The sequence below is a fragment of the Notamacropus eugenii genome, chromosome 3 (assembly GCF_028372415.1).
Source record: "Notamacropus eugenii isolate mMacEug1 chromosome 3, mMacEug1.pri_v2, whole genome shotgun sequence".
Classification (NCBI taxonomy): Eukaryota; Metazoa; Chordata; class Mammalia; order Diprotodontia; family Macropodidae; genus Notamacropus; species Notamacropus eugenii.
In genome coordinates this window covers 153,759,170-154,263,706 of record NC_092874.1, presented here as the reverse complement: position 1 = coordinate 154,263,706, position 504,537 = coordinate 153,759,170, and the positions used below count along the sequence as shown (strand labels likewise).

At 36.2% G+C, this 504,537-nt stretch overlaps 4 protein-coding genes across 14 annotated transcripts; 1 reads left to right on the top strand and 3 right to left on the bottom strand.

Moving 5' to 3' along the window:
- Nucleotides 1-73,072: 73,072 nt before the first annotated feature.
- Nucleotides 73,073-260,486, bottom strand: PHTF2 (putative homeodomain transcription factor 2). 6 transcript variants are annotated; one of them, XM_072653176.1, is made up of 18 exons: nucleotides 260,385-260,486; nucleotides 221,067-221,146; nucleotides 158,976-159,032; nucleotides 151,735-151,804; nucleotides 149,474-149,632; nucleotides 135,250-135,415; nucleotides 134,049-134,213; nucleotides 120,728-120,923; nucleotides 118,159-118,314; nucleotides 108,425-108,643; nucleotides 98,868-98,996; nucleotides 95,687-95,959; nucleotides 93,268-93,399; nucleotides 90,872-90,958; nucleotides 89,393-89,548; nucleotides 88,355-88,450; nucleotides 76,533-76,658; nucleotides 73,073-75,601 (listed from the first exon to the last, which is right to left on the bottom strand). In XM_072653176.1, the coding sequence occupies exons 2-18, from the start codon at nucleotides 221,109-221,111 to the stop codon at nucleotides 75,581-75,583; spliced, it is 2,253 nt and encodes a 750-aa protein (XP_072509277.1). In that variant the 5' UTR covers nucleotides 221,112-221,146; nucleotides 260,385-260,486; the 3' UTR covers nucleotides 73,073-75,580. The 6 variants fall into 6 exon arrangements, with proteins under 6 accessions (XP_072509277.1, XP_072509278.1, XP_072509280.1 ...); XM_072653177.1 differs by lacking the exon at nucleotides 260,385-260,486 and adding an exon at nucleotides 257,884-257,972; XM_072653179.1 differs by lacking the exon at nucleotides 260,385-260,486 and adding an exon at nucleotides 227,468-227,546.
- A 569-nt stretch (nucleotides 260,487-261,055) lies between these two features.
- On the top strand, nucleotides 261,056-286,956 carry TMEM60 (transmembrane protein 60). 4 transcript variants are annotated; one of them, XR_011976925.1, is made up of 3 exons: nucleotides 261,056-261,278; nucleotides 271,809-272,091; nucleotides 286,719-286,956. XR_011976925.1 is itself a non-coding variant. In XM_072653183.1 (2 exons), exon 2 carries the CDS (start codon nucleotides 271,861-271,863, stop codon nucleotides 272,263-272,265), a length of 405 nt encoding a protein of 134 aa, XP_072509284.1. In that variant the 5' UTR covers nucleotides 261,074-261,278; nucleotides 271,809-271,860; the 3' UTR covers nucleotides 272,266-272,512. The 4 variants fall into 4 exon arrangements, 2 of the variants coding, with proteins under 2 accessions (XP_072509284.1, XP_072509285.1); XR_011976926.1 differs by lacking the exon at nucleotides 286,719-286,956 and adding an exon at nucleotides 261,462-261,630 and having other exon boundaries at nucleotides 271,809-272,512; XM_072653183.1 differs by lacking the exon at nucleotides 286,719-286,956 and having other exon boundaries at nucleotides 261,074-261,278; nucleotides 271,809-272,512.
- RSBN1L (round spermatid basic protein 1 like) lies at nucleotides 286,757-371,374 on the bottom strand. The gene is made up of 8 exons (XM_072653175.1): nucleotides 370,699-371,374; nucleotides 332,356-332,472; nucleotides 322,755-323,398; nucleotides 296,531-296,668; nucleotides 292,975-293,117; nucleotides 290,244-290,411; nucleotides 289,077-289,185; nucleotides 286,757-288,990 (listed from the first exon to the last, which is right to left on the bottom strand). The coding sequence occupies exons 1-8, from the start codon at nucleotides 371,300-371,302 to the stop codon at nucleotides 288,358-288,360; spliced, it is 2,556 nt and encodes an 851-aa protein (XP_072509276.1). The 5' UTR covers nucleotides 371,303-371,374; the 3' UTR covers nucleotides 286,757-288,357.
- Nucleotides 371,375-406,008: 34,634 nt separating this feature from the next.
- PTPN12 (protein tyrosine phosphatase non-receptor type 12) lies at nucleotides 406,009-502,739 on the bottom strand. 3 transcript variants are annotated; one of them, XM_072653171.1, is made up of 18 exons: nucleotides 502,178-502,739; nucleotides 465,819-465,927; nucleotides 449,147-449,223; nucleotides 447,777-447,872; nucleotides 447,263-447,301; nucleotides 443,219-443,290; nucleotides 442,016-442,075; nucleotides 438,797-438,939; nucleotides 437,889-437,955; nucleotides 435,897-435,974; nucleotides 435,688-435,786; nucleotides 430,692-430,777; nucleotides 415,914-416,887; nucleotides 411,709-411,786; nucleotides 410,627-410,697; nucleotides 409,898-409,928; nucleotides 407,537-407,647; nucleotides 406,009-406,970 (listed from the first exon to the last, which is right to left on the bottom strand). In XM_072653171.1, exons 1-18 carry the CDS (start codon nucleotides 502,274-502,276, stop codon nucleotides 406,909-406,911), a joined length of 2,352 nt encoding a protein of 783 aa, XP_072509272.1. In that variant the 5' UTR covers nucleotides 502,277-502,739; the 3' UTR covers nucleotides 406,009-406,908. The 3 variants fall into 3 exon arrangements, with proteins under 3 accessions (XP_072509272.1, XP_072509273.1, XP_072509275.1); XM_072653172.1 differs by lacking the exon at nucleotides 411,709-411,786; XM_072653174.1 differs by lacking the exons at nucleotides 465,819-465,927; nucleotides 502,178-502,739 and adding an exon at nucleotides 463,847-463,923.
- Nucleotides 502,740-504,537: the final 1,798 nt, after the last annotated feature.

The following is a 504,537-nucleotide window of genomic DNA, read 5'->3' as shown; positions in this document are numbered from 1 at the left end:
GTCAAATATTCAACCTGCCGGTTCCTTCTCTATTGTCTTCAGTCATGCCCAACTCTTCCTGTCCTAAAAAATCCTTCATTACACCTTGCTATCCTCTTGAGCTACATATATAAATAAATATGAAATGTAAATGAAGTAATAAAAAGTGACTTTTTGGTATCCCCCTCGATCAGCACAGTGCCCGGCATGTTGTAGGAGCTCAATTAATGCTTGTTGACTCACTGATACCTTGAGGGAGAAAGGGGCCAGTAGAAGAAAGGAGGAGGATGGTATGATTAGTCTTCTGGTTACTCAGATGATTCTTATGGAGTTTGTTTCCTAGTATATACCTGGACTAAGGAAAATAGAAACAAAAAAGACACAGAATCAAGGCTCCCAGGGATAATGGCTTTCTTTTCTTAGAGAGACCTTCCATTAAAAAAAAATTCAAAGCACTCATTTCAGAGGAACTATAATCTTTACCAAAGAGAGAAATATGGGTTCTGTAGCCTGAGGAATTACAACAGCCCCACTAGGAAGTAATAAATAGCTTTTCCTAGGTTTCAAGTTCTAAATCAGGGGTGGAGAACCTGCAGCCTCAAGGCCACATGTGACCCTCTAGGTCCCCAAGTGTGGGCCTTTGATTGAATCTAAACTTCACAGAACAAATTCCCTTAAAAAAAGGATTTGTTCTGTAGAACTTGGACTCAATCAAAAGGTTGCACCCAAGGACCTAGAAGGCCACATGTGGCCTTGAGGCTTCAGGTCCCCCATCCCTGGTCTAAACTGTTTCTGACTGGAATTTTAGAGTGGAAGTACAACTGTCTAGTCACTTATACTTTCCCAAGCTGCCCATATAAACCTGGAGTGAAAAGCCCCTCCAACCTCACACTTCTTCTCCCCAACACCTCTGCCCCAACTCCCCCATCCCAGTGCATCAAATTGCCTCAATACTCACTTCTTTAACGTATCAGCCCTTTAAAGTATATCACAGCCAACAACAGGGAAATACCTTCAAATTCTAGGACCCAGAAATCCAAGAGGAAGTAAACAGTTTCATATAGGGAAAGCCAAACCGACCATGGGACCAAAATCAGCATAAGGAAAGGTAAATAAAATGCTAGGATAACTTCCTAGTGGTTTGGAATTGGATGCCATGGTATGGTATAGTAGAAGGAACACTGAATTTGGAGTCTGAAAACCTGAGTTCAAATCCCAGTCCTATTACCTTAGGCAATCCTTTTAATTTGTCTTATCCTCAGTTTCCTCATCTATAAGATGAGTAGGGTTGAACTAGACAGCCTTAAGAAAAATTTTAAAGGATCAAGAAATAAGGAACTGAAAAAAAGGACTCAAAGAGAAGTACTTCAGAAAAAAGGTAGCTGGAAAGTTAAGGTAAATTAAGAAAACATAATTAGAACCAACTGATGGGTAAATTGTTCCGTGGTGAGTTGTTGGGTGGGGTAGATCAATGAAACAACTAAGAGTTTGGTTCAAGAAAAGCACAGAAAGATACAGTTGTGAAATTGTTGAAACTAAAAAAAGGAAATTGGGTGTGACTGTCAAGTTATTAGAATAGGATTATGTCAAAAGACAAGCTTAGGCATGGGGAATAAATACCCATAAGTATCTCAAAAGACAAGAGGCTAAACATTTCAATATAATTATGGATAACAGGCTCAAGTGCAAAGAGTCTTGAATTAAGTGTGAAAGGTTTCTGGTTCTGCAACAGACAAGTGTAGGCTAATCTGCTGAAAGGAGGAGAATAGACTCAAAAAAATACAATTCTAGGTTATCAGGAGCCAGGAAGAGAACTTTCAAGAAAACACACAGAAGCAGGGCTTCAGTGTGGTCAATTGACAATTGACCTTTGTCAGGAGGAGGCAGAGTAGAAAAATGTTATGGATGAAAAAGAAAAAGAAATAAGCATTTATTAAATGCCTACTGTATACTAGGCACTATGCTAAGTACTTTTCAAATTTTATCTCATTTGATAAAAGGGAAGGAAAAGAACAAGTATACACTTGGAACTAAAAAAACAAATTTGAAACTCTTCCTAAAGAGGAAATAGATGCCCTGAGCAAGAAACAGTTCCTTGGCCTTCAGAGAATGATAAAGCAGAGAATGATAAAACTGCACAAGTTCTGATCAGAAAGATCACCCAATAAAAGTCAGAGGAATAAGGAAAAAGTAAGGGTGGATTGGTCATTACCTGGCACAGGGGTACTAGAAGCAGGTATTTGTTGACCTAATAGCAGGAGAGACATTTTAAAGGGGAAGGAAGAAGAGAAAACATATTTATATAATACCTATTATGTGCCAGGCATTTTCTAAGCATTTTACAAATATCTCATATGATATCCACAACAATCCTGTGAGTTAGGTGCTGCTATTATCCCCATTTTACAGTGACAAAATGAAGGTCAGTAGCCCAGAGCTACACAGTTGGTAAGTGTCTGAGCATGGATTTGAACTCAGATGTAGCCTCTATCTATGACATCACTTCACTACCCTAGACAACATCTGTTATCTTACCAAGATATGTTTCTGAGATATAATAGATAACCTCTCAAGAGATATAAAACCGACCACTTAGTAGACCAACACCACTGGTGATTCACATGGGCACAGATGATAATGCCCAAAGAAACACAGAAATTTTACTGAAGATGATAAAGTCTTGGGCAAGAAATTGAAAACCACAGGAAAACAAGCTGTGATTTTCTCACTGCTGTCCATTACAAGCAAAGGATACAGGAGAGCAAAAGAAGAACATGAACTGAGAGCTTAAAAAGCTGGCATCTGAGATGGGATTTGAAATTCTAGCTCACAGCTTAAAATATAGGGATGACAGGCTCCTGGCTCGAGATGGGATGTACCTATAATAGGCTAATAAGAATGCATTGGCCAAGATATAGTCTTGCAAATCTAATCAAAGGAGTTTTAAACTAAAAAGGGAGAGGGACGGGTGAAAAAATTGTACGCATATACATACACACACACACACACACACACACACACACACACAGAGCCATAAAGCAAGATAGCATAAAGAGGAGCTATAATGAATGAATGAAGAATGGCAGTTGAAATGTTCAAAAGTTCACCAGAGACAAAATCCAAAGAAGAGGAGTCATTGGTAAAATCTGTTGCCTTAAATGACTGCAAACAAAAGTCCAAAGTATTGGCAAGAAGAAAGTAAAAAGAAACCATAATGCAATGGGGAATATTTGACCAATTCAGTTAGCAGTAAGACTTGGATTAAACCTGTTTGTTTTAGGTCAAAGAGTAGGGTCAAGATCTCAAGAGACTGAATCAACGAAACAAATAATTTTTTTTTTAAAAAAACACCTTTTATTAAAATAGAGGAACAGTGTCCATCACAGTTATCAAGTTGTTGTTGGAGCCAGGAAGAGTTTAGTTCAAGTCTCCTGTCTGGCATATGTGTCACATAGGCTATGTGACCCTAAGTAAGTTCTTTCATTTCTCAGTGCTCTAAGCTTGGGGTATCAAACCATAATAGAAACAGAGGTCACTAAAACCTAGGATAAGGATCCCTCTGGACCGCATTTTGACTTGGTTTTAAAATGTAATATATGATCTGTTTTATTGTATTTTTGTTTATTTTGTTAAATATTTCCCAATTATATTTTAATCTGGTTCTGGCCACACCAAAGAATGCTGGGGGCCCTGGGCTACATTTGACAAGTTTGCCAAGCTGAACTGGTACAGGGAATTTCTTCATCTACGAGATCCCTGTTCCATTGAAATATAAGGTCCATTCCCTATACTTGTTAAATGGAATGGGGAAATATTTATTGAGGGCTTGCTATGTGCCTAACACTGTACCTAAGTATTGAGAATTCTGAAAGAAAGGCAACATGGACCCTGCTTTCAAGAACCTTACATTTTAATTGAAAGATACAACACAAACAATTCAACTGAAGGATGGATGACCGAGCCCAGAAGTCCTTAGGGTACGGAGTGAGAGCAGATAGCAATGTCTGAAAGGCTGTGGGACATATAGTAGGTAATAAGGTGCATTGGTCTTTGGGTCCCAGGGGCATGGAAGATGGTAAGGCCTAATAGTCTTCCATCTTACCGAAAGGATGATGGTCAGCAGTTATAAACACCCATGTGCTTCTTGTGGTCAGAAGCTTGGAGGGACCCACCCCCATTCCCATCAGAGAGGAAAAATTCCTGTGGGATATGAATTTTGGTGGGAGGCAAGCTGAAGCCATTGGGAAAAAGGATCCCATGCCAACCTGATTTCCTTTGTCCTAAATACAAATGAGCTTTCAGTTATACTCAGGTGCAGCTAAGTCCTAGCATATTAGGATACACCCAGTTTGATAATAACAGTCCACATAGGAATAAAAAAGTTTATCAGGTACAAAAAGCTATACCTCTTTCTTGAGACTGGCTTATAGAGGACTCATCATAAAACAGGCCTTAATTTGTTTACTTTATATTCTTTCCAGTTATTCCAGAATAAGGATAACTCATGTGCTTGGAATCACTTAACACCATACACCCTAGCTATGACCTAGGGTTAGTTAGAATGACATCCCATTCCTTAGTTTCTGGAAGGGCTGAGACCACATTTTATGCCTAAGAGTAGGACTTGGACTTTAATTCTAGGTAACTAAGATAAAACATCATGAGGAAACAGCCAATAAAGAACATTCTGAATTACAGCCAAAACCACAAACCACCTCCCAAATTCAGAACATCTGTGGTGTTGCCAACATCATAAGTCAGAACTCCACAGTGGAGTCAGAGGCAAATTGAAGGTAACCCTAGGAGCACAATAAGCCCATGATCAAAAAGCACTTGAAAGGTATCTCTGCTCTAAAACTTGTATGATAGATCTGGAATTAGAACCCAAGGGTTTACAATCCTCCTACTAACAAATGGGGTTCTGTCTTCTCCTCTTTTCTTTACCACTCATTCCTTAATTTCCATTCCTTACCACTTCTGCCTCCCAGGGACATTCAATGTTTAGCATAATTCCTGGCACCTAGTAGGCACTTAATAAATGTTTGTCTGACTTGCTAACTGAACTCTAGAAGAATGAAAACATGCTTCTAACCCACCATTTAATAATCCTCAATTTCTTTTAGGATCCCATACCTACTCCCTAACTTTTACCTATGGGCTGAATAGAAATACCAACTAGGCAAAAATCTCTTTCCCACTCACTTTGTCCCTTAACTTTATTGTGTAAAGAGGTATTCTGTTGAAAAATTCTTATTATTACTGATAATAATAATAATATTTATATAGCACTTTAAGGTTTGTAAAGCCCTTTACAAATATTTTAAAATATTGTAAAACCCTAAGAGGTAAGTCCTATTCTATCCCCATTTTAGAGTTGTGGAAAATGGGGCAGAGAGAGGTAAAATGACTTACCCAGGGTTAAGTACAGCTAATACTTACAGCTAGTAAGATTGGATTTAAATTCAAGTCTTTCTGACTCTAAGACTAACAACATTCTACCCACCAAAACCACTAGAGGACAGAAAAGCCAGTCCCATTAGGGAGCTGGTGGTTATTAAGGGTAGACACCACCTCTACCACAAGGAAGTGAGTCAGTTTATCAAAGGTAAGAACCAACAATGAAACTGTTTTTAAGAAAAAAAAAGTTCCAGTGCTCAATGATGCCCACTGACTGTAATAAGCCAAGTAAAGACACCAAAGAATAATTTATGAGACTTAGCACAAACTTTCATGATGCTGGAGGTGAACTCTTAGGTTGATGGAGGAAAACAAAGGTAAGATAGCCATAATAAAAGAGTATCTAGGGACAAACAGTGTCTAGACATTGATTAGAAACTGGACATTATCCCACTGGGAGGGCTACTCAGGTGCCCCATGCCTTGGAAATTCATCAGAAATTGGGACAAGCTCAGTAGAGGACCAGTAGTGAATACCATACTTATAAAAGAAGAAACTATCCACAGACCAGGCACCAAGGTAGTCTGAAATGTCCAAATCTTCACACGAAAGTGTCCAAGAGACCAGAACTAAAAGTAGTAGTGGAAGAAGTTCAATGGAGACATTATCCTAAGGAGATCAGAAACCTCTTCTTGGAGGGTATTGGTACTGGTGAACCTGAACATAACATGTTCTTAGGCCCTGCCCATTCAAAATGTCCAATGCTGCCAAATGGATGGATATTATCAGCAACATTCCCAAGGATGGAGGATTGTTTGATGTACACAATAAAGGACTGTCATAAATTTGAACCAGTTTTTCCTGTATCTTGGAAATTCAACTTTTATCTGAGAAACTTACCACAAAGATTTTTTTTCCAGTTAACTGTTTCCCTTCTAATCTTAGTTACATTGGTTTTGTTTTTGCAAAAACTTTTAAACTTTATCAAAATTGGCCATTTTATTTTCTGTTATCCTCTTTATCCCTTTGGGAAAACTGAGTGAGTTTCAGGGAACTCTCCTCCAAATAATGGGTAGGCAGGCTGACCAGCACATACACATATACATACACACACACACACACACACACACATACACACACACAAAATCTATCCCCACCATACATTCAGCCTGATTTACCACTATAATAGGGGCGTGAATTGTTAGTGGTCCTGTCATTTTTATTTGGGCATTGATCTTTGTTCCCCATGTGGCTCCCCTGAGATATCCTGCCTCTCTTGGGGATCTAACCTGAATGGGGTCCTGGAAGAGGCTTCCTTTGTCCAACAGAGTTCCTAAATGTCTGAATGTGCTTCACACCCAATAAACTCACTTGGGTTACCTACTTTCAATCTTAAAATAAAAAATGATCCAATTTGGAAATGTTGACCCCACCCCTGACAGAATTTAAATTTCATAAAATTAAAATACAAGGGAGTTGATGAAGCAGATGGAAAGTTTTAGGGCCAAAGACCCTCAGCACCTCTTTCCTTCCTCTTATCCTTTTATTTCCTAACTATAGTGCTAAAGGGCTGTCTGCCAATCTCCCTCATATCTGTGAATGAGCAGTTTTATAATTCCTACCTAAACAAGGCCTCCTATCTCCACATCCATTCAGGGTAAGCTACTATCAAGGAGGCCCACTCTAGAGGAGTAGACTCTCTAGGTCTCCATGGCAAAGGTGGTTGCAGACCAGATTCAAAATGTTTAGAGTTGTTGCAAGTAGAATCATCCGACTTCTAGTCTCTGTCCTCTTTTGAGCATCATCTTCAAGAGTTTGAATTTCTGAGGCAACAAAATCAACTTAGCATTGGGACCCAATATTCCTCACACCATCCTCCTCCTCCCACCTTCCACTTGGCTGTTACAATCACAGAATCTTAGAATTGGCGGACTTTAAGGAACTTTGGCAGCTACCTAATACAACCCAAACACAAAAGGACTTGCCATGATAACATAGCTGACACGTTTTTGTTTAGCTTCTGCTGAAAGACCTCCAAGAAAGGGGAATGCACCATCACTCCAGGCAGGTCATTCCTCTTTGGGGTAACTTAATTGCTAGAAAGTTTTTTTCTTACATCAAGCCTAAATTTTCCTCTCTTGCTGTGTGACCCAGTTAGCCCTTAGGCCCAAGGTTTGAGTAGAACAGGTACTCAAGAATATGGCTTTGGATGGGTATGCCTTATTTAGGCTAAATTATGGCAGAAAGAAAAAGGATGGAGGGATGTAGCACTACGTATTAAGAAAGTATGTTGATGTTAAAAAAATACAAGATTTAGAGAGGGGAACATGGTAGAGGACACTTGGGCAAAGATCAAGTTTTTATTAATATCTATGTTTTTATGCCATCTGCATTTCCCAATTTCTCTCTATTCCCCTTTCCCCAACAGTCATCTTTTATGACAAAGAATAAAAAAAAGAAAAAAATTTGAAAAAGTCTGACATAATCTGAGGTGTTCCATACTCACAATCTTGCACCTCTGCAGAAAGGGGAGGTAAGTGCCTTCTCAGTGTTCTTGGTCATTTATTTTACTTTTAGCTTTAGTTGCTTTGTTTTTTATTGTCCTTTCCATGTATATTTTTATACTCGAATATATTGTTTTCCTGGTTATGCTTAGTATATTTTGTATCAATCCATAACAAAATCTTCCTAAGTTACTTCATGCTCATAATATTTATAATTTTTATTACACAGTAACATTCCATTTCACTAATATATCACAACTTGCTTAGCTGTTCACCATTCAACAAACACCTACTGTAGTTCCAGTTCTTTGCTACTACCAAAAAAGTGCAATACAGATCTCATTCTAGTATCTCTTACCCCAAAACCTAATAAACACCTTTGAAAAAAACACAAAGGCACCACCACCTAGCTTTGAGGAGGAGTGGTATCTTCTACCCTTTACTCTCCATCACCCCAAATATCCAGTCAGTTGCCAAATCCTGTCATCTCTACCTCTTAGAACATCTCTGAAACCTGTCCCTTTCTCAGGGACACAGCCACAACCCTACTTCAGGCCCTGATTACCTCTCACCTACTGTTAGTGGTGGCAAAGTGGTAGGTGAACTTGTTGGAAAGACAGTCAAGGAGTTTAGAAGGCAAAGTGAATCATGGCTGGTGTCTGTGTAAAATAGTGGGGTTGGTGAGGCAGCAACCAGTCAGAAGAGAAGAAAAGAAGCTCTAGAAATGAAGGCAGAAGTTCTAGAAATGAAGCATTAAAACCTGCAGACCATGGTCTCTGGTCCAAGCAGCTAAGCAGCTGTCAAGAAGACAGAAAGTAAAGAAAGGAATACTAGGGAGGGAGCAATAGCATAGGTATATATGATCTCTGAATCATCTACATAGTGATGATATTTAAATTCCTGGAGAGGGGTTAAAATTACCAAGAGAGAGTGTATGTGGAGAAAAAGGAGAAGAGGGCTAGAACAGAATAGAACCATACTTTGAGAATACCATCCAAGTGGTGATCCAGCAAAGGAGACTGATGATAACCAGGTGAGAACCTCCAGATAGCAGCATCATGAAATAACCCAGAGAGGAAAAGTTGTCCAGGAAAGGATGGTCAAAGAGGTTGTGATGGGACCTTCAGCTCTCTGATGAAGTTTTCCTGACACAATTTCCTTGATAACCTCTTCCTTCTAAGTTTTTAGGACATGAGTCTCTCTTGGTTCTCCTACTGCTCTTTCTCATTCATTCTCTTTGCTGGAACCTCATCCAGATCATGCCCTCTAACTGTAGGTGTTCATCAGGGCTTCTGTCCTGGGTCCTCCTCTCTTCTTCCTCTATAGTCTCATCAGTTCCTGTGGATTTAATTATGATCTTTACACTGATGACTCTCAAATCTACCCAGCCTCTCTGCTGACCTCCAATCTTACATCTCCAATTATCTTTCAGACATCTCAAACTAGATATCCGATAGAAATCTTAAACCCACCATGGAGAAAACAGAACTCATTATTTTTCTCTCTAAAACCCGCCCCTCTACCTTTCCTTATCCCTCTAGAGGGCTAACAGTCCCACAGGCTTGAAGATTTATTTTTGTCAGTCATGTCATGTATGACTCTTTGTGACCGCATGGACCATCGCACTTCAGGCTCTTCTGTCCTCCACTATCTCCTAAACTCTGTCCAAGTTCTTGTTTCTTGCTTCCATGACCCTATCTATCCATCTCATCCTCTGTTGTCCCCTCCTCCTTTTACCTTCAATCTTTCCCAACATCAGGGCCTTTTCCAATGAGTCTGATCTCTTCATTATGTGGCCAAAGCATTTAAACTTCACCATCAGTCTCTATCCTTCCAATGAGTAGCCTGAATTCATTTCTTTAAGTATTGACTGATTTGACCTCCTTGCTGATAAGGGGACTTTCAAAAATCTTCTCCAGCACTACAATTCAAAGGCATCAATTTTGTGGTACTCAGCTTTCCTTATAGTCCCACTCTCAGCCATACATTGCTATTGGAAAAGCCAAAGTTTACACTATACGAATTTTTATCAGGGAAGTGATGTCTCTTCTTTTTAGTATGCTATCTGAATTTGTCATATTTTTTCCTTCCAAGGAGCAAGCATCTTTTAATTTCATGGCTGGTCGCCATTTACACTGATCTTTGAGCCCAAGAACATAAAATCTGGCATTGCTTCCATTTCTCCTCCCTCTATTTGTCAGGGAGTGATGGGACCTGTTACTATGATCTTAGGAGTTGTCAGAGTCTTTACTATCTTGTATCCCCACCCCCACCCCAGTCTAATCTGTTGCCAAGACCTGTCAATTTCACCTCAGCAATATCTCTAGTACACGCTGTCTTCTCCCCTCTGACACTCTCCCCATTTCTAGTGCAGTACATTTCTGTACTTTTGCAACAGCCGGCTGGTGGGTCTGCCTACCACAAGTCTCTGCCTCACCAAGACATCCTCTGTTTAGCCAGCAATATGATTTTCCTAAAGCATAGGTCCAACCATGTCACTCCCCTCCTCAAAAAACCCCAAAATCTCTCTATCACCTCCAGGATCAAATACAAAATGCTCTATTTGGCATTCATCACCTTGTCTCCTCATACCTTTCCAGTCTTCTTATATTTATTCACTTCCATGTCCTATTTGATCCATTAACACTGTCCTGGCTGTTCCATGAACAAAACATTCCAGCTCTCAGAGATTTTCTCTATCACCCAAGTGCAGAATGCATTCCCTTCTCCACTCCCACCTCCTGGTTTCCTCTAAGTCCCAACTAAAATTCTATCTTTTACAGGAATACTTCCCCAAACCCTCTTAAATCTAGTGCTTTCACTCTGTTAATTATTTCCTATGTATTCTGTATATAGTTTGATTTTTAAATATTTGTTTGCATGTTGTCTCCCCAATTAGACTGTAAAGTTCTTGATGGCAGGGACTGTCTTTTGCCCATTCTTGCACCCTCTCAGACTTGGTGGGTGCCCAAAGCCACTTGAGTTACTCAACCTTGATGACTGACTAACCAGATGAGTTTTCAAATGGAGACAAGGGGAGCTTCCTCCATAGAAGCTAAGTACAAGTGTATCCTTGTTCTATATCCTTGTTGTGACTGGGCAGAGTAAACCTCCTTTGTTTATTTGTTTATATTCAGTGTCCTGTGAATTTCATTCCAACATCCAACCTGACCAAAAAGGAACTACTACAACAAAGATCAAGAGGAAATAGCATGAGATATTTTACCAGACAATTTATAAAATCTAGATGAAATTTATCTACAGCATTTACCTGGTATTTCAGTGTATTAACCCTGAGGAAGGAAGGAAGGAAGGAAGGAAGGAAGGAAGGAAGGAAGGAAGGAAGGAAGGAAGGAAGGAAGGAAGGAAGGAAGGAAGGAAGGGAGGGAGGAAGGGAGGAAGGAAGGGAGGAAGGAAAGAATGGAGAAAAAGACAGAGAGAGAAACACTACTCTGCCATAACCTCTATTTTGTTTAGTCATGCTGGCTCCCTGTGATCACTGCTTTCTTTTTTAGATGCCCAATTACCACGCTTTCTTTACCACATTCTGAGCTTTAGCACTCCTACAATCATGGGACTCTTTTTCTACATCCTCTGATGCTGCCCTTGCTTCAATCTTCTGCATGCATCTTTTTAAAGCCTAAGTTAATTGGTGAATTCTCCAGGAATCCCTAGCAGTCAAAGGGCACTCTCATTTTTCCTCCTCGTCACAATTGTTTTCCTTTGCATCTTTACAATTTCCTGCTGAGTGAGATTCAGATCCCACTAAAGCTGCGTTCTCCTCTGGAATTTTTGTCACGAGATCCTACCGATCTTTCTTCTTCATCCTCCTTTTGAAATCTTCTTTCCTAGGGTCCACGTCAGAGTCAATTTTCCTCTCCTTTTCTTATGCTAACTTTATGATGGAATAATCATTGATCCAAGGGTTTCTATCATTTCCATTCCAACAACCAGCCTCTTTCTGGTGCTAAGTTCCAGTTCTGCCTGTGTGACTTTAAGCAAACCTCTTTACATGAGGCAATCAGTGAGAACTTATTAAGTGCCTTCTGCATTCTAGGCACCATGCTGGCACTGAAGATAAAAGACAAAAAAAGAGTTGCTGGCCTCTTGTGCAGAAGTAGGTCAATAGACAAATTTCTAGACCTCTGTTTCTTCATTTGTAAAATAAGAAGGTTGGGCTAAATTATCTCTAGATCGCAGAGATTTTCTGATGTTATGACATGAATTCCTATCAGACTTAGACACGAAACTAGTAGATTTGAGGATAATGTTAAGTCTATAAGTACTACTGCAAGGATGGTTCACAGAGAAGTTAAGTTTTGATGAAAGAGTGTTCTAAAGCATAGAATGCTAGGAATGTATAATAAGAGTATGAGAAAAAATACTACTGCTAGAAGATAAAATAAAGGAAAAGAATGCATGAGGAAAAGAGATGCTACTAGGGGCAGGGACTAGGGAAGGGAAGGGAAGATAAAAGAAGAGAAGGAAAATACAAGACCCAGCAACAATTTTGCAATTTTGCCTAGAGCTGGCCCTTGTCACCCAGCTCAGTCTCTTTCTTTCCCATGTGCTTTGTACCTTAATGCCTCTTCAAGTAGTACAGAATGGTGAGCAGTCATAGAAGTAATGAATGAATGCATTGTTTATGGATTCTCTCTCTCTCTCTCTCTCTCTCTCTCTCTCTCTCTATCTCTATCTCTCTATCTCTCTCTCTTCATTCCCCCTCTCTGCATTGCTAAACAAAGACTTAAAAGGGTCACTTTTCTTTGTTTTCATGTGTGTGTGTGTATATATATATATATATATATATATATATATATATATATATATATATATATATATATATATATATATATATATATATATATATATATATAAAGTGTAAGTACCCTCAAAATAAATTCATGAATTCAAATTGATGGAAATGCATTTTATACTCCTACACCCTTTCCTCAAACTCAGAGATCATTCCACTTTGCAAGCCACAGAAAGCCATTTACAAAAGCAAATTAGACTCTAGCTTACCAGCAGGTGGCATTTCATGCCTTAATTTAATGGTACTTCATCAACACAGATATTCTGGGCTCACTGATTAGCACTCTATATTTACAAAGTACTTTACTGTAATTTTTCATTATCTTTACTGGTTATACCATGTGGAAATCTGTGAGGTGGCTAATGCACAAGTGAAGAGTATTAAACATCAGCCAGAAAATTGCAAGGGCCAGATGCTGGAGAATCACAGGAAGCTTTTTGACATCCATTATGCGGTACGGCTTAAAGAACAGCATGGTTTGGAAATTACAAAGGCTTTAAAAGTGTCAGGATCCCATGAGATGACATAACTGATACCAAAGAATGAGGTTGAAATGGCCACTTGGGTGGCCATTTAGTCCCACCCATACCCCCTAAAACAATTTTCACTACAACCTAGCAAATAAGTGGTTATCTGAACTCTACTTAAAGACCTCCAAGGAGGGGAAAGCCATTGCTTCCCAAGGCAGCCCATTCCGCTTTAGGATAGTTTAAATTTTTACAAAGGTTTTCTCTGTGTTGAGCCTACATCTGTTTCCTTACAAATTTTACCCATTGCCCCTAGCTCTGCTCTCTAAAGCCAACTATGACAAGCACAAATCCTTTTCCACTTGACAGCCCTTTCAACTACTTAAAAATAGTTATCTTTGCCCACTAAGTCTTCTTATCCAAGCTAGAACCTTCCAAGTTCCTTCACCCCCTCCATATAGGGCATGAACTCAAGCCCATTCACAATCCGTTCCATTCTTCTATGACTATTCTCTAGTTTATCAACATCCTTCTTAAGCTATGGTGCCCAAAACTAATGCATTTCAAAATATAATTAATGTGTAGGTTTATGAATAGAAGGGTTCTAAACCTTCTATTAGACAGTCCTTGAGGGTCAGAAGCTGTCTTTTGCCACTTTTTGTGTCCCAGCCTCTTAGTACAATGCCTAGCACATAATAGGTACTTAATAAGTATTGACTGATTGATTGATTGATTGATGAATGGATGGACTGAGATGTGGTCTGACCACAGCAACTATTCCTATAAATTATGCCTTTCCTAATTTCCTAATAGAGCCCAACATCACATTTGCTGTCATGTTGGCTGTCATGTTATCTCATGTTGAGTTTGCAATCCACTAAATCCCCCAGATACTTTTCAGACAGATTAACAGACCATGCCTGTTCCATCTTCTGTTGTGAGGTTTATTCTTCTTTTTTAAACACAAATGTAAGTATATATATATGTCTATTAAATTTCATATACATAAACAGCCATTTCATAGTAGATAGACTCAGTTATCTGTAACATCTGAGTTCTGCCTCTGATGCATAATCTTAGGCATATCACTTAGCCCCTAAGTGCTCTGGGCAGCTTTCTAAGAATTGATTACAGAGATGTTGCCAAACAACATGATTGGGGAGGACTTCTTCACCCCAGAGTTTCTCTCATCAATGAAATCCCAGATCCAGTACTTATCCCCAATTTCATTTGATTTGACCTAATGTTATAGCTTGTCAAGAATTTTTTGGATTCTGATTCTATCTACTGGGTTTGCTAGCTTAGCACCATATAAAAATATGATAAGCATACTGTTTATGCTTTAATTTTTTAATGCTTCATTGACGTTCTTTTCATCTCTTTTTTCAACAACTTTTATTTGGTTTCCCCCACCCTCAAAAATCTCCCCTGTAACACATAAATACAGAAAAGCAAAATAATCTCCTTGACTATGTCTACAATTATTATGTTTGTTGCTGATGCTGCTGTGTATGGTCTTGAGTCATTTTTCAGTCATGTCTGACTCTTTTTGACCTATTTTGGGGTTATTTTTAGCAAATATACTGAAGTGGTTTGTCATTTCCTTCTCCAGCTCATTTTACAGATAAGAAAACTGAAGCTAACATGGTTAAGTGACTTGCCCAGGGTCACATAGCTAGAAGTATCTGAGGCCAGATTTGAACACAGGAAGATGAGTCTTCCTGACTGCAAGCCCAGCACTCTGTCCACTGCACCATCCAGCTGCCCTATGTCTACAAATACCTACCTTAACATGTAACTATAGTCCATCACCTCCCTGCTAAGAGTCATGAGGCAAGCCTCACTATTAGTCCTCCATGGTCACACTTAGAAACAAATGGCACAGTGGGATAGACAGCCTGGCTTGGAGTCAGGAAGACTCATCTCCTTGAGTTCAAATCTACCTTCAGACAACTGCTAAACTACGTGACACTAGCTATGTGACCCTGGGCAAGTCACTTAATCTTTAATAATTCCTTCATCTGTAAATGAGCTGGAGAAGGAAATGGCAAATCACTCTAGTATCTCAGCAAAGAAAATTCCAAAACAAGAAATGAAGAGTTGGACATAACTGGAATGCCTGAATGACAACAAGTTGTTAGAGGTTTTTTACGTGCTTATTTCACATAATCCCTAAAACAACCTATTATTTTAATGCAAAGGACATACCACAGCCAAGTGTACCCTATCATTCTCCTTTTAGAAAGTATTATTATCTTCATTCTGTAGATAAGGAAATTGAGGTTCAGAGAGATTTTGCTTTGTTCCTCTTTGCTCCCACCAGTTTCCCCTAAGAACTACAAAATATAGTTCATATCTAGAACTCCACAGGTATGGGTAGAAGTGACCTACATTGTCGCAAAGAATGTGATAACATCCTCCAAACTTCAGTGAAAGGACTGAGGGTAAAAATGTTTATCAGGCAGAGGACAATCTTCATTTCACTCTCCAAAGAGAAGGAAACATAAATGACTCACACGGGCCTATAAGCAATTAATACAATGTTCCTATCTTTCTTATGGAGTGCATATTCTTATCTCCCCTCCCCATCCCTGTAAGTATTGTATTGTAAGTACTGAATTTCCCTCTAAACTCCAATTTCTAGCATGATTTTCAACTTTTTTTTCTAAAAGAAAATGAACTTGGGGTTGTTAGAAAGTCAGTCTCCCAACAGCCGGATAAGTCCCATCTACATCCTAAGCCATTCAGCCTTAATTTGACACCCTAACTGTATGAACTTCCGTCCAGCAGGAAACAAATGTTCCTTTGCTAATGTACTGGAGTCTGAAAGAAAACTCCAACTAGATCAACAGATTTTTTACTTGTAAGCAAGGGAGACAGCACAGAGATTGTCTGCATACAATCAGGCCAATCTTACTAAAATTAGGCTACTTTTATATGGAAAAACCAAGACATTAAAAGAAATGCGCAGTCTGTTCTGATTGGATACTATTTTTGTGATTGCAATACATTTTGATTGCCAGGATACGGAAGTGTCTGGGCACTGCAAAACATCCTCACAAGCTTCAGAACAAGAGCTAAGGTTTCCACAGACATGCATCGTTATACCTTGCTTTTACTCAGCAAACTGCTGCAGCGCCATGATTTCTTAAGTCCAAGATGGAGGTACTTGGGTTCACTTATTAGTTAGACTCCGTTTCTCTAGAAAGGCAAATCTCTTTCCCATCTGACTGGTACGGTTTAGTGAACTAGTTGGGAAGGCCAAAGTCCGCTTCTTTGCTTGTCACTATCATGGCTCAGGCCCTTGCTGTTTCTCTAACTTTGCAGGCCAGGTGCTTAATCCTTGTTGTAAGAACTCTTGGACCTCCTCCAAAAATCTGGAGAACTTCTAATATTCTGTCATATGGTTTATGTAGTGTGCTATCTCTCTGCTATTGCCTTTCTGCTGCTATGTTCAGGTTCCGCTACATACATACATGCATGCATACGTACACACACATACACACACACACACACACACACACACACACACACACACACACACTTCCTTGAATCAGGCGAATTTAAAGCACAAAAAATGACCATATTCCTGTGCTCCAAGGCTGCCATCACTGGTTAAGAGTGGGGATAGGGTGTGGAATGCCACTGAGTTAAACAAAGGTTTCCCCAAACCTACTCTCAGGTCTCTGATCTGAATTCAGTTATCTCTCTGACAAAATTGTACCTCTCTCAGCTATTTTAATGGGATGGCTTTAACCCACAAAGCCTCAACCAACCAATTCACACCACCACCCCAATCCCTGAGACTTCAGAAAATGTCCTCAGTTCTATGAACAAGTTGGTCCCAAAGACTCATCTCCCACTGAATTCATCCAGCTGATCAGTGCCCCTAGACTGACACTCTAGCATCCAGATAAGAAAACTGTAAAACAGGAGAGGTTAAGCAAAGCTGAGTCACAGAACCAGAATTAGAACCAGATTATCAAACTGTTAATGCAGTATTCTTTCCACTGCCCACAGAAATGATAATAGCCTAGTGACAATAATATAAATACTTTATAATTTAGAAAGTACTATATGGTTGTTTTCTCATTTGATCAATGGAAAATGTTATAGGCAAATTTTTATGTATAAAATCTTTAGGCTTTTTTTCCTTTTCCTTTTCTTTCTTTCTTTACTCCTTCCTTTCTGTTTTTAAGCACCAGCTAGGGAATAGGGAGGAAAAAAAGGAGGAAAGAAAAAATTTTTTTCTTTTTCATGGGCTGCTTCTTTGAGTCCCATAGAATTCATGATACCCTAAGATGAGCTCTACCAGCTTAAGCAAACTTGATTGTTATTGTCTTTGTTTTAGAATCCTTCTGAAAGAATAGATGAAAAGGAAATGCTGAACAGCTCCTCTCAATGACTCCTTCCATGTGTTTCTTTACCTAAAGACTGCAGAAACATGGTCCTCTTCAAACAAGGTTGGCTGATACCAAATCCACTTTTGTCACTGTACTCTTAATGCTCTTTTTTCACAACAGCTCAAAGAGATAGACAATTCCTCTTTACACCAACTTGAAATCTGCCTCCCTCTCAATTCCAGTGGATATTGGACCTAGTTCTAACCTGTGAAGTGAAACAAAACAGATTTAATCCCTCTTCCTTGTGATAACCCTTACAGTATTTGAAGACAGAAATCATGTTCCCATTTTGTCCTTTTGTGTTCAAGCTGAATTTTTCCAGTTTTCTCTAGGAAGGAAATAATTTAATTAAATGCATTCAACTCTACTGTTTGAATAACTGATAACACTCCCTTCCTTTTTCTTCTAGCCTCCCAGTGTTACCTTAATCCTTCCCAGGTGGTTAGGGGAAAAGGAGACATATTTGGGGGCAAAAGTTCCTCCCTTAAATCATGTATCTAAACATGAGACCGAGTTAAAGGATGTGGGTCAGAATTCTGTCACTTACTAGTTTTATGACCTTGGACAAATCATTCAACCTCTGCAAATGTCATACCTTTCACTTCTAAAATAGAGGTGATAAATCTGTACTATCTACTTCACAAGATGGTTCTGAGGCAAGCACACAGAAAACTGTAAAGGGAAAAAGAAATGGGAGCTGTTGCCAGTAGTAGCAACATCTTCTACAAGCTATAAAGCCAACCCAAGCCTGAGAGATAGGGAAGAAGCATCTATTTGTGACCCCAGTGTCAACCACTTTCTCTGAGTTGCTGCCTGGGCTCAAGGCAAGCAGTCCCCAGAACCTCAGTGTCTACCATATCTTGACCCCCATAATTTGGAAGCAAGTGCATTAATATGAGTATCAACAATGACTAACAAATCATGTGGCCTCTCTGGACCACCAGTCCAGAGGTCTTCAACAGGGCCCCAAAACACTTTCTACTCTGCCAGATTTTAGTTATCCACTTTTCTCATTAATCCCAGAAGTGTTTTCTCCAACTGTAAAAATAATACTAATTACCATTATTTACATGAATAGGTTTCTATTTTGCTGTACAAAGATAATACATACATACATACATATATAATTAAATAATTATAATTGCTATGATAGATATAAAAAGTACATACTATAGATGCATAATTAGGTAATTAAAATTTTAATGTCTCTAATAAATATAGATAGAACACTGCTGTTGAATTCACACCATGGGATTATAGGCTTTAGATCTGTAAGAGACCTGGGAAGTCATCACCCCTCTCTTTTCTACAAAAGAGGAAAAATGCCCAGAGGAGTGAAATACCTTAATAGGTTGTAATTGACAGTCAGGATTCAACCTCAGGCCCTCTGACTCCAGATCCTGTGTTTACCATTCTACCTCATCTGCCTCTTTTTCCTCATTAATGTCTTTTTTCATGTAACCTTTTGAAGAACTCAATTGAGAGCATTAAAAAAAATATCACCTCTACAGAATCTCACATTATTGTGAATTGTCTATTTTTCTTTTCCTGTGTCCAAGAACCTTAATCTTCTTGGTTTGGCTTAGATCTTAATTCCTGGGACTTAATGGACCTTTATCTGCCTGGATTTAGAACAGGCATCCCACTGACACTGCACTATTAAGAGTTTTAAATGACCTTTAAGTAGCTAAATTAAATGGCCTTTTGTCCACTCTGATCCTACTTGATTTAAATGATACTTTTGATTCAATTAATCACAGGGTATTATTGCTTCACTAACTGTGCTCATTAAACATTCAAGGTGCTCAGTTCAGGTCTATGATTCCCCTATTTCTGCTCCCAACCTATCTAGACAGGTTTAGTAGACTATCATTCTAATTCAAAGGACACCCCAACGCAAAGTACATCTGATTATTCTCCTTTTAGTTATTACCACTCAGAGTTCTCCTTCAGCCACTTTTCTCATTAGAAATTGATGTTCAACATATCTGACTGGGAGCCCTCCTTGACCAACCATCAACTTTTTGATCACTATCCCACCTAGGTGATTGAATGTAGGTGAAACAGATGCCTTACCACTTGGGTTCAAAAACTGGGATTCTATTTACTTATCTCAGTATTCATTAAACTTAAAGGATTGTGGAATTATAGTCCTAGAACTAAAAAAGGACCTTAGAGTTTATCTAACTCGGGAGTCCATAGATCTTCATGGGGTCCATGAACTTGGATGGGAAAACGATTGCTTAATTTTTACTATCTGTTAGTTTAAATTTAGCATTTCCTTCAATTATGAATGTTTTAAAAAACTATTCTAAGAAGGCACTCATAGCCTTTATCATACTTCCAAAGGGATCTGTGACATATAAAAAATCGGTTAAGAACTCCTGATCTAGTTCAGCTGTAATCTTGCTGATAGAAACTGAGGCCTACAGAGGTGAATTGATTTACCCACGGTCACACAGTAAATGTCAGATCTGGGATTCAAGCTCAGGTCCCAAGACACTAAATTCAGATCTCTAATATCAGTGTTCTTTCTACTCCACTGTCTCCTCCTTATTAATTCACTTACCTGTGTTTCTCCCTAAAGTTCCATCTCCAGATGTGTCAGATGCTATTTTAGCTTTAGGGCTGAAATGATGTGAATATGCTATGTTCTCCTCTTAGCTCTTTTCCTCTTATTTCTCAACGAGGAACACAGTCACATCTGTCAACCACATTTGCTTTAAGAAAAGGGAAAACCTAGGTGCTAAATTTTTGATATTTGGATCATAAAGGGTGAACACTCAAGTAGAGCAAATATACATACATATGTGTGTGTGTATACACACATATATATACATATATACACACATATACATACATTACATGTGTGGGGGGGGGAAGTTAAAGGGAAAAAAACAAACCCGAATTTTTTTTCTTACCATAGTATGCTTTCAAATACTCACAAACCTTGATGCAGTTATTCAAAATTCCTACTGAAGTTCTGCCATTACCATTCACAGAAACTGAAGTAGTCCAAGGACCTTAGTAGTAAGTTATTCTGAGCTATGATGGAACCAATTTTTTAATGAACAATTTGTATGAGCCATACCTGGCCTCTCACCCATAATATCAACTCATGAGTGCAATGTCATCCTCTGGGAGTACAATTTGTTTTGTACATAACATACTTCAGAAATCTATCATTTCATCTAGGGTTGGTATTCCCTCCAATGAGGCAGATGTGAGTAACTCGTGACTCAGTAAATAGTCTTTGTTAGTTTCTGTGACCAAAAAATGCACCCAACCTTTTGGTGATGACGTTTTGCAGATTTTCTAAGTTGAAACTTGGAAACTTATTACCAGTCACTTGGGCCCAACTTGAAGCCTTTCCATGTAATCAATCCGTCAAATAGCATTTATTAATCACCTACTATCTGTCAGGTACTCTGCTAAGCATTGGGGATACAAAGAAAGGCAAAAAAAAGTCCTTGATCTCAAGGATCTCACTGTCTAATGAAGGAAACAACATGAAAACAACTATGTACAAAGATACATACAGGATTGATATCACTGGAGATAATCAACTAGCATTAAGAGGAATCTAAAAAGACTTCTTACAGAAACTGGGACTTTAGCTGAGACTTGAAAGAAGTCAGGAGGCAGAGATATGGAGGCAGATAATTCCAGGCATGGGGACCAGTCAGTGAAAATGCCTCGTAGCAGAGTTATTCCAGTACATCTGGGATCAGTGGAAGAGGGTGGTGCAGTGGGGACAAGCTAACTACTGTACAGTTTAGGTAATCAGAGGAAGTGGAGTTTGGGTCAGTGGGAAAGAGAGAAAGACTATCAAAGTCCTCTGAGTGCCTGGAGCACCTGAAGGCAAGCCTAGTGCTGTGGAGCTTAGGTAAAATTTGATTAATATCACCTAGACTTTCTGTTCCAAAAGCAGAGCCTTCAAGAACCCAACATCTTCTACATGCCATCATGAGTCATCAGAGTAGAAACTAAGTGGAGGATAAGTATTCTTACCCAAATTTAAAATACCTCTAACCATAATCATATTCCTGTTTCCCAGAACTCTGGGTTAAGCTACTGTGGAGAACTTTGAGGGGTTTGAAAGAGCCCCTGATCAAGAGTTCCCCTCCTCCAAGGGGGAGTAGCTGACTTGAGAAGTTAAGTGATATATTGTTCTCAGGTGCACGTCCTTGAATTCGAGTGTTGAAGTTTCAGGAATCAGAGCCCCTGCTATACAGGATAATATTCCGAGAAAAGAGGCCCTGAGGCCTCCCTTTCTACTTATCACGATCTGTTCTGTTCTCATGCCTCAATCACTACCCCTATGGGTATAAGCACCCCGACCCCCTGATTTGCTGCCTCAGTATGTCTAGAATAAACCCAACTTGTTCAGAGTGCTGCGTTCCTCCCGTCTTTTCATCCTCACTCTGGGAGCCCCATAACCACCCCAACCTGGCGGACTGCGCTGGCCGCAGCAAGCTGCAGCCAAAATGATGGTGCAGCAGAAGGTGGTCGTTGTCTGAGTTAGACTGGAGGATGCTATTAGATACAAGGACAGACATTTTAAAGAAGGCAACCATTTTTGTTGTTTAGTTGTTTCACTATACATCACAAAGCTGTTTTGAGAGAGGTGGTTTACAAATAAAATGATATGTAAATGTGAATTATGTAGCCTATAAAGAACTTCATAAATTCAAGTTATTATTTGTAAAAGGTGTTTTAGACATGCAAAGGAATCATTACTATAATAGAGAATCAAACTCCTCCTTTAGGCAGTTTCTCTCTGCCATTACCCTTTTAGTAGATGAGTGTTATCTATCGTCTTCGGAAGAGCCACTATGTACCCATTTTACTGGCCACATCAGCCTTCCAAAATCTATTAACTTAGAACAGAACAATCGTTCCTCCATTGAACTTTGTGGTTGTTCAATCATGCCCAACTCTTTGCTACCCCATTTGGGGTTTTCTTTGCAGAGATACTGCAGTGGTTTGCCATTTCCTTCTCCAGATCATTTTACAGAGGAGGAAACTGAGGCAAGCAAGGTAAAGTGACTTGCCCAGGGTCACATAGCTAGTAAGTGTCTATGGATGGATTTGAACTCAGGAAGATGAGTCTTCCTGGCTCCAGGCCTGATATTCTATCCTCCTCACCACCTTAGCTGCCCATTGAACTTTAAGTTTCTCCTATTATACTTATATATCTTAAGTATTTGTGTGTGTGTGTGTGTGTGTGTGTGTGTGTGTAGGTATTTTATATCCTATTTACTAAAGTGTACATTTCTTGAGGGCAAAGAGCACACTTATTCATCCTGCAGTCCTTCATAGGATCTGGCAAAGGTGCTCAGTGGATATCTGTTGAATGAATGAATCTTTCCAGCCTTATTATGCAGTACACTTCATGTACTCTGCAGTGCTGTATAAGAGCTCTTTCCTGATGATGCCAGATTCTAATGCCTCCCCCTTGAAATTACCTTGATTTTATTTTCTTGAGAACAGGGACTATTTCATTTTTGTCTTTGTTTGCCCAGTGTCTGGCCCTAGCAGGTAACTGATAAATACCTGGTGTTTGCTTGATGGATGTAGTCATTCAGTTCAAAAGTTATTGTCAATTAGAGGCAAAAGAAGGGAAAACAACATTAAGGGAGACAGTTAAAAATCCAGTTTGACTGCATGAAGGAAAAAGTCTGGAAAGGTGAGTGGGAGGTGAGCAGTACAGGATCTTAAATGGCAGGCTAAGTAACTTGTGTTTTATCACTTAGAGAAAAGGGAATCATTGACATTTCTTGATTAGGTGAGTAGGTGAGAGACACGGTTGGACCCAGGTATTGGGAAAATGAATTTATTAGCTTTGGGAAGAGAAAAGTAGGCAGGTGAGATGGTTCTAACAATCTAAACCAGGGTAGCAATAGTTAATAGAGACAATAGGATAAATTTGAAACACAAAAGACCTCCAAACAGTCAGGAGAAAGAAGAAGAAGGGATGAAAGAAAACAAGGTAGGTAATCAGATCTAATTAGATAATTGGATTTCTTTGTGGCTTGGAAATTTCTCTGTCTGCATTTGGGTTTGGCAGGAATGTAATAACAGAGAATTAAAGGCACCTGAGAGTTTGGGCAAAGCTGAATTATAAATACACCAACGACAGAAAACAACAGAAAAAGAGAAAGTTTTATGAGGAGAATATCACACAGAACTAGTGGGGAGAAGAAATAAACAAATACAGTACCCAGGACTCAAAAGTATTAGTCTCTAAATACAGTAAATTAATGACAGGGGATAGAATTAAATAAGAACTGCAGCTTTTGAGAGGGAATCCAGTGCTAACAGAAAAACTAGATCTCTCAGAAGAGAGGTTAGATGAACCAGAATGATTTAAAAGAAAACGATCAACTTGTATTCTGTGCATGTCTTGGTAAGTGGACTCCTAAAAATGGTATACATATTGAATGAATGAATGAATTCTGAGTGAAATTTCTTTATCTCCTCCTGCTGAATTTCATCTACAGTATACAGAATGACTTATGCTTTGTGTGAGTTTGTTTGATATCCTGATACTTTATTTAAGTTATTGTTTCAGTTTTGTAATTGCATCTCTAGGGTTCCCTAAATAAATCACCATAAATCTAAAAAAAATTATCATCTTGTTTCTTTTTGCTGTGTTTATTCCTTGGATTTCTTTTTCTTATCTTATTGACATAAAGTGTCTAAAAGTATATGAAATATAATAATGACAATTTTTACCTATGATATTATTAGAAAAGTTTCTTATCCCCTTTATAAAAAAATTCTGAAAAAAAGAAAAAAGAAGAAAAAAAGAAAAAATTCTGGTTCATGATTTTAGATTGATATTATGTATCACCTTAAGGAAAAGTTCATTTATTCCTGTGTTTTTAATTTTTTTATGTTAAGTAGGTGGTGTATTTTGTCGAGCTTTTTCGGGAGTTATTGTTATAATCATGTTTTTTGCCATTAATAAGGTCTGTTATATTTATGTTTTTCTATTATTGAACTAACTGTATTCCTAGCATAAATCCAACTTGATTATGGTGTAAAATCTTTTAAAGTATGCTATTATAAATTCTTTGGGCAGCAAGGTGGTGTAGTGGATAGAGTGCCAGGCATGGAGTTAATAAGATTCATCTTCATGGGTTCAAATTCAACCTCAGACACTTTTAAGCAGTGTCACTCTGGGCAAATCACTTAACCTTGCCTGCCTCAGTTTCCTCATCTGTAAAATGAGTTAGAGAAGGAAATGGTATCTCTGTATCTCTGTCAAGAAAACTCCAAACGGGGTCACAAAAAGTCAGATACAACTGAAAATGACTGAACAATTAGCATTATTTGCTAATTTTATTCAGTTTTTTGATTCAATATTCATTGGGGACATTCATCTCTAGCTTTATAACTGTTTTGTTTCTCTCTGGTTTAGATATTTGCTTCACAAAGTGATCTGTTCCTATTTTTACAAATGATTTAAATAATATTGAAATTAATTGTTCTTTGAATATTTAAGGGAATTCATTAGTAAATCTGTGTAAATCTGCATGGTTTTAGGTATTTTTCCTTTGAACAATCATCTATGCTTATGTAATGTCTCTGACTCTGGATTATTTAAATTCACTCTTTTTTGTTCTGCCAATATACATATTTTATATTTTTCTAAATATTTCTTAATTTCATTTAAGCTGTCAGTTTTGTTAGCATATAATTTGACAAAATAATTTCTAATAATTTCCACAATTTCCTTTTCATTTTCTATGAGTTTACTTTTTCCATTTTGATACTAACAACTTAATTTTTCTTTTTTTAATCAGATTAGTTTATTACTATATTTTTATAAAAAAAAAAACCTCCCAATTTCATTTATTAGCTCAAGAATTTTTTTTTACTTTTGATTTTGTTTATCTCTTCTATGATTTCTAGAATTTCTACTTTTGTGTTTAATTGAGGGTAATCCCAATTTATTGATGCATTCTTTATTTCTTTTCCTGAGGACTCTGTTTAGAGATGAGAATCTTCTTCTAAGTACTGCTTTGGCCAAATCCCCAAAGTTATGATTCCCTTTGTTGTGATTTTTGAAATTGTCTATTGTTTTTATGTCCTTGACCTATCAATGCTTTAAGATAAAGTTATTTAATATACATTTAAATTTGAATTCTTTTTTCAAAGTTCCTTTATTACTTGTAATCTTATTGCATTATTGTCCCAAAGGGTATTCTTAATATTTCTACTTTTCTGCATTTGTTTAAGAATTTTTTACACTCTACCATATGGCCAATTTTTGTAATGCTGCCAAGTATAGTTGGGGGGGAAAATGGTATATTCTTTGCTATTTCCATTCAATAATTGCCAGAGATGTATCATTAAAGACTTTTGAAAAATTCTATTGAGGAACTCAATTTTTTTCTTATTTCTTTTTGTTGTTGTTGTTGTTAGATACATCTACATATGAAAGGAGCAAACTGAGGTTCCCAACTGTCATAATTTTGTTGTCTATTTTTCTCTGTAATTCTATTAACTTTTTATTTAAATGTTTACATGCCTATATGGTGTGGTCCGTATATTTATATTGACATTTTTTTACTTTGGTGCCCATAAGCATAATGTTGTTTTCTTGTTTATCTCTTTTAACCATGTCTATTTTTTTTTTTTACTGTTGCCTTGACTCAAATCATAATTGTTTCCCATTTTTTTCTTTTGATGCTCCTGAGGTATAGTTTCAGTTCAAGCCTTTCATTTTAATTCTGTGGGAATCTCTGTTTCAAGTGAGCTTCTTATAAACAATATATTGCCGGATTCTGTTTTCTAATTCATTTTCCTATCTTTTTCATGTTTATGGGTGATCCCATTCACATTGATTGTTAATTTTATGTTTCTCTTCATCATATCCTCATATTTTTTTCTCCCTTTGCCTCTTGCCTTTTATTATGAGAGATGAAATATGGTCAATACTAGTAATCTGTCATTAAAATAGTTAGCTTCCAGTGCACTGCCCTTTCTGTCTTCACCTCTCCCTGACTCCAGTGACTAATTCTTACACTTTCTTTTCTTATGAACTTTGTTATCATCCATCCTCTGAAATGAAGGGTTTTTTTATTCTTTCTAGTTCCCTTTGAGCTTAGTGTACTTCTGTACTTTCTGTACAAAATGTATTATGCACTGTGTGCACTCACACTCCATATGTGTGGATATTTAACCCTTTGTTTTAACTCTTTTTTTTTTTTTTTTGAACACTTCAAATAAGTGTCAGGTTCTCATGATACTCATTCCTGCCCTCCATCTTTCCCTCTATATTTGTATATCTTCTCACATACCCAATTATATAATTATACAGTGTGAAACAAAGGTCTTAGTACAGTTTTAAGCTTTAATGCATATTGTGTTTCTCCTTCCATTTCTAACGTCTTTTAAGACCATCAAAACAGAACAAAACTACCCTCAATGCCTGTGTTTGTCTTATATTAATCCTTCTGTGATTCTTGAAGACATTAAGAATTTAAATGGACACTTGTCTCTTTTCACCTTAGGCTTTAAGCATTTCATCTTTTTAATCCCTTCCAATAGATAAATGTATTTACCTTTCTTTGTTTATCTTGACTCTAGTACTTACATTTCAAAGCTTCTATCAACTCTTATATTTTCCTTAGGAATGCTTAAAGTCCTCTATTCTGTGAAATATCAATTTGTTCCAGTCTTTCTGGGAAAGTTATTGATTGTAAACCTTGATCTTTTGTCTCTTGGAGTATTGGATCTTCTTGGTCAGAACCCTAGAGAGCTTCCAAACCCACCCAGCTCTCAGCTCTTCCCCCATCAGAACTCTGAGCTTCTAGCCTGTTTATCTGTGCAAGGCGCTCAGGCTTCTGGGCATCTTTTTACTCAGTCCTCAACCAGATGAAGGTGTTTAGTGTTGCTCATCTTTGGAATTCATGATCATTATTCAATCCTAGTGCCTTTTTCTGGTATGCGTTTGCTGACATATACATAGGAGACTTAGGTTCCTCTATGATTTTCATGTCACCATTTTAACAGCCCACATCCACCCTATGCCACCAGTCACTTCCCAGTGATATTTTAAGGTCTCTAAGCTTCCTACTCTCTTCGTTACTTGATATGGGGTGGCTCTTAGTTGCTTTGTGTCTTCCAGTGTCATAAAGGTTGAGTGTTGTCATTTTTCAGTTATGTCTGACTCTCCATGACCTCATTTAGGGTTTTCTTAGCAAAAATACTGGGGTAGTTTGCCATTTCCTTCTCCAATTCATTTTACAGATAAGGAAACTGAGGCAAACAGGATTCAGTGACTTGCCTAGGATTACACAGCTAGAAGTGTCTGAGGCCAGATTTGAACTCAAGAATATGACTCCTGACCTGGTACTCTTATCTATCCACTGCACCACCTAGCTGCCCTAAAGATTGGGTAATGGAACCCTAATCTTTAAATGGAGTTCTTGCTAGTCACTATAATACAGTAACCCTGTTGCTCTCTTCTGTGCTGAAGCAATAACTAGGTGACAGGTTTCTTCCAATGATTCTTTGAGTCATTTAACATTCTATAAGATTTCTAGATCTTTCTATTTTTCTCAAACACTAAAGTACAAGTTAATATCCAGTCAGGATTCTAGCCCAAATATTGACATATAGGACATAGGGAGGAAGAGTGGGAGCCCTTTGGCACCATTTTTAGTTGCATTTTAAGAACACATTAGAAAAGCCATGTGCCAGCTGGTTCCCAGGGAACTTAACTAGGCATGATTAAAGAATTCTGATCAAGGAGCTCCTTGGTGTCGATAAGATATGTTCTATATTTCTTAATTCCTGCCAGAAAGAATACTTATTCCTCTTAACTAATTCTTTTCAAAATCCAAAATGAGATAGTATTTGTAAAACTTTAGCTCAGTGGCTGGCACACAATCACAGTGTAATATGCTTGATTCCATTCCCTTCAACCCTGACCAGAATGAATGCTGGCAAGAATGCCATACTCTGGAAAACCCATTTGCTATGGCTTGGCCGCCATGGCCACCCTCACGTCAGATAAAGCAGTCAGTCTCTACTAGAATGTTGCTCCTATCTTTTGGAGCTTCTTCCAAAGACAAGAAGTTGGTGTACTCCAGATGCAAGGGTTTGCTACTTCTTTTTTTTTTTTTTCTCCAGGTGGGCAGCTTAAATTGATAATACTTCCTCTGAACACGCCTGAAGCAACTTTCTTAGTTCTTATAAAGTCAGTGGCCATTCAGTAGAAGCAGTTTTCAACTAGCTTCTCTTTACCTGAGTGTCCAAAATCATCAAGGCAGGCATTCATAGTGCTTTGGTTGAAATTACCTAGAATTATTTTATTGACTTTTTTAGGTTGGAGTGCCTAAAGCATTATGTGAAAGGGTAGATAAAATAAAGTACTCTCCAAGGAAAAGCAAGATATTCAAAGCATTAGTAAATCAAATTACTTTTATTTACTCCAACTACTGGATGCACTCATAGTTACTTTATTCAATTTATATCACCCAATTACTTAGCAGGGAGGGAAAAGCTTTTTCTCCTATTCCCATGCCACACAGTGGAAATTACTTAAATTCCCTAAAATATGTAATAAGCAATTCTGAATCCAACACATATTCAAGTACCCATAATAGTCTTTAGCACCCCCTCTCATATCCAGGTTGGCAGTAAAAACAATAGGGAATCAGAGGTCCAAGAGTGAAGGGTACTAGGAGCTAGATCCAGACAGATTAACCAGGCAGCTGTGGGTAGTAATGTCTGAAGTCATACGGATCCTACCTGATTGGATGTCTAGTGAAAGTATAAGCATGTCATCATCTCTGGACTCCAGGAAAACAGGGGGTCATGGCATGGTTTTTTTTGAAGTCTTTACCAGTGTGGACTTTACTAGCTCTGCTCTGCTTAGGCTTACACTTGACATTTACTGTCACACAAACTCATTCTGCTATGGTCAGGACTGAACTCAACATAATCCACTATAAAGTGGAATTTGACCAAATTGTTGTTGGTTTTTAAGTGGAATTGGTGGTCAACATCATTTTGGTGCCAATCTGAAAATACATCATACAAGTGATTAATGTAAACCATAGCTAGCCATCCCAAACACTACATCATTTGGTCAAAGTAATCAGAAAAGCCCATAAAAGGCATCTAGTTATTAGACCTACAAAATATAATTGTTTCCATACTTAGGAGCTTGGGACATGGACATGGACATGTACACTCTACATTACAAATGTAGAGTGAAGTCACTCTTGTCAAGTGTTCTTGACTTAACTATCGGTTGGTGAGGTTCATATATTACTAATTACCTAAAAGTACCAAAGTGATACCCTTATTCAAACCTACTCTTATATGAAGTGCTTAAACTCAAAGTGGAAAAGTTAAGTTTACTTCTCTTTCACTAATCTGAGTGGTTTCATTTTTGTGGATGGACAGATTTGCCCTGAAAGGTGTCAGGTTCTTTTCACAAACATACATCTGTAACTCATAGCCCAGGATCCCCCCAAACTCTAGGCTTACATGGACGAAATTGACCCTGAATCTAACCCAAAATGATCATCATCTCTTTGACTCTAACTCCTACAAAGGTCATACCAGGAAGAAAAAAAAACAAACCTCTAATTATAGCTAACTTTTGGCTCAGATCTGGATTTCTCAAGATGCAACAGGGTCCCAGCTTCCAAACAGACTTACAAAGTGGCTGTGAATATGGGTAAGACAACTTTTACTTCACCTCACATAAAATATTAAAGGTGCAAGGGCTCATAAAAGTCCAAAATAGGTACAGGAACAACCTCCCTCAAAGGAAGTGCTACTATTGTAACCCTCTGACATTCTGGTGGCTTCTTTGCCTTTAGGGTTCTCCCATACATCTAGTTTCACTCTGATTTGAAATGCTCCCCCCTATTTCCTGCCCCAAGTCAAACACTATGGCTGCTAAACAAGTCTTATTTCTCATTATTCTCATCATTCTCATAGATCTTTCTTGTCTAAGTCAATGGCTTTGTGTTCTCCAAGCACTTGGGGAATTATATAGTGGTCTTTTCTCAGGGATTATGCTACATCAGGAACCACCACCACCCCCTTTTTCCTCTGGTCCAATTCTGAGACTCAGACACTTGGTATTACCCACATAGCTACCCTCCAAAACATCCTTGTCAGGCATAGTGGGAATGTGCATTCCTGCTTCTCCCATGTGCTTCTGAAGGAAATATCTAGGTCCTGGCTGCTACCATTTCTTGAGCTGGAAAGGTCCATTTCTCCGGCCTAAGTACATGCAGTTTCCATGTGCTTTTCTCTCAACATAGCTAGTTTCAGATCCTTGGAGTAGGAGATTAAAGAAGCATGTGTTTCCTTCCCCACAGAACCATGCTTGATCTACTGAACACAGAGAACCACAAAAAGGAAATCCAGACCTTTAAGTTTATTTTTATAGACCACAGAGAGGGCTGTATTCACATCCTCAATAAGGAGATGCCCCTTAGATGATTCTAAACAAAGGCTTATACCTATAACCTCAGACAAAATTGGAGAACTTATCAAACTGATGAGCAACTTTCCTATTCAACACTCTCTCTCCCTCCTCACACACACATACACACACACACACACACACACACACACACACACACATCCTCTTACATCTCCTTACATTTCTATGTGAACTTGTGTGGTTTAATTACTGTGTGGGGAAATGTTTTTTCTGTTGCTATCCACTTCATAAGGGGTGAAAATTTGTACCTAAATGCTGCCAGAAAGCAAACCCTCTGAATTCTAATATTTCAAAGTCTGTACCCACCAAAGTGGAAGCAGAAACTCAGAGCCCTAATAATATCCATTAATAAACCTGGCCTGAGCTAAATAAATTTAATAAATCACTTCAAATATCAGCTCTCACCTTGAGGTTCAAATGCACTTCAACACATTATCTAAGAGGCCTGCTGATCGAAAGGGTGGTGGATGAGCTACTCCCATTTTTTTTTTAAATTAGATTGCAGGAGAATTACAAGCAGCAAAGAGATTTGCAACTTTCAATTCCTATCTCAAAGAGTCGTTGTCAATGGTTTGAATAACAAAGAGAGAAAAAGAAGATGGAGATGAATGATTTTACTATTTTAAAATCTAGCACAGGTCTATTTAAATGAGACAACACTGGATTCTTAAAGATTTGTAGAACTCAAGCTCTGGGAGTTCTTGCCAACCTGGAAAAGATATGGGAATGGTATCTGCAATAGATTTAGCAACTGGTCCTCTTAAGGTGAGTGAGATCCTTGTCCAGTGACCAACAAACAAACAAACTGCAAAAGGAGTTGAAAGCTATAAGTTATAATATTATTACATACTGACAAATGAAACCAATGACAAAAGGAAGCTTCTTATAAATGCAAGAGGCATCTCTCAGGTTCTCCATGGAGAGGTAAATAATGGAAGTGAAATTGGTTGTATAATGAATCTAAAAGCAATAAGAAACATCTTTTCAGGGGATATTTAGCTATCTTGGTATATTACATTACTGGAAAACTTTTGCAAAAAAGACAGCCATGAAAATTGTTGTAGTTCATGCACTGCTTGCTGCAGTTGAAGAAACAGATTCTACTGAGAATTCAGTCAGAGCCTCCAAAATAAATCAACATAAATTTTGGTGAGAGGCAGCCTGGAGTAGTAGTTAGAAAGCTAGCCTAAGACTCGGCAAAACCTGAGTTCAAGTCCTGCCCCTGGCAGCATGCTTATCTGTGTGAACCCAGGTTAAGTCATCCTCTAAGTACTGTAGGAAATCCCCTAAGATTCTGCTGTACAGCAAGTGTATTGATTGGTAGAGGAAGTTACCTATAGGGTGTAGGCTATGTTCAGAGAGGACCAGTACCTTTGGTGTGATGGCTGCTGAGCCCTTTCGGGGCTCTTTCCACTTTTAGTGTCCACCTGTTCCACTTAACTCTCACCTGTGCCTCCAGGAAGCTGCAGCATGCACAGGGGTCACACCCTGGCAAACCAGATTGAGGCAAATGATCATAGATTTATCCTTTCCAAGCTTAAATATTCGCATTCATCAAAAGCGCCGCCCCCAAGGCAAAATGACTACCAGAAGAATTAATGTCAACAAATTAGAGCTCTTCTCTGAGCATGAACAGCTTGCTGCTGACTTGGAGGGAAAGTTGAGCCAACACACAGTTGGCAACAGTGGAGCAGAAAAGGAGTAGGTAGCTCTCAGATATTTGGTGTACAGCACTGCATTTGCTCATCTGAGTCAGAACACTCACAAACACCAAGACTGGTTTGATGAAAATGATGGGGAAATTCAGCAGCTGCTAAATGAAAAACAAGAACTCCATAGGATTTACCAGCAGGATAGTTCGTTCACCTCTAAGAAGGCAACATTTAATTCTATCAAAAGCAAAGTACAAGCAAAGCTTAGAGAGATGCAGGATTCCTGGCTCAGCAATAAGGCAGATGAAATTCAGTTTTATGCTGATAGTGACAATCCAAAGCACTTTTATGATTCCCTGAAAGCTACTTATGGACCAAAAACTTATGGTGCATCACAACTACTCAGTGCTGATAGAGTCACACTGAGTAGTGATAAGGACATGATCCTAGAGAGATGGACTGAACACTTCTATAGCGTTCTCAGCAGACCATCATCAATCAATGCTGAGGCCAGTGACTATTTACCTCAGGTTGAAGTCAATCCCTCCTTAGCTGAGCTTCCAACTGAAGAAGAGGCTTTGAGAGCCATTAAGCTGCTTTCATGTGGCAAAGCACCTGGTGCTGATTCTATTCCAGCTGAGATTTACAAGGTAGGGGGATCATTGCTCATACAAAAGCTGACTGAAATTTTCTGGGTTCAAGGATGCGTCCATCGTCCGTCTCTATAAAGGTAAAGGGAATAGATGGTCCTGTGACAATCACAGGGGAATCACTCTTAGTCATTCCTGGCAAAATTCTTGCTCCTTAATAGGCTGATCCTTTACCTGGAAGATGGGCATATACCTGAGAACCAGTGTGGCTTCAGAAAGGGCCGAGAAACAGTCAATATGGTGTTTGCTGCCCGACAACTCCAGGAGCAGAACAGAGGTCTGTACACAACATTTGTGGATCTGATCAAGGCCTTTGATACTGTTAGTCATGAGGGCTTATGGAAAATTATGTCAAAATTTGGTTGCCCAGAGAAGTTCATCAATATTGTACATCAGTTTCGTGATGGCATGTTTGCCTGGGTTCTGGATAATGGACAAAGCTCTCATGCCTTCCCAGTCACCAATGGAGTGAAACAGAGCTGTGTGCTTGCTCCCATGCTTTTTAGCATGATGTTTTCAGTCATGTTGACAAATGCTTTCTATGAGGATGAACATGACATCAAGGTCAACTACCATACTGATGGTAAGTTCCTCAATTTGTAAAGGTTGCAAGCCAAGACCAAAGTGGAGGGAGTGTTAGTGCGTGATTTTCTGTTTGCAGATGATTGTGCACTCAATGCAGCCTCTGAAGCTGAGAAGCAACAAAGTATGGATAAATTCTCTGCTGCCTGTGCTAATTTGAGCCTAATAATTAACACTAAGAAAACACAGGTGCTCCATCAGCCACCACCACACCATCCATATGTGGAACCATCAGTTACAACAAATGGAGAAGTTTTGAATCCTGTAGATAAGTTCACTAACCTTAGTATTATACTTTCCAGGAACGTATACATTGACAATGAAGTTGATGCACGCATTGCCAGAGCTAGCTCAGTGTTTGGGAGGCTCCAAAGCAAAGTTTGGGAGAGAAGAGGTATTAGACTGACTACCAAACTGAAGGTCTATAGAGCCATTGTGCTGACTTCAGTGTTATATGCTTGTGAAACATGGACAGTCTACCAGCGCCATGCCAGAAAACTGAATCGCTTCCACTTGAACTAGGAAGATTCTGGGGATCACCTGGCATGATAAGGTACCAGACACTGAAGTCCTTGCTCAAGCTGAACTGCCAAATACTCAAACTATGCCTTAAAGAGCGCAACTCCGATGGGCTGACCATGTTATTCGAATGCACAATGTACACTTGCCAAAAAGACTATTTTATGGAGAACTTACATGGGGCAGGTGATCACATGGTGGCCAGAAGAAACGATACAAGGACACCTCTCAAGGTCTCTCTCAGGAATTTTGGATTTGACTGTGCAACATGGGAGACACTGGCACAGGACTAGTCAGCATGGCATGCCCACATCAGAAAGGGTGCTGTGCTCTTTGAGCAAAGCAGAATTGAGGCAGCACAAAGGAAACGCAGGATGCGCAAATTTGGGATATCCACCCCAAATATTCAAATGGACTATCTGTGCCCAACCTGTGGAAGAGCATTCCGAGCTCATATTAGTCTGATCAGCCACAGTTGGACACTGAAACTTCACTTTATCACGGTGATGTCATTTTGGTCCTGTTTAAAGACGAAGGACAACAACCACTCTATAATGGTGAAATGACAGCCCTAGTGCAAAAAAAAAAATCCTGGAACCCTCTAATCCTTGATAACCTCAATGCCAAATTGCAGGACAGCAAAAAATATTCTGGTAAATAAGAGTAAGAAACAAGAAAGGCTTGCAGATACTACAGAACCCTACATGTCATGACATATGAGATACTGACAATACAATATCTCTGCAACCAAGAGAAAAGAGCAAACCAACAGTACAGTGGACAACTGTGTTGAAAGCAGCAGAGAGATTGAGGTTGGACATCTTAAAATAAACAAATTATTTGATTTAGTAATTAGAATATGATTGATGACCTCTGTTGAGGAGACAATGGGGAATTAGGAAATATGGACATGGTATAGTTTTTTGAGAAGTTTAGTAGGGAAGGAAGAAGAGATGAAAAAGTAACTACTTGACCTGAAGTTCTTGACTTGACTTGACCATGGAAATGCTTTGTTGTTTTGTTTTTTCAGGATTTCAGAGATCTGAGTGTATTTGCAAGACAAATGGGAAAAAGCCAATGGAAAGGAAGCAGTTGAACGTTATTGTCTGAGGAAGGAGAGAGTCAGTTGGAGCTAGACTCTGGAACAGGTGGGAGGGAATGAAATTAAGGCTATAGTTAAGTGATTAACATTAGTGGGGAAAGTGATACTTCTTTGGCCAGAGGGAAGGATGAAAGAGTTGGGGATGATAGTGAGAAGTTTTGAGGAATAGACGAGGGGGGGGGGCATAGAGAGAGCTTCTAACTTATGACTCTCATCTCAGTAAAATAGGGGGCTAAAACATCTGCTGCAAATGTGTGTGTATACCACCTCTAAGGTACTATCTCCCACCTATCCAATTGGATACCATACAGTAAAGGAAAATCACAAACACTGGCAGGAATGTGGGGAAATAGGTACATTAATGTGCTGTTGGTGGAGTTGCAAACTGGTCCAACCACTCTGGAGAACACTTTAGAACTATATCCAAAGGGCTATAATAAAATTGTCCATAACCTTTGACCCAGCAATAATTCTATTAGGTCAGTACCCCTAAGAAATGAAAGAAATGAAAACAGACCCATATGTACAAAAAAATACATGTAGCAATTTTTTATAGTCGCAAAGAATTGGAAATTGAGGGCATTCCCATCCATTGGGAAGTTGCTAAACAACTTGTAGCTGTTCTTATTATTCTATAAGAAAAGATGAAGGGGATGGTTTTAGAAAAACCTGGAAAAACTTAAATGAACTAATGCAAAGCGAAGTGAGCAGAACTAGGAGAATATTGTATACAGCAACAGCAATGTTACCATGATAATCAATTGTGAAAGACTTAGCTACTCTGATAAGTATATTGATTCATGACACTTCAAAAGGACTCAAGATGAAAAATGCTGTCCATCTTCAAAGAGACAACTGATAAACTCTCCATATTGAAGCATATTTTTTCACGTTATCTTTCTTGCTATTTTGTTGCAATATGGCTAATGTGGAGATACGTTTTGCAGGATTTCACATAGATAATGGGTATCATATTTCTTACCTTCTCCATGGTTGGAGTAGAGAGTGGAGACTTGAAATTCAAAATAAAAAATAAAAATTAATTAAAAATAAATATTTTTAAAGTATGTGTATTCACAGAAAGAGGAATGGCAAGGGTGCATTTGGGAAACAGAGCAAAAAAGATTTGAACCAGATGATATGAAGAATCATCTACTTCCATTTCTGTTTGAACACAGAAGTCATCAGATGCCAATTGAGAAAATAAAGCCACTGTATTTACCTGGTTCATGCAAATTCATGTTCTCTGATCTCAATTGGACCCTCATTGCTGCATGGAAAAAATTTTTAGGTTCTTTTACCCCACAACCCATAGTGGTTGTCCAAATCTCTTCTCTCTTCAAGTTCCCTGAATCACTACTCTTTTTTTTTTTTTTTTAAACAAAAAAGTAATATCCATTGTGAGCTTTCTTTTTTTCCTTTATTTCTTTACCTTTATCCTGTCTACATCTTCATTTCTCTTCATCTTTATTTCTCTTTCTTAGGAAAAGGTGGCCTTTTTCTTTCAAAGACCACTGCCTCCATTTTTTTGACTTCCCACATTCAACTACAACTTTGCTCTCCAAGGTTACCAATGTTTATTCAATAATTAAATCTGATGATCCTCTTTATCCTCCTGGACATTTTTGTAGTTTTTGATGCTATTGATTTACCCTTAATTCTGAACACTCCCATGACTTCCATGATGCTACTTTCTCCTTGTTCTCCTCCTATCAACTTGACACTTCCTCATAGTTTCTTTTGTTGGTTCATCAGTTACCTACTGCCCACTTAGCATGGCCATTCCCCAGGACTCTCCATTTATTCTCTCTATATGGTAACTGTTTTGAAGATTTCATTCATTCTTATCGTTCAGATATCTCCATACAGATGATTCCCAAATATGTTTCCTCAAACTGAGTATGTTCAAAATGGAATGTATTATCCTCACACATTTCTAGAATCTTCCCTTTTCCAAACTTCCCTATTCCTTATTTCTACTGATAGCAGCACTATCATCCCTGACACTTGGGTTCACAACTTTGGAGTCATTCTCAATTATTTCATTCCCCATAGCCATTCAATTGCCAAGATTCTTACCTCTGCAAGTTCTCTTGCTTCTGTGCTTTTCTCTTCACTCTCTTGCTTTAAAAAAAAACAAAAGCACTCCTTATGTATACTTCCTAAGGCCCTTCAAAGTCTGGATCTCATCATGCTTTTCAGGCTTATTTGAGATTCTTCATAAACTCTTGGTTCCACATAACCTATATTAAGTCTTTCCCTGAATGTGCAAAAGTCTGAGGATGGGAAAGGTTGTAGGGCATTAGCTATTAAAATATTAATGTATTGAGACTATTTGATTAATGATAGCTGTGAAAGCAAACAAAACCAAATTCAGTCAACTAACATTTATTACGTGCCTACTGTGTGACAAGTGTGCACTGTTGTAAGTGCTAGGCTACAAAGAAAGACAAAAGATTGTCTGCCAAGGAGATTGCAGTCTAACAGGGAGATGACATGCAAACAGCTACGTTATAAACGATGTGTTTAGGATAAATTGAAGGTAAACAATGGAGAAAAGGCACTAGCTAGCATTGAGGGGGATCTGAAAAGTTTTCTGGTAGAAAAGGAAGACTTTAGCTGAAACCTGAAGAAAACTGGCGGGTGGAGATGAATAGGGAGGGAGTTTCAGGCAAGTGGACAAAAAGATGTTGTATCCTCTGGAGAAAATCTAATTTTGATGGAGGTGAAGTGGAAGGGTTGTGTATAAGAAAAAAAATCAAAGATACAGGGAAATCTGCTAGTTATGGAGTGATGATTTTATCTCATGGAAGAGGAGATGGATGAACCATATAAGACTAGGTCTGAGAAGTTGGGATAATGAGAATAAGCATAAGAGTTCACTCAGTGAGTATGGATGTACCACTTTTATATAGAGTGGAGGGACTCTAGAACCATAATTGGTGAACCAGTACAAATAGGGATGGATGTGACATGTTGTTAGTGGAAATTTACCAGTAGAGCCTCTGTTGATTCCACCCCAGAATTCTAAATAGAATTTGGAACACTAGGGGATTCCACAGAGCTATATCCCTATTTGTACTGCTGCCATTCCCTTCCCTTAATGGAAGGAATAGACCCTCAAAATCCCATGAGCATGGTAGGAAATCTGAAACAGATCGCCATTCATGAGGAGAACCGTTATAAGTATACACAGACATATACAGGCAAATCTCTTTACTCGTAGTCTTTCTATTCTACCTCTCGTTTGCATTTAGAAGATCATCTCTAGTAAGGTTGTGCTTGTATCTGTGGTTTGTCCTTTGTTCTCAAAGAGGACTATGGCATTAGGAAGATGATGGCATGAATTGCAATTGAAATGGATTTGAGTGAGGAAGGGCTGTGCAAAGTCTTAATTTTTTTCCCCTACTTTTTTTTTTTTACTCTACTTGAATGTTCATCCTTTATGACTCAAATATCAAAACTTCAACACCTAGGTTTCCCCTTCCGAGTTAAGTAAAAAAAGAAAAGAAATCTGTTTTTTTTCTTACCGTAGTATGCTTTCAAACACTCACAAACCTTGACCTAGCTATCCAAAATTCCTGTTGAAGTCCTGCCATTATCACTCACAGAAATTGAAGTCGTCCAGAGACCTTAGTGATGAGTAACTCTCAACTGTGGTGGAACCAACTTTTTAATGAACAATTTGTGTCAGCCATACCTGGCTTCTCACCCATAATATCAGTTCATGAGTGCTTAAAGTCACCTTCTTAGTGTACAATTTGTTTTGTAAGTATCATACTTCAGAGATCTAATTTCTTTTTTCTAGTAAAGTTATAACTAGGACTAAAACTGGACTCTATGATTTCATTGGTATAAGTGAAGAAATTCAGTATGGGTCAGCACTTCTTCTACAACTTATAGAGTTTCCTAGAACACTGATAGGTTAAATAACTTGCCTAGAGTTATGCTAACATTATGTTTCTGAGGCAGGACTTGAGATCAGCTTCCTATCTTATACCCCATGCTGCCTATGCTATTAGTCTTATGAAACAGTCATCAAGAAATTTTTAGTGAACCCTATGGCAAAAAGGTTATAACATCTAGGTGCATGTGAGGAAAATAAGTTAGGGACTCAGCTATAATAGTCAATTAATAGCCTGTTTAATAGGAAATGACTAGTCCATTTTTTTCCATTTCAAAGAATATTAACTATCTGTTAAGGATAAGGCATATAGTAAATATTTAATGACAGTTACCTAAGTTTTATTCATGACTTTTGCTTTTACTTCAATTATTTATTAATATGCTCTCCTCCCCTTCTCCATCCAGCAACATATAATAACAAGGAGTTGAAAAAATAGTTAAGCAATACCCACTAATATATTGAATGTATATGACAACATATGCAGTGCTTCATATCCTTAGTCTGCCATATTTTCAACAAAATTGAGCTTCTTAGCTCTTTGCTGGAGCGAAGATTGGTTGTTATAGTTACAGTGCTCAGTTTCCTCTTATTCTTTCTGTTTACATTTTTGCAGTTAACCTATGTATTGTTTTCCTGGTTTTGTCTACCTGCCTCTGCACAAATTCATGCTAACCTTCAAATGATTTTTTTTTTGAGCCTTTCATATCTTTTGACACGATGGTATTCAATTATGTTCATGTACTAAATTTTGCTTAATGATTCCCCAAACAATTGGTACCTTCAGTCCTTCAGTGTTCTTATAATTGTCACCTACAACATGGACTTTCTCTGTATATATTCTTCATTGAACCCATCTGCTTTCTTGTCTTTGTTCTCTATAACAATGCCTTTTCTATCTATTCCTGGAAGTGTATCTGTGTTTGGTATGTTCACAAGTAGTGATTCCATTGTCCTTTATAGAGAAAAGAGTTTATTATTTCAAATCTTTTCCATTTTTCTTGTTTGTTGTTTTCCTTTCATTTTTGTCCTTAATACTCTTAGGATAACTTTGCTTTGTTGGACGCCTTGCCAAGCTTTCTTTAAATTGCTTTTATCTTCCACTGCCTTTCTCTGCTTTGAGATAATCCTGTTTATAACTGTCCAGTATCCTTCATTGTAAGATTTACAAAGAAGATTATGTTATATGCTGTTGTTTCCTTGAACAGCCATCTCTCTCCATTTGACATGCAAGTCATGTGTTTGCTGAGTAAAGTACTTTCTTAGTTAATATGATTGTATGGTCAGGGAATGACAAGTAGAAAGCTAGAGTGCTTTGTTGGTACCATCGTTAATGTCCAGTGAAAGTAAGGAATGCCCCCAACATGTTGGTGAATATCTGTGGTGATCTTAGGGAAGGAAATAAACTAGAGTTACAAACAATGGATAGGCAAGGATAAGGTGCGATTTAAGTCATTGGAGAGAACCTTGTGTCAATCAAATCACCGATCTATTTAATATCTGAAAAAGACAAATACCTTTTGTCATCAACAAACAATATGTTCTCTATATATCTGTCAATTTTGTGACAATAAAGATGTCCTCTGTAGAAAAATGCCAAAGTCTCCCTGTTCTTTTCTCATGTTATTATCAGCGATGCCCTCATATGTTCAAGAAAGATTTTCATAAAGATTTTATGAAGATAAAAAAGTAAGCTTATGGGTTGGTGGGTTAAAAACAGTTTCTTGTTACTCCTCCTCCCTGCCTGGGTAATTGTACCATGTGATTTTTTTTTCTATTCCTTTGAAATTTCCCCCATTTTAAGGTGTCTTGAAAACCAGTTGTTGAGTGTCTTTAAAAATTCCATTTCCCCCCAGCACAAATTCCTTCTCTTTGTCTTTGATCAGGTCTTTTCACTCTTCACAATTTCATATTCTTATGTGTCATTTATATAAACAATCAATTCTACTATAACATGTTTCAAAAGCATCAATTTTTTCCAAGTTGATTGATACATTAAGGGAACATTTTGATCATAATTCAGATTTTGAGTTTGCTCTGCACAATTTCTTCTGAGAGAAACTAGGAGAATGCAGAAAACTACAATATTTGACAATAACTGACCAGTTATAACTCTTTCTGCACCCACTTCCACAAGCAAATTTTGGGTCTTTCAAGATGAATTACCATATTTATTGTATATCTTCTAGTGCAATAGGAGTTGTGGACAGAGGACAGACAGTTTGTACCCCCATAAAACTTCTGACGTGGCTAAGGTCTCCAGCTTTGATCTGCTCAACTTGCTTATGAAACCTGAGGTTCAGGTTAAGCAGAAGCTGTCAAAGTGCCACTATTTATTGTAGTATTTATCTGTTTCTTAAGAGTTTAAGCTGTATGAAACTGTGCTATGATCTTTACTAATTTCTATTTTTTTTTTGTTTCACTACTGAAGTTTGTGAGCATTGTACCCCAACTCCATCTTCTCCATAAGTTCTGTGGTTCTCATTGCGTCATTTTGCATAGTGGTAGTGTTTTTTGGGAACTCTTGTCTCATTGTAGCAGAGCTAACTGTATAGATATACACACATGTGTATATACATATGTATATACACATATAATGAAGTGATAGACCTCAAATGCAGCCAGTGAGAGCAGGTTGCTGCAGGATTGTTCCATTTCATATTATCATGTAAAGGCCCTCAGAGTGCTGTAACTTAGCTGATTCTAATTCTAAACTCTCTGCAGAGTCCTTTAATTTTTTTTATTTGTAAAGTTAATTTTTTGCAGGATTCTTTTAACCTAGATTGCTTTTTTTAAATGATACTACTGATTTTCTGACATCTTTATTCCAAAATTTTGCAACTCTAAATCGGTTTTGTTCTCTAAATTCGTGTCATGCTTGATCTCTCAACTTGGCAGGAATATAAAGAATATCACATTTGTGTTGATGAAGTGACTTTTGACATGCTATTCAGCCCGCTGAATCTTTCTATCAGCACTGAGAATGGTGGCAGCGTGCCTATATCTCCAACTTCCAAGGTAACAGAGAATAGTGAATATCTTGGGTTCAGGAGTTTTGAGTTGTAGGGGGCTAGGATCTAGATCCTTACTATGATGAACCTAGGAGAGATCACAAAGTAGGTGTTAGGTTGCCTAAGGAAAGGGAAAATCAGCCTAGTTTGTAAACAGAGCAGATCAAAGCTTCTTGACTATCAGTGATGACATTAGGCCCATGAGTAGCACCTGAACTTTTCCTGGCAAGATAGGGAGACCCAGCCTCTTGTGGGGGAAAAAGGAGGAGAGGAAGCCTATCAGAGGTCACAGATGGAAAGGGAACATGACAAAGAACTAAACAGAAGAAAGAAATGAAATTCCATCATCTTTGAAAAATTGTGAAAAACTTTCAAAGGTTACAAATTGTTCATTGCTAAAATGGTTATCTTTTTGACACCATTTTTTTCAGTGATGTTGGGCATTCCACTCTGCTAGAGTCAGGGGATTGTAGCATCAGAAATCTGGAGCTAGAAGAAACCTTTAAGTCCAATCTACCCATTTTACAGATGAAGAAACTAAAAGCCAGAGAGTTCATGTGACCATCAAAGTCACATAGGTTTAATTTTTCTCTGACATCTCTTCCTGGTGTGGAGGTGACCCTTGGACCTTGAAGGTACTTCTAGTAAAGTTTTGATCAGCCCTGTCATGCTGGAAAGGCTTTGAATATGAGCTGAGTGATAAGCTGAGTGTCCAAAAAACAACCTATCTACTTTTATAGAGGTTCATCAGTAATGAATCTTTCATCCCCAACAACTTCCCAAGACCATAAACTTATAATAGAGGGTTTGTAATCTACATCGATGGAAAAAGGTACCCATACTGATGAACTTATAGGCACTTGAAGTCAACTACAGTCACAAATCACAAAATGTAATCTCAAAAGAATCAAAACTGTGTCATGTGACCAATAAGATGGTTCTTTGTATAACTCCCACCTACCCACTTCTGGCTTAAATCAGAAATGTGTGAAATATTGAGGCAAGAAAAAGATAGGAAAAACCTCCAGAGTAGAGAGTTGATTAAAGGATTCACTCTTCCACTCCCATCCATGTTACTCTATGCATCTGACTCAATGGGTCTCCATTTTAAGCTTTGAGTCTGGTAGCTTCTGTCCCTTTCTTCTTGGCAGTGACCCAATCTAACCCAACCCCCACCTCTTAATGGAGAGAGAACATTGAATTCACCCAACCCCATGATAGAGAATGTAAACATCTGTTAAGAGGATAGGGAGCCCCAGCTGTGAGGAGTTCTCTCCCTATTGACTTTCCATGTGTCAAGAAGCCAGGTTGATACCTGCACAGAGAGCTAATTCTGAAATGACTTTTAGTAATGGTTCTCTGTCAAGAGCCAAGTAATTTCATTCGTGTGACATTGTTCAATGTTCAACATGCCTTCAGATTTCATGGAGAAGTCTTAACTTACTTATGAATAGTCTAGAAACCATTAACCACTTTCATCAATGTCCTCCCTTTTGTACTCTCCCCTTACATTGAAGTTAGTGAGCATCAAAATATATGTTGTCTTGAGTTGAACATTCTTGTTAAGTTACAGAATTTCTTTACATCTTCGTCATCTGCACTAGATGTTAGCTGCAGTTATCTTCATGGCAATCTGTTTATTTAAATTCCTAGCAATTCCTGTAAGGTGACATGACCAAGCAGCCCGTGAAATGATGTTTCTCTGTGTCTTTAATTATACACTATCCCCTTCATCCAAAAATCCATATTCTTTTTTATTCTGGACTAGCAAGGTACTGGAACATGGAGGTCATTTTCACCTTCTTTTGTCTCCTAAACTCCTTTGTCAGTATGGTGATATTTATGTCCCCTTGTCAGAATAATGTTTTTAAATAAATAAAATAATAATTAAAAATTAATACGCATAGGATTACATATTGGAGTACAGTTGCCAAATTTAAAAAAATAAATAAATCCACAGACTCTCAGGTTAAGAACTCCTGCTTTAAAGTTCTGAGTTTAGACCAGCAGAAGTGATAGAAAGTCAGAGAGAAAAGCAGGTATCAAATTACTAAAGTGCACATGTATGACTGATGAGGAAGTATATTCATTTTTGTAGGGATCTGTTCCTGGGACTATTAGAGGATAGGAAATAGATAAACCAATCAATGCTAAAAGCATAGATTTTTTTTAATTGGCATGAGATAAGGCAATGCGTCTTAACTAAAGGGGGCAGGAAGGACAGCAGAAGAGAGGTGGACAGGGATAACTGGGGGAAATTATTATAAATCGCACATACACACACACTGGAACCAGGACTAACACAACTCAAAAGTAGGACTGGAAAGTGCAGAGAAAGGGGTACAACCAGGGATGTTACCTTGGGATGTCATCAGACATCAGGTGTCATGGTCTTTAATTCATGGCAGGGGAGCATCTCTAGGATGTGGAACATTCAGGTGTTTTTATGGAAAAAGGGAGATGTCCTTGCTCACAAGATCATAGATTTAGAGATGGATGGGATTTTCAAGGCCATCTAGTCAAGTGAGTCTCATTAGTTTCCAACCCTCATGGTCATGGGCTGGAAATTGGAAGTTTCTAGCTTAGAATAGAAAACTCCAGATGTGAGGAGGGAAGGAGGAAGTCCAAAAAAGAAAGGTGAGAGAATTTTCCTCAAATCTGAGCTCAACTATCTGTTCCCTTAGAGAATAGGAAAACATTCTTCATCTTCTGTTTCTGCCTTTGCACAATATAAAAGGGATATTTTAGGACATATGCTGCAGAAGGAAAGGAAGTATCGCTAGGATATAGATACCTTGTTGGACAGAGAGTTACCTGAAAAAGCAGTTTTTCCAGGCTACAACAATTATTGACCCTAAATACAATTAACCAGTGACTTTTATGGTTTTTTTTCCTTTATGTTGCAATGACCAAGTAAATCTGGTTCCTAGAAAATGAGAAATGTCTATTTTTGAAGGGCAGTTGGATTGTCCTCATTTGTTTTGCTTATACATAATTCAAAGGTAGATTTTATTTTAGAGTTTTATTTCTGCTTAGTTATTTATTCTGGAAATATCTCTACATAAAAAGGATCTGAAGCTTACCAAAAAAGCTTTTTTAAAAATTCTTTCTTTAAAAAAGTATAGCAGAATGGTAGAAGAGTCATCCTGGCTTACTAGAGAAAAGCAGTGTTCAATTAGGCCATCCAAATTCTGAAATCTCTTCTGGGCAGTGGGGTTCAGGAATGAAAGAAGGAGCAGATAGATGAGGAATGAAAATGATAAGAAAATTCCAGAACTTGTGTCCAGTTTCTCAGAAACAAATTATCATCCACAAGCCAAAAAATTCATAGCAGAAATAGTACTCAGTCTAACAGGTTGCTTCTCCTGGATAAATAAGGGCTGTTTCCCCTAGTGTATGGATTAGCATGATTTTAAAAGACATGCATTGTACCATAGCACTGTGATTTATGTAAACTAGTCTCTGATTTATTAAGGAAAATGGCAAATAAAAATCTCATCAGCTTTAGAGATGCTGAGAACTTTCCTGTCCTTGATCCTCCCCTTAATTTCTTACCCTCCCCTCCCCTTTTGCTTTTTTCTGTAATTAATGTACTGTCAGAGCTGTCCAGGTCTCTGTGGGAGAAGGGATAACCCACATGAGGATTAGATAAAACTTGACTTTTTAAATAGCATTTAATTAGATATACAGGAAATCATGGTGGTCTCACAGATGGAGCAAGCGAAGAGTTAGAAAAACTTGGGTGACTCATTGTGTGATCTTGGATGAATACTCTACTGTTTGGTTGCCATTTTCCCCCTTGTCAGAGGAAAAATGGCAGCATAGGAGCTTCTCATGAAAAGAGAGCAAGACATGCCTGAAAAATGATCTTGATACCTCAGGATACCAAATGAGGAGAAATATTAGGTATACTGCAATGCCAAATTCTTCTTGAATAGAATAACAGGAACTTTGAGTCTAGCTCTGGCCTTTAGAGTCTACCCTTTGTACTACAAAACATGGCAGGTTCTGGTATCCTCGGTACTAAGCATTATATAGGGATATTTGATGAATAAAAGCCAATAAGATCTAGGAATAGTTTGCCAGGTATATGTGAAATTCAGAAATTGCTGCTTTCAGTGTGATACTCTGGTTAGCTGCCTGCTACAGATGACAGTATAATCTTCCTAAAACACAAATAGGACCTCATAACACACTTCTTAAGAATCTTTAGTGATTCTGTATTGCCAACTTCTGATTAACTTGGCTACATGGAAGGTCATAGCAGAAACCAGTGCACCCACAAGCACTTCTGCAAAGCTCTAAAGCTACACTAGAAGGGGACAGAACTTATTATACTTTAGAGAAATTTTTTTAAAAAGTAGGACTCATGGCCTCAGATTAGGGAATAATAAAAATCAACATAATTAAAAGGGATAAATAGGGAAATAATGTGCTAAAAAGCACTATAAACAATTAAGCATACCAATATGATATATGTGATATAATCTTTATGATATTTTATATATATAACATATATATGTATGTATGTATGTATCCACAAATGATATAGTATAAAACACTTAAAGGGAAAATTTTTTAAAAATTAGATAAAAAAAAATTTTTTTTAAATACTTAAAGGGAAAATTAAAAAAAAATTAGATGCAAAACTACAATGGGGGAACTGCAATGTACCCCTATCAGACTTAAATAAATAAGCAGATAATAAGGTCACATTTTTCAGCTGTGTATGGCAGCTTTACAAAATATAAAGATTATACTACAACATAAAAATCAAATAAATGCAGAAAAGCAGAAATATTAAAAACATCCTTTATTTACCATAAAACAATCAAAGTTATCATCAGTGAGGATGTTTTGGGCAATGATTCAGATTTAAATAAAGACTAAATAATGTAATCCTAAAGAATTGATGGATGAAAGAAAAAATTCTAGAAAAGTAAATGATTAAAGAATATTACATCAACAGCATATGAAAACTTTTGAGATTCAGGCAAAGCAGTCCTTAAAGGAAAATGTGTATACCTAAGCATTTTCATCAAGAAAAGAAAGAATAAATCAATGAATTAAGTATGAAACTAAAAACTAAAAAAAAAAAAAAAAAACCAGATCAGAAAGGTATAATTAAAAAGTAGAAATTCTGACAAACAAAGATGACATTAACAAAAGCAAAAAAACCCCACCTTATTGATAAAATTAAGTCATGCTTTTAAAAAGTGATAAATAGGTGATCTATTTTTAAATAAAAACTCGTTATCTATATTTTTAAAAGGAGGAAATTCATATGAGGAAATGAAGGAAATTATTAGAAACCATGTTGATCAATGTTATTCCAATAAAACTGACAAGTGAAATGGGTAAAATTTACAAAACTAAAAATAGCCAGATTTCAGAAAAAGAAATTCATCAAGTTATAAAAGATTACTAAAGAAAAATCTCAACTAGTTGGATTTTCAAATAAATTCTATCCACTAGTTAAAGAAACATTACCTCAGATTTTGTGCAAATCATTTTTAAGATAAGGAAAGATGACATTTTATCAAACCTCTTTAGATGGTAACCAACCAAGATGATATAAAGCAGGGGAAAAAAAACACTATCTCTAATGAATATTGATGCAAAGATATTGAGTTATATTTGCAAAGAGTTGATTCAATGTTAGAATAAATATTAACCTTAACGTCTATTATAATCACTAATAAAAAATCTCATTATTAATGGATACATAATAGGTTTTTAAAAATAAGATGTAATACTGAGTTATGCTTTTAAAAGTTGACATTAGTAATAAGTAGTTCTTATCTTAATAAGGTAAATATCATTTATCTAAAACTAAGACCTAGCATTATGTGTAACAGGAAAACATTGAGGCCTTTCTAATAAGATTAATAAAGTAAGGGTAAAGCAAAGGTATCCATTGTCACCACAACTATTTGATTGTTGTGTTCGTCCTTCATTTTCAAAGAGCACCGAGACATCAATATGATGACATGACTTGCACTTGACTTTGCTTTGAGTGAGGGAGGGCTGTGCAAGATCACCAGCCTCACTTTCTCCTCCAGAGCCATCTGGATCTAGTAACCAGATATTCATCAGGATGACTGGAGATGGCCCAGGATGCACTGGGAGACCTTGGCCTTTTAGGCTAAGGACTTTTCAGGTACTCATTTAATTGAGGTAATGTCCATTCAGTGAATAGGCCTCCTTCAAAAGTAAGTAGTCAGGTTGTTGGCCCCTTTAATACAAAAGAAAAAATAGATAAATAGATAAATCACACTGGGAGGGGCAGGAGCCTCAGGGTTGTTGTTTAGAAGAGAAGCTGCTAGTATTGTCATTCACTCTAAGCCAGAAGGTTTCAAAAACAGCCATTGAGTGGAGGTTGGGCAGGGACTTATTGTTGTTCAATCCATGGTCTTCAGACTGCACTGGGTCCATTGGGTACCAAAATATTGGGACAAATTGCTTGATAAAAACAGATAAAATAGTAACAAAATTCATTGGGAGGAAAAGAGAGTTAAGAATCTCTAGAGATTTTTGAAGATAATTGGACAGAAGGGGTTCATGCAGTTTCAAATCTCAAACTATGACATAAAACAATAATCACTAGAACAATTTGATACTAGTTAAAAAAATACAAAAATTAGTCAGTGAAACATAGTAGGTACACAACATCCTAAAGAAATTGAATATGATGACATGATGTTTGATAAAGCCAAGGAAACCAGCTGTTGGGGAAAGGATTCACCATTTGTCAAAAATGACTGGGAACATTATAAAGCTACCTGACTAAAATTAGGCTTAAACCAACAATTGACACTATATGCTGTATACTATACTATCCTAGTATACTTTATACAGCATATATTGTATACAGTACGCAAAACATTATTATTTTACTTTTAAATTAAAAGGTTCATTCTGTCTCTACTGTCTATGCCTTATGAATTAAAAAAAAATCCCGTGTCAGATTTGAATCTGGGTCCTCCTGATTCCATGTCTAGTGTTCTAACCTATCTGGCTAACCACCAACTAAACTGGCTAACCTAACCAATTATAAGCTAATAGAATTTATAACTTAGAGGAAATGGGTAATAACTTGGAAATATATTAAATACCAGATTAACAAAGAAAGAAATAGATTATTTAAGTAACCCAATATCGGAAAACAAATTGAACAATCCATATATGAAATTTCAAAGAAAAGAACTCTGGGAACAGATAGATTACAAGTTATCTCTATCATGCATTCAAAGAATAATTCCAATATTATATAAGCTATTTAGAAACATAGAAAATAAAGTCTTTCAGTCTTTTTCTTTCATAGAAATATGGCCTTGATACTTAAAGCATGGAGAGAGATTAGAGAAATAAAACTATAAACCAGTATCCCTAATGAATACTAATACATAAATTTTAAATAAAACATAAACAAGTAAACTATGGTAATATATTGAAAAAGCACATACACTTTATAATCAGGTTGGATTTATGCCAGAGATGTAAAATAAGTTCAATATTAGGAAAACTACCAATATAGACTATAGTAATAGTATAAATAATGAAAACACATAATTGTTTCAATAAACGCTAAAAAGACTTGTCAAAATCCAACAACCATTTCTATTAAAAACACTAGAAAGAATAGGAATAAATGGACTTTTCCTTAATAATATATAACATTACATACAGGTAATGATGTGTAATATTACACACATGTAATATAATGTGTAATGTTATATGTATCTAATAATATGTAATGTTACATATTACATGCAAATAATATGTATATAAAACCAAGAGCAAACACTATAATGGAGAAAAGTTGAGACTTTCCAATGTGATCACCAGCATTTCTTTATGTTACAAATAAAACCCAGCTAAAAGAGATAGATTCCATTCATAGTAACCACAGAATCCACAAAATAATTAGTAGTTTGTATACCAACATACTCTCTGGTACCATAAGAATCCAGCTTGAAAACACTCTGTAAGAAAGACAGACCTGAATAATTAGAGAAATAGTAATCACTCATAGGTAGAAGAAACCAACATAATTAAAATGTCAATACTACCTAAATTAACTTACTATTCATTACCCCACCAATGCTAACGTGATATTTTCCAAAGTTAGAAAAAAAGGACACAATTCATACAGAGGAACAAAAGTTCACATCTCTAAAGAAATGCAATGAGAAAAGACCTAGCAGGACCCAATCACAAGCTGTACTACAAAGCAGTAATTATGAAAACAATTTGGTACTGGTTAAAAAACAGGTCAATCAGTGAAAGAGATTAGGTACACAACATAAAGAAGCAAATGAACACAATAACGTAGCATTTGATTAAACCCAACGGCTCTAGTTACTAGGAGGAGGACTCAGTATTTAACTGCTGGGAAAACTGCAAAGCGTTCAAGTAGAGAGTAGATGCTGACCAACATTCTATCTGTTAGAATGCTGAGTCAGGTAGGTGGTGCAGTGCATAGAATACTGAGTCTGAAGTCAGAAAGATCTGGCTTCAATTTCACCCTCACAGTAACTGTGTGATCCTGGGCAAATCATTTAATTTCTTTCATAGTTTCCTCAACTATAAAATAGGGGTTACAACAGTACCTCACAGGGTTGTAGTAAAAGTTCAAATGAGATAATATTTATAAAGCTCTTAGCATAGTATCTGACACCTAATAAGAGCTATAAAAATCCTCTCTGCCCACCTTCCTCTTCCCAACTTTATACCAAGATTCAAATGAACACATGACTTAGATATAAATTTGTTTGATCATTTTCATTTGTGTCCAGCCCTGGGGTTTTATTGGCAAAGATACTGGAGTGATTTGCCATTTCCTTCTCCAGCTCATTTTACAGATGAGGAAACTGAGGTAAACAGGGTTAAGTGACTTATCCAGGGTCACACAGCACAAGCAAATCAGAGGAGCAAAGAAGAAATTATAGTTCTAATCAATGAATAGGAAGGGAGATCAAATCAAGGATAAAAATGGTCATAGTTGATGATATGGCAATTCCAGTAACATATATTTATATCTTTTTTGCATACCTCTTTTTTTTCCCCCACTTTTCCTCTATTGTTTTAAATTAGCTCTTTCAAAAAACTCTTGCTTTAATCCCTCCAGTAATTCTGGTTGAACTTGTGTCTGTAAGAACATACTGTACTGTTTATTATGTATTAATGATGCTTACATCTAACTTTGCACAATTAGAAGTTGTCAAACCCAAAATGTGCAGTAGAGATTAGACTGACCTCAGAGGCACCCACAGGAAGATGGATGACTACAAGGAATACTTAGTTCCCACCCAGGTCTTATTTTGGGTCCACCCAAAGCTTATGTTTTGGATTTCCCAAATTAAATTGAATTTTTTACTTAATCGCTGATATTCTTTTCAAATTCCCCTTTTCTGGAAACTACCGAACATGCTTGTTCTTATACCTTTGTATGAACTCTATACAATGTAGACTTCACAGAGGCTTGAGGAAGAAGCCATACCTTTTTCCAGATCTCCCTTTTTCCAAACCAACAATAAATTTTCTAAAAATTTTTGTCAGGTTTGGGGGGCTTGTTCTCCACCAACATTTATGGTGTCAGAAGTGGGATCCCTGTTGATCAGCCCAAGTAATCCCGAAAGATCTCTGAGACCATGAAAGCTGGATAAGTCTCTGTGATCTCAGGATTCAGCTCAGGTGGGATTGACCAAGAGGGGATCAAATCAGACACAGTGAGAAAACTGGGAAGTCTCCTTGGGTTCAGGTCAAACACAGTCAAGGCCCCAGATTAAGACTGAGGACTTAGGGAATCCAGAAAATTTAGGACCTAGGTCTGGCCTCAGCCCAAGGAAAGACTTGGGAAGGGTTAAAGCTTTGATTTGTAAACAAGTAATCCCCTTAGCTTCATCACACTAGTGTTTCAAGGAAGCTCTGAAATTTGTTAAAATCTGTTTAAAATTTGGCTGATCCTTTGGTAGAGAATTCTCTCTTCTCTCTTTTTCTTTCTCTTCCTGTATTTCTCCTCAAGGTTCCCATGATACTTGGTCTAAGACTGACCAATACCCACCCCATATCTTAGTGAACATGGTGTTATGAGCCAGGACTTAAAAGCAAGGGCTGCCATTTAAACCTTGTGACTTGCCGGGAAGAGAGACCCCTTGTTCAAATGTTTGTATAGTTTACTGAGTGACTCAGATGAACCTGTCGAACTGGTCACACAGCATTGGTTCTATATGTTTTCATTTAGAATGACCCTGGGTTAATGAAGGAAACTCATATTTGGCAGGCAGTGAGGTAAGGTTGAATTGCAGCTTCCACTTACAAAGTTCTCTTGTATTGTACACGCTAATATTTACCTTCGAGATTTTTGAAGGGCAACCCCCAATCAGCCTTAATTGGTTGCTGCTGTTTAGTCAGTCACGTCCAACTATTCATGACCCCATTTGGGATTTTCTTGGCAAAGATATAGGAGTGATAAGCCATTTCCTTCTCCAGCTCATTTTACAGATGAGGAAACTGAAGCAAACAGGGTTAAGTGTCTTGCCCAGAGTCGTGTAACTAGTATCTGAGGTTATATTTGAACTTAAGCGTTCCTGACTCCAGACCCAGCACTTTTATCTACTGCATCACCTAGTTGTCCCAGTCAGCCACATGAACTTTTGTAAAAAACAAACATAGAAAAGAAGCTTTGAAATTGGGGGAGATTGATAAAGTCTCATGTCTAAAATACCTTCTAGCTGTCCAAGGGATTTTCAAAAGTCTTCTCCACAATTCAAAAGTGTTGATTCTGTGATGCCCACCTTTCCTTATAGTCCAACTCTTACAGCCACACCTTGCTCCTGGAAAAACCATAGCTTTGACTACATAGATCTTTTGTTGTCAAGGTGATATCCCTGCTTTTTAGTATGCTGTCCAGATTTGCCATAGCTTTCCTTCCAAGGAGCAACCATCTTTTGATTTCATGGCTACAGTCCATCCGCAGGGATGTTTGAGCCTAAGAATATAACTCTCACACTTTTGATTTCTTCTTCCTCTGTTTGCCAGGAAGTGATGGGACCAGTTGCCACCATCTTAGTTTTTTTGATGTTAAGCTTCAAGCCAGCTTTTACACTTTCTTCTTTCGTTCTCATCAAGAAGCTTCTTAATTCCTCTTCACTTTCTGTCAACCAAGTGATGTCATCTGCAATATCTGCGATTGTTGTGCTTACAACACAATTATAACATTATCAAGTTTAGGTTGGTTTAAATCCATTGAACCATAATTTTGTTGATTTCATACAGTGTAGAGTCATGCAAGAATTCCTTTTGCTCAGTATTGCTACACCGCTGCACAAGAATTCTTAGCTATTTTTTTTTTTTTTGTAACATGGATCCCTGTAGCAGTCTGGTGAAGCCAATGGGTTCCTTTATCAGAATACTATTTTTTTTAATGCATGAAATAAAATACAAAGGACTATAAAGGAAACCATATGGAAATGTAATTACAAAAACCAATTTTTTTAAAGTATATGAACCCTTCTCCTAGAGACTTAGTGGTTTAGAAGTGTGTTGCATAGAAAATGCACCTCACATGTAAGATGTTTTCCTTTAAAAGTCTGAAAATAAGACCTGCCTAATATTCTACTTTTTTCCAATTTAAAAAATTCAGTATAATTACATATCCAACATGTAGGCATTAACATGGATTCTAAAATCAGAAACAAAGTAACACTGTAGTCCTTATTTTACTTGTGGAAATTGGAATATTTCCAAGTGTATTGTTTAGCCCCCTTCTTTAAGAATTTTTTTTTAACAAAGAATTGATTTAAGAAGTAGATAAGTAGAGTAAGTTTTTGTGGAAGGACTCTTTCTTCCAAAAAGGAGTAGGTTTTGTATGGTAAGCATCCATTGTCTATTGAATATATCTCTTTTACTCAGGTATTCACTTTACTACCTGCTCCCAAGTTATCTGGAAGTGATATCTCAATGAAAATTTTAACCTGATGAAGACTGCATATCCAGAGGTTATCCACTTCAGTCATTTATCTATTTGTGATCCTTTTATGACAATTTTTACTTTATGCCTCTGTGTACACCAAGTGGAAAGAAAAGACCAGATAGAAAAAGGAGCTGTTTGAAAGGATCAATGAAACTTAATGGACATAAGGACAGCCACACTAAGAGGTGATTCTTTGTGAACAAACACAGTCTCTGTATTTGGAGGAAATAATATTCTGTATCTTGAAACTATTGAGTAAAACACTTTAGCACAAAATAAAGACTTAATTCCCAGAAATGATTTATACTAAATAAGAGAAAAGTTTCAATTGTTTGTAAAAGTGATAGAATTTAGGAATTCAGAAAGAAAGACTAAACTTCCAAAAAAAAAAATAATGGCACTAACAACATTGTCTTTATTTTTGTAGTCTTAAATTACAGTTAACATTTTAATAGCACTTTAAGCTTTTTACAAAGCACTTTCTTCCCAAGAATTCTGATTGGTGAAGAATCTGGGTTTCAGAGAAGTAACACACTGACTTGTCAGTGGTCCCAAAACTAGGTAAATGAAATGAAAGGAGCTTTAGAAATAATTTCTCTCAACCTTCTCATTTTAGAAATTACGAAACCAGGGCTGGGACAGTCATAACTGGCTATTTTAATGCCTGAGAGAGACATAACTAGATATATCTTCATGTCAACTACAGTGGAAAGAGAAACTCCTACATTGCTCTGTGGGGGAAAGACAGACATCCTGGCAAGCTATATGATGAGACCCCAGGATGTACTTGTCTACTGCTATGGAGGAGCAGGGCTTAGGACAGAGTTCTCTTGGTATAACTTTTTGTTGTTGAGTTGTGTTTCAGTTGTGTTCAACTCATAGTGATACTGGAGTGTGTGCCATTTCCTTCTTCAGCTCATTTTACCAATAAAGAAACTGAGGCAAACAGGGTTAAGTGACTTGCCTAGAGGCACCCAGCTTGTAAGTGTCTGAGGCTGGATTGAAACTCAGATCTTCCTGATTTCGGGCCTGGTGCTCTATCCATTGAACAACCTACCTAATTTTTATCATCCTCTAAATTTCAGTGTCCTGGGAAAAATCTTTAATCATTTAATTCTAGTTAAAAGTCTGAAGCAGGAACTAAAAATGTGTTTTTCAAATGTACAAATCCTTTCTCCACTATACTACAGTGTTTGCCAAGTATTTGATACTTTACATGGAATTTCATGACTTGAAGAGGAGAAACCACAAAAATTCTAGTTGAACACTTTCATTGTCTCAATGAGAACACCAAAGATTAGAGAAGAAAAGCAAAGAGTTTGCACAAGCTCCTTTTAGACCCTGGACTAGAGCAGTTTTCCTGACTCCAACTTCTTACCATTGCTTTCACATGATTTCTGAGTCAAGACAGTCAAAAGACATCTGATGGCCCATTTATAAATGTCCTGAGACTAAAGCCCAGCAGGTCCAGTGATTTATTGGTCAGGAATGGAAAATGAGTCAAGGACAAAGCCCAGCTCTTCTGAGCTAACCAATGCTTCCTGAGAAGTGGGACGTAACCATATATCATGAATGATGCAATCAGAGGACCGGAATGAGAGGAAACCTTAAAGGTCATCTAGTCTTGCCCATTCTTGATGTGGAAATCTTCTCTATGACACCCATGACAGGTGGTTATGATCTAGCTTCTACTTGAATAATGAGAGAACCCCAACAAGCTGGGCTTTTCCAATAGCTATGGTTGCTTCCTCATATGGACCACCAGTGACATGATCAGTCACTGACATCGACAGGCAGGCAGCTGCTTGTGGGTTGCACTTTGGCAGAAAGTCATTCTATTCCACAGATGTTCCACCCTTTTGCCTACAGAGCCTGAAACATTGTCACTTCTCTGAGGTGGACACAGTGTTTCCAGAAGGCTTCTTAGGAAATGTAAGTGCTACCTTGAAAGTGATATCAGTGGGGAGGAGCCAAGATGACGGAGTAGAAAGACACACACATGCTAGCTCCAAACCCACAGCCCATAAAATATCTGTAAAGAAGAACTCCCAACAAATTCTGGAGCAGCAGAAGCCACAGAACAACAGAGCAAATGAGATTTCTGTTCCAGAGAGACCTGAAAACCTGACACAAAAGGTCCATCGCGCACCAGACCCGGAGCAGAGCCCAGCCCTGCCTTGGCCTCGCGGCACCAACAGGAGCAGATCCAAGTAGGCTTCAGGGACAGAATTTCCAGCAGCTGCACAGGTCCCTCCACCCACAGGTCAGTGAGAAAGTCTTTTTGGCTCGCCAAGAGGGAAGTGGGGTGTCTCCATGGCTCGGTCCCCTTGGGAGGCAACAGCAGAGGCGGCAGCAGACTGGGGCTCCCAGGGCAGGTGGGAGCCTGGATCCATTGTTGAAGGTCTCTGCATAAACCCCCTGAGGGAACTGAACCCTCTGTGGCGGCCCTGCCCCCATCCGAGCACCTGAACTTAATCTCACACTGAATAGCAGCCCCGCCCCCACCCAAAGCCCTGAGGCTGGGAAGCAGCATTTGAATCTCAGACCCCAGTTGCTGGCTGGGTGGATCTGGAGGCCAGGTGGGTGTGGAGAGGACACTCAGAAGTCAAGTCACTGGCTGGGAAAATGCCCAGAAAAGGGGAAAAAAATAAGACTATAGAAGGTTACTTTCTTGGTGAACAGATATTTCTTCCCTTCCTTTCAGATGAGGAAGAACAAGGCTTACCATCAGGGAAAGACACAGAAATCAAGGCTTCTGTATCCCAGTCCATCCAATGGGCTCAGGTCATGGAAGAGCTCAAAAAGGATTTTGAAAATCAAGTAAGAGAGGTGGAGGAAAAACTGGGAAGAGAAATGAGAGAGATGAAAGAAAAGCATGAAAAGCAGGTCAACACCTTGCTAAAGGAGACCCAAAAAAAATGCTGAAGAAAATAACACCTTGAAAAATAGGCTAACTCAATTGGCAAAAGAAGTTCAAAAAGCCAATGAGATGAAGAATGCTTTCAAAAGCAGAATTAGCCAAATGGAAAAGGAGGTTCAAAAGCTCACTGAAGAAAATAGTTCTTTCAAAATTAGAATGGAACAGATGGAGGCTAATGACTTTATGAGGAACCAAGAAATCACAAAACAAAACCAGAAGAATGAAAAAAATGTGAAATATCTCGTTGGAAAAACAACTGACCTGGAAAATAGATCCAGGAGAGACAATTTAAAAATTATGGGATTACATGAAAGCCGTGATCAAAAAAAGAGCCTAGACATCATCCTTCATGAAATTATCAAGGAAAACTGCCCTGATATTCTAGAACCAGAGGGCAAAATAAGTATTCAAGGAATCCACTGATCACCACCTGAAAGAGATCCAAAAAGAGAAACTCCTAGGAACATTGTGGCCAAATTCCAGAGTTCCCTGGTCAAGGAGAAAATATTGCAAGCAACTAGAAAGAAACAATTCAAGTATTGTGGAAATGCAATCAGGATAACACAAGATCTAGCAGCTTCTACATTAAGGGATCCAAGGGCGTGGAACAGGATATTCCAGAAGTCAAAGGAACTAGGACTAAAACCAAGAATCACCTACCCAGCAAAACTGAGTATAATACTTCAGGGGAAAAAATGGTCTTTCAATGAAATTGGGGACTTTCAAGCATTCTTGATGAAAAGACCAGAGCTGAAAAGAAAATTTGACTTTCAAACACAAGAATGAAGAGAAGCATGAAAAGGTAAACAGTAAATAGAAGTCATAAGGGACTTACTAAAGTTGAACTGTTTACATTCCTACATGGAAAGAAAATATTTGTAACTCTTGAAACTTTTCAGTATCTGGTTAGTGGGTGGGATTACACACACACACACATGCACACACACAGAGAGACAGAGAGCACAGAGTGAATTGAATAGGATGGGATCATATCTTAAAAAAATGAAATTAAGCTGTGAGAGAGAAATATGTCGGGAGGAGAAAGGGAGAAATGGAATGGGGCAAATTATCTCTCATAAAAGAGGCAAGCAAAAGACTTTTTAGTAGAGGGAAAAAGAGGGGAGGTGAGAGAAAAACATGAAGTTTACTCTCATCACATTCCACTAAAGGAAGGAATAAAATGCACACTCATTTTGGTATGAAAACCTATCTTACAATACAGGAAAGTAGAGGAGAAGGAGATAAGCAGGGTGAGGGGATGATGGAAGGGAGGGCAATGGGAAGAGGGAGCAATTTGAAGTCAACACTCTTGAGGAGGGACAGGATCAAAAGAGAGAATAGAAGCAATGGGGGGCCAGGATAGGATGAAGGGAAATGTAGTTAGTCTTACACAACAAGACTATTATGGAAGTCATTTGCAAAACTACACAGATATGGCCTATATTGAATTGCTTACCTTCCAAAGGGAAGGGAGAGATGAAAAGAAGTTGGAACTCAAAGTTGTAGGAACAACTGTCGAGTACTGTTCTTGCTACTAGGAAATAAGAAATACAGGTAAAGGGGTATAGAAAGTTATCTGGCCCTACAAGACAAAAGAGAAGATGGGGACAAGGGAAGGGACGGATGATAGAAGAGAGGGCAGATTGGTGATAGTGGCAATTAGAATGCTCGGTGTTTTGGAGTGGGAGGAGGGGACAAATGGGGAGAAAATTTGGAACAAAAAATTTTGTGAAAATGAATGTTAAAAGTTAAATAAATTAAAAAAATTTTTAAAAAAAGAAAGTGATATCACATTAACATGAACCTCGGATCATACAGTTTCACATTAGTGAAGAACTTCATTTCTGAAAAAATGGGGCAGAGATTTGACTAAGACTCAATAGCTCCAGAGCTTGCAGCATGACTGGGAAGGGCACGTTAAGGAAAAAGGATTTTGTGTGTGTGTGTGTGTATTTCAGAGACAGTTTTTGAGAGGGAAAAAAGAGTTCTGGGTATGTGTATCTGTCAATCTGTGTTTGTCCTTCATTTTTGAAGAAGACCATGACATCAGAGAAATGATGACATGACTTGCACTTGACTTTGATTTGAGTGAGGGAGGGCTGTGCAGGTTACCAGCCTCACTTCTCCTCCAGAGCCATCTGAATCCAGTGACCTGATATTCATCAGGATGTCTGGAGATGATCCAGAATGCACAGGGAGACCTTGGCCTATTCAGGTTGTCACTTAGAGTGAGGTAATGCCCATTCAGTGAAGAGGCCTCTTTAAGAAGTAAACAGAAAATGGCCCCTTTAATGAACAAAAGAAAGGAAAAAAATAAGTCAATGGAGCTGGGAGGGAAAGAGCAACAGAATGATAATCATTCTAAAGCCAGAAGTGTCCCCAAAAGAGCCCTCAAGTGGACAAGATATATCTGTGTTCAAATCCTTTTTCTGATACCATATAATCATGAGCAAGTGATTTGTCCTCTCTGAGCCTCAATTTCTTTATCCACAAAATTGAATAGAAATAATACCTACCTCATGAGAAAGAGCATAGTGTGATGAATAGAGGACTGGCCTTGGATAAGAAATACTTGAGTTCAAATCCTGCCTCTGATGGACACTGGCTGTGTGACTATGGTTGAGTCACTTGACTTACCAGTGTCTAAGGTGTTGCCTTATGTGCATTGTGGAGACAGTCTTTGAAGGGGAAAAACGGGGGTCTGTGTGTGTGCATGTGTCTGTGTGTGTGTGGTGGAGACAGTTTCTGAGGGGAGGCACCAAAAAAGGAAAGAGATACCGAAAAGAAAGTTTGAGGCCGCTAATGTATTTTTTTAAAGAAATGTATCTAAACCTTTCTTTAGTACCAGGTTTTTCCTGCTTCTGAAATCTCTATCAACCATGGCACATCACCTCTCCAGATAAAATTCACCTGTCACAATTTTGCTTAGCCTGGCCATGAGGTTACCCCATAGTTTCTGAACCCCTATGTATGTGCCTTTTCTTTCTCTTCTCTCTGATGTGTCACTATCTGCAATGAAATGGAATGTTTCAAAGATCCTATGAGCTTGGGACTGGTTGTATCTCTAAGAAAGAGTGGGGAATGCTGTAAGGTACATAAAAGACACAATGACCTTCCTTTGGGGGTATTAACTTGTTTCTGTGATTCTTTTCAAGCCCACTCATCTAAATTGGACACGGAAGAGGCTTAAAGTTTCAAAACTGAGGAACCCTGAACACTACTAGGCAAATAACCATAATCTAACATATTGTTCTTGTTTAAGGCTACCTTTCAAGATTAAATAGTGGCATGTGTATGGAGTACTTACCTTGAACTAGATTCTAAGTCACTGGACCAGGAAGAGGAGACCAAAGAATACGACCATAGATTTATATATGAATGGTGGGGCCTTAGAGGTCATCAGGCTAAATTCCCTCATTTTCCATATGAAGAAACTGAGGTAGAGACATTGAATGACTTGTTTAAAGTCACACAGATTATACACGTCTGAAGTAATATTTGAATATTTTCCTGACTCCAAAGCCAACTCTCTACTGCCTTCAAAGGTTCAAATGCATCTAAGTCTGAAGGCATTACCTAGTTGGGAAGATCCTGCTCTTTGTTCTACAGAGCTTGAGACCCAGGTCTCAGAATCTCCAGACAGAGGGATATTAGAGGCCTCAGTAGTAGAGATTAAGGGAGCAAAATTGGGAAAGTTTATTACAGGTTTCCAAGCAAAAGTTTTCTGCCTTTTCCAACAAAGCTGGAAAAAGTCTGTGGACTTTAAACTGACAAAATATGGCAACATCTATGCTCTTGTTTTAAGAGAGAACCGTGGAATTCAACTGAACTCGAAGCTGGAGACAGCAAAGCCTCTAGCAGAGCAGCATTCAAAGGAGACTGTGTTGAGCTGAGCTGAGTATAGCTTGCAGCCTTCAGGGCAATGTTGGAGGCCAACAGAGAACAGGCCCAGTGTGAGGACTGTACTGACATCACTTGAAGACTCAGGCATTAGCTGCCCCTCCATGCATGTGGCCAACATCTATACTTATGGATCCCTTCACGTGTGCAACCTGGCCACACCCATTTCCTTTGTATTCCTATGAATGTGTGTCCTAGATTTGATTTCCCTATGTCTGCACCCCTCAACACATATACCATGATTATAGTATCCCCCATATATGTACCTTTCCAAACACATGTCCAATTTTCCCACGAATATTGAGAAATAATCATTGAACCCAATGGGCACTGATGAGATCAACCAAGCAAGATAGTATAGAGCAGGGCTTCTTAATGTGTGTGGTTTTTCCCCCCATCATGGATTCCTTTGGCAGTATGATTAAACCTATTCCTTCTTCCCAGAATGTTTGATGCCTGAATTCATAATTGAAGGAAATGATAAATTTCATATACTAAAGGTCTATTTTCTTCATCCAAGTTCACAGACTGTTTAGATGGATCCCAGTTTAAGATCCTTTGATGTAGTGGGAGAAGAGAAACCAAGATGGAGCCTTAGATAACACCCATGGTTAGTTAAGGTGGCCTAGGTGAAGGTAAAGCAAAGGAAACTGAAGAAAGTTCAGATAGGGAGAAAGACAGCCGAGAACGAGGAGTGCTTGGGAAACCTAGAAAGGAGAGAGTATAGAGATGAACATGATGACGACCAATATTAAAGCCTGCCCCAGGTTCACTGGGGCAAGGTGTTCTGTTGCTAATTTTTTTTAAAGCTATTTCATTGTATAGAGAGAGCCCCTCATGTAAGGAAAGGCCTCACATATAGCAAAGCCCTCACCTGTGGCGAAGGCTGTCTCCCTACATCTAGCGTGGGGTGTTACCTGTAGATAGATCAAAGGGAGGCAGAATAGCATCTTGACCTTCTCTTCCCCTTCCCTTTGCCGAGACAGACTTTAATTCCTGCCAAAAATGGAGCAAGAAGTTGGGGCTGGAGGACGTTCTGCTCTCCTCAGAGAAAAGGGTACTGGGATATAATTATATCTAAATGCTCCCTTAGATATTGTTATTGCAGGGAATATAATGAGATTCAATCTAACTTCAGATTGCTGTTTCATTATTGGAGGGAAGGAGGACCCCAAGCTCTATATCCAAGACTTGACCCCTTTCCTACCAAATACCAGTTCCACAAGGAACACAAATAGCAAAGCAACCCATTTGCCCAAATCATGACAAAATAGAAATCAAAGAAGGTATACATAGGAGAAACTATACCAGAGACTACACAGTAATGGTGCTTTCCCTTTGGGAATGAGATAACTCAGCTCCAGCAAGAGAGAGAGTTCTAGATTTCACCTGAGGAGAAACTCCCTTTAATCTCTAGCATATCAAACTGGGGATAGGAACACAATGGAAATTGCCAATTCTTCTCACCTTTCCAGAGTCTTTTCCTCCAGCAAACTGAAATGAGGTAGACATCTTCCATCTTCCCTCTTCAAAATGGAAGCCTGAAGTACCCCAAGTGACTTGAAGCTTAAAAAGTCCCTATATATATTTAAATAAACTAGGACAGCTAGGTGGCACAGTGAAGAGAGCACTGGCCCTGGAGTCAGGAGGACCTGAATTCAAATTCAGCCACTTGACACTGACTAGCTGTGTGACCCTGGGCAAGTAAGTCACTTAACCCAGATTGCCTTGCCTCCCCACTCCAAAAAAAAAGTCCTAAAGGAGAATGGTTCTCTCCCCTTCTAGCTCTACTCCACTGCTTACCCAGGGTAGGTCATTTATCTCCCCTAGTGAGGAAAAAGTCCCATAATAAAGGGCTTTGGGACGAGGGTTGCAATTGAATGCATTTGCTTTGGACTAATTTTGTCCTCTGACTAATTATTAAAAGTAAACACAGTGATATGTACTCTGGAGTTATGGTTTTATGGAATATGGACCCAAAGAGTATTTTGATCATGGGCACTATATATTCTTCCTTTCATATGACTGAATTGGTATGCTTCTTGGAAATTGCCTCATTTGGGGTCATTTAATTTCAGTCCATGGGTATCAGTAGCCATCTTCTTTTTGCCAAGTAGTCATTGCTGAAGTTCTTTCTTCTTCCAAGAGCAAGTCACAGTCACTCTCTCACTCCATGCATGTTTTCATTGGAAAGGATGAGGGGGTTTTCTTTCTCCTTGTACCAGGAACCTATGCCAGATATCTAAGTTAAGCGACAATAAGAACTAGGAAGCAAGGCCTGAGCACTGGCTCACAAGTTCTTTTCACTTCCTTCCCTTCTTTAGTTTAGTCAGGGATGTGAGGGATGGAGGAGGGAGAAGAGGTGTGTATGGATGCAGTTAAAACCTCTCTGCCAGATTAGTACTCTGTCTCCCTTCAAACTAATTTCTTCTTCCAAGGCCTGCTAGCACTGCGCTCTACTGATGAGCACTCAGGGGAAGAGAGAGTGGTTAAATTTCACAGATGCCACTCATCTGACAGGTTGTATTCCTGAGAATATCATCTCTCTTTATACCCGTAGGGCAAGAACAGTGTCATTTACATGTATTGTCAAGCTTGCAACAAAGATCATCAGGGTCTCTGCATATAACTACTGCCAAAAAAAAAAGCAAAATAAAAACCATCTTTACATATGTAAACATGAAACAAAGGCTGTCAAAAATAGATGCTAAATTTGTTCCAGTCACCACTGTTCCTTTCACAACTTCTAATCGTCAGTCTGACAGATGTCTTTATTAGCAGTACACCCTGCATGTGTTGAGTGTTGAATCCTCCCCCCACCCCTTCTCTATGATATGGGTGTCATGGACTTGGACTTCCTCCTTCAGGAAGCAAATGGAAAAGAACACCATAGTGACAGGCAGAAGATCTGGCTGTGATACTGTGTGGCTGAGCCATTCCCAGTACTCTAACTTGTAAAATGAGACACTCTATGAGATACTTCTAAGTCCCCATCCAATTCTAATATTCTAAATAAGTGACCTCTGCCCTCTTTCATTCCTGTTTCCTCTCTCCTTATTATCTCTCCTCTTCCAAATATCATCTACCTATGCAAAGCAATTAGTAGCTGAGTTTGGTTCTAGCAGTTAAATTCCCATCTACTTAGCTCTTTAGCTGAATTTCTAAAAGGATTAAGAATAAGAAAATGGAGGTACAAAGTTAAACTAAAGAGCCCTACTGTACAGGTTCTGCCACTTCTTAGGCAAGATGAGGATGGAGATGTGGCAATTAAAGAGAGACAGAAGAATGGAAAGGAAATTACTTTAGTGAGCCTTCCCAAACCATGACTGATTTCACTTTATAAAATTTCACAATACTCAAATTGGATCTGTGAGCTTATCAGTTTGAATGTTCACTCTACCAGTGCAGTCATACCTACTCATCCATGCCTACGTATACTGTTTAGCTCTTCTCCATATTCTCCTATATTTTTACCATAGTGGGGTCTGCCCTATGTGCTAAGCATGCTCTCTGCTTTGTGCTTCCTGCCAGTGGAACACTTCCCAACAGTGGAACCTGTTACACTTTGCTCTCATCATGTTATTAGCTCATCTACATTTCCCTGATGTGTCTTATTTCACTTTTTCTTAGAACGTCTTTGTTTTATTGTGGCCAGTTCTTATCCATTGTGCCCTTCTCCACTACACTGTTTTAATTCTTTGGAGGCTATAAGGCTCCGTGATCTTAGGCATACAACATTACTGGCAGAATATTGGTATTAAAAAGATGACCTCTGTTTCTGGGGAAAGTTTGGGTCATCAAAGGAGCGTTAAAATTTCCTGAAAGCAATTCAGCCATCTCTCCCTCTCCTTACTTCTGAGCTTAATCTATTTTCCATTTTCAGATATATGGAGAGATAACTAGGTCTATCTACTGAAAGATAAATGCAGGTTCTCTAACTGAATGTCATAATATGAGTTCGGCCACTTTTTTTTTTTATTTTTTGTTTTGTTAAATAATTCCCAATCACATGTAAAAAATTAATCATTTCAAATTTTTTTGAGTTTCAACTTCTCTCCCTCCTTCCTGCTGCACAGTATTCCTTGAGAAGGCAATTTGAAATTGATTATACATTTGATGTCATGTAGAACATATTTTCATATTAGCCATGTTGCAAAGAAAACAGACAAAAAAAAACCAACAGTAAAGAGTTAAAAACAAAGGTATGCTTCAATCTACATTGAGTTCATTATTTCTCCAGAGGTGGATAGTATTTTTCATCATGGGTCCTTTGGAATTGTCTTGATCAGAGTAACTAAGTCTTTCACAGTTAATAATTCTTATAATATTGCTGATACTGTGTAAACTGTTTTCTTAGTTTTGCTTGCCTTGATTTATGAGTTCCTATATCTTCCCAGTTTTTTCTGAAACCATCCTGCTCATCATTTCTGATACAATACAATATAATAGCATTCCATCACAATCCTATACCACCACTTGTTGAATCATTCCCCAATGGATGGACATCCCTTCAATTTTCTATTCCTTGCCATCACAAAAAGAACTGCTGTAAATATCTTTCGTACAAGTAAATCCTTTTACCTTTTCTTTGATCTCTTTGGGATACAAACCTAGTAATGGTAGTATTAGGAAAAAGAGTATGTAGTTTTATAGCTTGTTGGGGCATAGTTCCAAATTGTTCTCCTAAATGGTTGGAATAATTCACAACTCTACCAACAATGCATTAGTGTCCCAAATTTTCCACATCTCCTCCAATATTTGTCATTTTCCTTTTCTGGAATATTAGTCAACTTGATAAGATGTATGGTACCTCAAAGTTGTTTTAATTGACATTTATCTAATCAATAGTGATTTTGAGCATTTTTCATATATCTATACACACCTTTGATTTCTTCTTTTGAAAACTGCCTGTTTATATCTTTTGACCATTCATCACCTGGAGAATGACTCTAATTTTCATAAATTTGGCTCCATTCCCCATATAGTTGAGAAATGAAGCCTTTACCAGAAAAACTTCCTGTAAAATTTCTCCCAGTTTCCTCTTTTCCTTCCATTTTTGTTGCATTAGTTTTGTTTGCGCAAAAGCCTTTTAATTCCATGCAATCAGAATTATATTTTGCTTCTTGTGATCCCCTCTCTTGTTTGGACATAAAGTCTTCCTTTAACATAGATCTGAAAAGTACATTTTTTCCATGCTATTCTCATTTCCCCATGATATCACCCTTTATGTATAAATCATTTATCCATTTTCACCTTATAATGGTATATGGTGTGAAATATTGGTTGATACCCAATTTCTGCCAAACTGCTTTCCATTTTTCTGAGCAATTTTTGTCAAAGGTTGGGCTTCTGTCCCAAAAGCTTGGATCTTTGGGTTTATCAAACACTAGGTTACAATGGTTATTTCCAACATTGTATTGTATACCTAATCTATTTCCACTGCACTGCTGTTCTATTTCTTAGCCAGGACCAGAGTATTTTGATGATTACCACTTTCCAGTATAGTTTGAAATCTGGAACTGCAAGGCTGACAACATTTTTTTTCATTGAATCCCTTGATATTCTTGACCTATTGTTTTTCCAGATGAACTTTGTTAACTAGTATTTTTAGCTCCATAAAATACTTCCTTGGTAGTCAGATTGGTATGGTGCTGAATAAGTAAATTAACTTAGGTAGAAATGTAATTTTTATTTTATTGAGTCAGCCTCCCCTTGTGAAATTAATATTTCTCAAGTTGTTTAGATTTGTCTTTATTTGTGTGAAGTTTGTAATTATGGTCATATATCCCAACTTATAGTTTGTAGTTATTTAAAATGGAACTTCTCTATCTTTTCTTCCTTCATTTTGTTGGTTGTATATAGAAATGCCAATTAATTTAGGTAGGCCTATTTTACATACTGCAACTTTGCTGAAGTTGCTGGTTTTCAACTAGTTTTTCAGTTGATTCTCTAGAGTTCTCTAACCTTGCATAGAGCAAAAGTTTTGTTTCCTCATTGCCTTTTTTAATTCCTTCAATTTTTCTCTTATTGCTGTAGCTAGCATCTCAAGTACAAAACTGAATAATAGTGGTGATAATGGACATCCCTGTCTCTCCCTCCTCCGGCCCTTCCCCCCCCCCCCCCCAATCTTATTGGGAAGGCTTCAAGTTTATTCCAGTTAAAGATAATGCTTGCTTTTGTTTTAGGTAGACACGGCTTATCATTTTAAGAATGCTCTTTGTTCCTATTCTAGTGGGATTTTTTTTTTAATAGAAATGGGCGGTATATTCTGTCAAATACTTTTTCTGTTTCCATTGATATAATCCTATGGTTTTTGTTATCGATATGATCAATTATATACTGATAGTTTTCCTAATATTAAACTAACCCTGCATTCCTGGTATAAATGAATTGTACCTGGTCATAGAATATGATCTTTATAATACAATGCTATAATCTCCTTGCTAGTGTTTTATTTAAAATTTTTGCATCAATATTCCTTAAGGAAATCAGTCCATAGTTTTCTTTTTTGTTCTGCCTGGTTTAGGTCTCAAAACCATATTTGTGTTATACAAGGCATTTGATTTTGCTGTTGTTCAGTCATTTTCAATTGTTTCCAACTCTTTGTGACCCAGTTTGGGGTCTTGACAAAGATGCATGCTATTCCTTTTAAAGTTATGTCAATGTCTTTGCCCCCATTTCCTCTCCCCACTACCCTAGTAGCTACCATTAGACACAAATATGAATATGTGTGTGTGTGTGTATATACGTATATATAAAATGTAAAATCATTCTATATATACTTCATTATATCCCATGAACACTTTTTCTAGGGTAACTTGAGCCAAAAATTACAAAACTACCAACTACAAACTTTTGGAATTCAAGTGTTTGTAAAGTGGACACTACATTATGAGTAGTTGGTCCAAACTATCTATATCTGCTCATCAGGTGGGGAAACAGATAAGCAATTTGTGACATATGAACGTAGTATTATTTATTGCACCAGAAAAATGTGAGAATTTAGAGAAACATGGGAAGAATTGTGTGAAGTGATACATAGTGAAGCAAAATCATAATATACATAACAGCTACCATAATATAAATGAAAAGTACAGTCAACAAACATCTAGTAAGTGCCTATGTACCAGTACCTGTGCAAAGCACTCTTTCTTATTGGTAAAATGAGGGGTTGTTCTAAATGACTTTAAGGCCCCTTCTAGCTCTAAGTCTATGGTCTTGTAATACAACAAAAATTATAGTAGTAGCTAACAACTTAATTTTTTTCCTATTATGATCCATCAGCTATGAAATTGGTGAAAGGTTAATAGGACAGAGAAATAAAAGCTGTATAGCAATGAAGAAATCACACAAACCAGTTCTTCAAAGACTTTGGTAGCTCATTCATTAAATGGTTAATGGTTGGGGAAGAAGGATAACCTTATAGTTTTTATAATGAAATTCTTATCATTTATCAAGTAATGAAATCCTGTTATAGAAGGACCTTTGTCATATCTAATTATCACTTAAGTTAATAAACATTTATTAAGTGCCTTATATGTGCCAGACACTGTGGTGAGTGCTGGTTAGTACACCTAGGTTGTGAGCTTGGAGCACTGGGAGAATAATGGTGTCCTGAGCAGTAATAGGGAATTGACAGGCTTCAGAGTCATCAGTAAATAGGGAAGATGTTTACCCCAAGCACAGGAAGACTTCCCCCACTTCCCTCTCCCTACCCCAAACCTGACAGAATGAGTAGATGAGAACAATTTGTTCCAACAGCCATAAAGGCAGCTGCCGAAGGGGTTGTGGAGTGCTTAGAAGTTGGTCAGATGCTGAAGATGTTCATCCACTGCATCCTGGACCATCACTAGACATCTTGACTTTTGTGGTCCCTGGACTTCAATGACTCTGGAAGATAAAGTGAAACTGACCACTTTGCACAACTTAGCCTCACTTAATTCACATTCAAGTCAAGACATCACCCTGTGATGACAATGGTCCTCTTTGAAAATGAAAGATGAACAACACTAACAACTTGTCTATTCATCTGGTCTTGAGGACTTTTAAGTAGAGAGCTCACTGATGGCTTGTTCAATTTTTTTCTAAGATAGGGTTAATGCAGTATTCTATTTTCTCTTGTGTTAATCTGGGCCGTTTATATTTTTGTAAATATTCATCCATTTCATTTATATTGTCAGTTTTACTGGCATATAATGGGCAAAGTACTTCCCAATAATTGTTTTAATTTCATCTTCATTGGTAGTATGTTCACCCTTTCCATTTTTGATACTAGTAATTTGGTTTTATTTTTTTAAGTCAAATTAACCAACAATATAGTTAATTGGCTTTTTCATAAAACCAGCTCTTAGTTTGACTTATTCAAAAATGTTTTACTTTTATTCAACTCTCCTTTGATTTTCAAGATTTCTATTTTAATATTCAATTGGGGATTTTTAAATTGTTCTTTTTCCAGTTTTTTTATTTGCATGCCCAATTCACTGATGTGCTCTTTCTTTTATTGATGTACATGTATAGAAATAAAAATTTCCCCCTAAGTATTGATTTGGCTGCATCTCACAATTTTTAAATGTCTCATTGTTGTCCTTTTCTTCAATGAAATTGTTCCTGTGATTCGCTCCTTGACCCACTCATTCTTTAGGATTAGATTATTGTTTCCAATTAATTGTTAATCTATGCTTCCACAGCCCTTTATTGAACATATTGCCTTAAGGTCTGAAAAAAGTACACTTAATATTTGTTTTTCTGTATTTGGTTGTGAGGTTATTATGCCCTAATATGTGGTCAATTTTTGTGAAGGTGCTATGTATAGTTGAGGAAAAAGTTCCATTCAATTTTTTCCAGAGAGCTAGCATACCTAACTTTTCTGAAATTTTATTCGTCTCCTTAACTTCTTTCTCATATATTTTTATGATTAGTTATTTAGGTCTGAGGGGAAAGCTAAGTTCCCCTCTAGTATAATTTCACTATTTCTTCCTGTAATTTATTTAAATTTTCCTTAGGAATTCAGATGCTTTGCCATTGGTTGTATATATGTTTAGTATTGATATTACTTCATTGTTTATGGTGTCTTCCAGCAAGATGTGGGTTTCCCTGCTTATTTCCTTTTACTTAGGTCTGTTTTTGCTTTTTGTTTTATCATGATTACCACCTCTGTCTTTTTTTACTTCAACTGAAGCATAATAGATTCTGTTCTAGCCATTTATTTTAATCTGTTTCAAGTGTGTCTTGAAAATAACATTGTTGGATTCTGTTTTCTAATCCACTTTGCCATCCACTTCCATTTTATGGGTGAGTTCTTCACATTCAGTTATGATTATTAAGAGCATTTTACTCCATCCTGATTTTCTTCTGTTTATCCTCCTTTTTATCCAGTCCCTCCTCTAAAATCTGTTTTGCTTCTAACCACTGCCTTTTAACTACCTTCCCTTTTATGACACCACCTGCCCCCCTCCACACACACATTCTCTTATTCCTTTCCCATTCTCCTTCCCTACTGGGTAATATAGGTTTCTATTAGCAACTGAATACACACACACACACAAATATGTTCCCTCTTTGAACCAATTTATATGTAAGATTCAAGTGTTGCCCACCCCTTCACCATTTTCTCCTCACACCTTGTTTAAGTGAGATCGCTTTCTTCATTCTTCCTCTTCCTTACTTTACCCTTTCTCCTAGAGCATCCCTCTTTCTTTCCCTTGCTCTTTTTTCATTATCCCAATATAATCAACTCACTCCCCTGTTCTCTATGTAGAATCCTTCTAACTGCCCTAAAAAGTTCTTAAAAGTCACATGTATCCTCTTCCCATATAGAAAGGCAAACAGTTCAACCTTATTCCCTTATGATTTCTTTCATGTTTACCATTTTATGCTTCTCTTGAAGTTTGTATTTGAAAGTCAAATTTTTTATTCATATCTGGTCTTTTCATCAGAAATGCTTTAAAGTTTTCATTTCATTAAATACTATTTTTTTTTCCCCTTGAAGGGTTACACTGTTTTGTTGGGTAGGCAAGGACTTAACATTCTAATGGAAGAGACAACGTCAATAAGTAGGTATGTATACACACACATACATGCGCACACACACACACACACACACATACACACACAGAATTACAGAAAGTACTAGCACCTTGCTGGGTTAGGAAAGGCCTCTGGCAGGATACAACAGACACATGGTATATGAGAAATGAAGATACCACAAGATTAAAGGAAAAACAAACATGAGGTGGGAGAAGGATTTTTACCAAGTCTAGTCCTGTATCTCATAATAGCCATTTAAATATGTTACACCATAATAATGATAAAACTTATTAATAAGGTTTTTTTTTTTGTGAAAGTATGCCTTTTCTTACCTGAAAAAAAAGTACCAAGTTTAGCCGTGAGGATTCCAAAATTATCAGGGTACAATCTTAGTCATTTGCCATTATTTTAATTGGTGTCCTTTCCTCTTCGCTTCTTGTTAATTAATTTTAAAGGCTATTCTCAGTCATAATCCTAGCTCTTTTGCTTTCTGAAATATCATACTCCAAGACCTTTGCTCCTTTGACATGGTTAACTGCTAAATCTTGACTGACTGTGGCACCATGGTATTTGAATAAGTCTTTCTGGCTCTTTAAATTATTTTCTTTTTGGCCTGAGAGCTCTAGAATTTGGTTGTAATATTTCTAGAAGTTTCATTTTGGAATCTCAGGAGATTCTTTCAATTTCTATTTTACCCTCTGGTCTTAGGATATCAGAGCAATTTTCTTATATAATTTCTTGAAATATGATATCAAAGCTTTCCTTGATCATAACTTTCAGGTAGTCCAATAATTTTTAATTATCTCTCCTTGATCTGTTTTCTATGTCAGTTGTTTTTCTGACGATATTTCACATTTTCTTCTATTTATTCATTCTTTTGACTTGGTTTTGTTTCCTGATGTCTCATGAGGCCATTAGCTTTCACTTGCCCAATTCTAATTCTTAAGGAGTTATTTCCATCAGTCAAGTTTTGTACCTCTTTTTCCATTTGTCAGTTCTGTTTTGTAAGGTGTAATTTTCTTCAAGGGGGAGGGGGAGGAACACTGTCTCAAACTTCAGGCTTTTTTGCCCTGTTTTCAGAACTACTTCTGGGGCTATGGACGTTTTTAGTGCTAGGTGGTGTGATCTGGGGAAAGGTGTGGTCACTGGTCTCCTCTGGTCCTTACCCAGGAACGGCCCCTGGTCCCTTGGTGAATTCCTATAGAAGTATGTCAATTTGTTTGTCCATTGAACAACAATCTCCCATTTACAATAAGTACCAAGTACCAAGTTAAAGTTTATAGATTTGCTATTCTGGTCAACTTTGATTTCTTAAAATAGGGTATTCAAGGGACTTCTATGTTATTGTTTCACTATGCTCTAAGAGCCTGATGGTTTTTAGATTGTTTTTCTACGTCCTGTCCAGAGGAGATGTGTTTCTTGCAGTTATGTATTTTTCCGTTTTGCCTCTCTTTTGATTTTACTGATATTTCTTCTGTATCATTTGAATTTTTAGTTTTAGTACTTCTTTTTCATAGTATTCAATGATCTTTAAGCTTTCTTAATTTCTGTTCCAGGTCTCCGTTATCTCTTTCTTTATTGCTTTTATTAGAGAATTTACATTCTTTTTACATCATCTCTTTTCCCTTCACAGAAATATTACTTCTAATTCTGTTATGTTGTCTTCAAAAAATTTGGATTTCTCTCCTCACTCTAAGTCCATTAGACAATTACCAGGTTAACGTACACAGCCATAGAAAAGCAGTTGAGTATGAGTTTTTTAAAATTAATGCCAATCTTTCATACCATCAGCCACAGATTTCTTTATTTTAAACTTGCTGATCAACTTTCATTTACAATATATGTGGCAAACAAAACAAAACAAAACAGAAAGATAGTTAACACACAATATCTGCCACATTTCCACTTACCTCTATTTTTGACCTGGTTTTTCTATGTTATGAGATGTGTAACAATTTCCTTAATTTTCTTACATTTATAATATAATTAATGACAACAATTTAAATTTTCCTGCTTCAGTGCCAGGCTAAAATTACTTCAAATGACAAATTATTTTATTGTCCTTTGCTGCCAATGTTAGTGACACAATCCAGCAGAATAATAAAAAGTTGTTGAGAGGTGAACTGTAGTTAATGTCATCTCCCACCTTCAATTCTAAAACAGGCTTTCTTAAATCAGTATATTCACCATTTACATTTCTCAAAAATACTTCCATTCTGAAATAAAAAGTTTTGTTTTTTGAGATATAAGTTTCACTTTTACCCCCAACAGAACTCAAGCTGTACTTTTTTTTCTCAAAATATATTCTGTGCAAAATGTAAGTTCTGTGTAGGTTTGTACCTTATTTTTGAAAAGTTGTTTATAAAATATAATTCCTAAAAACAACTCCAACAGGAGACAACAGAGGAAGAAGCAACATATCAGACATAGCCTAATTTATCACATAATAAACTAAATATGTTCTTAAAGCTCCAGTAATACATTCCTTCAAAAAATCAGAATGCACTTTGGTCATTATTAAACTTATTAGTACACAGGCAAATTTTTAAAAATGCTTACTTGTTACTTTACATAGAAGTAGTGTATACCTCACATTTGAGGTTCAATGACCCCAAACCTACTGTGATTGTATGGAATGATAAGAACAAAGGGCTGTCTACATGATCCTATTCTTTACACATACCTGATCTGAAGTTATGATTTGGGTGAACACTGAACTAAATATGCCAGTCCCCAATGAGCCATTTATAAATTACAATGCTTAATTTCCTAAAAATTGTAAGGGTTTGAATATATTTAACATGATGGACTTGGCTCAAACAGGATTTTTACTTGTTTCAAACAATTCCTAGTTTGGGGCAAACATCCAATTTTCAGAAAATTCATTAGTCATAATTGATTATACAAATACAACAACTTTAAATCAAGATTCAACAAGATACCTTCAAGTTAACTCTATATGTCTAATATGCCAATAAGATAAAGTACTCAATTTGACATCTGTGGAGAAATCAGTTTTCTAGAAAAATTATACTTCTATATAGCCCTTATTACCAATGAGAAAGGAGGTGTATATCTAGCATGAAATTTACAGAATAAAGAGCTTGTAAAAACTGTATTTTTTGAAAAATTTTTACACGGTTCTACGAACAGGTGTGTGTGTATGTGTGTGTGTGTGTGTGTGTGTGTGTGTGTGTATACATATATTTCTTTTATGGGTATTTGTACTTAGATTATTCACTTGAGTGTGGTATAAATGGCATATGCTATAGTGTACCATGGGGGAAAAAAATCTATTTTACTTGAGTAAACATAAGGTACTTAGTAAAATCAAGAGGCACTTCACTTGTGAGATGAGCATAAATACCTCACTCAAAAGGATACCATAGCATGCCCCAGTACACTATAGCATATTCCATATAAAGACACACATTAAAAGTAATCATTTTAAAAGTGCACATTTTGAGCATGCACAGTTGGAGATGTGCAAACAGCCCAGTGTTTTAAATAAATACAATTATTACTAATTAATTTTTATCAAAATACCTTATGGCATTGTAACCATTTACAATTATTGCTCTACTAAGAGTTTTATCATCAAAGAGCACTTGTTGACCTTTTTTATATGATACCGTATTAATTTATTAATACTGAAGGGTGCTTAAACTGCAGCTTAATCAGTTTAGATCCTGGAATTGTTCCAAATGTAAAATACAGAGAAAACTCTGATTGGATATCGAAAGTGTTCTAACACAGAAAATAAATCATTTGACTATTTCTGTCAACCCACAGTTGGTTCTTGTTCAGAACAATTAAGTCTATTCTGAATGTATCAGAATGCTGGGTGTATTCAGTTTGTGCCTACAGAAACATTATAAACTGTTTAACCTAAAGAATTTTTTTCTAAAGTAAGGCAAGTTTGCTCTACCTCTGAGGAAACAATTCTCAGCAATGACTTCTATACTCTGGATTCATTAAGTTAGCAACTGACAATGAACTATTACCAGGATCTCAAGTATATGGATATCAGTTTTTATCACCCTTTCAATAACTAGGTATATCAATGTTTGAAAATAAAATATAAAGACTAACGTGTAAAAACAGTGAAAAGGTAAAAATAAATATAACAATTGCACAAGACAGTCAGATGTAAACACTTCAATTTTCTAAGCTACATCCTTTAAGGAGACTGTAGCTTGTGAAGCACAGATTCAGTGACTGCTTTTAGACAGCTTAGTCAGTTCTCTTGTTTCAGAAAACAGGACGAGGCCTTTTCTCAACATTGTCATGATTTGATCTTCCAAAGCTAAAGAGAAAACAATACAGTGTCAGAAACCATTTAAGTTATAAAGCCAGACTTACAGAATAACATTAGTCACACCCTTTTCTAACATTCTCCATCCTCACTTCTCTAGGTCATACAATCATTTTGAGGGGCTTTGGAAGGGAGGCAATTGGGGTTAAGAGATTTGCTCAGGGTCACACAGCTAGTAAGTGTTTGAGGCCACATTTGAACTCAGGTCCTCCTGACTTCAGGGCCACTGCACCACCTAGCTGTCCCCCCTACTTTTGAGCTATTTTTAAAAGAAAACAAAACAATAAGAAGTTTCTTTATGTCTTTTAACAAAAAGGTATAGGAATTTGTAATAAGTACACGATTGCATTATGCATTCTCTATGATGAGATAGTGGGGCATAGTGGACAAAGACCTCAAAATCGTTAGACCGGGTTTGAATCCTAGCTCTGGCATCTACTAGCTCGGTAACTTTACACAGGTTTCAAACTCTAAGTACCCTAAAAGAACTCTCTAATACTATACAGATCATGGAAGAGTTCTAGATATGGATTGATAGAGATAGTTTCCTCATTAAAAGTCCTGTACACCAGTGAAATCACAAGTATGTCAAAAAAACAAATTCTCTAAAAAGGTTGCAAATATTCTGGAGAATTTAAAAGTATAATATAGTCTCAGTCAAAAAAACTGGAGAGGAGGGAGTGTTACAAGAGTATACTTTATAAAAAATTCTCCAAATTATCAGTTCCTATAGGGTTATATAGAATGCATATCATTCCTAGAAATTAAATGTACAATTTCTTCTCTACTCCTATAAGAGCACAAAAAAGTCTCCACTGCACTAGATATATGTATAAAATTTAGAAAAGAGTGCTGGAAGCTAAATAAATGTCACAATATTCATTTTAGTACTAAAGAAAGAGAATGTTTAGCAAGCTTTCACCTTTAAATTAAATCCAAGTAAGTCACTGATAACACCAGAAACAGCAGACAATATGACAACCTGGGTAATATTGTAAAGCAGCGGATTCATTGTAAGCCCATATAACCTGAAGGGGCTGTCCAATTCCTAGTAATAAAGAAAAAGAAATCATTAGAAATAAAATCATCATAACAAAGTGAAAATATCACAAGCTTAGAATTCATTAGGTTCTAAAGGAATAACATGACAGCCAGAGCTGGAAGGGGCTGTAAGAATCATCTTCATTTTACAGAGACAGACCAAGTTATATAGAGTTTACAGAGAGGCCTGTCTGAGGTTACTTGGTTAGATTTTGAACCTAGTCCTCCAATTCAAATCTAGTTCTCTTTACATACTGCCGATGTTGAACAACTTCAGGGAAAAAGACACTGAAATACTTTAACAGTCAATGCTTAAAAGAATCAACACCTGCTACTGTGTATATATTTAGAGATTATTAAAACAGCTAAAGTTAAAACAAGGAACTGTAGTTGTCATTTTGTTTCTCTATTAATTTTTACATTAGATTTATTTGTGGAAGAGCTTTTTATATAAAATCAAAATTGTCAATTTCATCTTATGTAATCCTCTTTAATATTTGTTTAACTTTAACCCTTCTTTTATCTAAAGGTATGAAAGATAACTTCTTCCTTGCTCCTCTACTTTGTTTATGATGTGATCTTTTTAATCGGATCTTTGTTTATTCATTTGGAGAACACCCTGGCATATGCTGTGAAGTATTAGTTTTAATTTAATGTCTATCCAATTGCTATATGGTTTCCCTTGGAGTTTCGGTCAAATAATGAATCCTTCCCTCCCAGTCTGGTATTATTTTTGTTTGCGTCTGTTTGCTGGGTATCTACTCTACCGCACTGATCTTTTTATTTTTTAAAACAGTTCAAAATTGTTTTAATGACAACTGCTTTGTAGCACAGTTCTGAGACTTTGTTTCCCATTCTTTTTTCACTATTAACCATTACATCCTGCCTATGTACTATTTGGATGACCCAGGAGGAGAAGTGAGGCTGGTGACCTGCACAGCCCTCTCTCACTCAAAACAAAGTCAAGTGCAAGTCACGTCATCATTTCTCTGATGGCATGTTCTTCTTCAGCAATGAAGAAAGAACACAATAATGTGCTATTTTTTTCTAGCTCTATAAAACATTGTTTTGGGAATCTGACTTGTGCAGTACAGATTAAGTTATTTAATTTACATAGCATTATGATTTTCATTATATTAGCTTAACCTACCCATAGGTAATTAATACCCAGCTACAGTAAGTCCATCTTTATTTTACAAAGGGACTATGAATCCTGGAAGAAAATATGACTTCTGTATTTATTCTGAACAGAATTTTTCTTTCTCATTAGTCTGGATGGGTTTTGTTGACAATAAACAGAAATGCTGATGATTTAGGTGATTTATCTTATATCCTGCAGCTTTCTGGAGGTATTATTTTCATTAGTTTTTAGTTGATTCCCTAAGGTTTTCTAAGTATGCCATTAAATCATCAGCAAAAAGGGATAATTTTATTTTCTCTTTGCCTGTACTTATATCTAGCTAGCATTTATATAGCACTTTAACATATTCTCTCATTCGATATAATAATCCTGTAAGACAGGTGCTCTTATTATCCCTATATTAGAGATAAAGCAATTAAAGCTGAGAGCTGCAGTGACTTGCCCAGCATCACACAGCTTCTAAGTGTCTGAGGAATTCAAACCTCTACTCACTGCACAACCCACCTGCCTCCAACTCCTTCCATTTCATTTTCTGCATCATGTTAAACAGAGGTACACCTCTGCTTCCCCTTCACTTGTTCTCTGATCTTACTGGAAAGGCCTCTACCTTTTCTCTTTAGATAGAAGCACTATTGACTATCTTGTTAAGATTCTTAGTGTTTTGTTTTTTATACAAATCATTTTTGGATTTGGTCAAAAGCTTTTTCAGCAATTACTAATATAATTATACGGTTTGCATTACTTATATTATTAATATGGCTTATTATATTTGTGGTCTTCCTTATGTTGAACCAACTTCGCATTTCTAGCATGAACTCAACGTGTTCATACAGTATAATCTTTCTAATATATTGTTTCAGTCTATTTGAAAACACTTGATGTAAAAATTTTGAACATCAACAATTAAAGACATTGGTCTCTAGTTTTGTTTTGTCTTTCCCTGGCTTTTAGCTGTCAAGACCATTTGTAACAAATAAAGACTAGGAGGGTTTCTTCTTATTTCAAATAGTTTATGTTGAACTAATTGTTCTTTGAATGTTTGATATGTTACTTCTGAATCCATCTGATACAAGTTTTTTTTTTTCTCCTCCACTATGGTAGTAGTCTTTTACGGTTTTTGTTCAACTTCTTTTTCTGATAAAAGGTTATTTAAATAGCAAATTTCTTCTTTTCGTATTTTATATTTTTGTAAAAATTCATCTATTTTCTATTATGAATTTTGTTAGTTTTTAATTGAGCAACATGGATTTCTCTTAATTTCCTTTATTTCCTCTTCAATTGTTCTAAATTTTTTGTATTGAACAATTTTGTTTTCCCTTCTCTTAGATTATTACACTGGTTTTTAAAAGCCTTATCAATTCAATGGTCTTTTGCTTTCAATTTTATTAATTTCCTCTTTAACTTTCAGAACTTCTAGTTTGTCATTTGGCTGAGGATTTCTGCTTTGTTATTTTTCAAGTTTTAAGTTTATTTTTAAGTTTCAAGTTTTAAGCATTCCCAATTAATTTACTTGTTTTTCCCATAAGTTTTATGATTCTCATGATTATTTTTGAGATTTTCTATTACTTCTACTAATTTTTTTCTCTGAACTACCAGTTCTTTAGAATTGTTATTTAGTTTCAAAATAATTTATAATTTAAAAGGGTCCTTATTGGATATAATTTAATTTGCAATAGGATTATTAAATGATGTGTAGAGGAGCTACATGCAGCTGAAATGTAAAACTTTTTATTCATTTAATAATCACCAGAGTTCTATCATTTCTATACACATCTTTTGGGTGGACTGCACTATGTCTGAAAGGGATTTGTTAAGGTTCTCCTAATACAACTTTACTATTTTCCCTTCCAATTCAAATAAATTTTTTTTTATTTTCAAAAAATACATATTTCTTTTTAATGTTTTTCCTTTAAAATCTAGTTCCAGTTTCTTCCTCTTTCCTACTCCTCCCTCACCCACTAAGAAGGCAAGCAATAGGATTTCAATTATACATGTGAAATTATGCAAAACAAATTTCTGTATTAGCCATATGGCCAAAAAGAAAACAAAAGAAAATTGTACTTCAATTTACACTCAAGAATTCATCTGTTCTCAGATCTCTGCAGGCAGACAGCATTTTTTTCATCATATGTCCTTTGGAACTGTCTTGGATAGTTTTATTAATCAGGGTAGTCAAGTCTTTCACAGTTGATTGTCATTACAACATTGCTGTAACTGTGCACAATGATGTTTTAGTTCTTCTCACTTCACTTTTCAGTATACACTTAACAGCTATATGATTGGGTCAATGAGTATGCACAGTTTTATGGTCCCTTGGGCATAGTTCCAAATTGTTTTCCAGAATGGCCACACTAGTACAACTCCACCAACACTCTATCAGTGTAACTGTTTTCTCCTATCCTCTCTAGCATTTGTCTTTCTGATAGGTGTGAGGTAGTATCTCAGAGCTGTTTAAATTTGCATTTTTTATATGACTACAGATAGCTTTAATTATTTCTTTTGAAAACTGGCTGTTCATGCCTCTTTTACCAAGCTGTTGATTCTCTTTTCATAATTTTTTTGTGTGGGACTACATTACAACATGAGGAAGTGAGGGTGGTAGGAGGATAAAGAAGGTGTCAAATCAAGGGCTAGCAATGAAGGGAAGGTGACTCCAGTGGTCTTAGAAAGAGGGGGGAGTGGGCAACGAGGAGAGGAAAAGGAAGGAAGTCTTGCTTCTGTCATGAGAAGGTGTTCTACTGATCAATGCTCCTATGGGTTTAGAGAGGTCTGTGAAGGGAAATGGACACCTTGTGCTGAGGGTGGCCTGGGGTGTGTGTGTGTGTTCATCCTTCGTTGCTGAAGAAGACCATGCCACCAGAGAAATGATGACATGACTTGCACTTGACTTTGTTTTGAGTGAGGAAGGGCTGTGCAAGGTCACCAGCCTCACTTCTCTTCCAGAGCCTTCTGAATCCAGTGACCAGATATTCATCAGGATGACTTCTCTTCCAGAGCCATCTGAATCCAGTGACCAGATATTCATCAGGATGACTGGAGATGACCCAGGATGAGGCAATTGGGGTTAAGTGATTTGCCCAAGGACACAAAGCTAGTGAGTGTCAAGTGTCTGAGGTGAGATTTGAACTCTGGTCCTTCTGACTCCTGCACTGGTGCTCTATCCACTGTACAACCTAGCTGCCCCATGGCCTGGGGTATTTGAAGCTGAAAAGTCTACTCCTCTTACTTCAGGAGATGAGGAAGTAGGAACTCCTGTGGGCATGAGAGAGCATGGACCCAGAGAGTATATTCTGAAGTAAATCAGAAGAAAAGGATAACTAGGAGAGCATATGAATCAGTGAGAACCTGCATAATCAGGGATGTGTTGGGAAAGGATCCTATCATATAATAGTGTATTCTCTGACATGCAATAACTGGTGCCATTCTGGAAGTAAGGTACTACTATAAAAGGGGAATCCACGGGGCAAGTCCTACAGGATGGTGGCAGAAAATGTCTAGAGGGGAAAGGGGTACAAAAATGAAATTTAAATAAGTAATGAATAAAACTAGTTGAAACGAAAGGGGAATCTACTAGATGACATGAGAGGGAAAGATTATTTAACCAGATAAAAGCATGAGAGAAAAAGGAACTAATCAGTAAAACCCTAAAATGAAAAGGGTAAGAAATAAAGAAGAAGGGATCAAAGGTGATGGGAAGATAGCCAGTGGAAATAGGGTTACCTTAAAAAAAAGATTGAGGTAAAATAAAAGAACATAATATAGTGTTTACAGCAGAAGGAGGATACTAAAAATTGAACTATTAACTATAACTTTAAATGTCAATGGATTAAACAACTCAATGAAGTGGAAAAAAACTGACAAACTGGAATAAAAAAACTATAATCTGTTGCTTATAAGAAACATGTTTAAAAAACAAAAACATAAAACTGAGCAATGGGGAAAAAATTACTAGGCATTAAGTGAATTAAAAAGCAAAAGACACAATCATGCTATCTGACAAAGTGAAAAAAATAGAAAGGTGTACACAAAAAAACTATGTTATGCTGAAAGGAATCATAGACAAAAATCAATTATCAATAACGAAATAATTAGATTGACTTTGTATCATTTTTCACTTGAGCCTATTCACAGTTAGTTGATTTTTGTTCTGTAACTGGTTGCTTAAGTCATGGTTCTTTGTTTCTGAACTTAGTTCAGGATTAAGCTAGTTTGTAAAGAGTTAAGTTTGGAATTCCAGTTCTCTTATTAATCACTGTTCTATTCTTCTGTTCAGGCAATCTGTTATCCTTGAAGAATGCAGGTCTGGTCTAGTAAATTATCACCAAGCTATCTTTCAGAGATGTTTGGTTTGTTAGTCTGGTCCACTTTTCTGACCTTACAAGTATACTCAAACAATGAACATTTCTTAGTCTCAGGGGAATCAGGGGGTTGTTGATAGCCCCCCACTTACTCCCAAACAATTATATTGTCCCCCATGCCTCAGCTCTGTAACCAATCATAATTGTTCCCTGATTATGGCATCTTTTTCTTTGTTCTGTACTCCTCAAAACCATAAAAAAGAGCTGCCCCTCTCATTCAGGTTCTTAGCTGGGGAAGCTGAGATCTTATTTATTGGTAAATTCACACTTTACTAATAAACTGATCATGCTGGAATTTTGTGCCACAATCCACCTTAATTTTAACTGTTACAGTAACAAACTTATATGATCTAAATGGAAATAAAAAAATTTCATAAAGGAATCTCATATAGGAAACATCTGAGCTTTAAAAAGACATGGACGGTAACACAATAGTAATAGGAGATTTCAATAGCTCTCTTTGTTTTGGATAAAACTAACAGATAAAGAGAAAATACAGAACTGAAAAAGAAAATCTGCTGTTGAAACTAGAGTCAAAAAATTTATGGCATCTTCTAAGTGGGATAGCAAAAAATATACATATTTCTCAGCACCATGAGGGACTTTTACAAAAACTAACCATATGCTAGAACATAAAGATATCAGAAGCAAATATAAAAATGCAGAAATGGTTAATATATCCTTTATAGAACACAACACATTAAAAACAGTAATTGGTTCATGAAGCAGAAACAAAAGATACAGACCCAAATCAAGATTAAACAATGAAATCTTAACTAATGAGTAGGTCAAAGAACAAGTCGTACACATGATTAATGACTGTGTAAAATAAATGATAATGATGAAACCACATACCACAATTTCTAGGATGCAGTTAAGGTAACCCTCAAGGGAAAAGAAATCATACCTTAGAAACATACGTTAATAAAACAAACAAGAGGATTCATAAATTGAATACACATTTTTAAAAACTGGAAAACCAACAAATAAACCTAAAATAAGCCCCAGAGGAGGGATAAATTAAAAATAAGAAAACTCATAAGAAGTGAAAAAAAAATTAAAAGTTCATTCTTTGAAAAGATTAATAAAATTCATAAATCCTTACCTAATCTGGTTAAAAAGAAGGGAGCAGAAAATAACATCAATAAAATAGCAAATGAGTTAGATGATATGACAGCAAAACCAGAAAAAATAAAAAGAATAATCAGAACATATTATACACAGTCATATGCTAACAAAACTGAGAATATTAAAAAAAAAACCAAAACAGAAGAATTCCTTCAAAAATATAAAAATACCCAAAGAATCAGAGGACCAGAAAAATATCTTAAATTATCCAAACTCAGAAAAGGAAATAGTAATGGAATGATCAAAGAAAAATATCTCCCAGTCCTGATGGATTCATAGGAGGATTATCTCAAAGTTTTAAAAGAATGGTTAGCATCTACACTTCACCAGTTTCAAAAATTGAAAAAGAAAGCGCTTTAGTAGAGACAAATAGAGTACTAATATGAAAGCCAGGAACATTTAAAGCAGAAAAAAAATTAAAGCTCAAAATCATTTATGTACACTGACTCAATTTTAAATAAAATTCTGTCAGACTTCAATGATTTATCGAGGAAATCATTCATAATGACGAAGTGGAAGTTATACCATTATGCAAGCATAATTAATCACAATAAAAACCAAAACATCAAAAACTACATGATTACCTCAACAGACGCAGAAAAGGCATTTGACAAAGTACATGACTTCTTTTATACTAAACAACTTACAAAGTATAATCATAAAGGAACCTTTTGTTGACACAATTAAAAAGCATCTACCTAAAATCAAAAATAAGCATCAGAAGAAATGGGGACACACTAGAATGTGTTCTAATAAATATGGTAATCAAGTAAGAATAACTACTCTCCCTACTATTATTTTTATATGGTTCCAGAAATATTAGTAACAGCAATAAGACAAGAGAAAGAAATTAAAGATCCCTATTCACTGATGACATATATATACAATCACTTACTTGGAAAATCCTAGGCAATCAGTAAAGATAGTAAATTGAGACAATTTATATCTTTAAGCAAAATGGCAGGCTCCAAAATAAACCTCAAATGTCACCAACATTTTCATATAATAATAACAGAAGAAGCAATAATAGAGAAATTCCATTCCAAATAACAACCAAATGCATAAAATATCTGGGAATCAACCTCCCAAAGCACACCAAAGACTTGTATGGATTCAAGTACAAAGTGCTCCTTAAAGAAATAAAGAGCAATTTAAATAGGTAGAAGAATATTCAACGTTCATGGCTAGGCCTTGTCAATATAATAAAAATTATACTACTAAAATTAATGTACACTTTTAATGCTATACTATATCAACAAGATATTTTATAGAACTTCATAAAATAATAAAATTCATTTTGAAAAGCAAAAAATCTAGAGTAGATTATCAAGAGAAATAATTAAAGTAGGGATGAAGAGGGAAAGTACTTTCAAACTACATTATAAAGCAGCAATCATCAAAACCATCTGGTATTGATTAAAATATGGAGATAACTCAATAGAACAGTATTTGTTCTGATAAGGTGGAAAACACAAATACCTAGGTTAAAATTCCTAATCAGATTTTAAAAACTTCTGGGAAAACAATTTGGCAGAAAGGAGGTTTAGGACAATACCATACACCATATTCCACAATAGATTCTAAATAGATATGCAATGTAAATAGCACAAAGAAAAAACCTACAAGAGAAACAGCACAGCTAGGGATAGGAGTTGTACTGTTAATGAAACAAGACAGAGGAGATTTCAAAAGATAAAATGGATAACTTGGATTACTTAAAACTTTTGCACAGACAGAATTAACACATCTAGTACAGGAAGTATTTACAATAACATGAAAGAAGGCTCTAAATTACCATACAAAGGCAAATCAAGATAACCGTGAGGTTCTACCTCACTCTGAAAATTGGCAAAAATAACAAAAAATGGTAACAGCCAATGATGAAAGGGTTTTGGAAGAGTAGCCACTACTACTACTATTGTTAGCGGAACTGTGAAATGGTATAATTATTTTGAAATGCAATTTGGAATTGGGCAAATGAAGTGAGTAAAATGATTATATTCCTTGATCTATAGACCCTATTACTGTACTTAAAACCCAAAGAAGACATTTAGCAGAAGAAAGTTCCCATACATACTAAAATATTTAGAAGTAATACTTTTTGTAACAGTTCAGAATTGTAAACAAAAGTAGATGCCAATCAACCGGGGAATGGCTAAACAAATTGTTTCATGTATGTAATGGAATATTACTGTGCTGTAAGAAATCATGTATGTGATGAATACAAAGAAGCATGGAAAGATCTATGGAAACTGGTGCAAAGGGAAGTAAGTAGAGTAAAACAGTAAATTACAACACTATAAATGGAAAAACAATGACATCAAAAAATATCAAAAGTAAATGTAACAAAATGTAACAAAAATGTAACAAAATTAAACAGACCTCAAATAAAGAAATATGAAAGAATGCCCCAAACCTTCCCCTTTGTGGAGGGAGGAGGTCAACAGATATTACACATTGCACATGGTTTTGGACTTTTTTTCAATGTTTTGATCAGTTGTGCTGATTTTTTTCCTTTCTGAAAAATACTATTTGTTTTATAGGCTGGCTCTCTAGGAAGAAGAGGCAGAGGGAGAGGGATACTTGGAATAACTGTAAGAAACTTAAAATATCAATGAAAACATTTAAAAAGAAAACATAACCCAGAAAATAAGGACACTTTTGTTGTGTCTCCTTCAGTTACTAAAATTCTGCCACCATGATCCTGTTTTGTTTCATTCTTTCTTCAGTAAAATATCTGTGAAAATATACACTTATAGAGATATACCTGCATCACTTCATATAGGCCCTTCCATATTTTCTTTATGCTTCAAATTAAAAGTTTAAAATTATGTTAATGTATAAATTTAGTTAAGCATTATTCAATATTTTGCTATTATAGCTTAGTGGTTTTTCTTTTAACAACAAAAAAGTTACCTTATGACATTTTTGACACACAATGTGAGCAATAAAATTGTTGGGTCAGAAGGTATGATCAGTCTGGGGATCCTTTACTACATATATATATATATATATATATAAACTTTATAAAGTTTATATCACTCAAAGTCTACCAATGCCTGCTTGGCCAAAGCCCCAAGAACATGAAACTTTACAATTTCAAAAAAGATTTTCCATTACAGTGGGAAAAAAAATGTGGTGTTTTTTACAGTTGTCTTGATTTCACTCCTGTTATTATTATGGAACTTGAGCACTATTTCAAATAATTAACAGTTCATACTTCCTTCTTTGGTCCTGTTCTTTGATCACTGTTGCACTGGAGAGCAATTTTAGAATTATGTGTCTATTCCTTGTGGATTCTGGATGCTAGACCTATGATTTCATTGGGATAGAGAACTTCTCATGATCAGGAAACTTTCTTTACCAATATATAGTTGCTGCTATACCAATATATAGCTGCTGCAGGGCAGCAACTATTCTATAACTACAGAATTCTACAATATACAATCAACTATTCTTAGAGAGGTGTCTAGTATAGTCACATACAGCCAGTGTGTAAGTATTCCTGACGCCAAGTCCAACTGTCTTTTCCCTGAGCCACACTGACTTTATCCAATGAATTTACTGCAAGCAATCTTCCAATGTTTCTTTTCCTTTCATTCAGACATAATGTTTTTTGTTGTACGATTTCATCTCCAATGATTTCTTTCTTTTAGTTTGATAAAAAAGAATCCCTCTTTTCTAGTCAAAACAAATAAATTATTTCTTTTTATACAAGGCCTTTAATTTTCCACCCTCAAATTCAGATCCCTGCTCTGGTTAAGACTTTATTGTGGTGTGCTTCTAAACTCCAAAAAAGGTGGTATAGCGATACAGTTTTCTCAGATTTTATTTAGCAGTATTTGAAGACTAAGACTATCTCACTTTAGCCTTTGTATCTCAGTGCTTTGCACACACTGGGTACTAAACAAATATTTATCAAACTATTTGTCAACAAAATATTTCTCAAACTGGATTAATTCTATTCCTTAGCGAGTCTGTCAAATATTTAATAATCATTAGGTTCTTGATTCTCTTCCCTTGATCTATTTCTCTATTCTTTTCCCCCGACAGTCTTGAATCTCTGAATACTACACTATAATCTCCAAAGAAATGAAGCTGAAGATCACTCAAAGGGTAACTGGAGGAACACATGATGTGTACCAACAACTACAACACATTACACATGAAATCACATAAGAAAATGTGCCCAGAAAGAAAAAAAAATGAGCTAGTTACATAGTGAGAAAAAGAGAAAACCAAGTGAAGGCCCCAGGCTCCACTGTTATCCACAAACAGCAAGCATCAATGGAGGAAAAAACCCAACAAGAACACAAATCTCCTTGAAAGTTCCTGATACTTTTAAAATTTGTATGGAAAAATGGATATGACTTTCTCTAAATCTATGAAATAACTAATTTGTATGGAATTAAATATCAAAGTTAGTTTGGGAAGGAATTACTATTTTTAACCACAATTGTTTGAACTAACTGTAAGCAGAAAATGTTCTTCTATGACTTCTGTCAAACTGTCAAAACAATTTTGAAGCTGTCTTCATACATGTCTCCTCTATGTCTCTATAAGTTATATTTTATATACTCTATCATCATAATGAGTATTTCTCTATCATTTTGCTTATGATAAAGCTGAGGTTCAGGAAAGTTCAATAATCTGCAAATCTCCCGGTGGTCTTGGGCAAAGTGACACAAATATCTCACTCTTACTCAACACACTCTTTGCACTGCATTATTATATGTACTGTGATAACTACATATTCTTTTAAGCTGAAATTAATAATTCTAACCAATATGAAATGAAAAAAGCTTTTCAGATCAATACAGAATTTTCTTTATTTTCAACATCTAAGTTCAGATCTGAGCAATTATATATTTATAATAATGATAAACTATGACATAGGAGAGATGCCTCTAACAAGGCACACAAATTATATGATATGCTCAAAAATAAACTACAAATATTTTGAAGAATTTAAGGGCTATGAATCAAGATGAAAAGTGGAAGAAAACTAAACAAGATGTAAAGTAATGCCACCACATACAGATGTATGTTATATTCTAATTTCAATTTTATTCTTACCTTCAATAATTTAGTAGCAAGTTTCAAGACATTATTAACTAGTGTCAGTTCCTCCTTCTTATTAGGTTTCTTCTCCATTTTCAAGTACAGGTTTATCTAACAAAAAGGATCAATTAAAAACCACTTTACTTAACATTTTTTAAAAGATAAAATCATGAATTAACTTTAAAATGAGTCTACTTTAGTCACAGAACCATATAGTCAAAGAATAAATAAGGTTTTATAGGAACTAAAGTCAATAAACTAGTTTGGGTTTTCTGACTTAGCAATATGTTCTATGAATGTAGATACAAAATTCATCCTCAGTACCCCATCAAGAAGAAGTAGCCATTCTTTATGGTACAACATGGCAGAATGAACACAAGCTTAACAGTCAGAAGACCATGGATCTAGTACATGTTATACCATATACTAGTCATGTGACTTTGGGCAAACTGTTTAATCACTCTGAGCTTTGTATTTCTTTACCTATAAAATGAAGATAAAATGTTTGTGCTACCTAATACTGAGGGTAGTGGTGAGTATTAAATGAGATAATATATGTAAAAGTATCTGATAAACTTCATAAAGTATCATTCATATATAATAGATGTAACATTTAGATGAGCTTTTTAAGGTACAATTTTTTCCCGTCAAATTTTGTTTTCTATCACTCGTGAAAAGTTGACAAAAATTTACAAAAGGTTAACAGACACTAAACATAACCATCTAAAGCTGTCAGGCTTTAATATAAACAAGTTCCTGCTCAATAAAAACTCTTATCTGCTAAATGTACTTGTTCTACTCTTCTGCATAACACATGTGCCCCTGTAATCTCTAAACAAATGGAAACTAAGAAAAAAGATACAGCCTAAATAGAATAAACAATCAAGTGCTTTACCAAGTAACCAGAATGAAATAGTTCTATAGCATTAAAGGTGTTCGGAAAATAAATACATATAACCACTTCTATTACATATGTGCTTTGAAAAACCAGCAGTGACTAGTGAATTGTAGACATGAATTTATAACATCTACGTATTAAATAAGATGTCTCACCTGTTCAGTAAGTAATATTGAGGTATTGCTATATTTTTTGCTTGTTTCAGATCCAAGAGTAACAAATCGTAGAAGAAAAAGTGTTAAAGAGATACACCAGATCACTAGTTCCCAGTTGTAGTGACAATCAAGGAAGATCTCATGTACATGAAGCAACTAAAATCCACAGGCAAAAGAAAGATAGAATAATCAATTATGATTCAAATTAATATCATTTAATGAAAGGAAAATAATAAATTCCAGTTTAAAAGGAATGAGACACTACTTTCCATGTGAATGTTTATGCATAATCCCTGTATCTCTTTGCTAGTTATTAGTTTGCTGCAATTAAGTCTGGCTGCAAACTATTTCTTAAAAGATAGATTTGGCGTAAGGGGACCTGGGTTCAAATTCTGGCTCTGCAACTTACTAGCTGTATGATTGAGTAAGTCATTTCCCCTTTCTGGGCCTCAATTTCTTCATCTGTCAAATAAGGGAGTTGGACTAGATGATCTCTACGGTCCTCTTCCAGCTCTAAATCCTATGATCCTATGAACATTACAAAATTGTGTACATTATACACACAAGTTTTTTTTAAACATGCTTGCTATATTTAACATTCTATACCCACCAATTGTGGCATCTGTATATAAAATACTTAAATTTTAAATGGCTAATATAAACCATTGTGCTTATCAATAATTTATCTTCTCCAAAGTAGAAATAAGTATACAAAAACCTCATTAGAATGTTCTCTACTTCAGAATGAAGTCCTTTTGGACAAGGCTTAAAATAGATTTTATATTAAATTTTATTTCTCAGGCAAAATGTTAAATTGAAGTTTTAATGGATGTTAAAGAATTTTTTAAAAAACACTAATTTTACCATATTCTCTCACCTTGCTATTTTTAAAAAATGTTTTACAGGTGATGATAAATTATACCTCTGCACTTTCAAAAGAATTTAAATGAATGACAACTTCAATGACTTTCACTACATCTTTCATTATATTGGGTATCTATGAAAAAAATCACCATAATATAAAAAGGATATATTTCACTTACATAGTTCTTTACTGCAAAATAAGTGACTAGTGGTAGAAATAATATAGAGGTATAGAAATGCATTTATGAACAGTAGTTAAGAGGTGGCAGTTACACTATACTAAATACCATATAAAATAATATCACATCTATCACAGAACAACATATGCACCTTGAATTTAAGAGAAGTAGTTGACCTGTGCTTAGTATCAAGCAATATAACTTACACAGGAAAGAACAGATCCTTCTCAGGGGAAAAGGAAGGGGCAGGGAGAGAAGAGAGGTAGGAAGGGCCCTTCAATACATTAATTCATGTTACCTAAAACACATAATGAAGACATGCTGGAATTTTTTCATTTTTCCGTCGTATTTACTATTTTACCTAGAAAGTTTTCTGAAAGAGAATGCACTGATTCTTGATTGCATATAGTTATTTATACAGAAGAAAGTAACTCACCTGGGCACAGCAGATAAACACAACTGAAATAGTCAACAAAAATGCAGATGAAACTATCACATCAACTGATCTCTGAGGACCTCGACGCTGAAAGGAAGGAAAATGATATTTTAAAAATACATATACTCATTAACATTAGTTTTACACTGATTGTAGTTTACTGTGTTGTTCAAATGCTTCAATAAACATCAATTACTTAATGATGTTATTTTCTAGGGATATGTAACAGCACCAAAAAGTGGAGTTTATATAGTATGGGGTTCTTAGCATTCCTTTTAAACTTTAGTTGACATTGCTGAACAAAGGTTTCTGTTCTGATTATGCTGGGTAGAGCTATCAATCCTGTATACTTCCAGAAGTAATATATTCACCTGACTAGTAATACAACCCAAAAACTTTTTACTGATAGAAATGTGAATTTATAACCTAAGATTGGCTTAGTGAACATTAGGAGGTGAAATGGGGAAGAGCTTGTTGAAGCCTTGTCACCAAGTCATGCTTCTACAGCAACAAGGTGGAAACCACTTTGCAACATGCAATAGGGATGACTTAAGTTTGTATGAATACCCCCAACAAATTCAAACAAAGTCAGTGAGGTATTAGAGGTATAAATGAGGGTAGTATACTATATAACTGTTAGTCACAGCCAGTGATAGAAGGAAGTCTTTTTACCAGCAATTCCCTAAATCAAAAAAAAAAAAAAATCACAGATCCAGCAGATAGAGGTAAGAGAAAGACAAGTATAAGGCTAATGGTTTTATGCAGTTTACTGTGACCACAACACAGAAAGCAAGAGAATTCTAGGTATGTCCAACGACTTCTACTTGCTGGATCAGTTTTATTAAGAAAAATACTAGTAGTCTTTTAAGTTTTCAAGGATATTTTAAATAAATACGGAGATAGAAACTGGACCTGTGATTTCACTGGTATAGGCAAATCCTAGATAAGGAAACTTTCCTCTATCAATGCTAATTCTTCTCTGAAGCTTATAGCCTTAGAGTTGCCTGGAGTAGAGCTGTCTATTTAACAAAATAAAATACAATGAAATAGAGATAATATTACATTTTAAAATTAAGTCAATAAGCAGGCTCAGGGATATTTATGTATGGTATAGTACTTGTATTTGAGTGACACCACTGGCCTTTACAGGATGAGAGGTTGTGATTTCCCCGGAGTCACAAACTCAGTGTTAGTGATGGGATTAAATCTAGGTCTTTCTGACTTCCAGGACAGCTTTCTATCTACTATGCTATTTCTATGATAACCTTAGAATGGGTACTTTGCTCGTATTCGTCCTTTCTTGCCGAAGAAGACCATGCCATCCAAGAAATGATGACATGACTTGCACTTAAACCTACTACACTCTGAAACGGGGACTCCAAGGGGCCCCTGCCAAGGGCTCCTGGACCCCCTTAGCTTTAGAGTGATTATCAATAGTAACTGTTGCTGTTTCCCACCCAGCCTGATATCTTTGTTTTTCTTGATCTCATTAAAGGGGGCATGCCCTGGCTACTTCTTAAACAGGTCTATTCAATGAATGGGAGTTACCTTACCCTAAGTGAGTACCTGCAAAGACCTTGGCCAAAAAGGCCCAAGGTCTCCCAGTGCATCCTGGGCCATCTCCAGTCATCCTGAGGAATATCAGGATGGCTCTGGAGGAGAAGAGAGGCTAGTAACCTGAACAGCCCTCCTTCACTCAAAACAAAGGGTACTTTGCTATAGATAATTCAAATACCTCTCATTTTATCAGAAACTTAAGTAATTTTGGAAGAAATTTCTTAAAAGGGAGAAAAAGTGCATAAAAAAGGATTTAGGAATGCCAATTAGAACTCTAAATTGCCTACTTGTATAAAATAGTGAGACTTTAAAATAGTGAGTTGCTTAAAATAGCGAAATGATCCTGTAGTCACATACTTTTTATTGAGTCTTTTATAAGGAGTGGGCTCCCTCTGCTGGCTCATGATAGCTGTGCTATGAAGAAAAACATTTCTCTTTTTGGAAACCTAAGCAACTCATATAAACAAAAATAAATTAAGGTCTTTAAGATCTTATTGTCTGATGGATTGTGAGGCTCAAATAAGACAATATATGTGAAAGAATTTAAAAAGTTAAAACACAAACATACATTATTACAGTATATAATATAGTAATAATATTTAGCATGTAAGTATATAATGTTGTACTTTTTAGTTAGGCTTGAAATTCTAAGTATTACTAGCAAAAAATAATCCATGAATCAAATCTCTCTTTAGCTATCTGGACAGAGATACACAGAGGATATTATGACTAGTGGCATGCTCACATGGCAAATTATGGCATATACCTGGATATATATTAAGAGAATTGGAATCATAGATAGCCAGCTTGCAAAAATCATGTTATCACAGACACTATACCTTAAGGTAGGAACGAAGAGACAGCCACATTTTTATATTCTGCACTTTCTTCAGTCGGAAATGGGGAACTTCTGATTTTCGAGCCCTCCTAGCAGATGTTAAATGTCCAAAGAGTTTTGCAAAAAGTAGTCTCTACAAAACATTACCATGTTGTTTGTCAACCAAAATACCACAAGGAAAAATAAGAAGAATCAAAATATAGGCTATTAGTATTGTCTCCAATGATTAAGTACTATAATTCAACAAGACAAGAAAATAGCAATACATTACCGAAACCATGAGGATATGCCTTCCATTGGTGCAAATTGCAACTTCCTCATGCCTTTTAATCCTGTGATTTTATTCCCAATTTATCTATCCCACAGATTGTCCCTAGAAAACTTATCCAACATGCTGTAGTATCTATTGAAGTTCTTTTACTTTTCATGATAACCAGTAAGACACTTGAGCTGTCCAATCCTTGGCAATCCCTTGTTCACGCTCCTTTTCCAGACACATATTTTTGGTAATATAGTCATATATGCCACTTCCTCAGGATAAATCCTTTCTGGATATTTGCAATAGCTTCTTACAAATACTACATGCCTTTTGACTGTCCTTTGGGTCAGTCAAATTGGATTCTCCATAAGACTGTGATGTCCCAAATTTGGCAGACAGAGAATAGCACAAGGACACATTTGTGTTTTTTAAAAATGGGTTGTATAATACTATCATGAAGACCTGGATTTTTCCCTAATGTAAACTAATTTATTCTTTCTCTCCTATTCAATGCTGGTCCTAGCTCACCATCCTCAGTGTCTGTCCTAGATACAGATATTAGAGATGTATATCAATGTCAATGGACTACTAATTCAATGTGGCATAGTCTAGAAGGCAGCAGTTGTTTTTCATCCAATAGTTTTCCCTGTATGGATTGTAAAGGTTTATCTCAGGTATTTGTAGAACTCAATGAAAATGCTATGTCACATTTCTCAAGTCTGAGGCAACTAACACTTTAATCCATACACAGGAATATATGGAAGACCTCATTCATAGGTAATCCCTCTTTCATTTAGAAGCTGTACAGGGCAGGAACATTTTCCATGACACGGATGAATACCTTTGGCAGACATACATCTCCCTGTTTTGTTTTCAGAAAGACTGAGTGTCCCTATTGCCCAAGCTAGAAGTTCAGGGATTACACACAGGCCTAGTCCTACTCTGATCTGCATAGAACCTCTGACCTACTGGGCCAGTTCATTCCTCTTTGGACCAACTAGTACTCTTACTCACATGGGGGTTTCTCCATGTGAATGCTAAATTTGGTGTGAATACCCAATGAGCTTAGTCCACTGCAGCTCAGAACTCCTGAGTCCTACCAATCCACCAGGCTCAGCTTCCTGAAAGCTAGAATTACAGGTGTGTGACATTATACCTGCCTTTTATGCCTCACTTAACATTAGTAGAAGAGGGTCACTGGAGTTTTCCATGTGGTTGCAATTATTAAAGAATTATGTATTACCTTAACACAAAACCCATTCTTGGAGGATATGTATAAATAATTTTCATTGAGATTTTATGAAGAGAAAATCAGTGGATGGACTAATGGCTACTGTTTTCTTATTTGGCTTAGGGCAGTAATGTAATCCATTATTTTGTTACTTTCCCTTCCTCACATCTGATCCAACTGGTTTTTTTTTTTCAACTATGTCTTCTTTAGGGCCTACGTCCTCACATAGCACATTGGGGAAAGAGGTGTTAAGAGTCCAAATGTGCTGCTTCCATTGTTATTAATGCTAAAAAAAAAAAAATGTTCCATCTTTTGTCCATAAAGTATCCAATCAGTTTCATCTACGAATGTTCTCAAAGTGCCAAGGCTTAGTAGGGTCTCACACTAAGCATTCTGTAGCATTTAGAAAAAAATCTTCATTGCCTCTTTGCTATTTTATGAGGCCATATTGATAGTGATCTTCCACTGTCCCTCTCCATAATGTTTTTAAGTAAGTTTACATTCTAAGTAGTACTCTAATTGTAATAAAATAGACTAAAACATTTTACAAACAACATGGCATAGCAGGGTGGAAACTTGGCCCTGGAGTTGGGAAGATCTAGACTCGGGTCTTTATTCTGACAGCTGCTACATGACACTATGGGCAAGTTATTTAACCCTATAATTTAGGTAAGCATAGAGAAAAACTAGATTTCCAGTCTCCCTACTTCCCCTCACAACTGTATTCTTGTCCTCTCAAGTACCTAAGTCTCTTATTAGCTGCATATAAATTGCCTATCTGAATCAATAAAGGAAATTTCCATGCTGAAGAGAGTCAACAGCAATAAAATCAGAGATCTAGACCAAAAATTTTTATAAGTAAATTCATATATCAAACACTTTAAAAAGTCCTTCATTATTCCTTAAATGAGAAGCCTGTATCAGACTCACCTGTTTGTAAGTTCTTTCTGCTACACAGAGTAAAAAGAAGAAAATCCACACAAGAGATACACGAACTACAAAACTTATTAGAACCATAGAAAGAACCAAGATGTCTTCATTAGAACCAAATGCAATGATATAAAGTTCTGAAGCAGAATATGTTGTGAGCTGTTCCAAGTCTGTAGCTTGGGAAAGTCGGAAAACAAATGGAGTGAAACCCAGGACAAGGGAAATCACATTTGCAAAAATCTGGTATCCTATGCCTGGTATGTAGCTGTTGACCTACAAGGGGAAAAAGTAATATTATTTATATAAAAATGTTAGCTATGTCAAAATCACTTTATATTAGTAATTACTTTACTATGTTGTCAGACTATGATATATGTTGTAATATAATAATAAAGTTGTAATTTTTAAGTTTTTTAATTAGGTTCATTACGAGAAATAGAGTTGATTAAAAACAAAAATTGCTAGTATTTCTATTGCATCTTAAGGTTGTAAAGCATTTTCTAAATACCTCATTTTTAACTTCATTTTTATAGTATTCAAAATCATCTTCTCATGCCCTTTCCATTTTATGGTACTCAAAGGAATATGAATTCTTCAAAGGCCCTACATACCTAGCCTCACTATTCAGTGTGCAGTTGGCTACTTTCCTCCATAGGTCAATGTACTGGATAAAAACATATACTTATCCTCCTTGCTTCTTTCTCAATGTAACTACTCCCCTTCTAAGGCTCATTCCATACACCTATTCTGTCTAGATCTTTGTTGTAATCTATTGGTATCTTTTGCTGTAATCCACTGGGGGGCAGAGAGATGGCACAGTGGAAAAAAGTGCTGAGGTAGAATCAGAAAAGATTCATCTTCCTGAGTTCAAATCTGGCCTCAGGCATTTTCGAGCTGGGCAAGTCATCTAAGCCTGTTTGCCTCAGTATTCTCATCTGCAAAATGAGCTGGAGAAGGAAATAGCAAACCACTCCAGTACCTCTGCCAAGAAAACCCGAAAGGGAGTCAAAAAGAGTAAGACTGAAAAATCACTGAACAATAAAAACTGGCCTTCAGATTACTCTTCCTCCTTTCAGTACTTGGCTCAAAATCTTCCTCTCCGAATCCTGCCCTCACACTTGGGGACTTCAAAATACATACAAACATATATAAATTATACAACTTTTCTCTACTACCTTGCCATCCATATCATGTTCTTCAGCCATGGAGATCACACCTTGGATCTTATCATTACCCATAACTGTGCCACCTCCATGATTGTGAACTCTGAAACTCCTCTTGTTATTTTCTCAGTTCATCACCCCTACTATGGCCTCATTTTTTTCATTTGATATTCTTATACTACAGTTGACCAGGTGAACTAAAAATTGCCACCTCAGTCCTATTCATGCCCTGACAATTCTAAACCTTGGTTTACCAATCACTATTAGCTTTCTCTGTGAGGATTTTCATGGGAGAGAGCACAGTGCAATGGAAAGAACAGTTAATTTAGAGTCACAGGACATGAGTTGAAACCCCAGACGTGCAACTTACTACTTCTGGTATACTCTCCTTCTCTATAAACCCCTACTGCCTTCAGGATATTATACAAAGTCTTGTTTTGTGGAAGAGGAATGGTGATAGGGGGAGGTGTCTATACCCTTCACATTTCTGATTACCTCTAGAATCTGACTTGAAAGGAACAACACAGCACACCCCACAAAGTTTAGTTCAAGAATGATCTTCCTCCATTCCCTACCTGTTAATATTCTTCGTATTCATGTTACCATATATTTATTTATGTTTGACTATGTTGTATCTTCTCCTCCCCCAGAAAAATGTAAGCTTTTTAAGAAGAATGACTATCTTTTCTTGTGTTTGTATCTTAAGCACAGTGCCTAGCATATAGTCGGTATTTTATAAATATTTATTGAACTGAATGGAAATCCAAGAATATAGAGATTCCTTTGAGGTCCTCTCCTATCCACAGCAGTTAAATTCAATAACCATTTAAAATATCTTACTGGGTATTTACTATGTATATAACATAGTATAAGGTGCTGTGGGTACAAGGAGCTAAAAAATGGTAGATTTTCTCCAGGAGCTAACATCAATTTGATGATTAACTCATTAAATTAGCTTGAAGGATACTTTTATAAATATCACTAAAGTACTTCTCCTTAAAGTATCCAATGCCCTATTTGGGAAACTTTCAAATATTTGTCTCCTTATATAGTAAGACTCCTTAAATACTAAAGTCCAATTATGAGATGGTAAAACATATTAATGAAAGAATAAAAGCTGGGATAAAGTAGACTGAAAGGAGGTAAAAAAGTAAGTAAGGAGGGGTTAAACACTAGTCAATTTTGCAAAATCAGATGAGAATAGGCAAAGTATTCTAATATTCTAAGTATTCCAAAGCAAGTAATTCTAATCCCTATTCCACAAAAACGATACACAACTAAGACAAGTTACAACGTTCCATAAAGACTTCAACTTTACAAACTAGAATATGCTTGATCCCAATGAAATTAGGTCAACACTAAAAGAAATCATGATCTAGTAATAGAAACATATAAATAAAAATTTAAGATCCAGAGTATAATAAGTATCACATTTCTTCAGAGTCTTTAAAGTTATCTAGAATCATCTGCTCTACTGCTATGATGTTAGTACCTAGTACTATATACCTGTAATAACCTCTAAGTATCTGAGATAAAAATTTCAGAAACTAGTAGGTGATCATTGAATAAAAAGCTTTTTGCATGCAAAATTTTAGGTTTTTGAAACCTTCAGCAAGTCAACTGTATTAAAACACTAACAGGAGAGCTGTGGCTTTGTTACAAATTACTCTGTAAATTACAGACTGATGTAAAATAGGCAGAAAAAGACCTGTCAAAAGTATTTGTAGCTTGAAGAAATGAGGTGAGTTTCTAGAGCAAATATCCAACATATTATTTAAAGAAATTCATAATTATTATCTTTTGTATTTTATGTCTAATTTATATCTATCTGATTTATAGTTTATCAGATAAACATATACAAATTAATTCACAACTAGTTATTATCTATGTCATAGCTATTCATTTATAAATTAGAATAAATACTACAAAGTTAGCACAGTGCCTGGCACACAGTATGCATTTAATAAATGTTATCTCATTCATTTTCATTCAAATAAGAATAGATGAAAAATACTCACGCGGTTCATAATCATCCCACTGATTTCAAGCACGGACATTTCAGCTTTCTTGCAGTCATTACCTTCCCATACAATTGCACTGACTTTTTCTAACCCTGGGTTGGAGCTGTGAAGCCAGGGCAAATGACTCTGAGAAATAAAAAGATATAAAAGTGAAATTTTAAATGAAAATATCCAACAATGTAATTCCAGAACAAAAATAATGACTAAAATTTTTGACAGACATGTATAACAGATAACATTAAAAATATTAAAAATAAGTACAAAGGTACAAAAATTTGTCAGCTACACAGTTAGCTTTTCTATACTAAAATAATTATGAAATTTACTTTCAAATGCACAGTGAAACTTGCCATTAAGAAGCGCTTAACTGTAAACCTAACATTACATCTTTATATGGATGTTCAAACTAGTCTACAGCAGCAAAATGAACAGTACTGAAGTCATCTGAACCTTAAAAATATCCAATTTCAATAATAATAATGATAACAAATAGCTAACATTTATGTAGCACTTAATGTGTGTCTGGACTGTACTATGTGTTTTATAATCACTATCTCACTTGAGCATCAGAACAATCCTGGGAGGTAGGTGCTATTATTATCCCTATCTTATAGATGAGGAAAATGAGGAAAACAGAGGCCAAGTGCCTTGTCCAGGGTCACAAAGCTAATAAAAGTCTAGGATCACATTTGAATTTCGGTCTTTCTGATTCCAGGGCCAGCTGTCTATCCATTGCACCACCTAACAGGTAAAGTAGACAAAATTTGAAGGAATCTTGCCAATAAGAGGGATTTATCAGTTATGATAGTAAGAGAAAAGGGTATTAAATGAGAGTTTTAGTAGTACCAAAAGCAAGACCTTGATGGGTTGTTACAGTGGTGTACAACTCTTTGTGACCCAATTTGGAGTTTTCTTGGCATAGATACTGGAGTGGTTTGTCATTTCCTTCTTCAGATCATTCTACAGATGAGGAAACTGAGGAAAACAGGGCTAAATGACTTGCCCAGGGTCAAACAGCTAGAGAATGTCTGAGGCCAGATTTAAACTCATTAAAATGAGTCTTCCTGACTCCAAGCTGGGACTCCAAGTGCTATATCCACAGTATTACCTACTTTTCCCTAAAAGCAAGACACCCTATCAGTATTTATAATCCATAACCAGAATAAAGAAAACTATTGACCCCTGCAGAGAGCACAATCAAGAAGTGAGGTTGCAAAACATAGATAAATGAGAACTCTTGATTTATCCTGAAGAAGGGACAAAGAAAAAGGGTTGTATGTTGTGACCGAACAATTATATATACTGTTATTATTAACCTATAGAGACCATATATATATGTATTTATATATACTCACACACATATATATAGGATATACATCTCATATCTTCAATACTTATGTTTATTGCCTAATATTACATAAAGTGATAGAATTCATAACATCCTTGAGAAGTAAAGATTATAGAAACAGAAATAGGAAGATCAAAGGTGACAGGAATTGCCTTTATAATATCTTGATAGCATAGTTTTCAAATTTTAGCATGCTATATTTGGTTACATAATTACATTCTAACCAAAAATTGCAATAGTTCAGTGTGTTCGTCCTTCATTGCCAAAGAAGACCATGCCATCATAGAACTAATGACATGACTTGTACTTGACTTTGTTTTGAGTGAGGGAGAGCTGTGCAGGTCACCAGCCTCACTTTTCCTCCAGAGCCATCTGAATCCAGTGATCAGATATTCATCAGGATGACTGGAGATGACCCAGGATGAAGCAATTGGGGTTAAGTGACTTGCCAAAGGTCACACAGTTAAATGAGTGTCAAGTTTCTGAGGTGAGATTTGAACTCAGGTCCTCCTGACTCCTGCACTGGTGCTCTACCCACTGCACCACCTACCTGCCCCTAATAGTTCAGTATTATTATGATGACTATAATGTGCTATTTAAAATATGATAATTCAGGATTTGTGCATGACCTCAGGTGATTATATTTCAAAGACTTAAGGAATCTACTATTTGTTTCTAGGGAAAATAAAATTAAAGTGATATTTTTTCAATGAAAATGTAAAATGATAATTAAGCTATAGAACATATAGTTATGGGAAATCAAATGCTATACCTTACTGACATTATGAAATCTATCAAATATATTTTCTTTCTGGAAAGCAATACTAAGGTAACCACAGCTAGAACAAAAGTTAATGAACAAAAACCTAAGACAAAATATGAATCTATACACATAAAATTTTTTCATTATAATAATATTTATATCATATTTATTGCTAAAGGTCTTATATTTTATCATTTGGTTGACAAGTGACATAGCAAAGTCCCAGTTCAGAAGCAATTACTTTTTTAAAAATCATAGAATTTTGAAAGAGGAACTGAAGTGTTTGTTTTTTTTTAAAGATGAAAAAAAAGGCAGTTAAAAGTGCATATAAATGGTAGGAACAATATTTCACAGTGAATTCATAGGTTTCTTTATTTCATGATCACTCTCTGGGGAAAAAAAGGAAGAAGATAGCCAGGGGTTCCAGACCTGTAATAATAATACCTTGTACTCATATAGTACTTCAGAACTTTAAAAGATCTCATTTGGAATCCCAGTAATACTGGGAAGGTACCTCTGAAGTTCAAAGTAAAAACTTGAGCAGTTTTCTTGATGCCAAAGTTGTTTATATTGCCTTTCTACGAGATGTACTTTTACACATATCACTTCAGGAACCTTCTCCCAAGGACTCTAAACAGTATTCTGCCCCATTCTTTTATTCTCCATTTGAAAAATAATACTATAGAAGTCAAATGTTGTTATAGTGTGAAGTAACAGGGATCACCTACTCCAAGTCTTTCACTTTCTAGATAAGAAAACTGAGGCCCAAAGGCTTGTTAAAAGTCAAATAAGCTAGCCAATCAATAGTAGAATGGAAACTAGAATGCAGATCTCTTGACTTCTAGAGCTGAATGCTATTTTTACAAGCCTACACTATTTTCCTTTGTTCCCTAGAGATCTATGACTATCTCAACTCCAATAAAATGGGGGCAGAAGTGAGGAATGAAGAAGGCGAGCCAAAAAAGGGTTGAAAGAGAGAATGGTTAAGAAGGATTACATATAAATACTTCATGTATATTATTAAAAATACACTTGTTAAACTATGTATATGTTAGTATGTAGAAAGAAATACTATTTTCCCCTAAAAGTCAAAGAAAATGTCAGCAGATCCCCAAATGAGTTTCTTTTAGAATAGTCTTCCAATTCCTTCCTAATGCATTTTTCAAAATAAAGTTTGGAACTTTTTTAATGACTTCTCTCTTAACAAAATTCCCAAGAGTTGGGGCTTCTTATTCATATTAAAATGTTTAAAACCTCTGAAATCTAAGTAACAGTAAAACAATGCAAACAAACCCATGGTGACCAAAAACTTTTATTAGCATTGCAAAAGAAGGAATGATAGACATTAAAATCAGACTCCACGGACAGAAGATTCAATACCATTGCAACAATATTACGTCCAACTATAATTCTATGTTACATGAGAAAAAGAGAAAATACAAAGTTTATCTGTGGATTAATGCACAATTATTCTTGGGCTTTTAAAGAGAAATAGGAAGAACATACTGCAGCCTTAAAATTTAATATAGGAGAAGTCTGATTACATTATTTAAACATTTATTTCCCTCTTTGGCATGATGTCTTCCTCTGCCTTCTATGGTAAGAGGAAAAAAATTCCTTTACTGTTTAGGACACTTGTTTACGACTCTTTGTGAGACTATTTGGGGTTTTCTGGGCAAAAGATACTGGAGTGGTTTGCTATCTCCTTCTTCAGCTCATTTTACAGATGAAGAAACTGAAGCAAACAGGATTAAGGGTCTTGACCAGGGTCACAAAGCTAATAAGCATCTGAAGCAGAATTTATCTGAACTCAGGTCTTCCTGACTCCAGGCCAGGCACTCCATCGGCTGTGTCACTTAACTGCCCTGCATTGTACATTGGGACCAACTTTTCACAGAAGAATAAGAAAACTGGAGAAACCTTTAATCTTTAGGGTCGAAAGGGAGTATACTGCATTTAAAAACAATTTATTTTCAATGATACTTGCTTTCAGGTATTATTCCCTAAACAAAGCTATTTTGCCATCTGGAAATAATTTTAACATGAGAAATAGACATTTTGCTTTTAAATTTCTTGGAAAAATCTCACTTTTACAGATTAAAGTCAAAATGCTTTCCTGATTACTTTTAAAACTTCTCAAAATGATTAGGTTAAGAGCAGTAGAAAAGCTGTTATTTTTCCATAATACCTATTCTTTAATTGTAACCATGTTTCTGTATGAACATGAAGACATTTTCACAGAAATATTCTCTCTAAAGAGGATACTAGTGTTGGAAAAATTGTAAACCTAAACCCCCAAACTTGGGGCAACAGGCCCCAATAGCCAAAGGGGATATACTAGTTATATAACTGAGAAGTGTTTAAATTGGTCATGTTGCCATGTTACTGATCATAGTATAACTAATAATTTTCTTTGAACAAAGGATATTAGGAAGCTTTTGTGTTTAAGACCTATGCTTTTGTCTGTTTTTTTTCTTTTCTTCACTTAGCCCGTCTCTCCCCTTCTCCAATTACACAGCTCACTAGTTACAGTGAATTAGTAAATGTATCATTATAAAACAATTTTATTTCTTCTAGCAGCTTCAATGTGTTATTTGACAGTGTAACTATACATTCTTTTTTAAAATTCTGAAGTTACTGAATAATGACCATGATGTTGGATGTAATCATAATTGTACACATAAGTAAAGTCATCAAAGAGACAGGAACACTGTGAAAAAAATTTATATGTAAAAATGATGGTCAAGGACTTGCAACCAAGATGACTGCTTGAATGGAGGCAGACTTAACTCCCACATACCTTCTCCAGCAAAAACCTGAAGACCACTGCAGATACAACAATGACCAAGAAATCCAATGAGAAATTACAGTAACTTCTTCCACCCAAGAACTGCACAAAAAGTCAGCCAGAATTTCATGATAGGAGGCAAGGGGGATACTTAGAAAGCTAATGCCAGTGTATAACCTTCCAACAACACCAGAGATACCTGTAGCCTTTAGACCTAGTCAAAGTGAAGGATCATAGAGGTAAAGTGCCAGGGAGGTTAAAACCCACACTAGAGACAGTGGAAAGTAGAGAAATGCCCAGACTGAAATACCGAACTCCCTGGCATTTTGTACTAAAATATCAGAGGGCTCTTAGTGATTGGGGGGAGGAGAGAACACCCTAACCCTGACCACCCCACCCAAAGCACAGCAGATGGCTGGACCTGGCACAAAACCCCAGTTCAGGAACACAGGTTAGAAATGGAGATTCTGCAACACATGCAAGCAACAACTCAAAGGGAAAAAATGGATTTTCTACAAGAACCTAAAAAAAGGAAGCAAGATAAAAAAGTTCAAGAACTCAAAAGAAAATAATTTGAAACAGAAAGCAGTAAACATTACCTAAGTAACAGACTTTTTAAAAACTAGAAAAGACCAAATAATAATTAATAAGTCTACGAGACAGCAAGAAATACTAGAATAAAATCAAGAGACGACTGAAAAAATACATAAGATATCAAAAAGAAACAACCTGGACATCCAGGGGAGATAATTTCAGAATCACTGGCCTCCCTGAAAACTATGATTAAAAAAAAACTTGAATGCTATATTTCAAGAATTCATAAAATGGAAAATGCTCATATCTATGAAAACAGGGGGCAAAGTGAAATTAGAAAGAATTCATTATTTACCTCCTGAAACAATACCTAAAAGGAAAAGTCCCAAAATGTCATACCTAAAATCCCAAACTCCCATATCAAAGAAAAAATGCTGCAAGCGCAGAAATAAGGACTTCAAATACTAAGAAACAACACTTATCTGAAACAGACAAAACAGGGTTGAACTCTCTCTCTCTCTCTCTCTCTCTCTCTCTCACACACACACACACACACACACACACACACACACACACACACAGAAATATACTTAGCAAAGCTTGCTAGTCCTTAAGAAGGTATTAGAAGGAAAAAAAGACAAAAAAATAGAATCTAAGAAGATACCTATAAATTGAGGCATAGGTGAAGGAACTGTGGCATATGAATATAATATAATTTTATCATGCCCTAAGAAGTAACGAAAGACAAGACTTTAGAGAATCCTAGGAAGTATTAATGGATGTGTAGTAAAGTAAGAAGACCCAGATAAATTTACATAGTGAGAACACTAAATAAAAACAACTTTGAAAGGTTTAAGAATTCTGATCAAAACAATGACATGTAATGAAAGATGTCACTTCCTGACAAAGGCAAAAGACTCAAGGTACAGAAAGAGACATAACATTTTTTTGGACATAGCTACTATTTAAATTTCACAATGCTTATTTGTTAGTAGGACTTTGCCCTCCTTGCTTTTTAAATGGGGGGAAGAGAGCAATACTGATGCCCACTCCCAATGCCCCTCCCAAAAAGCAACTGAAGCATTTTTAACATGCACACAGTGGAAAAGAAGGAAATTCAGAAAGAAGTAAACACAAGAAGGACATTTTTTAAACATGTAGTACTGTACTTTTTTTAAAGCAATTAGTAGAAAAATGGAAATTCATGTTTTATATCAACCCCTCTTTGTGTTCTGCTGTATATATGAAAATGCTGATTTTTTCCCAGTGTTTAAAGTTCAGAATGAATTTTTTAAAGTGCTAGTCATACTTAGAGAGCTGTTATCCATAAAATATACATTAACTACACAGTATTACAGGTTAGTTTCACAACAATGTTCAGAGAGCCAAAATAGTTTTTACCCCAAGACTAAGTAGGAGAATACATTGTTTTGCTTTTCTAACCAAATTATCACACAAATAATTTTAAGGAATAAGAAACCAAAAGTCGATCTGGTAATCAAGCTTAGAGCTTAAAGGAATATTAGCTTTTTCCTCAGGTTCTCGTTTGACAGATGAAGACCCTGCTGCTCAGAAGTAAAGTGACCAACACTGGGGCACTCCAATTAGTGGCAAAGACACCATCAGAACTCAGTCCTTCCGACCTCAGGGCTCTTTCCATACATGAAGCACTGCACTTTGAGCTCTAAAGATCTGAAATTTGTCACTTTCAACGATATAAGGGCAAGCAAGTCTATCACAAGTTTGAAATAGTATAATTACAACTTAGTGCAGTGTGGAAATTTAAATATATAATAAATTGACCTAAGGGAGGTCTCTATTTTATTATTATTGTTATTATTATTTTTAATTATGATTAGATTGCACTTGGTATTATCTGTTGGCCTGTTTATTCTGACAATCTACATAAGAGTTGCCCAACTGACCAAATTTAAAATATTATACCTTAAATTTTATTTGTGAGTCACCTTGAAACATGAGGACAAATGCATTTTCTAATGGGTATAATTGTTGGATTTCAAGGAAAGTTAGGACATTTGTAGATTATAGTGATTTATTATTAAGAAAAAATGCCTCATTTCAACTTGTTAAAAAAAAATAGGCTTATAATGAAAAAATGATTCCCTTATCCTCCTCTGAATTTAAGTACATGATACAATGATAGAATTTCTAGCAAAATGTCCTAAACGTTTCAGGAGTTGTTTGTCCTTCATTCTCAGAGGACCACTGACAGCAGAAAGGCAATGTCGTGCCTTGCAAGTGATCTGGACTGAAGTGAGGCAGGGCTGTGCAAAGTCCCCAGCCTCTCTCTCTCTCCTCCAGAGCCCTCTGGGCCAGTGACAAGGACATAGATCAGGATGACTGCAGATGGTCTTGGTTGCAGTGGGGGACCTTGGTCTTTTTAAGTTAAGGGCTCTTCCAGTCTCAGTTTGTCTGAGGCAATGCCCCTTAGGGAAACATCTCAGAAGCAGAGGATCTCTGGAAGCTTAATAAGAGCACATGCCAAAGCTGCTACTAAAAGGTAAGTTACTAAATCTAAGTAGGTTGTAGCACATTACCAATGATAGTTAGCTTATAATAAATGATATAAAAGATATAATCAAGAGGTAGACCAGTCAGGAAATAAAAGCAAGGGAGAACAGAAGGACAGACCAACTGTACTAGTATCCATGAAATATTAAGAGATTCATGAAGGTCTCTAGCACAATAGGCAGAGTTTCTATGGAGGATTTATGGAACAGTACAGTCAAAAATCACAAAGGAGGAGAAAGCATAGATGGGCTAAAATCTACATTGACTAAATCATTAATCAATTGAAATTTATTGAACCTATGAATGAAAGTTTGCAAGTGTAATTACTTTTTAGCATTATGAGAATTTTAATTATTGTATATCTTTTAAAAACTTTTTGCTTCCTTCTTACATTAAATAACCAATTATTAATATTGGGGAGATCCAGGATATTTTACCTTCCTATCTCCTCATTCAGAAATCAGTCCCTTGTAGGTTATTCAGCCAGCATCTGAAGGACAGTGCTGACAATGACATTAGATTTAATATTCTTCTCAATGTTGTTCACACCTCAAGCAACTGGGGAAGCTCACCATGTTCTACTCAGCCTTGGGTAGATCCTCTGTCTAGATTGCTGAGGCTGGAGGTGGTCTGGGAGTAAGAACAACATAATCAAACACATGTCCCCCAATCCTTCATTAGATTAGGTCCACTTCTCATTCTTTCATTAATTGTTAACAAACTGTAGTTGATTACCACCTATCAGAAACACCTACTCTTCAAAGGGCATATAAGCATCAAGACGTTGTTATGATCCATCTTTGGTTCATGAGAGACAGTCAAATGACCATCCTTTTATTACTTATTGGCTAGCTGTAATTAATAAAATGATTAATTCCCCAGAAATGACATCTCTCAAAATTTTCACTCATCACAAATGATAAAAACAAATACGCTTCATTTTGCAGGATTATGGATCTGAAAAGGTGCTCACAGATCAACAGGTCCAATTCTATTATTTCATAGATGAGGCAACTGAGACCTATCGAGGTTAAAGTGACTAAGCCAAATTCACAGATAGATAAGAAGCAGAATTGAGATTTTAATCAAACCAAGTAGTCTTCTTTCCATTGCTCAACACTGCCATCAATATCATAACCCCCAGACATAAGTAGAATATACTAGAGGCATGTTCTCATTAGAAGAAAAGATGTGTGAAGAATCACAAATTCTTAAAAACAGGACCAGGATAAGGAGTGGGAGGGATAATTATTCAAATTGTTAAATGACTTTTTTACTTTAAGACAAGGTTTCTTAAATATTGAATTCACCTAGTATATTTTAATTGTTATTTGATAAACAAAAGCCGACCTGGTCCATAGCTTTTCAAGAATCTATTACACAAAGTGAAGTAATCTGTAATCTACATTCTGAATTTCCTTGTCTTAATATAAATAGGTTGCATAAATACAAACAGGAAAAAATGTGTAAATGGAATAGTCTTAGCTCAAGGCAAGTTTTTTTTTTTCCCTTTACTCTCTAAAGTCTTTCAGAGCTCACAAGTTCAAAGGAGCATGCAGCTCCATATAACCCAATTGCTGTAAACTAACCTGATGAAAAGGGTCGTCTCTATATTCCTTTTTCATAAATGGATTAACTTGAGGATTTTCCACATCTGTCTCACTGGTACAAGATGAACGGCATTCTGCACAATGTAACAAGTCTTCCCATAACACATCTTCTGTTTCTGATTCTGGCCTTGTACTCTCAGAATCTTGTCTGGAACTTGAACAGCGAGAGCTGCAACTAGTACCCGATTTAGGGGCATCCTGAAAGCAAGATATTCTTTGACATTAATGCAGTTTATATATTCTAACTAAAAGGTCTTCTAGAAACCATTCAATTAAGCTGATGCTACCTTTTTATTGTAAAAAGTTATAAAAGGAAATCTTTAAGACAGTCAAACATTATGAAAAATGACCACCTCTTTTTTCCTGTATTTATATATATTTATATTATATATATTTTTTATATATACATATATAATATACATATGTATATAAAATGCTGACATATTACTTGGTAGGAGACACAAAAGCACCATACACTTTTCAATATTTAAGACAAGTATTATTGTACCTGCTTTTTATCTCCTAACTTCATATGAACTTCACAATCAAGCTTGGAATGAACAAGGTATAACTTTTACCTCTGTACATTCAGTATCAAACCCAGTGGGTTATACAATTCATATTAAGCATAATATGTTCTCTGTTCTGTAGTTTTATTTTAGTCTTAGCAACAAAAAGTAGGAACCCCTAAATTACAATCTATTAACCAACAGATCTCAGTATTTTTAATTTATACTTTTCAAATTAAAATCCCACATTATTTTTAAAAATTACAGTAAAAAACTTCAACTAGGAAAATAACTTAAACTATTAACTATTTGAAAAAATAAAAGTCTAAGATACCAACTCTGCTTTTGAGTCTAATAAGGTAAACCACATTCATATCTAACATAAATTTTGTCTCTAACTTCTATTAAACAACTATTATAACAATCCTGAATTATTTAAGAAGTTTGCTTTTCAAAATAAGGGAAATTTGCCCAGGAAAGACCAAGTAAGGATATGGTCTAAAATATAGGAGATAAGTTTAACATACTATACCAGTATCCTTAGTCTTAAAACTTACAACATCATCTTTGCTTTTCCCCTCCTTTCTTTAAATTTCAATAACTGCTACAAAGTAGCAAATCCAAATGAATTTTCTTCCATATGTTTCCTGCATTCTGATCTTGCTTTCTCTCTCTCACTGTCACAACCCTCATTTAAGCCTTCATTCATAGTAAGGTATGGGGATACTTTAACTATTGTAAAAGCCTGTACTTAAGCTTCTCCAATCAAAAGTCAATCCCATGCACACCATGATCAGATTAATGTTCCCATGTCACACATTTAATTGCGTAATTCCACTGCTTCAAAGATTTCAAGAAAGAGCTGTCAACCACCTATCCTGGAAGATAATGTTTAAATTCCTTAGACTAACATTTAAGGTCATCCTTGAGTCTTGGTCATCCTTCAATCACAGTCAACCTACCTCTCTGCCTCATTTTTCCTTATCCCCCAGATGAATCCTCTGGTCCACCAAACCTGAGGCTATAGCAGGAAACAGAATGGTTCCAGAATCAAGACTGCCTATGTTTAAATTCTACCTTCTACACTTACTACCTAAGTGAGCTGGGCAAGTCACTTAAATCTTTATGGGCCTTAGTTTTCTTATCTGTAAAATGAAGGAATTAGACAAGCTGGCCTCTGAGGTCACTTTCAGTCCGATTATGATCTTAATTACTATCCTATAAGCCTGTCTTATACTTTTTCCATCTTTAAGCTTTGATTCACGATTTAGTTGACCTTTTTCCTCTTTACCTATATGAATTTTCAAATCTCAGAACAAGTCTCACATTCTCTAAGAAGCTTTTCTAAGAAACAGTGACTTCTTCTTTCTTGATGATCTCTACTACCCATTCGGAAATTAATATTATATTACTTAATTAAATATTTTATGTTTTGAATTACTAAACTCTTATATTAATATAACTGTTAATGTTTGTATTATCGCCTCAAATAGATGACAAGTTAATTGAGGGTAAAGAATAAATTTTATTCTTTACTTTTTCCTAAAATTCTTTTTTATGCATTGTATTTTACACATTTAGAAAATACTTATGTCTAAGTGACAGAGTTTTTAGAATATCAGTCTGCTACGAAAAAATAAAATACACCAATCTGTCTCAGAAAAGTAAAGGTGGAGAGAATAAGGAACAGAAAGAAATAAAAGTAGAATAAAGTGAACATTGCCTGGAAAACAATTTATAGCATAATAGCACTCTAAAAATGCACAACTTTAAAAGACTTGAGAACTCTGTACAAGGCAATACTATAGTTTCAGAGGACTGAAAGATAAAGAATGCTTCTCATTTTCCTGACATAATAGTGATGAATGAACTAAATAAACAGAATAAGATACATTTTGGACATAGCCAAAGTGGAAATTTGTTTTGACTATGAATATTTGTTACAAGACCCCTTCACTACCCTGCAGTAAGGAGGAAGGGGGTAGGGGGGAACAATCATTTGTTAAACAAAAAAATTTTACAGAAAGAGAACTGTAAAGAGAAACTCTAAAGTCAGAAAACTCTAAAGAGACTAAGTTGTTTTGTGCTTTAAAATAAAAAGTAAGGCTATACAGAGTGTCTCAAAAGTCTTACTGCACCTTACAATGTAGATTTGCACTAAGACTTTTGGGGCACCCTGTGTTATAGTATTTCTGACTTAAAATTTCTGAAATAGGCAACATTATAAAAGACAAAAAGCAGCACAAAATTAGTCACATTCACTTAAAATTTAAAACTCTTTAAATAGCTTGGATTTTATAACAACCTCTGCTGGATGGCAAGGCAAAGTGTCTTAGTTATTTTGTAGTCTGGAATTTTACATGCTTGAGAATTTTCACTTCTCAAAACTTCAAAGTTTGTCATTTTAGAAAAAGAATCAAGCAAATAGATCAAACAACTCTAGAAGTATCAAACATGTCGTTATTGTTGCTTTGGGCTTTTTTGTTCCAGACTTGTGAGAGCTCTATCACCTTCCACCACCAATGCAGATGAACAACTCAAGTGCAAAGTGAAGTCTTAAGAAGTTGCCAGGAACAGATAACTGACTTTTTCACACTCACACAACTGGTTTGTCAGAGGCAAGACTGGAAACAAGGAAATTCTTTCTAAAGCCAGTCTCTATTTCCATGCTTGCTTCTCCTTTACATAACATGGTCAAGTACACAAATTTATCTAAAATTAATGGAGCATATAGACTAAAAAGTTTATAGAAAACTTGACAATTTCAGAAAATACTATCACATAAATTATTTGAGACTCACAATAATCTTATAAAGTAGGCAGATGCAGGTATCATCTCCATTATACAGAAGAGGAAACAGGAAAGTGAAAAGGATTAAGAGAATTGCCCGAGGTCACACAGTAAGCACAAAATTTAAGGCTGGACCTAACTCAGATCTTAATCCTGTACTCTTTCTACTATAACATGTTACCTTTGGAACTAAAGGAATCTCTTTAAAGGCCTAAATAAAGATACTTTCACCAAAGCACAAAATAATAATAATAATAATAGCTTGTATTTATACAGTGCTTTTATGGTACTAACGTACCATAACATATATTATCTCATTTGATCCTTCCCAAAGCTATGTCAGTCAATAGTCAATGACTGTTTATTAAGCATTTACCATATTCCAGGCACTTGCTAAATTATATAGACAGAAACAAGACTTGAACCACAATGATTTGATTCCAAGAACGAGGCTCTTACAAACATCTTACAAATGGAATTAATGAGTGTACTTTTATACAAATATGATAGCTAACAATAGTTTCCTGAAGTAGAAAAAAAATTCCACCTACACAATCTTTAACTCATAAATGGCAGAAATATTGAAATTCAAATTCAAATCCTTGTGCAGGTTGGTTGTTAAAACCCAAATTAAACTAAATTGGAAAATTCTGAATTAAAAGAGAACAAATAAACATTGTTAGCTTAACTCTGACACAAGATGTAGATATTGGAAAAATCATTCAAAAATAAACCTAAAATTAGGTAGAAGAACTTAAAGGTACTAAGTGAAAACAAATACATGTCTAAAAAAAAAAAGAAATCACAGTCAATCAATTTTTAAAATAACAGAAAAATAGGCCATTCATGGGAAAGAATATACATAGGAAATATATGTATATACATACTCACATGTGCACATATGTATTTGTGTACATACACACACACACACACATACACTCATCAACAATTTAGGAAGACAGACTATAACACTGGGACATAAAGGACTGGAGTGTTATATCCAAAACTGTTGATGGTTTAGCTCAACAACAAGCTGGTGGGAATTACTAAATGGCATCCCACAGAAGGCAAACCTAGTAACAGGATTCTTTAATAGTTTTACTGATGATGGAGATGATAGCCAATGCAGTTTACAAATAATACCAAATTAACTGGACTTGTTTACACTGAGAGAAAATAAAATTCAAAATAACCTGGGTAATCTAAGTTCAGCAAAATATTAAAATGAATAGCAGCAAAGAACTAAAATCACTTCACTAAAAACGAACTGATAAAAGATGGGTTAAGGAAATTGTAGAGTAAAACAAAACAAAACAAAAAATCATGAACTGTAATAGACAAGATGAATCAGTAAACCAGAGGCACCAGTACAGAATCAGAGATGACTGTGAGATAAACGGTATCATTAAAATGACAGTATTGAAACTGAATCCTTTCTCTATAATCAGCAGAACGTGGTGTCCTTAATTCATCATGTTTTTAACTGTTTCAGCCTTTCTGAATTTCTTCCTTTAGATATTTTCCCTGAAGTTTAGCTATGCTGCCACCAGGTGATGGTAGAAAACCATATAGTAAGGCCTGATCCACAATGCAAATGTTTTCCATGAGATTCCCTGACTCAAGCTTACTCAAATTTATAAGTTTCTCTATATAAACATATATTTCTTGGTTGAAACAGGAAAAAAAATCAAAATTTTAATAAGTACTTCATGTAATTATTCTGAATGAAAAAAGTTATTTAACATAACTTTTAAAAACAGAACTCCAACAGCACATTCCACTATGTTCTTTACATAATGAAGTAGCTATATGAATTCCTTTTGCCTCCAGTTCTCCCTCCTCTTTCCACTAATACTTGAAACTAACTTCTTTCCTAGCAATTCTCTCCGACTCCACCTATTAGTTAACCCCTTACCACCACTACTTGTCTCAGGCTACACTTGAGGTAGGACTGGTTAAGGGCAGAGGCCTGATAACTGGACATAGTGGGGAAAAAGGAAGAGACAAAGAGGCAACAGCTTAGGCTGCTTCTCTCTCCTTCCAACCCCAGATCATTGACATAAAAGAATTCATGTTTCTTTAATATTTTGACAATTGTGTTTCAATATAATTAGTTTCCCTGGTAATCCTATATATTTTATTTTTTGAGCAGACAGAAGGTTTTGTTAGACTGCCAAAGGACTCTACAATGCAAAAAAGGTTAAGAACGTTTGCTCTAGGTTCCAATTTTCTTGGATTCATGCTGAGCTTAGTTAAGGAGAGGCTTCTTTTTTTAGTTAGTAGTTCCCAGATCAGTTCTGAATTTCCCTACCATTGTTCTCTCAAATATATTCTCTAGAATTCTGTTAACTTAACTTGCTGGTTCCTAAGCCTGTAAAGGCTTCTCTAATAAAGTTAAGATTCATACCATCTGAAACAACTTCTGAGAATATCACACTTTTTAGGTCTCAATTTTCCCCAACCACAGGAGGCTTTTTCTTACATTACCACTCCTTTCTTTCCTCTGAGCAGATAATGCCCTCCTACCTGATGTTTTATTTTGTTACAATCAGAAGATATCAGAGAGCCAGAAGGGACCCTGGAAATTAGCCAAGATAAGCCTCTCACTTTATAGTTGAGAAAATAAGGGCCAGGGAGGTTTCATGTTGTGCAATGTCCATTGCTTAATTACCAGCCCTACTTAGCTGCAGAAAAGTCTTAGGTTGCAAGCTTAAGATTTTTATGGAGACGAAATTAACACAGTAATTTCCTATTTATTTAGTGGTCACATTCTGGCAGCACTAGAAAGTAAAAAAGGCATCAGAGGTATTAAAAAAATAGCTGCTGCAAAATCCAAACAATATACTTCTACTTAATGGGGGCATGGAATCAACCTAAAGGCCCTATAACATTGAGTTAGAGAAGATAATATATTAGATATGGTGAGGAGAAAGGTTCGTAGAGGCAGACATATTGGCCACAGTAAGTCTGAGAACAGACAAGAAAAGTATAAAAAAATACAGCTACCTAGGCCAATTTAATGTAGGGGAAAACAGTTCTAGTAACCTTAATAACACTTGAGAAAAATACTATTTTGTTATACTGTTAAGTGATAACTGATATTCATATTTCAAGAAAAGGTGATATTTCTTCAGCATAGTAGCATGCTTTATATATGGTAAGGAATCATATTACATACTAGAAATTTTTCTATTAAAAGGATTCCATTATTTTAAAGGTTTTTGTACTATTATTCTCTTCCTTGTGTGGAGCTGTGAATTCCCAAAGGCTCTAATTAACAACAAGCTCTGGAATGTCCTAATATGAGGGACTGTACATCTATTGTTGATAGGCATAATGGGCTGGTGCCCATTAAGTCCAGAAATATTTATCACTAAGTTTGTGCACATATTTCTTCTGGCCACTGCAACTCACAGTCCACTATGACATGTTATAATCTGTATCAAGAGACAGAACAGCCAGTGAAATGAAGTGATGGCATCTTGAGGCATATTTTATACTGAGGGGAAGAACAAATATCTAGAAAACTCACTCAGATGGAGTATCTCATTCTTCACAACCCGAGATAATTTCAAGTGCTACTGTATTTAGAAAAGAGTAGAAATAGAATATAAAATTGAGCAAGATTCTAATTAGTTTGTTTAAGATAAGTTTGAAGTGTGGGTTTCTGAATTTGATATGTAAAAGCTAGAGAAAACTAAATAAAATGATTAGCTGACTAGTAATAATACAGCAATTACTACAGGAGAAAATATGAAGTAATGGTAAGTTTTTTAAAAAGTGTTTGATTATTATGAACTTTTCAATGATAAATATTAAGTGCTGAAAAAAGTTCACAAGAATAGTTATAAAAATTTAACCTTTCTACATGAATATATTTTAAAATGAGAATATTCATGTACAATTCCAGGAATTCCACATTTCCTCATATAAAGTTCAAAGTGTGCTGATATTTCATTACTACCTAAGCATTATATAAACCACAACTGGCACTATAAAAATCCAGATCTTTGCGATCTTCATACATTTTAATAACATAAGCATTATTTGCCGGGTATACTGTTGCAGGGAAATCTTCTGGTTAAACTGCCTTTATCTAGAAACACCAACTACCAAATGATATAATGCTTTAATGACATCAGTGGATGTGCTCTCACACAACAGTGCAGAGAACAGCCTGCCCACACCTTTTCATCCACAATAGGACTATGCAACTTGCTGAAAGTCTTCTTCTAGGTCTCTTAATGAGATTCAAGTCCCAAACAACATGGGAACTACCCCTAACTCTTGTAAGCTGGTGAAAACACTTCATTTTCTAGTCAAAATCTCCTTGATGATACTTTTTGTGTAAATGTGATTCTCTGAAAATTATTATGCTGTGCTACGATTTGCAATCAATCATACGGAATCACTGAAAAAAAATACTAGTGTGAAAAAGATTGGTTTCTACTTCCAAGAGAAATGTAGGGTCCTTGAAAACATTAAACAGTTTCCTAAATGCCTTCTGTTTTTGTCCTATTTGATTCTATGCCTAGATCACTGTTCATCCGCATATCTTTCCAAGATACATTACTGATGGATAATCTTTATGGGCTTTTCCATTCAACTACATGTGAATGTGAAAAAAAGATATTTTTCATAAACTTGATTTTTCATACTGCTAATTATTAGGTAAAAATACTTTTGAGTGGCTGTGGATAACATTTGGAAGGCTCTGAAATGTTCTAGAGTTTGATAAGAATTAACATAATATCATCTGAAAACCTAAAGCATCTCTTCCATTTAGATAATACTGAATGTCATCCATGACAAAGGCAAACCATCCACGGCAATGGCAAACAACTGTTGTGAAAGTATGTTTCCCTAACATATGCCTTATAATCATAAGACCGAACAAAATTATCTCCGTGCTATGTCTATCAAAGAAATCTTGTAAGAGAGACACACAGACATATTTAAGACATCTTATAGGATTAATCCCAAAGTCCTTCAAGGCACCCAACTGGAATGAAATGTAAAATCACAGCAGTAATAAAAATAAAAGATTATACTTTGATGTTCCTGAATTTCAAGATCTGTTCATCTTGGCAATGATGTATTTATTTCCTTTGATTCTTAAGGGATTTCTGATTTTTAAATAATCATCATGTCCTATATAAATCCTAGTTAAATTATGTCAAAATAACCAAATGAATGAATTTCATATCAAGTCATTTTCACAAATTAGTTAAAAAATATAACTTTGGTCTCCTTTCCCATACCTGAGACTTTATAGTTTAAAGGCTAATAATAAAAGACGGGGGAAAAAACCTGAAACTTCACATGGTGCTTTAAGTTTTGCAAAGGACCTTATAAACATGATTTTGGTTTTCTTCATCTGTCACTGAATTAAACCTAATGTTGTTTTTATATGCCCAATATTTATTACTCACGGTATTTTTGCTTAAAATTTTATCATCCAGATTGTAAAAAGGACTGTTAATTTTCATTTTTGAATCTTCAATCCTTACCACACAAAAAGCACTAAATAAATATGTAATTGAACATCCGTTGTAATATAAACCTCAATTCTGAGATACCATTTCTGTTGTTCTGAAGTTAACATAATGTACACAATAATCCATTTTTTCTTTAACTTATCATGTATTGTATTTTAAGTGCTGCATTTATACTTTGGAACTTATGGTAGCCTGGAAAAAAGAAAAACACCTCTTTCAGAGGGTCTCTGAAATCGATAAGCCTTACTTGTGCCAGGCTATCTCTTGTTCTACACATTTTCCTCATGCCCACCCTTATCTGAAATCTCCTGTGTCTGCAACTTCACTAGCTTACGAACTAGAAACTTCTGGACAGTAACAGCCTCAGTGACCAATCTTTGGTGTCTCAATGCCCATGACATTAGAGATGAATAACCAATCCAACACACCTGAGCAAAAAATTCATCCTTTTACTATAAAACTCATGGAACATTGTCAGCTTTGCTGAATGCCCTTTAAAGAATTCTGTACAGTTTCTATGTAGAATCAGTAGGAATGACAAGATCCTGAAATAACTTGCATGTGTCAAGCCCATGATACAAAGTCTGAAAAGCTAGAAATAATATTAAATTATTTGAGCAAAAAAAAGAAAGAAAAGCTAACACAAATGTCCAAGGAGACTGCTGTTGGCATATTTGCATTTGACATAGACAAAAGACATTTATAATGATACTAATGGAAGGAGATATTTGCTATTGTGAATTGGTAACAATGTTTTGGACAATTATAATCATTAAGAAATAAGGTCCAAAATGTTTGATATGTAATAAAAAATAAAAACACCATAGAGATGGAGTTATTTCTTTTGCTATCCTATGCAAACAAACTTTTGAAAAAAAAGGATAAGATAAAATTTTTTTAAAGGTCAAGACATACCTCTGTAGAATAATGCTTCTTATAATGATGTGACTTCCTATTTCGAAGGATGTTTTCAGAGGCTCTTTCTACATGGCGACGCAATGGGTAGCCTGTTTCGAGGCCTTCCTCACTTGATACTTCATCTGAGACATTAGTGATTATCCTTTGGTTGTCCTAAGTTGACCAATACACAAGCAGTGTTAAAAGTACTTAACCAGCCTGACTGATTTTTTTAGATGTTGGGAATAATTTTTTGAGAACAGATCATGTAAAGACTTCACAGAATAATATTTCTCCCCAGAATGATTTACTAATGTATATGCAATTATCTTGCATGTAAATGTTCTTTAAAAATCAGATTACACAATAACACGTTTTCTCAGGCACTTGAGTGCAATGAAAGCCTTTTGTCAAAATATGTATTAGGTAATTATCTATGTAGCATTTGTACTTTTCCCACTTCCAAAAAGGACTTAAGTTTGCTTATAAAATGAAGTGATAGAAAAATAAGACAATTCAGAATAAAAATAGAACTCTATAAAAAGGGTAAAAGTGTGAGTGTTACCAGACACCTGAGTTAAGCTAATTAGTAAAGTTGAGAACCAAATTTTGCTCTAAATTTCCTGGTAGCTAAGGGAGGGAGGGGGGGGGGGGAGGGAGGGAGGGAAGGAAGGAAGGAAGGAAGGAAGGAAGGAAGGAAGGAAGGAAGGAAATAAATAATTACTCATGCTTAGCGCTTCAGTTTATCTTTGCTCACAAGAACCTAATGACATAGCCATGTCTTCTTTCCATTTGTTACCAGAAAAAAATTTTTTTGTTTTAGTTTGTGTATTTGTTTTAAAGATTATTATTATTACTGCTTCTGAATTCTAAAAAGTAGTATTCTGAGCATGATATTTGATTTATGCTAGAGTAGTTTCTCACCTGACTCTTTAGAATTTCATTAACATTTAAGCATTTTATACTCATGCAAAGATGATTCAAAATTCATGCATTCCTTCCTTTAGAGACATGTGTACTCTGGTGCATGGCATTGGGCTAGATGTGAGACATACAAAGGTATAGTCTATGCCCTTAAGAAGATTACAATCTAAAAGGTAAAATGCATGCACAGAAATAAGAATGATACAAGGCAGAATGTGACAAGAGCAAATGAAAGGGAAAAAGTGTTGCAAGAAAACTTGAAGAGAAAAGTAGGGAAGGTGAAAAGTAGAGAATGAGGAAAGGTTTCCCTAAGGAGGTGACACAAGTGATGAGTTCTAAAGAGAAGAATTTCAACAAGTAGTGCTGAAAGAGAAATGAATGAAAAGTATGAGAGATGAGCAGGTATTGTGAAACAAGATCACAAAGTAGGTTGGAATAGGATCAAGCCAGGCTATGGAATTTTAATTTCAGCCTTTAAGTACCAGATTGTTGAAAGACTCCTAGCAGGGAAGAGCTGTACATTCTAGGAATGCACAACTGTGCAGAGGACATACTGGAGACAAGAAGAGACTGAGTGAAGGATGGCAGACAAGTTGGAAAGCTATCACAATAGTCCAGAACTTCATCTAAAGCGGCAATAGTCTAGAACAGAGAAAAGGGCACAGATGGGAGACAGATTTCAGGCTGAATCAACAATCCATCAAAATGAATTTATTCGGTGCTTACCACGTGCTAAGCACTATGATAAGTGGGAAGGACACAAACACAAAACTGAAATAATTCCTTCCCTGAAGAAGCCTACATTCTAGTGGGAGAAAAGATCTAAAGAACTTAACCACTTTAACAAGTAACAGAGTGTGAAAACTCAAAGAAACACCTGTGGTTATAAGTCTACATGACTATAGCAAAGTTGTTTCATCAACCAAAAAAAGGACATTTTAGGAAGAGGGAGAGGTAAGGGGTAGGGGAAGGAACAGCTGAGAGATGACAAATTCAGTTCAGTCAAGATGGACTGTGAGTACAGTTTGCTCAAAGATTGAGGCCATTTATAGGTCCGAAAGTTATTTGCACAGAAATGAAAACTGAAGCCTTGAAAATAAGGATGAGATCTCAAGGGAAAAGAGTGATGAGAAAAAAAGCACTGGAATCACAGGATCCTAGAACTGAAGGTGGAAAAGACTTCAGCGGTCATCTGACCTAAGGCCCTCATTTTACATATAAGGAAAATGAGGCACATTGAGGTTAAATTCTTACCCCAAATCACACAAGTAGTATGCAAAGTGGGACTTGACCCTAGGTCCTTAAATGCAGTCAATGAATACTCTTTACACTATACCAGTCATTTTGTCTCTCTGAGCCTATTTCCTTATCTATGAAATGAGAGTAACTTTGGCGACCTACATCATAATGTTGTTCTCAGAAAAGAACTTAGTAAAGCTTAAGGCACTATGAAAATGAGAAATTTCAATAATGGAGATAAACTATAACCAACCTGCTTTGCCTGAGCTCTCCAATTTTAACCTAAAAAAAAAAAGTAGCTTGTGAAGGATTACAGAGTAATTAAAAGGGGCCCTCTTATATTCACAGTCCTACTGATAGCCTTAAATTACAGTATATTAATTGAAATAATATTTCTCAACAAAACTGAGCGAATTGTACTTACTCTGTGCTGACTATTGGGTGTATTCCTGACTGTTCCTGTGCTCCAGCCTGTCTCCTCTGACCTAATGACTTCACAGGGAGGTTCATGACTTTGTAGCCCATCCTCATTGCTTTTAAATGTCTTTTTCCCTTCGAGGGATACATAACCATTATCGGTTTCCGTTGATTTATCAATTGAGTTTTTTGTTTTCTTTGACCTAAAGTGGAAAATATGAATTAAGCATTATTCATTATGTCTTAAAATCTTTACATTTTTATAACTTTTCATCAGTCACATCCAGTAGATGATTCATTTGTAGCTATTAATAAATGTATATCATTTATCACCAAAAATATTCATGGCTATCATTATTTGTGAACTGACAGTTCAAATATCAAAGATAAAAGTTTCATATACTATAGTCCTAAATAATCTACTAATTTTAAAAATATTAATGGTTTTATGAGAGAATATTTCTCATAACAGGTTTTATCATTTTCCTAAAGAAGCCAATTCACAGCAAAAAAAACAAAACAAAACAAAAACTAAGACTACAATATGAAAATTATTTAGTATACACAACAGACTGACAGATAAACTGGCAGTGCTTCAGAAGTTCAAACCCTTTTGTCTACAAGAACTATAGTGGATAAAAGATAAAAAAATGATTCCAATACAAGTTAGTAGGACTTTTAGTGTAAATACAAGACCAAAGTGAAATGTGCTCAATTCTGATCAAGTTGATGTTTAAAGCATTTCATCAAAATGCAATTTAATTACGATATAAAAATACTAAGTTCCAACAAATTTTACTCAAAGTATCAATTTTTCAAGAAGTTTAAGAAATGAGTCTTACAAAATAGCATGAAAAAGACTTTAGAAGACGTTGCATTTTTATACCGGACTCAGGATAAAAAAAAAAAAACAGTGAAACGTGATTCTTAGGATTTTCATCTAATCCTGCTTATTTTCTCACTTGCTAAAATTGCCAAAAATGGGGAACTATTTCTGTATTATCTAGTCTTTTTTTCTTTGACCTAAAGGTACTTAAAACTCCAATTGTGAAAGTCTCTACCAGCTATAAATCCTTTTAGTCTATCCAACTTTAAAAAAACATGTAAATATTTCCATGAGTCTCTGCTCTTAATAATGTGGGTACTTCATCCCACTTAACAAATCACAAATTATCCAAACTATGTTACTCTATTTGACTCCTGTATATGTCATTTCTTCATCGCTACACCCCTTAACATTATATTGGTAACTACGAAGGCACACAGGTCATCTATTATCCCTCACCCTATGATGTGCTTACTCCCTTTTCCAGTTAAAAATCTCTTTGGTAAGACTTTCTACATTATTTCTTGTGTGTTTATTTACATCCACCAAGCATCACTTCATTGCCCTTTGGGTATTCCACCATTTTGATTATGGTTTTCCATGATTTGCAGTGATATAGCACCACTGGAAAAATAGGGGTGGATTTTTAAATTTTTGTTTTCTTAAGCAGAAGCTTGGGAACACTGAAAGCAGGGATCAACTTCCCAAATTAATAAAAAGTTCTCATCCTCAATTCTGATCCCAGTTTACTGAACATCTATTATGGCTGCTGAAGACACACACACACATATAATATGTATATATATATATATATGTATATATACATATATATATATACACACTACACATACACATTACTTATACCCCACACATACATATATATACATACACACATATACTTATATCTATATACATACATACTACAGACATATAGATAGGTAAGATCTGGTATAGACAGGCCAACTCCATAGATTGTCCTTCTAACTGTGTATCAGTCTGAACACTTGTCATTTTTTTATCTATTTGGCTTTTTCCAGGTGGATAATTAGATCTAACCGGATCTAATTTAGAAGGTTCTATGACTTGATATAACCACCACATTTTGTAGGAATGTATAAATGGGTTGGAAGTTACTACTTATTTTTATTTGATTGGTTTTAATAAAAACAGTAAACAACAGACCCAATTAAGCTTACTTTGCAACTATTTATATTTAAACAAATTATGTTCAACCAATAAACTATCATAGCAAATATCTAGTTATTCCAAGTGACTATTAGCCTATAGGTTCCCACATACTTTTCCATTCATATATCTATAACTGCTGCATACTCTATTCTTCTAGGTGTTTTTTTCCTTTTTTCCTTTATGTAACTTCAGAAAGGTCTTTCCATATTTCTTTCTACTCCTTATACTCGTTGATATAAACTGCATTATAGTATACCAGTAGATTAATATACTTATTAAACCATTTCCTAAGGGCTAGACATTCAGGCTGCTTCAGCTTTTTACAATTACATGCAATTGTCCTACAAAACTCTTTGAGCAGAGAACTTTTTGTGTTGTTTTCTTTTCTTTTATTACACTTTCAGGTTACACCCAAATAACTGGATCAAAAGAAATGTTTATTTTTGAACTAACTGCAATTCCATCAGAAATGAGTGTGTACCTGTTTTATCACAACTTGTGAGTATTAAATTTCATTGTTTTAAAATTATTTTTGCCACTTCAATGAATTTGAGGTTTTACTCTAAACACTGCTTTAATGTGCATTTCTTTGATTAATGAACTTTTTTGTGTTTTTAAATATCACTGTTACTTTCAATTAACCCCATTTTTTTCAACAGGAGCCTTCTTCATAACAAAGTGAAGTTTAAGCAAAATAACCATGCGTGACAATATATGTAGAAGCAATTAAGAGGAAGAATCTTACCATTAATTCTTTGGGAATCAAGACTATTCATGTGTTTGTATGAATTCTGTCTTTTAATGTTGACTTCCTTTGCACTACTGTGGTAACTATGCTTGGTTCTCCTTTCTTTACTCTCAGATCATATGAGACTTCCCAGGTTTCTCAGACTAGTCTTTTTTTAAGACACAATAATATTCCACTATGATTACATAATACAATTTGTTCAGCCATTCTCCAATTTATGAACAGCCATCCCAATCCCTTTGTCACTTTTTTGCCAGCAAAAAGTATTTCTATGAACATCTTGCAATATAAGTTGAGTATTTTAAAGTAATTATGAAAAATCTCTTTCCTCTTTTGAAAACTGCTCATAGATTTATGAGTAAAGTTTGCATTTTCCGATTTACAATTACTAAAAAAACTGCCCTTGCTCTCAAGGAGTTTACACTCTAATGGGTTAGATCTCAAAATGCACAGCCCACTGCAGCTCAGAACTCCTGAGCTCAAGAGATCCTGTAGCTTCAGGATCTATATCTGGAATTACAGGTAATTTGCCAGCACACCTGGCCAGGAATTTTCTTTAACCTTACATGAGAGGTATTGTGTCAGTTGACCATGTGACCCTGGGTGATTTAATTAACCTTTCAGTTGCTGACCTGCATCAAATCTACTGCACTTGGAAGCTCATATTGGACAACACTAGGCCTCTGTCTAAGGGCCCTCTTCTGTACTCTCCTGACTTAAGAGTGATTATCAATAGAAATTGTTGCTGTTTCCCTCCCAGTCTGATGTCCTTATTTTTCTTTGCCTCATTAAAGGGGCCATCCCCTGGCTACTTCTTAAACAGGCCTATTCACTGAATGGGCATTACCTCACCCTAAAGGGGCCAAGATCTCCCATTGCATCCTGGGTCATCCCTAATCATCATGATGAATATCTGGTCATTGGATTCAAATGGCTCTGGAGGAGAAGTGAGGCTGGTGACCTGCACAGCCCTCCCTTACTCAAAAGAAAGTCAAGTGCAAGTCATGTCATCATTTCTCTGATGGCATGGTCTTATTTGGCAATGAAGGAAGAATACAACAATATTCTTTGATATGTGGCCTGGGAGTTATTTTTATAAAATTTTAACAGCTTCTTTTCAGATTTCAACTTTTTTCCTATCATAATTACCACAAATGCTATTTCCAAATATGTTATTTTTCTTTTGCTTATATTTTGGTACAGATATAATACAACTATCTTATGCCTAATAAATCCTTCTATTTGTTTAAAAGAAAAAACTCGTCTCTCTTACCTACAGATAAAAATATTATTCAATTTTCACCACTTTTAAATAATTTTTATGTGTAAGTCTATCCTTTAGACAAGACTCATTCAGGTATAGAATGTGAAATAAGAGGCTACATTTTTGCCTGTCAAACTGTTAGACAAATTCCTTAAATATATTTGTTAAATAATGTATCCTATTCTCCAGGTTGAAAAAAAAATTTATATTTTTTCAAACATTATTCTTTTGCATATATTTAATTGAGTTCTCATATCTTTATTCTCTTCCACTAATCTATTTCTCTATTTTTGCCCCAGAACCAAAAAATGTCTACAACTGCTTTGTAATATGTTTTGAAGACTAAGAATGCAACACTACCTTCAACAGCTTTCTTTTTGTATGTCCCTTCATAGTCTTCCCTCTTTGTTTTTCTTCATCAATTAAATTATGTAAAGAAAACCTTTGACATTTTCGTGACTACAGCATTAAATTTGTAAATTCATTCTGGGATTATTATAATTTTTACTGTGTTCACTCGATTCAATCATAAACAGTTGATGTCCAATCATTTAGATTTTTCTTTTTTATTTTAGTGTTACTGACATTTTCTTCATTGCCTTTTCAGATTAATGTCTATGCTTTTTTTCTATGCATTTGGTATACTCCCTTATTTCAAGTATCTTTACCACTCTGAAAAATAATTCTTCTGACAAACATAGACTTGTAGTTCTAATTAAAGTGTTCTTATGTTTTAAGTAGAGAATTTCTAAAGAAAATTATTTCAGAATTGATTTCAATTAGCTCTGTCACTGATTCCAATGTAACTTTGCATGTCATTGTTCTTTAATGGAAGTATAAAATATTAATATATAGCTAAGGGTAACTGATGTGCTTATACGCACATACACGTATGTATGCACACATGTGTTCATATATATTCACATATATGCATACATACACGTATGTATGCACACATGTGTTCATATATATTCACATATATGCAATATATTGTGAGTGCATATCTGTTGCCCTTGCCAGATGTGTGTCAGTATGCATATATATATATATATATATATGCATACACAAACATATACACATACATACCGACAGACACACACATCAAGAACCCAGATATTTAAATAATCTCTCCCATCTCCATCTTTAAAATTAAGGCATCAGAATGTTCATGGAGGGAACATAATTATATGAATAAATATATTACTTTTTTAAGATGACCTGCCACATTAGTGAAAACTCATTTTCACGATTAAAAATGATTAAAGAAAATAATATTTCAACTTTAAAATGATGTATACATTAATCTCATTTTGAAAGACAAATAAAAGAACCATTTCAGAAGTAGCAAGTTCACATTTCTTATCCCCACAGAAAACAAAACATCTACTTAAAGTTTTTCAAAGCTATCTCCTTTTATATTTACACATAAACACAGAAATTAAAGGCTTAAACTAGAGTTAATAGTACTAATAGATCAACTCAAACACTGAGCCACAACTATTTGTGTAATGATGCTAGAAGTACCTCTAAGGCAGGAAGTACATAAAAAACTGAGTTTGGTTCAACTTACTCCAATCAAAAGCTTTACCAGAAGCAATTTTTCCTGCATTGCCTTTCATACATCATAGGATTTGCAAAGCAATAAAGCATAAGTGCTGTATCACGGCCAAGGTCTACAGTTTTCTATCTAGTATGACAATCATGTCTTAAACTGACATGAACTGGCACATTTAAAGTGTAATGCCCTTAAAATACTGAATTTTCTATTTGGGGAGAATACATTTATGTCATATAGTCTTATGTCATGCAAAAAAATGATCTTTGGAAAAACATACAAATGGTCACTTAAACTGATGAATGTTTTTGGTCTTTCCACCCACCCTTACCCCCAGATATAAATTAATGTGCACAAATTACAACACTGGGTTTATTTTCCATGTTGAAAGTTTTAACACAGTCAGGAAAAAAGTTTCATCAACTTCTAAAGGAATTGCTTGTCCATGTAGTCCCAAACCTACTGCATGAAACAAATAAGAACATAAACAACACTAGCAAAACATTAAGTCAGCCAATTTAAAAATTAAGTAATGCTCTGTACTGCCATGCAGAAAATACATGCTGAATACATTTATTCAGTAGCTTGTGAATGGGATAGGAGTATAAAGAGCACAAGAAGCAGCAAGACCAATCTCTCAAGGGTAAAGGAATCAACAGAGAATTTTAAGGGAATTGCTATATAGACCTCCTGTTTCTGATTAAATAGCATCAACTTGCTGGCCCCTAGCTTCACTGCCACAAACTTGGAATGAGGATAACTATGGAAGGAGGGAGAGACTGGGGAAGGAGAAGTGGAGATTAAGCAGGTGAGGAGATACAACTATGAAAAAAAAGCTACAGAAGGCAACAAATACCAACATCAACTTCAGGATCTGCCCTTTGTACAGTATATACACTGCCACCTCCCTGATTGAGTTCCCTCTTTGAACGCCCTGTATGTCTTTTGGGGTTTCCTCCATAGGTGCAGGGCCTTTCTACTTACATATTGTATGCACCTATGAGTTCTTTTAGATCCTGCTTAGCTCTAAAATTTTATTAGTTCAAGCAAAGAATTCTGTATACTTGGAGGTTTTTGCTCTTGAAAGTGCTTTACCCCCTCTCTTGAACTCAAAAAAAATTCCATCTGATGCCTTTCCTTCATCTCCTCTCACTCATTTCTAAACTGAAAATGGTCTGACTTCTGACTTCATGCCTCACTTGAAATTCTGACCTTTCCAAAGTCACCAATGATTTAAGTGACAGACTTGATGGCCTTTTCTAAATCTCACCCTTAACCTCTTTGCTGCATTGCATACTACTCACTCCCCTGTAGAGCCTCATGCATACTCTGCTCTCTGAGCTTTCCTGATATTGTGCTCTCCTTGTTCTCTTCTACAAGTTTGATTCCTGGGGGCGGGGCAAAGATGGCAGAGTAGAAGGATGTTCCTGTTCTAGCTCTATTCCCGAAGTCCATAAAATACCTGTAAAAATGACTCTAAACAAATTCTAGAGTAGAAGCCACAAAATGACAGTTAGAGAGATTTCCAGTCCAAGGCAGTCCGGAACAAAGGTCTATCACACTGGGCTCAGAGCAGAGCACAGCCCAGTCTTGACCATGAGATGTGGCACTGACAGGACAGGAGCAGGTTTCAGGGTACGTAATCACGGGTAGCAGCTGCTGTTTCCAGATTCCTCAGCCCACAAACACCAGAGACAGCTTCAAAGGTCAATGAAAAGCTCTTTCACCTGGGTGAGAAGCAGCAGGGTCCTGTCCTAGTCCTGGCCCCAGGCAGCTGCATTGTCCATTTTTTGGAGCCCTCAGTCTAAAGACCCTGGGGGAATCAAGCAGCTGATATGAATCTCACAGCCCTGAGTGGTGGCCCTAGGGTGAGGAAGAGCACTGGCTGGTAGAGCTGGAGGCAGTTGTGGAGAGGGAACCCTACTTGCAGATCCTGGGCAGAAAAGCTCATGGTTGCTCCCAGACCAGAGCATAGGCCAAGAGAGGTGTAAATTCCTTTCCCTTGATTGTGCCACCTTGGAGGAACTGAGAACTTACAGGTCCCTAGAGCATACCCTCCACTTGACAAAGGACTCAAAAGTCAATTAACTAGGGGAAAATGCCCCCAAAAAAGGGAAAAATAATAAGACTATAGAAAGTTACTTTCTTGGTGAACAGGTGTTTTCCTCCATCCTTTTGGATGAGGAATAACAAAGCATACCATTAGGAGAAGACAGCAAAGTCAAGGCTTCTGCATCCAAAACCTCCAAAATAAATTTGCAATGGTCTCAGGCCATGGAAGAGCTCAACAGAGATTTTGAAAATCAAGTAAGAGAGGTAGAGGAAAAATTGGGAAGAGAAATGAGACGGATGCAAGAAAATCATGAAAAGCAAGTCAATAGCTTGCTAAAAGACATGCAAAAAAATGCTGAAGAAAATAAAACCTTTAAAAATAGACTAACCCAAATAGCAAAAGAGGTCCAAAAAGTCAATGAGGAGAAAAATACTTTAAAAAGCAGAATTACCCAAATGGAAAGAGAGGTTCAAAAGCTCACTGAAGAAAATAGTTCTTTAAAAACTAGAATGGAGCAAATGGAAGTGAATGACTTTATGAGAAACCAAGAAATTACAAAACAAAACCAAAAGAATGAAAAAAATGAAGACAATGTGAAATATCTCATTGGAAAAACAACTGACCTGGAAAATAGATCTAGGAGAGATAATTGAAAAATTATGGAACTACCTGAAAGCCATGATGACAAAAAGAGCCTAGACATCATCTTTCATGAAATTATCAAGGAAAACTGCCTTGATATTCTAGAACCAGAGGGTAAAATAAAAATTGAAAGAATCCATGATCACCTCCTGAAAGAGATCCCAAAAGACAAAACTCCTAGGAATATTGTAGCCAGATTTCAGAGTTTCCAGGTCAAGGAGAAAATATTGCAAGCAGCCAGAATGAAACAAATCCAGTACTCTGGAAATACAATCGCGATAACACAAGATCCAACAGCTTCGACATTAAGGGATTGAAGGCCTTGGAATATGATACTCCAGAAGTCAAAGGAACTAGGATTAAAACCAAGAATCACCTACCCAGCAAAACTGAGTATAATACTTCAGGGGGGAAAAAAATGGTCATTCAATGAAATTGAGGACTTTCAACTATTCTTGATGAAAAGACCAGAGCTGAATAGAAAATCTGACTTTCAAACAGAAGAATCAAGACAAGCATGAAAAAGTAAACAGGAAAGAGAAATCATAAGGGACTTACTAAAGCTGAACTGTTTACATTCCTTCATGGAAAGATAATATTTGTAACTTGAGACTTTTCTCAGTATTGGAGTAGTTGGAGGGATTCTGTGCATATAGAGGGAGGACACAGGGTGAGCTGAATAGCAAAGGATGATATCTAAAAAAATAAAATTAAGGGGTGAAAGAAGAATATATTGGGAGGAGAAAGGGAGAGGCAAGAAAAAGCTTTTTCAATGGATGGGAAAAGGGGGGAAGTGAGAGAGAAAAAGTGAAGCTTCCTCTCATCACATCTGGTTTAAGGAGGCAATAACATGCACATCCAATTTGGTATGAAAATCTACACTACAGGAAAGTAGGGGAGAAGGGGAGAAGTGTGCTATGGCGGGGATGATAGAAGGGAGGGCAAATGGAAGGAGGGAGTAATTAGAAGTAAACACTTTTGGGAAGGGACAAGGAGAAAAGAGAGAACAGAATAAATGGGGAACAGGATAGGATGGAAGGAAATATAGCTAGTCTTTCACAGCATGACTAATATGGAAGTCTTTTGCATGACTACATATTTATAGCCTAGATTGAATTGCTTGCCTTCACAGTGGGAATATGTGGGGAGGGAGGAAGGGAGAGAAGTTGGAACCCAAAGATTTAGGTATGAATGTTGAGAATTGTTTTTGCATGCAACTGGGAAATAAGAAATACAAGTAATGGGGTATAGAAAGCTATCTTGCCCTACAGGAAAAGAGAGAAAATGGGGATAAGGTAGGGGAGAGTGTGACAGAAGGTAGGACAGTTTGGGGGAAGGGAAATTTACATGGCATCTTGGGGTGGGGGGAGGGGAGAGATGGGGAGAAAATTTGAAACTCAAAATCTTGTGGAAATGAATGTCGAAAACTAAAAATAAATAAATTTAAAAAAAAAAAAAAAAAAAAACAAGTTTGATTCCTCATCAGTTTTCTTTACTGAATTATCATTTACAACATAACTGGTCACCATGAATACTTACACTAAGGCTCTGTCCTAGACCTTCTTCTCTTCTTTATTTTTTTCTCTTACTTAGTGATCTCATCAGCTCACATGGATTTAATTATCTATCAATGCTGATGATTCCCAAATCTAAGTATCCAGTCCTAGATTCTCTCCTGAGTTCTAGCTGCACATTACCAACTGCTTACTGGACATTTTAAACTGAATTACCTTTAGATATCTAAAACAGAGAATATCCAAAACTAATCCTTTTCCCTAAATCCACATCATCTTTTGAATTTCTCTATTTCTCTTGACGGTACCACCCTCCTTTAAGGCAAGTAACCTTGGGCCATTTTCAATTCCTTTGTCTCACAAATCTCAGTTCTTGTCCCTTCTCCTTCTCCATCTATCACATCTGCCCCATTTTCTCTACTCATACTGCCACCACTCTAATTTGGACCCTCATGACCTATTGTCTGGACTTTTGCAAATGCCTCTGAAAAAGTCACCCTTCCAAAACTACTCTATCCCAATTATGAATCTATGTCACAACCTTACTTTACTTCCCCATTACTTTCAGGGCCAAATACGAAGTATATATCTAGTGCATTTGTGTCTATTTAGTATTTAAGGACCTTTACAATAGGGTCCCAACAGAACCTTCCAGATGTTTTACACATTACTCTCCTCCATGCACACTGTTAATACTGCCAAATTAGTCCTGCTCTTTTTCACACGTGGCAATCCAGTTCCATGCCTCTGCACTGGCTCTGCCTTTGCCCCAGTGCCACCTTACCTCTGTACTAATGCACACAGGCAACTTCTTAGGCAGGGGCCTAGTGTTGTCCAATGTATGAGCTTCAGAGTGCAGTAAGTTTGATGCAGGTCAGCAACTGAGAGGTTAATTAAATCATCCAGGATCACATGGTCAGCTGACACAATGCCTCTCATGTAAGGTTAAAGAAAATTTTTGGCCAGGTGTGCTGGCAATTTACCTGTAATTCCAGATACAGATCCTGAAGCTGCAGGATCTCTTGAGCTCAGGAGCTCTGAGCTGCAGTGGGCTGTGCATTTTGAGATCTAACCCATTAGAGTGTAAACTCCTTGGGAGCAAGGGCAGTTTTTTTTAGTAATTGTAAATTGGAAAACTCAAACTTTATTCATTGTAAATCTAATGAGTTGTATTAATTATATATACATTTTATTAAATGTATTGTGTTAAGCACAATGCCTGGCACATAGGAGGCACTTAATAAATGTTTATGGGACTGGATTGGTCTGCAGTAAGTTTAGCATAAAAATGATGAGTATCTAGGAGAAAGGGGCTACCAGACTGCCTAAATAGAGATTACCAGCCCAGGCTAGTAATGGAAGAGGTCAAAGCTACCATGACGACAACAGTAGTATTGAGTTAATAAGTAGCCCTGAAAGTTCCATCCTGGAGGTTCCATCCATCCAGTCTTAAAAAAAGATTCTTCAAATTTGTATTAATTTATTATGCTGAGAACATCAATATTTGAGCCTTCCCATCACATGGATAACAAGCCAGAAAAAAAGTTTGTTGCTGTCTGCTATTTAAACAGCAGCTAATGGGTTAAATCAAGAACTTAATGCAGATTTAATTTGTTAATTAGTATTATATATTTATATATTATGACATTGTAACACATTATAATATGTCATAATATATTAATTATTAATAAATTTAACTTAAGAAATCAAATTAGAAAAGGGAAGGGAGGATCAAATATATGTCAATATGTCATTCTAACAGAGAAAAATTCTAAAGCTTATACATAAGTTTAAATAGTATATTAAACAGAATCAACTTATTCTTGACAGTACCATGCAATGAAAGAGAATTACAAACTCCATATATCTTCCTAATGGTTAGAACACTTTTAGGAATAAAAATATTTTAGACTAGTAATAAAGGGGTAAGAAATCCTATAGATTTTGCATAATAATCTAATGGCTAGGATATTCAGTGATATGACATAAAACCTAGTTTTAATAATAGGTTCTGCCACTAACCTTTTGCTCACCCAATAAAAGTAAATGAAATAGCATTCTACAGACTATGAAGTGTTTTTGTCATATCTTTTGATCTTTATTAAAACCTTAAAACTACTATTTTACTTTCCCAGTTTTCCATATTAGGAAACTGAAGCTCAGTGATTCATCTGTAGGTTATGGAAATAAAGGTGAGATCAGAACGCAGGTTTCCTGATTCCTAATCCAGTGATCTTTCCACTATACCAACCTACCTCTATTTCACTTATTACTAAGAGGAAAAAAGTAATTCTCACCCATTATTAACATGAATGTTGTCAAAGTAGACTAAATTTTTAGCAATAAAATTTTTAGCAATCTTTTTATATACTGAGATATGTAAATATTTTATCAGAAATTATGAAAATGCAATATATAATACTAATATAATATTAATAATATATAGTAAAGAGTCAAAGTTTCCTATTAGCTTATTGAAAATAATAAGGTAAGGAGTGGATATTGCCAGAAAATGGCCTATGTGAAAAATATACTTAGCTTTCAAAGGAATGCATTGACCTGGCAAAAAATCCAGTCATATTACACTTCTATCCAGCAATATATTTTAAAAGAATATCAATAAAATCATGATCAAATAAGATTGGTCCAATGTACAATTTAATAATGCAGGATAAACTTGATCAGCATAAGAGCACAATGCAAAAAATATAAAAAGATAATGTTAGTATAGGAGTTAAAATGAGAAAAAGTACATATTCCTTTGCATTATCCCTTTTCTTGATTTATGTTAATTTAATTACATCAGTTATAATCAATATTTTCACCAGTTTTTTTTTTCTAATTTTTCAGACCTACTGTATGTGTACATTCAACAAAATTGGAATGTTTGAGAAAAGTTCAAAAGAATAACTTTATGTTGGTCAGACTAACTTGGTTACATATATTTCTAAATTTCACGGCAATTATACTCATCCCCTATTCTAAAGTATTCATTAAGAATGAAAGCTAAAAAATTAATTTTATAAAGTAATATCTCATAATAAATTACAATGATTTTTTTTTAATTTTAACAATTTGTTTTAATTAAAATGGGTTAGGATCCTAGAAGCAAAGATTTGAGGGAAACAATTTTCATACAACTCAATTCTGTACCAAAAAACTGAATGAAAACCCACAACTATAGTAAAGCACAATTTTACCAGTTAATTGAATTACAAGAGTAGTGCTAAGAAAATGTTTAAAAATACCATAAAAAAAATTGCTCATCTTTTATATTGTTTTTGAAGTATCTACATTTATATGTCTCTAAATTAATCTGATTTCCATTTTTTTACTGCCTATAGTAAAACTTACAAAACAAGGATCAAATAAATATATAATTTAGAAATTTAAAGCTACACATACATATATATATATACAAACATAAATGTGTATATATGTGCGTGTGTGGTATACACATATGTATTATACAAACACACTTTTCTATAAAAGGGATAATGCATCTCTAAGACAAACACAGCCTTAAATAAATACAAACCCTGATAAAAAGAAAGCAGCATGCCAGAGTTCTCTGAAGACAGCGCCAATACTGTAAGAAGTGCTGGTACCATGGTTCTGCACTGTTCCTTCTTGTGTGTTATCTGTAGTACTAGAGCCATCTCCTTCCCTATGGACTTCCAAATGTGCTGCTTTTCTTAATTTCCTTCATCAGAAGAGATTAAAAGTGGAAGGTAGCTTGATAAGGGTTAATAACCACTTGCACTGTAGTGTGTTCAGCAACTTACACAAACATAAAAGACAGGAATTTTAACACATAGTAAGATGCAGATTCACTGGTTAAGGTTTAATCAAAACAGCATGAAGTATATTCAAAAACCAATTTCTACTGGTGCTAATGTATTTGCTCCATGCTCATACTGACATATCAGTGGACATTTAGTTGTAAGGATCACCCTTAACAGATGTTTACAAAAGAATGTCTTTCCTATTTGTGTGCTACTTATCTGCAGATGAAGAAAGAAGACCATGATAAGAGCTAATTATAGTCTAATTTTAATGTCATTAAAATACTATGAATACATTTTATCCTAAAAAATGGAAATGAAGGATTGGTTTCAAATTCAAAACCATAATACTTGAAATTGAGGAAAATAGCAATCACTGAGCAACATGATCAAAAGAGGAATCACTTCAATTGCTCTTTAAAAAAGAATCCACTGTCACTAACTGGCCAGTGAGACACAACAGGCTTATGGAGGCAAAGGGAAATACTCAATTACTTTAAAATTTCATTGGTACTCAATAAATGGGATTTAAAAGAACTTTATTTAACCCATGTTTATGCTACATCATGTTATCTTAACTCCAAATTGATCTTAAATAGTAAATCCTGATGAAGTTAAACATACAAAATGCTAGTCACTGTCAGTAACTAAAAGTTATCAGAGAAAAATTAAGTATAACTATTTTTAAAAATTACAAGGCATAGCAATAGGGTATGTAATTTTTGGAAGTCCATCTCGAAGATGAAGACTGATCTTCACTTAAGAAGAAAACACATTTTATTTTTTGCAGATTAAAATAATAATAATCAAGAAACCTATAAAATGCTGCCCTGTGTGTTATCTGTAGCACTAGAACCAGAATCATTTTACACACACACACACACACACACACACACACACACACACACACACTCCTTGTTTGATGAACAACATCGTTATTTTACAACACCGTACCTTCTTCTTTTGCCCCCACTGCTAAGAGTAGGCTTAGGGGTTCTGGTTGAAACAATCTGGCAATGTACAGTTCCCAGTAGCAGCATTAGCCATACTGGCCCAATTACTTCAGTCAGAGGTATACTATGTGGGCCTGGAGCTGAACAGAATAATACTATTGCGGCAACTGCAAAGCAGGAAAGAAAAAGTTTAATTATATCCATTGCTGTTTCCAAAATTTTATTTTCTAAAAAAGTACTCATATTGCATGATGTCAGCTAATTTTTAGATTTGGAATTAGAAGCTAAAAACATTACTTTAGCAAAGCTCTGTCAAACACTTTTATTGTTAGCAGCAGGTTGGAACTTGCTATTCAAAGAACTTGAAACCATGCCATAACTCAACTTAATAACTAAAGTAAATATTTCAAAAGTACATAGAAGTTGTACTTGGTTCCAGAAAATTTAAAGAATATGACTAATGTTAAACATATTTATCCCTGTGTATTTCAAATCTAGGTGCTCTGTGATAGCCTGATTTTGAAAGTCATTTTGAAAGTTAGAAAAGAAAAACAGTTTGTTTGGTTTCATCATACTAAAATTACCAATTAAAACTTAGCTGAGTAAATTTTTTCCAGGAAAACTACTACATACACCATAAAAGCTTGAAATTATCAAAGATTAATATACATGAAAGTATTTTCTAAATATGTGATATATGTGAAAGTATTTTCCAAACTACAAAGCATTTCAAGTTAGATATTATTTTCCTTATGAATTTCAGGTTTCTCATATTTATCCATTTTCATTGAGGGGAATAATCCAAAAATCTATTCCCTCCTTAAATATTTTGGATAGCTCCAATTAAGACAAATTTTCACATATAAAATATGACAATATAACATTTGAAGATCACCGTATGACTGTTTAGTCTTAATTTTCCTTTCTTCAGGAAAGACTATTCTTAAACCAACCCAGACAAATGATGCAGTTAAATGAATGAATGATGCAAGAAAATGCATTAATTACTTACTATATTCCTTCTGAGCTGACATGTAAAGCACTCTGCAAATTTTAAAATGCTATGTAAATGCTATTACTATTATAATTGGGGAAGACAATTTTTTATATCATTAATTTTTTTCAGTTTTCAACTATCACTTCCATAAGTTTTAAATTTTCTCCCCCCTCATTCCAATCTCCCTCCCCAAGACAGCATGCAATCTTATATGTGTTCTACACATACAGTCTTATTAAACACATTTTCATATTACTCATGTCTCATAGAAGAATTAAAACAAATGAGAGAAACCATGAGAAAAAAACAAAACCAAACATAACAAAAGAAAAAATAGCCTGCTTCCTTCTGCATTCTGACTCTACAGTTCTTTCTCTAGATGTGGGTGGCATTTTGCATCAGGAGTCCTCTGAAAGTGTTTTAGGTCCTTGCATTTCTGGGAAGCGCTAATTTTATCAGATACAGTCCTAGCACACTGTGACTCTTACTGTGCATAATGTTTTCTTGGTTCTGCTCACTTCATTCAGCATCAGTTCATATAAATCTTTCCAGGTTTTTCTGAAGTCCTCCGGTTCATCATTTCTTATTTCACAGTATTATTTCATTACATTCATATACCACAACTTATTCAGCCATTCCTCAATTTATGGACATTCCCTCGATTTCCAGTTCTTGGCCACCACAAATAGAGTTGCATTCCCTCAATTTCTAATTCTTTATCACCAAAAAAAGAGCTGCTATAGTTTTGTACATATAGGTCCTTTTCCTTTTTTTAAATCTGTTTTGGGACACAGACCTAGTAATTGTATTGCTAGCTCAAAGGGTATGCATGGTTTTATAGCCCTTTGAACAGAGGTCCAAATTGCTCCACAGACACGGTTGAATCAGTCCACGACTCCAGCAACAATGCAATAGTCTCATTTTTCCTACATCCCTCTAACATTTGTATTTTGCTTTTTCTGTCCCATTAGCCAATCTAACAGGTATGAGGTAGTATCTTGGAATTGTTTTAATTTGCATTTCTTCAATCAATAGTGAGTTAAGAGTATTTTTTCAAATGGCTTTGGATAGCTTTAATTACTTCATTTGAAAACTGTCCATATTTTTTTTATCATTTATCAAGTGAGGAACGGTTCTTATTTTTATAAATTTGACTCAATTCTCTATGTGTTCGAGAAATGGGGCTTTATCAGAGAAACTTGCTTCAAATTTTTTTTCCACGGTTACTACTGCTAACTGTATTTCTCTCCATCCTATTACCCCCTCCCACTCCAGTTTATTCTATTGTCTCTCTCTTTTTACCCTGTCCCTCCTCAAGTGTTTTGCTTCTGATTACCCCCTCCCCCAGTCTGCCATCCCCCTTTTTCATCTCCCCTGCTTCTCTTATCTCCTTCTCCTCCTACTTTCCCTGTAGGGTAAGACAGATGTCTATATCCAATTGAATGTGTATGCTATTTCCTCTTTAAGCCAATTTGCCCCATCTTTCCCTCCACTCTAAAAGCTTTTTATTGACTCTTTTATGTGAGATGATTTACCTCATTCTACTTCTCCCTTTCTTTGTCTCAGTACATTCCTCTCACCCCTTAATTTTATTTTTTAGATATCATCTCTTCATATTCAACTCACACCTGTGATCTCTGTCTATGTAACTGTCTCCTAACTACTCTAATAATGAGAAAAGTCTTAGGAGTTTCCAGTATCATCTTCCCATGTAGGAATGTAGACAGTTTATACTTATTAAAACCCTTATGATTTCCCTTTCCTGTTTACCTTTTTATGCTTCTCTTGAGTATTGTGTTTGAAAGTCAAATTTTCTGTTCAGCCCTGGTCTTTTCATCAACAATGCATGCTTGAAAGTCCTCTATCACACTGAATTTCCATTTCTTCCCCTGAAGGATTACACTCAATTTTGCTGGGTGATTCTTAGTTGTAATGCTAGCTCCTATGCTCTCTGGAAGATCATATTCCAAGCCCTTTAGTCTTTTAATGTAGAAGCTGCTAAATCTTGTGTAATCCTGATTGTATTTCCACAATAGTCGAATTATTTCTTTCTGGCTGCTTGCAATATTTTCTCCTTTACCTGGGAACTCTGGAATTTGACTATAATATTCCTGGGAGTTTTCATCTTGGGATTTCAGGAGATGATCAGTAAATTCTTTCAATTTCTATTTTAGCCTCTGATTCCTGAAATCATAGGGCAGTTTTCCTTGATAATTTCTTGAAAGATCTTGTCTACACTTTTTTTTAATCAAGGTTTCTAAGTACTCCAATAATTTTTAAGTTATCTCTCCTGGTTTGCCAAGTTAGTTCTTTTTCCAATGAGATATTTCACATTGTCTTCTATTTTTTCATTCTTTTGTATTGTTTCTTAATTTTTCAAAAAGTCATTAGCTTCTATTTGCTCCATTCTGATTTTTACTGAACTATTTTCTTCAGTGAGCTTTTGGACCACCTTTTTCATTTGACCAATTCTGCTTTTAAGGCATTCTTCTGTTCACTGGCTTTTTGGACCTCTTTTACCATTTGGCTGAGTCTTTTTTTAAGATGTTATTTTCTTCAGTATTTTTTTGTCTCCTCTGTCAAGCTGTTGACTCGTTTTTCGTGATTTTCTTGCCTCATCACTCTCATTTCTTTTCCCAATTTTTCCTCTATTTCTCTTACATTGTTTTCAAAATCCTTTATGAGCGCTTCCATCACCTGAGACCAATTCATATTCTTCCTGAAGGCTTTGGATGTAGGAACTTTGACATTTCTGTCTTCTTCTGAGCGTGTTTTGATCTTATTTGTCATCAGAGTAACTTTCAATAGTCAGGTGTTTTTGTTGTTGCTGTTTGTTCATTTTCCTAGCCTATTACTTGACTTCTCTTTGTTAAAGTAGGGTTCTGCTTGCAAGATGGAACGCACACTGGCCCAAGATTCAGGGGGCTTGTGCAACTGTTTACAGAGATATTTCTAGGGACCTATAAGTTTTCAGTTCTTCCAAGGTAGAATGATCTAAAGAGAGGTATTTACTACTCTCCTAGCCAGTGCTCTGGTCTGTGAGCAACCACAAGCTCCTCCTTCCTTCACTGCGGCCACAAACTCTACTATGCTAGTGCTCCTCCTTGCCCTGGGACTGCCACCCAGGGCTGGGGTCTAGATCTGAATATGGGCAAAGCAACAGAGTCCTGCCTCGGTGCTAGCACAAAGACCCTTGTAATGTTCTTGTGACCAGTTGTTCAACCCTCTTACTGTCTGTGGGCTGAGAGCTCTGAAAGTAGCTTCTGCTGCTGCTGACTCAATTACTCCAAAGGCCTGCTCCTGGTTTGCTGGGGCTGGGGCTGTGCTGGATTGGCCTCTGCTAGACTGTGTTCCATTCTCACCCAGGTGCAAAAGACCTTTCCTGCTGAACTCCTAAGTTGTCTTTGGCATCTGTGGGCTGACAGGTCTGGAATTCACCACTGCTAACAGTGATTCAATCACACCACAGCCTGCTCCATGTTTGCTAGGGTTGTGGCCTGGTCTACACTGGCACAGCTTGTGATGGACTATACTCCTTTCTCACCCTGATGCAATAAACCCTTTCCTGCCAACCTTCCAAGTTGGCTTTGGTTGGAAATTTGTTTTCGCTCCATCTTTTTATGGATTCTGCTGCTCTAGAATTTGTTTAGAATCATTTTTATAGATTTTTATAGGAGAGGTTTCTGGGAGAGCTCAGGGAGTCCCTACTCTTTTACTCTTGGCTCTGCCTCTGGAATGCAGTTTTATAGCCCTTTAGGCATAATTCCAAATTGCTCTCCAGAAAAGCTGGATCAATTCACAACTCCACCAACAGCATCCCAATTTTCCTACATCCTTTTCAACATTTGTCATTTTCCTTTTTGTTATATCAGCCAATCTGATAGGTATAAGGTGGTACCTCAGAGTTGTTTTCATTTGCACTGCTCTAATCAAAAGTGATTTACAGCACTTATCCATATGCCTACAGACAGCTTGGATTTCTTCATCTGAAAAATGCTTTCTAGCATTTATCAGTTGGAGAATGTTTCATATTCTTATAAATCTGATGTAGTTCTCTACGTATTTGAAAAATTAGGTCTTTATCAGAGACACTTGCTGAAAAGACTCTTTCCCAGCTTTCTATTTTTCTCCTAATCTTGGTTCCATTGGTTTTGTTTGTACAAAACTTTTAAATTTAAGTAAAATGATCTACTTTACATTTTGTAATGCTCTTTTATTTGGTCATGAACTTGTAACTCACTTAACTTCTTTAAGAATTTGGATACTATACCACTTGATGCATATATGTTTGATATTGATATTACTTCTTTATCTATGATCTCTTTCAGCAAGATGTAGTTTCCTTCCTTATCTCTTTTAATAAGGTCTGTTTTCCTTTGTCTGAGATCAGGATTGGTACCCCTGCCTTTTTTTTTTTTTTTACTTCAGCTAAAGCATAATAGATTCTGCTCCAGCCCCTTACCTTTATTCTGTGTGTGTCTCTCTGCTTCAAATGTGTTTCTTGTAAACAATATATTGTAGGATTCTGGTTTTTGATGCACTTTGCTATCTTTTTCCATTGTATGGGAGAGTTCATCCCATTCACATTCACAGTTATGATTATTGTGTATTTCTCTTCATTCTCTTTTTCCTCCTGTTTGTCCTCTCTCCTTTTGCCCTTTCCCTTCTCACCAGTGTTTTGTTTCTATCTACTGCTTCCCTGCAGATGCCCTCCCTTCTGTTACCACCTCCCCTTTTACTTAATCTCCTCCCTACCTACTTACCTGTCATGTAAGACAGATTTCCATATTCAACTGATTGTATATATTATTCCCTCTTTGAGCCAATACTGATGAAAATAAGGCTCAAGTGACATCTATCACCTACTCTCCCATCTTTCCCTTCACCATGTTTTTTCATGACTGTAAATGTGAAATAATTTACTCCATTCTACCTTTCCCTTCCTTCTAGACCCAGTGTACTCCTCTTTCTCATCCTTTAATTTTTTATATCACCCCCTCAAATTCACCTTATATCCATACCCTCTATGTATATTTCCTTCTACCTGTACCACTAGTGGTACAATTTTTAAGAATTACAAGTATCAGCTTCCCATGTGGGGATGTAAACAGTTTAGCTCCACTGAGTCCCTTATGTTTTCTTTTACTTTTTAGGCTTCTCTGGTGTCTTGATATTGGAGATCAAATTTTTTGCTCAGTTCTGGTCTTGTCATTATGAAAGCTTGAAAATCATTTTATTTGATTGAATAACCATATTTCCCCTTGAAATATCATGCTTAATTTCACCAAGTAGGTGATTTTTGGTTGTAATTCTAGCTCCTTTGCCTTCTTGAATGTCATCTTTCATGATCCCTGATCCCTTAATGTTGCATCTACTAGTCCTATGTTATCCTGATTGTGGCTTACTAATATCTGAATTGTTTCTTTCTGGGCACTTGCCATATTTTTTCCTTAACCTGATATTTGGCTATAATGTTCCTTGGAGTTTTTATTTTGGGATCTCTTTCCTGAGGTGATTGGCGGTTGCTTTCAATGTCTATTTTGCCCTCTGGTTCCAAGGCATCAGGGCAGTTTTCCTTGATAATTTCTTGAAAAATGCTACCCAGGTCCTCATTTTGATTTTGGCTTTCAGATAGTTCAATGATTCTGACATTGGTCTCTTCTGGATCCAATTTCCACATCAGTTGCTTTTCCAATGAGATAGTTCTCATTTTCTTCTATATTTTCACTCTTTTGAATTTGTTTGGTTGATTTTTGATGTGTCATGGAGTCATTAGCTTCCATTTGCTCAAGCCTACCTTTTAGGGAGTCATTTTCCTCAGTTACCTTACATACTTCCTTTTCTATTTGTTCAATTCTACTTTTTAAGCAGCTGTTTTCTTTTTCCAACCTGTTGACTTTTTTTTATAATTCTCTTGCATCACTCTCATTTCTTTTCCCATTTTTTCTTCTAACTCTCTCATATGATTTTTAAGCTCCTTTTTGAGCTCTTCTCTGTATTCTTTCTAGGATTCAGGGCACTTCGCATTTTTCTCTGGGGCTATGCCCATAGGTGCTTTCACACTGTTGAACTTTTCTGGGTGGGTGACTTGTCAGCATAATAACTTTCTATGGTCAGATTCTTTTTTTGTTGTTTTTTTGGTCATTTTTTTTTGGCCTTTTTCTTTTCTTTTAAATTTGAGTTCTGCCTCCAAGATGAAAAGGGCACTGTCTTAGACTTCTTGTGCCAGGGGCTGAAAGCCCTCTCTGCTTACCTGGTACTGTACTGATGTTGTCCTGAGGCCCACAGGGGACCTTTGTGTCTGGTGCTGTGCTGAGGGATTTGAGTGGGGATTAGCTGGTGCTGATAGAAGCTGTAGGGGTCTGGCAGCCAGGATCCTAGTGGTGGTGTCCAGCTATGCTGAGACTGGTGGAGTGTTTGTATTTTCCCATGGCTATACTGAAGCACTTGGTGGTCTGGCTGCTGGAGGTTGCCTATTTGCCCAGGGTTATGCTGAAGCCATGGAGGTCTGGCCACTGTTGCCTGGGTTTACATTGAAGCACCTGGCAGTTCACTGACCTGGAGTCTGCCCATTTCCCAGGCTATGCTGAGGCACATGGGGGGTCCTGGTTTTGGTTTTTGCCTGTTCCACTGCATGGAGCTCAGGATCTGCCACTGTTTTGCTGAGATGGGGCTTGCTGAGATGCTTCCTCTACTGCATTAAGCTCCCCTTTTACTAGAGTGTGACAGACCTTTCTTGCTGATCCTTCAGATTTCTTGGGCTAAAAGATTATTTCACCCCATTTTTTACTGGGCCTACTATTCTAGGATTTGTTTTGGGGTAGTTTTATGACTTTTGGAGGTGAATATGAGAGAGTTATAGTAATTTACTGCTTACTTCCTCACCTTGGCTCCCCAAAATGAAAATTTTTCAGAAAAAATTTTTCTAATTACATGTGAGAGGAATTTTTAAAATTCAAGTTCCAAATTAAAAGTATATAATTTCATATCACAGTGGCACAGGATAGTGTGCCAACCCTAGAGTCAAAAAGAATCATCTCCTTGAGTTCAAATCTGGCCTCAGACACTTACTAGCTGTGTGACACTGTGCAAGTCACTTAGTTTGTCTGAGTCTCCTCATTTGTAAAAATGAGCTGGAGAAGGAAATGGCAAACCAATCCAGTATTTTTGCCAAAAACAACAACAAAACCCAATTGGGATCACACAGAGTTGGACATGACTGACATAACTGAACAATTTCCTATCATGACACATTCTACCTTTTAAAGAGGGAAAGTATCTGTTATATGGAGTCCATATAACATAAACATTTTTGTAGAAGGGGATTTAAAATCATTTTTGTTTACAAATTACACCTCTGAATGACTTTCCCTTTGGAAATGATATTCAGGTTACTATTAGAAATCCCTGAGACAGACCTTAAATGATATAGTGCATAATTTCTAAGGCAAAGGCTGTTTCAGGGCCAGATTTCCCTAGTGTTCAGGCAAAATCCTAATACAAAGCAACCCTTACGATTAAATAGATTAAACATTAATTTGGGCTTATTTTTATATCCCAAAATGTGTAAGTTTGTTTACTATGGTCTTCTTTCCCTTCTATTTTACATCTTGAGAACAAACAAACACTACCGCTTGAGATTAAGTTTCATCCTATATCATTTTTTATTGAACCTTTCTATAATTAACTGATTTTGTCCTGTAACTACTCAAGTCATGGTTGTCTCTTAACATAGTTCAGAGTTCAGCTACCTTTTAACAGGTTAAATGCTATCTTGCAGAGATTTGTCTCAGTTTATCCTTTTGTTAAATTCCAACTGAGACATAGTACAATGTGGAGACAATCTCCTTTTTATAGTAGTGAACTCTGTAAGCAAACACCTAAGAGGCTTTTTACATGAGTGTCATCTTGTTTTTGTAATTTTAGCTATAATTTCAAACAGCTGTGATATACTGAAAAGACTATCATATGGATGCTGATTTAAATTTGGCTCTTTTACTAACTAGGTTATACAGCTGGTCAGTTTCTGTGATCTTTCTGAGTCCATTATTTCATCTATTTTTTAAGTGAATGCTGGGAAATTTTAATGACCAAACTTAGACTCAAAGAAAAGCCACCTTATCTCCTGCTTTGTAGAGATAGAGACACCATGAGCAGAGAATAATGTATACAATTTTTACATACTAATATATGGGTATATGTACAAATACATACATATATTTCACCTTGCTACTATTTTTAGTTTTCAATATTCACTTTTATAATATTTTGAGTTCCAATTTTTTTCTTCCTCCTTTCTCCCCAAGACAACGAGCAATCTGATATAGGCTATTTAAGTACAATCATATTAAACTTATTTCCACATTAGTTATATGTTGTGTATTTAATTTTTTTTAAAAAAATGATTATGGCTAGATGATCTTTGACATTCCTTGCAGTTCTAAAATTTCACAATTCTTTGAGTAAATTAAAAAGCATTGCACTTCAGTATTCAAGGGTCATAATAACAGTAATTAAGCATAACATTTTTATTCTAAATGCCCATGTTAGAATAAATATTCCTTATAACAGAAATTGTTTCCTACATATACATAAAAATGTGGTATATACGTAGGAAACATTTCATGACAATAAAGAGAAAGAATTAAGAAAGTTGTTAAGTAAAGCTAATACATTAGTTATTGTCCTTCATTCTCAAAGAGGACCAAAATGACATCACCATGATAAAGTGAAGTTTCAATGGGTACAACTGTGATTGATCAGATCAATACGAGCTTGGAATACTCTACCACAGATTGGGCACAAATAGTCCATGTAAACATTTGCAGTTGTTACTCCAAATTTCCTCATCCTATGTCTCCTTTGTATTTTTCAATTCTGCTTTGCTCATAGACCATAGCACCTTTTCTGATGTGGGCATGCCACACTGAGTGGTCCTGTGCCAGCGTCTCCCATGTCCCACAATCAAATACAAAGCTCTTGAGAGAGACTTTGAGAGTGTTCCTGTATCACTTCTGACCACTAAGTGATCGCCTGCCCCATGTGAGTTCTCCATAAAATAGTCTTTTTGGCAAGCATACATTTTGCATTCGAACAACGTGGCCAGCCCATCAGAGTTGCACTCTCTGAAGCATAGTCTGAATGCTTGGCAGTTTAGTTCAAGCAAGGACCTCAGTATCTGGTACCTTATCCTGCCAGGTGATCCTCAGAATCCTCCTAAGACAGTTCAAATGGAAGCAATTCAGTTTCCTGGAAAGGAGCTGGTAGACTGTCCATTTTTTGCAGGCATACAACAATGAGGTCAGCACAACAGTTCTGTAGACCTTCAGTATGGTAGTCAGTCTAATACCTCTTCTCTCCCAAACTTTTCTTTGGAGCCTCCCAAACACTGAACTAGCTCTGGCAACGCATGCGTCAACCTCATTGTCAATGTGTACATCCCTGGAAAGTACACTACCAAGGTAAGTAAATTTATCCACAGCATTCAAAACTTCTCCATTTGTTGTAACTGATGGCTCTATGTATGGATGGTGTGGTGGTGGCTGATGGAGCACCTGTGTTTTCTTGGTGTTAATTATTAGACCCAAATTAGCACAAGAAGCAGATAATTGATCCAAACTTTGTTACATCTCAGCTTCAGAGGCGGCATTGAGTGCACAATCATCTGCAAACAGAAAATCATGTACCAACACTCTCTCCATTTTGGTCTTGGTTTGTAGTGTTTTCAAATTGAAAAACTTACCATCAGTACGGTAGTTGACCTTGATGCTGTGTTCATTCCCACTGAAAACATTTGACAACATGGTTGAAAACATCATGCTAAAAAGCATGTGAACAAACACACAGCCCTGTTTCACTCCATTGGTGACTGGGAAGGCACAAGAGCATTGTCCACTATCCAGAACCTGGGCAAACATGCCATCATGAAATTGACATACAATGCTGATGAACTTCTCTGGGCAACCAAATTTGACATAATTTTCCATAAGCCCTCAGGACTAACAGTGTCAAAGGCATCGATCAGATCTACAAACATTGTGTACAGACCTCTATTCTGCTCCTCGAATTTCTCCTGGAGTTGTCAGGCAGCAAACACCATTATCAATTGTTCCGTGGCCCTTTCTGAAGTCCCACTGACTCTCATGCCCATCTTCCAGGTGAAGGATCAGCCTATTAAGGAGGACTCTAGCAAGAATCTTGCCAGCAATGCATAAGAGAGAGACCCCTCCTGTGATTGTCACAGGACAATATATTCCCTTTACTTTATAGAAATGGACAGTGGAGGCATCCTTGAACTCCTGGGGGATAACCTCTTCTTGCCATATAACCTGGAATATTTCAATCACTTTTTGTATGAGCAATGGTCCATGTACCTTGCAAATCTCAGCTGGAATAGAATCAGCACCAGGTGCTTTGCACATGAAAGGAGCCTAATGGCAACTTAAAACCTCTTCTTCAGGTGGAAGTTTAGCTAAGGAGGGATTGACTTCAATTGACTTCCCCACAGCAGGTGAGGAATCCCATTCTGCAGTCGAAACACAAACAAATGTACAAAATGTACAAAAATATCTGCAAAGATGATTCCATTCACCATAGGCACATGGAACGTGCGCACACTTATAGACAACACAAAATCCAATAGACCTAAATGACGAACTGCTCTTGTTGCAAAAGAACTCAACAGGTACCACATCTGAATAGCAGCTCTGAGTGAAATAAGGCTGGCAAATGAAGGCCAGCTTACTGAAGTTGGAGCTGTATACATATTTTTCTGGAGTGGCCACAATGAAGAGGAGCGCCGTGAAGTTGGCATAGATTTTGCAATCAAAACTAATCTAGTCAGCAAATTAGTGTGCCTACCAAATGGAGTGAATGACAGGCTCATGATAAGGTGATTGCCACTTGCAGGAAAATGCCATGCCACCATCATCAATGCCTATGCTCCCACCATGACGAATCCTGATGAGGTCAAAGAAAAATTTTATGAAGACCTAGAGACCTTTATTATCAATGTGCCAAAAGAGGACAAGCTTATAATTCTGGGTGACTTCAATGCTAGAGTAGGCTCAGACTACCAGACTTGGCAGGGAGTCCTAGGGAGGAATACAGTTGGAAACAGCAATTGTAATGGTCATTTATTGCTGAAGACTTGTGCATCGCATGACCTTCTCATCCATCACCAACAGTTTTCCATTTACCTAAACACAATAAAATTTCATGGATGCACTCTTGTAGCAAACATTGGCATCTAACAGACCATGTGATTGTGAGAAGAAGAGACAGGCAAGATGTGAGTGACAAAGGCACTGTGTGGTGCAGAGTGCTGGACAGATCATACTTCTCCTTTCCAAGCTAAATATTCGCATTCATCAAAAGTGCCACCCCCAAGGCAAAATGCCTACCAGAAGAATTAATGTCAACAAATTAGAGCTCTTTTCTAAGCACGAACAGTTTGATGCTAACTTGAAGGGAAAGTTGAGCCAACACACAGCTGGCAACAGTGGAACAGAAAAGGGGTGGGTAGCTTTCAGGGATCTGGTGTACAGCACTGCATTTGTTCATCTTGGTCAGAACACTCACAAGCACCAAGACTGGTTTGATGAAAACGATGGGGAAATCCAGAAGCTGCTAAATGAAAAACAAGAATTCCATGGGATTTACCAGCAAGATAGTTCATCTATCTCTAAGAAGGCAGCATTTAATTCCATCAGAAGTAAAGTAAAAGCAAAGCTTAGAGAGATGCACGATTCCTGGCTCGGTAAGAAGACAGATGAAATTCAGTTTTATGCTGATAGTGACAATCCAAAGCGCTTTTATGATTCCCTGAAAGCTGTTTATGGACCAAAAACCTGTTGCATCACAACTATTCAGTCCTGATGGAGCCATATTGATGAGTAATAAAGGCATGATCCTAGAGAGATGGTATGAACACTTTCATAGTGTTCTCAACAGATCATCATCAATCAATGCTGAGGCCATTGCCCATTTACCTCAGGTTGAAAGCTAATACATATAAACCTCCCAAAGGGCTGCTACCCTTGAGAGTTTATCTCAAAGTTAAGAATGCATTTCTTGACTTCAGGAACATACTAGTATGAAAAAAAATATGGCTTTTTTAAAAGAAGTATGTTTTTCTTCGAGTTCCACTGCCACATCATTTAAATCAGGACTCAAACAATTCACTCTGGCTCTAGAAACCAGCCAATAAAGATAAAATATACAATTTTTTCAGCCTTTTAGAAAAAATATGCAAATATATAATTGAGGGGATGTACAAGAAGAAGAAGCAACATATATGGACATGACATCTCTCAGGCTACTCTAAAAATTAGCATAACAAAGAGGATCTTGAAGGAACAAAGAAGCAAAGTACATATGGTCAGAGATTGAAGACTAGATCTCAACTGAAAGGACAGTGATTGCTCAGAAGTAGTTAGCTCCTACTTCTGCTTACAATTTATTTTATTATAGTAATAAAACTCTAATATATATGAACCAGAAGAACAGAGAAGACAGATATCCTATTGATGAAACTCTAATAAAAATATGAAGCACCAGGAAAGAAATGAATACCAAGATGACCTAATACCTCAGATCTGCTGAGTGATAATTTCATAATCATGCAGTCTTCAAAATTTTATTCCATGTTTATAGACAAACTAAGAAATGGAAAATTTATTTAGTCAAACAAAATTTGGTTAAAATATGTTAAATACTAGTGAGAATAAACAAAACAGTAAATTATTCCTAAGATAAGGGTGTTTCATTATTGAAGAAGACCTGAAGGCCTCTACAGTTATCCTCTAGTTCTTACAGTTTATGCTGAAGAACTAACTGATCATGTGAGTAATAGCTCAAGACAATGCTCTGTGCATGGAACAATGTACATTGGAGACAAATAACCTCGAAGGTAGCAAGAACTTACTTCAATAAGATGAAAATGTTCTGAATTCCATAAAAGTAGATTGTTGTTGTGGAACAAAACCTTTATTAAAGAGCCTTCTTTCTACCTTATTCCCTATTTCTTCTAATTTCTATTTTCTCCCATCTGTTCATATATTCAATATTTCATTAAATTTTAATTTGAAAATAATGATCTTGCTTTTCACAGATAGCATTAAACTGACTTTGGAGCTAGTATTAATATATATAAAACAAAGATACAGTAATTTAAAACATCCTGAAAAACATGTTTAGAACTAAAAAGATTCTTGTTATTTGTTCATACCTTGAAGGAGGTAAAGAACAAGTAGCCAGAAAAAGATGACCTTTGAAGTTACTTGTAACCACCACCTGAAGAAAAAGGGGAAAAACACAACTCGAACAATTCCCTTTCTTGTTAGGGAAGTCCAAGGACTCTCAGGCTTTGCCTTAGCAAATGCAGATCCTGGAGGGATAAAAAGGCAAAGTGCATGTATCTATTCATTTTATCTATAAAATGCAATTACAGTTTTAGAGAACAATTTAACATCTCCCCTCCTCCAAATACTTCCCGTTACTAAAATACTATTCAGTACTTCTTGGTTTAAGAGGAGACTTTCAATGACACATCTGACACATTCTATCAAACTAGAAAATTATAGGGCCCAGTGATGGAAGAGCGTGCCTTTTTCATAAAGACCAAAGTAAATGAATTCAGAGAAGCATCTTACAAGGTGATGCAGAGTGTGATGATACCGATGGGTAAACAGGGAGACAGACAAATGGATGGTTTGGGTTTTTTGTTTTTGTTTGTTTGTTTGTTTGCTACACCAATGACTGAAGCACTGGTATACTTGGAGGCAGTATGACTGAAATCAATGACAAAAGTATCCACACCAATGAAACATGGATCTCTACATGTATTTGAATTATTTCACATTATATAATCAAATGACCATATGCATTTAAAAATGAGTAATTTTAAGTGAAACAACTACAGAAATTTCCTCCTATACTTTTACAAATATAAAAGAAAGTCTATAAATTTCCCAGTCTCCTGTGATAATACCACTAGAATTCTTTATATAAGCAAATACTATTGTGTTCTGTTAAGAAAAATTGGATTTGGGATTTACGTACTATACTTACTACCTCTGGGAACAATCTTCACACAGGACTGAAAAAATAATTCTATTTAAATGCTCTCATTTATTCTACTTTTTATCCTTTAAATATGTGTGTATTTTAATCCTAAAGGGATTTCTGTATTTGTGTCGTTTTACTTTTAAATTCTCTTCTTTCCTATATTTGTCATACTTTCTATAAGTACTTTCTGGATTTCTTTTTCTATATTTACTATCTATATCTATTAAGGCAAATACATAAAACCATGAAGGTATATCATCACCTAAGCAGCAAGATTAAGAAAAAATACATAAAAGAAAATTGCTAGTGTTCTCAGAGGGTTTACTGCCCTTTACTAGGAAATAATGACATTGAAATTAAATTTAACATAGTGATATGGGGGACTGAGAAGAAAAGACAAAAAACCAGAAGAGATAAAATAAAGGGAAAAAGTATAATTTGTAGTCAAACTAAATACAAAAACAAGAGAAAATCAGCTTAAGTGGTAGAAAAATGTCAATAGAACAGGCATGTGACTTTGCCTTTGTGGGAAGTCCCTACATCAGCAAAACAAATGCTTAGTAGATGGTCCTTCAGAATCCCCATGGCTGAAAAATTCATCACTCTGAAGCTATCCTAGTGATGATGCTCTCTGGAGCATTTACGTAGGCTTGGAATAAAAAGAAATAAAATCCATCACTGGGCCTTCCCAATTTGGTAAGATCTATCAGAGCTTATCCTCTGAACCTAGGATTTAATTTACTTAAAGAGGAAGGGGAAAGAGTTAAAAACTAGTAAGTGGCATGTTACATATGTATTTATTCCAGGGTAATATACTCACTTTCCTTTCAAACATATTTTGTTCATTCCCATTTTCTCATCTTTGTTTGTCATTTCCTGTCACCTAAAATGCCATTCTCCCTCTCTTCGTAAAATCCTATTTATTAAGGTCTACCTCAAGTCCCAACTCCTCCATGAAGTCTTCTCTAATCACCTTGGTCAAAAATTGTTTTTCTCTTCTTTAAATTCCTAAAACATTTATTACCATCACATGTTCTATACATCAGATATTGTTCTGCACTGTTACCATTTCATAGGTTTTTGTTTTATCTCTCTAAACAGATTATAAGATTCTTATGAGCAGAAATAGATCTACCTTATTTTTATTTCTCACAAGGCTTTGAAAAGAACTTTAAATGCAGTGACAAATATTTACAGATTTCTGGATCAAAAATCACTTTTCTTAACAAATTTATAATGACATTTCAGTATCAGAAAATCTAGTCTTCTCTTATGGGCTGTTGACTACAGTTGTTAAAATAATCTTCTTTAAATCTGGAGCAGAAAAAACTCTCCCATTCTTAGATTCTAATTCTATATTTAAAGTTATTGTTATATGAATCAAATGCTATAATCAACCTAAAGCTCATATCCAGTACTCACCTCTTACAAGGTCAACATCTATGAGATCTGGCTTCACATGTGCTGTTTTCTTTGGTTTATTCCTTAAGCCCTAGGAAACATATTATAAGAAATATTAAACATATAAGAAATATGAAAAAGTTAAATCCAACATAGCAGAAAGATATTTTCCCATTAAATTTGTAATGCCCAAATCTACAGAAACTCAATACAAAATATACTTGGCATTTATGCTTAAAATGGAATGAAACAGATTTTAATGAATTTTACTACTCAATTATATGTGCTAGGTAGGCACTGTTTTATGCACTTGGGATACAAGGCACAAATTGAAAAAAAGGCCCTCAAGAAGTCTGTTTATTGGGGGAGTACATGTAATTAGATAAATTAATACAAAACAATTTAAGAAAGAAGAGCCTTAATAATAAGGAGTATCAAGAAATGCTTCCTATAGGAGGTGATATGTCACAAGCCTTAAAGGAAGCTAGGGATTCTAGGAAGTGGAGGTGAGGAAGAAGTACATTCTAGGAAAGGGAAGATAGCCTATAAACAGGCATGGAGATGGGCCAAGTTCAGAGAACAGCAAGAAGGAGAATTTGGCTGGAATTATAACCCATGAAAGAGAATCAATGAAATAAATCTGTAAATGTGGCTGAAGGAAGTCCTTATCACCTTTTGTCTAAACTCTTCCAACAACCTCCTCCTTGGACTTTAAACTTCCAATCTTTCCAATGTCTAATGTCACTTTCTAAATACCTGCCAAATAATCTTCTTCAAGTACAAGTCTGGTCATGACACTCCCTTCCCTCAAGAACCTGACTGATGCTATTACTTCTAAGATAAAATTCAGACTTATTGGCCTGGTAATAATTACAATAGCCAACATTTATGTAGCATTTATTATGTGCCAGGTATTGTAATAAATGCTTTCCAAATACTGTCTCATCTGATTCTTACCACAACCCTGAGAGATAAGTGTTATTATTATCCTCATTTTACAGCTAAAGAAATTGAGTTAGATTATGTGATTTACCCAAGGTCATACAGCTTGAAAGTATCCACACCTGGATTTGAACTCAGGTGTTCCTGACTCCAGGTCCACTGCTCTGTCCACTGTGCCACTCAGCTGTTTGTACAATCTAGTTTTCATTTAGCTTTCCAGATTTATTTTATATATCTCAGCTCAACTGGCCTACTTGCGTTTCCCCAAACTCTGCATTCTATCTCCTTGCCCAGTTATCTTTAAACACGCTGTCCCCTCCATGACTGAAACATGTTCCTTCTTCACTGTCATCTATTAGAAGCCCTAGCTTTCTTCAAAAGGCTTAATAACTTATGTGGCATGTACAAGAGGCCCTTCCTGGTCCCCTTTAACTGTTAGTGTTCTCTCCTTCCTCAAATTATTATGGGCATACTTCTCTATTTATACACTGTACACACCCAATACAATCCAATATCCTTTATGGTAGGGGGTGTTTTCCTTTTGTTAGTCTATTTATTCCCCAAATCCATGGCACACAGTGTTTAATAACTGTTTGTTGGACGAGACGAGTCATCTTAATGTTAACAAGGAACTACTAAAGCAGAGGTTCTTAACCATGGTGTGTGTGTGTGTGTGTGTGTGTGTGTGTGTGTGTATGTGTGTGTGTGTGTGTGTGTGTATGTGTGTGTGTGTGTGCGTGTGTGTGTGTGTGATAACTTTGGCATGATGGTTGATCATACTGAATTGCTTCTCAGAATATTTTTAAATGCATGAAATAAAATACATAGGTTTATAAAGGAACCGATTACATTTAAATGCAGTTGTCAAAGTATTTCTTAAAAATGAATTCATGAACACTAGGTAAAGAACCCCTGCACTAAGCATTCTTGAAGAAAAGGGTAATATGATTTCAAGAAGATTATTTTGTAAGCTTTTATAATTTGCTGTCCTAGCTTCCTTCAAGTCTCAGCTCAAGTTTCACCTTTTGCAAAAACTTTGTCCAGTCCTCCTTAATCTTAGTGCCTTTCCTCTGAGGCTGTCCCTAACTTATGCCATATAGATCTTATGTGCACACAGTTGTTTACATGTTGTCTCTTCCACTAAACTGTAAAATCCTTGAGAGCAGGGGCTATTTTTTGCCTTTCTCTGTATCCCCAGTGCTTAGTATAGTGAACACAGTAGCACTTAATAAAAGCTACTTGAATGACTCACCAGTGAGGTAACCCCTGGAGATTCCCCCCACCCCCTAGGCTTGAAGAGTAAAGGCCACAGGCAGTCCAGCCCTCACTCTTTTTTGTTTTTAATTAAATTTTATTTTTCCAAATTATATGTAAGAACAATTTTTAACATTCATTTTTAAAAATTTGAGTTCCAATTTTTGTCTTCTCTTCCTCCCCTCACTTAACAAATAAGCAATCTGATATTGGTTATACATATGCAATCATGCAAAACATATTTCCATGTTAGTCATGTTGTGAAAGAAAACAGACACAAAAAAGAAGGAAATTTTTAAAAGTATGCTTCAATCTGCATTCTGACTCCACCAGTGCTTTTCTGCAGGTAGACAGCATTTTCCATCATGAGGCCCTCAGAATTATCTTGCATCATTGCATTACTGCGAATAGCTACGTCATTCACAACTGATCACTGTACAACACTTATTACTGTGTACAATGTTCTCTTGGGTTCTGCTCACTTCACATCAGCTCATGTAAGTCTTTCCAGGTTTTTCTGAAAGCATCCTGCTCATCATTTCCTATAGCCCAAGAGTATTCCATCACAATCTTACACTACAATTTGTGGCCATTGCCATTCCTCAGTTGATGGGCATTCCCTCAATTTCCAATTCTTTGCCCCACAAAAAGAGCTGCTATAATTTTTCTTTTTACATATAGGCCCCTACCCCCCCTTTTTATAAATGTCTTTGGAATACAAGGTATAATAAAAACAGCACTGAATGTGGAGGTAGCAGACCTCTTGAAAAATTCTTAATGCTTACTACTACCTATGAGAAATTAGGAAAGTCACTTAACCTCCATAGGTCTCAGGTTCCTCATCAGTAAAGTGAGAGGGTTGGATTGGATGATCTCCTCTTAGGTTCCCTTCCATTCCCTTCTACATTCTTTGATCAAAAATATGCTGTTTCTTCTAAGTTGAAAGTTTTTTAAAAGGTCTTACCACTGCTAAATAGAATGTAAACAACTTGAAGATAGGGACTTTTTCATTTCCTTTTTATATCTCCAGTATTATCAGCACAGTAACTTTGCACAAATAAGGTGCTTAAGACAATTCCTGCATTGAACTTGAGGTACATTCTAGAAATGTCTATGATCATTTTAGCAAAATCAAACAATGATTTAGATGATGCATGGATTTTTTTAAATACTGGAGTCTTTCCAAGACGTGCTCTACAGAAGCATGGCATAAATGCTGACACCAGCTTCCCTCTAAATTCTATGACATGATGTTCACCTTTAAATTATATGACATGAAATTATGTCTATATGTGAAATGCTAGGCAGACTTGAAGTCAGGAAGACCTGGGCTCAAATCTGACTTCAGACACTCACTAGCTGCATCCCTGGGCAACTTAACCTCTGTTTGTCTTAATACACTGGAAAAGTAAATCCAAATAAAGCTGAACAACAACAAAAGCTTACTATGTGTGACAATTTTTTAGTATGAAAATAGGCTTTAATGTCCTCTATTTTGTTCCAAAATTTCCCTTCTATCCTAAAGTTATTTCACACATTCAGATGCCTTTTTTCTGGGGGGACAGGGAAGGGAAGAAGCATTTAAGAAGCATCTACTCTGTACCAGGCACTGTGCTCAGCACTTTACAAATATTACCTCATCTCATCATTACAACAACCTTGGGAGAGAGGTATCGTTATCCTCATCTTGTAGTTAAGGAAACTGAAGGAGTGATTAAATGATTTGCCCAGGATCACAAAGCTAGCAAAACCGTTTGAGAATGGATTTGAACTTGGGTCTTCTTGACCAGGGTTCTTCTATCATTCATAAGTCAACCTAATAGAACACTATAAGATTTTTTAAAAGATTTTTTTAAAAATTTGATTGATGGATCGTCCATATTCTGAATAACTAGTAAACTTTTCAAAATGAGAACATAAGATCTAATTTCAATTTAAATGGATAGACTCAATCAGTGCACATGACTACTGCAATAGCCTGATGGTTTGTCTGCCTCCTTATTTCTCACTGCTCCAGTCCACTCTCTATTCCTAAAGTGCAGGTCTGGCCATGCCCCACCCCCAATTTAGTAAACTCCAATGGCTCCCTGTCACCTACAGGATCAAATACAAAACCCTCCATTAACATTCTAATTACTTCATAACCTAGTGTCCCTTCCTTCCTCTCAATTTTCAGCTCCTCTTACACCTTACTCCCTGACCCAATGCTTCTGGTCATCTTGCTGTTCCACAAAAAAAGACAGTCTAATCTCTTCTGTTGTTGTTTAGTCATTTTCAGTTGTACGCAACTTTTCATGACCCCTTTTGGGGTTTTCTTGGCAAAGAAACTGGAATGGTTTGCCATATCTTTCTCCAACTTATTTTTACAGACAAAGAAACCGAGGTAAATAGGATTGAATGACTTGCCCAGGATCACATAGCTCATAAAGTGCCTGAGGCTGGATTTGAACACAGGAGGATGAGTCTTCCTCATTTTGGGCCTGGCACTCTATCCTCTGTGTCCCATAGCTGCCCTCCATCTCCTGGCTCTAGTCATTTTCTTTGGTTGTCCTCCATGAGTGCAATATTCTGCCTCCTTAGCTATGCCTACTGGCCTTCCTGACTTCCTTCAAGTCCCAACTAAAGTCTCATCTTCTACAGGAAGCCTTTCCAGACCCCTCAATTCTAATGCCTTCCCTCTTTTAATAATTTCCTGTTTATTCTGTATATAGTTGGTTTATACAACTTGTTTAATTACTGTCTCCATCATTAGATTGTGAGTTTCTGGAGGACAAGTACTCTTTTTGGCCTCTTCTTGTGTTCTCAGTGCTAAGCACAGTGTCTGGCACATAGGAAATGCTTAAAATGCTTGATTGATTGACTGATTTAAGCCAGAAATATTCTAATTCATATAGATGGTCAATATTGGATAAGTCAACAATGTTTGATTCCTACTTACTGAGAGCTCAAAAAAATTTTGCATGATAAATAAATAAAAATGAAAGCAAAGTTAGTTAAAATAGGAATGGAGAAGGAAATACTCAGAACTGTTATTTTATACAGAAAATCAAGCATAAGTTATCAATTTTCAAAAAAGGAGTTTAGTCTTCCTTGAATATACTCAAATTTAATATTGCTATATTTTTACCAAAGACATAATTTTAACAATATACTATATATTATATAGCATATATGTTACATAGTATATATGCATGTACATGTACATATATAGAACACAGTACATGCTGACCATAAAAGCACCAAATTAAAAGAGTAATTTTAAAGTTAAAATGGCTTTTAAATTTAGAGAGTATGTTTTGGTTCACTGTTCTGTACTTCCTATGCATGAAATGTGTTTAGGTTCCACCTAAAATGATAACTAGGAGTTTCAGATACAGGAAATCCTGTTTAATCTTTTTTCATGATTATTCAAGACAACAATTTTTTTTAAAGTATTACAATGTGAGTGGGTGCTCCAAAAATAAAAAACCTGAAGATTTTATTAAAAAGTGAGTCAAGCAGTGAATACAGTTTTCACAAATCAATAACTTTTTTAAAAAAGATTATAAAATCTAAAAAATTATCAATTATATAACTCAAGTTAAATTACCCAAAAGAAATATATTTAGCCCATTTTTCATCTCTCTATTAATTACTAATAGCACTGTTAAATAAGGTGACACAAGTAGTAAAAAAGGGCTTCCTAAAATACAGATAGTGAAATTTTTCACTTCTTTAAAACCATGACTATTTACATACCAATTTATTAATGTACTTACTTGCCTTGAAACCCCTAATCAAAAAAATTAATCCTGAACCACATAAAATTTTTCCTACAAATAATTTTTTTTGTTTGTTGATCTTAAAAGTCTTACATGCCTCTGAACTTACTGTTGTCAGAGTTTTAAAGAGAAAATCTGAGGCAACAGTTAGTCTCCCAACCCCAAGGTTTTGTTTTGTTGGTTGTTTTTAAGTCTGTCAGCTCCCATGAGAATAATTCACTGACAAAATTCCATTTTACCCTCTTCTCTATTTTAGCAATAAAATATTTCCTAATTCTGTCTAAAGTAGAGTAGTTTGGCTGTGTCCTTCCAAAAACACTTTGTAGGTTTATAAATATGTCATTTCTTTGCAAATTGTCATTTTTATATCCCAATGAATTAAAATCAACACTTTTAAAAATTACAAAGAACCTCAGAATTTAGTGCTATTTTGTGCAAGCATACAATTTTGACTTAATACACTTTCCCATATTTTAAAATGACAAGTTTGTTTTTAATCTAATATCAAACTTTCTGATAATCAACCTTTTATCCAGTTTCAAGACAAACTGGATAAGTTCAACCAATCCACATGAAATTTTTACAATGGCTTAGCTCATGCATATCACCAAATTAATTAGCAATATCGAAAAAAATTTTAAAGAAATTTTAACTATTCAGAATCAGTGCATGTTGTTAATAAAATATTTTCTATCTTCTCAAAGACTTGCAAATCACAATCAATAAGTATATATGTTATTAAAGTCAACAATTATGCAAGGTGAAACAAGCTGTAACAGAAGAGGTTTTTGGCTAATTTTTAAAAATTCAATTTTTAAAATATTGGCCAGCTATTCCAAAACTGTTTTAGAATTGATAGCATTCTGTTAGTAGCACCAAAATGCAAGATTTCAATCATGGAAAACATACTTTGCACAAGGTCACTTAGAGGGGAAAAACCCTGAAATACTTACCAGTCTAATCAACTGTACAGAGCAATGACAGCATCAAAAGGGAGAAAAAAATAAACTAGAAGTATAAGGTGACAAGGGAAGGGGGAGGGGAGAAGCTAATAAAAGATAACCATTAGAATTCATAAAGGGAAATAAGGAGACAAAGATGCTAGAATGCAAAATTCAAAAGAGCAAAAGTATAGTCTAAGAATGATACCAAAGATCATCTTACCTTCTAATTTATATTGTAATGTTAATATTCATTTATATCAAAACTCCACAGAGAGATTTTTTAAAAAGTAACTGAAATTGTAACACCATCAAATTTATAAGAAACTGTGCTTCAAAGTATAAAAGAATACAATTTTGCTACCTTGATTTCTCTTTGTTCTACGGATTTTTCCCATATTTGTTGATCATATGCTCCAATCTAGAAAGAGAAAACAACATATTAAATCATTAATGTGACTTGATGCAGAAAGAATTAAAATGAGTTCATGCATCTTTCAAAGGGCAGCACTAGGCAACAGTTTGGTCTATTTATTAGAAGCCTAACTTCCTTCTTCATAATTTTCTCATTAACTAAAGCCTATGTGTTATGTTTATCTACACCTATTAAACTGTTCTTTTAACCTCAAATAAAATTATTGATCTAAAAATTCTAAAGAAATTATTTAGATTTATTAGTCCTAAGTTTATAAGCCCTTCTAGAAAAGTACTTAAATGTAATTATGAGATCACTTTTGGAATAATAGGGAAAAATAGCTTCCATGATAATCAAAAACAGCATTCATACAAAGCACAGCAAACACAGACGGTATAATAATGATAAGCATTTTAATGACTTGAAACTTACAAGTGCTTTAGATGTTATTTCATTTGATCTTTGCATTAGCCTTGTGAAGTTAAGCACTATTATTTTCCCTACTTTAAAGATGAGAAAACTGTGGCTGAGAGAGATTAAGTGATCTGCCAGGGAGGCAAGATTCTAACTCTTCTTGACTCTAAGTTCAATACTCAAACCACTGGGACAGCTATCTGACTCAGTCTATAAACATGAATACAACAGGTTTGATTTGTCATCGTGGTATGAATAAAAACAAAATTTGAAAGGATCCTACAGCTGAATTCATCTATGCCTGAGCATGAAGTACCTGCACAACACCCCTGAAAAGTGGTTATCCAGTTTTCACCTGAAGAACTCTAGTGTTAGGTAATTTCATAACCTCCTCAGGCAAGCACTGTGCTAAGCACTGTGGATACAAATACACACACACACACAAACATGTGCGCACGCACAGTCCCTACCCTCTAGCAGTTTACAATCCAGTAGGGGAAAACAAATAAATCCACAAAAGGCTGAAAAAGAGTATGAGGGCATCATGGAGAAGTCAGGGGAATCCTGGAATACTGCAGCCAGCTGAGCAAGAAATCACAAAGTTGGAAGGAACATTTATAGATGTTTTACATATGAAAAGGAAAAAATATCCTCTCCATAACTGACAACTAGTTATCCAGCATTTGTTTAAGTTACTGCCTTCTAAGGCAGCCCATTCTACTTCTGGACAGCTCTAATTGCTAAAAAATCTTCACTGTTACCAAGCCTAAACCAGACTCTGGAAATTCCATGTACTATTCCTACTTCTGCCCTCTGGGATCAAACAGAACAAGTCGAATACTTCCTTCACATGACAACCCCTGTAAGAGTTTAGTCAATCAATTAGAGAGAAATTATTAAGCACTGGCACAGGGCAGTACTAGGTAGTAGTGTGTGTTCATCCTTCATTGCTGAAGAAGAACATGCCACCAGAGAAATAATGACATGACTTGCACTTGACTTTGTTTTGAGTGAGGGAGGGCTGTGCAGGTCACCAGCCTCACTTCTCCTCCAGAGCCATCTGAATCCAGTGACCAGATATTCCTCAGGATGACTGGAGATGACCCAGGATGAGGCAATTGGAGTTAAGTGACTTGCCCAAGGTCACACAGCTAGTGAGTGTCAAGTGTCTGAGGTGAGATTTGAACTCAGGTCCTCCTGACTCCTGCACTGGTGCTCTATCCACTGCACCACCTAGATGCCCCAACTAGGTAGTAGAGAAATAAATACAAAGAATGAAACAATTGTCACAAGAAGCTTTCATCCTAATGGGGGGGAAAGTATGTACTGTGCACAAATATATACAAAGTAGTTAATACAGGGTAATTTGGGAGGGAGGGCATTAGTAATAGAGAGAATCAGGAAAGGCTTCATGAAGATGCTGATACTGGAGAAAAGCAGCAGCAGCTTCGTGAAGAAGCTAGTCTTAAGGAAGAGAAGGATTTTTTGAAGTACAGCATTCCAAGCATCTGGGCAGGCCAGTGCAAAAGTTACAAATCTGAGATATTTGAGTGATAGTATAGAAGTTGGAAGAGAAAATCATTTGGGGAAAAGATAATAAACTCAGTTCTGATCATGCTGAGCCTAAGATGTCCCTGCAACAGTCAGTCTGAAATGTCAAATGGTAATTCACGAATGAAGTTCAAGAGAGTTACTGGAGTTGGATACATATAACTAACACATATCTGCAGAGAGTCGATAAGGTTTATGAGAAAAGTTGATGTTCCTTGGGGAACGCTCACATATAAGCAGAAAAGACCCACTGTGCTGCCATCAGTCTTTTCTTCAGACCCAACATCCACAGTTCCTCAAAGCATCAGTCATAGAGCATAACCTCAAAGTCCCTTTATCATCCTCCTCTGAACAGTCTCCAGTTTATCAAGGTCTTCCCTCTCTAAAATGTGGCCCTGAACATTGAAAATAACAACCAAGTTGCGATTTTACTAGGGCAAAGTACCATAAGACTATCAGGTCCTTAGTGCTTCACATACTGCAAAGTGACAGCCTCTGATTTCATCACTGAACTGAAACTGCTCTTTCCAAAGTTCTCTTGGGAAGCTAGGTGGTGCAGTGGATAGAGCACCAGTGCAGGAGTCAGGAGGACTCTTCCCTCCTCCCTCCCTCGCTCAAAACAAAGTCAAGTGCAAGTCATGTCATTATTTCTCTGATGGCATGGTGTTCTTTGACAACAAAGGATGAACACACAATGATGTCTTCATTGTCAGATCTAATACTCTGTTCTTACCCTTGTCCTTCTTGACTTCTCTTTGATGTTGTTAAGCAATCTCTTCTCCTGTATGCTTTTTCCTTTCTAGGTTTTTTGTCACCACTGAGCTCTCCTGGCTTTCTTCCTACCTATCTGACCATTCTTCAGTTTCCTTTTGGTGGATCTTCAGTTAGCTCATAATAGTGAGTGTTTCTCTAGGCTCTGGCCTGGACCCTTTTCTCTTCTTTCTCTATACTATCTCACTTGCTGATTTCATCAACTCCTAGTGTTTTTCTCTCTATACAAAAGATTCTCAGATCTGTTTATTATTCAAACCTGGATCTCTGCTCACCTCCAGTCACCCATCAGAACTGTCTACTGTAAATCCCAAATTTAATGTCTCATAAAACATTTCAAATGTCCAAAACAGAACTCATTATCATAGCCCTGAAACGTTTCCCTCTTTCCAACTTTTCTATTACAATTAAAGGCACCACCATCCTCCTAGTCAGGTATTACTACTATTATTATAAAGGTTTCAAGAAACGCATGGATGGATTTCTAGCTAAAGATATTCACAAGTTCAAGAAAGCCCCAAAACCACAAAACTACATGAAAATCACTTCACAAACACCTTTAAAATAACGGAAGTAGAGTGAGGGAATAGATTTCCTAAGGCCTTTTCTTTCCAGCCCTCCCTCATTTTAAATATATCCATTCCTCTAATCTTACTCAATCACTCCATATAACTTTCTTGTTACTGCAGTGGCTAGAGTGCTAAACCTGGAGTAGTAATACTTAAGTGCAAATCTTGCCCCAAACACATCCTAGCTGTGATACCCTGGTTGGGTCTTTTAACCTCTTTCAGTCTCAGTTTCCTCATCTGGCAATAATAAGAGCACCTGCATCAAAGTACTGTTGCAAGATCAAACAAAACAACAATTGTAAATAATTTGCAAACCTTAAATTACTATGTAAATGCCAGAGCTACCATTATTTACTATTATTCTGCGATTCTAGTCCTCACTATCTTTCATCTGGACTACTGCAATAGCCTTCTAATAGGTCTCACTGCCTAAAGACTCTACCTACTACACTCTATCCTCCACAAAAGTGCCAAAGAGAATTCCCTAAAGATCAGGTCTACCTATGTCATTCTCCTATCTAAACTCCAGTGGCTTCCCATAGCCTCTAGGATCCTTTGTGCGGCATTTCAATCATTTTCAGGTTTATAAGACATTAGAAACCCCTCCCACAAAGTCCAGCCAATCTGACCTTCTAGTACTCCTCACATGCTGTAACTTCATTTTCTAACTCCATCCTCTAAAATGGCTATCCTTCCCACCACTACCTCCCACTTCCATGCCTGGAAGGTATTCTCTTTTTACCTTGGTGTTCTAAAATTCTTTATATCTTTCTAGACTTAGTCACTCTGCTCTTAATGCCCCGCTTTCCAAAAATGTCTTGTATGTATTTTGTACATACGCTATGTAAATTTATTTACGTATATGTTGTCTCCCTTGATAGAATGTTCATTTTTGCTTCTGTATCAGTTATCTAACATAATGCCTAGTATACAGTAAGTGCTTAAAAAAATATGGATTGAGTAATGTAGTAGTAGGCTCTGAGAACAGTTGGTTAGTCATTCAACAAGTGTGCCAGACACTATTATAAGTGCTGGGGATAAAAATTAAGGCAGATATAGAGTCCTAACTCTCAGGGTGCTCACATTCTAGTAAAGAAGACAATACCAATCAATCAATAAACATTTAAGTGTCTACGATGTGCCAGGCACTATGCTAAGCACTGAATACGCAACTATGTACATACAAGATATATATATTTCAATCTTGTCAAATCTCAGGCTACTAACCTAACCACACCCTAAAAGAGGAAAATTATGCAACTAAAGATGCAAGTAGATATCCTAATTTTCCAAATGGGGCTAATCTTTGTAACTCTCCAAAATGTTATTATAAGGATAAGAAGTATTATGTAGGCAATAAATGAGACGGTGAGGTGGTATGCACTGCTTCAACATCCACCATACTCACTCATCCAAACCTACTTTAAAGCTAGCAAACAAAAATAGGAGATCAAAGATGCCATAATAGTAGTCCTGCTCTCAGGACAACTCAGGGAGCAAACAATACCCTGCAACCTCAATCATTCAAAATAATTAGGAGGTAACAGCAGAACTAGTGTACAATCAATGAGAGGCAGTTTGTTGGATTAGTTAAGGTTAAATAAACCTCTGACACTTTTTAGCTATATGACCTTGGGCAAATTAACTTCTGGGACCAGCAACTAAGACTGTAATTTACAGATAAACTCTCTAAGACTAAGTTATAGATTAATTGCCAATTTGCATTGTTGGTGGAAATTTCCAGTTAAACCAATGAAATCAAAAGCCCAGACCAAATAAACTATATAGATAATAGATACAGTTATAGAAGAGATATAGATACATCCGTACACACACACACACACACACACACACACACACACACACAAAATCTCTGACAGTCTTAGATAAATACCTGGCATTTCATCCTGCGAATGAGCTGTCCATAGCACATAAAAACTCACCTAATCTACTAAAATCAGCTGGTCCCAAAACGCTCTACCAGCAGAAGCATCTTGACACTGACTTTGTTACCATTCGACAAAGAAATGGTTTGGATATAACTTTATTAAAGAATAAATACCCATTTACAATTCACAACATCCATTTTTTTCATGAAGGTGTTAAATAGTCTTAAAAGAGCAAACAATAAATGTGTAGCTTGACTGACTGGAATGAAATAAAAAATATCCCCCTGCCATTCCCACTGATTGCCTTGAAAAATTAATACAAATGGGAATAGTAGAATGTTAAAAAGAAAAATTTCAATTCCAGTTAAATTATCAGAAACTCAAAATTCAAATTCAAGTGATAAGTTGTACTGTATTATACTATGCTCTTGACTTTTCTTTGTTTCAAACCCACTATGCTACGCATATAGAAGTTAACGACACCTATTCTAATGCTGAGCAAAATAAAATATTGCCAACTCATGCTTGGTAGCACTTTATAGATTATGGTCCCATGAGCCTCATCCTAGTGAGTCATAGACCTAAGGTTTGCAAGCCTTTGTGGATCAACTAAACACATGTAGTAGCTGAAAAGGTTTTGGCATAAAGTACTTACATCTTACATTGGATGTATTTCCTCCACTGATATAAATCAAAATTTATACTTTGACATAAACTACTTTGCTTTGCATAATTCTTTACATGTGCTTCCAAAGATCTTCCACTGAGGATCCAATAGGGATTGCTTCCTTTTCTAATCATGAACTTCACTTTAATTCAGTTATTAACTTACTAATGCATACTAGCACCACACTATGATACCAGATTATAACTGGTACCATACTAGGACACAAAGAAAAGTTTTTTTGCCCTCAAGGAACTTTTATTTCACTGAGAGAATACTTTTAAACACACAGGACAGGGATAGGAAATGGGCCTTTGATACAGGGAACTCCTGAATGAAGAAACTCCCTCTCCCTCTATAGTTCTGTACCTTCACCGTAACTTATAATCTTAAAGGGTTGCCTAGAGCACTAACAGTGTTAAGTGACTTGCCCAGAGTCACACAGCTGTTCTGTGTCAGTGATGAGACATATAAATAAATATAATATAATTTGAGGAGGGAGAAGGCATCCTACACTAGGGCAATGTAAAGACTTCCAACCAAGTAGAAAGAATGAAGCTAAGAATTCTAAGACAAAGAAGTAAGGAAGAGCTTACCAAAGGCATGAGGGAAAGGCAGGCTAGCATTAAACATTATTCTAAAGAGTCTGCATTTTATTATGGGGGAGGGTGACATGGTCAGATCTGTATTGTAGGAAGATTGCTTTGGCATATGATAAGGAATGGAAAGGGGAGACAATGAAAACCTAGAGTCCAAATAGGTTATTGCAGTAGTCCAGGTAAGAGGTGATGAGACCCTGAAACAAGGTGATGACTTTTTTAGTAAAAAGAAGAAACAAGATGAGAGAGATGTTTAGCAAAACTGACTAGTCTTGGTGAAGGGAGTGGAACTATGGGGAGAGGGCAGTGAGAGGGAGGGTGTGAAAAGTTGTGGACTTGGGGGAATAAAAGAATGGTGGTACTCTCCATAAAAGTAGAAACTTTGGGAGAGCAAATGAGTTTAAGGAAAAGAGTTAATGACTTATGTCCTAGATGTGTTTACTCCAAGCTGACTATCAGACATCCAGAGAGGCTCCAATAGGTAGTTGGTGATACAGAGTTATGAAAAAGAATTAAGAGTGAATATACAAATTCAGGAGCCATTTGCACAGAGATGATAACAGAACCCTTGGGAACTGATAAAATACCAAGAGAATATGGAAATAAAAACTGGTCCATGATAGAGTCTTGGGGGATGCCCACAGTTAAGGGTAAGGACCTGGATAATGCCCAAGAAATACAGAGAACTAGTCTGAAAGGAAGTGAGACAGGAGAGTGCATTGTTAATAATGCCTCCAGCAGCAATCAATCAATATCTTTGAAGGCTGCTGAAAGGCCAAAAAGGAAAAAGAAGGAGAACAAGATTAGCAAATAAGAAATGGAGCAGCTTCAAACCAGCAGTGGTGATGCTAGAAATCAGAATTCCATTTGGGAAACCCAAGGAAAAATCACAGTGAGTAATTTTTCTGACCCAGGCAAAGGGAGATCAACAGAGGTCTTTGGACACTGGAGACAGGGTGTAGCCAGGAGAGTGCTGGGCGTAGCCTTCCAGTTCAGGGAAACAAAATGGAGCCCAGGACTGTGTCTACCCAAGAAGAGATCCCTGATCCAGCAAAGAAAGACCTGATACTGGCCAAGAAGCAGGAGCAGGTGTCAGTTGGTAGCTATGTCATTTATACCTCAGAGTACAGTAATAGATATAGTGCATACTAAGGAAGGGACCTGTACCTCTGGGTGACAGATCTGAACAGGGAGCAGTAGAAGGTCAGAGAATATGCATTATGCAAAAACAGAAGTAAACAATTCCTTTTGGGTATAATGAAAGCTTGCAGATCCAAAGCTTCTGCCATCCCTGATATTCTTGAAAAATAGGACATTTAATACCCAGAGAATGCAGAAGCAAGACACAAGAGAAAATAAAACAGTACCAAAGAAGGCCCACACACTCCATTTAGAAGTGTACAGAAGGAAAAGTCCAAAATTACAGAAGTACAAATTATGAAAGACTAGAACAAAGAGTAAACAAACAAAAAATAATTCAACCATAAAGAGCTAGTATGGTAATGAGAAGATCTATATTCAGAAAAAGAGAATCACTACAAAACATCTACAAGCAAAGCCTCAAAAAAAAAAAAAAAAAAAAAAAAACCAACCAGACACAAGTTCAACCTGAATTCCCACAGAGATAATTTTTTTTTAAAATTTAAGAGTTTAAAATGGCTTTATAAATGAAATGAGGAAACTTTTTTCAGGTGGTTACAAGTAGATTCTTTGTATTTGTACTTTGTCCTCTAGTTCTAAATTATCTGGGCAGTTTTCTTTCAAGATTTCTCTAAATATGGGGGGGTGGAGCCAAGATGGCGGAGTAGAAACACACAAATACTCTAGCTCCGAACCCACAGCCCATGAAATATCTGTAGTAAAGAGCTGCCAATAAATTTGGGAGCAGGAGAAGCCACATAACAGTGGAGCAGATAAGATTTCTGTTCCAGAGGGACCTGCAAACCTCTCACAAAAGGTCCGTCGCGCTGCGGACGTGGAGCCCAGCCCAGCCCTGCTGCGGCCACGGCACCAAGAGGAGCAGATCCGAGCAGACTTCAGGGACGGGATCTCCAGTGGCCGCGCGGGTCCCTCCACCCACAGGTGACAGGGGGTCGGTGAGAAGGTCTCTTTGGTGGGTCGAGAGGGGAGTGGGGTGCCCCCATACTCAGTCCCCCTCGGGAGGCAACAGCGGAGGCGGGAGCAGACCGAGGCTCCCCAAGCAGGCAGGGGCCTGGATCCATTGTTGAAGGTCTCTGCATAAACCCCCTGAGGGAACTGAGCCCGTGAGGCGGCCCTGCCCCCACCCCTGGCAGCTGAACTTGATCTCACACTGAATAACAGCCCTGCCCCCGCCCAAAGCCCTGAGGCTGGGAAGCAGCATTTGAGTCTCAGACCCCAAACGCTGGCTGGGAGGATCAGGAGGCAAGGTGGGTGTGAGGAGAATATTCAGAGGTCAAGTCACTGGCTGAGAAAATGCCCAGAAAAGGGAAAAAAACCAAGACTATAGAGGGTTACTTTCTTGGTGAGCAGGTTTCTCCTCCCCTCCTTTCTGATGAGGAAGAGTGGTGCTCACCATCAGGGGAAGACACGGAAGTCAGTGCTTCTACATCCCAGCCCACTCAATGGGATCAGTTCTGGGAAAAGGTCATAAAGAGCTCAAAAAATTTTCAAAATTATGTTAGAGAGGTGGAGGAAAAACTGGGAAGAGCAATAAAAGACTTGCAAGCAAAGTATGAACAACAGATCAGCTCCCTGCTAAAGCAGACCCAAAAAAATGCTGAAGAAAATAACACCCTGAAAAATAGGCTAACTCAAATGGCAGAGGAGGTTCAAGAAGCCAATGAGGAGAAGAATGCTTTCAAAAGCAGAATTAGCCAAAAGATTTCTCTAAATATGATTTCTAGGCTCTTTTTTTGATCATGGCATTCAGGTAGTCTCATGATCCTTAAAATGATCTCACCTTGACATGTTTTGCAGGTTAGTTGTTTAAGATATGAAAGAATTTACATTTTCTTGTATTTTTTCAATCTTTTGATTTTGTTTTAATATATCTTCTAATAATATTTAATAGTTTCTCCTGGAGTCAAAAATTTCTGTGTCCATTCTAGTTTTGAAGGAGTTCACTGCTTGGGTAAGATTTTGTATTTCTCATACAAGCTATTAATTATTTTTCCAAGTCTTTCCTCCCTAGTTCTTATAACAGACAGCAGAAAAGTGGGAAGGGTAAAAGGGGTATTCATGCAGGTAAATGGTGACAAAGTTGAGAGAATGAAGGCTGGTCTTGGCTCTTCCCCAAAATGGAGGTTCTAGGAAGAATTCACCAAAGGGAGAAGACAGGTGAGACATAATAACAAAGTCTGAAGGATGAAGGCTGAAGGATAGAAGGAAGAAGGATCTAACTAATTTTGAACAGAGGTTAGCAAACCATAGCATGTGGTCCAAATTCTACATGCCGTTTATTTTTTGTATGGCCACTTGTATGGCTCACAAGTCATACAAAAACAAGAGGCAAGCTAGATTTGGCCTACAGGCCATAGTCTGTCAACTTCTGAATTAAAAATATAAACTGACATTAGAACTTTTACAGGACAGCTTACAGCTTTGGGTAATCTAGGATTTCATTAACTGAGTTTTATTTATAGTTCACAGGATTCTTATTAAAATTAAAAGGAAAAGTGATCAAGTTCTACCCATTTTGCTTCCCATGTTTAAAGGCAAATGCTTCTCTAAATGAATGGGAGGTGTGCGTGTGTGTGTGTGTGTGTGTGTGTGTGTGTGTGCAAGTGCATGGGGGAGGAGGCAGAGAGAGAGGAAAAATAGAAGAGAGATAGAGACTGAGAGAGAGAGAGAGAGAGAGAGAGAGAGAGAGAGAGAGAGTCAATGACACTAGGATTGGGGAGGAGTGGAGGACAGGGAATACTCACAGACAAAAATACTTGTGTCCAAATAAAATCTACTCAAAGATATTCTTTACAGCTGACCAAGGCTTCCTAAAGACTGATGACACAACAATTTTTAGGGACTCTGTCTCAAAGTGGACCTCCACCAGCAGTCTGAGAGGCCTGCTGGAGTATGGAGAACCAACAGCCAACATGGCTTCCTGGCTTTCTCCTTCTACACAGAAGTCTCATCTCTGATGTGTACCACTGATGTTTCATCAGTTTTTCTTGCTTCCCAAACAAAGGTTCTAGGGCAAAGAATGCCACCAAAATAAAATATTTTCTCTTAACGCTACTCCCGGAGGCATGCTTTAAGCATTATAACAGGTTACTTTTTATGCTATACTCCTGGATTTTCTCTACCATGCCACAGAAACCTCCTCACCCTGGAACTCCTCACTCCTCACTCAACCTCACCTCTCTCGGTTCCCTGCAGCTCCCTGTCTGATTTTCTGGTTCCTCCCAGATCTCCAATTTAATGAAAGTACCCAGGTAACCCATGTCTTCATTCCTGTCCATGCCCCATTTCTGACTTTCTATACTATGCCTTCACATAGGTACCTTCTTTCTTCTTCTCACCCCACCTGTCTTTCAATTTTCTTTCATGTGCTGTCTTTGCCCATTAGAATGTAAGCTCTTTGAGTTTAGAGGCTGTCTTTCTGGGGGCATGTCATGCCCAGAACCTAGCGCAATGCTTGGCACATAATAAGGATTTTAAAAAATGCTTACAAATCTGAAGGGGGGGGGGGGGGGCGGAGCCAAGATGGCGAAGTAGAAAGACGCACATACACATAGCTCCGAACCCACAAACCACAGAACGGCTAGAGGGGACCAAGCCAGGGCGAATTTTGCACCCAGAGACCACGGAGTATTGGAGCGAGGGAGATTTCTGCTCTGGAGAGACCTGCGGACCTCTTGCGGGGGGTCCTTCGCGCCACGGACTGGGCGCCGGGATGGGGAGCGGAGTGCGGCCCTGCCGCAGCCGCGACACTGAGGGGAGGAGATCTGAGAGGGCTACGGGGACAGGATCTCCAGCGGCCACGTGGGTCCCCCCACCCACAGAGGGACCTGCAAACCTCTCGCAAAAGGTCCATCGCGCTGCAGACGCGGAGCCCAGCCTGGACCTGCGGCGGCAGTGGCAGCCCCGCGGATCCGAGAGGCACAGATCTGAGAGGGCTCCAGAGGCGGGATCTTCAGCGGCGGCACAGGCCCCCCGACCAACAGGTGACTGACGGGGGTGGGTGAGAGAGTCTCTTTGGCGGGTTGAGAGGGGAGTGGGGTGCCCCCATGGCTCGGGCCCCCCCGGGAGGTGGGGGCTGAGAGGCGGCTGCGGATGGGGGCTCCCCAAACAGGCAGGAGCCTGGATCCATTGTGGAAGGTCTGTCCATAAACCCCCAGAGGGAACTGTGCCTGAGAGGCGGCCCTCCCCCTGACCACCTGAACTTAATTTTCACACTGAATAGCAGCCCTGCCCCCGCCAAAAATCCTAAGGCGGGAAGCAGCATTTGAATCTCAGTTCCCAAACGCTGGCTGGGAGGACCAGGAGGCGAGGTGGGTGTGAGGAGAACATTCAGAGGTCAGGCCACTGGTTGGAGAAAATGCCAAGAAAAGGGAAAAGAAATAAAACTATTGAAGGGTACTTATCGGAGAAAAGACACTTCCTCCCTTCCTTTCTGATGGGGAAGAACAATGCTTGCCATCAGGCAAAGACACAGAAATCAAGGATTCTGTGTCCCAGCCCACCCAATGGGCTCGGGCCATGGAAGAGCTCAAGAGGAATTTTGAAAATCAAGTTAGAGAGGTGGAGGGAAGACTGGGAAGGGAAATGAGAGGGATGAGGGAGAAGCATGAAAAGCAGATCAGCTCCCTGCTAAAGGAGAACCAAAAAAATCTTGAAGAAATTGGCACCTTGAGAACTAGCCTAACTCAGCTGGCAAGGGAGGTGCAAGGGGCCAATGAGGAGAAGAATGCTTTCAAAAGCAGAATTAACCAAATGGAAAAGGAGATTCAAAAGCTCACTGAAGAAAATAGATCTTTCAAAACTGGAATGGTACAGATGGACGCTAAGGACTTTTCGAGAAAGACAGATAGAACATACCACGCAGATTCGAAAAATGGAAGATAATGTGAAATATCTTATTGGAAAAACAACTGACCTGGAAAATAGAATCAGGAGAGACAATGTAAAAATTCTGGGACTACCTGAAAACCATGATCAAAAGAAGAGCCTAGACATCATCTTCCATGAAATTATCAAGGAAAACTGCCCTGAGATTCTAGAACCAGAAGGCAAAATAAATATTCAAGGAATCCGCAGAACACCGCATGAAAGAGATCCAAAAAGAGAAACTCCTAGGAGCATTGTGGCCAAATTCCAGAATTCCCAGGTGAAAGAGAAAATATTGCAAGCAGCTAGAAAGAAACAATTCAAGTATTGTGGAAATACAATCAGGATAGCACAAGATCTGGCACCCTCTACATTGAGGGATAGAAGGGAATGGAATAGGATATTCCAGAAGTCAAAGGAACTAGGACTGAAGCCAAGAATCACCTACCCAGCAAAACTGAGTATAATACTTCAGGAGAAAAAATGGTCTTTCAATGAAATAGAAGACTTTCAAATTTTCCTGATGAAAAGACCAGAGCTGGAAAGAAAATTTGACTTTCTAACACAAGAATGAAGAGAACCATGAAAAGGCGAACAGCAAAGAGAAATCATAAGGGACTTACTAAAGTTGAACTGTTTACATTCCTACATGGAAAGACAATATTTATAACTCTTGAAACAAATCTGAAGGGGCAAAGAAAGGAAAAGAAAAGTTGGGTTGGAGGTATGGGAAAATGCAGGTCAGTTATTAACTGACTTTACACATTATTGGGTCTCTTTTGAGATTAGAGACCTGCATTTATGACTTTGGGTTGGACTCTGAAAACTTTTCTGTAAACCATGGGCTTACCCTTCCCAATAGTCATTAGCTTCCTATGCACTTCATGGCAAAACAAAGAGCAAAGGTGCCCACACATTTATTCATAGTCAGAAGTTCTGACAACTATTGGATCATATGGTGCAGTTTCCAGACTTCTAAGGATGCTACAGGTACAGTACCTTACTCAAGGCCTTTGTTAAATACTTCATATATTAGGATATACTATCTCAATGATATGAAAGAGTAGGTAATTAGTAGGTGATGGAACAAGTTCTACATCATCAATCTAGGAATCATCTACACTGCTGATGTCAAACTCAAATAGAAATGAGAACCACTAAAACACACATAAGAAACCCTAGAGGCCACATAGTAGCTCAGTAAAAAAAAAAAAAAAAAGAAAGAAAGAAAGAAAAAAAGAAAAAAAAAGGAAATAAATATGTGTTGTCCAATGCATCAAAACATGAAAATCTGAGAGGAACTACATTTTAATCTGGTTCTGGATGTAGTAGGGAGTGTTGTGGGCTGTGTGTTGGATACCTCTTCTCTGTACTGATGGAGACTGAAATTCCATTATGCCTCCTTATCACACAGAATTCTTGTCTTTTTCCCCCAGGAATTATTTGTGGAAATGGACCTAAGGCATATGGGAGTCCAACCTCTTAAAATACAAATTAGGCAACTTAAGCCTGAGAATTTAAGATACTTGCCAAAGCCAACCAAGGGGGAAATTAGCACAGCAAGGCTTTTAACCCACATGTTCTGCTTCCAAATTCAATCTTCTTTCTACCACATCATATTACTGCCATAAAGTCCTATTCCTCTCCACTGTGAGATGGAGTTGTGCCTGAGTGCTTGAATGTAACACCAACAAGTACTGTTATACCGGAATACTGGGAAGGCAATAGTGGAAAGACACTGAGTATAGTCCTTACAACAATTAGGTCTTATCCCAAAAAACCAATCTAGTTAAGCAACAAAAGGCACACTTTATGATCACAGATCTTGATGATAAAGTCTTTGGTTATGACAACCCATAAAACAAAGTAAAATGGATACTGGTCCTTGATCCCATAGAGCCCTCTCTTCTGCTTCTGCTGTGATAGTGTCAGGCTTGCAAAAAGAAGCAACAGGGTGCTCAGCATCATGGGTATTTACTGTTCATGATAAGCATGTGCCAAAAAAATATGCCATGAAGATAAACTGAAGCTTATCTGCCAAAATCTATCTGTTTCAAAGGATGAAGAGGCAGAGAAATTATACAAATAACTCACTAAAACCCTCCAAATTAGATTAAAATAAACTATACTATTTGATGACTTCAGTGAAAAGGGAAGTTATGGTTACATAGTTCAAAATGAGAAATAAGTAAGGTCAAAGTTTTATAGATGGTATAGAAGTCTCATGAATATATGGCAAGAATACTTTCTCTAAGAACTGGCCACAGCAGGGGTAGCAATCACAATCTCAGACAAAGCAAAAAAATTGCATGAACTGATGCAAAGTGAAATGAGCAGAACCGGGAAAATATTGTACAAAGTAACAGCAATACTGTATATTGAAGAACTGTGAATGACTGAGTTATTCTCAGCAATCCAATGATCCAAGATAATCCCAAAGGGCTAATGATGAAGTATAATATCTACCTCCAGAGGAAAAAATTGATACTGTCTGAATACAGACTGAAGCATGCTATTTTCCACTTTCTGACTCAAATAAAAAAAGAATGACAAATATGGAAATGTTTTATATGACTACATATGTATAAACTATATTGGATTGCTTACTGCTTCAGGGAGGGCAGAGGGGAAGGATGGTAGGGATAGATTTTGGAACTCAAAATTTTTTTAAAATGTTAAAAAATAGGGGGGAGGAGCCAAGATGGCAGAATAGAAAGACACACAGATGCTTAGCTTCTACCCCACAGCCCATAAAACACCTGTAAAGAAGAACTCTCAACAAATTCTAGAGCAGCAGGAGCTACAGAACAACAGAGTGGAGGAGATTTCTGTTCCAGAGAGACCTGAAAAACTGACGGGAAAGGTCTATTACACCCCCGGAGCAGAGCCCAGCCCTGCCTTGACCACACAGCACCAAGGGGAGTAGATCCGAACAGCCTTCAGGAACAGAATCTCCAGCAGCAGCACAGATCCCTCAACCCACAGGCACCAAAGATCAGTGAGAGGGCCTTTTCGGCTGGTCGAGATGGGAGCAGGGTGTCCCTATAACTCAGGCTCCCTCGGGAGGCAGCAGCAGAAGCAGCAGCAGACAAGGGCTCCCAAAGCAGGCAGTGGCCCATTATTGAAGGTCTCTATGTAAACCCCCTGAGGGAACTAAGCCCCATGTGGCCACCCTGCTCCGACCTGAGCAGTTGAACTTAATCTCACACTGACTAGCAGCCCTGCCCCCACTGAAAGCCCCGAGGTTTGGGAGCAGCATTTGAATCTCAGCCCCCAAGCTCTGGGCAGAACTGGAGGTGAGGTGGGTGTGGAGAGGAAACTCAGAAGTCAAGTAACTGGCTGGAAAAATGCCCAGAAAAGGGGGAAAAAAAAATAAGACCATAGAAGGTTACTTTTGTGGGGAACAGGTGTCTCCCCAGATCCTTTCAGATGAGGAAGAACAAGGTATATTGTCAGAGGAAGTCAAGGGCCCTGCCTCCAAAGGGGACTTAAACTTGGCTCAGGCAATAGAAGACCTTAAAAAACAAGTTAGCAGCTTACTAAGGGAGAATCAAAAAAATGCTGAAGAAAATAGCAGCTTTAAAAAGAGGCTAACTCAATTGGAAAAAAAGGTCCAAAAAGCCAATGAGGAGAAAGAGGTTTTAAAAAGCAGAATTAGCCAAATGGAGGAGAAGGTTCAAAAGCTCACTGAACAAAATAATTTGTTGAAAGAGAGAACTGAGTGAGGGAAACAAATGACTATGAGTTACACCAAGAAGTTAGTAAACAAAACCAAAAATTTGAAAAAATAGAAGATAAGGTGAAACAACTCATTGGAAAAACAACTGACCTGGAAAATAGATCCAGGAGAAATAATTTAAAAATTATTGGACTACCTGAAAGCCATGATCAAAAAAAGAGCCTAGATATTATTTTTCATGAAATTATCAAAGACAACTGCCCTGATGTTACAGAGTCTGAGGGCAAAACAGATATTAAAAGAATTCATCGGTCACCTCCTGAAAGAAACCCAAACAGAGAAACTCCTAGGAATATTGTGGCCAGATTTCAGAGTTCCCAGATCAAGGAGAAAATACTGCAAGCAGCTGGAAAGAAACAATTTGAGTACGGTGGAAATACAATCAGGATAACACAGGGTCTGGCAGCTTCAACATTATGCAGTGGAAGGGCTTGGAGTAGGATATTTCAGAAGTCAAAGGAACTGGGATTGAAACCAAGAATCACCTACCCAGCAAATGTGAATATAATACTTCAAGGGAAAAAATGGTCATTCAGTGATATAGACAAATTTCAAGATTTCATGTTGAGGAAAAGACCAGATCTGTATTTAAAACTTTGACTTCCCAAGACGAGAATCAAGAGAAGCAGGAAAAGGTAAACAGAAAAAAAAATCATAAAAGACTCTCTAAAGCTGAACTGTTTGCATTACTACATGGAAAGAAAATATTTTTAACTCTTGAATCTTTTCTCAGTATTTGGGTAGTTGGAGAGATTGTATACACACACATGCCCACACACACATACACATAGTAGATAGAGAGTATAAGGTGTGTTATATCAGAAGAGATGATATCCACACACACACACACACACACACACACACACACACACACACACACACTAAAATAAAATAAAATAAAAATTAAGGGGTGAAGGAAGAAAATTCCAGGAAGAGAAAGGGAGTAATGAAATGGGGTAGGCTATAACAATAAAAGAGATAAGAAAAATCTTATTCAATGGAGGAGAAAAGGGAGAAGGGGGAAAAATAAAGCTACTCTCCCCACGTGTAGCTGAAGGAGGGAATAACATGCTCACTAAATTTGATATGAAAATTTATATACACCACAGGAAAGTAGGAGAGGAGGCGACAAGAAGAGCGAGAGGAATGTTAGAAGGGAGGGCAAATGGGAAAAGGGAGTCACTAGAAATAAACACTTTCGAGAAGGAACAAGGTCAATTGTAGGGGGGAAAAATAAAGGGGGATAGGGTAAGTCAGAGGGCAATATAATTAGTATTATACAACATGATTACTATGGAAGTCTTTAGCAAAACAACACATATTTAGTCTGTATTAAATTGCTTCCCTTCTCAGTGGGGCTGGGGAAGGAGGGGGAGGGGGAGAGAAGTTGGAATTCAAAGTATTAGAAACGAATGTTGAGAACTTTTATTGCTTATAATCGGGAAATAAGAACTACAGGGATAGGGGTATGGAAATTCATCTTGCCCTGTAAGAAAAGACAGAAGATGGGGATAGAAGAGGGGTGGGGTGAATTGGAGGGGAGGGTACATTGAGGGAAGGAGTAATCAGAATGCAAGGTATTAGGAAGCAGGGGGAGGGGAGTGATAGGGAGAAAAATTGGACATGTTACATAGAGAGGTAAAAGCAATTAGTATTAAAACAACAGACTGAATTAATTACTGAGAATAAATCAATGACATCTTTAGTTTGGAGAAAAGAATTTCAGTCTAAATTTCCTAGAGGAAGGCAACCTCGGGTAAAATTTGGCACTGACGGAAAAGTCAAGGTTTTAATAGTAAATTTGATTTTATGATTGCCATTTAACCAGGAACTAGAACATATATAGAAAGACATGTAAGCCACTTAAGACTTGCCTCAAAAGATGTTCCTTAGCCAAAGTGAAACTATAATCATATTTGAAACCTGGTTATTGAAACTTGCCATTTTTAGATGCTATGGGACTATTAAGTGAATGTTCTTCTGAGTCTAACTCCAGGTATGGGTAGCAAGAAAGGCAATCTGAGCCTCCAATACATGATGCCAGTAAGCTGATGAGACGCTGGTATGAACTGCACAGGTGATCTCAAGGGAAGGGTGGGAGAGCGGCCGTTCAGCATGGGCTGAGGTGGGATTCTCCTGACTCAATTTCCCCACTGACACCTGGTAGACTTTTAAGCCTGACTGAATGCAAGTGGATAATCTAATCCTGCCTGGAATTGACATGAAGTTGGGGAGATATTGTATCCCCGCAATGTCCTTACTATTGGTGAGAATTTCCTATAGTCAAAAGGTTTGTAAGCTTAATACCAGATCTATTCAATTATAGATTATGGGTAGGGGAACATCTGAGGTTGTCTAAAATTAATCTATTAGGCATAGGACTTTAGACCAACAACATTAAGTTAGGGTCCTTTAATTCTTAGTAATAATGTGGAGACAATTAGGTCAAGAGTTGGTGAAGTTAGCAACATAAATTTTATCTGTCTCAGTTGGTTAATGTCTTAAAAAAAAATTCTTTTGTGGTCCATATTGTAAATGCTTTAAAAAGATGTATCACCTGACCAAAAGTCTGAACTGCTTTATCTGTTATAAACTGTGTTAAAAATAAATTTAAAAAAAGTTAAAAAATGTATTCAACATACATCAGGGGGAAATAAAATATTGTATGTTTAAAAAGTTAAAAGAAAAAAGAGATAAGAGAGGAAACTACAATTTGCTAAAAGGTACAATATAGACAATGAGGTAATATCAATAGTAAACATACATGCACTAAGTGGTATAGCATCCAAATTCTTAAAGGAAAAGTTAAGGGAGTTACAGAAGGAAACAGACAACAAAACTATACTAGTGGGAAATGTAAACTTTCTCCTCTCAGAACTGGATAAATCTAACCACAAGACAAATAAGAAAGAAGTTAAGGAGGTGAATAGAATTTTAGAAAAGTTTGATATGGTAGACCTCTGGAAAAAACTGAACTGGAAACAAAACAGAATATATCTTCATTTTAGTAGTACATGGCACCTACACAAAAACTGACAACGTATTAGGGCTTAAAAACTTCACAATTAAACGTAGAAAGGCAGACATGTTACATGCATCTTTTTACATTGTAATGCAGCAAAAATTACATTCAATAAAGGGAAGAGGAAAGATAGATTAAAAATTAATTGGAAATTAAATAATCTAATCCTAAAGAATAAGTGGGTCAAAGAAAAAATTACAAAACAACTAATAATTTCATTAAAGAAAATGCAACATACCAAAATTTATGAGATGCAGTCTAGGCAGTACTTATGGGAATTTTATTTCTCTAAATACATACGTCAATAAAATAGAAAAAGAGCAGATCAACAAATTGGGCATGTAATGGGAAAAAAAAAACTAGAAAAAGGACATATTGTAAATCCCCAGTTAAGCACCAAAATGGAAATCCTGAAAATCAAGGGTGAGATGAATAAAATTTAAAGAAAGCTGCTGAGTTAGTAAACAAAACTAAGAGTTGGTTTTATGAAAAAACCAGTAACATAGATAAACCATTGGTAACTTTGATTTTAAAAAAAAGAAGAAAATCAAATTTTCAGTATCAAAAATGAAAAGGGTGAATTCACTACCAATGAAGAGGAAATTAAGCAATCGTTAGGAAATACTTTGGCCAGTTATATGCCAGTAAATCTAATAATCTGATTGAAATCCATGAATATTTACAAAAATATAAATTGCCCAGATAAGAGAAGAGGAACTAGAATACTTAACCCCATCTTAGAAAAAGAAACTGAATCCCCAAGAGATCATAAAAATGGGAAAGGGTCCCACATGTACAAAAATATTTATAGCAGCACTCTATGTAGTTGCCAAAAACTGGAAGTCAAGGGGATGTCCATCAATTGGGGAATGGCTGAATAAATTATGGTATATGAATGTAATGGAGTACTATTGTGCCATAAGAAATGATGTACAAGAAGACTTCAGAGAGGCCTGGAAGGACTTATATGACCTGGTGCTGAGTGAAAGGAGCAGAACCAGGAGAACTTTATGCACAGCAACAACCACAGTGTGTGAGAGTTTTTTCTGGTAGACTTAGATTTTTGTAATAACACAAGAACTTCTTACCAAAAAAAAAAAAAAAAATCCCAATGGAGGATCTCAAGGCAAAATGCCTGTCACACTCAGAGAGAGAAATATGGAAGTCACTCACATATTGTAGCAGATCATGTTTGTGTATGTGTATGTGTTTGTGTATCATGTTCTGATTTGTTATACGATTTCTTTCATTTATCTTAGTCTGACTACATAGCATGACTATAGTGAAAATATACTCAATAGGAAAGTATATGTAGAATCTATACAGAATTGTATGCAGTCGTGGGGAGGGAGGGGGGTAGTGGGGAGTAGGTGGGGAGGGATAAAATCGCAATTGTATGGCAGTGATTGTTAAACATTACCAAAATAAATAAATAAATAAATAAATAAAAGTAATGATCTGGGAAAAAAAAAAAAGAAAAAGAAACTGAACAAGCCATCAATGAACTCCCTAAGAAAAAATTCCCAAGGTCAGAAAGGTTCACAAGCAAATTCTCCCCAAAATTTAAAGAACAATGAATTCCAATACTGTATAAAATAGCTGTAAAAAACAGGCAAAGGAGTCCTACACCAAATTCCTTTTATGAAGCAACGATGGTGTTGATATCTAAACTAGAAAGAGCTAAAACATCGAAAGAAAACAACAGGCCCATTTCCCTAATGAATACTGATGCAAACATTTAAAGTACTACCAAAGAGATTACAGCAATATATCACAAACATTTTACATTGTGATCAGGTGGGAGTTATGGCAGAAATGCAGGGCTGGTTCAATATTAGGAAAACTATCAGCATAACTGACCATATCAATAACAAAACCAGTAGAAATTACATGATTATCTCAGAAGATGCAGAAGAAGTTTTTTGACAAAATACAGTACTCATTCCTATTAAGCACCATGCACAGGGATAAATGGACTCTTCCTTAGGTAGTATCTATCTAAAATTATCAGCAAACTTTATCTATAATTGAGATAAACTAGAAGCCTTCTCAATATGATGAGGACTGAAGTAAGGATGCCCATTATTACCACTATTGTTCAATGTTATACTAAAAATGTCAGTTATAGGAATAAGAAAAGACAAAGAAATTCAAGGAATTAGAATAAGCAATGAGGAAACAAAAACTATCACTCTTTGCAGATGATATGCAGATGACAGTATACTTAGGGAATCCTGGAGAATCAATTTAAAAACTACATGAAATAATTGACAACTTTAGCAAAGTTACAGAACAGAAAATAAATCCATATAAATCATTTGCATTTCTATATAATACCAACAAAGCCCTGTAGCAAGAGATAGAAAGAGAAATTCCATATAAAATAACTGTAGACATTATAAAATATTTGGGAGTCTACCTGCCAAGACAAACCCAGGAACTATATATGAACACAATCACAAAACACTTTTCATGCAAATAAAGTCAGATCCAAACAACTGGAAAAATATCAATTGCTCACAGAGAGGCTGAGTTAATATAATAAAAATGACAGTTCTACCTAAATTGATTTATTTATTCAGTGCCATACCAATCAAACTACCAAAAATTATTTGATAAAGCTAGAAAAAATAATAATAATTTTTATCTGGAAGAACAAAAGGTAAAAAATATCAGGGGAATTAATGCAAATGAAGGTAACCTAGCAATACCAGTTCTCAAACTATATTATAAAGCAGTAATCATCAAAACTATCTGGTACTAGCTAAGAAATAGAGTGACAGATCAGTGGAATAGATCAGGTACACAAAACACAGTAGTATATGACCAAAACCCAGTGTTTGATAAATCCAAAGATTCCAGTTTCTGTGATAAGAACTCACTATTTAACAAAAACTTCTGGGTAAACTAGAAAAGAATATGGCAGAAACTAGGTATAGACAGTTTTCCAAAGTCAATAGCAAGATAAGGTCAAAACGGGTATTACTTAGATCTATGGAGAAGGGAAGAATCTATGATCAAACAAGAGATAGAGAGCATTATGAAATGCAAAATGGAAAATTTTGATTATAATATAAATTATTTATTTTTAAAAGCTTTTGCACAAATAATCCAGTGCAACTGAGACAGAAATCTGGGAAACCATACTCACAGCCAGTATTTCTGATAAAGACGTCACTTTGCAAACATATAGTGAACTGTGTCAAATTTATAAGAATATAAATCATTCCCCAGCTGATAAATGGTCAAAGGATAAGAACAGGTAGTTTTCAGATGAAGAAATCAAAACTATCTACAGCAATATAAAAAATGCTCTAATTCATTAATGATTAAAGAAATGTCAATTAAAACAATTCTGAGGTACCACCACACATCTATAAGTTGGCTCATGTCAGAAAAGGAAAATGATAAGTGTTGAAGGGAATGTGGGGAAAATTGGAACACTTAATGCACTTTTGGTGGAGTTGTGAACTGATTCAACCATTCTGGAGAGCAATTTGGAACTGTACCCAAAAGGCAACCAAACTGCATACCCTTTTATTCAGCAATACCACTACTTGGTCTGTATCCCAAAGAGATCACAAAAAAGACCTATATGTACAAACATATTCATAGCAGCTTTTTTTGTTATGGCAAAGAATTAGAATTTGAGGGGATATCCATCAACTGGGGAATGACAGAACAAGTTGTGGTATGTGAATGTAAATGGAATACTACTGTACTACAAGAAATGATGAGCAGGCCTGTTTTTTCAGCAACAATTGTGTGGATCATCTATGAATGACTTAACTCTTCAGCAATACAAAAGGATTCATGATAGAAAATGCTATCCAAATCCAGAGAAAGAACTGATGAATGCTTATTAAAAACATACTATTTCCACTTTCTTTATTTTTTCTTTTCTTTTGGCCTATTTCTTCTTTCACAACATGACTAATATGGAAAAATGTTTTATAAGTTTGCACATACATAATCTTATATATCAAACTGCTTGCCTTCCTAAGGAGGGGGTGCTGAAGGATGGAGGGAGAAAATTTAGAACTCAAAAAGTTTTTAAAATCAATGTTAAAAATTTCCTTTACATGTAATTATAAAAAATAAAATACTACTTAATTTAAAAAAAGAACTGGGCACAGTGAGCAACAACTAACAAAAAAATGAATTAATTATATTATGACAGAAAATAATTGGCTACTGATCTAAGTGTCATTTCTGAATCAGCTGTGTTTATGTTTTTGTATAAGCATCAAAATTGTACCAAACTAGGGGAAAAAATTAAAATGAGAACCTGATCCATTTTTTAAAAATTAGTGACAACAAAAAATGGAAAATGGATAAAGAAACCAGACAGTAAAAGGTTATCCAAATCACCTAAGGAAGTACAATTAATGTAAATCTCCATAAAAGTCTAGAAGAAACAAGAAATCTCAGCCAACAAACATTTGGTCTCTTTGCCAAGAGAAGAGATATGCCAGCCAAGGTAAACATTTGTGTAGAATAGAAAGATGTCTGTAGAAACGACTAAGAAGAATGCTGAATTAAGGAAGCAGCAAAGGGAAAAACAAGTTTATAGGAAGCTTGGCAATAAAACAAATTAAGCTAAAGAATCCTAAGGGCATTTAAGAATAGAACTGAAAGGATAACAAACTCAAAGAAAAATGGAAAAGACTTGTGAAGATTTCTCTAAGTAACTATTTTCTCTAGCATATTTGGACTCTTTAATATCATAGTTAAGAGTTCTCACAACATGCTAGATAATATGGGGTAGCTAGGTGGTGCAGTAAATGAAACACTGGGCCTGGAATCAGGTAGACCTGAGTTCAAATCTGGCCTCAGACACTTATTAGTTGTGTGACCCTAAGCAAATCACTTAACATCAGTTTCCTCATCTGTAAAATGAGCTGGAGAAGGAAGTGGCAAACCACCTAGTATCTTTACCAAGAAAACCCTAAACAGGATCATGAAGAGTTGGACAAAACTGAAACAACCAAACAATAACAATATGCTAGACAATGAGAGAATTCATACCAAAGAAGGCAAAGATGAAAAGTGAATTGCACTAGATCAGGTATACAACAGAAGAGGTATGACATCACAGGTGATACAATCTGGGGAGCACAGAGGGATCAAATTTTCTACACTCCAAAGTGGGATGTACAAGAAAACTCTAAAATAAGAAAGAAATCAAGCTTTAATAATATTTAATGTGCACTGACACTAGTAACCCAAATTTGGTCTGTGTGTAAGATGGTCAAGTATGGTATCTTGAGGTAACTAATGCTAACTGATTGAAAAATAGGGATCTCACAATATAGAAGGATGAACAATGGTGCCCAATCTAATTCACTTTCAGTATATTTCAATATACTGCAGATTTTGTGTCCAATTAATTGGATTTGCAAATATTTTCTAGTTTAAATTAAACTGACACAAAAAGAATAGCTGATTTTAAAGATTTCTGCATATAAACCATAGAAGGAAAATATTACTAATTATGTGAGCATAAGTGAACAACAGAAATCTGACATTTTTTTTCAGCTATGTCACTCATTAAAATTAAGTTGTGGAACAAACTTAATTGACAGTGAGACCTTCAAATCATTATAACAAAGAAGTAAAACAAGAGGCATGGACAGAAGTGGGCAGAGACCTGAAGCATGGAGATCTGCTACGAGGCAACTAGATGGAGACCTAAACAAAAATGGTAGCTGTATGAGTTCGGATCAGTTGTAAAAGATATTGTAGAAGTAGAAATGGAAACATCTGGCAAATTATTGGATATGTGGGGTTAGGAAGAATTAATGGAAGATAATGACAAGGTTACCTGGGAAAACAGAAGAATGGTGGTACCCTCTACAGAAATAGGGAAGTTTGGAAGAGAAAGGCCTTTGAGAGAAAAAGATAAATTTGGTGTGGACGTCTTTAGTTTGAGATTCCTCTAGCTCACCTAGTTTGAAATATCTAATAGGACAATTAGTGGTAAGGACTGAAACTTGGGGAGAGGGACTGCTGAATATTTGTATCTGTGACTTGCCTGCCTAGAGATGCTAATTAACACTCACACTTTAGTTTTAGGTACCAACATACATTGCATCTCTACAACTGGACTATAAATTAAAGGGTTAAGGATAAATAACATTTCTATTTACATGTAGTGGCCATAGTGCCTTCCATGTAAAAATACTGAATAAACATTCTAATGTTCACTTCCAATGACTCTAGTTACCCTGTAGAGTCTAGGTTTAATTTGAAACTTCATTATTAACAACAAAAAAAAATTAAGCAGCATATAATTATTCATGGTACTGTCCTAAAGCCCTATAATAGACAATCATACAGAAGTCATCTCTGTCTCAAATTCTGATTTATGTCTAATAAAGTATACTAAATCTGCTTAAATATGAAACTATCAAGTTTTTTTTAACCTGTTCTCTAATTACTGGTCTATTATTACAAAGGTTAGTAAATTTGTTTTGGATATTAGAATAAAATTTAGCTACCAGATGAATTTCTCACTTTTCAAGGAAAGAAAATTAAGGGCTGGGGGTAGGGGGTTTGAGTGGAAGGGGAATGACCAAAGGAGGTATAGGAGATAAAGGTTTCACAATAGAATGCTACAGAAGCCCTGGTTCCCTACCTTAATTCAAAACGCAAATTATGTTTGCTTAAGGATTTATAGAGGAACCTCAGAAAGTCTTGAAAAGGAAATGATAATTCCCATTTATAGCATAAAAAAATAAAATCTAAGGTACCTCAAGAGCCACACACAGAATGCGTAGAATAAAATTTGGAATACCAAGGGCCTCTCTCTCTACTAGGAAAATAACCCACCAGAAAATGAGCCCAAACTGGAATAACGCAAGAGATCTCAGGCAGGTTCTCATTGCTGTTTGAACTAAAGGATATAATTCAGTGCTGATAGCTTCTTCTGTTCTCATTATCAATGAAAAATCTTAATATCCATTAGTGAGGGAAATGAAATACTTTGAATCTATATCAAATCTAAGATATTTTACCGCACTATAAATTGACAAGTCATCACAGATACTTGATGTTCAAGATTTCTATAAGTACATCCTTTCAAATAAACAAGAAAAATTTTTCAATAATAATGCAGGAATATATGAAAACAAATAAAAATATAATTATATACTCATGTTTTTTTCTTATATCTATATGGATATACCAAAATCTGAATTTACAAAAAACAAATTAGGGAATGAAAATTAAATTAAAATTAAAAATTAAAAAATGAAGTAATAAAAATTACCTTAAATAGTAACAATGTTAGTATATTTTATCTCTATGTATTGAGGAAAGCTTGGAGCTTAGAGATAAAAATCTAGAGTTAAACTACTGTCATTATTATCAAATAAAAGGAAACTAAAAACTATGATGAAATATTTCTAAAATTGAAATTGAAGAGGATAGGAAACTTCTAGAATAATTATAGCTTCTCACTTATAACTCCTAGTATAGTGATTTAAGGTTTACAGAGCACTTGGTTGATGTCAATTTAGGTTCTTCAAGACACAGCTCAAATGCCATCTTCTAAAACAGGCTTTCCAAAACATAAAATAAAAGAGGCTTTTCCTGGCTCATCCTTTCCCTCTCTGCAACTGCTAATAATGCTCTTCTGAGACTGTGTAAGTACACAGTCATTTGCATGTTTTTTCCCTCTTTTCAAATATGAACTCCTTGAGGGCAAGGACCATGTTTTGGCCTTTATTTTTATACCCAACATTTATCACAGAGCTTGGTACATAGCACACATTTACTAAATGCTTGGTGAGTGACTGAAATCTGGATTTAAATTCCACCTTAGATACTCACTGCTTTTATTAAGGAATAAGCCAAACCACTTAGCCTCTTAAATACTATTTTCTGATATTTAAAATGGGAAAGATACTACTAATTATTATTTTGTTTTAGGGAAAGTTTTCTGTGCTGGATATAATAACTATAAATAACCTAATAATAATTTTAAGTGCCTGATAAATATGAGTTTTTATTATTCTTTCCAGGTAAACCTCAGAATAGAAATATATGAACCTCTCTAGTAATTATAATCAAGAGGCCAGACTTGTCTCCCCCAGTTTTTCGTGATGACACCTTTGAAATTTTTCTGAATTTACTTTGTATAAATTTTGTGTTTAATTATCTAAAGAAATGTTGCACACAAGTATAATAATATATGAACTCCTTGAGTAAAGGATGTTTCATTTCTCTATGTATAATCATCAGTGCGTACCACTGGTGAACAAAGAGCAGGGTTTAATAAATATTGCTCAACTGAATTTGTGGTGTGGTAGAAAAGAGTGGTAGGCTAGGAATTCGGATATTTAGGTTTGGATCCCAGCTGTGCCACTAACTAACTGTGTGAACTAGGGCTCATCATTTTAGCTCTCTAGGCTCTATTTTTCCTCATTCATAAAATTAAAAAATTGAATTAGTTCATAAGACCACAGATTCAAAAATGGGAGGAACTCTAAAAGTTATCCAATACAATTCCCTCCTGAGGATAACCAGTACCTAGCTCAGTTCAATAACTTGCACAAGGTCTCATAGTAGGAGTCTTAGAATTCTAGTTCAAATTTCATATTCTATACTCTCTACTCTTTTCACTGCATTGTACTTGCACACAAATTATGTCGAAGCTCTATCACTGCAAGACCCTATGACTAGAGTAAATTTCATAAAACAACTTTAAAAGGCATCAAGCACACAGTGAAAATTAGAGATTTGTTGAACAGATTAGGCCGGCAAGGCTTTTACTCAATAAAAGCTAATCTTGTCTGAAATAGAAAGTAACATCAATTTGAGCACCAAGGCCTGAGCTTCTCTCGATCTGTTGTTTACCAAACAACAAAAACAATTACTGTAACTAGATGATAAGCCTTACACCATTTTCTGAAAATAAATATTGAAACCCTTCTTGGCTTTTCATAAATCTAAGAAAGAAGCACGAAGCTTGAATTTCAAGCAACTGGTAATTTGAATTTTTCAAGTTTTCATTAATAATTGAGATCTTTGCCTCACTTTTGCCCTCTTTGGAGTTCTGAAAATTGGGAATTTTTTATATTAATTCAAGGCAAGTTGTATACCAGGCTGCTAACATACTTGGGAAAAGAATAGTATTGAAAAAGTAAATCATTTAGTTGAGACAAATATGAATAATAAATCAATTAGCAAATATTTATTAAGTACTTAATATGTGCCAGGAATTATGGTAGATACTAGGGATACAAATAAAAGCAGTTCCTGCCCTCAAGAAGTTTATAATCTTATGAGGGAGATAAGGTGTGTTTATATACATACACATATAATACACTACATTTACAGACACTTCTTGCTTTAATGTAAGCTTACCATTCCACAGACCTCTACATAAAGCGATTTTTACATAATACGAATCTGCCCTGAGATGTGGGGAAAGGAACAAGACAGAAAGAGGGCAGCTGGCCCCCTCCCTCCAGAGGACATGTTGGGGTCAGAGACAGAGAAAAGAGGGCAGGAGGAGCAAGGCCTGGGCCTGCCACATGGGGGCTTGGCCAAAACCAGAGGAGGGAATGAGGGGTCTGAGGGAGCAGACATGTCGGGGTTGGACACAGACAGGGGAGGATGAGCAACTGAGGGGGAAAGAATATGCACTGGCAGGAAAAGACACACCAGATGGAAGACAGATATGGAGGGGAGGGGACATAAAGGGCAGGTGGGGGGAGCAGAGCAAAGGTCTCCTCCCTCAGTGGAGGTCTCAAAGCCAAGTCCCATCCATAATCCAAGCATCAATTCTTATGCTTTCACCTGGAGGGTTTTTTTGGGGGGAGGAGGGGAGGCCTCAGAGTGACAAGCCTAGGAGCAACAGCAGAAAAAGAGCAGTGTATTATACACAATAAAGTTAACATAGATAACATAAGGGTTTTGTTGGAACATGGATTTCTTTCAGAATTTTTTATGTAAAGTTGAATTTGTATAATACAAATTTACATAAAGTGAGAACTGTCTAATATACTGTGTAGAAAAGCACATGCAAAATAAACAAAAGATAATTTTTAAGAAGACGCACTAGCAGCTAGGAGGGGGCAGACACGTGTCATGTTGAGTGTAGGGCTTGAACTGAGCTTGGACAAAAACTAGGAATATTAAAAGGAGATGAAGTGGAAGTACGTTCTTTAACTGCACAACTGAAGCCCCCCCAAAAGAAACTAGGAAATGGCTCAGCATTAGGAACAGATGTGAATTTATCAGGGGAAATAACATTAAAAAGCTGCATCAAAGTTTTGTCACCATGTCCTAAGGATCACAGGACCTTTTCATCTTACTTGTAGCTGAAACCTGTATGTATTGTCTCCCTAATCAGAAAGGGAGCTTCTTGACAGCAAGCATTGTTTTACTATTTCTAACTGTATTCCTAACACTTAGCACAGTGCTTTGCACGTAGTGGTTAATAAATGCTTTTCCTTTCACTCATTCCAGGCATGTACAAAGAGAAGGAAACAGAATTCTTAGCTCTGTGAATAGCAAATATGCCTGTGTGAACTTAGAATGTATGAAGAGGACTAATCAATAAAAAAAGGTTGAAAAAATAGACAGAAACTACACCGCGAGGCCTTCAAGTTCTGAGCAGAGGAGTTGGCATTTGATCCTAAAGGGAAATAGGTAGCCACTTGTGATTCTTCAGCAGAGTAGTGACATGGTCAGACATAGGTCATCTCACTCTGGCAATTCTGTGAAGGACAGATTCAGAATGTGAAAGATTTGAATCAGGGAGAATTTAAGGGCTATTACAAAAAAAGTCTGAGATCAGAATGTGTGAATGGTTCATATCCAAGATCTGGCAACAGATTAAATATGTAGAGTGTGGAGGACTAAGGAGTCAAGGATGCAGACCTGAGTGACTAGAACACTGGTGGCATCCCTGAAAGAAACAGGTAAGTTTGAAAGAGGATTACATTTGGGGGGAAAGATAATGAGTTCAGTTTTGGACATGTTATATGTGAGATGCCTGTGGGATACCCAGTTCAAAGTGTCCAATAAGCAGCTAGTGATGTAAGGCTGGGGTTCAAAAGAGAGACTAGGGTGAAAAAAAAGATCAGGGAACCTTCTGCATAAAGATGACAATATAATACATGGGATCTGATATGTTCACCAAAAGGAAGTACAGAGAAAGAAGAGAATAGGACTTAAAAAACAAGCAGGGATAGGGTATTGTAATGTTGTGTGTGTTTGTCCTTCATTGCCAAAGAAGACCATGCCATCAGAGAAATGATGACATGACTTGCACTTGACTTTGTTTGGAGTGAGGGAGGGCTGTGCAGGTCACCAGCCTCTCTTCTCCTCCAGAGCCATCTGAATCCAGCGACCAGATATTCATCAGGATTACTGGAGATGACCCAAGATGAGGCAATTGGGGTTAAGTGACTTGCCCAAGGTCACACAATTAGTGTCAAGTGTCTGAGGTGAGATCTGAACTCAGATCCTCCTGACTCCTGCACTGGTGATATATCCACTGCATCACCTAGCTGCCCCTATTGTAATGTTAAGGCATTTTAAAGATGTTCCCTGCCCCTTAATAGGCCCATGTGACCTGTTTTGAGTTTTGACCCAGTCCACAGCCTGAGTCACATGGAGTCACATGGCATGGTGGAAGGGGCTTGCTGAGCAGGTAGAGCCAGAAGAGTATAGCAGGAAGAGAAAGTGAGGTGGAGCTGGGAGAGAGAGAACAGGGCACAGCAGCTAGCCTAGGTGAAAGAGGGGCATTTTGTCTAAGGAGGAGGCCTGATGGAGAGAAGGCTTGGGGACGGCTCCCTCTATTGGTAATGGGTACAAACTTCTTTGTCACCACGGTGGAATTGCCTTTCTGGTATCTGAATAAATATTTTGGTTTTGTCTTTAAGAAAGAGAGTTTATAGTTTGTGAATTTACTGCAGAAATATGCATGCACAACCATAGCAGCGAAAGAAGATCCTGCAAGGGAAGCTAAGTAAAAATATCCTGATAGGTAAGAGAACCAACAAAAACAATAGTGATAATGAGAGGGAGTACAATGAAGAGAGAACCAAATGAGAGTAATGTCATGATTAGAAGGGCAGGAACTATCCTTTGCTCTTTCAGTATCCCCAGCACTTATATAGTGCCTAGAACACCATGGGCACTTAACAAATGTTTACTCATAACTGATTTATTAATCACAAAAACTGAGAATATTGAAGAAAGGATTGTCACCAGTGTCAAATGCTACAAAGAGATCAAGAAGGATGAGGACTGAGAAAATTCCATCAGATTTGGCAATTAAGAGATCATGGGTAACGTGGAGAGAGCAGTTTCAGTGAAATGATAAAGTCAGAAATCAGATTACAAAAAAGATGAGAATTAGGTCAGAAGAAAGAAAAAGAAGGCAAGATTGTGGACAGCTTTTTCTTGCAGTTTAGCTGTGAAAACATATAAAGCAATGAAAACAATTATCAGGCACATTTCTAAGTAAATACATTTGCATTCTCCTTTTGCCCCAGAGAAGTTGGACTCTTAGAAAACTCAACGATTAAATATGAAAGGGCCAACATTTTAGCAATCTGAGTGAACCCTTGTTTGGCAATGAGGGATGTCAAAAGGTCAAAGAGCTGAGTCTGTGTACTGTTTACCACCCATTCCCTTGCTGCCATCTCTGAACAGTACTCAATTTGGCTTGACTCTTGGTTTATGTTTTACAGTGTGGATGTATCATCATCATCAACACAATAACGAGAATAATGAGGCAGCATAACAGTAAACAGAAAGTCAACGGAATAAGCAGGAGTTAACAACAATGGTCATTGTAATCTTTAAGCTATAGTTTGTCACTGGGAACGTAGTCCACAAGCAATAATCAAACTGAGAGGCAACGTGGTAGATAGTGGGTAGAGGGGTTAGGCGTTCTCAGAATTGGGCAGATCAAGGTTCAAATCTTGCCTTCGAAACAGACTGGCTGTGTGATCTTGACCAAGTCCCTCAAACCCTTGATGCCACTGGCAACTCTAAGACTTTAAGTTACACACCTCTCTTGATCTCTATGGAACAAAATCTCCCCCAGGAGTGTCACACTCCAACAAAACAAAAAGGCTCAACACCAAAAGAATAAATGATCTTAGCAATAATGATAATGATGATGATGATAAATGCAGCAATAGCCACTACTGTTTCACTGTCTTCATATGCCCAGCATCTAGCACACTGCCTGACAGGTAATAGGTGATTAATAAACCTTTGCTGGCTTAAACTGTTAAATAACTTGGTATGAAAACAGGTTAGTTGTGCCATTTGGGAATGGTAGAAAAGTGTCTTGGCAGTACATTTTGAAAAACTACTCTTAGAAGGTCCAATTACCCTCACCATCCAACTGAGTACCAGATCAAATGTCAAGGGAGTTGGAGAAACTATCCTGCTTGAAAAAGGTAATTATAAATGATCTAATTAGATAGAGTGCTTAGATAACACAGATAAAAACATCATAAATAAACATAAGCAATACAAAATAAGCCCTATATTATAAATAAACATGTAAAAATAATGATAAGGAAACAACCTCTAGTACAAAGAACAGTTTTTGAATCAGAAAATAGAAGTTCTAATGCCTGATCTTCCACTTAACATCAACGTGACTATGAATAAGTCCAATCTCCATGAGTCTCAGTTTTCTCATCCACAAAATGAAAATAATAATATCTGTTCTAAAATAGAGTGATTTGAGAAAAGCACTTGGTAAACTGTAAAGCATTATTTTAAACATGAGCCCCTATTATATTCATCAATAATAATACTGACTTTTGTTAGCACATAGCTACATACCTTCACTAGACAACAGATGTTATGCTTTGTGCTTCATTTTAATTTATAAATTTATTTTAAACTTAAATACAAAATAAGAAAAAAAACCATTGGCACGGACAGAGAACATGAGACAATTCAATACAAAGAAAAAAATTTCTATTTCAAGAACATAAACAATCACATATACACACACATACATTCAAAGACATATATGTACAACTATATTTATTTCCACTTTTTTTACTTCTGTTTCTCTAAAGGTTAATAGCACCTTTCTTCATAAGTCCAAATCCTTCCATATTTTTTCTAAACCCAACAGTTCATCATTTCCTACAAACAACAATATTCTGAGACAATCACAGCCTTTTTTAAAAGTTTATTTATTTTTAGTTTTCAACATTCACTTCCATTAAGATTTTGAGTTCTAAATTTTCCCCTCTCCCCACCCCAAGATAGCATGCAGTCTTATATAGGCTCTACATATACATTCATGTTAAATATATTTTCACATTAGTCATGTTGTAAAGAAGAATTAGAACCAATGGGAGGAACAAGAAAGAAGAAACAAGAAAAAAAAAATCGGAGAGAGAAAGTGAGCAAATGTATGCTTTGATCTGCATTCAGACTCCATAGCTCTTTTTCTGGATTTGAACAGAATTTTTTCATCATGAGTCTTTTGGAGCTATCTCAGATCTTTGCATTGCTAAGAAGAGGTAAGTCTATTAAAGTTAGTCATTGCCCAATGTTGCTGTTACTGTATATAATCTTCTCCTGGTTCTGCTCACTTCAATCAGTAACAATTCATGTCTTTCCAGAATTTTCTGAATCCACCTGCTCATTATTTCTTATGGAACAATAGTATTCCATCACATTCATGTACCACAACTTATTCAGCCATTGCCTAATTGATTCACATCCCCTCAATTTTCAACTCCTGGCAACCAGAAAAAGAGTGCTATAAATATTTTATACATGTGGATTCCTTTCCCATTTTTATGGATGTCTTTGGGATGCAGACCTACAAGTGGTATCGTTGGATCAAAGGGTACACATAGTTTTATAGCCCTTTGGGCATATTCCAAATTGCTCTTCAGAAAGGTTGAATCAGTTTACAACTCCACCAACAATGCATTAGTGTTTCAATTTTCCTACATCTTCTCCAACATTAATCATTTTCCTACTTTGTCATGGTAGCCAATCTGATAGGTGTGACATGGGTACCTCAGAGTTGCTTTGATTTGCATTCCTCTAATCAATTGTGATTTAGAGCATTTTTATATGACTATAGATAGCTTTAATTTCTTCATCGGAAAACTGCCTGGTCATATCCTTTGACCATTTATCAATTGGGGAATGACTTGTATTCTTATAAATTTGACTCAGTTCTCTATATATTTTAGAAATGAAACCTTTATCAGAGACACAGTTTATGAAAACTGTTTCCCATTGTTCTGCTTACCTTCTAATTTTTATTGCACTGGCTTTGTTTGTGCAAAAACTTACCATTTAATGTAATCAAAATTATCCATTTTGCATTTCATAATGCTCTCTATCTCTTCTTCAGTCATAAATTCTTCCATTCTCCATAAATCTGATAGGTAAATGACTCCTTGCTCTCCTAGTTTGCTTACAGCTTCAGTTTTTATATCTAAATCACGTACCCATTTTGACTTTATTTTGGTATACGGTATATAAGATATTGGTCCATCCCTAGTTCTGTCATACTATTTTCCAGTTTTCCTAGTAGTTTTTGTTAAATATTGAGTTTTTATCCCAGAAGGTGCGGTCTTTGGGTTAATCAAACATTACTATAGTCATTGACTACTGTCTTGTGTACCTAATCTATTCCACTGATCCACCACTCGATTTCTTAGCCAGTAACAAGTAGTTCTGATGATTGCTGCTTTATAATACAATTTAAGATCTGGTAAGGCTAGTGAGCCAACCATATTCTATCTAGGAGATTATCTATGAAAGTTTTTCCCAATTTTCTGCATTCTCTCTATTCTCGGCTACATAGGTTTTTATTTATACCAGAAACTTTTAATCAGAATAACCAAAATAGTCCATTTTACCCTTCAATACCACTCTCACCTTATAATATGGTTTATGATCTGATACTACTGAACTCTGTTCTTTTACATCTTTTTCCCCTGGTTTCCTTAAAGTTCCTGACCCTTTAGTCTTCCAAATGAATGCCTATTATTATTTTTTCTGACTCAGTAAGATAATTTTTTAATAACTGGGAATGCATTATATAAATAGATTAGTTAGGTAAAATTGTCATTTGTTATATTGATTTTACCTACCCAAGCACAATAAAGATTACTTCAATTATTTAGGTCTAATTGTTTGTATAAAAGGTGTTTTGTCTTTATATTCTTATAGTTCCTGTGTCTATTTTGGCAGGTGTACTCTCATTTTTTTAGTATTGTCTAGTTATTTTATATGATCTGAAACCAATGATTAATATGGCTGACACAGTGTAGTTTCCCTATTTTTCTCTTTTAAGTAAATCTGATTTTAGCTTTAACTTTGTCTGAAATCAGGATTACTATCCCTGGTTTTTTATATAATAAACTATACTCCTAACTTCTATCTTATGTTTGTGTGTATCTCTTGCTTTTATAGCATTTCCTAAAAGCAACAACATACTTGTTGAGTCCAAATTTTTAATCTATCAGTTTCCATTTCATAAGTAAATTCATCCAATTCACATTCTAAATTGTAATTACTTGTTATATATTTTCCTCCTTCCTATTTTCCTCACTATCCTCACCCTATTCCTATCCTTCCTCATTCCTCTACTTTATGTCTACCTGCTGCCCTGCCCTCCTTTTCCTTAATCTATCCCTCCTCCAAGATTTCCTCCCTTATCCTCTTCCTCTACTCTATTCCCTTACCCTCATTTCTTTCTGAATTAAAAAAGATTTTTATACCCTTGCAAACATATATATATTTCCCTCTTTATCCCATTCCTGTTAATCTACACACCCTTCCATACATATCTTATCTTATTCCCTATCCCTGCCTTATCCTCTCCTCCTCTCCCTAACTCTTTACATTCTTTTTCTTTCTGAATTTAGAAGACTTTTATGCCTATATATGTGTATGTATATCTATGTATGTATATATGTATGTGTGTGTGTGTGTGTGTGTGTGTGTGTGTGTATATATATATATATATATATATATATAGAGAGAGAGAGAGAGAGAGAGAGAGAGAGAGAGAGAGAGAGATCCCTCTTTAACCTATTCCTGATGAGAGCAGAGTTCCAGAACCACATGCCTTCCTCCTCCATCTAATTCCTGTGTCAGCTCTTCCTTTTACACCTCATTTGTAGGAGATAATTACTTTTTACCTTTTCCTACATCATTTTGCTTTTTAGAATCATATCATACTCAGCTCTACTCCATGCTTCCTTTGGAACTACTCAATTACTTATTACAATCTTAAACATGTGACCTACATTTCCATGTATAAAAAGTAAACAATTTGTCCTTAGTGAGTCCCCTCTAATTAGTCTTTGATGTTTGCCTTACATTTCTCTTGGATCTTATATGTAATGTTTTCTATTAAGTTCCAGGTTTTTTGCAATAAAATCCTGAAAGTCTATCAATTTATTGAATGCCAATTTTGGGGGGGAGGCAGGATTATACTTAAATTTGCCAGATATAATATTTTCAACCATAACCTCAGAATTTTTGCTCTTTGATATATAGGTCTTTTAGTGTAGTCACTGCTAGGTCTTCTATAATTCTAATTGTGGTTCTACCATATTTGAATTGTCTTTTTCTTGTTTCTCATAATATTTGCTCCTTAACCTTGGGGTTTCAAAAGTTAGCTATGATATTCCTGTAGGTTTTCCTCCAACTATCTCTTTCAGGTGGTGACTGATGGCTTTTTCTATTTCTACTTTCCCCTCTTGTTCTAACACTTCAGGACAATTTTTCTTTAATTATTTCTTGTATTATTGTATATTATTGTATCAAGAATCTTTTTTTGATCGTAGCTTCTGATAATACAATTATTATGTTTCCTCTTCTTGTTCTGTTATCCAAATCAATTGTTTGTCTTTTTCTTAAAAATTCAATTATTTTATTTTTCAGTGTTCAACAATCACTTCCACACATCTTCGATTTTTTCCCCTTTCTTCCTCCCCTTTCCTCCCCCTTCCCCACTTCTTCCCTGAGACAGCATGCAATCTTATATAGGTTCTACATGTACATTCCTATTAAATACATGTTGCATAGAAAAAGTAAAATGAATGGGAGAAACCATAAAACAAAACAAAACATAATACAAAAGAAAATGGTCTGTTTCTATCTGCAATCCAACTCCACAGTTCTTTTCTGGATGTGGAAGGCATTTTGCCTCAAGAGTACACTGGAAATTTTTTAAGTCCATGCATTCCAATGAAGTACTAAGTCTACCAGAAGAATTTCTCACACACTGTGGTTGCTGTTTGTACAAAGTTCTCCTGGTTCTGCTCATTTTACTCAGTATCAGTTCATATAAGTCTTTCCAGGCCTCTTTGAAGTCTTCCTGTTTATCATTTCTCATAGCACAACAGTATTCCATTCCATTCATATACCACAACTTGTTCATTCATTCCCCAACTGATGGGCATCCCCCCTTGATTTCCAGTTTTTGGCCACCACAAAGAGAGCTGCTATAAATATTTTTGTACATGTGGGACTCTTTCTCATTTCTATGATCTTTTTGGGATACAGTCCTAGAAGCAATATTGCTGGGTGAAAGGATATGCACATTTTTGTAGCCCTTTGTTCCAAAAGCACAATTCCAAATTGCTCTCCAGAATGGTTGGATCAGCTCACAGCTCCACCAACAATGAATTAGTGTTCCGACTCTCCCACATCTTCTCCAACATTTATCATCTTCCTGTTTTGTCATGTTAGCCAATCTGATAGGTGTGATGTGGTACCTCTGAGTTGTTTTGATTTGGATCTCTTTAATCAATAGTGATTTAGAGTATTTTTTCATATGATTAGAGATAGCTTTAATTTCTTCTTCTGAAAACTCCCTGTTCATATCCTTTGACCATTTATCAAAAGGGGAATGACTTGTATTCTTGTACATTTGACTCAGTTTTCTATATATTTCAGAAATGAGGGCTTTATCACAGACGCTAGCTGCAAAAATTCTTTCCCAGTTTTCTGCTTCCCTCCTAATCTTGGTTGCATTAGGTTTGGTTGTGCAAAAACTTTTCAATTTAATGTAATCAAAATTATCCATCTTGCACTTCATAATGTTCTCTATCTCTTGTTTGGTCATAAATTTCTCCATTCTCCATAAATCTGACAAATACACTATTCCCTACTCCACTAATTTGTTTACAGTTATCACTCTTTCTACCTAGATCATTTGGACTTTATTCTTGTGTATGGTGTCAGGTACTGGTTTATGCCCAGTTTCCGCCACACTGTTATCCAGTTTTCCCAGAAATTTTTGTCAAACAGTGAGTTCTTATCCCAGAAGCTGGTGTCCTTGGGTTTATCAAACAGTAGACTGCTATATTCATTGACTACAGTGTCTTGAGTACCTAACCTATTCCACTGGTGTACCCCTCTGTTTCTTAGCCAGTACCAAGTGGTTTTGATGAGTGCTGCTTTATAATACAATTTGAAATCTGGTAGGGCGAGGCCACCTTCCCTAGCATTTCTTTTCTTTAGTTCCCTTGATATTCTGGACCTTTTGTTCTTCGAGATGAATTTTGATATTTTTTCTAGCTCTAGAAAATAATTATCTGGTAGTCTGATTGGTATGACACTGAACAGGTAAATTATTTTAGGTAGAATTGTCATTTTTATTATATTAGCTTGGCCTATCCATGAACAACTGATGTTTTTCCACTTACTTAGCTCTGACTTTATTTGTATGAAAAGTGTTTTGTAATTGTGTTTATATGGTCCCTGGGTTTGTTTTGGCAGGTAGACTCCTGGATATTTTATAGTGTCTACCATCGCTTTAAATGGGATTTCTCTTTCTATCTCTTGCTGTTGGGCTTTGTTAGTAATATATAGAAATGCAGATAATTTACGTGGGTTTATTTTGTAATCTGCAACTTTGCCAAAGTTTCAAGTAGTTTTTTACTTAATTTACTTGATTCTCTGGGATTTTCTAAGTATATCATATCATCTGGAAAGAGTGATAACTTAGTTTCTTCTTTGCCTATTCTAATTCCTTCAGTTTCTTTTTCTTCTCTTATTGCTACAGCTAGCATTTCTAATACCACATTGAACAACAGTGGTGATAATGGACATCCTTGTTTCACCCCCGATCTTATTGGAAATGCATCTAGCTCATCCCTGTTGCATATAATGCTTGCTGATGGTTTTAGGTAGACACTGCTTATTATTTTATGGAAAGTTCTATTTATTCCTATGCCTTCCAGTGTTTTCAATAGGAAATGGGTGTTGTATTTTGTCAAAAGCTTTTTCTGCATCTCATCAATTGTTTTTCTTATAAAATGTTTCACATCCTCTTTTATTTTTTCATTTTTTATATTTTGTTTTATTATTTCTTGGTCTCTTATAATTCACTGGATTCCCATTACCCAATTCTAATTTTTAAGGAGTCATTTTCATCCTTAAGAGTCTGAATCTCCTTTTCCAGTTGGTTGACTTTCTTTTGATAATCTTGTTTTTCTTGGATTGCTCTTTAAAAAAAAATCCCTCAATCACTCTTATTTGGGTTCTTGTACTAGGCCCAACCTCTGTACTTGTTTTCACTTCCAAGCCACAGCTAGGGCCCCCGGCACACTGTGCATGAAGTACTCTTGCTCCCTGAGAATCCTCCAGTGCCTATAACCTTCAGTTTTCCCCTGTGGTCTAGACCAAGAACTCAATTCTCCTGTAAGTGCCTACAAATAGCAGCATCCCTGACCCACTGCTTCTGTACTCACCAGTCAAGTGCTGGTTCCTTCTCACCCAGGACTATATCTCAGCAGCATACCTGGGCCTGGAATCCCTCATCAGCAGAGGCTCTGCTTCCCCTACTTGGATGCCTGAATTCTCACACTGTCCAGGAGGTGAAAATTCCCATGTCTGAAGTCAGGCCGAACCTCCATCCTGGTATCTTTCTTCAGTTCTTCTCCAGAAAGACCACTGTTCTGCCCCAAATCTATTTTTGCCACTCTACATTGACCCTGAGGCACAATTTTGTCTTGCTTGTAGAGGAAATCTATAGAGCCTAGAATTTTCTGATCAACTCTATCATCTTTCCAATCCTCTCCAGATGTTATGTAAAGATTAATTCACTGTGACATCTAAACTATCATGGAACTATGATATTTGGACACATCTACTTTAAAAACTGCTGAACTGAAGAAGCAGCAATGATATCAACAGCGTTCATAACATTAGGCACTTAAATGTTTGTCAAATGCATAAATAAATGCATTAATGAATTAGTTATGAAAATGATTTCTAGAAGAAGCCATGGAACCCATCAAACTCATAAAGAAAGAAATCCACTCTGGAGATGATAATTCTAAAGGCCCTCAGATTCATTTTCAAAATGACTTAAGAAGAGGAAAAATCCTAAGAAAACAGAAGAACATCACTTATCCTTATATCTATTTTCCCACTATGATAAAAATCTCTGCGAATGGTCTAAATCTGCATTGGAAGTATCTTTAAATAAAACATGGAGGGTTTTGCAGATGACCACATCTTCATAGTTATTAAATTTACAGAGAGCAATAAAAAAATATAACAACCTGCTTTGCCTATTATTTGGTAACTATAAAAACACACATTTGATTTTTAACAACAGAATGCCACCTTAAAGCCACTCTTCAAACAAGAACTATTAGTAAGAATATTTTTTTAAAAGCCTAAAGATCTTACTTCAACACAAATATGGAGAGGAGAAAAAATTTTGCACTGACCTATACAGAATATACAATACTTGTATTTCTGCTCTGCATATCTGCCAGATTTCAAGCAACTCATATATAAACAAAGAGCAAACATCTCTTTCAGAAAAAAGGTACATGGATATAAGGAATGTCTTTCCACTTTCTGAACAGACAAGAAGGATGAAGTCTTCCTTATTTAATAGTGGAAGAGTTTCAATGTAAAACTTAAGGGAAAAAAAATGCATCTTTATCTGTATCAGGAGATTAGCAGGGAGAATAGAAGAGTATGACATAGGACTGAAAGTGAATTTTTTTATTTTCTTGCTTTTTGTGGCAACATGGTTAATATGAAAATGTTCTGAATGACTTCATATGTATAATGGGTTTATCATATTAAGCTTGCCTTCTCCATGGTTGAGGAAAGAGCTAGAGAGAAGGACAGAATTTTGAAGTCAAAATAATGTTGAAAGAATTGGGAACTCAAAATTTTTTTTTAAATGTTAAAAATTATTTTTACACATAATTGAAAATTTAAAAAACAACAACAGATGTTTATATAAATAATTATTTGTTTGCTAACAGGTTTCTGTCTAGATCATCCCATAAGAGCAAATGAATGAAGGTGGATGCCTGGATGCTTGGTAGAAGGCTTATGGAATTCAAACTGCTTTTATTGACTGAGAAGCTAACCAACAAAGAGCTTTTTCCTTAAACAAGTAATTAGGGAATAAGGACTATTTCTTAAAGCAAAAAAAGGAATTCTGAACAGTTGGCAATAATTAACAGATATAAGGCTCTTCCCAAGAGAAGAAAAAAAGACCACAGGCAGAGAAAACAGCAGTTTTGTCTTCTAAGAAATGACTATAAAGATCAACAGGACTATCAGATGAAAGATCTTTCCTGAGAACCAAAGGAAGAAAGAATACTTGGTGATAGTTAGTGATTCCATGTTGAGGATAGCTGTATATGTTAATGAGAATAAAAGGGAAGTCTGCTCTCTTCCTGAGTACATTTCAAGAACATAACAGTGAACATCCCTAAGTTTGTCAAACCAGATGACTACTTCCCACACTTATGGTGATTAACATGGAAATATATGTACTTATAAAAAGAAATCAAGAAAGCATTTCTAATGATTAGTTTGAAGTCTTGCTACCAACCCAAAGCAATGGTTTAATAAGAGAAAGGCAGATTTGAAGATGTTACAGCACATACCCAACAAAGACTAATAAGAAGGTAATTCTTGGGATCTTGCAAAAATCATCAAATAAATTTTAAACAGAAAAAAGAAAGGGGAAAATTGCATACACACACGTATGTATATATGTATGTATGTGCATCTATATATATGTATGTATACATATGTGTATATTTTTATATGTATAGAATATCTTCCAAACTAAATCTCTAAAAAACTTGCAAGCAAGATACCCAGAAAGTCAAAGTATACAAAATCCAAGAAAGGAGCAGTAATAAAATCCATCATCTCAAATGTCTAAACAAGTGAACAAAATATGGCTGACAAACAAGGTGGACTAGAGATTCTAATCCAAAGAGGCAAATTTTACCTCACTAAAATATGTTGTGATGTGTAAGTAGAATACAGCTCTGGAAGGGTGCATCTTGCACAAAAGAAGCAAGACAGGCTAAGGGGGAAGGAGCTGGGGGAAGAAAAAGAAGACTGAAATATGTGAGAAATATACGAACCAGAATGGAGAAGCAAAGTGGAGAACATATGGAGAAAGATCAATGGGCACAAAAACAGAAATGATATTGTCACATGAGCATGCTCTGGGCAAGAAGTGTGCTGGCAAATGTTTAACAACTGTTAGCTCTTGAAAGAGATACCACACACTTTTAAGTTTGATTTGCATTATTAACATTTTCTCCATCCTTTGTATAAGTCTAGACAAGAAAATAACAAATTTGTAGTGACTTGTAGTGTTGGCTAACTTACAAAGTATAAGTGTTCACAACGAAAATTTAATAAATAGCTAGTTGGCATAAGCTGTATTCAGCACACTCCTGACTACAGGTCACCTTGAAAGATATAGAAGAGGAATTCAAGGAACAGATCACAAGTCAGCTACAAGTGATGGAAGAGTTCAATTTCTAGACATTTGTTGGAATTCTGTTGCTCTAATAAGAGCAATAAAGAATTTCTTAACTTGCATTCATGACAATTCTCTCCTTAAAGAAGAGGAGGAATCAATGAAAGGAAAAGTAAACTTTGGATCTAATTCTCACCAAAAACAGCAACCATCTTCTGGAGGTCAAGTTCTCTCTCTCTATTTTGACAAAGAAATTAAAAAAACATCATGAAGCCAATAGTCTGACATTTACTCCAGATTTTGAGAGAGCAGATTTCAAAGGTTTTAGAAAAAATATATTCCTGGTGATATAAAAGTCTCCTTGGGGAATGGGAAGAAAATAAAATGAGAAATACCATTCAAAATAACTACAAAATATACAGAACTACTGAGAGTTAACCTATTATGACACACTTGGAAGCTACATAATTGTATTAAAAAATACAGAAATAAAGTAAAAAGACAAAAGGCTGCACCATAAAAAAAAAAAAGAAAATGAGATCAGATGCTTGCAACAGCTATAGACAAGGGCAGAATGCTTAATTAAACAAAGAATTGGGGAAATGATAAAAGTTAATTTTGACTACCCAAAATTAAAAAAAAAACTTCTCCATAAGTAAAAATCAATCTGAAGAGAATAAGAAGAGAAATCATTATGGGGGAGAGGGGAAGAAACATCAAAGATTACCATTAAAATGTCTAAAAATAACATAAAGAACTAACACAAATATTTAACACTGAGATTAAGTTAGTATATATTTGTTGAAAGAAGCAGTCAAAAGATACAAAGTTTCATATGACTATATAAATGACCATACAAAAATACATTTCAATCAGTCATTAAGCACTTGGTACAATCTTACTAAATAACAGGAATATAAAGAAAAAGCAAAATACTAATAGTAAGAGAAATGCAAATGAAAATTCAATGGTTTCAATTCATACCCATAAAGTTGTCAAAGACGACAAAAAATGGCACCAGTCTTCGGCTAAGAAAAATGAGAATATCAAAGCCCTGTTTTGGAGCTATAGAGTCATCCAACAATTATGGATATCAATTTGGAGTTATGTAAGGAAAGTAACTAACTGCCATGCCCTTTGGCCCAGTGATCTTTCTGTTGGGCAAATATCCCAAGGAAGCCAAAGACAGAAACAAAAGTCTGATACATACAAAAATATTCATGACAACACTCAGTGGTAGCAAGAACTAGAAACCACATAAACACTCGTAGGCAGGAATGTAGAAGAATATCACCGGCATAGTAAGACATGACTAAAATAAAGAATTCATAGAAACTTACGATGACTATCAACTGATTTATGTACATATACAGAATGTTTCACTGGTGCATATACAAGCTTTCCCACCATTTCTCAGAATATCTACCACTTGCTGCTCTGGTGTTTTTGCTCTATAGTTTGCAGTAGCTTGTCGGACTTTAACGCAAAGAACAGATATTTAGTATGTGAAGGCCTTGATACCACTACGAACTGTAATGGTCAGGGAATTTGAAGACATTCCCTGCCCCTTAATAGCCCTATATGACCTGCTTTGAGCTCTGGCCCAGCCCACAGCCTGAGTCACATGGAGCTGATGGTGGGAGGAGTTTGCTGAATGAGTAGAATAGGAAGGCTGCAGCAGGAAGAGTGAGGTGGAGCTGAGAGAGAGGAGGCAGAGCAGAGTGGAGCTAGCGTGAGTGAGAGAGGGAGTGAATTTGCCTAAGAGAGCTTGTTTATAGGGAGTTCTGATGGAGGGAAGGCTTGGGGATGGCCATGTTCCCTGCACTGATAATGTGCATAGATTTCTTGATTACTATGATGGATTTGACTTTTTGGTGTTTGAATAAATATCTTGGTTCGTCTTTGAGGAATAATTCACTCTGGAAGTGCACATGCATATCCACAGTGGCTGCTGTGGGTATTGCATTGGCACTACACCAACTTAGAACCACTTTAACATTTCTTCCTTTTGTTCATATCCTTCTACTACTGAGCAAATGTTAATATTTGGGTCATAATGCCTTACCAATTTGTACTATTTTCTGCCCTCATCACACTACGCTACCTTCCATTTTACCACCTTTTTAAAATCTAAACTATATGTTCTGGGAACTTATCACAAACAATGGTAGAAAACTACTAAAAGCAAGGTGGTCAATCCAATTTACCAAAATTTATAAAGTTATTATTATGTGCAAGGCACTGTGCTAGTCCTGAAAATTTGGTATGCTTATAATGACTACATCTCATAAATTCAACACAGTGTATTCTCCCAACCACTAGACCCCATAAACTGTCCATTTGTCCTCCTTTAAAATCATTGTCATTAGTCTATTTTTTCCAGTAATAATTTTTATATTTTTATAATAATTTTCATGTACATCATGAGCCTTTCCACTCTTATTTACAATTCACAAACAAAATTTAGATAAAATTTTTTTAAAACTTTAAGGTTAACTTGCTTTGTAGAGAGATAAATATCAAAGACATCTTTAGACTTCAGCTTATTTTAGACATGTGTGCATTTAACATTGACATCTATGAGGCCTTATATTTTGGCCAAAAACATAATTGCACAAAAATTCTAATCCTCGGTGGTCAACCTGAACAAGCATCATGAATTCTATTCATTTTATAAATATATGGTTCAGGCTGTAACTATTAAGTTTTAACACCTTGATTTACGTTCTGCCATGTTATGTACCATCTAAAATCATATCTTTTACCATCAGTCTGCTATTCTAACAAGAATATATCACATGTTATAATGTAATCAAAGTATAAATCATCATATGACAAAGTCTATATTCCCAAGACAAGTATAAGTGAGCTAATGAAATAAAAAAGTAACCTAAATTTAGAAACGTCTCAAATAGTAATCCTAGATCATGCCCCCTTTACCATAAAACAAGCTGTTTTGACTCCTCCTTCGGGGAGAGAGGGAAAGTATTCAGACCTATGATTTCATTAAGCTAAGAGCTCCCTTTAGAAATGCAGAGTCTTTATTTAAAAAAACAAATATTTTTATTTTGAACAATAATGGGCACTTCCCCCTCACACTCTAGCAACTCAAGCATGAGCAAAGAATTTATACACATTATTTACATTCTTTAAGTATCTATCCCAGAAGATGCTCTGCTTTGCTATTTCAAAACATACTTCAAAGACTAAATCATCATTACACTGTAGACTGGTCAACATGACACCTTCTGGATTTACTTGTTTTGGATAATTTAACTGCAAGGAGTATTAGAAGTAACAATGAATGCCTTACTCCAGGAACAATTAAAATGCCAGAAAATTAATGCCCCTGTTGGTTATGTGAAGTTCCTTCGCATAAAGGCACACATTTGACATATCATTGATGTTTACTACATTCCAAAGTTAGAAATAGGGCCAGAGAAAAACTCAGAATCCAAAGACCTGACTTTGAGTCCCATCTTTCTCATTCATTTGCATCATTATATTGGTGCAACACATTATGTCACACCAAGAACAAGATTTTTTTGTCAGAAAGATATAAGCAATAATACTTATAATACCTGCTTCATAGGGTTGCTATGAGGAAAGAGTTTTCTAAGCCATAAATTGGCATATTCCTTCCTATTAGAAGACAAGCTACTTGAAGGCAAGAGCTGTTTTTGCTTTTTATTTTTAACCCCCACTACTTAGCATGGCACCTAACATATTAAACTAATAAGTACTTAACAAGTTCTTATTAATCAATTAATATCAATGTAAGTTCAATGTTAATGAGTACTTGGACAGTTTCTTCCCTTTCACACAGGTATGCTAAAACTAAAATTAAAAAGAATAAGAAATAATTGAGAATAAATTACTCATGGATGTTGTAATTCTGATTCCCTGACATATTAAACTGTTGGCATAAGATAACTCTCATTAGTAACTACAAAAGCCCTGAGCTAGGAGTGTTTTGTGGTTACTATCTGAAAAAGTTCAAGAGGATTCCAGAATTGCAGCTGCCATAGCTAAGGAATGGTTAGGAGGAGGATAAAGTTTTGAATCACAGGTCCAGCTTATTAGTCATATGACTTGACAGTTCATTTAACTTCTCTGAACCTCTGGTTCCTAAAATATAAAATGGATCATAGTTGGAAAGGGTTTTAGTGATCAAGTCCCAACCTCCACATTTTACTGATGAGGAAACCAAAGCCCAATAAAGCAAGGTGTGTTGCCTAAGAGTTGACAACTGCAAAGGAAATGAATTGGGGCATTTCTCATGGATGTAGGCATGCTGCACTATGGCCTCATGCTCTGGGACATATACTCTAGCTCCTTGCCAACTCCTGATTAGTCCACTGGTCTCCATGACTGGAGTGGTATTGAAGATAACTGACAACAGGGACAAAGGGAAACTCCCTTCCGCAGTAGGCTACAAAGCCCAGTTAGAGACTTCACTCTTCCTTTTGAAAACTTGTTTCTTTGGGACTCTAGCAGCTCTATCTTGGACCTCTGGGGGTTTGGGCATGGAGTGGGTCTGGAGGAAAGATTTCTAGCAGAAATAGTGGCTACAAACACATGGCAACAGGAATATATGCTTGCCCTGGTAAATCTGAGAATTGACTTCAAGTCCCTAGCTGTCTCTTCTTTTTTGTGTCTTTCTCCAAAACACAAGTGATTAAATAGCAGTCTTGAAAGATGGGTGCTTCCAATCTTTAGATTAGGGGTTAACTTTTTTGTGTCATGAACCCCTTTTGGCAGTCCGAGTAAGCCTAAGGACCCCTTTTCAGAATAATGTTTTAATAATGGATGAAATGCTAAAATCCAGTTAAGGTTAGTAATTGTTTTTTCTTATCCAAGTTCATGGACACACTGAAATCCTAGGATGCTCAGTTCTTAACCTAGCTTAAGAATTCTTGCTTTACATATTACTTCACGAACTCTAGAACTCCTGGGTTCCTCAGTCTGCACCAGTCACCCAACAAGAGGGGCTTTCTGCTACCACACAACTTCTTGCAGGAGATGACCTGAATCTGAAGGAACTCAAAGGCCATTACTGGCTATCCAAAAGATCTGAATCTTGCAAGTTGTTCAGATAGCATGAATCTGAGAAAAGTGTATGTTAACCAGTTACACAAAGTTGTTTTTATAATTAGTTATCATTTTATGTTTAAAGCATTTGATAATGTGGAGCTTAAGAATCTTGGATATTAAAATTTTTTATAGTAAAGGAAAATAGTCATTCTATTTCTGACATTTATTTTGTACTTTCAGAACCTTTTATCAAAGGGATCCTATTAATCCCTTTTGAAAAGACGTTAGATATGAGCCATACTTTAGCTCTGTTTTGGAGATTTTCCTCCAGGGTTCTACTCCACAGTGGTGGCATAACAAGTAAGTGAGAAAGGAAAAAAGGCTAAGCACTCCACTTTGAAGGCAGGTTTCCCCCAGAATGGATCTGAACTCTGTTTAAGTCCAAAACAAGAGCCTCTTTCCTGAGAGGAGTTTCCCTGGGCTACCCAACAAAAAAAGCTGGGATTTGAAGTGAAGTTTTCTAATTCTTCATCCAATACTTTCATTACCTATCTCAAAGAAATATTCCCGTGAGATAACCTTAAAAAATTCTAAATGCTTTACACATATGAGCAATTTCTGGTACCAATGATATTAAAGTGTTTTACTACAGTTGATATTTTGTCATAATGACTGAGAAATAGCATCTAGTTATGAGATCTCCATGCCAGCAATACCTCTAAAATACAGGTGGGCTATGAAGCAGGGGTTGGGAAAGAGGAGATGGCTCTCTCACAGAAAAATCACTGAAGAACTAGTTCCAGGAGAATTGTGATGACCAACATATAAGTACTGGTTCCAACTGGCCAACCACATAGTTGGGAAGAGGCTTTTTCCTCCCATAGGAGGGTACATAGCTGGAACTACCAGCATCTTCAAAAGAGCCTGGCTCCATTCCAACATCCTCTTTTTTGCTGAACTACCAACCAGGAGAGTGAGGTCAGTCTTTTACTCACTCACAGCTTCTGTTGAGAGAACAATGCTTTGAGGGGGGAAAAACCATGAGGCCTTCCCCCTCTGAAGCTATATAGCCTCCAAAAACCAGTGCTGGGTCCTTGGTTTTTTAGTTCTTTTCTATTTTAGATTCAAGGGTTGAGAGTTTCAAAGGTCAGAAGCTCAAGCCATACCAGTCTAGGAGTCTAAGAATCTGGGGTGGTTGTTAACAGCCAGCTTAGGATTCCAGCCCAGCTTTACAACTAAACATGGAGGAAGTAAACTAAGTTTTGGGACTAACTCCTCCTTCCACAGAGACTGAGGTGGTACCTTAGACTAATCACTCAAGAAGGGGTGACAGGGACTACAAAGGCAATTCATTGTAGTTATTTGTTGCCTAGTGAAGACTTATTTGGACTCCCCAATGTGCAGAGAACGACTCACCTCAGTAGACTCTAAATAAAAGAAGTTGCCTATTCATCATACAAAGACTGCCTGATCTAGACAGTAATTCAGAAAAAGTCATTTCATGTGAAGAAGATTCTGTAAACTGTACTTCAACAGCTAGTTCAAGTAAGGGAATAAGATTAAACCCAGAAGCAATTCCTTTCCTGTCTGGCACTTCAACAACAGTGATTCCTGGGGTACAGTGACAATCTTCAGATTATAATAACACTGCCAGCCTTGCCAAAAGAGCTGTTACGGAAAAAGAAATACAAAGGGATATGATGGCGAAATCTTTCAGCCTTTAAGCAAATCTATACTGGGAAAATAGTAATATCACTTATTACCAATACCCTGGGCTGTCATAGCTCTCTAAAGAAATATGAAGTATAAACAAGCATCTACAAAAAGTATTCAAAGTCACTAATAATCAGAGGAACACGAAAACAATTCTCACACTATTAACTCATCTCCATTGAAGTGATAAGGACAGTAAAAGGTAGAAAAGATTAAATGCTGGAATGCATTCAGATAAATACAGATACTAATTCCTTAATGGCAGAACTGTGAACTGGTCCAAGTACTTAGGAAAATAATTTGGAATTGTACAAGTTACAAAAAAGGAAAGAAGGAAGGAAGAGAAAGAAAGAAAGAAAGAAAGAAGGAAAGAAGGAAAGAAGGAAGGAAGGAAAGAAAGGAAGAAAGGAAGGAAGGAAGGAAGGAAGGAAGGAAGGAAGGAAGGAAGGAAGAAAAGAGAAAGAAAATAAACTAGGGAGATAAGCAAAAACTTCTCATAAGAGGTGGTACCAGAGGGGAGTCTTGATTCTAAATGATTGATTCTAAGAAATGAGGAAAGAATGATGCCCAAGCAGCCTATACAAAAGCATAGAGGAGGAGAGTTGATGTCAAGTGCCAGTTGAATAGAGCAGGGAACAGGAAGAAAAGATGTATATGTAGGAAAATACTCATAACAGCACTATTTTTAGTAACAATAAGTTGGAAAGAAATCACGGGTCCATTCAAGGGAGAAAGCAGAAAAAAATTATAGAACACGAAAACACTGAAATATTACTGCCACTATAAGAAATGACTGTAAAGATTTCAAAGAAATATGGAGAAAACTTTCAGTGAAATGATATGGAATAAGCACAACAAAACCAATTTCTATAACTACATAAATGATAACTTCAAAGGGTAACAAAACATAAAAAACAGTAGACAATACTGGTATTAACCTATCAGAAATTCATTATCTCTTTGTTTTTAATAAAAAGAAAACTACTGAAGTTTAAAGCTGTATATAGTAACAATGGAATCACTCTTTATGCTTTTTACTTGTTTGGGGACATTACATGTTGTAGGGAAATCAACAGTGACTAATGAAAGAATTTTTATGATGGTTTGAAACAAAATTTGTCAATTTAAAAAATGAAACTTTTTAAAAGTTGTTTTTCCTGGTTGAAAACTACAGTAATATCACCATAAAGAATCATCCATCTCTATTCCTTTCTCTAAGTTTTAAACTAGTAAATAAAAAGAAATGGGAAGTATGGGAAGTTATGGGAAGTAAACTTATGCTATTTTTTGAAGTAAACTGTTTTTGTATTTGTTTCTGAACTTTTATAAGCTTTTACTCCTTTTTTAAAAATTAATTTATTTTTGTTTTCAACATTCACTTCCACAAGATTCTGAGTTCCAACTTTCTCCCCATCTCTCTCCTCCACCCACCCCAACATATCATCCATTCCGATTATACCTTCCCCCTTCATTGTATCCTGCCCCCCATCCATTTTATTCTCTCTTTTGATCCTGTCCCTCCTCAAAAGTGTTTACTTTTAACTATGCGCTCCTCCCATCTCCCCCAACTCCCACTTATCCCCCTTCTCCCCTTTTCCTGCAGTGTAAGATAGATTTTCATAGCAAATTCAGCAGTGTGCTATTCCCTCCTTAAGTCAAATGTGACGAGAGTAAGGTTCACTCTTTTCCTCTCATCTCCCCCTTCTTCCCCTCCATTGAAAAGGCTTTCTTTTGCCTTTTTTATGTTAAGATAATTTGCCCCATTCTGTTTTCTCCCTTTCCTTCACTTTCCACAAAGCCTTCTATTATCTTTTACCCAGACACTCATAACATTCTATCTAAAACAATTTTCTCCCTACAAAAGATACTTCTAAATACCTACAAGTTTATAAATGTATCTACAATTGGTTGGTGATAGGTTACACAAAGGAAGACAAAAAAGTAAAATTCAAAAATGTAAATAAATAAATTATATTTGTCCTATTTCAGACAAAAGTTTTAAGGAAAGTTCCAAGTAGGAAAATTTCTCATGTCAACAAATACTTCTTGGTGCTGAATTTAATATATTTTGTTAAAATAACACCACAGATCACCCTACAAACAGCAATTTAACATCTACACTAGTCTTCTGGACAGGATTTTTAAATGCAGCTTATTATCTGTAAACAAAGTATATCTGTATAAGTCATCTCCTATAACACTGAACACTCTTGGAGGGCAAGGACTACTTCACCTCCTCAGACACCCCAACATTACCACCACCTCCAACAGTGCACTCTACAAGAGTGGGTAGGTAATAAACGAATGAATACAAATAAATTTTTTAAAAAACCCAAAAACTGATACGTCAGCCTATTTAGAGCTAGTACAATTGCCTAACACCACAGGTTAATTTTAGACTGGCAGTGGCAACCTACCAACTTATGTCACCACTAAGATCTCTGTTACTGTGTTTATATTTAAATAGCCTGCAAGAAATTTGGAATATATTTGGCAAGTGTGCAAACCCTTGACTAATGTCTCTATTTAGAACTTTTTCACCATGGAAAGAAACAGGTTTTGGAAAATAGTTTCCAGCATATCTTAAATTATTCCTTTTCCAGTGCTAAACAGGAATGAGTAGCTTATTCATTTAAAAATGCACAGGCCTATTCAAATACCATTTGGTTCCCTTCAAAAGTCAACTACATGTATTTTATTATTTAAATAATAATTAAAGACCTAGACTTTGCTTTGAAAATTGTTACGATAGAAGAATTAAGAATGCCCTTTTGAAAATTCAATTTCCTAGCCTATTCCGTTCTCTATATAGTATCTACTAAATTAAAGCTTCCCACTCTCAACAATCCTGCTTCTGTTTACTTTTTCTTTCACAAATTAACAGTGACACTCTGCAGACTCAAAGGTAGAAGAGCTCTGATTGCTAACATATAGCAAGCTTCTCATATGAATACTTCAGGTGGTCATTGCTTAGTTAATATAGTACTTCCTGATGAATATAACACAACTTTAGATCAAGCATGTAAAGATCCCTTTGATCAATTCAAAATATAGATTCCAACTTTAACCTGACAGAGAATACCACCCCCTCTCCTTATTAGAACCCAGGGTGTAGAAACGATGATGAATGGTTATAAGCAAATATCTCAGCCCTAGCCCTGGGAAACTGGTAAAAACTTTTTAGTGGCCTAAGTTTTGGTGCTGCAGTTTCTTCTACCTTTGTAACGTCTCTTGTATATGCCCCCATTCTCTTCTTTGATGCTGCCACTGACCTGGTACGGTTCCTTATCACCTCACACCTGGACTATTTCAATAACCTGCTGATTGCTCTCCCTGGCTCAAGTCTCTCTCCACTCAAATTTAATATCAACTCCACTGTCAAAATGATCTTCCTAAATCACAAGCATGAATACATCACTCCCTCCTCCCCATTCAAACAGCCCCGGAGGTTTCCTGTCGCCTGTAGGATCAAATATAAAATCCTGTTTTATCCTCCTTAACAGTCTAGACTCTATCTACCTTTTCAGCCTTCTTATACATACTCCCTCCTTTACACATACCCTAGTATCCACTGACAATGGTCTTTTTGCTCTTTCTCAGATAAGACCCTAGTCACAAAGCCCAATGGGGTATGGACTCCCTTCACTAGTGGAGATCAACATCCTTTGTGAGGGCCAAGGCATAGTTGGTAAAATTAAGAGAGAGCAGGGCTCGTCTCTTTAGTCTTCAGATTTTGTAATCTCCTCAGACTCTGCATTTTCTTCAGGTCCTTCTGGCTTCCAGCTCCAGAAAAAGGAGATGCCCCACAGTAAATCCACTTGAAGTTGCTAAGGAGAAAATAAGACTTCAGGAAGAAGCCAACAAGAGAAATGGTAGCAGTCTCCATCATGCTCCTCTCTCTGGCTTGCTACACTAGAAACTTCAGGAAATTTCCTCTTGTGTGAGTTCTGGGACTCTCTTTTGTTTAGGCTGAGTTTCTTCTATCCTAATAGGAGAGTGCCTTTCCTCGGTATTGTCTAGTTATATATTCTCCTATGTATACATTTGTTTTCGCGTCAAAACTAACAATATTTAAGGAAGCAGACAGATATAATTCTGGTCCAGTACCTCCAAACTCCTGGCCTCCACCTCCTGCTTCTCTTCCTGGCAGGAATTAAGTCTCCCTTGAAGAATGGGACATGGGCAACACCCAAAAGATGTCTTTCTGCTTTGTTTTCACTGGCTGTCCCCCATGCCTGGAATGCTCTCCTTCTTCACATGACTTCCTTCAAGTTTCAGCTAAATTCCATCTTCTGCAAGAAGTCTTTCCCAATCCCTTAATGCTAATCTCTTCTCTGTGGATTATGTCCAATTTCTTATTTAGCACGCTTATATGTAGTTGTTTACATATTGCCCTATGAGACAGTGACTGATGTGATAGCAGGGACTATCTTGAGCCTTTCTTTGTATCCTCAGCACTTAGCAGAGTCCATGGCACAAAGTAGTAGCTTAACAAATGTTTATTTACTGACTGTTTTGGGACCCAGCAGTAAGACAGTACACTCTACTTCTGGGACCAGATGGGATGATCATTACTTCTCTGAAGGATAAAAGCTGGTTCTCTATAGGAATTCCTCATACCTATCCATATACACAGCCTGCCAGTCACTTCCATCCTCAGATTGCTATAGGCAGATGACTATCTACCTACATTTCATTTCTCTGATTCAAAAGCAGATAGTAACAGAGAGATTGTATTGACCAGTGGGTTCTGTATTATACTGGAATTAGATGGGAATGCTAAACTAACCATATGTGACACTCTTCACACACTAATAAAAACCTATTTCTGAAGAATACGAAGCTATTTAATATTCATTAAATCAATACAAAAGTGCCAAGTATTTTACTATTTTTACATTTTAAATAATAATAACGAATGAGGTCAGAAAGATTTCACTAATTTATGTATACCTCTGTGGCTAATTCATCTGTTCATCCATCCAGAAGAAGGTTGCTAGGTAAAAAAGCAAGATTATACTCTAGGGGTATGCAAGGTTCTCTTCTCATTTCCCTTATTCCCATTAGGGACTTATTTTTGTGAGCTCTCAGTCACTACTGGTTCAAATAACAAAGAATTATAACTCCCAAGATCCCCAAGTGAGCCCTCTAAGAAAAAAACAACTACAAAGAGAGAAGGCAAGGAAAGGGGAGGGAAGAGAAGATGGGAAAGAAGAGAGAAGCAGGCCCACGATTCAGTCTTTCAGGGTATTGAAATTTAGGAACGAGATGATAATACAGCAAGAGACTGAGAAACAGCTGTCAGCTAAGTAGGAGGAGAATGAAGATATGTTAAAGAAGTCAACAAAGGAAAAAAGAATCCAAGAAGGGATAATTAATGTCGAAAGATACAGAAAAATCCAAAAAGAATTGAGGTTTAAGATCACTAGATTTCACAATTAAGAGATCACTGATAAGCTTTGAGAAGGAAGTTTCAGTACAGCAGTGGGTTCAGAAGTCAGTTTATAAATATTGAGAAGTGACATGACAACATGTATCCAAAGATATCAAAAACAGAAAGGTGCCATATGTACCACAATATTCATGGTAGTCTGTAGCTTAAAAAAACAACTGCATATGAAATAGATGTCCATCAACTGGTGAATGGCTGGCAGAGGAGTATAATGGGATATTACACCATAAGAAATAATGAATGAGGATTTTTTTTAAAATAGGATGGCTTATCTGAAATATTCCAGAGCAAAGTAATCAGAGTCAGTGAAGCAACAGAAACAATGACTACAATAATGTAAGTGAAAACAACACTTAAAGCAGCCATTAATAGCAATGATTACTCTTGGTGCTTAAAGAACAAACATTGAGGGGGGTGGAGCCAAGATGGCGGAGTAGAAAGACGCATGTACACATAGCTCCGAACCCACAACCCATAGAACATCGGTAAAAAGGAACTCACGGCGAATTCTGTAGTAGTAGAGGCCACAGCACAGTGGAAGAAAGGAGATTTCTGTTCCAGAAGGACCTGCAAACCTCTCACAAAAGGTCCGTCGCGCTGCGGACGCGGAGCCCAGCCCAGCCCTGCCGCAGCCGCGGCACGGAAAGGAGCAGATCTGAGCAGGCTTCAGGGACGGGATCTCCAGCAGCCGCGCGGGTCCCTCCACCCACAGGTGACGGGGGTCAGTGAGAGGGTCTTCTTGGCAGGTCGAGAGGGGAGTGGGGTGCCCCCATAACTCAGGCCCCCTCGGGAGGCAGTAGCTGACGCAGCGGCAGACCAGGGCTCCCCAAGTAGGCAGGAGCCTGAATCCATTGTTGAAGGTCTCTGCATAAACCCCCTGAGGGAACTGAGCCTGAGAGGCGGCCCTGCCCTGACCTGAGTACCTGAACTTAATCTCACAATGAATAGCAGCCCCGCCCCTGCGGAAGCCATGAGGCTGGGAAGCAGCATTTGAATCTCAGACCCCAAGCTCTGGCTGGGAGGATCAGGAGGCGAGGTGGGTGTGAGGAGAATATTCAGAGGTCAAGTCACTGGCTGGGAAAATGCCCAGAAAAGGGAAAAGAAATAAGACTATAGAAAGTTACTTTCTTGGTGAACAGGCATCTCCTCCCTTCCCTTCTGATGAGGAAGAACAATGCTTACCATCAGGGAAAGACATAGAAGTCAAGGCCTCTGTATCCCAAACATCCAGACTAAATATTCTGTGGGCTCAGGCCATGGAAGAGCTCAAAAAGGATTTTGAAAATCAACTTAGAGAGGTGGAGGAAAAGCTGGGAAGAGAAATGAGAGATATGCAGTCAAAGCATGAAGAGCAGGTCAGCACCCTGCTAAAGGAGACCCAAAAAAATGTTGAAGAAAATAACACCTTGAAAAATAGGCTAACTCAATTGGCAAAAGAGGTTCAAAAAGCCAGTGAGGAGAAGAATGCTTTAACAAGCAGAATTAGCCAAATGGAAAAGGAGGTCCAAAAGCTCACTGAAGAAAATCGTTCTTTCAAAATTAGAATGGAACAGATGGAGGCTAATGACTTTATGAGAAATCAAGAAATTACAAAACAAAACCAAAAGAATGAAAAAATGGAAGATAATGTAAAAAATCTCATTGGAAAAACAACTGACCTGGAAAATTGATCCAGGAGAGACAATTTAAAAATTATGGGACTACCTGAAAGCCATGATCAAAAAAAGAGCCTAGACATCATCTTTCATGAAATTATCAAGGAAAACTGCCCTGAGATTCTAGAACCAGAGGGCAAAATAAATATTCAAGGACTCCACAGAACACCGCCTGAAAGAGATCCAAAAAGAGAAACTCCTAGGAACATTGTGGCCAAATTCCAGAGTTCCCAGGTCAAGGAGAAAATATTGCAAGCAGCTAGAAAGAAACAATTCAAATATTGTGGAAATACAATCAGGATAACACAAGATCTAGCAGCTTCTACATTAAGGGATCGAAGGGCATGGAATAGGATATTCCAGAAGTCAAAGGAACTAGGACTAAAATCAAGAATCACCTACCCAGCAAAACTGAGTATAGTACTTCAGGGGAAAAAATGGTCTTTCAATGAAATTGAGGACTTTCAAGCATTCTTGATGAAAAGACCAGAGCTGAAAAGAAAATTTGACTTTCAAACACAAGAATGAAGAGAAGCATGAAAAGGTAAACAGCAAAGAGAAGTCATAAAGGACTTACTAAAGTTGAACTGTTTACATTCCTACATGGAAAAACAATATTTGTAACTCTTGAAACTTTTCAGTATCTGGGTACTGGGTGGGATTACACACGCACACATGCACACATACACACGCACACATGCACACACACACACACACACACACACACACACACACATAGAGACAGAGTGCACAGAGTGAATTGAAGAGGATGGGATCATATCTTAAAAAAATGAAATCAAGCAGTGAGAGAGAAATATATTGGGAGGAGAAAGGGAGAAATGGAATGGGGCAAATTATCTCTCATAAAAGAGGCAAGCAAAAGACTTATTAGTGGAGGGATAAAGAGGGGAGGTGAGAGAAAAACATGAAGTTTACTCTCATCACATCCCACTAAAGGAAGGAATAAAATGCACACTCATTTTGGTATGAAAACCTATCTTACAATACAGGAAAGTGGGGGATAAGCAGGGTGGGGGGGATGATGGAAGGGAGGGCATGGGGAGGAGGGAGCAATTTGAGGTCGACACTCATGGGGAGGGACAGGACCAAAAGAGAATAGAAGTAATGGGGGACAGGACAGGATGGAGGGAAATATAGTCAGTCTTATACAACACAACTATTATGGAAGTCATTTGCAAAACTACACAGATTTGGCCTATATTGAATTGCTTGCTTTCCAAAGGGAAGGGGTGGGGAGGGAGGGAGGTAAAGAAGTTGGAACTCAAAGTGTTAGGAACAACTGTCGAGTAATGTTCTTGCCACTAGGAAATAAGAAATACAGGTAAAGGGGTATAGAAAGTTATCTGGCCCTACAGGACAAAAGAGAAGATGGAGACAAGGGCAGAGAGGGATGATAGAAGAGAGAGCAGATTGGTGATAGGGGCAATTAGAATGCTTAGTGTTTGGGGGGGGAGGGGACAAAAAGGGAGAAAATTTGGAACCCAAAATTTTGTTAAAATGAATGTCAAATAAATAAATTAAAAAAACAAAACAAAACAAAAAGAACAAACATTGAAGCGCGCTGCACTACTTGGCAGAAAATTGAGAGACTACATTCATATACAAATTTAATTTAGTTATATTGAAAATTGAAGCTTTCTTTTCCCTAATATAAAGATCTTTATGTATTAGAAGTTTTCCTCCCTCACAAAATCCCAGCTCCTCCGTAGAATCCAGGCTAGTATACAATCTGTACTTTCACTCAAGAGGATATTCTGAGACTATTTTTGTGGCAATGTCCAAGTAAATCAGATACATCAAGATCTCTCTTGACAAACTTAAGCCCATATCAGTGTTTATTCATCTGCATAACCAGGTAGTTTTAAATGCTCCCCTCCCCTACTTTTTTGCTATTTACTGCTAAACTAAGGTCTCCTCTTGGAATACATAGTGTCTACTTTTGTCCAAGTGGGTAAGTGTTATGTTCTCAAATAACACACTTTCTTAATTCCTGTTAATGGACTTTAGTATCAGACTGGGAAACAACCATTCCAATCTTATGCTGTTTACCCTAATTAACCAATAATAATGCTCAAAGATCCCAAAGTTTATATGTAGAAGCAAAGTAGCAAATATCACCTTGCTTCTCCAAAAGTAAATGTCCTAGAACATCAGGGGAAACAAAGAAAACTGACACATGTCTGAGATGAGACCTTTCCTGTAGAAAGGGTAAAACAGGGTATGTCACCTTTGATATGAGATGTTTTGATGAAGATTTAAAGATTTTCAGGAGCTATTCCTCTCATTTGAATCATAAGATTCCCATGACACCTCTAATATATCTAATCACTGCTATTGTCCTCCTCACAATGTTCAGAAAAGGGGCAGGGGTCTGCTTTCCTTCATAAAAGGCTTGGCTTTTCTCCCCACTTTCCACTTCCTCTCTATCATTAGTACCATTTTTCCTGCCTTGTTTGCTGCAGTCTGGTACATACATTACTGTATGACTAATCCTTCTTATAAGAAGGGACTTAGGGGGCTGAACTATTAATAGCTGTGGATAATTATCAGTTCTGTTTAGGTTACTCAGATTAAGTCTCAGGTTTAGAGTACTAGATTCACCCCACTAATAAGGCCACTGATCACTTGTATTCTAGAAGACAAAAAAAAAATCATAGGGTTACTTGTTGGCCCAAATTTCTTTATTTCTCATGTTTCCTTTACTACTGTGACAAAAACTAAATTGCTAATGTTTCTTTAGGCTAAAAAATAAGTACTGTCCATGCGACATGGTTTCTGACTTTTCTAGATTTTTCCCACAATGCCTCAGAAACCTGTTAACCCTACAAGTTCACTCTACCCCTAGACTTACTTCATAGATTGAAAGCACCTTCCTCACTCTGGCCTCTCTCCTTCTGACTGGCTAGTTCCTCCTAGAGCCTCCAGCTAAAGGAAGAGGCCCAAGCTAGTCATGTCTTCATTCTTTTTCATGTCGTACTTCTGACTCTCTCAGGCTTTCTCATTATACAACTCCCTTCCCAGCCCCACTCCCACTGGGTACCTTCTTCTCCCTTCCCCTTTTCAGTTTCCTTTGCATTATCCTGCCCCATTAGAAAGTAAGCTTCTTGAGAGCAAAAAAAAAAAATCTTTCTGCTTTTATTTGTATTCCCAGAGCTTAGCACAGAGCCTGGCACAGAGTAAGCATTTTATAAATGCTTTCTCACTTATTGGCAGTATCCACTACCTTTCAACTTCTATGCTCCTCCTATTGCTGCTCTATTACTGTGACCTAAGGAAGATGTAAAATTCTGATGAGCTTTTTGTAATTAAATTTTTTTTTTTTAATTAAAACAACGTCCAGGAGGTAGCATGATCTACTGGAAGGAACACAGACTTTGGCACCAGGAGACCTAGGTGTGAAATCTGGCTCTGATGCATGCTAAGGTCTATGTGACCTTAGAAAAGTCATGGAGGTTGAGGGGAGGGGAGGCAGAGGTGGAGTTTGAAATGGAATCTTCACTGGACTTTCTGGCTCTAAATCCTCTGACCAACAGTGCTTCTAAGTTCTCAAGCTCCTTCTCCCCCACTCATCTTCTTCCTGTTATTGATGTATCTCCCTTTACTCCACAACTAAGGGCCATTTCCACTTTTACCCTCACTTGGCTCTCCTGCAGTAGGATATTTTTAACGTATAACCTCACTATCACACAATACCCCCCACACTTTTTTACAATAAATCCCTTATGCCATATTTTCAATGAAAACCCCAAATCTCCTAAGATGCCTCCCCTTAAGATATATTATCACCTCCTCTGAGTAAGAACATTTTCTTTCACACTACAAGTAAATAAATATGTGATGCTTTACCATGGCTGTTCAATATGACAACATTAATCAGAAAATATACTGCTTTCTTCCCAAAGTACCTCTTGTTTTTGAAAGATTAGAAATTGAAAATTGCCTTGTTTCAATGTAGGACTCAAATTCATTCATGTCACCATGATGAACATTTAATCTTATGGAATTTTTCTATATACTGAACTGTAAATTTGGACAAACTGTGGTAAAAAACATTTACTTTTTAAACCCTTACTGAAAAGTATATATTTTCCTTTGAAATTAGAATTATCTCCAGAAATGTGAGGTAAAAGACTACTATAACTACAGATGATGTGACACTGAAAAATGCTGCTTATTTTAATCATCTTTGAAGAGGATTTTAATTTTAAAAAACTACTTTTGAATTTGACTAAAGTATCTTAAATTATACTTCACAACTTTTCTCTTGAAATTTCAAAATTGATTTTTCAATGGATCCATAATTATGATATTTCCCTTCACTAAATAAAACTGAGTCCTCACATGATGCTGATTTATAGATTATGTGTATTAAGGATTAAATATTAAACATTGGTTTAAGGGGCAAGTTAAATAATGCTTAGTATTGTTTTTACTTGGTACATTAAATATAGAACAAGAAAATCCTCCACTTTAAAGGGGAATAATTTAATTCATTAAGTCAATGATAATAAAAAAGTACAATCAAGAAATCTAAGTTACACATTTTTCTAATACTGTGTTTATAATGATCATCAGTTGGATAAAAAATACAAACATTTTTATAGGCTTTACATTTCAATGATTATATATTTGAACATCCTTTGTTGCCTTACAAACCTTCTTCTGAACATCAGATTATGTACCATAGATTTAATCAGCAGACAAATGTTCTATGTAGTTGATTTGGTATAATTTTTTCTAATAAAGTATCTGATTACTAAGTTATCTGTCCCTTTATCAGAGCAACACTACTTATTTTGAAAAGTACTTTACTTTTTTGCATTAAATTTTAAAGTTTCCTATACTAAAAACTTATTCTCAAAATTTCAAAATGTGATCAATACTTTAAAAGTAAAGTCAAGTTTCTTGTTTGAACTTCCAGTAACATAAAAAAAGGATGATCTTATTCAGATCTTATCTCTCATAAGTTTTTTTATATGCTATCTTTAGCTTAAGTTGAGTTTCAATACAAAAAAAATTTCAAAAATCAATTTTTAAAGTATTTTAGGTAATTCTACAATTATATAAATCTAGGAGATAAGAGAAAGACTTACAAAATTAGAAAACTACTTTAAATGCATACTTATATAACTCTGAACTTAATGCTTTAAAGGTAAAACTTAAAGTAACTATCAGCTTACCTTCTTTTGATACCAGACTATAGCATCTGTCACTTTGGACGCCATTTATTCCACTGAGATCACACATTAGTCATTTTAGGCTGTGCAAGAAAGAAAAGACAGAGACAACTTTACTTCCACGTTCAAAGGAAAGTCTGAATAACAAGCATATATAATACCCTGGTTACTTGCAGAGCAAGGGGTGTATGACTATACTTACATTACACCCTTCCTCATTACTATTTTAGCAACAGGCTTTCTTGGTAAACAAAAATCAGTTGCCATAATAACAGAGGGTTCTACTTGAATATAACAGAGGATGCTTTCTACAAAATACATTGCATGATATAATAATATACTCATAAAGAATAGCCATAGTTTCTTAGAATAATTTATGTTTTCCATATTTATATTTATTTCTTCACATTTAAAAATGTGAAAGCAATTAAATTATTAATACTGTAATAATAAGACATTTTACTTAGAATTATGGAACTGTTAGAATCATGGAGCTAAAAGATGCTTTAGAAATCATACAGCCCAATATACCACTTTCTCTTAGAAATTTTCCTCAAAAGTCCTGCTTGAATATTTCCAATCTCCCCTTGAACGTTTCAAATGATGAGGAATTCTTTATCCTGCAAGGCAGTCTACTCTATTGTTAGTATTGAATGTTAAAACATTTTTTTTTATTGAATAGAAAATTGTCTCCCTATAGTTTCTTTTCATTGATCCCAGTTCTGTCCTTTGTAGCAGCACAGGACTAAGTTCTTCCAGATGACAGCCCTTGATCTATTTAAAGAAAGCTATCATGTCCAACATTCCTATCTCTTCCCCACCCCCAAACTTACTCTTTTTTTTCTTCAAACTTAACCAGATTAACCCTGTTTGAATCTTGATTCTAGACTTACTTGGGTAACCTTGAGCAAATCACTTAATAACTCTTACACCTTGGTTTCTTAAACTATAAAATTAAGGTAGTTGGTCTATATAATCTTTAAGATCCCTTCTGAATCTAAAACTATGAGCCTACAAACATTTTTCCACATAGCATGGTTTCCTGGTCCCTTAATACTCTGATCACTCACCTTTGTATACTAATTTATCAGTTTCCTCAAAGTGTGGTGCCCAGAACTAAATATAATACTGCAGATACATCTTAACACTTAACAAATCAGCACTCTTTTTAGCTTTGCCATTGACTAGCTTAATTTTTAAAGAAAAAAAGCAGCAATAGATTCACTTTAACAAAGTAGTTCCAGTCACATTTTTATATTATCTTCTTTCACATACCATGTTTCAGCCAAACTGGAATAATAGCTGTTCCTGAAATTCAATGTTTCCCTGCCTCTATGTATTTGAACAAGCTGACTATTATTCTTGGAAATCAATTCCTCCTCTTTCAACATCTTGAACTTCTTTCTTGTTAGTTCCACCTTCTCAACACCTCTCACAGGCATCACTTCACTCACACCAGGATCACCCTAATCCAGGCCCCTTTGGACCTCTTTCTTAAACTATTACAAGAGCCTTCTATAATCAATCTCCCTGCAATGCTCATTCCTTCAAAATCTATATTCCACAGAGCTGTCAAACTGACAATGCCAAAGTGCAGGTCTAGCCATGTGGATTCTCTGCTTAAGAAACTTCACTGGCTTCCCATCTTATTAAATTCAGACCAATATTCTAGACTGTTGAGACCTTTTTGGATCCTAATTTTGACATTCTATGTAGTAACCAACTAGCTTTTTCAGCTTTATATGACTTTAAATCTATATCTTTACATGAAATTGCTGCTAAAATATTAAACAGTACAGGACCAAGTGTAAATGATCCCTAGAGCATGCCACCAAGACCTTTCAAGCTGACATAAAACAACTAATAATTTTTCTTTGAACCACTTCCAAATCCACTTAACCCAAATTTCTCCAACTTTTATGTATCATGAAATGTATGTGGAATGCTACATATAATGTCAGATTTTTTTCAAGACTGTCAATTTCGCTGAATTTTTTTTTGTCCTTCCTTGTTTTAAAAAAAAAAATCTCTGGGAAGGGGTGGAGAAAAGAATACAATGGGAAATAAGTGAAATAAAACAAAACACAGCAATAGAAAAAATTTTAAATATATGAGAGGCTGCCAAAATTTTGGTAAATTACATTTATGTCACTTTATAGGTCACCCCGGCTAATACCCCTGTTAAAAAATTGAAAAAAGATTAGTCGTGCATGACCTATTCTCAACGAAGATATACCACTTGTTTGTGTCATTGTTTCCTTTTCTAGATGTTTGCAAACTATCCCTTCAATAACATGTCCTAGAATTTTACCAGAAATACAAGTCATATTCATTGGCCTATAATCTTTAGATCACTTCTCTTTTATGAAAAATCAAAACATGCACCCCTCTCTTATAGCCCCTCTGCTATTCTCCATAATCTTTTAAGGATCACTGGAGTAGATAGGGAGAGGCAGAATTCATAGAACAGGAGAACCATTCTTCGTATCTCACAGGTTTGTGACTTCAACAATATCCTTAACTCCTCATTCCCTTTAACCTACATTATCATTGAGATGCCAAACCTTGTTTCTACCTTCAATCTCGATCACCCAACCCGTTCCGTCTACTCACAAAACCACCCTATACACAGCTGCCAAAATGATTTTCTTTAAAGTACAGTTCTGACCACATCACTCTCCAATTCAATAAACTACAGGGGCTCCAGACTGCCTCTAAAATAAAATATATTTCCAACATTAGTGGACATTATTCATCTTACTGAACTCTACCTGGTCCACCCAAACTGGCCTTCTTATTCTAACTCAAACAAGGTACTCCATCTCTACTTTTATGCCTTTGCACTAGCTTTCCTACATGCTTAGAATGCATTCCCTCTTCATCTCCACCTCACAACATACTTCAATTCCAACTTTTAAATAAAGCCTTTCTTGATTACAGATGTACAAGTACATGAGCACACACATACACAGACACTCATACACAGACACACATACACACACACACACACCATTCATCCATCTCCCCTCCCTAAGTACCTCATTTTAATTTTTGTATTTATTCTGTTGTTATGTATTTCCTCTATGTGCACTATTCTCTACGTAGTTGTATATATACATAGCTTCTCCTAACATAATCTAAATTTCTTGAAGGTGAGAACAATTCAGTTATTTTCCCCTTTGTATCTCCAATACCTAGATCAATGCCTGACAGAGTAGGTACTTAATAAATGTCTGTTGATTGACCAAGAATTTTGAAAGAGTGAAACATCTAACCTATCAAGGCCCTAAGAAAGCGCAAGTCTGGAAAATATAAATAAATAAGGCCTCAGGCATTTGTATAGTTTACCTTAAAGAGATTTTTTTTTAAGTGGGGGTTGGGAGTGAAGGACACTTTACTTAACACACCTAATAAAACAGAGTCCCAAAGACTGGGTGATACAATGAAGAAAATGTCAAGTAATCCAAGAACAATGAATAAGTAATAATTTGATAAATCAACTCAAAGACTTGCCAACATATATTTGAAAAAGATAAGGAGAATAAACAATTATTGAGCAATCTGAACTCTTCAGAAAAGCTTCAGTATCACAGTTCCTGGTACATACAAGATGATTAAATACTTTTTGACTGACTGAATAATAATGAATGACAAAAATGACAATGGAAATATATTAACTTTTTTGTTAAATTGTATATTATATGTAATATTTTTATATTCCATTAGAGTGTGAGCTGCTTCATTGCAGCATCTCTTTAACTTGTCTAAATATGTATCTCTAGAGCTTAGCACAGTGCCTAACATATAATAAGCACTTAATAAATACTTGCTGACTAAACATTTCAATAAAAACAATGTTTTAAATGTATAACTAAATATTATTTAACTTTGATACTTCTGTTAAGACTTCATGTAAATCAATTATTAAATCAGAAAAAGATCCTTTGTTAGCCTATGCTTCCTAACTTCTGATTCAGAAAATACAAACACCCTACGATGGTTGTAGTTTCTCAAAGATACAAAGGATGAAATAAATGAATGTACTAATCAGCCACTGAAAGACCTCACCAAAAGTAGAACTTAAAAGTTCACGTCTCCAAAACATAAAGGAGTTTTTAAAACTGACTTTCAAACTTCAGCGTTTTGTGGGCAATTTTATCATTATTCTATATTCTCAAGTAATTCTATGAGAAGCATAAAATTCCAAAAAGCACATCTGTTCAAGTCCATAACAACTACTACGCCACCTTTAGGTTAATAGCACCCCTCATACAGGAATTGGGTAGTTTTCCTTCTATCCTTTTTTGAAAACATGCAAACAATTTGAAAGAGGAAGGAATAATATATGTAATTAATTGTCATTAACATCCAAAACACAGATAGTTGCCTAATTGCTGAAACTTGTCAGCTCTCAAATACATACATGCTCAAGGATTACCTTCAGACTCAGAGGTCTATTTCCTCTACTATTACTATAGCTACCTTTCTAGTCTACTTTGCTCCCCAATGGAGGGAGTGTTCAATTACTACTTTAGAACTGCTCCATTTAGCACTGTCTATCACTGCTATTCACTGGTCTGTAACCATCTTACAAACCATATTTACCTCAATGCTCCTCTTGATACATTATCTACTATCATCCTCATTCCTCTATTATATTTGTTGTTCTTTGTCAATAAGACTGAATTGCTTTTTTCCCCTTTGTATCTCCAATACCTAGATCAATGCCTGATAGAGTAGGTACTTAATAAATAAAGAAAAAAGGCATTAAGGAGCCAAAGGCAAGGAACTGAACTTGTCACTTTTGTACTTCCTAACTTTCCTTGGCAATTGCCTTACAGTTGCCACCTTCTTTTTATTTGATGCTTATCCAATGAATAAATCATTAAACAGATAACATGCCATTTTACATTATCCAAGCTAAATATTCTTCATGTTAGTTCAAATAATGTGAATTAACATGCAAATGTTTATTAATGTGACAATATTTCATATGTATTACTTAGACAAATTGTAAAAGATTTCCCTTCTTCTAAATCCAATGTAAAGTTATTTCTCTACTCCAGGAAGTAGTAAAGGGTCAAAATTAAATGTATTATAAAATAAATTTCAAAAAGAGATTTAATGCCATCTCTCATCCAGAAGAAGTCACTAATTATCTTAAAAAAAAGTTATCTCAAAGAAAATGTTTTTTAGATAACTTGCTTTACCAATCTACACTGTGGTATCTATTGCCAAAAAAAAAAAAAAAATCAACTGTAATAGTATGCTTAGATCATGAAACGTCCATTAGTGCTTACCAAATTCATTCGTATCTATGAAAACAACACATTTTTTATATTACATTAACTTGGACAAAAGTTATTTACTTTTCCTGTAAATTCATTTGATGTTTTCCTGAAACTCCATCAACAGCCTGTCACTGACACTGAGAAGCCTCATACTTATTTTAAAAACAGGCAAGCAACATGAAGAGATATATTACTGAATTGGATACCAGATACAGCAAACGCTGTGACACCAAAAATTTCACACAAGTACAACTAACAAGGGCTGGTGCTCTAATCACTAACAAATCAACTAACCATGAGATACTTGGCTTTTTGGAGATCTAATTTCAACAGAATAGATTACCTCTAAAATCCTTTCCAGCTAAGAATTTCCTTAAATCTTTACATTCTATTGGTAGCTCATCAGCTACAACGCAAAATTTATGTTGATATAAGTTGATGATTAGTCTATTTCTTACTATCACAAATTATGATATTAAAGTCAGTCTTTTGAAAAATTTACCCTGGGATTAGCTCTTATTTTATGAATTGATCATCTTGGTCAACTAACTTCATATGGTTGTTTTGATATAATCTCATGCTAAAGATGCCTGCAAATGTCATAACTGAACTCTGCATCAGTAGATCAACTATTTTGTATTATTCCCTCTTTTCACTCTAATGATTATGTAATCAATCAATCAATAAGCACTTATTAATTACCTACTACATATCAGGCACTGTGCTAGCACTAGGAATGAAAAAAACAAAAAAAGCATAACAACCCTGATTCTTAAGAAAATTACATTCTTTCTTTGTTGTTTCTGCAATTAAATTTGTGATACTCCATATATAATATGAAGTGTGGTTTTGGTACCAATGAAAGATATTAAATGACTTTAAAGCTTGCTTTTGGAGAACCTTAGTTCTATGGAATAAAACATCCCTTTAGATGCACTGTACTACAGAGCTCTGGGTTTTTTTAGGCAATCAGGGTTAAATGACTTGCCCAAGGTCACACAGCAAATAAGTGTCTGAGGGCGAATTTGAGCTCAGGTCCTCCTGACTCCCGGGCCAGTGTTCTATCTACTACACTGCCTAGCTTCCTGTCATCTCTAATTCTTGAAAACATACCTTTGCTCCAAGGCCCAGTTCAAATGTCCCTTCTTCCAGGAAGTCTTCCCTGATTCAGAAACCAACAGGAGGAAAAGCCTGAAGAGAGGAGAGCAAGGGATATGTAGCAGGGCTGGCAGGTGACCCAGTTTGGCCAGAGAATTGCATAAATGGAGAGGAGTGGTATGAAATAAGCTTGGAAAGACAGGAAGGAAAGTGTTGGCATTCAAGGCTAATAAGGCTTGATTTTCCCTCGGGTGAAGGGTTTTAAATAGAGTGGCAAGACTCTATTCATGCGAGTGGATCTGTGGAATGTATTTGAAATCTCAATGAGGCCCCACGCCAAACCAAACTTTGGTACACCAATGTGACAGCTAAAATACATATCAGACCATTCCTAATCTTTTAAAGGCCAGGGCAGTTGCAGCAGCATCTTGATAAATTAGGGCCAACAGTTAGTCAGGTGGCTTTTTTATTCTGAACTCTCTTTTTCGGAAAAAAATAAGTCAAATTTCCACCATCCAAGTGGATGAAAGGAACAGAGAAACATCCAGCAGCTCCCAGGGGTTCTTCTGGGCTGAGAGCAGTCAGCCCTGTCGTCTGTTTCTTATAAACTCATAGTCTTCCACAAGCATGGCAAGAGGATTCCATCAGTTACCTGCCCCCAGGGAGAACAGCTTCTGGTGAATGAACAAGGCTCACACCAGCACAGAAGGAGACCACACTGCCAGGGTCTTTCAGGAATGAAATGTCTGGGTGAACACCTAAGTCCCAGTGGTTGAGATGGAAATGAGAACTGAGGTGCACAGAGCAGGAATGTCCTTAAATCAGAGGCTCTGAAATTAGAAGGGACCCAGGAAAGCATCTTGGCCAGCCCCCTCATTCTACACACAGCAGAACTTAACTAAGGCCCACGCAGGGGATGTGACTTGATTAATCAAGGTTGTATGGCTAATAGTGATGACTGTGGATGGCACAGTAGAGAGAACACTGAACCTGGAGTCAGGATTCAGCCCCTGATACTTCAATTTAATAAACTTTTATTAAGTCCCTACTATGCACCAGGCACTTCACTGAGCACTGTGTGACTCTGGGCAAATCATTTCATCACTATCTGCCTCAGTTTCCTCATCTGTAAAACAAGGATCATAATAACATCTGCATCCCAGGGTTGCTAAGGACAGAATGGAATAATAATTGTAAAGTGCTCAGCATAATGCATAGCATATAGGAAACACTATATAAATATTTGCTATATATGGTACTATATTACATTATACTTATATCATATCATATTATATTATATGTTATTGGGGCAGCTAGGTGGTGCAGTGGATAGGGCACCAGTGCAGGAGTCAGGAGGACCTGAGTTCAAATCTCACCTCAGACACTTGACACTCACTAGCTGTGTGACCTTGGGCAAGTCACTTAACCCCAAGTGCCTTATCCTGGGTCATCTCCAGTCATCCTGAGGAATATCTGGTCACTGGATTCAGATGGCTCTGGAGGAGAAGTGCTGGTGACCTGCACAGCCCTCCCTCACTCAAAACAAAGTCAAGTGCAAGTCATGTCATTATTTCTCTGATGGCATGTTCTTCTTTGGCAAGGAAGGACGAACACACACACACTACAGAGCTATCATGTTCAGTGAGAAGACTTAATTTGTGAGGCCTAACAACATTAAGGTCTTCTCATTCTCAAAGATGAATTCTCTTCTTCCAACAGTCCAATGATCATTCCTATACTGGGACCTTTGTTTAGGATGCTCCTTCAAGGTTGAATGTTGAAAAACTCTATAACCTGCTCAAAAACTCTATTTATTCTTCCATGATCACCTAAAATCCCACTTCATTCATGAATTTTTCTCTGGCTACTCAGGCCAACACTAACATCCACTGATTCAAGTTCTGGTTCTGATATTCACTAGTTGAAATTTTTTGAGATCACAAACTCTCTCTATATAAATTTCTTCATCTGCAAAATAAGGATAAGTGCCTGAAATGGCACTGAGGAAAATACAAAATTCATTTGGAAATATAAAAGACCTTGAAGATCAAGGGAAATTATGAAAAGAAGGAGGGATGAAGGATGAATAGCAATTCTAGATTTCAAACTATATTATAAAGCAACCACCATCCAAACCAAACTGGAATTGATTAAAAAATAGAGAGATAATAAGTGGAATAGACTAGACAAAGGAGAAAAACAGAAATCAAATTGCCTGGAAAAAAACTGAACAGGGGAAGGTAGGTGTCACAGTGAATAGAGCACCAGCCCTGAAGCCAAGAGGACCTGAGTTCAAATCTGACCTCAGACACTTGACACTTACAAGCTGTGTGACCTTAGACAAATCACTTAACTTCAACTGCCTCACCTCCCCCCTCCAAAAAAAAAAAATTTAAAAAAACCTGAACAATACGTTGAGGTGATTACAAAAGATAAAACAGATCTCTTGAAACTGCAAAAGCTTCTGCACAGACAAAATTAATGCATCTAGAATATGAAGGCAAGTGACTGAATGAAAAAAATATTTGTATCAAATTCCTCTGACAAGAGTTTCATATCCAAGATATATAAACTAAACATACAAACACAAATATATACATATATAATGAGCATGTAGACATTATGTATATATGTATATGTTTATTTTATATATATTTATATGCATGGGTATATATGCATATACATACACACACACACACACATATATATATATATATACACACATAACAATATACATAGACATCTCTCCAATAGTTAAGTTGTAAAAAGATATGAATGAACAGCTCCCATAAGAAGACTTGCAAGGTATTCACAACTGCATGAAAGAATGCTCTACATCACTAATAATAAGAGAAACATATATCAGAATAAACGAGGTTTTGCCTCACACCTGAAAACTGGCAAAAAAGGTAAAAAATAGTCAATGTTAGAGAGGTTTGTGGAATAGAGATACTAGCACACTGTTGGTGGAACTGTGAAATGGTATAACCATTTTGGAAAGCAATTTAGAATTATGAATATAAAGTAACTAAAATATGCATGCCCTTTGAATTAGAGACTCCATTACTGGGCTTGTACCCCAAGAAAGCCATCAGTAGGGAGACAATCCCTATATATACCAAAGTATTTACAACAGCACTTTTTGTGATAGCTAAGAATTGGAATATAGATGCCTATCAATTGGGGAATGTCTTAACAAATGATGGTCTGTGAATATAATGGAATTATTTCTATGCTATAAGAAATCATGTATATGATGAATACAGAAAAATATGATCTATATGAACTGATGCGGAATGAAGTAAGTAGATTCAAGAAAACAACATACACAATAACTAAAACTGTAAATGAAAAGAACTACTCATCAGAAAAATCAAAAGCAAACATAACAAAATTTAAAAGATTAAGCATGACTATAATTAAGAGATCTGAGACCAAACCCCTAACCCACATCTCTTTATGGAAGTGTGAGGTTCCCAAGTTACACATTACATGTCAGACTTTTTCACTGAATTGAACAAATGTGCTGATTTTTTTCCCTCTCTAATAAAATACTATTTTATTATATGGGATGACTCTCTGGGATGGGGAGGAGAAGGCATACTGGGAATAATTATGATAATTTAAGAAAGAGAAGACAGCAATAAAAACTTACTTTTAAAAAACAACAAAAGAGATGCCATAGAGGAGCAGAATATCTATTGTTCAGGGTCGATCTTAGTTTGGAGAACATGAATCAGGGAGGTCAAGGGAAAGCAAGGTTAGGAAAAATTATCTCACATAATCAGGGTGTGCAAGTAAACATCTATACAAACAAGGAGGAGGGGATAGAGGGGAGTGATTGACACTTGAACTTCACTCTCATCTGAATTGTTCACAAGAAAGAATACACAGACATACACAGAACTAGGTACAGAAATACATTTCACTCAACAATGAAATGTGTGTGTATTCATCCTTCGTGGCCAAAAAAAGACCATGTCATCAGAGAAATAATGACATGACTTGCACTTGACTTTGTTTTGAGTAAGGGAGGGCTGTGCAGGTCACCAGCCTCACTTCTCCTTCAGAGCCATCTGAATCCAGTGACCGGATATTCATCAGGATGACTGGAGATGACCCAGGATGAGGCAACTGGGGTTAAGTGACTTGCCCAAGATGACACAGCTAGTGAGTGTCAAGTGTCTGAGAAGGAGTGCCCATAAATTAGGGAATGAGTGAACCTTTGTTCACATTCATATGGCATATGAATGTGAAGAAATATTATTGCACTGAACTCTTATCATTCTAATGACCATCCATGATTCCAGAAGACTAATGATGAAACATGCTATTCACTCCCTGATAGAAAGGTAAAAGATTCATAATGCAGAAAGAGGCAAATATTTTTCTGGACATGACCAATGTAAAAAATTTTCTCAATTAACTATTAAAAAAATACTTGGCAAGGAGGATACCATCCTTGTGAAGAACAATTTTAGTAGCAGATGTCCAAAGAAGTAAAAATACACATCACATAGGACCTTTATAGAAAGATCTTCCTAAATTATTGCTAGCCCGAAAAACAGTGATTGTGTTTAATATTAGTCAGCTAACCAGCATGTATTAAGTGATTACAATGTGACTGGTACTGTGCTAAGTGGTAATGATACAAAAAGGCAAAAAAAAAAAAAAAAACATCTCTACTCTCTAGTAATACATTTTGATGTAGAAGGCAACGTATTCATAATTATGTACAGATATATTCAGAGAAAATGGAAGGAAATCTCCTAGAAAAGACATTAGCAGCTGAGGGCACTGGGAAAGCCCTCAGGCAGAAAGTAGTAGGAAGTAGGATTAGACCTAAGTTTTGAAGGAAACCAAGAAAACTAAGAAGTAGAGGTGAAAAGAAAATGCATTTTCGGCATGGGGATAGCCAGCACAAAAGCAGAGTCAGGAGAGAAAAGTGAGGAGTGTGACAGAAGGCAAGGAAGTCAGTGTATTTTCATTTTAAAATGCATGGGGGAGTGTAAAGGGTAATAATATTGGATAGACGGAAGAGACAGGGTTATAAAAATCTTTAAATTACTGCCCCCCCAAAAAAAGACTATATTTGGCCCTAATGGTAAAAGGGAGTTGCTGGAACTTACTGAATAGGAGAGTGGGGATGGACACAGACAGACTTTTGCTTTAGGAAAATCACTATGGCAGCTGAGTAGAGGACAGATTTGGAGTGAGAAGAGATGAGTTAGGGAAAGCAATCAGAAGTCTATTGTAATAGTCTAGGCAAAAGGAGTGTGAACTACATGGTGAACAGAGTCATCAGATGCAGTTTTATTCTGATACGAAGTGCAAGAATCTCTTCTCTAGATTGCTTAAGCAAAGCATCTTGGCCACTGGATCCAGATGGCTCAGGAGAAGAAAGTGAGGTTGGTGACCTTGAACAGCCTTCCTTCACTCAAATCAAAGTCAACTGCAAGTCATATCATCATCTTGATGTCATGGTCCTCTTCGAGAACAAAGGACAAATACAACAACAAATGGTCTTTAGGTTGTAAATTCTAGAGTAAAGTTGGGCAAGTGAATTATTTTCATGATACTAAAAAGTCAACTTTTTTGTGTGATAGATATAATACAACATACTTCTTTTTATTTATGAAGATTTTTGGACAGAGAGATACTTGTACACAAACTTTAGTGATGCCTCATCCTCACCAGATTAGTTAATAAGCTGTCATTATTTATGACTACATTACTAAATGGCAAATGCTTTGAGTTGTTTTTCTAGTAATAGCTGATTCATCTGTAGTCTACTAACTACTTCCCCTTTGCTACCAATCACCCTGTAACAATTATCTATTTGAGTTAGTTTAAAATAATTCCTGGTTAAACTGAACAAACTATGGCTAGAAATTTTGTTTCAAAACTGAGTTAGGCTAGAAATTGAGTTCCAAATCCAGAATTTGGAACTCAAAACTTTAAAAAGTTTAAAAGTTGTTTTAACACGTAATTGGAGCAAAAATAAAAAATATATTTTTTAAAAAGTACAAAAATCAATCAAAGATTTTTTAAAGCAACTATGAGCTAAAATTTCTGACAAGGATTTAATTAACTTTTCAAAACTCTGTTCCTTAAATAAAGAACTTTAGCAATCATCTTTGTTTAATCCAGTAGAGTGGAAGAAACTGAAGCCTTTATCAGATTAAATGACTTGCCCTATTAAATATGTCTGACATCATTCATTCAGTAAACCAAATGTTGACAATTAATTATCAGTAACACAATTAAAGGACTCCTTGTATTGTTACTGTATTTTTTTTTTTGCTTATTTTAAAGATCTTTCCCATCCATAAATAGGCCCACGTGACCTGCTTAAATCACATGGAAGTCTAAGTCACATGTGCTTGAGTCACATGAAGACTGTAGTGGGAAGAGCTTGCTGAGTGAACAGGTGGAAGAGGAAGGGGTGGAGCAGGAAGGCTGGAACAGGAAGAGGTGGAACTGGAGCAGAGCTGAGAGGAAGTCAGTCAGACTAGTCAGAGCTAGAAGGACACAGAAAGCATGCAGTTGGGGCAACAACCAGCATGAGTAGAAGGGCTTGTTTGTGATTTGGTTAAGGGAGCTGGTTTGTGGGAAGCCTAACAGAGGGAAGGCTTGGGATGGTAGTGCCCCCTGCATTGTTATTGTGGATGGACCTCTTTGTTGCTATGATGGATTTGGTTTTCTGGTGCTGGGATTTAGCTTTCTAGCATTTGCATAGATGTTTTGATTCTGTCTTCCTTGTGGAGAGTCTGTTGTATTCTGCAATTCAGAACTGTGTTGGCATATTCATAGCTGCAGTAGGCACTGTGAATGTCGTGTTGGTGCTGCACTCCTTTATGTCAGAAATATTCTTTGATTTCAGATTTAAATTGACCCAGTCAAACAAAGCTGTCCTCTCTCTTATCTGATCCTGGTTTTAAACTCCAATTGTCACTTTTTAAAAGCATGGCTGTGCAACCGAGTATAAAATAGCAAAACCACTTTTTAAAACAATGCCCCTAATGGTACAGGAGAGTTTCCACAGCTGAATCCTGAAAAACTCTATCCGAAAGGATCACTTCAATTCTCATTCTTTTCTCTTGATAGACCTAGCCTGGCCACTAAGCCTACCTGAAAATTCCTAGAAACTTCATGATTTAGAATAAAAAATTTAACTCTTTTGCTGAGGAATTGGGAGGAATAGTAAAATGAAACAAAGATGTAAATGATAAATTTTGCAACAGGTATAAAAACTTTCACTTAACTCTGTCTGAAGCCTAAACCATAAGCACCTCTTTAATGTCTCCCTAATTTCCACCCTGCTTAGCTGGCAAGGGAAGGGCCAGTAAAGCAAAGTACTGGAAGGGACCTCCAAACCTCCAAACCTATCTACTTGATATGTGACCAAGAATCTCCCAGATAACACCCCCAAAAATATTTTCTCAAGTAATATAACAGGTTTCATATCCCTGAAGAAAAAAAAGGCAACAGACAAGTAGACAGAACAAGGTATACTTTGTCATGTGTGTCCAGCACACAAGACAGGCCTTCAACCAATAATGAAAACTTAAAGAATGGTCAAAAGCAACCATGTAACAAAAATGGGCTTCTTATTGGTCTAGAATCAAACATTAAACACACTAATAAAGCATCCATGTGTATCTGTGAGCTCGGTACCAAAATCTGTCATGGTAGTACCTCTGTGGCAGTTCAATGGAACTCCATTTCAGTCACTTTGCAATCCATACTGGACTTGAAAATACTATGGCCAGTTTATCTGTGTTTTAATAAATGACTAACAGGACAGTTTCAGGAAAACCCTGGAAAGACATATAAACTGATGCAAAGTGAAGTGAGCAGAACCAGGAGAACACTAAACAAATTAACAGCAAATTGTATGATGATCAACTGTGAATGACTAGTTAATCTGATCAATACAATGATCCAAGACAATTCCAAAGGATTTATAATAAAAAATGCTATCCAACTTCAGAAAAAGAACTTATGGAATCTGAGTATAGATTGGAACATAATTTTTTTCCACTTTGTTTATTTTTATTGCTATTTTGGCAACATGGCTAATATAATAATTATTAAATTTTAGATTTATATGTATTTTATTTATATAATTTATATTAATATATTGTTTATATTAAATATTAAATTAAAATTATATTAAAATAATAATAATATAAAATACTCCACATGTATAACTGATATCACATCTCTTGACTTCTTAATGGGTGAGGGAGGGACAGAAGGAATACAGAGAATTTAGAACTCAAAGTTTTTAAAAAATGAACGTTAAAAATAAATTTTGTGCATGTACACACACACTACAAATCAGTCTTTGTTTCAGGGAGAAGCTTGGAGTCATTACACTTTACAAATGCCCAAACACAATTCAGCTCACTTTTTACCTTCTACCCAACTCTGGACCCTGTTCACTGTCCTTATCAATGTCAGTATATCAATATACACCAGGGTTCCCAAATTTATTTGGCCTACCACCAACTTTAAACAACAACAACAAAAAATTACTCAGTGCCCCCCTGCAAATCTACTTTCTAAAGAAAAGTTTAAAAGGTTAAAACCCTTTAATGTTTTTTTATTTGTGTCATTTCAAAAAATATTTAATTTTTTTAAATGATGCATCTTAAATTTAATAATTTATCCTAAATTTGTGGGTTTTTTCCTGCATTGAAATTTTTATGACACAATACTGCATCATGTAATCATATAGTATCATATTATAAACAAGCCATTGCATGTACATATCCCTGCCAATGCATGCTGGACTTATCTGGACAATGTGTAACATGCTCGCTTACCAGCACTTGCTTAAGACTTGTTGGTGAACTTGACCACTGATTGGTTATAATTTGCATTTTGAGTGTTTATTTGGAAAATAATATAATCACTATGACTTCAACTCTGTTACACAACAGATGTAACGTACCAACACTTTTTCAAAATTTTCTTCTCTTCTTTCCTTATGCTTCTACCACCCCTTATTTTGATTCAATGTCCTCCAATTATACCCAAGGCTACTGCTGCCCTCCCATCATTCCAGGCTCCCCCGGGGCAGTAGCGCCCACTTTGGGAACCCATGATGGTAGGCCTAGATAGGATGAATTATTTTGTGTGATTACAGATCTCATGTAGGATGATGTACAAGGTTCTGAGCTTTGTTGCTATTAGCACAATGTCATCCCCCACTTTTAACAAAATTTTTTTCTCAATCAGCAAAAATCCACATTCTATCTCTCTCCCTCCTCTCCTCAATTGAGAATAGAATAAAAACAAACCCTGCTACAAATGTATAGTCAAGCCAAACAAATATCCACATTGGCCATCTCATATATACATACACATACACATGTATGTATACATAGATGCAGAGAGAGAGAGAGTTCACATTGTATGAATTGTTCTCCTAATTTTATCCACTTCACTTTGTATTAGTTCCCAGATGATTTTTCTGAACCATCCATAGGGAATCCCTTTAACATTTTGATTCTGTCTTAGATCTCCTCCACAACAATAAAAAAACATCTTTGGCAAGCATAAAGCTTCCCATTTTATGACTCACTTTATATTAATAATCAGAGAATTATAAAAAAGCTCTCCATTATTACATCTTTGAAGATTTCTATATTTGCATGGGAAAGTCTTTTAGATAGTGTTTTACTCAGCCAAATAAAAAGGTTTTTCTTTTTTTACAAACAATAAATATAATGACAGCTTTTATTCTCTATATTTTTCAGTCAGTTGTAACTATAAATCTGTCAAAGATTATCTATGAAGGCCTGCCTGTCTCCTTCACTTTGATAGAAGCATTAGAGGCTGCATTACACAGACAAACTCAGAAAACCCTGGGCTCACCTCCCTGCCAGAATAAGGTATCAAAATAGACCTGGAAGGCTCCCAGATTCTTCATGGAGAGGTGGATAAAGAAGTTGACATTTGCTCCTCAAAACAATAAATAATTTATGGGAAATGATTATTTTTACCTAAAAGTACTCATGCTATAACCATAATCAAGACACTCAGGAAGATATTTTCGGTTCCTGTGCCAACATCTGTTCCAGAGGATGAGATAGTAGAGTGAACTATTAGGAACTGGAGATCTACCAATAATCTCAGAGGAAGTGAAAAGTACAATGGAAAATATGATCCAAAGTTAGGAAAGCAAAGAAGACAACGGATTGTGGAGATTTTAACAAAAGATATTATGGAACTGAAAAGAATTATTAAATTTAATAGATCATTGGCAATAAGTGAATGGGAATAGAAAGGAGACATATGTCTTGCAGCTGTGCATGACATCTTTACAAAAACTAAGCAACTGATAGGGCATAAAAGCCTAAGAAACAAATTCAGAAAAGTAAAAAAAGTAAACACATCCTTTACTAACTATATCACAATAAACATTATCATCAATAAAGGATATTTGAAGAAAAGATTCCAACTTAAATGAAGATTAAATAATTTAATACTAAATAACTGGTGGGTTAAAAATTATCAAAACGATAGTCTAGTCAGAGAAAATAGCAATAAGACAAACAAAAGAAATAAAACAAAATTTAAGAGATATAAAATAGACCTTAGGGGAAATTTTAATATTTCCAACCACATAACAGGCATTAATAAATATTTACTGGCTGACGTGATCCAAAGAAAAGGGGAGAGGGAGAACACCTAAGTGAATTGGAGATGTAAAACAATAACAACAACAAAAAAGTAAGCTAGAAAAGCAAAAAAATCAAATGATAACAAATAAAAGCAAACAAATTCTGAAAGTCAAGAGTGAGGTAATTTTTTAAAGGAACTGATAAATCATGAGCTATTAAAAAATAAAATAAACTATTAACCAACCAGATCCAAAAATAAAGAGAGGAAATATCAAGAAAAATGGGGAAGAGTTCATAACAAATTAAGAGAAAATTTTAAAATATCAGAAATTATTTTACTCAATTACTAAAGATAATTTACATGAAATGAATAAATGTAAATATATTTTATCCAACTATTTGCCAAAAAAAATTTTACACAATTATTTAACAAAAAAGGATCATTTAAATTTATGAAAAGAAATAATATAAGTATAAAACATCCAAAGAAACATGTAATAGAAAAATTTCAGATGCCAATCCAAGAAAATAAATTGAACCAGCAGTAAATTAACCCCCCCTAATAAAATCAGAACTAAATGGATTTACAAGTGAATTGTTTCAAACATTCAATGAACAATTAATTCTAATACTACAAAAATATGGAAAGAAGGGATTCTAACAAATTCATTCTAAGAGACAGAGCTAGAGATAGGTCAAAGAAAACCATAGACCTAAATCTTTAGTAAATGTTAATACAAAACTATTGAATAAAATTTTAGCAAAGAGGCTACAACGTATTATAAAGATCATACACTATAAATAAGATGAATTTAAGCCAGCAATGCAAGGTTGAAATATTAAGGAAACTATAAACATAACTCATTAATAACAAAAACATTGAAAAATACATTATATCAATATATTTAGAAAAAAGGCTATGAAAAACACAGCATCTGCTGCTTTTAAAAACATTTACAAGCACAGGAAAATAGATATTTCCTTAGTATAGAAAATATTATCCAGCTGAAACTGATAGCCAGCATAATGTGCTTTTAGAAAGATGAGAGACCTTTCCAATAAGATGTCACTGCTTTTTAGAAATTTTTGAAACGGTATAGCAATGAAACAAGAAAAAGAAATGAAAGGAATAGGCACAAAGAAGAAATAAAATTAGTGTTTTTTTGATGATGATAACTTCAAGAATGCTATTTAACCAAAAAAGTAACTGAAAAAAACTAGTAACTTCAAAAACATACCTGAATATAAAATAAATGCACAAAACCATCAGCCTTTCTGTTTATTACCAATGAAACCCAGGAGAACTAGATAGAAAAAGAAATTCCATTCAAAATAACTATAGAATATGTAAAGAATTTGGGGTGCCCACACACAGGAACTAGATTAAGGGGACTAAGAAACATTTTTACATAAATAAAAGCAAATAAATAATTGGGATGGGGCAACTTAATAAAAATGACAATCTACCTAAATTAATTCATTTATTTAGTGCACATCAATCAAATTATGAGAGTTATTTAATATAATGAGAGGAAAGGAGAAAGGATGGAGGCCTAGATAGCAATACTGATCAATGCTAGTGTTTTTGTGGTTTTCCTTTTTGACAATAAGCAAGTCAAACACACACACACACACACACACACACACACACACACACACACACACACACATTCTCACTCTCTCTCTCTCCACCCCATCCCTTACACCCTTCTGGAAGTAGAGGTATAGGAAAGCAGAAACATGTTCCACAGTAGAATGGTGTGGGACTGGTGGAATGGGGGTACAGCACAAACAACAAAGGGATGTCATATCCATATGGGGCCACTTCTGTTCCCCCAACCCCCAAAATCATTTGGGGCAGAGACTTAGGACAGCTAAAAGTTACTTTCCCAGCAAGAGAAGTGGCTAAGACAATTTTGAGGTCCAGCCCTGTGGAAAAGCACCACCAAAAGGGAAGGAGTCAAAAAAAATGATTTACAGGGTTGTATAAGGATAAAAAATTAACAAAGATTTCAGGAAGAAGAAAACTCTTTAAAACTTTAAGCACAAACAAAAATGTGCCAGTAAAATATTTTTATTATTTGTTTTTTTCAGCATCTTTTTTTTAAATTAAATTTTATCTTCACAAAGATCTACCTTCTCTTTCTCTCCCCTCTTCCTACTGCCACCATGAGAAAGCAAGAAAACTAAAACACATTTTATAAACATGCATAGTCATGCTACCTATTGTAATAAAAAGATGATACCCTCTGAGTCCATCACCTATCAGGATAAGCAGTGTGGTTCAACATGAGTCCTCTGTAAAACTACAGTTGGTCATTGGGTTGATTTAAGTTCCTAAGTCTTCCAAAGTTGTCTTTAAAATATTGTTGTCATTTTAGAAATTATTCTCCCAACAAGTAAGATATTTATGAGAGAAAGGAAGAAGGCCTCCAAGACATCTAAATGATTCCAAATATCTCAGAATAAATGTTGCAAGAAAAAGGAACATTAATTACCTAATGAGGCAAAGGATCCTGGGAATTCCAAAAATTCTATGTTCCCAAATGGTTTAACAGAGAAATATGAATTGTGAAAGCAGGAGTTATACAGCCTGCACAGCAGAAATAATTGGTGGAATAGAAAAACTTGAATTCATAGTGGTAAGACTCACTCATTAAAGAAACAAAAGAAAGAACAAGTGATTGGGAATGCAAATAAATAAGGCGAAACTGAAAGAGGAGCAAAAAGCAGTAACACAAAAAGAACACAAGACATGATTATAAACAAAACACTGATCTTAAAGACAGGGTACAGAGGGATACTTAAATATCATAGGTCCCCCAGAAAAATGCAACAAGTCAAAAACCCTGAACACTGTGATGCAAGTATTAACAAAGAAAAATGTCCCAAACTTTTGAACACAGAAAACAAAATATCAAAAGAATTCATAGATCACTCTCACAGAGAAAAAAAATGCTGAAGACTCCAAGATATATAGTAATTCAATTTAACAATTTTGATGACAAACAACAAATTCTGCAATTGACCAAGAGAAAGATCTTCAAATATAAAGGAAAGGAAGTAACACAAGACTATTCTATATCAAACAAAAACCACAAAAGGGAACGAATAATGTGTTTTTGAAGAGCAAAGGATCTTAAGATGTAACTCAAGGTAATATAACCTGTAACTCTAAGTCTAATCACTGATGAAAAAAAGATGAATGTTCAATAAAAGAGAGGCACTTAAAGAATTCTTACAACAACAAAAAAAGCAGACCTAAACAGATTTTTGCTTTGCAAACACCCCAGACAACAGATATACATACATACATACATATATATATATATATATATTTTTTTTTTTAAGTAAATAAATATAGCAGCAAAATCTGGTAGAGTTAACAACAAAAACCCTTGAGGGGGAGCCTAGAAAAAGAAAGACATCCATGGGGTTCCAACAACTACAACGTAAGAGAGACTATTACAGTATTTCTTCTTAAAAATACACAAAAAGAGTGAAAGAACTTAAATGAAGAACTAATGGTGGAGGAATACTCCTGAAATACTATGCATTAAATCTCATAACATCCCCCTCCCCTTACATGTGAATAAATGGGTTTTTGTTGGGGAGGGTTTTCCCCCCAAAGACTAGAAAATGAGAGGGTTCATAAAATGGATTAGTGTGGACAAAGAACAGGTAATCTAACAAAATTAATAAGTAAATAATTGTTATCTCTTAGCAAAAGATGACCTACAAGAATATGGGTAATGTGGTAAAGGGGGAGGGGGTTTACTGAAGCAGGAGGAAAAACAGAAATTCAGAGGTGGGAAAGGGGATTCTATTAAAGAATGTTCCTATAAGAGAGATATATTCTATAATGGGAGATGGGGACTTTACAAAGGGTGAGATATACAAGGATTTATTACTTTTGAGAGACTTCTCTGAGGGAGTTTGGGGCATCCATGGACAGCACCCTGCCTCAGGAGAAAAGAAGTCTTAACTACTAAGGGCAATCAGCATCCAGAAGGATGAGACAACATGAATTCAAGGGAGATTTCATGGCAAATGGAAAAAGATGGCAATGAAAAGGGGAGAGGTTAATAATGCACTGCACAATCAGGGACACAATAAAGTTTCTACCACAAAAGCAATACTTCTAATTTCTTACTGTCCTTCAGAAATTTGTATCTTAAAGAAGGAGGCACAGCAGAAAAAAGGAAGGTGGGGGCAAGATCCACAACACAATAACAAAGAAACTGTATGGAAGGAGAAACTCATAAAAAGGTATCTTAAAAGCTTTAATTCGATGACGAATATGGATAATAAAAAAGGAATAAATGCATATAATGGCCATAAATCAAAGAATAAAAATGTGGAATAGACAGAAAGGAAAAAGAAATAATGAAGAGAATAAGGGGGAGAAATCATTTTAAGATAAAAAACTACAGAAAATGAAAAAACCTAACAAGTTGGAGGATATAATAGGAAGGGGTATTTTACTTGACTAAGAGGGGAAAAGAGGAGGTAACTAGATAAAATGAAGAAAGCAATGAATGAAATTAACAAGTAAATTAATGAAAATTTAAAATAAAAAATTAATTAATGAATTAAAGAAAGAAATGAATGAAAATAGAAAGAAAGAAAGAAAAAATAAGATAAGCAAAACTAAAGAAAGGAGAGAAAAAATGGGGTAGTCTTTAAGGAGAAAAGCCAGTCAGAACAGAGTTGCCTTAAAGTAGATAAGCAGATAAAAATAGTAAAAGAGATAAAATACTATCTTTATAGAGGAAGAAAAACAAAAACAAAAAAATTAGAGACAAATAGAGGAAAGTATAACTTTAAAAATGAATGAACTGGAGAAGTGGATAGAACACCAGTCCTGAAGTCAGGGGCACCTGAGTTCAAATCCAGCTGTGTGAACTTTGGCAAGCCACTTAAACTTTTAGATTGTCTGTTTTTAAAAAGTGACAACCTAATAAAACAAAAAAAAAAACTGACAACCTAATAAAACAAAAAAAAGTCATCTTAAATAAGAAAAGAATATCTCAGAATCTGTTGCTTACAAGAAACATACTTAAAAAGCAAAGACAACTCAATGAACAAAAATGACAGTCCAGAACAAAATTTACCACACTTTGGATTAAAAAACAAACAGGAGTTGCTATCATATTATCAACTGAAGCAAAAACAAAAATTTACAACATAAAAGGAGATAAATAAGGAAACTGGAAAATGCAGAAAGAAACTATAAACAAATAAACTAAATGTAATATTAAACTAATATGTTCCAAATGCTTTAGTATCTAAATTTATAAGAAAAAATTAACTGAATTACAGAAGACATAAATAGTAATATAATAGTGGGAGGAGACTTTAATGTCCTTCTCTCAGTTCTGAACACATCTAATAGAAATTCAAACAAAAGGGAAAATATAGAATTGAACACACTAAAGTACCTTTACAAAGGTCTCCCTGGGCAACTCCATTTCAATACCACTGAATACCTAACAACTACATGTTGTTCAATTTGGCAGCCCAATTCTCCAAGGTTTAATAAGAATTACTCTTAAAGAATAAAAGATTATTTTTAGCTCACTGTGGGGTGGGGGTGGGGTCAATTATTGCTGAACATATTTTCTTTATTCACTTAAATACTTCAAGGACCCTTCCACTGAAACAGATCACAACCTCTTTCACATGTCTAATTGTTCTCTGAATTAATATGGCCAAAAAATTGACATAACTGTAATCTCAAACTTAACGAGGAAGATCCTCAAACAAAAATACATGTAAAGTAGTTTTCCTTCAACTTCTGAAAACACAAGACAAGATTCACTGATATAAATCAGAAATACTGTACCAATATATGACATGTAGATATGCTTTAGTTTAGATATCACTATTAAATGCAGAGGAACTATACATAAACACGAAACAGGCTTTCAGTTAAAGAATTTGTAACTAAACTCAAAGTTTTTGTCTCTGGGCATACATTTATCTTAGTTAAATGAAATGGAAAGTGAGGTCTAAAGTTCTATCTCAGGGGGTTAGATAGTAAAATGACAATAGACCAGTACTTTGAGGTTACGTATACAAAACTCTCCACAAATTGGAGTCGTCAAGAAAATTTCTGCTTTGGAAGACCTATGCTTTCTTGCGGGAGACAGTTCCTATTCTACACATGCCTGGCACTACCTCCTTTTTCTGGTATTTTTAATGCCTAGCTCACCTTCTATACCAAAAACTTTCACACTAAAAATTGGTATCTGACTGTAAATGACATTTTGAATACCTAATCCAAGCCTCACCCCTCCCTAAAAAAACTTAGTTATCTACATTGCTTCAGTCTCCTAATGCCTGAAGATCAAAATCAGAAGTACTATACATGGTTAACTAGGAGTAACAGGAGCTTAGAGTAACTCTGGGAACCAGGCTGGAACAGCACATCACTTGGAGCATCACTGACCCTCTTCTTCTCCTGCTGTGATCCTCCTAGGATCATAACACCTAAGAAGTGATGAAGTCATTTGGTTTTGAGACCACTAAGCCAAAAAGTAAACGGCCCTTCCTCTCAAAGACCTTTTTCTATCAAGGGAGACAGGAGGTATATAAGTAAGCATAAAATATATACAAGGTAAAAGGGGGAGGGGAAGGAGAGGAGGGAGGACTAGTAGCTAAGGGTATCAGGAAAAGATACCTTGAAAAGATATCATTTGAGAAGAGTTATGAAAGAAAAAAGAGACTCAGAGGCAAGAGTGAGGAAGGAATACATTCTAGTCATGGGAAGGGGAGATGAGCCAATACTCACAGGGCATAGTGACAGGAAATGGGGTGTTGTATGTGGAAAGAGTAATGGTTGTAATGATAGATTGGAATCAGGTTGTAAAATGTTTTAAAAGCTAAACCAAGAGGCATATATTTGATCCTAATGACCAATTTGCTAGTAGGGGAATGGCATGGTCAGGCCTGCACCTAAGGAATACAGCTTTGGCAGGTACGTGGAGGATAGACTGGCAGACGAAAGACGAGGGATAGAGAGCAATTAAGAGACTAATGCAATAATCCAAGTGAGAAGTAGTAAGGGCCTGAATGAGGGTCATGCCTGTAGATATATCTCATCCCCTCTGGTGAATATGCCTTAGTCATATACATCTCTCCTGTGACTGTGATCTGAATCTATCATTTATCTTGAATTTCTCTTCCCTTAGCTGCCCTCCATGCCACTAACTATCTAAGTTAGGTTTTATGCTCTCCTTTGTGTTAGTTTAAATGCACCCATAATTACAGCCAGTATGATATAACAGAGAGACCATCTTAAAGGCAGTGTTACTCTGGGCAAATCATTTAATCTTGAGATGCTCCAGAAGACTCTCAAAAATAATATCTTTCTCAAGCAATCATGCAGTCTGCTTCAAAATTTTCAGTGGTAAGGAACTCATCAATGCCTGATAAAAAGTTATCTAAAAATAGAATAAGCTAATTATTCTGATTTTCTTATTAACACTCTCCAAGGCCAAGTAAACCAAGCACGATCTCTAATACGCATGACAACCCTTTAAATATTTGAATACCCATACTACCCCACCTTTACGACCATCCCAAGTCTTCTCTTCTCTGGACTAAACATACCCAGTTCCTTTAATAATCTTTCTGTGATACTGTTTTAAGTCCTTGCTTTGTCACTTGGTTCTGGACATATTCCAGTTTACAAAGATCCTTTCTAAAATATGGTGCATTACTAAAGTGGTCTAAACGATTATCTCCCTTCCCCTGGAAACAGTGAGTTACAAAGTTAAAAAAAAAAAATCTTCATAGGTACAAGATGGTGGAGATTTACTAAGCTAATAATTTGTTTGAAAAAGATTTGACCATTTTGGTAGGTTACAAGCTCAATAGAAGTCAGCAGTATGATATGACAACCAAAAATTTAAGTCGAGAATGAGGGAAGAAATAGTTCTACACTATTCTGCCCTGGACACATTTTAGGAATGCCATTTGTAAGACTGAAAGTCTCCATTTTAAGGTAACTACCTCAAGATCTTGAGAATGCTGGGAGGAGGTAGAAGTAGGAGGGAAAAGAGAATCTCTGGTCAAGGATCTGAAGGATTGTCATAAGGAAGATTTGTTCTGTTTGGCCCTGGAGGACAGAGGTAGAAACAATGGGTGGAAGTTGCAAAGAGGAAGATTTTGGCTAGATATAAGGACAACTTTCTAACAAGAGTGCTAATCCAAATATAGAATGGGTTGTCCTCTGCAGGTGATGGGGCTGCCCCTCAGGCAGGATACCACTTATCAGGGACACTATAAAGGGAATTCTTGTTCAGGTGTAATTCTTGTTCAGGCTTGGACTACAGAGTCTCTTTAAACTCTGAGATTCTAAAATTAATGCCATACTAAGATTATATTAGCTTTTCTGGCTGCCAAGTTAGATTGCTCACAATCTTGAAGTCTACTACAACCATGGCAGTGTTCTGTTTTGTTTTTTTCCACATCAACTGCTTTGTAGCCACATCCTGTGCCTGTATGCAATTTTTTTTAACCTAAGTACTCTATATATTTCTCTATTAAGTTTTATCTTGTTAGGGTTAACTCACCACTCTAGCCTACTGAAATCTTTCTGAGGTACCAATTCTGTCATCAAACAGGAGATGTCCCCAAAGTATTAGTGCATCTTTAATCTACTAAAGCTTAAAGCAGCATTAACTTTGGAGACACCCTGGACATTAGTTATCCTTCCTAGATGCATGTCAAATTTGATATTATTTATCCCATCACTGATAAAATGTCCAACAGAAAAGTGTTAGTTTTGTTGATTTTTTTTCTTTTCTTTCTTTTTTTGATTATTATAAGGGATAGTTCTCTGAAAAAGTAGGGGGGGGAAAGCATATATTGAAAAAAACAGATGATTAAAAAACAAAAGATAAAAAATAATTTTAAATCTGTCAATAAACTTTTAAATGTCCAATAGAATCAAGGCAAAGAGAGAGCTTTATTTTATTCCTCTAGAAAAGTCATCTCTATACCTTTTTGATCATACATTGCAATCAGTAAAGATTTAGATTACACAGATCCAAGATACACATATATTTATACATTATATACATTTATGTATGTGCAGGTGTGTGTTTGTACTTATATGTGTGTATACATATATTTATATATACATATGGATATATCACAGTAGTTTTTCGATCACATCTGACTGTGATCCCATCTGGGGTTTTACTGGCAAAAATACTGGAATGGTTTGCCATTTCCTCTCTAGCTTATTTTACAGATGAAGAAATGAGGCAAACAGAGTTAAGTGACTTGCCCAGGTCACACTAGCTAGGAAATGTCTGAAGCTAGATACAAACTCAAGAAGATGAGTCTTCCTGATTGACAGTCCAGTACTCTATCCACTATGCCACCTTGCTGAACAACAACAAAACATAAATATGATTCCAAGTTTAGTTTCTTTCAAAATTTCATTTTAATGACTTTAACAGCAGAATAAGACACCACACAAAGATATACAGCTTCAAATGGAAAAAGTACATTGCTAGTGATGCTTATAAAATCAAGATAATTATTTGTCAATCCCATCTTCCAAATACACAAAAGTTTTTATTGAAATTCAATTAGTAGGTGTTGCATTTTTATATTTTTAATAAATGAGTTCAAAAGCTATTTGGAAGATTCTAAAACAGATTAGAAAATTCTGTTTCCAAATGTGTTAAAAAAAAACAGATAAAAGTTTTTATAGGTGACTGATCATTTTCAGCAACGAAATCATATAACAATTGAAACATTTGCAAGACATCTAATTCTCAAAATTTTCAGCCCGTATCATATCATCCCCAAAACATTGGTTACTTTTTCACTCACTGTTAAAATAAGACCTTTGTCAGGTACCCAAGATACATAGGGAACTAATACAAATATACAACACACCAAAAGCCATTTCCCAATGGCCAAGTATTAAAAGATCGATGACTAGTTGTCAAAGTAAAATTACTCCAAATTTTTCATAAGAGTAACATAAACAGAAGCAATCATGAGGTTTCACTTCACATCCCTAAAATCGGCAAAGATAACAAAAAATAGGAATAGTCAATGTTGAGGGGATCATGGAAGCAAGGACTGGCACTGATATATTTTTGCAGTGCTCAAGTTACATGATTAGAGCATAGCAAAAAAGGTAGTAAAGTTAGAGGCAGGAATCAAAACCAGATCTGATCTCATTAATGGCATGCTGCCTCTCAAATCAAAAATAATTACCAAATGCCTATGATGCACTTAATATCTAGAGACAAAGTAAGTACTTTGAATACAAAGTAAGTCTATACACCGAGAATGGCAGAATAGAATGTCAGATTGCTAATTCAGAAGATCCAGATAATAGTCCCAACATTAATCCAAATGTGCGTTCGTCCTTTGCTGCCAAAGAAGACTATGCCATCAGAGAAATGATGACTTGACTTTGTTTTGAGTGAGGGAGGGCTGTGCAAGTCACCAGCCTCACTTCTCCTCCACAGCCATCTGAATCCAGTGACCAGATATTCATCAGGATGACTGCAGATGAGGTAATTGGGATTAAGTGACTTGCCCAAAGCCACGAAGCTAGTGAGTGTCAAGTGTCTGAGGTGAGATTTGAACTCAGGTCCTCCTGATTCCTGCACTGGTGCTTTATCCACTGTACCACTTAGCCGCCTCTAATAGTTCAGTATTATTATGATGACTATAATGTGCTATTTAAAATATGATCATTCAGAATTCGTGCATGGCCTGAGGTGATCATATTTCAAAGACTTAGGGAATCAACTGTTTGCCTCAAGGGAAAATAAAATTAAAGTGATATTTTTCAATGAAAATGTAAAATGATAATTAAGCTATAGAAAATATAGTTATGAGAAATCAACATGCTATTCCTTACTGACATTATGAAATCTATCAAATATATTTTCTTTCTGGAAAGCAATACTAAGGTAACCACAGCTAGAACAAAAGTTAACGAACAAAAACCTAAGACAAAGTATGAATCAATACACATAAAATCATTTTTCATTATAATGATATTTATTCTATGATTTTTTAAAAAGTAATTGTTTCTGAATTGGGACTTTGCTGTGTCACTTGTCAACCAAATGATAAAACATAAGACCTTTAGCAATAAACCCAAACCTGAACAAAGTCAGAACCTCATAAGGGTGCAATATCTTCATGTGTTATAAGGAAAACTGACTAGTTCTCTTTCAGATCTAAAATTCTGCAAATGAGGTACCTGCAGTCTAAATTACAATAGATTATTAATTCTACCTCGCTTAGAAGTAAAACTGAACAATCTTAATTCCCAATAGTTCCTTTCTTGTACAAGTTCCTTTGACAATCTACTATTCCCCTGGCATAGTTATATAGCATAACTAATGGCTTTTCCCAAGCTTTAGTCCTAAATAGATACTAGCCAGTCAATCTTAGGCTTCTAAAGTCCTCACAACAACTCTAGGAGAAAGTTGTTATTATTATCTCCATTTTACACTTAAGCAACTGAGGTAAACAGATATTAAATGACTTGACTTGCTCAGTCAAACAGCTAATAAATGGTCTGAGGCTGGATTTCAATAAAGGTGTTCCCTAACCCACATTTATCAAGATTACATGATATCTTCTTCTGTCCTTTCCTTCCCACCCTCAAGCAACCAGTAGAATTCCTCTATATCATTTAAGCAAATTTAAGTCAGTATTGCATCCCCAATGTTTATTTTAATTTTAATTTCAAGCCTTATATGTAACTCAAGAAGAAATAATTCTATCCCATTTAAGGGATTTTAGAAAGCTGGCGAAAGACATTTTAAGGTAAGCTTAAATGTCTTAAATGAGTCCAAAAAATCAAGCTACTAATCAATTAAAACATTTATTAAGTATCTACTATATGCAATTATTATAGAAAACAGATTTTACCTGGTTAAGAAGGAAGAAGGAAGGAAATAATTTATTAAGCCTCTACTAAATACCAGGCAGTGTTCTAAGCACTTCATAAATATTATCCTAACAACCCTGAGAGCTAGCTGCTATTATTATCCCCATTTTACAGCTGAAGAAACTATAGACAGAGGGTTAAGTGATTTAGCAGACACATAGTATCTGGGGCTTAATTTGCACTAACTTCAAGCCCAGCACAATATCCATTGCCAGCAACTATTATGCCATGTAAGTCAAACAACCAATACCATCTCTACTACTACTACTTCCCCTTGGGCCCCAATGAAGAAGAAAGTCCAAGAAGACATGGGTTCAGGGAACAGTAGTGCCCCACAGATCACTAGTCCTTTTTCCAGTCATTAGTGAGTCATTAGTGAGAGGAACAATCGCTATAGAGAAGGGGCCCAACTTTGTCATTACTACCAGCACTCTACTGATCAACTGCCACTGACAGGCAGGTCAGCCCAGGTATCCTGACAGTGTCAGCACCCCCCACCAGTACTACTTTCAGCCTAGCCCTTAAAACAATTACCTCAGGAATAAACCCCTGGGGAGATACAGCCTACCAACTGCTTCTGTGGGAGCTACATCCACTGTAGCTACTGATGACTTAGAAGAGAAAGGTCTTACCATTAAAGTCAAATGATTCAACAACAAAAACCAGTTCAGTTTTATCAATGAAAATAACACTAGAGAAGATACAATACCATATGCTTTGCTGCTGTGCCCTAAGGATAATGGGACCTTACCATGTGACTCTAGGCTGAACCCTTCTATAATATGTTTGTGTCTCCATTAGAATGTGAGCTCCTTGAGAGCAGGGAGCTTAACACATAATACATAATAAGCTCTTAAATACTTGTTCATTCATTAAGTCATTCATTCATCCTGAAATAGATACCAAAAATAATGTGAAGGGAGAAATGATAACACATAGTAACTGATCAGAAATGGGAGTTAAAGTAAAGAGAAGAGTCAAAAATAACTCAAAGATTGTAACCCTGACTGATGAGAAGGATGGTGGTGTCTTCACCAAAAATGAAAAGTTGGGGGAAATGCTGAGTTTGAGATGCTTATGGGACATCCCAATACATAATAAAAACTTAAAAATATGACTGATCAACATCTAGAAAAGGAAACAGTGAACACAAAGAGCCAGCATGACTTCATCAAGAACAGGTAATACCAGACTAACCTCAATTATTTTTTCCATAAGGTACCCAAACTGGCAGGTCAGGGGAACACTGTCAATATAATTTACCTACAATTTAACCAAGTGTGTAACATAGTCTCTCATGCTATTCTTGTAGGAAAAACAGAACTACATGGGCATCAGTACAATTTGAAAGGGCAAGTAGGTGCCACAGTAGATAGAGTACAGGGGTCTAGAGTCAGGAAGAACTGACTTACCAAAAATATTTTTATGGAGAACTCACATGGGACAGGGGATCACATGGTGGTCAGAAGAAATGATACAAGGACCCTCTCAAGGTCTCACTTAAGAACTTTAGAACTGATTGTGTGACATAGGAGACGCTCGCACAGGACCACTTAGCATGGCATGCCCACATCAGAGAACGTGCTGTGCTCTATGAGTAAAGCAGAATTGAAACAACTCAAAGGAAACACAGGAGGTGCATATTTAGAGTATCCACCTCAAATGTTCACATCAACTATCTGTGCCTGACCTGTGGTAGAGCATTCTGAACTCCTATGGGTCTGATCAGCCACAGTCAGACACACTGAAACTTAACTAGCACAGTGATGTCATTTTGATCCTCTTCAAGAACGAAGGACAACAACCAACCAACCAATGTTGGAGTAGATTCATCAGTAAATGATAAATGTAAAAAAAGAAAATGTGACTTTATCTCTCTGTTACTATTTTCCTATGTTATCTTTAATTAAACCACTGTAATTCTTCATGCAGCTTTCTGTCTCACATGGATTTAACTGAGCTTCACAAATTTACTTTGTAAACAGCCACAAAATTCAGGGCAGGACTAATTATTCAAATTTTAAAGAAAGATAAATGAAAGGGAGAGCAGCAAGGAAGATACAATATGTTGTCTTAAAGAGTATTGGCTCCCAGTCTTAGGTTGAAACACACCAGGGTCAACAGGATGGTCTGGAAGGAACCTTTGGAATATCCCTGAGTCTAAGGTATATTCCCATCCATACAGATGAGACAGCAAATACTTGCCAAGCCCTATCCATGTCATTCTCTTTTCCCCTAAATTCATACAGGTCCCAAAAGCAGAGATAAAATGTGGTGTGGTAGAAAGGCTAAGAAAAGGGTCTGAGAATCTTCTTTGTTCTGAAAAGTTTGGATTCAGTCAAAGGGCCGAACTTGAGGACCTACAGGGCCACATGTGGCCTTAAGGCGGCAGGTTCCCCACCCCTGGACTAATAGGTCTATAGCCACTAGGACCTACATTTAACCCTGGATCAGCTTCTTGCTACCTGTCTGACCTTGGGCAAGTCATTTAACCTCTCTGGTTCTGAGTTTCCTCGTCTGTAAAATGAGGAGGTTGTACTCGAGCAGTCATGTCAAACCCAAATAGAAATAAATGGGAGCCACTAAAGCACATGTAAGGATCCCTGAAGACCCCATACTGACTTAGCTTTCAAGTATATTATCTGTGTTCTACTGTATTTTTATTTATTCTGTTAAATATTTTGCAATAACATTTTAATCTGGTTCAGATCACAAGGGGAAGTGTTGTGGATCACAAGCAGCCACTAACCATGTTTTTGACACCTCTGAGCTAGATGATCTCATCATTTCACATATAAATCTATAGTTTCAAACTCTGTGTTCATCCATTGTTGCCAAAGAAGACCATGCCATCAGAGAAACAATGACAGGACTTGCACTTGACTTTGTTTTGAGTGAGGGAGGGCTGTTGCAAGTCACCAGCCTCACTTCTCCTCCAGAGTCATCTGAATCCAGCCACCCCAGGATGAGGCAATTGGGGTAAGTGACTTGCCCAAGGTCACACAGCTAGTGAGTGTAGTGTCTGAGGTGAGATTTGAACTCAGGTCCTCCTGACTCCTGCACTAGAGCTCTATCCACTGCACCACCTAGCTGCCCCCATAATTTCAAACTACAGTGGCAAGCCAAGAAGTTTCCCAATATTGCCAACTCTAAGTAACAATATCAAGTGTAGTGGACATCTTTTTAATTTTTAGGTTTTTTTTTTATAGTAAAACTAAGCAGTGAGTGCATTTCTCTAAGTTTCAGCTTGAGGTTATAAAGAAAATACTTAGACATCACAGTAAAACTGCTGGATGCTACAGCAATCTGCCTCCCAAGATTTGTCAAGTCCGGTCATAGCTTGACAGTTCCTGGTAAAGTCTTTCCCTAGGCCCTTTGCTTAAGATCTAGTTTATAATCAGTTAACTTTCCTGTATATTTGGGGATTGAGGAATCTCCATTTTTTTAAAAGGATGATGGCCTCTTTTATTTAGCCTTTTAGTGTTTTCCCCCAAGTTTTCTTTTCCGTTTGTAGCATACTTTCTCTTATACTCAGCCTCCAGGTGTTCTGTAATTTGTTTTTTTTACCAATATTTTTCATATTATTTTCAATTCCATTTCTAAAACTCATTAACTATATGATAAAATTTTGGTTTTCTTTTCCTTCTCCTGACACTATGTTAAACTTAATCATATTGTTATCATTACCAGATAGTGACTCAATCAGAGATTTCCTGTGCCACTTCCTGTTTGCTATCCAGAATCAAGTCTGGTATATTTTTGCCATTTATGGGTTCTAAGATTGCCTGTTCTAGGAAATAATAATTTGTCTAATCCAAAAACCTGATGCCCATATCTTGTCTCATTTTTCTAATGGGCAGATAACCATACAACCTAACATCATCTGATTTTTCAGCTTTTCTAATAGCAGTACCAATTCACTCTAATGATTCTGCTCAGATAGTCACTGCAGTTTTGAATTCTTGATTGTGTATACTTGAGGTTCATTGTGCCAACCCACAGCTCTTTCCCAAAACAATACCAAAGCAATAACTCTGTTTTAATAAAGCCTTAATAAAATCTGTTGCAAAAAAAGAAAAACAAGCATTGTCTGCTTTACCTTTTGGCTAGGGCACTGGAGCTACTGAACACTACTGCTAATGCATAAGATATTACTGCTGCTAATGACCAAGATATTAGGAAGACTCCAAACTTCAGTTTTCTCCAATTCAACTCATTCCAAATAAGTAAGTACAGTCTAACCTTTTCATCTAGTCTAAAGTATCTTTCCATCTAATTTCCCTTACCCTACTAGGACAAAGGTAGGAAAGAAAAAAAGACAGGAGGACAAGATAGCTCATTTATTAAGTGCCTTCTTCTTATTCAATCATGTCCAACTCTTCATGACCCCTTTTGGGGTTTCCTTGGCAAAGATACAAGAGTGGTTTGCTATTTCCTTCTCTAGCTCATTTTACAGATAAGGAAACTGAGGCAAACAGGGTAGAGTGACTTGCCTAGGGTCACACAGTTACTAAGTGTCTGAGGTCAGATTTGAACCTAACTCTGACTCCAGGTTCAGCATTCTATTCACTGTGTCACTAACTTGACTCAATTATACCAATAAAGAGAGCACAGGTCCTCCAATTTGCAGAAGTGAACTATTCATATGGAATTTACATATATTCAGTGGATATGTGTTGGTTTTATTGAACTGGGTTTTTCTTTTCTTTTTTAATGCTTTGTTATAAGGAGGGGCAAAGGAAGGAAGGATATATTGGGAAATGAAGGTATAAAAACAAAAGATATTTTAATAAAAATTTTAAAGGAAAAAATTACCTAAATATCCTTCTTTCAGATCTATATTAAAATTTGTCTCTCATTCATGCACTTGGAATTTTGTTTTGTAATTTTTGGTTCATAATTGTGATTTCATCTATGCGGTTGCATTTCATCCACAAACTCCCTGAAACTTGAAGTCTTAGTGAGTTGCCTGAAGGCACTAAGATAGCTGGGGACATACAGATCCCATATAAAAGGCAAGAATTGAACTCTTAGCTTTTATACCAGTGGAGGATTCCAGGCTCAGGAGGGCCTTTATAAAAGCTGACCCTGTGCCTATAGAAGAGGGAAGCAAGTTGGGGAGAGGTGTATATCTATACAGAGTGTCATACTGCCCTTCTATTGACTATGTAGCAGACTAGACCAACAGCAGACAAATCTGAGCATAGATGGATACAGAAAAATAGCCATTTGAGATAGAAAGCAGCTTCAAGGATTGAGATATCCTTGTACCAGAATGTCAGCTATGGACTCAAGAAAGGACTTCCAGTAACAAAGAGCTGTGTGTTGCTTTTACAACTGTCTTTGCCATGCCTAGAAAAAATTCTTTCTCAAAGCCAATTAAATCGAGCTGATAATCATCCACATGTATCCAGATTCTCAAGACAGACTACAATCCACATTTATCTTGATTCTCAGAGTTGCTTTTTTTTTTCCCACTGAGCCAGGGCTGGGGAACCTGCAGCAGGACCTTCTAGGTCTTTAGGGGCAGCCTAATGACTGAGTTCAAGTTTTACAGAGAAAATACTTTTATTAAGAGGATTTGTTCTGTGAAGTCTGGATTCAGTCAAAGGGCCACATGTGGCCTAGAGGCAGTAGGTTCCCTACTCCTGCTACACTACACAAGTACTTTATGTTGCCTACCAGACTGTAAGCTTCAATTCAACAATGCAACAAACATTTACTGAACAAGCCATTGCTATGCACTGAAGACACAAGGCCAAAAAACTGAAATAGTCTCTCTTTTAAGGAACTTACATTCTACTGAAAGGATGTAAGATACATACAAATAAATATAACAATTAGAAGTGAGCAAAGGGAGGTAAAGAAGGGGTCAAAGTTCCTGTAGGAATATATTTGAGGAAGGAAGGACCGTTTGATTGAAAAGTTAGAACTCCACCTGAGCCATGAAGAAAGAAAGGATTGTGAGTGATGGAGATGAGGAAGAAGCCCATTCCAAGAACAGAGATCAGTTTATGTGAGTACTAGTGTCTACAGTGTGTATCACTTATCTTTCATCTCTTACAGGAAAGAGCACCATATTCTGCACATGGCTGGCTTTAACAAATCTACATGTAGTAGAAATAACACTGAATTTGGGGCTCAGAATATTGTATTTAAGTTCAAATCTCGGCTCTGCTTTTTACTATACTTGTGTGACCTTGGCCAATTAATCTCCCTGGTTCTTGGTTTCCCTATCTTTAAAATACGAAGCATGGGTGATTCCCTAGACCAGAAGATCCTTTAGACCTGGTCTGCCAGCTCAAAATTCTATAGACATGAAGGATATTTTAAAAGGGAAAGCAAATGAGCAGGTCATGTGATAAGAATGAAAGATAAAGTCTTGCATATTGGTGGAGGACTATAAAGTTTGCTACTGGGGAGGGAAGGCATGACTGGTGGATCATGTGAGGTTGAGAGTTCTGGGCAGGGATAAAAACTGATAGTATGTCTCCCCTAAATCTGGGGTAGAGGGGTACCAATGTGCCTGAGGGGGCAATAAATCCTCATTAGAAACTGAGCAGGTGAAAGCTTTGGAACCTATCCAGTAGATATAGTGGGTCCAAATGTGGCCTCCCTAATTCCAGCCTGTGTAAAATAGGAAGACCAGACTCAAAAAAAGAAAAGAAAAAAGAAAATGGGAGAAGAGAAAATGGAAAAGGAAAAGAAACAATCCAAATACTATTTTTTTACCTTCAAAAACAGAATAAAAAAATACTTATTAAAAGCACTTAAAATGTGCCTGCCCTATGTTAAGCATTAGGGACACAAAAACAAGGAAAACAGTCACTGCCTTCAAGAAGCTTATATTTAATGGGGGAAGACACATAAAGGAGTTTAGAAACGGTCAGGAAGAGTGTGGTAGCCTGGCTTTGGACAGGGAGAGGATAAGAGATATTAAGAGAACCAAAGGAAGGTCTCCGGAACAGTAGGGAGGCTCTCTATGGAGTTATATGGAAGAACACAAGAATTGTAAGGGAGGTGAAGGCATGGAGGGATAACTGTCTGCTTTGGTACAGGTAATGTTATACTGCTACACCTCTAAAAATTGGAATATTCACACACCAAGTTTCGTGTGTGTGTGTGCGTGTGCGTGTGCGTGTGCGTGTGCGTGTGTGTGTGTGTGTGTGTGTGTAGAAATTGCTTTATTCACATTCCCAAAAATTTTAGTTAAAAAACTTCTGTCAGTTTAAAAAAAATGTAGTGTCAGAATTTTTTTGTTATTTTGGTTAAAACAGCAAGTCCAGTCAACAAGCATTCATTAAATGTTTACTATGCAGTAGGCACTGTGTTTTAAGAGAAATGCATCTTTATTTTATAGTCTCTAGCCTCTCTATGTTCTACCTAAGTTTCTTCTGAAGAAGTAAAGCGTCTTTCACTGTAAAAATGATAATCAATTATAAAATAAACAAGTGGATGCGTTGCATTTATCCTCACTGACTATAAAAACCAATGGAGCAATGGCATTTACACTTTAAAATTTTTATTACATGTATAAATTATCTATTGAATAACAAAGTGCTACTATTTTCATATGAGAAACTGTCACAAAATGGAAAGGAAGAAAAAGACATAAATGACGTTGGGAGTGGTAGTAAGAGCCATATTTCTGATTGCACAAGTTCCTAACTACATTCTACTGTGAGATCTTAAGATATAATTTGGTCTTCAATCCACACTCTCAAACTCTTCCAGAAAATTGTAAGAACTAAAGTGTAGCTACTCCCCATCTTAGAAAAACCAAACCTGTGTCTTAAAAATACAAACTGCTGCCCTGCACAGAGTTCAAAAAAAGTGTTCCAGGAATCACTGACCTGCAAAACAGCATGTTGTACAGTTAAGTAATTACATAGCAGTGATCTTGGTTATATCACTTAACCATTCTGGACCTCAGTTTCTTCACCTGCAAAATAATATGGTTTGAGTAGATAACCTCAAACAAAGGTCTCTCACATCTCTAAATTTATAAGTCTATGACTTGCCCAAGATCACCCAACTCACCAGTGGTAAAGCTAGGACTAGAGACTAGAAAAGTTGGTTCACCTGCAACATACTCAACAAAATATAAGAATTTCTTTCTTGTCACTTTAACTATCTTTATTTTATGAATTTAGAATTAGATAATTATACCATTTAATCAATTATTGGGCAGATGTGTGTGGTTTCCAAATACTCAGCTAATTTTTCTTTCAGTATTTAAGTTCCTGAAAGAAGTTATTGAAAAATATGGCATCTCTAAAATCTAAACTACAAAATGTAGCTCCAAAAGTTACTAAAAGCATGCTGTTAAATATACTTCTAATGTGAGGACCAGAAGAAATTTGAAGGCCACAAATATTATGACTTAAGGTAGGGTGAACAAACAGTAAAGCATTAAGAAACTATGATAACTATAGGTTATAAAAATTTAAACAGAGCTTAGGGATTAGACCTATGATTTCACTAAAACAGTGAACCCACAGATTTTACTCCTTCAACCACGACAGTTCACACCTTCTCTACAATTTATCTTTTAGAGAGGCAGCTAGAGATTAGATGACCTGCCCAGGATCACACAGCTAGGATGTGTCCAGAAAAGGAATTCAGGCCTTTCTGGCTCCCTCACTATGTCTCTTCAAAGATTAAACATATTAAATAATTATTCCATGATTTGACAGAATTCTGAAATGGACTTTTCTTCACAACCCATGTATCTCTAAATAGTACATAGAGGGTGTTGCAAATGTCTTAGTGCAATTTTAAGGTTTAATAGCTTTAAAAGCTATTAAAAGTAAGTGACTACATTATACAAGGTGTTCCAAAAGTCTTAGAGCTGTTTTAAACTTAGCTTTTTTTTAAAACCTATTTTCTGGGGCTTAAAAAAGCTGCACTATGACATTTAGAACATAAGGAAGGAAGGAAGGAAGAAAGGAAGAGAAAGAGAGAAAGAAAGGAAGGAAAAAGGAAGAAAGAAAAAGAAAGAGAGGAGGGAGGGAGAGAGGAAGGAAGGAAGGAAGGAAGGAAGGAAGGAAGGGAGGAAGGGAGGGAGAGAGGGAGGGAGATAGGCGATGAAAAGTATGAGCCCAAAAGTTACCTTAGAAGGAGAAAGAAAGAAAGAGGGAGAGGGAAGGCGGGAGGAAGGGAGAGAGGAAGGAAGGAAGGAAGGAAGGAAGGAAGGAAGGAAGGAAGGAAGGAAGGAAGGAAGGAAGGAAGGAAGGAAGGAAGGAAGGAAGGAAGGGAGGGAGGGAGGGAGGAAGGGAGGGAGGGAGGGAGATAGGCGATGAAAAGTATGAGCCCAAAAGTTACCTTAGAAGGAGAAAGAAAGAAAGAGGGAGAGGGAAGGCGGGAGGAAGGGAGAGAGGAAGGAAGGAAGGAAGGAAGGAAGGAAGGAAGGAAGGAAGGAAGGAAGGAAGGAAGGAAGGAAGGAAGGAAGGAAGGGAGGGAGGGAGGGAGGGAGGAAGGGAGGGAGGGAGATAGGTGATGAAAAGTATGAGCCCAAAAGTTATCTTAGAAGGCTGTTACATGGAGAGAGCCTGAGTCTGCAAGGTGTGAGACCACAGCAACCCTTGGCGACCGCCAACCATTAGGAAGAAAGGAAAGAGATGTTGAAGCAGACAGAGATCCCAGGGGCATGGTCTCGACGGGAAATGAAGGATCCGTGCGCCAGACCTCACCACCCGATCCTCCTGGGTGACTGTTGGCATGAGAAAACCAAACTGTTGCCTCCTTGGCCCGGGCATCCACAGGGGAGGGGGTGGGCTGGGCCTATCCCACAGCGACCCCCTCTTTTCTTCCGCAGAACGAGTGGGCTGGACTAGATGACCTCCAAGGTCCCCAGCAGCTAGCGAGCTCTCTGTCTGTGGGTTCCTGAGTCTGGCAGGGCGCATCACAGACACGGACGCCTCGGAGACACACACACATGCCCACCCCCCCCTCCGCTGGCGACGCCCCCCTCCCGTTTTCTCTAACCCCCCCCTCCCCCCCGGGAAGCCGGGAAGGACTCGGGGGCAACGGCCCTAAGACTTATTCACCAGTCACCGTCAAAACGGGGGCGGCTGGGCGGCGAGAAACGGCAAAGGACGGCGAAGAGGGGGGAGCAGGAGTAAAGAACCCCAGCTGTCACCGGCTGCAGACCCGGGCGCGAGGAGCCTCCGAGTGGGGTGCGGGTCCCCGGATGCACGCCCCCCCGCCCAGCATCCCCAAACGCTCGCCTCTCTCCCATGCCTCTCCACCTCGGGCGGGCTCGCCCGCCCCTTTGGCCTCGCTCCGCAGCATCCCCAAGATTCCGTCAGCCCCGAACGACCTCCGCAGCGCCCGCAGCCGAAGCAGCCCTTACCGTGGCCGCCGGCGCCGCTCGCTGGCGGGCCGGGGTGGGGGAGAAGCGCTGGAGACACCCGAGAAGCGGGCAAACGCTGCCGCTGCCGCTGCCGCTGGGAGCCGGACTGACCAGGACGAGGCTGCGGGCTCCCGCGCTAGCCGCCGGAGGAGTCGAGTCGCCCAGCCTCGCCTCGCCCCGCCCCTTTCCCCTGAGGGCCTCCCTCTCTCTCCCTCCCACTCCCTCCCTCTTCCTCTCTCTCCCTCCTTCTCCGTCTCCTCTGTCTCTCTCTCTCTCCCTCTACGGCTAGAGCCTCCCAAATCCTGAAAAGAGGGAGGAAGGGAGGAAGGGAGAGGAGGAGGAGCCGAGAACACCGTGGATGGGAGGAGCCGAAGCAGGGTTCACTTTAATTGACACCTGCCTCCTAAAATGGAGAAGAAGAAAAGCGGGGCTGGCGTTCCTCAAGCACGCTTGGATTGGTTTTTCCTCTAGCCAATCGCAGCGAGGGGAGGCGAACCCTAGAGACTTAACAAGATGTAATGGATGCCTGTATTATCAAACCGGAGTGAAAAAGAAGGGTCCGTTGAGTCGGATTGACATTCCAACTGACCAATCACCTCCGAAAGGAGGCGTGGCAAAGAGTTTGCTTGGCTTTCCTTCTACCTATGAGCGTAGTCAGCCGCTTAGACTCCGCCCCGGATGTTGGGGGAGCTCAGACTGAAGCTCGAGTGAGGCTCCAATTTGGCCGCTGCTCTAGGATCCGGAACTGAATGGTGCAGACCTCTTTTTTCCCCCCTTAATGTGACGAATTCTGGATTTAATGGGGGAGGACGTGCGTGAAGTTTCCGGGGATATAACCTGACGAATCCCCCATCTTCATTTCCCCTCTGCCTTACGGTCGGCTGCAGTACCCAGGTGAGTCCGGAGCTCGGACGGACGCTGAACGCCCGGGGAGCTTCCGCCCCTCCCCCTGCCTCGGTGCCGAGGGAGAGAACGTTAGCTCCCCGCCCCCCCATCATCGTCTGCACCCTCCCCCCACCAGCCAGCCCCCCCTCCCGCTGTCGTTTATTCCCAACGCTTAAAGAAACTATCCTATAGGGGATGAAGAAGCTAAAGTACCGGGGATGCCACGATATGGTAACAAGTACGCATTTATCAAATGTCTGGAACGTGCTGGACACCGCGTAGAGCTGTGGGGTCAGAACGCGCCCCCTCGGGTAGCTTTGCAGATGAGGACGAATGCGGACTGATGCTTAAGATGCTCCAGGTATAAATAGGCCTCGGGCAGGTGACTTGTCCTCACAGGGCTTCTGTGCAAAGGCAGGGCTGCAGTCAGTAGAGGTGATCCAGCAAAGATCACCTTAGAGTGAATTTTAATTGAGTTTGGAGAAATTTGGGATTGGAACAGTTTAGAGGATCCTTTCCTTAGGGGTGAGGGGAGTCCAAGTGGAATGAGGCTATGAGGTTTGGGGCAAGGAAAAAAATGGGGTTAGAGGAGGAAAGTAAATAACTTGGTGAAGAGTACAGTGAGGTAGTTCAGGAGCATAAAAGTGTGGGGAAGGGAGGAGAGAACTGACCTGTGAAAAAGTATAAATTAAGGAATAAAATATACACCTAGCATTTTCCAAAGATTTGTAATAACCGTGGCAAAGGGGGATGTTCATTTGCACTCAGTTGTACTTGAATTATGACACTACCACCACCACCTCCCCTTCCCACAAATGAAGCTGTGAACTCAGAAATGAATAATTACTCTAGTTTTCCATGCCATCTTTTATCACTTGATGTCCTGCATTATCCTGGGTCTTCCAGCACAGTAAGTGACTCTTGCAAAATGGGCTCTTCTGTTCACATTTAAGTGCATATAGTTCTATAAAATGTTTCAAATTCATTTAAAGCCAGAATCCCATAATAAGGATCTAAAGGGCATGGTCTTACCACAGTTTACAGCATCTAGAGGCACCTCTGCCCTTCCTATGACAAGTTGCTGTTTATGTCACTTGCTTTTGTGAGAAGCAGAAAGATTCTGTCTAGTCAGATAAATTACAACAAATCCATCTATGTAGGATCATAAGATTTTAAGGTTAGAGGTCATATAGTCCAGAGAAACTGAGGATAGGAGGAGGATCTGAGGCCAGGTCTCCTGACTTTAAAAATTTGGTGTTTGATCCTATTCACCACAGTCAAGAAACCGAGGTGACACACAAAGGCCTTTGAGATATTGTACAGAAAAAATGAAGTTATAACCCTCTTAGGATAAACTGCAGTTTTTGTTCCTTGAGCATATGCTGTTCATTAACCATCTGTGGATAACGATGGCCTTCCTGCCAGAAATAGGTTAAACTCCCTTCCTGACCAGCATTACTATAGTCCTAGGACCTTAAAGTAGAACTTTTTGGCACAAAGGGGAAGTCCTATGGAAAAAGCTTCCCAGAATGTACAAACACTGCATGCACAATTTAGTACCCTCTAACTTTCACTGAGTAGCCATGGGAACAAATCAGAACACCAACTTTTCCCTTAGCCAATTCAAGTAGCCTACTTTATTAGATGAGGCAGCAGTATGGTTTGTGGAAAGAATACTGAATCAGGTGACCTGCACTCCAAGCTCATCTTTGCACCTTACTATTTATTATGACCTTGGGCATATTATCTGTGCTTCAGTGAAATTAATGTAGAACTAGGCAGGGATTCTTAACTTAAGGATAGATTTCAGGGGTTTCAGGAGCTTGGATAGAAAAATATTACATCTTTATTTCAATATGGTTGGTTTCTTTTGTAATTCTATGTATTTATACATTTAAAAACTTTGGAGAGGAAGATCATAGGCTTCATTAACCTCCCATATTAAGTCCATGACCCAGAAAAGTTTAAGAACTCATCATCTAACACCTCCTTCTAGCATTAAAAGTTCTCTTATTCTAGTCTCCACCTAAGTTGTCTGGTCCACTCACCTAGTCGTAGTTGTACAAGTGCTACATGTACAGAGTTTTGCCCGGTTAAACTATGTGCCTTTCCTAAACTATTTAATTATACTTTTATCATTTGGAACTTGGGTCCCAACATTTATCAAAATTAGCTACAGAGAAAATTTAAAGAGAAGTCATTAAACTTATCAACTTTGTGTGATCTATTTCATTTGTGACCTTAAAAGTAAGATTCCATTTTTAATTATATCCTTGCTGAAACATCAGTGTGTGCAAGAAAATGAAAGCTTAACTGCTGATTGGCTGTTAGCAGTAGAGAGGATCTTTAGTCCTATATTAGGTAATGGCCTTGTTGAGATCTCCTTAGATGTTCCTGCCTGCCAGAAATTTCCCTGTTCATTTTTATCTTGCAGGAACATGATAGGGTAGAAAGAATATGTGATTTTGAGGAAAGGGAACGTGGTTTCAAATCCAGACTCACTTGAGTCCCTGGGTAGCCTTGGGCAAGTCTATGCACTCCTCCAAGTCTCAGTCTCTTCATTTATAAAATGAGGTGGTTGGACTCTGATAACTCTCTTAAATCTATGTTTCTCTGAGTTTCTCTGAAAGAGTGGATAATAAAAATGAAATAGAAAAGTTCATTTTTGTCTCAGTCCTTACTCTGGTACTCTTTCTTGTCATGGTGTCTCGTTCTCTACCATCACATACTGCAGATAGCCAGGCAGAGTTTACAAGTATCCTGCAAATATTGAACATTTTTATGCTTTTTTTTTTTTTTAAAAGCTCTGGCAAGTAACGATGACAATTAGTTCTAAATGCTTTAACACAGGACAGGTTGATTCCAATTTAGCAAGTGAACAAAAGAAAGAAAGACAGCATGGCATAGTACCTAGAGTGCTGGGCTGAGATTCAGAAAAGCAGGAATTCACATCATATATAGTAAATGTTCTGTGATATGAACAAGTCATTTAGTGTGTCCAAGTCTAAGGCTCCACATACTGATTTATATTTTCAGCATATGCAAAATGGAAATATTAGTTCCTATCCCCCAGAGTTGCTGTGTCAAATGAGATCATGTTTATTAAGTATTTTGCAGAGCAAAAATATCATAGATATATCAGTTATTATTCAATAAACCACATTGAGACCTCTGCCTCTAGTGCACCTCCTTAACTTTTTTACCCCCACTAGAAGCCATCAGCATAGTCTCTGTCTCTTTTCCCTTTTCCCTCCCCCGCTGGGGTACACATTTAAGTCTCATTGCCATTTATCTTTTTGCAGAAGGTATAAATCCTTCTGTGTTCTAGACTGGCCCATTTCCCAGATCATCGGTCATTAGAATGTGGCCGTATCACCTACTAAAAAAAGTCATTTAAATAAAAAAAAAAAACTTTCACCACTACCATGAAATCATGAGATAAGTTATCAGATTTGTGCCCTTGAACTTGAGCTGATTCTTACTAATTCCTGCTTTACTCATTAGCTTAACTCCCTGGCTATCATAAAAGATCTCAGGACATAAGATTTAGAGCTCCTAGGTAATCTACAGTCCAATCTCCACATTTGAAAACAATAGAAAAAATACAGATTAAAAGTTATTGGTGAAATGGCATCCATGCAAGTAGAATGAACTACATTGTATCGCAAGTTGAGAGGTGTGGATTCAGGTTTTAATTCTGCTACAAACTATCTGTGTGCTCTTGAGAAAGTCATTACTCTTTATGGTCAGTTTGATCTTTAGATGTAAAATCAAGGCAGTTAAAATTAAATCTTTTAGAAGTATAAGAGACCATAAATGGTATACAGTTGAACCAACCTCATTTTGTAGATGGGGAAACTGAAGATTGAAAAGGCCAAATGAATGATGGGCTTGAGCAGAGCCAAAACCACTGCTCAGGTCTTCTGACTTCCAGTCATGTGTTCTGGAAACATAAGACTGTATTGCCATTCCATTTTCAAGGAGCAACGAGAAGAGGGTGGTACAGAGGAGATAATCTCCCCTATTTTCTCTTGTTTCTATGTATACGTATGTCTGTGAAATCAGGACAAATAGTCAAAACAAGCCAAACCTTCTCTCCCTTGGAATATAAGAGAGAGGCTAATCTGAAAATAATATTGTACTTGTAAGTTATTCTAAAATTATATCATAAATTTTAAGTTCATAGAAAAACCCATTTATGTTTTTGGAGAAAATTGTTAGACATTCCTGAAGCAGATAAAGTTTGTCAAAGAGAGTAAATTGTTTGACTGCATAGGAGCTGGAAGCCATTGGGTTCAATTTCCTCTTTTTACAGATGAGGAATTCCTAAAGTACTGATTGGAAATGGAAAGGTTAAGTGACTCTTCCAGAGTCACAAAGCCAGTACATGTTGAAGGTGATATTCAAACTCGAATCTTACTAACTCCAGTTCCTGAGCTGTCTATCTCTGCCTGCAGAGTTTTTCAAATTACTGTCATCACTATCAAAAAGCATTAGTACCTGCCTCATGAGGTAGTAAGAAAAGTCCTGCAGCTAAAGATAGTGTCTTGGCCAGACTATGTCAACATATTTTAGGAAGGACATAGGAAAATTAGATTGCATATACAGAGGAGGGTAATCAGGAATGGTGGCTGGAAACTATACCATGGGGGGCCAGGATGAGTTGAAGGAACAGGAAGTGTTTATTCTTATGAAAAGACACTTGGAAGGGAAAGTATAATAGCTGTTTTTACATTTTTGTAAGGCTGTTATGTGGAAGACAGGCTAGGCACAGTCTGTTGGAACCTAGAGGACATACCCAGAAAAGCTACATAGAAAAGTTTCAATTTAATTTTTTTTTAATTTCCTAAAAATTAAGACTGTCCAAAGTAGAATAGGTTCCTTCTTGAGATAATGGGAGTGGGAGGTCTTTAGTTAGAAACTAGATGATCAATTGTCAGGGATGTTGTGGAAATGATTTCTCTTCAGGTATTGATTGACCTATGAGGACTTTTCCATCTCTGAGATTTTGTGATGCATAGGCTCATAGATGTATGTCATATGAAATGATATGAAATACAGGGCTTAAATACAAGCCCTGCACTTTATTTGCAAGTACGTTTACAGTATTCAAATCAAAATACTTGTATTCAAACAAGTATTATTTGTACACCTATGTTTAGATGTTGGGAGAGATATATATCAAGAGAAGTATTAACCAGGCACTTGGTCCCTAAACTTACAAGAAAGCAGCATAGGATAATTGAAAACTATTTGGTCCCAGAATCAAATCATTTTGTGTATGTGTTGGATCCATCACATACTAGCTATAGATTGTGTCACTTAAGTGATCTTAAGTTTCACTCAGTTTCTATGTGTATAACAAGATTCATACTGCTTAACTCAGAGGATTGTTGTGAAGGGAGTACTTTGTCAGTGATTGGTACTTTAGAAATTATTTACTATTATCAATCTTGTTTAGGGGAAAAAAGCACATGTGGACTTTATTTTGGTGATTTAGATACAATCTGAGAGAGAATAAGTGCTTTAAGACAGAACTCATTGAGCTCCTGTAGTGAGGGAAAGCTCTGTGGTAGAAATGAGGTTTGGAACCATAGACTTAAAGATAGACAGATTTCAAAATATTTTGAGAAATAAGGAAGAGGGCGTTCTAGATGGGAGAGAGAATTTGCTTGAGAAAAGGTGAGAAGTTACATAGAATGTTTATGACACAGTGACCCTCTAGTCATCCAGATTTACAACTCTAAAAGTCATCTTTTTCCCTCTCCATGACCATCAATCAGTTGCTAAGTCTTGTAGATTCTGCTTTGACAATATAATCTTCTGTCAGTCCCCTTCTCTCGAATCACAGAACTCTGGTCTCTCATCACTTCTCCCTACACTACTTCACAAGCCTCCTTATTAGTCTTCCTTCTTTCAAAAATACCTGTCAGATTTCTTCCAACATATTTCCTAATCCATTCTCCACACAGCTGCCAAATTGATATTCCTAAAGTACTGCTTTGGACCATGTTACTTCTGTGTCCAGGAAACTCCAAGGATTCTCAGTGACATCTAAGGGAAAGTACAAAGTCCTGCCCTCCCACACTGTGACTCTTAACTTATTGCAGAACTACTCTTCTTCATACACTGCCTGACAACCAGACTCTCCTGGGTACTGTTCCCTGTTTGTGACATTCTCTTTCCTATTTTCATGCCTTTGGATAAGCTGTTGCATGTGCCTGAAATGTACCCTCCTCACCTCTGCTGCTTAGAATCTTTAGCTTCCTTCAAATTCAGCTCACTCACTATGGCATCCCTATTCTGATTGATCCCAGTTGTAGACAGACAGATAGATAGATTTATATACATATATTTATGCACATATATGTATATATGTATCCATATATATGTATTAATATACAACTATATATTATAATGTGCCAAAAATCTTAGTATACTTTTAAGCAACCATACTAAGATTTTTTAAAACACCTTGTATGTCAAACATGCCCCTCTTTTTCCAAATCTGAAATTTCCTGTCTATCCAATTCAGTAAGTGCTTAGTGAATTAAATAGACAAGAAGATTCAGATTTGGGAAAAGGGAAGTAATTGATCAATGTATAGGGCGGGTCCAAATTGTGTCAGGCTGACATGAGTTTGGACTTCAGATCATAGATTTAGATCTGGAAGAGACCTTATAGGTATAACCCTCTTAAGATGAAGAAACAGGCCTGTAAAATTTAAGTGACTAGACCAAGGACCCAGATATTAATGAACAGAGCTGGAATTTGGGCTGTGCTCAAATTCCTCTGTAGGAGTTTACCATACTTTCCACTGTAGGCACTTCAGAGCCATTGTAGGTTTTTAAGAAGGGGAGTAATATGTTAAACACAGTAATTAAAGAAGTGCTGGTATTGGTGAACAGAATAAACTGGAAGAATTGATACCAGGTAAATAGAATATTGCCATAATCTAGGTTTGAGGTAATGAATGTCTGGACTAGAACATTAGTTTGGATGAATAAGAGAAATATTTTGAAGTGTGCTTTTTACATAGAAGCTGCTCAGATCTTTTTGTTGTTGTTACATTTGAGTTCCAAGCTGTTTCCCTCCCTTTATCCTTCCCAACCCCACACTAGCAAAGGCCAACATTTGACACAAATATGTAGACATAGATATCTGTCTGTATCTACCTGTCTATGTACACAATCTGTATAATACATAGTTCTATATATCATTTCATTCTTTGGATTTGGATAGCATCTTCCTTCATAGGTCCTTTGTAGTTTTTTTGAATATTTATATAACTCAGAATAGCTTAGTCATTCACATTTACTCTTTGAACCATACTGCTATTACTGTATATATCATTCTCCTAGTTCTGCTTGTTTCACTTTGCATTATTTCATGCAAGTCTTTCCATGTTTTCCTAAAATCAACCTGCTCATCATTTCTTACAGCACAGTAGTATTTCATCACACTCTTATGCCACAAATTATTGAGCCTTTTCAATTAATGGCCATCCTCTCAATTTCTAGTTCCTTGCCACTGCAAGGAGAACTGCTATAAATATTTTTAAACATATAGGTTCTTTTCTTTTTTCCCTAATCACCTTGGGAAAAAGACTTAATAGTGGTATTGCTGGATCAAAGAATATATACTGTTTTATAACTCTTTGGGCATAACTGCGGATTGCTCTACAAAATGGTTAGATCAGTTTAGTTCCACCAGCAGTGTATAAGTGTCCCAATTTTTCCATATTCCCCCCCCTAAACATTTGTCATTTTCTTCTATCTTTTTAGCCAGTCTGATAGGTGTGAGGTGGTCACTCAAAGTTGTTTTAGTTTGCATTTCTCTAACAATAATCTAGAGAGTTGTTTCATATAACTCCAAAAACTACCTGTTCATATCTTTTGACCATTTATCAGTTAGGAAATGGCTCATATTCTTATATATTTGACAAAGTTCTCTATATATATGAGATATGAGGCCTTTTTCTGAGGAAGTGTCTATAAAAATTTTTCCTCAATTTTCTGCTTTCCCTCTAATCTTGGCTACATTGGTTTTATTTGTACAAACCCTTTTTAGTTTAATGTAATCAAAATTATTCATTTTATATTTCACAATGCTCTCTATCTCTATAAGTATGTAAAGACATAAATTTTCCTCTAATTACTATTACTACTCTTGCTACATCCAGTAGCAAGAGTTGTTGTCCCATTGTTATCATTCTCTTTAACAAAATTATTTATTGTTTCTATGACTTGTTCTTTAACCCACTCATTCTTTGTGATTGGTTATTGGGGCTCCAATTAATTTTTAATCTGTGTTTCCATGGTCCTTTGTTAAATGTAATTTTTATTGAATTATTATCTGAAAAGGATACATTTTAATATTTCTGCTTTTCTGCCCTTAGCTACAAGTTTTTATGGTCTAATATATGGTCAGGTTTTTTTTAAAGGTTCCATGTACTGCTGAGAAAAAGAAATATTCCTTTCTTTTCCATTCAGTTCTCTTCAGATAACTATCATATCTAGCTTACCTAAGATTCTGTTTCTCTCCTTGACTTCTTTCTTATTTATATTTTTCTTTAGATTTATCTAGTTCTGAGAGAGGAAAGTTGAAATCACCCAGTATTATAGTTTTGCTATCTCTTTCCACCTATAATTCGTATACCTTTTCAAATTTGAATGCTATTGCATTTGGTACATGTATGTTTCGTATTGATATTACTTCATTATCTATGGTACTTAGAACACAGTGTAGTTTCCCTGATTATCTTTTTTAATTAAATCTATTTTAACTTTAACTTTGTCTGAGATCATAATTGCTACCCCTGCATTTTTTACATCAGCTGAAGCATAATATATTCTACTCAAACTCTCTATTTTTAACTTTATGAATGTCTCTCCTTTTTTAATGTGTTTTCTTGTAAACAACATATTGTTGGGTTCTGGTTTTTTATCTATTCCGCTATCCCTTTCTGTTTGATGAGTGAACTCATCCCATTCACATTCAAAATGAAAATTACTTGTTGTATGTTTCCCTCCATCCTGTTTTTCCTCACTGTTTATCCTTCTCCCTCTCTTTTTTACCCTTTCCCTCCTCAGAATTGTAATTCACTTCTGACCACTGACTCCCTAATCTGCACAGCTTTCTAGAAGTCCCTTCATCCTGTCCCCTTGCCCTCCTCTTTCTTAATCCACATCCCCTTCTAAGAGTCCCTCTCTTACCCAGACTATCTTCTTGCCCTCCTATTCCTCTGTAAGTTAGACATTTTATATTCTTCTAAATTTAACCTAGTTCCAATGAGAATAAGGTTCCCATATTACCTGCCCTCTACCCCATCCTGTCCTGCACTGTAACAATTTATTCACACCACTTTTGATTGCAAACAGTTTAACCTTATTAAGCCCTTGTAATTTCTTTTTTACCTTCTTATATTTCTTCTTATTTCTTGTAAGTCAAATTTTTTTGTTTAGTTCTGGGCTTTTCCTCAAATTTACTTGGAAGTCCTTTAGTTTATTAAATATCCTTTTTTTTCTTGCAGGATTACAGTGAGCTTTGCTGGATAGGTTATTCTTGATTGTAAACCCAGTTCCTTTGCCTGTTGAAATATTATATCCTACACCCTTTGGTCTTTTAATGTAGAAGTTACTAAATCTTATATTAACCTAACTGTAATTCCACAATATTTAAATTGTTTCTTCCTAGTCACTTATAATATTTTCTCCTTTACCTGGGAGCTTTGAAACTTAGGTATAATGTTCCTGTGAGTTTTCCTTTTGGGGTCTTTTTCAGGCAGTAATCAGTAGATTTTTTCCATTTCTAGTTTACCCTCTAGGTTTCTAGAACTTCAGGGCAGTTTTCCTCAATAATTTCTTGAAGTATAGTGTCTAAGACTTTTTTATCATCAATTCTCATATTATCTTTTCTCAGTCTCTTTGCCAAGTCATTTTTTCTAATGATGATTCACATTCTCTTCTATTTTTCATTCTTTTTATTTTATTATTTCTTGGTGTCTTAGGAAGTCATTACCTTTCCTTTGCCCAATTCTAAATTTTAAGGAGTTATTTTCTTCAGCAAGTTTTTGGATCTTTTTCCAATTGTTTGACTTTCTTTTCATATTGTTTATCTCTTTTCCAGAATTTTTCCTTAATCTCTCTTATTTGATTTGTAAAATCCTTTCAAGCTCTTCCTTGTGACCATTTTATATTTCTCTTTGAACTTCTGCCAGCAGCTGTTTTGTCTTCTGCTCAAATATTTCTTGACTTGAAAGAAAAATCAGTAAAAACATAGTGACTTATTGTATGGTTTTAGAATATAATGGAGAAGGAAGTGTCAAAAATGACTCCAGTTTTGAGCTTGAGTAACATTGAAAATAGTGATGTGGGGGAGATAAATAAAAAACTGGAAGGGGGAGCCAGATCTTTAAGGAATAAACGAGTTTTGTCCTTGTAACATAAGGTGAATCAGACATCTCCAGTAGAAGTGTCTAATCGTATCTTACTGCATCATGAAAAAAATTGAATAATAATTATTTTTTCTCCCCTGTAGGGTATACTTAATTTTTTTCAACTGTCTGCAGCCATCTCTCTAAACTGTTTAAATGAGAATGTCCCTGGCTCAGAGAGTACTGCTCACTTGGCTTTTTACATTACTCTTCTTGATCATGTTGGTGTTGAAACTGGATGAGAAAGCACCATGGAACTGGTTCCTTATATTCATACCAGTCTGGATATTCGATACTATTCTCCTTGTAATGCTGATTGTGAAGATGGCTGGACGATGTAAATCTGGTTACAACCATCGAAATGGACCACGACATATGAAAAGAAAGGTCTGGTACTTGATAGCAATGTTACTTAAGTTGGCATTCTGTCTTGCACTCTGTGCTAAACTGGAACAGTTTACTAACATGAATCTGTCATATGTTTTTATTCCTTTATGGGCCTTACTGGTTGGGGCTATGACAGAACTTGGATATAATGTCTTTTTTGCTCGGAGAGACTGACTTTTCAATATAGCTTGCAGAACAGCAAAAAAAAAAAAAAAATATTCTGGAGATTTACAAACTTCAAGGCTACCAAGGGACTGAAAACCATGCCAAATGCAGTTTTATACTGTTTTGCTTAGTGTTAAATCAAGTAAGTTATTCAAGGACTTGAAGACAGCATGAAAAGTGTTTATTCTACATTTGAATTATTAGTCTCCTTATCCCTTCCTATACTTGTAAAAATAAAACTTTGTTTTGAACCACATATTTTTAAATGACTTCTTTAAAAAATCCTGATACATTTCAAAGATGTAATAACCTTCAAAGATTTAATAATCACAAATGTAAATCTCATATTGATTAACACTTATGAACCAATCCAAGTTTAATAAGACTTGAAAATTGTTGAAAAAATGGAGCAATGATTTGTGTATGAGTAGGCATCAAATATTTTACATTCTCATAAACAACAAAGCTTGCTTAAAACACGTGGCATTTTCTTTGCTGAATAATGGAGAAAATTCTTAGGTAAGTAGTCAGTATGCTTTCATGTTTTCTTTAATCTAGGCAAAATCATGACGGTTACCACTTAAAACTTTTAACACAAGTGGAATTAAAATTTAGCTTCCTTACTAGAAGTGATATAACAGGAAGAAAGGGATTCCCTTCCAGTCATTCCCAACAGAAAGCAGGCCCTCTTGGTAGACCATGAAAACATCTCAAAATTTTTATATTTAAGTAGAATTAATTAAGTACAGTGTTATACCTTGTCTTTGTTCAGACATGTACAATGCAGTTTTTTTCCCAGTACCATGAATTGATAATTACATTCTAGGCTTGTTGAGGTAGCTTCTAAAAATCTGGTAAAGAAGTGCTTAAAATGATTTCAGTAATATCTTTATTATAATTACTATATTTTGCGACTTATCAGAATGTTGAAAATCTTGTGTGGCTTTTTATAGAAGAGTAAGCTGTCACACCAGTTACCTCTTTACTTACATAGTCACTACTCTTTTTTCTCCAGCCAGCCCTCCATGCAGTTTTGAAATAATCTTCCTAAGGTACAATTTGATATGACAATCCTCTGCTCAGAATCTTTGAGTGGCTCTCTGTTGCCTCAAGGGTAAAATGCAGCCTTCTTAGTCTGACTTCTAAGGTCCTCCACAATCTGAGTTCAACCTCCCTTTTGAGCCTTTCTTCCTATTACATCCTTTCACACCCTTCACAGTCCAGCAAAACATTTCTAATGGCTATTCTTTACCGTGAGAGAAGGAAGGGTGTTGGACAAATAGGTATTCACAACATTATGTGACAGCGTTACCTTCAGCATCCTGGCAAAAAGAAAAGAATTTAGAGTCAGTGGACTCGGTTCAAGCCCAGCTGGTGTGACCTGGCAAATAACTGAACTTTTCTGGGCCTCAGTTTCCTCATCTGTAAAGTAAGAGGATCACGGCAGCTAGAACTCTCAACTTCTATTCCACCATAAAGTCTGTAATTTCAGTGATCTCTGTCCCCATGTGTTCAGCCAAACTATCCCATGTGCTGGGAATGCTCTTCTCGTTCTCGTCTGTGCCTCTCAGAATCCTTCTCTTCCTTGAAGATTCAGCTCAGGTGCCACTTCTGTGAAACACTACTCGACCTATGCCAGATGTTAGTGGTTTTTCCTTCCTCAAATTGCATTGTATTTGCTTCTCTGTTTACATTGTTATTGTACCCTGACTTCCTTAGAATGTAAACACCTTGAGAACAGGGATTGTGTCTTTGCATCCTCAGTGCCTTGTACATGGTAAACGCTTAATAAATGATTGTTTAAGTTGAATTGACTAAGATTTCAGATCTAAAGAACCAACCTAGACCTAACCTTTTCAGTTTTTTAATATAATGCAGAAACAGAACTGGAATTAAATAATTTGCTGTTTGAATCCAATTAATTGCCTTCATATTTGGGGATGAAATTAAGTATAGCTTACAGACTATGTTCTAAACCTGAGCAGATAAACCCAAATCTGCTTAAATGATTAAAGCAATCCAAGCCAGTCTCACATACCTCAACAAAAGGTAATAGGAGCTTCAGCTAAATAAATCAGACTGTGAAATGCAGTCATTTTCCAGTAAGAAGAAAAGTATCTCTCTTAACCCAGACTTACCTCCTTGAACATATATATTAACTATATTCAAGTTAACTAATATTCAAGTTAACTGAGATTCATTCAGCTCAACCAAAAACAGAACCAGAAAAAAAAAAGGCACAGTTTCTGCAAAATATCCCTAAGTAAAGAGGGAGAGTTCTACAGCTTAGGTGGCACACTTGTTAGATTGTTGAACCTTGAGTTAGGAAGACTTGAGTTAAAATGTGACCTCAGATACTTATTTGATCTGTTTGCTTCAGTTTCTTCACCTGTAAAATGAAGATAATAATAGCATCTTGGGGCTATTGAGGCTCAAATGAGATACTATTTGTAAAGTACTTTGTAAACAAAATGTTTTATTGTTTTTATTATTATTTTACCCAGCCAATACCAATTGCCAGGACTGTATAAAAGGGCAAGATCTCTTGTGAAAGAAGCAGCACACTGCTCTACCTCTTTAAAATAAGTCACATTATAAATATAAAGGCACTTTGGAGAATTAAGAAATTCTAAAAATCCCTGCAATGATTTTGAAACAAAGGCTTTATAATAGCATGCAAATGATTGTACGTGAGCCATTTAATAAACATTTGAAATCACATGGTTCCAGTTATTAATGGGAATTTCTCAGTCACTGGAACATATATTTTAAAGTAAGAGAGAGAATCATTATAGGAACCGTTGGCCAAAGAGAGACCTGATTATTGTTGCTCTATGGTCCGAATAAGCTTTAAGTGGAGTCTGTGAACCTTAAAAAAAACCCAGCAATTCAACATGATTAGTTTCCTTTGTAATCCTATATTTTATTCATTAAAAAAAAATTATTCTGAGTATAGGTCCATCCCCTTCTCCAGACTGCCAAGGGAGTTCACAACATAACCTCTGCCACACTGGGAAGAGAATTTGATTTGGAATTGAGAATCTATGGTTCAAATTCTGTCCCTGCTACTTAGTTGCTGTGTGACCTTGAGTGACTGACCCAATCTCCTTGGGCCTGAGTTTCCTGGCTTGTGAAGCAAGATAGAAGTCTCCCTCCTTTTGCAAACCTATGGTCCCAGAAGGCTCTAAAATTGTAATCTTTAGAATACTTTTTTCTTAAGAAAAAGTAACCATTTTTTCTAATCAGACATATACTGATAGTTTGCAGACTTTTTGTTTTACTTTTTTAATGCAGCATACTTCCTTTGTTTGATATTAGATATTTAGGAACCATAAAGTGATTGAGCAACCATCTATAACAACAAAGCCCAGATTCCAAATGCAGTCATTAAACTTCCATGTCAGCCACAAGCAGATCACTCAGCCTGGGTATCTCCTTTGTCATCAAAAAACTGTCAAGATTTAGTTTTGGCTAAAACAATTTTGTAGGATTTTTCAAACATGAAAGTCACTAAATAGAAATATTTCCTAGTGATTCATGAAATTCACCAAATCATATGCCTTGCTGTTTCAGAGATTAGTCAGCTCCCACCGTCTGGGACCCAGACATGAAAGAATTTCTAAGACTATCACAAAATCCTTATACTTTACTATTCTAAGTAGAATTATGAAGTTACCCCCAGAGCAGAGTATATTCAAAATCTGAATTATGGGTTGTGGGTAATATGAATTATGTGTGAAAGTTATCTGATCACCTTTCGAATACTGATTGTCTAATTTCCCTTTCTGGTCTTCCCTGGACACATTACTACTGTAGGAGGAGAACTGCTGTTGGCTCTTTCAAGAAGACACAGAAAAAGCATCAGTAATCTAGCTCACTTAAGATTGAGACAAGCATACCTCAGTATGAACATGAGTAATTAAATTATGTTCACTATAGGGAAAGGAAATGGGCCGATGATTTTACCCGTATAGGGAACTATACAAGACCTGTGATTTCACGGAAACAGGGAGCTCCCAGATGAAGAAACTCATATCAGTGCAGGCTGGGAAACTAAGATTTATTCTTAGACAATTGTTAGAGTACTTACAGGTTAAGTGACTTAACCAGAGTCACACAGTCCTTATTTTTTTGTTCAAATAAAGTTGAACATTGTGGTGGGGGGTGGGAAGCTCTGCTAGAAGGGAAAGGGCTAAAAGACAGGAAGTATATTTCACAAGAAATCCCACATATTGCAAAGAAATTTTTCAAGTAAGAAAATTTCTTAAAAGGTTGATTACTCTTGCCCTTAATTTCCAAATATGAGTTTTTTCACAGTTCTCGTACTTCTTGACTTCTCCACAGAACGTGCCACTGTTGCCCCTGTTCTGCTTCCTGGATGCTCTCCTATCTGGATTTTCATGACTAACAATAATAATAATAAAAAGTATTAGCTGTTATTATGAGGTAGCTAAGTGGTGCAGTGGATAGAGCACTGGTTCAAGTCCATCTTGAGACACTTATTAGAGCCAAATATACTGAAAATGCTAATTCACTCATTAAAAAACCTCATGTACATATTACAATGTACAAAAGACCACCAAGTTTTTTGTTTAAGATGGGTACCTTAGAGACTCAACAATTTAATATATTTACGTGTGAGTAATCCAATCACAACAAATGAAAAGCATCTTGGATTTATTTTAAAGTATATTTCAGTACATTAGTTTGCATACATAAGCTTAAACAAATAATATATTTCAAGAATCTAAACAATGTGGTATATGTGAACCCAGGTCTTCCATGGCTCCTCTCATATGCAGTATTCTGTAGTTAATATAGGAAAGTGTATATTTTAGAAAGATTATCATCAAAAATGGTTTTTAAAAAGGTCTGTGCTTAAGAAAGCTGAAACACCATCCAATCAGTCCTCTTATTTTATGGATGAGGAATAGAGGCCCTTAAAATATAAAATAAATTGTGACCTTAAAAAAAGAAATATAACCTCTCTGATCAGTTTCCAACTCATTAGTAAAATAAGGTCATACCTACTGTGCAATGTTAAGTGACTTGCCTTCGATCATAATGGGGATTTGAACCCAGGTCCCCTTGACTAAAAAATCTTGAATTGGGAAGTTGTGGTTATTTAGAACAGAAGTGTCAAACACAGGCTTGGCCCAACAGTCCCAAGTGCTGCCCAAATCAGATTAAAATGTAACTGAAATATTTAACAAAATGAAGATACAATAAAATATAGATAATGTTAATAAATGTTTTTTTAAGTCAACATGCATCCTCAGGGATCCTTTTATACAGTATAGTGGCCCCATTTCTATTTGATTTTGACATCACTGATCTAGAAAATCCAGCATCATCAAGGAATCAGTTAACCTGTTACTACTGAGTACCTGTGTGAACAGGCAGTGTCAGGAATTAGAGAAAAGACAAAAAGGGAAATAATCTCTGTTCAAAAAACTTTCTCACATAAGGAATGAAATGTTCTGGAAGCACCATGATACATGCAGTGGAAAGGGCCCTAGGATAGAAATGAGAACACCTAAATTCTAGTCTTAGCTCTACTAGTTAAGTGACATGAAAAGAGATATTTAACCTTTCTGACCCTCAGTCCCCTCATTTATAAAATATGGTTCGGGGTGTCTATTAACACCAAGGTACCTGCCCCAGTACTCCCTTCACTATCACTCTTTGGTCATTCAGTTGTTTCAGTCATGTCTAACTCTGTGACCCTATTTGGAGTTTTCTTGGCAAAGATACTGGAGTGGTTTGACATTTCCTTCTCCAGCTTATTTTATAGTTGGGGAAACTAAGACAAACAAGGTTAAGTGACTTGCCCTGAGTCATACAGCTAGTAAGTGTCTAAGACCAGATTTAAACTCAGGAAAAGGAGTCTTCCTGACTCCAAGCCAGGTACTCTGTCTTCTGTGCAAAGCACTGTGGTCTTAGGAAAATGAGACTATACCTTCTAGATTTCTCAAAAAATTGATATGAAAGCTTTCTGGTTTCAAAGCTATATGGACTCTACATCTTTTCTGCCATGTATCACCAAAACAGTGTTACCCAGGAAGAGCCCAGGGATGGGGCATGGAAGCTTGAACATACTACTACAGTAAAGACACTACTTACTCTCCCCTACTTCTTTCCACCCATAGGAGATAAGCAACAATGCTTCCACCTTCCATAATCATGTTTCAGCAAATAGGCTCCTGCTCTGAATCTCATCTAGAAATAGGGCAGAGTTCAGACATTAGGCCTAACAAGGAGCCAAGTACACATTCCCCCTCTTGGAGTATCTTTAGACTGTTCATCACCTGTTACCTTAATGAGTCTAAGGAACTGTCAAGGAAGGTGAGTTCAGTCAGGCCCTTGGGGACTTCATCACCAGATATCTATTGACCCAGATACCTGATTCAATCTCTTCCTTGTTGCCTGGTGCGTGAGAGAGAAAAAAATAATACCTCCTTTGAGGGTGGGAGAACCAGTCAAATCCTATGACAAATCCTATGACATCCCCATCCTATGACTAGCAAATTCCCACCTCTTCTACATCCTGTGATTCAGAAATCACTATGTGAAAACTCTTGCCCCTGTTTCCACACCCTCTAAATGTGACAGCTAGGTGGAGCAGTGGATAAGAGGATGGATTTGAAGTCAAGAAGACCTGAGTACAAATTTAAGCTCAACCAATTACTGGCTGTTACTTAACAGTCTTAGTAAGTCATTTCATCTCTCTCTGCCTCATTTCCCCATCTATAAAATGGGAATAATGACACCTACTTCCAAAAATTGATGTGAGGATTGAGATCTTTTTTAAAGCACTTTGCAAAGTTTAAAGTGTTATTTAAATGCTATTGTTATTATTAAAGGAAATATCAAAGTCCCAAATGTGGTGTTAATGGTAGGATTACACACTGTATAGGGAGACATCTTCAACAAATTCTTCATCTTCATGCTGGTCTAAGCTCCTGACTACACTTTATACACAAATTCTAAATATGCCTATAATGTTCAGGTCCTTCCAGACTCTCCCTTCTTTAATCTTCCTACTATGGAGCTATCAAAATAATTTTCCTAAATGACTAGTCTAAACATGTTATTCTTCTTCTTAAGAATCTTCAGTGGCTCCCTATTGCCTGTAGAATAAAAATAAAAATTCCTCAGCTTGTCATTTAGAATAACACAGGCTTATTTAAGATTCCTCTTCTGCACATACTCTCTATTCCAGCCAAAAGACCTACTTGTGGTTCCCAGGCTTTAACATAACCACTCCTATTTCAGTGCCTTTGTTCTGGCAGTCTTCCCAGCCAGAAGGAACATACTCTTTTATTTTCATTACCTAGAATCTGTAGTTTCTTTCAATGTTTGCCCATAGGAAATTCCCTGATTCCTTCCCTTCCCAGTTGAGTGCTTTTTTCTCCTCAAATTGAATAGATCTTTCTGGATAAGGACAATTTTTCTCACCTGTCTTTTGTTCACAACCCTACCACAGTACCTAGCATACAATAGGTGATATGAATTTCTGTTGTTGTATCAAGCTACTTTCTTACATATTGACTGTTTCATCAGATCACTCAACTTTAACCAATTCATCCTTTTTAGAAAACTGCCAGGTAAACATTTAAGAACTGGAGCTGATGGGGCACCTTGATAAGTCTTCTCAATTCTTCACTAGCCAAGCTAATTTTAGTGTATGTTAAGCTGACAGCATCTAGTAAAATCAGCAGAAGGTTGTGGTGGATTGTTCCAAAAACACTTTACTTTAAAAGGTTTAAACCAGTCTAAGATAACCCTCTATGTTTTACACACTAGTATAATAGGGTAGCTTAGCCATTTGCCAGAGCTCCTAAAGGGCACGCTATTAAATGTTTTAACAACCAGCTCTTTTTCCATCACTTCAGTAAATCCAGACATTCAACAAAACAATAAATCCACCCCAGATTTGTAGCCTTTGCCATATCAGATTCTCTAAGAGCCAACTTCTCTTAGTCTTAGCTTCTTCCCAGGGTCTTTCTCTCTAGGGCAGGAGTGGGGAACATGTGGCCCGCCGGGTCCTCAACTGTAATCCTTTGAATCAAAGCAGCCTGGATGGTGAAGGGCATTGAGTTTATTTCATTTGAAATTAGACTGTATCTCTTTGGTCTAATCAGATGCCACAGAATTGCTCATGAATGGCTGCATATTCTGTACAGGCCTGAGAAAGATATATAAGTCAAATCTGTACCCCAGAAAGGTGAATCTGCTCCCAGCAAGCAGTTGTCTTCAGCAGCTGACAAATTTTCCTTTTACTTTGATAGTTCACTTTATTTTGAACTCGTCAAAGCAGAGGACCTAGTGGTGGGTGAGTCCCCATTCCCAAAAAATTCTCCCTATTCTCAAGATTCTCAAGGCACCTAGCCTGAAAAATTCTATGATTTATTGGACAAGTTCTGTTTGGTCTCAGAGGACAAAAATGAGTAAAAAGGTAGAGATTGCAAAGATGCACACTTCTGAGCTCAACATGAGAAAAAACTTCTTAATACTTAAAACAAAACCATCCCCAAGTGAAATGGGCTATCAAGGAATTTAGCTGTTTTCTTCCAGAAGTCTTCAAGCAAAAGCTGGATTACCCAGGAAATGTTGGAGAGAGGATTGTTGTTCACTTAGAATTAAACTACGTGCCTTCCAAGGTCTCTTCCTATTCTGTCATTCTGTAAAATTTTCTGAAGGTTCACAGATATTAATAAAAGGCCTTTTAAAATACAATCAAACCAGTCATGACTGAGAATTCTAACTTATCCTCCATTTGCATCTGCTGCTCTACCTGGGTTCAACTTATTGGAACGATATGCCCCTGCCAATTTAAATTCATCACTTTTAATCTCATCAGGCAGCTAGGCCTTGGTTAACACTGCCTCCCTCAGCCTCCTCTCCCCTCTGACTGGAAGGCAGGAGGGTGGAGTACCAAAGCCTTCCTTTCTAGAGGGCAGAAAGTGGGCTCTTAGCCCACTGCACTTTGCATCTGTTGCTCTGCTGGGTTTCAGTTCCACAGAGCAAGATACTCCCTGATATCCTGCACCCCCACCCTACTTTGCTGCCTCTTTGTATGTGTGCCCACTCCTCCTTCTCCCCCCCCAGATTATAAAATCCTCGAGGCCAGAAACTTTTTCTTGTGTCCCCTGGACTTAGCACGTTGCCTAGCACTTAGGAAACTTAGTTGTTTACTGGATTGGATTATACATTGTTCCTAGTCTTAATTTTGCCTTTATCTCCTAAAATGGAAGTATTTTCAAATAAACAGTATTTCACAGTTTACAAAGTACTTTTCTCACAAAGGCAATATGGGGTAGATAGTATAAGTGCTATTATATCTACTGTCTTATTATGAAAGGAAGGCCCAGAGTGATGAAATGTTTCTTTTAAGGTTATACAGGCCAGTATGTTGAAGAGCAGAGATTCAAATCTAGGTCTTCTGATTTCAGGTCTCATGCCTTTTCTACCAAAACATTAATAATTTAAAATATTCATATAAAACTAGCTCCCCTTTTATCCAAGGAACTAGACTGTTGTTTAGTTGTTTCAGTTGTGAAAAACAGATGAGGAAACTGAGACAAACAGAGTTAAGTGATTTGCCCAGGGTCACACAGCTAATGTCTGAGGTCAAATTTCAACTCAAGTCTTCCTGACTCTAGGCCCACCTAGCTACCCGGCTATCTAGACTGTTACGGGATCAAAACTGGAAGCCTGAAGAATGGATGAGAAATCACCAGTATCTAAGATCAAAGAACCAGCCAGTCAATAAGCCTTTATTAAGTGCAGGTTGGGGCTCTAGGTGGTACTATAGCGCATAGACTCAGGAAACACTGGAGTCAGGAAGCCTTATCTTCCTCAGTTCAAATCTGGCTTCAGATACTTACTGTTTCCTCATCTATAAAATGAGGTGGAAAAGGAAACTGGCAGTATGTTCACCGAGAAAACTCCAAATGGGGTCACAACAAGTCAGATACAACTGAAAATGACGGAACCAATGTGCCAGGCAATGTGAATGTGCTAAGCACTGGAGATGCAAAGAAGACAATCTCTGTGCCTTGAGACCACAAGGAACTGTGAATACTTTGATAAAAGACCCACCTCCTTGCCCTACTACCTCATCCTCCAGGAGATAAAGCACAGATTATCTCACAGTAATCAAAAAGTATGCAGTGTACTCTGAAGAGGACAGAGTTCTGGTGGGGTGTAACCTACAGAGAACTGAGTACTTGGGGGAATATCTTTAGGCTGCTACCCATCCAAAAGTCAAAGGGGGCCAATGCAGAAATAGACTTTTCTTCTCAAGGAAAGAAAATGGTAACAGTGAACCTTCCTATCTCTCTTCTCTCTCCTTCCAGGAAGAATGAGTTTCCATTCCAAAGTCTGTCTTTGTTTCCTGAAAGTCTGTATTTTTATATAGCTGTTAAACTAGTTTCTTCTTATCAGTCTTAAGATAAAACTATGGTTAAACTAAAGCATTAGTCATCTTCGTGTATTTCAGTTATTCCAGGGTAGTCAGAAGAGCTTAGGATTCTCTAAGAGCAGAAGAGAATTTCTTTTCAACATTGCTGGGATTTCTTTGGTAGCTCAACAAACAAAAGAGATTTTATTGATAAATATCCACATAATTCTCAGTAAATAGGGAAGATCAATCCATATGAATCTAACTTATCATGGATTCTCCTCAGCACCATTGAGCTAAAAGGAGCTTTTTTTCCATGTCTCTTGGACAGTTGGCCTCCTGCCACTCTTTCGAATTGTTTTCTCCTCAAGTAGATTTTTTAAAAACCTATTCTCCTCCCATCAGGGGAAGAGTTTAAGGCAATAAGTGAAAGGTCACCTGAATAAACCTCATCTGTCCCAAGTTCTAGTCCTTTATCCTCAGCTGCCTGCTGCATTCTTCCTCATGAAAACCCTATAGAAATCTTGAATGCATCATATTTCAAACAGAATGTGTTATCTTTTCTCCTGACCACCCTCTAACTTCTGGAAGACCTGGGTTCAAATTCTGCCTCACAGTATGACCCATGGACCAAGTCACTTAATTTCTTTATGCCTATTTCCCAATGGGTAAAATGAGGTGTTTTAAAGACCTTTAAGTTCCCTTCCAGATCTGGCCAATGTGGATACCAATTTATATTAGATTTTTCTGAAGGTATGTGCAGAAGATACAAGCAAGGGCAGATAACAGAGAGTGAATACAAAACTGGCACAATACTATGAGAATAGTGTGAAGGAAACTAAATGTCACAATAAAGACTGAGCTGGTAAAAAAAAAAAAACAACAACAACAACAATCCAGCCCGGTGGTAGCTAAAGCAAGACTCATCCAGCAGCGAAATGGTCCTCTGGACCAGTTTCATGTAGGAACTCTACAATCTCCAGGAACCAGGGGTGAAATTAATAGGCATAGATGTAAAAGTCTCATCCTTGGGTTCAAGGAATCAATTTCACAATGACAAGATGTAAAAAGCATACTGACAACTTTTTGTTGGAAAAAGATCAGGGTGTTTCAGGTGACTACAAGCAGGCTGAAGTAGTGATCAAGAGAGAGAATATTTTTGGGCTGTATATGAGAGGCAGAGTTTCTGCAGATAAAGAATTAAGATTACACGTTCACCTGGTTAGAAAATACTTGGAATATTCTGTTCATTTTTGGGCTCCACAATTTAGCACAAACTGATTAATTTAACAAAATATTAAGCAGAGGGCAAGAATAGTGAAGGGACTTCAGTCTATCTCTTTTGGTAATTGGTTTAAAGAGCTGCAGAAATGAATACTTCAGGGTGACAGATCTGTACTCAAGTATCTGAGGGGCTGTCCAGGTCTTGCACATAAGTAGAAGCAGAGGAGTGGGAAGGTGCAGAGGGGGAAATTTAGGCATGGTTCTCAAGAAAAACTTCCAAAACTACCAAAAAGTGGATTGAGTTGCCTCAGGAAGTAAGTACTATCTTTTACTGGAGGTCCTTAAACAAAGTTGGATTACATCTTGTAAACTGCATGCAATAGAAGCAATTAATTCCTTTAGGGGTATATGTTGGATTAGGTGGTACTGAGGTCCTCCTTTTTCAACTCAAATTCTGTGATTTTGTGAGCCATGTCATCTGGTCTACGTTTCAAGTGGTAAATAAAGAGACTTCTTAAAGACAAAAAAAAAAAAGTAAAGTTGAATAGACTTAAAACTCGGTTGAGTCCTCTCAAAGGATGAATTTTATTGCAAGTGTTGTTAATATCTAAAACATCAGCCACAATTATTCTGATACAAGTACAAAATGCAATGGAAATGAACTTCTTTATATATCATCTGGCATCTGGGTTGGGTGGGAGAGTGTCTACTACTCAGTGAGCAAAAATCATCATGCTCCTTTTTTAGCATTTCCAGGGCATCCTAAGATAGTGCTTTTATCTTTTCTGGGCGAGTGATAGTGACTGTAACCTGCTTTAGGGGGAAGGAAACATGGTCTATCAAACCATCCCAGTGCCTCCCCCTTAACTTATACTTTAAATTGTGGTCATATACAATTTTGGATTATCCTGGACATTGCTCCCTGCCATTAGCACAATAATCAAATACTGAGAGTAATTAGATTAATAATCAAGAATATTTAGCTTACTTTATAAGAGCAGTGGGAAAACACAACAAATAATCTTGACTTGATTGAAAGCACATTATCTAGAATGCTTAAATTCTGCCAGCTAACAAGAGTTAGAAAGAGATGAGGCAAAAACAAGTTACTGAAGATGTAGGAAACAATTACGAAGCATAAATATAAAAAGGATTAGTTACCAAGATTTTAGTAGTTATTGAAAGGCAAGTCCTCTCAAAATCTAAAGATAAGTCTTGTGCCTTCCCTAATGGAATCAAAATTGTTTTTTAAGTATTCATGTTACATGAAAAAATTTGCCCCCAAATACAACAGAAATATAACTAGATAACATGAATAAATAAGAAATTTTCCATTAAAAATAAATATATTTTCCCTATACTAGAAAAAGTTTTATACTTAAGAAAAACTGAAATTTTAATAGCCCTGTTAAACCCTTCCATGTTTACCTCTTTAATATCTAGTGATACTACACTGGATCAGACAAATGATTCAAGACAAAGAAAATCTATGCAAAAAATGAGTAAATGAAGACCAGAACCTTTATAAAAAAACACAAACACACACAAAGCTGTGCTAGACCAACCTAATCTCTCTTTATTGAGGAGGTAAACAACCTTAGTGATGGGGGGAAGGAGAGGGAGGGTTGAATATGAATATGGCTTCATTAAAGCTTTCAACTAAGTACCACAAATGTTTGATTCTTATGTTAGCTAACCTGAGTATGAAATACAGGCATATAACTTGTATAAATCAGAAAAGGGAATTGGAGATGATACCACTAAGGTACCTTGGGATTTTTTCTAATGTCTGTTTATCAATTTAATATTGAACAATGCTGCACCTAAAGTTGAGCACACATATAACCTAGGAAATATTTTTTATACCTTTAGTGATTTGAATGTTTCACACGGCTGATGAAATGACAGATGGATGCAAAGAAAATTATGCATTCTGATGGTTAGAGAAATGGAATGTACTATAACTGGGAGACCATATTAACAGCATTAAAAAGTGAAAATATTTATTTGCCACAAAATGTAGTCCACAGGATCTCAAACTGTCATTCAGAAGGTATTTTTGTCATTATTACCACCCCCAGCAAGACAAGGGGAGTGATCATGGTACAAGGCTGTGACAGGGCCACAGAGGAAGTTCTGTACCCCTTGATTCTTTGCATTTCACCTCCATAGGGATGTATGCATTTAACAGAAAGATTAAATTATCAAAATACAGAGAGGTTTAACTACAGCATATACAGGAAGATATCTTTAAAAAACAACCATTATGGGCTGCTTTTAGGTGTGCCTTCCTATAAATTGAAAAGTTTTAAGGCTCATATATCTTGGAGATAGAATCTAAAGGCATTTTATTGCAATGTGAAAACCTTAAGACTTTAAAGACCTATGAGAACTAAGTAGCCATTTCTACGTTATTGGAAAATTAGAAAGAAAACCGAATCAAATCTTGATAAACATATCAATTACTCCTCCACAATAATTAACAGGAAAACATGTTAACTTTATTCCTTCCTCTCTTCCAATCTTGGTGGGTTAATTTTTGTTCCCTGAAAAAGTTATCAAAATACTTGTTTAGTTTGGGGCAGGAGATGGGAAAAATGGAAGGATAGAGAAAAGAATGGTTTAGTTGTAAATATAGGGAAAACCTATGTTAATTTACCACCACCTCTCTTTCCCTGTTTCACTTAACTTTTTGTCTTAAGGTACTAATTTCTCCTAAAATTCCAGTCTTTCCCAATCCTATGCTCCCTATTATGTAGCTATTAACCTAACTACCAGCTGAAACCACTTTTGCAGTCAACTTGTCATTCACAGTGCCATATCTCTTTCCTAGGAAGGTCAGCAGTTTTAAAAGGTGTCTTGATATATGAAGCTGGGAGATGTGGCCACTGGAACAGGAAGCACTAATCACAGATAAGACTTGGATAAAAGGACAGAAGGTCTGTCTTCCAACAATGTAATATTTCACATCCAAAGCCAAGTAAAGAGCTATGGAAACAATCTGTAATGAAGTACAGTGGAAATCTATTACAATTTTCATTAAATTTAACAAGTTGGACATTGATTTTCAATGGTGGCAGTGCCAAATGCTATTTATTATGACACAGCTGTTATTCTGGCAAAGAGCCCATCCTTCTGAGTTAAGTTTTATTTCTAACTGAAAATAGATTATTGAAATGTCATTCTAGCTATGTGGGACCCAAGCTATTTTTCCAAATCAGTTACTCCCTGGAGCTTTCCTTTGCCAAGTCAGTTATCTGAGTCACTTGCTTTCCAGGAGTCAGGAACAAGACCCTGAAATGGAAGAGGCACCACAAGAGAAGAAGTAAAAATGACCATTCCTGGTTCTAGAAATTTAATTATTGTTTTAATATTTTCCCACCATTTAATATATTTTCCTCCTACTCCCCCAGAAAAAATATAAATGGGGATTTTAATTGCACCTTACAATAAAAATTAAAGTAATTGGATATTCTTACTCACAAAGGACTTAGTGCTCTACAAATTCCTATCAGTAAGAAATTTTTTCTACTGCAGATTGTAAGTAATTCTGTGCACCAACAAAATACGTGGGCATGCCACATGACTTCCATCCGTTAATAGTAACATGACACTGTTTCAGATCGTCCTTCCCAATCTTCCACCATTAAGATTCTATTAATTTTCTTAATGCTGAAGTTAAATATGAAAAAGTATGTTCCAGATAGCAGTGCTAAACATTTCAAAATTCTCATCTTACTCAGCAATTTTTTTAAAATGTGCAAAGTATGGTACACACATACAATATGTTCTCATAACTGAATCTTGAATTAAAAAAAAAAAGCTTTTCCAGAGTGGGGAATTTAAATATTCACTAGATTTGAATGAGTACATTTTCATTCCATTACCACTTCCTAAATGGATACACCAGCAATAAAAACATAATAGATCAATGAAACAATTTAACTGAATTTTCAATAAGTCTTTTTTGCAAACCCAGCAATAAAACAAATTTGTTATTATGAACCTTTATTAAGTGGCTCACATTTCAGTAAAAATCACACTAAAAAGATTTTTTAAAAAAAGCTATTTACACTACAGTGCTGACACATTAAAATGGAAAAAAAAAACTGGTATAAATAAGCTCTATGGAAAAGCCTTGAATTGTCAAAAAGAATTCTGGCTCATCTTACAAAAAATATATATATATATATATTTATATATGTTAATGTCAGCTCTACTCTAAAACCTACAACTCAAATGATTTAAAGACTTCTTTATGTTAAACCTGCAGTGTTTACAGTGCATCTGGCCCTAAGTGCTTTGATACTTCACAGTTATGGACAGGCACTGAGGAATGTTACAAAGCTACATGGACTATTTTCTGTAACAGATATGAGAGCAAGGCATTGGCTTGCTTTGAGAATTTTATGAGTCTTTACATTATTATGTCATTAAGTTTAAAAAAAGAATTTAAAACTCTATGTACAAATTTAGCACAAAATGTCATCATCTTTTCTATCCAAACTTGGATGTGTTGAACTATGCTGCCTTGTGTCATCTAAACTTATGTGACTTTCAGGACACAATTTTTCTTTTAAATTTTTGCTACTATTTTCAAATTTAGAGTCCATATCAATTTTAAATTCAACATGATCCAATTTTGCTTTAATATTCTGGCTGTCCAAATTATTAGATGCTGTAGTTTTTTCAAGAATGTTACTTTTCATGCCTTCCTCTTTAATTCTTACAGATGAAAAAGGTTCATGTTTAATCTGTTGAAATTCATACTTAGTAGGCAGTTTGTCTGAAAAATTGGAATCCGAGGTGGTTTTGCTTACAGTACAAATTATGCTGTCAGTATGAAGTCCAAGAACTGCTGACATGTGATCTGTTGAAGTGCCTACTTCCAAAGTATCTGCATTCTGAGAGGCATCACCCTCTGAATGATACAGTTTCAGCCGAATATGCCAGGCTAAACTGCATACAGCTGAAACAGTCTTGAACTGATGTACAACATTCCGTGGAATAAAGTAGATATCATTATCATATAACTGAATTCTGGCATAGCGAATGCCTTCTCTTCGAAGCTGATTAAGTTTTGCATCATCAACCCACTGGACACACTAGAGAAAAGGAAAAAGGGAACAAAGTAAGAAATCTGTTCCATGAAAAAACTAGGCTGAGAAGAGTAGAATGATATATAACACACCTGAGATAGTGGAGGTTCATGCAAATCTAACTGCATTCGTTGAACTACCTCTAAGAAATCTTCAGCATGAAAACAAATTACATCTTTGGTAATACGAGGCTGATCAGGCCTAGAAAAGAAAATTAGAGTGAAGAACTCCCACCATCATTTCTCCTCACTCCTCATCCCTCCTTCTTCCCAACTAATTCAGAGCTTTTAACCAAAATAAAAGCAAATTAGGGCCAAAAGAAAATATCCTCTAAGAAGCATGTACGTTATTACAGGATGCCTCTTAAGTGATTTCTTTCTAAGAATTAAAAAAGGGGGGTCCAATGGTCCATTTCAACTTAATCAGTCTTACAACTACTACTAACCAGTTAAAAATAAAACTAACACATCCAGAGATCATGGAATTCAGAAGAGTCAGGAATCATGTGTGTGTGTCTTAACAAAGGTTAAGAATCCTTAGGCTAAATTATTATGAAGTAAAAATTCTTTTTACATATTTATGTGATATCCTGCCAAAAATTATGCTTCTCCTGCTTCTCAAGGAAAAATAAGATCACTGAAGAAATAAAGAAATAAAGTCAGTAACCCTACCATATCTTTGAACAGCAAGAAATAAGAAAGGATCCAAGAAACAGACTAATAGATCAAAGTAAAACAAAAATCTCACAACTAAGGGAAAGGGAGGTATTTATGGGGGAAGCATACTGGCATAATTACTGCAGTAAAATAGAACTCATACCTGGGAATATACATTTCTTTTTATACTGTCAGACATCTTGCTATCTGAAAGTCTCCAAAAAGAGCCTTTTGGAATAGTTATCTAGTTATCTCCTACCAAACAGCTAACTTTATCACAGCAGGTAAGAAATTCAGACAAAACAGCTTCAGAGGCATTAAAATGAATGAGTAGAATAGTCTTCATGGCTTCCCTCATCCCACAAAAATCAGAAATGTCCACAAAGACAAGGGAAAGGTACTACTTTATCTATCTGCATAGGTGTTAAGATAGACAAATAGGAAAGAAAATACAACCTCTTTTTTTTTTTTTTTTGCAATTATCAAAAGATAATCATAATGTTTATAACAAAAAATTCTGCTGGGAAAAATAAATGATAGCTAATCTTTCTGAAACAACTGTTTGTGAAAAGACTTTCCAATAAAACGAAATCAGTTACTTACCACTCCCCACAGTGCACAGCCTTCAGCACTCCAACAGCAGCTGTAGTCTGTCGCTCAAAGCCTTGTCCTATGTGATCTGCATGGGCTCGTGTCCTGTCTTCAAAAAGCATTTCACGGGGCTCACTAGTTCGAGGTAGGTACTGCAGGTTTTTTATTTCATTGGTAGTTCTGGTTTTTTTTAAACCAACAAAACACAACACGCACACAAGTGCTTAGTGAGTTCTTTCATTTTATAAGAGGGTTCAAATGAACACACATTTAAAGCCTACTAAGAAGGGTCTTAACAACAACACAGAGATGACTAATAATCATTTACAAAATGCAAACCTGAAATTTTTACAAATCACTTCTTCTCAAACCTTTCCTCACTGCCTTGTTGCCCCTCTCCACAATTTTTTAAATCCCTCTCTAAATTCCTCTCTTCTGAGGTAACAAAGGACTGTAAAATATGTAAACCTAGAAAAACTATAGAAAAATACTGTTACCTGAATGTCTCTATAGTTTGCAAGTTTTCCAGGTTGGGTATATTTACCTCACCACATATGAGACCAATCCCCCAATATCTCATATGCCAGATGCTAAAGTGAATCTTTGATCATTCATCTCATGGAGTAAGCAAGGGCAAAAACCACCTTCATAAGAAAGAATGTTTTTCATGAGTAATAAACTTGATGGTACTAATAAATAGAAAGGTATGTTTTGACTTACTTTCTGATGTTGGTAGAGTGAGCTATCAATGAATATGTGATATTTTATTCCAATGGAACTCATTTCCTAGACAGCTGAAAAAACAGTTTTATATTTTCTAATCAAATTGGACTAACTTACCAAGATGTGACATAATATGATCCCATTACCTTCCACTGTTATTATAGCTGCATGTCTTATAAATAGGTTTATTTGGATATAATACAATGACAAAACACAACTTACTAGTTGTCTATTAATGAACAGTGTTGTGTAGTAGTGCGTGGTTTTAGGGGAAAGGGGGGGGAAGACCACCAATGACATTATCTATAGCCACAGCACAATCAACTTTCTAAATAGATTTCATTAGCCTGATCCAAATCGATGCTGACAAAATAGAGAAAGTGTCAGTACGTTTCAAGGAACTATGTGATGGCTCAGTAGACGATATTATTCTAAAAAAATGTTATGTGCCCTTAAATAGGGGATTTTAGACAAGCAGAAACCTACTGTAACAACTACCACAGAAGTCCTAAGGTTAAAAAACATTCTACCATACATCTCTGTAAAATGAGAAGTTTGGAGACTACATGATCTCTGAGATGGCTTCCAACTCTAAATCTATTACCCTATGGCCTTACAGAAATGAATAAAGTAATGTCCTTACATTAGCCAAACTGCAAATTTCAAAAACTACTTTGTTTTCTCCCAATATCTTAAGATTAAACACAATACAGGCAGCTCTCTGACTTTAGAATGCTGAATTTACAACATCCCATCTAAAAATAGCTGGTCTCTGACAGGCAGTACTACCTTTACATTTCCCTCCAAAGAATAAATTATATCCTAAGTTGCCATGCTGGCAGTCACTAGAAGATGCTTTCCCAGGAACCAAGAGGTTGTCAGGGTATGGTGTTACATGCAGTCAGTTAGCTAGATATGTAAATGTTCCAAAAAACATATTTTCCCATAGAAACAATGTTAGGCAAATAGTTGCTTGATTCCAGAGTAACCCACAAAAATCTATTTAATGTATTGTTTTTGATCTAAATCTGCAACACCTGGTATAAGATGCAATTCAGCTAACTAGCAGTCTTAAGACAGTTATTGAAGCACTGAGAAATTAGTATGTAACTTACCTATCACCACACAACTAATGTGTGACAGATGTAGGAAGTGAACCAGGGCTTCCTGATTCCAATGCTAGCCCTTCTCTAACCTAGGCCATGCTGCCTTTAGTAAAATCTATTTTTAAATTTTATTTGATAGACCTGTGATTCTATCAGTGGAAGGCACTCATGAGGAATAAGGAATTCATTTTTACCAATGTGGATCAGTACCTAATCTATAACTTATATAAACTTGGAGAGTTGCCTAAGGCTCTGAGAGGGTAAGCAATTTTTCCCAGTCACAGAATACAAGGCAGAACTTAAATGCACATCTTCCTAATTCTGAAGCCAGCTTTCTGTCCATTATATTATGATGCCTCTCAACTCTAATGTGGAATACAGATGAAATAATATCATACAATTAGTAATATTTATAGAGCACTAATTCATTTATAGGGTACTAATTTATTATATGTCAGATTTATTAGATACATCTGGGAACTGGTTTATATTATCATTTTTATGGAAAAATGTTTTCAAGGTTCTAAGAACCAATGACCCATTCATAAGTTAGGACTCTAAGTTATGTTCTCAGCTCAAAGGCTTAGAACTGGAAGGGAACTTAAAGAGTTATCTAGTCTAACTGCTTCACTTTTCAAGTGAAAAAACTAAGGCCAAGAGTGATTAAGTGACATGGCACATAACAGTCAAAATTTGAACCCAGAAGTTGATATCAAATCTACTATGTTTTCCACATATATACCACATTGACACTTTTCACATTATCTTTTAAAGTTGAGGGTATCTTCTTGGTCTTTTTACAAATTTAATTTAAAAATTAAATTGGTACATTTTTATTATTAGCATAGATTCCTAAATATAACTTATGTAGCATGGAAACACTATGCGGACAACAAAACCAGGATTCAACATACCTTTTCCTTTTGAAAGGTGACTTTGGCATGTCAGCCACAGGGATCATTTGTTCTCCTGGACGTACCCACATGATAGGACCATCATCACTATCTTTCCGACTCTCTAATTTTAGACTAGATAGTGTTCCCCATGGCAGTGTACACTAGAGAGAAATATTTATATTAAAACTGATTTCAAAGTACATTTTCAAACACACTCTAAATTATAGGACAGTCATAAAATGCATACCATGCAAACAGATAGAAAGAGAGGGATAGTATACATTTGGTGGCAGCTCCATTTTTTTATGTATGGACATATAGAGAGATATATTTATACACATACACACACGTACATATACATTCATGTTCCTGGATATGCCCTAAAAATGGTTTTAAAAATCTGTCAAATAGATAATAATTTTCCTACCTTTTGTAGTTATTTAATTTTCAAACAACCAGTCCACAAGTATTTATTATAAGACTTACTATATGTATTTCTCCCCTAGAAATTCTGCAAAGCATTGGGAGATATAAAGACAAAAACAAAACATTTCCTGCCCTTAAGGAGCTGACATGCTATCTGGGTGAACAGCATATTCACACCTAACTAGATACAAAATGCATGCAAGATAAATACAAGGAAATAAATACAATGCAAATGTGAGGGGGAGGAAGTAATATTATCAGAAGAGGGGAGACACAGGATGAGGAAAAAAACTTCTCTGGTGGTGTCAGTCCTGAGCTTTTAAGGATTTCTAAAGAAAAAGAGTTGAGGAAAGATTACATTTCAGGCACTGGGGGACAGCCAGTGCAAAGGCACAGACGTGGGATATGGAACAACATGGAGTCCAATCTAGCTGAACCAGAGAGAGCATGAAGAAGAAAAATGTGTGGAAAAGTAGACTGAGACCAGTTTGTAAAGCACTTTAAATGTGAGAAAAGTTTATATTTGACCAACAGGGAGCCACTGGAGCTTTGTGAGCAGGGAAGTGACATGGTCAGACATAAATGTCAGAAAGGTCACTTTGGCAAGAGGGAAGAGGGAATAGAATGGAATTCGGGAAACCAAACAGCAGGCTACTGTGATAATCTGGGTGATAGTTACTAAGGGCAGGAATGGAAATACAGAGATAAATGTGAGAGATGTTGTAGAAATAAAATCAAGACTTGACAAGTGATTGAAGAAAGAGATGAGGTAGCATGAAACGGGGGGGGGGGGGGGTAGCTTTGTGATTGTAAATGTGAGTGACTGGAAAAGTAGTGGTACTTTCAAAATTTTGGGTGCAAGATACTAAATTCTATTCTGGATATGCTGAGCTTATAGTGCCTGAAAGACATTCATTTGGAAGTGGTCAAGAGACAGTTGGCAAAGCAGAAATGGATTTCAGGAAAGAGGCTAGGGTTTGATAAAGAAACCTAAGAGTCATCTGCATAGATATAATTGAAGCCATGGGAGGTAATGGAAATCACTGACCTCTTGACAGAGCTTTAGGGTAATAGCCACAGATAAGGTATAAAACATGAGTTGTAATACTGCAAAGGAGACTGAGGAAAACTGGCCAGACTTTAGGAAACAAAAGAGAACAATGTCAGGAAAACCTACAAGGCACAGAATATTAGTAGAGAACAGTGACAATACTGATGAATGCTACAGAGAGGGAAAGACAGATGAGGGTTGAGAAAAGGCCACTGGATTTGACAATTAAGTGATCCCTGAAAGCTTTGGAAAGAACACTTTCAAGTTGACTGATGACATCCAAAGTCAGATTACACAAATGAATGAGAAAAGAAAAAATAGAAGTATAGATACAATTTTTTCAAGAAGTTTGACTATAAAAGGGAGGAGAAATGTAAGAAGATAGCCTAAGAGTTTTAAAGTTTGTGTTTTGTTTGGTTTTTGGGGGATGGAGGAGGGAGGTATGTGAATTATGTGTTTATTTTCCCCCAAATCACATAAGCTAAAGCAATAGCAATCAGTAAACATCAGAAGGAAGAATTTCCTGATCATTAGTAGATGCCTGTAAAAATGAAAAGAAAAGTTATCAGTTCAAAAAAAAAAGTAACACTTAAGTGTGCTTCATTCACTGATAATGACAAAAGAAAACCAAATCCAAACTAAAGTTTACCTTTGCTTGGCTCTCAACTGAAGAAGCCATCTCTTAGATTAGGATTTTTGGTGGGAAAATAAGGACTACTTACTGGAGTGAAGGCAAGAGTTGATCAATTAAGGGCTACGTAAAAGTGTCTTAAAAAATTTAACTCCAGTAAAAATGAAACCACTTTATTTAATAAATAATAAGTATCTAACAACAAACACTTAAAATACAAGCCATATTATGCCCAGTTAAGTGGGAGGTGTAAAGGGAATTGGGGGTTGTTGCAGAGAAGAGGCAAATGAGACTGGAACACAAAAAGAGGAAAGAAAAGAGTGTTAGGAGAAGGAAACAAAAGAACAACACAGAGACACCATCTTCACAAGAAGGAAGAGATAAGCATATACAGAAGGATTAAAGGAAGGAAGCACAGAAAGAGTCATTTCAGAAAAATTCAAGTGATTCACAGCAAGTACAACTGAGAGAAATTCACGTTACGTAATGCTATGGGGTTAATTTAGCATTTTAACTTCAAGGTGTGTTAATCAACTGACTTTTTAAATGACTAGCCACTTATAATTAAATAACTACAGCGGTCCACAAATCGTAAAAAATTATTTTCTGGGATGTACAGGCAATGGTCAATGAATTTCAGCACAAGAAGAAACTGGAGTACTCATTAAGCCAACCACTTTATGCCATTAAGTTGGAAGAAAATGAGGCCTAATATAGTTCTGTGACATTGCCTGACTTAACATAGTTAGGCAATAGTAAAACCCCAACTCCAAGTTTTTCTGATTTCCCTTTCCATCATACATAACTGCTTCCACACCCCCACATTCTGTCTCTAGCTTTATTTTCTTTTAGTCCTGATATTTATAGGGTTGATAAAATTGAAAGGAAAAGTGATTACTTAATCAAGAACTGATAAATACCATTTACTGGTGTGCTACTTAACTTCTCAGTTATAGTTATTAGCTTGTTAGAAGTGGAAAGTGGAAAAAATATTTGCTTATTTTGTGGGCTCTGCTATTTTCTTCTAATTTAAACACTACTAAAATTTGAAGTATCATATATAATCTTTAATCTTGCCTCCAAGTAGAACCTTTAAATTATTATATTTAGTAAAATAAAAATTTTTAAGTCAATAGCTTCCAGGGTTATACATTAATACTAAATGTACCATACACCTCACATCACCTTCCATCATAATTTACACTCATATGATGTTTCAATTCACAAAATATTTTCTTCACAATTACCCTGTAAAGGTAGGTGATGAAAGCAGTATTATCCCCATTTTGCATATAAGGACATTGAGGCTGAAAAAGGTTAAATGAAATTCCTATGGTCACACAACTGTAAGATCTAAGAGCTTAGACTCAAACCTAGTTCTCTGACTCTAAGTTTGCTGCTCCTTCCACTATGCCTCATACAGAATTATACCACACACATACATACATTTCTGAAATTTCCCTTACTTTTAAAAAAGGTGAATCTTCCAACATGTCAAGAAACTCTGGAAAGTAATCTCCCACTTCCTCATCCACTGCTCCTACCAAGCTGATCTGTCGCATTGGGCCAGCTCGATATGTCCCATGGGAATAGGTTCTTTTTACCTAAAAGGAAGAGTATGAGTTAGTATCATCTTATGCTTATTTCTTAATACTCAAGGGGAAATAAATGGTATTTTTTATCAATTAGTTCTGCCCTCTATGAAATACAGTATGTAATACTGCACACTGAGACCAAAATGTATTTTATTACTATTACTACTCGCTAATTAGCTAGTGTTTTGTTAAATGCTTTGTAAATAATATCTCATTTGATACCTCACAATAACCCTGGAAGGTAGGTGCTATTGTTATAATACCCACTTTAAAGATGAGGAAACTGAGGCAAAAAGAGAGATTAAGAGCCTTGTCCAGGGTCACAAAGCTAGTATCTGAGGCTGGATCTGAACTCAGGTCTTCCTGACTCCTGGTCTGGTATTTCACCTACTATGCTACTTAGCTTGTATTAGAAAATATTTTGGAGAAAATTAAAACTAAAAGGAAAAGAAAAGTTTTTGTATTGTTAATGGTTTGGTAGCAGTAAGACCTCAGTACAAGCCCTATATACCTGAAAAGGAACATTCCTTATAGAGAGCAACCTTAAAAGTAAACAGGAACACAATATACTGATCCATTTTAGTTCTTTTATACTTTTAAACATTTATTTCTACCAATTTTAGTGAACAGTGCCCTGTCAGTAAATAAGGTGCTTGAATTTCCACAAATACGTTTCATTCTTTAAAGGAAAAGAATCTAGCCTTGTTCAAACTGTAGATATACTCCAAGAGAACAAGGCATAGTACCTTTTCTAAAATAACAAACAACTATCTGCAAGACAAATACTAGCAGAATTGCCTTTTTTTTTCAATTGGTGAGTTCCTTCCAGGAACACCATTTTAGAGTTGGAGACTTAGCCATCATCCTGCATTCTTCTGAATGTACATCCTCTGTACTTCTCAAACTCTAGGAGCTGCTAACATGATAAAGCCACCTTCTCACACTACAACTTTCCTGAGTTCTTTGCCCTTCTAGTCCTGAAATGCCCCTCTGCATCCCTGGCCTCCTCCCATAGGCAAGGGCTTCCACTTTGATAGTGGACCTTGACAGGGCTTTTGAATCTCCAGAATTCCTCTTTATAGACTTGCACAGTTAGTATTGATATATTTGAGAGAGCAGGGGGGTGGGGTGGAGAAAAGAGACTCTCTCAAGTTTGCAAAAGCACTTTACCAATATCTCACTTAATCTTTTAACAACAATCCTGGGAAGTAGGTGCTATCCTATTTTACAGATGAGAAAACTAAGGCAGAAAGAGGTTAAATGACTTGTCCAGGGTCATAAAGTGTCTGAGGCAAAATTTGAACTCAGGTCTTCCTGACTCCAGGTCAAATTCTGTCCACTACAATACCAATGCAAAGATTGTTAACTATGACATAGTATAGTTGTGGGTAGCTAAGTGGTGCAGTGGTCTGGAAGACCTGAGGCCAAATCTCACCTCAGACACTTGACACTCACTAGCTGTGTGACATTGGGCAAGTCAACTTAACCCCAATTGCCTCATCCTGGCTCATCTCCTGTCATCCTGATGAATATCTGGTCACTGGATTCAGGTGGCTCTGAAGGAGAAGTGAGACTGGTGACCTGCACAGCCCTCCCTCACTCAAAACAAAGTCAAGTACAAGTGACGTTATCATTTCTCTGATGGCATGGTCTTCTTCGGCAACAAGGGACAAATACACAGTAATATAGTTACCTCTGAACCAAAATTTGCCTATCAGTATTACAAATTTAAGGTTTACTAAACTGTGATAAATTCATTTAACACAGTAATAAATGTGCACCCCAAGATAATAAATGCACACTCCTCCCCAAGAATTTGGAGGTTTCTCATCATCTTGCACCCACTGTACTGCCCATTCAGTTCCCAAGAAATGAAGAGTACTTGGATTTTTCTATTCTGTGCATCCCTACCTATTAATTTTAATTGTGTAAACAACATTAAACCTTCTTCTGGCTTAAGAGTTTGGATATCCCCAAAAGCCTGAATGTTTCTGATTTTATAATTAAGACTATAGTAAAACAGGATTCATGTATCAAATGTGTCTTATAACAAGCTTTTCAGGAATAAATCTACTGTTAAGACAAGAATTAACTTGTTTATGATTCATATTATTTATTAGACAGTTCTACAGCCTCAGTTCTATAGCCTGCTAATAGTTCTAAGAAGATTTGAGAGAACCCATTTACGTTGTAAGATAAGTAAAAATAAACAACTTCCATTTGCATCTCACTTATAGATTTCCAAATCTCTTTTTAAAAATTATCTCACATGCTACTAAGATAAATAGTGGAAGAAGCACTGGCCCAATTTATCTTTCTGGACCTTGGTTTCCCTATCTGTAAAATGATGATCTTCCAGGTCTTTTCTAGTTCTAATACTCCATATAGCTTATCAAATTAAGACACATAGAAATTAACAGCTTTTGTTTCCTATAAAAAGAGATATTTAGATTAAATGAAGTCTACAGTCCCATCTAACTCTAAATCTAATAAAATGTAGGCTAGTATTCCTCCTCAAAGAGAAAGAAAATAACTTCAGGAATTCCTCACCACTCTCCAAGTTATCAAAGAGATAAAGTGTTCCGTAAGAGTGAAAGAAATGTTTCTGGGTAGAAACAAAAGTCTCAAAAGCCAAAAGAGACATTTAACCTGTCAGGTGTTCTGAAGGTAGAATGACACACAAAAGAAAGGGTAAGCACAAATCACTAGGCACTAAGTCACAAAAACAAGGCTCTTCACATGAAGAATGGGGAAATGAAAGAGGAAACAACACCCTCTAAAGAGGAAGCAGCTGCTTTCCAACTCCAAGAAATATTAAGGTGAATCCACATCAGGAGAGAGATCACTTAAGGTCAAAGGAAGAGGAGTCCAATAGTAGGGGTTGGTGACTTCCTGCTAAAAGATCCAGAGACAGCTATTTACAGGACTCATGTTAACAGTAGAGAAGTAGGCTGTCCTCCTACAGTATGTATCCAGTATGTGACAGAGCAGATATCACACAGTTGCCAAAAAGACTTTGCTAAGGCATAGGTCTGATTATGCTACCTCCTTGCGGTGGGCCCAGCCTCACTATCCCCAGAACCCAGCCACAAGAAAGATGATGACAACAAACCTCCAGAAGGATACATTTCTGCTTGTAGGATTAAATACAAATTTCTGTTTTGTATTTAAAACCCTTTACAATCAGACTCCAATCTACCTTTCCAGACATTATTTATTGTTTCCTTTCACACATTTTACAGTCTAACTATACTGGTTTACTTTCTATTCAGCAAATGACCTTTTAATCCCTAGCTTACTTCAAAACTCAATTCAAGAGTCATCCTTTTACCTGAAGCCTCTCCTAGCTCCCTAATTGCTAAGTGCCCCTTCCATTTCCTTCCATTTACTGAGTATATTTTTTGTATTTATTTCAATTGTTTTTCAGTCTTGTCAGACTCTTTGTGACCCCATTTGGGGTTTTCTTCACAAAGATAATGGAATGATTTGCCTTTTCCTTCTCCAGCTCATTTTACAGATGAGGAAACTGAAGAAAACAGAGTTAAGTGACTTGTCCAGGGTCACACAGCTAGGAAATGTCTGAGGTCACATTTGAACTCAGGAAGATGAGTTTTCCTGACTCCAGGCCCTGTACTCTCTCAACTGCACCACCTAGCTTTTTTATTTATATATGTACATACAGACATACCTCATCTTATGGTGCACAGCAGATATTGCAAATTTTATAAACTGGAGGTTTGCAGCAATTGCATTGAGCAAGTCTATCGGCACCATTTTTCCAACAGCATGTGCTCATATCATGTCTTTGTGTCACATTTTGGTAATTCTCAGAATACTCCAAACTTTTTTATTATTATTGTATCTGTTACAGTGATCTGTGATCAGTGATCATTGAAGTAACTGTTGTAATACACTTAAATAAAAGACCGTGAATTTCAATAAATGTTGTGTGTTCTGTCTGCTTCACTGATCAGTTGTTTCCCTGTCTCTCCCAATTCCCTGGGACACAAGAATATCTAAATTAAGTTAATTAATAATCCTACAATGGCCTCCAATTGTTTTTACATGAAAGAGTCAAGCCATGCAGCAAATGTCATTGTCTTACTTTATAAAGAAATTGCCATAGCCACCCCAACCTTGAGAAAGCACCCAACTGCTCAGTCAGTCAGCAGCCATCAGCATAGAGGCAAGACTCTCCACAAGCAAACAGATTATGATTTGCTGCAGATTCAGATGATGGTCAGCATTTTTTAGCAATAAAGTATTTTTAAATTAAGGTTATATACATTTGTTTAAGACATAATGCCATCGTACACTTAACAGTATAGTGTAAACAGAGTTGTATGTAAGGAGGATTTTGTTATCCTTTTTAGACTTTAGTTTCTCAGGATCCATGCCATGAGAACATCTAGTTTCCAGGTGTTAGATAATAATTCCTAGAATAATCTCCAGGATCCTAGATAGTAATTCCCAGAATCAGAATGACAGACAGTCCTGCTGAGACTGTGCAGTGAGATACAGGGATAACATAACTGATATTTACTGCACTTGAGCAGAAAGACGGACCTGTGAGCTTCATGTTGGCAAGACGCCTTTCTTTGTCTGTTGCCCTATAAAGCAACTGGGCACTGGTCAGTGCGTGGGGAAACCAGGGAAAACACACAGGGGAATCTGTGTATGCCTTGAACGGCTCCCATCAAGGCTTGAGGGGATTCAGGGGAGTGCACAAGCTATGGCTGTCTCGATTGACCCCATCGACCCTGCGAGAAGAGTGACTAGGGAATGCTATAGGAGCTGGTGCTCTCATTATCAGCAACCCTCTGAGAAGACTAGACTAGAATAAAATAAGATTATTAACCCCTCCAAAGTGGACTTCCTGTCTGACCAGATCAAGAGTGAACCTGTTTAGAGGCTGGAGTCCAAAAACTCCAGTGCTTCATGTGTGTTATCTGTGAAACAATGGTGTAGTCAATACAGTGTATACATAACATAAAAGTTATGTAATGGGAAACCAAAGAATTCATGTGATTCATTTTACTGTAATATTTGCTTTACTGCAAACCCACAATATCTTCAAGGTATGTCCATATATGTATATACACTTATAAGGATCTCTGTTGAATGTAAGCTCATTGAGGGATTTTTTCTTTCTCTTTGTGTTATCAACACCCAGCACAGTATACGATAAGATAGTTAATAAATGCTTGTTGACTGAATATATTTTAACAAAACTTGCATGTGTAGGCCACAACTATTTCTAGTGATATGTTTTAAATATTACATGGAACTACTTCAGTTGGGTCAGTATGAAAAACTTAAAATACTGAGTCAGATAGCTAAAAAAGTTTTTGAGACATTTTGTAATTCAAAGTCAATTTACTATTCCAACATGATATATTAAAACAAAATTCTATTTTTCACCAAATAAGTTGTGGCAAAAAAAACCCCCCAAAACTTGAATGTAGTCATTTGGGGTTTTTCCCCCCTCCAATAAAAAAAAAATCAATTTAACATTTTTTGTAAAATGTAAAGCATTAATATATATATGTGTGTGTGTATATATATATATATATATATATATATATATATATATATATATATATATATATATACACACATACACACATAGAGAGAGAGAGACAGAGACAGAGACAGAGAGAGACAGAGAGAGAGAGAGAGGGAGACAGCACATTAAAATATTATACTATTTTAAGTATCTTGCTAACATTTTTGTCAGGCAGTTGCTATTTTTCCTTTTAAAAATGAATGAAATATTTGCTGAATCTCAGATATGCTTTTATTTCATTTAGTGGAATGACTTTTATTTTCTACTGGAAGGAAGTAAGAAAGTTAGTAATAGGAAAATATCAGGGAAAAATAAGAAGAGAGGGGGAAAGTCTGAAATTACCAAAGAAAGATCTTAGGAGGAAGAGAAATCAAAAGAACATATATGCATAGGCAGATAAACCAACAAGTAAAATATTAAAAACAGAAGGGAATATAGCCTCCATATCAAGTAGAAGACTTCTGATATCAATGAATAAATACTGAATGACAAAGAGGTTAAGTAACTACAGAAAGTCACACAATTCTTAAATAATTTTTTAAAAGTATTCCTTTATTTTAAAATTAGCACAAGTAACTGCAAAATTCACCTAAAATATAAAGGAAAATCACTGCCCTAAACCCTACACACACACACACACACACACACACACACACACACACACACACACACACACACACACACACACACACACACACACACACACACACACACACACACACACACACACACCTCCCTACAAATGAATTATGAGTTATGAAGAAATGCCTCAAATATTTTTTTAAAATGTGGTAGGAAAAAAAAATATTTTGGTAGGAATAGCTTAATTAAATCATGACACAGAAAAGAAATTCTGACAATATGGCTGTCTCACACTATCTTATCTATTACTTCCAAAGCAGAGATAGGAATTCTTAAAACTGGAACAACTGAGTTCAATCTCAATCTGCTTTGAATAATTCTAATTATATGGCCAAGATAATTATCTTATTTTATTTTGAGCACTTCTCCCATCTCTTGATCTTACTGGCCTGCTCCTAGATTTTGCCACCTTAACAAGAAATTCTGAGATTGTTTTTCTTTACTGTATAATCTGTCAGGATATGGAAAGATAAGAAATTTTAGCAAATAAAGCTATGATCACTGCTTAGTACCACAGGATTGCCCCATTTAGTTTATATTAATAAAGAGATTATTAGGTGTCTGTTTGGACAGATATATTTCCAATTTTTCTAATTTTGCTAATGGTTAGTATCTTTATGATATGATAAATTAAGATTATCAAACTGCCTAAGCCTGAAAATTTTGCTATTAGACATTAACGAACAAAAAAATTTAGCCAACATTCCACTTGTTGAAAGTTATAAGGACAAACAGAGTTAGGACAAGACACTGGACTCTCCAGATCCTGTAAGTTTAGGGGATTACTATTCTATGGGTCAAATGCACAACTGACTCCAATTCCTTCAGTACAGAATTCAGAAAAATTAACTGTTCCTAGAGACAAAATGCTGACTGTAGTTTCTGTCTTGGCCACATATTACCTTCTGGGCTCTCAAAATGCAATGTAAAAAAATGCATTATTAAACCATATTTCATTATTCTAATGCCTAAATACTTCTGCATGCTTAAAATTTGAGTTTTGCAAGATAAAACAAAAACAAAGAGACAAACCCAGCAGTAGAAAGTAGCAAAAATTAATCACGTTCCACAATTATACACAGTTTAAAGTTTAAACTTTATAATAGTTTGGAATGTTTCCTTAATATTTAGGAAAAATACCTGCATAAATTTCAGCAGGCGTGAACATTTAACATTTCTTAAAATGAGGAAGATTTCATAGACTTCGCGCTGAAAGAGAAATTTTACAGTAAGTCCTATAGTTCAATCACCTCATTTTACAGAAAAGGAACCGATATTCAGAGAACTGATTTGCCCAATGTCACCCAGGTCATGTACGAAGCAAGTTAACAGTCAGAATTTAAATACAGCTCCTCTTAATGTCAAATCTAGCAATACTTCACTGTACATTGTGCTTTTTAGTCATGAGTTTTGTTTTAAGTTTTATATTTTTTGTTTCCGTCTTTAAACTGACTACTCACATTCCTCTCCTATGTATTTATCTCTTCCCTTACTTTCGAGATAGTATCAGATAGCTTTTCTAATAAACATATACTCCTCTCCACAAATACCCATGATAGCAATTATAAAATTTCCCTTGAGCCATTGCTTAAAGTAAATAGTAAAGATGTTCAACAACTGCTTGCACACATGCTTCTTTTATCTTCCTCTTCTTGTTTTGCTGCTGAGAACCTATAATAGTCTGACAAAAGAGAAATTAAATATCACTATATAGTTTCCTATACCTTTACCCTTCCTTTTATTGCTAAAATAACATAATAAGAGTAAATAACCAACAGAGGCCAAAGACTAAATTCAAGATCAAATACTTCAGTATCTTTCTTAACCAACCTTTTTTTAAACATCTAAAAAAAATCTAAGTGAAATGCAGTATACAGAATATATGCAACAGAACTCTAATTATTAAATTATATCATCAACTTGAAACCTTCTAAGGATATAAATATAACAAATTAATAAATGAAAACTTTGCAAGATTAACGTTTTATTGTCCCTCAAGCAAGGGCCACTGATAGTTCAGTTTTGTTATTCTTTCTAAAGAAGTCTTCAGTTTTGATCCAGAGATTCCACAACTACAACCATATCCAAAGAAGATATTGACTAAAAGAAAATACTCATGTACAGAAATGTTCATAGAAGCATTAACTGTGATACCAAAAAACTGGAAACAAAATATGTACTCAAGAACTTGGGAAGTGCTGAACAAACTATGGCATAATTGCAAGAGAATATTACAAATAACTAAAAATGAAGCTTTTAGAGAAATGTGTTTAGACTGATCTGATGTGATGCAAAGCATAGCCAAAAGATAGAAAGATAAAAGGAGTGATTATACACAAGTCTCTCCTTACAATCAAATGACAAACATTTTCTTGTTATTAAAGAGCTTAAATTCTATCAGCTGAAGCAATAACTGATAAACTCTCTGGGGAAAATATACTTTGTAGAAGGATTTGTGTTGGAAGATGTCTGCTGCACCAAATAAAAAATGTATATATGTCATTTTTTAAAAAATACCTTACAAGGAGGAGAAACATGACATCAGGAAGGAGATGTCATGATTTACAAGTGAAATGGATTTAAGTAAGGGAGAGCTGTGCAGTCACCTGCCTCACACTCACCTCCAGAGCTATCTGGGTCCAGTGGCAGAACAGATATCAGGATGAGTGGAGATGGCCCTGGATGCAGTGAGAAGCCTTGGCCTTTTTGAGCTAAGGTCATGAAGACAGCTGAACATTTGATAAACATAAGTTAAGTACCACAAGAGGGCGCCACTCCCCATCAAATCTAAGAAATCATCCAAAGCTATAAACATTTTTTCAAAATGAAGACAATTCATTTCAAAGTTATCCATCCAAAAATGTTTATATGGGCAGTTGCTGAAATAAGTTTAGGTCATCAAAATATAAACTATGCTACTTTCCCTTAAGGGAATAAGGGACAAAGAATAGGAATGAAAAGAAATAACATCAAATATATGACAAATATTTGGTTAAGGATATAAGTTTATAACAGCCTCATAAAAACTTGGGAGTCAACCAGAATTAAACTTTTGGGCAAAAGAAGTCTTCATATATCCAATTTCTTGCAAGGTCTACTATTAAAAAAAAAAAAAAAGGATATAGTGGTCACAAAGCACTCAAAAATCTAACCAGAGGCAGAGTCTCGGGACTCAGGGAAGAAGACTCCCAAAAAGTGCCAAGGCAAATAGAGGAGAGGGGAAGATATGAGGAAATAAAGCTTGAAGCCATGATTAACTGAATATTTCAATCAACAATTTATAAGGAATTAATATTAATTCAATATTGGCCACACATAAATACAAATTGAAGTTGTTTAAATCCTTACTTGGGCATATATGTAGTCTCCCTACTGGGAATATATGTGGTAATAAAGATACACTAGATTTGGAAGAAAATAATAACAAAAATGACAAAGCAGAAACAGTAAAAAAAAAAAAAAATTTAAGTTTTATTTCAAATTAATTAAAACTTTCATATTCAATACATTTTTACATGGCAATCTGATTTCTTTTCAGTATGAAATCAATATATTTTAAGCCTTTCAGATGATATTTTAGCAGTGTGGAAACAGCAAGAATGTAACAGGATTTATGGGTCTATGAAGGAAGGAAAAAAATGTTTCAATTCAACAAATATTTTGTGAGTGCCTATCGCAAATAAAGTACTATGCGGACGGTGTATAGGGGAAAAAAAGGAAGTTCCTGGTTTCATGGAATATTCTACTATGAGCTTTCAATCTCACTATTCTGTCCTCCCATAGGTCCCAGAATGACATCATTCATTGCTTCAATTTATAACTTAAATACGAAAATAATGAGGAATTATTCAAAGATAAAGATTAGTGTTAGAACTAGAGAGGAGACAATGGGGAAAATCACCATTTTTATCTATCCTCATATGGTTTTATAGGATCAAAGGACTTACAGCTGAAAGAAACCTTAAGAACTAAATCAGGGTCTTTATTTTGTTATTATTTTGTGAAAAACTTGAACCAAAGAAGTTAATTAATTTACCAGTTTGCACATCTTTCATAAAGTTTGGTAATAACCACTATTTTCACCGCAGAATTAAATCTTATGTAACGTTTTTCTCTTAAATGTCCCCAAATTTTCAGTTACTCGACAAGGAAACAAATTAAAAATGAGGAAAGGATTAGAATTCTACCACGAAACAGATTTTGAAGGCCAAGGAATAGGTATTTTCTATATCCAAATATTTCCCATTCTATCACCCCTCCAATGGCCATATTCTCCTTTTATGTATTTTGAGCCTCTGATGAACCAACTAAACTCTACAGTCTCCTCCGCTCTTGAATCCTTTGCCACCTACCCTCCTTCGTTTATCTCACATCACTCAGATACATCTTCCCTTCTATCTCCCTTCTCCTTGCCAAGGAAAACCTCTACCTGCCCTTTTCATCCCGTCTCCTCCCATCTCCAACAAAGTGCCTTGTCATCCCAATTCTTTCCTGTCTTTAATCTCTCCCTATCTATTGGTGTCTACCCTGCAGTCTAGAAATACACCCGCATTTCCCCATCTTTACAAAACCCTCACCTACTACTCCTATCATTCTCATCTTATCTCTAGTCACCTTCATAGTTAAACCCATAAGAAATCTGTCTATAATCAATCTTCCTCTCCTTTAATTCTTCTCTCATTCCACTAAAACTTTCTCCAGTTTTACCAATGATCTCTTTACTGCCATAGCTAATGACCTTTTCCACAACTGAGTGGAATAGATTCAGTGAAGACTTCTCAGAATGTGAATTCCTCTCCTGAGAGGGCTCAGGTTACATCACCTTCAGAGTTGAGTAATTCCCATATAAGGCTATAGGCTATGTAGTGTATTAGGATCTCAATGATTGGATAAAACTCACTAACTTTTCAATGCCTCATTTGCATGTGCCTGAGCAATCCAGGGTCCTCAAACAGGTCCGCATCCTTTGCATGTACTCTCAATGCTTCATTTGCATATGCTGCCGCATATTTTCGCGGGCTTTGTAACAGACAGGGGGGAGGGAATTTGAACCAGATTTCAAAGGGATTGGCTAGATTTCGGGTCTAGAATGTAAGACCATATTTCTCAGCCAATGAGAATAATGGTCAGTGGTGGGAGGGGCTTTTGTGTTAGGATATATATATATATATATATGTATATATATATACATATATATATATATATATATATATATATATATATATTGCCCTGCTTCTCGGGAATCGAATAAAGGAACTTTCTGTTAACACTTTGAGATGCCTCTGAGTAGTCAATCTGAGTAAGGGGTCTTGCCATCCCATACAACTGTTACCCCTTTTGACCACTCTGTGGCACATGATACTGTAGATCATCTCAGAGATACTGTCTCCTTTCTAGCTTCCTGTAACACCACTCTCTTTGAGTTTTCCTTCATACTACTTCTGTGTAGTTTCTTCAACCAAGTCATGCCCGACTGTGGAGTCCCCCAAGGTGCTGCCCTGGCCCTCTTCTTCTGTTTACTCTAAAAGATCATTAACTCCCATGGGTTCAATTATCATCTCTACACAGATGATTTCTAGATCTACATGCCCAGCCCTACTACCTCAACTGAGCTGTAGTCACTCATCTTCAAATACTTCTTAGACATCTTGAAATGCATGTCCCTTAAGACTCTCCATCTCACTACATCCCAAACAAACCTCTTCTGAAATTCCCCACTATGGAAGGCATTACAATCCTTCCAGTCACTCAGGCTGGAAACCTGAGTTTCATCTAAAACTGAACTTTCACTCATCCCACATATCCGACCCTTTGGCAAAACATATAACTTCTACCTTCACAATATCTCCTCTTCACAACACCCTTCCCCTCCACTTATACAACCACTATCACTCTAATTCAATCCCTCAATCACCTCATGCCTGCAGCATTGCAATAACCTTTGAATTAGTCTTCCTGCTTCAAAAAATCTCTCCTAAAAATCTCTAATTCCAATCTATCCTCCACTTAATTGCCAAAGTGATTTTCCTAAAGCTTAATTCTAACAATGTTATATTACACTTCCTCTCCCCAAAACTCCCACATACACACACACCCCCCTCTATGAATAAACTCCAGTGTCTCACTATTACCTTCAGCCCTTCATAACTTTCCCTGGCCACCATGCTGTTCCTCAAAAAAGATACTTCATCTTCTGACTCCAAGTGTTTTCAGTGGTTGCTCCCTGTGCCTGTAACTCTCTCCCTCATTATCCTCCCCTCCTGGCAAAAATCTTCTTTAACAAAAAAGCCTTTCCCAAGAATGCGTTCCATATGATTATCTCAAATTTATTCTGTATATTATTTGCACATAGTTGTTTTCATTTGCATATCATCTTCCCCATTAGACTATGAGCTCCTTGAAAGAAAGAACTGTTTTTTGCCTTTCTTTATATTCCCAGTGCATTAGCACAGTTCTGGCACATAGTGCAGGCACTTAATAAATGTTTACTGACTACCACTGCATTTCTGCAACCATTCCACAAGTTATATTTTCTTATAGAATTGTCTTTGCCCTGAAATATGAAGTGACTAACCCAGAATCACATAGGCAGTATGTGTCAGAGGCTAGACTTGAACTCATCTGTAGTATTCTGGGGTCATTCCTCTATACACTATGCCATACCAACTTGCTCTACCTCCTTAACTAAAAATCCCGAATCAATATTGGTGCTACTCACATTTTTATACATTTGTGTATGTAAAGTACTTGAGGGCCTGAGTCACAGTGCTGGTTTTTGGATGAGGTCTCCCGTGAATTTGCTTCTGATTGTCTCCTCCTCCCACCCCACCCCCGCCATGGTATCTAGCTCAGCAAGCAAGAGATATATCAGTGGTTTTCTTCCTCCTCCTCTCTATTTACATTTAAGTTCTTTTGAATAGACTTACAAGGTTCCATAAAAATACATTGTTAAAAGGCATCCCTGGCAGGCAGACTGTCATTGCTAAGCCCAGTGTCCAGAAATCCAGTCATCCATCTTCTGAAACATCATCTAAAACAACATTAAACCTGCTTTCCTCTCTAAGCCCATAGATGATTTCATTTAAGTCCTACAACTATTACTGTCCCATTTTACAGCTAAAGAAACTAAGACTCAAAGAGGTTAAATGGCCAGCAAGGATTCAGACCCTTTAGAATTTTTTCCAGATTTTATCCTTTCTGCTTACGGGAATCAACATCAGTATGTGGTAGCAAATATCTGGTTTGACAAGACTTGAAGATTCTTAGTCACATCTTAGAGACCTGCTTTAGGAATCAATCAATAACCAACATTTATTAAGTGCTTACTATAGGTCAGAAATTGCAGCACGATGCTAAAGTGCCAGAGATACAAAAAGAGGCCCTGCCTCAAGGAGATCACAGTCTAATCAGGAAGACAGCATGTAAACAAGTATTTACAAAGCGAGTTATATACAGGATAAACAGGAGCTATATACAAGATAAATAGGTAGATGGTCTCTCATCTGACTGGATTGTTACAAAGAAAAAAGTTTCTGCTCTTGAGTAGCTCACATTTTAATAGGGGGAAACAGCTATATGATTTTTCAGCTACAAAGACAGATGGAAAAGCCTAGTGATGTTTCGGCTGCAACAGCAAGGCAGAGAGTAACATGTCTTCTTTGGTTTCATTTCCATTAATGAATACGATATTAATATTATTCCATTAATGAAAACAATATTCATTTCTGATATTTCACCATTTGACAGTGTGAAGGAATCTGGAAGTAAGACCTTTCTTTTCTAGGTTTTCAAACAGCTTTGGCTGCTAAGGAAACAGAAGCTATGGCAATGGAAGAGATTGTAGACAGGTCACATCTCCACAAGGGTTCGTTCATTCCTTGGACAGTGATCACCCCTTGGACAGGGGTAATCTAGGGAGAGGAGGGTACACTGTCCCTGCACTCTTGGGCTGACCTGCCCATTGGTGATAGTAAGTAGTTGAGTGGTGTTAAGCCCCACCTCCACAAGGATGACTTGCAAGGACTGAGGAAAAAGCAGTGTTAATGGCCATCTTGCTTTTCCCAGAGATACTGGGCACAGGGTTCCGGATTGTTTCTACTGGGGTCTGAGGGGAGGTACATGTCTGACTCATTTAACATGTACTTATCAAAGGATAAATAGCTGCTTCCTCATCCCAGGGTTAATCTCCCTACACTTCAGAGAGGGCCTCATATCTGTTATTTAAATCTAAGGGTTCACTGGTCCTGGTTCCTTTTGTCTCCTATGTCTCACTCATCTACCTTCTAGCTTCCTGACACACACAAGCATTTCTATCCGAGATCTTTTTCCCTTCTTTATTTTACAATGTAGGCTTTCTCCCATTTTAAAAAAAAAAAGGAACACTTAATTTCTCCTTCATAACTCATAAAGTGGAAAAGTATTCATCAAGTCCCTTTATCTTTTTGTCTAGCAGAAAAAATTCATCTGTACTTTAACAACAATCACTTGGCCAGGGAAGAAACACAAACATTTTATACTTTATGGAGGTGATGAAAAATTTCTTCCTGTTTTTATTCTTGCTTAGAAATAAGCAAATTTCAACTTGGGTCAATGCAAATTTTAAAAATTTTGCCAAGGTTCTAGACTAGTATAATTCAGATGAACACTATGAACGTAGTATGTGAGAATTTCATCCACACATTATAAAAAACCAAACCATTAATGGTATCCTTTAGGACAAGAGAGAGAAATCTTGAATATGGTTACGTAGAATTAACAAGACCCATAAAACTGGGTTGTGTGGCAGTGTCCTAAGGCAGAAGCCCTGGCTTCAAACTTTCTGGGACTTTACCTCTCCAAGCTTTTATTTCCTGGTCTGTAAAACAAGGGGCTTCAAAAGATGCCAGCAACTACAGTAATTTATTACTGAACAAAATTTTCTTGAAAAACTTTTGGAAAGTAGTCTGTCAGGAATTAAGTATAGAAAAATATCTCACATCATATACCAAGAGATACTCCAAATAAATGAGTTAGACATAAAGGGTAAGACTCAGACATAAACCAATCAAATGAGCAAAGAAAAAACTACCTTTAAGAATTACTGATAGAAGAATAAGGGACAGACAGAATATAAAATGAATAACAGCATAAAAATTATATCTTTACACAAATAAAAATGGTAGTTAAAATTACTATTTTATTGGGGGGAAAAATCTTTGCAGCATGTTTTTCTGATAAAGGTCTCATTTTTAAGACATATAGAGAACTGATTCAATTTTATAACAATAAGAACCATTCCCTCACACAGAAATGGTTAAAGGGTACATATAGGCAGTTTTCAAAGAAAAATAAAAACAAGCTACCAAGAACTATGTAAAAAAATGTACCAAAACACTAATAATAATTACAGAAATGCAAATTAAAGAAGCTCTGAGGTTGTGGTTAAAACCAATCAAACAAGGATGACAAAAGGGAAAATCAACGCTAAAAGGTCTGTGGTGGGAGAAAGGCACAATAATGCATTGTTAGTAAAGTTGTGAAATGATATATAGCTGGTTAAATGAAATTTAGAACTATAGCCCCCAAATCACTAAACTCTGTAAACCTTTTGACTGAATGATACCACTACTAGGACTGTACCCTAAAGAAGTCAAAGAAAGAAGAAAAGGACCAATATGGACAAAAATATTTATAGCACAATCTCTTTTTGTAGTGGCAAAGAACCACAAATTAACAGTCTGGTTAAATCTGTTATATGAATGTAACAGAATATTGCTGTGTTGTAAGAAATGAGGAAAGAAGAGTTCAGAGAAACTCGGGAGGTTTTGTATGAATTGATGGAGAATGAAGTGAACAGAACCTGGAAAAAATTTATACAAAAACAATGACCCTGTAAAGACAAACAACTCAATGACCAATAGCAGATTCAGAGGATCAACAACGAAGAAAGTTACCCACCTACTGACAGAGAGGATTCAAGATGCAGAAGGAAGATAAGAAAGAATTCCAAACAAACAGTATCTCAATTGCTATTCTTTCCTCAGTGAAACTGCTCTCTACAGTATTTAACTTCAGAGACACAAAACCAATCTTCTCCATTACTGAGCCTTTTGGCTTAAAGCCCTTTTCATTGGATTTGCCCAGAAAATACATACCTTTAAGAAGACTATATTTCCATACAAATCCATACAGCGACATGGCAGCCAGAAAATACAATTATCATCTTTAGGTTTCATTAACAGAGAAACACAGTGCCCAAAATGAGAAGTTAAATTCCTCCTGTAATTTCTACTGATTAGCTCAATTCTGGGTACCACATCTCAGGAAGGGCACTGAAAAGATAGAATTTATCCACAGAAGGATGGTCAGGATGGTGAGAAGATCTGAAACTATACCATATCAACTGAAGAAGATGAGAATGTTTAATGTAAAGAAGTCTTAGAGCAGGGTCACTATCCTTTTTGTGTGTCATGGACCTTATATATAGTATCTAATTTCTAATACCTAAAAACACCTTATTTTTTTCTGTATCCAAGTTCATAAACTCCCCATGAAATCTGTTCATATGGAGATAGGTGGATAATAGATAAGAACCTTTGTCTTAGAGTGATACATGATATAGCTATCTTCAAGATTTCTGAATGACTGTCATACAGAAGAAGGGTTATGCTTGTTTTCTTTGGCCTCAGAGGGCAAAACTAGAAACAATGGGTTGAAGGTGAAGTAGTAGATTTCATCTCCATATGGAAAAACTTCCAAATAATGCTATATAAAAGTGGAATGGGCTACTTACAGAGCTAATTGGCCTCCTATCATTGTAGTTCTAAGACTAAATGAACACTTGTTACAATAAAATAGATGAGATTTTTTTGCTTAAGTACAAATTCAACTAGATGGGTTCTAAGGTCCCTGACAACTGTGGCTTTATAATAAGAAAACCAAGCTAGGGAAATCAATGTTACTATTCAATCATAACTACATTCAGCTTCTTAAAGAGTCATAAGTCAGGAGAAAGAGGAAAATAACAGCTGATTAAAAAAGAAAAAGGAAAATAAGGAATTATGGTCAAAAGAAAAAACTATCAACTCTCCAAACTGTTAAGTGCATATTATTTCATCTTAATGGTGACCTGCCAATATATATGTATGTGTATATTCATAGTAATACTCTTTGTAGTAGAAAAAAAATGAAAATAAAGTGGATAGCTATCAAATGGAGAATGGCTAAAAAACTGTGCTAAAAGAAAAGATAAATATTAGTCTGTATCACTGATGAAGAGCAAAATAAGCAGATTTCTTAAAAAGATAAAACACAATTGTTACAACAATGTAGCAAAAAAATAAGTGAAGTAAGCTATACATTCTGAATAACTGAAAAATCAAAGATGAGAACAGATAATGAAACATAACTCTTGCTTCATGGCAGAGAAGTAAGGGACTACTACTAGATCCAAATTTAAGACAGACGGATGGATGAATGGACAGACAGAGTCACTGTATGGGATGTTTTTGCTTAACTGATTCTCTTTGTTTCAAAGAGTTTAAACTGAAGTTAGGAAGTGTCCAGAAATTACTGTAATATAAACACAAAAGCATCAAAGAAATTTTTATTCCCCAATGGAGGCCCTGAAACTGACAGGACTTTAAAAGCTAATCAAATAGAGTTCCTTAGCTCAAGTTTTGATGGATTTCCAGATCAAATTCTACAGCGTTTTATTAAAGAAATGGGCAACACAACATAGTGAAGAGAGTGCTAGACTTGGGAGTCAAGGAGACCTGAGTTCAAATTCTGTCTTTTGACATTTACAAGCTCAGAGACTCTGGGCAAATCATTTAACATTTATGTGCCTTGGCAACTCCCTATGACTTTTCACAAACTGGTTCTGATTTACTTTGGTAGATGAACCACCAGGAGTAAATTTAGTCATTTTTCTTGCATATTTCCAAATGAAATTCAGAATGACTAGATCTGCATTTCTACCCACAACAATTCATTAGAGTGTAATGTACGTCTGCGTCTGTCTTCTCACAGCTCCTCCACCAGATGGAACTGAAAACTTCTACTTAATGCACTCTACTCCTGAGTAATAAATAGCTTCTCTTATCCCACTTCAGGAGAAAAACTGTTTCTAACTTTTGCCAAATTTGCAGAGTATGAGATTGAGTGGGATAGGTTTAGTGAAGACTTCTCAGATTGTAATTCTTCTCCCAGGGGTGAGGTAAGGCCTAAAGGCTCAAGGTTACAATATTTTTAGAATAGAATAGTTCCATATAAGGATATAAAACTGTGTAGTGTATTAGGGTCTCAATGATTGGACAAAACTCACATATTTCCTCGATGTCTTCATTTCAAAAAAGGATTGGTTAGATTTCGTGTCTAGAATGTAAGATCATATTCTCAGCTAATGAGGATAATGGTCAGTGGGGGGAGGAGGGACTTGCATCAGGGTCTATTTAAATCACTGCCCTTTTCTTTGTCTTCGGCTTTCCTACTCCTACAGGTTAGCCCCGCTTCTCGAGAATCGAATAAATCACTTTTCTGTCATCACTTTGAGAGGCTTCTGAGTAATTGATTTATGTAGGGACCTCAGCCATCCCACACAAGATGAAACCGGTAGTTTTAGCTTGCATTTGTGTTATTGATTTGGATCATGTTTTCATTTAGTCTTTTATAAAGGGAAAGTTTTTTTTTTTTTTAACAACTACTTGTTCACATTGATTAAGGAATGAATCTTGATGTTACACATGTGGGTTAATTCCCTGTTAATTCAGAATATTAGACTTAGCTGTGTGATATTTGGTACAATATTTTTTCCTACGCTACCATTTCTCTTCTTAGTGGGATTTTATTTATGCAAAAGTTTTTTAATCCTAATGTACTCAAAACTGTTTCATTTTCTTTTCTAACAGAGATATCAGACTGGTAAAGTAGGGAAATTCCATAAACAAAGTACAATTTCAGATCATTTAGCTTTTTTGTGGTATCCTTTTGGACATAATGGAAAGCTCTGGCCATGGAAATGAAATAATAAGGTGAAACCAGAATTAGTGAAAGGCTGGATCCAAGAAACAATCATAAATGATTGGTCAATGTCAATTTGGAGGGATGTTTTTGATAGAGGACCTCAGAGATCTATACCCTATATAACACTTTTTATCAATTATTATGTGAACAGTGACTTGCATTATCAAATATGCAGATGACACAATGGGAGAGAGAAAGACATCCAAGATGACAGAGTCAGGATTCAAAAATATCTCAACAGCTGAGAATGGGAAGCAAAATCTAGAGATAAATATAAGGTTTTATACTTGAGCTCAAGGTACCAACTTCTAAGTGTGGTACTAGATGTGCTTGGCTAGACTGTTTAAATGAAAAAGACCTCTGTTTTTTTGTTTTTTGAAATAGAGTGTAAGGTCAACAGAGGTCAATAATGTGACACTGCAGCAGGAAAAAAAATGTACATAACCTCTTGGAATACATCAAGAGAAGCACAGTATGCTACTGCTGCTGCAACAACAACTTAATAATAATAGCTGAAATTTATATAGTGTGCTAAAGTTTGCAAAGCACTTTTGATACATTATCTCACAACAATCTTGTAAGACAAGTGATATTATTATCCACATTTCATATATGAAGATGAGGTTCAGAGAGATTAAGCGACAAGTCTTTCAAACTCCAAGCCCAAAGCTCTATCTACTACAATAAAGCTGCTGTTTATTAGTCTCATTAATCTTCAAAGACCTTGAGTATCTGGAAATACCAAAGCTTCGTTTAATAGGGATGAAATTTAAATTTTCTTCTTTTATTAGCACATTCCATTCCTGACTAGTAAATGGCTTCTCTTATGCTATTTCCATCTTCCACATAAGTCAGGCCACATTTTGATGGTTCAGCTCCTCTCTGAAGGCAGTTCTTCAACGAAGTTATGACGCAGTGGACAGAACTAGCCATGACCTGCCCTTTAACACGTGATAATACGTAAACCTCCCTCAGCAAATTACTTAACTTGGGCTCTAGACAACTCTCAAAGCCTTTAAATTACAGCAAAGATTCAGAAAGATCTGCTTTGGAAGAGGGAGTTTCCTCTCCTGGGAATTATTTATATTATTGAAATCACAGGTCCAATATCTTTCTAGATTTGTTCTGTCACATGCCACTCTTCTACTGCCTCATACCCTATTCCACATATCTATAAACGCTTTTGAAAAAAATAGAGAAGTACAACTTTTACCACATATTAGAACTGTTAGGGCTCATCTGGAAGCTTTGATTCCTCTGTGATTACTTTAGCTGGTACTTCCATATTCGATGTGTTTATGTGTAATGTAATGTAATGTAATTCCGCAGTTCACTTGATGTTAAATGACAAATCTCTAAAAAGAAGCTTCTTCAAAGATATTTCCAAGGAAATTAACTTGTATTTCCAATTGTTTGGTTCAACAGCATCATGCTGCCAAAGAGTTAGTAGGGAATAATAGAAAACAACACTAACTGTACAGTCAGAGGACCTCAGCTTTAAATGTAACATCTTCTATTTATCTGGTTGACCATGGGCAAGTCACTTTACCTCCCTCTGGGTTTCAGATTCTTCCCATATAAAAAGAGATAGGAAGGTCTGGCCGAGTTATTTCCAAGGTTCTTCTAACTATCATTTTATTTTATTCACTTTAAATTACTCAAAAGGAAACTTAGAAATTAGTAGAAATCAAATGTGTGATTTTCTAGCAGCCACCACAAAACTCCTATTTTTGATCTTTATTGTAGCTTGGGGATGAGCCTAGGTCTTGTCTTCAAACGCTTTATCAGCAGAACATATAAACTAGAGTGGGAAAAGGGCTAGAAATATACCATACAGTCATGGTCCAGGCTGAAAATCTCATCATCAGAAGACTGGACTCTCACATAAAATGTGGCCCCATGAAACATACAAAAAGTCCTAGATCCTCTGGAGCTCTTCCCCACTTGGTAAAATGAAGAAGAAATAATCAGAGGATTCCAAAAATCAAATAGTTCTTTTAAAATTTAAAAATTGGTACTCTTAATGCATCATCCATGATTAAGTGTATCCACTATTTGAAGAATTATATCCACATTAACATTCTTACTATAAATGAAAGTGGAAGAAAAAATCAGTACAATTAATCAGGTCAACCCAAAAGTTATCCTCAGAGGGAGAAAAAAAGTTCAATAACTTGGCTTCAGAAGTACAGTGGTATAATGGAAACAACACTGATATTTCAGTCAAGAAACAGAATTCAAACCAGCTCTGACACTTTTTAGATGTATGTCACGTGACCATGGGTAAATATTTGTTTAACTTCTGTAGACCTCAGTTTTCTCATCTGTAAAAAGGCATTAATATTAATATTAGATTATTAATAATTAACAGGTTGTGAGAAAAGCACTTTGTAAATTTTACAATGTTAAAATGTGTGTTACCTTCCTCCTTATCATCATGTGGTCAAAAGCTATAAGAAACATTTCCTGGGACTGGTTATTTCATCTTGTTCACAATGATCTTAAGTGAACTATTGTAAAGATAATTAAAAGCTTTAAAAGAGAATTACGTACCAATATTTATTGCAGAATAAGAGAAATGAAAAGTCTAAGATTTGTCAATATCCTAATGAAGTCACCATATATTTAATAATCTAATTGTGATGGTTCATATAAGGGAACACAGCAAAAATTATGTTGGAAAATATAGTCCCGTACCAAGAAATGAAAGAGGCCAAGAGACCAAGAAACATCTCTGAATAGCATCAGAATTATGTAAAAAACATTTATAGTCACAAGAAACAGCAAGGCATGATTTTGGGCAATTATCAATTTATTATTGTGATCAAGGAAGCAAGTGGAATTGTGAACTATATACGGTACCATTTTTTCTCTTTTGTATAACGTCTAACAAAGTGGGCAATGACTAAACAAGCTCAACAAATTCTCATTTTATAAACTGACCTTGAAGATGACTAAAGATAATACCTAGAAAACATTAGGCCCAGGGCCAATGAAACTGCACAAAAAAATCACATCTGTGTCTTTTCTCAAATATATTTTTATCAAAAGGTTTGAAGTTTATCTGATAATCTACACTCTTTTGCCACAGTCATATTTTAAAATAATATAAACTACTCGTTATTCTACAAATTTCAGGGAATATTTTTAGCAATGCCTCCAAAAGTAATTTATATTTTAATTCAGAATGCATTTTTTATAATACAACCTCATATCCAGATTGATCAAGATATGAAACACAGAAGTCCAAAGGAAGATAAAAAATATTCAAAGGAAAGACTTCCCAATACACAAGATAAGACACTAGGATCTCACACATAATTCCAAAGTTATAAAGCACAAAGCCCTAATGCAAAGTAGTTACAGGGATAAACAACCACTTTTATCCAAACATGAATCTGACATTCTGGGAATTCATATTCCACAGTCCTTGTTAAATACCTAAAGACATTATTTTCTCTAACTGGTATTCAAACTAATCTTTCTGTGACTCAAACCAAAAGTGTGAGGGTATAACTTTTTTCTGGTCTTTTCTAGTGGTCAAGAAGAAAGAAGAGAAAGGTAAATGCTATCTAAATGATACCATTATGCACTAAAAACAAAACAAAGAGCATCAAAAAGATCAGAATTCCAGAGAGCATTAAATTTTTTTGTTTCTACTAGCTATTCTCTTTAAGGCACACCCCAGGTAAGGGGGAAGAAGAATTGAGGGGTGAGTGTGTGTCATACACAAGGTTGTATCTCCTTCCAACATGAGATAAAATGAAGGTTTAGACAATTATTTTTGTCCTTATGTACCAATTGCTAGCACATTTTAAAATTTTATATTGATTCCTTTATATTATATATTTGTCCACAGAAATAAACTAAACCTGGTACCTGAAAGAACAACATGAATTTATCCTCAATATTGTTAAAAACCCATTTTCTGAATTTCTCTCATGATACAAAAATTTACTCAAAAGTTAAGACAGGTTAAAGAGAGATATACCAGGTATTTACTTTTCAGGAAGGGATGGTTGTGAATTTCTTTAACTTTTGTTAAGTGGTTCTACATATGTTGTCTTCCCCACTCCTAAACCCAATCTGATGGAGATCAGGAGAAAGGGGCACTGAATTTTTTAATGTTTGAGATGGGAAAGGAAGTTGAAAGGTGAATTCTACTTTGTAGATTTGGATTTGGATTCCTTTATATAGTGATTACTTTTATTCAAATAGAGGTAAAGATTACTGAATTATATAAGATTATAGGTTGTTGAAAATTTATCAGTCAGTTCATCCACAGGAGTATGAAAACAGTTTATATGCAACACTTTTTCTAACTGATTCACTATGCTAATATTTTTATTTCTATGTTCTCAAGGTAAAAAAAAAAAATCTCAGCAGCTGGGATCCATTTTCTACTGTTCAATTACCATGCATTAAAACAAATTATGCAACTGAGTCCACTACACATTCATATGGATGTCCTAACCTTAAATTCTCTCTCTCCCTCTGCCTCCTTCCCCAACCCCACCCAATTCCAAACAGTCCTTTTTCTTTCAGGTTCCCACCTTATTTTATTATTTCAGCATCTAATGCAATCCTTACCAAGAACCCTGGGGCCATCCATTTTACTCTCTTTTAATACTCCATACTTCTAATACCCTTTATATATTTTCACCTGTCCTCTCCTCCTTTGTTCTATAGAATTAACTCCTAAATCCCATTTCTTCAGGAAATTAGTCCCATTTTTCCTCATCAATTTCTCCCCATTAAACTGTGTCTTGGTACTAGCTAATCTTCCCCATCCTCAAAAAAAAAAAAAATTGATGTAACCATCTCCTAAAAGCTCTCTTCCTTTTTACTGCCAAACTCCTAATAAGAATAATCATACATAATGTCTACTTTCTCACCACTTACTCACCCCTTGGAATCCCCTGGAATCTAGTATCTGATTTTAGTACTCCATGGGAAATGCCCTTTCAAAGAATGATAATCAATGATTTCTCAATTGATATATCTGAGGACCTTTTCCAAGTAATCATCCTTCTTGATTTCTTTACTCTTTCTGACAAGATCAATCACCCTTCCTAAAAAACATTTTCCCTTCCTTGGCTTCTGTGACACCAATCCCTAACTGGTTCTTCTATCTGTTCAACTTGTTCTTTCTCATTCTCCTCTTTTTAGGTCATCATCTATCAAGGTTCTGTCCTAGACCTTCTTCTCTTTTTTCTTTACACACTATCCCTTGGTGAACTCAATCACTCCTATGGGTCCAAATTATTTTCTCTATAAAGATAACTTACAAACTCATGTATCCAGTTCCAATCTCCCTCCTGTACTGTCAGTTGTCTGTTGGATAACCATCTCAATCTAGACAACCCATCAAATTCCAATTCAACATATCCAAAAAAAACCTCATTTTCTTACTATACCCCCAAACTTCTCTATCTCTATTGAAGCCACCACCATCCTTGTCACCCAGGTTTGTAACTTGGGTGCCAACTAACTTTTTTCTCAATCCTCTAATCAGTTGCCAAGTCTTGTCAATTCAATTTCTATAACATTTCTCATATCACTTTCCATTCATGTGCCCATAGTCTTAGTTTCCCTCTCACCTGGACTCTTGTAATAGCCTCCTATTTGGTTTCCTTGTTTCTAATCTATACTCTCTACAACTACCCTCCATACAACTGCCAAAATAATCTTAAGTCACAAGAATGACCATGTCATCACCATATTAAAAAACCTTCTCCAAGAGGTCTGCCTCTAGAAGAAACTTTACAGAACTTCCACAATCTTCTTCCAATTCACCTTTGTAATCTTATTTCCTATTACTCCCCTTCACATACTCTATATTCCAGCCAAATTATTCCCTAAATTTTCCACTAAACCTCCCAGTCACAGAAGCAATCTTCCTTGCCTGGAATGTGCATCCTCCTAATCTTCAACTTTTAGAAATCTTATCTTTCCTTAATTAAGGCCCAGGTCAAGTATTAGTTACCACATTCACCCTCAAGCCTATACTTATCCTTCCAAATCCCTCTTTAAACTACCTTGGATTTATAGACTGAAATCCTCAAACATAATATAAGCACCCTGAGTACAAGGTCTATTTCATTTTTATATCCTCATCAACTCAACATGATACCAATGCACTCAGGTGGCAGCTGATAAATGTTGGCTGAGTCAATTAACTGCAGTAATTCAGTGTTATAGAAAGAACACAGAATTTTCAGTAAGGAGACCAAGATTCTGGTCCTATTCATATAACTCATATAGTGACCACTGGGGGCAACAGAAGTAACCTCTCTGTCGCAGTTTTCTCATCTGTAAAAGAGGGTCAGTATAGTGAATCAACATGTTTCCTTCTAAGTCTATTACATAATGATTCTACTTCAAAGATGAGAAATTAGACAACTTTAATGAAGTTTAAAAGGCTAAAAAATTTTATGTAAGAAAGGTAGAAGGTAGAAGGGAAAGATGAATTTTAGGCAAATTTTTAAAGAAGAAAAAGTAAATTTTGTGACCTAGGAAAATATATTAGTAAATTCCAAGTGTTTTTGGGGGGTACATGCTTAATGACTATTACTTACATTGCACCTAAGACCTTTCATTAGGGCCACAGATAACCCCTGCAAAGTATTTCTTTTTAATTTACACAGATTTTGTTAATCACCTTTAAGGAAAAATTCTGAAGTAATGGCTAGAAACTATAATTTTAAGAACACTTTGTGTGATATCTATCCAGGCTCAGAAAATAGTTCATGACTAATACTCTCCTAAACTCTTCATTCTTACCTTACATTTTATAATTACAGTGAAAACTGTTAACAACTCAAAAAGGAACAAAAACCTTCATGAAATACCATTTAGTTACTTTTTAAAAAGAGAACCTCTTACCTGAGCATGAAAATTGGACATAGTCGTTGTCTCTATATCTTTCTTTCCTAATATCTCCATTTTCACTGGTGAATTGGGAAAATTAAATGAAAAGTAGTCTAGAAAGTCAGGTAAATATGTAGCTGCCCCATGAACAATACCCATTACATAGTAAGCTGCACAGTTTTCATTTTCACTAAAAACCAGACCCACAAATTCTTCTGCAAATCTCTCCATCTCCACAGGAGATAAGTGGGAGAGTTCATTACTGTAGGCATGGATAACTGATGCACCTCCATTAGGTTGGTGCTCAATATGAATGAGCTGTTTGAACTCCAACATGTCCAACCTTTTCACTTTATTCTGAACTCGAGGCTCCTTTAATGAGACAAATGGAAACTCACTGTTCTCTGGTATCTTAGACTCATACTCCTTCTTGGTATCCAAATTCTTTCCAATATAATCCTTAAGATGATCATCTATGATGCCTTTGGCTTCTCGATCTTCAACATCAGAAAGCAATCCTGAGCAGATGGTTTGAATAGATTTGCTATACATTTTTGGACGCTTCCTTTTTTCACTTTCTTTGTGTTTCTTTTTCTTTTTCTTCTTTACCTTTTTAATTTGTAAGTCTTCTGCATTTGTTTTTGGTTTGTCCTTCCCACCTGTTGGGAAAAATTTGTTTTGAAACTCCTTATTTTAACTGCTAAAATCTCACACCTTAGATAAAGCATTTTAATTAAAAAAGAAAAAGACAAGTTTATCTTCATTGCACTTCATATTGGGGATTAATTTTACACAGCACTAAAAACAATATACAGAGTATCCCAAAAGTCTTAGTGCCATTTTAAGCACACTAACACTAAGTGTACTAAGACTTTGGGGATGTATAAAAAGTTTAAATATCACACTTTAGGTAAAAAATATAAAAACACGGATGAAATCAAAAGAAGGAAACAATCCACTGTAAAACACAGGGGGAAAAAAAATTAACACTAATGCTGTGTAGTAAGGCACCCATCACTGAGAGTTGGAAAACTGTCCTTAGACTCAAAGTCATGCCCCACCCCCATCCCACTCTATCAACTGTAACTAGGAAAGTGACAGAACATGAAAATGCATAAGAAGATATTTGTAAAACCAGCAAAATAGCAAGGAAAGGCGATTTGTAAGCTACTTGATTTGCCTCTTTCTATGTCAAGAACTAATTTTGCCTCTATATGGACTCTTTGGAGCTTCTGTGGTCCTCTTAAATTCCAAGAAGAAACCAACGAAAAAGACACAGCAAAAAATATAATTTACAAAGTCATTAATATTTTCTCAAAAACCAAGCCCTCAAAGATGTAAGGAATAGTAACAGAACTCCAGTCTCCATGACTTTTGTTCTTCTTCACTAACAAAATAAGATACAGAGGCAGAAGAATAAGGCTATATTAATGTAATGAAATAGGCTAAAAGGTCATCTGGTACAGTGAAAAAGAGGGCTGACCTTGAAGTCAAGAAGACCAGTGTTCAATTAATGCATCTGTAACATACTGACTTCCATGTGAACACAGGATAAATCACTTAACCTATTACTGACCCAGACAACTTTTAGGTGCTTCTGCAGCCTCAAAGAAGTTTACTACTCCCAGACAGCTACCACCAAAAATCCAAATCAAAAATATGTAGTCAAAAGAAAGCCTGGATTAAACAATGTGGAAACAAAAAAAGGAAGAAATCATGAATTGTGACATGGTACACAAAACAGATTTATGGGCAAGTCACTTAATTACTGAGCCTCAAGTTTCCTCATCTGTAAAATGATGATGATACTGCTTGCCCCCTTGCTAACTCATAGTTGCAATATGAATCAAGTGAGACTATAAAATGCTTTCATGTAAAAAAAATGTAAGGTGTTATGCTACACAATTATAAGTTGTTTTTACTGTAATTTAAATCCAGGCCTCATCATGTCTCTCTGAACATTTAACAGAACATTACAAATTTCCTCAAAAGCAAAATTTATTTTCTAAAATGTTTCTCTCAAACAACTGAAGTAAAAAAATCTAGATATGAGTCTATTTATTTTCATCTGTGTAGGATATCTACCCCTTGCACCTCTTTAATTCCCCTCAAAATCTCTTCTTGACTTCACTTTAACCTGTCTTGTTCACATTTGTCTCAAATGAAAAGGTGTTCCTACTTTTCAAAGTTAATTTTTCCATACTTTTTCAGGATTCTGCTCCATCTTTATTATTGTTCAGTCAACTTCTCCTTCCTTGTTATTCTGGAAAGACGATGACCTGATGCTGCTACACCCCAAAATAAAATATATTGTTTGTACTTTTCTCTTTCCTTGCACAACCAGTCTCCAATTGCTTCCATTTCCTTAGATCTTGCTCACTTTTTTAACTCCCTGCAAACTGGTTTGCCACCCTATTAATCACCAATTTATTGAAACTGCTCTTGAAAATTTCAACAATATCCTTAACTGCCAATACAGTTTCTCTTTCTCAGGGTTCATCTTCCTGGAGTACTCCACCACCTTTTGATGTTATGGATACCAACCTCCTTAAAACTTTCCCCATCTTATTTCTCTTTGCCCTCCTCTTGCTCCCTAAATTTGATCTTTCTTGAGAATCCATTTTCATCCCTCCTTTTTCTCTCTCTAAATATATATTCCATGAGATCTCATACAAACCTATAATTTCAACTATCACCTTTGCACTGGGTATTCAAATTTCAACTTAAGTTTTTATCAGAGCTCTTATCCTACACTTTGAATTGTTTAGTATTCGTTCACCGTGATGTCCCAACATCACTTTAAGTTACACGTCTAAATCTTCTTCTCCAAATTAGGTCCCACTCCTGAATTAAATTAGTGAAATGGTACTACCATTCTCCCTCCCTATTACCCAATAAAAAACCTGATTTCTCCTGCTGATTCAGGGTCATCAAATCCAGGTGATTTTTGTTTTGAAACATTGTTCTCATCTATCCCTTTTTCCCCCACTGAAACTGCCACTACCCTGCTTAGATCCTCATTACTTCGCACCTGGACTATAGCATAGTCTCCTAAACTAGTTTTCTTGCCTCCAGTCTACTCTCATTCCAATCCATCTGGCACAGAGTTATCAGAAAAATTTTCTTAGCATACTATGCAGATTTTGTCACTCCCCTCATCAAACAATGTGTTACTTCTCACTGCCTACCAAATAATTAATAAACTCCTAAGCTGGCATTCAAGAGTTCCCACTACTCAGCCTCAAAATTTCTAGGTTTACTTTCTTCTACTTCCCTAAAATGAACCTAGAGTTTTGATTAAATGCAATATTCAGCATTACCTGAAAAAAATGTTCAATTGTTCCTACCTCTGATGAGGTCCTTACCTCTGCCTAAGATGTTTTTCCTTCCTTTATCTCTACCTTTCAAAATTCTACCGAGCATTCAAGGACCAGCTCAAACCGAAATTCTTCCATGACAACTTTTCAGACTATTTTGTCTAAAAATAATTTCACCTTCCAAATAGCTATCCCCATTTAAATACTAAATCACATGAAACTTACTACAGTATTGACTACCCTACTAACTTTATAAGCTTCTTAAAGTCAGGGACCAAGCGTCTGTACTCCTGTCTAATATCTTGTACATAACAGATGTATAAAAAAAGATTTGAGTGAAAAACCTACACAATCATTGAGTTGAATTTTTTCCTCTTATCCTTTCTCATATACATTTAACTGAAGTTCTTTAACACCATCAGTATCACTAAGTCCTTGCCTCAACAAAACACGCAAAAAAATCTGTTCAGCTGCCACAACTTAAAGAGATAACAAAGTAAACAATTAAAACTGATTTCTTTACTCCTTATCTTTTACTTTTTATCTCTATATAAAATGTATGTTGTAGCATGTGGTAGAGAAACAGAACAGAATGGAAAAAATATTTAGCTATATTTTTTAAGTCAATCATGGTTCAATAATAAGTTTTATTTAATAAAAGAAGTTACTGAAGGTTTATTGTTTTAGGGTTAAGATAGAAAAGTATGTCATATACAAAAAAATGATGATGGGAGCAGTGAAGAAAAATTTTTTCCTACTAAACTTTTCTTATATAAATTCTCTGCTGACTCACTTTATATAATAATAAAGGAGATATAAAATAGATCTCTATCTATAGATAGAGGCACTTAAATGTTTTTCAAAATGATCATGACTTATCATTTTAAGTATAAAAATGCCTGAATCAGGTTAATACCTCAACAGTGACATGGATAAAGGAAACTAACAGCTAATTATTATTTAAATTATAACAGAATAAAGAAAAATATGCATATGCCTTTATAAAGATAAATTCCAAAAACGAGTCAAGAAAATTTAAAGGCAGGTTAATTAATAGAATTATTGAAGTACTCTTAAAATGGCTTAGGGTAAACACAAAACCTAAAATTAACATTATACAGAATAAGTATGGTCTGAAACTAAGATCAAGTTAAAAACCTTGAGAATCCTAACCTTGAAGATGATAACCCTCAGTTATCAATGTACATTTCTGGTATACAGAATTATAGCAACTTTTGTTGCTGTTATTATTATTATGACTTAGCAATATGATATTTATATGATTATTACATTATTATTTATTATATATTATAATAATGCAATTATATATTATACAATATATGATTATGACAGCAATTGTCTAGGATATTGTATTAATTTTAAAAGACTGAAAGTTCAATTTTCAGTTAGATTATGTACTCTTAAACACTTCTTCAAAAGAAACTCCACACACCCCTGGAATTGTGGATTTGGTTTAAAAAATATGCAACTTACCCCCAAAAATGCTTAAATGCATCAATGTGGTATACCCTCCATCCCATTTTATGCTACTAAGGGATATACAAGAGCACAATTATAAAATGCAATTTTTGCCTTCAAACTACACTTGGGATAATTTCCACTTTGAAATAATGTATGTTTTCTTCTACAGTTTTAACGTGAACTCTCTTTTACTTATTTTCTTCCTCTACCTATAAAATATGCATAGAACTATGTCTGTAAAAAATGGGAAATGATAAAATAAAAATAAAGAATTTACAGGAAAAGTTCTTTAGCTTACCTAACCACCTTAAAATTAAATCAGATATTAATTTTCCTAAGACAAAAAGGCCATTTATCATTTTAAAGCTTCATTGTGTGCATTAACAGAAATCTTTTCAAACATACATCATTCTAAACATCAAAAGTTCCCCACAGTGAATTCTGAGACAATCAGACCTAGAATTTCTTTCATTTTAAGTCCTAACATTTCCCTGTTTCTATAATATATTAGGAAGAATAGAATAATAATAAATAACTGAGGACTCAGGAAAGGTAAAAGATCAAAAGTAAAACCATGATTCTACTTTGGAGAGTCACACAGAAACATACACAAAATAGTTTTAATTTGAAAATTTTTCTCAAAAAATCATTAGTTTTTCTTTATACCAGTATATTTTTTGGATTGATAACTAAAAGAGAAAGGTTATCCAGAATTGAGATCTAATTTCATATCTGATACTAGAGTTATTAAAGTAAATCAGGTTTGATTTAGTCATTATATTTTTTAAAAACTTATTAACTCCTTAATACTATTTATATTACAGCAATTGGGATATCCAACACATCTCTCTAAAACAGAACTATTTTTCTCCCCAAACCCTTCCCTTTTTTCTAGATCCTTTCAGTCAGATAAGCTCACAACTCCGATGTCATCACTGGCTCCTCACTCACAACCAATCCATACATACAATCTGACCCTTCTGTTGACCCACAAAGCCTGGTGCAGGCTCTAATTACCTTATACCTTGACTACTGCAATTCGGTTATGTTCAACTGCCAAAGTGATCTTCCTAATGAATCTATCCGATCAAGTGAACTCCAAGTCTGCTCAATGAACTTCAGGTGCTCTTCATTACCTCCAGAATCAATATGAAACATTTTCCCTTGGGCTGCTGAAGCCCTTCCTAAATTTCCATGATCCAGTAACACTGAGCTTTTTGCTGTTCCTCAAACATTAACTCCTTGCTTGGAATACTTTTCCTTCTCATCACTATCTGCTGACTGTTGAATTCTTTCAAGATATAGTTCAAATCCTTCCTTCAACAAGAGACTTCTATCAGTTCTCCCAGTTACTAATGCCTGCTTCCCTCTGAGATTACTTTCTATTGAAACTGTAACAAATCTCATATGCACAATTTTTCTAATGTTGTCTCCCTCATTAGAATGGGAGCTCTTTAAGTTCAGGGACCCATATTTTTGCCTTTCTTTGCATCCCCAGAGCTTAGCATGACACCCGTTAGATGGTTAACATAAGAGCTTAATATACACTGACAATACTTCACAGTTTACACAGGTCTTCATGGTTTCTGAAATACGTTGTATAAATAATCTAACTTCCAGTTGAAAATTCTGAGGCTCTGGAAGGTTAAGCAATTTGAACATGAAAACACAGTCAGTATCTAAGGTCTCATGATTTCAAGTGTCTCAATCTCTCCACTATGTTATCCTGTCTTTCATAACTGATTTTATTCACTTTTTGCCAGGGGAGAAAGAAAAACGTGTATGTGCATAGGTGCGCACGTGTGTAATAGATATCATGTACATATTTTATTTATACACATACACACTAATATAGTAACAAAAACATTAATTTATGCTATATTAATACTTATTTTTGTTATAACATCACTTCACATGATTTCTAGGAAAATGGAATCTGTGTAGGGCAGGATAAGCAATCATTTTAGCTTTAAATGTCAGCGTCAGGTGGCATTCTTATGCCTTTAAATGTCTATTAGTACAATTGGATAACATCAGTACAGAAAAAGAAAAAAGGGGAAGAGGAAGAAATCAGTTTGATAAAAGGGAAGAGAGAAAAAAAAGATGAATATAAGGAAAAGTTAACTGGCTTAGATATTACCTGGTACACAAACAACAAAATACTTATCCCTGACTGCAGAGTAACTTAGGAAATTAGTCATGTATCATTTTTTGCTTTGAAAATAAAGAATGACAATTTTTGCAGTGCAGATAAAGAAGGATAATTTCATTCATTTCATTAGCCTCTTTCCTTTGGAAAGGATGGGAAAATTACTGAAAATAGATCATAATGATCAGTAATTTTAATAGTGGATGTAATCAGAGACAGAAATATCACAAACTCATTCTTAACATGGATAACAAACTGCTATAGAATACAAGTATTTAGAAGTTAAGTTATCATTCCTAATGCATTCAGAATCTTCAACAGCAATTCCTGTTTGATACCTAGCAATTTTCCTATTTTCTTCTTGGCTAAGAAGTCACACATCTAAAGAAAATTTATCAATATATTTAAATCTCAGATCCATCTCAAACTTTTTTCTACAATATTATCTCATTTCAAATGTCATTTTCTGAATATTATCTTATTACTGTTTCAAACTTAACAGTCAGAGGTTTGTATTGTACAGCTGCCAAAGTAATTGTCTTGATGTGCATGTCTGACCAGATATCTCACTCCCCTCCTCAATAAATTCTACCAGTTCCCAATTATCTGTAGAATCAAATATAAAGTCCTTTATTTAGTATTTCAAGCCCTTTGTTTCCAGTCTTCTTACACATTACTTCCCTCCAGCCAGGTTAGCACACTTGCTGTTCCTCACACATGGTGCTCCATCTAGCCCCCACGCCATGAATATTCTCCTTCCTCATGGTGGCCTTTGATAATCACTGGCTTCCTTTAACTCTCAGCTTATGCACCACTTCCTATCTTTCTCTTTAAGGCCATACAGCAATTTAAGTTTATGCTATCTCTCCCAATACAAAGCAGTGAATGTCCTTCTCATGAGGAAAAGTGCTACCTATCCCCAGACAGAGAGGAGACTGAACCAGAGTGCAGACTGAAACATAGTTTTGTTGGATATAGCCAAAAGAGGACTTTGTTTTGCTTGAATATACATGTTTTCAACTGGTTATGTTGTTTTTCTTATTTTCTCAATGTTGGGCAGCACAGGGGAAGGACAAGAGGAAAAGAATGTAAACATAAAACTTAAATTAAATTTTTAAAAATAAGACCTAGGTTCACATCATGTGTTTACACTTTAGACATGTGACCCTGGTAAGTCATTTAACCTCTTTTGACCTCAGTTCTTCATTTATAAAATGAAAGGTTGGACTAGACAGCTTCTAAAGTCCCTGCTAGCTCTAAATCTATAATCTTAAGATCCTATGATTGCTTTTGCTTTTTTTTTTTTTGCTTTTTTTTTTTTTATCCCTAACCCTCAGTACAATGCCTGGTACTTAATAAGCACTTACTAACTGAACTGACTACTTCACAAAATTAACACCACTGTGAGTTTACACAGGTGAATTAGAGAATAGTTATTTAAGCCAGTAGGCTAAAACTCATCATTTAAAGTGACATGGACATTAATCACTAGCGGATGTAGTTAAGATTATATGGGACTCCTGCTTCAAAGTCTTATAATCTAGTTAGACAAAATTATCAACTAAAGTATAGGAAAATGTAAATCCTGACTTCTGCTCCTGTTAGACTAAGATCCTAGATAATAAGTCACGAAGAGGGAAAAATAGATAGCTTGTGCAAATTATGGTACAAGATCATTTAGGTACATGGGATAAATGAAAATGGAAATAGTGAGAAAATGTTTTTTGTATGCTTTCAACAATCTAAATTGAGCAGTTACTTCTGTGTGTGTGTGTATGTCTGTATGTGTGTGTGTAGATAGATATTTGCTCTGTGCCTCCCTTCAACTCTCATCCAATAATTACATAATTTTATTATTTATGCACAGAGATTCAGAATTGTAATAAAACAGCAACAGACTCTGCCAGAACAGTATCTGAGATCCCAGAAAATTTGAGGTTCTCTATTTGCACCACAATATACCCTCTTTTTTCTTGCTCCCTCATACCCCTATTCACCTTTTTTTCATGTAGGTTTCGTATTATTAAGAATTTTCAAATTTGCTATTTTTAAAAAGGTATTTGCATGACTTTAACCCTCTTCTATCCTATTACCCTGTAAGAATAAAATTTAATCACAACTTCAAAACTGATCAAACACAAAGAGACATCCAGAATTAGTAATCATTCCTGAGTATGACAAGAATGAAACAGAAAAAAATTTTATCTCCTGAATTTGTCTGAGACAGAAATTTCTTACAGGGAACTCAAGAGGAGTACACTATTTTTTTAATGTCATTTTTCTTGTCACCAAAGGAATTCCACTGTTCTCATATTTTAATCCAATGCCTTGATCTTCTATGAAGGAATGTGAACAAAACTATCAAAATCTAGTAAAATGGTGTTGTAAAGTTGTAATGTTTCTCCCCATGGGAAAATTACCTTCATTTGAAATAGTTATTTACTACATAAAATAGCCCTCTTTAAATGAAACAACACTCCAAAACATTACTGATAAAAAATTGTAAAAGAGAATATTAATACTACCTATATTTCATTCAAATCATACATTGCTCACCATTTTGTTTAATCATTATTAAAATTCATCTCCAAAAAAAAAAACCATGCATTTGTTATTTATATAACTAAAATTAATATACAGTAAACAAAATTATTCTGTAAGGACTTACCTTTTGGCAATAATTTGACTTCTCCGTTCTCTTTCTTTATTTCATTTATTACTTTATGCTTCTTTTTTTCTTTTTGCTTTTCTTTGTCTCTCTCTTTAATTTTGTCTTTGATTTTATCTGTGGGAGAAAAACTGTTCATGTTAAATATAGTTACAGAAAATAGATACTTAAAAAACATGCCAATTTTATCTAAGTAAAAATTTTTTAAAAAATAAAATAAAAATGTATCATAACTTTAGAAAGAAAGGGTTACCAAAAAACGCACATCTTTATTGATGGTTTTACTAATTTGTTTGATTCTATAACATCAAATGATGCATTCTAAGAAAGATTTTTCTCTTTATTCTTTATGTATGGTAGTGAACATTACTTTCCTGAATTAATATTTCTGGGCCATAATTATAAGAAATTATAATACAGTCCTGTATCTACAGAAGAACTTGCACTAATTTGATATATCCTAAAGTTTCTTTTTTGTTGAACTAGTTGTTAATTGCTTCTGTATCAGTAGTAAAGTACAAAAAAATACCAATTACGTAAGCTATGTCAGACAATTAAAAAAAGCAAACAACTGATTCACAGGACAAGGAACATTTTTCTAGACAAGTACAACTATGTTTCAGTTCCATTTGTTCCTATACATCATTTATTATTATGTCCTTGAGAACACACAATGATCACCAGCATATGGGAGGTAGATTTTTTTACTGGACAATTCTGTAGGCACAGGGCTACATAATGGAAAAACCTAAAGAAGCAGAATTAAATCACCCTCTCAAGCAGTGACAAAGCACAATCACAGTGATGTGAACTGTGGAGGTATCTTCAACTAGCAAGGCATGCCTCCCTCATGTCTCCTCAGTACATTCTGTTCGCTAACTGCAGCACTACCTACACAGCTAGTGCCCCAGGGAATGACATATGAGTCTAAGCTTTCAGGCTCATTGAAAGCTGCACAGTTCCTTCCAAAGGCAACTTCTGTCCTTTTAATGTTATTGGGGTAAGAAACCAGCTATTTGGATATGAGATTCAATGCAAAAAATACCTACTCAAAGCAGCATGGAATAGTGGAGTAATAGCCCTTATTTACCATTAAAATGGGAACAATAATACCTGTCCTTCACAAGGTTGACAAGAGAAAAGTAAGCATTCTTTCGGCAAGTCACTTTACTTCTCTCAGCTTCAGGATTCCTTAAAGGAAAAATGGGAATAGCATCTATCTCAGAGGGCTGTACTGAAACCTCCTTTATGTCTCCCCCATTAGAATGTGAGCTCCTTGAAAGCAGGAACTGTCTTGTTTTTCTATTTATAATCCTAGCACTTCACACATAAGGGCTTAATAAATGCTTTTTCATTCATTCAAGTGAGATAATGTACAAAAAGTACACTTTACAAACCCTTAAGTATTATGGAAATATTATTAAAGTGTGCATTATTATTACTTGCAAGGTCCTAACACCAGGCACTAGGGATCCAAAGAACACTACTCTCAAGCAGCATTCCATCTGATCATCATAAAGAGAGGAATGCACATATTCAAAGATCACTGATAGCCTGGAGAATGCATTATGTTCAAAGAGAGTGGAGGCAAAATATTAAGTGAGAAGAAGAGGCCAAAGAAAGCTTCATGGAGGAGGCAACACCTAAGTAGGGTCTTGAATGAAAAGAGGGACCTGAGAAAGACTGGAAGTTATAGGATCTGTTGCAGGCAAAGGAGAAATCATGAACTAAGACAAAGAACGTAGTACCACAGAAAAGGAGATACAGCAGTTCAATTGGAATGGAACCTATACTATGTGAAGATGGAGGATATGAGGGAGGCCAAAGAGGGTATTGATTTAAGACAGTGCTGAAAACAGAATGTACTTGGCAACTAACTGAACACAGGCAATAACGGAGAGAGGAAGAATCAAAGACGACTTAGATCTTGAGCCTGTTGGAATGTGAGCCCCTTAAAAGCATGGATTGTTTTTGTCTCTCCAGCACTTAGCACAGTGACTGGCACATGGTAAGGAATTAAAAAATGTTTACTAAGTAACTGAATAATTTGAAAAATGGTAGTACCATCAACTGAAATAGAGAAATTATGATATAAAGAGGAATCTAATCTTTTTAAATGTCCCTGGAGGCAGGTAAATGTGACATAATATATAAAACAACGGACTTGAGAATCAAGATGACCTGAGTTCAAATATGACATCAGACACTTACAAATTGTGTGATCATGGACAAATTACTTAACCTGTCTGCCTCAGTTTTCTCAACTGTAAATTGGGGATAAAAACAGCACCTACCTCCCAGGGCTGTTATAAGGATCAAATACGATAATAATTATAAAGTATTTATTATGGCACATACTAGGTAACATAGAAACGTTAACTCTATAAATGCTGCTATTATTGTTGTTATTATTTCTGCTGACCAGGCTGAAAAGTCTACCTGCGTTTTTGTTTTTGTTTTGTTCTGTTTGTTTCAAAAAGCACAACAAAACATTCTTGAGGAGGTTGGGGGTGACGCAGAAGCAGTGAGTAGCAAACAGTAGGTGTAGAGAGAGGGAGAATGGGAACTAGAACAGATGAGAGTTATATGTAGCAGTCTAGAGCCATTCAATATATCTAAATTTATTGTAACTAACAATATATCATACTTTATTATAACCTAAAGACTTCACTGTATTACAAAATATTTTGTAAAAAAAAAAACCAAACTCTTGCATTATCAATTAAATGTTAAAATATATTGTTCATAATATTTACTGTGGCAGAGAAATGTGTAATGCATTTCAGAAAAATTTCCAAACATTTTTAATGTTACCTGAAAATATATCACTTTAGTATTCTTTTCAACTCTAAAACTTCTACATTCTATCCCATTCAATAATGATAAGACATAAATATGGTTTTATCCTATTCTGTCCTAACACCCCACTCCTTGACAATCATTAACCAAGGGTTACTCCCACCACTTGTTTCCTCCACTTCTACCCAAAAGCTGATGAAGAGAGCTGGAAGGAGTCCCAACAACTGGACTGAATATGTCCATTACAATTTTATACTGTTATATAATCTCTACTGGGTCCTCATTGCATCAAGACATTTAATTGATTTTGTATCTTATTTCCCCACAGAAGCTGCTCTAAACTATCTCTTCTCAAACCTTCCAGGTCACTCCATTCTCCTCACTCTGAAAATCACACTCACAGCTTGCTGGAAAAAAAAAAAACCAGCCTAGGAATTTAATTCCCTCACTCCCTCCTAATCTAATAACTATTTGATATCATACCCTGCTATTTCCTTCTCTCCTCTGGTCTCTGATGAAGAAATAGTCCTCATCAAGGCTAATCACTTTTAGAAATATAACAATCCCATTCCCCTCCAGTCTCTTCTAGGAAATTGGCCCCACTATCATCCCTTTCTTTCTCATCTCCCAGTCAATCTACTGGTTACTTTCTTACTTCCTACAAACACAGACCAGTGCTCTCCATCCTCATATAACCGTCACTAGACCCTATGCTATTATCAAAGCTACTATCCTATATTCCTCTCCTCTTTCTCAGCTAGACTCCTAAATAAAGGTAAATACACTGGTTGACTCTACTTCCTCTCTTTTCACTATAATAGGGATGGGGGGGGGAGGGAAGGGCACATGGGAGAGAGTTGTCAGAAGAACTGAAATGCTGGAGGGGACCAGGTTACCAAGGACTTGGAATGCCAAAGAGACTAAACAATATTATAATTTTAGATCTGCAAGTGTTACTCCTCCTTTAGTTCTACTTTTCCCCATTAATCCTATTGACATTCTATATCTATTATTCCTCCAGATGAACTATTATTTGGCCTACATCTATAAAGTTTCCTTTGGGTATTTTGATAGGCACAGCAATTAAGGGAATATTGTCATTTCTGTTATACTGGTATGGCTCAGATATAAGCACTAAATACACTTTTAAATATTTAACTCATTATTTCTTTAAGGAATATTTTATAATTTATAAGTGTATTTATAAAGGTCTGTGAGTGTGTCTTAGTAGACTGACTACCAGATAGCTTGTGCATTTTGTAGTTATTTTAAATGACACTTGCCTTTCTACTATTTTATCTTAGATTTTATTATTGTTTTATAGAAATACTCTTGATTTTTAGAAGTCTTTTTTACATTCTGGCACTCAGATAAAATTATGGTCTAAAAGTCTTTGTTTACTTTCTAGGATATAACAGTCTTAACAGCAAAAAATTTAAAACAGCTATTTAATGATTATGAAATGGCTGAAACACATTCTAATATATGAATCAAATGGACTATTTACTGCACCCTAAGAAAGTGAGACTATGAAAAATACAAGGAAATGTGCGGATGAAATATATGAAGTGATAAAGAATGAGAAAATCAGAACCAAATTTATACAGATACAATAATTATATCAATAACATAATTGTCTATAATATTGTCTATCATAACTTAGATAAACATACCATTGGAAAAAGGAATAAATTTAAAAGGAGACACAAACAAAAAAGGTGATTTATTACAACCTTGTTATTAGGATAATACTTTAAAAACATGGTATATAAAGTTCACAAATTCATTAAAAATCATTCACAATTTTTTTAAAACACAAAACTTTGCTAGGGGTGGTTAAAGCATCATAAAGTGACAGTTTTCTATCAACATAAGGATGAATAGGTTCCTTTTGAGGGGAAGGGAGGGTATAGTAAGCTTCTTTTCAAAGGACATGTTAAAAGAAGATGCAGAAAGTCTAGTATGTGATGTCACTACAATTTTTTTTAAGGGTACATAGCCTTTATGTTTTATACATCCCAAAAAGCTTTTTTTAAAAGACTTAATAAGTTCTCTGTAACTTTATCGGTTATTTAAGCGTTAAACTCTCATCCTACATACATTGTGAAGAAGCTATTTTACATTGTGGTAGGCCAGAAACAGTAGAAAGAAGTGAGAGCAAATGGAATTATACATAAGTACATAGTGACAGAGATAATGCTGTACTACAGTACTCTTCTGATGCTTCACTGTAGCTTTAAGATGACCCTGAATTTCAAAGACTATGCCAGCAGACTGCAGACTTTAGTAGCTTTACCAAGCTGGAAAAGCTTAAAGTACAATCTGGTGAAAACCTCCGTTAGGTGTATTGTCCAAGGACTAGTCTAAGCAAGTTAACTTGAGAGAGTCTTATCACCAGACTGGCTACAGAAGATGGCCTCTTCAACAATAGCAACTCTACTAAACTGTAGAGGAGTTGACTTTTGAATTGGTGAAAAGAACACAAGTCAGAGATCCTTCAAATATTGTAGTATATGTGTGTATATGTATGTATATGTATATATGGTTAGAAATATAACGTTATATAACAAAAACAATGGTTAGAAAAATAACATTTTTAAGAAGAAAAAAGTTCAGATTTACATACAATAGTAATTTTATACAAAGAATTAAGTACAACAAGGCTCTTATGTAACATGTTCTTTACTTGGTAAATGATAAAAATTACATTATTAAACTATAAGAATACCTCTCCTTCCCCTGCTATTAACCACTGATATAGGAAGCTATCAAAGTTCCTGACAAGCCAGCTCATGTTACTACCTTATTGCTATCCAGATTTTATTTTTCCATCCTAGCTTTCACCAACTTCACAGAGAATTGGTTATTTATAAGAAAAAAAATTGAGTTGTCTGCCACTTTAAGTACAATTTTTGTTTTTTTTACAGAACTGTTGACTTAGACCCAGAAGGGACCTTAAAGGTCATTTAGTACAACCCATTATTTCACTGATAAGGAAACAGAGACAGAGATGGAGTAATTTGTCCAAGATTACGAGGTAGTTAAGTAGCAGGTCTGGAATTTAAACCCAGGTCCCCTGACCCCAAATCAATTCCATTTATACTGCCTTCTATATATCAGTCAAAGTCTTTTGTGGCTGAAAACTAGAAGCCTACTTGCCACTTACAAAGAGCATAGCACAACAGAGAGAACTCTTGGGTTCAAACTCCATCTCAGGAAATTATTAGCTAAGTGACCCCAGTCAAGACACTCAATAAAATGAGGAATTGGTCTTTATGGCCTCTATGATCCATTCTAGTTCTAGAACTATCAACCCTTAGTCATATATATTTTTTAAAGACAGCATGGAAAAGTACATAGAGTGGGGGACTTGGGAGCCAGAAATACTGGAGTTCAAGTGACCAAGTCAGTCAACCTCGATGTGTTTTAGTTTCCTCATTTATAAAACAAAAAGGCCAGATATGATGGTCTGCAAAGTCCCTTCCAGTCCCAAATCTACAATCCTATGAACACTTTTCCTTGGGCAGCTTGAGGTCCAAAGTTCCAAAACAATCAACTTTTTGTAAAGTGGACACTGTTAAAATGAGTGGTCTAAAATATCTATAACTGACCATCAATTGGGGAAATATATGGGCATATGAATGTAATATTATTTGCACCAGAAAAATGAGGAATTCAAAGAAACATGGGAAGAATCGTGTAAAGTGAAGCTGAGTGAAACTAAACTATAGCATCCATAATACAAATGAAAAGAATAGTCAATACACAGTACACTCCTATGTGGCAGTCACAGGACTAAGCACTGAGGATACAAATAAGAAAAAATTATTCTCTGCTCTCAAGGAGCTTCTAATCTAATGGGAAAAGACAATGCATAAAAAGGGAAGGGGAGGAGTTGCCACAGGGACACCCCCTTAGCTCTGGCAGCTCAAAACTAAGCAAAGGAGCTGGTAGGAAAAAAAGAGTTGAGGGGAATTCTGAACCCTCTAAAGGGAAGCTTTGGAAGATGTTTTTGTTCCACCCTCCAGCCCTCCAATCAGATGGGAAAGGCAAACTGGGAGTAGAGGAGGTATAGAGTTACCAAAGCCGAAGCATTCAATTCAACGTGTTTGTCCTTCGTTGTCAAAGAAGACCATGCCATCAGAGAAATAATGACATGACTTACACTTGACTTTGGTTTGAGTGAGGGAGGGCTGTGCAGGTCACCAGCCTCACTTCTCCTCCAGAGCCATCTGAATCCAGTGACCAGATATTCATCAGGATGACTGGAGATGACCCAGGATAAGGCAATTGGGGTTAAGTGACTTGCCCAAGGTCACACAGCTAGTGAATGTCAAGTGTCTGAGGTGAGATTTTAACTTAGGGTCCTCCTGACTCCTGCACTGGTGCTCTAGCCATTGCACCACCTAGCTGTCCTGGTACCAAAGCTGAAGCAAGCAATCTTAAAGTCAGTGAGATTTCTGGTGATGGGCTTATCTTGGAGAAGGCATGGTTAAAGGAGCGAAAACCAAACAGAGCAGCTGGTAGGAGATGAAGAGAAAAAAACACTAAAAACTGAACTCTGCGTTTGTTCTCTGGAATCCAAACCAAACCTGAATTCAAATTCTGTTTCTAATACTTACTGACTAGATGTCTTTAATCAAGTCACTTCACCTCCCAGTTTTTTTCATCTATAAAATGAAGGGTTTGGAGTGGTGACTTCTGAGGTTCCTTGCAGTTCTAGAACTATGATCCCTATGATAACCACAAATCTTGGTCAGGGGTAAAAAAGAGATAAGGAAATACCCACTGAATTCTTTTGAGGACAAAGTGGGAGAAATGGGCTGTGAAATATCATAAACACTGTCAAACAAGGTTAGGTGTGTTGCTTTGTTTTACCTAATTGTTTTGTTAAAAAGGAAGATTCATCAAGTAGTAGGAGTGAGAGGCTGGAGAAGTATGTTCAAAAATGACTGTTGTGAAAACATAAAAAGCATCAATAAAACTATTTTTAAAGCAGTCAGATATATCTGACCTTGCTTTCTGACTGGCTCATAGCTTTGCTAGATATACAATCAAATATTCTGATTTTTAAGAGATGGTCCTCAAGCTTCACTGCTTACCTGTCCCTGCTGGCCTATCTGATGCAATTTATTCTAAGAGTAAACTGAGATGACGATATCAAAGGAGTTACTTTAATAAAAAATGTCTCTCCAACACAAGTGTTCTACTTGCATTTTTAAAAAGAAAACTACAATGAAAAGATCTTAACAAAGCTATATTTCTTTGGTGGAAGTTCCAACAAGACAATCACAGAATTTTAGAGGTAAACTTCACATATCCTATCTTCACAAAGAAATGAGATATACAATATATACTTCACTTGAAAATATTCACCCTATGGAATCATAATTCTATGATCATTTTTATATGGTATTTTATAATACTGATTGCAGGATGAAGTCTGCTCTGAATAAATCTTTACAGCATATCTGAAGTCTGCCAATGATTTGGCAGCACTGAATAGTCACAAGAACACTAGCCTAGAGAGTTACAAGACCTGGCTTGTTATCTCCCAGATCATGTTTCCTTATTTTTCAAATAAACAGATTAGACACCTCAAGATCCCTAAGGCACTTTTTAGCTCAAAATTTATTATTCTATGAAAATGACAAACTATTTGGAAATATTCTCATTGTATTTGGTTCTAATATAAACTGGCTATTCAGGATTTTATAATTAAGGTGTTACTGCCTTTTCCTTTTATTTTACTTTAACACAACCAAATTCAAGGTTTTGGGGGATAATATAGTTATTTATGTATGAAATGCCAGGTATTAATGCTCTGTTTTGCATAATTCATGCAAAAAATTTCTTCATGAATATATATGAAGTACAAATATAGCACTTTTTTCTTACTATTCTGAAAACAGACTGCTCCCGCTAAAGTCTCTAGAACAGAAAAAGGAACAGAAGGTTGAAGACAATTCTGTAACAGTTAAGGATTAACTAATCCTAAATTATTATACCAAGATTGTCTTAGGAAAACAAGATCTAAGAAAAACTGTTAAAAATACATGTCCAGATTGTGACATGATTTAAGCGGAGTAGCTGGAAGAAAATAGAAAAATGAAAATGAGAGTGAGGACAGATAAAAGTTACAGAATACACATGAAAGCAGAATAAAACTAGTAAAATAGGCCCAAAATAATTAGGGGTTTTTAACAGTTGTATGGTTATGAGTCTTGGCATATGGAATATTCTACTCTGTGAAAAGTTAAAAATGAGTATCACATGAGAGCAATGGAGATATACATGGCAGGCATGAGCAGCGTACAACATAATATGTATAAGAAATCTCTCTAAGAGAACTAGAGTAAAATATATCACTCAGGAAATGTATGAACAAAGAAGATATTATGGTCATCATGTGGCAAGGGGTAGAAACAGCAAAGTGAATAGACCAGGTACTATACTGGCATCCTTGAGGTGTCACAAGAAATCAAGAACACAAATCATTACTATCACCTAGGCTCTTAAAGACAATCTGCAACCCTTCTAATTCTTATAGTTAACTCCAGAGGGAATAAACTAGTTCTGCAGCTTTTCTAGTTAATGGTAATTACCTATGTAATCTTGGTACCACATAAACAGAAACATTATTACCCTATACTGTTCCCATGGGCTTTTCTTAGCAACAATAAGCTAAAAGTCTTAACACAGAAAAGTTATCTGAAGTCATTTTTAAACCAAACTGTCAACTACAAAAACCCCTCTGGAACTGAGTAATTTTCATTTACCACAGTATCTTCAGTGACAAAAAATTTGAATATAATTTCATACTGCTAACTGGTGCTGTAAATACTGTCACAGAAATCTATTCACTATTTCAAATATTCAATTTAGAATGTTCTTCAAAAGAAACATTTGTAAATATAACAGGTCAGATATGTAGAAACTTACGCACTCCTAAGTAGTACATGATATACACAAATACCATAAATTTAAATAGGTACATTAAGAGAAATACTAATAAGTTACTATGAATTCAGGTGAGACAGAAATCACCATTTTGAGGGGGACAGTAGGAACAGAGAAATAGTCATGGACAAAACTTTTGAATTGCTTCTTTAAGAATAGGTAGGATTTCAGGACATATCAGAGTAGAGGGCACAGGAATATCAGGTATTGGGAATAGTATAAGAATATCAATGTTCAAGAGATAGCAAAGTTGTAGCTTGTTGGAAATATAGAACATGGTGGACAGAGGACAAGACCTGTTCTTGAATTATGTACCAATCTGGACAGATATATGGATTAATCTTGGAGTTAAGAGACCTGGGCAAACTAGTTACTCTTGATAAACTGAAGACCATCTGGCTCAAATGAACTTCATCCTTGGGTATAGAAGTAACTGTCAAATGGGACTGCTGAGCATAGTCAGAAATATTTTTAAACTATAGGATAACAGGACAGGTATCACAAAACTGATTAAGAACAAACATTGTACTGACTTTCAAAAAAGGTAAAGAAAACAGAGTCTGCAAACTAGAGCTCAACTTTGATTCCTGAGAAAATTACTAGAAAGGATCAGAGATGACTGATAAACAACCAGAAAAGGAAGTGATCATAAACAGACTTAAAAGAACAGGTCATACCTGACTAACTACATTTCTTTTCTGACAGGTTTACTAACTACTAGATAAGGGGAATGTTGTAAACATAAGTTTACAAAACTTTTGTTAAAAGTATTTCATATTATTTCCATTGAGAAAATGGAGAGATATGAATTCCACAATAAAATCAGATGAATTTAGAACTAGTTTGAGGGAAGAGGAAAGGCTTAAGCATTTATGCAGAACCCTACTATGTCCCAGATCTTCACAACAATTCTGCAAGGTAGGTACTATTATTATACCCATTTTGCAGCTGAGGAAACAAGTTAAGAGAGGTTAAAGGACTTGATTTGAATCACACAGCTAGTAAGTATCCTAGGGCTCAACTGGAACTAAGGTCTACCTGACCCCTGACCCAGCTCTCTATCCACTGGGCCACCAGCTGCTTTGATGGCTAAATCCAAAAACTGATTGCTACAGGTTTTATGTCAATGTGGCAGAAGATCTCCAATATCTGAAGGATCTATTCCTGGTCCTGTGCCATTTAACATTTTTATCAATGACTTGGACAAAGTCTGCTCAGCAAGTCTACAGATAACATACTGAACAATAAGAGTAAGGATCCAAAATGATCTTGACAGACTAGAGCAAATGTGTCATGGCTGGCTGCAAACCAGTTACAACACTGAGAGTGAGGCCTGTACCAGGTGAAAATGTAATTGCTAAATGTTTAACAAAATAAATAAAAATAAAAGATAAGCTTATATAAATTTGTGGCATTCTGAATCAATATGTGGTCTCAGGGATATATTTGGATGAACTTAATTAGAGAATATTCAATAGGGATTTGAAGTGTTATGTTTCAGTTAAAAAAAATCAGAAGAACAAGATCTAGAGGATAAAATTAGACAGCAGTTAGTCTGAAAAAGAGCTAGAGGTTTTGGAGGACTATAAGTTCATTGTGACTGAGCAGTGTGAACCAAAAAAAACTAAAACATGTTTAGTTTTAAACTAAAATTTTAAACTTAAATTAAAAAAAACTAAACTAAATCATGGACTCCTTTAAGAGGGATCATAACCTCTGAGATGTAAGAGGAAGAACTCTGCTCTCATTAGACCATTTTCTGAAGTTCTAGGTGCTAGGGTTTATAAAAGACATTAATATGATGTTAAGGTCGAGAGAAGAGCAACTAAACAGTGAAGGAATTTGAGTCCAGGACAGATCAGCATGAGATGAAAGAACCTGGGATGTTTAGCCTAGAGAATCCAAGGGAGAGATCACTGCTGTCTTCAAGAATCTGAAAGGCTGTCACAAGGAAGAGGGATTACACTTGTTCTATTTAATGCCAGAGAGCACTCAGCAGCAATATATGGAAGTTGTGAAAAGGGCAAAGTTAAGGATTAATACATGAAAAATGTCTTAATTAAAGCTGTCAAAAAACCAGGAATAAACTGCCAGGTTTCTCCTCCTTGAATGAATGAATAAGCATTTATTAAGTGCTCACTTAGCTCCAGAAATACAGATATAAAATCCTTGCCCTCAAGGAGCTTACATGCTAACTGACAAAGATAACACATATAAGGAAGTGTGGGTCAGTGGGACTGGAAAGTCTAAAACAGATGCTTAATGAGGTCATAGGGATGTGAGAGTGACACACTCTTTCCAGTGGAAAATGAAGTCATGATTTGATTATAGTTCTAGAAGTATGAAGTGGTGGGATGTGTAGAAGACACTTACATTCAGAAGCAACAGGTTAAGGTGGTGCAGATGCAGGTAGGAAGTCCCAAAAGTCTTAGTGCACTTTTAAATTACTAATGCTTACATTGGGATTGGAGTTCAGAGTAAAGCTTTCAACAGCACTAAGATTTTTGGGACACCTTGTATAATGGTCCGCATGAGGCCCTCACCAATCAGGAAACTGGGGCCCTGAACCAGAAGTTATTATTTTTTCATTTCAAATATTTTGAGTTCACATTCTCTCCCTCCCTCAACCCCCTCACCGAGAAAGCAAGAAATACAGTAACAATTATAGCTATGCAGTCGTGCAAAACATATTTCGTATTAGCCATATTCTAGTTAGAAAAATAAAGGCAAGAAATGTGATTCACCCATCAGTTTTCTACCTGGATGTGGAAAGCATTTTAGATCACAATTCTGGAGCTGTGGTGGATCATGGTGTTGATCAGCTACAAAGGTTTTCACACTTTATCTTCTTTTATTTTTTTTATTATACTGCTAATCACTATGTAGGTCACTCTTCTGGTTTGGCTTACTTCATTTTCTAAGACAAAGTTAGGAAGCCATTAAGTTCTCCAGGGCTCTGGTCTCTTCCACAAGGTGGCTGCTGACAATGACCAAGTAGTAGAAACATTCACATATGGGCTAGATGACCACAGATTTCCAATTAAGGGCTTCTATGATTTCTGCCTTAGACACTTATTGCCTACATGAGCAAGTCACTAAACCCCTTAAAACCTCATTTGTAAAATGAGATCCTTACTTAATATTTACCCTTACTTATACTTCATACTACTAACACTTCATATTACATACACAAAGGGTTACTGTGAGAAAGTCAAGTCAACAAATATTTACCAAGTACCCACTATGTGCCAGGCAGGAAAACATTCTGTATACTATTAAAAATAGAAAACCTTTACTCTAGTTTGAAAGCATTATAAAGAAATGGACCTTTGACATTCATCTACTGTAATATCTTGAGTGTAGAGTACAATCCTCAATAAAGTTTTTTTAAAGAATGAGCAACATTTCCACCTGTGTATAACACATGTATCAACCAGGAAAGCTGAGTTATGTATGAATTAGACCTACACAAAGCATCTAATTGTTATTAATCTTTAAAATTATAAGAAAAATCACTAAAAATTCAATTTTAGTCAAATTTTACATCAATTTTATGATAATAAAAACCAGTATTTCAAAAGATACTTAATTTCTTTACATAGATCATATGTTATCAAAGTCTTGTCCTCAAACTCCAAGACCCTTTCTATGAATCAGTAAGATAAAACCATTTTCAATTATTACTAATACATTATTTGCCTATTAAAATAATCCTGTATTGTGATGCTTAATTTTCTTCATATACTTCAACTGAAATATAGCAGACTGAATGCAGGAACAGATATAAAAATCCAGATGTCTTCTATTAAGTCAGACATTAAAGAGATTTGCAAAAAATATGTAAAACAATAGCTTTCTTCTCACTCATGTTTTCTACTGGAAAATATAGTAATTTTCATTTTAAATATCATATTAATATGATGAGCCTACTAAATATTCTAAAATGTATATTTTAATTTCTAATATGGGAAATATGTAACCCACACAAACAAAAGCTCTTTGAGGTCCTCAATTATTTTAAAGAGTATAAAAAGGATCTGAGATTAAAAAGTTTAAGAAACACTGATGTAGATACAGATGGTTTTTATTGAGCTACTATAGCCTAAAAAATCATCTCCTATTAGCCAAGCTTCAGGTAAGAATCGCTATTATTCAATGGGAAGAATATCACTTTAACTGAACCAGTTAGAGAAAAGTAATATATTCATATATTTCAATTAGATCTCTTATGACTCCATTTGGGGCTTTTTTTTTTTTTTTGGCAAAGATACTGGAGTGGTTTGCCATTTCCTTCTCCAGTTCACTTTACAGTTGAGGAACCTGAGGCAAACAGGGTGATGTGACTTGCCCAGGGTCACACATCTAGTAAGTATCTGAGGTCAGATTTCAGTTTAGAAGATTAGTCTTCCCAGCACCCTACCCAGTGTGCCACTTAGCTTGTCCTGTACAATTCACAAAGGAAAAGCAAAAAAAAGGAAGAAACCTTTCACTTCAAAAGCCATTGTACCAAAATGGCCATAGAATTCTGATCAATGCAATAACCAAATATAATTCTATTAGACAAATGATAAAGCTTGGTATCAACTTCCTGACAAAGAGGTGATAGGCACAATGAAAAACAGTTTTTTAGATAAGGTCAATGCAGTAATTTAACTTGCTTGATGATGCATATTTCTTACATACCAGGTTTGTTTTTATTTTTATTTTTTTCCCCAAGTAGCAATAAGAGAAAAATGTTTAATTGAAAAGAAAAAATGTGAAAAAAATTTCTAAATCCTAATGGAAGAACCAGGAAATGAGACAACTCATTTGTTAAAAAGTGTTAGGAAGACAAAAGTAAATTCTGCAAAATTACCAAAAATGAGCTTGGCTCCATTACTCTCTCTTACACTAAAGGATTCTCAAATTTACCTATACTGCCCTAACCTCTTCTTCAACCTCTCATCTTCCATCTCCCATTACCTTTTGGACAGCTCAAACTGGATGTCCACTGGCCGTCTTCAAATCAACATATTCCAAATCAAATTCATTATCCTTCCTCCAAACCCCCCACAGCCCTCCCAGTTACTGGAGAGGGCAACATCATTTTCCCAGGTCCTCAAACTCACAACCTAGCTGTCACCCCTGAATTCTCACTATCTCTTATTGCCTCTTCCCCCATATCCAATCTATTGCCACGGCCTTTCAATTTCACCTTTTCAACATCTCTCAAACAAGTATCCCTTTCTCTCCTCTAATACTGCCATCACTCTTCTGCAGGCCTTCATCACCTCTGCATACAGCAAAAGTCTATTAGCAGATGGATCTACTTGCCTCAAGTCTCTCCCAGTTCCAATTCTTTCTCCATTCAGTCACTAAACTGATTTTCCTAAAGTTCAGGTCTGACTACGTCATCACTCTACCCAATAAACTTCAATGGCTCCCTATACCCTCTAGGATCAAATACAAAAACATTTATGATTTTTAGACATACAGCACTGGAAAACCAGGCTTTGATCAAGCCCACTGTGATTAAAATGGAACCACATGACCACCCTTAAAGCCAAATCACTTTGGTTCTCACAGACTGGCCAAGAATAGGTCCCCCCCCCAAGCTTCACTTGGTCATGGTTTGGGTTTTGATGACTCAGAATTAGTGAAAATAGCAATTGTTTAGGTTTTGGCCAGAAACACTATGGGTCTTCCCTCCCAGATTGATTTTTCTTTTTCTGAGTAAATAAAAGAGGCCATTTTTTTGGTCTCATTTCTCACCCAGCTTTAATCACTGAATGGGTACTGCCTTGGACAAACTGAGACCTGAGAAAGACCTCAGCTGAAAAAGGCCAAGGTCTCCCACTCCATCAGGGCCCATTTCCAGCTGTCCCAATCTATCTAGATGACTCTGGAAAAAAGAGTAAGGCTGGTAATTTTGTAGAGTCCTGCCTTACTTAAATCCAATGCACTTGCAAGTGAAGATATCACTTCCCTGATGTCACTGGTCCACTTCCAGAGTGAAAAACAAACAACCACAGGATCAAATACAAAATCCTCCACTTGGTATTCAAAGTCCTTTATAACCTAGACCCCTCCTACCTTATGTCTTCTTATATCTTACTAGAACACACTCTTCAATCCAGTGACCCTGGCCTCCTTGTCATCCCACAAACAAGACAATCAATCTTGTGGTTCTGGGTATTTTCTCTGGCACTGCTAGGCCTCTGGATTACCTTATCCAGGGAGACTGAAAGTTTCTTAGTAGTACTTTTAATTTTATATCAATACAGTAGTTTTAGGTTAAGTTCTGAGAAGCCAAAATCCCTTGTGCTTGTCAAGCTGTATCAAGGTGTCAAAGCTGAAGTTAGTATGATCAACAGAAGTCGAGTGCACAAATTTCAAAAAAGCAACCCCATTACCCCAACCTTGGCAATTAGTCTGCATGTCAAGCTGATTTGTGAACAAGACCTACACAAACATGGAAAGCCCAAACTAAAACAATAGTGCCTATGCAAGAGACAAAATGAAACTGAACTGTTTGTATAAAGCAAGTTATTCACTTGAATACATGTATACAATCTAGAGTAATGAGGGCAAGAACTATAGCTAGAAAAATAAAAAATAGAAAGACACCAAATATGTGAAAGATTATCACATGAAAGAGACAGAGAAGTCAGTTTTGCTTTAATGCTTGTTTGAAAATACCCAAATTTATTCCAACAAGAATGATATACTAGGGAATATTTTTAGCATAATTTCCAATGTAATTCAGTATATGTGAAATTTCTTACACAGGAAACAAGAAAAATACAGAAAACTACACTTCACAGTAACTCACAAGCTGCAGTCCTTCCAAAGACATTTCCACAAGCCAACTTCAGGTATTTATCAAATGAGGGGCTGGCCCCTGCTTGCCTTCATCACTCCCCCCATTCCCCAGATCCTATCCCCTGGCTTCTAGTCCCAACCTGGAGTTTCAGCTTTCCCAACTTCCTCCTGACTGTGCAAATGATGCTGAGACTTTTGAACAGCCAAGGGTCTTAGACTGCCACTGTTTACTGTAGTATTTATGTATGTCTTTACCATTTAACATGCACAGAATTGGGTGCTGGTTTTTATTAGATGCCTACTCTTTTGAAATTTTTCAAGGACAAAATTTTTGAGTGTTGTACTCCCAAATTCATTTTAAACATAAGCCCCGTGGTTTTTATTGTGTGATTTTGCATAGTGAGGTCTTTTTTGGGAACACATACATCACTACAGCAGAACTGATTTGTATTTTGCTAGGCTTCAGAAGGCAGAACTAAGATCAACAGGTAGAAGTTACAAGAGAGGTAAATAAAGAAAGAACATAAGAGGAGGCCAAAAATGAAATGGGCTGTAGAGAAAGGAACACACTGTAGGTCTTCAAGGAGAGTCTGGATAATTAACTATTAGGGGTAGACAATCAAGATGACCTCTAAAAAATCCCTTTCAACTTCAATATTCTTTCATTCTGTGGATGTATGTTCCCTTACTCAGGTAATGAAATGTGTTAAGTATATTTTATATGAATTTAGATCACAAAATCCTGAGGAAAAACATTGTGTGGTTTCCTTCATCTCTTTATTTCCAGCACGGTGGAAAGGCAGAAAAAGAGGTGAATGCACAAAGAGACCAAATGCTGACACATTAGTTCTGTGACCCTGGACAAATCACTTAATCTCTCAGTGCTCTAGAAAATGGTCTAAACCTCTATACAGACCAGTTGTTAATACACATAGGCAACCACCTGGTCTTCACTAGGGATAAGGGTACGGGGAAGAGAGGGAATAAGCATTTACATATCACCATATATGTACTAGACCAGGGGTAGGGAACCTGAGGCCTTGAGTACACATGAGGCCTTCTATGTCCTTGGGTGGAGTCTTCAGACTCCAAGTTTTATAGAATCCTTATATTAAAGGGATTTGTTCTGTGAAGTTTGAATTCAGTCAAAGGGCCACACTTGAGGACCTAGAGGACCACACTGTAGCCTCGAGGTTCCTCATCCCTGTGCTAGACACTGTGATCTAAGTGATTTCATTTGAACCACCGGGAATACTTAACATCACTAATAACAGACTTGTATTTAAAAAAAAAAATGTCCAGCACCTAATCCAGTATCCTGTACTAAGTAGACAATTGGTAAGTATCTGTCAACAAATTCAATTCAACAAACAATAAGAATCATCCATGAGCAGGATGAATTCATTGACTGATTCCAGCTAACATTTCCTAAAATGACTTAAAAGTTAAACAGCATTCTTTTTCCTTTAAATTAGACACTAAGTAGTACTTATGAGCCGAGATAGTAAAGACATAAAACATGAAAAAGTAACCTTTGACAGGTTACCAAAAGATATAATACTTGGAATAAAAATTTGAGATAGTGTGGTAGAGTTGATAAGAGTCCTTGGCATGACAAGCTAGAAGATTCTCAACATAACTCCCACCTCAAGAAACTTATTAGCTGTTAGCACTTTCGACTCACTTAAACCTCAGTTTCCTCCCCTATAAAATAAGGTCATTAATATCTTTGGCAAAAAGTACAAGTTACAGAAACTGACTACAAGCTGACAATATAAATACAACAAATCATAATCTATGATGCAGCAAGACTAGTATTCAGAGGCAAATTCACATCTCTGAATCCTTATATCAAAAAGCATTTATTAAACTCTTACGTGGCAAAATCTGTGGTAAGCACTAGGAATACAAATACAGAAATGAAATTCTTTTTAGAGGCTTATACGGGAAATGGCAAGTATTAAATATCTTTAAGAGGAGATATACTTTGTTAGCATATAGAAAATGTTAGGTTTATTTTATAAGAGAATAAAGAAAGGCCTCACATGGAAGAAGGTGGTGACTTAGTTAAGCTTTGAGGAAAACCAGGGCTTCTAAGAGGCAGAAGTGAAAAGAGCATTTATTTCAAAAGGAAAAGGGAAAAACAATGCTTTGTTTTTGCCTAAGCTAAAGATATTTAAAATGAATAAATTAGCAGCAAACAAAGCAAGTAACCATCAGGGTTAAAGAATTTTGTAACAGAAAATAACTAAATTTTTTAAAAGAACAACGCAATCAATAAACCATTAGTTAAGCGGAAACAGAAATAAGAAAATGGCAAACAAAAGTAGAACAACAAAAAAGCGGAGAACAAAATGGAGTAAATCATAACTAACTTAAAAAAATTTGAGGACATGAAAGACTATAAAAAAACTGAAAAATCTCTAAATGAATGACAGATTGGCTGCATAATCAAATTTGGAAGGAGAAACTGAATAAATCATTTACAGAAAAGTCACAACTGATTCACAACTAACTTCTATCAAGATATTTAAAGAACAAATAATTCCTTTAATGTATAAGCTATTTCAAAAGAAGAAGAAAAACTATAAGTCACCTCTTTCCAAAAGCAAATACCAAACCTGATAAGCATAAACAGAGAGTTTTGGACTAATGTCATTAATGAATAATGACACAAAATTTTAAATAAAATACAAGTCAAAAAAAGCAATATAGCCCCCAAAAGTTTACAGGCAAATATAATTTATACCAGGAATGCAAGGACGGCTTAATATTAGGAAAATCATGTAAAAAATACCAGTAATAAATTCCATATATTAATTTTAATGCAAAAATGCCTGTGGTAAAATACATCCATAATTTTGTATAAGAATGGAAGGACTCTCTTAATATGAAAAAAGTCACATCAACAACTAACAATCTTCATGATTATTTTATTTTTATAAAATCTTTTTAAGACTGATCTATATACCTACTTCAGGTATCCCTGATATAAAGATGTAAAAGTCAAATTTCGAAAGCAATTTTCTACAACAGAACACATCTTTACAGTCACTCAACTGACTGACAAATAAAGAAAATACAAGACTCCAGGTGTTACTATTGGCTAACTATCAACCCACTCTACCAGCCAACAAGGAGTCTCTTATGGACAATGTACAAAGTCCTAGAAAAGAGGTTGCAAGTTAAGTGGATCCTCTATAGAAGACTTCATAGGGTTAAGAAGGTGTTGACTGGTTGTATTCTAAAATAATGAAATCAAAGTTCCACTAAGGAAATGTAATAAGAAGTGTTATGAATCCATAAACTAGTAGCTTAATAGTATCCAGGTCAAGAAGAAATGCCAGAGGTTTCCCACTAAAAATAAAGACAAAGCAGAGCATTGTATTTTCAACCAGCATTTTTAATGCTTAAAAATATTAAGATTGTTTTGTTTCTTCTTTCTCGTGGTTCATTCCATTTGCTATAATTCTTCTTTGCAATACAACTAATGTGAATGACCATGGAGAGCCAATATCAGATTGCACGCTGTCTTAGGAAGAAGAGTGGGGAGAGAGAGGGAGAAAATTTAAAACTCAAAAGCTTGCGGAACTGAATGTTGTAAATCAAATATCAATGAGAAAAAGATAAAAACATTAAGATATTATCAAAAAGAGCTTTAAATATCTCCTTTTTTGTTTGGTATTACAGTGTATTAAAGAACTAGGAGACCCAAAAAAAAAATCTAATTCCAATTACAAATGGTTTCAGCAAGATAGCAAAATGTAAGATGAATCCATGAAGCTCAATGACATGTATATATCTCACTAAAAAACATCAATAGCTCATAAAGAGAGAAGCCCACAGAGTCATGAAGATCTGTGTACAAGTGCTAGATGGTGCAGAACAGTTATGTACTGTTCTTTGTGGAAGAGTTTCCTCACTCAGTTATATATACTCATCTAATCACAGGTTAAAGAAATGAATAGAAAAACAAAATTCACAAAATTTACATAAATTTACAAATTTTGTTTTGTAAAAACAGATTTGGAATTAATCTACTAAAACACACATAAAACTCTTATCAATTGTGAAACAATCTTAACAGAAAAAATTACAAATCAGCTGAAAATATATTCAATATTATATAGCCAGGTTGAGCTGATATGGTAAAGATGGAAATACTATTCGAATTAATTTATACTATCAATGCAACTAACAATCAAAATACCAGTGGGACACTTTATACAATTAACTAAAAACAGACTTTAAATAAATGCAAAATGAAACACAAACAGAAACTATGAAGAAAAAAAGGGACTTACAGTGTCTGATGACAAATCGTACACAAGGCAACGTATGTCAAAACTGTTCGCAACAGATTAAAAAATTGGGGGGAAAACAGTTCAATGGAACAGATTAGTTCATCCAGAATTGGAACCAAAGTCATACGATTGAATAATGCTTGATAAATCCAAGATCACAATGCACCGGAGAAGGAAAATTGTTGGAGATAATAGGACAACAGGATAGCATGCCCTATGTCACAATAAATTCCAAATTCATCAATAATCTAAATATTTCCTTTAAAAAAATACCCACAAAATTAGAATATACTGGAATATTGCATCTGTAGAAATTGTAGTGAGGTGAAAATCCTTTCCTATTCAACAAACAGAAGAAAAAGAATAGGTGGCATTCATACAGAGCTTTCTAAATATTGCTTTTTTGGGTCACACAACAACTCTGTGAGGTACACAGTACAGGGAATACCATCCTCTGTAAAGAAAAACTTAAGGTTCAGGGATGTTAAGGGACCAGCCTATAATGACATCGTTATAAGCTATCAGAGGTATACCTTGAACCTAGCTTCTTTTAGACCAAAAGGCCATACCATATCCATTACCTGATGATGAGAAATAACAGATTTTTTTTTTAATCACAGTATAAGAGATTTAGATCCAAAAGCAATCTCAAAGGTCAAGGCTGAACCTTTTATTTTATGGATGAGGAGACCAAGGCCCAAACAGATTAAGTTATTTCCCCTGAGTAAGTCTCTGAGGCAGAATTTGTTTTGGTGGAGTTTTTTTTGAGGCAATCAGGATCAAGTGATTTGCCCAGGATTACATAGCCAGTTTGACAGCACAGTGGCTGAAGCAGCACTTGAACACAGGTTCCCCGCCTCCCCCACCCCCTCCCACTGCACCACTCAGCTGCCTCCTGGGGCAGAATTTGACTGCAAGTCTTCTTTAACTTCAAGGTTCAATGCTCAACCCACTACCACACAGACACAAAATGAATAATTATATTTAAAACAAAGAGCTTTGCACAACAAAAAAAGATGCCTCCAGAAAAAAAAGATAGGGAGGAAATATCTTTGCAATAACCATTTCTAATAAAACTTCTGACATAAAGTGTCTAAGGACCTCCAATCTTGCATTTCCAATTGCCAACCTGTTTTTTTTTATTACTTAAACATTTTTATTATCCAATAGGATATCCCAAAGACATCTTTGTCAACTCAAAATGTCCAAAACTGAACTCATTATCTTTCCCCCCAAAACCTTCCCCTCTTCCTAACTTTTCTGTTATGTCAAGGACACCACTATCCTCCCAGTCACCCAGTCTCCCAACCCAGGCATCCTCCTCCTCCCTCACTCTCACTCCCCATGTCCAATTAGTTGCCAAATTCTGTCAATTTTACCTGGTAATATATCTTGTATAGATCCCACCCCGACATCCTATGTCTCACCACCATCTCCTGCAACATTGCCAACACCCTGGTGCAGGCCCTCATCAACTCAAGCCTGAAGCATTGCAATAACCTTCTGGCTGGTCTCCTTGTCAACACATCTCTCCCCAATCCGGGTCATTTTCCACTCAGCTGTCAAATTGCTCTTCCTAAAGCACAGTTCTGACCAAAACCAATCCCCCACCACATTCAATAAATTCAAGTGGCTCTGAATTATCTTCAGGATTAAATACAAGACTGTTTGGTTTTTAAAGTGCTGTACTGTAGCGGATGGCCTGCATCCCTACACGGCTCTGTGATGTGGTGAAGAATTTTATAAGCAGTAGTGTTCTCCTGTAATCAGTCTCTTTCTGTTATCAATGTGAGAGTATATATTGCACCTTTTTGACTAAAGCATTTTGTGTTATCTAGGAATTCTGTGATAATTAAGAATTCGGTTTGTTGTAATACTTTGGGCATTCATATCACTTAAGGACATTTTCATACCAACTAAGCTTTAATGGATTTTAATTTTAAAGGTTTATTTTTATTTCAAAGTAAAATGAGAACTATCATTTTAAAGGTTTTCAACTATTTTCTTTATAAAAGTATAGTGACTGTTAACATCAGGACAAATTTTAAACTGTTTTAAAACAAAAGAAAACACTTTTAGAAGAAATATTTTAAAACAATCTCTTGTAAAACCTAAATTTTCATTTTCAAGACAATGTATTGATAAATTAATATGTAATGATCTATAAAGCAGAAAAGATCTTGCTCTTTTAATCTGAATTTGTAGTCATCCCATGGCCTAAGCAAAAGTTAAAATTAGTGTTTGAATTTATTAACAACTTAATTTCTAAAAGTTTTCTTCCAGAGTAAATGTAATCAGAGAAGGAGAAACTAGCCTGTGAAACGATGTACATCTATTCAGTTGTAAGGTTCAAGTTTGAAATCTCTTATTTAAGACAATATAGTTTTGCTAGTAAAGAGTGATAATTTGTGAGCTATCTTGTCTATGGTAATCTTGCCACTTAACCTGGCTTTTCACACTCAAATTTGTAGCCAGGTCTTCCGGAATCTTCCCACTTAATCTGGCCTTTCATATTCAAATCTGTTGCCCCTGGCCTAGACTGGCCTTCTTTGTCTGTTAAGCCAGGGAAATTGTCTTTTATTTATATTCCTTTTGTGCCTGTTTGGTCTTTGTCTAACCTGCATGCCAGGTTTGTCTTTTCCAGAGTGCAAGCCAGCAACTTCCAGATAACTGCTCAGGCTATGTATCCCTTGAATAGGACCCATCAAGGCAGGGACAGCTCTACACACAATCTCAGCAGGAAGCAATTTCAGAAGCTGAGACCTTCATCCCTTACCCCAAAAGATCTTGGGTCCCATCCCATACACAACTGCCAGGGCCTATTTTAGAGGGAAATAGACAAGCAGAATGTCACATAGGCTTTCAGTTTCTGTCTATAAATACCCGGACCCTCAGATCAATAAAGGGAGTTGGTTTTTCTTCTCCTGCCTCCCGTGTCTTTCTTCTTCACCACATCATGGAGCCGTGTAAGGACGCAGGCTGTCCGCTACATCTGGTGCCCAAACAGGAACATGATCCAGGAAAGGGACTTGTCTTTCACTGACAGCGGCCCCCTGGAAAGGAGCTCCAAGTGGTGACAAGGCAACTAAGGTAAGGAGAAGCCTCGAAGAACCCCTGCAGGGGCATTTTACTTTGTCCGAGGTTCACGCAGGCACAGTAAAATCTCAGCAATTACAGGCTTACGGGGAGAGCTTACTGTGTTAACAGAATCAAAAGGCAGATTCTGTTCATAAGAAATCAATACTGACAGGTAAATAGCAAAAGTAAGGTTAACAATGGGTCAGTTACTTTTTAAGGGCAGAAACACTCAGGTAGAGGTGGATGCAGAGAAGGAGGATGGGGGAGAAGAGGTGGACTCCTTGTCAGAGAAAGCCTTAGCACCCCTGGAACCTTCGGCTTCCACAGAGCCACTACTCTATACTCCTCCAGAAATCTTCTAGACAGCATTCTCAGACAGCCCTGTGCCCTACTGATTGGTGTAACTTAGATAAAGCCACTCTTGAAGGAGATTAATGAATGTGGAAATTTGAATTTCACAAAGCATGTTTGGAACAAAGTAGAAGAAACCAAGCCATAGGTCTAATTTGTGCAGAGGATTTCTGACAATCTTTTCTCGGTTTTTTGAATTCTTTTTTTATTGTCTGTATATGTATTCTCTCTCTATGTTCTGTGTGAGTGTGTTTGTGTGTTAATCTCTTTCCCATGTTTTCTCCTTCCTTCCCCCTTGTCCCTTCTCTCTGATGACTGCAGCATCAGGGAGGAGTATGAAAGAGAGAAACTAATCTTATATTGCAAAAGGCAGTTTCAGATAACGTATACAAGGAAAAAACGTATGTGCAGTTTTAAGGAAAGCATGAAAGTTTTGGAAAGTTGTTGGTAAAATTCTCTCTCTCTTTCTACCTTCTAACCCTGGCCAGGTTGTGAAGGTAGAGAGAAAGACAAGAAGAAATCAGGGAAGCTTTTTCCCTCATATCAGAGAGGCAAGCTGACTAGCATTTTAATTATCTCATGCCTCACCTAAAAAGAGAAGTTTTTGTATAATGGGAAATAACCAAAAAGTAGTTATTCTGGTCATATTTTAAGTTAAACATGTCACTCCTAATTGGATGTTTAAGACAGGTCAGAATTTGTTATATTATTTGGCACTAAGGCAAATTGGAAAAATGCATAGATCTGAAAAAAGACACCTCAGCAGAAACAAAGCTTTTGAACTCTCCTGTAGAATGAAGGGGACTTGGAGCCACTGGATAGTTGTCCAGAAGTCTCCCTCACATCAGCTGATAGATTCAAAAGTCCTCTCTTTCAAAGAAGTTCTTAAGGAGTGGACACAGAAGTAAAACTTACTTGAGTAAAGGTTAGAACCATTAAGATTTTTTTTGCCCTGCAGTCCCAACTCATCATTCAGCTAGGACTACAGCAAATAGTAACTCTTATCATCCCAGATTAGATCAAGGGAAGAGAATGCTAAAGAATAGTAGGAAACTTAATTTACCCTCCCCAAGGGTAGGGATTGGGCCACAGCAGTATGAGATCACAAGCCAACCAGCCCCTACATTTAGTAAGCCCAGTCTTCTATCAATATTTATATGTGATGGTTTGGAAATGTAATTAATGACACCTAAAGTTCACTATTTGTGTTACTGTTGTGCTTCTAAAGTGTTATAGTCTTGTATTGTAAAAACTGAGTAACCCCTGCAATCCAGAAACAGCGTTAGAGAAACCAATTTCTAATCTGAATTTTGTTGAAACTAAAAGATTTTGGGGATAATTGTGCAAAACCAGTTGTTATTTTAAATTTTATCAGTCCTGCTAACCTTGTCTTCTAATGTTTTGGTTTTTGTAATTGTCATTTAGAAAACCAGGGGGCGGAGCCAAGATGGCGGAGTAGAAAGACGCACATACACATAGCTCTGAACCCACAACCCATAGAATGGCTACAGGGAAGTAACTCACGGCGAATTCCGCACCCAGAGGCCACGGAACATTGGAGCGAGGGAGATTTCTGTTCCAGAGAGACCTGCAAACCTCTCGCGGGGGGGGTCCTTCGCGCTGCGGACTGGGCGCCGGGACTGGGAGCTGAGTGCAGCCCTGCCGCGGCCGCGGCACCGAGAGGAAAAGATCCGAGCAGGCTTCACAGACAGGATCTCCAGCGGCCACGCGGGTCCCCCCACCCACAGAGGGATCTGCAAACCTCTCGCAAAAGGTCCATCGCGCTGCAGACGCAAAGCCCAGCCCAGACCTGCTGCGGCCACAGCTGCGGCACCGAGAGAAACAGATCCGAGCAGGCTTCAGGGACAGGATCTCCAGCGGCCGCACAAGTCCCTCCACCCACAGGTGACAGGGGTGGGTGAGAGAGTCTCTTTGGCGGGTCGAGAGGGGAGTGGGGTGCCCCCATAATTCAGGCCCCCCCCCCCCCCGGGAGGTAGAAGCTGAGAGGCAGCTGCAGACAGGGGCTCCCCAAGCGGGCGGGAGCCTGAATCCATTGCGGAAGGTCTGTGCATAAACCCCCTGAGGGAACTGAGCCTGAGAGGTGGCCCTGCCCCGACCTCAGCACCAGAACATAATCTCATACTGAATAGCAGCCCTGCCCCTGCCAAAAGCCCTGAGGCTGGAAGCAGCATTTGAATCTCAGACCACAAACACGGGCTGGGAGGATCAGGAGGTGAGGTGGGTGTGAGGAAAATATTCAGAGGTCAAGTCACTGGCTGGGAAAATGCCCAGAAAAGGGAAAAGAAATAAGACTATAGAAGGTTACTTTCTTGGCGAACAGGCATCTCCTCCCTTCCCTTCTGATGAGGAAGAACAATGCTTACCATCAGGCAAAGACACAGAAATCAAGGCTTCTGTGTCCCAGCCCACCCAATGGGCTCAGGCCATGGAAGAGCTCAAAAAGAATTTTGAAAATCAAGTTAGAGAGGTGGAGGAAAAGCTGGGAAGAGAAATGAGAGACATGAAGTCAAAGCATGAACAGCAGATCAGCTCCCTGCTAAGGGAGACCCAAAAAAATGTTGAAGAAATTAACACCTTGAAAACTAGCCTAACTCAATTGGCAAAAGAGGTTCAAAAAGCCAATGAGGAGAAGAATGCTTTCAAAAGCAGAATTAGCCAAATGGAAAAGGAGATTCAAAAGCTCACTGAAGAAAATAGTTCTTTCAAAATTAGAATGGCACAGATGGAGGCTAATGACTTTATGCAAAACCAAGAAATCACAGAACAAAGAGAGAAGAATGGAAAAATGGAAGATAATGTGAAATATCTCATTGGAAAAACAACAGACCTGGAAAATAGATCCAGGAGAGACAATTTAAAAATTATGGGACTACCTGAAAGCCATGATCAAAAGAAGAGCCTAGACATCATCCTTCATGAAATTATCAAGGAAAACTGCCCTGAGATTCTAGAACCAGAGGGCAAAATAAATATTCAAGGAATCCACAGAACACCGCCTGAAAGAGATCCAAAAAGAGAAACTCCTAGGAACATTGTGGCCAAATTCCAGAGTTCCCAGGTCAAGGAGAAAATACTGCAGGCAGCTAGAAAGAAATAATTCAAGTATTGTGGAAATACAATCAGGATAACACAAGATCTAGCAGCCTCTACATTAAGGGATCGAAGGGCATGGAACAGTATATTCCAGAAGTCAAAGGAACTAGGACTAAAACCAAGAATCACCTACCCAGCAAAACTGACTATAATACTTCAGGGGAAAAAATGGTCTTTCAATGAAATAGAGGATTTTCAAGTATTCTTGATGAAAAGACCAGAGCTGAAAAGAAAATTTGACTTTCAAACACAAGAATGAAGAGAACCATGAAAAGGTGAACAGCAAAGTGAAGTCATAAGGGACTTACTAAAGCTGAACTGTTTACATTCCTACATGGAAAGACAATATTTGTAACTCTTGAAACATTTCAGTATCTGGGTACTGGGTGGGATTACACATGCACACACGCTCACATACATAGAGACAGAGTGCACAGAGTGAATTGAATAGGATGGGATCATATCTTTAAAACAAAATGAAATCAAGCAGTGAGAGAGAAATATATTGGGAAGAGAAAGGGAGAAATTGAATGGGGCAAATTATCTCTCATAAAAGAGGCAATCGAAAGACTCATTAGTGGAGGGATAAAGAGGGGAGGTGAGAGAAAAACATGAAGTCTACTCTCATCACATTCCACTAAAGAAAAGAATAAAGTGCACACTCATTTTGGTAGGAAAACCTATCTCACAATACAGGAAAGTGGGGGATAAGGGGACAAGCAGGGTGGGGGGGATGATAGAAGGCAGGGCATGAGGAGGAGAGTGCAATTCGAGGTCGACACTCATGGGGAGGGATAGGATCAAAAGAGAATAGAAGTAATGGGGGACAGGATAGGATGGAGGGAAATATAGTTAGTCCTATACAACACAACTATTATGGAAGTCATTTGCAAAACTACACAGATATGGCCTATATTGAATTGCTTGCCTTCCAAAGGGAAGGGGTGGGGAGGGAGGGAGGAAGAGAAGTTGGAACTCAAAGTGTTCGGATCAACTGTCGAGTAATGTTCTTGCCACTAGGAAATAAGAAAAACAGGTAAAGGGGTATAGAAAGCTATCTGCCCCTACAGGACAAAAGAGAAGATGGAGACAAGGGCAGAGAGGGATGATAGAAGAGAGAGCAGATTGGTCATAGGGGCAATTAGAATGCTTGGTGTTTGGGGGGGGAGGGGATAAAAGGGGAGAAAATTTGTAACCCAAAATTTTGTGAAAATGAATGTTAAAAGTTAAATAAATAAATTTAATAATAAAAAAAAAAAAAAAAAAAGAAAACCAGGTATTTTCACCTTTGCCTGTTAAGTTTCAGTTAAAACAATTTGGCTGTCATTTTAAAAGTTGTAAGACTGTTAAGTTATTTGGAATTACTGTTTTAATGCTAAACCTAAAATTGTTAATTGATTACTGTATGTAGAAAGAAAGGAACTGAATGAAAATTTTAGATCTGCCCATTCAGAACAGTCCTCCTGTATGCTTGGGGGTTGGCAGGCCCGGGTGCAGTACCAATCTTCTTTATTTTGTAAAAATTGCTAAGGCCCCTAGGGAACCATTCCAGTAGGTACAGTCATCAACCCTAAGAAAGAAACTTGATTGGCTTATGCAAATTACAAACAATGAATAGGACTTGCTCAGAAGTTGTAATAAATGGAGAGGATTTTTGGCAATTGGTTTTACATCTGGACAAGTTTTAAACTTGAAAAGGAAAGATCTTAATGGAATTCCCTTATGCATATGAGTCCTGGTAAATCTTTATTGCTTACTATAACTCCATGAGAATAGAAATGACTATCTTATTTTTGAGTTAATTTTGCTGTTTAGGCAAAAGACGTTTGAGATCATATTTTTGTTTTGAGTATAGTTGTTTGCATTAAATCAGTATCTGAGAGAAATATCACAAGCTACTCAAGGGGAATATTTCCCACCTGACTATTCCTGAGTCTGGCTATGAAACTGATACTACATAATTGGAGAATTTTACTCTTATCTGAATTCAAACAAAGTCAAGGATGTTGTGTTCTGTCATATTTGCTATGTCACATGTCCCTGTTCGGGCGCCAGATGTTGCGGATGGCCTGCGTGCCTACATGGCACAGGACAAGCGGGAGAAGAAAGACCAACTCCCTTTATTGATCTGGGGGGGGGGGGGGGGGGGGGTATTTATAGACAGAAACTGCAAGCCTATGTGACATTCTGCTAGTCTCCTGCCCTAGTGATTTAATCAGTCTTATCTTAAAGACTGTGGGCCTCGAGGGCATCTATTTTACATATCCCTTGTTTTCTGTAATTCTCTTGTTTTGTCTCAGGAAGACAGCAACATCTGGGGGGCATGGAGAGCCATTCCGGATGATAAATGAGCACAGTCTCAAAGAACAGTTTCCCCGAAGGTCTATCCTGATCTTGTCAACTGCATTCCACCCTGGCCTTCAATACTGTACAACCTGGATGCTACCTAACTTCACAAACTTTTTACAAATGACTTCCCCCTCCACATACTCCAATGACACAGATCTCCTTACTACTGCTCAAACAAGAAGATCCATCTCCCAAACCTGTGCATTTCCATTGGCTGTCACTCATTCCTGAAAAGTTCTGCCTCTTCATTTCTGACTCCTGGCTTCTCTGTCTTCCTTCCACTCCCAGCTAAAATCCCACTTTCTACAAAAACTTTTCCTGGTATCTTATTTGTACATAGTTGCTTGCATGTTGACTCTCCTATTTTACTGGAAGCTCCTTCAGAAAGGGAATTTTTTTTTGCCTTTTTTTGTAAGTCTGGCACCTGGCATAGTGCCTAGCTCATAACAGGCACTTAAGGAATGCTTGCTGACTTGACAATACTAACGTATAAACTCTCTAATAAATCAGAGAAATAAAGATTACAACAATTGTGAGATACAACCATAAAAATAACAAACTTTATAATTCAATCCTGATATGGCTATGGAAAAAAATTATCCTAATATTAGTATGCTAATAACAGGAAAAAGAAATCTGAACAAAAATATTCTAAGCAGTATAATTAAAAAAACAAAAACCACATAGGAAACAAACTATGCACCCTAGAACTGAGAGAAAAGCTCAATAAATGGTAGTTATGCAATGCCACAAAATATAATTACGTCTTAAGAAAGGTCAAAAAAGAGGAAGGCATAGCAATTGATGCAGAATAAACAGAGCCTTGGGAGACAGGAAGTGGAGTTTACAGTAAAGGAGTCTTCAGCAAAGGACATTAAGTCAATCCAGTGAGCAAATAAAGTAAAAAAGAACATGAGGAAACATCATTATCTCAGAAGCCAAGGAAAGAAAGAATATCCAGGAGGTTAGTCAATAGTCACAAAAGATGGAGAAGATAAGAAGAATGAGGACTGAGAAAAGGTCATCAGATTTAACAGTTAAGAAACTGTTGGTAATCTTACAACAGTTTCAATCATTTGGCACACCAAGAAGCCAGAATGAAAGGAGCTAAGAAGTGGTGGGTACTGAGCAAAGAGAGCCATCAACTGGAGCCAAATGTTTCTAAGAATTTCATAGTGAAAGGAAGAAAAGATAAGATAGTAGTAACTTGAGAGAATTGAAGGGTCAAGTGAAGGGTTTGGTTTTTTTTTTAAAGATGTGTTAGACTTGAAGGTGTGTAGGCAGCAAAGAAGGGGACAATGGATAAGAGACTGAAGCTGAGTTATACCAGGCAATGACAAATGAGCTAAGCTTCTGGAGGAGACAAGAAGGCATGGTCTCAATTTGACAAGCAAGGAAAATGATCACTTATTCCTCTGAGACAATAAGAGGAAGAGGAAAGGATAGGCAAGACATGGTGGAGAATATGGAGCAGCGGAAATAAGGGAGCCTAGTAACATAGCTAGCCTTCATATAGCATTTTAAGGTTTCCAAAGCACTTGACATATGCTATCTCAGTTGGCCCTCACAGCACAATGTGAGGTAGCTGCTTTCCCACTTTACAGATAAGGAAACTGAGGCTGAGAGGTTAGCTGCCTACCGCAGTCACATACCTATTAAGTGTGTGAGGCAGGGCTGAACTCTAATTTTCTTTTCTCCAACTTTGTGAACAACAAAGCAGGGGGAACGTAGGAAACAAAAGAACCTATTTCTATCTATAAAAGATAGCAGGGGAAATGTTGAGAATAAAGAAAAGAATCAAATCTAGAGCTGCCTTCCCACTATGATAAAACAAGAAATGAGAACCTATAATTTCACTGGTATATGAAACAAGCATTTGAGAAAACTCACTGTACCAAAGCAGGCTGTTATCTCCTCTGTAACTCATAGTTCTAGAGAGCTGCGTAGAAGAAAAGAGATGTGGCTTTGAGAGGGCAGGTGATTTGAACCAGGTCACACAGCCAGTTAAGTGTCAGATGCAATTTGAACCCAGGTCTTTCTGGCCCTGAGAATAGGTCTCTCTATCCATGGGATGAAAGAAGAATGTAAAACTTAATAAATCTTATTTTTTTTTAAATCTTAAATTTGACCCATCTTTCCAACATGTTAATATATATTTGGATCCCAGTTACGTTATCCAATGAGTAAGATAGTCATTCCAGCTTTGCCTCTTCTGAAAATGTGGTAAATATGCCATCAATGCCTTTGCTGAAGTTATCAGTGAAAATATTCAACAGAACAGGGCAATGGACAAAGCCCTAGGCTCCTGAACTATATGTAAGGGTCTTAGTACATGCTGGCAATAATCCAATGATCATAATTCTTTGAGTCTTGTCAGTTAACCAGTTGTGGTTAACTACAAGGCCACTGGAAGAAGCTGCCAAATAGCTTGCTAAAACTTAATCTCTGCCTTTCAGAATATTTCTTCCTTCAAATATCACATATTCCCCCCCCCAAAAAAAAAAAAGCCTTATATCAAGCTAAAGTGGATTCCCTTCTTCCTCGAATCTCCCTAGATTTTAACTGGCCATCATATTACTCTCCTAAATAATCTGTTTCCAGTTTCTCTTAACTGCAATACAATCTTCACACCACTCCTAGATTAGTGTTCTTAAAACTTCCTTTGCCATTGTCATGAATTACTTACCTGTGTGCATGTTCTATTTTCACCTCATTCTAAAATGACATAAACTCCTTGAAGCCAGAGACTTTATAATTTTTTAATATTTGTAGCCTCGCAGCCTAGCCCAGTGCCTTGAACACTGTCTTGAACATTCATCTCCAAAAAAATATGTGTATCTATAGCCATAGATATAAATACACACATATATAATAAATGCTTATTAAATGAACAAATACAATGTAAAATATTCTTCAAATATTCTGACAACTCTTACAAAAGAATGTACTGGTGGGGTTTTTTTTTGTTTGTTTTTCCAAGAGATTTACAAACGAAAGCAGGAGAATGAAAGATTATCGGGACTGTTTCTATTAGGGACTGGAAAACCTAACAATTACAGTGTGGAAAGAGTAAACAGGAAAGTCAGAGGGGAAGACTAATGAAAATGGAGCAGGTTCCAAATAAGATCTCAAGATTAAAGGCTGAAAGGTAGTTAAGTAAAACGGTAACTGGTAAACGTAGAAGGTATTTGTAAACAAACTTCTGTAAACAAATATCTTTCCAAGTTTCAGTTAATAGCCTTCTTCTTTGAGCAATGTTCTGGATAACAGAATTCTAATTCTACAATCTAAAAGTGCCTGTCATTGCCTCACACCCCAAAGGCAAGGTAAATCTCATCTTTTCTTCAGCTCCTCCCAAAAAAAAGTCTCTCTGAGTCCTGATTTTGCTATTCTTGTCACTGTTTTTGTCCTTAACTTCATTTTTAAACTTTTTCCTCCCACCACAACCAATCACTAATTATGTCCTAATGATTCTTCATTTAAACTCAACAAATATTTATTACTAGTCACTGAGGATACAAGGACAAAATGATACAGTTCTTGTTCTCATGTATGTAGAAAATCAGTCTGTTTATCCTCAAATTTATTAAAGACAAATCCATTCTTTTGCAAAATAAATTTTTTTACTTTATTGAATTGTTCAGTACTTGTTCTACACCTATTACTCTTAACTTGTGCTAGGCAGGATGGGGAATTCTAAGGTCCAAGTCTTTAAAAACTTTCAGTTTTACTGAGGAATACATAAATAATTATAATAGAGAGCATAATGTCAAAATGGAAGTGGCATATTAGTTTGTTGACAGGAAAAACTACTTGATACCACAGGGCTTTAAAAAGACATTGAAATCAATTTAAGTATTTGTTACAAGTTAGAGCTTTTGGAGAGAGGCAATGGAGAGGACAGTGAGTGGTTAGTAAATTGGGCTTTTGTTGATAAATCAATTGGTAGTAATGGAGAAGTAAAAAGGGCTTCAGTGAAACATATAAAACCAACTTAGAAAAGGGAATTTCTGAAAAGTACACAGACAAGGAGGGCAGGGTGGGTACTATTGTGTTACCATTTCATGTGCACTTTAAAAAAAATCAAGATGCATGTTCTCGTGATTCGGTTTTGTATCCAATCCTTTTTCTGTTCTATGAGGAAATATTCAAATTTATTGATCTTTTAAGATTATAACAAAAAAGGAAAAAGTTGTAAAAGGCATATAAGCAATATACTCATTAACCAAAACTCTCAAAATTCATAAAATTATAATAGCTGCTTATAGCCAGCCTATCTCTAACAGCCATCCTTCTCTCACATTTCCAATCTGCTAAAACTGGGTAATGAAACAGAAAAATCTTGGGCCAAAAAGCCTGAGTTGCAAAAATATAAACAGGTAACTTTCACAAACTTCCTTATTCTTAAAATCTAGCCCATAAAGTTTGTTAAAATATAGTATGGAAAAGTTTGCAACATGTTAAATTTACTTTGAAAAAAGCAAAGCTTTATATAAAAACTTGATGTCCTCCCTAGAAGTATCATAACCTTAAAAGTAGTTTCCCCTTAATCTGAATTGTTGTCTGACTTTTAGAATGAAATTCGGGAAAAAAGAATAATATGACTTCAAGCTCCTGCATGCCACTTGAAAGACAGGTCAAACAAATGCTGAATAGAAGGCAGTAAATTTAACACCATTCATCTCCATAAGCCAAGTTCATGTGACAATAGCATGAACAGTTTTATGTCTTCCTGACTTAGGCCTAACCGAGCAGCAAAATTACACAACTAATCTTTTAACCTAGTATTAAATAAAATATCTTTTGTAAATACACTTTTGAGAGGCACTGTAAACTTGGATTCTGAGACACTTGAGAGTCAAGTCTTGCCTCTGACTCACAATGGCTGTGTGATCCAAGGCAAGTTATTCAACTTCTACAGGCAAGTCTATAACACAGAAGTTCACCTCTCAAGACTAAGTAACAAACTGCAGATATGCATCACATACATACATACATGTACACATACATACATACATACATACATACACACACACACGCTTTAGGGCATTTAGTATAATATATTTTTAAGTATTTAGAAAACCACCAACATTCTATACAAGTATGTCACTATAAGCAGCCAAGAGAACCAATTAAGGTGTTAGCTACTGTCCAATAAATTTGTACTCTTACTACCAAGTCATTCTCCCTAAATGCTGAATACATCTTTCCTTTTTTAACTTGAGAATTCCAAATTTCTGTTTCAATAAATAAAACCTAATCTGTCTAGTCTGATGTGGGGACAAGATATGCCAAGTAACTGAATTTTCCTGATAACTAAATATAATTAAATAATAATATGGCCTAAGACACTAAAACTTTTATTTCAATAATTTGATGGAAATCATTCTAAAATGTTTATTTCCTTATCTTGTTAAATAGAACATAATTTAACCTTTTCTGGATCATCATTATGGACTTAACTGTCCTGTCATATAATACTCAAGCACAAAGGGCTACCTGCATAAATACCTAATATCACAGAGAAGTGTATCTCAGTCTACTTTTTATATATTTTTTTCAGTCTTGTCCCAATCAGTGTCACTTCTAACTACTGTCAGTCTCTATCAATTATCCCTCTCTCCTGTTTCTAATCTATAAACTGAAAAAAGCAAGCTTATTAGAATTCTGGGTGAAAGAGTAAATGAATGGGGCATAAGGGCTATGGCAATTAGTTAAATGTATGAATGAGCTTTAATAAATCAATTTTGGTCACACAGAAGCCTTTCTTTGCTTACTTCCGGGCAAATGGCTAAATGTCCTATAGATAAGATATATGCCAGTGTCAGGGAGAGAAACTGGTTCCAAGATTTTGCAGGGATAGGCAACTCCCAGATTAAGGAATTCTCCCTACCACTGAAGGTCTGCAATTTATAGTCTTAGAAAGTGATATGGAGCACTTAGAAGTTAAATGATTTACCCAGGCCAATTTACAGTGATTTACACAGCCAATATGTCTTAAAAATGGGACTTGAACCTAGGTCTTCCTGGCTTCAAGGCTGGCTTTACTGGTTAAACACCACCACTTCTCTACTATCATATTCATTCAGTTTATTCTCGCTGGACAGTTTTAAAAAAAACAAACTAAACAATTAAATTTATTTGCTAATACCTTCTTTTATTTAGGTCTTATATTTGCAAAGTTGAATGACTGAATTATAGTTATATATGTGTATCTGAATGGAACCATCAGCACTAATCAAATCTCATTAATCTGCTTAAGAGTTATTACTATTCAAACAAAAAAAGTATTTTTATTTCTTAATTCAGCTAATGTTTTATTTCAATAGGGAATGGGTCAATCTTTCTCAATTAGAAAGCAAAGATTTCTAGCAGTAGATATACCAATACATAACTAAAGGAAAAGGTTAAACAAAACTATTAGCATTATTATATTTGCTTAAGGTTTTTTTCCTCACAAAAACAGAAACATGGTCATAAAAAAAAAAAAAAACACTTACCCCTATGCTGATATCTAGTTCATGAGTGTAAGGAATTTCAGATGTGAAAACAACCTCCAAGATGCAATATCTGCAGCTTTAAAGTCTTAGAGCAAATGTATTGGTCTTCTTTAATATATCACAATCTCTTCTGGATCATTATTATGAACTGCATTTCAATCTGACTTCCTTAGTAATACTATGCATTATTCTGAGATGAAGTAAATAAATTTTACCAGTATGCCAAAGGGGTCCACCAAAAAGATTAAGAAACCCAGTTAGAGATCTGCCTGAGATGCAGAAAGGCTAAATGACTTGTTCTTGGTTAACCATCTAATAAGAGTCAAGGGTAGGAAGACTTGAATCTAAGTCACTGTGACCACAAGCTGACCCTCTCTACCCAATATACCAGACTGACTGTAGGTGTTCTCTTTCAGAAAAAAAAATTCAAGCAGGAAATGCCACCTGGAGACAGATACCTTCAACACACAATTCAAACGACTAAAAAAGAAATTATGTAATAGAATTTACAGAAATTACAAAACAAAAATAATTAAGTTGTTTTATCTGGTCAAAATGGTCATAATTCTAAGAAGAAGACGTTTCAAAATGTTGCTTAAGATCACAAACATTACTAACAAGAACTGCTTAGGGATGTTTTATGTTTTAAGCATCCTACATTCCAACTTCTTTGCCATAATCTTACTTAGTCATTTCATTCATTATTCACGAGCTCAAGGAAAATAAACCTGAAGAAAAAATATCATTATATTACTTCCTGATCATGAAGATCAATATGCTTATTCCCAAATTACTAAGAATGGAAACTAAAAAGCATTTAAGGAATACGTGGTTGCTTTAAAAAAAAAAAACTATTTGTTGCCATCACAAGATGTCCAATAATGAAAACAAAATAACCACAAGATACTTGCTCCTCAGTACTTCTGAATATAACCAGATTAACTGTCACTCTCAAAAATACTTTGAAAGAAACTCCCCAAAGGTGGTGGATCCCAAAATATCAAACGGCTAAGCTTAGATGCATAATTATGTTACATACAAAATATAAAAACAGAAGTAACAATGCTGCTACTAAATCATATGCAACACTAATATTGTCAGTCACAATAAGACACTAATTCAAATAAATAAATGATTTTCATGATCATAGAAAGTACCCGAAAACAGCAATACTAAAGTTTTCTGCTATTTTTATTATTTATTGGAATTGAAAAACCACATATATTTCTAATTCTCAACTGCTCTCTGAGTTATAACAACCCTACCAGATCACCATACTAGAGGCCATTTTTAAGCAAATTTTTAAAATAACAGGCAGTATTTGAAAAATGTTCTGACAAGTTCTACATCTGAAAGAAATACTTTTACACGATCAGATCCTTAAGGCCGTTCCTTTTGAAATATATTTGCACTCAAGTCATTTGAAAAAAAGTTTACTCTTCCTCATGGATTGATTTCAGTCTCCGTTATAGGGAAAATAATACAGCCAATGGACACAAATGGACACACGCAGACACACACACGCCAACCAAGTCTCTCAGGACTACGTCTATGCGGGAGACAGAAAGACAAACAGCCTCCTCGGCGCCCAGGACAGCACCGCAGCACCTCGCTTCCCTAATAGGGATGGAAAGCTCAGGCCTCCGGGAGCCTCCAGCTGACGCCAGGGTTCTCCACGCCCCCCCTCCCCCTTTTTGACAGGATCTTCCGAGGAAGCAGCTCCGGGCGGCGCTGGGGTGGGGGAGGGGCCGTCCGGGGCGGGCCTCCCCGGGAGCGGGCGCCCCAGCAGCCCAAGGCACCTTGCGGGGTCCCCTAAAGGGAGCTCTGCCCAGCCGCACGCGCATCAGCGCGGAGGCTCAAAGCGGCGTCGAGGAGGGAGAGTTGGGGCCGTCGCCTTCCCGGGCTCCTCCAACTGCAGGCTCCATTTCCTGTCCCTGGGGTGACGACCGAGTCACCTCGGGGAGAGAGGTCCTTTCCCCGGGCTCGCCGCCAGCCTGGGCCCCCCGATCTGCCGGGCGCCGGAGCGGGGCTGGAGGTCCGGAGCGCGGGGCACTGCCCTCCCCCCACGGGCCCGGGCGAGCACCCACCTCTCTGCAGGAGCTTCAGGTCGCCGTTCTCCTCTCGGGCCCCGCCGGCCTCGCCCGCCCCGGCGGCGGCGTGCCTCCTCCTCTCCTTCTCTCGCTTCTCCTTGGGTCTCCGAGGCTTGGCGTTGGCGGCGGCCGGGGCCGGGAGCAGAAGATGGTGGTGGGGCTGAGCTGGAAGCAGCGTCGGGGACAAGAGCAGTTTGCGGGGCAGAGGTTGGGGAGAGAGTGAAGAGGAGGAGGAGGAGGAGGAGGAGGAAGAGGAGGAGGAGGAGGAGGAAGATGAAGAGGAAGACGAGGAGGAGGAGGAAGTGGCGGCGGCGCCCGCGGGAAAAGCGAAGCCGCCGGGAGGGGCGGCGGCGGCCGCGAAGCTCCACAGCGCGGGGCTGCCATGGCTCGGAGGCGCAGGCGGCTGCTGCCTGCTGTTCCCGCCGCCGCCGCCCCCTTCCCCGTTCACTCTTCTCGGCGGCTTCTTCTCCTCCGTCCGGACCTTCTTGGCCGACAAGGAACAGGACGGGTCCCGAGGAGAGGGAGGCGGCGGCGGTTTGCAGAACGACTCTTTCTCAGGGGCGGCGGCAGCGCCGCGGACGGGGCTCAGCGGCTCCGCCATTTTGCGCTCCTGTTGTATTTACTCTCCCTCTGCTCCCAAGTGCAGAGGCGAGAGGGGCGGGCCATCATCGGGAAGGGCGGGGAAGACGGGGAAGGGGCGGAGCGGAGGAGGGGCGGCTCGGAGGCGTTCGCCATAGGATGAGCGGCGCCGAGGGATCCCTCCTCTCGCCAATCAGACTCGGGGACGGGACCAGGAGGGGTGGGACCGAAGAGCGGAGAGGAGAAGTTGAGTGGGCTTCTGCGGCCCGCGGCGCGAGACGGAGAGAGGGCGGGGAGGCTGGCGGGGATGGGGGAGAGCCGAGCTTGGGGCCCCGCCCGAGATGCCCCCGTGCGCCTCTCGGGCCGTCCCACTACTTTTTCCCCTTCTCTCCTCCGCGTCATTACCTTCTCTTCCTGTTCGCTGGGCCCCTTCCGGACTCGCTGGTCTCTGACGTCTTCATTTCGGGGATGTTCGGAGGAGGGAAACTGCGGGCGGAGAGTGAGTCGTCTTTTCGGTTTAGGTTCTTCCGGGAGGGAGGAAGGGACCTCGAGTCCGAGTTTTTGGCCGAATTCCGGGCCGCTGCCGCCGTCGTCCGCGCCGTCCGCCTTCGGACATCACTTCCCCGCTCGTCCTGAGGGCTCTCCTCGGAAGCTGGGGTCAGTCAGCCTTTGGTCGTCCGGCCTTTACCAAGTGCCCCCTGTGTGCCGGGCCCTGGGGTCTTTCTCACCCATCCGGACTGGGTGCTGGCTTATGTAAGACATTTTCTATTACAAATGTCCCGTTTCAAAATATTTTTTTTCAATTAAGAAACAAAGGTGTTTTCTTTTCCTTTCCGAATCATCGCGGTCGATTAAAAAAGTATTGTTCAAATAGCTTCATTGTAGCCGAGTCCAACAGAAAAGCCGTTGGCATTAAAAAAAAGCCAGCTTATCGATTCGTCTGAAAAACTGAAGGGTTTTGAGCAAAACTGTTCTTCCGGGGTGACTCTGTTTTTGAGTACTTTACTGAGTACCCAGGCTGTCTTTGTAGACTTTGTATGTTTAGAGGGAAAGGGACTCGAGAAATAAGTGATTGGGTTGTAATAGCTGGCAATGCTAACAGTGATCGTTGCCGTTAGCTTGTGAAACTGACTAAAGACGTCAGAATGAAGGTGTCTGGGAGTGGACTGCGGAGTCCTGCTTGTCAAAACGAGAGGACTTGTGAACAGAAAGAGGGACTTTGAACGTCAGACGTTAGGATCGGCTTAGGACACAAGCAGGGAAAATGTCGGGAAGACAGATTATAGGGTTGTATGCGTCAAGACGAGATGCTGAGACGTAGATTTAATTAGGACTGAAAGTACTCGATACGCTTAAACTCTATGGACATGAAAGTTGGGGAGCCCTTGAGATCAGACTTGGCCTCAGTGGGAAGTATTATTGCCTCCCCATTCCTGTAACCTCAAGAAGTGGGAATTTTAAGATTTTCTTTCTACACTTAAAATGCCTCTTAAAAATTTGTGAGTGTCCAAGAATGAGCATAATATAATGTAAGAAAAACACTATTTGAAGTCAGTTGAACTGAGTTTAAAATTCTGTCTCTTGTGCTTTACTTTACCCCTGTGACCCTGGACACGTTACTTCTTAGTATCTCAGTTTTCTCATCTGCAAAATGAGGAGGTTGCAACAAATAATTTCCCTATTCCAAATCCTATGTCACTTGGAAAGCCTAAAACTTGAAATAAAAACCTCCGCTTTGAGTCACAGCTCTTCCGCTATGAGTTATCGGAGATCTCTGAGCTAGTTTCCCTTTCTCTAAGTGGAGGTGATATTCCTTATACTCCCTCCCTCACACAAGTACTTTCCCTTTCTTTGTATCTTCAGCAGTTAGCAGGGCCTGCGACTTGGACTAAGGAAAGGCTGGGTTCAAATCCCATATATGTGGCCCTGGGCAAGTCACTTAAGCTCTCTTGGCTTTATCTGTAAAATAAGGGTAATAATAAGACCTAACTCCCAGGTTTGTTGTGAGGATCAAATAATGAATAAACATACCTAAAGCCTGGACATATGTTTTTGTTACTTTATTAGCGAGAATAATATTCACAGCTATTATTTATATAACCTTTTGAGGTTTGCAAAGCACTTTACAAATATTACCTCATTTAATCCTCACAACTCTAGAAGGTAGGTTCTGTTATCCCCATTTTACAGATAAGGAAACTGAGGCACAGAGGTTAAGTGACTTGCTCTGGGTCACACAGTTAGTGTCTTAGTCTGGATTTGAACTCAGATCTTGTTGATTGTATGTCCATCTATCCACTGTGCCTTGTACCACAGTGGATAGTACTTTAATTCTGAGGAAATCACATTATAAAATGTATACTGAAAAAATATTAGTGATTGCACAGCCCATATTTAGAACAGCTATGCACATTCCTTCTCTTAAGATAAATTGAAAATAGTTTTCCATTACAGTTAGCATTTGTGAGCTGGGGTTTATCTTAAAACAACATCAGTATAATTCCTTAAAAAAGAAAGATTATAAAGATGATTTTCATCCTGCTGATGTAATTATTTAACAAGTAGAAAATACATTTTGTAATCAATGTAAGAAGAATTTTAAAATAATTCTGAACTATTTTTCCAATTGCAAAATATTTATTGGTTTTGTTTTCAAATCTTTCCAATTAAGAAAAGTCTAAAGTTTTAAACTATTGACTAAGTGGAATTCTCCCAAAGTATCTTCCACATACCTGTAAGACATCTTATTTTACTCCTGCATTCTCTCATCTAAAGTAAGTGTCTGTTGAATGGGCCAAATAGAAGTTTCAGAGTTGCTCTGAAGACTTTCCTGAGTTTTTTATTAACTGTTCAGTGCTTCTGCCACCACCACTACACCTGACCACTGGGAGAAACTAATTTCTATAACTATCCTGTAATAAACTCCTTTTTACCTTGGTTCGTTTGAGACTAGGTTAGAATATTTCAAAAGGAATTTTTATAAGAAAGCTAATGGAAAGCAAACAACATTCCCCTACTCCTTACTGCCCCTCCCACACAAACTTGAGGGGGAAAAAACCTGAGTTTAAAAAAATAGATTTCTAATCCTAACTAATATTTAACCAAAGATCATTTCAGCAACTGCTGATTACATAGTACCCAGTTCTCAGTCTCTTTCCTTCTAATCAAAAGATTCTGCATTGGATTATATATAATGTTTGCTAGAGAAATATACTTCCATTTTTATCCTAAGCTTATTTAGGATTGGTACTACTACTAGCATCTTCAAGCCTCCCTGTACCTGTTGGCATTATCATTCTGAGATTTGGTCCTTAAAGGGTCCTGGGCTAGGTTTTACTTTTTTATTTCTACCTATGTTGACTCAGCTTCTTCCTGGTCTCTGGCACACTGGTTAAGACATTTCCCATCTACTCCCAAAGTTCCATTTCTTTCTGTTTCTTCACCTCTACTCCAGATCATCTTTACTGATAAACTGATAAACAGCTTCAGTCTATTCCTTAAGATTTCTATGTTCCCATGATCCAGTAAATAAATAAGCCCTATTCTCCTCCAAGTTATTTCTCCAAATGTTCATATCCTCTACTGATTCTCATACATTAGGTGACAGAATTTGAATCCATAAGCAGATATGCTTTGGGACTAAATTGAACTTAAGACAAATGTCAATTTGACTCACATTTGGGTTCAAAAGATAACTGCATAAAGGTGGGGGTACTGAAGCACTGCAAACAGTGTTGAACTTTGCCAATATATTTAGCTTTGCCAAATTACTTTTTTCTTATTTTTAATCTTTGTTACAAGGAATGACTTTAGGAGGTGGGGGAATATATTGCGGAAGTATAGGTGATATAAAAACTAAGCCATGCCTTTCTTAGCAGTTCATATGAAAATGATATAGGGATCTATCTGACTGCACTGTAACGTAGATATAATGTATAATGTAGATGTTTTCTTTTCTGTAGTAACTTCTGTATAGAATGATGGAAGTGAGAATTCCACTCCATTTTGCCTTAGATATACTAAACATTGAGGATTATGTTGAGCCCTGGGCTCTACGTTGTAGGAAAAACGTTGACAAGCTGGAGTATTCTGAGAAAAGAGGAGCCAGGATGGTGAAGGGACTTGGAAATCATGTCATGAGGATTGACTAAAGGGTGCTTCACCTGGAGAAGAGAGGATTTGGGGGAGGCTTGGTTATTATTGCCTTCAAATATGTGAAGAGCTGTCATGTAAGAAAGTAGATTTGATTTACTCTTGTCCAAGAGGACAGAACTAGGACTATCACATGGAAGTTACATGGAATCTCAATATAAAAAGGATTTTCCTAACACAGTTGTCAAAAAGTGGAATTGACTAGCCTAAGAGCTAATGAATTCAGTCACTAGAAATCTTCAAACAGAAGCTGAATGATCAGTTACTTGTTGAAGATGCTGTAAAAGGCATGCATACTTCAAGTAGTGATTAGATTAAATGGCATTTAAGATTTCTTCCAAACCTGGTTCTTTAATTCTGTTTTATGAAGAGGAAAAAAAAAAGACTCTAATATCTTTAATAATTTTTTTTTCAATTTTCAGTTAGTCCAAACTCAAGTATTTTGCAGAGAAGGTACCAATTTGCTTGGTAGAGGGAGTTTACTAATCTGGGACATGACCTTTACTAATGAAATCAGGGACGGCTCCTGTCCCTATCCCTACTCAATGAAAAACATAGTTGAGTTCCTGAGTTACTATAGCTTTCAATACATGATTGCTAATTTTGGCTAGAAGCAGATGAAATAGCTCTGTAGTTGTCCAAGTAAGGAGAAATTGTTAATAATCTAAAAGTACATATACATAGCAAGAAAATGCAGCAATATGTATCCATATGTGTGCTCTTCAATTCTCTCCCTCTCTTAGCTTACTCATAAACTAATACAATCCAATTTAACAAACATTTCTTAAGTGCCTACTATGGTTAAGGAACTGTGTTGGGTTTTTTTTTTTAAATGAAATTAGATATAACATCAACCCTCAAAATTACAAACAAATCATAGAGAAAAGATGATGTGAGGTAGGTATAAGATACGATACAAATAATGGATACAAATAACCATGATATTAAGGCAATAGATATAAGGTTCTTAGATGTAGAACTGGAAGGGATCTTAGAGATCTTCATTTTGCAAATGTAGAAAGAGGCCCATGGAAGTTAAAAGACTTCTCCAAAGTCATTCAATTAGGAAATGAAAGAGCAGGGATTCAAACATAGGTCCTCCAAATCCAGACATAATGCTTTTTTCCATTCTTATCACACTGCCTCACTCATTCCTTTAAGAAATTTGAGAGAGGAGTGATCACTTCTGATTGGGGAAATCAAAAAACCTTCATGGAGCAGGAAGCACTTGGGTTTGAGCCTTGAAAGAGGTGGAAAGTTCTAGAGGTTAAGTGACTTGCTTTCTTTCTGGGTACCTAATCTCATCTCTTTCAGAACAATCATTCTGGTCAGTTGTGAGTTGTGGGAACCTTTCTGGGCTTCATTTTTTCATCTATAAAATAAGTGGACTAGCTGGCTCCAAATATTTGGGGACATGCTACATCTGACATATAGTTTTTTTCCATGCCTTTTGGCAAGGTGTTTAGGACTAGAGGGAAGACTTGGAATTGTTTAATTCTGTTGCTACTTGTTGGGGAGAACGAGCTGAAATAGCAGGACCATGGACAAGGTTATGAGGCTGTATAGCCCTGGCATAAAGGGATCATTCACCCTCTCACAATTTATCATAGACCCTACTTTAAAATTAGGCCTCAAAATAAAATGTTATAAACTTTAATAGGCTGTTCTCTCAACTGAATGCCCCGCCATTAGGTGTGAGATTCTCCTGTCTAGATTTAAATTTTTGTAAAACAACTCTATAAATCAAAAAGAATATAGGAATGCACTTCAAAGAAAACAATGATGACCTATCTTTTTGGTAGGCCACTGTGATGACCCCTCTCACAGAATTTTTATGAAAAAAAATTTCAAAATTGTGATATAAATGTGAGCTGTTATTTTCTCCATGTCTCCTAGACATGCCTGAACGATGAGCTCTTTCAAACTTTCTCTATTAACTAGGAAGTTCTTTTAAGTATTGGATTCCAAAGAATTGTCTTGAAAAATACAATACAAAATAGAGAGCTAAGAAATCAATAGTATAAGCAATCTGGAATAAATTCTAAATGTAGATAATCAGCAAAGCAAATAATTAAGCACAGTAATTGCTGTCAAATTTGAAAGCAGTATTTGCTTTGAATAGTAAGAAAGAGTAGGGAAGTGAATAGTAGCAGACTTTTTTCCTAACATGAGTATTCCAACCCTGCTTTTTTTTTTTTAAATCATTCTCTTTTAGTTGTGGGGAGAAAACCACCAAGTTAACATGAAGTTAGGGTAAAAGGGGAGAAAGAAGGAAATGGAAGCAACCATCCAAGAGAACTTGTAAAGATATCAGTCCATGTTTGTTTTTTAAAAAGATTTCAGCACACTTTTTTTAATTTCAGTTCACTTTTAAAATTTTAGGTGAGTCATTTATATGACTTTACTACAGTAATATGGTGGACAGGCTGCTGGTTTCCATTTCCATCTTGCCTTAGACACTTTTTAGCTGTGAAATTCTCAGCAAGTCACTTAACCACCCTGAGCCTCAGTTTCCTCATCTGTAAAATGAGGTAGATTTTGATGACCTCTAAGGTACCTTCCAACTCTAAACTTATGATCCCTTATACTTAATTTAACAAAAAATAGTTTTATTTCTGCTTTGACTTTAAATTTTGTTTTGTTTTTGTTGTTAGGAGAGTCCTTCAAGACTCAACTCAAATTCCATCTCCTATAAGAAGTCTTTCCTTATCACCTCACTTCTAGTACCTTTCTTCTGAGATTATCTCCCATTTATACTTTATATATCTTCTACGGACAGACTTGTTTGCATGTCATCTCCCCCATTAGAGTGTGAGCTCCTGGAGGGATTTTTTTTTCTTTATATCCCCAAGAGTTAGCACAATTTCTTGTTGATGTTCTTGCTGGTGTGGTTGTATAGCAAGGTAGAAAAATAGAAAGCTGACATAGGTGAGGCAGTAATTTGAATGTTACATTTTAAAGCCAAGAAGGGTAGAAAGTTGGCAGAGGGGACGGGAGGAGGAAGGGAGTGCCCAGAAAAAACCAGTAAATTAGAACCATCCTTGTATGTTTTCTTAAGTCTCCTTCCTGTGGCTGATTTTGCTTCCAGAATTCAAATATGGGAGACTATTCCTACTTTACTCTAACAAGGAGAAGCCAAAAGCTCTAAAAATGGTTTTTCTATCTTCATTCCATCTGGAACTCCATTAGAAAGGAAAACAGAACTTCTATATTTCTGACTACTGTTGCTGGTGAAGAGTTATAAGAACAAGTTTTAGAAGCCAAATCAGTGTAATTTAGCTAAACAATAACCAAGAAAAATAATGTAAAGGAAAAATGGAATCTACTTAAAGTCTATATTTAGAGAGGAAAGAGGAATTAAAATTTTAAGTGATCCAGTGGATAGAGTGTTAGGCTTGGAAACAGAAAGGCCTAAGTTCAGATTCTGCCACAGATACTCACTAGCTATGACCCTGACTTACATCTCTTAGTCTTAGATTCTTCATCTATAAAATGGGAATGATAATAGCACCAACCTTATAAGGTTTTTGTGAGGATCAAGTGAGATATTGCAAAGAGAATTGCAAATTAAAGCATTATGTAAATCCTAAGTATTCTTAAGTAAAAGTTAGGGACAAAGAATGGACCTGTGGTTTCATAGGTGTAGGGAGAGAAACTTCCTCTACCAATGCAGATTGACTAGAATTTATAGTCTTAGAAAACTGCCTACAACACTGAGAGCTTAAGTGCTTTGACCAGAATCTAAAGGCTAGACTGTGATAGAGGTGGGAAGTGAACCTAGGTCTTCCTGATTCAGAGACCATCTGTATTATCTGGGATTCTGTAATGTCTCTCTAAGTAAACGATAAATTTAGTAATAAGAGATTATTACATCTTTGTAATGCTTTGTATTTGTGGAAACATTTACAGGTACATATCTCACTTTATCCATATAGCAACACATATCAATTTAGTAAGAAAGATATTTTCATTCCCATTTTACAGATGAGAAAGCTGAGAAAAAGAGAATAACTTGACCAAGGATGAAGAGAAAATTATTCAGAGTTTAGACTAGAACGTTTCTACATTTCAAAACAGACTTCTGTGTGTGGTGAGCATTACTTGATGATCTAGAATGTGTAGATAATACAATTTAAAAATAGCTAGCATTTTTATATCACTTTAAGGTTTGTAAAGCATTTTAGATGTTATCTGATCCTCACAACCACCTTATGAAGTAGGTGAATATTATTATCCCCATTTTACATATGAGGAAACCAAGGAAGAAGAAATGAGTATACTAAAACCAGTGAATCATGTCTAAGATTTTGCCAATACATGTCTGTCCCTCCTTTACCTTATCCCCCAAATATTAGGCAGTAATTCAGGGTTGTAACTCATGAAGAATGCATCCACTAAAGAGGGATTGTGGTCCACCTAATCCAATACAGTAGGTAATACTAAAACTATTTTTCTTAGCTTTGGAATGTACTTTGTGGTGTTTTTACAGTGAATTTATCTTCTAACTATATTTATTTCAGACTTAGATTTAGATCAGTTACATTTGCTGAACTCACACGAACTGATTTATAGGGGGCGCACTATAATAGAAATATCCTGGATAACAGAAGTTGACCTGGGATTAAACATTTGCCATCAATAATTAACACTAGACTGATCAAAAGAGTTTTCTATACAGCAAACTCTTTTCCTTCTCTCTCAGATTAAATTGCTAGTCTCTCGATTTTACTTCCACAGTATCTTTCATCTGTCCAATTCAATAAATTATCAGTTTGTATCAATGGAAGACTGTACTGCACATTATCAGCCATGGCTAGAAAAGTCCTCCAGACTCACAGCACCACCTTGTGGTTTAGACACCCTTAGGAAGAGTAACAAACTTGGGGTTACTAGGAGGACCTTCCTCTCCTTCCCCCACTATTCTAGTGAGGTCAAATTTCCCATGGCTCTATACAACCCTTAAGCCTCAATTTCACCTTATGCTTTGGAGTCTCTGGAAGGGTAGTTGATTTTAGACAACAACCCAACATTCCAGTGAGTACCACTTCCAGTTCACAATCCATAAAGGCATCCTGACTTCTGGGACAGATCTAAGAGCTCATATTCTTCATGGGGAAAAAAAATGCACCTAAAGATGCTAGACAAGCAAACCTTCCACCTCTTCCCTCCCTACCATCAGACCATATATTAACCTGATTATTGGGGCAGGGTGGGGGGAGGGAAGGTAAAAGAGATGGGTTTGGACTTGTGATTTCATCAGTGTTTGTAATTCCTAGTGAGGAACCCTGTTTTATTGCAGACTGGAAATTATTTTTCAATTTATAATCCTACAGAGTTGCCTAGTACAACACAATCACAGAGCTTGTATCAGATGATCTTGAGCTCAGATCTTCCTAATTCTAAGGCCAGTTCTCTGTCCACAGCATTACCCTGATTTACCACCTGAATGTATACCCTGTATCATGACTTTAACCCCTTGTACCTTTTCCAGCTTCAGGTTCCATGTGTGCAATCCTCTTCTCTCCAATGAGTCTAGATATTCTGGGACTCTTAAACCTAGCAATTACTAGGACCTCAGTCCCCAAGTAAAATTCTTCAGCAGTCCTTTGGAAGTTCAGATTCACGTGTTTCCTTCTTCCAGGGTTGAGAACATGCCTTAGCTCCTACCTGTCTAGGACTGAGTGCAGGCATTCTCAATATTCTGCTATTTCTCCAGCTATTACTTATCTATCAGGACAGGAAGCTGCCATCTCTGCACCACTTGACCACATGGTTCTTTTTCCATTGATGCTACATGGTGGAGATAATGTGGTTCCCATGTTCTTTGCTCAAAGGCAGACATCAATGGCTCCATACAGTTTAGCTCTACTGAAAAGCAGAAAAGCCTCATCTCAAGATGAAGACTCTTACAGGGTGATTGTTTCCACAACAGTCCATCTCCTAGAATTAAGAGTCAACCAATTCATCCTCAATCACTGAGACCTATCAGCTATAAGATACTGAAGGACATATTCCCTACCCTCATAGGAAGATACTATCAAAAGTCCCCCCTAAAAGTTCATCCTGTTGATCAAGAAGTCCTTTGATCAACCTCTCTACATATGTATAATCTACAAAATAGTTAAAACATTCTTATTAGTGCTGGAATAGTGTGCCATGGGTAGTCCTGTATATCTTGGGCTCCAATTAGCCACATAAGGGCTTTCAGCTCATAGAAGAGTATATTAAGGAATGTTTTATTAGAAAGAATTGGATTAACCACCATGAAGCTCATCTCTAGCCTTGGCTGGGTGGAAATCAGAAGGTAGAAGTGGAGGTCCCAGAGGACAGCATAGAGATATAGTTAGTTCACATTAGCACAATATCATACGAACTTGCAACATTACATATTTGCAAGAGACAACTCCTTTGTTACATCCACAGTCAGAGGAAACTGCTAACTGCCCCCAGTATAGACATTCACTACATTCACCACCATTCTCTTAGTCCCTGTCTACTCTCCCTCAAACCTACACTATCCTTCTCTTGACTTCAGAGTTAGAGGTAAAGAATGACTGCCAGATACCCATTTGATAAAAGTCATTGGGTTACTGTATGAAGTCTTTCATGAATGGTAAGTCAACCTTTTATGACCAAGGATAAAGTCTTAGGGGAAAAAAATTGAAAAAAAATTGATCATGTGAAAGAGAAATTATACCATTATACCATTTACAAGCTGAGCTTGATCTTAATGTTTTAATTATTACAGTACTATGGCATTTGTGATTTCCTTTGGATTATATTTTTTAAAAGCAGCTGACCCTTTGAAATAGATGTGCTGCCACTAGATGGCAGTACTGTTCCATGACCATATTAGGCATGTCTTTAAACTGAAATTTGAGATGTGGCCCACTAAGACCTTATAAATCTATAATCACTAATTTTGCTACTTTTAATATGAAAAATTTTTTTATGCTAAAGCAAAATCAAACAAATGCTGAAGCTTTCAGAGCAATCTTTAATCAAACAAATCTAAGATACCACTAGGTATTTTCCCCCCTTAATTTGTAAACATTAGCATTCCCATTTTTTGGATTTTTTCCTATTTATTACTATATTTATTCCTTAAGAGAAATAGCCTAGGCTAGTAGTACTCACTTTTGACTGGAAATCCTTCCTAGTTATTTGTTCTTAACGCTGAATTTGGGGTTGCTGAGGATTGAAGTGCCTTCATATGTGCCCTACTGAAGAAATGCCCTAGTCCCATTCATTCTCTACTTGAGCATATACAGAGCAATAAAAAACTACTTGGGAAGTAGAAAAAGACACTATCTCAGTGTCCAAATCCCCTTTATTTCCTCATGAAGAAAGATGCAAAATGCTCCACCCCTTTTAAAATATCCTTTTTTCCTTCTTACCCCAATAAGCTTCCTCCAAGTCATAGATTTTCATGAGTTTTTAAGAGAGGACTAAATCAGTCCCTAGCCCTCTTATTTTTCTTAGGATCAGATAATTATCACTAACCCCTTATTTTTTTTTGAATTTATTTAACTTTTAACATTCATTTTCACAAAATTTTGGGTTCCAAATTTTCTCCCCATTTCTCCCCTCCCCAAAACGCTGAGCATTCTAATTGCCCCTATCACCAATCTGCCCTTTCTTCTAACATCCCTCCCTTCCCTTGTCCCCATCTTCTCTTTTGACCTGTAGGGCCAGATAACTTTCTATATCCCATTACCTGTATTTCTTATTTCCTAGTAGTAAGAATAATACTCGACAGTTGTTCCTAAAACTTTCACTTCCAACTTCTCTTCATCCCTCCCTCCCCACCCATTCCCTTTGGGAAGCAAGCATTTCAATATAGGCCATATCTGTGTAGTTTTGCAAATGACTTCCATAATAGTCATGTTGTGTAAGACTAACTATATTTCCCTCCATCCTATCCTGCCCCTCATTGCTTCTATTCTCTTTGGATCCTGTCCCTCCCCAAGAGTGTTAATTTCAAATTGCTCCCTCCTCCCACTGCCCTCCCTTCCATCATCCCCCCCCACCCTGCTTATCCCCTTCTCCCCCACTTTCCTGTATTGTAAGATAGGTTTTCATACCAAAATGAATGTGCATTTTATTCTTTCCTTTAGTGGAATGTGATGAGAGTAGACTTCATGTTTTTCTCTCACCTCCCCTCTTTATCCCTCCACTAATGAGTCTTTTGCTTGCCTCTTTTATGAGAGATAATTTGCCCCATTCCATTTCTCCCTTTCTCCTCCCAATATATTTCTCTCTCACCGCTTAATTTCATTTTTTTTTAAGATATGATCCCATTCTATTCAATTCACTCTGTGTGGTGTGTGTGTGTGTATAAAATCCCACGGAATGTAAACAGTTCAACTTTAGTAGGTCCCTTATGACTTCTCTTTGCTGTTTTACCTTTTCATGCTTCTCTTCATTCTTGTGTTTGAAAATCAAATTTTCTTTTCAGCTCTGGTCTTTTCATCAAGAATGCTTGAAAGTCCTGTATTTCATTGAAACACCATTTTTTCCCCTGAAGTATTATACTCAGTTTTGCTGGGTAGGTGATTCTTGGTTTTAGTCCTAGTTCCTTTGACTTCTGGAATATCATATTCCATGCCCTTCGATCCCTTAATGTAGAAGCTGCTGGATCTTGTGTTATCCTGATTGTATTTCCACAGTACTTGAATTGTTTCTTTCTAGTTGCTTGCAATATTTTCTCCTTGACCTGGGAACTCTGGAATTTGGCCACAATGTTCCTAGGAGTTTCTCTTTTTGGATCTCTTTCAGGCGGTGTTCTGTGGATTCCTTGAATATTTATTTTGCCCTCTGGTTCTAGAATCTCAGGGCAGTTTTCCTTGATAATTTCATGAAAGATGACGTCCAGGCTCTTTCCTTGATCATGGCTTTCAGGTAATCCCATAATTTTTAAATTGTCTCTCCTGGATCTACTTTCCAGGTCAATTGTTTTGTGATTTCTTGGTTTCTCATAAAGTCATTAGCCTCCATCTGTTCCATTATAATTTTGAAAGAACTATTTTCTTCAGTGAGCTTTTGGACCTCCTTTTCCATTTGGCTAATTCTGCTTTTTAAAGCATTCTTCTCCTCACTGGCTTTTTGAACCTCTTTTGCCAATTGAGTTAGCCTATTTTTCAAGGTGTTATTTTCTTCAGAATTTTTTTTGACTCTCCTTTAGCAAGGTGTTGACCTGCTTTTCATGCTTTTCTTGCATCTCATTTCTCTTCCCAGTTTTTCTTCCACCTCTCTAACTTGATTTTCAAAATCCTTTTTGAGCTCTTCCATGGCCTGAGCCCATTGAATATTTATTTTCAGGGTTTGGGATACAGAAGCCTTGACTTTTATGTCTTTCCCTGATGGTAAGCATTGTTCTTCCTCATCAGAAAGGATGGGAGGAGATATCTGTTCACCAAGAAAGTAACCTTCTATAGTCTTATTTTTTTTCCCTTTTTTGGGCATTTTCACAACCAGTTACTTGACTTTTGGGTCCTTTGTCAAGAGTAGGGTATACTCTGGGATTCTGTGAGATCTGAGTTCCTCCAAGGTGGCACAATCAAGTGTGTACTGGTCTGGACACAGAGAGGGATTTTTATGCCCAAAATTTTAGCAATTACCTCTCCACAGCCACCTGGCCTCCAGTTCCCAAGTCAGCACTAGGGGCTGATTTTCAGATAAGCTGGATGGGCAGGGCCACCATTCAGTTAGAGACAAAGACCAGCCCAGCCAGAGCCTCCACCCAGGGCTGAAGTAAGACTCAGCTCTTCAATGCCCCCAGAGGTTTTTATGCTCCAACAAGGGAGCTTCCGTACGGGCTGCTGTGCAGGCTCTGTGGCTGCTGCTTGCTGCTGGAGCTATGGGAAGGCCTTTCTCCCTTCCTGGCCAGCTGATAAAACACCATCACTGACCTTTCGTGCCTGTGGGCCAAGGGATCTGAGGCCCCGCTACTGTGACTGGAGATTCTGCCCCTGAGGTGTTCTCCTCTCAGAGTCTGGGCTCTTCGCTCAGTTCCGCGTCCAGCGCAACCGATATTTTCATGGGCCTTTCAGGTCACTGTGGGCTGGAAATCTCCTCCACTCTGTTGTTCTCCACTTCTGCTGCTCCAGAATTTCTTGAGAGGCCCTCTCTACAGGTATTTTATGGGCTGTGGGGAGGACCCTGCAGAAGTGTGTCTTTCTAGTCTGCCATCTTGGCTCTGCCTCCCTAACCCCTTTATTTTACAAATTAAGAAATTGAGTTCCAGAGGGATCAAGTGACTTACCGAAGGTCACACAGAGACTTGTTTAGCTACAGGTAGTTCTAGTTTGATTTTCTTATTTAATAATTGTTTTCATTTATGTAGCCTCATATAATAGCTAGCTCTGTGACCTTGGGGCAAGCTTCTTAACATTTGTTTACCTCAGTTTCCTCAACCCTAAAACAGGGATAAACTCCCAGAGTTGTGAGGATCAAATGATATTTGTAAAGTGCTTTGTACAGTTATTGGCACTTTGATATATAAATGCTAGCTGCTATCATTATTATTATTACCATTATTATTATTAGCAAGATTTACTGTTGAAAAAGACTTAAAATTAAAATTTACCCGGAATTGAATGTTAGGAACCATTAACGTAATTAGATTTTAGTTTTCCTTACAGGATTCTTTACTGTTTTCTGTTCCTCCCCACCCCCATGCTTCTTTATATGTAAAGGCATTAAGACTTTGGAGTACACCTTTCCCCTGTAAATATTTGGAGCATGGGACTTCTAAAATCAGGGAAGAAAATGCAAGGAAACCTCTACTTCCCTCTGAGGCATGAGTTCAAAGGGTATGAGGTGTATATAGTGTGTGTGTGTGTCTGTGTGTGTGTGTGTCTCTCACTATTTTCCAGACCACATAAGTTCCTTGAGGACAGGTATTGTTCCTTCACGCAAAAAATTAAATGGAAATATGACTCCATTTTCCTTGAATGATTTTTTTAAATGATACAATATCAGAGGTACAAAACACTTTGGAGGTGATGACTGTATAAGGTGTACTTGAAAAGGAAAATATGAAAGTAGATTCTGGTCAATGGTATTACATTAAACATTTTCATTATTTTTAGTTTTACATAAATAGTTTAAATTATTATCTACAAGATACTTATCCTCTCAATATACTTTTCCTAGTATTACAAAAAATGGAGGCCAGGTGGCTTATTAGTATTTTTATGGTATTCATAAATCAGTATTAAAACAGATTTTTGGCATTCTAGTAATTTGCTAACACCTATTAGAAGGCACTGAATGGAGATACAGTTTATCCAAATTTGGATATAATGTTTAAAGAGAATAAGGCAAGTCAAGCCATTTCTATTCAAAGGAAAGATAAACTGGATGAGGGGAAAGAGGGTGGATTGCCTTTACTCAAAAACAGATGATGCTGGTGTGAAGAGATTAAATGAGTATATGTAATTTGAGAAGGACATTTAAAAATGACAGTATAAAAGTGAACCTGTAAAGAGCAATGAATCCTACAAGCAGTGGACATAGCTATGTAACAAGAAATTATGTCATCAACTGGAAAGGACTAATAATAATGCACAGTGGCTTGTTTAAACTGTAGACATTTGCATTAACACTCTTGGTCTAGTTACAGTCTTAGGAATGATGCTGTAGTATGAACTATATAGGTAGAATGAGTAATTAATTTCACATTTTCTTCAAGAATTATTGATCTCTGTGGGCCAAGGGAGTACTTATCTGGTCCCATATATTCAACTCTAGTTACCTCAATAGGTATTTTCAGGATGAACATTTTATAAAACATTTTCATATCCATTTTTAGGTTGACATTAGAAAAAATACCATGGAAATGTTATAGTAACAGTAATAAAAGATCCTTAGAATTATTTCCTGCACTGGTCATTTATAAGAATATCACTCTTTGAAGTTCTGCATTTAAGATTATTACTCCCTATCTTCTATCAAATCTTGAATTTTAATACTCTGCTTCTGTGTTGTCTGTTAAAAGACTTGTAACTTCTGAGTACAAAAATAAGTGTTTTCCTTAATTTACAAAGACATTACTGATGACCCGCTATGGAGCCTATGCTTTGAATTTGCTTTCCATTATGTAAAGGGATTATGAAAACACATTCATCCTCCTTTAGCTTCCTCATATATAAAATGAGGGATTTAAAAACTTGATACCTAAAGTCTTTCAGCTCTGTAAGTCTAGCTTGTCTTATCTTGTCCTATTCTATCCTGTTCTCCCCTAACCTAGCCATCATTTTTCCTAGTTTTCTTTGTTCCTAACCAAAAGGGCACAGATTTTGACAACTGAACAAACCAAAACTAATAAAACTAAATAAATCAAAGTTAGCTTCTATTAATTTTTTAGAAATAAGTTCACCTGATATTTCTATGCTTTGCTTATTTTTAGGTGCCTGCCATCTTCCCTTTAATTCTTTGTTTTTGTGCTATGCTTCTTTAACCACACCTCTTCTGCCACCCTTAGACTTTTATAGACTTCAAAAAACCTGTTTGGCAGGTTTAGTACAAAGTCTTTTTTGTCTCCAGGTCACACCTTTCCCCTCCCCCAACCCAGCAATATATTACAGTAAAGTCCACATATGTTGATATACATTTGAGATTATTTACTCCTTTTTATACATTCTCCATGCAGTTTCTGGGTTGTTTTTTTTTTTAATCAACAGTATTTATTTTCTTTCTCCACTTTCCGTCCTCATTGGAGGGGAAAAGAAAGAAAAACAAAACCCTTGTAACCAAGCAAGTCAAGCAAAACAAATTCCCATACTGACAGTGTCCAAAAAATATGTGCATACATTAATTTTCACCATTACTGATCTAAGTATTTTTTCATATTGCCCCATATTTACGAAGGGAAAGACAGACTTCTTAGAATTAGTACTTTTAAACATAGGGATGTCAATTCATAAATTATGAGTCCTTTTACAGAGGTTCTAAAATAAAAGGACTGATTGTTAGTTTTAGCAGAGCAGCAATTGTATGATAGTTGTTATAATTTTCAATAAAACTGAATTCAGATCAAAAATACGTTTTTTTCTCTATTATCTCAAACATGCATTTGGAATGCAACTATAAAGGCAGCAAGGAAATTATTGTCAAGAAGAGAGAGCAAATCTTTTTGTGGTGGTCAAGAATTAGAAATGCAGGGGATGCCCATCAATTGGAGAATGGCTGAACAAGTTGTGGTACATGAATGAAATGGAATACTATTGTTTCATAAGAAATGATGAGCAGGTGGATTTGAGAAAAACCTGGACTTAAATGAACTGATGCTGAGTGAAGTGAGCAGAACCAGGAGAACATTGTACACAGTAACAGCAACATTGTGAGATGACTAACTTTGATAGACTTACCTCTTAGCAATGCAAGGAACTAAGACAAATCCAAAAGACTCATGATGAAAAATGCTATCCACATCCAGAAAAAGAATTAAGGAGTCTGAATGCAGATCGACTATTTGCTCTCTTGTTTCTTCTTTCTCATAGTTCCTCCCATTGGTTCTTTACAACATGAGTAATGACTAATGTGGAAATATGTATAATATGAATGTATATACATAGCCTATATCAGATTGCATACTGTCTTGGGGTAAAGAGACAGAAGGGGAGAAAATTTGGAACTCAAAATTTTATGGAAGTGAATGTTGAAAACTAAAAGTAAATAAAGAAAATAACTTTTTTTTTTTAAAGAGCAAAGCAATATGTGGAACCACACTAAAAAGAGTGGAAGACAACAATTAAAAGGACACATTTTTTAATATGACATAATCTTTTTTATATTAGCTTCACCACCAGGACAGGACTTTTCTTCTACAAAGAAAATAAATGAAATGAGCAGGGAAAGGGGAGGAATTGTAAGCACAAGATTATACTACAAAAAATGTAGGCTTATGAATTTTAATTTGTAAATGTTAAAATTTTAAAAGAAACCTAAGAAGTCGTGTGATGCAGTTTGGGGTAGAATAACAGTCTTCAGACATGTATGTTCTTTAAGTAATCATTATTGTTTATTAAGTGTATGAGTTTACATACTGGAGAAAAAATTGTGCTTTCAATCAAGTTCATCCTTGAATAAGAAAAAAAATCTCATGAAGACCACGAATTTTAGAATCTCAGAATTGAGAGGTACCCCAGAGGCCAACTAATACAACCTAAACAAACAGGAATCTGTTCCCCAGTATCCGCAAGAAGTTCTGATCCAGCCTCTGCTTGAAACCATTCACTAATGTGAGAAAGCTCATTAAACTTTGGATAGCTCTCTAATGTTAAGACTAAATGCATACATCAGTAATTTCTACTTCTTGCCTTGAATTCCAGTCCTCGGAAGAAAAATTCTAATTACTCAAAATAGTTGTTATGTGCCATCCTTCCTTTCCTCCTCCCATTTCTCCTCTTCTCCAGTTTAAAATATCTAAACTCAAGAAACTTAAAAGCTTTTAGCCTTCTTTTTTTGGAAATGGAATATTTCTCAATCTATCATAGAAAACATATGTAATTAATTACTTCAATTTCAGACCTAGATACTAATTTTTATTGATATGTATTATGTATAGAACTGCTATATTTAATTACAACTTAATTATCTCAGCTTCCTTTCGCTCGTAAAAACTGAGAGGTAGGGCTTAAACTGGACAAGACCTGATCCTCACAGAATTTTAGTTAAGATTTTTTTTTAGCTAAGATATTTTTGAGGACCCAAAAGAAGAATAAGAAGAATTTGCTACCAATATATTAGAATCCACATAAGACTTTTGCACTGCTTATTTACAAGAGATAAAATTAAACTTTTAACACTTGTTGCTATATACTCAATAAATTGAACTATTAAAGTCAATGTAAAGATTACTGTAGACAGTCTTGCTAATAAAAGTTGTTTCCAAAAGCAAATTTTTTTAAAAAGCCTTCATTTTCTTCACTTTTTTTGAATTAGAAGCCAAAAAAGCTAACTCAATCTTTGGTTATATCAAGGAGGAGATATTCTGCTCTGAGGTCACAAACTACTCATACCCTTTATAACTCCTTGATCCCATGACTAGGCATTTGCCCTAGGAAGATCAAAAAACACAAAGTTCTCATTGATACCAAAATATTCATAGGAGCACTTTTTGTAGTAGCAAAAAAAAAGCAGATGTCCATCAACTGAGGATTTTATCACTGTACCAAAAAGAATGGCAAATGTGAAGAATTCAGAGAAACATGGGAAGACTTTTAAGAACTGATAGAATGAAAAAAGACCAAAAGAAAAATATGAAGGAAGACTACACAATTATGAAGGAAAGAAATGCCAGAAGGCAGCCAGAATAGGATTAATTGTAATGTAAGAAGAATATCACGTGGCCACAGGACCAGGGAGTCATGTTAAAGAGACACCATAGTCCATCAGGAGGGCAGTCCTTTCCTCATTCCCTCCACTCTTTTGCTTTCCAAAGCATCTATGAAGCTTAGGGCTGGCAGAGAGAGTCCAGAACTACACATGCCAGAAACTAAAGGGGACTAGGAATGGGTTGCACCAGGAAGCCCCACCCCCATCCCCTCCAGAAAACAGACTTGAAACCAACAAGTTTTGGGAGAAGGAGTAAGCCAGAAAAATAACAGAAAATGCTGAACACAATTATGCAGTGCTTTGGGTTAAGAGAAGATTAAGAGAGAAACTAAGATGAAAAAAAAAAGCTCCCAGAATAAGTATAAGTAGAGCCTTACAGAAAACAACAGTTTGGCCAAAAGAACTATAAGCAGGGCTGGAAGAAATGATGCAACAGATAAATGAAATCAGAATTAAAATAAGTGCTAGAGGGAAAAACTGGAAGGATAATAAAAAGCTTAAAATGGAAGACAGAAAACAAATATTAGAGCAAAGTTAGAAAAAGTTAAACTAGGAAAAAACTTAAATATTCTGGAAACAACTAACCTGAAAAATAAGTTGAAGAGAGATCATTTAAGAAGCATAGTACTTACTGAGAACCATGGCCAAAAAAGAAACTTAAATACTGTATTTCAAGAAATCATAAAATTGCCCAGGTCTGTCCATAAAAACCAGAGGTTCAAACTGAAACTAGAATGAAAAAATCCTTAAATGAAAACACTCAGGAATGTCATGCCCCAGATCCCAAGCTTTCAATGCAAAAAAGTACAGTGAACAGCCAGAAGGAAAGAATTCAAGTACCAAGGAACCATAATCAGGAATATACAAAACTGTGCAGCTACTATAAGGATGAGAAAAACTCAGTGAATATAATATTTCAAAATGAATATGCAATTTCAAAAATCACAAGAGAAAGACATATAAGCAAAGATAACTTACATTAAAAAACTGACTATAATTCTACAAGGGAAACATGGATCTTTAATGGAATAGAGGACTTTAGAGCATTACTGATGAAAAGACCAGGGCAGATTTTTGAAACACGAATACAGGGAAACCTAGAAAGGTAAATATATTTGAGTAATTAGAAGGTGTTAAATGGTGTTGAAGTGCTTACATTCTAATAGAGAAGAAACAAGCATTTCTTCAAAATCCTGCTATCTTCAAGTATCATAAATGCAGTCAAGTAACATACAAACACAGGAACTGAATGTGTTTTTGTTAATGTTAAGGAATGAGGAAAGGAATTCATCAGGGGAGAATGAGTAAAGAGGAGAAACTTAGTACTTTTACAGAATTGTAGTACAGAGAAGTAGAGTATACAGAAATAGCTTCTGACAAAATGTAACACCCATGTAGGTTATTTAAAGTATTAAGAAGCATAGAATTAAATGGACCATTCCTTAATATGATAAATAATCTCTCTCTAAAACCAAGAGCAAGCTAGAAGCATAGGGCTAAGATTAGGAGTAAGGCAAGGATGAGCATTGTCATCATGAATAGTTGGTGTACCTCTAGAAATGCTAGCTATAGCATTGACAAGAAAAATAAAGAGAATTTCATTATAAATTGAAAAGACTTGCAGGAATTTATGCTTCCCACTTCCTGGCAGAGATGATATAGTAAGGTGCAAAATGTTTCATACAATTTCAGACACAACGTGTGGATTTTTTTTGACTGGCTACATTTATTTGTTACAAAGGAAAGCCTTTTTTTTTTTTTTTTGCAGATGAGAGGAGGGAGGTGAAAGCAAAACAAAAGGGAATCAGTATATTTGAAAGATACATAGAAGAAAGCAGAAAAAATTTTAGCAGGTGACACTGACAATTATGGCAGTGTTGGGCCCTGAGTAATATGCTTGATATATCCTTTAAAAAACAAGATGCACATGATGGAGATTCTTGGTATAGTCCTTGTGTTATTTTAAAATCTTTGCTTTTATATGTTTGTTAATTTTTTAAATTTATTTTTTAAAAATTACAATCACTGTCTTCCAAAGGCACTCTTTGCTTTCATTTTATTTCATTTCACTCACTTCTTCCTCTTCCTGGTCAAAATGAAGTCCAGAATTATTCTCCTCATAAATACTACAGCATTCTAAGAACTCTCATCATCAGTAATGAATTTCAAGGCCATGATTTCTTGAAAGTTTTTATACTTTAAAAAAAATTTTTTACCATAATTAAAAGTACATTTTCATTATCAAATAATTGTATCCCTTTCTTTCATTTTCTGTCACTATCTCTGAGAATAATTTAAACTCCAAACTGTGTAACATCTCTTCACATACATGTAGTCAGTTAAGTGTGACATTGCTACATTAGACTGAACATGTACAGTTCTTTTAAAATTTCTCATGGGTCTAATTTTCTAAACCTTTAATTCTGCTTTTCTCTGAACTGTTTCCAGCTTATTCTTCTTTAAAGCATGGTATTTAAAATTAAATGTATTTTGTTCAAACAGAGATTTGCCCAGTGCCAACTAATATAATCTATTAAGACATGTTTTCTTTTGTGCTGACAAAGTACTAATATAATCTGATGTTCCTTTAAAAGAACTGGGTCACATTTTAACCTTGAATCATGATTAATCTGTGGTTACTTTAAGATTTCCATGTTTGATTTTTTCTGTTAGAAATGAGTTGGCAGAATCTCCTTCAAAAACAGATTAACATGTTTATATGTATTTGGAGTCAGAAAGCATGGATTCAGATGCCAACTGTTAAGACCTACATGACAGACAAATCAGTTCACTTTGGGGCCTCAGTTTCATCAGTAAAATGAGGGGTCTGGACCAGACGAATTCTGCCTCAGATGATCTGTGCCTTGAAATCATGAAAGTATCACTTTTTCCTGGATCCCTTACAGTCCTCTAGTTAGTAATTGTCATTCCTCCCCTACAGAGTTCTAAATGTTGCTTTCCTTTCATCAAACTGAAATCAGCATTCTGTAGATTCCATTCATTTATTCTAGCTCACCCTTCTAAAACCTTAGCAGAACATGTCTAATTCCTTTTCTACATGACAAACCTTCAAACAGATTAGTGTTATATTCTGATATTCACTCACCAGATGAAACATCACCAGTCCTTTTAACTGATCCTTATGGCCAGCTGTCCAATGCTTTAAACATCTTATTTGCCCTCTCTGGATTATCAAGTACTTGGAGAAATAGATCTGAGTCTACGCAGAGATAATAAGTTAAGCCCATAGGAGCTAATGAAGTCATAAGGTTCAGAGAAAATGGCTTGGGATGGAGCCTTGGCCTAAACTCACAGTAAGGAGGCAGGATATGCAAAATAATCTGAAAAGAAGCAGTCAGATAGCAAGAATACTGAGAGAAAACAATGTCATGAAAAGCCTGAGAGGAGAAGGAATGACAAACAGTGTTAAATGATGCAGAAAGATCAAGATGGATAACAACTTAGGAAAAGGCCATTGGATTTGGGAATCAAAAGATCATTGGTAACTTTGGAGGGAGTAGTTTGATTAATGAATGAAGTCGTTGGCCATGTTGCAAGTAGGTAAGAGGAGAAAAGGTAAAAGGCTGCAAGTACAGATAGCTTTTTCTAGGAGATTGGCTGTGAAAGAAAAGAAAAATATAGGAGAATAACGTGAGGGGATGGTTTACTTAAGGATGGGAGAGATCTGAGTGTACTTAGTCAAGGGGGAAGGATCCAGTAGACAAGGATAAGTTGAAGATGGGTGTAAGGGAGGAAGAAGCAGAAGAGATGGGCATCATGCAAGAGGAAATAAAAGGGGATGAAATGCAAAGGTACAAGCCTTTGTGGGGGAAAACTAAAGGAGTGCTGTGTCACCAGAAATATGAGTAAAGTGAAAAATAGGAAGATAACATCAAAGGATCCCGAACTGTGTTAAGAGTAAGGGGAATGAGGGAACTCACAGGAAATTACCTTTATTTTCTCAGTAAAAAGTGAGATTCCACGCTGACAGTTTGGGATGAAGAGATAGTATGGAAAACTTCAATGAACATTTGTAAGAGCTTTTCTGGAGAAAGGAATAAAGAATTTAGGAATAAAAAGATTGTCCTATTACAGTAAGGACTCAGTTAAGATTAGATAGCAGGAAAGATTCAGAGGAGGGGGGATGGTGGAAATACATCAGGTTTGGGATTTGGCAACGTTAACGATTTCAAGGATTTGAAAGAAAAGGCCAGCGTAAGGAACAGGAAAGGCCAAGGTGTTTGATTAAAAATTAATGTATATATTTAAGTTCTCTAGTATAAGGGCAGGGTTTCAGGTAGATAGGAAGACTGAGCTAGGTATTGAACTCCTTGAGAGAAAGGAGAATGGATCTAATAAATGCCACCAAATTTTGGATTCAGTAACACTTGAATAGGATGAACCCTAAACGAAAAGAGATTGCTGAGTGATAGCAGCAGAATATCTGGAAGCTGCAATGGAGAACAAGGGATTTAAATGCCTCTCCTCCAAGATCAAAGGTGTGTTGGAGGGGGCGGGGCAGGAAAGAGATAGTGTGGAGATTAGAAAAGGGATAAGCCATACTGGATAAGCCATACTGGAAATGAGAGCCAGAGATATAGTGTCTTCTGGGTTCATGGAAAGAAACAAACATCTTGAGTACTACAAGACAGAAAGAGCATGAGAAGAAAAGGTCTCTACAGAACAAATTCCATAGTTGGCAGTACTGTTTTTATTTTTCAATTTTTTTTTAGCCCTGTATTTGAAGGAATGCCTTAGGTTTTAAATTACTACTGAGGCAGGGCAGCTAGGTGGCAAAGTAGATTAGAGTACCAGGCCTAGAGTCAGGAAGATTCACCTTCCTGAATTCAAATCTGGCCTTTCACAAAACTTAGTAGCTGTGGGGCCCTGGGCAAGTCACTTAACTGTCAGCCTCAGTTTCCTTTAAAACAAGCTGGAGAAGGAAATGGCAAATCACTCCAGTATCTTTGTCAAGAAATCCCAAATGAGGTCACAAAGAATTAACTAAACAAGAGCAACAACTACAGAGGCATCTATCAAATTCTGTGTTTCTGCGTAGGACTATAATACACAAAAGTTGTTGCATTTGGTTTCACATAAGGACAGCTTCACTATATGAAGCACAAAGGTTATATATTTGGAAGCAGCACTTGTTTGATGGTTCTGAACCTTTCTTCTCCCCTCTAGCTTTTAATAGCCTTCTATTATTTTGTTCTGGGTGGCGTAATTTATGACACTGAATAAACAAACAGTGAAAACCCGTTTTGAAAATAAATAAGATGATCTAATTCACGGTTTGGTCTTCATCACTTACTCTTATGAAGCCTTCAAAAACTCTTCCTTGTTGAAACAGCTTAGTATAATATATAGAAACAGATAATGAGACAGAAAAAAATCTCTAAAGGGAGTTGTTGGTTTCACTAACTCAGAAGTTTTCTCCTTTGTGCATCCTTGGAGATGGAATATGCAATTTCCTTCACCATTAACTTTTATCTTAAAAAATCTATAATGTGATCATATGAATAAATCCAGTAATTACTGATATCATTGTGTTGAAGTTCAAAAAAGGTCCAAGTTTCTTTCCCTTATGCTATCCACTCTACTTACCATATAGTCCATAATATCCTTATATAAGGATCAGCATCAGATGCTGAGTGAAGTGAGCAGAACCAGGAGAACATTATACACAATAAAAACCACAGCGTGCAAGGACTGTTTTTGATAGACTTACCCCGTTCACAGGAATGCAAGGATCTAAAACATTTCCAAAGGACTCATGATGCAAAATACCATCCATATGCAGAGAAATAACTATGGAGTTGGAACGCAGATTGAAGCAGAGTATTTTCTCTTTTGTTACATTCTGTTTTGTTTTTCTCATGGTTTCTCCCATTCATTCTAATTCTTCCATGCAACACGACTAATGTGAAAATGTGTTTAATAGGAACATATGTGTAGAGTCCATAAAAGATTGCATGTCATCTTGGGGAGGGAGAAAGGAGGGAGGAGAGATGGAGAGGGAGAAAATTTGGAACTTAAGGAAGTGATTGTTGAAAACTGAAAACAAATAAATGAATAAATTTGGGGAAAAATTTTAAAAAGAGCATCAGAAATATTAAGTGCCATAGTCAAATGTATATATCTGTTGCATTTTTGGCATTTGTAAGCTCTCCAGTGGCCAAAAAAATACTTGAAAAAAAAATCTCTGGTAACAACTTTGATGACTAATGGTCAGCCTTTAAATTAATAGATATTTTCAATTAAATAAAAACATTTTTAAAAATTAAAATTTTATGAAATTGTAGAAATGGAAGTGATCTTGCAAAGCATCTAGTACAACCACCTTATTTGAAATATAAAGCACCTTGGAGGACTCAGTTTCCTTATCTATACATTTTAGGGGTTTCAACTAAATGAATTTTAAGATTTCTTCCAACTCTAAAACTGTGATTTCATGAGACTGGAGGATGGAAAACTTGTGATATGATGAAAGGTTCCCCTTCTATGTGTTCACCTATCATTTCAAAAAGAGGACACCCTTTTTCTGACCAAGGCCAACTCTCCTACTTGTCCTTTTGACCTCTTTCCATCTCCAGGAGTATTCTCTTTCTGTTTGGCTCCTTACCTGCCTTCTACAAACATAACCTTGGTAGTCTCACTCTTTAAAAATCTTCACTTAGCCTTGTTTCCTGCTCTTGTAATCACACTTAAGACTTTTCTTGCTGGAGTCTTTTATAAAAAGTCTACATTTACTACTTCCCTTTCTCCATTAATTCTTCAGCTGGTTGCTCTAGCTTTTGGCCTGGCCAAAAAGGCTCTTATTAAAGATTATCAGAGCTCTTAGCTACATGAGCTGTCTCTACAACACTTGACGCTATACGACCTTGTTTTCTGGGATCCTATCTCCTTTTAGCTTATCAAGACTGCTGTCTCTCTTATTTACCAAACCTCAGTTTCCTCTGTTGAACAATCATCAATCCCCGGTGCTCTGATGCTGAGTTATCAATCAAAGTCCCCTAACTGATCATATTACTTTTCTCTTTGGTCATATTACTTTTTCTTTGATGATCTCATCAACTTCTAACAGTTCATCATCTCTGAACCTCAAGTCTATGTCCCAGCACTAACTCTGAGTATTTATGACCTTTCTTATTCCACATTACCATTTGCATGCTAAAGACATCCTATCCCCCTCTGAATTTCAAACATTTCTGAAATGGTAGTCATTATATTTTCCCCAAAATATCTGTCCTCTACAGTTCTCTATTTCTATTCAAGCCATCGCCTTCCTTCAAGAGAACATAGGAAAGAGTTGGAGAGAGTGAAAATGATGGAAATGAGAGGATGCATAAGTCTAACTCACCTGTCTCATATCCTCAAGAAAATAACAAGTCATTTTTTGAGCACAGGGTGGCTTAAGGAGACAACGAAGTCTGAGGACACTGGATATAAGGTCTAACCAGAAGCATATGCAATGGTGGGAAGCATGTCACCATCTCTGGACTAAAAGTAGACTGAAAAAAGGCACCAGAGCAGAAAGCACCAGGGTACAAAGAGATCCCAAGGGATCCCTGAACTCTAGCACTGGGTGCATGAACAGCTGTCATTTGGCAGTTCTGTTATCCCTTACCCAGTTCTAGATCACAGATCCAAGCCAGAGAGCAGTTGTAGTGGTGTACTGAACAAAGAATAAACAGTGGAAGCAAACAGTAGCTCTGTGGTGATGATTACAGGAACAGAGTGCAGTATCTCAAACTAAAGAGGAACTGGTAGTTCAGTTGCTCTGAACTTGCAGAATGTCACATGGGGCTAACTGGCTGAGTACAGAAGCAGTCTACTGAACGTTCCAATCAAAGACAATTCTGACAACCAACAAACCTAGGCCAGGAAATTGAAGAAATCAGACCAGGAGCACAGTAAGCAAACCTACACCACCCCCACCACCTCCTATCCCCCAAGCTGGAGATGTAAAAGCAACAGCATAACATGAGAGAACAAACACTCAGGCCAAAAATACTTCCCAGAAGTCTGCAGAGTCTTAACACTATTCTAAAATTCCAAAGCCAAGAAGTAGCCTGTAAAAATAAGCAAACAAAAAAAGAACTCCCCCCTTCCTGCTAAATAGCAACAAGGAAGCTTGAGACACAAAGAAGAGAATAATCCCCCCTCCAAAAAAAAAACTACAAGCAAAACCTCAAAGAAAAAGGCAGGCTGGACACAAGTAGAAAAGAATTCTGAGAAGAGTTAATCTAAAAAAATTACTTTAAAAGCCAAATAAGACGAGTAGGGGGAAAAACAGGAAAAGAAAAAAAAGCTAGCAAAGGAAGATAAAAAAAAAATATTCAGTCCATGAAAAAAGAGATATTCTTAAAAAAAAAAAAAAACTCCTTGAAAATTAGAACTGGCCAGATTGAAAGTATCTTCATGAAGTCCATGAAACATCAAGAAATAATCAGTCAAAAACACTGAAAAAAAAATAGAAGAAAATGAAAAGTATTTCATAGGAAAAATTGCCTTAGAAAAGAAACAGAAGAGTAATAATTTAAGAATGATTCTTTCGACTACTTAAATTATGACCAAAAAAAGGAGCACAGACATAACATTTCAAGATGTCATAAAACTCTCCAGCTGCGATATATCCATAAGGAAAAGTAAAAATTGTGGGGGCAGGGGGAGGAAAATTGACCCCTCACTTACTGAAAGAAGTCCTAAAATGAATACTCACAGGAATTTAGCCGAAATTCAGGATTCACAGGCTCAGAAAAAAAATCTACAAGCCACCAGAAAGTACTAAGGAGCTACAATCAGCATTACACATGATTTAGCAAGTCACTGTTGCAAAGGAGCAGAGAACTTGAAATAAAATATTCCAGAAAGCAAAGGACATAGGCTTATAAACAAGAAAGACCTAACCAGAAAAAATATAATCGAGGATGAGGGGTGGCCAAGATAAAAGTCCCTTTAAGAGGACTTCCAAGTATTCCTTATGAGGAGACCAGAGAGGAGTACAAAATGTGACAAACCCAGGAGTTAAGAGAAGCTCAAGTCAGTCATCCATGACTCTCCCCTCTTTTTTATCTCTCCAATCAGTTGCCAAGACTCATTAATTTTATCTTTCGTATGAATAGCCTTCTATCTACCCACAAGACCACCATCCTAATTTAGGCCTTCATTGCTTTTCCCATGGATATTTGTAATAGTTTCCTTACTTATTTCCTTGCTTCCACTCTTCTTTCCAGGTCTATCCTTTATACAGCTACCAAAATAATCTTCCTTAGGAACAGATCTAACCTTGTCACTCCTTTGCTCAAAAAATATATTGCTTCTGTGGATAAAATATAAATCCTTCACTTGTATTTTATGATTTTTCTAGATCCAAGGTATTTTTCTTAGAAATAAAACACAGAAAAGGTCAAATTCTCCAACTCATCTTGTTTTCTACTTTTAATAGCAAACATCCCTTTAAATGAATCAGATTCGGGGTAAGGAGAAACAAAGGTGGTAGTGAGTTATAATTTGTGACAGAGGGAAAAGAAGACAGCAAGTAGACAAAAAACTTACAAATCAAATTAAATTTATTAGATAGTATTATTTAAAACTAAGGACAAAGTTAGAGGAAAACCTGTGGATCTACATTTCAAGGTGAACCTCCACCATCCATTCAGTGATGCCAGTATCTGATCACATGATCATAAGGGCAGTAAGCAACCACAGATGGTTTTCTTCTGTTTTTGTTTAAAAAAAAAAAGGCTCTTATTTTCACATCAATTTTCCATTCTTAATAGAGGTTCTAAAGCAGTGGTTGGTAAAATAGGGTGATATCTGTTACTTCTGCTTCAGGATCTATACTTTAGTATCTTTGAGCAATGTAAGGAGTTGAATGGCATGAAGTGTGATCACAGAAATGGAATACTTATTTTCTCAATGCCTACTGAAAGACATTAAAAAGGAGATGTAAAAGTTTGTCCTCTTATGAAGAGTATTCCATTTATCTAGAAATTCAATTTTTGAAGTGTATCAGCAGATATCTCTGTTGGTTTAGGGATAGGATGTAAAAATAGTGGGAACTAAAGCAAAATAGGTGTCAGAAAAATAATCAGTTGGCATGGACACAAACATACCAGCAAGTTCTCTGAATCACCAGGGCAATTTCAAGACTACAGAGGAAGAATTGAATTCATAGTTAGAAAGAGTTCAAATAGTAAACATATAAATCATGGGAAGAGGCATGGCATAGTCACAAACGAGGTATTAGATAATGAATTGTGCCAAGTCATACTTTAAGAAGCTCTACCATATCCTAACATTTAATTTGAACCTCTATGACCTTATTTCATTATTATTCCTCTTCATACCCTTTCTAATCCAGTGCTACTAAGTGTTCCCTGAGTCTCATATTCTGTATCTTTCCTCTCTTCATACTTTGGGTCTTGAACACAATTTCCCTCCCTCCTTATTACTACTTTTTAGAACCCTCATCTTCCTTTTGAGGTTCTCTTCAGAGACAACTTGTCTATGAAGTCTTCCCTGATTATCCCTCTACAAATTACCTTATACTTACTCAACCTATATAGAGGTTGCATTCTCTAAACAGTGTTTCATTCTTGTCCCCAGTGCCGGGAAATGACTTGTGCATAGAAGGCCCTTAGCAAATGTTTAATTGAATTTATTAGCACTGGAGGAAATCTTAGATATCATCTTCTCCAAATCCCTTACTTTATTAAGCCTTTGATTTAATCAACATGGATGGTTCTTTTAGCGATGCAGATCTCAAACCATTCAACTGTTATATACCACACGGCTATTTTCTTGATGTGCTTTCATGAAAAAGTCATGGTTTTTGTTTTCCCTTTGGTAATCCATTCTCTAGTCCTTTAACCTTTTCCTCCTCCTTAAATGTAAGCAAGCATTGGTTCTGTCCTTCGCTCTCATCCCTCATCTTCCTGTTAACTCTCTTCATTGTTGAGGGCAAACTGAAAACTGAGTGCATATGAATTCATAACCATCTCCTTCTAGGAAAACCTCTCTTCTAACCTCCCAGTCAAGCAGATTCATAAACATAAGTTATGCTCAAATCTTTCTTCCTCACCTCCTATGTGCAGGTTTCAAGCCTTATGAATTCTGTCTAAAACATCTCACACCTGTATCAACCAATCAACATAGTTGAAGCTCTCAAGGCTTCTTGCCTAAAGTATTCTAATAATCCCCACATTAGACACTTTTCCTTTCCTTGCTTCTACCTTCTTCAACCCATTACTCACACTGCTGTCCAGGAACCTTTCTACAGGTCTCTTCATGCTATTCTTTTGTTCATAGACCTCCAGTGACTCCCCATTCACATTTAACAAAAAGAAGACGAACTCTTTAGGTCAATATACAATCTTATCCACAGTATTGTCTCATCTCACATCTTCACATATTCTACATCCTAGCCAAAGTAGGCTACTTCTGTTCCTCCATCTTCTCTCATTTCTTTCAGCCTTTGCCCAAGAATGGAGTAAACACTCTTTCCTTATCTGTTTAAACTTCCTTCAAAGCCCAACTCAAGCCACCACCTTCAAGCTGGTGAGAAGACTCAAGTTTCACTGAAGCTTTCTGGCATCAACCCAGCTGAAAGTGATCCCTGTCCTCCAATTTCTGATAACATTTTCTGAAACTCTCCTTCGTACTTACCACACTCTTTTATCTTTCATTTGTGTAGATATCTTTCCCCTTCCATTTAAGAACAAAAGTACTTTTAAGGCAATTTTGAGTTATATGTATGTCTGTATCACCAGAAGTTGATACGTTATCTTGAACTAGGAGAAATTTGAATTCAACTGAATGTATGTTTAACAACATCTTTCCTAGAATCAGAAACAAGTTGTAAAATAAGAAACACAGATTGGTTAAAGCAGTTGATTATCTTGGATAGTTGTATATCACTTAGGAAAAAGAAATGAAGTATCCTTAAAACCATAAGAATCATATCCTATAGCATCAAATTATCAGATACATCCAAAGGAGTAATTTATCTCTACCTGTACCTTAAATTACTTGATTGAGTATGTATATATGTTTGTCCATTGCCGAAGAATACCATGCCATCAGAGAAATGACTTGCACTTAACTGTTTTGAGTGAGGGAGGGCTGTGCAGGTTACCAGCCTCACTTCTCCTCCAGAGCCATCTGAATCCAGTGACCAGATATTCATCAGGATTCCTGGAGATGACCCAGGATGAGGCAACTGGTGTTAAGTAACTTGCCCAAGGTCACACAGCTAGTGAGTGTCAAGTGTCTGAGGTGAGATTTGAATTCAGGTCTTCCTGACTCCCACACTGATGCTCTATCCACTGCACCATCTAGCTGCCTGATTGAATATATAGAGAACAACTATATGATAGAAGAATATGATCCTTGACTAGAAGGCAACATGGTAGAAATACCACTGACTCTAGAGTTAAGGGACCAAGGTTCAAATCTTTTCTCTGTTATGTACTACCTATATAATCTTGGGTGCATCATTTAACTTTCTTGGACCTTAGTTTTCTTCATCTGTAAAATGAGGACTGGACTAGATGACTTCTGAGGTTCATTTTTAGCTCTATATCTCTGACACTATAACACCGTGAAGATTACAGTCAAATAGGGAGATATGATTAACACAGATAAATATAGTATCATCTGTTTACATACTGAGAGCATCGAGAAAGTGTTGTCCTTCATGGTGAAAATGATATTTAAGCAACACTTTTATGCTAGTGTTGGAACTGAAGAGGAGAACTAGGAGGTTCCAGGAAAATGAAGAAAGGTTAGCATGGATATAAAAGATAAGCATAGAATATTTTTGGACAGAGTAATCCTGTTTGGCTTGCATGCAGTTTGTGGAAAGGAGTCATGTAATAAGGATCCTTCAATGAAGCTAGATGGCACAAATGGATAGAGCACCAAGTCTAGAGTCACTGAGACCCGAGTTCAAAAATGACCTCAAACATTTCCTCCTTGGTGACCCTGGGAAAGTCACTTAACTAATTATGTTTCAGTTTTTTCATCTATAAAACAGGAATAGTAATAGCACCTAAAATCCAGGTGTGAGGACCAAATGAGATAACAACTATAAAGCACTTAGCACAGTGCCTAGAATACAGCAAGCTCTATAAAAATGTTAGCTATCATTATCATTATCATTACTGTCACTATCTTCTTCCTGAATATTCAGTTAACTTTTTCCTTAGGCTGATCATATAGAACAATCCAAGTACTCTTTTTAACTGACCAGTTTTTTAAAACTGCTAGCATTCTGTATTTTACATTGTGTATGTATATACAGAATAAGTTATAGCAAATACATACTTTATACATCTAGATATTACTCAGTATAATGCAGAGAATGACTCCTGAGATTCTGCTAAAAATCTTTGTCAAGAGTTTTTGTATCTTTCTATTTGCCAAAATATGAAATTTTGGCTTTTCAGAACTATGTAACAAAAGCCCAAAATTAGAAAAGAGAAACTGAAAATTAGCTTGGACTTATTTTTTAAAAGCAAATATGCTTGATGCATTTCATTATAACAAAACTAAATTTTTAATGCATGAATTAAATACTAATATTGTAAGGAACTAGGGGAAACACTTGGTTCAAATATGAAGAGACAAGTTTCCTGAAACTTTTCAGGAACATGAAGTAAGACCTCTTAGTAAATACTAAAATAGATGAATAACTACTTGGGTTTTATTATTTAAATTTTTCATTTATGACAAAATATTAACATGATAACTTTTAGGGCTATTTTTTAAAAAGATTATTCTATTGAACTAAAATATTTTTAAGACAAACTATTTTTTAAAATTTCCATATATATGGTAATAATTTCATCCATTAATCCAATTATTATTCTGTCCTATTATTAAAACCTTAAGAATATACAGACACCTTTGGACAAAAGCAAAACATGGAAGAAGGGACCGTGTACACATTCTTGGCAAAAACATATGCTAAGTTTATTCTATTTTTAACTTAGGCCACAACTAATGTACGTCTCCCATCTAAAATCCATAGTTTAACCAAAACTCTAAATTCATTTTAAAATTATATTACTCATCCACTCAGTGTGATATTTCTTCCAGTGCCACTGAGTGACTACATGTTTGGTTCGGGGCAAGCCATTTAATCAATCTACCCTTGGTTTGTCTGTTAAAATAAGCAACTGAATTGTAGAATATTAAAGGTTCCTTCCAAGTACAAAATTCTGTGCTAATAGCATTGTGCCAAATACTAAACTAGAAATTGAGCAGTTAAAATTTCACAAAAAATGGAAAGAGTATTCCCTCACTGAAACCCATGACCGTCAAAAGGTTCTTGTTGTACCTGGCCCTCTGCCTTTCAGCTTCCCTCTAAGTGTTGTCTACCCTCATTAGAATATAAACTCCTTGACTATCTTTGCTTGCTGACAGACAATTTCTAATCAAAGTTTGCAATCTCGGAGAGGCACTTTTCCAAACTCATATGGTCCAGCAGGCATTCCCCACTTGCAGTACTTCATTTCCATTATCTTCATGTCTTTGTACTGGCTGACTTCTTGACAGTAAGCACTTTCTCCTCTCCTCTGCCTCTTTCAAGACTCAATTCAAGTAACAACCTGTACATGAAGCCTCTACTGCATTTCCACAAATACAAGTGCTCTCCCTCTTATTAACTACCTTGTATTATTCTGTATATACTTATATAAATACTTGTTATCATCCCTGATAGCACATAAACCTGAGAGGATTGTTTCATTTTTTTGTCTTTTTATCTTCAGCAACTAGTGAGGTGACTGGCATGTAGGAGGAATTGAATAAATTTTTGTTGATTCACTGAATATAAAAATCCCTGAGTAAACAAGCAACAACAACAAAAATCCAGTTGAGGATAAATGTGGAAGGATAATTGATTTTAAATTTTTCTACCATAAAAAAGCTACCAGTAATTTCCTTTTACAGTGATCACACTTTCTTTCCTCAAAGCCTCTATTCTACATTCTATAACTCTCCAATCTGTTCAATAAGGGAACTATAAATCAAGAGAAAAGAAATTTCTTTAAAATAACCAAACCTGATTCTAGCTCCTATTCCAACTTTGGATATTTCAGTCAATTACTCGGACATAAAGGCTAAATGGAAAGAATGCAATTAAAAGAAGATTTCAATCCAGAAAGAAAGAAAAGAAACAAAATTCCTACAAAAGATACAAAATGATAATCAAGAGAGACAGAATTTGTAGAATTGGTTTTGTTTTTTACTGGCAGGTGAAATATCCTAAAACACAGACATTCTGATAGTCTTCTAATCCCAGTTGAACTCAAATATTAAAGAAACACACATGAGCTAAGAGAATTCAATATTGTTCCAAGGCACTTACTGAATCTCTATAACTAGATGAAAACCAGGACAAATTAGGATCAACAAACAGTATATAATATAAAAATAACCTTTTGCTTACAATTTACAAAATGTATTATTACAATCTTTTATCTCTGCTAAGCTGTAATGCTGGCAGCATGTGTCCAGCAATTTTAAAAATCAGAAACTATTATCTAAAACATCAGGACAAATAAGGTAGACAAAGATTTAGATCATGCAGATTCCTTACATCTTCTGTTAATATCTTATGATTGCAACTTTATCAAATTATATACCTACTTGCCCTGTACATATACAAAATAATGCATACATGATAAAACATTAGCAAAAGAGTAGTCCATAAACTCAATTTCTCATAAAAGTATTACTGTATTAACATGTCTACAAGCAGCGTGTAACAGGGTTAAGAGACATTAAGGCAATAATACTTGAAGTTACAAAATAAACCATATGTAATACTTTTTCCTAAGTGTACAATAAGGCAGAGTAGATGGTCCCAGTCCCTCCCCCCCCAAAAAAATTAGAATATAATACTGGAATCCACTGTTGCAAACTTTCAAATTTAAAATGGATGTACTATTAAAAGTGTATCTTTTGTAGATAACAATCTACACTGCTCTCTTAGCAACCACCCCCACTCACAACAACCAAATCTTTTCTCTATTTTGGGGGAGAAATGAAATACTATAAATCTGGTTTTCAGTGGCACTTGAATTTTCCAGTATAATTTTATGTGTCCTTTGTCCCCTTGCATCATGTCCATTCTGATGGTGGATCTCTTGGTCCTTTGGGTTTTCCACAACGATTACCAAAACCTACAGTCAAAACATAGAATCATCTTTCAGAGCTTTAAAGCATATTATTTACAAGCTTCTCACTCTAAAACAGATATCTTTACCTTCAGGAATACAAACAATTTTACATAAAAGAATTTTACACTTAAAAAAATCCTCAAACATTACAATTTTTTTTGGCAAATTAAAAATGCTTTATTCAATATCAGGAATTAAAACCAACTCTGATACAACTTAAGAAAAAAATAAATATATACGACACTGTTTCAAAACCAAAGGAAAAACTGCTTAAACAGTACGTTGTACTTTAGTTTTTAAATTCATTTTGATGTGGTATATTCATTTAAGTATACTTCCATTCAGTTTATTCGTTGATCAACTCAGCAAACATTCTCTTAGCTAGTATTCTATCAGAACTCATAAATCACTACGAAGTTTGATTCACTGCTGATTTTATCTTAAGGAAATCCAAGAATTTTGAGAGTTTGGTTTTCTGTTCTTTTTAATTAACCATCTGCTGCTTAGTTATAAATTTGGGGATAACCAGTGGCAGATAAAAACAGCATATTGACTAATGGAATTATTACCAATATCTGTGGCTTCTGCTGGACTTCCTTCTGAGATATGATCTTTGTTACTTAAAGCAGAAAGTAGACATTCTATCTTAGTCTCTGTCTCATTACTCTCTACAGGGTGATCTAAAAAACAAAACAAAAATTTATTAGCTATAATCATTTGTAACATTGTGAATTTAGAACTTTAATATAGACGATAAAACAGATTATATTGTTGAAATAACCAGGTAAACATAAGTATACCTTCAACAATTTTTCATTATATAATACAAGCTTTCATTTTTGAAATTTTTCTTAAAGTAGCAATGAGGATACAAGTATGGCATAACCATAGCAACGTGGAGTAAATAAAATAGTTAAGTTTAACAAGAGTTTTAGATTTCTGTAGCTGGAATGCTTAAACCATTTTATTTGGGGAGTTATTTTCTTTTTAATCACCTTCTAAACTGTTCAGTTATTTTATGAAACAGTGTGTACAATGGATAGAGCGGTGGAGTTTAAACATCTGGGTTTATTATTTCAGTTCTGTCCCTTACTACAGGTGACCTTGGACAAGATACAACTTACATAAATGGAAAGCATTTCTCAGGTATTCTCCAACTCTAAATTTGTGGTCTTAAGTACTTAAAGGGAGAGGAATAAGGCCTGGACCTATAACTTCTTTGGTAGAGAGAACTCCCAGGTGAGAAAATTCACTTCTCAATGAATTTATCTTCAACTTAAGTCTTACATAGGGTTAAATGACTTGCCTAAGGTGGCCCAGTCAGGTATGTATCAGAGGTACTTGAACCCAGGACCTCCTGGTTTCTAGTCCAATTTTTTCATCCACTATGCCAAACATTTTGTTTAAATGCTTAAAACATTCTGTAATTTTAACACAACAGTTCACACCACCAAAGCAATTAAACAGAATTAGATGAAAGATACACAAATAAGTCTGATACTAAAGCTTATTTTTGCCCTCCTAGATTTTGTGCTGAAACTGGTGTTGAATAAATGAATGTTATTAACGAATAAATGAATGCTACAAAAAAATTAGTATCCTGGGAGATGGTGCTATGCTTTCAGAGATAACTATTTCCAGTTCTAGATAGGTTCTTAACTATAAAGTATCTGAGAAGAGAGAATGAATATGTGGATGATAGATGTGATTACTCTACTCTGGAATTATATTTGATATAGAAAATCTTTGGCAAATATAGTCCAAATTTGTTCCTCAATATATCATAGTGCAGGATTTCTATACTACTTCTTGACTTATATGCAGAATCTGCTTAAAGCTATATGTTCCCCAGATATTACAATTTTTAAAATGTAAAACAATTTTACCTTTTAGAAAAATCAGTTTTTAGAAATATGTTAACTTTTTTCATCTTAAAAATGAATTAGTAATGAACTAACATGCTAGCTTTTGTAGCTAAAAGAAAATATGTTAATTATGAGAACTTATCCCTCAAAAAGTCAAGTTTAGCAAATTGAATAGAGTGGTAAAATGTTTAATTTTATTTTTAAATAGCAATAAGGTATGTTATTAAGCTGCAATATCAAGGATTAAAGCACTTGATTACAATATGATTAATAATCATTTTTGGCACGACAGTGACATTATAATTATAGTTCAGTGGTACTGTAAATATGTAAAATAAATAAATCAGGATGATATGTAATATATATTAGATTTACTTAATTATGACAAATTCATTTGACTGAGTTTTCTCATTTGATCCTGTAATATTGGCTTGAATTTCAGCCTTATAAATCTTGACTAAATGAAAAATTATACTCTTAATGACGGGATAGGTTTGTCACAATCAAAACATGTCAAGTGGGTTAATTCAGATCATTTTTTTCAAATAACTACTGACAGGGAACCAAATGCAGTCTTTATGCATATTTTAAAGAAAAATAGAGGAAAACATTTCAAGGATTTTCTAACCTTCAGCCTATTTCAATAATCTGAGCTGTCGGCAGTTACCTTAAAAGCATGAGTATACTGAAATGGTAATGGAAAAGCATGGAAAGGTCACAAAAAAACCCAAAACTGCAGCATATAAAAACAATTCATTACAAACAATGAATTATGTGAAAGAAGTAGGATAAAAGATACTGTCAAAGAGATGTATGACCAGAAAAGGAGGTGGGAGACTGCAAGAAAAAGATGGGGCCCAATATGTCAAGTAGATCTAAAAGATTTATAGGAGGATATAAACAAGAGTTGCACTAAGTAAGACAACCTGGATGGACTAAAAGTACAGTGATGAAATCATGTCTCCACTTAAGTAGATAGCAAAATATTATTCAAAAATCTAAGAACATGGAATTCTTCAACATTTTTTCAATGTAGAAAACAAAATGGAAAGCTTAATCACTTACCAAATGTTTTATTCTCAGTAGATATCAAGACCTGTTAAATAATCATTGCAAATTTTTAACTTTTTATAAAGAAAAATAATGTAACAGAAAAATCAGGGGAAGTCACCTGTATCCATCTATGAAACTTTAAATCTTTTTTATCTCATGTCATAACTCTCCAAGTGATAGTAAGGAGAACAACAGTCCTTCCAATGGAGTTTAAATAAAAATCATAAAACATGACACACTATTTTCCATATTTTAGTATGCATGGGTGAGAAAGAATTTACCTTCCCTTTTCCTAACAGGATGTGGAAAAGCTGGTATCACTTATCCCCTGAAAGCACACAGCAAGTAAGCTAGCTATATCCTAGAAGGAGGGCTGTAGCTACATTTCCTAGATGAGAAGAGAGTCCAGGTGAGGGATAAGGTGGACTACAGGGGAAGAAATGTCCTATCTAGACAGTACTATGATAATGTGTGTGAAAGGTGAAATACAATTATTTATCTGTAATTCATGTTTGTCTTTTCATTTCCATGTCAGGGAACAAATCTTGTACTCAGCTGGAAATTTAGAAACAAATGCTTCTTTTGTGGATTTTGTTTAAACATAGTGCTAATAATGCTGACTTATCAATTACAACCTGCAGATCTATTTTTAACTAATGCCAAAAAATCACCTCTAAAAATATAAACACAAGAACAAAAGTTTCTAAGCTGATTCTTCCATTCCCAAAATGAAATTCTTACTTCTGATCGCTTTTGTTCAGACTGCTCTTCGGTGTGAAGTTCATTCCACTCAGCAGACCTTAGAGGTGTGTCTGAGAAAAATAGATTCTTATTATCAAAATCAAAATTCTCTGAACATGAAATTCCTTTATATTTCAGTAATACATATAAAAACAGACCATTAAAGGTAAAAACTTTTTAGAATGCTGACTATAAGCTGTATACATAAGTAAGTTTAGACAACAATACATATATATATGTATGCACACACATCTGTATCACAAAAATATCTCTATGATACTATTTCCTAAACAAATTATTAAAGCTAATAAACTGAACAATCCCTAAATTATAAGACACAAAGCTGACCAAATAAAAGATATTTAGAATAAAATATTTTTTGCAAGGATTGCAGGCACTAGATAGTAAATAAAATATAAAAAATTAGTAAAATACTGGTGAAAAACAAATTAGAAAAGTAGATTCTAGCAATTAAGAAAGCCATTACAAATATGCAGTTGTATTGCAGGAGTGCCACTTTTAAAGAGTGAACTAATAAGAGTTTAAAGGACCGTAGAATTATATCATAATTAAAATAGTTTCTTTATGTTATAAGAACATAATAAAAATGTCATTAAGTATAACTAGCCAGTTATGAAGTTTCTTATGTCTTTAAGAATATTTATCTCCAAGAAGTAACTTACACATTTGCCCAGTTACTGCTTTGTCAAAATGAAAAGCTTAATTTAGTTAAATATAAAGTCATCAATTAGGCACACTACATAAAAAAATATCATTACATTGAATTTTAGTATACGTTTGTCCTGGCAACTTCAATTGTTTTATAAATGAAAAAGACCAATGCATGTTGCCCTAAATAAAATTAACTGTTTCATAGAAATTCCAGTTAAGTTTGAAAAAAAAATATTAACCTACAAGTTGTGTCAATAAAAATTTTCATTATACTTAACTGTTATTTAAAATGCTTTCATCAAATTACCACTTTTAAAATTCGAAGTTTAAATAATGCATTGAGATATCTACATATTATGTGAAATATTTCATCAAAAACTAAAAAATGTAATGGTATAAAAGAAACTCACTATGATCACTTGCTAATACAAAAGATTCAGGAGTTCTTTCAGGTAGTGGGGGAGGCGACTCTTCACTAACATCAATATCTAAATTAAATACACATGATTAAGAATGAAATCAAATGTCATTTAAACAGAATGAAAATTTTCTTATATTCATTTCAATTACTGCAACATAGCTTCTCAAAGAAACAAAGAGTAAAACTGCAAAAACAGCAAATACTAAAAAGAAAAGCAATATGAATTTAACAAGAGAACTCTCCCACAAATTTTCCCTGAAGCCCTAGGGAACGGGTAGGAAAATTGTGACTTTGAGGCCACATGTGGTCCTCTTAGATCCTCAAGTGCAGACCTTTGACTGAATCCAAACTTCACATAACAAATTTGGTCCCCACTCCTGCCCCAGAGACAAAGCCTAAAAAAATGTTCTCCTTTGTTCTAACTAGGACTGGCTCCCAGGATTCTCCTTAGTGAACAGGCAATCTGTTTGCTGGAATTTCAGGGGATATTAGAAAAGTTTCCTTATAAATTCTACAATTAAATTCCATTCTTTAACTTAAGCCAAAAAGGTTTTTTAATAACTAAATTGCAACACATCTGTGAGGTAAAAAAAATTTATCAGTCATTTATACATCAGTGTGACTTTTACCAATAACTTTTTCCATAAGGTTGATAGTGGTGAGGGCCAAAAACCAAATAAGACCACTAAGGAAGAGAAGACAGAACAAGAGTAAGAAAATGAGAAGCTGAATAAAGAAAGTTGTTTTGCCTTGGAGTGGTGAACCCTGACTGACCCTATATAGATAGAAACACATAACCCAGCAGCTCAGTAGATGTCACCAAATACAGTGGAGATTCACTGATAACTCCTACTGGACTTAATCTCCTTATTATAAATAATCCAAGAATACCTGTGACATCTAAGAAAATAGTTCTCATTCTATTCTAAAATCTTGGTTCTAAAGGCAGAATACAGTAACAGGCTCACCACCAGCAGATTATTAAAGGCATTTTTGGTACTGTCCTTTGTCTACAAAGGCAACTTTAATAACTTGCCATGATTCCATTTTTTCTACTAGTAGTGATGGTGTACACCAGTGGTGTCAAACTCAAATAGAACTGCACAACAGGATCTCTAAGGCTGCAAACTGACTTCAAAAATCACATGCATTAACATTGTTTTAATGTAGTTTTAATTATTTTCTTAAACATTTCCCAATTACATTTTAATCTGGTCCCAGTTCTACTAGGTAGTATTGTGGCCTGCTTTTTTGATAATCCTGGTTTATGCTGAGTCATCTACACAGTGTAGATGTGGGTATACCAGATGAAGTCACAAAATCTAGGTCCAAATTCTGCCTCTCACACAATTTATTTATCCTTGAGTGGGTCACTTAGCTTATCTCATCTTTATTTTACCTGTAAAATGAGGGGAACTGGAATAAATGGCTTCTGGTGTTCCTTTCTGCTTTAGATCTAAAATCTGTGACCAGCTTCTGTGACCAGCAAATGACATTTGGAAGATAACTAGGATTATTAGCCTCTGGCTATTTAACCAGGCAATCCAAGATCTCTGTATCAATAGTGTATATATTCTAGTCAAATTAGACTCCCCATCAGTTATACTGCGCATAGATTCTGTAAGCTATCTTCCTAGAAATGTACTCTTGACATTCTTTGCTCTTAAAATAACCCAAAATTTAAGTTAGATTCTTTATCAACGATCTCCTGAGAGAAAAATTAAGATGTCAGTTAACAGTTTGTACAATTTCCATAGGCATTTTCAAATAATATTCAGTATGTAGCCCACTAGAAGATGGCTTTGAGAAAATCTGACTAGAAGACTCTATTCTAAATTAAAATAGAAATTAGTAAAAATATTTCCCAAAGACAATTAGCATTTAAATCACACAATGATTTTAATAAAAAACTTGGATCTATGTTAAAGGTAGCTAATAGTAATGATGAAAATAACATTTATATATAAGGTTGTATAGATCTAAGGTTTGCAAACAGCTTTAAATTTTATCTCATTTTATCCTCACAAGCCTGAGAGGTATTACCCTCATTTAATAGATGAGCAAACTGAGGTACACAGAGAGTAAATGATTTGCCTATGGTCAAATAACTAGCAAGTGAACTCAGGACTCCCTGACAATCCACATCAACTATTCTATCCATTACCCTGTCCACTGTGAAAATATACACGAGGATTCTGAGAGGAAACATGTTATAATTCTATCAGTAGTTCATGCAAGGCAATAAATATATAATTAGCAACAGAGTAAGTACTGTTACCAACTGTTAAGTGCTTTTTGGAACTCAAAAGTATGTTGCAGATAAATGCTTTGTTAATGTAAAGCTTATTTAGTAGTCCATTGTTACTGAGTTAAAAAAGTAAAAATAACAAATATTAAGAAAATACTGGTCAAAAAAAAAAGAACAGGGCTTAACATTTCATCTATTCTTTTAAAGTTATTCAAAGACAATTCACTGCTTAAATGATATTACGGGCAACAATTCCTTCCACCCATTTGCCTCCTCAAATCCTTTTTTTCCAACAAGGGCAAAAATATGAGTAAAATAATTTCCCAAGTATAAAACACAAGATATGTCATTCAGCCTGATACAAACATACTATGCAGATAGTTTGGGAATTATTTTTCAAGATCTAGTAGTAAATGGGGAGAGGAAAGCATTTAAAGTAAGAAATGATATTAAGCTGATAATATAGCAACTGTCATTAACTGCTTTTTATAGACAATAAAAATTAAATTAACACAAGAATTCCAACAAAAACCAAAATTTTCACCTAAGACACAACAGTAACTCAGACAACTTAAGCCACTCTCACTGTGCCCAAATCTGCAACCTAGGGAATAACATGCTGAGCTAAAGAAGATAAAATAAAATGTTTGGAAAATAAAGGCAGCACTTAAACTATGTATGTATACGTGTGTATGTATATACATGTGTGTTTGTGTGTGCATTAAAATTTTTAAATAATTTAAACATATAATATGCTTTTATTTTCCCAAGTTTTTCAAGCACGTATACAAACATAGTACACATACACATATATAACACACACACACACAATTACTGTGTGCCTGGAAACAAAGGAAAAAAAATCAACTCTTACAAAGTACTTACAAACAGGTACATATGTTTTATAACATTCATATTTATTTTTTGCGCTACTCAGTTACTGTTAAAATATGGGCAATGGCCAAACTATCAATCAAGTACTTGTGTTTACATTCCTGTTCTGTTGCATGGAAGTAACCAATACCTCCATTCCTATTTACTACACTAAAAAGGGCTTATTTTAAAAACCAAATAAGAAATTGTCACTTTTCCTCAAACATTAGATTGTGGCAGTTACCAAAAAAGACATATGATCATTAATTGTGAAGAGAAGTGCCAAACATAGGCATTATATATGTATCTGTGTGTCCTACACACATACAAACACACACACATAGGTTCACATGGGTATATAACCGTACATTGGTCCAATGAATGTAGACTTCATTTCCCCAAAAATCTGGCTTACAAAAAAACCTTTGTTCTTTAGCCTACGAACTGGCACAAATTTTAACATATTCCTGCTTTCTTCTTAAATAAAATTTCACTTTAGAGGGAGTCTTATCTATAAAGCTCTGTTCTAGTCTATGATTATTCCTATACGGTCTATATTGTTATCCTTCAGATTCTATATGCTACAACTGACAAACATCAATGTACATGACTAGGCAAATGTAACACATCCTCCAATTTAACTAGTTACAAAGCCCAGAGATGTTGAAAATACTACTTCTTGGTTTTAATTCAAAGCTGAAAGACCTGGTATTGGCTTATGAGAAGTTATTCAGCAGTATAAAAAGGTTATTAATGTATACTGATTAGAAACAGTGGTGATATGAAATGGGCCGTTACGTTATTCCAGGCAGTAGGTTTCAATAATATTTCAAATGCGATGTCACTCCCCACAATATTTGTGGCTATGATATATAAAATATCCATAATTTTGTTATCTGCCATCATTTGTGATTTATACAAGTCTAATGATAAAAATTCATTTTCAAACGTTAAAAGCTAAAAAGTTTGTGATCTAGGTTATGAAATTTAGAAAAAAATTTTTTGAAACTCAAAAGTTTATTATCTTTATATCATACTTTGTGATCTATTGGGTGAAGCTAAAGAAAACCTACCTTTTTCAGCCCCTGAACATATTGTAACTGGTACATCGTGTCTAGCAATGGACATTGGTAATACTTTTCTAGTAGAAATGTTTTCAATGCTAGTGGCAGTAGAAACTGTAGCACTTGCTGTTGAAATATTAGTCACATTCTTAGGCATGGCTCCATCACAGTTCCCCTCATCACTGTCAGAATCATCAGAGTGAAGAGGGTTAGTAAAACTGAGGGGTGCTCTAACTAAAGGTGTATTACTATCATGATCCACAAGACTGCTGGCTTCTATGTGTAACGTGGGGCTTGGTATTAGAGAAATAGTTTTAGTAGCCTGACATTGGTTATCTGAGGCTTTGCTCTCAGACTCATCAGGAATAGGCAGTGCATTTTCAGGACCATGTAATGGCCATATAACATGTCCTTTCTCTTTAAGAGGCAAACAATCTGGTCTTGGTGGTGTATCAGAACTTTTCTGTGTTCCTTCTTGTGTAGTTACTGAGATTTTGCTAGATGATGACACACCACACTCCACACAAGAGTTCTGAGAAACACCTTCAGTTAAATCCCCTGAACCCAGTTCCTGTGACTTCAAGAGTTTCTCAGTTGCACAGGGTGATACAGATTTAATCTTAATTGCATGTCCTCTATTCAAGAGTGTATTTCCATCAAAACTTTTTGGTCCCTCCTGTAGGGGAACCTTTTTAATTTCAAAACTCAAATTTCGTTCCAGTTTCTTCTCCATATGTTCCACTATTGGTTCATTCTTCCCTGGAAGTTCTGTTGATTTATTATAATTTTTATTGAGGTCTGTTGACTGCTGTTCTGATGAAACTGTATGCAACACGGGCTTTGGATGGTATCTGTCATTGTCTTGCCATACTGTAGTAACTGTTGGATAGGCTGAAGGAGGAGAAGGTGTCAAGATGGGTGGTACAGGGTGAGGTTCTGGAGGCTGTAATATTTCTTCTTTAGCATCCCCTTCAACAAGGCAACTGAGAAAAAAAGATGATATTAAATTTCTCAAGAGTCTGTGAAATCTGTTAATAGTAACTTATATTTGCATAGTAACTCTTTGGGTTCATAACATGCTTTCATAGCCATTATATCTCATTCGATTCTTACAGCTGGGTGGGATGTGTTATTACAGGAAACATGTTAAGTCATAAAGCTATCGAGTGACATAACTGCAATTTGAACCTAAATTGTCTGACTCCAAGGTCAATCAGTGGTCTTTCCAATACCTAATTCGGACAGCTAGTACACGCTGAGACACACACACACACACACTCACACACACTCACACTCTCTCAGTCTCTTTCCCGTCCCCCTCCTTTCCCTCTCCCCTTTCATTCTAACGCCTTTACTTGCTCTTCACATCACCTTGCCTTCTATGTCTCTTAAATGCCTAGAAAACCTTATCTATACTCCCTGCTTCTATGGTATCCTTCCCTTACTTCTGTACACCTTACAATTACCCTAAACACTTTCCCCACTTCTACCTTCTCTATTACTGGAGTGGGCTATATCATTCTCTTAGTCCCCTGGATTCACAACCTAGGTGTTGTCTTCGATTCCTTATCCCCCCATATGCAAGCTGTTACCAAGAACTATTAATTTCACATTTGCAACATCTCCCACATGTTTCATTCCCTCCACTGTCACTGCCACCATTCTAATGCTGACCCTCATCAACTTGTGCCTAGATTACTGTAATAGCCACTGACGGGTCTGTCTACCTAAAGGCTCTCCCTGTTCCAATTCATTCTTCATTCAGTCACTTAATTTTCCTAAAGTGCAAATCTGATCATGTCACCTCCCTACTCAATAAACTCCAGTGGCTCCCTAATGCTTTAAGGCACAAATACAAAATCCTCTTTAGCACTCAAAGCCCTTCAAAACCTAGCCCCCTCCTACCTTTCCAGTCTTCTTACACCTTACTCCCCAAAATGTACTCTTCAGTCCAGTGACACTGGCCTCCTGGTCAGTGATTAACACACTCCATATCTCTTGGCTTTGGGTATATTCTCTGGTTGTTCCCTCATGCTTATAACACCCTCATTCTCTGTGCTGCCTAGTGACCCCTGTGGTTTCCTTTAACACCTTATGGAAGGTATGCACATTTTTGCAGTCCTTTGGGCATAGTTCTAAATTGCTCTTCAGAATGGTTGGATCAGCTCCCAGCTCCATCAACAATGAATAAGTGTTCCAACTCTCCCACATCTTCTCCAACATTTATCACCTTCCTGTTTTGTCATGTAGGCCAATCTGACAGGTGTGATGTGGTACCTCAGAGTTGTTTTAATTTGCATCTCTCTAATCAATAGTGATTTGGAGCATTTTTTCATATGATTATAGATAGCTTTAATTTCTTCCTCTGAAAACTTCTGTTCATATCCTTTGACCATTTATCAATTGGGGAATGACTAGTATTCTTGTACATTTGACTCAGTTCTCTATATATTTTAGAAATGAGGCCTTTATCACAGACACTAGTTGCAAAAATTCTTTCCAAGTTTTTTGCTTCCCTCCTAATCTTGGTTACATTGGGTTTGTGTGTGTACCTGGGTAAGGGTGGAATACAGTCCAGCAAAGGCCACGCCAGCACAGACCCAGTTTCAGCAAACGAGGAGCAAGCCTTGGGAACCGTTTCCATTCCACAGAATGCCTGCTTCCAGAGCTCTCAGTCCACTTACAGTAAGGGGGTCAAACAACATGTCAGAAGGAGATTACAAGAATCTCTTTGCAAACACTGGGCCAGGACTATGTTACTTGGCTCATACTCAGATCTGGGTCATAGTCTCAGGAAGAGGAGGAACACAGGCCAGAAGAGTATAGTGAACACACCTCTCCTTAGACCAATCCACCTTGGAAGAACTGAAAATCTAAAAGTCCCTTAAGTATCTCTGAAAACAGCTAGACAAAAACCCCTAAAGCTTGAGACAATGCACCCTCCATCCTGAAAGCAGAGCCCATAACAAAGAGTTAAAATAAAAGTCAAGCAAAAGGCTGAGCAAATAAAAAAAAAATTCTGACCATAGAAAGTTACTATGGTGACAAGTAAAATCAAAACACATACTCAAAAAAGATAACAAAGTCAAAGCTCCTACATCCAAAGCTTCCAAGAAAAATAAGAATTGATTTCAGATCATGGAAGACCTCAGAAAGGATTGTGAAAATCAAGTAAAGGCTGTGGAGAAAAATTTTGTTAAAAAAATGAGAATGATACAAGAAAATAATGAAAAATGAGTCTACAGCTTGGTAAAGGAGACACAAAAATTCACTGAAGAAAAAAATTCCTTAAAAAGTAGAATTGGCCAAATGTAAAAAGAAGCACAAAAGCTCACTGAAGAAAATAAGGAATTAAAACCATAATTGAGCAAATAGATGCTAATGATTTTAGGAGAAATCAATAAACAATAACAACAAAAGAAAGAAAAAATGTAAGACTGTGAATTATCTCACTGGAAAAACAACTGACCTGGAAAATACATCCAGGAGAGATAATTTTAAAATTATCAGACTACTTGAAAACTATGATAAAAAAAAGAGCTTACATATCACCTTTCAAGAAATCATCAAGGAAAACAGTTGATATTCTAGAACTAGAGCATAAAAAAGAAATTGAAAGAATCCACCAATCACCTTCTGAAAGAGATCCAAAAATGAAAACTCACAGGAATATTACAGCCAAATTCCAGGGCTCTCAGATCAAGGAGAAAATATTGTGAGCAGCCAAAAAGAAACAATTCAAAAACTGTGGAGCCACAGTCAGGATAACACAAGATTTAGCTTCTACATTAAAGTATCAGAAGGCTTGGAATAGATATTCCAGAGGGCAAAGGAGCTAAGATTACCACACCAAGAATCACCTACCCAGCAAAACTGAGTATATTCCTTTGGGAGAAAATGGACAATAAATGAATAGATAATAAATAATAATAGTAACAAATAGAGAACTCTGCAGCATTCTTGAAGACCAGAACTGAACAGAAAGTATCACTTTCAAATACAAGACTCAACAGAAGTCATAAAAAGGTAAACAGGAAAAGGATTACAATTAAATTATTTACATTCCTACATGGAAAGATGACACTGGAAATTCTTAAGAACTTTCTCATTATTAGTGCCATTAGGAGTATATATAGCCAGAGGGCACAAGTGTGAGTTGAATATGAAGGGATGATATCTAAAAAAACTAAAATTAAGGGGTGAGAGAGGAATGTACTGTGAGAAAGTAAAAGGTTGAGGCAGAATGGGGTAAATTATTTCACATAACAAGAAAAAGCTTTTACAGTGGAAAGGAAGATGGGGGAAGTGAGTGAGAGTAAGTGAACTTTACTCTCATCAGAATTGGCTCAAAGAGGGAGTAACATACACACTCAGTTGGGTATAGAAACCTATCTTACCCTACAGGAAAATGGGAGTGAAGTGATAGAAGGGATGGCAGTCTGGTGTTAAGGGGTAGTCAGAAGCAATTTCTGTACTCTTGAGAAGGGCAGGGTAAAAGGAGACAGGAAATACAACAGGGCGATATAGCAAGGAGGGAAATGCAATTAGCAATAATAACTGAAAAAATTTTGAAGCAAGTTTCTCTGATAAAGGTCTCATTTCTCGAATATATAAAGAACTGAGTCAAATTATAAAAATAAGAGTCATTCCCCAATTGATAAAAGATAGTAAGTTTTCAGATGAAGTAATAAAAGCTATCAATAGCCATAAGAAAATACTATAACTGAAGAAATGCAAATTAAAAGAATTCTGATGTACTACCTCATACATGTTAGATTGGCTAATAGGAAAGAAAAGGAAAATGACAAATGTTGGAGGGGATGTTGGAGAAATGAAACATTAATGCACTTTTGGTGGAGTTGTAAAATGATTCAACCATTATGTAGAGCAATTTGGAACTAGGTCCAAAAGGCTATAAAATCATGTATACCCTTTGACCCAGCAATACCACTACTAGGGCTGTATCCAACAGAGATTAAAAAAAAAAAAAAAGGACCTATATGTACAAAAATATTTATAGCAGCTTTTCCCTGGTGGCAAAGGATTGGAAATTGAGGGGACACTCATCAATTGAAGAAGAGCTGAACAAACTGTGGTGTATGATGATGATGATGATGAATGCTACTGTGTTATAAGAAATGATGAACTCTTTTGATTTACTCTCAGAAAAACCTGGAAAAACTTACAGGAGCTGATGCAAGGTGAAATATACTGTGTACAAAGTAACAGCAATATTTTAAGATGATCAGCTGTGACTGACTTAGCTATTCTCAGCAGTATGATGATCCAAGACAACTAGGAAGGAATTAGGATGAATCCCTAGAAAAAGAACTGATGATGTCTGAATTAAGATTGAAGCATACTTTTTTAACTTTATTTTTCTTGGGTTTGGGGGGGAAGGGAGAGGAATCTGTTTTCTTTCACAACATGACTAATATGGAAATGTTTTGCGTGGCTTAAAAAAAGGAATTCTACAATCCAAGAAATATTTCTTTAGAGTTTATTTCATATAGCCAAGCCAATAATAGTCTCTTCTAAAAAATAAAAGAAAGAAATGCCTTGTCCAATAAGAAACAATAGACTCTTTCCCTCCCTTGGGGATTTGTTTTTACTTGAAATTTTGTAAAAGTATATCCCTATGGATATATGTTTGACTTCCACCAAAAATGATGAATGACGGCCTTCCTGTTCTATCGCATCCTTATGTTTCATGCAATCCAGTTTTGCCAAACATAGTTGCAAGGGACTGGTTATAAAAAGGCAGGGCTATCCTGGATGATAACACCCTTAGAAGTATAACCCATCTTCTCTTAGTAGCCATTAATAGTTCTGTCATTCTTAGATGTATCCATTCCTTTTCTGAAACCATTTACAATGTAACACAAAACAAAGGAAAATCTAAAATCATTCTCAATGTTTGGTGGGCCCATTCAAACTCTGCAGTGGTGGTGAAAAAGTAATAGAAAAAGGGGCAATGAGTAGAAAAAAAAATTATATTTTTTTTAGATAATCAATAAACATTAACTTAGGAGTTGGTAAAAAAAAAAAAAGACCCAATGGAAATTCCCCCCCCCCCTTTTTTTCTTTTTTATTTTTGAGGGGATAAAAATCACTTTTAATCAAGCACATGTATCAGTCCTTTAACCAAGCACATAATATCATTCACCTATTTCAAGGGAGTCAGCACCCAAATTTCAAAAAAAATACAGAGAAACTAAAAATCAACAGACATGGCTTCCTTTGTCTGAATTCAACAGACAGTTGCACCCCAACTATCTGACCACAGTTACCTGGGAAGGAAACATGACATCTGGGTTCTCAATCCCAGAGTTCTCATGTGACCAAACACTTAAAAAAACTAAGCCTTACTAGAAGCTTTCCCTTTTAATTCTAGTGCCTTCACTCCATTAATTATTTCCTACTTATATTGCATATAGTTTGTTTTGTATGCATTTGTTTGCATGCTGTCAATTAATTACATTATAATTTATAAACTCCTAAAAGGTAGGAAACTGTCTTTTGCCTCTTTTTTGTATCCTCAGTGCTTAGCACAGTATAGATGCTTAATGTGTGTTGACTGCGTGCTTTCATATCTCATACTTCAACTGAAACTGTTCTCTTCAAAGTTACTAATGACTTCTTAACTGTCAAGTTCAATGGCCTTTCCTGTTGCTGCCTTATTCTTTCTTATTTTCGTAATATTTCTCAGTCTTTTTTTTTTGTTTCATTGTCCAGTCTTATACTCTGGCCCTGACTACCTTCAATCTGTCCTTTTCCTTCTCACCATACTTCATCTCAGTGAGCTCATCAGCTACTATGGGATTTAATCACCTTTATACTCTCTGAGCCCAGGCTTCCTTAGACTCACTATTGAGCTCGAGTTCCGTATCATCAATTACTTATTAAATATTTCCAGCTGTATAGCCCACAAGCATCTCAAATATAACACATCCAAAACAGAATTCATCAGTTTTCCTCTGAAAATCTGAACTCTTCTTAATTTTATTATTTTCTATGGAGGGCACTACTATCCCTCTAGTTATCTGTGTTTAAACCCAAATACTTGACTCTCTTCACCCTGCCACATCCAATCAATTACCAACTCCTGTTAATTCTAACTTGATAACTTTATCTCTGTCCTCTTCTCCATTTATCCCATGGCTACCACCTTTGTTCAGGTCATCATCAATTCTATTCTGTATTATTACAACAGTCTCCCTGACCCAGAGTCTCCTGTCTTTTCAGTTCTACCTTCCACAATTCTACCCTCCATACCAAAGTGATATTTCTAAGGCACAAGTCTGACCATGACATCCCCTGGCTCCTCTAGTGAGGTTCCTTCAAGGACAAGATGTCAACTTCTCTGCAGGAAATTTATTACATTCTAGCTAAACTGGCCTACGTACTGTATTCTGTAACTGATTCTATACCTTTGTAAGAAATACCCCCCACGCCTGGAACATACTCTGAAACATACTCTGATCTCTGCCTTAGAATCCATAGCTTCATCTAAAACTCATTTCCTGCATGTTCAGAGTCCTCCAACAGTTAACACCTCATTATTTTGTATAGATTTTATATTTGTTTTTATGTATACAGGTTATTCTCTTTTCCCCCAAAAGAAAGGAATCTCCTAAAGGGATGAGCTGTTTTGTTTTTGTCCTTGTCCTTGTCTCCATAGACTGGGTTCTCCCAGCAGAGCTCCACTCCTAGTAGATGGCTTGTTGATTTAGGGATTACCAGGTTTATTAAGTTCATTTTGGGGTTCAGAGGAGAGAGAAGCAGGATGTATGAAACAAAAATGTTAAATGTAAGACATTCTTTAAAAATAATCTGTACATAAGATTTGTGTTTTCATAAGTAATTCTTTTGCTCATATTTGAAGTTCGTTGAGTACAGAATTAAAAAATAAAAAGTGAAAAAAATTTTCTATTCCATTGCCCAAATTTTGAGCGGCAGTTTCAGACAAAAATGCTGAAATTTTTTAATGCTTTTCTTAATTTTTGGTCTGATAAGCAGAATTTAAAACCTTTATTCTTGTCATTTTCAATGCATAATAATGTTTTTACTTGATCTGATATGCCCAATTATCCCGTTTATTACTATGACACATAGAATCATCAGGAAATCAATCATCTACTCCAAATGTTTCATAAGGTTTTCTATGCTTTAAAGAATGGCATGAGAAAGAAGATTATCATTCAAAACTTATAAATATAGAAGGGCTGAAGATCTTAAATTCAAAACCTCCTCTTCCTCCAGAAGAAAATCACCCAATACTTTTTTTTCTCATTTCCAAGGTTATTTTTCAGTATTAAATTGAAATATTAATATTCAAGAAACAGGAAGGAAAAACATCTAGTTTACAACATTTAAAGACAATTAAGACTGGACAATTAAGACTGTTTCAGAGAATGCTTATATTTTTATCCCACATAAACACCCTCAAGTTCAGTCATCCCACAATTTGGTAAAATATTAATTTACTGTAGAAATTACCTGGCCTCAGTCCAGAGAAAATACTCAGTATATACAACTTCTTATTAAAAAGACAACAACAAAAGGAATTGTTTTGTTCACTAAATTCTCAATTTGTTCTACAAACCTTGCCTTATCTTTTGCCAGCACTGAATCAATACTTTTAGACGGAGATGTGACAGAACAGACACCAAAGACCTCAAAGTATTCATTCATTTTAGCAAAGAGCAGGGTCAAGTAGGAGAATACATGTGTGGTTATAGGAATAGAGTTTAGGGTAATGCTAATGTCAGGTAAAACTAGGATTACACAGACCCAAAAGATATTTTACAAACTGGAACATTTATTTACATGTATAAAATTTTACTGTCTTTTTGTGCTAACAAGTCTTACTTTCAGGTATTTCCAGAATAAAAATTTTACAACAATTATTAGCAGGAATTTGTATTAAATCTTTTAAATGTCTTTATGCAATTATCCAGGCTTATTTACTGTTCACTCAACTCTTCTACACACGTAATATATTCTCTGTAACAAAATTATGTTCATATACTCTGATATTTTTTAACCATTTAATTTTGTACATCACAATTCTAACAGTTGACAGCTTTGCAAGTCAGCTTTTTGTATGAAATTTATTTTGCTCTCATTAATTCTAAATGTTCCTTGTCTAAATGATGGTATTCATACTTAGTCCATGTATATCACGTTTCTATCTCTAATATCTTCCCTTTATTTCAACCCCCAATCTTCTTTAAAGTATGATTTTTTTTTTCTGTTCAGTATCCTCAAAGATTGGCACCTTTTCTATAACTTAGAGATTTCTTAGAGAGGTGGTAGAAGACACTGGGAGTGTGATTTGTCCAGGGTCACCAAACCACCATGAGTTAGGATGAGACCTGATCCCAAGTCTTTAGGACTCCAAGGTTAACTTTCTATGGGGATATACTCTAATACTGTCGGGATGGAATGTTCAGAAACATCATCTACAACTTCTATGCAGGTTGAATATGCATTGACACAACACTGACATGATAACCTCAAAGAAGTTAAGATTTGGGAATTCCAAATATTACCTTTAAAGAAGAGACAATGATTATCTTGTGTGTGTTTACATTAGACTAAATCTGTAAAGCACATTGTTAAATCAAGGAAGTAAACTTTGTACATCTACAGCAGTCAGTCTGGAAATGAAATCAGAACAAAGCATTTGGAAGAGATGGTTTAGCCTTGATAAAAAATTAATTTCTTTGAGCTTGAATCCAGGATCTTGGCATCTGTAATGATTGCAGATACAGGACTACAGAAGGTATTGACATACCACCATGGGAGAAAAGGGAGAGGAGGGGGAGAAGAGAATGTTATGCTTCAAAAGCAAAGACATCCACCATCCATAACAATTTTGCATGAAAATAAAACTTGTTTGCACTCTGAAGCAATGATTATGACTATTTTTTTGTTCTGTTAAATACTTCATTGAAAAAAGTTAGTGAACTTTCTTAATCACAGCCTGAAAGCAAAAACCATTTAGCCATTGTATATTGATCATTAAAGACCTCTTATTTATTTTTAAAACCAGTAATAAGCCAAGCTAATTTGCATATTAAAGTAAGAAGGAAAAAATGAAGTTGTCAATTAAGTGGGAACTGCATGGGAACCAAAAAAAAATCCTCACCTAAACCACAGATAGTCTACGTAGCAAATTATTGGATTTTATTATTATTTTAAGAGTGCAGATGTCAAGTTTATGCAATACACTTAGGATATGCCTAAAATAGATGGAGTTCTGCTGCATTCATCTTAAATCATAAAACTGAATATCAAGCATCACATTAAGTAGAGAGAGGCTGACATGGGTATCAGTTTTAATCATATAAGCAATCAGATTATGTTTAGTAGCAAAGATATAATTGATTGAATGTGTAAGAGGATAAATTACAAGTTATAAAACATTCCTAAATAAAGGATCCTAAAAAAAGTATCCACTAGCAATTTTTGAACTATTTTCAAACTAAGAAAATAATAATAAAATGAATTAACATCTTAATTAAGCTACATTTAATTATCAAAATCATAGAAAACTCCTCTTTGTTCTTTTATTTGGGTATTTATGAATGTTGTTTTAGAGATATGAAATTTTTTCCCTAATATTACAGTTGAGACAATTTATGTGTTATAGCAACACACAAATGTCCTAACCTTAATTCTATTTAAAAAAATAAAAACCATAATTTAATTCAGCTTTTTTTAAAGAATACATGCTAAAAAAAAGTCAACTGAGAAATAATCAATATTTGTCAATTCTTGTTATGAAATTTTATGTAAGAATTTTCATTGATACCATCGTTTTCCAACACTTCTATTTTTTTTTCCTTTCAAGCTATATCACTAATGAAATAAAACACTAATCACACTAATTCTGCATGCAAGAAAATTTTTAAAAGGCAGGGGAGAGGAAACATTTATTAAATGCCTATAGTGCCAGACATATTTATCAAGTGCCACAGTGCTAGGTACTCTGTGAAGCACTTTAGAAATATCATCTCATTTGATCACCAAGTCAACCCTGGGGGACTGGTGCTGTTGAGGAAACTGAGGCCGACAGGGTCACAAAACTATGAAGTATCTGAGGTCACATTTGACCATGGATCTTTCTGACTCCAGGTCTAGCATTCCATCTATTTTGCCACCTAACTGCAGAGCTTGGAAACTATTAAACTACTGCACAGGCAAGTTGAGAGCACCTTTCTTTTTGCCATATATAGCTAAGACTGCAAGGTAAAGCAGAGCAAATGCCAAGAAGGAAGGCTGTACTCTATGAAAGCTGCCAAATTTCCAGCATAAACGGGACCATGAGGGTTAAAATAGAGAATTTTACAATAATATGAAAATGCAGACCTGGAAGATGACAAGACTAGGAAAGCAGGGGATATGGTAGTTGCCAAGTTAGGTGTTTATTAAAGCAGGCAGAATAGAAGGGGGGTAAGAGCTTCAAACTTGACTAAAGAGATAACTCTTAATTAGAGACCCTTGCTAGTTCATCTGAGTGCGTGGCATCCTATTGTAGTAACTTATTCAGAATTGTAGACTACAAAGTGGATTTATATCTTATGTGAGAGTTAAGTTCTAAAGCAGCATATAAAGTGAAAATCTTAAAATAACATCTGAAAATCCTTTTAGATGGTAAGCTTTGAATTCTTATTAGAAGGTTGTTCATCTCAGTTCAGAGTTCCTCAGTCTGAAGCATGGAGAACTCAAGAGCCTCTACTTCTTCCATAACTCAGTTGCCACACTGGAAAGGATAAAGGACTGGGCAAAAAAGTTAAACTGTGGGAAAGACTTCTAGTATGGACATTAAGGACATACACACACCCAACATCTCAAAACTTCATGACACCTCCCATTCTTTCCTTCCTCCCACTCTGTGACAAAGAGGTGGTCCACCCTCGTACTTGATCCCATCTTCTCCAACAGACTGCATCTTCAGTCATCCTCTCTCCCTCCAGCTTTTGAATCTTCAATATCATCTTCTCTACCATCCTCTACTAGTTCCTTCCCATCTTCAAACATGACTAAGTATCCCTCAAACTTAAAAAAAAAAAAAAAAGCAAACAAAAAAACTTCACCTGATCCTAACTTCCTTCCCTTCAAATTATTAAATTATTATCCTATTCTCCTCCTCTCTCAGTCAAACCCCATGAAAGAGCTGTCCATTCTCACTGTTGCCAATTTCCATCCTCTCCCTTAACTCTTTTCCAATCTGGCTTCCAATTTCATTCACCTGAAACTGCTCTTTCCAAAATCTGCGATCTCTTAATTGCCAAATCTGACAGTCTTTTCTCAGTCCTCCTCTTTCTTGACCTATATGCTAATTCTGACATTGTTCACAACCCTCCTGTCTTGGACAGCTTCTCTTTTCTGGGTTTTCTTAACTCTATCCTTAACGCTCAGTGGCCTTTCTGAGGGATCATCACTCAAATCATACCCCTGTGAGTACTCCCAATGCTCTATCTCAGCCCCTCTTCTTTTTTCTTTCTGTCTACATTCTCTCTCTGGTAACAAATCAGCTCTCATAACTAAGTATCAACTCTATGTTGGCACTCAAAGACCTATTTATCCATCCCCAGTCTCTACCCTGACCTGCAGGCCTATATCACCAATTTTTGAAAACTGATTTTTAAAATTAAAATATTTCCTCTCCCTCTTCATCTAAAAAAAGGACAGCAAAACCTTTGTAATGATTATGCACACTTAAGCAAAACAAATTTCCAGACTGGACAAGTCCAAAATATATGTGACTACTTCTGCATCTTGAGTCCATCATCTTTCTGCCAGGACCACATCACCAATTACCTACTGCACATTTCAAACTGGATGTCCTGAAGAGTTCTTAAACTCAACATGTCTACAACTAAACTCATTATCTTTCACTCAGACCTTCCTGTCTCACAAATTTCCATATTTCTGTAGAGGGCATTGCCATCTTTCCAGTCCCATATTCTCAACTCCTTTCTCCACTGAATGTGTATCCAAATCAGTTTGCCAAATCCTGCTTCATAGCATCTTTTGCATCAGATCCTTTCTCTCCATTTACAGCTACCACTTTAATCTAGTTCTTCATCATCTATTGCCTAGAATTATTTCAATAGCCTCTTAATTTGTCTCCTTACTTCAAGTGTTTCAGCACTCCAATCCATCTACATACTGCTGCCAAAGCATTTTCCTTAAGCAGAGAACTCATCATATGATGCCCTTCCCTACTCAATCAATTTCATTAGCTTCCTAGTGTCTAAGATACATAATCTTAAACTTGATTTTTAACTTGCTTCAACTTATCTTTGCAGTCTCAATGGACACTACACTCCCCTCCAGTTCTCTAATCCAGAAAAACTGGCCTTCACTCTCGCTCACTCCAGATATGTCTCCCTGCCTTTCTACTGGCTATCCCACAGGATTAGAATGCAATTCCTTATTTCTTCCTTACAGAATCCTGCTCTTCCTTCACAGTGTAACTAAAGCATCTATATGAAGTCTTTCCTGATCAAAAAAACTGTCTTGTATTTAACTACTTAGTACATGCTTGCATTTATTCGTGCTATGCTATATTTGATCACTTTATATTGATGTTATATGTATTTTTATATGTACTTACATCTCTTTTATTAGGATGTAAATTTCTTGCCAGGAGGGACATTTATATATAATTTTTCTATTTGTATTCCCAGTGCTTAGAATAATGCCTGGCACATAGTAGTTAATACTTGTATATTTATGTTACATCCCTGACCAGGAATCAATAAATGAGCACATTCTTTCTACATATGAAATGATAAGGCAAAAAGGAAGCTGCAGTTAGATGAAATGGTTGCTCCTACTTGAGAGATGCAGTAAAGGAATTGGCAGGTCCAAAGGCAAAAAACATTGGTTTCATAGGAGACTGATCCACTCATATGTCAATGTTCGTGATGAACATTAGCAAGAAGAATCATAGTAGTAACAGCAAATTTTGAGCATCAGTTGGATACGCACAGTAAGGGAAAGTGAGAAGTGGAAGATAACTGCTACTGTATACCACTGCTATCTTCACCATACCTGCTGCACGTCCCAGCTTATCCAATTATTATCTAATGCCATTGACAAATTCACCAATAAAAATGGCCAGTAGCACAGGGTCAAAGACAGAACACTGGGCTGCTCCACTTAGGACCAAGCTGACGTTGATCCATTAATGACTACATTAATTTCATTCATTAAACCAATTCCAAACTCATTTTACTCCCTACATCATAAGGTACACATCTCAAAATTTGTTTATAAGGACAGGAAAGGTTTTCTCAAAACATCTGCTGAAATCTAGGTATGATATGTCAAAGACAATTCTCCAGATTTAGCAGTACAGTAACCCTATTAAAAAAGGAAATCAATTCTAAGACTAATTCTTGCATTTTCATTTTAAACTTTTTGAAAATATTTTTAAAATGCTAGTTCTCCAGTTATATCACCCCTATCTTTCCACCAAAAAGAATTTTTAAAATAGCAGTATAACTTTTTTGCAAATAATTTTCTTTGAAATAGAAGTATTTCTCTATTTAAAATAGAGGGAAAATGGTGTTATAAAACAGAAGATTTAAGACATCTATCAGAGGGATATAGGCTAATAAGAATAATCATAATTAAAGTATTATGATTTTGTGGTTAAAACAAATAACTTTTTTATTAAAATTCATGAATCTGTAAATGATGAAGCTATATATACTACCAAAAGAAATAATTCCTCCAGCCCAAGAGGGAAAATACAGTGCATGGTACCTGCGGGTACGTGGAGGCTTCGGAGGGGGAGAATCTGGTTTTTCAAGGTTCAGAGAGCTGACAATCTTTTCTGTGCTAATTTCATCCTGCCAAAAGGAAAAAAACAAAACAAAATTATTCTCTAATTTAGTCTCAATCTTACTAGGCTTCTGCATATACACTGCACAAAACAAGTGCATCATTCCAGATAACAGAAGTGGTCTTAGTAAAGACCCTGAAGGGCAGTTACAGTAAGAATGGCAAATAACTGAATTCCAGCACTCTCAATTACAGCACCAAAACATGTGTCAATTATATAAGTTCAAATCTTAAATGACTACACAAGGCAACAAATAGTGTCCTTGTTCTCCAGTGTTCCTTTTAGCACTAACACTGTGAATCACTGAATTAAGAAATTCAACATCAAAAACAACCCTTAAAAAAGAAAAGGTTCACTCCCTTGCTGACACCATCCATGTTCTCTCAGGAAGTGCCCCTTCTCATGAGACTAATAAATTCGTTTTTGCCTTCTTAAAAAAAAGTTCTTGGCACACTATCTCCAGAGCTCACCACCACTACAAACATATATCTGCTTAGGCAAATTTTTCCAAAAAGGGGTGTGGGGTGGTAAGGGTGAGCAATTCAAAGAACAAAATTGATGGATATTTCCAAGTACAACTACTGTATAAAATCTCTCTCCCCCTTTCCAAAAACATATTTCTAGTAAGTTGATAAAAGCAAAATTAATAGTGAATTTGCTCCAAATGGTGAAGGCAGAAGAAAGGGAGTGTGCTCAGAACCATTAGGTGGGGTGGGGTTTGGGGGGGGGGGGGGGGGGAATGGACTGCTAATATAGCCCTTGTCTTTTTACCTTTAGTGGGTAACTTAGTTAATAAGAAATGTGTGGGAACTACCAACTCAAAGAGTGGAGCTTGATGCTTACGGTGGCACAGAACCCCCAAACCAATCACATTCCCAGTAGTGTGCCTGCTAGGTCCCTCTCCTTGAAGGACAGAAAACAACTCAGGTGGGTTTCCATCTCCCTTTCCCTTTCTAGCCTTTGGCTCTGAGCATAGTCCAAGTTTCTCAACCTGCCAGCATTTTATGCCCCATCTACTTCCTTCAGCACTGCCTTCCTTGTCATTTGTGCCTAGTAACTAATATGTACCACTTCCCATGGTGTCTACTGCATAGATAGGGGTGTTTTAAACTTAGCAACTGTTTGGGAGTGGGAGGAGAGCAAAGTTCCAAGCTGGATTCTGAGTCAAAATCTGGTAAGCTTGTTTGTATCCACCAGTATGTTGAAGGAAGGGGACACGAAGAGGAAGCTCTATGTTTTAAAAAAGACTTCCAACATTAATTCTTCAGTATTTTAACATAGGTAAGGTTATGGTCTTTTGCCTTCAGGATTCAATTGTATTTGTTCTTTATCCAGAACATGCTAACTTTTTCTAAGGTTTTTGGTTTACTGCAATTTAAGGAAGGCAATTTCTCTGTTTTATCTTTAAGTCTTATATAATTTTCAGTATGCAAGGAAGAGATACCTGTTGAGACAGTTAAGGTTCCATTTTGTTCCATAAATTCAACAATTACCACAGTGGGATTTTGTGTTCTCTATTTCAGTCAAATATGTGATGGTAAAGATGTCGTCTATCACAGAATTGTCCTCTTCAATATTAAAACGTATGCTACTTAAACTTAATGCTACATTAAAATGTTACAAAGACTGGAAAATAGGATTCTCGGTCAATGATTATTAAGGTTCTTCTGGTTGCCCTTTATTGGGTCATAGCACCCAAGGTTTTTCCTACAACTGTCTGTCTTCTCCTCTACCAAATACTTTGAAAATTAATTCCTGAACATTTTCAAAATTTTGTCACATCCAGTACAGACCACAGCAGTATATAACTGATCTAATCTATGTGTTTCTTTCATCTTCCCCCCCCTACCCACCCAATACTATCACCACTTTATCAAGAAGCACATCAAGGACTCCAAAAATGGATACTGGATCCAAATGTTGTCACTTCATTGTTCTTGATGATGAACAGTTATAAAAACATTTGCATTTTTAACCCTTCTTTTATCTATTTTTCTATGTGGCAGACCTGCAAGACCTTAAAGACTCATCACTTGTTTCTTCAAAAGATCTTAAAATGAAATACACTTAACTCCTTACCATCCTTGCTTCATTCCTTTGGACAATACTCAGCTTATTAATGTACTTTTCAAAAATGTGGTATCAACAGCTCAATGCAATGCAGTATTATATATATGGTCTTACAAGGGCTAAGTATGACTATTATATGCCTCCTTATTTCTCTCAATGCAACCCAAGACTTTATTTTCCTTGTGATGTTATACCACTGACTCATAATGAATTTTCAGTCTATTAAAATCCACAGATCCCTTTCAGATGAATTGCCTTCTAGTCATGCCTCCTCTACCTTATATTTGCTTATTACTATAATTTAAAAACCCAGATTTAAGAATTTATATTTGTAACTATATTTCCTTTTATTACATCTGGCAGGATCTTGCCTCCATCATATACTTTTAAATACCTCTGTGATTGTGAAGATGTTGTCTTCAATCTGTGAAAGTCTGCTTTTCCATATTTTCATCAAGGATAACCTCAATAATTAGGTGACATAAATCAACCAATTATCATAATTCTCATTAAAAGATTACACAGAAATGGAAAAGTATGCATATGAATAAATAATTAGTTATCCATATTTTTTCAACTGCTGAGGCACTTTTAGTATCCATACTATACATACATTTCCTTCTTTGAAATATCTTGAAAATCATTTTCCAAGACAACTTGTGCTATCATCAATGATGAAAAGAGATTGTTATAACAATGATGGTAGATCTATTCCACTTCACTTCCTATTTGCTTTGTGGATAACTAGGCTTAGTCTGGTTTAACATCAAGATTGCCACAGGTTATTTCCAATTCATCACTATTTCTCATTTCATGAAAGAACGCTAATAATCATCTGTTGTCTTCCTCTATAATGATCTACAAAGGAGCTTGTAGTACTACCATACCAAATGATAACGCCCTTGGCTGCCCAGCAAAGGAAGCAAGTATTTGCTGACTGAGACCTGGGTGGGTCAGCATATGCAGGAACTCTCAACTCTAGTTTGAGTTTTTTTCAGATCTTCCAATTTTAAATTGTGAGCTGCTGTCTTCTTTGTTCTATAGGGCAGTTTTAATTTTAGTTTGTGGCCTTCAACTTCAATCTTTTCAACTACACATTTACAATATAAAATTTTTAGGTAAGGTGGCAAGGAAGGGGAGAGGAAAGGTAATGTGGCCAAGGGGAAAGAGCTGGCCTTGGAGCTAGGAAGACTTGATTCAAATCCCTTAATCCCGCAGTGCTCTAGCCAACTCTGTTTTCAGAGAAGGTGCTGGTGTGTTGATTCATAAAGGATAGTTATTCTCCGCAGAGTTCCCTAAACCAATGAAATCACAGCTCTAGTGCCAGTCTCTTCCTGTTTTTTAAAACAAATTCTTAGTGATTTTTTTTTATATTGCCAGATTTTCTCCCAACACCCATTCTCTCCCTCGCCCTGAGAGCAATCCCATAAAACAATAAAATTAATGTTTTGCATGATTTCACAAGTATAACTGATATCATATTGCTCGCCTTCTCAGTGAGTGGGGAAGAAGGCGGGAGTAGGGAAATTAAGTACTCAAAATATAAAAAGGAAACAATGTTTAAAATAATTTCTTAAAAAGAAATATTTTTAAAGAAAAAAGGGAGAGTAAAATCAACATTATCAATACATTAAAAAGTCTAAAAATATACAATATACTTCTATTCATGTTTATCTGAAATCCAAATGACCAGAATTTGTATATTTTCTATACTACTTTATGAGAAAGTCACAGGTAAGCTATAAATAGGAATTTATTCTGAAAATTCATTCTTAGGGTTTGTCAGAGGATCAGTATATGTTTGGAAAAAATTACCCACAAATGTTCCACTTCCTTTCTGAAAGGTTTTTTTTTTTCAGTTTCTGAAAATTACTGATTGTTGGGGTATAAGATACCAACCCAGTTAAAACAGTTGGGCAACTCAGGTTTTTTAATCCTGATTTTATTATGACTAGGCTCAGTGATCTTAGAGAAATTGCCTCTTGGTAACTGATAAACTGATAAATCACTAAGAAAAAAAAGAAAAGGAGGGACTCAATTTTGCTTTTCATTTTCTTTTTCAAAATTAGTATTATTTGGACTGGTTGGATCACGAGATGACAGATGACAAATGTTTGGTATTAGCTCCTAGGCACATATTTCCTACTTTAAAAAAATAATCCTATCACAAAGCAGAAGCAATGAGATATAGGAAGGAAGTGAGAAGAATAGGTGAGAGAGAGAAAAAAGGGATTCTAATGGAGAAGGGAAAGAACAGAGTAACAAAATGACACTGCTGTTATTCCGTTTTTCAATTTAAACCTATATTTTAAAATATTTTTTTTTCTTATTTGGAACCAAAATGTCTGCTGGCCAAGTATATTAATATAGGAGTTAAAATACAAAGATCTTATTTCTTCAAGAAGTTTTAACACAGACTGATGATTCAAAATGATTGAAGAGATAAAAAACAAAATTTCAAATCAGGAAGCATAAGGGAAATGAAAGCAAATCAACATACAAAGAACAGGTGAAATAAAATAAGAATTCAGAAATAACTCAGAATAGCTTTAACAAAGCAGAAATGCTATTGGTAATTTTAAAACTATATCTGGCATTATCATATGCTGCGTGATTTTGAGGGCAAAAAAGTTAATTTAAACTAATTTTCATTCCCTGAACATCCATCACAGAGGAAACATAAACAAGAAGCATTAAGCAGCTGCCACCATGTGAATGAAATATTGCCATGAATAAGAGAATTCTTAAAAGAAGTTCATGTTTAAATGGATAATTAAAAGCTCATATATCTGGTAATATCTTATTAAGAAATAAATTTCCTGAAAATTTCAAGTCCCAATAACTTACCACTACATCAGAAATTTTCCAGTCTGTGTATTTTTCATATTTTTGAAGTTGCTTTTCAAACAACTGGGCAATAGCTCGATGAACAAGTTCATATTGTTCCTATTGTGGACCAAAATAAAGGAATAAACAAAATACAATATTTTTAAACAATCAAGGATTTCACACTAATGTAATAGTACAGTTGACTTGCAAAAGGAACAAAAATATACCTTCGTTTGTACTGCAGAATGCCTTTGTGTTCTCATTTCTTGTATTAAATTGAATACATTAAACTCCTCAGGTATTTTCTAAAACAAATAATTTATTGCATGAATTTAGAAATAATTGTACAGAAAATACAACCTAAATATAGCTTGTGTCTTATACTTTATTTACTCACATTTCTCACCTACTAGTAGCCATTCATTCCTCTTAGGCAGCAACAGTTTCCCTTCCTTCCCTCCTATAGTAACTATGCCAAGCAATTTCTAAAATTCTCCTCTTGCTGCTTCCTGTCCTATTCTCTACTTGTTTCTTACTTTTAACTCTGGCAAGAGGAAGGAAAAAGGTGAATAAGGTAGGGAAAATTCTATGCTGGTACCACCACAGGTGGTATCTTTCCCTTCCTAGCTTCTCATTTCTATGGCATGTTAAAGGGAAACATATAAAACTGCAGATCCTCAAAGTAATCAAGTATTTTTTTTTTGCAATTGTTGTATCACAATCATATCAAGAATCAACTATGGGAAAAACACTACTTTAGACATTAGAAAAAATTTTTCTTATTAAAGATGTTAACATACTGTTAAAACTCCAATTTAATAGAACACAAAAGGAAAAGGAGTTTTTGCTTAATTTAAATTTTATTAGTCGAAGTATTTTAAATTGCCTTTTTTCCCCACAAAGAATTTGTTAAAAACTATTTCTGAAATTTCTTATCATATATTGGACATAACTAGATTTTTGGTTTCCTTGTGAATAAAAACTCACTGCACACAACTATAGATGTAAAAATGAGCTAACTTACACACCTGGAATTTATCACATCTAACTTTGTAATACTGAATAATTAAAAGCCATATGTATCAACTTTCAAGAATTAAATTATAATCTCTAGGAGAAAAGGACCGTGTCCTATGTTTCTTTTTATTGCCTAGAGTACTTATTATGATGCTTTACACATAATAGGGTCAAGAAATATCTGTTTCCTCAGTAATGAAAAACCCATAAGGCCTTAATTTGGCAACTATTTTTTTAAATAAACAAACCTGTTTTATTTTGATTTGCCTAAGAATGAAGCCAGATATGTAAATTAGCTAAACATGAAGGAGACTAGAGGAGGCAAGACTGAGGAAAGGAATAAAGGAAGAAACTAATAACTTTAGGTTAAGGCTGCTGACAGTATGACGATAGTAAAGGGAAGAGGTTTATCCTTCTTTCCTTTTCCTATCTCCCTTTGTTTTTTGCTCTGAGTTAAGGGATAAAAATGGGCAAAACGGGTCACATAGGTGGCAGAAGGAAAGGAGTTTTCCCTTTCTTCCTTTATCTTTGGCTCAAGGAAGTTTCTCAAGTCACTGAAGAGTGCTATTGTCTTAAAAAAAAAATTGTAAGCCCAATTCTGAATTCTATTTGCTTTTTTGTTTTTTTCTTCATACTCCTATATCAAGCAATTTTTTTAAAAAATGCCACAAGGTTAGGGAAGGCAGGATTAAAATGTGTTTCAGAGGTGAAAAATGGGGTTAACAAAGTTAACCCCAGCAGAGCTCTTCATATTTTTTGTTTTATTTTTGAAAATTAAAAAAAAAAAAAAAGCTGGGTCTGTAACCAAACTTTTTTATGTAAGTATGCAATTGACATTTTGAGAAGTACATTAGTGTAACTAATAAAAAAAAAAAAAAAACCTTTTTAGGCTAAAACCTAAAATAAAAAGTAACCTAATGTCATCAGAGATATTTTAGGAACTATTTAAAGTACCTACTCACTAAAGGCAATCAAGTGGAATCTTCATCACCCTCCAAACCCCTCACCCTAAGTGATTATCTCAGCATGTATCATTCACAACTGTTTATATACCCAGATAGTAGAGTCATATGTGTGTGTATTACCAACACATTTAAACTGTTTCCTATAACCACAGGAAGTTTTAAAGTTCTTTTCTCTCCAATTCACTGATAAGAAAAGCCATGAAAAAATGTCATAATGCTGATTAAAATTATCCTTACCCCAGCTTTTAGTAAATTCCATGTATAATCTATGGCACAAATGGCTCCTGTTCTTCCACAACCTGCACTATGGATATATAATTTTTAAGAATACTATTTGACACGTTATAAAAATAGTAAACACAGCAATATTGTGAATATTTTCATACAAAGAGCTAAAATTTTGGTAAATTATTTTAAGTACATCTTTTTTTTCAATTAAAACAGTGTTCCGAATAAACAAACTTTATCCTAGTAAAGGCATTTTTATTTTATTAACAATGCAAACTCATACTTGTACATCAGTAAACCAGTGGTCTCGGTGATGTGGCTATGCCTTCCACTAATGAAAGTGACTATATATAACTCTTCTCCACTATTCTTTCACAAATCTTCTAAGGGTCTATTTGATACCCTGAAAACATCCGCATAGATATGTTAACACTCCCTGTATACCAAGATATGCCATGGGCTGCCCCTCTTTTACTTCCAACCCAGAGTCCCTCAATCTTTCTTTAAGATGGAGCCCAGGCACCATTTTCTACTTATTCTTTCCTGATTCTCTACAACTATTAGTGCATTCCATCCCAAACTTGGTTTCACATAATGTAAATTTATTTATGATTAACATTAATATTTAATATGATTAATATAACATTTATACTTAATAAAATTCATGTCACATTTCAAACCATGTTTTTACATAACGGTTTAGAAAAAAAGTTCCTTCAATGCAATGAATATTTCTGTGAAAGAACATCACAAAAAATGGGCTAATACAAGCAATAAATTGTTATACCTAAAATAGTCACTCAAAACTAGTAAAAAAAAAAAAAAAAGTTTACCATGTGTGAATGGTAGAAATAACTTTTACTTAAGCTTTTAAATAGAAAAAACTCACAACAATATATTTGAAAACTATTTTGTACCTGCAGTGTATGCAAATAGGCACATCTTCATGTTCTTGGTATTCCCTCATAAGGCTGATCATGTCCAGAATAGAATCAAATGATGAAGGAACATCATGGTCTGGCCAATTCACATAATGAAACTGATACAGTCTACGAGATTCCTTAAAAAAATGAATTTAACAACTTTGAAAATGCTCTTTGAAATTTTAAAATATATACGTTTTAAGGTTTGAGGGATGTTTTTGCCCCTTTTTCTAAGATATATGTGCACTGTTTATTAGCTATTGTTTTTAAAATGTTCTATTTATTGATAAAATATTATGTTACTAGAATGGTGGTAGATGCTATGGGGATTAAAGAAAAAAAAAAAGAAATGGTCCTTAGATTTTCATCAAAACTTCTGTGAAAAAACAATCTGAAAGAAAGCATAAATTACTCCTTCCTTATACTCTACTCCCAAACTCCACACTCTGGGAAAGAAGAGAATGGCATAAGAATCTTTTTTACATTACAGTGACAGTTGCACAGAATGTGAGAGCCAGAAAAAAGTTTGGAGTTTAGTTCAAAACTTTCATTTTACATTTTAAGCAACAGAGGCCCAGGGAGGCTAGAGGACAGGGCCGAATCAAGAGACAGTGTCAGGATCAGGCTAAGAACCCATGTTTTCACAGAGTCTTTTGTCAAACAAGGGTGTGGGGGGTCACATGCCAGGGATGGCAATATGGAGCCTTATGGAAGTTTTTCTCTAGTCTTTGATTTGCTAATAATGTGTGTTTCAAAAGGGGGGAATATCAGAGATAAGAGAGCTAAGAGGTGGAGGGGAGAGAGTGCTAGATTTGGAGTCAAGAAGGCCCAAGTTTGAATCCTACACCTTTACTGACCTACTTGGCTTTGGAGAGTGACTTACCTACTGCAGCCTCAGTATAATCACCTGTAAAACAAAGATACTGGTACCTACCTCACAGGTTTGTTGTGAAGATAAAATATGATTATATATGTAAAGTGCTTTGAAAACTTTAAAGCATTACATACAACTTAGCTTTTTTTTTTTTTAATTAGAGGATCAGGATAAAGTTGGAGTGGAGAATTAGAGATAAAAAGTCCACAAAAGCAGTTTAAACTTACAGATAAGATTTAAGTGGGAATAACAATAATATTGATCAATCTTTTTCCTTTTTTCCCCAAACAGTACTATTATGGGAGAACAGCTTAATAATACTGAATGGGGGGAGGAGTGTAAAGAAAACTAAAGCAGGAGGTAATAAATGTTTGAAAAAATATACAGTGTATTTTTAACTGTCTTTGTTACATTTATTTAATAGTCGGGTGGGTGTTAGAGTGAACAGAACGCTATGCATACAATCAAGAAGACCTAATTTCAAATCCAGCCTCAGATGTTGAATAGCTAGGTGATCCTGGGGCAAGTGACCTAATCTCTGACTGCCTCAGTTTCCTCATCTGCAAAATGAAAATAATAACAACATCTACCTTCCAGGGTTGTTTTAAGGATTAAATGAGATATTTGTAAGGTGTTTAGCAGTGTCTGGCACAAATGGTATATATAAATGCTAGCCATTATTGTAGCTATTGTGAAAATATATATATACATATACTCTTATAAATAATAACAAAACATACTGTCCCAAGTACAAGTTCTATTAGAAAATTAGAAGCCAAAATGAGCTAAGGTTCAGAATATACAATCTCCAGGAAAAGTGTGGTAGAAGTTGCAATTCTAATTTATAAGCCAATGCTGAATAACTTTCCTAACTAGATGTTGGGGCAGAAGAGGCAGAAAAGTGGTTGTCATGTGATGCTAAAGCTAGCTAGGCAAATCAGCTATTAAAAAATTTACCTAAAAAAAAAAAAAAACACTAAGACCCTAGAAAAATTCTAACCCTTGTACCAAAAGATTGCTTCATGTAGAAGTTTTTCAAATGTATATATTCAGTTACTAAAAGTTCTCTGATTAACTGAAATAATAGTCTACTATTTTTTATTATTAATCTGGAAGTTTAAATTCAATTGACTGGCATATCACATATCTCAATATTTGTTGATTCAAATTAAAATGTATAAGGAATTTGAATTTTAAACTTCACAAAGTGACAATAAACAAGCCTTTAAATATTAAAATATAAAATAATTTCCTCATTTAAAGCAGCAGTGAAGATTCACCTTAAAAAAAATTTTTTTTTAAAGAATGGTAATATGACATTAATGATACCTTGGTGAGTTGCTAAACTTAAAACATAGGGATATAAACGGAGTTTTGTGCCAAATGTTCAAAAACAAATTCTTTTTTTCTCTCTTTCAGCTGTAGTATCATATGCTAAAAATAATGACAATCACCTATCTCAACTGCAACACAGAAGAGATAATTTAAAATACACATAATTACTGGAAACCAATCAAAACACTTTTCAGTTATTTAAAATTTCACTGTCTAATTAAAAACAAACTCTACTACTTGAATGGTCAAGAAAATACCATAGGCTTGAAAGTCAGTGCATGCTGTAAATAACTCTTAAACAGAGGATATTTTGTGTTAGCTTTTTTTAGAGGAGGCAAACAAAAAAAATCTCAACCAATACTGATAATAAGTAAAAAAAAATTCTTTATTTAGAAAATGATGAACATTCCTCTGACTCTCTGGACTTCTTTCTCTTCCTTGACCCAGCAGCCTTTGTATTGTGGAAGATCACTCTGACTCTGGAGCCCTTTGTTCAGATTAGGCTGTTCTTTCTTAAGCCTCCATTTAAAAGAAATCCCCTAGCCCAGCTACATTCACTCATTCATCTCTCTCAGGACTTCTTTCTCCACCATGTTGCCATGTGGGTACCCTTTTTACATATGGAACTTCCTTTTATGTACTGTCCTCCTCCAAGAAAAGGTAAACTCAGGAACTGTATTTGCTTATAGTTCCAGCACAGGAGCACACTGCCTGGCATATATTAAGTATTTAATAAATGATTGTTGTTATTATGCATTATGTAAAATGTAGCTACATAGCTGTAAACAATTTACAAACATGACTGCTAACTAAAGAAAGTTACCCAAATATTTTAAGACACACAGGTTTTATTAAAGTCCAAGTGTTGGAATATTTTTAGTCAGTGATTTTTCCAGTTTTTTACATAACTATAAAAATTCTTAAATTATTTAAGAATATTTAAGAGCCCACACACACGTACAAAGTCAGACCCTGAGGGTAGACTCTAAGCTTAAAATACTTACATTTTGAAATTCAAGTAACAATGTTCTAATATAGTAGTCTGTCCTAGCTTGTTCAGCTTCCTAAATGAAAGGAAACAATTGTGAGGTACTATAACCACTGAATCATTGTATATGTAAAAGAAAAAGAAGATGGGGAGAGGAAAGGCAAGGATACTACTTGACAATATGAAATTCAGATCAAACAGAATTATTCTAAATAGTATCATTAGTAGTTTTTACTAGAAGGAATTACCATGAATATCAAACAAAGTAGAAACTAAAGTAAAGAAAACCCAGCCTCTAATACTTTCCCTGAGTCATCTCTAAGGACTAGACAATGGTTGGGAAAGATCTCTAAATTTCAGTCAATAAGATATCACCTTCCGTCAGTTAAATTATATCCACAATGCACACTTTTCTAGAACCTTATATAATCAGCATCCATTTTCCTTTTTATTCCTATACACGCTGATGTGTTATACTAAATAATGCTAAGATGCCTTGTTTTCAGTAAATAAGATTCATGTATCAGTTCATTATCATGAAAGTGCATGCATTAGAAAAGGAATTTCAAATGTTTCTTGATTTTGAAAGCACTACGTAAAAATTAATGTTTTTTATCACTATAATAGGAATATATTTACCACAAACCTGAAACTTATCACCTGTGACACCTTGGCAAAAATTACTCAACTTCTCTAGGCATCAGTATTCTCATCTATGAAATGAGGGGGTTGGACTAGATGACCTTTAAGATCCTTTTCAGTTCTAAACCCTAGGATCCTATGTGAAAAACAACTGGTTTTATATATGAGTATTTAGTTTATTACATACAACTGTATTTCACATCAAGCACATGATAAAGCAGAATGACAAAACCTAAGGCAAGTTAAAAAGACTGTAACAACATGAGGAATACAAGTGCTCAATAATTCACAACAATGATTTTGTTACTAAAGACTGCTGATCTCTTAATAAAAGCCGGCCTCAGAGTCAGGAAGACCCAATTAAAGTTCCACCTCTGTAACATACTGGTTGTAAGATCCTGGGCAAAATCACTTAACCCTGCAGTGCCCCTGGGCAATTCTCCAAGATTATAAAAGACAGAGAATCTACTAAAATGCATTAGTGGAGGACATTTCCTCACCAGAAGTTCTCTGCACTAGTGAAATCACAAGACCTAACCATAAAAGGAAGAACAGTTAGTTTAACGTAGATACTTACACAAGAAATTTGAAATGGTGCAAATGTTAGAGAATCTTCCCCATACAAAGGCCAGTAACGTTCACATTTTTTCTGTTTGCCAAAGAAAATTATTCAAATTAAGTTACTTATAGTTACAGCTCTTCTTAAACATCTAAGTTCTCTTAATAACAGACAGCTTACTATTTATAAAAGCAAAAACACCACCAATTTCCAACTTTTTACTCAGCTATCAATCCTTATTCAAATATTTCAATATGACTAATGCTATTATCTATATGATCCCAAGATCTGGAGATCTTGCTGGTCTCATTCTATTATACATATGGTAGTACAGAGTTGGATTGGTTATGAGGTTCAATTCATTAACTTACAGCAGGTCAGGAGACATGGACACTTATGCTTTCCCTGTTTTACCTTTTATTCACAGCTTTCCAAGATAATAAATCATATTATATAATACTTTAAAGTTCACAAAGAGGTTTCTTCCCAACAACTCTGAGACAGGTAGCACAAGCATTACTGTCCTCATTTATATAGGAGGGAACAGTGAAACCCTGTTACAAGACTTACACTATTATTTTACATAGGCAGGAAAAATCTAAGGTAAGCTACATGGCCAATTATCCTAATTCTAGTACTCTAATTCATTATACTCCTCAAATAAAGGCCATATCTTCCAACCTCCCAAATTATATTCCTTAATCTTAGGAGACACTGATTCTCTTTTCTACAGTAGTTTGATCAACAGGAAAACCAGAAAGAAACAGGGGGAATAAGAAGGAGTAGAGGTGTCTGTAAGAAAATTGCTCTATTTTTTATCTCCTACATCCCAGATTAGGACAGCCTAATATTTCTTTTATTACTAATTCCAAACATTCTCTACTTCCTAACTTTATGAAATCAATTTGATATTCAAAACACATTTCTCCTTAGGCTAAAATGTTTTACTCATTCGAGCTCATTTTCTTTTTTAAATAGGCAGTTGATAGTTTTGAAAACAGTCACCAGAGACTTCTAGATGGTACAGTAGAAAGAGTACTGGCCCTAGTGTGAAGTTTAAATCCAGCTTCAACTTACTAGCTATGTGATCCTGGCCAAGTGACTTAACCCTGATTGCCTCCAAAAAAAAACGAACAAAACAAAAAGAAAGAAAGAGAAAAGAAAATTCTTACCAATAAGAACTAAAAAGATTGTTATCTCCCTAGGCTGACTCAACATCTCCTACCAAGTTAACTCAGTGCCTGGGACATAGTAGGAACTATGAAAATGTTTATTCTTTTCCCTTCCCCTTATCCAGGTTATTTGTGGTGCTCTTTACTTTTCTGATAAAATAAAATAAAAAGGCAGCAAGCCATAATCAATAAGCAGGAGAACTGAGTTCAAACCCCAATTTAACTCAGTCCTGGAAAAATTCTAGAACATACTAAAAGGGATGGTTAATGAACATTTAGACAATGAAATGGCAACAAAAACTTGATTTTGGGGGGGTTTGGGGGGAGATTTATTAGCTTAGCAGATAAGGGGAATGCCACAGACACTGTCAAATGCTGTGGTGAAATTTAGGCAAACTAAAGTCATGCTACCTTAGTGAACAAGATGGTTAATAGTAACATAAGTTTCTAACTGAGATCCTCATGGACCTGTCCTTGATTCTATTCTGTTTAACAATCATAGGTTAAACATATATTTATGCCGTGGATGGAAGACCATGCTGTTTATCAAATCTCTGAATAGCACAAAGCTGAAAGAAAAAGACAACATGCTGAAAGATAAGATCTAAAAAAGATTTACAGATTTAGAGTGTTGTTCCAAATTAAGATGAATTTTACTAGAGACAACTATTAAAGGCTTATATACTTGAGTAAAAAACTCAACTTCACAAGATACAAAATGGGGGAGGTATAAGTTACATAGTAGTCCATCTGAAAAAGATATGGAGTTCTAGAGGGTTACAAGATCAATGGTTCAACAACATAATATGAAGAAAACCAATATTAAGGCCTTGCTTAGCCACGTGAATATATGCTTAAGGACATGGACTATTTTATTATTTTTATTCCCAAGACTTAACACCATGGCTTGAAACTCAATGAGCATTTAATATTTTTTAAAATTCATGCCAAATACAGAGGGATTCATAAATTAATTCAGTCATAAAAATTAAAGCACACAACTGGCATGACATGTGCTGCTAAAACTCTGAGCCAGTCAACTGGAATCATCTGGAAGAGCAGAGCTTTTTGTGTCATTCATCCTCACTGAAGATGAGAAGTTCATTTTAAAGCCAGTAAAAGGAAAAATGGTACATTTCTGATCATATCTCTAAACTCCTCAGTGACCACACAGTTTAAAATAGAACCACTATGAACCTGAGCAAAACCTCTGAATGGAATGGGTAACAGAATATTTTCCTTTTCTCATGCCCCTCCTTTGGTGTCAATGCTAACAAATTACTCAAATTAGCAAATGGAAGCAGAAAATCTGGAAGAAAAGTCAAGTCACTTAAAGAAGAATTAAATACCAGGCACAGTGCTAGGCATGGAGATACAAAGAAAGGCAAAAACAGTCCCTGCTGTCAAGGAGCTCACAGTTTAATGGGTGAGATAAACAGGAGACGATCTCAGATGCAAGGTAATAGTATTTAGGGAGATGGGACACAGATTCTTGCAAAAGGTGGGATTTTAGATGGGCTGTAAAGGGAGTCAGATTTCAAGAGGCAGATAAGGAGTCAGTAAAAATGCCCAGTCGCAAAATGGAGTGTTTTGTCCAAGAAACATCAAGAGAAGGCCAATATTACCGGATCACAAATGACCTGGAGAGAGTAAGATGTGGTAAGACTGGGAAGGCTGAAAAGAGCTTTAAAAGCCCAAAGTTTTATCTTTGATTCTGGAGATAATGTGGAGCCACCAGAGTTTGCTGAAAAGTGTGAGTCAGGGGGCAATGACACAATCAGACCTATGTTTTAGGAAGACCAATTTGACAGCTGCATGGAGGATGACTTGGAGTGAGAAAAGACTGAAAGCAAAGAGGCCAGCCATAGAGCTACTGCAAAAGTCTAGGCTTGAGGTGATAACGTCCTGCACCAGGGTGGTTGCAGTATCAGAGGACAGAAGGGAGCATGTAATATAAGAAAGGATTCTACTGAACACACATATATGCAACTGCTAAATAACTTATCCCACTTCCAAACAAGAGTTTAAGAAAGAAAACCTTTCCCTCTAACTTACTAAAAACAAACCAACTTTTATTAAACTCCAGACATAAGATTTTCTGATAAAGTCAAATGTACTGAGTCCCTCTCCTCTCAGTAAGCCTCTTAACAGAGTGATTTATATTTTAACATCTTCAATCACTGAATTTGGTTTTTTTTCATCACTTTCTCTAATGTCCAATATTTTATAAACTCCTGCAGCAGCTCAATTTTCAGCATACATAGTATAAATTAACATTTCTACTAAAAGGTTTAGTGGGAAAAAATTTTAAAGACTAAAGACTAAAGGAAAATCAGTTTTCTTCATTTGTTAGCTATGGGTATGGTCTAGAAACCAGGGCCAAGCAAACCTGACCTTGGGGATTTCCATACTAACTGGACAACCTCAAAACACCTTCGGTGTCCAGGTAAAGATTCAGCCATGCTTTCCTTCAGTGACTATCTTTCTGTTGTATGTGTAATGTCTTTCCATTTAATCTTTATAATAAAGTGAAATATCACCCTATAATTTGCCTGCCATATAACTTTTTTCCCCACCATGCTAAAAGTGGCACATTTATATAGCTTTAATTTTTAAAAAGTATTCCCCAAAAATAGCCCAATATAATCTGGGTCTGAAGTCCATGCTGCTGGACTACAGTGTAGGTAACATCATATCATACTAAAGTCTTCCTGCTGCTTCTAGCAACGAAACTATCCTGAGAATCGTATAAGATATGACTGCATTAGATTAAAATAGCAAACTTTGCATAAATAGCTGAACGACGACATAGCAATATTTAAGTGTATCACCTTTAACACTAATGTGATAAGTGGAGCACACTATAGAAAGTAATAATTAGTTTACATACCCTTCCCATTTCAAATTCTCGACAAGCCATTACAATGATCTTAAAAAAAAAATAAATTAAAAGCACAATTTAACACATAAAAGCATAAATTTTTTAGATTGTTCTAAAATAATGCTTTTAGATTAGATAATTATCCAAGCAGCAGAAACATTAAACACTTTAAATAACTTGCACAGAATTTTCTAAAATTAGGAAGTATGACATTTCTTACATTATTAAATTCTTTCATATGAAGAACATAAAATGATAATAAACAATGACTGGAAAAATCTCAAATTTCAGGACGCATTAGAAAAATAAATGAAGCCTGAAATGTCTTGATAAACCTGTTATTTGAAGTCAAATGTTGATGTAATATAGCAAAAGTCCACTGGAATAAGAAAAAAATCAATTACAAGTATGACATCTCTACATTTGGAAAAACATGATAATCTCTGATATCTCTGAAGTGGCCTTAGTTTCACACAAATCTCACTACTAATTCTTATAACAGATTTGGAAACAAATTACTTACAACAACATTGTATTCCCATATCATCCTCCAAAAATCTATAACTGTATTTGCTAATGGTCCTTGGGTTGCAACATACGCTTTTGGCCCATAGACTCCCTAAAAAAAGCAAAAAGTAAAATTCACATGCAAAGGAATATTAATACCTTCATTTCTAGGTGTCTCAAACTTGACTCCCACTTCTCTTGTAACATATTTTCAAAATATTTTCTTATGCTGACAGCATGTCAATCTTCTAAAACATGTTATTAAACATTCATGTGTGTAACAGATAACAAAACCTCAAAGTTCATGCAGACATCATCCTCATTTTATATATGAGACAAGAGGCTTGGAGTGGCAAAACAACTTGTATAACAAGGGAATGAATGGTCCACTAGATGATCTCTAAGACTCCGAGTCTACATACAATTCTTACTCATTTTAGCCTTTCTATCAGGCTACAAGAATCAACAAAAAATATGATAAAATGACACAGGAAAAGGAGGACCAACTGACAAATGATTTACATTCAACTTTGAATGGATTATTTTTTAATAAACCTAAAGTGATTTAAAAAACTAATTTTTATATATGCTAGTAACAAGAATATGTAATGAAAAAGTTTCTAAATCAAAACAGAATCCCACCCATCATTAAAATTTTTTTAATTATTTATAATTTTAAATTAAGGTTTCCAGGTTAACCCCAAAAATTCATCATAAAAGAATTCCATCGAAAATAAAATGTTACTTTAAGTATTTTATATATTGATTTAAATAATGCTAACATAATTCAAAATAGTAGGCTATAGCAAAATTAATGGTTTTAATTTAAACCACAAAATGAGGTTTTAATTTAAACCACAAAATGAGGTTTTGTTTAAAGCTATTAAGAAATAGAAATTCAATTTATAAATGATATAAAATACAAAATAGGGGAATGAAAATAAAGCTATTTTGACCAAATGAAGTTTTATGTTCAGACCTGAAATTTCATTAGTGTAGGGAACTCCTTTTATCAATGTCAATCAGCAACTATTTGCTGCTTTAAATTCTTCCAGAGATAAAGCGATTTGGTCCTAGGTCCCATGGACAGTTACATGTCAGAAGTAAGACTTAAAACTCACCTCTGGAGTCTTTCTGACTCCAAACCTGGCTCTTTTCTCTATTATGCAGCACTTTCTCTTTAAAAGAGCCTGTAGTTCAAACAGCCACCATAAAACAAACTAGTTTTTCAAGTAGATATGTCGATTATTCTAAGCAAAGTCAGTAATACAAAGAAGCTCTAATTGGTTCTGTTATCTATCTCACAATCAAAGATACATGTGAAAGTGCTTTGCAAACCTGAAAGTGCAATGTAAATACAAGATATTATTATGTGTTAAAACATACCTTAATAAAATTTGCGTTGATGTAATCTGAATCTTGGGAAGGAGTCTTTAGAGTTAGCTTAACTCGGCTATGATCAACTACGAAAGAAAAGATTCCAGTAAATTACTTCTCGTTTTATGTGGCAGTATTTTTTCAAACACAGTTCAAGCAAAATAAATGAAACTACCTTAAAACTAAGTTAAACAACAATGTAGCTATTCTTAGAATAGGATGAAAATGGGAATCCTAAAAAATATCATATTCCCAAAATGCTTATTGGTAAGAAAAATTAAATAATTTAACAATCTAAATCATCTTGTTTTTATAACATACCACTTAAATATTTTAGTTAATGGAACCAAAAATCTAATAAAATATAAGAAAGTATAGTAACGTAAAATAAACTAGGAAGCAGTTAGGTGACTATAAAGCTGTAAAATGAGCTGGAGAAGGAAATGACAAACCGCTCCAGTACCTTTGCCAAGAAAACCCCAAATGAGACCATGGAAGAGTTGGACATAACTGAACAACAACAGATAAATCACGCTTATGGTAGGAACTCCACTACTATTATGGAAACTGACTACCAGCATATGCTTCATTTCAGCTTGGCCTAATTAGCTAATAACATCTACATATAAAGTGCTCTAATCCTAAAAGATAGTTTGAGATGGGAAAAATATAATTTTCAATTATTACTTCAACTTCTCCATGGTGGTGAATAGGATGCAGCAAACAGAAGACAAAAAAGGTGGCCCTCCTCATATACACAAAGTGTACCTCTTACAGAGGTAACTTTGTATCTGGTTAGAAATTAGCCATTAATACTGTCATCACATAAATTCACTTTAAGGCAAATTATTAATTCATTCACAACCACAAATGAAGTTTTATCATTCTTTCTTACATAATGGCAGTAAGACACAACAGAGATAGAAAAATGTTAGGGACAGAAGCTTGCATATTGTTAGTAATTTAGGATAATACACTGCAAAAACTTCTTTTTTGTGGCCTGAACCTACAACTAACAAAGTACAATTTCACCAGAAAAAAACTCACTAAAATCTTTATCTAGTGATTTCTGGAAAAGGAAAATGCAAAATGCATGAAAGGTATGCTGACAAACAGAATAAAAATATCTGAAAAGGAATATAATCTTTTAATCAATCACTTCATCTCCTTCACTGTTCTCAGGAAGGCAACATTTCCAGAAGATCAATCTTCATCTATTTCTCTATTAATTTCTTTGTTCATCCACCTCCTATATGGCTCTGCCATTTTTATTTAAATGACTTTATCAAATGAATTTAACCTTTCTGCTATTTCTATTAAGTATGGAAACTGAGAAAATGTTGTAATTTAGTAATTACAACATTAGAATTAAGTAATGAAATTATTCAATTACTTCAGAGTTTACCCTTTATTCCTTTCAAATGTGCCTGTCCGCAAGGGCACCAATTAGCTTTTTCTCCTTACACACACACACACACACACACACACACACACACACACACACACACACACACACACACACACACACACACACACACACACACACACACACACACACACACACACACACTCTCTCTCTCTCTCTCTCTCTCTCTCTCTACATTAGATCTGCTATCAAATCAAGGGCACTGGTTAGGTTTTTTCACATATTTATATCATATCCCTCAGCCTTTGCAGAGTGTCCATTATATCAAGGAGACGGAGAAAAACAGTTGGTTTTCAGTGTCTTTCTGATCCCTTCCATATTGTTCTCCATGTTTTCATATTCCCTCCCCTGAGGTATCCTATGAATTTCATTATTCTGCTTTCTCAGATTATTTATGTGACTAGACAAATGGTGAGAGTACAGAATAAGAATGGTTTGAGGACACTAAACAACATAAAGACATATTTACCAGATTTCCAAGAGACAAAATCTAGGCACAGAATCAAATAAAGATTTTGAGCTCTCTGACCCCATTCATCTGTGAAATGACGATAAAATTTGGAGACTGTATCTCATAATGTGAGAATAGCACTTTGTAAACTATAAAAGCAGAGCTATGTAAACATATCAGGACAAGTTTGATTTGAATCCGTCACTTCATTAATTTCTGAGAAGGCTGCCTGATCACTAAGAGATTAATTGGCTATTTATGGGCTTACACACAACCACTATATATCAGAAATAGAACTTGAACTCAGATTCTTCTTGAATATGAGGCAGATTACTCAATACAATGATCCTCAAAATGAAAAATATAATGCCATGCATAAAGGCTTCATAAAGGTTTTAAAAATAAAATAGATAAATACAACATAACAGGAGATATAAGTTCATGTGGAAATCATTTGGATAACCACAAGATTCATGAGTCAAGAATATGTCGTCTGTTTAAAAAAACAGTAATGCCAAGTCTAATCATAATGTTAGTCTCATAAAACTGGCCATATCATATCCTGGATTATATAAATGAAGGTTGTTAGTTTTAACATGAGCAGTGACAGCCAAGGGTGGTGTTCAGTAGAGTGATAAAGACAGCAAATAAAGTGGGGAACCAATATCCTGCCAACAATTCAAAGAACTATTTAGCCAGGAGAAAAGATGACTTAGAGGACATATTACTAAAATTATCTTTAAACAATTAGATGTGTTCTGTCAAACATGTCAATTTATGTGGCTGATATACATAGTAGTTACTATAAGGCATATCCTTGCTCAATATAAGGAAGAGTTTTCCCCCTAACAACTGAGGGGTCTAATTAGTTCCTTTTTACTCTTAAGTGTTGGGCACTGGATAAAGACAAACAGATAGATATATTGATCTATATAAAATCAAGAGCCATTCTAGGAGGGAATTCCCATTGTCATTGTGAGATTAAACTAGATAAATGAGCTTATATTTTATCAGTGGAATACACATAAGAACAAAATGTATACAAATTAAATAAATAAGGGGGGGGCATGGGGGGTAGTAGTAGCATTTGTGAAGATGAGGAAGGTTCTCATGTAGGAAGAAGGTAGGCGAACTGAATTTGAAAGAAATCTAGGAATTCTATGATGTAAGTAGGGAATACATTCCAATCAAGCAAGACAGGATGCTGGGGGTAAGTGAGGGGTACATGGGATGGAGGAGGGAGACCAAGACAGAGCAAACATGGACACGAATATGGTTGGACCACAGATTACATTAAGGGAAACAAGTGCTAAAGAGACTTTTTAAGTAAGCTGGAGCCAGATTGCAAAGGGCTTCAAATGTTAAAAGAGGAGTTTGTATTTGATGTTAGTGGCAACAAGAAAGCAATGGAGATTCTTGAAGAAGAGAGGATGAGGTCACACCTGTGAAATATCACTTCAAATGAATTAAAAAGAATAGTGACTGAAGCCAAGAACTTTACTTAGAAGGCTACTAAAATATCACTGTACTTGGTCATGGCATATTACAGTCCTCATGATGAGTATTTACAAAATTCTACCAGGATTTTGCTTTATTTGTAAATGCTTTAAAATATAAAAAGATGAGGAAATAAGAGATTTTTTTATGAATGCAGTAGAGCCTTCCAAACTAAATCAGCACATACTTTACAGTAAAGTGACTTCAAAAGTAAAGATAGAGGAAGGCAAAGAAAATAGCTGGAAAACATGGTTTAGGATTAAGCAATCAAAGAGTCAAAACCCTAATGAGACTACACAGAAGCTTTACGACTATATATCCTGATTATTTTATCTAAGAAGAATTGAGAAGCTAATCAATTCCATAAAAAAAAGGACACAATATTTTAGATGTGGTCCAAACAAAATACGCCATGTGAAGGGAACACTGTCCTAAAAAGGACCTTAGACTCCAGACCAAGGTGTATCTATCAGTCTCTAGACAATCAATGACTACTAAAGTTTTTTAATACTGAAATGACATTACTTCTTGTAAAGATTATTTTGTCAGCTATTAGGAGGATGTATTAGAAACTGAAGAGTCTGTAAAGAGAATTATTATAAAGTTATAACAATAATCCATATTAGAGATGATGGTGGCCAGAACTAGGGAAGTGGTGGTATGAAGATGTTGTACAAGCAGAATTGATAAGATGTGACAATTGATTGGGCATGGAGGTAAGGGACATGGTCAAAGATGATCCCAGAGTTATGCAATGAGGTGACGAGGAGGATGGTAGAACCTATAAATGCTAAGAACAACTTTAATGTTTTTAAATTCATTGAAATTTTACTCAAAAATTCTTATCTCATGGGCCATGCAGTAATAACCCTCCCAACTCCACCCCTCTCCCAATTTGCCAACCCCTAAGATAAATTAATGCACAGCTTCCAAATTTATCTCCCTGCATCAACTCTCACTATTTTGCCCCATCTTCCACACAGATACCCTACTAATTGTCCCTAAGAGTCTTACCATGTCATTCCCCTCCTCAAACTCCTGTGGTTCCCTATTGATTCTAGGACAAAATAAACACCTCAGTTTGGCTTCTAAAGCTCTCTATAAAGCTGGAATCAACTTACTTTTCCAACTTCAGGATATATATCACTCCCCTTTCCACCCTCTACAATCCAAACTGCACTTCTCTTTCTTCCTCGTACAGAGCCCTTCACCTATCTCCTCCAGGCCTTTGCCCTGGCCCTCTCCCAGAAGAAAAACACACTTCCTTTTCACCTCAAATGAAAAGAGTCTTCCCTTTTTCAAAGATTCAGCTTAAACAATACCTTCTTAAATATGTCCTATCTCCAACTCCTAGTGCCCTCCTCCTTCCTTAACTACACTGATTTACTACCTCATATTTATTCTGGGTGTATATATGTACATGTATATGCATATGTATACATATACAAGCTGTCTCCCTAATGAAACATAAGCTCTTTGACATCATGGATTATTTTATTTCTTGCCATTATATTCCCAGCACCTAATACAGCAGCCAGAATAGAGAAAACACTTTAAGAATGTTTGATTGGTTCAAAGAAGGCAAGGTCTTCACATTTACTACAATAAACATCTAACTGAAACACTAATAAGGGGGGGAATTAAAAAAAAAAAAAGAAATAAAATCAAAATAGAAAACTAACAAAAACAACAACAGTTTTAAAAAAATTCTATGAGGCAATTCAAACAGATTAAGTATCAACAGATAGGAAAAATAAAACAAACAAACAAAAAAATACCAAGACAACCTGAGACATCTCGATTACTAATGATACACTTGCAAAAATACAGAATAAAAGCTCCCTGAGGGCATCTCATTTTGGTACTTGTATTCTCAGTGCCTAGCACAGTTCATGGCACAGAGCAACCTTATGGTCCAGAGCACTTACAAATGCTTGCTGATCAACTGATTTAACAGTTAAAACTTGCAAGAATATTATAAATCACAATAATTTGGGGGGGGGGGGGTTAATCATGGATAAAGTCAGGCTAAATTTAAATGACAAAAAGCAGAAGAAAACAATAGCAAAAAAAATAGCAAAAAAATGAGTACATTCTGAAAGTCAAACAATAGACTTATTGAAGCAGTGTAAAAAAGAAAATTAGTCAACCTAAGTCAAGTAGAAGAAATACAAGCTCAAAAAAATCCCCCCAAAACACTGAATCACCCAAAACTGAAAAAAAATGTAGAATTAACTGATACAACTAGATGACAGTTAAAGATGCTTAAATGTCAGAAACGTTATGGGGAAAAAAGCCACAAAATATGGACAAGATATGCTGAGCTGTCAGAATAAATTATTTAACTAAGATACCTTAAAAAGGATCACAGTGGACTTCTGAAAGAAAAGCAAAGAGAAATTGGAATGTAACATAATCAAAATTTAAAAGAAGGTACAATCATTCCAGAATGCTCTATCAAGCAAAATTCAATTTGCTACATAAAGACAGTTGATCGGATTCAAAGCTGGAGTTGACCCTCTGAGGTCAAATTCAACCTCCCCATTTTAAAGATGAGGAAAATAAAGCTTAGAAAAGTTAAAAGACTTTGTTAGGGAGCAGTATTTGCTAAGTCTCAAAGGAAGAATTCAAATCCACATTTTTCTGAATCTAAATTTAATTCTATCCACAAAACTGTCTGAGAATTTAAGCTTTGGAAACATGAAGACAAAGACCTTCAAGAGAGTCTTTGAAGAGAAGCCATACCTCCAAGATAAAAAAAGGTAAGCATTTGTATCAATAAAAGAAAGGTCATCAATGAACTGAACATGCAAAAGAAAAACTAGAAAAAGAACAAATTAAAAATCCCCAATTAAACATCGAAATAGAAATACCAAAACTCAAAAGAAACACTAGTAAAATTTGAAAATTAAAAAATCACCTAATAATATAACTAGGAGCTGATTTTATTGGGGAGGGAGAAAAAAAACCGATAAACAATTGAAAACCAAATAGCCAGTATAAAAAATGAAATGGGTGAATAATTAAAGCAATTATTAGGAGCTGTTTTGTCCAATTATAAGCCAATAAAACTGCCAACTGAAATGAAACAGACGTGATTGTACATATATAACCTATATGGGATTGCTTACCATATTAAGGAGAGAGGAGACGATAGAATTTGAAATTCAAAAACCTTTTTATAAAAAGCAATGGATGTTAAAAATTATTTTTACAAGTAACTGGGTAAAAATATTATTTAAAAAATGAAATGGATAAATGTTTGCAAAAAATATATAAATTGCCCAGATTAAACAGAAGAGAAAAAAAGAATGCTTAACCCTATTTTAGAAAAATAAACTGCTCAAGCCATCAATTAGCTCCTTAAGAACAAAATCCCAAGACCAGCAACATATCACAAAGATCACACACTATGATCAGAAGGAATTTATACCAGTAATGTAGGGCTGATTCAATATTAGGAAAACTATAAGCATAACTGACCATATCATTAAAAAAAAACAACCAAAATCAGATGATTATATCAATAGATGTAGAAAAAACTTTGGACAAAATAAAACACCCATTCCTATTAAGAAAGCTAGAAAGAAGAGGAACAAATGGAGTATTTCTTAAAATGACTAGTATCTACCTAAAACCAAGAATAAGCATTATCTGTAATGAGGATAATAAACTTAAAGATCAGGGTTTCCATTATCACCACTATTATTCAACATTATACTAGAATTGCTGTCTATATACAAAAAATAAATGGAAATAATAATAAACAATGAGGAAACAAAACTACCATTCTTTGCTGTCATGGTCATTTAAATGGGAAGATCCTTCCCATTCATTAATAGGTCTATGTGACCTGCTTAAATCACATGTGGTGGGAAGAGCTTGCTGAATGGGTGGAACAGGAAGAATGGAGCAAACTGAGAGGAGCAGTTAGAGCAGAGGGAGAGGAGGGAGGACCCACGCAAGCTTTGCACAGCTAGCCTCCTAAGTGTTTGTTTGTGGAAGGTCACAGCAGGGAGAAAGGCTTGGAAAAGGCTTTCTCCCCTGCAGTGATAATGGTTATTGACTTCTTGGCTACTATGACGGATGTGGCTTTCTTGTTTGGGGATTTGGCTTTCTAGTGTCTTTTGCTTCTGCCTTCTATATGAAGAGTGTTATATTTTGTGATTCCAAAGTAGGCTGGCATATTCGTATCACCCTTGGTGTTGTGAATACTGCCTGGGCAATACATTTGCAGAGTATTCATGATGGTTATATATTGAGAATCCTAAAGAATCAACTAAAAAGTAGTCAAAACAATTAACTTTAGCAAAAGTTGCAGGATACAAAATCGACCTACCTTAATCACAAAGCATTTCTATTACCAAAAAAAAAAAACCTCTCAGAAGGAAGAAATAAAAAGAAAAATTCCATTAAAAATAACTGCACAAAGTATAATACTTGGGAGTCTGCCTGCCAAGATAATACACAAAGGAACTATATGAACACAATTACAAAATACTCTGTACAAAAATACAGACCTACACAATGAAAAATATTAACTGCTCAGGCATAGGCTAACGTAACATAATAAAAATGACTATACTACCTAAATTAATATGCTTATTCAGTGACATGCCAATCAAACTACCAAAAATTATTTAAGGGGCTAAAAAAAATTAATCTAGAAGAACACAGGGTCAAGAATATCAAGGAAATCAATATTTTTTAACCTGAAGGTCTTAAACTATACTATAAAGAGGCAATTATCAAAATAACCTAGGACAGGACAGAAAATAGAGTAGATAATCAATAGAACAGATTAAGTATGCAATATACAGAAGTAAATGACCACAACAAACTAGTATATGAAAAATCCAAAGATCTAAGTAGGTTATTGTGGCAAGAACTCACTATTCAACAAAAACTGCTGGGAAAACTGTAAAGTAGTGTAGCAGTCATAGGATTTTATAGAAAGTTTCTCTGATAAAGGTCTCATTTCTCAAATACATAGGTAACTGAGGGAAATTTGTAAAAATAAAATTCATTGCCGAAATGATAAATGGTCAAAGAATTCAGAAGAAATCAAACCATTACTGACTAGAGATATGCAAATTAAAACTCTTAGATACCACCTCACACCCATCAGATTGCCTAATATGACAGAAATGGTAAATGGCAAATGCTGCGGGGGATGGTGTAAAACAGTTACACTGATGTACAACTGATGGAGCTATGAACTAGTCCAACTATTCTAGAAAACAATTTGGAAGTGTCAAAAGGGCTATAAAACTGCATTCCCTATAAAACTGACACCTCTATTAGGTTTGTACCCCAAAGAGATCAAAGAAAAAGAACAGAAAATAACAAAAATATTCGTAACTGCTCTTTTTGTGATATCTGAGGGGATGCTCATCAGCTGGGGAATAGCTGACAAGTTGCACTATATGAGTGAAATGGAATACCACTGTGCTGTAAGAAATGATGAAGGAGACAGTTTCAGAAAAAATCTAGGGAAGAACTGATACAAGCTGATACAAAATGAAGTGAGCAAAACCATGAAATCACTGTACACAGTAAGAGCAACACTGCAAAAACAATCAACTGTGAAAGACTTAGCTACTTTGATTAATATACTGATCCACAAAAACTCCAAAGGACCCATGCTGAAAAATGCTCTCTACCTCCAGAGACAGAGATGAACTCCAGAGCAGACTGCAGCATATTTTTCAGGTGTCCCTCCCCCTTCCCTAACCACTAACATGACTAGTATGGAAATAAGATTTGCGTGACTTCCTATGTAAAATGAGGCAGCTAAGTGACACCACGAATGGAGCACTAGGCCTGGAGTCAGGAAGACTCATTTTTCTGAGTTCAAATCTGGCCCCAGATGTTTACTAGGTGTGTAACAATGTGTAAATCACTTAACCCTGTTTGCCTGAGTTTCCTCATCTTTGTAAAATCAGCTGGAGGAGGAAATGGCCAACCACTCCAGTATCTTTGCCTATTAAACCCCAAATAAGGTCATGAAGAGTTGGACACAACTGAAAAACAACCGAAAAATATGTATAATAGACATTGTGTTTCTTATCTTCTCAATGGGAGACAGCAGGGGTGAAGGGAGGGAGAGAATTTAGAACTGAAAATAATTTTTTTTAAATCAATAAAAAAAAAATCTCCCATCAAATAACATACATACATAGAAGACATTTTTGAAATTACATATTACTACTGATTTTGGAGGACAGTTCATGATGTCAGATTGACTTTCAGGAGAAACAAGGCATGCCCAACAGCAACGCATTCCTACAAACTATGTATGGAAAAAGAACAATTGTGGAAAATCTATTGTTTGGTCATTTCAGTCGTGTTCAACTCTTCATGACCCCACTGGGATTTTCTTGGTAGAGATACTGGAGTATTTTCCCATTTCCTTTGCCAGCTCATTTTACAAATGAGGAAACCAAGGCAAACAGGATTAAATGACTTATCCAGGGTTACACAGATAGTTAAGTGTTTAGTGGCCAGATCTGAATTCATGAAAATGAGTCTTCCTAACTCCAGACTCAGCACTTATCCACTGCAATACCTACCTGCCCAAATGGAAATGGAAAATCCAATTCTCCTCAAATACCATTTTTAATAGTTCATATTTAGAAAACCTGCTAAAATTATTTTCACCACTAGATGGCAATAATATGTTGTTGGTAAGGCAAAAGGCTAATTCTATTTACTATTTTCTGGAACCCGTTGGAAAATGCCAAATGCTCTAAACCAAATATACAGGTCTTTCTCAGACAGCCCTGGCAAGATCAGAAAAACATGTAGTGAATGTTGAAAACTAAAAATAAATAAATTTTTAAAAAGAAAAATGTGTAGTGACAAAATAGAGACTGACTATACACCTTTACTTCAGATTAATCATGTCTACTAGCTGACTGTTAAATTAAGCAAACTAATAAAGACCTATGAGCTACAGCTTTAAGGAGTATGGACCCTCAGAAAATACCCTCTGAATTTGGGAGTAGCCACTTTCTGGGAGAACCAACCTACAAATAAAGTGTGAGTTGGGAGACTGGAGGTAGGGTGGGGAATAGAAGAGTATACCTTAATATAAATATTGCAGATTCACTATCTTTTTTTCTCTTTTCTCTCATCTATTAACCTTAAAATTACTTGGAGAGGTATTTGACATTATACGTATCAAACAATACGGAGAGAAGAGATTATCTCTCCTTTACATATTAAATCTTATGGGCCTAAAATAGTACTTCAGCAACCAATATAACATAGACAGTATCTGATACTGCAGATATTCAAACTTAAAAGTCACCTTTTAATGGGTTTCACCCCACCTCCCAAAAAAATGCAGGAGCCTGCAAAAATGTTCTCCTGTTCACAGAATATGCAAATCTAAACTATTTCCTTGCAAATTTCCAGGTGAAATTAAAGGAAAAGGGGATCAAGAGTCTGAACAAAGAGCTGTATCCTATCTAAGGAAAAGGAAGTCCTGATAGGGTGGGATCACTAATGCAGAATATTGCAAGATTAAGTACTGACATTCCCAAATTTAGCAAGAGAGGAATGATGGAAACTAAACATGACTTTGTATCTGTTAATTGTTGTGTGTGTGTGTGTGTGTGTGTGTGTGTGTGTGTGTGTGTGTTATCTCTGTGGGAAAGGAAGTTTGGGGTTATAGGTATATAAGCTACATCCAAAGAGCTTTGGCTTAGGAACTGTGATAGGAATCAACTGCAGTGTGTTTTATATAAAAATATTATTTATATACATATATAATATATATTTTATATAACAACACGATATACTTTGTCTCTGCTGAATTCTAGTGATTCAGATCACTAGAAAGGTACAGATTATAATGCCCAATAACATCATTAAACCACGAAAAACAACACTATCAATAACTCACTATCTGGCAAACAGAAAATTCTAACAAAAAAGGCAACAGAAATAAAAAACCAAAACATTGTATTTCTTTTAGTTCCCCACTCTTCAGTTTATTTTATATCCAGTCCAACCCCTACTTCTTTTTTATTCTGGACACAAGAGTAAATATTTCCTTGCATGGTTGTATGAAATATATGAAAAATACCACAATCAAGAAATAAATGAACTGAAGCTGATGCAGCATAGTGGACAACACAATGAAATTGTAATCAAGAAGGTGTGGGTTGAAATTATAGCACTCATTTACTGGTGCTGAGCACAGAGCCTGGCATATAGTAGGAGCTTAATCAATGTTCACTGCATAGCCAGAGGTAAATCACTTAATTTTTATCTCACAGGGTTACTGTGAGGCTCAAACAGAATAATATATATAAATCACTTCTGAAACTTTAAACCACTATCAGTTATATCAAATAACAAATTTGTTTCCAAATTTACTGCACTTAAATTCATCACAAAAAACAGACAAACGTTACCAAAAATGGAATGCCAGAGAATATGCTTTTCATAAGGTCCAAGGTTTTCTTGAAAGTTAAAAATTTATTTAAACAAACTAGTCATGTTACTTAAAAAGTACTATTTCCAAATATTCATTGTGTAATGCACTGATGAAGTTAAAAGTAATCTGACATACACTTATAAAGTACCCATTATTTAAGAACAGTAAGGTAGCTGTGGTATAGTAGAGAGGTCGTGATGCTGATGGTATTGGTTGCTTGATCCTGAGTGTACTGTAACTTGTCATTAGCCCAAGCAACACTCTTAAGATGATAAAATGTAGAGAAACTGCTGACTTGCACTAGTAAAGGAAATTTCTTTATCGGTAACACCTTACAACAATGAAATTAGAAATATGGTCCAAAAAATGAGAACATTAAGTATCTTAGTGAACATTTATTTCTTATTTTTATGGATTGCTTCATTCATATTAATTATCACAAGGTTAAACAAAGGTCCCTCTATTGTTAAATCTTTTAAGGAACCTTGTATAATTATGATACATGCACAGAAGGCATCTTTTTAAAAGGTCAAACCTTATGCATTGTGCTCTTCCAAATCAAGTACTTTTTTTTAAACATCAAACCTGAAATACACTGTGTCAGATGGCATTAGAGGCAAAGTTTAAATCAATTAAAGATTCCTTATAAATGAAGAGCACCTCTAAATCATAAAAACATAGGCTGGAACTGAATTTAGAATAGAATTTTCAGATTGTCTGGTCCCATGCCATAATTATATAGTTGAGCAAAATGACTCCCAGAGATGAAAGAGACTTCTCCAAATTTATACAGGTTAAGTGGCAGATGAAATTTGAACCAAGATCCTCAACTGCAATTTCGGTAATTCTTTCCACTGCACCATAAAGATAATGCTATTTTTTGCTGATCTGATAACTGCATCAAGCCTTATCTAAATGAGATCCACAAACTGTAAACACCAAGTAGATCCAAGTGGATGAAGAATGCTTAATGTTCAAACTGACAAAATTCTAAGGATAACTCACAGCAATGATCCATCAGCACTTGTATCTGATGATAAATTGAGTCCAGAATCAATCAAGTAACTTTGTTCAATACAGCAGGTTTTATTGCCTTTCAAAAACTAAGCAATACCATGACTCCAGGTTTCCTTCTGTACAAAGTTCCTTTTGAAAAAATCATCCATCTTTTTGGTGATGTTGTATGGCTATAAGTGATGGTCTCTGAATAATTCAAGTTGAAGGTCACCCAATATAAAGGCAAATACTATGTGTGAAAAGACATAGCATATTATCAACAGTTTGTATGCTGTACTGCTATTCTCTTAGTGTCCAAGGGTCTAGAGGCAGGTGCCCAGCACAAGGGACAAAGCCTCTATGGAAGTTTTACAGGAGGCCATGAACAAGAGTGGAACAGGATCCATTCTCATCAGAGAAAGTATCTTCACTAATGATGTCAAATCAAACATTACATCAAATATTAAGTATGTACAAAAAGTGTGCTAGGTCCTAAAAAGATACAGATAAGAGTATCCTGTCCTAAAGGAGCTTATAACTCCATCCCAGAGATGAGTATACAAAATATTCATGAATATAAAATAAATATAATAAACGCAAGAAAGATACAAACGATATTACTGAGACATTTACAGAAAGATCAATTCTGAGTGAAGAGTACAGAGGACAATTACCTGTAATATTAATAATAGCTAAAATTTATATAGTACTTTACAAATATTGTACCTTATTTGATCCTAAAATCCTGAAACGAGGTGCTGTTAGTATTCCCATTTTCAGATGCAGAAACTGAGGTTAGTGACTGGCCAAGCATCAGAGAACAACTCAGCAACTGAGACAGGATTCAGATTGGGTCTCTCAGCTCCCAAGGTCAATACTTTATCTACTCTGCCATTATTTGCCAAGGATTTCAACTGTGATGATAAAGAATTAGGGGCATTTCTTAGATTAGCTATGGTATGAACAAAAGGATAGAGGCCAAAACTGATAGATTAGAGAAACCCAGCATTTTAGTTTGTCTAAAGTGAACACTTTTTTCAGGAGAGTAGAGTAAAATAAAAGTTATACAAGTAGACTGGCACAAGAGTTTGGAAAGCCTTGAGTTCCAGGCAAAAGAATTTGGATTTCATTAGGGAAGAAGAAACAAAGAAACCAATAAAAGGTTCCAATTGACAGATTACTCTTTCTTATCCATATAGATGTCATTTTAACAGTGACTAGAAATATAAACTGGAAAAGGGAAAGACAAAGTGATGAGAATGAGCTATGAGGCTACCACAAATAATCCAATCAAGACAGGATCTGGACTGGGGAAAGCAGAGGATAAGAAAACAAAGAGAACATCACAGTTTGGGCCACAAGTAAATTAAGAGAAATGGGAAAATTCAGACAGAGATATAATTCTAAGTAAGGCAAAGAAAATTGGTTTTTCTGTGCCGCATTAAAGGCTTTTTCTAAAAACCTTTTTTTTCTGAAAACTATCTGAGCAGCAGTTCTTAATGTGAGGTCCTTGAACTTAAAAAAAATTTCTGATACTCTCTTAACTACTTCAATATAACTGCTTTCCTTTTCAATTCTATGTATTTAACTCACTTAAGAACATTTTTCTGGGAAACTGTCCATAGATTTCAGGCAGCTAAAAGGATCTATGACACAAAAATGTTTAAGAATTCCTGACCTACAGAGATTTACTGGCTTTCCAATCATCAATTCCTACTCCCCTCTAAGATAAAAATATTGTCCATCTCCTTTTATTGCTATAGCATAATCTGATCGGTCAATAACAACTAGGAATAATTAGGTTACACAAAAACTGGATAAACCAGATATTGAATAGATCCTCAGCATGAATAACTAAGACAATTGTATAAACAATTCTACTTTTAAAGATACCTTGTAGTCTTTCCAGAATGCTTAAAAATCCAATGAGATAAAGCATTCTATCCCAACGGAAGGGATAGGTAGGTCCCCTATAAATAAAATTAAACAAAATTGTTCAGAAAAGCTAGATAGATATACAGATGGAGTTGATTCCAAGGTTGCACTATACTCTAGGATTTCAGCTATTTTTCCTCACTTTTTAATCTGCTCTTATTACTAATATGTATGCTTCCATAAGTCCATGGCTATGTGCCTTTGCTATGTATTTGTCATATATTCTATTTTTTATATCTAGCTTAAAAGACAAAAAAACAAAGAAAGATAAAACATTCAAATACTTCAGTCTATTTGATCCTAGAACATCCTACTAGAAGAGTAAAATACTTTGAAAAAATCAGAGAAACTTTTTTTTTTTTACAAGAACTGCTGGCTTTGGCATAGGAAATTCCCTTGTAAGCAAACTGCTTCTCCCAATGCAGATCAGCAACCTGCCCTGCAATTTATATTCTTATGATTTACCTGGGACACCGATTAGTTAAGTAAGGTGCCAATGGTCACAGAGCTAGTATGTGCCCAATTTCCTAGATGAGGATAACTCTCTACTTTCCACATCATACTCTATATAGTATATAGTACACTATAAATTGTACTTACTCTAGGTTCACTAAAAAACTTTATCAAAAACTGAAATGCCATGCAGATTATACCAAATTACTGCTCTACTACATAACCTGCTCTCCATTATTCAAGCCTACAAAGAGAAAATAGAAAATAATGTGAAAACCATTTCTATTTGGTTTTGAAGGGTAGGCTCAAAGATCCACTGTGAAATATATTCAGAAATGTTTCTATTCTCAACCTCTGAACTACTCCAACCTAACAATGAGGACTAAAACACAGCTGGTAATATGAAGCAATAGCAGTCTTAAGAGACACCATGAATAAGAAAAAACCCAATAACTTGCCAAATACCACACCGCAAAGTAAAATACCTACTATATTCTACATCTCCAAAGTTTACTTTTGAAAAATTTAACATATAGTTTGCTTCTTTAACTGAAGGGCCTCCAAAGAATTTCACAAAAGGATTTTCCCAGTGAAACTTTAGTTTTTGGCTTTTTTAAAATTTAGATCAGCAAAGGAAAAGGAAAAGGACCTATAGGTACAAAAATATTCATAGCAGTTCTTCTTGTGGTGCTGGTAAAGAATAGGAAATTAAGGAGATGCCCATCAATTGAGGAATGGCTGATCATGTTATGGTATATGACTGTGATGGAATACTACTTGTGCTATAAGACATGATGAGGAGGATGGTCTCAGAAAAACCTGGAAGACTCACATGAACTATTAAGAGAAATGAGCAAAACTAGGAGAACACTGTACACAATAACAGTCGTATTGTAATGATAATCAATTGTGAAAGACTTAATCACTCCATAATCAAGACAATGTTCCAAGAAAAATCCGAAGGATCCACTATGAAAAATTCAATTCAACTCCAGAGAGAACTGATGAACTCTGATTGCCTACCAAAGAATAGTTTCTTTTCCAATTTCTTGATGTCTTGGGGTTTTTTGTTTCATTGTTTGTTTTTTTTGCAATATGACTACTATGAGAAAATGTTTTGCATGACTTCACATGTATAATTGATATACTGTCTGCCTTCTCATGGAGGGGATGGGACAGAATTTAGAAATCAAAATTAAGAAATTAATGTTAAAAATACATAAGCTTCAAAAGAAATTTACTATAGAACAAAAATTACCTTGTAAATAAAGACTAAAGAACAAATTTTAAAAGCCTATCAACAAATTTAAGCAATATTTCAATTTGGATGTAACTGTCCCAACATTGCACTTTTAAGGAAAAAACCTTGAATATTTATCTAATCTAGTCATTCTAAAACAACAGAAAAAGAAAGTGGTGAAGTCACAAAAATAATTAATATTTCTATTTGTTTTGGCAAAAGATAATTCAAACTTACATGGTAATATGTCTTTGTATCTGTTCTTCTTAACATTTTCTTCTTTTTCTCCAGTAGCTGTTGGATAAATTTTTTCTGTTCTATATTTGGTGGATAATCGTCTTAGTCTCTGGGGAAAAAAACCAACATTTAGTCAAATATCTTCACATCTGAAATATTTAATTCATTTAGAAAATTATTTACTAAAGTTCTACAGAGCTCTAAAGTTGTAGAGCTGAGTGCTAACAAAAATTTATCTATGACATTTTCCCAAATGCTTCTAAATTCAAAGTATTCTTTTCACCCTTTCCCACTTTCAAAGAGCTGACAGTTCAAAGCAAATCTAATTTTATAATTTAAAAAAAAAAGGATTAGGATTTTTCCCTATAAACTCTAAAATGAGGTAAGACATTAAAAAATCATGATAAGATTTGAGTTTTCCCTATGCAAGATATAAAGATGCAAAATATACACAGAACTCCCAGGATGTATGACCAGAAAAGGAGATTGGCAGGTTGTACAGCCAGAGTGAAGGATTACAGATTGACAGTGAGGGGCATATGCTGATACACATAAACATGTGAAGAGTATTCCTTGACTTTTCCGCTCTGCTTCACCCTACATTTGCCATCAGTCTTGCTGACACTTTCACAACATCTCTTGAACCTGTCCCCCTTCTTTCATCATTTATTGCTTCATCTACTGTAACAGCCTAACTGGGTCTTCCTGTTTCCTGTATCTCTTTAATCACAACTACCAAGATGATGTTCCTAAAACAGAAGATCTGACTTTGTCACTACCGTTTTATTTTCTTTTCCCAGTGGCTCCTCTTCTTTTCCCAGTGGCTCCTCTTCAACCTAACATTTCAAGTCTCCCATGATTCATCTTCCATTTTGTATTATTTGCCTCACATACACCGTCAATAATTGTCCAAGTAGACTACCAGGTATTGTTCACGAAAGATATTCCATTGTACCCTTCCATGCCTTTTGCTCCATATCTGGTATGCATTACATTCTCATTCACACCCCTTAGAATCCTAGGTTCATTCAGAGGACAGCTTCACTACTTTCTATAAAAGGCCTTTTGTGATCCCTTTCAGTCAGAAGCAATCTTTCCTCCTCTCTTGAAATTACTTTTTGTCTTCTTGCCTATGAACAGGTTACAGTCTCTAGTAATAATATAAACCCCAGGAAGGCAGAAAGTATTGCCATCTTAGTCTCTGTATCCTGGTTCTGTGGCCAGTGCCTAGCACAGTGGTCTGCACATCAAGGAGCTTAAAAATGAATTTGGCACACTACATTACAGAAGATTTTTATGGAAAGGCAGTGACAAGATGGACAGCACAATATACCACTGGAAAAGAAAAAATTCTCCCATCCATAAGATTATGGATCCAAAGTAACACAAATATCTTTTACAGCACCCAGTACAGTACCACTGCACACACTTAAGAAATAAATACTGAGTGACTTGATACCACTTTTCCAAAGTATAACAGTGTACAGGAAGTTGGGGGATGGGTGTACAAATGGACTAAGATGTCTTTTTTTATAATCAGGAACAGTTAGAATCAAAGCACTTTTCAAACTCAGTAATACAGGTTTACAATGTATTTTCCTCACAACAGTTTTGTAAGGCTCTAGTACAAATATTATCTTCATTCTTTTTATATGTTAACAGCGAAACTCCAAGTTTCAGTGAAATTATTACTTATTCAAATAGTAGAGCTCAATATTTTAACTAAAACATATCCTCTGTATCAGTCCAGTGTTCTATTTCCAACACTAAACTGAAAACTCTATGTCCAACTTACTTAATTCTTATGAACTGCTATTTGTCTTAAGTATCCCCAAATTGCTTTCAATTAAATACAAAACAAAACCTCACCCATATCTGAAGGACGGAATTTACTTCTTAAATTCTTTAAATAATAAAAAATCACTTAAAAGGCACTATGAAAAAATGCATCCTTTCATATCTCTTATGAATGCCTGACAAAGACCAATTCTGCTTGTTCACTGTACTACAGAAGCAATTTGTAGGTTAGTGACAAACCCTTACCACATATGGCAGTAGGGATGTTCTTTGAGCTAGAATATTTCTGGTCTTTCACTAATAAGGACTTCCTGCTTTCAGAAGCACTAAAAAGTTAGCATTGTAAATTGTTGAAATTCTACTCAACTATATCCCTGAAATTCAATTCCTTTCTTTTCTATTTAAAGACATATTGAGAGTACTCTGATCCAAAAACTTTAAATTTAGTTGATGCCAGGAAGTGAGACTACAATGACTTTTTTTAGCCATTCTTTTGCTTCTTTGGTATATAAATGTAAGTAACAGAGATGGTTCAATAATTTCAAGAATGCAAATAATTGGTTATTTGCAAATCATAGCAATTTAATACTCTATACTTCATGTATCTTTTCATTGTACTTAGTAGCATACATGACTTTTGCTGCTTTGCAAACTGCCATTTGCCTAAAAGTGTCTATCCTGGACAAACAGAAAAGAAAAGTCCTCATTTTAATTACAAGTGTTAGTGATTCTGTTAAGGGACAGGTTAGTTCTTTTTTCTCCTTACCACTTCTCAAAATTGCATGATGGTAACTGTTAGAGTCTACCTTCTCAAAAAAATGTTTCAAGGACAGAAACATTCCTTTACTAACTTTCTTTCTTTCCTTCAACTCACCATATGAATGGAGAAAAAAAGCCACCAGATGCATAAACTAAGATATGAGATGAATGCCATCTGCTAAGCTATTAAAAGATTTTTCTGGACTCACCCTCCATCCCCGTCCAAAGAATACGATCATATTTTTAAAATCAATAAGATGAAAAACCAAACCTAACTACAATCTTGAACTGAATGGGAATAAGGCCAATGTGAAATTTCCTACACTGGTGATTTCCTACGGTACCATAGTTCTCACAATGAACTATAATGAACCATTAATTCATACTAAGGAACACATTCGAAGAAAATGTCCAAAAGGAAAACGAAAAAACACCAATACACTAATTCATGATTTAATTCAAGAATATTTGCAAGGTTTCTGTACACTAGATGATTATTTCTATACCCTCTTTACTTTCTTACAAAAAGATGTATCATTTCTGAAATTTATTTCTTTTGGCAACATTTTCTGGAATTTTACATAAGAAGATTTTTTAAAAGGGTGAGGAGGGGAGAATAATAACAGAAAATATTCTCAAAAAAAAGGGAAACCTAGCATATTACTGAAAGAGGAAAAAATGCTCAATATATTCTATCATGTCTCACCTCCTACTCTTGCCCAATAGTTCTTCATGGGCAAAGAAAAAGTTCTCAGAAACTCAACTGCTTCATGTGTATAATATGAAAGCTAATACTTGCTCTACCTACCTTCAACAAGGCTATTATAAGAAAAGTGCTATAAAATCTTTAATTCATTGGTCATTAAGTAAGCATCTAAATATCTGGTCCCTCCTAATGCTAAAATTTTATGATTCTGTAAAGTCCCTTTGAAATGAGGTTAATGTGTGCAAAGGTGCATTATAATCCTTAAAATACTACATGCATATGCTCTGACAGAATATAACATAATTGATTATATTCTATAATCCAGGGCCAGGACTATTTCATTTATGTCTTTGTATTAACAGCACCTAGGGCTGGCAAATCTAAACATTTATTGAATTTTGTTTTAAAACATATAGACTATGGCATTATGTTGGGCACTGGAGATACAAAGGCAGAAATAAAATAGTTCTCTTTCATTTCAGAGTCTATATTTTATTGGGGGGAAATGCACATATATAAATATATGCTAAACATATATACAAAGCAGTTTTGGAAGAGGGCACTAGTAGCTTGGAGGGAGGGGAAAAGAAAGGCTTCATGTCAAAGTTGGTGCTTGAGCCGAGTCTTGATGGAAAGAAGGGATTCTATGAAAAGGGAGGGCACAGTAGAGAGAGTAGGGGAAACAGTCAATGCAAAGTTACACCTATGAAAAATGATAAGCTTTGTATAAGGAACAGAACAATATTTTGGCTGGATCTGAGTACCCAAAGGGAGAGTAATGAGCAATGAGACAATAAAGAAGGATGGGGACAAAGTTGTGAAGAGCTGCAAAAGCTAAATAAAAATTTATATTCAATCCTATAGGCAACAGAGAACCACTGTAATAGATATTTAAGTGAGGCAAATCAGTTTGTAGGATGAGCTAGATTGTTAAGAGACTTGAGGTAAGGAGAATAATTAGGAAATAATTGCATGCAATAGTCCAAGTAAGAGATGATAAAGGCCTGAACTAAGGCTGTGGCTTTGTGAATAGAGAAGGAGTTGGATACAAGAGATGTTATGGGAATATAAAAAAGACCTGTCAACTGTTTGGATATGTCAGATAAGGAAAAGGAAGAAGCTGAGAAACAGTCTGAATTTAAGAACCTGAAAAATGTTATGATGGAGGTGCTCTAAAGAGTAATACAGAAATTCAAGAGAAATATGGTTTGGTGGGAAAGGGAAAGACAACAAGTTCTGTTTTGTACATGTTGGGTCGGATGATTATGGGATATACAGATAAAAATGTCTCTTATAGGCAGATAATTGGTGGTAAAAGTCTGATGCTCAAGGTACTATAGTTATAACTATACTATATAGTTATAACAGATCTGGACATTATCTGCAGAGATAATTAAACCTATGAGAGCTCATGAGGTCACCAATAGAGACTGTAGAAGGGAAAAGAGGGTCTAGGACCAGCAGATCAAACTTAGAAGACAAGTAGAAGAATCATGAAAGGAAAATCTCATGAAAACCCAGAGAACAAAAAATATCCATTAAAGGGCAGCCAGCATGAAATGCTGCAAAGAAGCTGAGAAGCTTGAGCATTGAGAAAAGACTATGAAATGGCATAATGGAATAGTGGGAAGTTGCATGAAGTTCTTTAAGGTAAGGCAAGACATGGCTTCAAATTCTACATTTATTAACATTATGACTCCAGGAAAAATCAAAATCTCTGTATCTATTTCTTTCATTAAGAGGTTTGGACTCAATCAAGTCCACAAGCATTTATTAAGTTCCTACGTATAACAGGTAAAAAATAAATAAAAAAACGGTCCCTGCTCTTGAGAGCTTAGTCTAATGAAAGCAGATATATACAAACAAATACATTCAAACAGGATACATAAAGGATAAATTTGATATAATCTTAAAGAGAAGGCACTAGAATTAGAGAAAACCAGCAAAAGCTTCTTGGCAAAAGACCTCAGCTTACACTTGAAGAAAGCCAGGAGGCAGACAGGAGGAGGTTTAGAATTCCTGACACCACCGAGGAAAGTCAGTGAAAATGCAGAGTCAGAAGATATCAAGTACCCAAACAGCACTAAGGAAGAAGTTAGGAAAAGAGGGAAGGTTTGAAACAAGTTCAGTTTTGAACATGCTAACTTCCAAGTATATATATAGGACAACCTGTTCTAGACATACAATAGGTAATCAAGGATGTGAGACTACAGGTCAGTAGAGGATTTATATAAATCCACTCATCTGAATAGAGATAAGTGAATACATGGAAGCTGATGAAATTACCTTAGAGAGATAATGAAGAGAGAGAATAGGGTCTTGAATAGAGCCTTACAGCACGACCCACAGTTAGCAGTCATGATGTAAATGAAGATCCAACAAAGGATATCTCTCAAGTCCCTTTCAGTCTTAAACTTATGATCCTGGTTACTTTAGAGAGAGCAGGTTCAACTGAGTGATGTGACTGTAAGCGAGATTATAAGGGGTTTGGTAAAGCACTACACAGAATGTCCCAAAAGTCTTAGTGTAGTTTAAAGCTTAAATGCTTAGATCTGGCATTACTACTAGTAGTAATAGTACTAGCATTAATATAACACAGGTTGCTAAAAAGCTGCACATAAATACAGTTGTATAAATCAGTTATTTTGAAATGTAAGTAAATTACTAACTTACCGTAAATATTTAAGTCTAAGTTGTCTTTTATAAAAAATGGAAGACTGTATTTTGAAAAGGAGTCATGGAGTAAGGAATCCATAACCAAATACCTTATTTTTAATACCAAGAATTATTTGTAGCTCTGTCTAGTTTAGAAAATAAATTCTAATCTAGCCCCAAACATACTAACATAAAATATTGCACAGGTACAAAATTTTAGAAAGGAAATCTCAAACACTGTACCTATAAAGTCAGTGAGCAAATAGAAAGCAAGAATTTAAGGGCTTACTACATGTCAGGCACTGTGCTAAGTACCAGAGATACAAAGAAAGGTAAAAGTGGGCCCTGCCCTCAAAGACCTCACAGACTAATGACAGACAACATGTTAAAATAACTAGGTTCACACCAGATATATACAAAGTAGACAGAAAGTAACTACAGAGAAGGTACTAGCTTCTTGGGGAATTAGAAAAAGACCTCCTTCAAAAGATAGCATCTGTATTCAATCTTTATAGTAAGAATAGTTCCAGAGTTTAGCACAAAGCCTAATACACAGTGGATGCCTAATAAATGCTAGTTGACTGGCTCCCACCTTTAGTGCCAGCAACCACTTGGATCTCAAGTAGATTTTTAAAAAGCTTCCTACTAGAAGATTAAAGTGCAACCCACCCAGAAGCTCCATGAAAGTCTTGAAGCTTTTTATTGGAACCATAGGGCATCTTGATATACTTCTGGCACTGTGGTCCCAGAGGCAAAAGTTCAATTCACTTGGCGAAAAGGATGCAAACTGCTCTAGGTCTGTTTTAATGAGTCCTGACCCACCATAAGGCAGAATTAAAAAGGGGAGAGCATTGCAAGCATGGAGTGGTCAGTATAAAGGCACAAAAATAGGAGAGGAATTATAATATGCAACGTATATTAAAAAGGCCAGCGTGGCTGAATCAGAGAAAGCATGGAGGTGAACGAAGTATAATAAGCTTAGAGGGGGAGGAAAGTACTGGGTTATAAAGGGCTTTAAATGACAAATAAAGAACTTTATATTTGATGGAATAGAAGGAAAAGAACTGAAGAAGGTCGAGCAATTGGGAAGCTACTACAATAGTGTGGGACGAAGTAAGGAGAGTCTGTGTAAATGGAAATAAGGAGATGTATGTGGGAGAAGCATAGTAGAAATGACAGTAGTTTCCAATAGATTGGATATATGGATTTTTGAGAATGAGGACTGAGATATTATGTTGAGATTACAAGCCTAGGTCACTGGAAGGATGCCCTTGGCAGTAAGAGGGAAGTTCAGGAGCTAGGGAGAGTTTTGGGGTAAAGACCCAGGTTTGTTCAACTGAATGAAATGCTAAGGCAGTTCAATACAATAGCACACAGGAAAGAGACCATTTTTAAGAGTTCAGAGAAGAGAATGCTGATTCAAGTCAACAAGTATTGAGTACTTATTATGTGTCAGGTACTGTACTAAGCACTAGGGATACACCAAGAAAGGCAAAAACAATCTCTGCCCCTAAGGAGTTCACATTCTAAGTGAGTAAACATATGCAAACAAGACATATACAGAATAAATTTAAGATAATCTCAGAGGGAAGGTCACTAACATTAAGGGTAACAAGAAATGGTTTCTTGCAGAAAGTGATAATTAGCTAAGACTTGAAGAAAATTAAAGGCAGAAATGAGAAGAAATGAAAGTTCCAAGCATAAAGGAAAGCCAGTGAGAAAATTTATGGAGTCTGGAGATGAAATATCTTTTGCCAGCAACAAGGAAAGCTATAGAGGGTGACAGAGAACATGGAGGGGGAGTAAAGGGTGTAAGAATACTGGAAAGGGGGCAAAGGAAGGGGCCAAGTTATGAAAGGTTTTAAAAAGCCAAAGAGTATGTTTTATATTTGATCTTGAAGGCAAGAAGGAATCAATGTAGTCTACTGAGGAGGCTGACATGGACAGACTTGTGCTTTAAGAAGATAATGCTAATAGCTGGGTAGAGGACAGATTTCAGGCAGGGAGGGTCAACCATAAGACTATAACAACAGTCCTCATGTGACGTGACAGTCTGTATATGGGTGGTATCAAAGTCAAAAGAGAGAAAGAGGGATGGGGGATTTATGACTGATGTTAGGAAGGCATAATGTAGAGTACTTGGCAACAAAATGTATACTTCGGGGTGCAATGGAGTGGGGGAGAAGGGAGGAAGGATGACCGTAAGGAATAAGGTATAAATACCTGGGTGACTAGGAGGATGATAATGATTTTGATAGTTAATTGGAAGATGGAAAGGTTTGGGGAGGAAATAGGACTTTTGCTTAGATTTAAAGGAAGCCAGGAGGCAGAGATAAAGAGATTTGAAAATTCCATGTACTAGAAATAGCAAGTAAAAAATACACAAAGTCAGGATAGATCAAGTACACTTGTCAGTAGTACGGAAATTAGGAAGAGAGGCAGGCTTAAAGGTAAAGATAACAAGTTCACTCTGAATTTGCTGACTTCACTATGTCTATGGGTCATGAGACTACAAATCAAGAGAGGCGTGTTTAAAGAGATCTAAGAATCATAAGAATAGAGATAACTGAATCCAAAGGAGGTAATGAGATCAAGAGATGAAATAATATGGAAAGAAAGTAAAAGAGGGATAGTCACCTTATGAAAACCTGAAAAGAGCATTTCAAGGAGAAAAGAGTGATGGACAATGCCAAAGACTGCAAAAGGGTCAACAAGGATAAGAACTGAGAAATGCCACCAGGTTTGGGAATTAAGAGGTAAGTGGTAACTAGGAGAAAAGTTTTAAATGACATTTTTAAATAGCTTAAATATTGAAGACAAGCTAGAGAGTCAGGAAGAAAGAGGAAAGAAAGTAGAGAAATGGATTAGGAACAGCCTTCTCAAGGAGATTAGCCACAAAGCCACAAAAGAGACCTATCAAGGAAAGAGACATGTGTATGTTAGTGAGGAGCAGGGAAGCAGTCAATAAACAGCAAAAAGAATTGAAGACAGCGGATGCCATAAGAGGTAAACTGCAGAAAATAGGATGCAATGTGATCAAGAGCACATGTAGAAGTACTCACCCTGGCAAGAAGAAAGACCACCTCTTCACATTAAACAGAATGAGATAGTGGGAAAATGCATCTAAGAAATGCAAGATGAAGAAGAAGGAAGGAATCTACATTCTTTTAGTAAAATAAGAAATTTCTGAGGGGTGGGAGGGAATGAAGGGAGTGAGAAAGGATAAAAAGGTTTAGAAAAAACAGCTGCGGTGAATGGGATAGTGAGTTAATTAGGGAGGTATAAAAAGATTGCCTGGCAGCAATGAGAGCCCAGCTGTGCTTATGTAACAGATTTGTAGTGAACCAGTCAGCAGTTTCATGTTTTTTTCCAGCTTCATTCAACAACACATGAGTAAGAATGAAAATTGCAGATGATGGGAATAAACCAACGTTCAGGCTTAGCAGTGTATGATTGGTGATAAAATAAGGGTGCCTGGAACTCAAGATGAGGGTAGTGTGGTTGAATTGGTTCACCAAGGTTTCAAGATAGGGAAGGAAGGATAGTGTAAGCCAGTACAAAGGGTAATGGGCCTAGGAAAGAATTTGGATGTAGAGGGACTGGAAGTTATGGTTAAAACACAGAACAAAGTCAGGGGCTGTAAGGGAAAGGTGGAATTATAAAAGCAAAGAAAACACCAGCTGAGAGGTGTTGGGGGTGTAAGCTCAGTTCCATGTGGACAGTCTCGGGCGGGTAAAGGTGAGGACTTCTAAACCTTAGAGTTCTCATGAGGCCCCCCAGGGAACAGCAGGGAATTGAGGTGTGAGACCGAGCTATCTCTTCCCACGGTCTTCCCGTGGGAAACGTGATGGGAGAGAGCATCCCTGCCCTTGAGATTGGCCCGGGTCTGAGCACACCTATTGTTATCTAACAGGCACGGTATTCAGGAGCAAACTATGTGGCAGGAGAGCTTAAGTAGGGTCAGGAAAGCCTGAAGGCGCTCTTAGCTCTGAGGGACCCTTACAGGACAGAAGGCCCCTCTTCCTTCTCTCCTCTCTTCTTTCTTCCCTCTCCCCTCTCTCCCCACTTCCACTTCCGCTTCCAATCTCTTACTGTAAGATCTTTGCCTCCTTGGGAGATTCCCCTCTCTCCTAAGGAAGAGTTCCCCCTGCACATGTAACCAAGACCCTGAATAAAGCCTAACCCTTGTTCGACTATGGAAAGTCTCTTCTCTCATACGTTTATCCGGTTTGGCCAGCCGAAGACCTGTGATAGGTAAGGTAAGACTCGGGTAGCCCTCAGGCCTCTAGGCCTGGCAGAGAGGAATAATGGAGAAAGTGGTATCAAACTCAATGTTTATTAAACATTAGGAGTCATCATTGCACAGGATCAAGAGAAATGCAGTAGAAGAACTACGGTGAAAGAACCTGTATTTGTAACCTATAGTCATTGTTGCTTGTTACCTAGGAAACTTTGGGGAAGTCCATTTCTCTTTTGTTAACGTTGCTGGTCAGTTGTTTCAGTCCTGTCCAAATCTTTCTGATCCCATTTGGTGTTTTTCTGGCAAAGATCCTAGAATGATTGGCCATGTCCTTTTCTGGCTCATTTAAAGATGAGGAAACTTGAAACAAACAGGGTTAAGTGACTTGCCTAGGGTCATTTAGCTACTAATAAATGTCAGAGGACAGATTTGAACTCAGGTTCTCCTGACTCCAGGCCTGGCAATATATCTATCCACTGTGCCACCTAGCTACCAATCCATTTCTCTAGGAACCTACATGAATAGGCTGGAAGGTAGGATTACTATATGGTCACTTTCACCTCTCAGTCCATTATCCTGTGATTATACTTTGGAAATTAGATGTTAAAAGCCTTTATAATAGTAAAAAATAAAAGACAATAAATTTTCTCTGAATCTCTTTTCTCCGTTTCCTAAGTTGTCTGAAAGAATCAACACATAGAACTACAGCACATAATTTATACAAGTTACAGAAAACTAGAGCAAGAATCAATGACCATAAACATAAAATTATAGCAAAAGCTGCTTTCCAAAAGAATAGTTTTTAAATTATTCTAATTGAAAAAAATAAGATTTTCATGCTTATCTGAAAGTAGAGCCTTGAATGCTATCCCAAATATAATCAACAATCTATGTCCAATTTTTATACAACTGATATAGAAAAGTACATACAATTTTCCTTTATCTCTAGCTCTAAAACAACTCATTTTATCCTCTTTCAGTCTCAGGTTCTTCATAAATAAAAGTGAAAAGGATAAATCTTGATGACAAAGATCCTTCCTGACTTGAAAAATCTGATTCTAAAACTCCTTGAATATCACTGTTTCAAACTGAATGTGATATTGTAAATAACCAAAAAAAGAAACTTATTTCAGAATACGCCTGGAGTACTCTATATCAGTTCAAATATTAAGTATCATTATTCATGAGCAGAGTGCTACAGAACACACTGTACTAAGGGAACAACTAAGTTGACTCAAATAATTAAGGAATATATCTGCAATAAAATGACAAGCTATTTATTAATAAGCACACAAATATTTTGTATAATTACTAAGTATCATGAAGAAGTCCTAACTACCTTTCTGACTACAGTCAAAAAATACTGGCATCACTAAACCAACTGAGTCAAAAAAGATATTCTTCCCTCACCTTTTTAATTTTTAAAAATAGTCAAAGGATATTTTAACAAGCTACTTATATTTCGTATCGTGTTGAAGTACACAAAAGCAAGGAGAGAATGTAGAAAAGTCAAGAATGACCTACTGGTCTGAATATAGGCTTTACTTCCTCCCCTATCCCAAGTATGTCTTGCACAAAACACTGCGTGTCATTTATGATGGAATTATTAAGAAAACAAAAAGAAAACTAATGAAGGTGAAGAGAACAGTAATTTTCAAAAAAGGAAACTCATAGAAATATTAAAACAAAATTACCCTTTTCATTGTAAATGTATTTTATGTGGTAATTACATGTAATTATTTTTCAGGGTCCACCTATATTTTCTCTTTTCAGAGTTCTCATTTTAGGGGTGTGGCCTATATTCAAACTAATAATGTAAAGCAGAACTGTCTACTGCAGCCCACATAATCATTTTCATTACTAACAGAAAAGAAAATCTTACATCAAGCTCTGGTTTCTCAGTGCAAGTTTCATCTAGTATCTCCCCCAGGCTGAAAAAACTGTTCTCATGGAAAAGTCTTTTTTCTGATACTATTAAAATGAGAAGTTTATTAAGGTTCTCCCAACTTTAAATTCTGCAAATCAGATCTTTAGTTTACCTCTTAATATGTTGTTTTTATAGTTTGGGGCAAGGAGGGCAACAAACCAACTCCCTAGGGCCTCAATGGCATGCAATGTACTGTCCTAATTAAATTCACTGATTTGTTTATCAAAACCGACAAGTTCTTTATAAAGTATTACTGAAGATATGGTTCTACAGAAATTATTTTTATCTTCCTAAGACTTTAGAATTCCTTACCCTCCATCCCCCTACCACTCAAAGTCTCCAATTCCTTGCAATCTGATTTCACGAGATTGTAGAACTACAGCTGGAATACACCTGCACAAGTCATCTAGTCCAATCCTTTCATTGTACAGATAAAGAAAATCAGGCAAGAACTGAACCCAGGTCCCAAATCCAGAACCAGTATTCCATCGTACCATTTTATGGAAACATGGCTCTTTAAAAAGAATAATAATTACTATTACTTGATATTTTATTTTCCCACAATTACATGTAAAAACAATTTTTAACATTCTTTTAAAAAATTCTAAGTTGTTTCAAAGTCTCCACTTCTCTCCCCCTAATGAGAAGGCAAGCAATTTGATATAGGTTACACATATGCAGTCATGCAAAACATGTTTCCATATTTGTCACGTTGCAAAAGAAAACAGACAAAAAACAGGAAAAAAATAAAAGTTAAAAAATTATGCTTCATCTGTATTCAGACTCTATTCTTTCTCTGGAAACAGTATTTTTCATCATACATGCTTGGGAACTGTCTTGGTTCATTGTACATTGCTGAGAAAAGCTAAGACACTCACAGCTGATCACTATACACTATTGATCTTACTCTGTACAATGTTCTCTTGGTTCTCATTTCCTTTGCATCAGTTCATCTAAGTCTTTGCAGGTTTTGCTCATGATTTCTTATAGTATAATAGTATTCTATCACAATCATATACCACAGCGTGTTCGACTACTCCCCAACTGATGAGAATCCCCTCAATTTCCAATTCTTTGCCACCACTAAAAGGGCTACTATAAGTATTTTTGTACATTTTGTACATTTAGGTCCTTTTCCTTTTCCTTTTTTTTTTTTATCTCTGGGATATACTACCTACTAGTGGGATTGCATGGTTTTATAGTCCCTTTGGCATAGTTTCAAACTGCTCTCCAGAATGGTTGAATCAGTCCATAATTCCACCTGCATTAGTTTCTCAATTTTCCTAAATCTCTTACAATATTTGTCATGTTTATTTGCTGTATATTAGACAATTTGATGATAGGTGTGGGGTGGTACCTCAGAGTTCTTTTAATTTGCATTTCTCTAATCAATAGAGATTTAGAGCATTTTCATATGACTATAGATGCCTTTGATTACTTGGTCTGAAAACTGCTTGTTCATATCTTCTGACCATTTATCAATTGGGAAATGGCTTCTATTTTTATAAATTTGACTCAGTTGTCTCTATATTTAAGAAATGCGGTTCTTATCAGAGAAAATTGAAAAAATTTTCATGGTTACAATTACTGTATATTTCCCTCCATCCGATTTTTCCCCCTTGTTTATCCTGCTTTCTCCTTTTACCTTCTCCATCCTCCAAAGGAAACACGGTTCTTTTAAAGATCATTAAAGACTTCCTCTTTATTATCAAATACTATGTCCTTTTTTCAGCCCTCATCTTCTGTAACTGACACCTCTGACACCACTTTCCTTTGTAACAATCTTCTTTATTTCTACAACATTTTCTTCACCTGATTCTCCTCCTAATCATGTGGCCAGCCCCTTCTTCATCTCCTTTGCAAGCCTCATCCTCTACTTACCACTTAAAACACTGGTCCTTGCTGTGTTCCTCTCATCTCTTTATACTTTCTCTACCTTTAACAATCTCATACACTCCCCTGGCTTCATCTATCACCTCTAGGTAGATGACTACCAAATGCTTCTCATCTCCCCAGAGCTGTATTACCATATCTCAAACTGAATTATCACAAGCCCCTCAGAAACAGAATGCCTAAAACTCAATGTCACTTCCCATGTTCCTTTCTCCCTATAACTCCCTCCTTTTCTAATTACTGAAGTTCTATCAATGAGATCACTTCCCTTTCAATCATTCAGGCTAAAAACATACATCATCTTTATTCTCTCCCAATTCAAACTTTGTACCTAACCTGTTATCGAGTCCTAGGATTCTACCTTATCACTGTCTCTACAATGAGAATTTCTCTTTTAATTCAAATGGAAAACTGTTCCCATTTTTCTTTTCATACTGTAACCATACAACTTCAGGTCCTTACTATGTCACATATCAATTACTGGATAGCCCCTAATTGATATTCCCAACTCCAATCTCTCCCTTGTAAGTCACACCTTAAAGTACTGTGTGTAATCTTTTTTTTAATACCACTCTGGTCAGTCAAAAGACTACTTATGGCCTGCCACTGTTTAATGAATTGAACATAAATTCCTTATCCTTACATTCAAGGTTCTCTATAATGTGACTCGAATCTACCTTTCCAGCTTTGATTCACTATTCTTCTTATTCCAATATCATACAGCTTCCTTTAACAGAATCTGATTTATTTCTTCTCTTTCATCTTAAGCAGCCAAAAGTCACAGTGCACATCATATCTAATTAATAAATGACTGAAGTGATATGAGCTATTGATTCAGTACCATCTCCAGACTTAATGCATTCTTAATGTTCAGAAAAGATGGGTTAAAATAATACTGTAATTACAAAATCACCTTTAGAATTTGTACCCTACAACAGGGCCACTTACAATTATCCTTTATTTGCTTAAGTCCTTGAAAGTTTTAATATGATGAGAGGGTATAAAATCATCAATGATAGGGTATAAAAAAAGTTCAGAAGACCTGAATTCACATCCTGCCTGTAAAATATACCTGTAATATGAACCTTGGTTTCCTCAAATCTATAAAACCAAGCTAATAATCCTCAGACTTATTAAACCTCATAAAGGCTTATAACAGGACTGTTAAGCAACATACTTAAAAAGGAAAACAAAAACAACTTTGTGGCTGTTTTCCCAAACAGGTGCATCTTCCTCCTAGACAACACAGATTTTTTAATGCAAGCTAAGTGGTAAAATTAAAGACTTAAGTACCTTCGTCTCATTTTTCTTTTTTCTTCTTTCATTTATGTACTGAAACTATGTAAAATTTTAAAATTCCTTTTTTTCAAAGTTCTAACTTTAAACACAAAATTAATATGTTCCTTTGCCAATGTCTTTTACCATTCTGATTTTTGATGAGGCAAGTGTTAATACTGAAGAAGTAACAGTACTGATCTAAAGTATATGTAAACAATCATGGTATGACAGAACCTCAAAATCTGAGGTTGATTCTAGAAAGGGAGAAATTATCCAAAAGAATCAAAGTTTTAGTGTATGATGTACTAAAAAATACAAAATATGCTTAACTTACCCAGAAATCTGGGGTGAGGACAGAAATGTTTTAAAATATCATATAACTTAAAATTATTACACTTGATATTCACAACTACTAAAACTGTATTAAATTTCATACTCTAAGTCTTTAGAAATAAGAACAGCACATAATATGAGTTTAAGAAAAATTTCCTTAAGTGATTGTAATGGTAATTTAAATGGGAAGATCTTTCCTATTCATTAATATGCCCATGTGACCTGCCTAGGCAACACAGAAATCTGAGTCACATGGAGCCTGTGGTTGGAGGCTGAATGGGTAGCACAGGAAGAGGCTAAATGGGTAGAACAGAAAGAGGCAGAGCTAGAGGAGAGCTGAAAGGAAACTGGTCAAAGTCTAGTAAGAGGTAGGAAGGATGCAGGCAAACAGGTAGCTGGCTAGCATGAGAGAAAGAGCTTGTTTGTGATTTTGTTTAAGGAAGCATGCTTGTGATTTGTTTAAGGGAGCTGGTTTGTAGGAAGGCTAGCAGGGGGAAGGCTTGGGGATGGTGATGTTCTCTGCATTGTTATGTGTATAGATTATGAAGGATTTGGCTTTCTGGTGTCTGAATAAATGTTTTGGTTCTGTCTTCTATGTGGAGAGTCTATTGTATTTTGTGAGGGATATTCATAGTCGTGCAGGGATGTTCATGGCCATTGTAGGCACTGTGAATATTGTGTTGGCACTACAGTGATGAAGCCCTTCAGATGCTTAGTGTTCCTATTTGCAGTTTATAGTGCACTGACTTTATTACTCTCCTAAACAAGAGTCATAGTCAATCAGTAGAGTTAGGCCAAATAAACACATAAAAAAAAAAATCTAGTTTAAGGAGATAACCCAAAGAATACCTCCAATAGTACAACTTCATCATCTGGGACAGACATGAACAAGAAATGGATCATCAGTTGGGCCTAAGACTGAATGAGGGCAGACTAGACTGCCTTCAGGAAACGGGTAAAATCTTTTAATAACCAGAAGCTTCTCCTTGAAAGAGTATGTATTCTTTTCATCAAATAATTTCAGTAAGTATTGGGATCATAAACAGAAAACTTTAAGTGACTTTAAAGGTCAATTAGTCTAATCCCTTCACTTTCTGGAGATGAGTAAACTCAGCCTCAGAAAAGTTAAGCCCCTTTTCTAAGGTCACACAGATAGCAAGAGTTGGCATTTGAGCTCAAGCCCTGTGTCTTCAACTTCAGTTGGATTATTAATAAGTCACCTGGAACAAAAGTGGAACTAATTTTCCTATCTTCCCATTAGACATTCCCCCTTATCACTGAGACTAATAAGATACAATTTAAAATACATGAACCTATACCAAGTTTAAGGCTGTATTTTGTAAAGTCAGTCTATGAAAAATTACTTAAACATAAAATTCTACCTCTCCTGATATTCCCTTTAACTAAAAAGAAAAGCTACTTCAGATTCAAAACTAAAAAAAAAAAATTGAATTATTGCTACCGGAAAAATTAATACTAACAACTTTTTTATATAACTTCCATGAGCAAGACAGTATAAAATGAAAGAAAACACATCAAAATAGATTGCCAAAACATATACAAATGGCAAAATAGCATAGTAATGTCTTCCACTAACAGCAGTAGATCTATGATTCTGCTATCCATTAATATACCAACCATAACTAACTTTTGCTCTTGTGGTACTGGTTAAAATTTGAACTAGTCAGAACCAGGTAATTATATATAATTTAAGGTTTTCTTCAACTTAATTGCCAATTCTCAAAATATGGTTTAATGAAAATGTACTTCAATTCAATTTGACTTTAGGGATAGGGGCTGAATCTGTGACTTGACTGGTAGAGGGAGCTCCTGGTGAAGAACTTCCTCCACTCATGCAGGGCCTCCTCCTCCCCCCCTCCTTTTTTTATAGCAATTTATAACCTTAATGTATTGCCTAGAACTGAGAGGTTAAATGATGTGGCCACATAACTAGCAGGTATCAGAACTTGAACCTAGGTATGCCTGGTTCTGGGACCAACTATCCACTATACTATAGCTGATTCTAATTCAATAATCATTTTATTAAGTGTCAATTATGCAAAACAAAGGAAAGGAACACGGGTCTTATGTACTAACCTTGTAATAAGGAAGACCTGGGTTCAAGTTCTATCTCTGATATATACTAGTAACATACCGCCTATAATTGATGCTGGGCAAGTTATTAAATCTCTCAGTGCCCAGAACAATTTCTTACGATTATAAATTGCACAGCAGTTGCAGATAAGTATTAGTAATGGATTTCCTTCCTAGGAGTTCCCTAAATGGACAAAAAGCATATGTTTAGACCAAAAAGTGCAAAGCCCTGTGCTAAGTTTGGGAATACAGAGCCAAAAATAGCTCTTGTTCCTCCCAACCCCCACAGGCTTATATGCCACTTGGTATAGATGAACATTCCACCAAACCTAACAGCTCTTTTCCACCAGCACTTTCTCCTTTTCCACTAGTGGAGTATTCAGATCTTTTGACTTCTATTTATTAAACTTTTAAAGCTTATACTCCAAGCAGTAAGCAAGAAAAGAGCAGCAGCATGGCCAGAGTTTCATGACTAACTTGTTGACTGAATGAAATGAAGTTCCAATGTCAGGAAACAAGACGAGGTCAGCAAAGTGGTACTGAGTTAAAGATGCTAGGACTACAGAAAAAGCTCAAAGATTTAACTAGTTATGTTTTCATGTGATTTAATCACACAAATACCTAATATTGTTCAAAATACACATTTGAATTCTTTGGATATATTTTTAAATATGTGTTTCATAGGAAAAAATGGCAAACATGAATTTTTTTAAAGCTGTCTATACATTAAACTAATTTTGAGTAATCATTTCTAGACAGGAGGTAAGGTGGTATCTTCAGGAAGAAAAACCTGGGTTTTTTCCAACTCTACCACTACTTCAGTGACAGATTTGATATACTGTACCAGCAGGTCATTTAACCTCACTAGGTCTCAATTTCCTCATTTACAAAATGATTAGTTGGGCTAGATAAATTACTTCTTAATTCTGCTTTAGTTAAGATTTCAGTACTATATATTGTTATCTGGAATTATTTTATCACATATGGTTTAATCAACTCAAATTACAGAAAATTTGTCTCAAACACAAGATCAATCAGTTCCTATTAGCACAAATGAAAAAGTCAAAATGAGAAAAGTAACAATATTTTAAAGGTAATTCTTTGTAAAAACAGTATATGAAAATAATATTTTAAAAAGATAACTTCTTTCTCTTTCTTAATTGGACATCTCTCATATCCATAACTTCTCCACTCACAATTTACCACCCTATTTCAGGCACTCCACATACCTCATATATACTACTGCAATAGTTTCCTAATTGGTTTTCCTGCCTCATCTCCCTCCTATCCATCCTATCTTCCATACAATAACTGAATTGATTTTTCCTAAAACAGGGAACTGACCTTACTACTTCCTACATCAACTCCAATTTGTCCTTATTACCTTGAGGAATATATATATAAACTACAGTTTAAAACCCTTCACAACCTGCTTCAAACCCTGATTTCCCATCTTAAAAGACATTGCTCCCCTTTATATACACTATCTGGTCAAGCCAAACTGGCCTTCTTACTATTCTTTACCCACAATCTATCTGCTACCTCCATCTTTGCACAGTATCCTATGAAGAACCATGAATTATTGTACTTTAGTTGTTGGGATATACCACTACTATACACCAATGTGTATAAATATCTCCCTCAGCACCTAGTAATATAAATATTCTCATATACATCCCTCAAGATCACTAGTTGAAGTAGGAGAGTTTGCAATACTCCTTGTTCCCCAATGTCACTTCCTGATTCTACTTCTACAGCCATCATTTGGTAACCTCTTTTCCTTTCAGATCCACTCAAAATCTACCACCCAATCAAAATTCTGGTAACTGTTGTCTATGACTTACTTACAGGACACTCCCCTTCTTTCCACAATGAGGGGTCACTGACTGGCAGGGTGGGAGGGAGAGAAGGTGGATGTTTGTTGATTGGAAATATATGTACATGTGTAATTTTAAAAATAATAGTCTTCAACTATTACAAAAATCAATCAGTAAACAGCCTATCAGTGTTTTATCACTCCAGTGTTTCATCACTCCTTCAAATCCTCAGACAATTATCTATTCCAAAATGATTTTTCTTAAATCTCAATGATTTTCTTAGTTTTCCTAAATTCTCTATTTATTCAGTCATTTATGGCGAAAAAAAGATATATTAGTTTCCTTCTGGTCACTAAGAGCTATGATCTCTTCTGGTACATGTGAAAATATGCTGCTCTGATTCAGCCTCCCATGTTTATCTGAAAGTGCTCAGTAATTAAGGTCTATTTAAAAAAATAAATCACTTCAGTTTTATAGTGAATCTTTTTAGGTTGTGCTGTGTATATGGAAATTTTTTTTTTTGTCTTGGTGTACTTAAGTTCAAAATGAATAAAAAATTAAAATTAAAATGACTTGGGATTAAAATTTAAGTTCAGAAAATATAAAGGATTGCCACAAGAGTCTACGAAGCAGTGGTTTAAATAGGAGGAAAATTTATAAATTTTGACAACAGAAATGCTTTAACCCTTACCAGTTTTCTCAACTTCAACAAGGAATGTGATTTTTAATAATTGCCAAACACGTCCCACTTTACTACTACATTCCCAAATACCTAAGTGCCCCAATTCGTTAATAGCTAAGCATTTTAATTTTATAGAAGTCTTACAAAGAAAATATAAAATATTGCTTAATTCACAGAATTTAAAAGGGTTGTAGATGAAAAGGGTTTGACATCTTCTTAGATACTTACAGGATCATAGATTTAGAGCTGGAAGAGATCTCAGAAGTTATCTATTTCAACTCCTTTATTTTACAAATTAACTGACTTGCCCACAAGTTCACACAGGAAGAAGGTTGTAGAGGCAAGATGAACTTTTACTTTTTTTCTTCTCCAAATTAATTTGTTTTTCAATTTTCAACAATCATTTCCATAAGTTTTAAATTTTCTGCTCTTCTCCCCCCTCTCCCTTCCCAAGATGGCATGCAATCTTACATGGGCTCTATGAATACATTCTTATTAAACACATTTTCACATCAGTCATGTTGCATAGAGAATTAAAATGAATGGGAGAAAACCTAAGTAAAACTAAACAAAATGAACTGCTTCTGCATTCTGACTCCATAGTTCTTTCTCTGGATGTAGATAGCATTTTGCATCATGAGTCCTTTGGAAATGTTTTAGGTCCTTACATTGCTGTGAAGGACTAAGTCTATCAAAAACAGTCCTTTACTGTGGCTGTTACTATGTATAATATTCTGCCAGTTCTGCTCACTTCACTTAGCATCATGAACTTCTACTTTTTGAAGACAAGGAAATCAAGGACAAAAACTGAAGTGACTTATCCAGGATAAATATCACTCTTAAATGATGGTATCCATGACTTGGAACAAATTTTAAAATTCCTTGTCCGGTATTTTTAATTAAACATTGAGGACAAAGTCAAGACATATAAATTAACTTTTTCCCTACTTTCCTGTCAACAGACTGGGAAATTTGCCTGTGTAATAAAAAAAAAAAAACTTTAAGTCAGATTGTGGGGAAATAAACTCTACTATAAGCAAACCACATACTCGTGCTTCAGAATGCTTGTTCTAGTAGACTGTAATGTAGAACATCAAGTAATTATAAGACATTTCTAGATCTCTGAATCACCTTTTGCCCCCTCTCAACTGAAATTTCATTGATATAAAGAACTTCTTCAACATTTGAAGATTACAAGATCTTCTTTAACAGTCATAGATATCTGTGACATGGAGCAATTAAATCTCTTGCCAATGATCATGTAGCACACACGCGCGTGCGTGCGTGTATGTGTGTGTGTCAGACTTAAATACAGTCTTGCTAACCGTTAACTATACTGAAGTGCCCCACTCCTTTTAAATCATTCAGCTTAATAAAATCATTCATCTAGAGGCTTCCAACTTAGACCTCCACATGGGCTACTTAAAATAACACTGAAAATGCCCAAAGTTAGGAGATGGAATGTTTTGTTCTAAGAACAGCAAGTACGCCACTATCAATGGATCGAATAGTAGTGGTAGAGTGTAACAAGATTGAAAAGGGGAAAGGGATGCTGGTTTATAAAGGGTTTGGATCACCAAACTTGATCGTGGAAGGGACAGGGAGCCAGTAGAGATTATCAAGTGGCATAGGGAATGGGGAAGTTGGGTGACATGCTTGGGCCTGTCTGTGTGTTAAGACAGCAGAAGAGAAGATGAACTGAAACAGAAAAAGACTGGTAACAGGCTGATACAAAAGCAGGCTCCTGCAATAGCCTGGTCTGAAATGGACGGTATCAGAGAAGAAAAGGAGGCAGATGGAGGATGAGAAGTAAAACCAACAGGCACTGACAACAGATTAGACATGGCAGGAGAGATAAAACAGAGCCAAGATGGTGAACAGCATGGACTTGCTAGCGCTCTCCCCACAAACCCAGCCAAGTACCTGTAAAAAAATGACAAAAACAAATTTTGGAGCTGCCGAACCCACAGAATGACTGAGTGAAAGCAAACCTCCAGCCCAAGACAGCCTGCCAGGAAGTGTCTATCGTGCCACACAGGGAGCACAACACAGTTCAATGTGGGCCACGCCAACACACATGTGGCTTGAGGGGCCTGAGAAGGTCTTGGGGGGACTGAATCTCAGACACCAGTGACAGTTTCCAGGCTTCACAACTTCAAAACATGGAGGACAAATTGGAAGGTCAGTGGAAAAAACCTGTGGGACCTGTTTCAGAGAACGGAGTGATCTGGAGGGGCCGCAGAGAGGGTGGAGGAGCCCACAGAGGAGGAGTCCACAGCAGGAACGGCAGGGGCAGGGGCAGGGGCAGGGGCAGCGGCAGCAACTATTTCTGGAGTTCTAGGTCCACAGATTGTGGGGGGATCAAGCGGCTGACAGTACACCCTCCACCCCCACTAGAAGCAGAGAACTACTTTAACAAAGACCTCAAAAGTCAAGTATTAGCTGGGAAAATGAGCAAAAACCAGAAAAAGAATCAAACTATAAAATCTTACCTTGGTGACAAGGAAGACCAAAGTACACAAACAGAAGACAACAAAGTCAGACCTCCTACACCCAAAGCCTCCAAGAAAAGGAGAATGCCCTAAAAAGCAGAATTGACCAGATAGAAAAGGAAGTCCAAAAGGTCACTGAAGAAAATAATTCCTTAAAGATTAGAATGAAGCAGATGGAAGCTAATGGCTTCATGAAAAATAAAGAAATTATAAAACAAAGCCAAAGGAATGAAAACATAGCAGACAATGTGAAATATCTCATTGGAAAAACAAGTGACCTGGAAAACAGATCCAGGAGAGACAATTTAAATATTATGGGACTACCTGAAAGCCATCATCAAAAAAACAGCCTAGATATCATCTTTTAAGATATGAAAGGAGAGAGGAAGAGTTGAGAATGACACCTAGGTTGCAAGCCTGGGAAGTCTGTGAAGATAGTGGTACCTTCAACAGTAATAAGCAAGTTTGAAAGGGGGCAGCTTTGGGGGTAAATATAATAAATTCAGTTTTGGACATACTGAACTGAAGATACTTACCAGACATCTACTTTGAGTTGTCTAATATGTAGCTGGAGATTCAAGACTGGAGGTCAGTCAGCAGACAGATAGTAATTGACTTCATGGGAGCTAATGAGATCATCAAGTTAAAAAGTATAGAAGGAGAAAAAAAGAGGGCCCATACTAATGAGTAAACAAACTCTGACCTGATACATTTCACACGTAAGCCAATTTTGTCCCTCTTAGGAAGCCTGGTAGCCCACTGCTCTTGAGGACTCATCATACTGATGATGCCAGACTGAGTGTGGTCACCTAACAATGCATTTTAATTTTTCATATGCCAGAATTCCAGAGCCTTCAACACCACCCTCAGCAGACCCCAATAGCAAGAATTACAGGCATGTACCACCACTCTCAGAAAGGTTCTACTGTAACATTTAAGAGATAATGCTTTTAAAGAAACTTTTTTAAGTCTATAATTTGGAAACTAATTCATCAGATACTACTTTTTGATGTACAATATATTAAATTTATTTTGTTCAGATATTTCATAGAAATTAATACAACAAACTCACACTCACCAATAATGAGTTTTGTATTTATAACAGATATCCTTTTATTAAAATTATGGCAATTATTTCATAAGAAATAATTGTGGCAATTGGCACTGGTTCCATAACCAAATTTTTCATTACCAATACCCTCTTTTTGGTTGCGCAAAGTTAAATTTAGGTCATCTTTTTAGTTCCATTTAGCAAACCCAATCTTACTTTACATTCCACTAGTACTATTCTTTATAATTTCAATATTTCTATAATCAAGTGTTTTCCTTAGAGCTGCTGAGTTCTCTTCAGAGACCTCATTTTACTATTAAAGATGACTCAATTCCTCTGAGTTTTGACTGCACAAAGTAATTTGTGTTTTTACTTTAGTATTTTGGACTATGAGGGGAAGGGGGAGGGGAAAGTCAACTATATTGCCTCAAAATTTTAAAAACTGAATATAAAAGCAGAAAAGCAAGCAATTTCCATATATAGAAGAGAGCTCAGAAACCTTTCTAGTCTACTTCATACATGAACAAGAACTTCCTCCTTAATTCACACCTGACAAGTGATCATCCAGCCTTTAAAGACTATTGATGAATTTTTCCTTAAAAGTCCAAATGTCTATTTGTAACTCCCACACATTGCTCCAAGTTCTGCCTTCTGGGATCATGAAGAATAAATCTACTTCTTCCATATGACAAACCTCAAAATATTTATTAACAACATGTCCTCAATTAAGTCTTATCTTCTCCAGGCTAAATATCCCCAATTACTTTAATGATTTTTATTTAGGGGGTATCATTTCAGGGCCCTTCACTATTCTGGCTGCCCACTCTAAATAGTCTCTAATTTAATCAATATACTCTCCCAAATGGAGATGTCTAGAATTTAACACAATACTCCTGATTAGAACAGAGTAGAATGAAGCTATTCCCCTCCTAGTCCAAGACATTATGCCTCTTAATTAAGCTCAAGAATGCACTACCTTTCTTGGCTACCATGTTTCTCTTCCTTTAGTAATATGCACTATTTCATTAAATGAACTGCAGAAATATTAAGGAAATAAAAGATTTTTGTGTACCATATTGAAACTCCAGGTAGCATCATTTTAAGAATAAAAAATCTGAAAATATTTAATTGCTCAAGTTAAAAAAAATCTACACTGTGTTTCTACTTAACTCATGTTAATAATATAGTGTTAGAGTAGAATTCCAAATAAGTAGGGATTTACCATGTGAAACTATTAAATTATATTATATTAAACCTTCCCAGCCCAATGTCCAAGGGACATGTTAAAAAAAACAACTATACCCTACTCAGCATGATAAGACACGTGTATGTGTGTGTGCATACACACATAAAATAAACCCAAAAAATGATGTTAGAAATACAAAGAAATATTTTTCCCGATTAGAGAAGTAAAAAAAATTTTCAGTCAAAGGAAGAATTTGTGACAAAATAGATGTGTCTGACTACATCAAAATACAAGTATTTCTATACAACAAAGACAACGTATTTATTTTCTGAATGCATTAAGAGATATATTGGCATCTTGAAATCAAAGACAAATGGGAAGTACATACTTAAAGCAATTCACATCTATGCAACACTACTCAATATATACTTTCAGAACTCTAGAATGGACCATATGCGAGCTGTAAAGTGTTCTCACAAAATCCTACACATCACTCCAATATAGTAATTTACATTTTCTCCCTAAAAATGAGGAAAAGGATCAACAGGCATCCTTAGAGCAATAATAATCAGGAAAGACAATGTATTTAAAATAAAGAACAGCAGACTGGGGAAAATATGAGTGGTAAAAGAGACTTAAAAACCTGACATCTATAAGGAAATCAAAATGGGAATCCCTAATCCATAACAAATGAAGTAAATAATTAACAATCTTTACGTGAGAAAAACACCTTGTGAAAATCATTTGGAAAAATGAGATGATAATCAAAATCACTCTGAAGTACCACCTCGAATCCATCTAATTGATGAAAACAACTAAAAGCAATCAAACTCAATGCAAATATACACACATTCATTACTGGCAGAACTGCCAACTTGTGGGATCTTTTTGGAGAGTGCTCTGGCAGAACATGATAAATCACAAAAACAATCATGGTCTCCGACCTAATAATTCCATTACTAGGAATACATCATGAATTATTATCAAGAACAAAAAGAACTATCTCCTAAATGGCAGCATTATGTAATTGTACAAAAAAAAAAACTGGAAGCAACCTAAATATTCAACAATAAAATTATAGCTGAAATATTGTGGTTCACTAATGTGATGGAAAACTATAATGTGAACACTGAAAAATATGAGAAAAACAAAAAGGTCTTAGAAGGACTTTTATGAAATAACAGAAAAACACCCAACCAACAATGACCATGAAAAAATTAGTTAGTAATCAATGGACAAAAAATTTTTAATACAGATTTGGGGAGTGACAGTCATTTTTCATGCAGAAATTGATTGTGTTAAAAAGTTACTAAGGAAGCTTAATTGTTTGATGCTAAACTTTAAAAAAAATCTTTGCTTTTAAAAGAAAAACCATGACACAAGTCTGAATCTGAAAATGTTATGAATATTAATACGAAGCTACTAAAAATTATAAATGCATCCAACTGGCTTTTAAAATGCAAATGTAGGGCTTTACATACATCCTTACTTTATATTTTGTTAGCCCATTATTTCAACCTACAGACATCCTTTTAGATACTGATTATTCTATTATCTAACATTTACTATCCTTCCCAGCTTTTTTTTCACCTAATACTGGGTATTAGATGGCAAAGTCAAAATACACAAGTCATAGCCAGAAAAAAGGAAACTAGAAATCCCAAATTTAAAAAACAAGAAATGTAATCACCAAAGTCCTGAACTCCTATGCTAAAGAGAAATTATTAATAATGGGTAGGAAAGCATAAATATTAAGGAAGCTGTCACAATTACACAAGGTCAAAAAGAGAGGAAATAAAAGATTCTAATATAATACTAAAAAGTAAAGACACAAAGCCAGGAATCTTATCTTAAAAATTTGAGCATTAAACCTACAGTGAGGAAAAACGGACTTTATAAAATTGGTTACTTCTACTTGTAGACTCTTAGAAAGTCAAAGGTAGCAAACAAAAGAAACTTAAGAAAGGAAAGTAAATAAATTTTAACATATTCAAAGAGCTAAAATATAAAATAATATATAAAATATAATCAAGTCTTCTAAAAAAGAACTGTTAACCCCTTCTGAGGAGACCCCAGACATTAATCAAATGTAATGTTTTAGATATTCTGCTCTATAGTTCTACTTTACTATGTGGGCATGAGACAGAGAGTTCAAGAAAAAGCTTTACCCTTTCTTCAGAGGCCAAGATATACCAGGAATAAATTCAAGCCCAAAAAAGTTAAGTCCAGAAGCAAAGCTCTCTTGTGGAAGAGGTTTATTAAGAGACTCCTTTGTGAACAGATGTCTCCTCAAGGCCAAGGATGACACGCATACATACATCTGTATATACATATATATAACATGGTTGGGTGGAGCTCTTTCCCCCATACATTGAACCCCTCCCATACAAGCCAAAATGGTATTCCTCAGAAAACAGCATTCCATCTCCTGCCTCTATGCCCTTCTTTGTAAGGGCAATCTCCCATTCCTGGAAGACAGGCCCTACTCACTTCCTTCGTTTAGAATCCCTTATTTCCTTCAAAGTTCAACTTAGATGACAACTCCTACATTAGAGCTTTCCCAGGCAAAAATTATCCTGAATTTTGTCTATAATATGTATGTAGTACTTATGTAGGTGCATGTTGTCTCCCTGGTAAAACGTAACCTCTAGTTGCTTCAATTATTTCTTTATATCCCTAGCACAGTCCCCTGGTACACATTAAGTAGTTAATAAAATGCTGAAATGCTTAATAAAATATTAGAATCACAGGTAAAATTGGGGCAAGGGTAGTCACTAACAAAATAAACTACCTATTACAAAAGAATAAAAAGAGAAAAAGGTCAAAAAGGAGAGAAAGGTCTGAGACCAGACAACTCTAAGCAAAATAAACTACTGCTATCTACGGAGGGTTGCATTGCTTTTTTCCTACTTCATTCTTTCTTCCAAAGTGAGGAATGGGGGAGGGGATGGGAGGGAGGAAGAGAAGAAACTTTGTAAAAGAAGATGGCAGACAGGAAAATAAATCTACTAATCATAGCTATGCATGTTAATGGAAATAAATATGCTCATTAAAAAATAAAGATGGACAGAGTTAAAAAGAAAGGTTGAATTAAAATATGTATCTTTATAAAAACTGACCATGTACTAAGACATAAAGAATTCAAAAAAGTGAAGGCAAAAGTATCACATACATTCTTTGCAGGTAATGTAATAAAAATAAGAACCAATAAGGAAAACTTGAAAATAAAGATCGATGAATTGAGCATACAACTCCAAAAACTATGAAGCAAATAAACTAATAATCACAAAGCAGAAATACACAAGTCATGAAAACCAAAGAAATATAACTGAACACAAAAAGACTATGAAAATAATAAACTGAGCTAAGAGCTAGTTTTCATTTTTTTTAAAAGGCCCAGCAAACATACAAAACCATTTGCTTGTCTGATCAAAAAGTGAAGGGAAAAAGGAGATTTTCACTGCTTAAAATTGCATTCATTACCAAATCTACACACTTAGTGAAATGTCAGACTTCCAAGGAGATTACTCTGTAGAATTAAAGACAATTTCTGATTCTTTTTTTTTAATTAAAAAGCCTTGAACAAACAAAATTTAATAGTAAGAAAAAAACTAAAAATTCCTTTAAAAAAACAAAAGATAAATAATCTCAAAGTACATTATAAAGTGGTAATTATAAAACATATTTTTGCTGGTGAAAAGGAAAAATACATCACTGGAATTGAGTGGATAACCAAGAGCCATGGCAATGAACAGAGTAGGTCAGTGTTCAATAAATCCAAGAATTTAAATTAAAAGGAGGGCTCCCAAATTAACAAGAACTAGAACAAAAAAACTGAAAAGCAGTTTGCCAGCAATTAGGTTTATATGAACATCTTATACTACATTCCAAAATAATTTCCAAGGGATAAGTGAACTTAAAATAAAAGGTCATAAAAACAAAACCAGGTAAATAGGAAGAAATACCTTATCTATGGTTTAAAGGACAAAAGACAAAGCAGACAATTTTTTTATTATATAAAATTGCTTTGCACAAAAAAAAAAATCAATTTGACAACTGAGAATAAAAACAGGAAATTCATAGGAAAATCTTTCTATGAAATACTCCAGATAAAGCACTGATGCCAAAATATATAGTTAACTGATGGCCCTAGTGTATAAGTGGTCCAAAAAGATAAAATTTTCCAAAAGAAAAAAAAGAAATGGAACTATCAACTACCATAAGAAAAAATGTTTCAAGTCATGAATAAGAGAAGTGCACATTAAAACAACTGCAATGTGCAAGTGCACATTAAAACAATTTTAACCCACACCAGCAAATTAGGAAAAATCATAAAAAATGTTAACAATGTTAGAAGGACTATGGGAAAATAGGCATATAAATATATTTCAGGTGAAGGAGTGAATCTGTCCAACCATTTTGAGAAACAATTTGGAACTATGGTACCAAAATATTAATAACAATACTTTTTGTGGCAGAAAAAACACCAGAAAACAAAGTAGGTACCAATTAGAAAATGGCTTAAAACTGTAATATAAAAGTAATGGAATAGCACTATATATAAAATACGACAAATGTAAGAAATTTAAAGAAACCTAGTAAAACTTAGATGAAAAGATGCATAATGCAACTACGCATAACTAAAAGAATATATACAATGACCACGATAAAATAAAGGGAAACAATACTAAAAGACATCAGAACTCAAATCAAATGCAGTGACCAATCTTGACTCCAGAGGCCTGACTGATGATGAAACATACTTCCTTTCAGTTGAAAGATGTTAAGACTACAGATGCATAATGAGGCAGATGCTCTCAGACATAAGTCTACGTGTCAGTTTGTTTTGCTTAACTGTACTTCTTTGTTATAAAAAAGTGTGGGAGTTGGAGTTGGAGGAAGAGGAGTATTAGAAAGTGTCAATGATTCTAAAAAACCATTAGAGCTTTTTTAAAAGAAAATTATACGATAACAGAACAATATGTCTATAGTAATAACTGATAAATCTATCATAAGCTATAAATTTAATTAAACTAAACAAGACCATAAAATAATTTCCTGCATTTTGTTCAATTATTATCTTTATAGTAGAAGTAAGTCCTAGTCAATTTCTCTGCCTTTTCCTCCCCCTACCTTACTATGCTGTCACCAAAACTTTCTCAAGAATAATAATAATGATAACTAATATTCATATATTAGTTGTGCAAAGCTAAGTTGTAAAGAGCTTTATAAATATCTCATTTTATCCTCACTACCCTGGGAGGTAGGTGCTACAAATCACCATTACAGGTTAGGAAACTAAGGCAAAGATCAAAGGTCCTGCCCAGAGTCACAGTTGGTAAGTGTCATGGGTCAAATTTGAACACAGATGTTCCCAACTCTATCCACTCTGCCACCTGGCTGCCTCTAAACATTCTCTGAAGCTATAAATATTATACTCCCTAATTTCCCATCAAATCCAAATGTCTGACCATGCACTTCTAAGTATTTAACCAAATATTACCTTGAATAATTAAAAAAAAAAAAAAAACCTGTCTCTTCTCATTAAAAAACAATCTCTAGCTTCTTTTAAAAATGTTGGATAAGCAGTCAGATTTAAGTACATTAACCTCCAACCATCCCTCTCTGGTCAACCATTATATGTTCCCCTATTTTAATTATGACACTCAGTGTGTCAGTGTGACTGTTATATTTACCTACTTCTAGGCTCTCCCCTATACAGTTCATCCTATATGACAGATATATACAAAATATATTTATGACAAATTAGAATTGGGAAAGAGTAAAGAGAATAAACATATAGCACTATGGCACATTTTTTTAAAACAAACATTACCATTTAAGAATTATTCTACAAATTTTCTATACACTTCAGTAATTCAGCAAGTACAACATAATTTTTTAAAATATAGAATCAACAGAAGCCCATATATTAAACCGCTTCATAAATACATATATAACTTTCATACTGGAAAGTCCATTTGCTTTTGAATTCTGATTAAATTTTAGATTCAATAAATTAGCTCTTCCACAGCATCCATGCCAATATTTCTTTAGGAAGATATCACAATATATGAGGGATTTTTTTTTTTGTTAGCTAAATTCAGTAAAATCTCTATCCTTTTTACAAAGGTTCCAAGACAAAGGAATTCTCTGCTTAGCACTGTCTCCATAATTGTAGCTAGGTTGCCCCTAAACGTTTTGACCATGCTCAAAATGCTTATAAATGCTGATTTTTTTTCTTTACACAAGAAACACCTTCACCATGAAGAAGCCCTGAGTCTCGGAGCAATCATTATTGTCATCACCATTTAGAGCCCCATCCCAAGTATGCTGTACATCAACCCTTTCTTATAATAAAACTGGTTCCCCATGAAACCAGACCCTGCAGGTACAAGAACTATCTAGGCACTCTGATTTCATTAATTTACACATTACTGAAGTTTACCTCTTCTTAACCTTCATGGGGTTTTGACTTTGCATTTATTTCTGTTGTTATCACTTAATTGGTTTAACAATAGTTTGAGTAATGAAAATGGCCTAAAATGTAATGCTTTCTACCAGAAATGGCAGTTAAAAGCATCACTGAACTTCTTTAATTTTTAAAAGAAATAAAATGTTTGATAGAGCAGAAAAAATAATCAACATTTCCCTCTCAAATCTCTTACAGAAGACTTCCCAGAAAGTTAATGTCAATTACTAGTGTTCACCTTCTCTGTATCTTGCTTAGTAGGATGAGTCAATTCATTTAAATTTTATTTTTAACTTTTAACTAATGAGAATACTAACCCTAAGTTTCTTACTTTTATACCCTTAATTCCAAAAATATTGCAGTGAAAAAATCCTGCCATTCTGAAAATCCTTATAATTTCTTCAAGGTTCAGCTATGGTGCCACTATCCCCCTCAACTAGTAAGTGTTTCCTTTCTCAATTCAAATATTCCTAGATCTCTTTCTTTCCTATGTTCCCTATTCATATTATAGCAACTAGGTATACAGTGTATCTTGGTGTCCCCTTGTCCCCATAATTATAAGCAAAGGGTTATTTCCTTTTTCTCTTTTAAATCCTCAGCCAACCATACAGCAGTACCAAAAAGTCTTAAGGAATTGAATGGTGTACCATGAGGTAAAGTGACTAGCCCAAGGTCACACAAGGATTAAGTGTCAGACGACTAGCCTACCTTCCATATCTTTTCTTGGATGCATATTAGGTGAGTCTAAAACATTTCATTGAAACAATCCTTTTACCCTTATTCCTTTATGTAAAAGTTTTACAGGCCAAGATAATAAAAGATTGTTTTAAAGTGCTATTCCACAACTTATAATTTTAATTCAACAAAATTACCCTGTACACTATTTCTGTACTTTGTAAATATCAGTACCCTGAAATAGCATTACTGCTATGATAACATCGAAGCATGGCTAAGTATTAAAGATTATTTGAATCTATCTACAAGGCTGCTCGCATTTGTTCAACTGTGTTATTTTAATTGCTACATGCTACCCAAAGAAATTAAAACAAGAATTTATCTCTATTAATATTACAAAGACTTGTTACAGATAGTACTACAATATATTGGCGTTAGCTTTATTAAATTCTTCTAACCAATAAATACAAATATATGTTTTAAATTTTTTCCCCTAGGTTTGATAATTGCCTGCAAAATCAAAAATGCTAACAGTTTCTACAGTTAATTTCTGACAGGGAATTTTCTGCTGTTTCTCCATATTTGAATAGCTACAATTTTTATAACATTTTTAAGATTTTCAAAAGGCTTTTCTTACAACTACCTTGTGAGAAGACAGTACAAGGATCTTATTTTACAGATGAGTAAACTGAAGCTTGCCCATTGTCACCCAATTAAGCTATTGTAGGGACCAATGAAATGTAAACATTTTTCAAGATTCAGCTACTAAAATTTTAACTTCTAGCCCTAGTTCTGTCACTGTGTAAGTTACCCAACCACCTTTGGACTTCAGTTTCTCCATTTATAAAATGAGGGTGTTGAACCTGCTGACCTAAGACTATTGCCACTGCCAGTAGTACTACAGAATAATCCCTTTCAAAATGTAGTTTTAAAATCTAGAATAATAGTAAGTTTTAGGGTAAAGATTAATTCTAAACTATCTCTCACCCTTTTTCTCTTTCTTTCCTCAACCACTTAAGGCTAGATGTGATCCTCTATCTCCAAAAAATCTCACTGATTCCAGTCATCTCTACAAAAACAGTTCCCACACATACACACAAATTTACACAACTTCCCTCTCAAACTCCAGACTGACATATTACAAAAGATTTCCACCTAGAAGGCCCATTTGTACAATGCATGACGACCTAAAAGGCAAAAAATATGCAGACGCTTATCTCAAATTTGTGCAAAGAGCATTTGATCAAATCAGAAGAAAAGGGTTTGGACTCTATATACAATGTATCCTGAAGTAAACCACAATCTCTTTGGGCCCCAGTATGCTCGACCAGTACAATATAAGTTGAGGAGAGATCACAATGGTGCAGTGCTGGATTTGGAATCAGAAGACCAGAGTTCAAATCCCAGTATTGCCACTCACTACCTTAGTGATCATAGGCAAGACACTTCATTTCTCTAGGCTTCAGTTTCCTCAACTGCAAAACTCAACAGCTGATGACTTTTTTGAGGTCTTTCTGAGCTCTAACTTTAAGATCCTATTATAAGAACGATTTTGGGTTTTTGTCACAACTCTAGCAGAGTGGCTTGCATGCACAGTCAGTCCTTAAACAATTTAAACAAATCTGTATAATGAATGGGTTGCACTAGATGATTTCTAAGGTAAGTCCTAAAAGCTTATAAATCCCTTTCTATGGCAACAAATACGTTTTAGAGGTTTTATTTACATATCTCCACACATATGCCAGTTTCAGGAGAGAAACTACATCACAATGTCTGACAATCAAGTCTGGCTGCCTCTTAGTCAAGAGAGAACACAAAGCAATCAGATAAGTTGCTTCCTTTTGGTTTTAGAGTTGGTGTGATGAGACAGACCTTAGTCATCAAACCTTGGAACTGGAGTCACCAAGCAATGCCTTATAATTATGGAAGCAAACTGAGATTGACATTTTTTTATTTCTCTCTCCCTAAGCAGATATACTCAGAAATGAAATAGTTTAATTAATAATTTATCCCTGGAAGGCTTGTGTCTAAAACGTAGAGTACACAAGTTTTCTTCCCCAGGGCAATGAGAGAAAAGCGGCCTCTACACAACTCAAAGGAATCTAAGAAAAGTCCCAAAAGGTATTTCACATTTCCCTAAAGATATACTAGTATTGGGAACCTGAACCTGAGGTAATGATCATAAAGCTACAGGTACCGAATCATTAAATTATGTAATTCTTCTCCTTCATAAGAAAAAGTCTCAAGTATCTAAGTGAAGTAGATAAAAGTATCCAAGAAGAGCTAGAATAACAAGAAAACAAATGAAGAGATGAGCAAAGATTACAACTCCTCTATTTCTTTCATTCCTTAGCACTGAAAAAAATTATTTCTGGAAGTTTATATTTTAAAGTAAACATCTTCATCCATCATGGTGTAGTAAAAAAAAATTTAAAATAGGACCTCCCCAAATCCCAGTTACTTTGAAGAATGACTCCATTTCAAATTATCTCAACATACTGAAAATTCTTATCAAAAAAAACCAAAACAAAATAACTTATTTACATTTTCCTCCTAAATGTAGCTCTATTTCTCAAAAAGCACAGAAAAAGAATGAATGAAACACACAAATCAAAGAAAAATAGCCATTTCCGGCTGATAGGGTTAAACCACTTGCCATACACTCTTTTCTTTTTTTCTCCTGGGTAAAATTTTATCACTGCAGCCCAAATATACATTTTCGAAATAAGCTTCAAATTATGGTCATCAACCTATCTTTGTTCCTTATCTTATGTTACAGGTTTCAGGAAAAAAAACACGAAAAATCACAAGGCTCTGTAAAGTCATCACAATTCATTTTAAAATCTACCATCTAAATTCCCTACATGTGAGTAGGGAATTCTGCAGTAAAGCTTTAACCTCAAGTCAGTGGGTACTTTGCTTTAGCCTAAGGATAACCTGAACCTTAAAAGAAATCCATCTGCTCTCTTCGTTTGGATGTTTTCTCCCCAGCCCTCTCTGTGGATGCCAGCACTACATCTTTTTCATTTTCTAAATATAGTTATGAGACTATGCTCCCTCAGGAGCAAAATCCTTCCCAAGCAGATCTCAGCTTTTAACTCCCTCTCCCCAAACCAGCCCTGGAAGGAGTAAGCACTTCCCAAAGTCCCGCTTCCTCCTCCATTCCTCAGACCTCCAGGGTTTCCAACGCCCCAGAGTCTTGCGCAATATCCGTAGGAGCAACAGCAGCCACCGGCCACCTCCCACCGCCTCCTCCCAGGACGGGAAATAATTCTTGAGGGGTCATTGTCCAGAAAAAAAGGGGGGGGGGGGTGAATAGAAAATGGAAGGATGTTGCCTTTATGAGCTCCCCTTCTCCAGATATCTAACCTCACTGAACTCATCTACCTGCAGACAACTTTACGTCCTTCCCATCTGTCCAGCCCCGACACTGAATGGGAGGGGGGCACAAGGGGGAGGAAGAGTGAGGAAGGTTATCTCCCAGTTCAGGCCTCCAGCCCAGAGAACCATCGCCTCCGCCCCATCCCAACTATTGTTCCCAAGTTCCCCACCCCCACCCCGGATAGGAAGTGATATTCACATCCCCTCCATTGCCTTGCACAAAATCCCCTAGGAAAAGGCTTCCTTCAGCATTATTTCCCTGCTGTCCTCCACCTCACACACACACGACCCCAATAACGTGGGCTCCAGGCAGGAAGCTATGGACATCTTGGTACACTGAACACGTTCTCTCCAGGAGATGCCTCCTGCAAACCTGGGGGAGAACCTGCGATACCCAGGCGCGGTCCAGTCCTCCCCCAATCCAACCACCCAGAGCTCCAGACACCCCATGGAGTTGCTTCATGCGCCCTACACACCGATTGCACCCTTCTCCCTTACCCCCCCCCCCCCCGGAAACGCCAGGACTGGGAAGAAAACGCCAGCCCCAAGCCCCCGCTGCCCTGACCCTTTCCAGACACTCAAAGCAAAAAGCTGGGCGGACCGAGGAGGGGCTTCAGGGCAGCGAGAAGGTGCCAGAGCCACTTACCCCAGCGCCCCGCCAGAGCCTGGGGGGTGTCCGGGGCGGGGGCAGCGGGGGAACAATAGGTGGTCTCCGAGACCGACGAAGGGAGCCGCCGCCTCACAGCCACTCCCGCTCCGCGGGACCCGAGCTCGGGGCGGCGGCTGCCCCACCCCCCGCGGCCGCAGGAGCCCCCGCGCCCGGCAGGTGGGCGTCCGCCCCGTCGCCCCCGGCTCTCGCTGACACCCCCTCTTCAGGCACGGGCACCCACACAAAGCGACCCCGGGCGGGGCAGAACTCACCATGAAGTCCCGGGCGAAGTTGTCCTCCCCATTGTGGTCCGGGCTCTTCATGGCCTGGACCCTCTGGATGAATTTCCTCAGGATCTCCACTTGTTCCATCGCCTCGCGTCCTCCCGGCGGCTGCGGCCGCTGGCCCCCCCGCCGCCGCCCGCCCGCCCGGCGCAAAGCGCGCTCCGTCTTCCCCAGGTCGCTCCCCCTTCCCTTCCCCCCCTCCCTGCCCGACCACCGCCAGCCCCGGCGGCCCCTCCCGCCCGCCTGCTCTCCCGCCAAGCCCGGCCGGCAGCGGCAGCGGCAGGGGCGGCACCGGCGTCCGGCGAACACCCGCACAACTTCCAGGAGCCGTACGAAGGGAGAAGCGCCGCGTCTCAGCACCAGCCCCAGCCCCCAGCTGGTTCCATCCTCCTTCCCCGCCCTCCGCCTCCGCCTCCGCCTCCGCCTCCGCCAGAGACGCCGCCGCCGCCGCCGCCGCCTTCGGGACGCGACTCCCCTAGGTTGCCCAGCCCCCTCCGCCCGGCACAGTCGACCTCTTTCCCCAGGCGCGCGTCCCCGCCGCCGCCCCGACGCGACGCGCGGCCCCGCGACCTCAGCCCCGCCCCAAACGGAACTCTCTGTCAATCCTGCCGGCCCTTCTCTTCTCTTCCAATCTCCGATGTAAAGCACGGCCCCGGTCCCATCCTTCGGGTTCCAACTGGCTGGAAGACCCGTCGCTTGACTGGTGGAGCGATCACCGCTCTCCTTCCGGGGCCAGGGGTTCCGCCCCTCCACTATCCTGGTGGTGAATTGGCTATCCGGAGAATTTGCTCTCCAGGATATTGTAGGTCCCCCGGAGAAGAGTTCTTGTAATCTCATAGGGCTTTGCCTTTACAGGACCCAGTAGGACTTCTATTGGATCGAGAGTATGTCGCTCCCCATACTGAGGAAAAATACATTCCCGAAAATGTTTAAGTTCTTCCTTCCTTTCCCCTTCCCCATCCCTAAGCTAGAACTACAATTCCCAGCATGCAACGTTGATGGCGGGAGGAGGGGCCGAAGTGTAAGAGGATAGTGTCTGTGAGGCGGCCTGGGAAGAGTGGGGCTTACTGGGAATTGTGGTTCTTGTGGCTATGTCAAAAACTGCTTTAGGTGTTCAGTAGTCGTTGAATCTTTCTCTGTTTCCTAGTGCACGGATGAAGCTGACGGGTTCACTAGATGGGGGTGAAGCTCTTTGGGAGGAGCTTACTTGCTCCCCTCAACCGCCCCATGAGGAAGATGCTCATACTGCTTGGGGAACGTGCAGACTGAACAAGCACAGCACCGCTCGGCACTGTAGAATGCAGAAGTTTAAGCTCTCGAAAGGATCTCCGACATCAACTACTGTTAACTCCCTTGTGAAGAATTTTAAAGTTGACAAAAGGCTTTCCTCATCAGAGCTCCGGGAGAAGGTTGCAAGCATTCTTATTCCCATTTTAGAGATAAGGAAACGAGAGCGAGAGAGGTCTAGAGACTTGCCCAAGGTCACTAATCTCATCCTCCAATGCCCCAGTTTTTAAATTCTTTTCAACATCTCACTCAGATCACTAAACCTGAAGAAAACAGGCATGGTGGATGTTATAATGGATAGAGAGCTGGCCTGCTGTCCTCTGCGTCTTGGTTGCCCAGACTCTGTAAGGCTGTAAGATGCAGAAAGGTTGGTTGGAAGAGGGGGTTCATCCCCAGGAGCTCCCTAAACAGATGACGTCATAGATCCAGTCCTAAAAAGATGTTTTACACACGTAACAAAATGTATACGTTATACATGTGTATATAATTCACAGTCGGGGGGGGGGGGGCAGGGACCTCAGCACCCCCCTAGTCCAACCCATATATGAAGGAAATCTAAACTGTAACATCCATGCAGTGGGCATCTGCTTGAAGAGAAGCCCAGCACTTCTACGAGAGCCCTAACAAGACAGCTGGCATGATTAGCAAGTCTTTTCCGATGCCAAGCCTGAACTGACCTCTTTGCAGTTGCCACCCTTTCCTGGTTCTGTCCAGCGAAACCAGAGAGAACAATCTACCTTCTCTATGTGACAGGGCTTCAGATATCTGGAGGTAGCCATTCTGTTCCCCACTCCCCAGCCTCAGATCATCTCTTCTCCAACCTTTGCTGCAACTAACCCTCATAGGTCACAGACTCAAGGCCACTGACCGTCTTGTTTGCCCTGCTCTCCACACTCTCCGCATGCAGAATCAAGCACAGTTCTCCCCAGAAGGTCTGAGGAGGGCAGGGTACGCAGGTCATCGCCCTGCTGCTGAAACCTCCGGGTCTCTTAGTGGAGCTCGAGACTGCATTAGGCTTCTTGTGGCTGCCGCAGCATACTGTTGATTCGTATCGAGCTGGT

Coding starts and splice junctions, on each gene's coding strand:
- PTPN12 (XM_072653171.1), bottom strand. CDS start 502,276: ATGGAACAAGTGGAGATCCTGAGGAAATTCATCCAGAGGGTCCAGGCC. Junction 443,291..447,262: donor GAGAATTTGAAATGGGAAGG/GTATGTAAACTA, acceptor TTTGGCAAACAG/AAAAAATGTGAACGTTACTG. Junction 410,698..411,708: donor TGTATTAGCAAGTGATCATA/GTGAGTTTCTTT, acceptor TATTTTTCTCAG/ACACACCTCTAAGGTCTGCT.
- TMEM60 (XM_072653183.1), top strand. CDS start 271,861: ATGAGAATGTCCCTGGCTCAGAGAGTACTGCTCACTTGGCTTTTTACA.
- PHTF2 (XM_072653176.1), bottom strand. CDS start 221,111: ATGGCGTCCAAAGTGACAGATGCTATAGTCTGGTATCAAAAGAAG. Junction 151,805..158,975: donor TAGAACAAAGAGAAATCAAG/GTAGCAAAATTG, acceptor TATGTTTCCTAG/GGCTTAAGGAATAAACCAAA. Junction 120,924..134,048: donor GCTGCTTTCTTTTTATCAGG/GTTTGTATTTAT, acceptor TTTCCACTTTAG/GTCAAAGAAAACAAAAAACT.
- RSBN1L (XM_072653175.1), bottom strand. CDS start 371,302: ATGGCGGAGCCGCTGAGCCCCGTCCGCGGCGCTGCCGCCGCCCCTGAG. Junction 290,412..292,974: donor TCACCTTTCAAAAGGAAAAG/GTATGTTGAATC, acceptor AAAAAAAACCAG/AACTACCAATGAAATAAAAA. Junction 288,991..289,076: donor ATGAACCTCCACTATCTCAG/GTGTGTTATATA, acceptor CCTTTTCTCTAG/TGTGTCCAGTGGGTTGATGA.